The sequence below is a fragment of the Diabrotica virgifera genome, chromosome 8, assembly GCF_917563875.1.
Source record: "Diabrotica virgifera virgifera chromosome 8, PGI_DIABVI_V3a".
Lineage (NCBI taxonomy): Eukaryota > Metazoa > Arthropoda > Insecta > Coleoptera > Chrysomelidae > Diabrotica > Diabrotica virgifera.
In genome coordinates this window covers 12,901,443-13,347,151 of record NC_065450.1, presented here as the reverse complement: position 1 = coordinate 13,347,151, position 445,709 = coordinate 12,901,443, and the positions used below count along the sequence as shown (strand labels likewise).

Sequence of the window (445,709 nt, the reverse complement as noted above, 5' to 3'; positions counted from 1 at the left end):
GGGATGGCAGGAGACAGATTTAAATCAAAACTAAACCGTCTATTTTTGTATTGCTTCTATTTTAAACGCTCCTCTTTTTGTTGTTAGTTTGCTTAGTATGTTTGTTTATTTTATTTACTTAATTATTTGACCAAATCTATATAAACTATGTTCGTGTAAAATAAAATAAATGATTTATTTATTTAAGTCGATAGTGAAACTCCTCCAGTTGCTGAAGAAAAACGTAGTTTGTTTTTTCCAAAAGCGATAATGCTTAAGTGTAACAAGAAAACTAATAACATCGAGAAAATATTACTCATTAGTTTACAATCCGTGCGTAGAAAAACCACTCATCAACAACGTAAATATAACTCAGCTTGGGCCAAAATCCACTTCTTCTACTTCACTAACCTTGCTCTTTAATGCATCAAAGGAACAACAATTTTATTAATAACCAAGAAAGCAGTTGGTTCAGTTGTAAACATTCTTCAACGCAACAAACACTCGTTCAGTCGCACTGCAAGTGGCACCGCTAAAGTACGATATCGGCGAAGACATAGCAGTCATTACGGAAAAGAATGGTACCGTTATTTTGTGTTGTAATTGCAGGATTATGTGGGTTAGTGGTACCGGCCCCTGCACCCGAAGAAACTGAGTTTTATACAACGAAATATGACCATGTAGACGTAGAGATGATACTTAACAACAGGAGATTGGTGAACTACTATACTGCTTGTATGTTGAATAAAGGACCGTGTCCTCCAGAGGGATTGGAACTTAAAAGTAAGTACCTATGTTTAAGTCTCATATGTAATGTTTTTTTTTATTTTTTTTTATTAAACACAAGCTGTGTTTAGACTACTGAAATCTGGTCATCAGTTGACCAACTATCAGTTCTTCTTTAACTTATATTACTAAATGATACATAATCTAAGATATTAACCCTATGGCGTCCTCTTATTTTTTTTTAACAAGCATGCATTTTAAAACTAAAACTAACACACAATACAACACTATGCTCTGCTTTTACACTAAGACTTTACACTAACTCAAATGGTTTTCTTCGTTTGAGTCGTCGTTCTAGCCCAGTATTATCGAGGAGCTGGATGGTCTCGATGTTTACATGACTATGGAGTCGTTGTTCGTGTCGACCTGCCATCTTCTTGATAAATTTGTCTACATCTTCCATCTCAAGATCCTTGTAAAGGTCGACATTTCGGATATACCAAGGAGCATCAACGATGTTCCGTAATACTTTATTCTGGAATCTCTGGATATTCTGAATATTACCTGAATTGGCACAGCCCCAGATTTGGCAACCATACATCCATACTACTAAGTATTTGTTTGTATAGAAGTATTTTGTTATATGTGGACAATGCAGAGATTCTTCCCATCAGCCAATACATTTTTTTGTAACGGATACCTAATTCTTCCCTCTTATTTTTAATGTGGACTTTTCAGCGAAGCCTTGCATCAAGTGTGATACCTAAATATTTTGCAGAAGATGCATATGGTATTTGTGCATCATTTATCCTAATTGGAATGTTTTCGATTTTTTTATTTGTAAAATTGACATTAATAGATTTAGATTCATTTAATTTGATTTTCCATTTTTTAGTCCAGTTGTGTATTTTATTTATTGCCAACTGTAATTTTTCTGCTGCTTCTTCGCTGGTATCACCTACTGCTAAGATACTGGTGTCACCTGCAAATGTGGCTATAGTATCATTTTCCATTTCAGGTATATCGTATGTGTATAACAGGTACAGAACATGACCTAATACGCTTCCTTGAGGGACTCCTGCTCTGATTTCTTTTAGATGAGTGTACACGTCTTCTTGCTTAATTCTGAAATATCTGTCAGATATATATGATTGTAAAATTTCTGAGTATTGTTTAGGCATAAGAATTTTGAGTTTGTAGACTAAACCTTCATGCCATACTTTGTCGAAGGCCTTAGCTACGTCTAAAAAGATTGTAGAACAGACTTTCTTTTCTTCTAATGATTTCTCAATTATGTTAGTAATTCTGTGTACCTGATCCATCGTAGAATGTTTATTTCTGAAGCCAAATTGGTGGTTTGGAATCATTTTTTTCTCTTCTATTATTGGTTTTATTCTTTTTAGGAGAAGTTTCTCAAAAAGCTTCGACATCACTGGTAAAAGTGATAATGGTCTATATGAAGACACTTCATTTGGTGATTTTCCTGGTTTTGGTGTCATTATAACTTCAGCTATTTTCCATAAATTTGGAACATATCGCAATCTAAATGCAGCATTGATGATGTTGGTCAATTTGACTATGGCTTTACGAGGCAGGTTTTTTAGTAATCCTCCAGTAATTAGATCATATCCTGGTGCCTTCTTAGGATTCATATTGTCTTTTATTTCATCAGCTACTTCCTTCGGGGATGTTGGTCTGATTCTCTCCTCTGTCTGATTAGGCTCTATCGATATTTGATCATTATTTTGGTCAACATGCGGTTTTAGTGTATTTTCTAAATATGTGGCAAATCTCTCTGCCTGTTGCTCATTACTTCTAGCCCAGCTACCGTCTTCTAGTTTAATGGGTGGAGAATGGGTTACTGGTCTTTTTAGCCTTTTTGTTGCTTTCCATAGAGAGTACTCCGTGCTACTATCATTCGTCCACTCTCTCAGATAATAACTGATTGGACTAATTTTTTATATTTGAATCTCCCTTTTAAGTTTTTGACTAGCATTGTTTAAATTTGTTTTATATTGGGGTGCTCTGGTTTCTTGCCACTTCCTTCTAAGTTTTCTTTTCTCTTTAATTAACTTTTTAATTTCTTTCGGATAGTTGTTTCCTTTGACGTTTGATCTTACAGTAGGAGTACTTTCCTCTGCTGATTTTTGTATATTTTGTACAAGCAACTCAACTTCCTCATCTAGTTGTTCAGGTTTTTTTAATGGTACTGCTAATTCAATTCTATTTTTAAGGATTGATCTAAAACTTTCCCAGTCTGTTAGTTTATTTGTTAGTATTGGGTTACAATCCTTTCTAATAATCGTGTCACTCACAGTGAGTATTATGGGTGAATGATCTGAATTCATATCCCAACCTTCATTAATATCTACATAGTTGGATGAAATATTTTTAATAACCAAGAAATCAATTAAGTCCGGTACTTTGTTTGTATCTGTTGGCCAATAAGTCGGTCAACCTGTTGATATTACTTCACATTTCTGTTCTTTTATGGCTGCCAGTAACTCTTTTCCTTTAGTTGTTGTTAATCTTGATCCCCATTGGGTGTGCTTTGCATTAAAGTCACCTCCAATGATATAACTTTTTTGCAAACTTTTCAAATATTTTACATACTGTTCTTTTTTAATGGAATGCCTAGGGGGGCTATAAATTGAGCTTACATTAACTTCGCAATTAGTTTTGAGTTTGACACATACCGTGGTTGCTTGTATGTGTTCTGTTTCATATTTTAGCTCCTCATAATGTTCAATGTTATCTTTTATTATTAGTGCGCTGCCTCCTTTTGCTGCATTGTCAGGATGTATAGTGTGGTATACCCTGTATCCTCTAAACTTTATAAAAGATTGTTTTTGTAGGATAGTTTGCAGTTCATTTTTAGGTTGTAGAAGCCCATTGGCATTCCATTCCATGATTCATAGTTGCTTAGCCATTTCTAATTTTCGGTATAGCTCATTTAGCGCTGTGTTCCAATCTAGTAACGCATATATCTATTTGCGTTATTTTATCATCTACCTTGATGAGTTTTTCTAATATTATGTATGTAATGTACTATGAAATTAGTCTCTCATTAAATGCAGAAATGTACTAAAAAGCATCCAATAATTGATTCCATTGAACTAACAGTAAACTTGTTTTTATAATAATGAGTTTCGTATAGCGGAAAACTACATACTATTAGTTTCAGAAATTTACCTTAATTTCATATAAGCCGGATCAAATAAAATAAAATCAAAATTTGATTTGGCACAGATTGGACCAAATTTTAAATCAAGGTTTAGGTGACACCAAAAGATATTTTTAAAAAAGTATATCATTTATACAGGGTGTAACAAAACGGCAGGTCATAAATTAAATTACATATTCTTTTATTGAAACTAACTTACCTTAGTACAAATATTCACATAAAAAGTTATAGACCTTGTGGTTACAAAATGAAAATAGATTTTTCCAATACATCGAAAAAATACCATGACAGGAACATCTTAAAAAATAACAGTGACGTTTGTGTATTAACCCCCTCCCCCCCTAATTTTTTTCGACTTTCCAATTAAATTATTATTGTGCTAACATTAGACATAATGTTATAAAAACTTTTTTGCCTTTTAATACTTTTTCGATAAGCCAGTTTTTATCGAGATATTTTGAATATTTGTAAATGGTTAAGGACGTAGGTGAAAAATTTCACGCCAATGAATTTTAAATGTACTCTTTTTTTTCGAATCCTGAGAAAACTAATAAGTATTTTTGAAAAATTTAAACGCAGAATGAAAGATTACATTATTACCGAGGGCAGAAAGTCCCTTAGAATAACCAAAAAGTTTCTTTTGAGTGAGATATTTGAAACTAAAAACAACACTAAATTTAATATTCTCTGTTTTTTGACCACTGTAACTTATTAAAATAAACATAGAAGTATTCAGGAACTTTCGGCCCCCGCCCCGGTAAAAATGCAATATTTCATTCTGCGTTTAAATTTTTCAAAAGTAATTATTAGTTTTCTCAGGATTCGAAAAATTTAAACGCATTTAAAACACATTGGCGCGAAATTTTGAGCCTATCACCTTAAGTAAGATTATAGAAACCTGGCAATGAAATGAAAACTTATTTATAAATTACATTGCGTTAGGCACTCAGACATTTTTAAACATATGTATGAAAAAAGAAGTCGCATCTCGATAAAAACTACCTTGTCGAAAAAGTGCTAAGGGGCAAGGGGCAAAAAAGTTTTAAAAACATTGTACCTATAAACTAATGGCACCACAATAATAATTTAATTGGAACGTATAGTGCAGCCGATATGTGAAACAATTGTTCACTTGATAATAGAATTATATAATTTAGACCACATATACAACACATATAAAGGTTCAAATTTAGATATGAGGCCATCTCAGATTTTGTCTTGTACAAAAATGGCGGGCATTCAAAATGGCGACTATACATATGTGACTAATAGCACGATAACTTTTGAACGAGACATCATATTTCATCCAAATTTGGTATATAGGCTCTTTTTTATGTATAATATCGAGGTCTTGAACCGAAAGAATCGGTTTACCAGAAGTTGTGTTTATCCTGGTTTTTATGTAAAAATATGTTGTTTTTTTTTCAATTTTTTCACCCTGTATGTATTAATTTTTCAAAAAGTTAATACCTTCATTGAAAACAGCGTTAAAATATTTTCTAGGAAATATTTTGCACTTTTTAGGTATGTTAATTACCATTTAATAAATGCATAACGTATCTTCACATGTACCCATGTGCGACAGATTAGTGCAAATACTATAAGAATTATTGTACATTTAATGGTAGAAGCGTATTATTTGGACCACATATACTACACATATAAAGGTTTAAATTTAAATATAAGGCCATCTCAGTTTTTGTTCCTTTTACAAAAATGGCGGGCATTCAAAATGGCGACTATACATATGTGACTAATAGCATGATAACTTTTGAAGGAGACGTCATATTTCAACCAAATTTGGTAAATGGGTTACTTTTTTGATGAGTAAGATCGAGTTCTTGAACCGGAAGAATCGGTTTACCAGAAGTTGTATTTTTACTGTTTTTTTTATGTAAGAATATGTTATACTTTTTCAATTCTTTCACCCTGTATATATAATTTTTTCAAAAAGATAATACCGCCATTGAAATAAGTGTAAAGATACTTTTTAGGAAATATTTTAAATTTTTTAGTTATGTTAATTACCATTTAATAAATGCATAACGTATGTTCACATGTACCTATGGGCGGCAGATTCATTTTGAATGCTGGCCATTTTTGTAAAAGACAAAATCTGAGATGGCCTCATATCTAAATATAAATCTTTGTATGTGTAGTATGTTTGGTCCAAATTATATGCTTCTACCATTAAATGCACCATAATTCTTATATTATTATTTGCACGAATCTGCAGCACATAGGTACCTACATGTGAAGATACATGATGCATTTATTAAATGGCAATTAATATAAATAAAGAGTTCAAAATATTTCCTAAAAAATATTTTAACGCTCTCTTCAACGCCGGTATTACCTTTTTGAAAAATTATTATATACAGGGTGAAAGAATTGAAAAAGTAAACAACATATTTTTACAAAAAAATCAGAGAAACACAACTTCTGGTAAACCGATTTTTCTGGTTCAAAAGCTCGATCTTATACATAAAAAAAGAACCTAAATACCAAATTTGGTGAAAATCGGACTTTTCGTTCAAAAGTTATCGTGCTATCAGTCAAATATGTATAGTCGCCAATTTGAATGCCCGCCTGTTTTGTAACAGGCAAAATCTGAGATGGTCTCATATCTTTATTTTGTACATTTGTATGTGTAATATATTTGGTCCAAATTATATGCTTCTACCATTAAATGCACAATAATTTTTATAATATTTGCATGAATTTGCCACACATAGGTACATGTGAAGATAAGTTATGCACATGGTAATTAACATAACTAAAAAGTTCAAAATACTCCCTAAAAGATACTTTTATGCTCTTTTCAATGCCGGTATTACCTTTTTGAAAAATTAATACATACCGGGTGAAAGATTAAAAAAAAAACAACATATTTTTACACAAAAATCAGGAAAAACACAACTTGTGGTAAACCGATTATTCCAGTTCAGGAGCTTGATCTCATACATCAAAAAAAGAACCCATATACCAAAGTTGGTTGATGTCGGACTTTTCGTTTAAAAGTTATGTTGTTATTAGTCACATATCTATCGTCGCCATTTTGAATGCTGGCTATTTTTGTAAAAGGTAAAATCTGAGATGGCCTTATAACTAATTTTAATCCTTTATATTTTTAGTATATGTGATTCAAATTATATGCATCTATCATTAAATGCACAATTCTTATAATATTTCCACGAATCTGTCGCACTAATACACAAAAATTTGGGTGGTTTATGGGAACAAAACCTCCATACATTTTTATGGGTTGCATAAATTTCTCTGTTATTTTTGTTAAGATGTTACTGTTATAAGAATGTCACATGTCCATTTTCAATATAGTTTATCTCATAACAGTTTTCGATAGATTGGAAAAAGTTGATTTTAATTTTGTAACTTCAAAGGGCTGTAACTTTTTTATGCGCACCTTAAAGATAAGTTAGGTTCAATCAAACTATTTTTGGTCCCAGAATATGTCTGTGATTTAATTTATGACCTACCCGTTTGTTACACCCTGTATAACGGGCGTTAATTCATGTTTTTAGGAAGGTTTTACTATTTTTTTCTGCAACGTTGAAAAAAAAGCTTTTAGTAAAAAAGTTTATTATAATTTATAACAGTTTTTGGCCTACATGTTCTAATGCCATCTTTACTTGTCCGGTTTCCTAAAAGTGCTTTAGATAGGACAAAGTTTTGAGAAGGTATAGTTGAATAAGTTGCCTACTTCACTATAAGATTTTTTTCTATCGCCATAGCTCTTCATTATTAAAACAGTAATTCACTATTTTTCATGAAAAATATTCTTCGTTGTAAAACTTTAAACAACAAATAAAACAACTGTCAGATTCAATTATTAGTACAAGGTATTTTACAAAACTTTTCAATAAACAACGAGCTATTGTCAGTTTAATGAATTATTGCCAAAATCTCAGCGTTCTATATTTGCTGAATTATTTTGAAACTATTTGGCACTTAGAAGTTTTATTTATTTAAGACATTCGTAAATAGAGTGTTTTTTATGGATGAACTCGTAGCTAAGTAAGCATTCCAATAATAATACAATATAGAGTTGTATTTAAAAAACCAAAGTTGTTAATGATATCAGAAAATGGTAAATCCGACAACATTACAAGCATCAAATTTGAAATCTCCATATTGCAGAATAGGCATGTCCCAGTTTTGCAAAACTCGGCCTATCTATTTAAGAGATAATTAGGCGTTTTGACTTCTGGTCCAGTCTCTCTCTCTTTCTCTTTCGGCCCTCTGATATAACTTCTTCCTTCGTGGATATGTTAGTTGTTGCTACGAGATCTCAGGGGATGTTTTAACATTAATTACACTAATTGGTTGCATTACTCCTCTAGTGCTGCTTTCCTAAGTTAATTTACCTATTATAACTTGGCACACCATACTCATAAATTATGGATACCATGTAGGTATATGATCATTTTTTATTTAGTTTACTTACTTAATTTCTATTGTGTTCTGTAGAATTTTCACCAATAATTGATTTGAAAATAATTTAGTAATAATCTATTTATAATATACATAATTACCGAAGTGTCTTGTTTTTAAAATTCCTAAATCAGGTTTATTTACTGTGAATTAATTATAGTCTCTACCAAAAAAAGAGCTGTGACAATAATAAATTTTTAACTGATATTAAAGTAAAAGTCAATTCATTTGAGCTTGGCTTAATAATTCATTTGACTACTAATACAATTATTTCAATTAACACGAGAATAATTAATATAATATACAGAGTGTGTTTTATGTATGGAAATATTCAATTATCTCAAAAACTGCGTACACGATTTTTATAGATTTTGGTAGGTATGGGTTTTCTAATGCGGCCGATATTATAGTGCTAATTATATTGTTGTCATATTTTCCGTTTTTCTGGAAATCTAATGAACTTTCTTATTTAAAAATGGAACACCCTGTATATTTTTTTGTGTTTTGAAGTCCCTAAGAAATACTGATAATTTTTTATGTTATATTCCATATACCTAAATACTATAATTTCGGAGTTATTACTACATTTATTAAAAAAAAATTAAAACAATTATAAGAATAAATTTTTTTTGACCAGGGTAAACACTATTTTAGGTTTTTTGGATCATAAGGAACAAAAAAGGTCTATTATAATTTTTCTTTAAAATTAATCGTTTCCGAGTTATAAACAATTTAAAATTGAAAAAAATCGAATAATGACGATTTTCAAGGTTCAAGAACACAAATAAACAATTTTATTTTTGAAACTACGAAGTACCCAAATTTAACCTAAAGCCTCATTTTATCAGATACCGATAAGTAATTTAAGATTGTTTCATTTTAAAACATTGTAATTTTAAATGATAATGCAGCCTGATCGCCCGTCCTCTCATATGCACTTCATTAAAAATTAAAAATCAATGTTTTAGAATAAGAAGAGACAAAAAATCTTATGGTAAGCTATCAGAAGAAGAGTTGGGCTTTAATTTAGGTACTTTATAATTTCAAAAATTATATTTTTTACTTTTGTTTTAGAACCCTAAAATCGTCATTATTCGATTTTTTTCATCTTTAAATTGTTGATTACTCGAGAACGATTAACTTTAGAGAAAAATTACAAAAGCCCTTTTTTGTTCCCAATGATCCAAAGAACCTAAAGTAATATCCACCTTGGCCGGAGAAAATTGATTTTTAAAATTTGTTTAAATTAAAAAAAAAAAAAATAAAAATAAATGTTGCAATAACTCCGAAATTATGGCATTTAGGTATAGGACTTCAAAACGCAAAAAATATATAGGGTGTTCCATTTGAAATAAGAAAGTTTGTTAGATTTGCAGAAATACAGAAGATCTGACAACAATGTAATTAGCACTATAATATCGAACGCATTAGAAAATCCCTACCTATCAAAATTTATAAAAATCGTGCAAGCCGTTTTCGAGATAATTGAGTGTTTCCATACATAAAACTCACTCTGTATATCAAATGTAATAGGCGAATATTTATTGAATGATTCTAAACTATAGTGAAATTTTAAGAAACTTACATTTTTGTGTTGGACGTATTGGTTTCCAATTGAATAAATTAAGGGGGTAGGCGCAAAATCTTGGTCCAATTCTATTTAAATGCATTCACTTTTTTGGAATCCTGAGAAAACTAAGAAATATTTTTGAAAAACTTAAATAATGCAGAATGAAAAATTACATTACTACCTAGTGCCGAAAGTCCCTGAAAACTTCTATAATTTTTATTTTAATAAGTAACAGGGGTGAAAAAAAAAAGAGAAAATTAAGTGTGATTTTTAATTTCAAATATTTCATTCAAAATAATATTTTTGTTTATTCTAAGGAACTGCCTAGGAACTAGTCTAAGGGCATAACTCGGTAAAAATGTAGTCTTTCATTCTGCGTTTAAATTTTTCAAAAATATTTATCACTTTTCTCATGATTTGAAAAAAATTAATGCATTTAAATGTTACTTGACCAAGATTTTACGCATACCCACTTAAGAGCAAACAGTAGCGGTCAACAGGTAGCCATAAACGCATTCCAAGATTGCGGCTCTAATTTTGAATATTTTGTCGAGATATTTGGTACACATGGGGCCAGTTTTTCAGTGCTGGGTTAACCCAGATTTTTCGGTCACCGAAATTTTTATGGTTAATCAGTTTTTCAGTACTAGGTTATCGCTTAAACCCGTTTAAGTTGACCAAGATTTTAACCGATACTCGCTATCATAGGTTGTTTAACTCCGAATTTTCCGACAGACGTTTATATTTGCTGAAAGAAGAGGTTAGTTAAATAATGACATTTTGTGTTATCGCGGGAAATATTGTATTATGTATTATTATATCCTTGATTATATCTTCATCATCAGATGAAGAATCGGAACTTGAATGCATTAATCATTTTTGTAATGTTAGATTATTTGTTATTTATAAAATAGGTTATGAAATTCTATCTTGTTTATTTTTCTGTCAAAAATCTATAGAATTGCACATCTTGGTTTAAAGCACTGAAAAACGATATAAGGGTTAAAATATTGGTTAAAATTTAAACTAGGTTAGCTAACCAAAATTTTAACCGCTCACTGAAAAACCGGGCCATATTCGTAATACCGGGTGTCCACATATATTTTCCCCCATTTTAACTGGCTATAACTTCTAAACGGCTTAAGATAGAAATATTCGGTTTTCGATGAAATGTTTTATTTTAGTAAAAGTTTTGTCTGAATGGATTGAATTTTTTCTATTGCTTTCAAATACGAAAGGAAAAATGGCGGATTTTTGAAAAAAACGTTGTTGACTTTTTTTAATGGAACACCCAGTATATTTTTTTTGTAAATTGAAAGAAAGATCATTCACCTATCCAGCCATATAAAGTTTTTCAAAATCGGTTGTCAAATCACTGAGTAATTAATTTTTAAAATGAGCGGTGCAACGTGGATATCACATACCTAAATAACATAACTAAGCAAAAAATGATATTATGTTATGCGATATCCATATTGCATCTGTCATTTTAGAAATTATTTGCTCAGTCATTTGACAACCGATTTTAAAAACTTTAATATGGCTGGATAGGTAAATGACCGTTTTTTCAAGCTACAAAAACTATACTGGGTGTTTCAATAAAAAAAGTCAACAACGTTTTTTTTCCAAAAATCCGCCATTTTTTAATTAAAAGCGACATAAAAAATGGTCATTTACCTAAAAACTTCAAAAAACGGTCATTTCTTTATCCAACAACGATTTTTTAACGGTAATTTTTTTTAAAATAGTTGGTCAAATGACTGAGCAATTAATTTTTAAAATGAGAGAAGCAATTTGCTTAGTTATGTTATTTAGGTATGTGATATCCACGTTGCACCTCTCATTTTAAAAATTAATTACTCAGTGAGTTGACAACCGATTTTGAAAAACTTTATATTGCTGGATAGTTGAATGACCTTTCTTTCAATTTACAAAAAAATATACTGGGTGTTCCATTAAAAAAAAAGTCAACAACGTTTTTTTAAAAAATCCGCCATTTTTCTTTTCGTATTTGAAAGCGATATAAAAATTCAGTCCATTCATACAAAACTTTTACTAAAATAAAACATTTCAGCGAAAACCGCATATTTCTATCTTGAGCCGTTTAGAAGTTATAGGCAGTTAAAATGGGGGAAAATATAAGTGGAAACCCGGTATAATAAAGAATATCGGTACAGAGCCCAATTTCAGAAATATTTTAGTATGTGGAAATTACTCTATAACTAAATAAAATATTGAAAAAAGGAGCCTGTACCGCCTTTAAGAAAGACAAAAAAATAGACTTTCTTCAAATAAACTTTTTTATCCCGTGCCTAGATTTTGTGTCACATTGGAACGACCAAAAATCGATTTTTTTACAACAAGAAATCGAACGTCACTGACTTGACAACATTTCGCGCTTATGTGTATAAAAATTATTGTTTTTGATAGTATAAACCAGTGCTTCCACGGTCCGTGGAAAAATTTTGTGAGTCCGCAGAAAATATGTTGCATTTGAAAACCCCCGCGAATTTCGCGCTCTGATACAGTAACATCCAACAGAAAAAATTCGTTGGCCTGTGTACTGATGGAGCAGCTAATATGACAGGAAAGCACTGTGGTGTTGCTAAAAAAATTCAAGAAGTTTCGTCCTCAGATCTCATCATTACACATTGTGTCATACATCGTCAACATTTAGCAACGAGAAATTTGTCACCAGGACTAAATGATGTTATTTTGCGAATTTATAAAAATCGTGAATTTTAATAAGAACAGCGATTTAAATTCATGATTATTTGCAACACTTTGCCAAGAAGTAGGGGCAGAAAATTAGTTGTAACTACAACTAATAACTCTTACTTCATGCTGAAGTAAGACGGTTGTCTCGGGGCAAAGTATTGACAAAATTATTTGAATTACGAACAGAAGTGAAAATATTTCTAAATGAAAAAAAATCTTTATTATCGAAATATTTTTCCGTTACAGAATGGGTCGCACAACTGGCCTATCTGAGCGACATATTTTCTTACGTTAACAATTTAAAGTAAAGTCTTCATCTTCGGGGTAGTCTTGAGATATATTCAATTTGCACAGCAAAATAGATGCTTTTAAGAAAAAGATTGAGTGTTGGTTAACGCAAGTTAAACAAAATAATTGTCAAGTATTCTCCGCTTACTTAGATTTCCCAAATACCAAAAAAGAATTAAATTATATAAAACGTAATGCAACAATTTGTATCCATTTACAAGCATTGCATGATGGGTTTGAAAAGCATTTTCCCACAGATATCGGTGTACCTACTTGAGAGTATTCTTGAGAGTGTGAACAAAATGAATCAGGGATACAAAATGGGTAACCGAACCATGAGAATACTTTGCTACGCAGATGATGCAATCTTAATAGCCGAAAACGAAGATGACTTACAACGCCTTAACGCCTACTACAAAAATTCAAAATAACCGCCGAAAAGTATAACCTGACACTATCCACAGAGAAAACCCAATCGATGGTAATATCCAAGAACCCAGTTATATGTAAATTAGTAGTGGACGACAATATAATCGAACAGGTAATGGATTGTAGATATTTGGGTATGGAAATATCTAGCCACAGGCATCTGTGGCAAGAAACAAAACAGCAGGTAACGAAAGCAGCGAGAATATCTGATTTCCTGAGGGATATAATCTGGCGGAATAAATATATGAACACCGAAAGCAAAGTCCGCATTTATACGACATGTGTTAGACCCGTACTGACATACGCAGCTGAGACAAGGGCCGAGACAACAAAGACCAAACAAATAATCAGAATAACAGAGATGAAAACCCTAAGATCCATGAGAGGTATCACACTCAGAGATAGAATACGAAACGAAGACACATTGAGATAGCTAGGCGTTCAAGACGTAATGAGATGGACAAGAGTGCGACGACGCATGTGGAGAGACCACGTAGACGGGGGGAACCTGAACGTATGGCGCAATAGGCGAAAATACAGACGCCCAACGCCAAGCGACCCAAAAAACGATGGTACAAGAGCTGGAGCTCTGGATCGCAGCAGAGACTGTAACAGAAGAAACAGGACATAGTCCTATTACAAGAAGAAGAAGAACAAGAAGAAGAAATCCTCTCATAGAATATGAAAATATTCAATTAAACAATGAAGGGAAACAACATATTTTAAAATTGGGTTCTGATTTGACGTTAAAGGTAAATTTTTCGACAATTACATCCAATGAATTTTGGACTAAAATGACAGAAGAATATCCCAGTCTTCACAATTAGGCTATGAAGATGTTGCTCCCTTTTGCCACAACATATTTATGTGAAGCGGGATTTTCGACAATGACAACAACTAAAAACAAAGCGAGGAATCGGTTGTCGATAAACACGTGACTTCGATTAGCACTAACCAATTTACAACCCGAAATGGACACTGTTATACAGAAGAAACAGACAATCACATTAAACTGTTAAACATTTTGTGAAAATAGTTTTTGTAATTTTAGTATTCAATAATAATTTACTAAACATGTAGGTAATACATATTTGAAAAAAATATTGGTCCACTAAAAACTATCCTAAGTATTACCGGTCCGCTAAAAATTATCCCAAATATTACCGGTCCCTGATAAGAAAAAGGTTGAGAAACACTGGTATAAACGTTACTGTCAGTGTCGAATTACCGACGCACTGTTGCCTCACTTTTGAAAGTTCGCAGAACTTTCGCAATCTTGGACCGAGTTTGTTTCTACCTCTTGATCGCTACTGTGTGCTCTTAAGTCGTTGAATAAAAGGCTGTACAAAATTCGTCTAAACTCTAAACATTGATCAAACGTCTACAATTCTACACTGAAACACTATTGTTTTCAATACTTTTACAAAATGTGGAATGGTAATGATATTCAATTCTATCTCTAGGTTAATAATATATTAAGCAAATATCAGAAAACAATGGGTACAAGGAACAAACAATAAACAATATTTTTAACCAAAAACTGCCTAAGGAAACCCTGAAAATAGTTTTCCGACCATCAGAGAAAAACCCAGTACCTTCTGCTCTATTACATATACAGACAAGGTATCAATGAAAATAGCCACACATATAAAAAAGGAAGAGATAGCATGAGCTTTCAGAACAAACAACAAATTAAGAGGAAACAGTAGCGAGCAACAGGTAGCAAAAACGCGTTCCAAGATTGCGGCTGTAATTTTGAATATTTTTTCGAGATATTTGGCACACGTATTCGTAATATAATAAAGAATGGCGGTACAGAGCCCAATTTGAAAAATATATTAATATGTGGAAATTACTCTGTAATTAAATACAATATTAAAAAAACGAGCCTGTACCGCCATTAAGCAGAACAAAAAAATACACTTTCTTCAAAAAAACTTTTTTATCCGATGCCTAGATTTTGTGTCATTGTGGAACTACTAAAATTTTTTATTTCATTAGTAGTTCCAAAATGACACAAAATCTAGGCATCGAATAAAAAAGTTTAGTTGAATAAAGTGTATTTTTTTTGTTCTTCTTAACCTTCGACTGGTAACGTACGGTCCCTGACACCGACGTAATGGATTTTTCGCGGTAAAACTCAAACGCGCATATTTTTTTGTCCGCGCGGCTAGGTAGCTTTCAAATCCTAATCACACTTCACACTATAGGGCTTTTCATCGATTGTCATTTGTTTCGAGCTTCTGTCATGTGTCACATAATATTAATATATCTACGCCATACGTCTTTGGTTTCTATCATAGTTATTACCAATAACGTATGACGTAGATATATTAATATTATGTGACACATGACAGAAGCTCGAAACAAATGACTGTGAATGAAAAGCCCTATTCAGTCTTGAAAAATATGTGGCCAAGTGTGGATAGTTCATATGTTATTTGACCTGACGGTGTGAGAGACCGAGGTTACCATTTGTGTTATACTTAACGGTAAGTTTTTGTCGTTTTTGGCCCATAGTCAGTTTAAATAATAGATATTAATTTTAGGAGTTGTATGTGAATATTGATTACGAAAGAAGTCAGGTTGCAACAACTTTTTGGCGAAATTGTTGCTAATTCCGAACCAGAACCGTACAGTGCGGTGCAGTGGAGTGTATAAGAAAATGAGGAAAAAACGGACAATAATTTCAGTTTGTGTTGGACATATGTTGAATAATTTTATTTTTTTTGTGACATTTAAACCCTTGTCGATATGATTGTCGATATTTTGTATTCAAAAACTTGACATGTTTTTGTAAATTGTTTATCAATTATGTTAGTATCTAAAAGAAGCCAATTTTTTTAATTTGCGTTTTTTCCCGAATATAAATAAATATTGATTATTTCTTACTGTATTTTTATTTAAATATACATTTAGTCACATCAAAATATTAACAAAAAATCACAACCTAAGATATTCATTATTAAAAAAGTCGGTGTGACAGACTGACGTTACCAACTATGTTACAAGAATTCACGTTACCGGTGGAAGGTTAATGGCGGTACAGGCTCGTTTTTTAATACTGTATTTAATTACAGAGAAATTTCCACATATTAATATATTTTTCAAATTCGGCTCTGTACTGCCATTCTTTATTATATTACGAATAAGTGTGCCAAATATCTCGAAAAAATATTCAAAATTACAGCCGCAATCTTGGAACGCGTTTTCGCTACCTGTTGATCGCTACTAATTCCTCTTAAGCAAATACATTACGAACAATAAGAGTCCAAAATAAGAAGCAAACACAGAGTAGTGTATAAAAACTGACCTATGATGACTGTCCAAAAACTTACATCGGTAAAACTGGCAGAACCTTTAATAAACGTATAGCAAAATACAAAATACAAAAGGGCTTTCAATACTAAAAATAGATTATACGTACGCACTTTGTCTTCTAGATCATAACCATTCTTTTAGTGAACATTTTCAAATTTTTCGTATTCTAAATAAAGGCCTTAAATTATCTTTATTAGGATCTATGGAAATTAATAAATTAAAATTACAGATATAATTCTGAATGACCAACTTAAGACACACAGCTCTACATTCCTCAACCTATTCATTTTACCTAAAGATTTTAAAGTGCAGGCACACAGTAAAAGACATACATCAGTTGAGTAAGGTACTCTACCGAAACAGCTACAATAGTCCAGAGAAATGAGATTTCCTTAGGACACTGAAATATACGGTTTACTGTAAGGAGACCGAAATCATTAGACTGAAAGTAGTAGACCGAACTCATTAGACCGAAAAGCACTTTACCGAAACCTCATTAGACCGAACAGCAGAAGACCGAAAAGCAGTTCTTTTTACTTACCGCAGTAAAAGAGATAAGACTAATGTAATTACAACTAAATGTTATTTGGATGGTTATTCTAAACAGTTAAAATGGTGTTAACGTCACTCTACCCTTAATTCAATTTTACCTTTACTAGTTTGTTTAACGGATGAAAATTATTTCATATCAAACTGTACAGAGTAATAATTTACACAGTCTATACAGGGTGTTTGGTAAAGAATGGACCATAGCTTAACCTTAGATTCCTGAGCTTAAAATAGGTCGATTTACGCTAACTTACCTTAGTACAAAAGTTGATAATAACCGAAATACAGGGTGTCAAAGTTAAACTTTTATTTTATTTATTTTTGAATATCTCCTGACAGGCATGGGACAACAACACGAAATTTGGTAAGTGGTGCTGGTATTGTACAATCTACTAAATTATGTTAAACAAACGTTTCGGGCTACTACCAGAGGCGTTCGACGGGGGAACGTGAATGGTTTACCGTTCCCAAATTCTACTCCTCTGGCGTAATTGCTATTTGGTGCAATTTTCTGATTTTCCTATACTTTCTATGTAAAAATATACTATTCATTTGTAAAGATAAAGCCATTAGCTTTCGAGATATTTGAAGCTAAAAACGAAGGAGCATAATACATTAATCAAAATAAGTGTGCCTTTTATAATAATAATAATATTTATTTAGGAATAACAATAAAGATTTACAAAAAAAAAATAAATAAAAAGCATAATGAGTACCACCTAAATAAACATCAATAACTCACTGAAGTTGAGCTACCTTGTATATATATTATTAATATACATACAAAAGTAGCACCCCTTGTGCGTGAGACTTAAAAATATAATATATTAACTTACAATATAAACAAAAACAAAAAATATTTAACAATTGTATAAATGTATACAGTTATATGGGAATTTATAAAAATACTAAAAACTCTAACATTAAATAAGAAAAAAATAAAAATATACTAATTTTACTATATGTAATTTGTGATATAAATGTGGCCATCAATTCAAGGAATGTTGCAGTTGATAATAAAATTCTCTATAGATGTAAACTTTATTTTCGATATTTATTTCATACTTAAGTTTATTTATTAGAATTGTCCATTAATAAGTTCTTCGCAAAATTTTGTTGATTTGCTCCCAATCCATTGTTTAATTTCATATTTATACCTATGTTTTTTATAATTTTTAAATTGTTTTAAATTATCCGGTAGTAAATTGTACAATTTGGGCCCTATGTAACCAACATATCTTTGGAGGATGGATTTATTACATTTTGGTAGAATTGCATTATGTTTTATATATCTAGTTTGATGGGCATGACTGTTAAAATTTAATATTATCTTTTTTTCATGTATATATATAAGGGCTTTATAGCAGAATAATTTACGTACAGTTAAAAATTTACTTTCGTTATATAACAGCTCACTAGAATATCTTAAAATTTTTCCGTATATAATTCTAATTATCCATTTCTGAATAATATTTATAGAATGTAAGTAATTATTGCGTATTCCACCCCATCCTAAAAGACCATATGTGAGTTGAGATTGTATAAGTGCATAATAAATAATTCGTAAATGAGTTATTCCTAAAAATTGTTTTAAAAATTTAAATCTTGATAAGAGTCCTCTTAATTTATTTACTATATTATTTGCTTGGGTGTTCCATCGTAAATGCTTATCAATTATTATACCTAGATATTTAATTTCGTATGTATGTGGAATTTCATTTTTTGCATCAATTTTTAACGGGCCAAGATTTGGAAGGTTATTAACATATGATGTAAATGGCATATATTTTGTTTTTTCTACATTTAAGGTAAGTTTATTAAACTGAAACCACTTTTGAATTGTAGCAAAATCTGTTTCAGCTTTTTGTTTTAAGTTATTCCATGTATTTGCATCATAGAAAATAGCTGTGTCATCTGCAAAACTTATTATCTTACCTGTGATATTCAGTCTAAATAGATCATTAATATAAATATTGAAGAGAATTGGCCCCAAGACTGTTCCCTGTGGTACTCCGTAAGATATAATTCTTCCTTTACCGATTTCTCCATCTATAGAAACATGTTGTTGTCTATTTAGCAGATAACTTTCTAGGATGTTATATGCAAGTCCTCTTATACCATATTTTTGAAGTTTATTCAGCAGTATTTTATGTGAAACCGTATCAAATGTCTTTGCTAAATCGACAAATATACAAAGAGATGGTTTTGCATTATCAAGAGCTTTGTAGATGTTAGCTGTTAGAGTACAGATTGCATCTTCCGTTGATTTTTCCTCTTGAAACCCATATTGACATTCAGATAGTATATTAAATTTTTTAAAAAAATTTGTAAGTCTTATTTTAATTATTTTTTCAAATATTTTGCCTATATTTGAGATCAGTGTTATAGGCCTATAATTTTGACAATATATTTCTTCGCCAGATTTGAATAGTGGTTTAATAGTTCCAATTTTTAATATATCTGGAAAAATGCCTAAATTAAGACATGAATTTATTATGTATGTTAAGGGATTTGAAATCTGTTTTGTTATTTCTTTTAAAGTTTCAGATCTAATATTGTCGTGCCCTGGTGACTTTTTATTTTTTAAAGATTTTATAATTTCTTCAATTTCATTTTCAGTTGTTTGAGACAGGTACATACTATTTTTTATTTCCAGTATGTTTTCTCGAAATTCAGTTGGTTCAGGTATCATTTCTGCATATCGTTTTCCTAAATCGGTATAGTAGTCAACAAATTCATTTGATATGTCTGTTTTGTTAGTTAGTATTTCATTATTTTGTGTTTTTATCAGTTTTATGTTTGTTTTTGAAACTGTTTTTCCACATAGTTTATTTATGCATCTCCATAAATTTTTAGACATATTTTTGTTAGTATTTATTAACCCTTCTGCATAAGTTTTTTTTGCTTGTTGAATACGTTTTGATAAATTATTTTTACTTACTTTGTACCTGTTTTGTAAATTTTTATCATCGGGATGAGTTTTTAATGATTTGTATAAATTATTTTTTTCATTTATTAATATAAGTAACGATGGTGTTATCCATGGTTTTTTGTATCTTTTTTTGTGTTTAATTTTTATTTTCTTAGTATTAATATTTATATAATTTTGTAGTTTTTTAATGAAACATTCCATGCTCTTATTAACATCTGTTTCAGAGTAAACTAAAAACCAATTTTCTTTTTCTAAATCTAATTTTAGTTTTTCGTAATTGATAAAATATTTAAACATTTTTGATTGCATGCCATTTATATTTGTGTTGTTAAAATTATTAATACTGAGTGCTATAGGTGAATGATCAGTTATATCATGGTATCTAAAAATATAAGATGTAATATTGTTCTCAAAATTTAAAGAACATTTGACAAATAAATGATCCAGACAAGTTTTACTTGCGGGACGTGTATATTCGTTTATATATGATATAAATCCATACTCACTCATGATACTTTTTTACTCTTCCACGAATTCTTCATTACAGTCTAAAAGATTAATGTTTATATCACCTACAAAAATATGAATATCGGATTTATTGATATTATTTAAGTAATTCATTAAATTATTATTAAATGTTATTGGACAAGTACTTGGTGACCTGTACAGAACTGTTAAAATTATCTTCTTGTTGTTAATTAAAATTTCTAACTCAACTAGTTTTGTTACTGTTATATCTACTATTTTGTATTTATGGTTAATATACTTTTTTATATAAATCATTACTCCATCGTTTTTATTAAATGTACCTGAATTGTATATTAATGTATAACCTTCAATTTGAAATAAATCGAAATCATTTTGTTTAAAAGTTTCCGTTAAAATTATAAGATCAAAATTTGTTTTACATTCAGATAGAAAAATTACAAAAGCATCAAAATTTTTTTGACAACTTCTTATATTCATATGCATAATATTAAGAGGTTGTAATAAATTATTAATTAAAGTATTAAAGTTTGTCATTGATTCTAGTATGCATGATTTTTTATCAACTACTTCATATTCTTGAATAAATGCATCCATATTTTTTTTTAGTAAATTGAATTTGATTTCAATAGTTAAATAAAAAATAAAAAAATTTAAAAGCTATTAAAATGTTAAAAAAATGTTGGTGTAAAGAACATAAATATTTGATAAATAAATGTTAACAGATTTTGTGAAAACAAAAACAAGGTAAATGATTTTCACCTTAAAATATTTTATAGTATTTATTTATTTATTTTGTATTTATTTTTTATTTTGTAATCTTGTTCTTTGTTTAAACTTGTTAACATTAGTTTGCCTATTATTAATTTGTAGTCTATCAGGAACTGTGTTGTTTTTCAGAGTGTTTTGTGAAGAAGAAGATATAGAAGATCTAGAAGAAGTTATAGATTTACTAGAGATAAAAATGTGTTCTTTCCTTTCACTTTCATCAGTTTCACCTTCTTCTTTGTTGCTATGTTGATTGTTTCGGTCTTTTAATGGTTCTTGGTGCTTGGTGGAATTTGATGTCAATGGTTCACTGATGGTTTGTTGCGCAGTTGTGTTAAGTGGTTTTAAGTTATCAGTGGTATAGCTTGTACCATCAACGTAAAGTTTATTTCCTTTAATGTATGCTGCAGTTCCTTTTTCTCGATAATAGTTTAAATGTTCTATTAGCGTTTTTTGTTCCTCTCTCTGGTTGTAAGTTAGATCATTTACAACATAAATTTTTGTGCCTTTTAATTGAAAACAATTATTGAGAATTTCTTTCTTTTTAAGGTTTGATATTAGATTTAATTTAAGTGGTTTATTCCGGACGTTTTTTAAGCAATAGAAATTATTTATATCATTAACACTCAATGTAATTTTTAAAAGTTGACTTAATTTATTGCAAAATTCGCTTACTTCTAAGTTTTCGGAGTTTTCAATACCAAAAATTAATAAATTATTTTTAATTTGGCCTCTTTCTAAATACTCAACTTTCTCTTTTAATTGTGAATTTTCCTTTTCTAAATTTTTTATCTTTTCGTTCAAGTTTTCTATGTTTAGTAGTATCCTTAATTCACTTGCCTCTACTGCGTTTTTCAGTTCACTTTTAATTTTCAATATTTCCTCGATTAGTTTATCAAATTCATTTACCATTTTTACATAATTTCTTTCCAAAATCGTTTAAATTTAGTATTTTTTAAGAGAACTTTTTAATTTCTGCTTTTCAGTTTGACAGTTTTTTGACAATTTTTATGTATTTTTTTTATTTATTTCATTTCTAACTTCAAATATCTTGAAAACTAATGACTTTATCGTTACGAATGGAGAGTATATTATTTGCATAGAAAGTATTGGAGAATCTAAAAATTATGCTAAAATAGCAGTTTCATCAATGGCGTAGAATTTGAGAAGGGTCAACCATTCACTTTCCCCTGTCGTACGCCTCTGGTAGTAGCCAGAATCGATTATTTAACATAATTAAGTAGGGTGTACAGTACCTATACTTTCTGCCAAGTATCACACGGATATGTCAAATTATTTTATAGGATTCTTTTTTTTTAATAATTTATTCTTTATTTAAAACTTTAAGAATTATGTGTGCCCTTTACTATAAATCTATTTGACATATTCTTATGGTACTTGGCAGAAAGTGTAGGTACTGTACACCATACTAAATTACGTTAAATAATCATTTGTGGTTAATACCAGAGGCGTACGACAGGGGAAAATTGATGGTTGACCCTTCCCAAATTCTACGCCACTGATAAACTGCTATTTTAGCATAATTTTTAGATTCTCTAATATTTTCTATGCAAATAATATACTCTTCATTCGTAACGATAAAGTCATTAGTTTTCGAGATATTTGAAGTTAAAAATGAAAAGGCACAATTATTTTGATTAATGTATTATGCTCGTTCATTTTTAACTTCAAATATCTCGAAAACTAATGGCTTTATCGTTACGAATGAAGAGCATATTTTTTACATAAAAAGTATTGAAAAATAAAAAAATTGCACTAAAATAGCAATTCCGCCAGTGGCGTAGAATTTTGGAAGGGTCAACCATTCACGTTCCCCCGTCGTACGCCTCTGGTAGTAGCCAGAAACGTTTGTTAAACATAATTTAGTAGATTGTACAATACCAGCACCACTTACCAAATTTCGTGTTGTTGTCCCATGCCTGTCAGGAAATATTCAAAAATAAATAAAATAAAAGTTTAACTTTGACACCCTGTATTTAGGTTATTATCAACTTTTGTACTAAGGTAAGTTAGCTTAAATCGGCCTATTTTAAGCTCAGAAATCTAAGGCTAAGCTATGGCCCATTATTTACCAAACACCCTGTATATAAAATAATACAAAAAATACAATAAACAAAAAGACAGATATACAAAATCTTAGCATAATTTACTGCAATCTTTTTTAATTTATGTACCATTTCGGTCTAATGCTGTTCGGTCTAGTGAGGATTCGGTAAAGTGCTTTTCGGTCTAATGAGTTCGGTCTACTGCTTTCGGTCTAATGAGTTCGGTCTAATTGTCGTGTACCGAAATATACAGGTAGCTGACAAATTTTTTAGTTATTTATAATAAAAAACGCGATTTGCTTGACATACTTTCAAACTAATTTCATCCAGAATGGGGTGTTAGACAAGGATGTATACTACCTCTACAATTATTCAATATATATGGGGAGCATACTATGAGAAGAGCACTTGATGAAGGGCATCTTAGTAAATGGTCATAAAATAAACAACCTACGTTTCGCAGATGACACACGCCTTCTAGCAAATAGTCAAGCAAAACCGATTTATCATATACGACTGCCCGGAAGCGAATGTCAAATATTTGGTCTGCAATTAAACATATCACAGATAAAGACCATAATAGTGGATCGACTACATAACAATCATCCACTCATCCACTACATAACAATCCAATTTTACGAATTTCTTGGACAGACTGCAGGAAAAATATTTCAATTTAACTAAAATTGAGCCGACGACTCTCTAGTAAAGTCCATCTCCAACAATTAAAATACTTTGGACATGTTATGAGAGCAAACACAGAAAACATGGAAAGGCTCATTATACAAGGAAAGGTGGAAGGCCGAAGATCACGAGGAAGATCCCCAACAAGATGAGTCGATCAAATTACAGGAATATGCATAAGACTTATGCATGAGCTACAAGAAATGAACAGAGACAGAGATCTTTGGAGACGGACAATACACATCACGTCGACTGCTACACTCCCTTCGAGAGTTTAGAAATACTTCTAAATATTGTTTCTTAGGAAATCATACGTAATGCAGTAGAATAGATCAGGCTCTTTAAAAGACTCTCTGAGATCTCAATTTGACAAGTATTTATGACAAGTTCTTTCTATTGATGTTTGCATTTATCCTTAGGTATTTTTATTAAATAGCCTTGGATATAATAGGAACCATGTGTTTAAGTATTTTGATTTCATAACTTAAGAAATATGTCTAATCCCACGACGTGATTAGGTACTTTGTTTTTTTTTTTAACTTTGGATCCATTTGAACCATATCCATGTTAATCCAAATTGACTAGAATAGATACCGTATGACGTTACTAAACGGTTTTTCATCCTTCACTAAACAAATATATTCGAGGGTGTTGTTTTCTCTTCTCCTTTAGACTACTTAATTTTGGAAAAGATAAAGGCAGTTTTTGTTTATATTAGATTCAGAGTTGGACCACCATCTCCATACAGCTATTTCAGCATCCTAATGCCTCCTCAGTGAAGCTATGCAGTCACAACTCTGAAAGGAATATAAACAATCTGCCTATTTAAGGAAAACCATCGCGATACAACGATTCCACCTTTTGAGACGCAATCTAGCGACATCTCTCGCATTACGAGGAAAACAACGAAAAGCCCTAGATACAAAGTTTTATACTTTTTAAACAATTAGAATAATTGAAATAAAAATATAATAAACAATATTTTAAATCTAAGACTTTTCGTTAATAAACTGCTTTCTGGCTGCATCCCGTATCTCCGGATTTTACAATATATAATCACAGAGACGACGAAATTAGGAGAAAGCAAATAGAGGACACCTAGGCCCCGCATTTACCTTCTCTTCGTCTAGGAAAAGGACCGAGCGACAGTTTCTAAATACTCAAAACTGAGTAAAAATGGAAAAGATAAACTCAGTTTTTGTTTATATTCGATTCAGAGTTGGACCACCATCTCCATATAGCTATTTCAGCATCCTCATGCCTCCTCAGTGAAGCTATGCAGTCACAACTCTGAAAGGAATATAAACAATCTGCCTATTTAAGGGAAACCATCGCGATACAACGATTCCACCTTTTGAGACGCAATCTAGCGACATCTCTCGTATTACGAGGAAAACAACGAAAACTCTAGATACAAAGTTTACTACTTTTTACTTAATTTTGATTACTCCATTCGTCAGAGACGAAAATGATACTGGACCTGTAAAAACTATACCAACAAGCTCCATTTGGCTGAGTATGTCAATTCTTAAACCTCAAAAAAGATACAAAAAAGTTTGCCACTTTTGCCCCCGGTCTTCCTTCCAAAGCATGGAAACATGGATGGAAACCATCGATTTCCAAAAAAATGTTTCAAACAAGAAATGTAACTGACATAATTTTGAACAAAAATGTTTATTAGCACTTGAAGAAACAACGCTTGAAGCGACTGTCGAATTTTGAATGTTATGCATGCGAAATCAATTTGATTAAAATGTTCTTTCTACGAGCGTGCAACAATGTCTACTTTCGCGTAAGCGTTTTAGTTTAGAAAGATTTACTTTTCCGCACGCGTTTTACTTTTCCGCACTACTTTTCCGCACTGCATTCAGATATTTTAAAATGGCCTTAAAATAATTATAATACGTGCAATAAACTAATATTTAGATATTATTTACTATTTTATTTCAAATGTATCCTATTGTGTTCCTGTTTTAATGAAATTAATGCGACAATTCGATGAAATAAAATTATTTTGACATAATACTCGAAACTCAAATCGGTAGACAATAACAGTCGTTTTGAATCATCGTCATGGAAACCAAGATCGTCGTCATGCTAACCAATTATGCTGAAAGTTTGGTTTTGACAACCTTGTCAAAGAATTAATGTGTGTATCTAATTTCATATTAATTAAATTAATTGATTAAGATTCGGTCATTTTTTAAAGACTCGTAGGAAAAATATTGTTCCTAACTCTCGCAGAAAGTCTCTTTTCTGCACTCGACTGCTTGTCGCGTGCGGAAAAGTATGACTTTCTGCACTTGTTAGGAAAATAACTATATCAACCTAACGGTAAAAATTCAATATCTTTTGATCAGAGTGTCCCATCGACCAAAATCAAAATGAATTTTAAAGGTTAAGAGTGGAAATTTAGTGCGTTGTTTTTGCATTTTGCCACAATGAAGTCCGTTTCTATAAAGCTGCTAAATAAATAAACGTTGCGCGATTTTTGCCATTACCTATTTATTATTTTTTGAGAACAATGAAATTGACCGAGTTCGGCCCTGATAAATAAGTAGAAACAGTTGTTTGTCTCGGATCTTGATATTTTGGGTTTAATTACGAATGTCGAAAGTGTTAATTACAATCAAAGTGAACCAAGAACATTTAAGACTGTAAATTTTAATATTATATATTAGTCAAACCTAAAGTCGCATCTTGAACTGGTTTTATTGGTTTTTCATGTGGTTTTATTTACCGCAAATAATCAAAATTTTCAATAATAAACAACAACCAGTATTGTTTTTTGCTGGCACAAAGAGGTATTACTTTTATGTGACTGCGTAAAAATAATTATTGTATATGTCTGCCGATGTTACTATACAGAACGTCTCCCCAATGAGTAAATCTTACAGCTCAGCTGCCCCTCAGCAGAATTTTTTCCATCAAAAGAACAGGGAATAATATTTAGCGCTATAAATAATGCCCCCATTGAAGATTACTTGATTCCGTTAGGCACCTTAATAAATCCAAAAAATATTTTATTTTCTTCTCGTTTATCCAATAACGCAATATGTATGTACCTAAGTAGCAAACTCACCGTATTTAACTTTATGGATAACTATAATTCTATAAAAGTACAAAGAGAAACCGTACGAGCTAGACGACTTATAACCCAGCAGAAAGATTAGTATTATCCAGTGTCTGCCCGACAATCCCTCACGATGTTCTCATTCGAGAATTGAAAGAAATGGGCCTAAATCTCGTCTCCCCATAACCTTTTTTAAGAATCGGTGTTTCTTTACCTGAATACAACCACATATTAAGCTCCAGAAGACAAGTATTTGTCAGCCCTCATAGCATCATGATTCCAGATTCTATTGTAATAAATTACGAAAACGTCACCTACAGAATTTTCATATCTCAAGATAATCTTACATGCTATACGTGTAAGCAAACAGGCCATATATCAAGCAAATGCCCAACAACAACAATACAATACCTCCCACTCAAGCACAAAATTAAACTTTACAGAACCCTACTTCAACGCTAATCTCTCACTCCGCCACCGATAATGGTTCTAAATCACATCAAGCTGAAGACGGTGATATAAACAACATAAATATTCAAAAACCGTCTTCAATTTCTTCTACTCCTCAAACTCTACTGCCAACTTCTAAAGCGAGCAAAATAATTCCCACCGAAGAGAACATTCCCACTAAAAATCCATGTGAAAAAACCTCCGAAGTAATGGATCAACAAGCTTCACTCGGAATTATAGGAGAATCATCCAGTAAATCTGTGAAAAGAAGTATTGACGAAACGTTATCTCTTCCTATCGAAAATCTGAATACTAATAACCCAACGTTTGCTCTCCCACAAACACCACATCAAACCAACATCCAAAAGCCCAAAAAGCCTAAACGCACAGCACCTACTCCTGACTCACTTAAATTTTTCATGAATAAAAATTCCACATCACTTCTATTAAACTATGATCAGCTAATGATGTTAATTGAAAATACCCAAGGTATCAATTTACCTATAGAAATTATTAAGGATTACACAACCGATTTCCCCGGTTTAATAAACCTATTAACCATATCTTACCCATAAGTATCAGACAAAACTACGAAACATCGCTTCACCCGACTTAAAAACAAATTTAATCACTATCTAGGTAAAGATATCCCTGACAGTGAATTAGCTTCTTCCGATGCCTAATTTTCAACTCAATATTGCAGTGAAATATTGATGGATTGTTCCATCGTTTACAGATGCTTAAAATCATTCAATCAGAATACTATGTATTACACCGTTCTTAGGCGTCAACGCCCTTCGGTAGGGATCTATGGGGAAGTATCACCGAGCCGCAAGCCCTTATCCCTTGCCGTACTGCTCCCTCATAGGTCGATCAGATGCCCGCATATTCCAGTCTAAGCGCCAGATTCATATTTAGAATTTTATACTGGCGCGTTAGCCTTTTTGTTTTTCCGATGGCATGGGCTGGGCTCGAACTCACATACCTCAAGGCGAAGTGAAGTGTGGGTCAGCCGCTAGTCGCACTGAGCTATCCGATCGACTCAATCAGAATACTGTCCAGAAATAATTTTCCTTCAAGAAACTAACCTTAGTCCAAACACCTTAGTCCTTAGTCCAAAAGTAATAGTAATTATTCTTCTGGTGAGGTTGCCACTTTGGTAAAAAAATCATACGTAGCAAGCCTATTTCCTGTAAAAACCAATCTCGAAGCAGTAGTAATAAAACTTTCAGCACCCTCGACACTCTACATTTGTAACATTTACCTATCATCAAGCGCAACATTCACTTTTGACGATTTAAATAACCTTCTTGAACAAATTCCAACTCCTCTAATTATACTTGGTGACTTTAATGCTCACAGTAGCATTTGGAGTCATGTCAGTCATGTCAATAGTCACAGTCAGTCCGTACTGATACCAGAGGTAAATTACTGGAAAAGTTAATGTCTGACTTACAACTTAACTTACTCAATGATGGGACTCCTACACGTTTTATTAATATTCAGACTGGAGATTCATCTGCAATTGACTTAAATCTTTGTGACCCAGCGTGGTCACCCCAGCTCTTATGGGAAGTCTTGTCATATATATACAGTAGCGACCATCATCCCATTCTAATAAGAAATCTCTCTAGGCAACAATCGCCTTATGAGTTTTTACCCAAATGGAAAACGGAGTCGGCAAACTGGACAGAATTTAAAAACTACATCGATAAAGCTATGGAGAACTTTATTGTAAAAAGTAACGTCAATGATACTCTAGACGACTTCAATAATATCATTATACAAAGCGCAGAACAGTTTAGAGGTAAAACTAAAGCACCAAAAAAGCATTTACCCGTACCATGCTGGATTCGTGATTATAATGAAGCAATTCTGGCAAGTAAAAAAGCTTTCAATAGGTACAAAAAACATAAAAATATAGAGAACAAAATAGAGTACAAAAGACTTACGTCCAAAACTCAACTATTAATTAAACAGGCCAAAAAGCCAGTTGGATGAAATATGTTTCCAATATAAACAGTTCTACGCCAATAAGTGAAGTTTGGAAAAAAATGCGCAAAATCTCCGGTTTCCACCAATCACCCACAATATCCAGCCTGAAAGTAAATAACCAAATCATTACATCACCAACAGAAATTTCCAACATATCGGCACTGAATTATAAAAAAAAATCTTTTTATGAAAGCTTCGATCCCATCTTTCTTGAAAACAAAATACAACTCGAAAATTGTAATACATTTCCATACGAAATTAACCACACCCCTCTAAATATCCCGCTAACATTTCATTAACTGAATGATTCACTTATAGATTTGAAGGATTCTAGCCCTGGTCGAGATGAAATACCATCTGTTTTTCTGAAACAGCTTCCAAATTCAGCCATAATGGTAATTACAGATATTCAACCACATATGGCAGCAACACCAGTACCCCACAATTTGAACTAAGGCTATTGTGCTTCCATTTCTTAAACCTTAACGTCCCCGTCTAGATCCCGAATCCTACAGGCCTATAAGTCTGACATGCTCCATGGGAAAATTACTAGAAAAAATTGTCAATGCACAGCTCACCTGGACACTTGAAAAGGTAAATCTAATGATACATGAACAAAATGGTTTTAGACAAAACCGATCTGGCATAGATAATATTCCAGACTTAGAAAGTGATATTCGGGAAACTCTAGCAATTCGACAACATTGTCTAGCAATATTTTTTGATTTAAATAAAGCATTCAACACGTGCTGGAGGTATAATATTTTGAAAAAACTGCACTCATGAAATATCCGAGGTAATTGTCTAGAATTTATTAAAAACATTTTACGATACAGAACATTTCGTGTAAGGGTTCAAAATTCACATTTAGAAGAATATATTGAAGAAAATGGGACTCCTCAAGTCCTCCTGAAAGCTCGCGTTTATGCAGATGATTTAGTAGTTTACATCAAAGGCAAAAACCCCTCTATAATGTCGAAATCATTACAAAATTTTCTACAACAACTAGAAGAATGGTTCCATTGGCACGGGATTTAAATTTTCTGTATCCAAACAGTGGGAATGATATTCACCAATAAACACGCTTTCAGCACAACAGTATTGAAATTTTATAATTCAACTATCATGTTTAAAACAGACGTAAAATTTATGGCAATGTGGTTGGATCAAAAACTGTCTTGGAGAAAACATGAATCAACTAGTCGCATCTTGCAATAAAAGATTAAATTTATTAAGAACATTATCTAACGGGGACTGGGGCTCTGATTATGATACCCTAATTAGCCTATATAAAGCTTTAATTAGATATAAATTAGACTATGTCCCATTGCGTACATATCTGCGTCCGAGACAACACTAAAACCCCTAGATAGTCTACACAATGCAGCATTAAGACTTGCGTTGGGAGCATTTAGAAAAACGCCGGTAGAGATTTTGCATAGTGAAACCGGAGAACCTTCTCTATTCCACCGTCGCATTTATTTAACATTAACTCATGCAACTTCTATAGCTTCAAATTCAATCAGACCTCTTTTTGATAATACATTCAATAATAAATATACTTCTCAAAATATACTTATTTCACACAAACCTTTTTATGAGAGGATCCGATTTTATCTAAGATATTTAGAAGTAAACTTTCCAGATGTATTCCTAATAAATTTGGACCATCCCCATTCTTGGAAAACTGATATTCCCCAAATGAATTATAATCTTACTGCATTTAGTAATGATTCAACAAATCCAGCAGTTTTTAAAAATAACCTTAATTCAATCATAGCCAAACATGGAGATAATTGCTACAAGATATACACAGATGCATCAAAATGTAATACAGGAGTAGGTGCTGCATATGTAACCCCTAACAATCAACATCATTTTAAACTTCCCAAATATTTCAGTATATTTTCTGCTGAAGTTTATGCAATACTCAAAGCCCTTGAACATGTCAACAAAAATAAAATAACAAAATGCTTGATCTTAAGCGATTCACTCGGTGCTTTACAAACTTTAAATCATGTGTATCCTAAAAGCCCCCTAGAGAAAACGGTAAAATCTGAACTGGAAGAGGCTCAAGAAAATTCGAGACGCATTACCTTCATATGGATCCCATCTTATAGTGGTATTGATGGAAACGAAGCAGCAGATCAGTGCGCCAGTAAAGTGTCGGAAAGTGTCGAAACAGGGGTAACGGAGTGTCGAAATATCGCGGGTGACATAAAATCGTACTTTAGAAGTCTAATCACGTGTAAGTGGAACCAAGAATGGAAATATTCACAGCCATCTTTAAGAACAATCAAAGATAATGTTTACCCGCTGCTACCGAGAATACGATCCCGAAAACTTCAAACTGTTATCACACGTCTGCGTGTAGGTCACACAAGATACACGCAGTATCACCTGTTTTCAAGAGATGATCCCCTAAATGCGAAATATGTGACGAAATAAATAATGTAAAACATTTTTTAATTGACTGTCCACTTTTTACAAATGAACGAATCAGAAACTTTTAAGCACATATTGTTACTATGACAATATCGCAAACTATTTAAAATGTATAGGGCTATATTATAGAATCTAAGTTACTGGAATTTTATACCTACACTGTATTCCTAATTTTAGATACATACTGTAATTATAGATAATAATATCGCTAATTATTTAAAACTCATAGGATTATGTTATAGACCGTAAGTTATTGGAACTGTACTCCTACACTGTATTCCCCCTAATCACCTCTTCAGGATGCGGTAAATTTTTCAATAAAAAAAAAAAAATAAATTGACCACTACCGGTGACTTCTCGCTATGGAATTTGGATTGTTAGAGCCTAATCTTCAAATCCTATAACATGAAATTTCGATTTTAAATTTTGGTAACACATACTTATAGGGCATTTGATATGGGCCTTAAAAACGCTGAATTTAAACTTTTACACTAAATGATCTCACGTCACTGGAAATGCTTCCACGAAGATGACACTGAGTAAAATTTGTAGCTGTAGTTTTGTAATTTCGATAACGTATTTGTTCATTGAAACAAAGCAGTTTTAGATGTAAAAGTTTAAGTTCAGCTTTTATAGGCATATTTCAAATACTTCATAATCGTTGCCAAAACTTAGAATCGAAATATTATGTTATACTTTTAGACGAGACAACGAAGCATTAAACCTAGTAATTTTGTGCAGTAAGATGAATCGTCATGCAACTTTTTGCATTCGATTCGAGAGAGTATCAAGCAATTTTGTGAACTAAATTGATCTCCGGCAAAAAATTTTGTGCATGAGAAAATGCATTTTCAAAGTGAATCTCGAAGAGATGGAAAATGAAAAAGTTAGAACTCGGAACTAAAAAAAAATTTTTTTTGCTTTGGCCCTTATGAACATATGCTCCATCCTCTATCAATAGGGTTTTTCATAAATATATATGATTATTGCAACATCCCTGCGGAAACTACCTTGAAAATAAACTGCAGAAACTACTCCTATCCCTTGGAGAGCATGTTTTGACGATTTTCTCATTACCTATGCATTTTTTTCGTATAAGCAACCGTTACGGCACAATGGCGCCGTAAGCCTCAGAAATGCTTTGGTGAGCTCCAGTTTTTGTTTTTTTCGTGACCTATTCATTTTATGGATAACTTACTTATGGAAAATAAAAGAACACACTGTCTGCTACACATTATAACCTCTACATATTTTCTTTTCTTTGCACCCTAAAGCCACAATGGTGGCCCAAAATCAATTTTTGATTATTTTCTTTATTAATTCTCCTTTTTTTTTGGGTGGTTCCGGGGAAAATATGCTTGGGTGCATATAAAAACTATGTATATACAGTGCTAGTCAAAAGTCCGTACCTCCCCTCGTATCTTTGAACGGTTATACTTATAATAGTGAAATTTGGAGGGAGGAAATAAACGGATTTAGGCGTCTTAACTAGTTATGACAGGTGACGTAATAATGACAGATGACGTTGCAGTGCCACCATGACAGATAATTTTAAATGGGACCTTATGGCAAGTGATACCTCGTTTGAAAGGTATTGAAAATACCTATTCAGTCATACTAATTTTGTTTGAGTTTAAGCTAAGTTTGATGAATAAATGAAATAATAGAAAATTGTAGTTTCGCATTTAATTAATAAAAATTCAAACCTCCGCCTATGATTACTTGTCAAAAGGGTTGACGTTGACGTAAAAACTATTAGAGAACTGAAAAACGTGAACTTTTTTGACAAAAAAAAACAGGCGGACATTTGAATTTTTATTAATTAAATGCGAAACTACAATTTTATATTTATTTCATTTATTCACCAAAACCAAAATCAATTTATATCCAAAAAAATTAGTATGGCTTAATAGGTATTTTCAATACCTTTCAAACGAGGTATCACTTGCCATAAGGTCTCATTTAAAATTATCTGTCATGGTGGCGCTGCAACGTAATCTGTCACTATTACGTCACCTGTCATGACTAGTTAAGACGCCTACATCCGTTTATTTCCTCCCTCCAAATTTCACTATTATAAGTATAACCGTTCAAAAGATACGAGGGGGGGTACGGACTTTTGACTGGCACTGTATATAAAACTATGTATACTATGTATTTAATGTGTGATATTAAACAGTACCATATAATTATTACTAATATTTTAGATATTATTATTTCAAATACGTTTTCTGGCGAAACTGTCGTTTTCACTATTTGTTTCATCAACTTCATTGTTCTTAAAATCATTAAATTAAATTTTGTTGCACATCTTACTAAATAATTACTATTCCGAAGTTCGGAGCATTGTTATTTGACCTTTTACACTCTAGAGCTCTTTATGAGTTCAGAACATTTTTAATTGGGTTGAAATGTATAAAAAATATGTTTGTTTATGTAGAAACTTCATATTTTTTGTATTGGAACACGAAATTTACCTTTTACTAATTAATTATATTGTGAATTAATTTGATGAATTTTACAGGATGTGGGAAGGTCTTTTATCTTCGATTTTTTTGTTAAAAAATATGAAGAATTGCTTTATTTTTTTTTATAATTCCAGTAATAATCATACAGTATGATGCAAATGTTTGGAATAAATTCGTTATTTCGTAAGCCGGCAACTTTCAGGAAAAATCCTGAAACAGGTCAACTTATTTTTGAATTATGATTTATTGTCATATACAGGGTGCTTGGTAAATAATAGGCCATAACTTAACCTTATATCCCTGAACTGAAAATAGGTCGATTTAAACTAAGTTATCTTAATGATAGTTGATAATAACCGAAATACAGAGTGTCAAAGTTAAACTTTTTATTTTATTTTATTCTTGAACATTTCCTGACAGGTGTGGGATAACAACACAAAATTTGGTAGGCGCGGAATTTTTTGGGACGAGAAATCTAAATTTGCTACCAAAAATGATGTATTACCCAGAGGGCGCCACATACATCTTTCAGCGCTCATTTAACACGTTCAATTTTTTTACCCCCACTCTACATAGGTACTTTTTGAATCAAAACTTTTATTTTCTTAATATTTTTACTTAAAAAGGTATACTACATTCATCTCGCCAAACTAAACCGTTTTCGAGGCAAACGCAGTTTAATCTGCGATGCAACATAACTTTTTGCATAATTAGTCCAGAGAAATAAGGTTTTTTTTGGGACACTTGAGCAGCCAGGTTGCAAATGGATTTTTTGGGTACTATATACCTAATACATTATAAATACAAAAATACCCGTCACAGTTCGGACGAGAAACTTAGTTATTAACAAATAAGGATCAAAAATGTCAGTTTTTTCGTTTAAATCTTATTTATAATATTCTTCTTTTTGTAGATGAGCCAAGATTTAAAATGCCACTTTTTGAATTTTGGTCCGATCCTTTTTTGTTTCGGAAAGTGCAAAATAAAATTAAAATTTCAAAAATAAAAAAGGTGCTATAACTTTTGCCAAAATGGTCTAAAGACTTTCATATTGCACGAAATTTTGAGCCAAAAGTTCCGTATAATGCACAAAAAATTTAAAGATGATTAGTCAATTAGTTTAAATTTTATTCAATTTGTTTATCGCAAAGAGCATTTTTTTCGCAATGTTATTGTTCAGAAAATAATAATGACATAGCAATTCTGTGGAAGCCGCATGCAAGAATAATAGTTATATTTTTAAAGTATTGAAAAAAAAAATCATTATAAAGTTGTTTTTATCACTTCGAAATTTTTTTAGTAATATACAGTCATTATTGGCTTCTAAGCAATTTTAATAACTTTGTTAATATTTACTATAGAGTAAATCTACTTTAGGATTTCAAAAGCTGGTATTTTTATATGAATTTTTAGAAAAAAAACTTTTTGCCTAGGTTAATAAGGTTCAAAGTTAGCCACTTTTATTATTTAATTCGCAGTTACTTCTAGAAACATCACATTCTCCTATAACAGTGTTAGTTACCATACTACTCTGGATTTAATCTATTTTTTATACCGACAAGTTATAAGGGGGTTGCCCCCCTGACATTTTTTTTATTTTTTTGAACAAAATTATCTACCTTAATTTTATGTGATGTATAATTAAAAAATACATACCACCCTTAATTTTCACTCTTCTATGACAAACCCTTATTTGTTAATAGCCATCTATATATTTACAACTATAAAATTCTCCTGTCACAGTGTTAGTTTCTATACTCCTCCGAGACCGCTTGACCGATTTTTATGAAATTATATATGTGTATTCGGTAGGTCTTAGAATCGGTCGTAATCTATTTTTCATATCACTGGGTGATAAGGGGCGTTCCCCCTAACATTTTGTAATGTTAGGTGTGGTTATGTGTACATAACGTACTCTATAAGACTACGAGTACATACAAATTAAAAAACTTATGATCAAAATCCATCAACAAGTTCCAGCGATATTAATCGCAGCATATGTTTGCAGAATCAGTTTCACAATTCCCCTCCACCGACCACGAATTAATTCCGTTCGGACGCCATTTTTAAAGCTTTATGTACCACTCTGTTGAGGTTCAAAATTTACTCAAACTTTTACACATAACCTATATATCTTCAACTTCAAAATGGCTCTAGTTAGGTTGCTTAATTATTATAAACAAAGTAACCGTCAATTAAATAAAAAAAGTGGCTAACTTTGACCGTAATTAACCTAGGCGAAAAGTTTTTCTTTGAAAATTCGTATAAAAATACCAGTTTTTCAAATTCAATTGTAGTTTTAGCCTACAGTCAATATTAACAAAGTTATTCAAATTGTTTATAAGCCAAAAATGACTCTATTTTAGTAAAATGTTTTCTGAGTGATAAAAATGACTTTTTAATGATTTTTTTAAATGCGTTGAAAATATGACTATTCTTCTTTCATGCTGTTTTCACAGAATTGCTGTATCATTATTATTTTCTGAACAATAACATTGCGAAAAAGAAGCTCTTTGGGATAAACAAATTGAATAAAATTTAAACTAATTGACGGGTCGCGTCGTTTTAAAAACTTTTTGTGCATTGTACAGACTGTTTAACTCAACTTTTCATGCAATATGAAAATCCTAAATTCATTTTCGCTACAGTTATAGCAAATATTTTATTTTCGGAATTTTAGTTATTTTGCAATATCCGAAGCAACAAATAATCGGACCAAAATTCAAAAAACGCTATTTTAAACCTTGGCTCATCTACTAAAAGAAAAATATTATAAATAAGACATTTAATTACCCTATTTTTACCTGTAGCGATTTAAACGAAAAAACTCTCATTTTTGACACTTATTTGTTAATAATTAAATTTCTTGTCCAAACTGTGACGGGCATTTTTGTATTTATAATGTGTTAGGTATACATATAGTACCCAAAAAAACCCATTTGTAACCTGGTTTTTTTTTCCCTGGTGTAAAAATCATTGTAGTTACACCCGAAAAATAAACTTAAAACTATAATAATTTCCAAAAATGTATCGCAAATTCCTTTAAACAGGATTTGCGATGCAATGACATAAGTATGAGACCTTGCACAATTATTATGGTTTTAAGTTTATTTTTCGGGTGTAACTAAAATGATATTATGCAAAAAATTATGTTGCACCGCAGAATTAAAATACGTTTATCTCGAAAAAAGTTGAGTTTAGCCAGATGAATGTTGTACAACTTTTTTAAGTAAAACTATCAAGAGAATAAAAGTTTTGATTGAAGAAGTATGTAGAGTGGGGGATAAAAAAAACTGAACGTATTAAATGAGCGCTGAAAGACGTATGTGGCGCCCTCTGGATAATACATCATTTTTGGTGGCGATGAATAGACTTTTGAAAACACTTGTGGACAAAGATCTATGATAGACTATATTTTGTCGAACAGAGAGCTACACTTGTCTCAAATCTTGAAAAATCGAAAGCTTACAGAATGACTCCACAAGATACCTACTTCAAAAAGGATAACAGAAAGAAGCAGAAACATAATAACACATTAAATCACGGAAAGCGACGGAGTCGAAGAAAATTTTGGACAAGAACTAAGTCCAATATCTTAGCCTCAGCGAAGAAGTTTTTGATTAAAAAAAAACATTAATAAAAATAAATAGCTCTCATGGCGAAGAGATCCATCGTTTTGTACTCGTACGTTAAGGAAAAATGTAAAGAAAAGAAAAAAGCCTATCTAAAATATATATCAACCAAGACACAAGTGGCATACAATAATTATAAGACAATAAGAAACGAAACACATTCACTCTTAAGAAGAATAAAAATGATCACCGGGAACGTTTTTCGAAAGACATGGAACATGATTTTTATGACTTGCAAAAGGAAATATGACGCTTTATAAGAGGTCAAAGAACGGAGGTAAAGGAACTAATAGAAACAAAACGCATGGAAAAGGATACATGGATTGATTATCTAAAAAACTTCTATGTAGAGAAAGAACAAATGAAGCTTGAACCAGAAACACCCGAAGTCACCACAAATGAAGAAGTTAATATAAGTACACAGGAAGTTCGAAAAAGAACCGAAAAGCTACAGGTAAAGACGCAGTACCAGATACCAAACGAATTACTGAACTATTGTGGAGCAGCAATGGCAGAACGATTAACGGCATTATTTAACAAAATTATTATTAAAAGTGCAGAACGAGCGAACTCATTCTACTATTTAAAAAAAGATATAAAGCACGCAGGGGCGGCTCGTGATAGTAGAAGGTGGTGAGGCACACTAAACCTGAGGAATTTTATTATTATGGTTAGCTTCTCTTTAATGGCCGGAAGGTTGATTTTGTGACGTCATAACGCTAGGACTAATCTAGGACCAATAATCCCGGACAAAAAATCCTCACAAATTATCCCTGGACTAGAAATCCCCAGACAAATAATCCCCGGACAAAAAATCCCCACAAAAATCCCCGGACAAATAATCCCCGGACAAAAAATCCCCACAAAAAATCCCGGACAAATAATCTACAAAAATTTTTTATTCAAAATATCTCCACAAAGAATTCCGGAAAAAAAATCCTCAAGAAATATTTGCTGTCGATTAGTTCTATAAAACTTTTCCAGTGAATGCGATCGACTCAAATGCTTTCTAGTCTAAGAGCTAGTGAACCCTCCGACTAACGGTCGTCCTGTAAGGCTAGAAATTTGTCTAGTGATAATTCATAGCACACCAAGGCTAAAAACCATGACCTGGCAGGTATCAGCGGTGCACGTGTATCTACCAGGTGAATCGAAAAGTGCAAATTTAGGGGGTAAAATAAACTTTCTCCTGTAAGGTTTAAATTTAAGTATGTGTCTGAGTAAGTCATTTAGAAGAAATGTGTACAATGACAGGCGATTCTGAAGAGCATAAGACCTTGCCAGGCGAGGGGAAAGAATAGGGGTTTTTCTTAAAATTATTCTGTTTGCATCGAACAAATTTTTTTAAGTTTTTTAAATTATTCCAAACAAAAAAGGTCTTTAGTGATTTTTCTCTTAAGTTAATAGTTTTTGTTATATAAGCGATCGAATATTTTGAAAATTGCGAAATTGTCTATTTTTAACCCTAAATCGGACATTTATCTAAAAATTTCTATGTTGCCAAGGTAGATATTCTTTAAACATTGATTGATGAAATCCCGAAGAGTTTTTTGCAATAAAATATCGAAAACCCCTTTGTTTTTTTAATTGCTAATCAAGCGGGTGCGACACTGTAGTATGAGGACGTTTGAGTTGGCCTAAATTCATTATCTCGAGAACGGGCAAATTTCAAGAGAAATCCTCAGACAGGTCGATTTTTATTTTTGAATTAGGACTTTTTGGCATATATATAATACTAGTGACGTCATCCATCTGGGTGTGATGACGTAATCGATGATTTTTTTAAATAAGAGTAGGGGTTTTGTGATAGCTCATTTGAAAGGTTATTTAAAATTCTATTCAGTAATATAAACATTTACATAATTATTTGTACAGGGTGTACAAAAACAAATTTTCTTCTATTTGTCAAATTTAATAAAAGTTAATTTAATAAAAAAATTTTTTTGTACACCCTGTATAAATAATTATATTAATGTTGATATTAGTGAATAGAGAATTAAATAACCTTTAAAATGAGCTATCACACAACCATAACTCTCATTTAAAAAAATCATCGATTACGTCATCACGCTCAGATGGATGACGTCACTAGTATTATATATATACCAAAAAGTCCTAATTTAAAAATGAAAATCGACCTGTCCGAGGATTTCTCTTGAAATTTGCTCATTCTTGAGATAATGAATTTATGCCAACTCAAATGTCCTCACTTATACTACAGTGTCGCGCCCGCTTGATTAGCAATTAAAAAACAAAGGGGTTTCCGATATCGTATTGCAAAAAACTCTTTGGGATTTCCTCAAGCAATGGTTAAAGAATATCTACTTACCTTGGCAACTTTGAAATTTTTAGATAAATGTCCGATTTAGGTTTAAAAATGGCCGATTTCGCAATTTTCAAAAATTTTCAATCGCTTATATAACAAAAACTATTAACTTAAGAGAAAAATCACTAAAGTCCTTTTCTGTGTGGAATGATTAAAAAAACTTAAAAAAATTTGTTCGATGCAAAAAAAATAATTTTAGGAAAAACCCCTAATCTTTCCCCTCGCCTGGCAAGGTCTTATGCTCTTCAGAATCGCCTGTCATTGTACACATTTCTTCTAAATGACTTACTCAAACACATACTTAAATTTAAACCTTACAGGAGAAAGTTTATTTTACCCCCTAAATTTGCACTTTTCGATTCAACTGGTAGATACACGTGCACCGCTGATGCGTGCCAGGTAATGGTTTTTAGCCATGATGTGCTATGAATTATCACTAGAAAAATTTCTAGCCCGTTAGTCGGAGGGTTCACTAGCTCTTAGACTATTCAGCCTCAGTGCATAGAGTTATTTTGAATTCCAATTCCATATCGAAAATTTCAAATTTTACATAACAAAAGAGTGTGCGTTTTTTTAAAAATCGTGGAAGATATGGGGAATGAGCTAAGGCTATGGGAATCATGTTGCAATATTATTCGCTTAAACCTTTTGCTCACTCTGATTTGAATAACTATGTTCAAAATAATTTTACAAAAAAACACAAGCACAACCTACAACATTCTTGAAACACTTAAAAATACTTTTGTATGTAAATGTAACAAATAAAAAAAAATTTATTAGTTATACATTTTACAAAAAAAACACAGACACAAAAAACAACATTTTTGAAACACTTAAAAACTACTTTTTTATGTAAACGTCCGATGTGGAATTGGAAACGTTAATAAAATCATTTTTTAAGTTAAATTGTGGCTTATTTCCCATTTAGAATAATAAATTACATAAATGCCACAAATAAATAGCTTTAGAACAATATATTAGGCGATAATGAACAATGATTTAAAATGAACAATATTTTAAATACATATCCACAGACTTCTAAAATATACCATTCGTATATATCGCGTATGCATAGAAAGCTATGATCTGCAATCGAATTGGTGCTTGTAGTCGGTTCAGTTCGGCTATTCCTATTCCATTCCGCGGAGCCTGAGGCCGTTCGGCTATTCCTATTCCGTTCCGCGGAGCCTGAGGCCAGACTCAAGGATGGATGAATTTGCTTCCTAGAATCGGTGCCACATTTTTCAAATTTTGCCGGTTTTACTGTTGGCGTTGTCCCATACTGTTGCAGATGGTGTGAGGCTAGCTTCAACTGTAATGATTTTTGAGAAAGTTGGAATGAGATGCATGATGCATAGATGCATATAATACTGGCACGTGGAAGACGGATAAAATGATAAAGAGTCAGGGCCGTACCGATTTTAATTTTTTTCCTAAAAATAAAGGTACTTAGGAAATTTCAAAAAGCTAAATTATATTTAAAAATCTGATTATAAAACAACGAAATAACGTAAATAGTTGATTGATATACTGATGAGGCACTGCCTCACCTGCCTCATAGGACAAGCCGCCACTGAAAAGCAGCCGTAAAACTACTCTCCTTCTGAGATGCATCTTTCAGTGCGTCACAGTTTTTCGATTTCTTTCTAAGACATTAAGTTGGAAGTGGCAGAAAAAAGGTACGTCCGTGATCACAGTCATTTATAACATTTATTCTAGTTGTTGATAAATGGCGCTAAAATCGAACAAAAAATGATTTACGAATTATATATACGACTAAAATCTGTACAATTTACAAAACTATACAAATCAAAGAAAATACCATTTTATAAATGCAAAATATAATCACAATTGATTTGTTTTTAAACCAAATTGCAAATAAAACGGTTTTACTGCAATACCCTTTTCATATTTGGCTGATTACGATTCTGACAACTGTCATATTTAACTTAAATGTCATGTTAGAATAAATGTAATAAATTACATTACTTTTTTTCGGTCACTTGTGACTTACTGAAAACTGCCTCTGAGAAGGACCATATCAACTTGTCAAATACTACCCTAAAACTTACAACTAAAATTTTACAAGAACTAATGAATCAGATGATAAATTTAGTAGATGAACAGGGTTTTCGTAGTGGAAGATGGAAGTCAGAATAGATGGACAACTTACGGAAACTATAGACATATTATGAAGCGAAATAAGCCAGGGAGACTAACCTATTGAGCCCTATACTCTTCAATTTAATCATGGATGAAATTTTCAAAAGCGTCAACATAGCAAAAGGATACGGAATGGGAACAAAGAAGTAAAAATACTGAATGAAGGGGATAAGAACTACGGGGTGCCGAAAAACTCTCCTGACAAACGAAAACTAAAAATTCCTCAAATAATTTTAAGGCAATTTAACCCAATTCACTTAGTCCGAAAATGCTTCCTAAGGGAGCTAGAGCTCTTTAGATTTATTTATATATTATCTCCAGAATGCTTTTATTTATAAAAATGAAAACTGGTACGCATATTTATCTTCTAGTGACGGTCATATGCATCCGTTTTGGGTAGGGCAACGGTTATTTTATCGCATAACTTTTTTGTCTTTAACTTTTAAGCATTTTTAACACTGGATTAATAAATTATGAAAAATTCTAGTACTGAAAGTTACTTTAGCTTTAAGTCGGTAGAATACACCGATTTCTAGAAAAATCAATTTGAAAATTTGTCGTTTTTTGAATTAAAAAAAAATAAAAAAAAAACTGACGAAACTGTCGTTTTCATATATCTGTTTCATCAGAAGCTAGGACAAATAATCCCGGACAAATAATCCCGGACAAAAAATCCCCACAAAAAATCCCGGACAAAAAATTCCCAAGAAATATTTGCTGCCGAATTGTTCTCTAAAACTTTTACCGAAATTTTACCAAATTTCGAATTCCAACTCCATGCTGAAAACTTCAAATTTTACATGAGAAAGGAGTGTGTTTTTTCAAAAACCGTGGAAGATATGGGGAATGAGCTAAGGCTCCGTTTTCATGACAGGCGCTTAACGCGCATTTTTATAACACAAGATTACAACTACATACATTTTACTTGAGACCGTTCACATGCCAACGCGCGTTTTAATGACCTAAAACGCGCGTTAGCATGTGAACGGTCTTAAGTAAAATGTATGTAGTTGTAATCGCGCGTTATAAAAACGCGCGTTACGAGCCTGTCATGAGAACGGGGCGTTAGCTCATTCCCCATATCCACCACGATTTTTGAAAAATTCACACTCTTTTGTCATGTAAATTTTTGAAGTTTTCAGCATGGAATTAAAATTCGAAATTTGGTAAAATTTCGGAAAAAATTTGGAGAACTATTCATTCGGCAGGAAATATTTCTTGGGGATTTTCCGTCCGGTATTTTTTGTGGGGATATTTTGTCCAAAAAAATTTGTGGGGATTATTTGTCCAGGATTTTTTGTGGGAATTTTTTTTCCGGGATTATTTGTCCGGGAATTATTTGTCCGGACTCCGTTTCATCAACCTCATTGTTCTTAAAATTATTAAATAAAATTTGTTGCACATTTTGCTAAATAATTACTAGTTAAAAACTATTCCGATGTTTGAAGCATTGTTATTTGACCTTTTACACTCTAGAGCTCTTTATGAGTTCAGAAAATTTTTAATTGGGTTGAACTATACAAAAAATATGTTTGTTTATGTAGAAACTTCATATTTTTTGTATTGGAACACGAAATTTGCCTTTTACTAATTATGTTGTGAATTAATTTAATGAAATTTATCAGATATAGGAAGGTCTCTTCATCTTCGATTCTTTTGGTAAAGAATATCAAGAATTTCTTGATGTCTTGATATTTTTTTATAATTACAATAATAATATACGTTAAAACTCTTCTATAAAATAGAAGTTAAACTACCTTGAAGCTGGTAACCGATTTTAACCAGTTTTTTACCAAGTTATCAAGTAAAAGCCAGTATTGTCCAAAAAATGAATATCTTGTGTGGGATTGTTAACGAAAGAATTATTGGTTCTTTCTTCATTGAGAATTTGTTAAATGCTATTCGTTAGTGGCAGATGTTGTAGGTCAGGTGGCTAAACTTTAAAGGGGTCTGGGCCGGTCATGTGGTCCGTCTGAAAGACCAGACGGGAGATGGACCAAGAGGCTGCTCAAGTGAAGACCAAGAGACAATAGAAGAAGTAGAGAAAGACGGCGGGTGTAATTTCCTCACCAAAATAATATTTTGCCTGCGGTTGGAAAGGTATATCATAATCCCACAGGTATTTTCCTCACCAAAATCGAAGTGGTTATTTTAGGTAGATTTTACTAAAAGGCATGCAAGGGAATTATTTATCTACCTACTATAAAATTACAGTACAATTACAGTAGGTACCTATAATAATTAATTAATTAATTATAGTATTTTATTTTTTACTTTATTTTATTTTATTTTATTTTATTTTATTTTACTTTAATTTTTATTAACAGAAATATGCAAAATACAAAGAGGTGTCAGACAGGGTTGCATACTGTCCCCACTGTTATTCAATTTATATTCAGATATAATATTTAAGGAAGCGCTGCATAATTTGGAATGGGGTGTGAAAGTTAATGGAATTCTGATAAATACAATCAGATATGCAGACGATACAGTTATTTTAAGTGATGATATAAATGGATTACAACACCTTTTTAAATGCCATTGACACAGTGGGAAGAGAGTTTGGCCTAAATATAAACAGTTCAAAAACAAAATACATGGTATTTAGCCGTTTGGCCCAACAAGATTCACGGTTATATGTTGATGGTCATATAATTCAAAGAGTACCCAGTTTTGGTTGCCATATTATTGAACAACTAGATCCAGATAAAGAGATAGAATGTAGAATCGAGATAGCCCGCACGACATTTTTAAAAATGAGGTCCTTCTTCTGTAATGATACCTTGCAACTTCAACTTCGAAAGCGCATGATTAAATGCTACATTTGGTCAGTCCTCTTGTATGGTGTCAAAGCATGGACAATAAAAATATCCACCATTAACCGTTTGGAGGCCTTTGAAATGTGGCTGCACAGACGTATACTGAAAATATCATGGACGGCTATGCTGACAAATGTGGCAGTCCTTAAGAGAACAAATGCTACCCGCGAGCTGCTTGACAATATCAAATATAGAAAGATGGCCTATTTTGGACACGTAGTAAGGGGAGACCGGTATAATATTCCTCAACTTATTATGACGGGTAAAATCGAAGGACGCAGAAGAATTGGTAGAAAGCAGGCCTCTTGGTTGAAGAATATCCGGGAGTGGACAGGAATAAAGAAAGCAGAACACCTATTTAGAATAGCTCGAGACAGAGACAGTTTCGCCATGTTAATCGCCAACGTCAAGGGGACTTGATAGGGCACGTTAAGAAGAAGATTTTATTTTAAGTCACAATTGGAATTTTGACAAAATGACATGTTTAATAGAAAGTATGTACTTCTCATTTTTTCTTAAAATACATTAGTCATTAACTACTTTGCAGAATATCTCTCTTAGTTTGCATGTAGTCAACAATTAGTATTGCCCATTTTAAAGGTCTTTTCAAGAACTACAAAAGTTAATAGTATCATTATACACCTAAAATCGACAGTTTCTCTGTTATTTAAAGTGGAATACACCGATTTGAGCATGCAGCAAAAAATCAAACACTTCTTACCTACCATATCCCTCTTTGTATTTTAACTAGAAGATTTATGAAGGAACGAGTCTCTTTATTTTTTTATAACCTACAGAAATATTTTATTCGCAAAAATCCGTCTGAAAAGGTGTCATTTTTCAATGAAAATGGCCAATTTTCAACCACGAATAACTCAAAAAGTATTGAGTTTTCAAAAAATAATCATAGATCAGTTTTTGCTTAAAATTAGGTTCTCTAGCCTTTTCCGTGGCTATTTTAACCAAAACATTTTTCACGCCCGAGAAGGGGTGGGAACCACCCCCAAGATAAAAGCGCACATCGGCATAGGGTAGACTTTGTTTCTTGAGCTATTTCCTACTTACTGTGAAAATATCAAGTAAATCGATGAAGTAGGATGGAATTCTACCCAATACAATAATAGTAGGGTTATCGTTAGTTTTTTTATTTACTTAATACCTCGACAACTAATGGCCATTGGCATGGTACAGTGGATTTTTCCAATCAGGTACCTAGTGTATCGTGTAGTGTGTGTGTAGAGTAAATGTCTTGTTACTTAACAAAGTCATTGTTTTTGCAAAAAGACGTTAATTGTATCCAAACGTCTGCGGTTTCTCCGGTGAGCACCGATCCCACGAGGATATAAACTATTTTCATTTATTAATTTTTACTAAATGAAAAATTCTCCACCCAGGTGAAATTAGAACTCACGACCTTTAGGTCCAAAGGTAGGCGTTCGTACCACTGAGCCACAGAGGGGGTCATTAGTTTTATTAGTTCTTATTTTAAGCTTACCTTTATATTATTACTTTAGTTAATTATTGTTTCGTTTATTGTTAATACTACTACTTATTAAACTAATATGTCATATACGTCAAATAAACGTCAATACTTAAATATAATTTTTTCAAAGTTCTCTGAAAAATTGTTGGTTTTTAGCATTGATTGGGGATTTGAAAGCTAAATATTTTGCAAGGAAGAATGTAACAACTGAAGATATTGCTAATAGTTGTATTCCTGTCCGTATTGGTGTAATTAAGATAAAACCAGTGAAAATCCGGAGAAGTCAGGTGAGATCCTTTGAGATCCTTTTTTTCCTTTCCAATTTGCGAAAGGGTCTGTGGGTACTCTCACATATTGTGTTGTGGTCTTGGTAACCAGGACTTCACACATTATGAACAACACACAACCAACTACATCTACACAAAACATCCCTAATTCCATCCCAAAATCTTATGTCGCTGCCACACTCTCCAGGCCTCCTCCCCCTTCGTTTCCTAAAAGGGAACAAGCTGTTGTCATGCATTCCATTCCAAATACCGTTTTGTTTGAATATATTAAAGCCATTGGTGAAATAGTTCAGCCAAAAAATATTACTTTTGCGTCTCGCATTCCTAACAATCGAATTTGCATTTTCCTCACGTCGACCGACATCGTTGATAAACTATTGAAAAATACACCACATATCACAATTAATTCCACCATCGTCCCGATCCGCAGGCTGATTTCTCCAGCCAAAAGAATCCTTATTTCTAATGTATGTCCTTCCATCCCGCATTCACTGATAGAACAGTCTCTAAAAGATATTGGCTTACAGCTAGCAGCACCTGTTACTTTTGTTAAATGCGGAACATCGGATGATCAATATGCTCATATCATGAGTTTTCGTAGGGTTACATTTGTTTTCCCTGACAAGGAGGACTTCGAAGTGCAAACTTCTCTGCTAATCAATCATGAAAATACTTCCTCAAGAATATTTTTATCCACTGACAGGCTAGAGTGTTTTCATTGTAAAGTTACGGGACACACCGCGGATTCTTGCCCTAAAGTCCCCAGTGGACCAGACCACACACTTATTTCGGCTAATGCTTCTCCCTTATCTTCACTTCCAGCTGACTCTTTAACTACATCAAAAGAACTTCCTTCTTCAGAAATTGAATCCATCGCCGTTAACGACACACCTTCCTCGGCTGCCATTACGGACCTATTAATCCCTCCTCCAACTAATACAAAACCCATATTGACTGTAGGACAAAAAAGAGGACACTCTAATGATAGTTCTCTTGATACTCCTACCATTCTCTCTCCCTCCATTGCTCTTTCTCAATCAACTTCTTTAACCCCTCCGTTATTCACGATGCCAGCCAGACCAGCCAATAAAAAGTCCAAATCTAATCATCGATCAGATTATTCAATGGGGCCTGATTGTATTTCTTGTATAGAAACAGTTTACAAAGATAATCCGGCTAATTTTACACTTAATTCAACTCAACTTATTGCTTTTCTTGAGAATTCTTTTGGATGTCCGACGCCACTACAAGAAGCTCAAAAATTTTCCTCTGACATAGATGGCATTCAAAACGACTTATCTCAGCTCTACACAGCTACAAAGGAACGATCACTAAAAAACCGTATCACCAGAATCTTGAAAAAATTAAGACAACATTCTTCCTTCGCTGAATCACAAGACTGTATAAGTGCCTCTTCCGATAATCCTTCTGATGTTGAATCTAATTACAGCACTCATAATGAATAGTTATCCTTTCAAGCTAATTCAATGGAATTGTGATGGGTTCTTCCCTAGGCTGGAGAGAATCCAACACCTAACATCACAATTTAAACCTAACATTATATGTCTGCAAGAAACCAATGCTAAGAATTCCAAACTTCCTCATTTAAAACACTTCGAGGGGTACCACTATATAAGGACTAATTGCATAAGAGCCAGTGGAGGCACTTCTATCTTTATTTCTTCTGATATTTTTTCATCACATCTTCCACTCTCTTCTAAATTAGAAGCCATAGCTGTAACTTGCGGGTGTCCGAATAAACTTACAATCTGTAATTTATACGTTCCTCCCAACTACCCTCTCAAAGAGGAAGAGCTGGTAAACTTAATCTTTGAACTTCCTAGCCCCTACATACTTGTTGGGGACTTCAATGCTCATAATGTGCTGTGGGGTTCCAACCACACATTTGCGAGAGGTAAAATTGTTGAAAATGTTATTAATTGCTCGGGTACATGTCTGTTAAACACGGGCTCTCACACTCACTTTAATATTTCTACTGGTACCTTCTCCAACATTGATCTAAGCTTTAGTGACCCAAAATTAGCTCCTACATTAACATGGAATACATCTGATGATCTCCACGACAGCAATCATTTCCCAATCTTTATAACCAACTCAGATACATCAAATTCTCAAATATTGACTAAAAGTTTTTGGCGCTTAAATAATTGTAATTGGTCTGATTATATTAGTGAAACTGATTATTGCCTACCTAAACTCACTCTAACTGATAACATTGATATGGACGTCACCCAATTCGCAAACACAATTCGCCTTGCTGCTGAAGCACATATTGGAAAATCAGTCATTTCAGCTGAACGGAAAAGTGTCCCATGGTGGAATTCCTCTTGCGAAAACGCTGTGGAGCAGCAAAAATCTGCTCTAAAAATTTACAGCAGAAACAAATGTCAGGAGAACCTTATTGCACTTAAAAAAACAAGAGCGAGATCTAGATACATTATTAAATTAAGTAAGAAAACTTCATGGAGACAATATATCTCCTCCATAAATGAAAATAGTAGCCCAAGCCAAGTTTGGAAAAAATTGGACAAATACAGGGCAAAAAAACTAATCTTAAGATCTCCAATCTCCTTTTTAATCAAAAGGTTATCATTGATAATCAGGAGATAGCCAAAGTTCTGGCAGAAAACTTTAAAAAAAAGTTTCACAACAAATCTGGGCCTAACCCTGTATCCTCTACTCTTCCTTCACCCTTTCCTTATTCTTCTCCAGTTTCACAAGATATCAATTATCTGAATTCTCCTATAACCTATTCCGAATTAAAATCTGCACTCAAATCCTGTAAAAACACAGCTGCTGGCCCTGATGACCTTCCATACATATTCTTAAAGAAATTGTCATCTTCATGTCTATACAAACTTCTCGAGATATATAATAAAATATGGATTTTCCACAAATTCCCGAATGAATGGCGAACGTCAATAATATTACCAATAAAAAAAAAAGATCTACCTGCCTCTGTCCCTGATTCTTATAGACCTATATCCCTTACCTGTACCATGTGTAAAATACTTGAAAAAATTATCAATAAACGTCTTATGTGGTATCTAGACAAACACAAAATTATTCCTAAAGAACAATCTGGCTTTAGACGACACAGATCCACTCGTGACAATCTTGTCCTTCTACAAAGTGACATCGCCAGCTCAATAAATGAAAAGTATGAAGTAACGGCTGTCGTTTTTGACATAAAAGGAGCATTTGACACGATTAATCGACAAGCTATAATCGCCAAGTTAAAGCAGCATAATATCACCGGAAATATATTTTATTTTATACAAAATTTTTTGTCTCAAAGGACGTTCAAAGTTTCTGTAAATGGTGTATTCTCTTCTGTTTATACTCAAACCAATGGCACCCCTCAAGGTTCAGTGTTAAGCCCTACCTTATTTAACCTCGGCATAAGTGATCTTTGTTTTAATTTACCATCTCCTACCAAATATGTAGCTTATGCAGATGATTTAATATTATATTGTCACGGTCGTTCAGCTTCCACTAGTTCTAAAATTTTGCAAGCGGCCATAAACATAGTAATCTCTCGGACCCACTCTTTGGGACTAACTTTATCCCTCACAAAATCCAAAGTTATTAAATTTAGTAGACGGCCTCCAATGCCCCCTACACCTCTATTTATAAATGATTCACTTCTTCCCGTAGTTGATCATTGTAAAATACTGGGATTGACGTTTGACGCTCGCCTCTCTTGGAAGCAACATATTCTCAATTTAAAAAGTGCATGCCACAAAAGATTAAACATTCTTAAAACACTGTCTCACTATCACTGGGGTGCGGATGAAAAGTCGCTCCTTAAAGTATATAAAGCACTAATTCGCTCTAAATTAGATTATGGTAGTATTGCTTATATGTCTGCTTCAAAGAGAGATCTGGATTCCTTAAACTCTATCCATAACACAGCCCTTCGACTATGTCTAGGTGCATTTCGTTCCAGTCCATCTGAAAGTGTCTACTGTGAAGCGGGTGAGCCTCCTCTCTGGATTAGACGGCAATATCTTCTTCTTTCCTATGCTGCATCTGTCTCTTCTAACCCCCTTAATCCTGTATACCGTTTATTCACAACAATCTATACCACCCCTACACCAATAATAAAACCTATATTTTCTATATTGTCCACAATAACAAGCGACATCAATTTTAGACTGACAAATCCCATCCCCTTTCCTCGAATTCCTCCTTGGATTATGCAGACCCCTCAAATTAACACAAATTTAACAAAATTCAATAAATATGAAACACCTAAAGAACTCATGATAAAAGCTTTTTTCGAAATTATACACAATAACCACTTTGATCAAGTAATATACACCGATGCTTCCAAAAGTGATTTAGGGGTTGGCTGTTCAGTCACCTCTCAAAACAATCTCATTTGTGCTTCTTTTATTCCTCTTCTGTGCAGCGTACATACTGGAGAATTATATAGTATCTTACAGGCTGTTAAGAATATTAACCTCCCGAACATAAATGTTGCCATTTGTACAGACTCTCTAGCTTCAATTTTATGCATTCAGGAATTATTTACCGATCATCCTCTTGTCCAAAATATCCATCATTGTTACCACCACCTTTCTACCTTAAACACTAAGATTACATTTATATGGATTCCGTCTCACATTGGTATACCTGGCAATGAACTTGCAGATCAGCATGCTAAAACGGCTTCAACAGATACCACGTCAACAACCCACATCCAAATTTGTAAAGATTTGAAAACAGAAGCGTACAGATTCACATGGAGATTATGGCAAACCCACTGGAGCTCCTTAAATACATCTTTACGTGCAATCCAGCCCTCAGTATATAAGCCACTTTACACTGGCCCCACAGGACTCTCTAGACAAGACCTTAGAAATATAAGAAGAATCCGTATAGGCCACACCAAACTTACTCACGGCTTCCTGATGTCATCAGATATCCGGCCTATCTGTTTAACATGCCAGTGCCAACTTACCGTGAACCACATTATTACCGAATGTCATCAGTTCAGTGTAGTAAGACAACAGCTCAAACTCAAACCGCAGCTATGTGACATTCTAAGTGATACCAACCAGTTAGATAGAGTTCTCCAGTTTTTAAAAAAAATATCATTGTATCATAAACTTTAATTTTTTTTTTTTTTATGACATAATTTGTTAATGCTCTTTAATTATACCTCTTGTAATCTTGTTTGTAATCGTCCCGTGCGAGTGGCCATAGTTGCCGAGCACGTTAATGTAAATAAAAAAAAAAAAAAAAAAAAAAAAACTAATATGTAATATATCCTGCTATATGTAGTTTAAAATTAAAAAAAAAACATTTATTATACGCAAATAACTATTTTAGTGATATTATTTTTAACAAAATATTACTTATTCACTCATGCAATGATACTATCGTTTAAACTGGATTTACCTTTAAATGCATATAAAGACATTCATGCACAGAGAAATGGGGGTCACATAGTAATGTTACTCACTTTCCTTTCAGTAACAGTAAATAATATTATGGTATACCTACTACAACTAATATATGAATTATAAAAATAAATACATTTTATAGAATTCCACACCTAGCAGTATGTGCACAATTTTTTTTTACTTACAATTACCAGAGAACGGCAGTTCTCGCCTGTGGCGCACACCCACACCCCCTACACGCGACACTATAATATATACACGAAATTTTCGATTTTCTAAATCTGACTGAATTGAAAATTGGGCCAACTCCCATCTTAAAGTTCAGGAAAAGACTTACCCAATCTTATGTCAACCATCCATTTTGGTCCAATGGTGTAGATTTTACGGCTCTTCCTATTTAGGGTCTGTTTTTCGTTCTCGTCCCCAAAAATTCCAAAAACTTCGAACATTTAAGTCCAACCTTTACGGCATCTAATAGTACTGATCATTACCTTTCCAACGCATATCTTATTTTGAAAATCGATTATACCATTCAAAAGTTACCGAGCTCAGAAATATGACTCAATTTCTATTTAAAAAAGGGAAAATGTGTGGATATGTGTGTATGTATGTATGTGACTGAAAAAGTTAACCCGATCTGAATTTTTTTCTGTGTTTGAAGAGAGGGTCAGGGCCGATTCAGAACCGGTGTAGTTTGTGACTTTTGACCAACCATAAGCCAGCTATAGAATTTGGCAGGTACAAAACGGCATATTTTTTGGGGGTATATATATCTTCGGTTCAAAAAGAGACAGGAGAACCGCAAATACACCAAATCAATAGCGTTGAGTTAAGCTTTCAAACGGTGTGTAAGACGTCACGATCAGACATACACACAGCTCAGTATTGCCAAAAAACTGAAAAACTAAACTTTGAAAATTTTGGTTTTTCGACAATTACTCAAAATTTCAACCGTCGAATTGCGCCAATAACTGAGCGTTTGTAGAAGGACTCTAGACGAATCTAATGGTGTAGAGTAGACCTCATATCCGGGAAAATTCGAATTTTTAAGTTATAGGCTTCATAACTATGATAAAATTTATTATGTATGGAAAAAACGGTTTTTCAAGCTCAATAATTCCTCTAATAGCTTCAGTTATCATACTTGACCTTAGATGAATCAGATATTACTTGTACATACGTTTCAAACTCATGTTTAGTGATCGGTTAAACTATTTAGAAGGTATTATCGCAGGTAACTATTTAGAAGGTAAATCGCTGTCTGAATTAGGTGTCAGATTTTCTAGGTAATATTGGAAATTAGCGTTACTATGTTGTTTAAATAGTTCTTTTATTTCTCTACACATTCTGTTTAATTCTGTTTTGTCTTGAGGTGAACGAGTTTGCTGCCATTTTTTACGAAGTTTTCGTTTTTCTAATATTTTTGTTCTTATTATTAGGTCTGGATCCCGCGTATGAAAAAAAAGTTGATTAATAGCAAGCTGAAAATTTGTTAATAGCTTAAGGGTGTCTAGTCGGATAAACTTTGATATATGGGAACACTGGAACAAGGGCAGTTTTAATTGTGGAACAGGTTAAAAATTTGGAACGGTCAGACCACGAAAACGGCACATTTATTTTGTCCGACAGAATAGACTTAAACTCTCCGAACAGAGATTAAACTCTCATGAAAAATCAGACTGCTATTTATCACCTGTCATAAATCCTGTCATTTGACATATTCTACATGTTCCACTCATTAAAACGCCCATTTGGTGGTAAGTAGCAGTCTGATTTTTGCATGCGAGTTTAATCTCTGTTCGGAGAGTTTAAGTCTGTTCTGTCGGACAAAATACATGTGCCGTTTTCGTGGTCTGACCGTTCCAAATTTTTAACCTGTTCCACAATTAAAACTGCCCCTGTTCCAGTGTTTCCATATATCAAAGTTTATCCGACTAGACACCCTTAAGCTATTAACAAATTTTCAGCTTGCTATTAATCAACTTTTTTTTCATACGCGGGATCCAGACCTATATTGTTGGGCAATCCTTATGGAACTGTTTTCGTTCAAAATTTTGTTTTGTAGATTCGCATGCAGCTTCGTGTATCTGTTTTTTTAGTGTTTCTATTGCTTTTTCTATACCTTGTGGTTGTTTTAGTGGGATTTTTAGGTCTATTTTTTCTTGTAGGATTTCTTTGAAAATATTCTAGTCTGTTGTTTTATTCTTTAGTCTTGGAGGCGGACATGTTTCTGATGGATTTGTCATTATTGCTGCAATAATTGGTGAATGATCTGACGATAGGTCTTCATTAGATTCTATGTGCAGGTATTATTTTGGTATTCCTTTATATATAAACAAGTCAAGCAGATCAGGCAGTCTATTTCGATCGGTTGGCCAGTAAGTTGGTTTGTAGGTCGAGAGATATTGTAGTTGCATTTCTTTCACCACATCGTATAGGACTCTACCTCTTCCCGGGGGGGGGGGAATCTTGAGCCCCAGCTCTTGAGTTTTGAATTGTAGTCCCCACCCGTTAAAAACCTGGGACCTAATGACTTAAAAATGTTTTAAATCCGTTCTTGTTACGCTGATAATTTGGCGGAAAATAAGCTGCTAAAATGCTTAGTGGGCCAAAATTGTCTTCTATGCAAATTGAGGCTGCTTGCAGGAAGTCTTTTTCGATTTTCGGTAGTTCATGCTGTTTTAGATTATTCCTAATTATGATTGCTGCTCCGTCTCGGGAATTTCTTTCTGCGTCAGGGTGTGCTGCATTGTAGACCTTATATGAGGTGATTTTAAATTGTGAACTGGCGAACAAGTGCGTCTCAGATACTAATAGAAGGTCTACTTTATTAGTGGCTAAGAATATTTCGATTTCTTGCCTACGTTTTCAAAGTCCATTTGCGTTCCATTCAGCAATTCTTATTAGTAGTAATGCCATCAATTCTTTTTAGCAAAGAGTTCTCTTAACTGTGGTATTTCTAGTGCCAATAGGTTTATTGTTTGTTGTTGGGTTTCTATTGTTTTTTGTAAACTCGGGATGATGGTGATAAAGTGAACTTGACTGTCTTGTTGATTTTTATTTGTTGTTGGTAGTGGTATAGATATAGGTTGCTGGTTTTGGACTGCTTGTGAATATGTGAGGTTAGTTATTTGGTGCGTGTTTTCGTTGTGGTTGGTGTTGCTGATTGGGACGGGCATTTGAGAGGTAGTTTGTTTGTAATAATTTCACATTTCTATTTGGGTCTCTTACCTCTAGATAAGCCCGGCATTTTTTATAATTGGATGGATGGGCACCTCCACCTAAGATACATTTTGCTGGTTTTCCATAACTCCTGTTTTTCGCAATTCCGGTAATCATGACTTCCAGCACATTTGACACATCTGTAAGGTAACGTACATTGGTTTCTTGATTGACCGTAGTTTTGGCAACGTTTACACTGTATTATATGGGTTTTTTATGTGGTGCTTCGAAGCGTACTACAGCATGTAATAATTTTGTTAGTCCAAAGATGTCTTTATTGTTTTGATTACGTTTCAGATCGATAAAGAATAGATTTTTGGGTTGTTTATTTTCCCCGTTATGAACATTCATGACTTTTGTTTCTGTATGTCCTTTGTTTGCAAGGGCTTTTTTAATTTCGTGAATTAGAGTACTGTGGTGGATATTTCTTAAAACGACCCTAAAGAATTTCTCGTCAGGGAGTACAGAAGTATGGAACACTATCTTTTTTTGTTCAAACGCTTTTCTGAGAACTTTGTAATCCTCACTTGTTGTTACTTCAATTTTCAGTTTGTCCTCTTGTAAGAGTTTGTATGTAAATTTTGAAGTATACTCATTGATGAATTTAAATAGCTCTTGCGCTTTATTTGTTACTCCTTGTAACACACACATAGGTATCATGTCCGTGGCATACACATAGGTATCATGTCAGAGAAGAAAAATGATATTGTGCCAATGTGTGCTTTTACCATGGGGTGACTTTCACCCCTTCTCGGGGGGTGAAAAAATATGCGTTCAAAATAAGTCCGGAGTTAGATAAACTGAATAACTCTAAGCAACTTTTGTTCTATAGTATAGCATATTTTCAATAAGTTAATATAGAGTCTAGAGAGTTCATACATACATCATTCTTTTCACTTTTTTAGAAACCATACTTTTGCTAACAATATTTTTTTCGATAAAATACTTACTTTTTCAGTTACTTGCAAAAAACCGCCTAAAAACTCAGTGACAATACTCTAATAAGACAAAAGTTGCTTAGAATTAGTCAGTTTATCCATTTGAAGACTTATTTTGAACGTATATTTTTTCACCCCCGAGAACGAATGAAAGTCACCCACATGGCAAAACACATATCGGCACAATATCACTTTTTTTCTTTGACATGTTACCTGTGTGTATGTCAAATTTCATGTCAATCCAAGCAGCTCTTTAACATTTGGAGCACAAACCGCAATTCAATGTACTAATGATTTACTAAAAACTAAAAGATACAGAATTATCATTATTTATATACATATATAAATAAAAGGAAAATACTACGTAAAAATTATATAACTACTGTAAAACTCGTTTAGATTTCTCGATAATATTTTTGGCTCCTCCTTAATAATTAAAAGATATTTTAAAACACATATATCAGAGAAAAACATTTTTCAGTCAACATTAATGTTTGTTTAAGTAGGTATGCCTTCCATCTTCCATAAATTACAAACATGTTACTTTTAGTGGAATGAGGTTAGGATTGTTTAAATATCAAGTCTCACTTTCACTCGATTGAATTTAAACAACTTCGAATTGATAATTTGCATACTTTGTATTATTCGAAGATAAAAATTTGCTTGGATTGTGGCCAATTTCTTTTTTTTTTGTTTACGTTCAAGTGCAAGATTACATAACATACATAATTATGTATGTGTGAAGGTATATGCAACTATTAATAGGTGAGACCACTAGATAATTTCATCATTAAAAGTATATGTATAGAAGAAACAGAAACTGCGGTGGCCCAAATGTCAAATGTTCGCCAACGATAATCTGTTGCTCGCTTCTTAAATCCATACTGTGTATTTTATTTCCGTATATCATGGTTTATTATTCGATTTAGAAGTCGTCTTGGTCTTTTTGTGATTCTTCGGTACCACGGCTTAATTGAGGGGGCCAGACGTAAAAGGGTTTTAGTTCAGTTTTGATAGTTTTGATATAATCAGCTTCAAAGTTGTTTGAGTTTTATAAATTCTAGGAGGCATTAAACTAAAATTTATCTAGTGTACAATGTACTATAAAATGATAAAAATATAAGGGTATAATATTACTCTTACTATATCCTTCCTTTTTTTTTCAATTATTAGAAAAATGTACTTGAATCGTTACATGGTGTTGATAAATGTTACTGGTAAAACGGTTAATGCAAATGTTAACTACATATTACTAATAATTTTTGTCCCAGCTGTTATCCACAGTGTAACTACAACTGGCACGTTGCATGATACTTAATTAGTCTTCAAAATTAGTCACAAATCTAATATTTATTTACTTGAAATTAATCCTGTATTAACATGTGTTTACACATTACAGAATACAAAAATAGTTTTGTGGTAAAATGGTTCAAGCGCATTTAAACCCGTTTACTATTATTTGTTTTTACATAATACTAAAAATAGTTTTGTGGTAAAACGGTTCAAGCGCACGGTTAAACCTGTTTCTGTTTACTACCAAAGCAAATTGCAATTGTTTTCAGTGAACTAAATGTAATGGCGGTATGGTGTAATACCATTTTAGTATGCGAATCTGTACTTAGAGTAAAATTTTAAAAAAGTGCCCTTAAACCCTTTTACTTATAACTAAAGACTGGATTATATGCAAAATGCATATGCATATATATGCTGCATATTTCTCATGTTTTTCATAAATGCATATGCCTTGCATATTTGGAGATTTAAGAGCATATAAATGCATATTTTGATGGGAATTTACTCTACCCCATTTAAAAATAAGGTATATATTAGTAACATCAACATCCATTAAAATAAAATGTGAAAGTAAATATTTTGCTGTTAAGCTCCTTTGTTGTTGTACCCATAAACATAATGGGCGTTATTTATAGCTGCAGGTATCATTATCCGGATATTTAAGATTTATAGACTTCTCAGAATTTACAAATTACCTAAGTAAATACCGATTATATTTTGAATAACATTACAAATATTACCTGTACTTTCTGCTGGTGTCGGCCAACTATGAATTATTCTGGGAAAACCAACCAAAACGAAATTTTAAGGCAGCGTTGCCAATTTAGCTTATTTTATGCTAGATTTGGCATAGTTTTGTGTTGTTTAGCTTATTTATTTCTTGTTTAGCATATAGCATATTTTCTAGCATATTAAATAATATAAAAATTATTTAGTAAAAATCGAAAATCTTCTAATTCAGAACAAATTTTTATGTTGGCCTTACAATTACTAAAACAACTTAGGAACTCTCTCACAGGAACTTGAAACTGATATCAGTGAGTCAAATCTGATTCCTAACAAAAAATGTTTAACCATTCACACATACACACCTACATCAGCAAATCCCTTCGCCTTCAATAATGTTTATATTAGTACTTATGTCTGTGGACCATGAGATTACTATTAACTACAGGATCATGTTTCAGCATTTTTTAAAACAAATAATTTATCTGTACTGGGTTATGCTTGCTATAGGGATTTTTTATTAGTTGATAATGGAATACCTACTGTTGAACTGATCATTCCATCATTCTTGTGAGGTTTGGCAAATACTATATTGGTCGAGTTGGCAACACTGTTTTAAGGGTAGGATAGATTATTTTATTTTATGAATGGTTAGTCTTAAATCAATCGCCGATTATTCAACTTTTGTGATTGCAAGTTATTGACTATACTGTGTAAAAAAATCATTTTATTATTATTGTGAAAATGCCTAAAGTAGCAAGGGAAAAATCAAGTCTTCTCAGAAGTTGGATTGGAAGTAACAATCATCTAAAAGTTATCGACAGTGAAAGTATGTTTTGCACCATTTGTGATAAAAAGGTAAGTTCTCCACTTCAATAGATTTTTAAACTTATCAAACTTCTTTGCACATCTATGTGTCTGTCTATTCTAAAATGACAAACCGTCCCATTTCTTCAAAAACTGTTTTTTAAAGTTCGCAACGGTTTGGCTTATACAGAGCGAGGTGTTGAGAGTGGCCCACCCTGTATACTACGGTACACTGACTGTACTTTATTGTTTGACGATTTCAATTTCACTTTGAGAAATAAAAAAAAATTGGGGGAGGTTTAAAAAGTTTGATCATTTTAATGTAGGTATCTATTTACGAAAACATCTAAAACATCATTATCATTATATTCCAGATTCCATGTCAAAAGAAATTCCAAGTAGTTCAACACATAAAAACTTCACTTCACCAAACTAAGCTATCAAAAAATGATAATAAACCTCGCCAGCAGATTCTACAGAACAGTTTGCAGATTCAGAATACGTCAGTTGGGCAAGAAACCTTTGCAAAGGATTTATGCCATTTTTTTTTTAACTGCAATATCCCTCTGCACAAGTTAGAACATAAATCGTGTCAAAACTTTTTAAAAACTTATTGCAAGATTAAAGATAAACCAGCTCAAATACCAAGTTCTTCAACTCTTCGGAAAAAATATGTCAGTGCATGTTACAAAGATGTGATGACGAGTATTAAAAATCAGTTAAAAGCCGATTATCTTTGGATTTCCGTCGACGAAACAACGGATACAAAGGGTCGACAAATTGCGAATCTAATTGTTGGAGTTCTTAACGACTCTGGCGATTTTAAAAACTCATACTTAATTAGTGTAAAATGTTTGGAAAAAACAAACTATGCTACAATAGCTAGATTTGTTAACGAATCCCTAACAAATTTTTTTTTACCTGATCAAGTACCATTTGAAAAAATATTATTAATGCTTAGTGATGCCGCCTCATATATGATGAAAGCTGCATCCAATCTTAAAATCTTTTTCCCTAATTTAATTCACTGTACATGTTTGGCGCACGGCCTAAACAGAGTTGCAGAGAAAGTTAGAATTGAATTTCCCAATGTAAACACCTTAATAAATAATGTAAAAAAAGTATTTCTGAAAGCACCACTACGTGTACAGGTATATAGGGAGATGCTTCCCGATATTCCTTTACCACCAGAACCAGTATTAACCAGATGGGGAACTTGGCTTAAAAGTGCTATATTTTTATCTGAACACTACGACGACATCAAAAGCGTTATTTCAAGTTTTGATCCGACTTGTACCGCTATTGATAACTGTCAAAATATTTTTAAAGAAAAGTCTATTAAAAATCAATTGTTGTATATAAAATCGAATTTCGATATCATTGAAAGTTCAATTACAAAATTAGAGGCTCAAAATTTATGTCTTCACAATAGTATGTCTATTGTTGATTCGGTTAAACAGAAAATAACAAATCTGAATGGGGAAATTGGAGTAAAAATTAAAGATAAACTTGATGACGTTTTAAACAAAAATGAGGGTTTCACTTTATTGCGTTCAATAAATAATATAATCAATTTTGGAAACTTCGATGAAAATATTAATATGGATCCGTCTCTAATAGCAAAGTTTAAATATGCCCCAATTACATCTTGTGACGTTGAGAGATCTTTTTCTGCCTATAAACAAATATTAACAGATAGAAGACATAATATTAGTTTAGAAAATATGAATCAATATATGATTATTTATTGTAACAATAAAAATATGTAAATTTGTTTTATTGTACTCTTTTTATAATATTAGTTTAGAAAATATGAATCAATATTGTAACAATAAAAATATGTACATTTATTTTATTGTACTCTTATTTATCTTGTGGTCAAAATAAAATATTTTGCCGTTTTATTTGTCACAAAACCTGAAGTTAAAAAAATATATTAAGAAATAATAATACAATTTGGTTTAAATTCAAACCTATTTATTTATTTTTATTATTTTTTATTTATTTATGTATTTAACGTAAACCATAAAATTATTCATATAAAAATAAGTGCATATATAAATGCATATTTGCATGTTAATTGTGCATATTCAGCTTGTTTTAAAATGCATATTGCATGCATATTTTAGACATTTTTTAGTGCATATTTTCCAGTCTCTACTTATAACCCTCTCAATTCTATTAAACCATATATTGTCAGTTGTCATTTTAGGGATTTACTTCTGTGGATTGTATTCGTTACCTGGGTTTTCATTCCCATTTATGTTATTCTATTCTGATTTATTTTAGTAATTTTTAGCATGCGTCGTATTTTGAGTACCTTCTTCTTTCTTCTTTAAGTACCGCGTCTGCCAAGAACATTGGCGGCCAGTCGCATGATCGGTTGTCCGCAGCGGTGTTGAGCTGCTGAAATCACACCACTGGAAGAAAAGCTGGGGCCAAGATTTTCTTTGTCGCCCAGAACGACGATTCGCTTCTATTTTCCCCTGAATAATTACATGTAGTAGTTCATATTTCGAATTTATTATCACATAGACCAAATGCAGTACTCCGAATAGATGGAGAATATACAGATCAGGTCAAAATCTTAAGGGGAGTGAGAGATGGATGCATAATTTCACCGCTGATATTCAATCTGCACTCAGAGCACAGAAGGCTCTAAAAGATATTGATGAAGGTATCTCAATAAATGGAGTCAAGCTCAGTAACCTGCGGTATGCAGATGATACAATAGTGTTCTCCAATACCATAGAAGGGCTGGGCTGCAAAACTTAATGAATAAAATAACTGAAACAAATAGAACATATGATCATAGGTCATAGGATCTATTATGTCCAGTTATGTCCAGAATCAATGTAAATAGACCAGTATGTCCATAGTTATGTCCAGAATCAATGTAAATAGACACCACCATCATTTGTTAGAGCAAATTCCTACTTGGTATCTAGCTACATTCTGGTCCATAAAATCAATGTCAAATTTCCTTTCACTAGTTTTTTAGCTTTTGCTGATGATCTGGAAGGCTGAAACTCGTCAATATCATCATATATTTAGAAATCTCTTTCACTATTTCGTCAAACAAGCTCAACAGATGCTCTTAGAATTATTATCTCGGACAACCTGTTAAAATCATTATTCTTCATCACCAAACTCCTCGTCTGTACACATACAATTCTGGGGTTTCAGTACCTATATATAGCATCAACGTCTAAACTTTCAACGGCAATAATCATCTCCAGCGCTTCTTGAAGAGAAGACCCGTTTCTGGAACAAACAATACGTTACAATTCTAATAGTTCCGATTTTTTGCTCCCATATGTTCCTAGCGTTACATATATGTAACACCAAAAATTAAAGGCATTTTTACAAAACCAGGATAAAATTTCTAAAAAATTTTATTATCAATAAGAAAAGACATTAATTTATTCTCAATTGAAAACACTTTAAACAAAATATAATATCAAAAGAATAGTAAAATATACTTACTCAACCTTGAGATCCATTTTTACCATAAATAATAAACACCGTCACATAAATCACTCATCTAAATAAACAGGTTAGATCAAATCCTCGAACCAACTGCTTAAAACTAGTAAACAAGTGTCCCTTTAAAGTCTTGCATCATCATCTAGTTAAAATTAGAATCACTTCCCGAATTTAAGGCTTAAGATTTTAGCGGTTTCTGCGTTACATATATGTAACGCTAGGAGCTTAAAGGTTAAGGATGAGAATGACAATATATTATAAATGTCCGCTCTGGTACTTATTTGGTAGGGTAGTACTTGATATTTAACTTTATTTCTGATGTTGAAAGTTATTGATACGTCCATTTAATTTTCGTTTTTGTGTTGGCAAACATGATATGTATCCTGTTTTTGTGTGTGTTTTGAAGAAAATCATTAAAAAAGAGGTATTCATTAAATAATTATCTAATACCAGTTAATAAGTTTCGTTACACCGGTAACGTGGTAAGTTGGTAATCACATTGGCAACTCGTTTTGAAAATTTCAAGAATTTAGAAGGCCTTTCAAAGTTTCAAAATGCTCTACTGAAAAATTACGTTAGATACACTTATCAACTATTCCCAAAACACTATAGAATTCATCAGCTTGTTAATATGACCATAGCCAACGCTGAAAAACAAACACGCCACAAAAAGAAAAAGAAGACCAAGTACTCCAATTTATTTGTTATTATGGTATTCAAAACTTCCCTTCCAGTGTTTAGACGTTGCTTGATGCGTTACTCTGTCCATCCACGATATCCCTAATATTCCGCTGTAAGCCCACGTACTGAATATGTACGTATTATTATATTCTTTTAAATGCAGTGATTTACTGTTGCCTCTTGCATGTCCATGCTGTTGAACTTATACATAGTTCCATTGGCCTTTAGGAAGGATTTCTCTTTCTGAGAACAAGAAGGTGTCCTTACTATTGCTAACTATGAAGTGCTGCACTGAATTGACATCTCAGTTTGAATTTTTGATACAAATCACTATGTTAACAATTAATCAACATTTCTACAGGGTGTCCCGAAAAGATTGGCCATAAATTGTACCACAGATTCTGGGGTCAAAAATAGGTTGATTGAACCTAACTTACCTTATTAGAAATGTGTACATAAAAAAGTGATAGCCCTTTGAAGCTACAAAATGAAAATAAGTTTTTTCCAATATATCGAAAACAATTAGAGATTTTTTTATTAAAAATAGACATGTGGCTTTCCTGGGACAGGAACTTTTAAAAAAGATTTTAGTGAAATTTTTGCACCCCATAAAATTTTTATGGGGGTTTGTTCCCTTAAAGCCCCGTAACTTTTGTGTACGTACCAATTAAATTATTATTGTGGTACCATTAGTTAAATACAATGTTTTTAAAACTTTTTTGTCTCTTAGTAATTTTTCGATAAGCCAGTATTTATCGGAATATTTTGAATATTTGTCTATTCTACCACATATTTGTATATGGTAACTACGATTATAAAGACCTGGTGGATTTATTTATAATTTGTATTTTAGGTATATTTTAAAACATATTAAAAAAGATGTCACATCTCGAAAAAAGGTAGCTTATCTAAAAAATACTAAGAGTCAATAAAGTTTAAAAAAGACTGTGTTTAACTAATGGTACCACAATAATAGTTTAATTGGAACGTACACAAACATTTGGGTTGAAGAACAAAACCCCAATAAAATTTTTATCTAAACATATTTAAAAAGAAGCCGCATCTCGATAAAAACTGTCTTATCGAGAACATACAAAGAGGAAAAAAAGTTTTAAAATATTGTGTTTAACTAATGGCACCACAATAACAATTTAATTGGAACGTACACAAAAGTTTAGGGGGGGTTTACGGGAACAAAACCCCGTAATATTTTTATTGGGTTTACAAATTTCACTGTTGTTTTTTTAATATGTTCCTACCATAAGAATATTACATGGCAATTTTCAATAAAAAATATCTAAGAATTTTACATATATAAAAAAATCCATTTTCATTTCCTAACTTCAAAAGGCTGTAACTTTTTTTGTGTGCACTATTGTATATAGGTACATAAGTGAGTGAGGTGCAATCAACCTATTTTTGACCCCAGAATTTGTGGTATAATTTATGACCAATCTTTTTGGGACCCCCTGTATGTTTTAATATCGCTAAAGGATTATTATAATAATACAATTAGCAAATATATTAGTAATCTTGTTAATCATCTTGTGTTTAAATAATATCATAACATCATCCAATAAAAATAACAAGTTTCTACATAAAAAATAAATAAACGTATGTTGAATAACTGCATAATAATGAAATTAAATTAATACGGTACAAGCTATTGTTTTGTAGGAAGTTCATTCTTATTCTTTTGGTGTGTACATTAACATTTTGTCAAGGAAATTTTTAAATACTATGGACTATTTTTTTCCTGTTAGATTATAATGTAATGTATTACTTGTAGTAATGAGTAATGCTATGAATTTATTATATCGCAGCGGAAACCATATAGTTTGATAATACACAAAAATAAATATGTATCAATTTAAAGAAATGCTCTTAGAATACGGCTCTGGTTTATCCAATTTTTAAAAGAATCCGGTAATGTTTTCATATTTTGCCCCAACCATTCCCGTTTAATAAATAAATTGTGTGCACATAGTCCCTACCTTTCTCGAATTTGCGGCCATTTTATTCGGTTCCGCCCAAAATCCCGACAGCCAAAATCCCGACAGCCAAAATCCCGACGGCCAAAACACCGACACGCCAGAATGCCAACACGCCAGAATCCCGACAGGCCAAAATCCCAACATTCCTCGCATAAGTAAAAATTCCGACTTTTGTTTAATACTTTTAATACAAAATACTTTTGTTTAGTAACAAAAAATAAAAAAACATGACCATAAACAAAAAACAAGAAATACATGTAATTATATGTTAAAAAGAAACTTATCAAACCTGTCGGGATTTTGGCCGTCGGGATTGTGGCTGTCGGGATTTTGGCTGTCGGGATTTTGGGGCAGACCCCATTTTATTATATAAAATTCTCTCAACTCAAGCACTGTCAATGACAAGCAAAAGTATTGTTTTAACTGAATGTATTTTACATTCATTTATAAAAATATACAATTATTAGTGCAAAAATAAAAGAAAATAAATTCGATTATTTTTAAATTAGAGTTGTTAATATTTATTGATAAAATAATAACAATAACACTCAAACTTTTTCTTAATAGAAAATGAAAACCTGTTAACCTACCTTGCAATCAAGACAAAACTCCATACTTATAATCACTGTTGTCAGTATTTTCATTTGGATTGGAAATAATCACTGATTTAATTGTTTTGATGCAATTTGCACGCATACATTATTTTATTAACATTCACATTTCCGCCCCCCTTGTGCAGCTGCCCTCTCCCCCACTTGCAGAAAGTAAAAAACAAATAGTTGCTAATTCACGGGCTATTTATCAGCTTTCATATCCCGCAAATTAAAAATTTTGAGCTCGTTACACTGGGCAGGAATTTAATATTTTAGTGGGGAGGGGGCTGACTCAACCCCCCCACTACTTAAAAATGGAGATATTGAATCGATCTTTACGACAGAAAAACGAGCTATTTATGAGCTTTCGAAGTTATATGGTTTAGATTTTTGAGCTTATCTCCTTAAGGCTATGGGTACATAATTCGCAAATATTTTACGTGTATCCCTACTTTTTCTGTATTTACACGGCAAATTACGTGTAGTAAAATTCACACTAGTATGGATAAGTAAACATTACTAGAATGTCATTCGACTTGAAAATGTCATCATTAATTTAAAGAGATGGGTTTTGAATGTTCTTGGATAACTGTTATTTTTATAATTGCAAATTATTAATTCAGTTAATAAATGTGATAATTTTTTCACTAACAATGTATTCAGTGATTGTAATAATTTATTTGCACAACGAAGACTAATAGTCAATTGATAAAATAGGAAAAGTGTTAAAGTGATTTTTTAATAATATATTGTTATGGAACGCTTACAATTTTGAACATCTATAACAACAAAATACTTGGATCACAGAATATATTATCCTGATGTATTCTCTGCTTGGATCTTCCACAAATAATACACAATAAATAACTTTTTATTAAGTTCACGTCTTAAATCAATTATTTATCAAATACACTATAATATCAATAATATTTAATCAATAACTCAACATATTCCCGATGCAATGTCAATATTTAAAATTGTCACTGATTGTCAGTGTCTGACTGAAAATATATGCTGACAATGTTATATTCGGCTGAGTGCGTTGTAAGACAAAGATAGATTTGGAAAATATTACCACGGCATTGTGTTCATTTTTTTCGAATCCTGAAAAAACCAATAAATATTTTTGAAAAATTTAAACGCAGAATGAAAGACTAAATTATTACCGAGTGCCGAAAGTCCCTTAGAATAAATAAAAAGTTTATTTTGAATGATATATTTGAAATTAAAAATCACACTAAATTTTCTCTTAGTTTTTCACCCCTGCAACTTATTATAATAAACATTTTAGAAGTTCTCAGGGACTTTCGGCCCTCGCTAATAACGTAATCTTTCATTCTGCGTATAAATTTTTCAAAAATACTTATTAGTTTCCTCAGGATTCGAAAAAAATGAATCCCCATTTGAATAGCATTGCAGCCAAAAATACGTACCGATCCTCTTAACACCCAAACAACCCTTTAATTGATTCAATACAAGAGAAAAATGTTGAGAAAAATCAAAATATATCCAATCGCGGATGTAATTTGTACAGCATATAAGCTCTAAGAATAAAATCATAAAATACGCGCACTTCGATTATTATTGATATACGGCCCCTTCGCAAGAACACCTCCCATCTTTCCAACTTAAAAGAGTAAAATGAATAAAATTGATTATTTTGCGACTACATATCATTTAATAATTTAAGGGCTCGTAAAATACCCGCATTTCGATTATTGAATTGCATTTTCTTTTATTGTCACTGAAGATAAAAATCAATTATTACCCTCGCTTTCGGTGAACCTCCATTGATGTTCACGAAAATTGGTGAGTGGTTAGAGGAGACCTCAAGAAACAAAGTAATGTGGTGCCACCTTGCGCTTTTACCCTAGGCGTGGATACCACCCCATCAAGAGGGTGAAAATTACCTTATTAAAAATAACCCCAGAAATCGATAAACGACAAACAAACAATGATAAGGGACAAACTTTAAACAAATTTGTTATGTAAAGTTATTAAAATAAATCAACCCCTTTTGGTATTAAAGATCAAAGATTTTAATTTTTCGGGAAAAAATGCTTGTTTTAAAGCGGTTTTTTATAAATAACTCAAAAACTTTAAGTTGTTACAAAAATGTTATCATCACCAGATGCTTCGAAAAACCTTTTAATATTAATTCAAAGTGAGTGATAGGTAAATGAATGTATATTTTTTTCGGCGAGTACTCAAATCTACGTATTCAAGCTTAAATAACAGGATACGATGCATTTTATAAAATATTCATACCTATACTTGTCATAGTACTCAGGAATTTCTCTCAAATGAGCCACGGAAGAAGTTGTATTAGCATCAAAATTAAGCAAGTTACAATGAAAATAAGAGGACCGTTTCGAACTTTTTAGGAAATCCTGTACAAAGTCATGTTAAATATTTGGGTATTACTCTGGATAGACAGCTTCTCTGGAAAGAACATATAGATCATATAGTTAAAAAAACAGAAAAAGGAATAAACCTTCTTCGATTCGTATCACACTTACGTTGGGGAGCAGATCCAAATATTTCTTTGTTGTTATTTAAAAATAATATAAGAGCTATATTCGACTACAGATCAATATTATACAGTGACGCATCACAGTGTCATTTAAATAAAATAGACAAAATCATTAATAAATCCCTTAGATTGTGTATAGGAGCCCTAAGAAGTACAGCGATAAATAATCTACAAGTTGAATGCTGTGAAATACCGATGGATATAAGACGAAAAAATCAGCCTTTTAATTAGATTGTATGAAAAAAGGCAAGTTTAATTTCCAAAATACATCAACTGTTTTTAGCAGACTTGACAGAAAAATATTGGATAAAAAAGAAAACTCTAAATATAGTAGATTTATATTCAAAAATGATAATATATGATAAACAACTTTATAAATATGACATACACCCAAATTATAATATCGACTTTAATACTATGGAACAAGTTCAGGTATGCTTTTTAAGGGACTATAGCAATTTGCCTCTATCTTTAAGAATATTAGTGTTTATCTCCGACAGTTCACAAATGTTCAAAGATTATTGTATGCTATATACAGATGCATCAAAAAATATTGAAGGTGTGGGGTGTGCCTATTGGGATAGCAGAAATTAAATTAGTAAAATGTTTAAACTAAATGCTATTATGAGTATATACACAGCTGAATTAATAGCGATAATGGAAGCAATAAAATATTTATCTAATATAAATCATTCAAAGTTTATAATTTTTAGTGACAGTAAAAGTTCTCTTAGTAAAATTAGTCCTATAAATTCTAAATCAAAAGTGAACTACATTGAATTATATATCATAAATAAAATTAAAAAACTTCAGCAACAAGGAAATTCTGTTAAGTTGGCATGGGTTAAAAGCCACTGTGGAATAACTGGAAATGAAATGGTAGATGAATTGGCTAAAAACGCGGTGACACAAGGAGTATTAACCCATTATCTTTGTACGCTAAAAGATATTGAATCAAATTTATTCAAAGAGATTAAGAAAGAATGGAAAGAAAGGTATATTGATGAAAACGTAAATAAATTAAACCACTACAAATCAATCAGAAACTATATAACGGATAAACCTTGGTTTTCTAAAATGGAGTCGACAAAAGATATGACAAGAACCATATGCAGAATGAGATTTGACCACTGTCTTACTCCATCATATTTATTTAAAATTAATATAGCTGATAGTCCACAATGTATTTGTGGACAGTTGGGCAATCTACAACACAACATTTTGACCTGTTCTCATATCTCTAATAAAGTTAATATGTTTTTAAATTCACTGTATTCTTTGACTGATGTCCACCATCCCATTAATTTAAATTATTTATTAACATTAGAAAATAATGAGTTGGTATACCGACTATTGTATAAACATATTTTAGATATTAAGCTTAAACTGTAATTGTAAAATATAGAGTAAGTATTTCTTGTAAATTGTTATATGTTAAAAGAAAAAGAAAAGAAAAGAAAATTTATAAAAAAAATAAAAAAAATAAAAAAAAAAACAAAAAAAAAAGAAAGAAAAAATATAAAAAAGATATATAAAAAAAAATAGAAAAAAAATATAATAATTAAAAAAATATAAAAAAAATATGTAGATAAAAATGAATGACGAACTTGGACAGTCCATAGTAAAATAGCTTTCGAATTAAGTAGAGGGCTAAAGAAGAATGTTGCAGTTTTTGCTGTGGAACTCTGAGAACATCATTTAGAAAAAAATACTTACTTTACTTAATCAGTAGACCCATTAGTACCTTTCGGTGTAGGGTCATTTATAATACAATTCATTAAATTACAATTCAATAAATTACAATATTTTACAATCTTCTGAATTGTCCTAGCTCTTAACGAACTTTCTCCATTCCTTCCTATTGGATGCCATCTGTGTTGCTTCCTGCCAAGTCTTACCCTTACTCTGCAGTATCTGCGAAATGTCACTGTTCCATTCTTTGATGGGCCTTCCTCTTCTATTCTTACCTATTGGTTTGGCTTCCCATACTCTTTTCACTTGTCTATCATTGTCCATCCGGGTTAGATGTCCGAACCATGCCAATTTTTTCTTCTTGATTGTGTCGAGTATCGGCTTGATTTTGAGTCTTTCTCTTATTTCTTCATTTCTGATTCTATCTGTTCTTTTTACTCCTATCGTTCTTCTGAGGTATTTCATCTCTGCTGCCTGTATTCTGCTCTGGTGTCTTTTGTTTAATATCCAATTTTCTGCTCCATATGTCACCGTAGGTCTATATATTGTTTTGTATATTGTCATCTTGGTCTTTGTTGATATTTCTTTATTATTAAGGAATCCTCTATTTAGTGCTTGGAATAGTTTTCCTGTGTTTTCCATTCTTTTGTTAAGATCGTCCTCTATGTCTCCTTTGTTGTTGATTACTGTTCCTAAGTATTTGTATGAATTTGTCTGTATTAATTGATGTTGGTCTATCATTATTTCTATTTGATCTTCCGTCCCTTGTTTCCTTGATATTTTCATTATCTGAGTCTTCTCTTTGTTTACGTTTAAGTTGTATTTGCTTGCTTCTAGGTTCCATTTCTCTAAGTTGTATTTCAGTTTTTCTGCTGTTTCCGCAATTAATACTATGTCGTCTGCAAATATACACATCTCAGCGTTTATCATTTGCATTCTGTTCCAACCGATGCAGTATTTCTTGAAAGTTTTCTTACATTCTTTCACTATCTCATCTATTACATTTATGAATAGCACTGGGCTGAGACTTCCCCCTTGTCTAACTCCTTGAGTTGTTTCAAATGGTTCTGACTGTATATTTAACATTCTTACTGTATTTGTTGTTTTCATGTATATACTCTTTGTTGCTTCTATCAGTTCTTCGCTTACTTCCTTCTTCTTTAGGCTTTCCCATATATCTTTTCTTTTGACTGAGTCGAAGGCTTTTTCCATGTCTATAAAGCTCAGGTATATTTCTCTATTTTTCTTTAATGCTTTTTCTATTACTTGTTGCATGGTAAATATATGGTCTTGTGTGTTGTGTCCTTTCCTGAATCCACTTTGTACGTCCTCTAATTTATGTTCTATTTCTTTTCTGATTTTCCTTTCTATTATGGTTTCGTATACTTTTGCTGCTACACATAGTAGTGATATACCTCTATAGTTCTTACAGTCTCTTGTGTTTCCTTTTTTGTATATAGGTATAATTACTGCATTTGTCCATTCTCTGGGTATTACTTTTCTCTTCCATATTAGGTTATATATGTATAACAATTTTTCTTTTGCTTTTATTCCTATATATTTCATCATTTCTGGTGCTACTTCATCGCTTCCTGGTGCTTTTCCAATCTTTATCTTTCTTATTGCTTCTTCTAGTTCTTCTTTTTCTATAGTTTCTGGATTTTCCGTGTTTCTTATGGATACTCTCTTTATGTGGCTTTCCTTCTCCATTGTGTTCACTTGATTTCCATTCAGTAACAGCTGGAAATGTTCCCTCCATCTTTCCATTATTGTTTTATCGTCATTTATTATTATTCCTTCCTTGTTCATTATTTGTTTCAGTTTCGTTTCTTTGTTGCTTCTTAGGTTTTTCAGTGTTCTATAAAATAATTTTACGTTTTCTGTGCTGTTTTCTTCCATTTTTTCTCCGAATTTTTCCCAACTTTTCTTTTTCTCTTTCCTAACTATCTCTTTAACTTTTGTTCTTTTTCTATTATAATTTTCATATTTTTGTTGTGTTTTATCTTGTATGTATTCTTTCCATAATTTCTTCTTTTCTTTTATTTCTCTTTTCACTTCATCGTTCCACCAAGACGTTCGTTTCCCTCTGTTGTTATTTCTTGTGGTTCCACATGTTGATTTAGCTGTTTTTATCATCGCATTTTTAAATTTTCCCCATTCTTCTTCTATTGTTTCTGTTATTATATGTTCATTGTCTATTTCTTTCTCTAGCCCTTCTGTGTATCTTATTTTCGTTGTTTCTTCCCTTAGTTTATAAATTTTTATTATTTCTTTGTGTTCTCTGTTTATGTTCTCATTTCTTTTTATTTCTTTTCTTTTGCTTTTGAATGTGGTTTCTAGTAGATAGTGGTCACTACCAATTTCATAACTCCTTTTCACCCTTACGTCTCTTATCCAGTTCTTCTCTGTTTTTTGCACTATAGTATAGTCTATAATTGATTGTTCGTCTCTTGATTTGACTTCTCTTGTGATCTTGTGTATCCTTTTATGTTGGAAGTGTGTGTTCATAATCACCAGGTTATTGTCTAGACAGAATTCAAGTAGTAATTTTCCATTTTTGTTTATTTTTTCCTCCCCATACGGTCCGATGACATTGTTCCATTTTTCTGCTTCTTTCCCCACTCTACTGTTCATGTCTCCTGTGATCACCATTTTCTCTGTACAATCATTTATCACTTCTTGTAATTTGTCCCAGAACTCATTCTTTTCGTTTTTTGTTGCGTCTTCATCTGGTCCATAGCATATGATTAGGTTTGTATTGGTTTCCTCTGTATCCATATATATGTCTACTCTTAGTATACGTTCGTTGTAATATATCCAATTTTTTACTTTGTTGATACTCTCCTTCTTAATCAGGCACGCTACTCCTGCCTGAGCTCTCTTCGTTTCTTCCACTCCACTGTATATTAGTAACATTCCGTTTTCTAATATTATTGATCCTCTTCCTTTTTTCTTTGTCTCTGTTATAGCTACTATTTCAATGTTCTTATCTCTAATTTCTTCCCCCAGTTCTATTTCTTTCCCATTTATACCTCTTACATTCCATGATGCTATTTTCAAAATTGTTCTGTTCTTTTCTATGTTTAAGTTGTACTTCAGTTTGTTTTTCCTTACGTTTGTGTTATTATCTTTAAATCTGGTCATGTCCCTGTTCTTTGCCTGTTTTGTTTCTCGGTCCATCATTGTGTTTTCTACAGCTAGTTTTTTGAACAAGTTGGTTCTGTATTGTATGTTACTTTTTCTATCCGGCTTGTTTTTTGGTTCCATTTCCACTTAATGCCTTCAATAATTATGAATCCATATCCAATTTTTGTCCTTTTCCCATTAGTCTTTTCCTCTGCTGCTATCTTCCTAAGGTTTCTTTGTATTTCTATCTCTTTTAATGTTAGGTCACATTCTATATATACTCTATGTTGTTTATAGCTCATTAGTTTACCCTTGGCTTTCGGTATTTTCATTTTATCTTCGAATTTTTTACATTCTATAACACACATTGTTTCATTTATCTTTTGTACCCTATTTATTTCTGATTTTACTCCCATTTTTGCTTCTATGAAGTTCTCTATTTGCTCTGTTCCTATTGTGTCTAGTGGTAAGCCTCTCATTATTAGGTTATTTTTCTTCTTTTCTTTCTGACATGCTTCCAAGGATATTTCTATTTTATCTATTTTTTGTTTCATCGTAGCCATTTCTTTCTTTAGATTTTCATTTTCTCTTATTATTTCTTTCATTTGCAATTTGTATTCATTATTTTCCTTCCTAATTTCTTTTAGTTCCTCAATCATATTACCCATTGTATTTTTTATATCTTCCAGGTCCTTGTTTTTCTTTTTGTTATCGCTTGCTAATTGTCTCATTAGTTCCATCATTTCGTTCTGGCTGCTGGTTTCATTCGTTGATGGTTTCGACCTGTCTGGTGTTCGGTTCACTTTTCTACTCCTGCTAAATATATCTGGCTCCTCTTTGCTTTTTCTTTTACCGTCCTCATTAATGCTATCATTACCATCCGCCATCTTTCTTCCTATTCAAATTATTAAAGTAGGTATGTATTTATAAATACAAATATTAAATCAAATTAAACCTACTTGATTAAATCAAATTAATTAAATTTTTTACTTTAATTACAAAATATTTATATATTATTCAATTTTTTACTTTAATTATGAAACTATTTAAATACCATTTAATATCTTATTTATTTATTTATATCAACAATTAATGTTCACTTGAATAAATTAGATTTATCAACAATGTCTTCTTCTTATCTTCAATATCTTCTTATTCTTCGATATCTTCTTATTCTTCAATATCTTCTTATTCTTCAATATCTTCTTGTTTTCGTTCAGAAAGCCGACTCTGTATTTTTCGATTGGTAGATACCGAAGTACCTTAATTATAATTAAATCAATTTATTAGTAATTACCACTGCTGAAAGCAGCTTCGGCTAGTCCACCCATAGGACCTTGACTTCTTATCAGTGCCAAAAAACTTGACTATGACTGTAATTATTTTACTGTTAGTAGTTAAAATATAATTTTATTAAAACTAGGTTAGATTAATAATGTATGGATCTTACTTTCAATATTCTTTTTAAATTTACACTGTAAGTTTCTTAACTCACTTATTTACACTTTGCAAATAATTTGGTGATTTTCTGCTCGCAAAGTTTCAGTATTTGAAGTTTTTTTGCGGAGCGGATTTAAATATACCTCACTGTCTCTTTACCAGAACCGGTCTTTCTTTACCAGAAAAAAATAAATAAAAAAAATATATCAAAAATTATTAAAAAAAAATACAAAAATAATTATTTATTAGTAGAATTGTTTATTATATTAGTATTTAGTAGAATTGTTTATTATATTAGTATTAGTTTTAGGATAAGATACGAAAAAATGACTAATAAAATAAAAAATAGTAAAATTGGCGAATGGATTTAGTGTCCGCAGTCATATAAATCCAAACAAACAACAACTTTTTAGGAAATGGTGAAAAATAAAATATACGCCATTTACACAAAAATTAAAATATTTAGTAATCCCTGTAAGACTTTCTTTACTTTGGAATAAGTATCTAATGATCAAACATTTTGACCAGTTTAGAATGCATATTTTAGCATGACAAAATATATGATTAAAAAATAAGAATTTTTCAAATTTGCGTAAACTTCATTTTCCTTTGATAAAAACTCTCGATATTAAAAATACTCTTTATCGCCAACCGTCACTAAAGTCATTCGTTATTGTACTCATTTGCCCTCATTTGCGGCAGTAAAGTAACACTTTATTGTACTGAAAGGAGAATTTTACTTTACCTGCCGCGATTAATCGAGATTGAATGTAAGTGGTCGAAGGCAGTAATCGATTATTTATTTGAGTTAACTTAGAATTTATTTATTTTAATTAGTAAAAATATTGTACAAAATTTACGACATTCTTAATTAAATTTATGTCAAAAAGTGAAATTCCGTAGTATTTTGTAATTATATACATATAAAATAAATCAAAATTTTACCGATTTAGTAATTATTCAATATTGATAACTATCGATTAAAAATCGAAAGGGGCCATCATGCAAAAGTCATCTGTCATTACTGTCATGCAATTTTTATTACGTCTAAAATTTAAAAACGTTCTGAAATTGTAAATTGTGTTAGGTGTTAAAACCAATATCAAATTGTTAGTGATAAAATTTTGTATGCACCACGTCAGTAAAGACTCTTTATCGAACTCGTCTGTTATTCTCCTCGCTCGCTAACACTCGCTCTGCTCATAATATCAGACTCGTTCGATAAAGACTAACTTTACTGACTTGGTACATAAATAACTATTACATGTAAAAAATGATAGAGAAGAAAATTATAGTTTTTTTGTTAGCAAAGATTTTACTTTTTAGAGTAGCAAAGAGAGTTAGCAAAGAGTTTTTTTTGTTTTTGTAGGAACGTTTAAAGCCTAAATTTTACTGCGAGAACCATGTAAACGGCGATTTTAAAACTTTTATCTTAAAAAATAAGCTATTAAAAGAATAAATTTAATACTATCTTATAGCTCTTGAGATTACCTTTCAAAAATGGTTTTTGGGATGAACCTGATGTCATAAAAATTAACGGAGTTATTCTAAAAAAAAAAACAATAATATATTTTTGGAAAAGTTTTTGGAGCTTTTTATGTTATCTACTTCTTCTGGAGCTCATTAGATACGTATTTCTATGTATTTTGACAAGTGTTTGGTAAGTGTATGTTACGGAATGCATCGCTTTCCCGTTATTATTAAGCTTGAATACGTAGATGTGAGAACTAGTCGAAAAAAATATTCAATTAGCTCACCTTAAATTAATATCAAAAGGTTTTTCAAGTAAGGAGTTTATCCTATTTTTTATTAGCTTCAATTTTGGTAATGCATTTTTTTTGCAAAATTAGCTGAGTTATTTATGAAAAACTCCTTTAATAGGCATTTTTTTCACGAAAACTAAAATCTTTCATCTTTAATAACTCTAAAAAGTATTGATTTATTTTAATAACTTTATATAACAAATTTTGTTTAGAATCGGTCCCTCTATCGATTTGTGGGGCTATTTTTAATAGAATCATTTTCGCCGCCCCCAAGAAGGGATGGTTCCCACCCCCAGGGTAAAAGCGCAAGTTTACAGCATTTCACTTTTGTTTTTTGAGGTATTCTCAAACAACTAACCAATGTTCGTTAAAATCAGTGGAGGTTTACCGAAATCGAAGGTAATAGTTGATTTTTACCTTCAGTGAAGCATTTCAACGATCGATCGAAATGCGCGTATTTTGCGAGCTTATAAATTCTTAAATGTAGTCGCAAAATAATTAATTTTATTTATTTTAAGTATAATTCTCCCTTAAGCCCGGAATATGGGTCGGTTTTCATGCGAAGGGGTTGTAGATCAATAATCGAAATGAGCGAGTTTTGAGAGTTTATTCGTAGAATTTATACGCTATAAGAATTATATCCGCGCTATATTTTAATTTTCCTCAGTATTGTTCTCTTAATAGACAAGGCGAAAACGGCGGGTTCGAAGGGAAAAATATTCCCATGAGATTTTTTTGCATAATCACATTCGTGAGACATCCCAGAATAAGGTTCCAGAAGTCGCCCAAGTGAAAAGTGGGCCAATTTTTTTTAACAATTTTTTTTAATCAAATTGCAAGGATCAATATTTTTGGCCCGAGCAATTTTTTCTTTAATTTTTTGGACTATTCTGGACAAAAAAGGTTTCTTATAATTTTTCTCTAAAATTGATCGTTTTCGACTTATAGGCAATTTAAAATTAAAAAAAAAAAAACGAAAAATGGCGATTTTCAAGGCTTAATAACTCGGTTAAAAGTTATTATTATGAAAGTCAGTATATGACTAAATCAAAGTTTGAAGCCCCCCTAAAAGATCCTGAAGAAATTTTTTTCATTATTTTATTACTAAGCTGTTATTTTTAAGTAATAATAATAAGCGCCATGCACGTGTGCGGGGCTGTAAATGCTGAGTGCGAGAGAGAAGCTATTCCAGCAGTCCAATTGTGCATCTTACTCGCACTCACATTTACAGCAGCGTCAATACGATGCAACCACTCATTGTTATTAATTAAAAATAACAGCTTAGTAGTAAATTAATGACACAGATTTCTTCAGGATCATGTAACGGCGACTTTAAACTTTGAATTAGTCACTTTCAAAATAATAATTTTTGAACGAGTTATTAAGCCTTAAAAATGACCATTTTCGCGTTCTTCAAATTTTAACTTGCTTATAATTCGAAAAACATCAACTTTAGAGAAAAATTATAAGAAACCTTTTTTGTCCAGAATGGTCCAAAAAATCTAAAAAAAAATTAGTCCGGGCCAAAATATTGATTTTTTTGCAATTTGATTAAAAAAAAATTGTTAAAACAAATTGGCCCACTTTTCTCGTGGGCGACTTCTTGAACCTTATTCTGAGATGTCTCACGAATGTGATTATGCAAAAATATCTCATGGGAATATTTTTCCCAACGAACCCGCTGTTTCCGCCTTGTCTATAAATTAATTAATTGAAACAATTAAAAGGTTGTTTGAGGTTGGAAGGGGATGAGCTCAAAAATCGAAACTATGTCACTTCGAAAGCTCATAGCTCGTAATTCTGCCGCAAAGATCGATTCAATATCCCTATTTTTAAGTGGGGGGGGGGTCAAAATAGCTTAAAAATGAGCGCTATTTGCTTTTTCATTTCTGCAAGAGGGGAGGGGGGCACTTTTTGCAGTTACAGTGTAATACACATGCTCATGTACGGATTGAACTGGTCGCAAACGGATTTCATTGTCAATAGTCAAATAAGCGTGCAAATGAAATAACTATTTTATGTAATATGTATCTAATGGCGCGTCATTAATAAAAATTTGCGTCGAACAAGCTGTTGGTCGCAAATATTTGCATACTCGAAGTAAATTGTGCTAGTGTGGACGTGTTCGTCCTATAAATCGGACGCAAGAATTTTCGACGCACACAACGCACACGCTCCATTGGGTATCGTTTTCGAGCGATGATCAAATGATTTGAGCACCGCGTCCACACTGTTAAACATTTGCGACGCAAATTCTTGTAACGCAAATTCTTGCAACGCAAATTCTTGCAACGCAAATTCTTTCGACGAACCATTAGTTCAATACGCACGAAAAATTTACCGGAAAAATATGCGGACGAGCCATAAAACGTGTCTCGAAATTTTCGCACTGAATACACAAACAAACTCTTTCCAACAACAAGTGAGGTACCTACATCCAAATCTATAGGGTAGAGTTTAAAAGTTATATTGAATTTGGATAGTCCTGATAGGTCCTGAATTGATAATATGGTCGTAATAAATATTTTAGAGATAAATACAGGGTGTTTCATTAATAATTGGATAATTGGAAATATTTTAACTGTAGGTTCCTGGAATCAAAATATTACGGTTTAACCTAGTCCGAAAATGCTTCCTAAGGGGGCTAGAGCTCTTTGAAGATATCGCCTTGTAATTAGCTTTTTTTTAATACCTCCAGAATGCTTCTTTTTAGAAAAACGAAAACTGGTACTCCTATTTATCTTCAATAGATAAATAATTGATTCCATCAATTATTCGGTTATTTTATGGCTTAACTTTTTTGTCTTTAACTCTTAATCATTTTTGACACTGGATTATTAAATTGGGAGTCATTCTAGTACTAAAAGGTACTCGTTATTTAAGTCAGTAGGATACACAGTTTTCTAAAAAAAATCAATTTGAATGTTTTTCATCGTTTGAACTTGAAAATTTTTTTCAAAAAAAAGGTGTATTTTACCGACTTTAAGAAACAGTAACTTTTATTTCTAGAATACCTCATAATTTAATAATCTAGTGTCAAAAATTCTTAAAAATTAAAGAGAAAAAAATAATGAGACAAAATTACCGTTGACCTACCCAAAACGGACGCATATGGCTGGTACTATAAATTCGCAATTGATAAAATCGATTCAGCTCTGGAAGGTAAATAAACGTATCCGTTTTGGTTATTCTAAATAGTTTTTTTTGAAAATTTTTTCAAATTCTAAAATCGAAAAACTTTCGAATCGATTTTTATAGAAAACCGTGTATCCTACCGACTTACAGCAAGGGTAACTAGAATACTTCACAATTTAATAACCCAGTGTTAAAAATGCTGAAAGAACAAAAAAAAATTATACAATAAGATAACCGTTGCCCTACCCAAAACGGGCGCCTCGAAGCGTTACTAGAAATTAGAAATTTATGGAATCGATTTACCTCTGGAAGATAAATAAGCCTACCAGTTTTCATTTTTCTAGATAGAAACGTTCTGGAGGTATTTAGAAAAACTAATTACAAGACGCCATCTTGAACGAACTCCAGTTCCCTTACGAAGCATTTTCGGACTAGGTGATTTGGGTTAAAACTTAATATTTTGAGCCCAGGAAACTACAGTTGCAAACCTTGGTTAATGGAACTGTTTTTAATATTGATCAAACGAGATAAAACTTCTAGGCAAAAAACTATTTCCACGAAAATATACAGTGCACATGATTTATATCAAAAGGATTTACTGTAAATAACTTCTTATTAATATTGTAAAAAAAGATAAAATTATGTTTTTTAATTTAATTTAGAAATTTATTGCATCATATTTTCATTCGTACTAGATCACTTTACATTCGTACTTAAGACGTCCAATATAGTGGACTGTTGGCTGTCTAGCGATATGCAAAGCGGTCGGAAGTTCGTGAAATATACTGTATGATCAAGCGTGATATATACTATGTGATATAAAACCGTAACAGGTTTTCGTCAAGGTCTTCGTTCGAGGGTTTTTGGGTACAATTTATTCACCTATCGCTCTTGTAGCAATACTCATATAATAGCCCAGGCCGCATCTGTTTTGAGATGGACGTTGAGAGGTGACTCATATTTTTTTGCAGAAATTGTTTGGAATTTACTCACATATAATAATTATTGAGTTGTCCTCTTACTCAAAAAGGTCCGGAACATTGTTTTTAAATAATTAAAATGTCAAAAATGAAGGAAAAATTCGATTTTTTTCTTCGTTTTTTTTTATTATAACTTTCAAAGTATTTACTTTCGAGAAAAGTTGTATTGACATAAAAGTTGCGTAATTAAATTTCCTACAATATAGGATTGGCTAAAATTTTTAAAAATTGTCACCCTTGTTGCAAAATACACAATAATTTCGAAAAAACTATAAAAAAACAAGTATTCTCATTTTAAGCTTTTAAACCATTTATGCTAAACTTAGGACCTTCATAGTTTACCCCAAAAAAAAAACTAATGATATAATAAAACAATACTGTAAATTTTATTAAGATCGATTTAATAGATTTTGCAAAATAAATTTTGCAATCCAGCTTTTGCAAAAAAATTAATTTTTTCAAAATGTTGGAGGACTGAAAATAAAGCAGATAGCAAGTCGAAATTTTTTTTTGCATATAGAAGAATACAGTACCTTTCATTTGAAATTAGCATAATTAAAATTGATTAACTACCACGCCGTCAGAAATTTTTTTAAATAAACATTAATTTTTGGTGCTATGCGCAGGACAGCAATGTTCGATTCACACAAGTTAATTTCCATCAAAATTTCTTTCAATTTTTATCTAGTACATTATTTTCTTACTCTATATTTTGTTGTATTTTAATATTTTAATTCCACAAAAATCAAACTAATTTGATTATTGTGTGTGAAATATTGTTTAAACAATTAGATATATTTAAAAATAATAAACTTTTATTCTCTAAGTTAAAATATATGAACAAAAAAGATTTTGTTAAAAAAAAGTGTTATTTCAAAGGACAGAGTATGTGTTTTTATTTTGCAATAAACAAATTTATTTATTTATATCGAAATGTACTAAAAATTAAAATTTATCAATAATTATCAAAGGTAATTGGAATGCCCAATCAGAGCAAACTGTCCGCTATCCTGCGCGTAGCACCAAAAAATAATGTTTATTTAAAAAAATTCCTGACGCCGTGATAGTTAACCGATTTAATTTTTTAAGTTACAAATGAAAGGAACAGTATTGTTTTATATGTAGAATAAAATTAAACTTGCTGTCTGTTTTATTTTTAGTCCTGCAACATTTTAAAAAGATGAATATTTTTTGCGAAAGCTGGATTGCAAAATTTATTTTGCAAAATCTATTGAACCGATCTTAATGAAATTAACAGCGTTGTTTTGTTATGTCATACAGTTTTTCTGGGTAAAACAAGAAGTTCCTAAATTTAGTATAAATGGTAGAAAAGCGTAAAATGCAAATACTTGTTTTTTATGTTTTTTTTTTCGCAATTATTGCTATTTTTCAACAAGGGTGAAAATTTTTAAAATTTTTAGTCAATCCTATATTATAGGAAATTTAATTACGCAACTTTTATACCAATGTAGCTTTTCTCGGAAGTGAATACTTTGAAAGTTATAATCAAAAAACTAAGAAAAAAATCGAATTTTTCCTTCATTTTTTGACATTTTGATTATTTAAACAATGTTCCGGACCTTTTTGAGTGGGAGGATAAGTCAGTTATTATTATATGAGTTATTTCCAAGCAATTTCTGCAAAAAAATATGAGTCACCTCTCAACGTCCAAATGTACTAATATTTTTACAGATGCGCCCTGGCCTATAATGACCTGCTCAACTGAACCTGACTGCTTCCTTGAAGATTATGTCTTCCACTTTGTAAGTTGGCAAAAATTGAATACCCGAGATGTAATAGTAAAGTCCGCTCTACTTATAATAATTCTACGACAACCGACATTTCTTTTACTCTAGATAACTTCCATTAGATTGCGCGGAATATATTGTCACCTAATAAAATGAACTATGATGAACAATTTATCACAATTCAACTAAAATAGTTTAACTATGTGATGTAACATTTAAGACACAATAAGTTGTTATATTGTTATGCAAAATAATTTCTGGGTGGTACATAGAATTACGTCAGGGTAATCAAGCAGGCAGTTGCAAGAATACAATTTGGTATGAACTACTGCTTCCTGAACTTGTTAAATTACTAACCATTTCTGTTATTTTCAGTTAACAGTATTATATATTTACTCAATTGTAAAAAATGTAAAACATTTATATACAATGAGAACAAAAGAAAGTATTTAAAACAATCCGATATTTGAATTTTCTCAAATTTTTTATAATTTATTTTGATGTGGCATCATTTAATTTTTAGTCATTTGTTCTGTTTTTTTTTAATATTATTCGATAATCATGTTGTCTCACAAATGTCCCAGGTTCGCGATAACAAATTTCTTAACTATCTCCCTCTGTACTACCTTCCCTCTTTATGCTGGGGCCACAGTAACGTCTAATGCCGTTAATTAACGCATTATTTGCATTAGAGAGATGGAAAATAATGCGTTAATTAACGGAATTAGAGGTTACTGTGGCCCCAGAATTAGAGAGTATTGGGCGCAACAGTGAAAGATGGCTGGGTCAGCGCATCCTCTTCTGTTTTATTAATTCGAAATTTTCTCTACCGGTCTTTCCCATTCCTTTCCATTTTTCGCTCGCTGTCCTCTCTCGATCTCCGGTAATTTTTTTCATGATCTTTTGTTAGAGTCTTTCTCCAGTCACTGTCCGGTTTGTAGCATCTTCTTCTTCCGTCTGGTTGGCATTCGAGTGAATGTCTGGTTACAGTAAGTTGGTATTTCCTTAATATACGTCTAATCCATTTCCATCTTCTTCCTTTCGTGACTATTATTTTCTCTTATTTTGCTGTTCCCCATAGTTGAATTTTTAGGATTTCTCTCAACGACTTTTGTATTATGGCTGGTAATTTTTGGTAGTTGTTTCTTCCTGTCTTCAAGATTCTGCGCTAAATCGTTTTTCGTTAAATGTTTTAATTTTGGATTATTTGGTACATTGGGTGTGCTCCAAATTTTCTTTGAAGAATTAAATGCATGTTGTGCCTTTACTATCCTTTTATATACATCTGATCTACACATCGCCTTGATTGATCCCAGATATATAACATTATCTACTTTCTCTATTTGTCTTCCATTAATTTTAATTTTAGTTTCTTGGATGTTGTCTTTCTAACACTTTATTTTTTTCTCTATTTATCTTAAGGCTCATTATATTGGAGTATTTTGCAAGCTTTTCGATCTTCATCTGCATAAGATTTTTGTGTTTGGTTAGGAAACAAATTTCGTCTACCAACTCAAAGCCCTCCTAATAAACAGATGCCTCTTACTCGTGTTTCTAATTCCGTCTATCTTGCGCCGCTCACACCCACTTTGTATTTATATATACAGGGTGTCATGAGGAACTGTACGTACTCCTACCTCGTATAGAGGCCCCTATGGGGAATAACAAATGACCGTTAAAAAGTGTCTGCTCCCATTGTTTAATAATATACAGGGCGAGTTTGGCATTTTGACAGAAATTTATATTCGTCATAATTTTTGAACGGTCAGATCGATGTGTCTCTTATTTTGGTCAATCGTTACACTATTACCACCCAATCAACTGATTTATTCAAACTAGAAAAAATCAGGCCCGGCTTTAGTTCGTTTGGGTCTTAGACAAAATTTCACCCTGTATACGCTTTTTGAAAACTCTAATATGAATTTTACGAATTAGACAAATAGGCAATTAAAATGGCTTATTTATTTTTTCCCCACACGATTACTTAATTTTTTATTAAAAAAACAAATTTGTCAAAATCGCAATTTTACCACAAAAATAAAAAAATTAAACAACGTTTTTCTTAAAATTAAAAGTTTCACCATTTTTTTTTCTATAACACGTCTAGATCTAAAACTCCCCATAACACTTCTCTTTGGACTCTATAGTTTAACATAGACGTGATCAAATAGATAAATTTCAAATTTTTTCACTTAATTTTTGCGATTTAACTTTGCAATTCACGAAGCTGAACCTTTTATTTTTTAAAATTCATAACTTTTACGAGAAGAAGACTGAAAGTCTACAACAATTGTCATAGTCTTCACAATGGTAAGAAATATGTGCTGTACAAATTTCAGAAAATTTTTTTTTTAAATAGAACGTTGTAGCGAGTTAAACCGTGATTTCATCTTTTTTTTTTCATTTTTTGGTTAAAATTCCGATTTTGACAAATTTGATTTTTTAATAAAAAATTAAGTAATCGTGTGTGGAAAAAAATAAATGTGCCATTTTAATTGCCTATTTGTCTAATTTGTCATATTAGAGTTTTCAAAAAGCGTATACAGAGTGAAATTTTTTCTAAGACCAAAACGAAATAATTTTTTAAATCCGGGCCTGATTTTTTTCTAGTTTGAATAAATCAGTTGATTAGTAACATAAATTAAATATTTGTTCAAAAAAAATTAATTTTTGTAATAAAAGTAAATTTTTTTAAATCTATGGTTCACTTTACCAAACTTTTAAATCATAGTCAAATTTGATTTTTTTATAAAAAAATTAAGTAATCGTGTGGGGAAAAAAATAAATATGCCATTTTAATTGCCTATTTGTCTAATTTGTAAAATTCATATTTTTCAATGTTTCATGAGTTTCATGAGTTTTCAAAAAGCGTATACATTCTTTGTACCCATCTGAGCCTTTGTGCTTTAATGAATTTTACTATATCTACTCCTTCAGTTATATTTATTATTTCATGGTTCATCAGCTTTCTATATTCCCCTGTTTCTGTCTTTACTGGGCCATGTACTCTTCTAATTTTTCTCTCAATTATTCTTAACTTGTCTTCGTCTTTTTTCGTCCTACTTCTGCTCCATAGGCTATTACAGGTCTAATTACTGCTGTATATATTTTTGATTTTGTTTCTTTGCTCAGATTTTTGTCCTTGAGTAGTCGGCGATATTTCCAATATACTCTATTACCTGCCTTAATTCTTTCGTTTATCTCAACACTCCTTCCGTTTTTGCCGTCCACCATCATCCCCAGGTATTTGAAGCAATCTACTCTCTGGAATGTATTTTCACCTATCTTTATTTCTGTTATTCTGTTTACATTATCTCTTGTGCTGATAAGGTATTTTGTTTAATTCTGATTGATTATTAATCCTCTCGTGTTTGCTTCTCTTACCAGGGTTAAAAGTGCCTCTTCTAGTATTTTTTTATCTCGTGCTACCAGTCCCAGGTCATCCGCATACCCTATGATATGTGTTGAGCTTTGAATAATTGTCTTTTTCAGCCCTGTGGCCCTAATTACTCGTTTTAGAGCGATATTAAATAGTGTCGTTGACAGACTGTTTCTTTGTCTTACTCAAGTTCTATTTTGATTTCGTTTGTATCTCCCTCATTTGTTTTAACTTTTGCTGTTGAGTCTTTTATTGTCATTCTAGTTAGTCTTATTAATTTTGCCGGTATCTCCATTTTTTTCATTTCCTTTAATAATTGTTGACTGTATATGCTGTCGAAGGCCAGTTGCAAGTCGATGAGTAGTATGTGTAATTCTGTCATGTTCATAGCTTTTTTCAATTGTTTGTGTTAGTACGTGTATTGCATCTATTGTTGATCTTCCTTTTATAAAGCCCTGTTCGTATGGCCCTATAATTTTTTCTGTGTACTGATTTAGTCGGTTTCTTATAATTGTGGTCAAGATCTTAGACGTTGTAGTTAGTAGCATAATTGCTCTGTAGTTGCAGCACTTAGTTGGATCTCCTTTCTTAAAGATTGATGCGATATGTCCGTTTTTCCATTCTATGGGCATGCTTTCGGCATGCTCCGTTGACGATCAGTTCGTTGTTGATTTCATCTGGCCCTGGCGTTTTGTTTACTTAACCATTTTGTATTTAGCCTTCTTTTATTTGGTCTTCTTAAATCGCCAGTCCATCCTGTAGTTGCTCGACCAATGCTTCTATTGTCTTTCTTGCATCTCCATTTAATAACCTCTTTGTCCATCTCGTGTATTTCTTCTACCATTTCTCCCAAATGTTAAAGTCTGGCTCTGTATCCCTTGTAGAATAATCTGATCAGGTTAATGTATTGCATCGGTAGTCCATACAATTTCAGTATTTTCTCTCTGTTTATATTATCAAAGCCCTTTTTAAAGTCAATAAACATTACATTCTTTGCCATTTGATCGCTTGTCCCAAGATAATTTTTAGAGTACAAATGAGCTCGATATTGGAGAGTTTAGCGCGAAAGCCTGCTTAGTTGCTTTTTAGTTTTTTGTCTAGCTCTGACTTCAGTCTGTTCCGGCTTATTTATAAGTGTTCTCGCTCGACAATTCTCGCATCTACTTAGATCACCGTTTTTTGGTATCTTAATAATTACACTCTCGTTCCATTCCTTTGGTAACTCTTCGTCCCCATATCTTGTTCAGAGTTTGTGTAACATTTCTTTTTATTCGTTTCGGTTGGCGTTCGTTAAATCTAGGGGTAGGTTGTCACTTCCAGCAGCTCTGACATTTTTTAGTTGTTTAATTGTGTTTCGTATTTCTTCTTTCGTAATTTCACCTGTGTTAACGTTTAACTTCTGTATTTCGATTTCTTGGTTTATATCGGATGTCTCATGTTTGGAGTATATTCTTCCGAAGAGTGCTTTCCTTCTTTATATTATTATTGCATAATCTGCTTAACTTATATTTTTGTGTCTTTATTTGATGGATTTACTCTACTTACTTGGTCTACTTTTTAGTGTTTTTCCTGTCAACTTTCGTATGATGGTGTATTCGCAGGTATGTTCTCAGGTCGTTTTCTTTCGCAGCTTTTTCTGATGTTTTCAGCATAACATTTACGTAATTCCTTTTATCTTTTCTGGCTTGCTTTTTAACGGCTTTATTTTTTCTTTGAACTTTCTTTCTAGCACTGTTCATTCTTCGGTTGCTACCTTTTGTATAAAATTTTATTTGATTTTCTCTTTTTCGTCTGTTAATTGTAATGTGCCTCAAGTTATCCATTTTCTATTTTCTGTTTTTTTCGTCCCGCCAGCTCCTTTGCAGTCTTTTCTCTAATGTTTGACATTGGTCAGACTTAGCGACTGTCAATTTTGGTATGTTGTTACAGTTCCTTAATTCCTGTTCTTTATAAATTATCCTGCTATAATTCGTTGACATTTAAGGAAAAGAGACTTTTCAAGTGTTTCCTATTGCTTCCCCAAAAAACATGCTTTAATATAACTAAAAATAAAAATAAAAATAAACAACTTTTCGTAAAATAAAAATTAATCGTATTGGAAAAAATTGCTTGTGGCATTTTTGGTAATTTATATTTAAACGGTAAAAAAATTATTATTTATTGTAACAAAGCATGTGTATTTACTGATGAATATCTTCCGAACAATATTTTTAGTATAAAAGGTTCTCACAATGATACATGTTACTTTTAAGATAAAATACTCTTAACCTTCTACAAAGAAATCAAGGTAATTCAGGTCTGTTTATTTTTATTTATCTGCCGATACACAGATATGGAATTCTCTTATAAACTCCGTTATTGACCTCACACGCTTAGTGTCTCAGTGTCTCAGAGTAGTATTTTATCTCACTATCTGCAATAATTGTAAACAAAATAAATTTATTAAATACATAAAAAAAGGTACATAATTGAAGGTACCTTCATCCCATTATTGAGTGAAGGTACTTTACGAACAGTTATCTTTCCATGTATTAACAGTCAGATACGATATTATTATAGACCTTCCAGTTCCAGGACTTTGTTAAAATTAAGATTAAAATTCCTCTAGCTTTTGGTCGATGAATTCGATATATCTATCATAATATGAACTGTTTAGGAATATTTTTAATTTTTTAATATCTTCTTGTAAGTAAGATGAGGAAGTAGGATGTGGAATCATTAAGAAAAAGGAAGTCAGAGATGAGATCTCGAGAAATTCCAGATATGCATACATACTTGGGCCAAGTAGCACAGAGTACAATGGAAAGATGCATCATGAAAGAAACAGACATGAAAAAGGAAATAGTAAAAGAAGCAGCCCTCATCGTACTAATCCAAGTCATGAAGCTTAAAATAGGACAAAACTTCGCAATTTTTACAGAATGGATCGATTTGCTTGAAAAGTTAAGAATAAGTAGTGGATAGTCCAATGATCAAAATCTATATCATGCCAAAAGGCGCTTTTACCATGGGGGTGGTTGCCACCCCATCTCGGAGTGGAACTTTTTATTATATTTTGACCGCAAGGGTTGGTAAAAACAGTCATTTGAAACAAAAACTGTTCTATACATTTTTTTGATAAATTTAATAATTTTCGATTTATTCGCTATCGAAAGTGTTAGTTTTATATCGAAAAAATCAATGTTTTAATCAGTTTTCTGCTAATAATTCAAAAAGTTTTCGTTTTATCAAAACAACTTTACTTAACAATAATGTACCTTTTGGAAAAATAAACAAAACATTTTTTTTTTATTTTCTTTAAGACCAATAGTAATCGAGCTATAATTTATTTATGTTGGCTCTTCTTCGTCAAATCCTAAATATTGTAGTTTCAAAGTCAAAGGACGTGAAAACTGTGAATTTTTCGAGGATAACTTGTTGAAACTAATTTAAAGTATTTTAGTCCCTATTTTTTTCAGAAAAAAATGATCGTAAACAATCCCCTAATCACCACAATAATTAAAATTTGTCATTGACTTGATTTGTTTTTCTTGATTTATGTATTGTTAATAGGTTCTAGCAGTTTGATCGGCTTAAAATGATTAGTTTAAAGAAAATGGAGTTACAAGCGAATAACGCGTTTTTAGCTTGGTAAAAAATGCATTTTCTTCAGAATAGAAAGATTAGCATCAGAGATACGAAAAAATATTTAAATTAGAAATTGTAGCTTATTTAATTCCCAAGAACTTGGTTTTTAAAAACTTTTTTTACGGCAAAAATTGAGTGAGCTATTGACAATTAAAACCTGTAATATCATGCAAAAACCACCTTTACCAACCAACCCTTTCAATGCCACCTCTTTTTGTGACTGAGAATTTTAAAAGGATTTATTATTAACAGCCTTATAGAACTTGCAAAAACCTACAAAATTCTTTTTTAACGAACATTCTAAGATAAAAAATAAAAAGTTACGGTTAAAAAATCAATATTTTTTTTGAGAAAAAAAGGAGAAATCCAATTGGAAGCATAATAATCCAATTGGAAGCAATATAAGTTAGCGGTGTTTTTAGTCATTGGCCTTATTTATTCTTCTTTATTTATGTATTATTACTAGATTCTAGAAGCTTGACTGGCTTAGAATGATTAGTTTTTAAAAAACTAAAGTTTAAAGCGAATAACGAATGTTTGCAATTTGGTAAAAAGCGCATTTTCTTCAGAATAGAAAGATTAGTATCAGAGATACGAAAAAATGTTTACATATGAAATTGTAGGTATTTTAATTCCCAAGAACTTGGTTTGATAAAATTTGTTCTACGGCAAAAATTGAGTGAATCGTAAATGAGTATAATCAAAAACATTGAATATTTAGATAAAAAACTAACACTTTCGATAGCGAATAAATCAAAACCTATTAATTTTATAAAAAAAGTATAGAACATTTTTTGCTTAGAATGAATGTTTTTATTAACTTTTGCAGTCAAAATATAATAAAAAATTTCATCGTCGGCATCATATAGATTTGGATCCACGGACTATCCACTACTTATTTTCAAATTTTCAAGCAAATTGATCCATTCTGTAAAAATTGCGAGGTAAAAAGCTTTGGTTCCTGGACACTTAATGAAAAAAAAATGTGTAGCAAACCCATTAGAAAAATGTAGCAAGCTGTAGCTGCCAATAGTGCAAGAAGAAGTCAACAACAATAAGTTACCAGCAATAGCGGAGTAAACAGTAAACGCTATGTTACAAATACTAAAGTTACACAGTCACGACTATACAGATGACATAAACAAATTAACACGAAATAAAACACAAAAACAGTCAGAATTTGGTATTACTAGGATTATTTTTTTATTCATAGAGATGCTGACCAATAGAAAGCTTCAAGAATAAAAATTACAGCGGGAAATTTTTCGATAATTATTACATCAGATAATTATTACGTCAAATATTACGTCAGATACCCTTCGTTGCTGCGCAAAAATTAACATTCAGTAACATTACCTAATGACAATTTTAATGTTTGACCACTTGTCAAAGAGAACACCATGAACAGGTTTAGCAAATATTTAAGCGAAGATATCAATAAAATATTAGTTAAAATGATTAAAAAACAGTTTTATTCATGAAATTATCTTATAGAATTACACTCGAGCTCATAAAAATTACCGATTTGTTTTGCCCTCGTAACACTTTAACATAATTTCACTCCCTTTCGGGTCGTGAAATTAAAGCTGTTAAAGTTTCACTCGGGATAAAAATCGATAATTGTAGAGCTCTCGTGTAATGACTACTGATAATAACATCACCCCCAAAAATTTCTTTCAATCATACACTTACATCCCTAATAAAACTTTGGTAATACATCTTCCCATAGTTTTTCAAATAACATGTTTTGAGAACGATTTCCGAAGTAGAATTGGATACGTCCAACGTTATTATTTAGAAATGTAATTTTTAGTTCACCAATAAGTTAAACATATTAAACATACTACTTGAAAACTTTTTATTTGCTTACATGATATTAAGAGTGTAGGCGCACATATTTTACGGTTATTCCTAGTTTTTCTGTCTTTACACGGCAAATTACGTGTAGTAAAATTCTCACTGGTATGGATATGTAAACATTACTTGACAATGTCATTATTAACTTTATAGCGACACGCATCATTTATTATTTTTTAGTTGCTAATTTTAAATATTAACTTTTCTCAAAACGAAAGAATACGTCTCATGTTAAATTTACATGTGTTTTCGTTCCTAAAATACAAAACCGGATTGTATAAAATTAGTGGTTTTTTCAGGGAAACACAAATTCCCTAATAGATTACGATGCCAGATTGGCCACGCTCTTTATGTCAACAAAAACTACAGAAAGGTTCTCAGCTCTTAAAACGCCAGATCAAGTAATTTATCGCCTTTTCTGGCCACATGGTAGAACCGCATACATGATGACATAATAGCGTTTATCTATCGTCTTATATTCTGGAACGGGTGTGTTATAATGAAACGCTTCATTTATTATTTTTTTAATTGCTAATTTTAAATATGTATTAACTTTTCTCAAAACGAAAGAATACGCCTCATGCTAAATTCACATGTGTTTTCGTTCCTAAAATACAAAAACCGATTGTATAAAATTAATGGTTTTTTCAGGGAAACACAAATTCCGTAGTAGATTACGGAAACAGATTGGCTATTGATCTTTATCTCAACTTCTTAAAAACTACAGAAAGGTTCTCAGCTTTTAAAATGCCAGATTTAGTAATTTATCGCCTTTTCTGGCCACATGGTAAAACCGCATACATGATGACATAATAGCGTTTGTGGTCTCGGCCAGTATCGTCACAGCGGGCACGCAATGCAGTCACACCCTCGCACGCATTTTTATCACAAATAAATAAATATATTACTGTTCATTGCTTTACACTTATTTTAATTTAATTTAATTGATTCCGTAAACCACCAACGGAACAACTTTAAAGAGTTGACTTTTGAATGTTCTTGGATAACTGTTACTTGTATAATATTGCCTAAATTATTAATTCAGTTCATTAATATGATAATTTTTTCACTAACTGTGTATTCAGTGACTGTTATAATTTATATACTGTACAACAAAAACTAATACTCAATCTAGAAAAGAGGAAAAGTGTTAAAGTGACTTTTTAATAATATAGGTGTTACTATGGAACGCTTACAATTTTGAACATCTTTAACAACAAAATACTTGGATCAAAGAATATATCCTAGTATATTCTCTGCTTGGATCTTCCATTGATAATAAACAATAAATAAAGACTTTAATATATAGATAAAAACTGATAAAGATATATAGATAAATAAGGGCTGTAATAAACAATAAATAAAGACTAATAAACTTTTTATTAAGTTCACGTCTTAAATCATTTACATATTTATCAAATACGCTATCAATATTATTTAATCAACTTAAAATTTTCCCGATGCCATGTCAAATATTCAAAATTGTCACTTACGCCAGTCAATGGGAGCAAAAACAGGATATTACCTCCGAATTCTATCCTACTGCATGGATTTTAATGAAATTTTGGGAATAGCCTCTACTTATCTCTTAATTCAAAGTCTACCCTATGCCGATGTGAGCTTTTATTTGGAGGTTGTTCCCACCAATACAGTAATGAAAAATAAAATAAAAATTTTTATCTAAAAGAACTACATTTTGTATATCAACCGTTTTTCGTATCTCGTATCATTGTCGAATTACATGGAGAAAAAGGAAGATTTTTAAGAAAATTTTAAAAATGCACTATACCATTAGAACATAGAAATAACACTATAATAAAAGGTATTGTAGAAGGAAAACGATGCATTTAAATTCTGGTGGATGAGGGGTTAAATATACTTCTCATTTTTTCTTAAAATACACTAGTCATCAATTTTTTTGCACCATATCTCGCAAGTTTCACCATATCATTCAAGTTTGAATGTAATCGACATTTAATATTACCCATTTTAAGGGTTTTTTCAAGTACTACATAAACTATTGGTACCATTATATACTTAAAATCGACCGTTTCTCTGTTATTTCAAGTTGAATACACCGATTTCAGCTTGCCCAAAAAAATCAAAATCTTTTTGTTTTTATAAGCTACAAAAATGCTTTCCTATAGTTTTTTAGTTAGATGCATAGTTTTTAAGGTATTCACAACAAACCCTCCGAAAAGGTGTCATTTTTCAATGAAGCTGGTCAATTTTCAACCACAAATAACTCAAAAAGTGTTGAGTATTAAAAAAAAATTATAGAACCGTTTTTGCTTACAATTAGTTACTCTAGCCCAGAGGTTCTCAATCTGTGGTACATGTACCACTGGTGGTACATAAAATTATTGGCGGTGGTACACAAAACACAGAAAAAATTAAAATAGTAGTCCTTAGTAAGTGTTGATAACAAAATTTAAAAATATAGGTGGTACCAAAAATAATAAAAATAACTGTAGGTGGTACATCACTCAAAAAGGTTGAGAACCGCTGCTCTAGCCAATTCCGTAGTTATTTTTACCAAAAATTTTCCGCCCTCTTGAAGGGGTGGGAAACGCCACCTAGATCAAAGCGCACATTACAATAGGGTAGACTTTGTTTTTTGAGCTATTCCCTACTTACAGTGAAAATATCAAATAAATCGATGTAGTAGGATGGAATTGGAGTAAAATACCTCTATTGACTGCCCTAACTGGTCAGCCATCATGGTCTTGTCACCATATTCTCTTCGACTCAGTGTGTTGTATGACGAAGATAGCAAATGTTCGATTTGGAAAATGTAACCACGGACATAGTGTCATATTTTTTTTGAATCCTGAAAAAACTAATAAATATTTTTAAAAAATTTAGACGCAGAAGGAAAGACTAAATTATTATCGGAGGCCGAAAGTCCCTTAGAATAAATGAAAAGTTTCAAAAAATCACACTACATTTTCTCTTTTGTTTTCACCCTTGTAACTTATTAAAATAAATATTATAGAAGTTTTTAGGAACTTTCGGCCCACGACAATAATACAATCTTTCATTCTGCATTTAAATTTTTCAAAAATATTTATTAGTTTTCTCGGGATTCGAAAAAAATGAATTCCATTTAAATAGCATTGAAGCCGAAACTTTGTACCGATCCCCTTAAATAGGTTTTAAATATAGACCATCAGATTTCCGACGAAATTCAACCACGATTTTATCCCTTATGACCTTAAGAGTACCGAAGGATGAAATCAAGGAAAATAAAATATGTGAAAACTGTGGAGTTTCATTAGGTAATCTGTGTAAAAATGTAATTTTCTTTTGTAAAGAAAATCGCATATTATTATACCGCGACGATTATCTATCTTATGCCATTTTGTAAATGGAGCGAGAAGTATTGAATCTATTTTTAGAAATTTTGGCGTAATAGTCTAAGAGCTAGTGAACCCTCCGACTAACGGTCGTCCTGTAAGAATAGAAATTTTTCTAGTGATAATTCATAGCACACCTAGGCTAAAAATCATGACCTGGCAGGCATCAGCGGTGCACGTGTATCTACCAGGTGAATCGAAAAGTGCAAATTTAGGGGGTAAAATAAACTTTCTCCTGTAAGGTTTAAATTTAAGTATGTGTTTAAGTAAGCCATTTAGACGAAATGTGTACAATGACAGGCGATTCTGAAGAGCATCAGACCTTGCCAGGCGAGGGGAAAGATTAGGGGTTTTTCCTAAAATTATTCTTTTTGCATCGAACAAATTTCTTTTTTAGATTTTTTGAACCATTCCAAACAGAAAAGGCCTTAAGTGATTTTTCTCTTAAGTTAATAGTTTTTGTTATATAAGCGATTGAAAATTTTGAAAATTGCGAAATCGGCCATTTTTAACCGTAAATCGGACATTTCTCTAAAAATTTAAAAGTTACCAAGGTAGGTAGATATCCTTTAAACATTAATTGATGAAATCCCAAAAAGTTTTTTGCAATACAATATCGGAAACGCCTTTGTTTTTTAATTGCTAATCAAGCGGGCGCGACACTAGTATAAGTGAGGACGTTTGAGTTGGCATAAATTCATTATCTCGAGAATGGGCAAATATCAAGAGAAATCCTCAGGCAGGTCGAGTTTTATTTTTAAATTAGGACTTTTTGGCATATATATATATATATATATATATATATATATATATATATATATATATATATATATATTTTATAATTTGGGTTTCTTGGGCTTAGGTTCACAAAGAAAAAGAGATGGCTATGATGTTATGTCATATCATTTAATCAACGTTTCGACAGGAATATCCTTGCCTTTTTCAAGATCATTACGTGACTAAAAAACATTTCGTCAAAGATACAATACCAAAATTTAAGAAAACATTTTGACTTACCCTGCATGTAAAGTTGGCAGTGAACAATAACAATAATAGACGTCACAAAATAAAACAATGTTAAAAACATAGGGACAGACCCACTAGTAGATACATTTAAAATTTAGGTACTGTGTCGAATTATTGTGATGTTATATCGATGTTTCAAATCGATATTTGAAACATCGATATAACATCACAATAATTCGACACAGTACCTAAATTTTAAATGTATCTACTAGTGGGTCTGTCCCTATGTTTTTAACATTGTTTTATTTTGTGACGTCTATTATTGTTATTGTTCACTGCCAACTTTACATGCAGGGTAAGTCAAAATGTTTTCTTAAATTTTGGTATTGTATCTTTGACGAAATGTTTTTTAGTCACGTAATGATCTTGAAAAAGGCAAGGATATTCCTGTCGAAACGTCGATTAAATGATATGACATAACATCATAGCCATCTCTTTTTCTTTGTGAACCTAAGCCCAAGAAACCCAAATTAAAAAATATATTAAGGTTCAAGAATCATATTCAAACTATATATATATATATATATATATATATATATATATATATATATATATATAATACTAGTGACGTCATCCATCTAAGAGTGATGACGTAATCGATGATTTTTTTAAATGAGAGTAGGGGTTGTGTGATAGCTCGTTTGAAAGGTTATTTAATTCTCTATTCACTAATATAAACAATAACATAATTATTTATACAGGGTGTACAAAAAAATTTTTTTATTAAATTAACTTTTATTAAATTTGACAAATAGAAGAAAAATTTTTTTTGTACACCCTGTATAAATAATTACGTTAATGTTTATATTACTGAATAGAGAATTAAATAAACTTTCAAATGAGCTGTCACACAACCCCTACTCTTATTTAAAAAAAACATCGATTACGTCATCACGCCCGGATGGATGACGTCACTAGTACTATATATATATGCCAAAAAGTTCTAATTCAAAAATAAAAATCGACCTGTCTGAGGATTTCTCTTGAAATTTGCCCATTCTCGAGATAATGAATTTATGCAAACTCAAACGTCCTCACTTATACTACAGTGTCGCGCCCGCTTGATAAGCAATTAAAAAAACAAAGGGCTTTGCGATATTTTATTACAAAAAACTCTTCGGGATTTCATCAATCAATGTTTAAATAATATTTACGTACCTTGGCAACATTGAAATTTTTAGATAAATGTCCGATTTAGGGTGAAAAATGGCCGATTTCGCAATTTTCAAAATTTTCAATCGCTTATATAACAAAAACTATTAACTTAAGAGAAAAATCTCCAAAGAGCTTTTCTGTTTGGAATGTTTCAAAAAACCTAAAAAAAATTTGTTCAGTGCAAAAAGAATAATTTTAGGAAAAACCCCTAATCTTTCCTCTCGCCTGGCAAGGTCTTATGCTCTTCACAATCGCCTCTCATTGTACACATTTCTTCTAAATGACTTATTCAAACACATACTTAAATTTAAACCTTACAGGAGAAAGTTTATTTTACCCCCTAAATTTGCACTTTTCGATTCACCTGGTAGATACACGTGCACCGCTGATGCCTGCCAGGTTATGGTTTTTAGTCTTGATGTGCTATGAATTATCACTAGAAAAATTTCTAGACTTACAGGACGACCGTTAGTCGGAGGGTTCACTAGCTCTTAGACTATAAGGGCTACTCGTAGTCACTCTTCTAAGAGTGTTAATTACGACCAAAACATGTTGTTAATAGGTCAGCGTCCGTGATTTTCTCCTTCATGTCACTTGAAAGGTTGTGAATTTTCACGATAAGTAACCTGCAAAAAAAGGCATAATAAGTTGCGAGAAATAATGAAAATTCGACTTTCACAAAAACGCAACCTAGTGCAACTATACATTTCTTTTGTTTTGCTTTTGCGTATTTAGTAAGTAATTTTAGAATTTTTCCATATATATTTTATAAAAACCTGAAGCTTTCTCCTTAATTTTGATACCTTCTCCTTCTCCTGCTAATATAATGGTTTTAACTTAAACAACAATTAGAATAACTTTTAGACTGTTACTCAGATAAAATATTTTCATATGCCATTTGAAAATATGATAATTTAAACACAAATTTGAAAGAAATAGAAAGTGACTCAGGAACGATTAGATACAAAGAAATAGCATTTTTAATTCGCAGCTAATTTGTTTATAAAAATTATGAAAATTAATGAGTTACATTTTAAAGATAAAGACTTGGATCAATTAGGCCTGGATCCCGCCTACCAAAAAAGTTTATTAATAGCTAATAAAATTTGTTAATAGCTTAACGGAGTCTAGTCAGACAAACCTTGATGTACGGAAACACTGTAACAGAAGAAGTTTTAATCGTGGAACAGGTTACAGGTTTCTAAAGTCAGACTACGAAAACTTCCCATGTATTTTGTCGGAGAGAACTTCCAATTGATTTGTTACCCTTTCATTAAACTCTCATACAAAAATCAGAGTGCTATTTACCACCAATATAATTCCTGTCATTTAACATTTTCTACAGTTGAGTCCGCGAATCTTTAAACGTGCGTCATCATTTAAAGCATACGAAATAAGTCGATGATAAGTCGGAAATTGAAATTTACTAAACGAAACAGCAAGTCACTTACTGTCACTTGCTGCTGTTGCGTTTAGTAAATTTCAATTTCCGATTTATCATCGACTTATTTCGTATGCTTTAAATGATGACGCACGGGTAAAGATTCGCGGACTCAACTGTACGTGTTGGACTTATTAAAATAACCAACATTTGTCGGATAAAATTGTTTTTCATATATTATAATATAAAGTTTGCTATTGAATAAACTTAAAAACAACCTGCTAGTGTTCACAATCAGAAACTTGTCACGAGGACACGTTCACAATTAAAATCACGTTCCAAAATTAAAATTTTCCCTGTTTCAGTGTTCCCATACATCAAAGTTTGTCCGACTAGACATCGTTAAGCTATTAACAAATTTTCAGCTTGCTATTAATAAACTTTTTTTGGTGCGCGGGATCCAGGCCTAAATCAGAATACAATAAACAATTTGAAATAATTGGGCAAAATTTATATTCTTAAATGATTAAAAAAATACTTTGTTTAATAATAATATTAATAAATCATTGCATATTTGTAATATACGCACTGACACTTTTTGATTGCCTGCGGGCAGCAGGACTTGACCACTATGATATTATAAGATGGCTAAAATACATACATTAAAATCAAGTAGCCCCTATCCAAATTTTAGATAGTCGTACTGAAAAACTACCCATCAAACGTGGAGTACGACAGTGTTGTGTTTTGACACCCAGTTGTTAATTTGAAAATTGTCAGTGGCGCACTATTTTATTTCTTTAAAAATTTCAGACAATTGCCCTTATGCGCTCCAATGATGAATATAAAATTCTTAATTAGACTGTCAAACTAACGTCATAACGTGTATGTATCGATCTGTAAATTGGTGCCGAAATTTGTAATTATTACTGTAAATACTAGTTATCAAAATTAGTTTTCGCTCAAATAGTGACTAATATAACAATTGTGTTACGTGTTAATCATCAAGAACAAGCTGTAACTTTGGTCAGTAAGAGATGTTTTACTTAATAATCTTCCAACTTAAAGAGATTCAGTGTCAAACTCTCAATAGTTTTTCACTGTTGCTATCCTGTCCCAACGGACGACAACGGTTAGGCAACCAGTATTGCAGTGATGTATCCAAGGTTATCACTTATTTCCAGACATACAAAGCGTTAATATAAACAAATTCAAGTTAATTTTGACTACATGAATAACAATTTAAATCAATGTTCCCCCACTGTTAGCAACACCATGTCTGTATCCAATTCTTCCAGTAATCTTACTAGTGCATATGCAACTGCTACTATGACTAAACAACGTCCGAAGTATCCCAAGAAGACCGAAGCAATTTTCCTATAGTATCCAATGATTGTATATCCAATTTTTTTTTTTCATAATCTTTACCTAATGTTATTTAAGATTTAGAAATTAACTGTTATAATATTTAGTTAAGTCCTTATTGTAATTAATTATTGTATAACCAATATTGTTTGTGTCAATGGCCATTGCTGCCGAGACACATAAATTTAAATAATAAAAAATAATTCTTAATTGTATGTCAAAAATTCGCTAAAAATATCTCTTAAAACCCGCCAAATTTTATTAGAATGTTGCCAGTAGTTTAGGCAAAATCGTAAAAAATGTATAAAATTTTGTTTTCTTCAATGCCCTGTATCTTCAAAATGGATGACATTACAAAAATTACCCCGAACCCAAACTATTTTTCAGTTTTTTACCTATCCTAGTGACGGTGTTACCTTTTTTTGAAACACCCTGTATAAAATTGTATCAAAAACGAAACAATGCGGTTTTTTATTTTTAAAAGTACGTTTCACCAATTTCAAAAATCTGAAAAAATTCAGGGTGAAATATTACGCAAAAATACACGTTATAAATTCTTTTCGAGAGAAGGAATGTCTTAGATATTTTTTTATACTCATTTAGAATTTTAAAATCGTTCTGAAATTTAAATTTACCTCCAAAATAAAAAAAAGAATTCGGACAGAACTTTTTGAATCCTACAACTTTTTAAGTTAAAGCTTTTCGCTAGCTCTCGATACAGCTGAGATAAAAATAAAAACATAAAAAGCCTAATTAGGCTCTAGGGGGATCATGTGACCACCTAGGGAGCTAACAATTTCAGAAAGTGAGTTTCTCTATATGTGCTAAACGGTGACCTATATGGAATTCGAATCGAGTTGGGGGCATTTTTCATCATCTTACCAGGCTAGGCCCTTTACAGAGTTCTTCTTTTTAGGTACTGTTTATTTTAAAGAAGAAAATCAAGATTTTTTTGTCAAGAAAACCCTAACGAAAACTAATAAGTTGTTAATCATGTGCAATTTAAAATACGTTTGACGTAGATTCAAATCGGTTTTAACCAAGAACTCATTAACTTAATGATTATCTAAAATAAATTATCAGTAGGAATAACCCAATAAAAATGTTTTCGTGCCAAAGAACTTATTTTTTATAGTTATTTTAATATGATCTAATACTCCTTATAAACAACTGTCTTTCAAAATATTGTTTAAGTATTTTTCTTTGTTGCGTAACATGTTCGCTTTATTCAAATAGTAAATAATATTTTTTTTGCCATTCCCATACATTACGGCAATGTTTTGACAATGTACAATAACATATTATATATTTTAAATTTTTTATTAATTTTTCTTGTCACAGGGAAACCCATTGGGTCCTATGCTCTTCACTTTAGTCATAAATGAAATCATCAAAAATGTCAACAAAGGAAGATGATATAGAATAGGAAATAAAGAAGTAGAAATATTGTGTTGCGCAGACGACGCAATATTGATAGCGCAAGATAAAGATAGTCTGCAGAGATTAGTCTACAGATTTAACATAAGAGCAAAAGAATTCAATGTGACAATTTCATCTCAGAAAACTAAAACAGTAGTAATCAGTAAAGAACCAATCAGATGTAAAATATAAATTGATTGTATCAGTATTGAACAAGTAATGGAAGTAAAATACCTTGGCATTACGTTGTCAAGCTACGGAGACCTTGAAAAAGAAGTGAGAAATCAAGAACAAAAAGCAAATAGACTGACATGATGCCTTAATAATACTATATGGCGAAACCGACATATTAACACCGAGATAAAATCAAGAATTCATAAAGCCAGTGTAAGAGCAATAAAGACATATGCATCAGAAACAAAACACGATACCTACAAAGCCCAGTTGGGATAGCATTTGACCTTGCATTACGAGCTGCCCCAAATTTTATTCTTCTAATCTTTAGGGAGGGTCAATATTAGTATAAATTTAAAATCTCGACTGAATTCCACCGTTGTGTTAGCCGCCATCTTGATTTAAAACGAGAACGGTTTTTGCTTAACCTTCGGAGTACGGAGATTATTTGAATTACTTAGATTACGAAGATGGGTCAAGCGTGACCCATTCTCATTTTATTTATAAGGATGTTTTAAATAGTCAGTATTAATAAACAGTATCTTTAATTCAACAAAAAACAAACAAAATCCTAAATTATTGTATTTAAATTTTTTAAGATGGTTACCCATGGGCATATACTAGTTCGCTCCGGCGGCCAGATTTTAATACCTTACAGAAAACGGGCATAGGTAAATTTGCTCCGGCCATATATTTGAATACAGTGGAACCTCGATAAGTCGGATTAATCGAGACTGCGGCCGATCCGAGTTATCGAAAATCCGAGTTAACCGGAAAATACGGTAAAAATTAATAAAACAAGGTATACTTACATAAAAACTCCATTATAATTGCAAAAACATGAAATACATAAAATATGCACAATACATCTAAATTACAAATATGCACAATACATCTAAATTACAAATTGTACGTACAGTTGTATACAGTATTGTTTATTTCTTGGTAAAAAACTTGGTCAAAGTGAAAAAATGTTTGTTTTGTCTGATGAAAATCGGTTCGGGTTAGCCGGACTTCCGGGTTATCGGAGGCCGACTTATCGGGGTTCCACTGTACGCATACCCGTAAACAGAGACAGCTGCGATTTACGTGTACCTACAAACATATTGAAAATATTCTTCGAAATCCGAAGACCGGGTCAGGACTGACCCGGCATCATAGATGTTACGTAGAGGAAAAACTGTAATTTGCATGTTCACGAATTATATACGAAAAAATAGATTGAAACAAATAAGGAGGACTTACGATCAATCGGATTTGTAAAAAAATTATTTCATAAAATATTAAGAAATAACTGAATTTCGGGTCACGCTTGACCCAGTCTTCGTACTCCGAAGGTTAATATCTCCGCCATTTTCGATTTTTCGACAAAAAGTGTGGAAGCTGAAATTGTTGAAAATGCAATTTTCTATAATTTCATTTATTATAATTTTTTTCGTGCGGTCGTTATTTTCCGAGTTATGAGGGGAAAATAGTGACAGTTGGAGCATAATTATTGAATTATTGAATTATCTCGTTTGTTATTAGTTTTACGACAAATATGTACCTACACGAAAATGAAGAGAATTAAATTTTGTACAATTTTGGTATCATTAATTTTTTTGATAAAATCAATATTTAAGGTAGTACGTTTGCGGTAAAAGTTCGTGCGTAAGACCTGATTGATTTTATAGCAATGGTTTTTGTTCAATATCTCTGCCATTTTCAACTTTTCGACAAAAAGTGTAAGAACTGAAATTGTTGCAATTACGATTTACTACCATTCTCCGAGAGAACCAGTGGCGGGTCTACAAGGGGGGTAGGACAATTCCCCCCAACAGGGTCCATATTTTAAAAAAATTGTTGAAATATTAAAATATATCAGCTAACATGAAACTTAAAATATCGACAGACAAATTCAACCAATAAAACCCGCTAGTTAATAAAATTATGAGAATTTAATGCATATAATAAATTATTTTTTATGTCTTTTATATACTTAGTTTGGTTGATGTTTCACTGAACGTTTCAAAAATTGTATAAAATATAATTCTCTATATTTTTGTTTATGTATAATTATGCTGTAAAGTTAATAATAAATGAGACAATTCAATAATTATGCTTCCCATTCGCTTCCAATATTTTCCCCCTTAGCTCGGAGAATATTGATCGCTTAAAGAAAATGTGCAATAGAAATTGTAGGAAATTGCATTTCCAACAATTTTCTTTCTTACTATTTTTGACGAAAAGTTAAAAATGGCGGAGATATTAAGCAACAACAGTTCTCATTTAAAATCAATATGGCGGCTAATGCAACAGCGGAATTCAGTGGAGATTTTAAATTTACACTACCATTGATCTCTCCTAAAGGATAGCATTATAAAATTTGGGGCAGCTCGGAAACAAGATTCAATTCAATAATTATGCTACCACCACCACTTTTTACTATTTTCCCATATAACTCGGAAAATATTAACCGCATAAAAACAATTGCTGAAAAAAGTAGGAAATTATATTTTGAACAATTTTAGTTGAAAATGGCGTAGATATTGAACAAAAACAATTGCTATAAAATCAATCAGGTCTTACGCTCGCGCTATTACCACATGCGTACTACCTTAAATATTCATTGTAGCAAAAAAATTAAACAGATCAAAATTGTGTAGAATTTAATTCTCTCTATTTTTGTATGGGAGCATTTTTGTCGTAAAACTAATAATAAACGAAATAATTCAATAACTATTCTCAAACTGTCAATATTTCCGCCATAACTCGGAAAATATCGACCGCACGAAAAAATTGTAATAATAGAAATTATAGAAAATCACATTTTTATCAATTATGCTTGGTATACTATTTGTCGAAAAGTTGAAAATAGCGCAGATATTGAGCAAAAACGGTTCTAGTTTAAAATCAAGATGGCGGCTAACTCAACAGCGCAATTCAGTCGAGATTTTAAATTTACACTACTATTGACCCTCCCTAAAGATTAGAAAAATAAAATTTGAGCCAGCTCCTAATGCAAGGTTAGGCCTGTTATTCGTCTAACCCGACTGGACTAACATCCGAGATGAGAGTACTGAGAAGAATTACAGGAAATACGCTGAGAGATCGAAAGGGGAGTGAAGTCATTAGAAGACAATGTAACGTACAGTATATATACGAATGAGTACTAAATAGAAAAAAATGCAATAACCACATAAGCACAATGGGGTAGACACGTGTGGTCAAAATAGCAAGAGATACATCACCAATCGGTAGAAGAAGTATCGACCGACCACGCAAAAGACGAAGTAATAACCTTCCGTATCGGTATCAAGATTTTTTGTTAATCCGCCAATGAACAAGCAGAATTGCTTAGAAAGTGGAAGAAGTAGAAGAACTTCCTTCACTGCTATATTAGGTATCTACCCGTAACGTTGGCAATTACAGTGGCGAGTTGTTCACGGTCTTAAGCTAATCGGTCACTGCGTATTCCTGCCCAATCACGAGTGTCTTTGACCCATGACATCTGCTTCCTTCCAATTCATCTGTGACCTCGATTTTACATTTCACAATAACGAAGGGTTCTTTACAGGTCTCCTCTAAGAATATGTCCTTAGTATGAAATTTTTCTTATTGTATCGGTTTTTAATAATTCTTTTCAGGCAACGACATTTGCTGTATTTAATACAGCTTTGTTGGTTTGCATTGCTATCTAGGGTATTCGGAACATTCTTTTATACAACCACATCCCGCCTTTAAAACTCGTATAGATAGAATCTCACATTTTATCCTTTTTCGTGATAACTTGATGAAGAATTTTGCAATTTTGAAAAAATTTCGTAAGTGCCTCGAGGAAGGGTGTAGTAATGCGTAGGTATTTTTTCTTCTTCTTCTTTTTGTGGAATTTATGGCTTTGGGAGAGCCAATTAGGTTTAATAATTGTTAGAAATAATATTTCTAACATAGCAAGTAAATAAAAATACTATAAAATAAAAATTTCTTGTAAATTCGTATTTAAATTTGTATTGTGAGTTACTGACTTACTGAACTTACTTACTGACCAGTATAGACGAGCCGTTTCTCGTAGGCGATCTTCATCCTCCTCGGGTGGGTCTGTTATCAGGGCTGGGCACACTGAGAGGTGAGCAGCATCCATCTGGGGCTGATTACATAGTGGACAGTTGTCATTTTCGCGGACGCTGATGCGATACAGATGGGAAGCCAGGTAGCCATGTCCCGTAGTTGTTCTGGACACGGCTACACTAACTTCGGCAAGTTGCGAGGAATTGGTGACTATATTAGGTGGGCCCAAGATTTTCCAGCACCGGCTTGTATTTGCTGCTTTTTTATCTTCGCTTTGATCCCTTTTCTAATGGTGGATTTTGCTGATGTGTACGATTGGAAGCTAGGGGCTGTGGAAGAATAGTGCCTTCTTTTGCAAGTTCATCCGCCGCTTCATTCCCTTCAACACCGATATGACTAGGGATCCATTGTAGAGTAATCAGCCTCCCTTTTTCCAGCAAGTTCGATAGTTGAACGCGGCAACATATTGTTTTGACACAGTCGGTATATCGATTTGTCGACAGGGCGAGGATTGCGGCTTGGCAGTCGATGAAGAAGGCAACTTTTTGAGGGTGTTGGAAATTCTCAAGATTTTTTGCAGCTTCGTGTATAGCAGCAATTTTGCCGTCGTAGTTGGTGAGAGGGGCACCCACAGCTATGGAGCCTTTGAAGAACGTTGAGACATATCCTGCTCCTGTTCTTCCCAAGTCCGGCATCGAGGAGCCATCGCAGTAGATGTGGAGCCACTCATGCGCTGGGTACTTGGTGTGTATAGTCTCTAGGGCGGCTTTCCTTAGGACAATGTCTGACGGTAAGTGCTTCGGGTCGTTATGGTTTTCGAGAAGCAATTCTGTGTTTGGTAGACAGCGGGCCAGTGTAGTTTAGGCTGGGAAGGGGGCGGCTTCCGACAGGTCAATGTGGTATTTTCCATGATTTGGTTTGCTACTGTAAGCGGAGTGGTTTGCGTTTTAAGACGTGAGGCTGCTTGTCTATATTCGTCCCATTGTTGTGGAAGTATTCGTCTCTGCCTTTCCCAGAAGTTTAACGAATTTGGCTCTCTGCGGCGTTGTATTGGTTCAATACCGGTCTGGGCTTCCATTGATGTAATCGGTGTTGATTTAGAGCATCGGTGATGATTCGAAGGGCAGTGTTCTGGGCGACTTCAAGCTTGGAGGTGGTGTTTGTACTCGCAGTTATTGTAGCTTTACTCCCGTATTCTAATATCGGCCGGACATAGGTTTTGTATGTTGCTACCAGGACATCTTGCGTGGCGCCCCACTTTGTTGCTGTGAGACGTTTGAGCAGTCGACATCTCTTTGTGGCTTTCTCTGCAATGTCGTCGATTTGAGGTTTCCACGTCATTTTCTTATCTATGTACACCCCCAGGTATTTTGTTACATCCTGTCTTTCCAAATCAACGCCTTTGTATGTCAGCTTGACAGCAGTCTGTTTTGTTGAAAGAGTAAATACTTGATATACGGTTTTGGTTGTACTGACAGTTAGGCAGTTTTTATCCGCCCATTTTTTTAGATTTTTCAGAGCATGTTTCATTACTCTCTCGAGCGCTCTCACACTGCTACTTGATGCCCATATTAGGAGGTCATCGGCATACAGGAGGGCTTCCACACCAGGTGTCTTTCTGATCATTGCGAAGCACATCGTTTATCATTAAGTTAACCAATTGACAGCTGATGACAGCTCCTTGTGGCATCCCTTGTCTTTGCAGTCTGAATTTGGAACAGTGGTTTTGAAATTTGACTCTCTGATACCTTTCCCCGAGAAAGGATTTTATCCAATTCAACAGTTTGCCGTCAATTCCAGACTTCGCTATCTGGTGTAACAGCAAACCTCTCCATACTGTGTCGTATGCAGCTTTGCGGTCTACTAGCACTGCCACTGTTGACATCTTACGGTGGAAAGCATCCTTGACTTTTTGGGCGAAATCGACTATATGGTCCATGGTGTTCCTTAAGCCAGCTTGTGCGTCGTCAATCAGTTCAAGATGGGTTATGGCTCGGTTTAGTCTGTCCAGAACCATTTTAACGGCTACTTTGCATAAGGAGCTTGTGAGGGATATTGGCCGGTAGCTATCGGTCAGGCTCGGGTCTTTTCCGTTCTTTAAAGTGGGTATGACCTCGCTCTTCCTCCATTGACTTGGGACTCTTGAATTTCATGTTAGGTTAATCAAATTCAGAATGGTGCCTTTGGCTGCGGCTCCCATATATTTAAGCATTTCCGGGTACAACTCGTCAATCCCTGCTGCCTTTTTCTTTTTTGTGTCAGAGAGAGCCGTTTCCAGTTCCAACATCGAGAAGTCTCCTGAACAGATGTCGTTTATACTTTTGCTCATCCGCTGGGGAGGGGGATAACGCAACAGTCTTGCTCTCTCCCTCTTATTTATCTTAATATTACTCACTTTTTTGTAGTGCTTACAGAAATCGTTTGCTATATCGACATGTGTAGTGAGTTCTCTAGCCATGCCTCTCATTGGCATCTGCTGTTGCTTGTTTCCATCATTGTTTAGCGTAGTAATGAACCTGTGCGCTTTGACGCCGTATTTTCGGAAATCGAGCTTAGCGAGGAAGGATTTGAAAGCTTCTCTTTTCCCTGTTATATAATGGCTTGAGTTAGGATCGCTTGCCTCTTTCGAAGCTCTATACAATCGTTCATTTGCCTGGATTCTTCAACTTTGCCCCTGGCTTTATTTATGGTAGCTTTCAATTTGGATAGAGTTGGGGACCAGAAAGTCTTATACCCATTAATTTGACCTCGCGGTATGCACTCTTTTGCACATTTAAGTATGACCTCACTTACTTTCTTTACTACTTCTTCTCATTCTTTGTAGTGTTAGTTGAGTCAGGACTTCATTTGTGCATTCCCTATACTTTTTTCAATCCGCCTTTTTAAAATTCCAACCCCGAGCGCGATTTTGGGCTTTTTTGTCCTTTGCCAGTTTGCATGTCACTAGCAGAGCGCGGTGACCACAGCCTGCTGCGTCGTCCAGGAGGGTTACACTGGTCTTTCCTGTAATGTGTGGGTGCGTTACGATAAGATCGGGCCTTGTTTGACTTCCTGTAAACGATAATAACGTAGGTGGGGTGTTCAATACATCGAGATAGTTGATATCCAGAAAGTCCTCGAGGTGTTTCCCAACGTTGGTGTTTCTAGAGTAGCCCCATCTCGTGGATGGACTATTGAAATCTCCAATTATGATGGTACTTGGCTGGATTTGTTGCTCTACCAATTCCAATGCAGGTATATTATCTGGTGGATTGTATAGTAAGAAAATGGTGACAGGTTTCGAGTTTTTCCAGACTTCGACCTGGAACATTTCCAGTTTATCTCTATCCTGCATTTTGTGGATTAGGTTAGTCTTGCATACTAGAGGGGTTTTGGTTCCGATAATAATTCCTAACGCTACTTGTCGACTCCTCTTCAGCACATGGGTTGAATAGACAACTGCAGAGTAGAGGTGAGGTGTGTCTGTAGCGGCTCCTGCCTCTACAATGACATATATATCAACGTTCTTTTCGAGAACGCTTCGTTTGAGTTCTAAAAACTTGCTTTTGCTTAGACCTCCAGCGTTCCAGAAGATTTTGGGGTCTGTATCGCTGTCCTGAGAAGGGCCGTTTCGAGTAGGGATTCGTACACTCATGGATCAGCGCGCGTAACGACGAATCGCTGCTGCTCATTTAGCGTTACCCAGGGGACACGTGTGATCGTACCTTGCGACAGACCACGGACGCGAGAAACTCTGTCCCCCATGAAATCTAACACGCGACTATTCACGTTACAGAAGTGAGCGCGAATACTCCCGGGTTAAGCGATTTATCGTATCAGCCGTCAGTGTCTAGGTCTCCTTACCATATAACAGCACTAGCTAAACGTACCATTTGGATTCTTTACTCAGATCTAGTTGATCTGTAATGTATCATCCCAGATATTTAAAATGAGTAACCCTCTCAATGTTTTGTTGATATATCTGTAGGGAAGTATTTTTGTGAGGCTGTCGATCAAATTTCATACATTTCTCTTAGAAGTATAAATTTTTAGACCCATTTCTCTGCCTTTATATTTCGCTGTGTTTACGCAATAAAATACCTATTGAAGATCTTGGAGACTATTGAGCCTATGGAGCCTATAAGATTATTGTTCAGTTGACCATTGGTTTTCACTTCAAAGTCTTTTTGTTGCAAACCGTGTTTGAAAATTATATCCGAGTAGATATTACATACAAGAGGGAATATATTGCATCCCTGTCTGACGCCTCTTTGAATATAACGTTCGTGGATGAATCTCTCATCGACTCGTATGACTGTTTTGTGCTTCCAATACAAATTTTCTATACGTAAGTACAGTAAAACCTGTGTTAACGGCCACCTGTCAAAACCAGCCTCCTGAACTAGCCGGCCAGTTTCAAAGTTCCCCAAACCAAAATTTGTGGACTACAAAACCTAGTATTAGCGGCCACCTTTTTACATCGGCCAATATTTCTGTCATTTTTAGTGACCTTTATTGACAGGTTTTACTGTCTTTAACCTAAGTAGAGACCTAAGTATTTAAATAAGTAGGTATCTACGATCAATGCCTTTGGTTTCTAATATGTTCAGCAGAGTTCCATGCTTTACCCTATCAACAGTCTTTTTATAATCGATGAAAGATACATAAATATCTTTACGTTAGTCTCGGCATTTTTGGAGAAGTACATTTAGGCAAAATAGTGATTCAGATGATGCAGGCGCATTCCTAAATCCAAACTGGGTTTCATATATGTCTCTTTCGCAATTACTTCTTATTGTTCCATGAATAATGCGAAAAAAAATTTCACTGTATTGTTCATCAGAGAGATTAACCTGTATAGTCCAGAAAGCCACTGCGCATCCGCTATGAAAAATATTCTGATTCGGATTTTTTGCACAATCTTACTCAAAAAGGACTCCTTTTAACAAATTTGCATGTTGCCAGGACCAAAAGGTGGTCAAAAATTTTTTAAACGTTTTTTTTGTTTTTTTCCTAAAATTATTTTTTTTGCATGGAAAAAAGTTTTTTTAGGTTTTTTGGATCATTCCAAACAGAAAAGGTCTTTAGTGACTTTTCTCTAAAAATGATAGTTTTTGACATATAATCGATTAAAAATTGAAAAATTGCGAAAGCGGCCATTTTTAACCCTCAAAAACTATGTGAAAAACTGAAAACGTGAATATTACCAAGGTAGGTAGATATTCTTTAACATCGATTTATGAAATCTCGAAGAGTTTTTTGCAATACAATATTCAAAACTCCTTTGTTTTTTAATTGCTAATCAAGCGGGCGCGACACTATTTTCCACCGACAGTATGGTGCAAATAAAAGGAATAAATTCGTTGTTTCGTAAAACGGCGAATTTAAGGAAAAATCCCGGAACAGGTCGATTTTTATTTTTAAGTTATGATATTGTGGCATATATGGTATACTAGTGACGTCATCCGTCTGGGCGTGATGACGTAATCGATGATTTTTTTAAATAAGAATAGGGGTCGTGTGGTAGCTCATTTGAAAGGTTCTTTAATTCTCTATTCACCAATGTAAACATTTACATAATTATTTATACAGGGATGCACTTCTACTTCTTTTTTTGTCAAATAATTTAATTTAATAAAAAATTTTTGGACACCCTGTATAAATACATATCTAAATGTTTATATTGCTGAATAGAGAATTGAAGAACCTTTCAAATGAGCTGGCACACGACCCCTATTCTCATTTAAAAAAATCATCGATTACGTCATCACGTCCAGATGGATGACGTCACTAGTATACCATATATGCCACAATATCATAACTTAAAAATGAAAATCGACCTGTTTCGGGATTTTTCCTTAAAGTCGCCAGTTTTACTAAATAACGAATTTATTCCTTTCATTTGCACCATACTGTCGGTTGATTATCGCGCACGCTTGATTATCAGTTAAAAAACAAAGGAGTTTTGAATATTGTATTGCAAAAAACTCTTCGGGATTTCATCAATCGATGTTTAAAGAATATCTACCTACGTTGGCAACATTCAAATTTTCAGTTTTTCACATAGTTTTTGAGGGTTAAAAATGGCCGATTTCGCAATTTTTCAGTTTTTAATCGCTTATAATATGTCAAAAACTATCATTTTTAGAGAAAAGTCACTAAAGACCTTTTCTGTTTGGAATGATCCAAAAAAACCTAAAAAAACTTTTCCATGCAAAAAGATTTAGGAAAAAAACAAAAAAAAAAACGTTTAAAAAATTTTTGACCTCCTTTTGGTCCTGGCAACATGCAAATTTGTTAAAAGGAGTCCTTTTTGAGTAAGATTGTGCAAAAAATCTGAATCAGAATATTTTTCCTAGCGCATGCGCAGTGGCTTTCTGGACTAGTATTCGTCGCATCTTTTTGCCCTCTGCTTCTCCGAAATTGCTTTAAAAGCAGACATAAACTGTTCATCAGGTAGGTATTAATTCACCAGTAGTACACATGTAATTAAAAAGTATAACTAGAACACTGATGTGGTCTTTTTGTATTATTTTTTAGAGTTCAACTGAAATATTGTTTGCCCCGTTGCTTTCTTGGCTTTAGCTGATTTTATTACATAACAACTTCAGATTTAAAATTTCAGGTCCCTCTTACATGACTGTATAATATATTTGGTCTGTTATCTTGGAACAATTATTATTCTATGTTTTAAATACTTCTTGTTCATCCTTTCATCCTTTCTCAAGGTTCATATCTTTTTTATTTTCCTGCAATATCTACTTACTAACTGCATTATTAGTGTTTTTCTTAATATACAGGCTAGTTTCACAAACTTTTATATGCATATTGAACATGTCATGTTTCTTTTCTAATTCTCCCATTTTTGAACATCGATCGATTTTGTTCAGTTGTTCGTATTTTTTGTTTTGTGTCACTTGGTTTTATTTTGTATCCGTCTGCATTGTTCTTGTTTAGTGATCTTTGTTCCATAAGGTCTAGTATTTCTTCTGTGATCCATTGCTGTTCCTTTAATAATATCAGTTACACTATGTTCACCTAGAATTAGATTGCTCATATGTACACGAAATGATTTAAATTTTTTCTCAACATTTTCGCTTGCTCTTATTTCCTCCATGTAATTTTGTACATCATTTTCGATTGCTAACACGAACAAAAGAAGAAATATTGATATTCGTAGACGTAAAATTAGCGGTACTAGATTAACTTATAGACTAAGAGCCGGGATAGGTGAAATTTGCTAATCATTTTAGGCACGATAAAAGTCTATAACTTAAATAGTAGAACCTAAAAGAAAACGTTTGAACACTGTGCCGTCACTTTTCAGTGGCACATGCGTCGACAGTGGCGCATCAAACTTTGCACTTTTGGACCGGATAAATAAATTATTTATAAATTGATGGCATTAAGATATTAAAAATATAAGGTATAAAAACTATATGCCGTACAAAAATATTGGTTCTGCAGCGTAAAAAAAAATTAATTTTTCGCATATTTTCATTGATAAAAAAATTATAGAAAACTGTACGGCGTGTATGATTTTAAGTAAATATGTTTATTTCACAACTATATTTTACTATGCCGTACAAATTCACTGGCCCAAATGCAGTTTTAACCCTTGCTCAACCCTCACTTTTTACGTAGAATAAGGTAATTTATTTCAGGCACCCTAAAACCAAAACATTTAGAAGGTTATATATAAAAATAATCCCCAAATTATTATGCCGTATATTTTGAATGGCACATGAGGTCACAGTAGGAAAATGAATTTTCCGTTTAAGGTTTAGTAAAAAAATTATTGTCTTTTTTTAATTTATTAAAAATAGACTATTAAAAAGCTAATCCCGTATAAATATTGTGGCACGATGAAGCAAAAAGCCTCCAAAATCGTTTGCATATTAACTGCAATAATTTTTTTTATGCATTGTTTTTAAATTTTTGTACGCGCGGCTACCTCACAATCTATTTTGTTTACTTTGCCTTACAAATGATTTTTTAACTTTCAATAAAGCCTTGTATATTTTTAAAATAATTCAACACAAGAAAGTGTTTAATACATAATAACCCGAAATTGAAAAATTAATGTTAATTTTCATTTAAATTATACTTCTTTAGGCGCGATTGGTTATTCATCAAGAGAAAAGCAAATTCTTACGTTCGTACACATTTCGTATACACAAAGTACCTCTTTTTTTTATATAATAATATTGTAAAAATATAATAATATTATATATTATATTTATTATATCTATATAATATTATTATTATTAATTAAAAAAAAATAATCAAGGTTGAAAACCATTTTGCTAATGATTTTAGGCACCGTAAGAATCTATAACTTAAATAGTAAAACCTAAAAAAAATCGATGGGCGGGAATTCCGTGAAGATTTTTAAAATTCACTGCATCTAGGTACAGCTGCACTGGAGCTAGGTGGTGGCTAGGTTAAGTAAGTCCGGAGCAGTCCATTTTACTAACAAGGGGAGGTAGTCATACAGGAAATCGTAGGAGTCTTTGATATTATAATAATTACTTCCTGTATGACGACCTACTCTCGTTTTTTAAATGGACTGTTCCAGGTCTTACTGCCTATCCGGACATTTTATGTAAATTATAATATTTTATATTATAGTGTATTTTATGTAAGAAATAGTTTAAATCTGTTTAAATAGTGATAACCAGCGAATTCGTGTGTGGAGAGAGCCAACAAGAGCTGCACAACTAGCCACACACGAATTCGTCGGTTATCGCTATTTAAACAGATTCTGGTCTCATCTGAAAAAAGCACAAAATTCCAAAACTGTTCAGGGAGATGTATGTGTTCTTGAGCCCACTGGAGGCGGTTCAAAACATGTCTAGGTTGTAGCTGAGGAACTCTTATTTGTCGACCACTCCTCAAACCTGAGTCTAAAATTCTTCTTCTTATTGTAGCCAACGATACTCTGACTCCTACAGCATGCCTGAATTCTCTTTGGAGAACTGGTACAGATATAGAAGAATTTCTACGGATGGAAATTCTGATATATCTATTCTGTCGATCAGTGGTAACTAGAGGTCTACCAGACGGAGCTCTATTCCGTATCGAGTTTGTTTCCAGGAACTTATTCCATATCCGTGAGACATCACTCTGAGAAACATCCACTCTTTCCGCCATGAACCGCTGTGAATGGCCTTCTTCAACTAAATCGATAATTCTTATACGGTCCAACTCAGAAATTATAGTACGATTCATAATCACGTTTTCAAAAATTTCACCAGAATAAATTTTTCAAATGTTTACACCTTGGCAAAAGCAGGTCAATTAAGTGGGTATTCAAATAAAATAAAAAACCAAAAATGGTATATTTTTATAAAAAAGACCCATTAAATATGTGATGCATAACTTTTGAAACTATGTGTATAATTACAGTTATGGTTTCAAGTTTATTTTTCGGATATAACTACTGTAGCGTCGCAGATTTAAAATTCGTTTATTTCGAAAACGGTTTTAGTAGTATGGTATAGTTAGACCCAAACCCAGACATCCAAAGTGAAAGTTATCCTCCAACACCAAATTGTTCTATATGGTCCACATAATGTTCAGAAAAAAGTCACACCATTTTGAGCGTCAAGTTTGGGGGGGAGAGGGGGGAGAAATCTGCAAATTCGTAGTTTTTTACGTTTTTCGTCAATATTTCTAAAACTAAGCGGTTTAGCATAAACAACCCTCTACACAAAATTGTTCTACATTAAATTTGAAATAAAAAAGGCCCTATGCATAACCCTTCTAAAATGAACGGTTCCAAAGTTACGGAGGTAGTATAGTATAATTGGTCCAAAAAAAGGCCTAACCCAGACATCCAAAGTAAAAGTTTTCCCTCAACTCCAAATTGTTCTATATTGTCCACATATTGTTCAGTAAAAAGTCACACCATTTTGAGCGTCTGGTTTGGGGGGGAGATGGGGGAGAATTCGGTAAATTAGTAGTTTTTTTACGTTTTTCGTCAATATGTCTAAAAATGTGCTTTAGCGTAAGAAATGTTCTATAGAAAAATATTCTATATAAAATTTAAAACAAAAAAGGTTGTATACATAATTGTTATAAAATCAACGGTTCCAGAGTTACGGAGGGTGAAAAGTGGAGGTTTTCGATACTTTTTATATTTACCGATTTCTCCCCCGTTCCCCCCCCCCCCAAACCCGATGCTCAAAATGGTGTGACTTTTTTCTGAACATTATGTGGACCATATAGAACAATTTGGTGTTGGAGAATAACTTTCACTTTGGATGTCTGGGTTTTTGGTATAGTTATATCATAAATATTGCCCAAAAAATATAAAAAGTATCGAAAACCTCGACTTTTCACCCTCCGTAACTCTGGAACCGTTGATTTTATAACAATTATGTATAGAACATTTTTTGTTTTAAATTTCACATAGAATATTCTTGTATATAACATTGTTTAAGCTAAAGCATAGTTTTAGAAATATTGACGAAAAACGTAAAAAAACTACTAATTTACCGACTTCTCCCCCATCTCCCCCCCAAACCGGAAGCTCAAAATGGTGTGACTTTTTACTGAACAATATGTGGACCATATAGAACATTTTGGTGTTGGAGGAAAACTTTTACGTTGGATGTTTGGGTTAGGCCTTTTTTTGGACCAGTTATAATATATTGATGTTTTGCAGAATTGCGTGGATGTTAATTAAACACCGAAGTACTTCTAGTCAGTTTTATTTTAAAAGAAAACTCAATAATTCTACAAATAACTTAAACATCAAAATCAACATTTATTTTTCTTTTTGACACATGTTTTACTTCTCGTTGACATCTGACACTTGTATAACATTGTTTCCAACTACATCATACAATAACAAAAATCCCCTAGATTTGCCGTTGCTTATTTTTACTGGGTATTCAACACCCCCCCTCAACGGTAAATCTCCTAGATCTAAATTAATTTTTTTATTCTAAACCTAGCAACTCTCTAAATTTTTTAAACAGAGTTAAACCTAATGGTTTTGTACATATGTCAGCCTGTTGGTCACTTGTATTAAGATATTTTAATACAACAATATTTTCCTTAATTTTATCTCGTACAAAATGAAATCTAATATCAACATGTTTTAGTCTTTTATGAAATTCCGGATTTCTACTAACCCTTATAGCGCTTTGATTGTCTGCATGAATTAGAACCGCTACATAATCAGGTTTTATTTTTAAATCATACATTAAGTATCTTAGCCAACATGCTTCACTCACACATACACTTAGTGCAACATATTCAGCTTCAGTAGAGGACAAACTGACTGTAGACTGTTTCCGTGATGCCCATGACACCGTGCAATTAAAAACTTTGAATACATATCCTGATGTAGATTTTCTATCAGTACGGTCACCTGCCCAATCTGAATCTGAGTACCCTACTATCAAATTTTCCTGTTTATATTTATGTTTATAGTATATCAAACTCATAGTAACTGTGCTTTGAATATATCTCAATACTCTTTTTATTGCTACCCACAAATCGTTACTTGCACATGTTTGATACCTGCTTAATATACCTATAGCTATACACAAATCTGGTCTTGAGCATAACATTGCATACATCAAACATCCTATAGCAACTCTACATTTCTTTTCTATCTCTATGCTCTCAGATTTTTCTCGTTTGAGAAAATCGTGGTGAAAATTATTATCCATTGGTGTTGTTGATGGTTTGCAGCTTGACATGTCAAATTTCTTCAAAACATTTTTTAAGTAAACAGTTTGATTAATTTTTATTTTGCCTTCAGACAAATTTTGAGTTATGCACATACCCAAAAAATGTTTTATTTGACCTAAGTCGTTCATTTTGAAGTTTTTGTTTAAAATGTATTTTATTTTCTCAACTTCTTGATCATTTGTACCTGCCAACAGCAAATCATCAACATACAGCAAAATGTATATCCTACCTTTTTCATTTACTTTAATATAAAGACAATATTCATATTCAGATCTTGAAAAACTCAAATTTTGCATCAAATTATGAAATTTGTCATTCCAATTTTTAGGTGAACTTTTCAAACCATATAAGGATTTTCTTAATTTGCAAATAGTGCCCTCTTTTTCTTTAAATCCCTTTGGGAGTGAAATAAAAACATTTTCTTTAATATCCCCATTTAGAAATGCACTACAAACATCTACTTGATGAATTTTCATATCAAAAGTATTACACATGGCTAAGAAAATCCTTATTGATGGTAATTTTGCTACTGGACTATAAATATCATTAAAACACATACCAATTTGTTGAAAACTTCTAGCTACCAAACGAGCTTTATATTTCACTACTTTACCATTTTCATTTTTCTTTTTCTTGAACACCCACTTGCACTCAGTGACTTTTTGACCATCACTACTTTGCACAAACTCCCATGTTTCATTTTCTAGCAACGCATTTATTTCTGATTGCATAGCTTTCTTCCAATTTTTACACTCACTACTGGCCACTGCATCATCATACGTCTGGGGTTCTTCATCATCACTAAAAGTCAACAAACTCATTTCGTCATCATCCAGAACATAATCATCATATCTTGAGGGTCTTTTTATATGTCTTCTCAGGTCATATCCATGCTCCTGCTCTATTTCATTCACATCTTCAATACTGCTATCAGTTTCGAGGTCACTCTCACTGCTTTCTTCTCTATTATTTTGAGGTTCTTCTGCTTCACTGTCATCTTCTTCTGACTTTATCTCCTCACATATCATCTGTATGTTTTTATTCATGTCTGTCTCCCCATTTTTTATTTCTATGGTTTTCTCGGGCAAAAATATGACATCTCGATGAATTTCAACTTTATTTTTGTCTGGGACAAATATTTTGTAACCTTTTACATCCTCACTGTAGCCAATAAAGAAACCAAACATATTTTTTGCATCCCATTTTAATCTCTTCTCTTTTGGGACATGCACTGATACTCTAGAACCAAAACTCTTGAGTGTAGAAATATTATTGACTTTCTTTTTGTACCATAATTCATAAGGTGTCACATTTTTTATGCTACTAGGGCCTGTTCGGTTTAAAACATACACTGCTGTATGTATGGCCTCTGTCCACAAGTTTTTATTCAACTTTTGCCCTTGTATCATAGTTCGGGCTGATTCAACTAGGGTTCTATTTTCCCTCTCAGCCCTACCGTTCTGCTGAGGCGTATACACTACTGATCTCTGATGTTTTATGCCTTGATAGTCAAGCATCTCCTTTATTTCTTGGTTCATAAACTCTAAACCGTTATCTGATCGTAAAGTTTTCATCTTGTAGCCTGTCTCTCTCTCGGCTAATGATATAAAATTTTTAAGGTGTTTCTTAACTTCTGATTTATTTTTCATGAAATACGCGTACCTATAATTTGTATAGTCATCCTTTAACAACAGGAAATACCTATTTCCCCCTAAAGACTCTTCTTCCATAGGGCCACATACGTCTGTATGCACTAATTGTAATGGCTCACTTGCTCTTGATTCACTTAACTTGAATGGTATTCTGTGTTGTTTACCTGTTAAACACTGTTCACACACGAATTTTTCGTCTATAAAATCAATGTTATTTTGCCTTAAAAAGTTTCTCACATATGTAGTATTTTGATGTGCTAGTCTGCAGTGCCAAACTCTCAAACTTTCTGTTGTTTTTGCAGAATTACACTCTGATAAAAATACATCTACTAAACAGCTGTTTTCTTGAACTTGACCGTCAGACAAGTTTTCGTTAGGGGTGCGTTCCGAAATTAAAATATTTGCAAAGGTTTCAGTGTTTTGTTCTTGTGAGAATAACATTTTGTATAATTTGTTATCCCGTGTTGCCAATGCTCTTATTTCTCCTTTGTCATTATAAAATTCACATTTTTCATTGTTTGAAAACATCTTATAACCTTTATCTAAGGCACATCCAGCTGAGAATAAATTAAATTTTAAATCTGGCACAAATAATACATCTGACAGGGTTGACTTTATAAATTTCTTACCATTAAATGCCCATAGAGTTATTTTTCCAATACCTTTAACTGGTAATTTTTCTCCATTTCCGACTTTTACTTGTTTTTTATAGCTTATCTCTATCAATTCTTCAAACAGATCTTGATTCCAGCACATATGTTCGCTAGCTCCTGTGTCCAAGCACCATTCATTTTTATTTTTCTTACTCCCAGTATATACCATGAATGCATTACTGTCAATTTTATTTTCTTCTCTGCTTGTCTGTTGTTTTTCATTTTTATTTTTATTAAACCAACACTCTTGTAAGTTGTGTCCTCGTCTTTTACATTGACTGCATACTTTTATGTCTTTCTGGCTATTATTATCTCTCTCTTTCTTCTTGAAAAAGCAATTTTTCGCAATATGGCCACCTCTGCCACAAAAATGGCACTTTAACCTGGTTTTCTTTTGCCCTTTAAATTCTCTGCTTGTATCACTTTTCATCGCCAATGCTGTGCTGCCCTGTGCTGACTTACTTCTTTCTTCTTCGATAAGTAGTCTTGATGTAAGTTCATCTAGAGTTTGTTTATCAGATGGTACGGATTCCCATGCGGACCGAAAATGCTTATATTCCTCTGGCAATGCCATAAGTATTTTTGTCATGATCATTTTATCGGACAGCTCTTCACCAGCTTGCTTTAGCTTATTTTTTATCTCTTCAAGCTGTGATATGAATGAGGCAACATTTTTACCTGATGAAAACTCCAAGAGAAAAAACTTTTGTTGCATTAAATGAATGCTCACCTCTGACTCTTTGTCGTAGACAGACTTCAACTTTGTCCACATATCTTTCGAGGTCTCACAGGATAAAATGTGTGTCATAGGGCCTTGCTCTATTCTGGTTACTATAAATTCTTGTGCTTTTGAATCACCAGCATCCCATTTCTTTTGGTCATCTCCAGTAGTGCTCGGTCTCACAGACTTTCCTATTACTATGTCATAATAACCACGGCTTTTTAGCACTACCCTTGTTTGAAATTTCCAGGCTACCCAGTTGTCACCACCACTAAGTTTCAACGCAGCCGATGAATTTTCCATTTTTCGGATTTATGTTTTTCTTTTTTTTTATGTATATATACTCGAGCTTCTTTTTCACCTTTTTTTCAGCTTTTCTTTTTTATTTTCGTTGGCCGCGGCAAACTACCGACACAGGCTCTTCAACACTGACTTTTTTTACTGGCGAAATACTCACGAAAACAAGTGATCTGGGCCCATAACCTGATGTTTTGCAGAATTGCGTGGATGTTAATTAAACACCGAAGTACTTCTAGTCAGTTTTATTTTAAAAGAAAACTCAATAATTCTACAAATAACTTAAACATCAAAATCAACATTTATTTTTCTTTTTGACACATGTTTTACTTCTCGTTGACATCTGACACTTATATAACATTGTTTCCAACTACATCATACAATAACAAAAATCCCCTAGATTTGCCGTTGCTTATTTTTACTGGGTATTCAACATATATTACCTCCGTAACTTTGGAACCGTTCATTTTGAAAAGATTATGCATAGAGCATTTTTTATTTCAAATTTAATGTAGAACAATTTTGTACAGAAGGTTGTTCATGCTAAACCGCATAGTTTTAGAAATATTGGCGAAAAACTTAAAAAACTAGGAATTTACCGATTTCTCCCCCCTCCCCCCCCCCCAAACCCGACGCTAAAAATGGTGTGACTTTTTTCTGGACATTGTGTGGACCATATAGAACAATTTGGTGTTGAAGGATAACTTTCACTTTGGATGGCTGGGTTATGCCATCTTTTGGATCAACTATACTATACTAAGCGAGATGAATGTAGTACATATATCTTTCTTAAGTAAAAATATTAAGAGAATAAAAGTTTTGACTCAAAATATGTAGAGTGCGGGATACACAAATTGGAGGTATTAAATGAGCGCTGAAAGACGTATGTGGCGCCCTCTGAGTAACACATCATTTTTAGTGGCGAATTTAGATTTCTCGTTTCAAAAAACCCCCGCTTACGAAATTTCGTGTTGTTGTCTCATGCCTGCCAGGAAATATTTAAGAATAAATAAAAAAAAACTTTAACTTTGACACCCTGTATTTCAGTTGTTACGAACTTTCCTACTAACGTAAGAGCTTCTTAAATCGACTTATAAAAAAAACTGAATTGCCGTGTTTAAGGAGTAGGTATACCTTCTTTATGTGGATTATTTGAAATTGTACCATTGATAATTTTTGTTCTGGGGAACCTCAAGCTACGAATCTGAGAATTCTGTGCATTGGTGTGAACCTGCTTCAGTTAATAGTAAAAATAGCAAATTTAACTATTCAGTAACTGGGATCAATTATAGTATTAATCATATTTTGAGAAAAACAGTGAACGTTTGTCAAATTTTTGTGTGCATAGGAATGCCTGAAACTTTGATAAAACAGGGTTATCGAGAAAATTCAAAATTTGAACCCCACTGTATATAAATGTTCCATTAAAAATGAACGGCATTATATTTTTTCATCATCATTTGATGTTGTTAATGTTATAAAGTGTGTGCCGTACAGGTATGTATGATTTCATAATGTGATGAAAATTACTTTGGAAATCCTACTTATTTTGGGAAACCCTATAGTTATAAATATACGGCATGAACATTTTTGTCATTATTAGTCATAGAATATTCTAAAACTATGTGGAAATATGATATTAAAAATTATTATAGTAGCTGGAAAATGGATTTTCCAAATAGTAAAATTGAAAAAAAAATTATTTTTATTCACCATAAATTTTTTTTATGTCAATATATTTGTACGGCATTTTCACCTACAGTTTATAAAGTATAATAACTTGCTTCTAAAATTTATGCCGTTCAGGAAATAATAATTTTTCACTACAAAAAATGGCGTTTAGTATAGAACACTCAAAATTATAGAATAATTATTTTTTTGCCAAATAATTTGTACGGCACTGAAGTTTTTCATCATTTTAGAGCATAAGTGATACTCTGAAATCAGTGCCGTACTTTTCTAAATAATTTTTGTCAATAGGGGTTGAAATGAGAAAATTTACATAAGGGTTGAAACTGTTTGAGCCAGTAGATTCGTACGGCATATTAAAATATAACTTTGAAATATATATATTTACTTAATATTATGCATGCCGTACATTTTTCTATAATTTTTTTATCAATGAAAATATGCGAAAAATGAAATTTTTTATTATGTTGCAGAACCATTATTTTTGTACGGCATGTAGTTTTTATGTCTTATATTTTTAATATCTTTTATATCTTTTATATTTTTAATATCTAACTACCCTTTATGATATTGAACAAACTGAAGTGAGATTCCAACAAGAGAAATTCCAAAATGTCTTAGAAGATGTCTTACGAGAAGTAATCTCTACAATATAACATTAACAGTCTATTATTACAATAAAACGTAATATATATTCATGACTCATCTATTGTAATATTTATTGTAATAAAATTTTCCCAGTGCCAATAACGTCTGTAGTCCAGACAATAAATAAAGTGTTTCACGACTTTTTGTCATTCTCAACATCTACTTTTTTTTATATGTTTATTAGGCAATCTGTTATAACATATAACAATAGGCACCTTTTATCTGAGAAATAATGACATGAAGAGATTGTGACCAGCGCCATACATCTCTATAGAGATAGTATTAAATTACTGTATTACATATATTAACTTAGCTGCTGTAACAATATTAATGTCTGTGCGGTAAATCCAATGGTGTCTGTCTATTTAACCGTTTTGTTTCCTGACTTTTGTCTGACAAATTAATTGCAAGCACATTCGCGTGGCTTTCCAGACGTACGATGTATTTTGCACTTAACTCCACTATCACTTCACTGACGGTTTTCGTTTCCAGATCATTGTAAATATCCCTGTTAGTAACAAACCACGGAGCATCGATTATTGAACGTAACATCTTGGACTGCAATCTCTCAATTATGGATACATTCGACTTGGATGCTGTTCCCCAGAGCTGCAGACCATATGCCCAGACTGATTTGAATATTGTGTTGTAGACTAGCAGTTTATTTCTTGTCGTGAGCTTAGACTTACGCCCTAGAAGCCAATAATGCTTACTAAATTTTATGTCCAGTTATTTCCGTTTGTTCCATATATGGGTTCTCCAGGTTAATCCACTGTCCAAGTGCATGCCCAGATATTTTACAGAGGTACCTGAGGGAATGACCTTATTATTTATTGTTACTGTAGGTGATTCACCGTGACATTTTGTAAAAACAATATGGTTTGATTTTTGTTCATTCAATTTAATTCTTCAATTTTGTGCCCATGTATTTATTTGATTTAATACTCTCTGGAGTTTTGCAGCAGCTTCGACGGGATTTTTGTGTACTGCTAGGATTGCAGTATCGTCTGCAAAGGTGGTGGTCGTTGTATCACGATTTGTGGGTAAGTCGGCTGTGTAAATCAGATACAGTTGTGGTCCCAGAACGCTTCCTTGCGGTACCCCTGGTCTGATGGGATATAGTGTTGTATAGGCTGACTCAAACTTCACTCAAAAGTATCTCTCTGATAAATACGACTTAAGGAGTGTATATAGTTCCTACAGTAACTTTTTTCTTCAAATGTTTTATTTATAACGTTGACCACTCTGTGAACTTGTTCGACGGTACCATGCTCTTTCCTAAAGCCAAATTGGTGGTCGGGTATCATATTTCTGTCTGTTAATATTTGTAGAAGTCTTTTTTCTATTATTTTTTCCATGATCTTAGACATTACTGGTAAAAAACTAATTGGTCGATATGAAGTGGGCTCATTTGGAGGTTTTCCTGATTTTTGTGTAAGGATAATTTTCGCAATTTTCCATTGGATTGGGAAGTGTTTTAGCCTTAGTACCCCATTACACAATTGAGTTAGCATTTTAATTGCTTTGGTAGGTAGATTTTTAATTACCTCACCTGTGATTAAGTCATAGCCAGGTGCTTTCTTTTTTATTAGATTATTGTTGATTATGTTTTGAACTTCTTTGGGTGAAGCGTGTAGTGTGTTTTCTCTTGTCGGGGTTTGGTTCTGTAGGAAATTGTAGATTTCTTGATCGTTATTTGTTACAGCAGCTGGTATAGGTTTGAAAACTTCTTCTAGGTATTCGCCGAAAGTTTCCGCCTTTTCATTGTTTTTTCTGGCCCATGTTCCGTTGGATTTTCTAATTGGTGGGATATGACGATGTTGCTGTTTTAATTTTTTTGTAGCCTTCCATAGCGCATAATCGCTGGCATCTGACGGCGTTAAATTTTCTAGGTATTCTTGAGCGCTGTTATTTTTTAGTTGTTTTAGTAGTTCCTTCAATTGTCGTGCTGCTCTATTGAGCCTTAACTTGTCATCTGGATGTCTAGTTTGCTTCCAAGTTCTACACAGATAGCTTTTTTCAATTATTTTTTCTCTGACATTTATTGGACAATTAATTTTTTGTTTTGCTTTTGTTGGTGGAGGTGTTGATTTCCATGCAGCTTCCTGAATCGTTGTTGTGTAATTTTGCATTTCTTTTTCTAATTCTTCTGGTGACTTTAGTGATACGTTTAGTTCAATTTTTGCTTCAACCCTTTCTCTGAAAGCTTGCCAGTTGGTTTTGTAATTGTGCAACTTGGGCAGAGGCTCTTTTTCTTTGATTCCTGAATGTACAGTTGTTACTACAGGAGTATGATCAGACTCTATATATATAAAAATTTGATTCGATACTTAGATATCCCCTTGAGAATCCTTTTGTAACAAAGAAATCTAAACATCTACTGAGCTGCTTAATGTTTTCACTGAATCAAACCTTGTAATAGTGGATCAGAATATTAATATTTATTTTATTTTAGGGATACTGCCAGATGCTCTAAAAACAAACTGCAAAAGATGTACGGATAAGCAGAAAGCTACCACACTGCGCACCGTCAAACGATTAATGAAGGAATATCCAAAAATTTGGGCCCAACTCAAGGCGGAATGGGATCCCGAGGACAAATACGTAAAGCTCTTCATCACCACTTACAGCAACTGGGCCAGCATTCCCGAGCCTGAAACTCCCATGATAATCTTCGACAGATTCGGAGATGAATATACTTCAGAACCATCGAAAGCCAATGAGACGATCCAAGAATCATCATCACAACCAACGTCTTCTACGACTGAACGTGTCTGGTTGCCACCCATCCCCCCATTGAATCCAAATCCTGGATATAGCCCACTGGGTAACAGTATAGGACAGGGGCTTAGAGCTACGGTAAGTTTGGGAACTAACATTGTTGGGCAGGTTATAAAAGGTATTGAGAGTATAGGGACTAGGGTCGTTAGAACGGGTGCTGAAATTGCGGGTGCTATAAGAAAAAATATCGTACGACCTTTACGAAATCTCTAGTGATGAGACATTTAATTGCTTTACAACTAATAATTAGTAGAACCGCTTTATAGAAAAGGAATAGAACCTTTGCTGATAGTATAGGTTAGGGGCTTAGAGCTACGATAAATTTAGGAACTAACACTGTTAAATCAAAATGACTGACAATATAAAGAGGGTTATTAGAGCGAGCGCTGAGTCCACTTTGCCTTTGCTTTGCCGAGTGTATTAGCGTACGCCCTTTGCAAAATATAGTGATTAGATATTTACGTGCTTTACAATTAATTAATAAAAACGGGATATAACCTGTCGCTAATAGCAGAGGACAGGTGTTTAGAGATCCGGTTTAAGTGTAGGAACTAACACTGTTGGGAAAATGTAGGGAACAATAAATGTTGTTAGAACGGGTGCTGAGATTATGGAGACTATGGAGAAAAATAGTTGTTTAATTGCTTAATAGTTACATTCTCTCTAATCCTTACGCAAAAGACACAAAAGTTAATTAAAATAATTATTGGATATACTTATTCAAATACCATATTATTTTTTCTTTATGATCATTTTTATATTAAATATAATTTCTTTGACCATGTTTCTTCTTAAAGGTGACAAACAATCTTTAAACTTAACGTAGTTGTGTATATTTTATTAGTAAAACTCTCCACAGTAGTATACCAATAATCCAAACTAATATAAGGAATAAAAACTGAACAACAAACTGATTATAAGGGCACTCACCCAAATAAAAACAGTTTATATAAGTGCATTAAGAATCTTAGTAGGCTTATAAAATATGCATACAATTAACGAAAACACAGATTTATGCGGTACGTGGTTATTCCTCTCATCCTTACCGATGCGGTGTTTGTCTTCACATAATCGGTTAGGTTCCGCAGCTTCACATTGTTGTTCAAACGAACTTCTAAAGTACAGAGGACCACGCGCGACCAAACAACTATTAAAAGTAAAATCAAAAAGAATGGATTAAAATAGAATACCACAAGAATAAGCAAGAAGCTTCCTAATACTATTCCTTAAAAAGGGAGATAAATCGAACCCAAAGAACTATAGAGGATTTAAGACGACACTAAAATTAACAACCAAGGTAACAACAAATAAAATGAATGAAATCCTACGTATCCTTCGTACACTGAATATCATGTGTGAACTACGTTATTGTACAGGGGTGGCCAAGCTCCTTGAAAGTCCGAGCCATTTTTAAAATTTGAAATTTTTCGCGAGCCGCCATTGAACAATTACCTAAAAGTGTAAAAAAGGTATTAAATTTTTCTCTCACTGTTTGGTTTTCACGATTTTTAAAGTGAAATAAAATGGTTCACATCGTTGTTTCAAATATGCAAATAATTCTACAAGCAGCCTTTACTAATTCAGGATAAGGATAGTTCGATTCTTCATCATCCTTCCATTTTTTTCTGGGACGTCCTACTGATCTTCTATCGTCTCCCAAAACACTGTCTTTAACACTCTGTCTTTCTCTGATCTACCAGATGACCTGCCCATCTTATCTTAGCGTTTATATATGTCTGACGATGTTTTTAGTAGGTACCATACACAGTCACCAAATTCAGCTCTGCGGCGCATTCTCCACTCTTCTGTCAATTAATCTCTTTGAGGGCCAAATATCATTCTGAGAACTTAGCTTTCAAATACCATCAGCTTATTTATTTCCCGCTGATGTAGAGTTCATGTAGGGCGAATAATTGGCTGTACAGTCGTAATTTAGATTATCTTTTTAAAAGCTTAGGTCTCAATAATGACGATAGGAAATATAATGCTCTATTTCACGCAGCTATTCTTGCTGAGACCTCTTTTTATATGTGCTTGCCATCTGTGATTACCGCCCCTAGATATTTAAACTCTTTTACTACTTCGAAGTTGTGGTCATTAATAGGTATGTTCTGCCTAAATCTTGGTCTTCGATTTTTGGTTACTAGCATGTATTTCGTCTTCTCTTCATTTATTCGAAGGCTCAGACTACCTGTTTCTCCCTCGAGTTCTAAAAACACCTCTTTCACGTCTCTTGCAGAATGAGCGACTGCACCTCTATCTTCAGCAAAGGCCAACAATTGTTTTGATCCTGGATTCGCAAATCCTCCTGTCAGCTCAGATTATATTTTACTTATTACATATTCTAAAGCCAAATTGAATAGCAACAATCATAAGGGTTCTCCTTGTCCAAGTCCTGATCTTACACTTAGTCTTTTATATTTTTTGTCAGTAATTTAAGACATTTTGCAACAAAAAAAAATTAAAGTAAATCAGGTACATTAATTGCGAGCCACAAATAATCCTTTAAGGAGCTACATGTGGCTCGCGAGCCACAATTTGGCCAGCTCTGACTATAGTACGTCTCAATTACTATTCAATGCATAAAAGTGAATCCATTTTTAAAAAAGCATTACTATCGGAAAGTGAAGGAAAAATAACTAACAGAAGAACTATTAACAACATGTTCAGAAGATGTTCAGACGATACCTTGGTTATGGCAAGCCTTGCTGAACAGCTCCAACTAATGCTGAACAAGAAAAGTAGTTTCTGTAAAAATATGGACTAAAAATAAATATAAAAAAGACTAGCATGATCAAGGATCATACATAAGGGCCAGTATAGAAATAGCAAGAAATTTGTTTGTAAGAATGAAAACCGTTCCCCGCAATAAAAACCGTAGAGTAGAGCTGAGAGTAAGACCTCTGATTTGCTACAACTATATGGACTTGAAAGCTGGACACTGATTCCACAAGTAGGGGAGAGTTGGACAAAACGGGATACCATTCTTGTTTATTTTTATTACGAAAAAAATGTTAAAGAAATTATCATATTATTATTTTTTATATGTATAACATTTATTGAAGCACACAAAAAACATATTTTTAGCTATTTTTAATGACTGGAAAATAGTAAAAAAAAATATTTATTTAAGTGCTTCACATCCCGTTTTAGTATACCACGGTTGGATAAAACGGAATAGGTTCACAATATTTAATTTTTTGCATAAAATTTTCTAAAAAGTATATTTAAAAAATATAAGACTGCAGAACAAAATTTACCATTGAAAAAACAATATCTTCAACAGTCAGAAACTTAAAAATAGGCCTTTTTTTGTTTTATTGCAAAATGGGAAATAAGACCTTTTATTTAGGACTAGGTACGTATGTCAGGACAAAATTTACATAAAAATATGTTGTTCTTTTCTGCAGTATGAGAACACGCTTTATCGCTATTTAAAAAATTAATAGGCCAACAAATAAAAATAGATGGATAAATCGCGACATAAAAAACTGTAACCCATTTTATCCAACTTATAAGTGTCCCGTTTTGTCCAACTCAGACATTTTTCCAAACAAAAATGGCTCCTGCCTAAACGTGAAAGTAAAATTAGATAGACTACACATGAGAATATTCGTTAATGAGTGCTTAATTAAAGGTAATATTCACCGGAATTATATGTTTAGATATGTAGGCAATATAATGTAGAAAACAACGCACTTAAAAGTACAAAGTACCAAAAAACTAGTGTCAAACAATTCTAAAGACAACAACTTTTCATCAAATAATGGCATCGAAGTAAAGCGAACTAAGAATGTTAAAATGACGACTGAGAACAAGTTTTCGTCGTTGTCCAATTGATAGCAGCACTAGTTGGGTCTCTAGGCTAGGTATCCCGTTTTATCCGACTATCCCGTTTTATCCAAATCTCCCTTATACTGGAATCAAACAGCTGTCGTCAAGATGTATAACGTAACAACGCAAGTTCAAAAAATTCTGAGAGGTGTAAGACAGGGATGCATTCTCTGTCCACTATTGTTCAATTTATATTCAGAAAGTATCTTCCAGGAAGCTCTTGAGAAATGCGAATGTGGCATCAAAATAAATGAAAACTGGGTCAATAATATACGATACGCGGATGGCTCGGTCTTAATAGCGGACAATATAGAACACCTCCAAACCTTCTTTATAAAATTAGAGAACATAGCCAAAATATGGGACCTAACATCAACATAAAGAAGGTAAAGCCGAAGTAAGAAGTTATATTCAGCCGTCAATTATGTCAACATCAAAATGCAAGACTAGCATATAACAATCAAAATGGAGAGCGCGTAAGAAAATTTAAGCATCTGGGAACCTGGCTTTGTGAAGAATGGATGTGGGATATGGAAATTAAATGTCGGATAAAAAGGGCCAGAAGCGCATTCATAAAATTCAGAAACGTCTTTACGAGCTATGACTTTTACCTGAACCTAAGACTAAGATTCACGAAATGTTATATATGGCCGGTGCTCCTTTACGGCACGGAAGGATGGAGTTCAAAAATAAACATAATGAATAAGCTAGAGGTATTTGAGATGTGGATTTATCGACTAAGCCTTAAAGTTCCCTGGACCGCATGAATAACAAATGAAGGAATCCTGAGAAGAGTTGTTAGAGAATAACAACTGATATGCGCAATTAGATAGGAAAAAATTGCATGCATGGGGCACGTATAATTAGAAACGAAAGATACCTATTTCTGCAAACCATAATTGAAGGAAAGATCAAAGGAAGAAGAGGAGTGGACAGGAAGAAAATGTCATGGCTCCGTAATGTCAAACAATGGACAGGGCAAGGAAAGAGACCTAATACGCACTGAAATGGATAGAGAAAATGGTAAAACGTTATCCCGAACATCCATTAATGGAATGCATAAGAAGAATAGAAGTTGAAGAAAATGAACATGGAACTATCGTCAGAAAAGGACAAAGAATACGAAATAATAAACAATAAAAATGGGGAAGTTACTATTTCTGGGACACGTAATAAGAGCACAGCGATATGATATACGATGAAAATTGACAGTACAGGAAAATATAAGAGGAGGAAAGATCATAGGAAGAAGGAGAGTATCATAGTTAAAAAATTTAAGAAACTGGTTTAAATGAAGTTCGATAGAATTCGTCAGAATGGATTGAATGAACTAGTGCAGAATTATTTAGAGCTACAGGCAACAGGGTACGTATAGCCATGGTGATTGCAACCTTCCATAAAAGATGAAACTTTAAGAAAAGGAAGAACTTTTCAGAGCAGCGGTACATAGAGTAAAGATAACGACACTTAATGGAAGAAGAAGATGATGATCACCAATATACGTAAGAAGACATCAACTTAAGGTGATACAGTAGCGATCAACAGGTAGCCAAAACGCGTTCCAAGCTTGTGGCTATAATTTTGAATATTTTTTCGAGATATTTGGCACACGTATTCGTAATATAATAAAGAATGGCGGTACAGAGCCCAATTTGAAAAATATATTAATATGTGGAAATTACTCTGTAATTAAATACAATATTAAAAAAACGAGCCTGTACCGCCATTAAGAAGAACAAAAAAATACACTTTCTTCAAATAAACTTTTTTATCCGATGCCTAGATTTTGTGTCATTTTGGAACTACTAATGAAATAAAAAATTTTAGTAGTTCCAAAATGACACAAAATCTAGGCAACGGATAAAAAAGTTTGAAGAAAGTGTATTTTTTTGTTCTTCTTAATGGCGGTACAGGCTCGCTATTTTTAATATTGTATTTAATTACAGAGTAATTTCCACATATTAATATATTTTTATAAAAGGGACACTCGATAAATGGAAAGTATTTAAACCACCTAAGATATGCAATGACGTGGTACTAATAGCCGACAGCTGGAAAGAACTGAAGGTGATGATCGATGAGAGAATCCTTAAAAAAGGACTAAAAATGAACTTGAGCAAAACTAAGCTAATGTCGAACAAAGATGATCAACCAACGATAACCATCCAAGGAACAAAAGTGGAACATGTAAAAGAATATATATATCTAGGTCAGAATATCAATGTAAACAAAGAAAACCAAACTACCGAAATAAGCAGACGAGTAAGAATGGGATGGGCTGCATTCGGAAAACTTTCATATATACTAAAAGACAAAAATATACCACAATACCTTCGAACCAAAGTGTTCGATTCTTGTATCCTTCCCGTTCTCACATACGGAGCTTAAAATTGGAAATTCACAAAAATGAACATGGACAAGATTAGAAAAACTCAAAGAGCCATGGAACGACAGATGCTTGGTATCTCACTCATAGATCGGCAAACAAACGAAGCAACCCGAAACAAAACAAAAGTAAGGAATGCCGTGGAACAAGCGGCTAAATTAAAATGGAAATGGGCTGGAGACAACGAACGTCTCGAAAATGGTAGATGGGGCAAGGAAGTTGGAAACTGGCGACCGTACGAAGCGAAGAGACCAAGAGGAAGACCTCAAATGCGCTGGAGCGATGACATCAGAAGAGTCGCAGGACCAATGTGGAAATATCTCACACACAACAGAGACGAATGGCGAGAAATGGGAGAGGCCTTTATTCGACATTTCGAATAGAAAAAAGGCTATAAAAAATACATATTTTTCAACTTGGGCTCTGTACCGCCATTCTTTATTATATTACGAATACGTGTGCCAAATATCTCGAAAAAATATTCAAAATTACAGCCGCAATCTTGCAACGCGTTTTCGCTACCTGTTGATCGCTACTGTTTCCTCTTAAAAAGTCATATGATTTAGTAGTTTAGCATTCACGATTTATATTTCCTGAATTTTTTACCGCTTTTGCAATCCTGTTAAATTATTCGTTTTCGAGTTTTACATAAATAATCAATCTAGCCAGTATTAGAATAATATGGAAACTGATATGCGGTGAAAATATAAAACACAAAATGTGTTCATTTGGTTTTAAACTAAAGCTATGGAGAATAGAGAACTATGTTTCTGAGTGGTCTTCTGATTAAAAAAGTATTTGCTTATAGTAGTAACCAAAAAGACTGTTTCCAAATTTATCATTTTTTTTTAAATTTAACGTTGTGCATGTCTTATTTACTAATCTTTATTAAAAATAACCATAAAAATTAACATGGAAGTGGTATTCGGTAATAATGCGCAGTAAAAAAATATTTGTTGTATTTGTTATGTATTTCATGTACTATGTTTAGTATCTTAGATCTAACCTTCTTTTAAGCTACAATGAAACCTGAGTAATCTGGATTGCTTTATCAATGAAAAGTAACATTGATGTTACAAAATTAAATCACAACCATGCGAATCTGCTGTACACAGGTTTGATTGTTTTATGTTGTATTTCATTTGTGACTCTTTTTACAAAACATTATAAACTAGAGATATTTTTAAACAAATTTTTATAAAAGGCAGATAATTGAAATTTTTTTTTAGTTTGATTTTATTACACAACTTACTAGCGTTCTACGATATAGACTCACACTAGCATGAAAATGACAGCATAGAGCTGAAACGGGAAGCTGCTACGTTTGGGTTATATAAGGTGAGGCAGATAAACGACCTACTAGAAATATCTCGAGAACTAAAGACAACAGAATCATGAAAATTGGAATGAAGGGATATTGAAAGAGTAATCTATTTAAGGAAAATATTTTCATCTATTTCCTACATCCAGTTATACCGGAAGTTGCTTATAACTTCGTTTTTTTAATAGGACACCCTATATATTTTTACATTTCTGGATTCATCTCGATGTCTTCTTTCTTAAAATATGGGGTTTTGTAATATTATCTAGGGTAGTTTAAAAGAAAATTACGTTTTTTTTATTATATTCGTAGCAATTTTCACACCCTGTAGAATTGTATTTATTTGACACCAAAAAAATGTGCTTATGTTCAAATGATTTTTAATATAGTCTACTATTGTTAAAAATTATTAGTATAGCTAAATGTGGAATTTTAGTATACAGGGTTGGTCGAAACTCAGATTGAGTATTTTCTGAGTTTTCTTAAATGGGACACCCTGTATTTTAATATTGTAATGGGGTGATAGTAATTAATAGAAATAGAGTAATTTTATGGTACTTTTTAATGTCGTAAGCATTCCCTATACCTAACTGCTTTAATTTGTGCTTAATTGTTAATCGCACCAACAATCTTAATCACGTAGGAATTTTGGTAGTTCAAATATTATTGGTAATTTTAAGGATCAGTCCAGATTTATATGTATTCATTTCCGAAAAATTATTTATTATTGAATATTTTCACGGCCAAACTAATATATAATAATAGTCGACTATATTACAAATCATTTGAACATAAATAGAGTTTTTGATGTCAAACTGTTATAATTCTACAGGGTGTGAATATTGCTACGAAATTAAGAAAAAAACGTAACTATCATTTAAACTACCTTGTATAACATTACAAAACTTTATATTTTAACAACGAAGACATCAAGAAGAATCCAAAATTGTAAAATATATAGGGTGTCTCGTTTAAAAAAACGAAGGTGTAAGCAACTTCCGGTATAACCGGAAGTAGGAAATAGATGAAAATATTTTCATTAAATAGATCACTCTTGAAAAATCCTTCATTTGAATTTTCATGATTCTGTTGCGTTTAGTTCTCGAGATATTTCTAATAGGCCGTTTATCTTCCTCGCCCTGTATGTAAATGAAAGTAAAACAAAATATATGGAGAGCACAAAGTCGAATGAACATGAGAATTTGAAGGTAGACAACCATACCTTCGAATGAGCCTCTAATTTTTTCTACCTAGACCCAATAATAAATGAAAACAACACCAGTCAAGAAATACAAGCTCGGATTCTTATCGGTAATAAGTGTTTTTGTGCATATAAAGACTTAATGAAAAGTCAGTTACTGAATCGTGAGTCTAAGCTTAGTATCTACAAAAGAGTAATTAGATCAGTGGTCTTATGTCGATTTGAAACGTGGACCCTCTCAACCACTGATCAGAATCAACTGAGAATATTTCAGCGCAAAATACTAAGGAATATTTTTAACAATAAAACACTGAAAACGTTTGTTTTCTATACTTCCACAAAATTTATTACAACTAAGTGACTACAGCTGTTTCGGCAGAGTGCCTTTCTCAAGTGATATAATTTACAATGTGTTTGCTTTTTTAAGTCGTTAACTGAAGAGGCTGACGAGTGGGGAGCTGTTTGTCTCGAGTTGGTCATTCAGAATTATATCTGTATTTTTCATTGTATTAATTTCCATATATTCTAAAAAGATAGCTTTTTTATTTATTTATTTATTTAATCAGTTAAGCCCATTCGTACCTTTCGGTGTTGGGCTGTTTACAACTAGTTCAATATCTACATTTCAATACATTTTATTAATTATACAATACTTTTATTTTAACAATGCAATTTTAATAAATATAAATTACTTATTTGACCCATCTTTCTGTCCATATGTTTTAATCTTGTGGTGCTTCTTTGATACTTCTTTTCCATGCTGTTCTATTTTGAGCCAATTGTTTTGCCATACTCCATTGCAGTCCTCTCTTCTCTGCTTCTTGTCTAACTTGTTCTTCCCATCTTATTCTTGGGCGACCTACTTTATTTTTCCCTTGTACTCTGACTTCATATACTTTTTTCGTTATTCTTTTGTCGTTTAGTCTGTGGATGTGGCCCAACCATCCTAACTGCCGTTCCCCTATAATTGTCTCTATGGGTTTTATCTTTAGAGCTTGAGTTATTGTGTCGTTTCTTATTTTGTCTCTTCGTGTGACCCCTTCTATTTTTTTCAAGAATCTGATCTCTGTAGCTTTGATTTTTCTTTTGTTGTTCTTTATTAGCGTCCACGACTCACTCCCATAGACGATTGATGGTTGAACCACTTTTTGGTACACTTTTTTTTTGACTTCTTTGGGTACCTCTTTCTTTCCAAAGAACGTATTTCTTAATGTATTATAAATTGTCCCTGCTTTTCCTATTTTATTGTTTATTTCTTTGTCTATTTTACCATCTTCTTCAATAATTGTACCTAAGTACTTGTAGCTGTTTACTTGTTCCAACACTTGTCCTTCTACCTTAATTTTTATCACTTTTTTTGTATTTGCCATAACCATTGTTTTACTTTTATCTTTGTTTATTTCCATGTTCATTTTTTTTAGTTCTTTTATATAAGTGTTTATTATTTGTTGCAGTTTCCCTTCCGTGTCAGCTAACAATACCATATCATCTGCAAATAGTAATTCTTGTATTTGTACATTGTTCATTTTCCATTGTCCCAATATCATGTCTTTAGATTTCTCCTTGCATTGCTTTATTGCGTCATCTAGTACCATTGAGAAAAGTAATGGACTTAGTACGCAGCCTTGTTTTAGTCCTATCTTTGTCTGGAATTCATCAGATTCTTGATTGTGAGCCCTTATTTTTATTTTACTATTTTTATATAAGGCTTTAATTATTTCTATCATATCCTTTTCTATTCCATTTTTCTTTAAACATTTCCATATATCTTCCCTTCTTATTCTATCAAAAGCTTTTTTCAGGTCAATAAAGCATATGTGTATATCTCTTTGCCTTTCATCAATAGTTTTTCTCCTATTTGTCTCAATATGAATATCAGATCTTGGGTACTCCTTCCTTTTCTGAAGCCATACTAGGATTCTTCTAGTTTTATTTCTAGTTTTTCCCTTAGCCTTTTTTCAATTATTCTATTGAATATTTTGGCAGGAACGCTTGTCAATGTAATACCCCTAAAATTTTCGCAATTTCTTGCGTCTCCTTTCTTAAACAGTGGTACTATTATATCTGTTTTCCAATCAGATGGTATTTCCTTTGCTGTGATTATTTCATTTAGTAGTTCTCGGAATTTTTCTTTTGAATTTTCACTCATGTACTTTAACATTTCAGCTGTGATTTCATCTTGGCCTGGAGATTTTCCCAATTTTAATTTGTCAATGGCTTCTGCAATTTCCTCTTTTGTTATTTGTTGCATTTCCTCTGCATTTTCGATCATGTCTTCCTCTCTTTCATGTTGATATGGTTTCCGTTCTGTTAGTTCTTCAAAGTACTGCTTCCATCTTTGCATTATTTCTCTTTCTGTAGTTAATATATTTCCTTCTTTATCTCTTATGTTTCTTAATCTATGTGTTTTCTTTTATCTTAGCTGTTTCAATGTACCATAGAACAATTTCTGGTTATTAAAATAGTTTTCATTCATTTTGTGTCCAAAATCTTCCCAAGACTTCTTTTTTGCCGTTTTAATTTCTTGTTTAATGTCGTTTCTGGCCATTTTATATTTTTCGAAATCGTCCTCCGATTTGGTTTTTAGATACTTTTTCCATACTTTTTTCTTTTCTTTCACTTTTAGTTGTTCCTCATACTTCTTTTGCTGTTTTCAATATGATTTCCTTAAATTTCTTCCATTTATTTTTTATTCCTGTGTTAATTGCCTTTATAGTCTCGAACTGTTTGGTTAACTTCTTCTGGTATTCCTCTTTACTATCTATTTCTCTTAATTTGCAGCTTTTTATTTTTTCTTTAGTTATCTTCTTTCTTTTTTCTGTTGTGTTATGTGTGTGCACCCTTAGTTCCATTATAAGCAAGTAATGGTCACTGCTTATTTCAGCCTCTCTTTTTACCTTTACGTCTTTTATCATCTTTAGGTCTTTTCTTTTTATTAGGAAATAGTCTATTATGGATTTTTCTTTTCTCGATGAGAATTCTCTAGTATATTTGTGTATGTCTTTGTGCATAAATTTTGAATTCGTTATAACCATGTCATTTGCTATACAGAGGTCTATGATTCTGTTTCCGTTATCATTTTTCATTTCTTCTCCATGTTGCCCTAAGTATCGTTCAATCCCTTTATTGTCTCTTCCCACTCTACCATTTAGGTCTCCCATTAATATAATGTTTTCTCCTTCGTTATCCATCTCTGCTTGTAATATTTCAAAGAATTCATCTTTTTCCTCTTTTTTGGCATTATAATTTGGCCCATATGCTACGATTATGCTAGTTATATTTGTATTTTCTAGTTTTACTTCCACTACCAATAATCTTTCGTTTATATATCTTTCACCTATTATGTTATTTGTCTTTTCTGTTTTTACTATTAGGCCTACACCTCCCGCGCCCCATTCTTTTAAGTCAACTCCTGACCAATATAAGCGGTAATCCTCATTTAGATCTACTATTCCTCTACCTTTCTTTTTTATTTCAGTTACTCCCAAGTAGTCTATATTTTGTAGTTTCATCTCTTCAATTATTTCCTCTCCCTTACCGTTAATACCTCGCACGTTCCATGTAGCCATTTTTATGATTTCAATTTCATTTTTCTTATGTTCCGTATTTTTATATATCGCACCATTTTTGTTCCTCGCTATATTTGTAGCTTCATATATATTTTTATTCGTGTCCATTTTATTTGCCAGGTTCGTTGTGTTTGTTTTCATGTGGCTTTCAATTTCTGCTATTCGTTTTTTGGATTTATTACTTCTAGTTTTTTCATAGTCTTATTCCATTTCCATGTCTCGCCATTTATAGTTATTTTATTGTACCCAATTTTCACCTTATTTCCTTTTAATTCTTCTTTTTTTGCTATTTTTCTCATTTGATTTTTCTTCTCACGCTCCCTTGTTGTCATGTCATGATTTATGTAGACCTTTTCCTGCTGCAGTTCTTTTAATTTGTATTTGTTTTTCATAATTTGTTCTTTTTCGTCTTAATTATTTATTTCAATTAAGCATACTTTTCTTCCTATTTTATGAGCTGTTTTTACATTAATATTTATCTGTAGAGTGTTTCTTATCATGTTCTCCACGAATAGTTTAAGTTCTGTTTTATTTTCTGTCTCCATTTCAATTCCTGACATCACTATATTATTTTTCCTTTTCTCTCTCTCTCTAGCCATTCAATTGTATCATTTGTTTCTTCTAGCTTCTCTTTTATATCTTTATTTTCTTCTTTTAGTTTTTGATTTTCTTGTCTCAATATCTTATTTTCTTCTCTTTTCATTTTTATATCTTCACTGGTTTTGTCACTCTACTTTTTGAGCTCCGACACCATCTCTATTAATAGATCTAGTTTTTGTTCTTTACTATTTGTTTTAGATCGTGTTTGTGAGAGTTTTCATTTTTTTTATCTTTGAGTCGCATCATCCGGATCTCTTTTCCTTTTGCTGTCGCCCGAACAGTTGTCGCTGTCCTCCATGTTCTTGTTTGTTTCGCTTTTTTATTATCGCCTTCCGTCATGTTCTTGTTTATTTCACGGTATCTTAGTTGGTATCTCAACGATAGGAACTTCGCCCAGATCGACTCTTCAAAAGCTAGGTTCCTCTTTGAGTCCTCAAACTAAGTAGTTTATTTTAGTTCTCTTCGTTAAGTATTTTAATTTTTAGAGTTTTCCCTTTTTCCGCGACTTTTACTAGAGTCTGGCAACGTCGCCGTGACGTGGAGCGTGACCCATCTACCAGCTTGGTGTTGAAACTCGTTCACTTTCCTATGTCCGTCTTTTGTGTTTGTTTGTTTATACAATTTGATGAATCATAAAATTTGATGAATTGTGTATGGTTGTGTCAGTATGGGTAGGTTTATGATATACGGAGAACTCATGTTTGTTGTGTAGTCTGGTAATCGTTACATCTAGAAAGTTTATGGAATTATTCTGTTCTGATTCTATTGTAAACTCAATATTACTATGAAGTGAATTAGTGTATGATAGAAATTGGTCAAGTTGTCCGTTAGTTCCTGTAAAGCATAATAGTATATCATTCACGTATCTCCACCAATATAAGAACTGTTTAAATACGGGATGTTTAGAAATTCTTGTTTTAAGTTGGTTCATAAATATATCTGATAGCAATGGGCTTAGAGGATTACCCATAATAAGTCCTGCACTGTTGTTTGTGTATGTTTGATTATTGAATTCACAATAGTCTTGATTTATGCAAATTTCAAGGAGGTGTAAAATTTCAGATGTAATGATCGGATTTGTACTATTATGGAACACTATGATGATATTAGGAACACTAGGAAAAAGATTTTTTACGTCAAATGAAATTAGTCTGGAGTTGTTGGGTAATTGAAAGTGTTGTATTTTATTAACTAGTTCTAGTGTATTTTTTACGGTGAATTTAGGTGAAAATTTAGTGTATTCTGTAGTTCACTGTAGTGTATCTGTCAGTTTTTTTGAAAGTTTATATGACGGAGCTGTATAAAAAGAAACTACAGGTTTTATTGGGTGGTCAGGTTTGTGTAGTTTAATAAAAGAGTATACTTTAGGAGGTTGTGGGTTCATAATATTAAGGTATTTCTATTCTGTTGGATTTAGTATTGAAACTTGCATAAATCAAGACTATTTGGAATTCAATAATCAAATATACACAAACAACAGTTCAGGAGTTATTATGGGTAATCCTCTAAGCCCATTGATCATATCATATCAGATATATTTATGAACCAACTTGAAACAACAATTTCTAAACATCCCGTATTTAAACAGTTCTTATATTGGTGGAGATACGTGGATGATATACTAGTGTGCTTTACAGGAACTAACAGACAACTTGACCAATTTCTATCATATATTAATTCACTTCATAGTAATATTGAGTTTACAACAGAGTCAGAACAGAATAAGTCCACAAACTTTCTAGACGTAAGAGTTACCAGACTATACAACAAACATGAGTTTTCCGTATATCATAAACCTACTCATAATGACACAACCATACACAATTCATCATCCCATCCTACACAACACAAACTAGCAGCCTACCATAGCATGATACATGGACTGACAGAAATTCCCATGTCAAAAAATAATTTCGAGAGAGAACTAAACATCATTAAACAAAATAGCAGTAAACAATGGCTATAACGAACAAACAGTTAAACAAAATTTTAAACCAAAAACTCCATAAGATAGCCCTGACATTAGTGTATCCACCACCACAGAAAGGACCCAGTACCTTCTGCTCTCTCACATATACTGGCAAGATAACAACAAAAATAGCCAGATACATAAAAAAGAAAGGAATAACACCAGCTTTCAGAACTAACAACAACTTAACCAAATATATTAAGAACAATAAAAACCGAAAGAGAAAGCAACTACAGAGTGGTGTGTACAAACTAACTTGTGGTGACTCTCCGAAAACTTACATCGCTCAAACTGGCAGAACCTTTGACAAACGGATAGCAGAACACAAAAGGGCTTTCAACAATAGAAAAACAGACACTTCTACATACGCACTTCACCTTCTAGAGCATAATCATTCTTTCAATGCAGAGTTTTAAATTCTGCATATTCAAAATAAAGGCCTTAAGCTATCTTTTTTAGAATCTATGGAAATTAATAAATTGAAAAATACAGATATAATTCTGAATGACCAACTCGAGACAAACAGCTTCCCACTCCTCTACCTCTTCAGTTAAAGACTTAAAAAGGCAAACACATTTGTAAACTATATCACTTGAGAAAGGCAATCTGCCAAAACAGCTGTAGTCACTTAGTTGTAATAAATTTTGTGGAAGTATAGAAAACAAACGTTTTCAGTGTTTTATTGTTAGATAAAATGAACTTCCATCGAGTAACGGTCGAATCTATCAATTTATTTAAAGGAATATATTTATTTGAACTGACAAATTGGAGCGATGGTTAGTAAAGAATTAAAATGAACCACGAGCTGGAAAGTCACAAAAACTAAACTGTCCTCTGGTCACTTAGAAGGAATACCAGCTAGTCGAGCTGTGAAAGGAATCCAGAGATGGAAACCCCAAGGAAATAGAACAAGAGGAAGGCCCCGTAAAAGTTGGATAGACGACGTAGAGGAGGATCCATAAGGAAAACCATGAACATCAGGCAGTGGCGAAGGAAAGTATTCGACATGGCAGAATGGAAGAACATTGTTAAGCAGGCCAAGACTCACAGGGGGTTGTAGCGCTATTAAAAGAAGAAGATTATTACACAACTTACTAGACTTCTACGATATAGATTCACGCTAGCATGCAAATGATACTAAAAATATATTTAAATGTTTTTAAGTATCTATTTGAATATACCTAAAACATCTTGCCGTTAGCACGTGCTTTTTGGATCGAAATAATTACACGAAAATAAAATTTAGATCCTATAGTGGATGTTTGGATGTCCAGACCTATATGTATGTCCGTCCGTCTTTCCAGTCATAGATTGAGAGAATGGCTTTAAAAGGAGACCACATCTTATGGAAAATGTAATGTCACTCAAATGAAATAAAATTTACATGAATCGATTGGTCTCGAAATTTCAATCATTTCATATCATTGTGCAAACGGTGAATTTTAAATAATAACGGCGTAAATTGATATAAATGAATCTAAAATCAAATGAGTTAAACAGAGAAAAAATATTTTTGAAATCGCCACTCCATAAATCTTTAAGGTAGAGTCTTATAGATAATAAAGTAGGTATAGTTTGATAATATAAAGTAGATACAGATAGACATAGTTAGATATAATTTGATAGTAGTAGATATAAAATAGGCAGGAGTAGCTCACGCTGGTTTAAGCTGTTTTCAATAGCCACTACACTAATATTTAGTATATATGAATGGCAGTTTAATGGACTTCAAAAATGCGATTTCGATAAACTTTAATTACAGTTTACACCGTTATTAATTAAAATTCAGAGTTGGCGCAATGATATAAAAATATTTATATTTCTAGACCAATCTACAAATGTTTTCTTATTTATGTAAATTTTATTTCACTTGAGTACCTAACAATATATTTTCCAAAAATATGTGTGCGGTGTTCTTTAATTTATATATTTATATCGGGTGTCTCACGAAGAGCAGAGACTATTAGAAGTATCTGCCAATCTAAACGGATTTTAGGTCTTAGAATTCAGCTGCGTACGTATTTGATAGTGAACTTAGTAATGAAAATATTTTCGCTGTTATCGAAATTGGTCCCTAACTTCATTAGCATTGTATTTTTCAATTTTTCATTGAATTCTAGGTGTATTTTTTTGTGGATACATTCTGTCTAAGTGTTTACTGCCACTGGTTGGTTCTTTACACATTTTTGCTTTTCTGGTAAACTATAGATGCAATTCCGTTACAATGATGGAGATCGTAATTGTCTATTCTATCCAGATCCAGGCCATCTAACTTCACTGACCCTCAAAGTTTTGACTACCATGCTTAACATTTCTCTTATGATGGTATTAGATTTTTCTCTCATAATTGTGCATTTCGGGTTCCCAGTTTTAATTTGATATTCCTTTTTTGTTCCAATTTCGGGTATTTCTTAGCATGTAACATGAGGGTTCTCAGCTTTTTTTGACTGTTTAAAGACTGACACAGACTAGGAGTCTCTAATTTTTCATAGTCTCTTTCCATCTATATCTGTTTTGTGTGGCCAGTTACCGAGAACATGCTTCAGATCATCGGCCCATTTGGTTGGCGGGCGTCCTATGCTTCGTATTTTTTCTTCGCATGGCCTCCACTTGACAATACGTTTCGTCCATCGGTTGTCTGACAATCTGGCGACGTGCCCTACCCAATTCAACTTTAGCGACGCGATTTTTTTGACAGCGTCTGTTCTTCTTGTTCTACGGCGTATTTCTTCGTTTGGAATTCGGTCTTTCAGGGAGACACCCAACATCTGGCGCTGCATAGCCCTCTCAGTTACACTAATCTTGTTCACTACCTTTTTTGTTAGTGTTAATATTTCGGCTCCATAAGTGAGTCCAGGCAACATAAAATGATCAAAGTTGTCTCTTTGGATACAGCAATGTTGAATACAACAATATCTGACTGTAGCCTGTAAGTATCTGATTCCACTCCTATTAAGAAGTTACTCTTCTCAAAACTTGAAATTAATAAATGCATAGCTGTTGTCGTATTCCTTGTTCTCAGTTGATCCGCGTTTGATTATTTGGTGAACCTTGTGAACCGTATTCGTAACCGTTCTGTATATAATATAAGGACTTTACCTATTAGTCGTCTGTCAGATAGCTTAGTGGGCTGAGGCGCTCGATTAGCAACTCTAGTGGGTTTACGATTGCGGTTTGATTCCCAGCCCGGACATCGAAAATTTAAAAGGCCAACGTCGTAGTAAAAAATTCTATATATAATCTACGGCTTGGTTTCGAATAAGCAAGGTGTCTGATCGAAGTATGGAGGAGCGGTACGGCAAGGGATAAGGGCTTGTGGTTTGGTGATACTCTCCCATATATCCCTACCGGAAGGACGTTGACGCCTAATAACGGTGTATATATACCTACTAGCCAATGGGACTTTTGTCGTGTTGCGGATTAGGACTTCCACATTCCGTCTGTCTTTTGCGGAGTTCTGAAGGACCCCTACTCAGTTCAGAACACTTTCTCCACAAAAGTTGATATAGGCACAGCGAAGAAGATTCGGAGTGAAAAACGGGGATATCAAGGATAAGAATAGAAATAAGCTGAAACTTATCAACAACAACAGGTTGTGAAGCCAAGGATGATAATTATTTTACGTAATTACTTTGCTCTATTGTTCTCTTGAGTTCCTCAGCAATTATGGGTTTTGTAATATGTTTGATAAGATCCGAACATTAAAATCCTAACTCTAATTAAATACTTAGATCTGAATTCCTTAAATTAAAACATCTTTTATCAAAAGATGTGTGTCTCTAGTGAAATAACTCTCTCACTGGATACTAGGTATCGATTCGACAAAAAATACATACATATTCTATTCTCTTATAGGGGACAGAGATATGGCTAATGAACCTAGCTGCTATGAGAAGATTGGATGCCACCAAGAAGTGGGTGTTTAGAAGACTTCAAAAAATGCCATGGCCAGACCGTGTCACTAATGATGTAGTATTACGTATAATGGACCATAACAGGGAGTTTCTTAACATTATCAAGAAGCACCGTAGTTATCTAGAATATGTGTTCAGGGGAAAACATTATGAGCCCTTGAGGTTTAATAATGAGGGAAAATATAAAGAAAGTAGAGGTCCATGTCCACCTGGATGTTCTTTGTTGAAAAACTTCAGAGAACGGATGGGTCTCAATACTCTATTCTTAACAATCTGTCAGAATTGTTTCTGATCATCACAACTGAAGAGGGCACTCTAAGAAAAAAATGTATTTTAGTATACTATGTATATTTATATCATACATTTACATATAACCAGTGTGTCAATTTTGGCGCTTACGTTACATAATTTGCAAAAGTTCCTAAATCTTATATCGTTGAATTCCATCTGCGGAATTCTGCAAAGTCCTTCGATGGTCTGTTTTATTTTATTTTTATTATGTATTTTTATTTATATATCTAGTTTGATTTTTAAAAGTTTTAAAAAATAATTATAAAAATACAGTCCTTTCAAATTTTCTTTATTTAGTTTGGTACTAGAAGGCACATAGTCATTTATTAATCATAAGTTTTTGAAACCATAATTAAATGGATCATTATTTTGTAAAAAGAATCACAAAAATCTTTTTTATGTAAATATATCTGTTAGTTTTAACACTATTATATTTTTAGAAAATAAATGTACTTAATTAACAAAAATAAAAATAATGTATATCTAAAAACAATGTATTTAAATTTATCGTCTAAAAGTTTGTAGTGGGAATAGGACATACCTGTAGATCTTTGTTATACATGTCTGATTACTTCCTATAACTACATATAAGTGTCTTAGCGCAAATTTAGTGCGCAGTGGACATGGATGGCCTGGATTCGTCGCAGTCTCTTAAAGTTAGGTTTATTCAAAAATACTTTTTTTATTCAATACAAGAGCCGCATCCTCCTGAAGGATATTGGCGACATAATGATTACAGTATTATATAAATGTGTTAACAGTGCTTACATGATAATATAGCATTATAAAAAAATAAAAACCTTATCTTGTAAAAGGTATATTTAAAATCCCTAAAAAGGGCTGTATCACAACAAAACGTTTTCGGAAACAATATTCCATCATCAGTGTTATCACCTAAAATAAGCATAACTCTATAAGTAAAACAAACGTGAGGTTCAATTTTGACAAAACCTCACGTTTAACCTCACGTTTGTTTTACTTATAGAGTTATACTTATTTTAGGTGATAACACTGATGATGGAATATTGATTCCGAAAACGTTTTGTTGTGATTTTTTAGGGATTTTAAATATACCTTTTACAAGATAAGGTTTTTATTTTTTGTGGTTTATGGTATACAGCCAATACAGGAATTTTTCCTTGTGATATAGCATTATAAGTTTTATACAACATATTTTTTATACAAGATATAATTTTTATACAAGATATAATGAGTACTAGATCCCTATAAGTCTACTTTATTGAAAATTGTGGTGTCCGTATCTAATCAAATAAATAATAACCACTAAATTAACTTTATTAGTTTGCCCAAACACGTGTACAGAAAAAGAATACTTATTCTAGGTTATGCATGTATGAAGTTAATCACTGTCACTATAAATGGTGGGAACTAACGTACTTGACATAACTGTTAAAAGGTGCATACATTACAAAATTAGTGTTTGCAAGCTATTCGGGATGCCATAAACATGATGGTAATCTGTTTGGAGAATAGGTGTGTGTATGTGTATACATATCTGTATACCTACTATGGCTATACTACGTCTGAAACCTGTTAGGCCTACTTGTTTGGATCTTCTTCTTGTTGCTGTTGGTTGCCACGGAGAAATGCTACTTTTAATCTGTTTCAGTTTCGAAATCAAATTTTGCACTTCTGGTTCTAGGCACTTAACACTTTATTTTTGAAAAAGGCTTTTAAATCACTTGCCCCACTCCGATATTTGACCTCCGATTTATCGTTACATACCAATAATATTGCGAGCACCTACATCTGCTAATTTATTGCCTTGGATACCAATATAAAAAGGTATCCACAAGAATACTATTCTGCGGTTTCCTTGGGCTTTCGAAATTTTTAATTTTTACCATTTCTTACCATTACTTTAATTTTGGATATTGAAACAATGAGAGATTAAGAAATTGAAAGTTTTTAAGCGTTAGTGTTATCGAAGAATGTTGCAAATAGCATGGGTAGAGATTGTATGAATTTTGTAAAGAAAACGATATGATCATTGCAAACACCTGGTATAAACTACCCAAGCGACGACTATATACTTGGAAAGCCCCATTTGATTATGGCAGTAACCCTGAGTCTTCAAGAAATCAAATAGACTATATACTTGTAAATGAGCGTTTCCGAAATGCCGTCAAAAAAGTCACTACATTTCCTGGGGCAGATATTGGAATTGATCATCAACCATTTGTAGCAGATAATAAACTAAGGTTAAAACGAATTCAGCGACAAAAACCAATGTACTTATCTTTGACGATATAAACATAAAACATAACATTAAAAAAGAATTTAACGATAGAATAAAAAACATCGGAGAACAACTAGAAAATCCAGAAGAACTATGGAGTGAATATAAAAACCAAGTTAACGAAATCTTCACAAACAATGATTATAGAAAAAACTTAATCAAGAAAAATAAATGGATGACAGACGACATCTTGAAATTCATGGAACAACGTCGACTGATAAAATCTAATGAAACAGAATATAGACACCTGCAGAGAAGAATAAAAAAGGAGATCAAATTAGCGAAAGAAAAATGGATGAGAGAAAGGTGCGACGAAGTGGAGGATGTGATATCTAAACACGACTTATTTAATGTGCACAAAAAATTAAAAGAAATAAGTAACACATTTTAAAAAACGAGTTCCCTCTGTACTCGTTGACAATAATAACAAAATTATTGTAAATGAGCACGAAATAAGAAAAGAATGGCAGCTGTATATATCAGAGTTCTTTGAAGATGACAGGAATAATATTGCCGAATTCTACCAAAACTGTACTGACGGCCCAGAAATTATGAAATGCGAGGTAAAACACGCAATAAATAATGCTAAAATTAGAAAAGTTTGTGGTCCAGATGATACACCAACTGAGTTGCTGAAACTAATAGAGGATGATAACATAAAAGTAGTATGTAGTAAGACTTTTTAATTCAATATATAACACCGGAGTGATTCCCACAGATTGGCTCAAATCCATCTTCGTCGCAATACCTAAAAAACACAATGCGAAAAAATGCTCAGAATATCGATTAATTAGCCTAATGAGCCACACTCTTAAAATTTTCCTAAGAATAATTCACAACAGAATTAGACGCAAATGTGGCACTTTTCAGGGAGGCACTTTTTGCGCTTAACATCCTACTACAAAAATGACGTGACCAAAGAAAAGATGTATTCGCATGTTTCGTGGACTTCGAAAAGGCATTGGATAAACTACAACATGTAAAATTAATGCAAATACTGAAAAATATAGGAATAGATGACAAGGATATTCGTGTCATTAAAAATTTGTACTGGAATCAAACTGCTATCGTAAAAATTGGAGATAACTACACCGATGAAATCTCCATACGACGACGAGTCAGACAAGGGTGCATTTTGTCGCCAACATTGTTAAATATTTACTCGGAGCAGATATTTTAAAAGGCACTTGAGAGATAGCCATATGGAATACAAATCAACGGGGAACTACTTAACTTGATTAGATGTGCAGACGATACAGTAATTCTGTCAGATAATATTAAAAGTCTCCAAATTCTGCTTGATCGTATTCACGAGGTAGGAGAGGAAATGGGCATTAAAATAAACTCAAACAAAACCAAATTTTTAGTGTTTAGTCGTGACTCACATCCCGTTGCAAAGCTTCAATTAAACGGAGTTTAAGTTGAGAAATTTCACAAAATGACATATTTGGGAACCGTGATAACTAGACTTAGGCAAATATGCAGATAAAAAAGTATGAAATATGCGCATAAATATGCAGTATTTTATGCAAAAATATGCAGTATTTTATGCAAAATATGCATATTTATCTAGAAAATATGCATGTAATAAAAAATATTTACAATATTTTCTTTATTTACAAAAATACTTATAATATTATAAATACATAATATATACACTTATTTTAACATATAAATATTATTTTGAATTGTGGTAACAATAGATTATCAAATGATCTTCAAAATTTTCTAATAAAAACTTATGGCTTCTATCTGAATACATATATTTGTAAATAGAAAACTTCTTTCGACATCAACTGATATGTAACTGGGGCATTTTTCAAATTTACTATAATAGATGGTTCTAAATTAAGTGGTTCGGAAAATGTCCCAGCTAGTACTTGAACCACTTCAGAAAAACCTGGTAACAACTATTTTTTTCCCATGGTTACTTTAAATTTTTGAAAAATTCCCTTTCCAATAGTACCGTTAACGCTTTGACACAGTGACTCAAATCCTTTTATTAAAACTGTACTCTCTAACTGATTTTGGAAAGGTTTCATCGCTAAGTACACCAATCAATAAGTGCACAATGTATCTTCCTGACGAGTCAGTGGTCTCGTCCATACATATGTAAAAGTAATTATTACCTATTTCGGCTTTTATGTTGTGGATAACTGAGAAGTATAACAAATTGACATTATTTCTCTTTAGAGTTCTTTCATTGGGAATGTTTTGTTTCCTTATTTTTTTTAAGAACTAAAGTTTTCGTTAGATAAAATTTTGAAAGCGGTATATTAGAAGATACTAATGTACGACACAAGTCTTCGTTAAAAGTTTCTTGTTCGGTTTGTTTTTGGAACTTAACTGAAAGCACTTGGACACTGAAGGTTGATATTTTTCACCGGATGTGGTGTTTACTTTTTTAGCTAAATGTTTCACGGTTCTGACATGCTGATCTATTTGAATTTTTTTTTTTCAGATGAAATCTAAAAAGGAATATAAATATTCTATAGTTTAACCCATTTTTAAAATCTAAGATTGTAGAAATAAACTAAAATGAACCGTTTCGCATAACAATTAAATTTAAATTAAATCAAATAAAAATCGGTGTAGTAATCTTGAAAATGTCAAGAAATGACTGTGCAAGAAAGAAGAACCCGCAAATATGTACAAGAGGCTATTGGTCTTTTCTGTTTATATTTAAAGAAAAAATACTGTGAGCATAAATTAAAAGCACTTAATTAATTAAGTCAAGTCCAATATATGATATGTTTTTGTTTTTAGCAAAATTAAAGCAAAGTATGCTATTGTTAGAAAAAAAATGTTAGCGACCTTTCAGTAGACTATTGAATGATTTGAATTTTAAATAGGTATCCTATTTTTTATCGCAAGGAGTTTAAAGAATGCTCGAAAAAAGAGAAAATACATTGATTTATTGCGAACTAGCCTTGTGTCGGTACTTTTCTTCAACATAATCTACAATTTTAAAATCTTTGTTTGTACCACCGTGTAAATTTAAAAAAAAAATAAAAAATAATACGTATGTGCTCACGGTTTTGCCACAACATGAGCAATAAACTTTATCCATATCCATAGATAGCTGGCTCTTTGTAAGGTTTTATCCAAGTTGAAACATTGCTTATTTTCGGCATTTTAAACGCACAATAATTATTCACAATTAGAAATACACGTTGTTTACGCCTCAAATTTTACAACAAAAGTGAAACCAAATGAAACTGACCGTCAAAATAAAAATTTTTACCTAGAGACATAAACTGGCAAACACAAACCCTTAATTCCAGGACAAAACTATAAGCCGCTGTCTTTTATTAGTTACTATACTATATTAGTTACTACATATCAAGTGATTATAAAACAAAATTAAATATTGGCATTTTCATGCTATCTGTAAGTTTGAATATAAAAATAAATAGTTAATACACCAAATCTTCAAATTATATGCACTTTATGCTTACTTTTATAAAAATATGCAAAATTTGACATTTTTGCATTTTTTATGCATTATATACGATTAGGCAATAGGCTAGGCAATAATAAATAGGCAATTATGCAATTTGCATATTTGCCTAAGTCTAGTGATAACGGACCAACTAGATCCAGACATAGAAATGAAGTCATTTCTTTGCAATAATCATCTCAGTTTAGAACTAAGACAAAGAAAGGTTAAGTGCTATGTTTGGTCCGTACTTTTGTATAGTGCAGAAGTGTGGACGCTAAAAGTATAGATCATGAACAAAATTGAAGCATTGGAAATGTGGATTCATAGACGGATGCTGAAGATACCTTGGACAGCAAGGAAAACTAATGAAGAAGTACTAAGGAGGGTCAACAAAGATAGAGAACTGCTAAAGACTGTTAAACATCGAAAAATGTCTTGCCTGGGACATATAGTGAGGGGAAGCCGATATAAAATATTACAACTGATCCTTAAAGGCAAAATAGAGAGCCGTAGGGGTGTAGAAAAAAAAAAACAAGTTTCTTGGTTAAAAATCATTCGAGAATGGACTCAGATACCAAATGCTGGACAATTATTCCATATTACAGAAGATCGAGAAGCCTTCGCAATGGTGATCGCCAACGTCGGATAATTCTGATACGGCACGTGAAGAAGAAGAAGAACACATACTTAGCAATATTGAATTCCTTGATAGGGTTATTAAGAGAGAAGAAATTATTCAGACAATTAAGAGACAGATGCTTGACTATTTCAGTCACGTAGTAAGAGATCTTCGTTATAGTCTACTGCGTTTGATGTTAGAGAGCAAAATAAAAGGCAAAATAGTTCTAGGAAGAAGACGAACCTCCTGGTCACGAAATCTAAGAAACTGATTTAGTCTGAACTCTAACCAACTATTTAGAGCTGCTGTAAATAAAATAAGAATTTCCATATTGATATTCAACCTTCAATAGAAGATGGAACTTTAAGAAGAATAAGATTATTTTAATTGCATTGAGGAAATCAAAAGAATGATAGTATAGACCTTTTGGTATTATGTAATATTAGTCCTGTCGCCAAGGGGGGTACAACGGCCTCCTTAATTCAGATGGACTTACTCAAGTTTTTTTTATGTATTTTGACCCATAGAACACGAATTTTTTTGGGTAACAGTTGATCCCGATGTCGATATAGCCCGATCAAAGAACAAACTGACCCCAAAAAAATAAAGGAAGGATGAAAATTTGGAAATAGGTAGTTGAAATTGTCTATTATTATATAAGAAAAAGTTTACAATTCTACATCTCCTCCATTTTACAAAAATGGAGCGGAATACCCCCCTCTCGAAGATGAAAAAATACATTCAAAATAAAACCGGCATTGGATAAAATGACTGATTCTAAATAACTTTTCTTCTATAGAGTTTTTTTACTTTTCCAGTCCATACTTTTCGAGTTATTTGCAAGTGAATATGTTCATGCTTAACAAAATAAAACATGTTTTTGGACGGTTTTTCGGAGATAACTCAAAAAGTAAGTATTTTAGCGAAAAAAATAGTCTTAGCAAAAATATAGCCCATAAAAAATTGAAAAAAATGGTGTACACATGAGGTCTTTAGACTCAGTAGAAGCAGAGTTGCAGCTAATGAAAAGTAGGTTTTTCTTCGTCAAATTCCAAATCGAATATTTCAGTGTGAAATAACCCAAAAACGGAGGAATTTTTGGGGAAAAATTCATTTTAACTTTTTTAAGGTGTTTAAAAAAAGGTATATTTTTATTTTTTAAAAAAACTTGTAATATCAAAAGTAAGTGAATTACGCTCAAAATATTGTTGGTCCCTTTTATTTTTTGGTAAAAATATCGCGAAAATTACCCCCTAATTAGCATCACATATAAATTTTAACATTACCACTTCACAAGTTACTTTGTCTATGTATTATTCATATGATCTGTAAGTTTCATCAGTTCCTAGTGCTTCGTTTTGAAAAACCTGTAGTTAAAATGGCTTGAACGAGTAACTAATCACGAGTTTAGGCAAATTTTGAACAGCCGTAGCATAACCAATTTTTGTCTAACAAGAAAACAAAAAATCAAAAATATTCAGAAAAGAAGACGTACATTTTATTACTCTTTGAGATTTTTGGTATTCCTAATTGTTTTTAAGTTAATTCCATAAACAATTACGATTTTTTTCAAAATTAAAAAAAAAATGGTTTATTTTAAACCCAATTTTTTTCAAAACTGAGCAACATTGAACCAATGACTTATAGATAATATAAACAATACATAAGTAAAGTAACTTGTAAAGCGGTAAAGATTAATTTTATTTTGAGAAGCTAATTAAGGGGTAATTTTCTATATTTTTTTACCAAAAAAATAAAATGGAATTTTAATGTCAGAAATTTTTTTAAAAAACAAAAATAAACATTTTTTAAACACTTCAAAAAAGTTGCAATGAATTTTCTCCGAAAAGTACTCCGTTTTTGGTTATTTCACATTGAAATATTCGATTTGGAATTTGACGAAGAAGAACCTACATTTCATTAGCTGCAACTCTGCTTCTATTCGGCTGGCATACCTCACGCATACACCATTTTTTAAATTTTTTATAGGCTATATTTTTACAATATTTTTTTCGCTAAAATACTTACTTTTTGAGTTATCTCCGAAAACCCGTCCATAAACATTTTTTTTTGGTTAAAAATGAAACATTCACTTGCAAATAACTCGAAAAGTATTGATTTAGTAAAAAAACTCTATAGAACAAAAGTTACCCCCGAGAAAAAATTTTTCACCCCGTATTTTCTAATTTTTGTAAAATGGAGGGGATGTAGAATTGTAAACTTTTTCTTATATAATAATAGACAATTTCAACTACCTATTCCCAAATTTTTATCATTCCTTTATTTTTTTGGAGGTTTTCGTAAAATTTTGCGTTCCCTGATCGGGCTAATAAGATTGTTATAAACAAAGAACTTGAGGAATTACATAACAGAGATTTTTCGCAAAACATTTTTTTGTATTTTTTGGGTGATTCGCTGCAAAAAATAGTCTTACAAGTTTTTGCGTAGGATGCATAATTTTCGAGATAAACGCGGTTGAACTTTCAAAAAATCAAAAAAGTGAAATTTTTGAATACGAATATTTTTTGATTAAAAAATAAAATAGCAATTCTGCTTACTGCATTTTAAAGTTAAAATCAAATTCTATCGGTTTTGATTATTTGCATTGCTAAAAATTAAGGTTTTATTTGTTAAACAAAGCCATAAACACATAGTGTTTCCCGTGCCCAATGCATGCGTTTTAATGTATGTAATCTACGTAGAAATCGTCTGTATGCGCGCCTACTCGTTCGATTTCAAATGAGAAATGTATTGAAAACATCATTCAATCACTATGTCTTTATAGGTTTGTTTAACAATAAAAAAATTAATTTTTAGCAATGAAAGTAATCAAAACCGATAGAATTTTACTTGAACTTTCAAATGCAGTAAGCAGAATTGCTATTTTATTTTTCAATCAAAAGTTATTCGGGTTCAAAAATTGCAATTATTCGATTTTTTGAAAGTTCAACCGTGTTTATGTCAAAAACTATGCATCCTACGAAGAAACTTGTAAAAACATTTAGAATGACCCAAAAAATACAAAAAAAAATGTTTTGTTTTGCAAAAAATCGCTGTTATGAGATTGCTCAAGTTCTTTGTTTATAACAATCTTATCGACATCCGAATCGACTGTTACCCAAAAAATTAGTGTTCTACGGGTCAAAATACATGAAAAAACTTAAGTAAGTCCATCTGAATTAAGGAGGCCGTTGTACCCCCACTGGCGACAGGACTATTAGTGCAGTCACTGAAGGTTTTCACCTCTGATTTCGTTTAACCTCCATCGATTTTCATGAAAATTGGTAAGTAATTAGAGGATACCTCAAGGAACAAAGGTGACATGATGCCAAATTGCGCTTTTACCCTGGGGGTGGATGCCACCCCTTCTCGGGGGTGAAAATTATTTTATCAAAAATAATACCATAAGTCGATAGAGGGACAAATTATAGGCAAAATTTGTTATATAAAGTTATTAAAATAAATCAACACTTTTTGAGTTATTAAAGACCAAAGATTTTATTTTTTCGTAAAAAAATGCATGTTTTAAATCGGTTTTTCACGTATAAATCAAAAACTATAAGCTTTTACAAAAAAGTTATTATTACTGAAATTGAAGATAACAAAAAATATAATACACTCCCTACATAAAGAACTAAACTAATAATAGTTCAAAGTGAGTTATTGGCAATTGAATATGTATTTTTTTCGACGAGTACTCAAATCTAAGTATTCGAGCTTAAATAACGGGAAAACGATGCAATGTATAAAATATTCTTGCTAAACATTTGCCAAAGTACTTCGGAATACCTATCAAATGAGCTTCAGAACAAGGTAATAGCGTCAAAATTAAGCAAGTGATAATGAAAATAAAAGAACCGTTTCGAATTTTTTAGGAAAAATTGAAAAATAAAACATACGCCATTTCCACAAAAATTAAAATTTATAGTAATCCTTACAAGAACTTCTTTATAATAGCATAAGTAATATTTTCGATAATTTTAACCGGTTTAGAATGCATATTTTTGAAAAAAAGATATAATTTAAAAAAATCATAATTTTTAACATTATTGTAATTCTCAGATTCTTTTGATAATAACTCCAAAAATACTCAATATACGTAAGAAATTATATTTAACTAAATTTTAGTTTTTTCTGTGCCAAATATTCCACCTGTTTTTCTATTTCCATAGGGTAAAAGGTAACCGAGATAGAAATGTTTAAATCTTAAATTTTGCTGTGGGGAGCATGCAACCGGGGTCATTTAACCTTTTATTTTTAAAAAAGTAAGGGGTTTAAAAGATTAGGTTCAACACGCTTAAATAGCACTTGGAATTAACTTTTAAACAGTTTTTAGCTGAACTTGATATCGTAAACACGATCGGAGTTATTAAAAAAAAAAAATAACATTTTTTGGAAAAATTTTTAAAAGATAAATTTTGAAAAAAATTTGGAGCATAAATTTTAACGCTATCAACATGTTCGGGGGCTCATTTGATAGATATTTTTAAGTACTTTGACAAATGTTATATAAGTTTATGTTATAAAATGCATCAATTTCCCGTTATTTCAGCTGGAATACTAGAGTTTTTTACTCGCCGAAAAAAATATACATTCAATTACCTATAACTCACTTTTAGTTAAAACTAAAAGGTTTTTGTAGTAAGGAATTTATTTCATTTTTTATTAGATTCAATTTTGAAAATAATAACTTTTTTGTAAAAACTTACAGTTTTTGAGTTATTGATGAAAAGTTGATTGAAAACATGTATTTTTCTCAAGAAAAATTAAAATGTTCGATCTTTAATAACTCAAAAGGTTTTGATTTATTTTAATAACTTTATATAACAAATTTTGCTTGAAATTTGTGCCTCTATCGAATTATGGGGTTATTTTTAACAAAATAATTTTCACCCCCAAGAAGGGGTGGCATCCACCCCCAGGGTAAAAGCGCAAATTGGCACCATGTCACCTTTGTTCCTTGAGATATCTTCTAACCACTCACCAATTTTCATGCAAATCGATGGAGGTTCACCGAAATCGGAGGTAATAGCTCATATCCACCTTCATTGACTCCACTATATATATTTTAGGGATTTGAAAAATTATGTAAGCATATTAATTAGGGTTAAGTATTTTCTATGGGAAATAAGCCACAATTTTACTAAAAAATGAATTTATTAACGTTTCGAAGCCCAAATCGGGGTCAAAATACAAAATACAGTAGTATTTTGTATTTTGACAACGAAACCCGATTTGGGCTTCGAAACGTTAATAAATTCATTTTTTAGTAAAATTTTGGCTTATTTCTCATAAAAATACTTAATTATAAAAATGCCACAAGGAAATAGCTTCAGAACAACGTTAAATATTAATTATATCAAGTGTTTGCCCAGTAATAAAAAGTTGGAGATAAGTGGTATGGGGCGATTGAAAAATTCATCAATTTTCCATTGAAATAATGATGAGAATTTTATTACTGAGAGTTGAGAAGTGTCACTCTCATAGTCCGAAATTTTTTTAAGAAAATGGGTATGGGTTTTGTTCTTAAAAGGTCTTAGTTTTTGCTTTATACTTTTGTTGTTTAAAATAGGCACATATTTGTGTAAACATATTAATTAGATCGTTGTAATCGTTTGTGTAGTCTTGAATAATATTCAAGTAATCGACAGAGCCGATAATATTAGTTAGAAGGATATTATTCAATTGGTTGTAATCACGAACAAAAAATAAAAAATGATTTTCAATAAACGATTTTGCGGTTTCTAGGAGCCATGATACAACTACTAGTTTTCATTGAAAAATTTTAGCTTTCTTAATTTTTGAAATTATATCATCAACGGTGAATTTCTGAAAGTTAAATTCTTAAGCAATTTTTGTTTTTGTAGTTGTTGTGTTGGAATCTTGGTATGCTAACATTGGTTTTGCTAATAGTAGATATACTTCTGAGAGGGTCTGTGTTTGTTGCTGTACTGCATTGTCTAGGCTGGGTAAACATTTTTCATTATTTGAGTATTGATCTTCAAGAACCGTGCATATGGAACACTGAGATCCTTTCTCGCAGGACTTCTTGCAGTTATAGCCCACCAAACCATCTTGAGGTATAAAAATACTATATGAGTATTTCCAAACTCTAGTAGAAATGCTCCAGAAGTGTTAGACTATAGGGACCTCAATGTATCCACTGTTGCTCATAAAATCTACTACCATTTATTTGCTGAATATGCACATGCAAATGCTATTGTTGGACAGTCGAGGGTAGAAAATAATATTTTTGAATTGAATAATCTTTTCCAATAGGATAATGTAATACTTTTGTTTGGTATTATATAGTGCGTTAAAAAATGATTCCTTGGACGGAAACGGAACTATTGCTATTGCAGAGGAATAATATGTTTGTGAGGCAATTTGTTGCGTTTGGATATCAGATTGCTTGGTGATATTATTTTACATTGCTTATTAATTTCATTAAACACTGTTTGTCGACAAAGAAAAAGTCCGATCCTGACTTCCTGCAAAAACAGGTATATGGGTCGTTGGCATGTTTAATTAACGTTAAACCACTGACACGGAAACATTGTTTATGACTGAAATACAAAACTCGTCCCAAAGTATATTAATTTTAAAACGAAAAATTTATGAAGAAATTAAATCAATCTTGAAGATTTATCGCCTATATTTAGGTACAGATCCACAATTTATTATTTTGTTTTTTCAATTGAAGAGAAGAGTTTTAGGCAGTCCAGTCCCTACTAGGAGCAATATTATTTTTCCATGCTTTTGTCGAGATTATAATTCGCAAACAACCTTATATTTATGATTTATCTTCATATTTCCACTGACTACTGTCAAAAAGATACTTATGAATAGGGAGCGGATTTATATGCGAGCAATTTTGATGAAATATGCGCATATATGTGCAGTAAAAAATTACGAAATTTACGCAAGATATGCACAACATTTAAAAAAGATGCTCATTTTGAGAAACCAAATATTTATCTACAATAAAATGAATGTATCGATTATCCTCTATCTTAATTTTTTTATGGTATCGTTGTAAATTTCTGGTACGATATTTTTTTTATATGAACTTTCATCGGGCACTCTTTTCTTGCAATATATTTACAAAAAACCTTTAATCATATACTTTCCCAGTTTTTTTATATCCGACTTAAATTTATATTGTTCATTGAATGAAGTCATCAACGATTGTCTACTGTCAATGGGTAACTGATCAAAACTACTTTCGATTTGCTCATCTTCTTGCATTTTGAATTATGTTGTTCTGTCCCGACGTGTTGTGTAACCGAAAATTTTCGCTAAGGTGGTATCTATGGCAATAACACATACTTTTTCAAACTGTTTAAACTTAAAATGTTAACTAATCAGCCAAATATTATTTATTAATGAAAAAAGCGGAAGTAAGCAATCTTAAACTCACCATTCTATTACATGATTTGCAGAATAATTTCCATTGGTGTAAAGAAGCTGGGGATAGATTCTGATCTGGTAATAAACCAGGCTAGAATCTTTCGGCATATTGCACTATTCACATACAAAAGTACTTTTAAACAAAAACTAAACATTCGCATTGACCGACTGAAGGTGACTAATTGTACTGATTTACGGGATCTTATTTAAATCATATTTAAATTTCCGTTAGAGAATCTAGGGACTCGAAGATTAGAGGGATATACAAGGAAAAATAAGAATTAAGGCAAAAGAAGAAAGAAGCAAGGGGAAAAATCAAAGTAAGGTTTCAAAAAATAATAATAGATAACGAAGAATGGATATGGGACAATGATGCGGATAAACTAATACCTAAGATAAGCAACAAATACCCAAGAACAACCCATCCAAAAAACTGATAGGCGAATTGGACGGAGAGACATTGATGACGACCAGGAAAGGACATGGAACATCCAGTAATATGAAAAAGCAAACAGCGAGGATAACTAATAACAAGGAAGAAAAGAAAAATGAAAACAAATATCAAACAAGAATAGGTACATGGAATATAACCTCAATAACAGGAAAGGAACGTGAATTAACAGAGGAAATGGAAAGATTTGAGCTGCAGTTGATAGGAGTAAGCGAGACGAAAAAAGTAGGAAATGGAATTGTCGATATCGGAGCGAAGCACATACTATACTACTTCGGAGTTCAGATAGGACAAAGGGCAAAAGAAGGCGTGGGGATAGTGGTAACAAAAGAAATGAATAGAAGAATAACCAAATTCAAACCAGTATCATCAAGAACCATATACATAAAAATAGAGTTAGAAGAAGAAGAATGTCACATAATACAGGTATATGCACCAGTAGAACGAAGAGAGCATGAAAAAACAGAACTATTATATGATGAGATACAGAAACTTATTGATGAGGTACAAGAGGAAAGCAAAAACATCATTTTACTAGGAGACTGGAATGCACGAATAGGAAATGATGAAAATATGGCATTAGGCTGCTTGGGAAGGTATGGAGAAGAGAAGATAAATAGGAATGGTAGAATAATGATAAGTTTCTGCCAAATAAATGACTTGTTAAGAGGTAATTCTTTCTGCTATCAACCGAGAAACGAAAACTATACATACGTAGCAGAAGAAAGAAATTCGAGAAGCATAATTGACTACATAGTATATCCTCGAGACGCAGAACTAACGATACAAAATATAAAAACAGAGAACGAAGCCAAACTCTGTACCCAACACAGACTAGTGAAGGCAGAGGTAAACATGAAACTAATGGAAATAATAGAGAGTCCTCAATATACAAGAATAGCAATACATAAGATGAAAAATATGGAAATGAGGAGGTTATACCAAAGAGAGACAGAAAAAATACTGAAACAGCATGGAAACAATGAGAAAATATGGAAAATGAAAAAATTGAGAGACACGTTATGGAACACTAAAAAACAAGTATGTGGAATAAGAAATTCATCATCATCATTCTCTTTGCCTTATCCCTATGCGGGGTCGGCTTCCCTAATTGCATTTCTCCACACAATTCTGTCTTGGGTCATATCAATGTTAATCCCCTTTACCAACATGTCCTGCCTTATCGCCTCCCCCCAGGTCTTCTTTGGTCTTCCTCTCCTACTCCTTCCAGGAATCTGCACTTCAGCTATTCTTCGTATTGGGTGATTAACGTCTCGACGTTGAACATGACCGAACCATCTTAACCTATGCTCTCTCATTTTGGCATCAATTGGTGCCACACCTAGACTTCCCCTAATATACTCATTTCTAATTTTATCCTTCTTTGTCACTCCACTCATCCATCTAAGCATTCTCATTTCCGCCACATGCATTCGTTGTTCCTCTTTCTTTTTCACTGCCCAACATTCAGTTCCGTACATCATAGCCGGTCTTATGGCTGTTTTATAGAATTTTCCCTTCAGCTTCATTGGAATTTTTCTGTCACACAACACACCACTCGCTTCTTTCCACTTCATCCATCCAGCCCTAATTCTACTGCATGCATCTCCATCTATTTCTCCATTACTCTGTAATACCGATCCTAGGTACTTAAAACTATTGCTTTTCACAATCATTTCACCATCCAAAGATACCATTTTATTTGTAGTAGCTCCATCTTTAAATGAACATTCCAAATACTCTGTTTTTGTCCTACTAAGTTTTAAACCTTTTTCCTCCAGAGCTTGTCTCCACTGTTCCAGTTTTTGTTCTAAGTCTCTTTCACTATTTCCTACTAACACGACATCATCAGCATACATTAAGCACCATGGAATGTTACCCTGTAGTTTCGCTGTTATCTGGTCCAAAACTAATGAGAATAAATACGGACTAAGCACAGAGCCTTGGTGCAATCCTACTTTCACATGAAATTTATCAGTCTCTCCCACACCTGTCCTAACACTAGTCGTTACTCCCTCATACATATCCCTCACAATCTTTACATATTCACCAGGGACTCCTTTCTTATTGAGTGCCCACCACAGAATCTCTCGAGGAACTCTATCATATGCTTTCTCAAGATCAATGAATACCATATGAGCGTTTGTTTCTTTACTCCTGTATTTTTCCATCAACTGCCTTATAATGAAAATTGCATCTGTTGTTGATCTACCCTGCATAAAGCCAAATTGATTCTCGGATATTTCGGTCTCTTCACGTATCCGTCTGTCAATTACTCTTTCCCATATTTTCATGGTGTGGCTAAGCAGTTTTATAGCCCTGTAGTTTGTACATTGTTGTATATCTCCCTTGTTTTTGTAAACAGGTACCAGTATACTGCTTCTCCATTCGTCTGGCATTTGTCCGACTTCCATAATTCTATTAAATAGACCTGCTAGCCACCTTGTTCCTGTCTCTCCCAATGCTCTCCATACTTCCCCAGGAATATCATCTGGTCCTACCGCTTTTCCTTTCTTTATTTTTTGAAGCGCTTGAGCCACTTCCTCGTTGGTTATTTTGGTGACCATTGCTGCTACTGTCTCCGTTGACTCTACAGGCTGTCTGTCAAATTCTTCATTTAATAAGCTGTCAAAGTACTTTCTCCATCTCTTTTTGACTTCCCTTTCGTGAACTAGTATTTTATTATTTTCATCTCGGATACATCTAATCTGATTAAAATCTTTTGCTTTCCTTGCTCTCTGTTTGGCTATTTTATATATCTTCGTTTCGCCTTCCCTGGTATCAAGTTGATCATATAGGTTTGAATACGCTTCTGCTTTGGCTTTTGCTACTGCTACTTTCGCTTCCTTTTTCGCCACCATATAGTTTTGAAGATCTGTGTCGGATCTGGTTTCTTGCCACTTTTTATATAATTTTCTCTTCTCTTTTATTTTTCCTTGTACTTCGTTTGACCACCACCAAGTCTCTTTATCCTCAAACTTTTTTCCTGACGTTTTCCCAAGTATTTCAATAGCAGTCTCTCTAATACTACTGGCCATTTTTCTCCAAATTGTATTAGGGCTTCCTTTCACGTTCCAACATATTTTTTCTACTATTCTTCTCCTGAATAGACCTTCTTTCTCATCTTTCAGCAGCCACCATTTGATTTTTTGTGGTCCTCTCCGATATTTTTGTTTAGTTTCGCTTTTTACTTCGATGTCCAGAACAAGCAGCTTATGTTGTTGGCTTACTGTCTCACTCACTATTACCTTGCAGTCCTTGCATTCACGTATGTCTTCTTTTCTTATCATGAAGTAGTCTATTTGGGATTGATGTTGTCCACTTTTGTAGGTAATAAGTTGAGTTTCTCTCTTTTTAAAGAATGTGTTAACAATCGCCATATCCAATGCTGTTGCTAATTCAAGCATGTCATCTCCAGCTTCATTTCTAGTTCCAAAGCCTAATCCCCCATGTATTGTTTCATATCCTGTCTTGGTTTGGCCCACATGTGCATTGAAATCACCTCCTATTATAACTTTCTCCTCTGCTGGAATATCACTCAGTACGTCTCCTAATTGATCATAGAAAGCTCTTCTTTCATTCTCACCCAGACCTGTTTGGGGAGCATACACACAAACAACATTCAATACCTCTTTATCAATTACAAATTTCACTGACATCATTCTATCACTCGTTCTTACAACTTCTACTACGTTACCTTTCATTTCACTATCAGCAATTATACCAACTCCATTTCTAGTGTTACTACTCCCTACATACCACAATTTGTATCCTTCACCTAGTTCTTTCGCCCTTTGTCCTTTCCACCTAGTTTCTTGAATACAAGCAATTTGAACTCTTCTTCGTTTGAGCGCATCCACTAACTCCAGACTCTTACCTGTAAGACTACCAAGATTCCAAGACCCTATCCTGATTTTTCTAACCTGCAATGGTGTTCCCCCTGAGATAGTCCTCACCCGGAGATCCGAACGGAATATATGTGGAATAAGAAAGAATGGGAAGAATAATAAAAGAACTGGATGGTGGAGTAAGGAAATAAAGCAAGCTGTAAAAAAGAAGAAAGAAATGTGGAAGCGATACATAAACACAAATGAAGAGCAAGACAGGGACGAACTCAGAAGCCAGAGAAATATAGTGAAAGAACTAGTAAAAGATGCGAAGAAGAAGAGCTGGAAGGAATTTGGTGAAGAATTGAACGATGGTTTTGGGAATAACAATAAACAGTTTTGGAATAAAATAAGAAGCATGAAAGGAACAAAAAGGAAACAAATAAGAGGAATTAGAAATGAGCGAAATGAATTAAAAACAAACATACTACAAGACATACTAACCGTATGGAATAAGCACTATAAAGAAAAATTCGAGGCAAGCAACCAACAAAATGAGGAGAGAGGACAGCAGGCAAGAGAAGAGGATAGAGACAATCGAGTAGGCGAAATTCATATCAAAGATATTAATGAAGGATTGGCAAGAATAAAGATTGGAAAAGCGGGAGGTGCCGATGACATAGATCCGGAGATGATGAAGTACGTGGGAGAACGAGGCAAGCTTTGGCTACTGGAAATAATGAGGGAAGCATGGAGAACAGAAAAGATACCGGAATATTGGGAAGAAAATTTATTGATACCAATACACAAGAAAGGAGATGAAGCAGAATATCATCAGTGGCATATAAAGTCTACACCGGGATAATAGAAAGGAAGCTTAGGAAAGAACTGGAAGGAAAACTAGAAGAAGAACAAGCAGATTTTAGGAAGGAACGAGGAACAACAGGTAATATATACATACTGAGAAATATAATTGAAAGGAAAAACGAAATAGGAGAAGACTTATATATTACGTTTATAGATATTAAAGCTGCTTTTGATTCTATAAATTGAGAAGAAATATGGTCAGTAATGGAAGATTTGCAAATCCCGCAAAAGATAGTAAGCGTGGTAAAAAGTACATATCGAAACGTACTTGCTAAATTAAAAATAAACGGAAACAGATCGCCAATAATAAACCTAAGGAAAGGAATAAAACAAGGGGACAGTCTCACCCCAGTTTTGTTTATATTAGTAATGGATAGAGTAATGAAGAGCGCTAAAAGTAGGTCAAGGCAAGTACAGTTAATAATAGGGTACAGAAATTTAGTGCCAGTGAGAATGGAGGGATTACTATATGCAGATGGCTTAGTAATAATAGCAGACAATAAAGAGAAAATGCAAAAATTAAACGATATCTGGGTGGAGGAAATAGAAAATTTGGAAATGGAGGTAAATATAAAGAAAAAAAGAAAACGAAGACCATGATAGTAACCCAAAAGAAAAGGGAATAAATAAACAAAACGATATTTAGGTGTAAAAACGAAATAATAGAAACAGTCTCGACGTTTGAATACCTAGGAATAATAATATCAGAGGATGGAAAGATAGATCAAGAAATCTCATACAGAGCGAAAAAAGCAAATAAGATCTACTATGCACTAAATAAAACAATATTTGGAAAGGAAGAAATAGATAAAAAAATAAAACTGAAGGTATACAACGCAATCTCTGTGCCAACTTTAATGTATGCAAGTGAGACATGGGTAAACAATGCAAAAATAGACAGTACAATAAACGCAGCGGAGATTAAGCAGCTAAGAAAAATAGCAGGAAAAACGAAATTGGACAGAATAAGAAATTAAGATATTAGAAAAAGACTGAAACAGGAATCGATAATAACCAAGATACAAAAAAGAAAATTAAAATGGTTTGGACACATTAACAGAATGGAACAGGGAAGACTACCAAAGCAGGTGATGGAATCGAAAAGATATGATAAAAGAAGGAAAGGGAGGCCAAGGAAGGGATGGATCGATCAGATTATAGAAATTGGACAGGAAAAAGGAAAAACACATCAACAAATGAAAGAGTTAGCAAAGGACCGCAAGAAATGGAAGAGATGGAGAGAAGATGAATAAAACCTCCGACGCCACTGAGAGGCATAAGGAGTTTCGAGAAAGAAGAAGAAGAAGTTAGAGAATCGTAAAACGACGTTTAGAGATGTAAATATTCTCTTAACAATAGTGTATTTAACATCCCACAATCATTTTATGACAGCGTACTAGACGCACATTGTGGGAAAGTGCAGTGTCACATTATGCGTTTTGACCGGATGCGGTGGAAACGCATCCGTTTCCAACACAACCGCACCGATTTGTCACACTATGCGTTTAGTCTGGTGCAGTTTGTAAGCGCGTGACGATGTCTCAAAACGCATCCGTTTCCAACGCAACTGGACCGACCTCTCACACTATGCGTTTTGACTGGATGCGGTGGAAACGCATCCGGTCAAAACGCATAATGTGGCATCGTACTAAAGATCAAGAGTTTTCTAAGAAAAATCGAAAAGGTAGTGAATGAGCCGACTTCAGGTAGTGCTCGAAAATATATGATAGCATGTGCGGGGAAATATTTTGTGTCGAATTAAAAGATTTTAAAATTTTTTTGTTTGGACAAAAATGTTTTCAAAAAAGGCACATAATATGCAAGTTTCTTTAAAAATATGCAAAATTTGGTAAAGTTCTCAAATATGCGGAATATACAAGCAATATGCATTTAGCATAAAATCCGCTCCCTACTTATGATACTTGTGAATCCATCTAATGCATCAAGTGCATTGAATGTAGGAATATATTTAGCAAGAATAATCTGCAAAAATTAGGATTTGTGATGTAAGTTGCTAAACGCATCAGTGCGGCTAGAGATGGGTTTATTTTTATTTTTGAATATTTCTGAAGCGAATCTGGTAGTAAAATGTGGTTCTGGAGCTGTGCTGGCGCTTTTAGTGAATTATGTAACTGAGTTCTGTTCTGAGCTTAGATATTTGATATGTATATTTAATGTGCATTAAGTCTTGGTACACCGAATATCTTTTGATATTAACTGGATAATCGCCATTGCACAGAGCACAAGTGGCATGTGTTATTAAATTACGTAATAATGTGTTATTTAATAAGGTCAAAGTTTGACCCTCTGCCCATATTTGACAAAATTGTATGCGTTTTTGTAGTAGGCTTTAGACTGGACGGACCGTTGGCATAACCTGCTGCATAATGTTGTTTCTTTATTTTTTCGACTAGTATCAATTATCGAATGACGGAAGTAGTCCTGTCGCCAGGAGGGGGTACAACGGCCTCCTGTATTCAGATGGACTCACCCAAGTTTTTTTTATATATTTTGACTCGTAGAACACAAACTTTTTTGGGTAACAGTTGATCCGGATGTCGATAAGATTGTTATAAACCAAGAAGTTGAGGAATCACATAACAGCGATTTCTCGCAAAACAAAACATTTTTTTTTGTATTTTTGGGCCATTCTAACCAAAAAATGTTCCTACAAATTTTTTCGTAGGATGCATAGTTTTCGAGATAAACGCGGTTGAACTTTCAAAAAATCGAAAAATTGCAATTTTTGAACCCGAATAACTTTTGATTAAAAAATAAAATAGCAATTCTGCTTACCGCATTTGAAAGTTCAAGTCAAATTATATCGGTTTTAATTATTTGTATTGCTAAAAATTTATTATTTTATCGTTAAAAAAAGCTATAAACACCTAGTGCTTGAGTAATGTTTTTAATGATTTCTCATTTTTAAAATCGGATGAGTAGGTAGAAGAGATCAAAGTGCAAGCGAGGCTATTTCTACGTAGCATGCATTAAAACGCATGTATTAGGCACGGGAAACACTATGTGTTTATAGCTTTTTTTAACAATCAAAAAATAAATTTTTAGCAATGCAAATATTCAAAACAGATATAATTTTGACTCAAACTTTTAAAGGCGGTAAGCAGAATTGCTATTTTATTTCTTATTCAAAGGTTATTCGGGTTCAAAAATTGTAATTTTTCGATTTTTTGAAAGTTCAACCGCGTTTATCTCGAAAACTATGCATCCTACGAAAAAACTTGTAGGAACATTTTTTGGTTAGAATGACCCAAAAAATACAAAAACATGTTTTGTTTTGCGAGAAATCGCCGTTATGTAATTCCTCAACTTCTTTGTTTATAACAATCTTATCGACATCCGGATCAACTGTTACCCAAATAATTCGTGTTCTACGGGCCAAAATACATAAAAAAACTTGGGTAAGTCCATCTGAATTAAGAAGGCCGTTGTACCCCCCTGGCGACAGGACTAAAGCTCCTTATTACTACTCGGTGCTTACTTTCACCTGGTAGGTATGAAATAGTACATCTATTAACTAGTTTTGATGGGAAATAAGCCACAATTTTACGTAAAAAATGATTTTATTAACGTTATTAATATTATCGTTAGCAAAATGATCGCTGCTTAGTAAAAAATATCTTCTAAAAATTTATTTAATCTGACTCATTTATATCGCCAATTCAGACATACATTATACATTTTAAAGTAGAAGATTTTAAAATGATATTACCAATATTTATGAGTTGCGTTCCTGGGACGACTTTATTAAAAGATAGTTTATTCGATTACATGAACTCAACCCAACTCAAGAATATCCGTCACAAAAAAAATCATAACATGTGATATGTCTTTAAAAAGACACCCACACGCAATATCATTTTAAAATCTTCTACTTTAAAATGTATAATATATGTCTTGAATTGCCGATACAAATGAGTCAGATTAAATAAATTTTTAGAAGAATTTTTTTACTAAGCAACAACAATTTTGTTTAATTCATTAATATTTTTTTTATTTTGACAACTACACACGATTTGGACGTCGAAATGTTAATAAAATCATTTTTTTAGTAAAATTGTGGTTTATTTCCCATCAAAACTAGTTAGTTGCAAAAATGCCGCAAGAAAATAGCTTCAGAACAACAGTACATCTATATTATTTCTCATGAGCATCTTTCAGTGCGTTACAGTTTTTCGATTTCTTTCTAACGCATTAAATGTATGTGACAGAAAAAAGGCACGTCGGTGATTACAGACATTTATAACATTTATTACATTTATTCTAGTTGTCGAAAGATGTATAATCGAAAAAAAAATATTTACGGAATGTATAATATATCTACGAATATAATCTGAACAATTTATTAGACTATACAAATCAAAGAAAATACCATTCAATAAATGCAATAAACACAATTGATTTGTTTTATGCCGAATTGCAAATAAAATGTGACAACTGTAAGATTTATCTAAAATTGTCATGTTAAAATAAATGTTATAAATGTGTATTATCACGGACTTACCTTTTTTTCTATCATTTGTGACGCACTGAAAAATGCTCATGAAAAGGACCATATTTCGCGGAGATGTAGGAGTCAGTAGTTTGCGGCATGATTTTACGGTGTTTTCTGACAACTTTCCTGTCTATAACCGATAAATTTTCTGTCATCAGTTTTATGTACATCATAGTTTTAATGATTTTAATAATTTTATGTCATCATAGTTTTAATGACTTTTCGGCAAGGTCACACTTGCAACTACAGGTTTTCATATCCGCTGTTTCGAGTAATCTTTTTGTCCTCTCTGTGTCAGGTCGGGTTTCTGTAGCGTATGTCATTATTGGTCTGATCACTGTTGTGTAAATTCTGCCTTTCATTTCTTTTCTGATATATTTATTTATCCATATTGTATCATTCAAGCAACATGCTGCTCTGTTTGCTCTATTCACCTGATCTTCCTCTTTTGTTTCTTGTTCTCTGTAGCTGGATAGTGTGATGCCTAGATATTTAAAATCCATTAGTCATCTTGTCTTTTGTCTTTTTTTTTGGGAAAATTAACATGTTAAATTTTCTGGCGGTGATATTAAATTGGTGCAGCGTACGTTGTAAATCATCTTCACTTTAAAAATTAGTATTGCATTATCGGGTCTAGGACGTTTCATCGCCGCCGTTTCGATGCCGCCATTTCGATGCCGATGCCGGCCGATTCATCGCCAGTCAATTAATCGCTATCTGATATATTTCCGAATTTTCGACAGTTACAATTATTAGTTATTTTTAGTACTAATTAGGAATTCTAGGAAATGCGAGGATATGACGGCGATGAAATGGACTGGCGATGAACCGGCGGCATCGAAACGGCCGGCGATGAACCGGCGGCATCGAAACGTCCCATTCCGTGCATTATCTGCATAGCAGATTATTTTAAGTTGTTTTTCTCCCATTTGGTATCATTTTCTAGTTTTTGCTTTTTTTTGTTACTTCGTCCATGATCAAGTAACCGCAATGAAGGACTAAATCAATCTCATTGTCTTCATTGTTTTATCCCATTGCCAGCTTAAATTAGGTCAGTTAATTCAACTTCTACTTTTACTTTATTAGTTCAGTTAATTCAACTTCTACTTTTACTTTGATTGTGTTTTTCTGATATATGTTTTTTTGTTTTAATTATTTCTAGATATATTTCTCTTAAGTATAACAAATGGACAAGTGGACAATGTTCTTTAATTTGACCTTGTCAGATGCTTTCTTAAGGTCCACGAAACATAAATATGACGGTTTGCTGTATTCTAACGATTTCTCTTGAAGCTGCCTAAATTATATTATAAATATAGCGTCGGTGCACGATCTTCATGACCTAAAACCTTGTTGTTCTTCTACTAATCTTCAGCCGAAGAATTTGTTTTCCACCGTAAGAAATCTTTAGTTCTCTGGCTCTTGACCGGGGGACTATCGGACACTTATTTATCGCACAATAGTCTATGAGTACTCATTTACTTACGCTTATTTATGCTTATAAACTTTAGTTTGTTGCTAGTTTGATTCTTTAGTTTTATTCTGACAATTAGTTACAACTGTCTTCATAATTATCCAATATTTTTGATTTTTTCCGCCATCATCCCAACCTACGTACCATTGGATTTCAATTTGAAAAAGAGAATACCATCTGTTGCTGGTAAAAGATGCTATTTACAAAATAGTTTCGTAAAAAACTAAACGATAATGACGAAGGTTTTGCATTTTCTGAAAATTATTTAATGTTAAATCACGAATACCATCAAGATAGGCCTGGATCCCGCGTACCAAAAAAAGTTTATTAATAACAAGATGAAAATTTGTTAATAGCTTAGCAGTGTCTAGTGGGACAAATTTTGATACGTGGGAACACTTGAACAGGGGAAGTTTTAATTGTGGAACGTGATTTTAATAGTGGAACATGTCATCCTGACAAGTTTATGATTGTGAAAACGAGCAGGTTGTTATTAAGTTTATTCAATAGCAAACTTTATATAATATAAGAAAAATACATGGGACATTTTCGTAGTTTTCGTAGTCTGACGATCGAAACCTTCAACCTGTTTCACCATTAAAACTTCCGCTGTTCCAATACATCAAAGTTTGTCCGACTAGACACCGTTAAGCTATTAACAAATTTTCAGCTTGCTATTAATAAACTTTTTTGGTACGCGGTATCCAGGCCTAAAGAGACTATTATTTACACTCTTTAGCTTTTATTGAATGGCTGATTTTATTGTTCTTGAGAATATACAGGGTGTAACAAAAATACAGGTCATAAATTTATTCACATGTTCTGGGACCAAAAATAGTTCGATTGAACCTAACTAACCTTAGTACAGAAATGTGCACTTAAAAAAGTTACAGCCCTTTGAAGTTACAAAATGAAAATTGATTTTCCCCAATATATCGAAAACTATTAGAGCTTTTTTATTAAAAATGGACGTGTGGCATTATTATGTCAGTAGTATCTTAAGAAAAAATTATATTGGAGTTTGGAAACCCCTCAAAAATTTTATGGGGGTTTTGTTCCTTTAAACCCTCAAACTTTTGTATACGTTCCAATTTAATTATTACTATAGTACCATTAGTTAAACACAATGTTTTAAAAACATTTTTGCCTCTTAGTACTTTTTCGAAAAATCAGCTTTTATCGAGATATTTTGAATATTTTTCAAGTCCACCACATATTTGTATATGGTTAAGTAGGTACGATTATGGACACTTGGTAATAATATGAAGATTTATTTATGATTTACATTTTTAGGTATATTTTGAACCATATTAAAAAAGAAGCCACATCTCGATAAAAGGTGCCTTATCTAAAAAATACAAAGAGGCAAAAAAGTTTTAAAAAGACTGTGTTTAACTAATCGTACCGCAGTAATAGTTAAATTGGAACGTACACAAACATTTGGGGGGTTTAAAGGCAGAAAACCCCCATAAATTTTGTATGTAAACGTATTAAAAAAGAAGCCGCATCTCGATAAAAACTGCCTTATCGAAAAAATACTAAGAGGCAAAAATGTTTTGAAAATATTGAATTTAACTATTGGTACCACAATAATAAATTAATTGGCACGTACACAAAAGTCGGAGGGGGGGGTTTAAGGGAACAAAACCCCATAAAATTTTTAGGGGGTGCACAAATTTCACTATAATTTTTCTCTAAGATGTTCCTGCTAAGAATGCCACATGCCTATTTTCAATAAAAAATCTCTAATAGTTTTCGATATATAACTTCGAAGGGCTGTAACTTTTTTTATGTGCATATTTGTACTGAGGTAAGTTAGGTTCATTCGAACTATTTTTGGTCCCAGAATATGTACTTTAATTTATGACCTGTATTTTGTTACACCCTGTATATTTTCTGTAGTACTTTTTTAATATTTCCCCATTCTGAGAGTCTGCTTAATCTTAATCAAACAAAAATTTCAGACTGAGCAACTTTTTAAATTACACAGTCTCATATCAAAATTAAATATAATAAATTATTAACAAAATCTAATATTTTTTATTAAAATAACTGACAAGTTCTTTCTGATATTTCTGTTCAAAATATGATGTTTATTTTTGTCTACTGAAGAAGCGCAAAAAAATTGGAAAATACCAACGATAAACTGTAATTAAATGATACTAAGGAATTTTTTGTGTTATTCCAGGTACACGTTTTTTTTGTTAATTATTTTTATAGTCTTTTAACTAGTGAGGTGTTTAATATGTCGTTAAATTATATTTAATCATCGATGTCACAATAATATGTCACTATATGTATGTATATAATTATACAAAGTGAAACAGCCAAATGGATTATGGTCAATACCTACCTACTTTTTAATTCCAATTGCAACAGTCTAAATATTATTAAATTGTATTTCTCAGATTATTCTAGACATATACTTTTATCTCTTTAGAGAACATTAAGTTCTTTCAGATTTAGTTCAAAAATAACATAAAAAAATACCTGAGTAGGTACAGACTAAACATAAGATATCCATTTACGGCATCCACAATTACTACATATTAGTACAGAGAAATAAGGTTTTTGTCGGGACACTTGAGCAGCCAGGTTGCAAATGGATTTTTTGGGTACTATATACCTAATACATTATAAATACAAAAATGCTCGTCACAGTTCGGACGAGAAACTTACTTATTAACAAATAAGGGTCAAAAATGGCAGTTTTTCCGTTTAAATCGCTACAGAAAAAATAGGGTAATTATATATCTTATTTATAATATTCTTCTTTTTCTAGATGAGCCAAAGTTTAAAATGGTACTTTTTAAATTTTGGTCCGACCCTTTTTTGTTTCGGAAAGTGCAAAATAAAACTGAAATTTAATAAATAAAAAATGTGCTATAACTTTTGCGAAAATGTCCTTAAGACTTTCATATTGTACGAAACGTTGAATCAAACATTTCATATAATGCACAAAAAATTTTAAGACGATTTGTCAATTACTTTAAATTTTTTTCAATTTGTTTATCGCAAAGAGCTTTTTTCGCAATGTTATTGTTCACAAAATAATAATGACATAGCAATTCTGTGGAGACCACATGCAAGAATAATAGTTTTAAATATTTTTAAAGAATTATTAAAAAGTCATTTTTATCACTCCGAAAAAAGTTTAGTAAAATAGTCATTTTTGACTTCTAAACAATTTGAATAACTTTGTTATTATTGACTATAGAATAAATCTACTTTAGGATTTCAAAAGCTGGTATTTTATACGAATTTTCAGAAAAACTTTTTGCCTAGGTAAATTAGATTCAAAGTTAGCCACTTTTATTATTTAATTCGCAGTTACTTCTATATACATCAAATTCTCCTGTAACAGTGTTAGTTACCATACTACTCCAAAACAGCTTGGCCGATTTTTATAAAATTTCACACGTTTATCCTGTAGGATGTTGAAGAGGTTTTAATCTATTTTTTATACCCATAAGTTATAAGGGGGGTTGCCCTTAGTTTCCATACTCCTCCGAGACATCTTGACCGATTTTTATGAAATTACATATGTATATTCGGTAGGTCTTAGAATCGGTCGTAATCTATTTTTCATATCCCTGAGTGATAAGGGGAGTTCCCCCTAACATTTTGTAATGTTAGGTGGGATTGTGTGTACATAACGTACTTTATAAGACTACGAGTACATACAAATTAAAATAATTATGATCAAAATCCATCAACAAGTTCCAGCGATATTAATCGCAGCATATGTTTGCAGAATCAGTTTCATTTTTTGAGTGCACGTATTTTAGTAATTCCCCTTCACCGACCACGAATTAATTCCGTTCGGACGGCAATTTTAAAGCTTTATTAACCACTCTGTTGAGGTTCAAACTTTACTCAAACTTTTACACATAACCTATATATCTTCAACTTTAAAATGGCTCTAGTAAGGTTGCTTAATTGTTATAAACAAAGTAGCCGTCAATTAAATAAAAACAGTGGCTAACTTTGACCGTAATTAACCTAAGCGAAAAGTTTTTCTTTGAGAATTCGTATAAAAATACCAGTTTTTCAAATTCCATTGCAGTTTTAGCCTACAGTCAATATTAACAAAGTTATTCAAATTGTTTTTTTAAGCCAAAAATGACTCTATTTTAGTAAAATGTTTTCTGAGTGATCAAAATCACTTTTTAATGATTTTTTTAAACGCTTTGAAAATATGACTATTCTTCTTTCATGTTGTTTTCACAGAATTGCTGTATCATTATTATTTTCTGAACAATAACATTGCGAAAAAAAGCTCTTTGGGAAAAACAAATTGAATAAAATTTAAACTACCTAATTGGCGCATCGCATCGTCTTAAAAAATTTTGTGCATTGTACTGCAATGCACAAAAGACTGTTTGAGACTGTTTGACTCAACTTTGCATGCAATATGAAAGTCCTAAATTCATTTTCGCAAAAGTTATAGCAACTTTTTTATTTTAGAAATTTTAGTTTTATTTTCCAGTATCCGAAGCAACAAATATCGGACCAAAATCTAAAAAACGCTAGTTTAAACCTTGGCTCATCTCCTAAAATAAAAATATTATAAATAAAACATTTAATTACCCTATTTTTACCTGTTGCGATTTAAACGAAAAAACTCTCATTTTTGCCCGTTATTTGTTAATAACTAAATTTCTCGTCTAAACTGTGACGAAAATTTTTGTACGATTATTTACAATGACGATTTACGATTGACGATTATTTATAATGTATTATGTAGGTAGGTATATAGTGCCCAAAAAACCCATTTGCAACCTGGCTGCTCCAGTGTCCCGAACCTGGTATATTTTTGCCTTATTTCCCAGATGTAAAACTTAAGAAATCCATTTACTGCATCCACAAACATTAATTTGTTAGTCGTGATTAGGGATGCGAAAAACCTATCGGTTTAAACCTAAAACCGGTTTTTTTACTTCAAAATAACCGGTTTTACCGGTTGTTTTTTTTGTCCCGGTTATAACCGGTTTTTTCTTTTTAAAGTAAAAACCGGTTATTAAGTTTTTACGGTGATTAGAATTAGGTTAGGTATTATTTCGGATCCCAATCATAATTTTTATTCTCAAGTAACTATTCCAAACAAAACCATAATTCAAATTTTATTTTTTTTTATAAAATACAGAAGCAAACTGAAAGTGCAATCTCACATCAGCGAGAAACAATTATTAAGTTTTATTATAATATTTCCTTGAAAAGGTATTTGTAGTCATAATATTTACATAAGAAGTGATTTGGTTGAATTAGACGCAAACATCATCTATTTTTCACACTTAACTCTAGACATTGAAAGTGGGTGAATGACTTTTTATGATTACAAAAAATAATGCTTTGACTATGAATATCGAATAATTACTGATTACGAATACAAATCTCCAAGAATTTCGCTACGTTTTCAAAACGATAAACTCATACAGGAAGTATTAAATGAGTTTAAATGTACCTATTCTACAAATATACAAACGTGTTAAAAGTAATACATGCTCTTTCGATAGTACTAATTTTGATCATATTGATATCGAGTCGAATGGAGTATCGCAATCTAAAGTGTATTGTAAATGTAACTTTGTAACTTATTGGATTAAAAAAAAACGAAAACCGTTTTTTCCAAAAACCGGTTTTTTTTCGGTTATAACCGCCAGGTTAAACCGTAGCAGAAAAAACCGGTATAACCGAAAACCGGTGTTTTGTCAAAAACCGCCATCCCTAGTCTTGATTCGATACTAGTAGGCTCGGTCTATTTTAGTTTGTTCTGAGATACCCATATATACAATCTCTGATGATTTCTAATAAGAATGAAACTAGTAAGATTATTTATGGCACCCTATGAACAAATTGAAATTTAATACACCTCATGTTTTCGTTTCACGACGACATTCTTTTGTATTATTTTTACTCCAATCTGAGTATCGAGACCTATTTTTCGTTATAATTTTGCCACGTTGGATAGACGGGTAGTGAGATGCAAATTTTAGATCTCCTCTTTAGTCTTCTTTAATCCAACATTCGTATGGTTTGCCAGTATTTGAACTTTGAACTGTTTTTAGCAGATCTCGTTACGGCATCCTTATCTATTTGTTAGTTGTGATTCAATAATAGTAGGCTCGCTTTATTTTAGTTTGTTCAGAGATATCCATATACAGGGTGTTTGGTAAAGAATGGGACATAGCTTAATCTTAGATTCCTGAGCTTAAAGTAGGTCGATTTAAGCTAATTTACATTAGTACGAAAGTTGATAATAACCGAAATACAGGGTGTCAAAGTTAAACGTTTATTTTATTTATATTTGAATATTTCCTGACAGGCAAGGGACAACAATACAAAATTTGGTATGTAGAGGTTTTTTGGGACGAGAAATCTAAATTCGCTATTAAAAATGATGTATTACCCAGAGGGCGCCACATACGTCTTTCAGCGCTCATTTAACACGTTCAATTTTTTTTATCCCCCACGCTACATACTTTTGAATCAATTTTTTTATTCTCTTAATATTTTTACTTAAAAAAGGTATACTTCATTCATCTCTATAAACCCAATTGTTTTCGAGATAAACACATTTGAAATCTGCGATGTAACATAATTTTTTGCATAATATCATTCTATGATAGTTCTACCCGAAAAATAAACTTAAATCCATAATAATTGTGCAAGTTCTCATATTTATGTCATTGCATCGCAAATTCCATTTGAATAAATTTGCGACACATTTTTGGAAATTATTATGGGCTTAAGTTTATTCTGGATAAGCTTGCTCTGGATTTTCCCCTGTATAATCAACTGAAGTATGTTGTATCTCTCATTATGCATAACATGCCCCAGGTACCGCAGCTTTCGTGTCTTGATGGTTTCCAATATTTCCAGTCTTTTGTTGACTCTTCTCATGACTTCGTTGTTTGTTATATGCTCGGTCCATGATATCTTCAGGATTCTTCTATACACTCACAGTTCAAATGCCTCCAACTTTTTAGTAGTCGATGCGTTAAGTGTCCATGCTTCTATTCCGTAAAGCAGAGTCGAGAAAATATAACACCTTGTCAGCCTAACTCTCAAGTCTAATTTCAGTTCTCTTGCACAAAGTACCTTTCTCATTTTATTGAAGTTTCTTCTTGCTTTCTCTATTCGAACTTTGATTTATTTGGAGTAATCGTTTCTGTGATTAATTATTCTGCCAAGATAGTTGTAGTTTTCTACTTGTTCTAAAGTTTTACCTTTAATTGTCAGGCTTTCATCATTATTTTGGGTTTTTGATATCCTCATAAATTTAGTTTTCTTGATGTTTATTGATAATCCATATTCTTCTCCATACTCAACTATCTTGTTCATTAGCTTTTGAGGTCTTTAAGGTTGTCTGCTATTATGATAGTATCGTCCGCATATCTAATGTTGTTAATTGGCGTTCCATTTACCGTTATTCCTGCTGTTTCTCCCTTAAGAGCTCTTTTCATAATTTCTTCAGAGTATGCATTGAATAGTAGTGGTGATAATACACATCCCTGTCACACTCCTCTTTTAATTTCGAACTCTTCTGATGTGTGTTCGTTAATGCGTATGTGTGCCTGCTGTTTATAAATAGATTTGTTATATTTCGAAGGTCATTGTAATTGTTTTGCTTTGAAGACCTCCATTAGCTGTTTGTGGCGGACTTTATCGAATGCCTTGTTGTAATAGGTTTTAAATGCGTTTATCTTAAAAACGGTTGAGTTTAGTGAGATGAATGTAGTATACTTTTTAAGTAAAAATATTAAGAGAATAAAGGGTTTGATTCAAAAAGTATGTAGAGTGGGTAATAAAAAAATTGAATATCTTAAATGAGCGCTGAAAGGCGTATGTGGCGCCCTCTTGTCAATATATTATTTTTGGTGGCGAGCTTAGATTTCACGTCACAAAAAACCTCCGCCATACCAAATTTCGTGCTGTTATCTCATGCCTGTCAGGAAATATTCAAAAATAAATAAAATAAAAGTTTAATTTTAACACCCTGTATTTCGGTTATTATCAATTTTTGTACTAAAGTAAGTTAGCTTAAATCGACCTATTTTAAGCTCAGGAATCTAAAGCTAATCTATGGGCCATTCTTTACCAAACACCCTGTATACAATCTCTGATGATTTCTAATAAGAAGGAAACTGTTTATTTATTGACAATGTAAAAACAAAAGTACATTAATGTGACTGTAGTTGTTTAAAATACTCTCCGCAAACATCGTGGCAACGAACAATACAAAATTCTTCTAATGTTAGTGGACATTTTATGCGTCACCGATCTAATCGTAAGCGCTATTTGTTTTCTTAATTCAGCTATGTCGAGGGTTATAGTTTTGCATGTAATATTTTTGACGTATCTCCATAAGAAAAGTCTAATGGTATCAGATCAGGAGACCGCGCTGGGCATTCTATAGATCCTCGCCTTCCCATTCACCGAGTTGCAAATATTCAGTTGATGCCCTGCCGAAAATTGATTTGGTAATGGAGTGGTGCTGTATCTTGCTGAAAGTATATTATATTCGCTGGTACTTGTGAGTTTGTGGAATCAGGATATACGAAGAATAGCAAGACTGAGGCGGTCAATGAGAGTATTTTGGAATACTCTCTCTTGTACTTCTCCTTCTTCTTCTTCTTCTTCTTCTTCTTCTTCTTCTTCTTCTTCTTCTTCTTCTTCTTCTTCTTGTAATAGGACTATGTCCTATTTGTTCTGTTACAGTCTTTGCTGCGATCCGGAGATCTAACTCTCGTAACATCGTTTTTTGGGTCTTCCTGTGGGTCGCTTGGTGTTGGGCTTCTGTGTTTTCACCCAATGCGCCATACGTTCAGGGTCCATCCGATCTACGTGGTCTCTCCACATGCGTCGTCGCGCTCTTGTCCATCTCACTACGTCTTGAACTCCTAGCTCTCTCAATGTGTCTTCGTTTCGTATTCTATCTCTGAGTGTGATACCTCTTATGGATCTTAGGGTTTTCATCTCTGTTGTTCTCACTATTTGTTTGGTCTTTGTTGTCTCGGCCCTTGTCTCAGCTGCGTGTATGTCAGTACGGGTCTAACACATGTCTTATAAATGCGGACTTTGCTTTCGGTGCTCACATATTTATTCCGCCAGATTATATCCCTCAGGAAACCAGATATTCTCGCTGCCTTCGTTGCCTGCTGTTTTGATTCTTGCCACAGATGCCTGTCGCTAGATATTTCCACACCTAAGTATCTACAATCCATTACCTGTTCGATTATATGGTCGTCCACTACTAATTTACATCTAATTGGGTTCCTCGATATTACCATCGATTGGGTTTTCTCTTTGGATAGTGTCAGGTTATACTTTTCGGCGGTTATTTTGAATTTTTGTAGTAGGCGTTGTAAGTCATCTTCGTTTTTGGCTATTAAGATTGCATCATCTGCGTAGCAAAGTATTCTCATGGTTCGGTTACCCATTTTGTATCCGTGATTCATTATGTTAACACTACCTATAACTTCATCCATTATTAAATTAAATAGGCATGGACTGAGGCTGTCCCCTTGTTTAATGCCTGCATTGATTTTGATTTCTTCCGTGAGCCCGTGTGTGGTTTTAATTCGTGTTTTGTTGGATCTATTGAGCTCTTTGATTATGTTTCTATACCTCTGACCTATATTTTTCTTTTCAAGGATAGTGAGCACGTCCTTTAATCGTACTCTGTCGAATGCTTGTTTCAGATCTACAAAGCATGTGAACATGGGATTGTCGAATTCTATTGATTTCTCAACTAATTGCCGCATTATGAAAATAGCGTCTATTGTAGATCTGTTTGGGCGAAAACCCTGTCGTTCTTCCGATACACCGGCTTTCTTATATATTTTTTGGGATATAATTTTTGTCAATAGTTTTGATGTAGAATTGAGTAGGGTAATTTCTAGCTAGTTCGTAGGATCTGTCTTTACGCCTTCCTTGTAGATGGGTATTGTTATACTCTCTCTCCATTCCTCTGGTACTGTCATCTTGTTTACAATTTTTTGGAATAATGTTGTTATCTCTTCTATTATTTTTGTACCTCCGTATTTAATTAATTCATTTGGTATATTATCCGGACCTGGTAATTTTCTATTTTTTGATCTTTTGATTGCTTCGTTTACTTCTTCTTGGGTGATGTTGTCATTCTCTGTTTCTTCTTGGTGAATGTTTTGTAGGTCATTTCTTTGTACTTCATTAATATCGTCGTTATCGTCTTTGTATAGATTCTCGAAATGAGTTACCCATTCTTCTGGTTTTATTGCATTAATTTGTAATTCTTCGGTAATCGGCTTCTTCCTGTTCCTCAACATGTTCCATACCTTCCTTTGACCTCCTCGTAAATCATGTTCCATATCATTTGAGAATTTTTCCCAATATATTTGTTTCAGATCTTTGATTCTGTTAGTTGTTCTATTTCTTTCTGATTTATATCTGTGATACTCTTCTGGGGTCCTATTGTTAATATATCTTACGTATGCATCTTTCTTCTCTTTTACTAAATCTTTGACTTCCTGTGTGAACCATGGTTTTTGGTTTCTGCCTCTTGTACTTAAAAACCAAAAAATACCCCAAAAAAATCAATCAAATGACAACAAACTCCAAAAACTTAATAAAATAAACGTGTATGTATCCTCCCTCTTTTTACACACGAAGCTCAGTATTAGCCAATTTGGAGAATATACATATAATGCTGAAATCTTGGGAATTGGGATGACAATCGGTTTTATAAGTCTTTAACTATTCTAATCTATAAATTAACAATATCAAATAATACATTAACAAATTTAAACAATAAAAATTATCAGAGATGTACAAAAATATTAAATTAGATTTTAAAATTGAGGGAACAAGATTAATGTCAATTAAGTGTCAGAATATTTATTATTCTTCTATTTCTTTACAAATATCCTTTAGCCTTTTATATACCAGGTTTTTATTATTACATACATAAGAAAGATAAACAGCTATAGGACGAATAATAGCTAGGATCTTATTTCTTGAACATATACAAATTTATCAATCAGGAATATAAAATGAGAATGATGAAAATAAAAATAAAGAAACAAGACTTGCGATATTAAGACGCCAAAAGATCCCAAATGAAAAGATCCCCAAATCCGAAAAAGATCCCAAATTTGATGGAGCGGTGGTTTCAAAAATACCATTGGATGAATCTGGAAGCGATTTACACGAGACCGGGTCATTACAGACTATCCGCAGAATGGACGAGCCACTTTGCAGCGCTACTGAGTGGAGCTACAACGTGGCTTAGACAGGTAATTTTGTAGCGCCAATGATTTTGTAATGGACGCAACTAGCAGCGAGGACCGGCGACACACTGTCGCTCGTCTGAAATGGCACGTTTAATTTACATAAGAATTTACGGCAAGCTTAATCATCGCAACCTACTTTGTGGCGTCACAGAGTAGTGCTGCAGAGTGGTTCGTCTGTCTCTGGGGTAAGGCCCAAACCAGACGGGCCACTCTGCAGCGCTACTCTGTGGATCCACAAAGCAGCTTCCGATGATTTATCGTGGATTCTTATGTGAAGTGGACGTCGCACCCCAGACGAGCAACTGTGGCCAGCCACGGTCGCCGAGCTTCACTGCTAGTGGCGTCCACTAGTGGCAAACACTATTCAGACGGACCACTTTTGTAGCTGCCGCAGATGTTTACGAGAATTTATAGGGTGAGCACCTAAAATGAATTTCGATTCGGAACGGTTTGTGATTGAAGTGCAAAACAGAAAGGATATAATATGTGATACAAGAACCCGAGGGCATATTTATAGGGCATTAAAAAAATCGTAAGACGTCATCTTTGAATTATTTGTTTCTGATTTTAAAGAAGGCAGCCCTTTCGAAAAGAATAAATCTCATAAACAATGTTTTCTCTAGTTATATTTATAGTGCAGCCGATATGTGAAACAATTGTGCATTTAATGATAGAAGTATATAATTTGGACCACATATACTGCACATACAAAGGTTCAAATTTAGATATGAGGCCATCTCAGATTTCGCCTTTTACAAAAATGGCGGGGATTCAAAATGGCGACTATACATTGTGACTAATAGCACGATAACTTTTGAACGAGACTTCAAATTTCAACCAAATTTGGAATATAGGTTATTTTTTGATGTATAAGAACGAGGTCTTGAACTGGAAGAATCGGTTTACCAGAAGTTGTGTTTTTCCTGGTTTTTATGTAAAAATATGCTGTTTTTTTCAATTCTTTCACCCTGTATGTATTAATTTTTCAAAAAGCTAATAACGCCATTGAAAAGAGCGTTAAAATATTTTTTAGGAAATACTTTTAAATTTTTAGTTATGTTAATTACCATTTAATAAATGCAAAACGTACCTTCACATGTACCTATATGCGGCAGATTCGTGCAAATATTATAAGAATTATTGTGCATTTAATGGTAGAAGCATATAATTTGGACCACATACACTACACATATAAAGGTTCAAATTTAGTTACGAGTCCATCTCAGTTTTTGTTCCTTTTAAAAAAAGGCGGGCATTCAAAATGGCGATTATACATATGTGACTCATAGCACGATAACTTTTGAACGAAACGTCAGATTTCAACCGAATTTGGTATAAAGGTTCTTTTTTTGATGAATAATATTGAGGTCTTGAACCAAAAGAATCGGTTTAACAGAATTTATGTTTTTACTGTTTTTTTTTATGTAATAATATGTTGTCCTTTTTCAATTCTTTCACCCTGTATATATAAATTTTTCAAAAAGGTAATAACGTCCTTGAAAAGAGTGTAAATATATTTTTTAGGAAATATTTTAAACTTTTCAGTTGTGTTAACTACCATTTAATAAATGCATAACGTATGTTCACATGTACCTATGGGAGGCAGATTCATTTCGAATGCCCGCCATTTTTGTAAAAGACTAAATCTGAGATGGCCTCATATCTAAATTTGAATCTTTGTATGTGTAGTATGTGTAGTCCAAATTATATGCTTCTACCATTAAATGCACAATAATTTTTATATTATAATTTGCACGAATCTGCCGCACATAGGTACCTACATGTGAAGATACGTTATGCATGTATTAAATAGTAATTAATATAACTAAAGAGTTTAAAATATTTCCTAAAAAATATTTTTACGCTCTTTTCAACGCCGGTATCACCTTTTCGAGAAAAATTAATATATACAGGGTGAAAGAATTGAAAAAGAAACAACATATTTTTACATAAAAAAAACTGTAAAAACACAAATTGTGGTAAACCGATTCTTCCGGTTCAAGACCTCGATATTATTCATCAAAAAAAGAACCTATATACCAAATTTGGTTGAAATCTGACATCTCGTTCAAAAGTTATCGTGCTATTAGTCACATATGTATATTCGCCATTTTGAATGCCCGCCATTTTTGTAGAAGGAACAAAAGTTGAGATGGCCTCGTATCTAAATTTGAGTCTCTATATGTGTAGTATATGTGGTCTAAATTATATGCTTCTACCATTAAATGCACAATAATTCTTATAATATTTGCACGAATCTGGCGCATATAGGTACATGTGAAGATACGTTTTGCACTTAATAAATGGTAAGTAATTAACACAACTAAAAAGTTAAAAATATTTCCTAAAAAATATTTTTACGCTCTTTTTAATGGCCGTATTAACCATTTGAAAAATTAATACATACAGGGTGAAATAATTGAAAAAAAAAATAACATATTTTTACATAAAAGCCAGGAGAAACACAACTTCTGGTAAACTGATTATTCCAAACCTATACAGGGTGTTTCATTAATAATTGTCCATATAGTAACTGGAGAAACCTTAGCACAAAATACGAAGATTTAACCTAAAACACGTATGTAAAATGTGGTTCCTTACTGAGTTACAGGGTGTTTTATCAAAAAATTTAAAAATTATTTTTGCTCAGCATTTTAAAACTATTCGAGCTATAATTTTCATACTTGGCAGGAAGTATAGGTACTGTACAAACTACTAAATTATGTTAAATAAACGTTTATGACTATTACCAGAGGCGTACGACGGGGGAAAGTGAATGGTTGACCCTTTTCAAATTCTACGCCACTGGCGGAATTGCTATTTTAGTTTAATTTTTGAATTCTCCAATACTTTCTATGAAAATAATATACTCTTCATTCGTAACGATTAAGTCATTAGTTTTCGAGATATTTGCAGTTAAAAATGAAACGACACGGTTATTTTGATCAGTATATTGTGTCGCTTCATTTTTAATTTCAATTATCTCGAAAACTAATCATTTTATCGTTACGAATGAAGAGTATATTATTTACATAAAAAGTGTTGCAAAATCAAAAAATTACACTAAAATAGCAATTTCGTCAGTGGCGTAGAATTTGGGCAGGCTCAACCAGCCACTATCCCTGTCGTACGCCTCTGGTAGTAGCTAGAAACGTTTATTTATCTTAATTTAGTAGGGTTTACAGTACCTCCACTTTCTGACAAGTATGATAAGAATACCCCAAATAGTTTTAAAGTACTGGGTACAAATAATTTTTAAATTTGAATCGTATGAATCATATCAAAAATTAATCAAAATAACTGTGCCGTTTCATATTTAACTTCAAATATCTCGAAAACTAATGACTTTATCGTTACCAATAAAGAGTATGTTATTTACGTAGACAGTATTGTAGAATCTAAAAATGGCACTAAAATAGTAATTCCTCCAGTGGCGTAGAATTTGAAAAGGGTTAACCATTCACCATCCCCTGTCGTACGCCTCTGGTAGTAGCTGGAATCGTTTGTTTATCACAATTAAATAGGGTGTCTAGTAGTCTCACCTTCTGCCAAGTATAAAAAGGATACGTCGGATAGTTTTAAAATGCTGAGCAAAAATAATTTTTAAATTTTTAGATAAAACACCCTGTAACTCAGTAAGGAACCACATTTTATTTAAGTGTTTTAGGTTAAATCTTCGTATTTTGCGCTAAGGTTTCTGCAGTTACTATATGGACAATTATTAATGAAACACCCGTATACCAGATTTGGTTTGCTTCTATCGTTAAATGCACAATTCTTATAATATTTGTACGAATCTGCCGCACTATTGCATTTTATTATTCATTGAATTCATTTGAACTGAACAAAACAAATAGGTACTCACAATTTTGTTTGTTTATTTATGTTAAGTAGTGGGGTCCCATCCTTGGTCAAAAAAGTTTTATTGTTTATTGTTGAAAACAAAACGATAAGATATCAGTCAAAAGGGGGTTGCAAGCTAACACGCTTTTCACTTTCACTCAGTTGTCAGGTTGTATCAAACTATTTTATGCATGTAGGATACCAGATGTACTGGTTGATTTTTTATGTGCTTCTTTCTATGATATAGCTGTTCTGGTTCTTCTTAATTCCATTTATGGAGTTTATTGGTATTTTTTTAAAAGCGTTGAAATTTTATAAAATATTTAAAACTATGGACATTACAAACACTGATTTTGACGAACACACTTTTTAAAAAAATATACTTATGGACAAAAATATTGCATATTTTATCTTCAATCGTTATTATTTGTTTATTTTTTTTCTTTGAAATGTTAAGTATTTATTTATTTATTTATCTATTTTATTTATTTATTTATTTGATGTATTTTAATTTATTAAAGATAAATAAATTGTTAAACATAGTCTTTATAACTGAATATGCAATAATGTAACAAATTAACAAACATTGCATAGTATGGAAAGTGTGCTTTGGCGACATGACAATTCTTGTTTTGTCAGTTAACAATTGTCAGTTAAAATATATCAGACGGAGAGTTTTATTTTTCGATTCTGCAGTTTTCATGCTGATATGGCACATTTAAGTGAGGTAGTATGTGCTAGAATTGTTACTTTAAGAAATGAGGGTTACAGGCAAGAAGATATTGCGTGGATAGTGAATATCCATCAGTCGACTGTTTCTCGTCTAGTAAAGCGATATGGTGAGACTGGGGAATACAAAAGGCGACCTGGTCAAGGACGAAAAAGATGTACAACGTCAAGAGGTGACCAATATTTAAGACTTAAATCTTTGCAAAATCGTACACTTGCAGCTTCTTATCTCAAAAATGAGTTAAAGATAAGTTAATGTAAGTGCCAAAATTGTGACTCGAAGACTTAAAGAGGTTGGTTTGAATCCAAAACGGCCTGCCAGAGTTCCACTTCTTCTACCACGACATAAAACTCAAAGGTTGCACTTTGCAAGAGCCCACGTTAACTGGAACGAACATCAATGGAGAAGAGTTTTTTTCACAGATGAAACGAGGATACAATTATGGAAGCCAGATGGACGTGATCGAGTATACAGAAGGTCTGGGGAACGTTTCGCAGAATGTAATCTTGTACAACATATTAGTTTTGGTGGCGGTTCCATAATGCTATGGGGTGGCATTAGTTGGAAGAGTCGTACGGAGCTTATTGAGGTGAATATTCGAATGAATGCTGACTGGTACATACGGAACATCCTTGAAGAGCATGTTTTTCCTTATGCCGGCTTTATTGGGTATGATATAACTTTGTGCTAATGCATGATAATGCCCGTGCACATACCGCAGGAACAGTCATACAATATCTTGAGGATGTTGGAGTTGAGGCTGCAGACTGGCCACCAATGAGCCCTGATGCAAATCCCATAGAAAATATATGGGACATACTAAAAAGACGTATACGAGCAAGAAATCCAGCTCCAAACTCAATTGCAGAATTAAGAATTGGTGCACAGGAAGAATGGAATCGACTTCCGCAAGAAACCATCCAAGATATTCTGCGGAGCATGCCTAGAAGGATGCAGACAATCATTACAGCAAGAGGAGGAAATACTAGGTACTAAATTGTTACAATATTGCCGCAAAAATTGTTCTATTGTCGCTATTGTTTCTTTTTCTAATTAAATGTTATAATCAAAATCAGACTATTTCATTAATTTCTCTACAAATTAGTTGCGACTATGCAATATGCAAGTTACTTGACAATAAATATACGTAGGATAGTTCAGCTCAACTTATTTAGCAATAAAAAGTACAAAATTTTTTAAAAGGAAAAAGATATACTTCAAAAATAAAATATGCAATATTTTTGTCTGTGAGATATTAAGCCGGGTCCAGACACGTGTAATGTAATGTGTAACGTAACGTGTAATGAAACGCGAATTCTGCGTTTGGACGGCACTACGAGCATTACATGTACCATTCGCGCTGGAGCTGGCCGGAACCCATCGGGAGTCGGTTTTTTCCGTGAACAAAAAGGCGCTCGCAGCACTCGTTTGGACGGCGTTAGTGAAAGTTTTACCGTTTGGACGTGTGGCGAGCAATCACGTGACGAATCTACCTTCTTATACCAACAAAACCCCGGTATCTGGAATCCCAAAAATTTAGTTTTCAGTTAGTATATATGTACATACAAATAAAAGCAGTATAAAAAACTACCTGCTGTCACGACCTCCCTTATTCGTCTGTTCGTAGAACTTGAGTGGAAACCAAGATTCGCTAAACGATTCGTGTGGACGTTCGTGCGACGTCCACACTGTTGATGCTAAATTACACGTAATCTTACATTACACGTTACACGTGTCTGGACCCGGCTTTAGCCAGCAAGTTTTTAATCATTTGAATAAACTTACTGTTTTTTCTCACTCATTGCATTAAACGCCGCACCCTTCCAAACGATCCACTTCGCAGCTTAGTCGCCGGCGCTAGAAAATCGCCCGTTTCAGCCACTCTGTGGATGCACAGAGTAGCGCTGCAAAGTGGCCCGTCTGGTGTGGGCCTTAAGCTATCGGTGAATTATTGATAGAATTCCGTGCCGGTTTATCTTAAATAAATCATGCATTCACCGAGAGTTTCAGTTCAGAAAAAAATGGTTCACATAAAATAGTCCTTTGACTTATACAAGGTTCGCGAAAATAAGCGGGACTGTCCAATATTTCGCTAAATTTACACTGGATTGACAAACTGAGAATCACTCAAATTTTGTTCAAAAATCTAATCGAATATCACCAAACACGACCGCCAGGCATAACCTCCTATGCGTGAGATGGGAGCCAACTTTAAAATCTTAAATGGGAACCCCCTTTTTTATTGCAGGTTTGGATTCCTTGTAAAAAATAAGTAACCTCTATAGTCTAAGAGTTGGGAGCGGATTTTGTGCGTGATAAGTAATATGGAAAAACTATACGGGGATATGTTGAATTAGTTGTGTACAGGACTTTCACCAACGGCCGAAAACCAGAGTGGGGGCCGAGGTTAGTTATAAGAGTTCAAATTCGCGAATTTTATTATTTTTTTTATGACGCTCATGATCGAGATAGTGCACCAAAATTTGGGAATAAGTAGGTCAAGACGTACCTAAGTAAAATCTCTAGGGGCGCAACGCTGCGTGGTCGACAAAGGGGTGGTTGTAGGGGTGAATATAAAAAATGTAAGGGGTTTTTTGCGACGTTCATGATTGAGATAGTGCACCAAAATTTGGAAATAAGTAGACCATGACATAACTAAGTAATATCCCCAGAGGCGGAAACCAGAGTGGCGGACGAGGGTAGCTATAAGGGGTAAAAGCCGCGGTTTTTATTATTTTTTTTTGTGGCGCTCATGATGGAGATAGTACACCAAAATTTGGGAGTAAGTAGGTCATGAGGGTGGTAGGCAGGGTTGAGTATAAAAATATATGGGGGTTTTTTTGCCGTTTGTGATCGAGATAGTGCACCAAAATTTGGGGATAAATACATCATGGAATTACTAAGTAAAATCTCCAGGAGCGGAACACTGCGTCGGGGACAAATGTTGTACCGGGTCACAAAAAAAATAATACACACTGCGACTTTGACCCCATAAAACTACCCTCATCCCCAACTCTGGTTTCCGGCTCTGGGGATTTTACTTAGCTAAAAAAACCCCTTATATTTTTTATATTCGCACTTACCCCCACCCCTTTGTCGGCCAGGCAGCGTTCCACCCCTGGAGATTGTACTTAGTTACCTCATGACCTACTTATTCCCAAATTTTGGTGCACTATCTCGATCATGGGAGTCACAAATAAAATAATAAAAACGGCGAATTTGACCCCTTATAACTACCCTCGAAACCACCTCGGGTTTCCCGCTCTGAGGATTTTACTTAGTTATGTCATGGTCTACTTATTCCCAAATTTTGGTCCACTATCTCAATCACGAACGTCGCAAAAAACCCTTTATATTTTATATATTCACCCCTACCCCCACCCCTTTGTCGGCCACGCAGCGTTCGGCCCCTAGAGATTTTACTTAGTTACATCATGACCTACTTATTCCCAAATTCTGGTGCACTATCTCGATCATGAGCGTCACAAAAAAAAATAATAAAAAACGCGATTTTGACCCCTTATAACTACCCTCGTCCCCCACTCTGGTTTCCGGCCGATGGGGAAAGTCATGTACACAACTAATTTAACATATCCCCGTATAGTTTTTCCATGTTACTTATCACGCACAAAATCCGCTTCTATCTCTCCGACTACTATTAGAGACATTTAGATGGTCTTAATAAAAAAATACGATTTATCCTGATTTAGTTGAAAAGCCAAAAACAGGGGTTTAATATTTTCGAAAAATCTATTGAGTGATACTATCTAAACACGACTCCACACCATAACTCCCTGAGAGTGGGGCAGTGGACAATTTTGAAATCTTAAATATAAACCCCCATTTCTGAAATAAAAAATGTTCTGAAAGTTCCCACTTAAGATTAAAATTGTTGCCCCTCGCACCATCAATAGCATCGAAGCTAGGACAAATAATCCCGGACAAAAAATCCCCACAAATTATCCCCGGACAAAAAATCCCCACAAAAAATCCCAAATAATCCCTACAAGTAATCCCCGGACAAAAAATCCCCACAAAATATCCCGGACAAATAATCCCTACAATTTTCTTTGGACAAAATATCCCCAAGAAATATTTGCTGCCGAATAGTTCTCTAAAAGATTTTCCGTGAATGCAATCGACGCAAACGTTTTTCAACCTCAGTGCATGAGAGTTATAGCAATCACCATAAAACCTGTTTTGGACACGAAAATAATGATTAGCAATAATTTAAATTAAGCATGCATTTTAGTTTTGATTACCAAATTTCGAATTGCAATTGTTAAGTTTTTTGGCTGTGGGAATCATACCGGGTGTCCACTTATATTTTCCCCCATTTTAACTGCCTATAACTTCTAAACGGTTCAAGATAGAAATATGCGGTTTTCGCTAAAATGTTTTATTTTAGTAAAAGTTTTGTCTGAATGGATTGAATTTTTTATATCGCTTTCAAATACGAAATAAAAAATGGCGGATTTTTGAAAAAAAACTTTGTTGACTTTTTTTTAATGGAACACCCAGTATATTTTTTGAAAATTGAAAGCAAGTTCATTCACCTATCCAGCGATATAAAGTTTTTCAAAATCGGTTGTCAAATCACTGAGTAATTAATTTTACTCAGTAATTTTACTAATTTTACTAGTAATTAATAACGATACCTAAATAACATAACTGAGCAAAATGATATTATGTAATGTGATTTCCACATTGCATCTCTCATTTTAAAAATTAATTGCTCAGTCATTTGGCAACCGATTTGAAAAAATTTTATATCGATGGATAGGTAAATGACCGTTTTTTCAAGACACAAAAAATATACTGGGTGTTCTAATAAAAAAAGTCAACAACGTTTTTTTTTTCAAAATTCCGCCATTTTTTATTTAAATGCGATATAAAAATGGTCATGTACCTAAAAACTTGAAAAAACAGTCATTTATCTATCCAGCGATATAAAATTTTTTAAAATCGGTTGTCAAATGACTGAGAAATTAATTTTTAAAATGAGAGATGCAATGTGGAAATCACATAACTTGCTTTTATGTGATATCCACGTTGCACCTCTCATTTTAAAAATTAATTACTCAGTGATTTGACAACCGATTTTGCAAAACTTTATACCGCTAGAGAGGTGAATGACCATCCTTCCAATTTACAAAAGAATATACTGGGTGTTACTTAAAAAAAAAGTCAACAAAGTTTTTTTCAAAAATCCGCCATTTTTTATTTCGTATTTGAAAGCGATATAAAAAATTCCATCCATTCAGACAAAACTTTTACTAAAAAAAATATTTCAGTGAAAACCGCATATTTCTATCTTGAGCCGTTTAGAAGTTATAGGCAGTTAAAATGGGGGAAAATATAAGTGGACACCCGGTATTCTAATAATTATTCGCTTAAATCTTTGCTTACCTTGCTTTGAACAACTCTGTTTAAAACATTGCCTATTCGTGATAATAACTGCTGGTCCTGAAAACGATAGTCTTGATTCTAATGCAAAAAATCTGTACCTTTTTGGTTTGATTTTTGGATAAATTTATATGAATGAACACATATCCTCAATTACGTTTTTTAAAAACCGGATAAAGAATAGTATTGCCCATAAATCCTAAATGCATCAAAAAGTTAAAATAATCGAAAAGCCTTGTACAGGGTGTCTGCGTAACTTGGAACCATATGGGAAACTTTTTTAATATCAATTTTACGAAAAAAAGTCATTCTTTATAAAGCGCTCTGCAGAGTCTAAATCCTAAGATGCAATCATCAGATATCAAATTTTGTCAACAGTATACGAGGTATGTCAAAAAATATGAATTTCGCACAAGAGCAAACTACCTTTATAATTCAAAATATCAAAAAATTTTATTATGAAAAGTTATTTGTAATTAAAAACCATAGTCAAATATGCAATAACAGACTTCTACTTGAACAAAAAAATTCTGAAACTTTCCTAAATTACCGATTCCGAACATCATTTTTATTTATTAGACATGTAATAACTCTTTTATCAATAATTTTAGGAATAAAAGTTATTCTTTATACAATTCCGAGCATAGTCTAAACCTCCAGATGCAACCATCAGTTATCCAAGTTTGTTAATTTTATACGAGGTGTGTCGAATAATATGAATTTAGAAAGAATTCTAGAATTCATATTATTTGACACACCTCGTATAAAATTAACAAACTTGGATAACTGATGGTTGCATCTTGAGGTTTAGACCATGTACAGATTTTTATGAAGAATAACTTTTTTCCTAAAGTTATTAATAAAAGAGTTATTACATGTCTAATAAATAAAAATGATGTTCGAAATCGGTAATTTAGTAAAATTTCAGATTTTTTTTTTTAAGTAGAAGGCTGTTGTTGCATATTTGAATATGGTTTTTAATTACAAATAACTTTTCGTAACAAAATTTTTTAATATTTTGAAATATAAAGGTAGTTTGCTCTTGAGCGAAATTCATATTTTTTGACATACCTCGTATACTGTTGACAAAATTTGATATCTGATGATTGCATCTTAGGTTTTAGACTATGCAGAGCACTTTATAGAGAATGACTTTTTTTCGTAAAATTGATATTAAAAAGGTTTCCCATATGGTTCCAAGTTATGCAGACACCCTGTATAACTTTCCTCGCGATGCGTGGTTCTGCCATTGGCATTGAAATTAGTGGAAATTTCAATTGTTTTGATACACACAAAATCTTATATTGAAATATCTGCTCTCAAGGCTGAAAAACATTTTCATCGATTGAATTCACGGAAAAACTTTTAGAGGACTATTCGGCGGCAAATATTTCTTGGGGATTTTTTTGGCCGGGATTTTTTGTGGAGATATTTTGTTCAAACAAATTTGTGCAGATTATTTGTCCGGGATTTTTTGTGGGGAATTTTTGTCCGGGCATATTTTGTCCAGGGATAATTTGTGGGGATTTTTGTCCGGGATTATTTGTCCGGGGATTATTTGTCAGGACACCATAGCATCAATAGGGAGTGGGGTTGGGGGGTGGTGTTTGATGTAATTCGATAGATTTTTGAAAATATTGAAAACGTCGAACGTCCTGCTTCTTTTGGCACAGCCGGTATAACTATTGACGTGGTGCCATAAATGTTGGATCTATAATACGTTAAGTAATTTCATTCTATTATGCACCTTATAACAAAAAACTTCACTTTTTACTAATATAAATTTAACCATCTTTTTGTTCTAAGCTAACCTGCACTGCCTTTTTATTATACTCTCTTATTTAACTTTCTGCTATACTAACTTTCCTTTTTCAGATTGATCGATTCTATAGAGTTGGTTACCATATAGCCGTCAGAACGATAGTGTTTGTAAATAATTTTGGAACGGGTATGACGGAAAGTGCTTTAAAATACTTTCTACGACCAAAATAATAAAAAATGCTGCACTTTTTATACAGGAGCAGATTAAGTTATAATGTAGAACTGAGTTGGACATAATTGTGATATTGTATGGAAATATATATAGTAATAATATAATTAATTGTAATAATTGTAAAATCAAATAAATTATGTTTAGATAACAGCTTTTCTTAAATGACATATTTCTTACATTCTCCATCAACAAGAGCTATTATAAACGTACGTGCATAGAAATCGGCCCACTTAAAAATTTGGTCATATTTGATGTCTCATATTTCCCAAACCTGTTAGCCAATTTAAGTAATTTTTTGAACATTTTATAGCCTGATTATCTAGCAATACCATTATAATAATATTGTTGCTAAACAGGTAAATTTTTTTCTCAAATTTTGAATCACCCTGTGGAATATTCTAGCATTTATAAAATACTGAAATTAAAACCCAACTATAGCATCAGGTTTTCTTAACATTCTCCTTTTTTATTCATTCGTTTATGTTGGATAATAAAAAAGTTCTTCATCAATACACGGTGTTTTTAAATAAGTGCGACAAACTTTAAGGGGTAATTCTGCATGAAAAAATAATGACAGTTTGCTTTATAAACATATGTCCGCAAATGTTTCGTTTCCGAGATACGGGATGTTCAATTTTTCTTACAAACTGACGATTTATTTATTGCTTTAAAATCAGTTGAGATATGCAAATGAAATTTGGTAGGTTTTAAGAGCTAGTTATTGCGGATTTTTTGACATAAATTTAAGAATTTTATATTCACCATTAGCTTGCATACGGATAATATGATCGGTCATATTACACGTATAAGCGCTAATGGTGAATATTAAATTCTTATTTGTATGTAAAAAAATGTGCAATAACTACTTCTTAAAACCCACCAAATTTCATTTGCATATCTCAACCGGTTTTAAAGCAATAAAATAAATCGTCAGTTTGTAAGAAAAAATTCAACATCCCGTATCTCGGAAACGAAACATTTGCGGACATACGTTTATAAAGCCAACTCTCATTATTTTTTCATGCAGAATTATCCCTTAAAGTTTTGTCGCACTTATTTAGAAACACCGTGTATTGATGAAAAACATGTCTAGTTGTTAAAGTACCTACCTCTTTTATTATCCGACATAAACGAATGATTCAAAAAACAGAATGTTGAGAAAACCTGAGGCTATAGTTGGGTTCTAGTTTGAGTATTTTATAAATCCAAGAATATTCCACAGGGTGATGTGAACTTTGCCCGGGGCACGTTTTCAAGCCATCAATGAAAGAATCTGCAAGCTTAGGATAAAAACGCATTTCTTTAGTATAACCCTTATAAATGTACACTGTCCCACAAATGAACAGGAAGAAGACACTAAGGTAGCCTTTTATCAAGATCTAGAACGAATCTATGATTCAATACCAAGAAACGACATTAAAATGGTGATAGGCGACACAAACGCCAAGATCGGAAAGAAGAAGAGTACAAAGGGGTAATAGGGAAACATAGTTTGCATAGAGACACAAATGAGAATGGCCAGTTTCTAATAGATTTCGCAGCTGGAAAGAATATGATTATCAGTTCGACATGTTTCCCACATCGGGACATACATAAGGGCACTTGGATATCACCTGACGGAAACACAATAAATCAAATAGACCATATACTGACTGAAAAAAGAATGGCGACGAGTATATTAGATGTAAAAAGCAGACGTGGCGCAAGCTGTGACTCAGACCATCTACTAGTGCAGACACGGTTTAGATGCAAAATCAGTCGACAGGTAAAGGAAAAATATCCAAAACAAGAAAAACTAAACTTAGATAACCTAAAAGTCCCTGAGGTACAAGAAAGATTTGAGAGAACAGTGGATGAAAAATTACTAGAAGAAAACAGAGCAGACTCCACAATAGAAAATCAATGGAGCACCATAAACAGTATCATACTAAACACAGCGAAAGAAGTCCTAGGAACAAAGACACAACAGAGAGAAGAAACATGGTTCGATGAAGAATATAAACAAGCTATACAGGAAAGAAATGAAGCACATAAGAATTGCATACTCAGACGTACTAGAGAGAGAAAAACAGAATTTGAAAACAAAAGACGAAGAGCAGATAAACTGTGCAGGCGCAGAAAAAGAGAAAGTACGAAAACCAACGGATACTAAACATAGAGAGGGAATTTAAGGAAAACGAAATACGTAGTGCATACCAACTTATTAAACATTTAAGACAGGGATACACACCGAAGACTAGCCTCTGCAAAAATAAGAAGGGTGAAATCATTAGCGATATGGACGAAATTAAGATAACCTGGATGACATATTTTAAGGCAGTATTAAACAAAGGGGCACAACCACCATTACAACAACAGAGGCAGCAGCAGGCACGGCAGGAGGTACAACAACAAGAGCTGGGGGAAGATGGAGAATAAAATGAATTAACTAGACCCCCAACGCTAGAGGAGATCCAAACGGCAATCCACATACAAAAAAGCCATAAAGTACCGGGAATAGATAAAATACCGACAGAACTACTCAAGCAAGGAGGAAGGAATTTGACACAACAGATGTACCAGTTAATACGAGAGATATGGATAGAAGAAGAAATCCCCCAACAATGGAAGAAAAGTATAATCTGCCCTATTCATAAAAAAGGAGACACACTGTTGTGTCAGAATTATAGAGGCATCTATTTACTTTGTTCGGGATATAAAATATTCACAAACATCCTTAATCGAAGACTCTCACGAAAAAATCATCGGGGAATATCAAGCAGGGTTTAGGCAAAATAGATCTACCATTGACCAACTATTTACAGTTAAACAAATACTAGCCAAAGCATGGGAATATGACATGGACGTTAACAATCTCTTTGTAGATTTTAAACAAGCCTATGATTCAATAAATATGGGCCATTCCACGAACATACGCCTCTTTTGGATTATTCGACAACGAATATTTTACTGTGCAACATAAGAAGTACGAAAGTAAATGGCGCTAATAATTATTCCAATAAACAACAATGTAATTTGCAATTTACTTTCGTTCTTCTTATTTTGGACAGTAAAATATTCGTTGTCGAAGTAATCAAAAACAGGCGTATGTTCGTGGAATGGCCCATAGAACAATTCTACCTAATATATTGGAAGAGTTTGGCATACCATCAAAATTAATACGACTAGTGCAAATGACAATGACAGAAACAGAAGCACAGGTATGTATTCAAGGACAGATCACTGATGCGTTTACGATAACGCAAGGACTGAAACAAGGCGACGGACTGGCTCCAACGCTTTTTAATCTTGTTCTTGAATATGTAATTAGGCGGTTGACGGTGAGCGGAAATAACATACTTACAAATAAATCTACCCAATTAGCAGCATACGCAGATGATATAAACATAGTGAGCAGAACAATGAATGCAGCGGAAGAAACCTACGTTTAGTTGAAACAGAGTGCAGAAGCAGTAGGGCTAGCAATAAATACAAATAAAACAAAACTACTCATACAAACCAGATCAAATAGACCGGCACAACAACACTTTATTGACGATATAGAACATGTAAATAGATTCATGTACCTAGGAATGGATCTGGTTGCAAGCAATGAAGAAGGACCGGAAATAAATAGAAGGCTTGTCCTGGAAAATAAAGCCTATTTCGCGATGGGCCACATATTCAAATCAAACACCGGAAAACAAAACTCCGGGTATATAAAACAATAATCAGGCCCATAGTAAGTTATGGCTGCGAAACATGGGTGGTGACACAGAAATCTGCCAATGCATTAGATGTGTTTGAAAGAAAAGTATTACGTAGGATACTGGGCCCAATAAGTGAAAATAACAACTGGCGAATTAGGTATAATAGAGAAATATACGAGCAATATAGCGAACCAACTCTAGCACAATAGACTAAACTGCAGAGATTACGGTGGGCAGGGCACGTGGTCCGCATACATGAGAATAGAATCCCCAGAAAATTGCTGAATGCAAGAATGCAGGGAAGAAGACCTGTTGGAAGACCTAAAAAGAGATGGGAAGACGAAGTCGATGAGGATGCCAGGAACTTTTTGGGAACGCGTTCATGGAAAAGAACAGCGGTAAATCGAAATTATTGGAGAAGCTTGTTGAAGGAGGCCAAGGCTCGATTTGGGCTGTAGTGCCATTGGATGGGGATGGGATGTGAACTTTGAGGAAAAACACAATTTAACTTTTACACCCGGTATATAATGAAAATTTAACTGTTTAGCAACAATATTATTACAGCAGTATTGTTAAAGAATCAGGCTATAACCTGTTCAAAAAATACCTTAAATCGGCCAACAGGTTTAGAAAATATGAGACATCAAAAATGACCAAATTTTTAAGTGGGCCGATTTCTATGCACGTAAGTTTATATACATCGTCTGATGTAAGCCTTGACTAGGTGTGTCTGTTACTTACTGTTCGTTGTTTTTTGTATCCATTCGTGACCAGCCATTCGTTTGCTGCCATAAGTTCACCTGTTTTGAGGTCTGCCTCTACTTCTCACACATTTCTCTTTGTCTCCGTTCAACAATTCGCTTCGTCCAACGGTTGTCTTCCATTCTTCCTATGTGTCCTGACCAGTTTCAGATTAACGTGGCAATCCTTTTGAATTACATCTGTTATTGTTACAATAATCATTATTATACACGATTTAATTACCATTATCTTTGCTCTTTTCCATGTCTTGGAACAATCTTTTATTTCGATATTAGGTTACTTCTTTCTTCTAAACGTGCCCTATCAAGTCTTTTTGATGGTAACGATTAACATGGCAAAACTCTCTGTGTCTCGAGCTATTCTAAATAGATGCTCTGATTTCCTTATCCCTGTCCACTCTCTGATATTATTCAACCAATTGACCTGTTTTCAATTCCTCTGCGTCCTTCGATTTTACCCATCATAATTAGTTGAAGAATATTATATCCGTCTCCCCTTACTACGTGTCCAAAATAGGCCATCTTTCTATATTTAATGTTGTTATTGTGTGATTAAGTTACTAAATTGTATTAATAAAATTAAGAATCCGTTTTTTCTGTCAACGCAACATTTTCAAGTCGAGTATTATTTTTTTCAAGTGAAAATTGTGGATGTGGGAGTTGGATTTCCCTTGGCTATAATGAGACTCCTAGTGAGCAGCCCTGGTTTATATTCTTATTAGCTAACCACGTTACACTTAATGTTTGAGATATATTATCTTTATTAAGAGTTTTAGAAGTATATCCAAGTCGTTTTTTTGGTGACTTTTGGAGTCTTCTTCTTCAAGTGTCATCTTCGGATGGAGGTCGAAAATTATCATAGCTATTAGAATTGTACAGACGTTTGCTCTGAAAAGTTCATTTGATCCATTAATATCGGTATCCTGCTCTCAGGTTGCGCAGTCATGACATTCTGCTTCCCCCTGTGCTTCTCTTTTCTTGGATCTTTTCCATCATAACCAGTTGGAGCAAGTCATATCTCTTTCTAAATGTAATATGTCCGAAATATCAAATTTTCTTGTTTAAGTTTTATTCAAGATTTTAATTTCTTTATTCATCATTCTCTGAACCTCTTTGTTTGTGACGTGATATCTACACGATATTTTCAGAATTCTTTTATACGCCGATCACTCGAATGATTCCAGTGTTTTTTATTGATGATAAATTCAAGGTCCAAACTTCCATTCCATAAAACCAAATCGAGAAAATGTAGCACCTCACCAATCTAACTCTTAGCTCCAACTTTAAGTATGCTGTACAGAACATTCTTCTCATTTTGTTGAAATTTGCTTCAGACTTTTCTATTCTGATTTTGATTTATTGGAAGTAATCATTTTTGGCGTTAACCATGGCTTCGTGTATTAGAAGATTTTCGTTATATATTTGAGTTTTCGATATTCTCATAAATTTTGTCTTTTTAACATTCCTTGTTAGACCGTATTCTTTTCCATATTCCCTTATTCCTGGTGACAGTCTCTCAAGATCTTTAATTTTTTCGACTAGGATTATAGTCCTGTCGCCAGGGGGCAAGTGTCGCTATAAGCAAGTGTACCCCCAGGGGGGGTACAACGGCCTCCTTAATTCAGATGGACCTACACAAGTTTTTTTATGTATTTGAACCCGTAGAACACGAAATTTTTGGGTTACAGTTGATCCGGATGTCGATAAGATTGTTATAAACAAAGAACTTGAGGAATTAGATAACAGCGATTTCTCGCAAAACAAAATATTTTTTTGTATTTTTTGGGTCATTCCAAGCAAAAAATGTTCTTACAAGTTTTTTCGTAGCATGCATAGTTTTAGAGATAAACGCGGTTGAACTTAAAAAAAATCGAAAAAGTGCAATTTTTGAACCCGAATAACTTTTGATTAAAAAATAAACTAGCAATTCTGCTTACTGCATGTGAAAGTTCAAGTCAAGTTCTATTGGTTTTCATTATTTGAATTGCTAAAAATTAGGTTTTTATTTGTTAAACAAAGCCACACATAGTGTTTCCCGTGCCCAATGCATGCGTTTTAATGTACGTAATCTACGTAGAAATTGTCTGTATACGCGCCTACTCGTTCGATTTCAAATGGGAAATGCATTGAAAATATCATTCAATCACTATGTGTTTTTCACTATGATTTTTTGAAAGTTCAACCGTGTTTATGTCGAAAACTATGCATCCTACGAAAAAACTTGTTAAAACATTTTTTGCTTAGAATGACCCAAAAAATACAAAACAATGTTTTGATTTGCGAAAAATCGCTGTTACGTGATTCCTCAAGTTCTTTGTTTATAACAAGCTTATCGACATCCCGATCGACTGTTGACCAAAAAATTAAGGGTTCTAAGGGTCATAATACATAAAAAAAAAACTTGGGTAAGTCCATCTGAATTAAGGAGGCCGTTGTACCCCCACTGGCGACAGGATTATTAGGATGACAATGTAATCCGCATATCTAATCTTGTTAGTTGGAACTATTTATCTAAGCTGTTTCACCCTCGAGGGATTTTTACATCATCTCTTCCTAGTAGGCTTGAAAGAGAATTGGGGGCACTACGCACACCTGTCTCTGCTTGCTGCTTATCTAATAAATTCGATCTTGAGGTGTCCAGGCCATTGCAGTTTTTGTGGATTAATAATTTCAATATGTCTTTTGGTTATATTTATTATTTCATAGTTCATCAGCCTTATATATTCTCCTTGTTCTTTCAAGTGCCTTGTTTCAGTGCCTTTTGTACTTATTAACACGTTGACGGACAGTGCGTCAAATGTATAAGCAAGTGTTGTGACACTATAGGCTATTGATTATGTACTATAGAAAGGAACTACAACGTTAACGGGGTTTTATTATTTCATATGGTCAATGAACCTCTATATATGAAAAAACCGCGGAGTGCTACCATTTAAAGGGTTGCGTTTTTGAGAAATGGGTGAATTAGTCCCTGGGCACAGGTTACATTAGGGTGAGTTCTATGCACTTTTGGTACAAACATATCTACATAAAAATTGTTCCTGGTTAAATTTAATATCTAAATATCACTTTTTAAAGTCAAATATACTTTTTTTACAAAAATATATTCAAAAGAAAAAGCACAAAGAAACCCAAAAGAAAGAAATTTTGTTTTTTGTCCCATAACTTTTGTCCACGGGGATATAGGTATAGACATATACATATAGACATAGACATTTTTTCACAGAAAAAGAACTTTCATATTTTCTTTTTTAAATGACGTTTAGTAGAGGTCATTAGGATTTACAGTTTTCAAAATATGATTTTTCAAAGTTCGCCAGTCATAGCAATTTTGGGCAATTTTCCTTTTTATTTCGCAAATATTGTTCTGTAACTTTTTTCTACGTAACTTTAGGTATATGCAATGGTACATGTAAGAGGAATAGAAATCAATTACCTTTAAAATGGTCTACTGTATAATGTTGTACGACTTCTTTTAAAGAGGTTATCTTTTCAAGACTTTATACTTTTAACGACTTTTTATATTTTTTACGATTATTTTTTAAATTTCCCATTATAACTTTTTTTTCTGTATGGTATATATTATATAATAAAAAAGAAATCTTATTGTGTTTACTTTAAAATGGTGTATTATAAAAAGTTCTAGAGTTATTTTTGAATAAAATATGCTTTTTCAAATGGTAATAAGTACTTGCAACGATTTTTGATTTAAGGATTATTTTTTAAATTCCTCATTGTAACTTTTTTATGTGATTGTGTGTTATGATCTTATTTTTTATAGGTAATACTTTGGATTCACTTGACTCGGCAGGGCAAACTTCAAAATATGGAATAATTCCAATATTTACTGTCAAAGCTCCTGCGCCACAAGCTTTGCTTGAAAAAATAGCATGTAAATGTACCAAGGGATGTACAAAAAACTGCGGTTGTAGGAAGATAGGAATAAGTTGTTCAATATTCTGCAAAGGGTGCATGTGCATGGGTACTAATTGTTGGAACTCTAAGATAACTGAGGTGTCAGAGGAAGATATTGAAGCTAATGCTAACGAAGAGATGGACTTTGATTTTGAAATTTTTTTAAATGTCAACGTTTCAATAATTTTACCTAAAGTGACGTTTTTTAAGACTAATGTTGATGTAATTTTCGTAAAAGAAATAATTTTAAATAATACAGGTAAAAAATATCAAAGAATCACTTGGTTTCCATTATGTATTTAAATATAGGTGATACACCATTTTAAAGAACAGAAAGTAAGCCCTCTTTGTTGCGCAATATATAGATAGTATATTCATGTACAAGAAAAAAAAGTTATAATGAGAAATTTCAAAAATAATCGTAAAAAATGTAAAAAATAATATTTTTTTATATTAGGTATTATATAATATATAATATATTATATAATAATTTTATTTTATTTTTATATTATATTATAAAAAAATCGTTTAAAATATTATACCTTGAAAAACCATAATTTAAAAAAAATAGACGTACAACATTACACAGTAGACCATTTTAAAGGTAATTGATTTCTATTCCTATTACGTGTACCATTGCATATACCTAAAGTTACGTAGAAAAAAGTTACAGAACAATATTTGTGAAATAACAAGGAAAATTGCCCAAAATTGCTGTAAGTGGCGAACTTTGAAAAATCATATTTCGAAAACTATAAATTTCAATGACCTCTACCACAGACCATTTTAATGAGAAAATATGTAAGTTTTTTTTCTGTGAAGCAATGTCTATACCTATATCCCCGTGGACAAAAGTTATGGGACAAAAACAAAATTTCTTTCTTTTGGGTTTCTTTCTGCTTTTTCTTTTGAATATATTTTTATAAAAAAAGGTATCTTTGACTTCAAAAAGTTATATTTAGATAGGAAATTTAACCAGGAACAATTTTTATGTAGACGTATTTGTACCAAAAGTGCATATAACTCACCCTAATGTAACCTGTGCCCAGGGACTAATTCGCCGATTTCTCAAAAACGCACCCCTTTAAATGGTAGCACTCCTCGGTTTTTTCATATATAGATGTCCATTGACCATATCAAATAATAAAACCCCGTTAACGTTGTAGTTCCTTTTATACAGGGTGTAACGAAAAGATTGGTCATAAATGATACCACAGATTCTGGGGTCAAAAATAGGTTGACTGAACCTCACTTACCTATATACAATAGTGCACACAAAAAAAGTTATAGCCCTTTGAAGTTACAAACTGAAAATCGATTTTTTTCATATATCGAAGACTCCTAGAGATTTTTTATTGAAAATGGACATGTGGCATTCTTATAGTAGCAACAATTTAAAAAAAAATTAAAGTGAAATTTGTGCAACCCATAAAAATTTTATGGGGGTTTTGTTCCTTTAAACCCCCCCAAACTTTTGTGTACGTCCCAATTAAATTATTATCGTTGCACTATTAGATAAATACAGTATTTTTAAAACTTTTCTGGCTCTTAGTACTTTTTCGATAAGCCAGTGGTTATCGAGATATTTTGAATATTGTTCGAATCCACCACATATTTGTATATGGTTAAGTACGAATATAGAGAGCTGTTAATAATCTGAAAATTTATGTATAATTTACATTATTAGGTATATTTTGAAGAAGAAGCCACATCTCGATAAAAGCTGACTTATCAAGAAAATATTAAGAGGCAAAAAAGTTTTAAAAACACTGTGTTTACCTAATCGTACCACAATAATAATTTAATTGGAACGTTCACAAACATTTGGCGGGTTTAAAGGAAAAAAGCCCCCATAAAATTTTTATGTAAATATATTAAAAAAGAAGTCGTATCCCGATAAAAACTGGCTTATCTAAAAAATACTAAGAGGCAAAAAAATTTTAGAAACGTTTTGTTTAACTAATGGTACCACAATAATGAATTAATTGGAACGTACACAAAAGTTTGGGGGGTTTAAGGGAACAAAACCCCCATAAAATTTTTAATGGGGTGGATAAATTTCACTATAATTTTGTTTTAAGATGTTCATGGCATAAGATTGCCCCTTGTTCATTTTCAATAAAAAATCTCTAATAGTTTTCGATATATTGAAAAAAATCGATTTTCATTTTGTAACTTCAAAGGGCTGTAACTTTTTTTATGAACACATTTGTACTAAGGTAAGTTAGGTTCAATCGAACTATTTTTTACCCCAGAATGTGTGGTATAATTTATGACCAATCTTTTCGGGACACCCTGTATATCTTATTTTGAATATAATCAATAGCCTACTATAATATATATATTTTGCAAAGTAGATTAGGAAAAAATGCAACGTCAATAGACGTTGCGTCACATTATATCAATGGAAATTAGAAGTCTATAGACGTTCTGTCCGTCAACGTGTTAAGCATTTTGTTTTATTCTGATTGATTATTAGTGGTCTGTTCTTTGCTTCTCTTATCAACGTTAGGATTGTTTCTTCTAGGTATTGTTTGTCACGCGATACCAATACTAGATCGTTCGCGTATACTATGATTTTTGTCGAAGTTTTAAGATTTGACATTTTCTCTCTCCCTCTCTTTCTCTCTATCTCTATATAATTACTTCTAGTATGATGTATGATATTAAAAAGCATCGTTGACATCCTTGTCCTATTCCACGTTCTATATTGATGTCGTTTGTATCTCCTTAGGTTATTTTAACTTTTGCTGACGAGGCCTTCATTGTCATTTTAGCCAGTCTTATTAACTTTGCTGGTGTTTCCATGTTTCTCTATGTCATGCTGGTAGTTCTATGTCATGTTCGTAACTTTTTTGATGATATGCGATAGTACGTACGTTGCATCTACTATTGATCTACCTTTTCTAAATCCCTGTTGATAAGCTCCTATATTTTTTTTCATTGTAATAATTTAGTAAGTTCCTTATGATTGTGGTCAGTATCTTATACGTTGTGTTTATTAATATAATAGTTGTCGCACTAAGTTGGATAAATGTGTGATGTATCCGTTATTAAAAATTTCCTCGGCCTAAAAATTGTTTGTGATATTTCCGTTTCTTCATTTTACAGGTATGTGTTCGTCTTTCTAAACTTTGACTATTAGTTCGTATGTCTATTTTAGCGGTTCCTCTCTACCGTTTGTGATCAGTTCGTTGTTAATTTCATCTGACCCCGAATTTTTGTTTAGATTTAGTTGCGGTACGACATTAATTAGGAATTATAGATAGGGTAGTTGAGTCTTCCTCTGCATCTCAATTATCTGTTTTCCTCATCTTCTGCATAATATGTCTCTTGGCTGGTTTTGTCTAGATCCGTAAAACGTTTTTTTCCATCTTTCTTGTTTATATTTATGGTAGTTGGTTTTGATACTGTATTGCATATTTTCGAACAGTCTCCTGTTGCCCTTTTTATTTGTTTCTAACTGTTGTATTTATTCAGATATCGACGTCTCTTTTTTTAATCTATAGCGTTTTATGGCTTCTTACTTTTCTTTTTGGTATCGTTCTAGTTGTTACTGCCTTCCATTAAATAGCCACTTATTTCTCGCGAGGTTTTTAATTTTACTTTTTTGTAATATTCTTCACCAAACCATGCTTTGTATTTTGTGTTTTCTTGGAGTCCTCATATTTTATCTTGAGTTTCTACGATGCTGTTCTTATGTTTTCCATTCCTTTTCTATATCTTTGCTGTTGTGTTTTCTGTCCCAATTCTTCTGTATACTGTTGTTTTGTGTCTTGTGTTTTTAATTTATCGATGTTCCATTTTTTTCCTTGCCTTGTTATATATCCGCATTGCTTATTTTTGTCTTTAGTTTTGCTGTTAGTAGTATTTGATCAGTATCCGCATTAACTCGTATACAAAATCTCGAAACTTGTACTATTTTTGTTGATTTTTTCGAAATTAATTCACGTTATCTCGTGTTGTCTTTTGTGTATACGCTTTGTACTGACTCTATATGTGTTTATTGCAGATTTTTCCACAATTCCACAGTTTGTGACTTCATATGTATGGTTTTTTGGCCGCTACATTTCGGTTACAATCTTCGCTTCCCGCAGTTGTATTGGTCTCCCATGTTTATTAGGATGTCATGTCTGAGGATATTTTCAGAGGTTTCTTTTTGGATATCATAAAATGCTTCTTTGTCTTATTGCGTTGCTTCCTCTTTAAGTGCGTAGCAGTTAACTATCGATATATATTTGCTTGTTTGTTCTTTACTCTGATTTAGGATTTTCTTTCATTAATTGCTTTAAATTGTTTTATGTGTTTGTACTTTATTGCTTTTTATTACAAAATAATATTTATTTAACTGAATTTAATATTTTCAGCTTTTATCATATGAGCTCTCAGTAAATCACAAAAACTGCCATGCATCTTTAAATTGAATTTTTAAATTTTGATGCATTTGTGTATATATATTTTTACAATAAATGCAGAATTATAAAAATATATGTCTATTACTTAGCTATATTCAACATATTTATAACAATAAGTTTATTTATTACCTTATCATACGTTTTACTACAGATTAGTTTCTTATTAAATTATTAATATTATCTTCTTCTAAACAAACGAACAAAACATCTGACATTTACGATCACTATACTCAGCTTCACGATCATTGCTCATGTGGATCGTTTACCATTTTGACCGACCCAATTTTCGGTCAAAAAATTAATTTCTGCAAAGTTTTTTTGCTCTTTTATTTTCCTTTAACCCATTAACCGCCAAGCAAAGAAATACTGCAATAATATGTAATATATTTGATTAACTAGAGTAAAATAAACTTAAACATTCGTAAAAAAATTATTTTACACTTTGATAATGGTAGGTGTCACAACAACAAAATGGTTCGTTTTCGAACCTTTGGCGGAAATGAGATATAAAAATTGAAATACACAATTTTATTTTTTGTGAAAAGTCTCAAAACATCTAGAGTGTAAATGGACCTGGAAGTTTTGATAAACAAAAATAGTATGTTTAGAACATTGCCTACACCTTCTTCAGCTTCTTTCTCAAAAACGAAGTCGAACGGCCCTCTATCTTTTTTAGAAATTATTTTAGATATTTCCAGTTTACATTTTCCAATCCTGTATCTTGCACTGTGCCAGTTGCATAAATTCGACAAATCGACATATTGTCTACAACACTACACAGCCTCCCTTATGTAGCCCCCCCTAGATTATAACAAAACTGAATACCAGAATACCCGTCTTTCTAAAGGTACGTATCCACTACGTTCGTAATATTGGACCACCGAGCCACTGCCGCACGGTCGTTGGCGCACTGTTGCACGGTCCGGGAGCGCCAACCATCCAATATGTTCACGAACCTCTTGCACTCCGCGCTCCCTGCAACTGCTCCAATCGATACGGTATGCGCCCTTCTACATATAAACCGACACCAATTGAAACACCGAGGCGGAGCGCGCACTGTTGCACGGTCCGGGAGCGCCAACCATCCACTATGTTCACAAACTCCTTGCGCTCCGCGCTCCCTGCAACTGTTCCCATCTACATGCATGCGCTCCTCTACATATAAACCGCCACCTATTGGACCGTTGGGGAGGAGCGCACACTGTTGCATGGTCCGAGAGCGCCAACTATCCACTATGTTCACGAACTTCTTGCACTCCGCGCTCCCTGCAACTGCTCCAATCGATACGGTATGCGCTCCCTTACATATAAATTGTCCACAGATTGGACCGCCGAGGCAGAGTGCGCACAATTGCACAGTCCGGGAGCGCCAAACGTGTCCACTATGTGGAGCAGTTGCAGGAGCTCGGAGCGCAAGCACAGTGGATACGTGTTTTTACACATAATAAAGAAATATCCCAACAAATTACTGCCTGTGCATCACCTTGAACTTATTCATGATCAGGCAGGATTATATGTCGACTTCCGCCAATGGTTCGTTATCGAACCATTATTTTCAAACACGAGATTTGATGACTCAGAAATTATTTTTTTTGTATGTTTATAACAATGGGTGTACAAATAGGTTAAAAAAATAATGTTTTAATTTATTTAACCATAAAAGTGTTATGCCAATAAAATTACTACAGTAAAAATAAAGTTGTGTCGAAGGATTGAAAATATCGGACATTTAGAAAATATTTTTGTGATGAAAGCACGAGTTTGGAAATTAAACAAAATTAAATTTAGTTACACTTATATCTTGTGGTTGCTTAAAAAATACAAAGATTTAAAAAAAAATTAACCAATTGTCAAAAAAAATTCTACAAAAAAATGGTGCGTTTTCGCACCTTTGGCGCTAAATGGGTTAAGATTAAGTTAACTAATTTAGTTATCCTTTTCACTTAATAATTACTTCAAGTAAAGTTTTTCTTTACTTTTAACAGTATTTATTAAGTCTTTATTGTTTAGTGCTTCCAAGTACATTTAAGTCCATGATATTTTAACTATTCCTGTTAGTATCTACGTTTTTATTATTTCGTTTCTATTTATTATTAATACATTAATATTAATACATACAATACATAGTGTCAGTGCTTCCACTGCATAACAGTACAGACCAAATATAGCACTTGGTAATTTCTTTTATGTCCCTAAATGGAGATGGCTACAGCAAAAAAATTACAAAAAATTGTTATATTATATTATTTCTTTATTTAATATTTATTATCATTTACTCTATTACTAATAACATTAAAAAAATATCAAACATAAGCAACAAAGAAACCCCAAGTGTTTTAGACATGCAATTATTTCCAGAAATAGAAAGTTTTAGTACGACACAGTTTGCAGCGTTTCTTATAAATCTCAACTTAAGTGTATAAATTTTTGCTACATTAGCTAAGAAGTGTCCTTGGTCACTTACACTTCTTCGGGAAGAAGGGACAAATAGATTCGAAATGTTATGGGATAATGAGGAAACACTGGCTAAACAACTTTAATATCCACTTATATAAAAAGATTATGAGGTACACATTAATATAACACATCGATGCTGTTACAAATATTTATCTATAAAACTACAATAATTTATTTTGTACATATTTTCACCAACATTATTTTTACAGATAATATATTTAATTTTTTATTGGTGAAACTGGACCTTCTGCTTAGTAAGTACCGGTTGTTCTATTACTCAATACGTAACTTTGTTTTGATGTCAATATCCATACATAAAGTTTGTATAAATTCTGTAATATTCTGTACAAAGAATTGTATATATAACAAAATCTTACCTAAAAATTAAAATTATTATAATATAAAAAATAAAGTACATACTGAAATATTAAATTTCCTTTAGTTAAAAATTCCAAAGGATGAGGTAGCTGGATCACTGATTTGGCCCTTACTGCTGTTTTCTCCATTTTGGCATTAGGTGGTAAGTTTCATTTTTGGTCCTTTATACTTCCATATATTTTGATATGCAGATTACAAACTTAACTTTCTTAAAAGTAGCCTTTAAATTCGATATTTGGAAACATCGTATTGTTCAGTGTTTTAAAAAATATACATATTTTTTTTACTAGGTAGTAAAATAATTTACTATCTGTTTTATAAAGTTAAGATGACCAAGGATCCATGATGTCTATTGAGCTTAAATAAAGATAATAATAAATATAAGAACCACATACAATAGGTCTGGATCCCGCGTATGAAAAAAAAGTTGATTAATAGCAAGCTGAAAATTTGTTAATAGCTTAAGGGTGTCTAGTTGGACAAACTTTGATATATGGGAACACTGGAACAGGGGCAGCTTTAATTGTGGAACAGGTTAAAAATTTGGAACGGTCAGACCACGAAAACGGCACATGTATTTTGTCCGACAGAACAGACTTAAGCTCTCCGAACAGAGATTAAACTCTCATGCAAAAATCAGACTGCTATTTATCACCAAATGGGCGTTTTAATGAGTGGAACATCTAGAATATGTCAAATGACAGGAATTATGACAGGTGATAAATAGCAGTCTGATTTTTGCACGAGGGTTTGATCTCTGTTCGGAGAGTTTAAGTCTATTCTGTCGGACAAAATAAATGTGCCGTTTTCGTGGTCTGACCGTTCCAAATTTTTAACCTGTTCCACAATTAAAACTGCCCCTGTTCCAGTGTTCCTATATATCAAAGTTTATCCGACTAGACACCCTTAAGCTATTAAAAAATTTTCAGCTTGCTATTAATCAACCTTTTTTTTCATACGCGGGATCCAGACCTACAAGACAAATATATAAATATACAATTGGAAAAGACTAAGACTTGTACGCACTTCTGAGTAGGTTAAAACGGCAAACAGGTGTATGTTCTCAAAAAACTTTTGATAGTGTGTAAAAAATGTTTTATTATCAGCTAAGTACTTTCAACACATACTGTGCCATCATCAGAGCTTCCTGAAAGGACATTTAAGATAAGATTTTTTTATATAAAAAATGAGTGAAAAACTTACGTCCTCTTATAAAAAAATATATACTACTGGTGAAATCCCTGAGGAATGATTTATAGTATAAGAGCTGGGAGCGGATTTTGTGCGTGATAAGTAATATGGAAAAACTATACGGGTATATGTTGAATTAGTTGTGTACATGACTTTCACCAACGGCCAGAAACCAGAGTGGGGGCCGAGGGTAGTTATAAGGGTTATTTATAAGGGTTATAAGGGTAAAAGTCGTGGTTTTTATTATTTTTTTTTTCGTGGCGCTCATGATGTAGTTAGTGCACCAAAATTTGGGAGTAAGTAGGTTATGAGGTAACTAAGTAAAATCTCCAGGGGCGGAACGCTGCTTGCGGTATAAAGGGGTGGTAGGCAGGGGTGAGTATAAAAATATATGGGGGTTTTTTTGCCGTTCGCGATCGTGATAGTACACCAAAATTTGGGAATAAGTAGATCATAACGTTACTAAGTACAATGTTCAGGGGCGAAACGCTGCGTGGGGGACAAATCTTGTGCTGGGTCACAAAAAAAAATACACACTGCGACTTTGACCCCTTAAAACTACCCTCATCCCCAACTCTGGTTTTCGGCTCTCGGGATTTTACTTAACTAAGTCATGGTCTACTTATTCCCAAATTTCGGTCCACTATCTCAACCACGAACGTCGCAAAAAACCCAATCTCGATCATGAGCGTCACAAAAAAAATAATAAAAACGGCGACTTTGACCCCTTATAACTACCCTCGTCCCCCACCTCGGGATTCCGGCTCTGAGGATTTTACTTAGTTATGTCATGGTCTACTTATTCCCAAATTTTGGTTCTTCTTCTTCATGTGCCATCTCCTCTAAGAAGGTTGGCAACCATCACGGCAATTCGCACTTTCGATACTGCTGCTCTAAAGAGATCAGCAGAAGTGCAATTAAACCAAGCTCTCAAATTGTTTAACCAGGAGATGCGTCTTCTTCCGCGACTCCTTCTACCCTGTATTCTTCCTTGTATTATTAACTGTAACAAGTTATAACGCTCGCCCCTCATAACATGTCCCAGATATTGCAGTTTTCTGACTTTAATTGTATTTAAAACCTCTTTATCTTTTCCCATTCTTCACAACACCTTGATATTCGTGACTCTATCCACCCAACTTATTCTTAATATTCTTCTGTAGGCCCATAACTCGAAGGCTTTTAATCTGTCCGAAACATCCTTCTTTAATGTCCAAGCCTCCAACCCATAGAATAATACGGAGAACACGTAGCATCTCAGAAGTCTTATCTTTAAAGAAATTGTAATGTCCCTGCTACAGAGTACTTTTTTCAGTTTGTTGAAAGCATTTCTTGCCTGTCTTATTCTTGCTTTAATCTCTTCTGTGTACTCATTAGTTTCATTAATTATTGTACCCAAATATTTATATTTTTCAACCTTTTTAATTTGTTCTCCATGTATTGTTATGCTTTCTTGGCGCTGTTGAGCTTTTGTGATTACCATAAATTGTGCCTTTTTGTGTTTAGGGACACTCCGTTTTCTTGGCTGACCTCTACCACTCTGTCAACCATTTGTTGTAAATCCTCAAGACATTCGGCTAATAAAATAGTGTCGTCGGCAAACCGTATATTATTGATTGGTCAGCCATTTACTTTTATTCCCGTGGTTAGGTCTTCTAGTGCTTCAAATTTTGGTGCACTCTCCCAATCACGAACGTCGCAAAAAACCACTTATATTTTTGTATTCACCCCTACCCCACCCCTTTGTCGGCCACGCAGGGTGCCACCCCTGGAGATTTTACTTAGTTACGTCATGACCTACTTATTCCCAAATTTTGGTGTACTATCTCGATCATTAGCGTCACAAAAAAATAATAAAAACGGCAACTTTGACCCTTATAACTACCCTCGTCCCCCACTCTGGTTTCCGGCTCTGGGGATTTTACTTAGTAATGTCACGGTCTAGTTATTCCCAAATTTTGGTCCACTATCTCAATCAAGAACGTCGCAAAAACCCTTTATATTTTTTATATTCACCCCTACCCCCACCCCTTTGTCGGCCACGCAGCGTTCCTCCCCTAAAGATTTTACTTAGTTACGTCATGACCTACTTATTGCCAAATTTTGGTGCACTATCTCGATCATGAGCGTCACACAAAAAAATAATAAAAATCGCGACTTTGACCCCTTATAACTACCCTCGGCCCCCACTCTGGTTTCCGGCCGTTGGTGAAAGTCATTTACACAACTAATTCAACACATTATCCCGTTATAGTTTTTCCATGTTACTTATCACTCACAAAATCCGCTTATATCTCTCCGACTATTAAGTCTGTTTTTAAAGCAATTCCGAAATATCAGCGGAAAAAAAGGATTCGACGAATACAGGATAATTGGTATTATAAACCACATGTTGAAATTATTTCTTCGCATTTTTTATGAAAGCATAATAAGTAATCATTACTTATTCTTCGCAATTATATCTAAAGAGACCTAGATGAAAACTGGTTTAGATTTATACATGAGGCAATTTTTGTCTTAAATGTATTTCTCCAAAAATGCCACGACCGGGAACATAAAGATATTTATGCAGCTTTCATTGATAACCAACGAGCTTTTGATAGGGTACAGCACCGGACACTGTTTAACATATTAAGAACTAAAGGTAGTGATGGTAGGGACCTACGAATCATAGAAAACTTTTATAGGAAACAAAAAGCAGTCATACGAGTCGATGGCTGATTTACCGGCAAATGTTACATTCAAATAGGCGTCAGACAGAAATGAATTTTGTCCCCGCTGTTTAATATCTACTGGAATAAAATTTTCAAGCAGGCTTTGCAAGACAACGATTTTGGAGGGGAAATCAATGGTCTGATCAATGATTTTAGGTACGCTGGTATTTTTTTTATAATGGACAGTCTCCAGGAACTTCAAGAGTTATTGGATTGCGTAAATACAATAAGAAGAGAAATGGGTCTAATAATGAATACTGTTAAGAAAAATTTTATGATATTTAGTCGTCAACATCACACCAGTGTATCCATACAGACAGATCAAAAGAGTTGTAGTACATACATGAAACTGAATCTGTTAGCCTGGTCAGATTATTTTAAAAGGGATACAAAGCCAGTTTGGAACATGAGGAAGAAATGATAAAATATGTAGCTGTACGAAGCGGAGTTAAACAAGGATGCGCACTGTCAGCGACACTATTGTTAATCATTACAGATAATTCAGAAAGTATACAAGAAGGGCAGTAAACAAGATCCAAATAAATACAGAGATATTACCGTAACTAGCACACTAAGCCGACTGTACGGAAGAATTCTAAAAGATCTAATATGTGAGGGGTACTATCCATACGAATCAGAGGAACAAAGCGACTTTAGGGCAGGTAGATCCACAATAGACAACATTTTCTGTATAACTCAAGTAATAGAAAAAGGGCTGTCAAGAGTTGCATTTACTCATGGTAGATCTAACGAGGGAATATGACACGGTCCCCATTAATAGATTATGGGAATTACTAGAAAAGACCAGCATAAATGTATTTATTGTACAGGCACTCAAAGAACTATATAAAAACTCGAGTTACAACTGGCCACTACTTACGACTTGCCACTAAAGGGCTAAGGCAAGGATGCTGTATATCGCCAGTATTATTCAATATATATATTGATGAAGCCCTTAGACAATGGAAGAAGAAGTGCAATGGAATGGGACTACAAATTGAAGATACGATACTCTACACCAGTGGCGGCTCGTGGCCTTGGAGACAGGGTCGGCAAGGTTTTTTTGTCTCCTCATATAGGTATACCATCAAACTAAAAGGCTTAAATCATCATAGGAGATTTTGTTGTTTTTTGTTTTTTTTTATTTGATGTACTTGATTTGTATTCTCTCTTGTTTCATGGTGTTTCGACAATACGTGTTGATTCTTTTGAGACAAGATAAGTCCCGTTTATTTGAGGCAGAAATTGGTGGTAATAAGAAAATTGATGAACAGTTTGATGTAATGAATTGCAGTACTTACTACATAGAATTATACATACATATTTTTTAACTAATCCCACTTTCTGAAAATATTTAGATCGGCATAATTTTTAAGTACCTAACTTGTAATAATAAATATCTTGGAAATTCTTTGGCGAAGGTAACTTTTAAATTTTGAATCGTCAAAGAGGTCAAAAATTTGCAAATCTTCAAAATTCGAAAAACGAGTATCTATTTGTATACAATAGTAGGTATCCAAATTTCAAGATATACCTACTCGTTTTTCGAGATATGTATTATGTCGTTGTCTTTTTTGGGATGGTTCGGAAATATCAAGCGAATCTAAAACGTCACTGCGTATATATTGAAAACTACTATCATTACGAAAATCTCTGAGATTTTGCACCAGCTTTCGTATTCTATTTTTGGAATTAATAATATCAGTTGACTGATTTTGAACAACAATGAATATCTTGGGCAAACTCTGTCTTAAAAATATTTAAAAGAATATTAAAAGAGTAACTATTTAATAAAGTTCTCAAGGATTGCTTCACGGATCGAGGTATCGCCACTTTCAAAATCGTCGCCTTCGATAATAAAATCAAAAATTTCCAAAAGCTGTTCACGAAAATCTGCTACAGATACTAAAACTACCAGAGATATGAGATAATCTGCTTAGGTAAAACTAACCGAGATTTAAAATTTCATCGCGTCTGACAAATCGTTCGCTTTTTTTTCGAAACAAACTTGTTCTAAAGCAGTAATCCGTTTAGGTGAGCTAAACTGGCAAGAAAAGACGATGGTATCATGCAAAACTAAATTCATTATATGCGCCTAATAGTGAGTAAATAAAGCTTGTGATACAATAGTTTTAACTTTTGCCTGGAGACCATTCAATTCACCACACATCACAGCAACGCCGTCATAAAATTGCCCCAGTTTGCCCTACCAATTTATTTTTAATATCAAAAAATTTTAATCTGTTCTTTAAAACACCAAAAATCTATTCTGCCTTATTGCTTTTACTCACGTCTCTAAAACCTAAAAACCTCTCATAAATATTACCACGTAACGCGTACCGAACAACAATAAGTGATAATTTTGAATGACATCATAATCAGAAGTTTCATCTACTTCCAGCGAAAAGCAAATGGTTTTCTAAATCTCAGATTCAATAACGTTATTCAAAATGTAACTATTTGATTATGTATATTAGTTCATTCTGTATTACGAATACACTTCGAATCAGAAAGTAAATATTTCTAAAACAATTTTATTAATTCTCTATAATTACTTTGATTTTTAACAAATGCTTCGATCCATCATGTCCACTAAATGATAATTCCTGACAACTTAAAAAAATTACAGTATCGATGAAACGACGTGAAACGGCGTGATTATTTTTGACAATTTCTGCCGATGATTACAAATGAAACACCGACCGGCAGACTTAAAATGTGCCGTACCTGCCGCTTATGCCTTCGGAGAGAATGTATGTTCGCTTGCTCATCGACTTGTTATTTCGTTGAGTTTTACGTGTAAATCGTCAAGCTACGGATGAGTTGGGTACGGCTAGCCGAAAAGTCAGATGAATGGCTCGGATCATTCATTTTTTGAGAAGTCTGTTATGCGCAGGGATCACTTAACGCTCGGATTGATCAAATCCCTTTAAAAACCATGAATAAAATTTAGTCTGTATTATCTGACAGATTTTTGTATTTCACAGATACAAATATTAAAAAAATCTATATCTATAAATGTGTGGGTCGGCACTGCCGACCCTGCCGACCCTGACCGGCCGCCACTGCTCTACACGCTGCATTATGCAGATGACCTAATTGTAATTGCACAGGGACAATGGACAAGGAAGATCTTGAAATTATGACTAGGATACTAATAGGGGAATATAGAAAATGGGGTCTGGAGGTAAATACAAAAAAAAACACAATATCTATGCGTAGGAAGGGAAGAAACGGAGCACCTGAACTTGGAACAAGAGAAAATTACAAGCTGCAATGAATACATATTTCTGGGAATAAAACTAACTAGTACATGACGAAACGAAGAAAATATTAGAGAAAGGATAGTAAAGGGAAAACAGGTGATAGGAGCCCTGAATTCGATACTGTGGCAAAAAAATATAAGAAAAGAAAATAGAAAACAAATTTACAACACAATGGGTGCGTTCGGACGACCATAGCGGCTGGCTGCCAGCAGAAATCGGCTGAGTGGTTGCATCCAGCCGTGATAGGGAAAGCTTAGTAAATCTCTCAGCGGCTGGCTTCCAGCGGTGACGTCTGACAGCTACTGCTGGCTCAGCTGTCCAGCCCTGTGGTCGTCGAACGCACCCAATATTAAAACCAGTGTTAACCTATGGAGCTGAAGTCTGGCAATTAACCAACAAGTACAAAGATAAATTATTAGCCACTGGATGGATTTTTGGAGAAGGTCAGCAAGAAGATCTAGACTAGAACACATAAGAAACGACGACATTAGACAACAAATAGAAGTAAAAAGAACAATCATAGATGACATCGAAAGACAACAGCTAGTATGGTACGGACACGTAAGACGAATGGAGGAAAGGATAATCCCCAAAAAAGTGTTAGAATGGACCCCCACAGAAAAACGCAAACGAGGAAGACCAGCAACTACATGGATAAAGGGCATCTCCAAGGGGATGTCGGAAAGAAACTTAAGAGAAGAAGACTGCCACAATAGAAAGGAGTGGCGATTAGGAACGAAAATGCGTAGAACGCTATAAAACCGATATAATAATATATACAGTGAGCACATAAATGTTGCAATAAATTCATTTTCTCAAGAATAAACGATTTTGGAAGAAAATCCCGAAACAGGTCAATTTTTATTTTTAAATTGCGACTTTTTGGCATACATATCATACTAGTGCCGTCACCGATCTGGGCGTGATGACGTCATCTACGATTTTTTTAAATGAGAATAGGGGTCGTGTGATAGCTCATTCGAATGGTAATTCAATTCTCTATTCAGTAATATAAACATTCAGTATATAATTATTTATACAGGGTGTCCAAAAAAAATTTTTGGTATTAAATTTATTGACATAAAAACAAGAATGTATGTAATTTATTTAAATCAAAATACATTTTACTCCTATCAGAAAACAGAAAATTTTGTTTATTTGACAAATAAATATTGTTTTTTGCTTAAATTCAGTATTAAAGCAGCCCCCTACCTTCCTCTTGACAGTTTGAACATTTAATTTAAGCGAAAAGCAATGATTATTTTTCAAATAAACATTTTTTTTCTATTGTCTGAGAGCAGTAAAATGTATTTTGAATTAAATAAATTACTTGCATTCTTCTTTTTATGTCAGTAAATTTAATCCAAATTTTTTTTTTTTGGACACCCTATATAAATAATTATGTTAATGGTTATATTACTGAATAGAGAATTTAATTAAATTTCAAATGAGCTATAACGCGACCCCTATTCCCATTTAAAAAAATCCTCGATGACGTCATCACGCCCAGATGGGTGACGTCACTAGTATGATATATATGCCAAAAAGTCGTAATTTAAAAATAAAAATTGACCTGTTTCTTTATTTTTTTTCCAAAATCGTCCATTCTCGAGAAAATGAATTTATTCCAACCTTTACGTGCTCACTGTATATAATTTAGAAAGTAAGCGATAAAAAATAGGTATAAGTGGTACTTGTACAACCAGAGTCAGGAGTTCGTAAACGACTTTTATCGTAACATAAACAAGCTTGCAAAATACTCCAATGGAATGGGTCTTAAGATAAATATAAAAATTAAGGAAAAACGAAACTCTTAAAAAACAACGGTCAAGAAAATAAAATTAAAATAAATTAAAGACAAAAAATAGAGGAAGTAATTAACTTTACATATTTGGAATCAACACACAAGATATATCAGAATTAACCAAAAGATTTAACAGTTTTAGGTACATCATTGTACAGATTTTCGTGGCAGAAAGAAACAACTACCAAAAAATTACTTTTGTAAATAAATAGAGAATTAAAAATATACTGGCTTGATAAAGTAGCAAAACTGCGGAGAAGAACAAAACGAGAGAAAATGACATTTAGGATTAAGTCAAATAAATGGAAATATATTGGATATACAATCATTAAAGACCAAAATAAGATAATCAGATAGGCACTCGAATATTAACCGATTAAAGAAAGACTAGATAATAGCTAGAGAAGAACTGTAACAAGAGATCCTGAAAGAATTGGCCTAAGATAGGCGGACGTCAAACAAAAGCTACAAATAGAGGCTAACGGAAAAGAGGATATTTCGAAGGAACAAAACAAAAAAGGATGCGTTTTTCCAGCCAATTAATTATATTTCACTTTTGGTTAAGAAGGCCAAGAGCGCGCAAGACTCCAAAAGGATGAAAGCTAGTTGATAAAAATCGTTCAAAATTCATCACCAATAGGACATTGGAGCATTGGCCATTTGAAAACGTGAAATGATGACCTTAAAGTATGAAATTACGATGGAGACATTATATGAATGAGTTAGAACCAAAGTTGTGTAATTCATATTTTTGGAATGGTGCAAGGCTTGCTTTATACTCTTGATATAATATAGACCTCTTCAAAGAAAAAGTGGTGTAAGTTTTTACTGTATTACTTACTGTCTTACTATAAATACAGTATAGCCGAAATAAACAGTACTGAAACTGAAACATAGGTTTTTCTTTCTGCACGCTGTCATACCCAAATTAACTTGTATAGACCTGCCAAGTAATTCTTAGCAATTACTTATAATCAATAATTGTTAAGAATTACTTGACAGGTCTATACAGGTTAATTTGGGGATGACAGCGTGCAGAAAGAAAAACCTATGTTTCAGTTTCAGTACTGTTTATTTCGGGCTATACTGTACTTACACCACATTTCCTGCTTTTTTCTGATGAAAAGACGTCTATTTATAAAGGTTATAAAGCAAGACTTACATTATTTCACAAATATTTATGACTTACACCACCTTGGCTTTAACACCCTCATATAATACCTAAGATAAAAAGGTCAATTTGCCTAAAATCAGGAATTTTAACTATTTAGAATGGGAAATAAGCCACAATATTATTAAAAAATGATTTTTATTAACGTTTCGACGCCCAAATCGGGTGCCGTTGTCAAAATACAAAATACTATTAATATAAACAAAAATGTTGTTGCTTAGTAAAAAAATTCTTCTAATAATTTATTTAATTTGACTCATTTATATCGGCAATTCAGATACATATGATACATTTTAAAGTAGAAAACCAACACATACCAACAGATATCTCAATTACAAATCAAATCACAACATCAACGTTAAAAAGGGAATCATAAAATCCTTATATGATAGAGCCAAAATTACTTGTTCTAACGAAAATTCCTTTTTAGAAGAAAAACAATTCTTAACATCTGTTTTATTAAAAAATGATTATCCTTTATCGTTTATAAATAAGGAATTGTCAAGATTGGATCGAATGGAACAGAACAACATAGAACGGGATCCTACAACATTCACAAGAAATAATACGAGGAAAATATCAATACCATACATAAAAGGACTATCCGAGAAACTTAAAACAATAGGAAATAAATTCAACATTTCAACAACATTCAAAACAACCAACACATTGAGATCTATTCTATCTAAAACTAAACCTAACAATGAACAAGAAAGGACAAAGAATTGTATTTATAAAATACCTTGTGAATGCGAACAGTTTTATATAGGTGAAACATCAAGACCATTAAACGTTAGAATAAGTGAACATCAATCTTATATTAAAAATAGAGAATTTGATAGATCTCAAATATGTCAACACGCATGGGATAATGAACATAGAGTTCAGTGGAGAGATTCAAGTATAGTCCTGAAAGAAACAGACAGTAAAAAGAGAAAAATCAAAGAAGCGGCTCTAATTATGCTAAACGAAACCAATTGTGTCGCAAATTCCTCGGTGGAATGCAGTAGGATGTGGATACCCATACTGAAAGAGGAAGTCAATAGAAAGAAAATACCACAATTAGTAAGTCAATAGTCGAGTTAGTACATATTTTATATTTTAGTATTACTTATATACCCATGTATTATTGATATTATTTATAATTTAAACAAAATTATAGTAAAGTCAGAATTTGGTATTAATTTTGAGAGTAAATTAAATGTAAGACCAAATACTTACGATGTCGGGATAGTATCACGAGGTTTTTCCTGGTTTTCCCTCGTGATTTACTATGAGATCTCTAACGCGAGAATTTTAATGTCACCGTTGCATGTGGTTGTCTTTTTAAAGACCGATCACATGCTATGATTTTTTGTGACGGATATTCTTGAGTTGGGGTTGATTTCATGTAATCGAATGAACTATCTTTCAGTAAAGTCGTCCCAGGAACGCAACTCATAAATATTGGCAATATCATTTTAAAGTCTTCTACTTTAAAATGTATCATATGTATCTGAATTGCCGATATAAATGAGTCAAATTAAATAAATTATTAGAAGAATTTTTTTACTAAGCAACAACATTTTTGTTTATATTAATAGTATTTTGTATTTTGACAACGGCACCCGATTTGGGCGTCGAAACGTTAATAAAAATAATTTTTTAATAATATTGTGGCTTATTTCCCATTCTAAATAGTTAAAATTGTAAAAATGCCACAAGAAAATAGCTTCAGAACAACATTAAAATCAGGAAGGACGAGTATTAAGAAAATATCTTATTACGTTTATTGTTATCGAAATAAATTATTTAAAATATTCGATATAACAAAATTTTAAACTTACAGCTTGTTTTCACTGGCAGAAACATTAACCACTCGTATTTGTAACAATTCTCTTGTGCAGACTAGAGATATAGCTCACCAATTTATATACCGAAAAAATTAATCATCAATCTTAACGACCTGCTTTATATCTTCTTTGCCTTATACTTAAAACAATTCCAGAAACTATTGCAATATTTGAATTTTCCATAATGCTGTCATTCATGACATATAAGACGTAGTTGTGAGTTTTTATCATAATCTGATATAAATGACTGTTCTAAATTAACACAACAATATCAACTTTTATTTCGAATAGACATTAATAATTTTCCCACTAAACACGGTCATTAAGATAAAGAATTTACGTTTGTAAAACACGAAAAAAAAAGTGTAAATTTTGAGAATCCACTCAGAAAATTATTTTCTTAATGAAACAATTAACGAATATAAAATATAACGGTTCCGAAATTTTCTCAATTAAACGATGACGGTTTTTCACATGACGTAGAATTCTATAATTAGAGGATCCGTCACTTTATACACGTTATATACCCTATTCCACGAACATACGCCTGTTTTGGATTACTTCGACAACGAATATTTCACTGTGCAAAATAAGAAGAACGAAAGTAAATTGCAAATTACATTGTTGTTTATTGGAATAATTATTAGCGCCATTTACTTTCGTACTTCTTATGTTGCACAATAAAATATTCGTTGTCGAAGTAAACCAAAACAGGCGTATGTTCGTGGAATGGCCCATAGATACATATATACGCTCTGAGCTTCGCTGGTCTCGCTCTCACCGGTAATTTTTAAATTTATTATTTAGTTGTTATCGCTTAATATTTACAACGCTAAAAAGTAATTAAATTATAACAGATTTTTTTAAGATTTCGCTAATCATTTTGACGTTCTATTGATGAAGTATTAATTTCTTACTTCGGATACTTTCACAATTATCGTGTAGATGGCGCTAGATTAATTTATAATTACATATTACGGAACATTAAAAAAAACCTAAATTCAGTATTTAAAACGTAAGTATATTTAAGGAAAAAATATATACCACAGCTTTGACCAACTAATATTTTTTATAATTAAATGTTTTAATTTTAATTTTAAATTAATCACTTTGACATTTATGTCAAATTTCTGGTAAACGTTTACAGATTTGCCACTACTGGCAAATTTATAAATATCCCCTCTACGTACGAGCTCACAGCGTATACGCCAACCAATGGGAGGAAAAATAGGATATTACCTCCGAATTCTATCCTACTGCATGGATTTTATAGACCAGTAAGGATCTGTTTTTAGGTGGCATTCAGATTTTTGCGGATAAAGTTAGGTGATAACTTCGTTAATAATAATTAAATTATGCTCCTTCTCAAATATCCCCGGAACATTAATAAAAAAAATAAAATATTTAAAAATTTCGTTTTTTTTTCTAATTTTTTTGCGTTTAACTTAAAAACTGTTCATTTTAGAACAAAGTCGTAAAGGAATAAAACGAAGATAATTAAATTTTCTATCAGATGCGATTGGTTGAAAATGTCTTAATTTATCAGCCTTGATTCAAAATAGCAATAAATATAAAATAAGGGGCAAAACAAGCCTGTCCTTATTCAACGATTTTCCATCACTTAGGTTACACTTGGAATCTTCCTAATTCGCTTAGAAAATTTTTGTAATGTGCTAAAACCGTACACCAAATTGCATTAAAATTGACTTACTAGATTTTGCATAATAATTTTGCAATCTAAACTTTTTTTAAAAAATTTAAATTTTTTAAAATCTTCCACAAGAAAAACTAGACCATACAAATATTTGTCAATTTTTTTACATATTAAGAAGTACTCCACCTATTTAATGTACTTCACAGAATTGAAATCGGATTATTAACGCAGCCTCAGCAATGTTTTAAATTTATAAACAATTTTTTGGCTTGCGGCCAAAAGGGGGTGCTACGGGCTCCTTTATTTAGATGGACTTACCAAAGTTTTTTAAGTATTTTGACCCGTAGAACACGAATTGTTTGGGTAACAGTTGATGCGGATGTCGATAAGATTGTTATAAACAAAGAACTTGAGGAATTACATAACATCGTTATGATCCGTAGATCCGTTATAGTAATGGATAGCGATAAAAGTTAAAAACAAAAATTGTAGCCAACTTTGAGCTTCACATTACAAAATTAGTTAGAATTTTACAGGGTGCTCGATAACATAGTGGCAGATCAAACCTATGTTTTTTTTTAAATGGAACACCCTATATTGTATTTTATATTCGAAATCTTCTTAACTTCTCCATTACAAAAATATAAAGGTTTGGTATGTTATACAGGGTATTTACAAAGTTATAACAAATTTTATATGAAAATCGTAACAAGTTCAACTCCCTGTATAAATAAAAAATAAGCACAACGGCAATGGTTTATTGATGCCATATTTTTTTACTTATTTTTAAAATTTTCATAAATGATTGATATTCCTGATTTTCTTTAAATGGAATACAGTGTGAGTCAAAAAGCAAGTATATGATTTTCTCAGTAATTTTAAATGAAACACCCTGTATTTTATATCACTATCGAAAAGTACTATTACTTTACTTTAATTTATATATAACATTCCCTATGTCTAAATTTATTAGTTTTTGAGATATTTTCATTTTCAGAGCAAATTATTAATTACGGGTCTAAATCTTTCCAAATTTTAGGTAAGCCATGACTGAATTGTCTAAAACTGACAATTTACGATTACTGATTATCAATAATATATGTAATCAAAGTTGGCTACAATTTTTGATATTAACTTTTATTGCTATCTATTACTATAACGGATCTACGGAGCTTTTCCCCACTAATCAATCACCCTGAACGAATAAATCGATTTTTTTTATTTCAAACTATTTTAAAAATGTGGCTAATGCAATGATATTTTAAAGTAAGTTAATAAATCGATATCTACAAATTGATGGTGACTCAGTGGCATTAGACTGCAGACCGAGAGTTCCCTAGTTCGAACACGGCTGTTGCGTATCTTTCTTTAATTTTTTTAATAAATAATTAAAAGTTGATATACTTAAAATTCGTATTTTATAAGTTAATTATTATATATAAATTTTATGTATACCATTTTAAACAACCGTGGTATTATAAAAAGTACTATTTTATACTAGTAGGGGAGTGCATTTAGATTTTCACTTCGGAAAAAATCAAATAAGATAAAACTTTTTGTAATTTCATTAAGAAATGTTTAATAAACAACATATCAAAAAGTTCTACTCGAGAAGTGGGTGCTTCATTTTTTATTAAACAAATGAACAGCGAAGTTAGATGTTTTTTTAAATAACTCCGAAAATATAATTTTTAGAAAAAAACTGACTTGACCATTGAAAAATTCAGAAAATTTTACAAAAAAAACCTTATATAAATATTTTTCTAAAATTAAATCTCTAGCTTCTGTAATTTTTTATTTATAACGCTAAAGTCACCCTTCTCACACACATTGGCGCAATGTAAACTAGCGTTGGAAGAAGTGCACGGTTGAGTTTTTGTAATTCTTTAACTAATGGATCAAAAGAAATTTTACAAATTGGACATGAAAGACGATAAGATAAGCTATCTTATGGTTGTAATAAAAAGAAATAAAATGTATGGACATAAGTACGGTGTGGGCGGAAAGTGAGACTTACATGAATTTTGTTTAAAAATAATTTAAAAATGTGTAACTAATACAATTTTACTTACAAAGCTCTCAAATTTGCACAACTTACCTCTCAATCATCTTACTAAACGATGTTTCATTCAAAAAAAATCTCAAAAATTTAATTCAAATAATACGCTGTCTCAAAAAATGTAATTTTTGAAAACTTCGTAGTTCTACAGAATTCCCACCACTTTAAGACGGTATTACTCAAGTTTGAATAAATCTAATACAATTTTTTTAATATTTTTTTAAAGCCTAGGATGTAATCTTTAAAAAACACTGAATTATTTTAGATTAAAAATGAAATAAACAATTTCTTTTTGAGAAAACTAAGAAAGATAACAAAAATGTAATACAAAAACCGAAAATTACTAGCTGAAAAAATGTATATACAGAGTGATCAAAACTTTTTTCTGTAAAACTTGCCTAAAATTAATTTAATAATAAGCTTCAAAAATAATAAATGTTCAACAAAAAAAATTTTTTTTTAGCTCTTATACAGTATGTCTGCGTAACTTGGAACCTATTGATAACTTTTTTAATATCAGTTTTACGAAAAAAAGTTATTCTTTATAAAATACTCTGCATCGTATATAACATAAGATGCAACCATCAAATATTAAATTTTGTTAATTTTGTACGAGGTATGTCAAAAAATATGAATTTCACTCAAGAGTAAAGTACCTTTATATTTCACAATATCGAAAATTTTTATAAAGAAAAGTTGTTTGGAATTAAAAACTATGTTCCAATATGTAATTATATCCTTCTAATCGAAAATTTGTTTTTTTTAATATTGTTTCAAATTAATTATACCAAACATCATTAAATTTTCACTTATTATTTATGATAACTGATTTATTATTAATTTTATGAAGAAAGTTATTCGTCATAAATAGCTGTGCATGGTCTAACACTTAATATGCAAATATAAAATATTATATTTTATCAATATTATACGAGGTATTATGTAAAAAAATTGCATAAAAGTTTAATTGCATATTGACACATCGTTTTTAATTCTGAACAACTTTCCATAATAACAATTTTCAGTATTATGAAAAATATAGGTATTTTACTCCTAACTGAAATTTTTATTTATTGACATATCTTGTACAAAATTGATAAAAATTGATATTTTATGATTGCATTTAAAGTTTTAGAATATGTAGAGCTTTTTACTAAGAATAACTTTTTATTTATGATTCCATTGCAACAATTTTTTGAATATTGAAGAGATAGATTTTGAATAATTGGTCCTTTCTTTCTAATACATTTTAATTTTTAATATTTTTGTGAAAATTATTTGTTTATCTTTTTTTTTAAGAATGAAATTCCATATTTGTTTGTTTTGGATTCTACTTGTTTTTCATTTAAATATCCGCCATTTTGGATCCGCCATTTTGAAATTTAAATTTTTAATCTTTAATTCAGATTCAACAACCTGTTAAAAATAAAGACAATAAATGTTTTAGAAAAATGTTCTTTTTTATGTTCTTTTTAGAAAATCCGCATTTTGCATCCGCCATTTTATAGTTTATAATGTTAACATTTAAGTTAGGTTTAACAAAGCTCTTAAAAATAAATATATGTAGAAATAAATACATTTTGTAAAGAAATTATGATTTTACAACTATTTTTTAAGTTATCCGCCATTTTGGATCTGCCATTTTATAATTTAAAATATCAAAATTTTATTCACGTTCAGCAACCTCTCAAAAATATCCACATATATGTAAACAAACACGTTTTATAAAAAAAATTCGGATTTTACAACTGCTTTTTAAGGAATTTTAGGAAAAAATCCGCCATTTTGAATCCGCCATTTTGAATTTGCAAATTGTAATGTCAGATTCGGGTTCAGCATAATAAAAACTAAAATAAAAACATTTTTTATCAAAATAAAATGTTGAATTCACCCATATTCTTAACATTATTTATACAAAACAATTGTTATTGTTTAAACAATTAATAAACAATTAGCGGCGAAATTTGTGAGTAGATCTTTTTACTTTAACATATTCATAAACTAACAAAAAAAGTTTTAGAAAAATATAACCTTGTTTGATTTTTTCCGAAACATTGTATCTTCTCGTTCTAATTGCACTCCCCTATAGCGTAATTTTTAGAATTATAATTTTAACAGTTAAGACACCTACTAAAAATTCATATTTGATTCTATCGAAACATGTTGTGTCCTATATATAACAAAACCGTATTATTATAAAAAGTACTTTTTTATTATAGTGTAATTTTTGGAATTTTAAGCATTTTATAGCGTCAAATTATTTTATATTCTCTCCTATAAATAATAAAAACGTTTTTGTAAGTGTAAGAAAAAAGTGTAATTATTTTTGTATTTCTTGGGCAATTCTAAGCAAAAAATGTTCTTACAAGTTTTTTCGTAGGATGCATAGTTTTCGAGATAAACGCGGTGGAACTTTCAAAAAATCGAGAAATTGCCATTTTTGAACGCGAATAAGGTTTGATTAAAAAATAAAATAGCAATTCTGCTGACAGCATTTAAAAGTTTACGTCAAATTATATCGGTTTTAATTATTTGCATTGCTAAAAATTAATTTTAACCCCCTCTGTGGCTCAGTGGTAAGAGCGCCTAACCTTTGGATCGAAAGTTCCGAATGGTAGTGAGTTCGAATCCCACCAAGGTCAGGAATTTTTTCATTTATTATAAATTAATAAATGAAAATAGTTTCTGTCCTTGTGGGATCGGTACTCACCGGAGGGCCCGCAGACGTTCGGATACAATTAGCGTCTCTTTGCACAGACAATGACGTCGACTTTGCAAAGTAACAAGACACTTACTCAACACACACACTACACATTACACCTGAGTTAGTGATAAGTTATCCAATTACGTGGCTAAAGGTTCTAGTTCTAAACCAAGGCCAGAATCAGAGAAAAAAAAATTAATTTTTTTATTATTAAACAAAGCTATTTGTTTATAAGCCAAAAAATTGTTTATAAATTTAAAACATTGCTGAGGCGCCTTATATAATCCGATTTTAATTATGTAAAGTATATTAGATAGGTAGAGCACCTCTTTATATGTAAAAAAAAATTAGCCAACTTTTAAATGGTCTACTTTTTGTTCAGAAAGATTTTAAAAAAATTGAACTTTTTTAAAAACATTTAGATTGCAAATTTATTATGCAAAATTTATTAGGTCGATTTTATTGAAATTTGGTACACCATTTAAGTATATTACAAAGAATTTCCTAAGTGAATTACAAAGGTTCTAAGTGCCACCAAAGTGGTTAAAAAATATTGAATAATAACAGACTTATTTTGCCCCTTATTTTGTATGTATTGCTATATTGCAGAAAAGGTAATACCTTAAGACATTTTTTACCAGTCGTTTATCATACAAAATTCAATAAGCTTTATTTTTTTTACAACTTTGTTCCAAAACGAATCGTTTTAAAGTTAAAAGCAAAGAAAGCAGAAAAAAATCGATGTTTTTCGAAATTTTTAAATATTTTAATTTTTTTATTAATGTTCCGGGCATATTTGAGAAGGAGCATAAGTCAATTATTATTAGTGAAGGTGTTACCTAAGTTTATCTGCAAAAATCCGAATGCCACCTCTCACATCCAAAAATAGACGTTTTTTCGCAGATCCTTACTGGTCTATTTAATGCAATTTTGGGAATAGCCTCTACTTATCTCCTAATTCAAAGTCTACCCTATGCCGATGTGTGCTTTTATCTTGGGGGTGGGTCCCACCCCTTCTCGGGGGTAGAAAATTTCTTGGTTAAAATAACCACGGAAGTGGCTAGAGAACTTAATTGTAAGCAAAAACTGTTCTATATATTTTTGAAAACTCAATATTTTTTGAGTTACTCGTTGTTGAAAATTGGCCATTTCCATTGAAACATAACACCTTTTCGAACGGTTTTTTGCAAAAATCTTAAAAATTATGCACCTAACTAAAAAAACTATATAAGACATTTTTGTAGCTTATAAAAACAAAAGAGACTAGTTCCTTCATAAACCTTCCAGTTATATGTAATATAAAAAGATATATAGTAGGTGAAAATAGTTTGTTTTTTGGTGCATGTTCAAATCGTTGTATTCAACTTGAAATAACAGACAAACGATCGATTTTAGGTGTATAATGTTGCCAACACCTTTTGTAGTACTTACAAAGATCTTTTGAGCAATATAAAAGGTATATTCCATTCAAACTAAGCGAGATATGCTGCAAGTAAATTGATGACTAATGTATTTTAAGAAAAAATGGGAAGTATATTTAACCTCTCATCCACCAGATTTTTAATGCATCATTTTACTTCTACAATACCTTTTATTATAGTATTATGGACGGGTTCAAAAAGTTTTAGGGATTTAAAATGAATGGTTTAAAAAAAAAGATCAATTTATAGAGCGCATTTTTAGATTTCCTTAAAAATCTTCTTTTACTACATGTAACTTGAAAATCATAAGAGATACAATAATAAAGGTACCCCGTCAAAATAGCCCCGTCAAAAAAGCTCCGACAAAATAGCCCCGACATAATATCCCGCACACAAAATAGCTCCGACAAAATAGCCTGCAAACAAAATAGCCGCGGAATAATAGCCCGGCGACAAAATAGCCCCGACAAAATAGCCCCGACAAAATAGCCCCGAAAAAAAAGCTCCCTTCAGAATTCATCATGAAATAATTCCTTAAAAATACATTTTTTCGGAAATGTTAATTATCCTCTATTCAGATGTTTATCTTAACCACATTAAATAAAAATTGTCTTTTCAGAGAACTCGAGTCCTGTCTTTCCTGCCTCTTGGAAGTTTGAACATTTAAGTTAAGCGAAAATCAATGTTAATTTATGATTATAAACATTTTTTTCTGTTTTCGGGCAACAGTAAAATGCATTTAAATTAAAATAAATTAAATACATTCTTCCTTTTTGTCAAATAATTTAAATAAAAAAAAAGTTTTTGGACACCTTGTATAAATAATTATGTAATTGTTTATAAGAGGCTGTTTTAGCCGAGGCTATTTTAGCCGGGGCTGTTTTGACCGGGGCTATTTTGTGTGCGATCTATTTTGTCGGGGCTATTTTGTTTGCGGGCTATTTTGTCGAGGCTATTTTGTGTTCAGGCTATTTTGACGGGGCTTTTTTGACGGGGCTGTTTTGACCGGGCTATTTTGACGGGTCACGATAATAAAACATAAATCAAAATTTTTACTCAACAAAATCCTACATTTTTGTGTGGTACCGTTTTTTCGTATCTCTTATCATTTACGAGTTACATGGAGAAAAAGGAGATTATTAAGAAAAATTTAAAATGCGCTATATAATTTGATCTTATTTGTTTTAAAAACTATCCATTTTAAGCCCGTCCAACTTTTTGAACATAGAAATAACACTATAATAAAAAGTATAGTAGAAGAAAAACGATGCATTTAAATTCTGATGGATGAGGGGTTAAATGTGCTTCACATTTTTTTTAAATTCCATTAGTCATCAATTTTTTTGCAGCATATCTCGCTTACTTTGAATGTAATCGACATTTAATGTAGATCATTCTGAAGGTCTTTTCAATCACGACAAAAGGTATTGATAGCATTATACAACTAAAATCGACCGTTTCTCTTTTATTTCAAGTTGAATACACCGACTTCAGCATGCACCAAAAAAGCAAACTCTTCTCACCTACCAAATCTCTTTTTGTAATATAACTTGAAGATATATGAAGGAACAAATGTCTTTGTTTTTTATAAGCTATAAAATGTTTTGTATAGTTTTTTTTTGTTAGATGCATAGATTTTAAGGTATTCGCAAAAAACCTCCCGAAAGGGTGTCATTTTTCAATGAAAGGGGACAATTTTTAACCACGAATAACTCAAAAATTATTGAGTTTAAAAAAAAATTATTGAACAGTTTTTGCTTAGAATTAGGTTCTCTAGCCACTTCCGTGGTTATTTTAACCAAAAAATTTTACACCCCGAGAAGGGGTGGGAACCATCCCTAAGATAAAAGCGTATATCGACATAGTGTAGACTTTTTTTCTTGAGCTGTTCTCTACTTATTGTGAAAATATCAAGTAAATCGATGTAGTAGTATGGAATTCGGAGCCAAATAACCTCATTGACTGCCCTAATATTAAATCACACCGATTTTCAAGATAATTTATGCCTATTTGCACCAACACATCTTAAGCTCCAGCTAAGCCCAGCTCAGCTTATAGATAGAACCACCTTAAGTCTCACTTAAGTTGAGCCATAATTTGCGATTCTTATCTAAGCACGTCTTAACTAAGATGAACTTTAAGATGCCATCCACGTGTCAATCCATTGCGGAAAGCTGAAATTTAATCTAAGACTCAATGGTGCAACGCATATGTTTCGTACATATGCATAAATGAAAATAATTTCTGAGAATTTGCTGCTGAATTACAAGAAATCAAGGATGCAAAAACGTACAAACGAACATGTTTACTATCTTTACATAAATACGGATAGACGGAACAATTATGCCTGATTGCGCCCACAAATCTTAAGCTGCAGCTTAGCCCAGGTCAGCTTATAGATAGGGCCACCTTAAGTCTCACTTAAGTTGCGCCATAATTTGAGATTCTTATCTAAGCACGTCTTAACTGAGATGAAGTTTAAGATGCCATCCACGTGGCAATCCATTGTGGTAAGCTGAAAATTGATCTTAGGCTCAATGGTGCAACGTATATGTTTCGTACATATGCATAAATGAAAATAATTTCTGAGAATTTGCTGCTGAATTACAAGAAATCAAGGATGCAAAAACGTACAAACGAACATGTTTACTATCTTTACATAATTACGAATAGACGGAACAATAATTATGCCTGATTGCGCCAACAAATCTTAAGCTCCAGCTTAGCCCAGATCAGCTTATAGGGCCGCCTTAACTCTCACTTACGTTGTACCAAAATTTTCGATTCTTATCTAAGCACGTCTTAACGAAGACGAAGTTTAAGATGCAATCCATTGTGGCAAGCTGAAAATTGATCTAAGCGAATGTTTCGTAAGCTAAACTTAAGGCGCGTCTTAAGCTTAAAATTTGTTTGTGCAATAAGTCATTAAGCAATTGAGTATAATTTAATAATATATACTTAAATGAAAATAATTTTGGAGAATTTGCCGAGGAATTACAAGAATCGGATGCAAAAACGTATACACACGAACATGTTTACCATCTGTACAAGTAACTACGAATAGACGGAACAATTAGAAAAATATATTTTATTAAGTAAAAGGTTACCACTACTATAAAATAGGTTTTATAATATTATGTAGAGAACCCTTCAAAAGGGTTCCATCTCAAACCTAAAATTGTTGGTGAATTTATGGCTAATAATTATTTCAACCTCTTATATTAACTATTTATTTATTTCTCTCTCTCTCTCTCTCTCTCTCTCTCTCTCTCTCTCTCTCTCTCTCTCTCTCTCTCTCTCTCTCTCTCTCTCTCTCTCTCTCTCTCTCCTATGGCGCTTAGGCTCAAGTCTGGCTCTGGCTCTGACCTCCCCCAGAATCTGCCACCAAGTACTTATTTCACCCGCTGCTCTCCTCCAGCTCTGCGCCTTCAATATCTCTTTGATAGTATTGGCTCTCACTTTCGTCTAAATATCTCTTCCTTGGTCGTTTCACCATAGTTGCAATAAGCGTTCTAATAGGTGTTATTTTGAAATCCACCCTCATAAGGCGGCCTACCCAGAACAATTCTTGTTTTGTATAATTTGCTACAGAGGGTTCTTTGTAACGTTGATATTAAATCAATGATACAACCTTATTCTGCAAATATCATTGTCAGAAATATGTCCCAATATCCTTCTTAAGATGCTCAACTGGGACAATAAGGGGATCACAATCACAATAGATGGAAAAAGGTTAAATCCTTTCCTTTAAATAGGTTTCTTTAACAAGATAATACTTGGATTACAGAATATATCATTATGTATTCTCTGCTTGTATCTTCTATAAATAATAAACAATAAATAACTTTTTATTAAGTTCACGTCTTAAATCAATTATTTATCAAATACAGTATCAATATTATTTAATCAACAACTCAAAATATTCCCAATGTCATGTCAAATATTTAAAAGTGTCACTGTCTTGTCATCATATTCTATTTGACTCAGTGCGTTGTATGACAAACATAACGAATGTTCGATTTGGAAAATATCACCACGGACATGGTGTCCAATTTTTTCGAATCCTGAAAAAACTAATAAATATTTTAAAAAAATTTAAACGCAAGATGAAAGACTAAATTATTATCGAGGGCCGAAAGTCCCTTAGAATAAATAAAAAGTTAGTTTTGAATCAGATATTATGTGAAATTAAAAATCACACTACATTTTCTCTTAGTTTTTCACTCCTGTAACTTACTAAAATAAACATTATAGAAGTTTTCAAGGACTTTCGGCCCTCGGTAAGAACGTAGTCTTTCATTCTGCGTTTAAAGTTTTCAAAAATACTTATTAGTTATATCAGGATTCGAAAAAAAATGAATCCCCTTTTAAATAGCATTGCAGCCGAAAATACGTACCCACCCCATTAACGAAGTTGATAATCTATAGGCCAACATTATTCTTCCTATACATATATATATTTTTTAAGATATTTTAAAACTACTTGTCAAGCATGTGTCAAGTATATACTTTTGAAGAATATTTGATAAAGATATATTCTAAGAATAAACTTTTTTGAATATTCCGAGATACTACTTACACGAATGTGCTCAGTATATTCGGTACGAGAATATTCTTTCAATTATATCCTGAAATTTAGAATGTTTTTTATAGTACATGCTATGCTTCTACTACGCATATACTAAAAAGAATATACTCCGACGAATGTTGGTAAGATATGCTTTGAACATGATGCAAACATCATTATTATGTGGGTTACTAGCACTTTTACTATAAAAATTACCTTAAACATTAACTTACTAATTATTAGTAGGTACCTACCACTAAAATTAACACAAGTCAAATAGTGGTAGGTCAAAACCTACATAAAAGTTCAAGGAAATGGTACCAAAGAGTCAAGATTTGCGGTTGCGCAGCTATAAAGGTCACATTTTATGTAGGTAGGTTCTATAGGTATAGTCTGGGCAGATTGTCGGAGAACAGGCCATTTTTGGGAAAAGTTATTAACCAGCAATTTGATTGCTGGAATCGAATCATATGATCCTATATATTAATAATATAGGTATGCAAAGTCCGCAGATAGTATGCTACTTTTTTATAAACAAAATGGCGCCCGAAAATCGTGTTTTTTTTCAATTTCTGCTCTATAACTCCAAAGATTTTAACTTTACACCAAAAACACCCAAATAAAATTCACCGTAATTAAATTTTGCATACAGTCGTGTTTTCCCCGATTTCCTTGGACGAAAATTTTCCCCGGAAAACGCCGGTTTTTCCAACAAAATCTTTAATTTTCAACTAAAATTTCAGATAAGTAATTGTTTATCAATAATTAAATAACCTGGTAGCATAGAAGCTCTTTCATATAGATTATGATTCCAGAAGCCGATGGAAATTGAATGAACAGTTTAGCAACAATTGAATTGTTAATTAAAAATTTTCGGTCGCTATAATAACCACAATAATTACGACACATAAGAATAACTATGATTTTTGTATAAAAAGATACTGCACCTATCTAATGTACTTTACAAAATTGAAATTGGACTATTTAAGCGGCCTCAGGAATATTTTAAAATTATAAACAATTTTTTAGCTTATAAACAAATAGAATATCTCGGAAAATATTAAATTAAATTAAATCATGAAAACGGTATTGGAAAAAAGCGGCAAGACGCCTTTAATAGAGAAAACGTTTAATTGTGACGAGTGGTTCTTGAGATACAACCGGCCAAAGTTGACGGGCATTTACGGATCATAATTTTCGAACCCTCACCTTTTTATTTTTATCCTCTTGCTTATCACCAATTTTCATATCTTTAAAATAATCATAACATGTCTAGCTAACAAAACAAAAGCAAGTTTGACATTAAATAATGCGTTAGTTAGATGCCTCTACTCAAGTTTATCATACTCGATGGTATCATAATTTACTCTGCTCCAAAACACAAATTAAATTAAAGAAACTAACAAAGCCAACTAAGCCTAGTAAAATATATCTCGACCCCCTTAAAAACACCCAAACGCGCGAACCCATAGCACAGCAGATAAATAGTAAAATGCACAGAATATCAAATATACCAAACGAAAACAGAACTATTAACGAATGTTGGTACGATATTCAAAACTCGATTTTAGAGGACGTAAGGGAATCTTTAAAAACACCTACAATGTTGGCAAAAAATGAATGGATGAACCAAGAAATTCTAGACTTGATGGAAGTTCGACGAAAATACAAAAAAAGAAATATCAAATACCGTGAAATTAACAAACTCATAAAAAGAAAAATTAAACAGGCCAAAGAATCCTGGCTCGAGAATTCATGTAAAGAAATAAAAGACCTCCAAAAAAAGCATGAGAGTTTCAACCTCCACAAGAAACTTAAATATACCTCCGGAATTAGAAAACAGAAAAATGCTCACGTACTTAAAACCGCAGACGGAAAAATTTGTGATCACGAACAACAGTGCAAAGAATGGGAGAGACATGCTTCTCGAGAAAATGCTCCAAATACTACCTGTGAAAACCAATTAGACAGGGGTCCCAGTATACTGAAGTCAGTAGTCATAAAAGCAATACAACAAGCCAAAAACAATAAAGCACCTGGACCAGATCAAATCCCTGTTGAGCTACTTAAACTTTTGGATGAGGAAAACATTACCTACTTGACTACTTTCTTTAACAAAATTTACAACGAAGGAAAAATACCAGATGATTGGTTGGAGTCACTGTTTATAACATTATCAAAGAAAAGCAGGCCCACCAAATGCAGCGATTTTAGACTAATCAGTTTGATGAGTCACACACTTAAGATACTTTTACGTATTATACAAAACCGAGTATTCCTTCTGTGCGAAACTAGAATGGGTAATAAGCAATTTGGATTTAGAAATGGTCTAGGAACTAGAGAAGCACTATTTTGTATGCGCGTTCTATTACAAAAAAGTTGTGAATTCCGAAAGAACGTTTATGTTTGTTTCATCGACTTCGAAAAGGCATTCGACCGAGTACAACATGACACACTTTTCGATTGCCTGCAGGCAGCAGGACTTGACCACTACGATATAAGACTGCTGAAATACTTATATTACAATCAAGTAGCCTCTATCCAAATTGGAGACAGTTGTACTGAAAAACTGCCGATAAAACGTGGAGTACGACAAGGTTGTGTTTTATCACCCACCCTTTTTAATCTGTACTCTGAAGAAATCTTTAGGGAGGCTTTGGATGACAGACAAGAGGGAGTAAGGCTAGGTGGAGAAGTAATCAACAATATTAGATACGCTGACGATACAACCATTCTTGCTGAAAATTTACAAGATCTTCAGACACTACTAAATCTAGTCAGTGAAGCAAGCTATCGGAGAGACCTTAAAATCAACATTTCAAAAACAAAGTGGATGGCAGTTGGAAAGATTAATATATATCAAGGTCAGCTTTCTCTTGATGGAGAGGAGTTAGAACGGGTAAATCATTTCAAGTACCTTAGCAGCTGGTTAAATGTAAATTGTGACTCTGATGAAGAGATAATAACTAGGATCGAAATATCACGGAAGGCTTTTATGACCTGGAAACCAGTTTTATGTAATAGAAACCTGTCGATGAATATTCGAAAGAAGGTGCTGAAATGTTATGTGTGGTCTATCCTATTGTATGGTTGTGAGACATGGACGTTAAAAACCACAATGCTAAACAAAATATAAGCATTCGAATTGTGGTGCTATCGACGAATCCTAAAGATATCGTGGGTTTTGCACACTTCCAATGAAGATGTTCTTCAAATGATGAATTCGGAACGTCTGCTCATAAGCAGCATAAAGAGGAGAAAAACAGAATACTTCGGCCATATAATTAGAGGACCTAAATACCATCTGCTTCGCCTTATAATACAAGGAAAAGTGGAGGGAAAGAGATGGATTGGTCGAAAGAATCTTTCATGGCTGCGTAATATTAGACAATGGTGTGGCTGCACAGTGGAAGAATTATTTCGCGCAGCAGCCGATAGAGAGAGATTTCAGGAAATTGTAAACATGATGGCGGCCAACGTCTGAATACAGACACGGCACCTAAAGAAGAAGAAGACTCGAGTTACTTGGGAACAAAAAAAGAATGAAGAAAATTGCTCCATGGGAAGCCGAGAAAATGCATTTTCTTAACGTATACCGATTTCGGACTTTGAGATTACATTTTCTCCAACCTAATTATTTTTGATTGGAATTTTGCTATTTTTGTCAATTTTCACTCGTAATATCGATAGTTTTTATTATAATAATATATGTTATGATTATTTTAAAGATACGAATATTGGTGTGAAGAAAGAGAATAAAAATAAAAAGGTGATGGTTTGAAAATTATGATCCTATTTTTTATATCTGCCGTAAATGCCGGTGAACTTTAACCGGTTGTGTCTCAGGAACCACTAATCAAAATTAAACGTTTTTCATTTTATAAGAAGCGCCCTGCTGTTTTTTTCGAATATCGTTTTCATGATTTAATTTAATTTAATATTTCCCAAGATATTCTATTTTTTTATAAGCCAAAAAATTGTTTATAATTTTAAAATATTCCTGAGGCCGCTTAAATAGTCTATTTTCAATTCTGTAAAGTATATTAGATAGGTATAGTGTATTTTTGTACAAAAATCATAATAATTCTTATGTATCATAATTATTGTGGTTATAATAGTGACCGTAAATTTTTAATCAACAATTCAATTGTTGCTAAGCTGTTATTCAATTTCCATCGGCTTCTGGAATTATAATCTATACAAAAAAGCCTTTTATACTACCGAGTTATTTAATTATTGATAAACAATTACTTATCTAAAATTTTAGTTGAAAATTAAAGATTTTGTTGGAAAACCCCGCATTTTCCGGGGAAAATTTTCGTCGAAGTAAATCGGGAAAATCACGTCTCTATGCAGAATTTAATTACGGTGAATTTTTATTTAAGTGTTTTTGGTGTAAAGTTAAAATCTTTGGAGTTATAGAGCAAAAATAGAAAAGAGCACGATTTTCGGGCGCCATTTTGTTTATAAAAAAAGTAGCACACTGTCTGCGGACTTTGCATACAAGCATTATTCATATATACAATCACAAGATTCGATTCCAGGAATAAAATTGCTGGTAAATAACTTTTCCTTGTATTTTGCTAATTAGCCCAGAGTAGTACTCGTAAATCATCAGAGAGTTACTATACTCACTATATATGGGACCGTGCAAGTTCGGCAAAGCGACCCCTATTTCTACGCTCTATACTAAAATTCGCACTTTTAATTATGTTGGCCAATTATATTAGTCCTGGTTACTGGATAATTGTCAAGGCCATAGTCCAAAAAAATAATAAGAAGAAAAAATAAGATTCAGGTTATGTCATGAAAACGTCAACAATTGTATGTAGTAAATAAAATTAGTTATTAAAATGCAGTACTGCAAGCAAAATAAAATTAATTAAATTTACCTTTATATAATAATTGCATATCATATCAATATTGTGGAGCAATATATAATTTTTCTGCTTCATTGACAGAAGGTATGAAATATACGTCAATTTGACAATTTCAATTGACAATATGAATTATTTAAGATAGTTGCAATATTTCTCCGCGACTCGCGCAGGGTCGTTTCTCGTTTCCCCTTCCAAGTACTTGCACACCGCGAGTCTAAAATATTTCTACAAGACAGGCTTGCGTATATTCCATAGGAAAATAAAAAAGTAAATGAGAAATCATACTATTTTGTACAGCATATTATAGCCAGTCCGCCACTGGTACCTGGTACCTACAACAGAGATTTATGTCATCACATAATATTTTTCCAGTTTAAATTTTTGAATAGAATGTAATGTTGGTGGCCTAGATTTAGTCATACTTTACTGGTGTCGTTTATTTTAATCTTAGAGGATGGAAAATTTTTTCTCCCTTTCACTTGGTTGTGATTGGCTGATACACTCATTATGAAACAAGGTTATCCTTAAATGCAATTGTAATAAATATTAAATAGGCGATTGTCAATAAGCAGAATCTGGTGTGACTTATTTAATTTTATTGTCCTATATTGTGTAGCTTGTCATCGTTACACTAGGTACATACGCACTGAATAAGAAATGAACAGGGCTTATAGTCCAGGAACCATAGCTTTTTACCTCGCAATTTTTACAGAATGAATCGATTTGCTTGAAAATTTAAGAATAAGTAGTGGATAGTCCAAGGATCAAAATCTATATAATGCCGAAAGGCGCTATTACCATGGGGGTGGTTGCCACCCCATTTCGGGGGTGGAAATTTTTTATTATATTTGGCCGCAAAACTTGATAAAAACGTTGATTCTAAGCAAAAAATGTTCTATACATTTTTTTGATAAAATTAATAGTTTTCGATTTATTCGCTATCGAAGGTGTTGGTTTTATATCGAAAAAATCAATGTTTTACCAATTGTACTCATTTACGATTCACTCAATTTTTGCCGTAGAAAAAATTTTTTCGAACCAATTTCTTGGGAATTAAATAACCTACAATTTCATATTTAAACATTTTTTCGTATCTCTGACGCTAATTTTTCAATTCTGAAGAAAATGGCATTTTTTAACAAACTACAAAAATTCGTTATTCGCTTTTAACTCAAGTTTTTTAAAAACTAATCATTTTAAGCCACTTAAACTTCTAAAATCTATTAATAATACATAAATAAAGAAAAATTAATAAGGCCAATGACTAAAAACACCCCTAACTTACATTATTATGCTTCCAATTGGATTTCTCCTTTTTTTTTTTCAAAAAAATATATTGATTTTTTAATCGCAACTTTTTATTTTTTATCTTAGAAAGTTTGGTAAAACAGAATTTTGTAGGTTTTTACAAGATATTTAAGAATATTATTATTAAATCTTTTAAAAATCCTCAGTCGCAAAAAGAGGTGACTTTGAAAGGGTTGGTAAAGATGGTTTTTGCATGTTATTACAAGTTTTAATTGTCAATAATTCACTGAATTTTTGTCGCAGAAAAAATTTTTGCAAACCATGCTCTTGAGAATTAAATAAGCTATAATTTCATTATGAAATATTTTTTCGTATCTCTGATGCTAATCTTTCTATTCTGAAGAAAAACCATTTTTTTCCAAACTACAAGAATGCGTTATTCGCTACTAACTCCATTTTTTTTAAAACCGATCATTCTAGGCCGCTCAAACTTCTAGAACCTATTTATAACACATAAATAAAGAAGACCAAATAAGGTAAATGACTAATTTTAATTAGGGTGGTGATTAGGGCGGTTGCTCCCGATCACTTTTTCGCTGAAAAAAATAGGGACTTACATTCTTTTCATTATAAGTCACTTAATTTTTGAGCTAGAGACTTTTTTTCTATTTCTGGAGATAGATGTTTTTAACTAATTTAAATTAGTTTCAACAAGTTATCCTCGAAAAATGTATAGTTTTCCCGCCTTTTGACTTTGAAACTACAATATTTAGCATTTGACAAAGAAGCGCTAACATATAATAAAGTATAGCTCGATTACTATTGGTCTAAAAGAAACTTTAAAAAACGGTTTTGTTTATTTTTTCAAAAGCTACATTTCTGTTAAGTAAAGTTGTTTTGATAAAACGAAAACTTTTGGAGTTATTAGCAGAAAACTTATTAAAAACATTGATTTTTTCGATATAAAACTAACACTTTCGATAGCAATAAATCGCAAACTATTAATTTTATCAAAAAAATGTATAGAACATTTTTTGATAAGAATGAATGTTTTTATCAACTTTTACGGTCAAAATCTAATAAAAAATTTCCACCCCCGAGATGGGGTGGCAACCACCCCCATGGTAAAAATGCCTTTCGAACTCATATAGATTTTAATGCTTGGACTATCCACTACTTATTCTCAAATTTTCAAGCAAATCTAGTCATTCTGTAAAAATTGCGAGGCTTTGTCGTATTTTAAGCTTCATTACTTGGATTATTAGGGCTTTTCAACTTTGTTTCGGGCGTTCAGCCATAATGTCGTATTTTAATATTATAAGACACTAGACACGGATTATACAACATGTATGACAGAAGCCCGAAACAAATGCGTTGAAAAGCCCTATTACCAATGAGTATTGAATATTATGTTAAGATTTAAATAAATATGAATGACCTTATTAATAATATTTATTAATTAAACAAACGACTAATAAATTTCATTATAAAGTATGCTTGCTTCAGGGCTCAGTGCTTAGTTCTTATTTCACCTTAAGTGTTAGATCAGATAAACAGGAAATTGGAAAGTGAGATACATAGGTGATTATTGATTATTGTATGCAAATGATGTATTATGATGTATGAATGATGTATGTGTCATTAAAAGTATTGGTTCGTTTTTACCGCCGAAATAATAATTAGTCAATGTGAAGAATTATTGGGTTGTATAGGTACCTATGTGTATTTACCTGGAAGAAGTAGGAGAGAAAGACCAAATATATTATAATATTATTTTATTATGTAATATTGATCTACAGTTTGTTGATTGTAATGAGAATTTCACTTTATAGGTGAGGTTTTGATTTTCGAATATAATTTCCAACTTTTGAAAAGGGAATCCGTTCTCAAAAAGTTTTAATTTAAGAAATTATTAGATTTAACATGTAGGTAAATATTTTTTAATTAATTCGCGCTGGTTGACAAAAAGCAATTTGACAGTTGACTTAATTCTCCCAAATTTGAGGTATCCACCTTTGGACGCGTCTGGAGTCCTTCTACAAACGAGATATTGGCTCAATTCGTAGGTGGAAATGTTAAGTAATTGTCGAAAAACCAAAATTTTCAAAGTTCAATTTTTATTTTGATGGCTATAGTGGTTTTGGTATAGGGAATGTGGTAGGCGCGGATACAGGGGAGGTCAACGGGTCCATGGACCCCCCTATTGTCGATAAGTATTTTTTATTATTTATTATTTTTATCTGTTAACTCTAAACTTTAAGCCATCAGTACAACACTAAATTACACGACAGCCGCTTCCAAAGAATTGAAAGAAGCCATAAAATCTAATAAAACACCCTTCTCTAAAAAATAATCTGCAGGCACATTTGTTTGGGTACCGGTGGAATCATAAATAACGGAAATATTTTTTTCTTTTCAAAGAATAACAAAAATGATATTTTAAAATGCAAATACATTACACTGGGTATACACCCTATCTCATGAAAGTCACGTTTCAAATTTGCGATACAATAAAGATAAACAAATTTGTATTTTACTAGATAATCCATGCGTACCTACCCATTGATGGTAGAAAGGTTAATCTTTATGGTAAAGAACGACCAGTGAGATTAATAGTCGTGCGTTGTCTATCAATCCTTTTGATACCCTAGGTATCTGGGATTATATATAGTGTATTTTATCCTTAAAGTAAGTGTGAGTCGTATGGCTAAATCTGGAAAATATAATATTTGATTTATTTAAGGTAAGTCTGCCCCCCCCCCCCTATTATGAATTTCTAAATCCGCGCCTGGAATGTGGTGTATTTGCGGTTTTCCGATCTCTCTTATACCTGAGATGTATTCACCCAAAATATTCTCTGTTGTACTACCCATTCCTATAGCTGGTTTATGGGTGGTCAAATGTCACAAACGACACCGGTTCTGAATCGGCAATGACCCCCTTTTGACACATAAAAAAAATTCAGAACGGTATAACTTTTCCACAAAGACACATACACTCAGCCACAAACAGTTTCCCATTTTTGAATAGAAATTGAGTCAAATTTCTGAGCTCGGTAACTTTTAAATGGTATAACCGATTTTCAAAACTATACCTTCCGTTGCAAAGGTATTAACCAATACTATTGGATCTGCAGAGGTCCGAATTAAATTTTCGAAATGTTTAAGAATTTTGGGAACGAGCCCGAAAAACAGACCCCAAATGGGAATCACCGTAAAACCCACACCGTTAGACCAAAATAGGTGGTTGATGGTTGGCATCCCATTTTTAAATTCAGTCAGATTGACAGAATCGAAAGGGAGGTTGTGCGCCCCGCCCCTAACGAGAACTGCCTTCTCTGAGAAAACAAAAATACAGTGAATACAAATTCTTTTAATTTATAAAAAAGTATTAAATTTTTCGACGTAATATTGACGTTATCAAATGTAAATGTCCTTCGGTTGTCAGCTAATATCTTTTTAGTCTAATTATGATCAATAATAACTAGCAGGTATTTATAAGAAAAGCTCATTTAGTTGATATTTGTTAAAATAATGTTAAAATTATTACAATTTGGAAAAAGTGTGCAAAGCCAGTGTCTAGAAACAAGTCAGTCAAGATACACGAGTTAATATTCTTAAATACAAGACATGGGAGTACTTAAGCCAACGTATTGTAATATAATATTCTCGGCAATAATGAGATGAGAGAGCAAAATATTTTGGAAAGCTGGATTATATTTCTAAAATCTTCGACTTATCCGTATATTGAGCATCGACAAACAACATTGCCTTAAAAATAGTTTTTCTACAACCGTGTTAAAAATGCAATTTTTAGCACTCCATAGGAGCGTTAAAAATGCTACTTTAAGGCACTAGTGCTTTAAAATTTTTAAGGCACTGCAGTTAAAAGTGAATTGTCAAATTGTGAAACGTCAAAATATTTATATTTCATTTATTAACAATAAATAGTACAACTTGCGCAATTTGAAAAAGGCGGTTTAAAAGGTTCTTTAAAATTTAATTTAAACTGTATTATTGCATTTTTAACACGTTTGTAGAAAAAACAAGTTTAGGTAACGGTATAATATTTTCGCTAAGAATTTTTAGACATTCCCCTCGAGTGTAGACAACCAGTTCTACCTTTTACGGGTCATAGGTTTTATGGTTTCAGCAATTAACAAAAATATTGTATTTTATAAATTTATAACGTGTGTAGAAAAAATATTGTATGATATACGTGTTAAAAAGTACACTTTTAAGGCACTCATGTGAATTGCAGAATTCGCTTCGCTCATTCTGAAAACTTTCACATGCATGCCTTAAAATTGTACTTTTGACACTTTTATATCATAAACAACTATTTTGTGGTATTTTTTATTTATTTTTACACATATTTTTAACTGTTATTTTGTAACTGCTTGTTTGATTTGAATTTTAATTTTATTAATTGTTGTGTTTTGCTTTGATTTTAGGTTAAAATGGTAAAATCCTTCAAACTTACTGTGCTCCACTTAGCAACTGAAAAAATTCAACTTTTTAACAAGCTGTTGCTTGGTAGAAAATAATATAAATGCTGTTATTAAATTATAAGTTTCGTGGACAGATGGAACAAACATTTTTACTTCATCTTTCGTATGTGTACAGTAGTAGTAGTTACTTTAATTTAGAAGATATTCAGCCTCCTGTGTCAAATATATTACCCATATCTCGGTGCACGAACTGCAAAACTTGTTGTTGACATTTTCGTAGCATTCAAAAATTATTCAAAAAATATTAAAAACATCTTTTCTCACACCAAGATATGGATATTATTTATTTATGCAATTTTTTTTATTCTTCACACTTTTAAACGGAAAAATACATTTAACTCATCTCTTTCATGAATAACTGCAGTTAATTTAAAGCATCTGTATTCGTGAAGTAAAATATTGTGGCTGACTTTGCGTCTGCTGGAGTGAGTTTAACACATTTTTTAAAAACCTTTTCCTCAGGTCTAGATTATATAGAGTAGATTACTCAACAAGGCTGATACATGCACTATTTTTAAACTTCAACAATCATTATCTGCCTCTCTGTGTTAAAAAATTACCACATTTTTCTACTGTAGAAGTAAAATATTATTGTCGTAAGGGTTGACTTTCTGTTTGCTGGAATGAGTTAATCACATTTAAAAAAAATTTCTCAGGTCTAGATTATATTGAGTAGAGTAGGTACTCAACAATGCTGACAAGCACTATTTTTTAAAGCTCAACAATAATATCTGCCATTCTGTGTTAAAAAATATCCAAATTTTTCTACAGTCGTTGACATTATCAGGTTGATAATCTTGTTTATTAGATGATACTGCATCTGTTCTGAAAGTATTTTCAGAAAATCAGTAGGGTTTGCATGTATGTACCAATTCCAAAACATTCAAATATCATTGCTTTAGCATGGTCGAGAAGTACTGGATAAACATGATTTTTAAGCAGCTGCATTTTCGTGTTCACGTGTTTTTGATGAATTTTACTTGTTTTCCATCTTTTTTATTTGTTGATTTCGCATCGGACCCTCCGGTTCCAGGCTTTTTTTCCGGTCATGGACGATGTCCTTTGGCACTTTCACTGCCTTCTCCATATCGAAGTATTTTCTAGCTGATGCTCTTCTGGCAAATGCATCTTCTGGTTCTTTCATTGCTGTGTATTCCTGGGAAACCTGAAAGCCACACCAGTGTGATACTGATATGTTCCGCTGGTTTGTTGAGTTCTTTTCGGAATTTTCATATTAGCCTTAGAACCATGTCGTGGTATCTGGTCCAGTCTGCTGCCGTGTGTCTAGTGGTATCACTTTTGCGTTAGGAACTAAAGTATAGCTTGAAAAGTTGTATCAAAAACACTTTACCATCCTGAATATATTCACGTGACTTATTTTCTTCTTCGTGAGGTTTCATCTTCTATCGAAGTTTAGATATTAACATGGAAATTAGTACTTTACATACAGCAGTTCTAAATAGTTGGCTAGACTAAACTAAAATTAAACCATTCCCTTAGATTTTGTAAGCACGAAATTCGTCTTCTTTCTATATCTCTTTTATCTTTTATTTTGCCATTCTGTAATCAAACGCAGCGGATTATAACGAAGACCTCTTACTATATGACCGAAATATTCAATCTTTCGCCCTTAATTGTCTGTATAATTACTTCCCTCTAATTAAGCCTACTTCGTAACTTCTTTTAGCCGTGAGGGAAAACTTAGCTGAGGATTCCTTGTAAAAACTTCATGGAAATTTTCATTTCTGCATCCTTGACAGACTGCACCTAGACAAATCTTTGCGACCATCGCGTTTCTCATCTGATTTTAGGGCTAAATTAATTTTCGTCTGACTTTCGTGCTTTGATTTGCAGGATTGTATTTCTACGAGGGTACTTTCTTGTTAGTATTTTTCACTGTCTCCTGACTATGGTTATCTGACTTATAGTTAAAGTACTTAAATTTTCCCATAGTCACTTGCCCTTACGATGTATAAATGTTAGTATATATTTTCCGACGACAAAATGAAACAATCAGCAAACTATTTAGAGCGAATCAGTAAACTCGTTCTAGCATTTTTAAATGTAAGGGGAGCAAAGTATGCTAAATTTGCAGTCATTCGAGCGTTATCGGGACCTATTGGGTTGTGATTATTAGGTCCTAAAACCAAAAAAGTTAAGTAAAATTTTCCATTTTAGTGGGGACTTTCTACTTTTTATTTAACTTTTCCATTTCCGGCAATGGTTTTTCCCATTATAGCGCCATCTATCCATAATTCGAAAAAATGTGTCGAATAAAAGTTGCTTAATTTTAAGCAAGGAATCGAAATCTGCAATAAAAATTTGAGGGTCCAATTTAAGATTCTAAAGTAACCCCCCACTCCACCTCCGTGGGGTGTCGTGTTTGCGACCATTCGATAGATTTTTGGAAAACATTTTGAAAGTGTATTTTGCAGTTTTTCGATCTGATGTTCATTTTACGAAAAATCGCAGGGTTTGTATTTAAAATTTTAAATTTACCCCCCATCCCTTTCCGTGGGGGATCATGTTAGTACCATTCGATAGGTTTTTGAAAAATATTGAAGATGTATTTTTAGTTTTTCGATCTGACGTTCATTTCGCGAAATATTCGTTTTTTGTGAAATTTTTGACTCACCCATTTCCTTACTCATCAGATTACTCAATCAGATTAGATCAGATACTCAAATCGTCAGATTTTTAAAATATACCATGTTTTGCATGTACTTAACTTACCTTATCTTAATCTAACAATATAGAGTATTTTTAAGGATAGATTTTTTTTTCGGGCCCCCCTTAACGAACTTCCCTGTGTTAAGAGCCAATATATGGTAGAGGTACATCTGCAGGGTACAAGGCTTTTTCCCCGTATGATAATCTGACGCGCTCGAGTAACTGCAAAAATCCCTGCTTGGGCTCCCCTACTAAAACTCATATTATCAAATTGCGCTGTTGGGAATTTTGTACAAACAATATAGACTAAATAGGTGAAATTTCTTAATCATTTTAGGCACGATGAGACCCTATAACTTAAATAGTAGAACCTAAAAAAAAACGTTTCAACACTGTGCCGTCACTTTTCAGTGGCACATGCGTCGACAGTGGCGCATCAAACTTTCCACTTATGGACGGGATAAATAAATTAAAAGTTAACAGAACTTACTAACAGAATTAAATTTTTTTATTTTTTTAAGTTCTATGTGATTAACACATAGGATTCATCGTGATTTTAACCCACCACCCCCTTCCCCCTGCCCCCACCATCAAAAACTTCATTTTTCGTTTTTATTTTTTTTTTGGTGGGATACAATCAATTTTAAAATTTCAAAAAATTCACACGCATAGTTGAGGCTTTTATAAAACACACCTATTTTTTATAGACCCATAGGTAGAGTGTACATAACCTCAAAAAATTAAAAGAAATTTTTTTTTCAAAAAAGCGTATAACTTTTTTTGAGGAATAGCTGCCGGTCTATTTTTTTCTTAATCTTGTGTGTTTTATCGAACACTATATTTTAAATTTTTTTCAGATTTTTCCGTAAGTCTCCCCACCTACAAAAATCCGAAAAACTGTTTTTTGGGGGGTTTTGGGGGATTTTCCCTATTTTATAGACTTCATAATATATCAAATCAATTTTGTTTTTATAGGCTATATGTAACTTGAAGTAACTGAGTTCTTTAGAGTATTTAAAAATCAGAAAAACACGTTCAAACCCACCAAAACCCCCTTTAAAAACAGTTTTTTGGATTTTTGAAGGTGACCAACGTTACAGAAAAATCTGAAAAAAATCAAAAATATAGTGTTTGATAAAATACACAAGACTAAGAAAAAATTAGATCTGCAGCTATCCCCAAAAAAAAGTTGTATACTTTTTTTCAAAAAAAAAAATTTAAAATTTTTTTGAGGTTATGTACACTCAACCTACAGGTCTATAAAAAATAGATGTGTTTTATAAAACCCTTAACTATGCGTGTAAATTTTTTGAAATTTTAAAATTGATTGCATCCCACCAAAAAAAAAATAAAATCGAAAAATAAAGTTTTTGATAGTGGGGGCAGGGAGAAGGGGGTGCTGGGTTAAAATTACGATGAATCTTATGTCTTAATCACATAAAACTTAAAAAAAATGAAAAAAATTAAATTCTGGTAATTAGGGAGGGTATTTTTTAATTTATATATCCCGTCCATAAGTGGAAAGTTTGATGCGCCACTGTAGACGCATGTGCCACTGAAAAGTGACGGCACAGTGTTCAAACGTTTTCTTTTAGGTTCTACTATTTAAGTTATAGGGTCCCGTCGTGCCTAAAATGATTAAGAATTTTCACCTATAGCGGCTCTTAGTCTAATAATTTTTGTTCGGTTTAAAATGCTTAGTAATATGCGAGACCTGTTTGCCCTACAATTTTTTATTCAACGTACGTTTCAGTAATTCAAGCAAGTAATTATTCTATTTTATCTTATGTTAGATCATTACTTATTATGAGTTGTAGAGATAGTTCTTGTTTACTAGTACGGTACGATAAAGATGCATCCTTGTTTATATATTATATTAATATTTTTTATTATTATGACACTGTTGAAATGAATTTACTACAGTGTGGTTGTACTCCTGTATTTCTTAGTGTATGGCTGTGTTTTTCTTTGAAACAAATTTATATATCGCACCCTCAGTAATATAAGGGCTTAACTCAAAATTTGTGTTAACTGTGATTTTAAATGATAAGGGCACAAAATGAAATTCTGTACCGGTTAGCATTGACAGAGGGAGAAAAAAGAACATGAATGGTTCGGTAAATATATTTGTGCCTCTCTCACTCTCACCGGCCACCTCTGGTTTTTACTGCTACAAGGCAGCAATCAGTAACATGTCTTTCTGTGACGAAAATGCTGGTTAGTTTGTGTTTTATCATTTAGTATTATATAGAATAAATTTTAGTTGAGCCGTTATATTATGCAAAAACTAAATAATAAATAGGTCTAATTTATAATAGATCGCTATTTTGCATAAACAATAACAGCGCATTAATAATATAAGGGATCAAACTTAAACAGTTCCTTATTTCTGTTGTTTTTTGTACTATATGGGACTAACTTGAAAGTATTATTTTCAAGTACATGTAATTAATGGAATTTATTTATATGTTTTTTCCTCATTGCTATTTATAGTCCAATTATCAAATAACAAATCTGCCAAATTTCACATTTATAACTTAAATAACAAGCATGGTATTTGAAAAAATACCTGTAATTTTGGAAACCAGAATCTTTAAACGCGATTTCCCAAAAATCTACTTCTTTGGATTGTGCCTCTATATTACTGTGGGTGCGAATATTTTCAACCAGAATTCAAAAAAGGCTGATTTATGTTAGAACGGGCCGTGAACAAAGCGGCTGTCTTGTGGGGCACGTTGAAGAATCGCGTGATATGAAAGACATTGTGTAGTTTATAGTACAATGGGACGTGGCGACAACGGGATTTAAGTTATCGCCGCTATTGCAAAATTTAAATGAAAATGGGCAGGATATCTAGCAAGTGAAACTGAAGAGAAGCATGCAAGGAATAATACAATAGCGAACAATAGAACATAAACGAGGCATAGCAAGACCGCAAAAAATGGATCGAATACATTAAAGAAAGGCAGGAAATAACTGACACGAGATAGCACAAGACAGGCGAATATGCAAGATAAAAGGGGAAGTCTATGTCGAGGACTGGACTAGAAGAGGCTGCTAAAGAACAAGAAGTTACATTCTACAATGAATGACGAACATTTAAATGTGTGAGGAAGTAACCTGCTATTTATGATATCCATGCAGGGTGGACCGTCGATCATCTTTTCGTTCTTGCATCTTCAGTCAAAGCTATAGCCATCGCTAGCAATTCCATGTTCCTAAAATTAATTTTTTAACTTACTTACTTACTTAATCAGTAGACCCAGTTGTACTTTTCGGTGTTGGGTCGTTTATAATACAATTCATTAATTACAATATTTTACAATCTTCTGAGGTGTCCTAGCTCTTAACGAACTTTCTACATTCCTTCCTATTGGATGCCATCTGTGTTGCTTCCTGCCAAGTCTTACTCTTACTCTGCAGTATCTGCGAGATGTCACTGTTCCATTCTTTAATCGGTCTTCCTCTTGTGTTCTTCCCTATTGGTTTGGCGTACCACACTCTTTTTACTTGTCTATTATTGTCCATCCGGGTTAGATGTCCGAAGCATGCCAATTTTTTCTCCTTGATTGAGTGGCGTATCGGTTTGATTTTGAGTCTTTCTCTTATTTTTTCATTTCTGATTCTATCAGTTCTTTTTACTCCAAACGTTCTTCTGAGGTATTTCATCTCTCCTGCCTGAATTCTGCTCTGCTGTATTTTGTTTAATATCCAAATTTCTATTCCGTTATGTCACTGTAGGTCTATATATTGTTTTGTATATTGTCATCTTGGTAATTGTTGATATTTCTTTGTTATTAAGGAATCCTCGATTTAGTGCTTGGAACAGTTTTCCTGTGTTTTCCATTCTGTTGTTAAGATCGTCCTCGATGTCTCCTTTGTTGTTTATTACTGTTCCTAAGTATTCGTATGAATTTGCCTGTATTATTTTTGTTGGTCTATCATTACTTCTATTTGATATTCCGTCCCTTGTTTATTAATTTTTTAAACCTACTCAAAATACTGGCAAATAAAACTAATTAAAAAAACCCGGACAGAAACCGGAAGCGATCTGCCGTAGTTCAAACCAAAACCCCGTACGGATACCTTGTTATCCACGTCCCATTCTAACATAAATTAGCCTTACATTGGACCTAGACCTTAGGCATGTCAGGTTAAGTCTGGTCTAACATGCGTTTTAATTTTTAAGATGCTTTTGATATACAGTGCGTCTATAAAGTAACGCATAAATTCATTATTTCGTAAACCGGCGACTTTAAAGAAAAATCCCGAAACAGCTCGATTTTCATTTTTAATTTCGGATTTTTTGGCATATACACCATACTAGTGACGTCATCCATCTGGGCGTGATGACGTAATAGTTGATTTTTTAAAATGAGAATAGGGGTCATGTGATAGCTCATTTGAAAGGGTATTCAATTCTCTATTCCCTAATATAAACATTACCATAATTATTTATACAAGGTGTTCAAAAAAACATTTTTTTAGTTAAAATAATTGAGACAAAAAGAAGAATATATGTAATTTATCTAATTCAAAATACGTTTTAATGTTGTCAGAAAACAGGAAAAAATGTTTATTTGACAAATAAATATTGTTTTTCGCTTAAATTCAATGTTAAAGCTGCCACCAACCTGCCTCTTGCTAGTTTGAACATTTCGTTCAAGCGAAAATCAATGTTTATTTGTCAAATATTTTTTTTTCTGTTTACTGACAGTAGGAAAACGCATTTTGAATTAAATAAATTACATACATTCTTCTTTTTGTCTCAATTATTTTAATTAAAAAAATATTTTTTTTAACCCCCTGTATAAATAATTATGTTAATGTTAACATTAGCGAACAGAGAATTGAATACTCTTTCAAATGAGCTATCACATGATCCCTATTCTCATTTAAAAAAATCATAGATTACGTCATCACGCCCAGATGGATGACGTCACTACTATGATATATATGCCAAGAAATCGGAAATTAAAAATAAAAATCGACCTATTTTGGGATTTTTCTGTAAAGTCGCCGGTTTACGAAATAATGAATTTAGGCTTTACTTTATGGACGCACTGTACATGTAAAGGTCGCGACATATTATCAAACACGTAGCGTTCAGTTTTCGAAAAATATGATTTAATGTTTATAAATATGACCAATTCACACTGTCTGGAACATATCGTATCAGACAAATTACTTTTCCGTTTAATAAAATCATATTTTTCAAAAACTATACGCTACGTGCTGGAAACGCTATATGCATGATAATATGCAGCGACCTTAAATCATATGTGTATACGGATACGAGTGTATGTACAGTGTATACAGAGAAATAATAGTTATATTTTATATAACATAAATATAACGCAGAGCCATATGATTACCTTTTAGTTATAATTACATTATATTTTATTTTACTTAAATTATTTTAATTATATTGTTATTTTAGTAGCTTTTGTTTAAATTTATAATCTACACAAAAGACTTATATGATTAAGAAAAATGAAGAAATAAAATAAAAATAAACCGAGTGTTGCATTTTTTTATTTTGCCAACTCATGTCAGTGGTGTAACAAAAAGTCAGGTCATAAAAATTAAATCACATACCCTGATTCCAAAAATAGTTTGGTTGAACCTAACTCACCTTAATACAAATGTGCACAAAAAATTTACAGCCCTTTGAATTTACAAAATGAAAATTGTTTTTATCCAATATATCGAAAACTATTCGATTTTTTTATTGAATATGTACATGTGGAATTTTTATGGCACGAAAATCATTAAAAAACAGTGAAATTTATGCACCCTATAAAAATTGTACGATTTTTGTTTCCGTAAACCCCCCAAACTTTTTTGAACGTTCCAATTAAATTATTATTGTGGTCCCATTAGTACTACAGAATGTTTTTAAATATTTTTTGCCTTTTAGTATTTTTTCGAAATACAACTAGATAAAACCAAAGTGGAAGAAGCTATTAAAAATATGAAATCCCGGAAAGCACCCGGAGCTGGAGGAATTAATCCTGAATTAATCAAATATGGACCACCCAAACTATGGGATATGCTTAAAAATCTTTTCGAAATATGCCTGAATGGAGAAAAAGTACCAGATGAATGGCTAACATCACATATTACTCCCATACATAAGAAGGGACCTAAAAATAACCCCAAAAACTATAGGGGAATTGCAGTCATCAGCACCATTGGAAGATTATACTCGAGGCTATTAAGAAATGAAATAGAACAAGAAATTCAAGGAAAGCAAGCTGAAGAACAAGCTGGTTTTCGTGCGGGACGTTCAACGGTAGACAATCTCTTCACTTTAAAAATAGCACTAGAAAAAAGAATACAAAGAAATCAGGAAACCCACAACGCTCTTATCGACCTAGAAAAAGCCTATGATAGTGTCCCCATTATAGAACTATGGAATTCAATGAAAGACATCGGTATCGATGGAAAACTCATACAAGCAACTAGAATGTTGTATGAGACCACTAACACCAGAATCAAGAACGGCAAAAATTTCACTGAGGCATTTAATACTTCAAAAGGCCTCCGACAAGGATGTTGTCTATCTCCCACTCTCTTTAAAATATACCTTGACCAATCCTTACAGAGGTGGACAAAAGCAGTAAAACCGATGGGACTGGAAGTGGGAGATGACTCCCTATTTACATTATACTTTGCGGACGACCAAGTTGTAATAGCCCAAGATCAAGATGACTTAAGCTATATGATACGGAAGCTAAATGAGCATTACCAACAGGCAGGATTAGTAATAAATATGGATAAGTCAGAATACTTCATAGTGGGAAACGAAGACATTGAAAGCCTACCATTGGAACAAGGACATATTGTTGGTGTGAAACGATGCAAATATTTGGGAGCTATATTTAACAAACGAGGAAATAGTGAAGATGAAATACAACACAGGATCAATAAAGGTAGAAACATCACTAGATCCCTCAATTCAATTTTATGGGACAAAGATATCAGGACGGAAACAAAGAAAAGAATATATGAAAGTATAATGAAGAGCGCTACAATCTACGGTGCAGAAGTTTGGGACATAAGTGCAAGAAATAAAAAGAAGCTACTTAGTACAGAAATGGACTTCTTGAGGAGAAGTTGTCAGGTTTCCAGATTAGAACATGTAAGAAATGAAACAATTAGAGAACGTATGAAGGTGGAAAAAACTATAATGGACGATATTGAAAAGAGACAGCTGACATCGTTCGGGCACGTTAAAAGAATGAATGAGACTCGCTGGCCGAGAAAAATATTAGAGTGGGTCCCACCGGAGAGAAGAAGAAGGGGACGACCACGGAGAAGCTGGAGGGACAATATTCAGGACGCAATGGATTCGAGGCAATTAGATGAAGATACGTGTTACGATAGAAAAAATTGGAAGCTGGGTATGGAGAGGCGGCGACAGCCGTAGAAATCCATTATATATATAGTATTTTTTCGATAAGCCAGTTTTTATCGCGATGTTGCTTCTTTTTAAAATATGTTTACATAAAAAATTTATGGGAGTTTTGTTCCTCTAAAGCCCTAAAATGTTTGTGTATGTTCCAATTAAATTATATTATTGTGGTAGATACAGTACTTTCACTCTCACTTTTCCCATGTACGAAATTATTCACGATCTACTTTTTATAGTAGGTCTCTTTTTAACTCACAGAAACTAGTATCGCAAAATTAACCCGCTTTTCCATAGAAATCACAATAAGTTAAACAAGGATAAACAATATCGATGTCTTTTATAGTTTATGAATTTTGACGTTTATAATTTCCAATGACAGTGACAGTTTATCATTATTGATTTATTGGCATTTACATATTGTATATTTGGTTTTATAAATCAATAGAGTTCTATTTTTTTTATCAATAAAATTTATTTGGTTTTATATTTATAAAAATTAAGTATATTATTTCGGTTAAATAAAAGAAGAGTTGCAATAGTATCTTTTAGGTCCCCAGACAAAGACGAGTATTAGTAATATCGTAGTGTTGATAACTCAGTTTGTGAAAAATTTGCATTGTTTGGATCACTGTTTCCCAAAAGGTTTGATATATTAAAAAGATTAAGTGGCTTTTTATGTAATTCACTCGATAGTTTTGTATTTCTCAACCTTAAGTAATATTAAATTTTCTTAAGAATAGTAACTTTGTCGTTGTGACTTTTTTTGCAATTTATTTATTACCGTTCTATATTTTTATCTTTATATTGCTAATGTATGTATGGCGTTCAAGATGTTTAATGTTAAACCCAGCAATCTCCTCAATAGTAAAAAAAGATTAAACACTTCAATAAATTAACTTTACGTTCACGGGATAATAGCCATTTCCTAATGATTACCACTGACATTCTGACAGTACGTATCGACATACTACACGTTTCAGTTTATTTTTGATTCAACTTGCTTGAAAATTAATCGTGACGCATGGGAAAAGTTATAGGGGAATAACAATACCATTAATTAAACACAATGTTTTTACAATATATTTGCCCATTTTATCGACCGTTTTTAATTTTTTTTTGCTCATCGATAAGCGAGTTTTAGTCGAGATGCGGCTTATTTTTAATATGTTTTAAAATTTACCTAAAAAATGAGAATTATAAATAAATTTTTATATTACTACCAAGTATCTATAATCTTACTTGAACGTAGGGGCAAAATTTCTGACCGATTGTTTTTAAATACATTCAGTTTTTTCAAATCCTAAGAAAAATAATAAGTTTTTTTTGAAAAATTTAAAAGCAAAATTAAAGATTACATTATTACCAAGGGCCAAAGTTCCTGAAAACCTCTATTATTCCAGTGGTGAGACCGCTCCCGTCTGGAAAAATTTCTGATTCGGCTTCTTTGTCGATTCCTATTCAAAAATGTCCCCTTTAAACCAATCTGAAGGGTGCCGGGAGAAATTGTTTAAATAATTTTTTTAAACAAATACAAAAGATCACGTTTTTTTGCGCTGGAACATATATTTTTAAATTTTGCGGGTCATTATTAGTGTGACCAACTAGCCCGAAAAATCCGGGACATGGCCCGAATTACGAAGTCGTGTCCCGGATCCCGGACAAGGCTTCCGGGTCATCCGAATTTTCAACGGTTTGGTAAAATTCTATTTTCAAATTTTGAACACGTTATTCTTTTAAGAATTTACATCAAACTGAATTGGTTGGACGAAAAAAAGTCGACAATTTCTAATAGTCGACCTAAACTATCTGTCTAGTAGTCTAGTGTAAAGTGAAACTATGTAATACCACATCAAAAACTCATTTTATTTCGTGGTATTATAGTTGTACGAAAACTCAAACTCTGGATTTTTTCCGTTTCTGTAGTTTAATTATCGTCATCTGAAAAGACAATTTAAAAACATGACAATGTAATTATGATAATTATATTTTTATATTAACCTAAGGTTCTATTTACATTGAAGTCCAACATCAGTTAATTTTCTAATTTTTCCTTCTTTGAGAACGATTTCCGGATTGGAATCCGAAACGTCAAAAACTAACAAAAGTGGGATTTTCATTACAACCCATCCCATAAAAAAATTTTTTTTTCAACATAAAAATGATAAATAATCAATAAAACGATTAAAGTTCTATATTTAAAAAAAATGGCCCGATTTTCATGGGAATGTCCCGGATTTTAGGTATTTTTTTTAGCCTTGTCCCGAATTCGACGGAATTGGAGTTGGTCACACTAGTCATTCTAAACAAGAAAAGTATCTTGTAATTTTTCTTAGAAGTTGATAGTTTTCGAGTTATAGGTAGGGTTACCATAATTCATTAAGGCCACATCCGGACAGGGGTAGTCCAAGGAAGAAAACATATCCTTGCCCTCATAGGCGTAACCAAGGGGTAGTTTTGGGGGTTAAAACCCCCATTGGGATCTACTTTGAGCTCTATATGCTTAACACCATTATGTGTTGTTGACAAATCAAGCCATTTTGAAGTTGTAAGCCCCCCCCTTAGGATCATCCTGGTTACGCCGTTGCTTACCCTTCCCTTTTGACACCTCCAAAGTTAGTATTAGTATTATCAGTACAAAGGCAAACTACTTTTGAATCAATAGAGTACTTTTTATTACATTTTAAAACATGTTCTACTAAAAGATCGGATGTTTCACCCGGAAATTCATAAAAAAATAAAAGTTTCACGTTGACACCTTCATTTTGCTTAAAATAACGAACACATACCGGAGTCAATTTGATCTCGTTTCTGTTTGAACTATCAATTGTAACCGTAATAAAATTTGCATCTTTGAGATCTGCGAGTAATTTGTTAAATATGTTTTTTTAATTATTTTTTTAGTAAAGAAAAAATCCGGACATTTCTCATATCCGGACGCCAATCCAGACATGTCTTTCAAATCCGGACTGTCCGGACGAAATCCGGACGTATGGTAACCCTAGTTATAGGCGATTTAAAATCTGAAACTCAAATTTAAATTAGTATTCTTGAGGTTGCCAGATACATCGAAGATTAAACATTCAGTTTCAAGATTCTGAAGAGTGATCGCGTCCAACCTTAATTTATTCCGTTGTTTTTTAATTGTTAAATATGCGTGTTTATCCGATTTTTTTGCCGGTGCGGCCCACTGTATTTCAAAAATCTCCTATTTTCCTCCGAAAAATATTTTTTCTAGATTCTTTGAGATATTCTAAATAAAATAAGTTTCTGGACATTTTTCTGAAAAGTTAACAGTTTTAAAGTTATAAGCGATTTTAAATCCAAAAATGCGTTTTTTTGGCATTTTATGGATTTTAAATCGCTTATTACTTTAAAACTATTAACTTTTGAGAAAAATGTCAAGAAACTTATTTTATTAAGAACATATCAAAGAATCTAGAAAAAATATTTTTCGGAGGAAAATAGGAGATTTTTGAGATACAGCGCGCCGCACCGGCAAAAAAATCGGATAAACACGCATATTTTACAATTAAAAAACAACGGAATAAATTAAGGTTGGTCGCGACCACTCTTCAGAATCTTGAAGCTGAATGTTTAATCTTCGATTTAAGTATCTGGCAATCTTAAAAATACTAATTTAAAATTTGAGTTTTAAGCCTCGAAAATGCGTATTTTCGCATTTTTCAGATTTTAAATCGCCTATAACTCGAAAACTATCAAATTTAAAGAAAAATTACAAGATACCTTTCTTGTTTAGAATGGTCGAAAAAATCTAAAAGTATATGTTCCAGCGCAAAAAATGTAATCTTTTGTATTTGTTTAAAACAGTTTTTTAAACAATTTCTGCCCAAAAATTACGCCCGGCACCCTTCAGATATGTTTAAAGGGGACATTTTTGAATAGAAATCCACAAAGAAACCGCATTTTTCAGACGGGAGCGGTCTCACCACATAGACTATATTATATATTTATCTTAATAAGTAACAGGGGTGAAAAAAAAAAGAGAAAATTGATTGCGATTTTTAATTTTAATATCTCATTTAAATGAAACATTTTGTTTATTCTAAGAAACTTTCAGCTCTCAGTAATAATGTAATCTTTCATTCTGCGTTTACATTTTCCACAATTATTTATTAGTTTTTTCAGGATGCGAAAAAAATAAATGCATTTAAAAATCACTGGCCTGAAATTTTGCGCCTACGCTCTTAACCCTGTACAAATATGTGGCGCATATTGCAAATGTTCCAAATATCTTGATAAAAACTGGCTTATCGGAAAAGTACGAATAGGCAAAAAAGTTTTAAAAACATTGTGTTTAACTAATGGTACCACAATAATAATTTAATTAGAACGTAGACAAAAGTTTGGAGAAAGATACCAAAACTTATGTTGATATCACAATATAGGATTTAATTTATGACCTGCCTTTTTGTTACACACTGTGTGTCAGCCGTCGATACGGTAAAAATTACAAACTAATATGTAGTTCTTGCCATTAACATGGTAAAAATTAAAATATTTATCTTATGGTGTGTTAAATGCCTTCTTCTTCTTAGCCTTCTATCGTCCACGTTTGCACATAGGCCTCTCCCAACTCCTTTCATTGGTCTCTATCCTGAGCAACATATTCCCAATTTGTTCTGGCTTCTCTTTTAATATCATCAACTCACCTCACCTGTGGTCTTCATCTCGGTCGTTTACTTTGTTAAGGTCTCCAATGTTTTATTATTACATTCCAACGTTGGTCTTTTTGTCTAGACGTGTGAGCTGCGAAGCTCCATTTAAGTTTGGCAACTTTTGTTGTTATGTCCTCGACTTTTGTTTTTGATCTTACCCAGTCATTCCTCTTTTTATCTGACAGTCGTGTACCTAACATTGCTCGTTCCATTGCTCTTTCTGTAGTGGCTAGTTTATTCATATTTGCCTTGGTTAGGGTTCAGGTTTGACATCCACCCAGATAGCACAAGTACGTTTTATGGACATCCAATGGACGTACATCCGTGTACATTGGAACGTCCAATGGACGTCCTGCTAAGGTACAATGGACATCCGATGGACGTCCAACGAACGTCCAGAGTTCACAAAATTGGACGTCCATAGAACGTCCGCTACAAACGTACAGTGTACATTGTTGAAGCTTTCAGTGTACATCTTATGTACATTCAATGTACATCTGATGTACATGTCTTATGGACATTTTTGTATGGAACTTTTCAGAAAGCAATCTAATGTCCATAATTTTTTGAATACATACATAGAAAAAAGCCTTTAGGTACCTATAGGAAATAGTTTCTATAATACTAAACGTATACTTTAAAAAATTACACAAAATACCTTTTTTATTTCTCTTTATTATAACTTTATTATAGGAACTTCATTAATGCAGGACTGCACTTGCACGATAAACAGCAAACACAAAGATATCACAGGATGTATTATATTGTATTTAATAACTTAATAAAGACAAAATTCGCCGTAATGGCGCCCTATGAAGCATGCACATTAAAAGAGGTTTATTTCTGTTCTGTTCTGAATATTCTGTTTCCTTCCAAACATTATTTCTTAGAATTTAGAGTCAGTACGGTGGTATATTGCAAGCGGGTTTGCCATTCTGTGAATTATCATAAATAAATCCTCCTTCAGTATTCCACAACAATTAACAGCGATAATCCCCTAAAAGTACCTGCCTAATACTACCTTTTACGACCGATAGCGTGAAGATCGACAACGTTGTCAATAAGATTCTCATTTAGTTTGGCGGGAAATTTAATAGTTACAAAATGCACATTTAAGATTTAAATTGGTAGTGTCTAATTATTGTAAATTCTATAATTACCGATGCGAGATGTAGCTCCGTTATCCTGAAAAAGTTTACCATCGTTTTATCATCATCTAATATTATATAGGTTTAATTAAAATAATTTTAGTGGTTCAGTGTTTTAATTCGATCATGAAAAAATTTGTGACTACATTTATTAGAAGCTTCTTGTATTTTACTAATAATATTGCTTTGATTAAAACAAGAAGCTATATACAGGGTCTAACAAAAGAGCTATATACAGGGTGTAACAAAAGTACAGGTCATAAATTAAATCACATATTTTGGGACCAAAAATAGTTCGATTGAACGTAACTTACCTTAGTACAAATATGCACACAAAAAAAGTTACAGCCCTTTGAAGTTACACGATAAAAATCGATTTTTTCCGATATATCGAAAACTATTAGAGATTTTTTATTGAAAATAGACACGTATCATTATTATGACAGGAACATTTTAAAAATAAATTATAGTTAAATTTGTGCACCCCAAAAGAATTTTATGGGGGTTTTGTTCCTTCAAACCCCCCAAACTTTTTTGTACGTTCCATTTAAATGATTATTGTGATACCCTTAGTTAAACACAATGTTTTTAAAACTTTTTTGCCTCTCAATATTTTTTCGATAAACCAGTTTTAATCGAGATGCGGCTTCTTTTTTAATATGTTTACATAAAAATTTTATGGGGGTTCTGTGCTTTTAAACCCCCCAAATGTTTGTGTACGTTCCAATTAAACTATTATTGCGGTACCATTAGTTAAACAGGATGTTTCTAAAACTTTTTTGCCTCTTAGTATTTTTCCGATGAGGCACCTTTTATCGAGATGTGGCTTCTTTTCTAATATGGTTCAAAATATACCTCAAACTGTAATTTGTAAAAAAAATTCATATTATTACCACGTCTCTACAATCGTACGTACAGTACAGCATACAAATATGTGGTGGGTTTGACAAGTATTCAAAATATCTCGATAAAAACTAGCTTTTCCAAAAAGTAATAAGAGGCAAAAAAGTTTTAAAAACATTGTGTCTAACTAATGGTACCACAATAATAATTTAATTGGAACGTATAAAACAGTTTAGGGGGGTTTAAGGGAACATAACCCCATAAGATTTTTGTGGGGTGCACAAATTTTACTATAATTTATTTTTAAAATGTTCCTGCCATAAGAATGCCACGTGTCCATTTTCATTAAAAAATCTCTAATAGTTTTCGATATATCGGGAAAAATCGATTTTTATCTTGTAACTTCAAAGGGCTGTAACTTTTTTTGTATGCTTATTTGGACTAAGGTAAGTTAGGTTCAATCGAACTGTTTTTGGTCCCAGAATATGTGATTTAATTTATGACCTGTATTTTTGTTACACCCTGTATAATTACTGATAATAATAGTCGCGTTTTGTGTAAAATCTCCATGGACCACAAATGGATGTCCAATGTACGTTGAAATCAAACGTCCAATAGACGTCGCGTAATGGACGTACATAGTACGTCCAGTTTTGGTCTATGGACGTTTGGACTTTAAATGTACGTTATATGGACGTCCATCGGACGTTGTGTGCTATATGGGCATATGTCATGTTAGGAAGGATTCACTGGTTGAACACTTTGCTCCTAAAGTATTGGAGTATTTTGCGGTTCTTAAGTATCCAACTAAGTTTTCCAAATCCTGCCCATGCTAGTCTTGCTCTCCTAGTAATTTCCGCACTTTCGTTCTCTTTGTCAAGTTTCAGGATTTGACCTAGGTAGATACGTATATTTCTGGACTTTTTCTATCTCACTGCCATTTATAGTTATACGTCTGGGGTCATCTGTGTTTGTCATTATTTTTGTTTTTCTCATGTTCGTTTTTAGGCCGACGTATTGGGAACTGCCTGCGAGTTCCTCCATCATAATTTGCAGTTCCTCGAATGGGCTCGCTATAATCACAATGTCGTCAGCGAATCTGAGGTGATTTAGATTCTTGACATTAACGTTAATTTCTAGATTGACCAATTTGTCGTTTTGGAGACGTCTTCTAGGGCTAGGTTGAAAAGCTTTGGTGATATTACTTCTTCTTTTCTCACGCCTCTCTTAATGGGGATAGGATTTGTCTTTTCATCTAGTTGTACTATCATAGTTGCATTTTCATATACTATGTATTAGTTTTCTATATCTCGAATATATTCTACAATTATTAATAGCATGTTCCATGCCTTTTTATAGTCTACGAAGGCAAGAAATACGGGTAGTTGGTATTCATTTGCCTTCTCTATCGATGTTCTCATTGTCACTAGATGATCTGATAATAATATACTATATCCTTTGCGGAAGCCAGCGTGTTTCACCGATTGGGAATTGTCCATTTTGTAGGTCAACCGGTTGTTAATAATTTGTACATTTGACTGAGCAACGATATAGGTCTATAATTCTGTAGGTCGCATTTTTTCCTTTTTTGTGTAAGACTATTACTAGACTTTCATTCCAGTCTTTAGAGATGTTGCTATTATGGGGATGTTTATTAAATAGCTCTGTTAGTATAGGGCTAGTTACTGTTTTGCTTGTTTTCAAGAGCTTGGTAATTATACCGTCGTGTCCTGGAGCTTTATTATTTTTTAGTTCTTTTAAAGCTCTTTCTATTTCGGATCCCTTTATATTTGGTAGTACTTCTGATCCTACGTTTTTTATTTTTCTTTTGACGTTTTCCTTTGTTGATTTATTAGGCTGACTTTGCGAGTTGAACAAGGTTCTGTATAAGTCTTAGACTATTTTTGTTATTTTATATTTGTCCTTCTCTTCCTTATTATTGGCCCCTTTAATTTTTATGATTTTCTGAACACTCAGTGCGGGTCTTAGACATTTTAAGCCTCTGTTGTTTTCAATGACTCGCTCTACTAAGTTCTCATTCCATTTTTGTATGTCACGTTTTAGTTCTTTTCTAATTGTTTTATTAAGTTCTATGTATTCTTGAGTATTGCGTTTGTTTTGCGTTGTCTTCTTTCCGTCATTAGTTGTTGTTTGGTTTCGTTACCTATTTTGTCTTCTTTAGTCCTTGTTTCCTTTGCGACCTGTAGTCCGGATTCGAGAAAGTTCTTTGTGCTGTTAGGAGTTTATGAAATAGGTGCCAGAGTTAGGCAACACACGAGTCAGGGCGAATATGACAAGTCATGTGATGTTAGGCTAGGGAGCATAAAAGGTGTAAGTTGGAAAGTAATAAACTGATGTTTATCCGAAGTAATAACCAGGGTATTATTTATAACGCCTCTCTGATAACACGACATGGTGGCAGCTGGTGCTTTGTTTTGTTAACATTAAACAAGCAGAGAGTGACGAACAATACAGCAGTTCAGACATAACCTATAAATCAGAGGTGAACGAAAATGAATACACCTACTCCAAATAAAGAAGTGTTTGCGAACATTTCGCCTCCAAGCGAATTTGATTTTACACAGCCCCAGATATGGCTCCAATGGAAAAAAGAGTTCAGAGATATTTAGAGTAAGCGGATTTGGAAACAAATGTGACAAGGATAAACTAGACCTATATGTTCCAAGATGTAATGCAGATTTTCGACAATCATTTTATTCCCCGACGAAATACAATCTTTGAGAGGTTTCAATTTAATTCGAGGGTACAAAGGCCAGCAGAACCTGTGGGAAACTTTATTTCAAGTTTACATACTCTTGCAGAGCACTGCAGCTACTCAACTCTTAAAGATGAGTTAATTCGGGACAGGATTGTTATCGGAATAGCTGATAAAAAGGTGAGCGAAAGAATGCAACTAAATGATGGTTTGACACTAGAGAAGGCAATACAAATAGCACGCTAAGCTGAACTTCAAGATAGTCAAAATAGAATTATGAGGCAGGAGCAGTCAGTTAGTGCAGTTAAACAGGACTACAGGGAACGTAGTGATAAAAGACATCAAGGTAAGAGGTTTTCTAAACAAGAAACAACTCGCGAGAAAGTTAAGGAAGAGTACAGATGTGGATACTGTGGCATACCTACATGTAAAAATAGGGAGAAATGTCCAGCCAAGTTCTCTGAATGCAGATCTTGTTCACGTAGAGGTCACTGGAGAGTGATGTGCAGGAAGAAGGCTGTCAGAGCTGTTGAGGGCTCAAGGTCCACCAGTAGCAGTAGTACAGAGGACGAAGGAATTGATTCAGTAAACCAAGTGGTACACACAGATTCCTTTATTGGCCAAGTGTACCTAGACAAGAAGGATCGTTGGTATGTAGACATCTTATTGGATGACAAATTCAAGGTACCTTTCTTTGTAAATACAGGAGCAGATGTTAACTGTTTTCCCTATGAAAAATTAGCTCCAGAATATGTGGGTAAAATTGTGGCATGTGATGCAATTGGTGCAGCGGACGATCATAAATTGGAGACAGTGGGTAAGCTACATATAAAATTTTCAAATGACGGTTTTACAAATTATGAAACAATATATTGTATTAGGAAGTTAAGACAACCTATATTGAGCAGAGAGTCAATCATTAGGTTTAATGTTCTAAATTTTTCTAAATGTAAGCTTAAACAGGTAAATCAAATCAGTTGCAATGTTGTTCATTGTAATCAATCTAAGAGTACTAGTATGTTTTCAAAATTTAATTTAGAGTCAGTTGCTAAAACATTTCCTGGTATTTTTAGTGATATAGGTGAATTTAAAATGGAAATGTCCATTAGAGTTAAGCCAGATGCTAAATCTTATGTACAGAGCGTTCCCAGAACCGTTCCTTTACCTTTATTACCAAAATTAAGAATTGAAATTGATAGATTGCTTAAATTAGGGATAATTGAACCCATTGAAGAGCCTACTTCTTGGGTCAGCCCAATTGTTTTTGTGGACAAGGGAGATTGTGTACGGCTTTGTAGTGACTATACTAAACTTAATGAAAACGTATTACGGTCACATTTTTCCCTGGGGAAAATATCTCATACATTAGCACAGTTAAAAGGGTCTAAATTCTCCTCAAAATTGGATACTACTAGTGGGTTTTACCAAATAAAATTGAATAAAGAAAGTCAGTTGTTAACAACTTTTATAACACCGTTTGGCAGATTTTTCTTTAAAAGGCTTCCATTCGGCATATCTTGTGCTCGAGAGTATTTTACGATGAGATTTTCAAAAATTTTATCTGGCATTGAAGGCTGTGTTGCTTATATAGATGACATTCTTATTGATGCAAGGACAATAGAGGAACATGACAATATTTTGAACACAGTCCTAACAAGACTTCATGAGGAAGGTATTACACTAAATAAAAACAAATGCTCTATGATAGCAACAAAAACAGTTAAATACTTGGGTCATATGGTCTCTGAGCAAGGGATATTAATTGATCCAGATAGGGTAAAAGCTATACGTGATTTTCCTCAACCCAAAAATAAGACCGAGCTGTCAAGATGGCTAGGTATGATTAATTTTGCTGCAAAATACATTCATAATAAATCTGAGATTCTTGAACCATTAACACACTTACTAAAAAAAGATATTAACTTTTTGTGGGGTCCAGCACAAGATAAAGCTTTCAGCACTTTAAAACAAACGTTAGGGAATCCTCCAAATCTAGCTTTTTTTGATGCTAATAAAACCATAATTGTTAGTGCAGACTCAAGTTGTTTTGGTGTGGGTGCATATCTGTTTCAGGAAAATGTAGATCATACACGTGAAATAGTGGCTTTTACATCTAGGCTTCTGAGCTCAGCTGAAACACGATATGCTCAGATTGAGAAAGAAGCTCTTGGGCTTATCTGGGCAGCAGAATATTTTTACGATTTTATTTCAGGAGTTCCTAACCTAGTTTTTGAAACAGATCATAAACCTTTATTACAAATTCTGCAAACTTAAAATTTAGATGAGTTAACACCACGTTTGCAAAGATTTCGAATGCGCTTAATGCGATACAAGTATACGGTAATATATAAGCCGGGAAAAAATTTAATTGTAGCAGATACTTTAAGTCGGGGCCCTCTACAAACAGATACTTTAGCTAATACAGAACTAACTGCAGAAGTAAATGCCTATGTGCAGTCAATTATTCATAATTTACCAATTAAAGATGATTTTTTAAACTTAATAAAAACAGAACAAGAAAATGAATATATTTGTAAAAAACTAAAAGAATATTAGATAAAAAAGATCAAGGCAGGTTTTGTTTATATTTGATTCAGAGTTGGACCACCATCTCCATATAGCTATTTCAGCATCCTTATGCCTCATCGGTGAAGCTCAGAAGTCTCAACTCTGACGGAAATACAAACAATTCTGCCAATTTAAGGCAAACCATCGCAATGCAATGAACCCACCTCTGAGACGCAATTCAGCGACATCTCTCGTATTACGAGGAAAAACAACGAAAAGCCCCAGATGCAAAGTTTACTATCTTTTAAACAATTAGAATAATTTAAATAAAAATATAATAAACAATATTTTAAATCCAAGACTTTTCGTTAATAAACTGCTTTCTGGCTGCATCCCATATCTCCGGATTTTACAATATATAATCACAAGAGACGACGAAAGTAGGAGAAAGCAAATAGAGGACGCTTAGGCCACGCATTTACCTTCCCTTCGTCAAGGAAAAGGACCGAAAGACAGTTTCTAAATACTCAAACTGAGTAAAAATGAAAAAGATAAAAAAGATCAAGGCAGGTAAAAGAATATTCTTTGTCTTCTTGGCCTGAAAAATGTAAATTGCCCTTTGAATTGTTGCCATACTATCAATATAGATATGAAATTTCCTATTCGGAACAATTACTTTTAAAAGGGTCCCGTATAATAGTTCCTAAGAGTCTTCAACTAAAGGTGTTGCAATTTATTCATACAGGCCATATGGGAATTGTAAAATGTCGAGATCGTGCCAAACAGAGCGTTTGGTGGCTGGGTTTGTCATCCCAGATTAATAACCTTGTCACACATTGTCCCCAATGTGTTGAACACAGAGTAAATCGTAGAGAAATATTTCATAAAGATAACACTGTACAAAGGCATTGGCAAAAACTGGGGGTTGATTTGTTTAAATGTTATGATAAGTGGTACTTGATTGCCACTGACTACTTTTCACATTGGTTCGAAATATTTACTTTAACCAATATGACAGAAGGTGCCATTATTCCTAAACTTAAAGATATTTTCTCGCGTTATGGTATCCCAGAGGAAGTTAGATCCGACTGTGGTACTCAATTTTCATCAACATTTATAAAATTTTCAAAAGAATACAATTTTGTTCATAAGACGAGCAGTCCTCACTGGCCACAGAGCAACGGTGGGGTGGAACGCACTGTACAAATTGCAAAAAGGTTAATTCAGAAAAATAAAAAAGAGGACCAAGTTTGGCATTGTTAGCATACAGATGTACGCCCCTGGAATGTGGTTTTTCACCTTCTGAACTATTAATGAATAGAAAATTAAGTTCAAACTTGCCCCAACTTCCAAGCTTATTAAACTTTTCAAAAGAACCAAGCATTGAAAATAAAAATAAAGAAATAAAGCATAAACAAGAAAAAAACCACAATAAGCGACACAATGCCAAGGATTTAGATCCTCTTAAGGTTGGTGATTCTGTGTGGGTGGTTGATATCAGGAAATATGGTCAAGTTGTTGCGATCTGTCAGGAGCCCAGGTCCTATATAATTGAAACTGAAACTGGAAAATTTAGAAGAAATAGATTGCATTTGATTTATGCACCCTACTGTTTTCCTGGATTCGCCACCCAACCAGAATCCTTAAATGATTATGTTTCACCAATTTCTAGTAATAAAAATCTAATGCCTTGTTCTAATCAAAGCAATGGGGACATGCAGGGTAAAATAATGGAGGAATGTAGTAGGGGGAACCCAGTGTAAGTAGAAGGGGACCCAGTATAATTCCGGACGACATTGTACAAAGTGAAAATCATGTTTTACCTCCTAAAAGTGATAGTGACACTAAGCATAATGTATCAGACTTTGAATGCGTAAAGCCTAGTAGGCCAAAAAGACTTGCAAAGAAACCTGTTCATTTAACAGATTATGTTTGTAGTAGTTTAAGTTAGGTTAGGTATAAGATCATTAAGGATGCAGGGATGTCTTGTAAAAAAAAGGGGAGATGTGCTGTTAGGAGTTTATGAAATAGGTGCCAGAGTTAGGCAACACATAAGTCAGGGCGAATATGACAGGTCATGTGATGTTAGGCTAGGGAGCATAAAAGATGTACGTTGGAAAGTAATAAACTGATGTTTATCCGAAGTAATAACCAGGGTATTATTTATAACGCCTCTCTGATAACACGACATTCTTATTTATGTTTTTGTTAATTTCGTCAATCTGATCTTGATTATCTGAAGGATCATATTCGAACTTTTACGCTAAGACCTCTCGAAATTGCTCTTTATTTGTTCTTAGTTTAAAGGCATCTATCCCCGTTGTTTTTTAAATATTCTTTATCTCTCTTCTTTCTTGTTAATATTTATTTTGCTCTAAGTATACGATGGTTACTACCCGTTGTTACGTTGTTTATTGTTGTTACGTCTTCAAATATTCCTTTGTTGTTTAAGAGAAAATAGTCTATTCCATTTTTGTTGCTTCCGTTAAGTGCAACCCATGCCCACTTTCTGTTAGGTTTCTTTTTGTAGAAGGTATTCATTTCTTCTTCTTCAAATGCAAATCCACTAATGGATGTTGGCGATCACATTTTCCATTAACTCTCTGTTTCTTGCAATGTGCATCAGAGATTGTATGTCGTTAATCCCTGTCCATTGCCTTATGTTTCGGAGCCAGGACATTTTCTTGCATTCTATTCCTCTCCTGCCTTCAATTTTACCCTGGATTATAAGTTGAAGGAACTGGTATTTTTCGTTTCGCATGATGTGACCCAAATACGCCGTTTTTCTTTTCTTGATGTTTTCGAAAAGCTGACGTTCTTGGTTGATTCTTTTAAGGACATCCACATTTGTGACTTTCGCTGTCCATGGTATCTTTAGGATACGGCGATAAAGCCACATTTCGAAGGCTTCTAATCTGTTTATATCCCTCGTTTTGAGTGTCCAGCCCTCTATGCCATATAGCAGCACCGACCACACGTAGCATTTAGTAAACCTTAGTCTCAGTGTAAGGTCGAACTCTGAGCAGGTCAGTACCTTCCTGAATTTTACGAAAGCTTGTCGAGCTTGCTCAATGCGACATTTTACTTCCCTGTCCGATGCCCAGTCTTCAAAAAGCCACGTTCCTAGGTATTTGAATTTGCTCACTCTCTCAATGGACTTAGTATTCAGTGTTATGGTGGAGTTTTCAAATGCATCTAAGTTTCTGGAGATGATCATGAATTTGGTCTTTTTGGTATTAATCTCTAGTCCCATTCGCTTACTGTATTCTCCGATTATAGTGACAAGTTGTTGAAGATCTGCTATGTTGTCGCAAATTAAGACAGCATCATCAGCATATCGTATGTTGTTGATCAATACTCCATTCACTTTGATTCTCATCTCTGCATCTTCCAACCTTGCCTAAACCCAAACTGAGAATCACTGATGTCCCATTCACATTTTTTGTATAATCTTTGATGTAGCATTTTTAAGAATATTTTTAAAGTGTGACTCATTAGGCTAATGAGTCTGTGATCCTCACATCTTTTTGCATTGACTTTTTTGGGTAGGGGAATAAATGTAGAGAGCAACCACTGCTGAAGATAGCAACCAGTTTCATAAATAAAATTAAATATTTTATGTAGTGCTGAAATTCCCGTTTCATCTAATAGTTTAAGTATTTCTGAAGGGATTTCATCAGGTCCAGGTGCCTTATTGTTTTTTGAATATAATATTGCCTTTTCTATTTCCTCTTTAGTGATTGAAGGGCCAGTCAGCTGGTCGTCTGTATAAACTTCACTCATGGGTCTTTCGTCATGAAAGAGCTCCTGGATATAGTTTTCCCATATATGAATTTTCTCTTTTTCGCCTAGCGCTACCTGGTTATCCTGATTAACTATAATAGTTGGTCTTCGTTTTCTGTATATTCCAGCAGTCTCCTTAAGCTTTTTATGTAAATTCCGATCGTCGTGTTGTCGTTGTAAATGTTCTAGATCGATACATTGTTGCTTAAGCCATTAAGGTATTCATAATATACATCTTTTCTTGTTCCAGGAATTCCATAAGTTTTCTCCCCTTGTGTTTCTTGTGCCAAATCCAAAATTTCCCTTCTTGCCTTTAGAGTATTGAATCTTACTTCCAATTTTGGCGTTAAAATCTGCCATTAGTATTATTTTGGATCCTCTGTCTGTTGGTATCTACAGCTTTTTTAAGATCTTCGTAAAAAGTATTTATTTCCTCATCAGTTGCGTTTTCAGTTGGAGCAGAAACTTGCACGATCTTTATTTTGGTTTTTAGATTTAGTTACCTTATGCATCTTTGTTGAGACCGACATTTTTGATTTTTGGAGGTTTTGGCCATAACCCACCACGCTGGTCAGACGGGTTGGTGGGTGAGGGGATATTAAGAAAGGAATTTGGGGTTTGGATAGAATAATCCTGGGGTTAGGGCCTGGTTTCCTCTAAGTGGAAGTGGAGGAAAAACCAGGAGCTCGCGTGGACAGGGATGTTAAATTCTTGAAGTAAGTCTTGCTCTCTCTCTATTGGGATCATAAAGGGGTACCTACCCGCTACCGCCGATAAGTTCCTAACCTACTTTAAATTAACAATATTAATTCTAGAAAGTCTCTTTCAGGCGCACTCATCAAATTTTAGCGTATTCTAGTATATACACTAGAGTGTAAAAAAATCCACTCAAAAGTTAGATATGAGATTGCATCTGCTACACATTTCAATGTAAGAAGTATGAAAATAAAAATATGTAATGTGCAAACCATAACTTTATTATTAAACTTACAAAAACTGCTATTGCATTTTTTGCAGGACGCATCCTAAAAGAGTACCTATGCAATACAAATAGAGTTTCATAAATATCCATCATTGGAACCAACGCAAGAAAGACTTTATGAACAGATACTGAATGACTTATGAAATACTTTATAAATTACACAATGCCTATCTTTATTTTTTAGTATTTGACAGTACTATCTCTACTCCTAATTACACTTTCCAGTCTATTTCGCATGGATCGGAAGACTTTTCCAATACATTCTTGAGGCATTGCTTACCATTTATCATTAGGTAAGCTTAGCTCTCAATTTCATTATGCTAGCTGATGAATGATTTCTATCCCGGACCTTTCGTTTAAGTCAGCGGCGGATCTAGACATTTGCCTTGGGAGGGGAAATTTGTCTTAGGGGAGGGGGGACTTCAATTGGAACACCAACAGAAAGACATAAAAATGATAAACCCAACCTACATAAAAGACATTAATAATAACTTTATGAATTATTTTCCCGTAATTTTCGTAACTAGTGTGTTTATTGGATTGAATTTATCTGTCTTATTTAGGTTTTATGTTGGCTAATATATTTTTATGTTTTAACATTTTTTTTCTCTAATTTTGGACCTTATTAGGGAGGGAAATTTTCTTATTTTTCCTCCCCGTAGATCCGCCACTGGTTTAAGCTAATCTCATACATGCTCTATTAGATTTAAGTTCGGGCCCAACGCAAGCCAATTTATTATAGATACAGTAAAACCTGCCATATCCAGATCAATGTGGTGACAAACCGGGATATGAAAAAATCCGGATATCAAGACCACTCCTTTTATAGTCTCTGAAACGTTTCCTTCTTCATACATTCCAGTAATCAACGCCCTCAATAACTTTCGTCGATAGAGACGTTTTATGGATTCTATAATACCTTGATCCATAGGCTGACAGAGGAATGTCACATTTGGGGGCAAAAAAGACACTTTATTTCGCCATCCTTTAGTTCTTTTGGGTCGGTATGGGAGGGTGAGTTAGCAGGACTCCTTTTCTTGGTAGATTTCGGAACCGTCCAGATATTAGGTGGACCGGATATGACAGTTCCGGATGTGGGTTGGAATTGTATATCGGTTGTTTCAGTCAGATAGGTGATGGCGACTCGTGCGGTCTGGCATCGTGCATTAAAATAAAGGCATCATCAATAAATCCTCCACATGTTTCTCCAAAATGCCTCTAATGTAACGATCCGCTGTTAAACCTTATCAATGTCCTCCACCAGGCACGAAATCCAACTTGGTTTTCCCATCCATGGATATGCCTGCCCAAAATATACAATAATCGCCTCCATATGGCACAGTTCCTCCTATACAACATTGAGCAAATCGCTCTCCTGACCTTCTGTAGACACGACTCCACTTGTAATTGCCATATAGGCAGATCCTACTTTCGTCGGAGAATATACCTGACTCCATTGACAGCCCTCCCAATCCAGATTTTCGCAAGCAAATTCTCCTCCTTTTCGGTGGACATAATTACCAGTATCTTAGTACCGAAAATTCATACGGGACACAGCTGATTGGCTTAAATTTAGTTGATCAGCCACGAACGACTCTTTGACTCGGGTTTTCTTTTAGTAATGCTACTGCTTGAACTGCTTTGACCGATGTGGTAGGTATCCATTTGTAACACTTTCGAACTTGGTGTAAGTGACTGATGTCACTTACACCAGGGTTGCAATGAAAATTGATACGTACGATGTCATTAATCGAAAAAAGGCTGTGTAAAAGGCTTTTTAGAGTGAAACAAGAGACGTCCTTTTGCAAAATAATTTTTAGTCGATTATTTTTCACTGTTTTGCTCTCTTTTGTCGAGTGTATTTTTGACATCTGCATACAATTAGGTATTTAGAAAAATGACATATATTATGGAGAAAAACGATTTTCGATCTTTCATTAAACCTTATCCTTAATAGGCAAAATAAACCTCAATAATCGGAGAGATAGAAGCGGATTTTGTGCGTGATAAGTAATACGGAAAAACTATACGGGGATATGTTGAATTACTTGTGTATTTGAGAGTGGGGGACGAGGGTAGTTATAAGGGGTCAAAGTCGCGGTTTTTATTATTTTTTTGTAACGCTCATGATCGAGATAGTGCACCAAAATGTGGGACTAAATGGGTCATGATTTAACTAAGTAAAATCTCTAGGGGTGGAACGCTGCGTGGTCGACAAAGGGGTGGGGGTAGGGGTGAATATAAAAAATATAAAGGTTTTTTGCGACGTTCGTGATAGTGCACCAAAATTTGGGGATAAGTAGACTATGTCATAACTAAGTAAAATCCCCAGATCCGGAAACCAGAGTGGGTGAATAGGGTAGTAATAAGGCGTCAAAGTCGCGGATTTTATTATTTTTTTGTAACGCTCATGATCGAGATAGTGCACCAAAATTTGGGAGTAAGTAGGTCATGACGTAACTAAGTAAAATCTTCATGGGTGGCACGCTGCGTGGCCGACAAAAGTGTGGGTCAGGGGTGAATATAAAAAATATAAGGGGTTTTTTGCGACATTCGTGATTGATTGAGAGTGCACCAAAATTTGGGAATAAGTAGACCATGGCATAACTAAATAAAATCCCCAGGACCTCGATTTTTGACCCTTCGCTTCACTATTGAACGTATTCGCTTCGTATCTGTTTAGTGTACAGATAGTGAATGATCAATAACGAAGCGAAGGGTCAAAAATCGAGGTCCAGAAGCGGAAACCAGAGTGAGGGACGAGGTTTGTATTAAAGGGTCAAATTCGCAATTTTTATTACTTTTTTTGTGACGCTCATGATCGAGATAGTGCACCAAAATTTGGGAGTAAGTAGGTCATGACGTAACTAAATAAAATCTCCAAGGGTGGAACGCTGCGTGGTCGACAAAGGGGTGGGGGTAGGGGTGAATATAAAAAATATAAAGGTTTTTTGCGACGTTCGTGATAGTGCACCAAAATTTGGGGATAAGTAGACTATGACATAACTAAGTAAAATCCCCAGATCCGGAAACCAGAGTGGGTGAATAGGGTAGTAATAAGGCGTCAAAGTCGCGGATTTTATTATTTTTTTGTAACGATCATGATCGAGATAGTGCACCAAAATTTGGGAGTAAGTAGGTCATGACGTAACTAAGTAAAATCTTCATGGGTGGCACGCTGCGTGGCCAACAAAAGTGTGGGTCAGGGGTGAATATAAAAAATATAAGGGGTTTTTTGCGACATTCGTGATTGATTGAGAGTGCACCAAAATTTGGGAATAAGTAGACCATGGCATAACTAAATAAAATCCCCAGGACCTCGATTTTTGACCCTTTGCTTCACTATTGAACGTATTCGCTTCGTATCTGTTTAGTGTACAGATAGTGAATGATCAATAACGAAGCGAAGGGTCAAAAATCGAGGTCCAGAAGCAGAAACCAGAGTGAGGGACGAGGTTTGTATTAAAGGGTCAAATTCGCAATTTTTATTACTTTTTTTGTGACGCTCATGATCGAGATAGTGCACCAAAATTTGGGAGTAAGTAGGTCATGACGTAACTAAATAAAATCTCCAAGGGTGGAACGCTGCGTGTCTGACAAAGTGGTGGGGATAGGGGTGAATATAAAAAATATAAGGGGTTTTTTGCGACGTTCGTTATTGAGATATTGCACGGGAGTAAGTAGATCATGACGTAGCTAAACAAAATCTCCAGGGGCAGAAACCAGAGTTGGGGATGAGGATAGTTTTAAGGGGTCAAAGTCGCAGTGTGTATTATTTTTTTGTGACGCAGCACAACATTTGTCCCTCACGCAGCGTTCGGCCCCTAGAGATTATACTTAGTAATGTCATGATCTACTTATTCCCAAATTTTGGTGCACTATCTCGATCATGAGCGTCACAAAAAAAAATAATAAAAACCGCGACTTTGACCCCTTAAAATTAACCTCGTCCCCCACTCTGATTTCCGGCCCTTGAGGAAAGTCATGTACACAACTAGTTCTACATATCCCCTTATAGCTTTTCCATATTACTTATCACGCACAAAATCCGCTCCCAGTTCTTAGACTATAATAGATAAATATTATGGGAATAATACTGCTTCAGACTCCTCCTCCTCATTTCCTAATCCCTTGTAAATACGTGGTGATACTCTAAATATTGTTATTATTCCTATCTTCATTGACTATGATCCTGTCCTAGATAGATGGCTTCATGTTGCGATCTTCCTTTTGGTTTTCGGCCTTCTATTCCAAATGGTTCCATGATTCTCCTTCTAGCTATGTGGCCAGAGCAATTTGGATACTCGCGTAGAATTCTTACTCGTAACAAAATGTTACGTATACAGTGTACTATACTATGGAGTGGAATCATGGACGTTAAAAGTAGAGACACTGAGACGACTTAACGCCTTTGAAATGTGGACTTATAGAATAATTATGAGGGTTTCCTGGGTAGATAGAGTTACGAACAACGAAGTACTAAGAAAAGTAGGTAAAGAGAAGGAAGTTGAACTTACAATTAAAAAAAAAACTACAGTATCTCGAACATGTGATGCAGGGCGAGAAGTATGGCATCCTGCGACTAATAATGCAAGGAAAGGTAGATGGCAGAAGAAGTATCGGAAGAAGACAAATTTCATGGCTGAAGAACCTGCGAGAATGGTTTGGATGCAGCTCAAAACAACTATTTAGAGCTACTGCCCCAAAAATTAAAAAAGCTATGATGATTGCCAACCTCCGTAGCAGAGATGGCACCTAAAGAAGAAGAGTAGAATTCTTATCTAGATCCACATTTCGCTTGATTTCTGAGGAACAAGCGAAATTGCTGGTTATCAGAGAGCCCGAGTATACATACTAATTTGATGTACATAAACTTAACGAAACACTTTTGAAATTTTCAAGTTTGAAATATTCTATAATTAGCCGTTAATTAACCGCTAATTAATCGTGAAAAAAAAAATTTACCGCTCATTAACTTTTTTTTTTATGCGATGTTTCGCTAAGTTGACGTCAACTTGGCGAAACACTTATTTAAAAAATTAGTATTTCGTTCCCGCTTATATCTCAATCGACGCTATTATTTAACCGTTAATTAATCGTGAAGAAAAAAATTCAATAATTTATTAAGTTTTTTTTTTATGCGATGTTTCGCTAGGTTGACGTCAACTTAGCGGAACAAAAATTTAAAAAATAGGTATTTCGTTGCCAGTTACGGCTTGTTCGATTCTATGAATTAACCGTAAATTAATCGTGAAGAAAGAAATTTCACCACTTATGTAGTTTTTATTCTTTATATGTTTCGACAAGTTGGTGTCAACTCGGTGGAACGAAAATTTAAAAAAATGGTTTTTCGTTTTCGCTTATAGCTTAATCGACGCTACGAATAAACCGTAAATTAATCGTGAAGAAATAAATTCAATAACTTATTAAGTTTTTTTTTATGCGAAGTTCCGCTAAGTTGACGTCAACTTGGCGGAACAAACATTTAAAAAATGTTTATTTCGTTGCCAGTTACGGCTTGTTCGATGCTATGAATTAACTGTGAATTAATCGTGAAGAAAGAAATTTTACCGCTTATGTAGTTTTTATTTTTTCAATATCTCGCGAAGTTATTATCAACTTAGCGATACCAAAATGTGTAAAATATGAATTTCGTTGCCAGTTCAAGCTTGATCGGTTCTATGAATTAACCGTAATTTAATCGTGAAAAAAAAAATTTAATAATTTATTAAGTTTTTTTTTTATATGATGTTTCGCTAAGTTGACGTCAACTTGGCAGAACAAACATTTGAAAAATGTTTATTTCGTTGCCAGTTACGGCTTGTTCGATGCTATGAATTAACCGTGAATTAATCGTGAAGAAAGAAATTTTACCGCTCATGCAGTTTTCAATGTTTCGCAAAGTTATTATTAATTTAGCGATACCAAAGTGTGTAAAATATGAATTTCGTTGCCACTTACAGCTTGATGGGTTCTATGAATTAACCGTGAATAAATCGTGAAAAAAAAAATTCAATAATTTATTAAGTTTTTTTTTATATGATGTTTCGCTAAGTTGACGTCAACTTAACGGAACAAAAATTTAAAAAATATCCATTTCGTTGCCAGTTACGGCTCGTTCGATGCTATGAATTAACCGTAAATTAATCGTGAAGAAAGAAATTTCACCACTTATGTAGTTTTTATTCTTTATATGTTTCGACAAGTTGGTGTCAACTCGGTGGAACGAAAATTTAAAAAAATGGTTTTTCGTTTTCGCTTATAGCTTAATCGACGCTACGAATAAACCGTAAATTAATCGTGAAGAAATAAATTCAATAACTTATTAAGTTTTTTTTTTATGCGAAGTTCCGCTAAGTTGACGTCAACTTGGCGGAACAAACATTTAAAAAATGTTTATTTCGTTGCCAGTTACGGCTTGTTCGATGCTATGAATTAACTGTGAATTAATCGTGAAGAAAGAAATTTTACCGCTTATGTAGTTTTTATTTTTTCAATATCTCGCGAAGTTATTATCAACTTAGCGATACCAAAATGTGTAAAATATGAATTTCGTTGCCAGTTCAAGCTTGATCGGTTCTATGAATTAACCGTAATTTAATCGTGAAAAAAAAATTTAATAATTTATTAAGTTTTTTTTTTATATGATGTTTCGCTAAGTTGACGTCAACTTGGCAGAACAAACATTTGAAAAATGTTTATTTCGTTGCCAGTTACGGCTTGTTCGATGCTATGAATTAACCGTGAATTAATCGTGAAGAAAGAAATTTTACCGCTCATGCAGTTTTCAATGTTTCGCAAAGTTATTATTAATTTAGCGATACCAAAGTGTGTAAAATATGAATTTCGTTGCCACTTACAGCTTGATGGGTTCTATGAATTAACCGTGAATAAATCGTGAAAAAAAAAATTCAATAATTTATTAAGTTTTTTTTTATATGATGTTTCGCTAAGTTGACGTCAACTTAACGGAACAAAAATTTAAAAAATATCCATTTCGTTGCCAGTTACGGCTCGTTCGATGCTATGAATTAACCGTGAATTAATCGTGAAGGAAGAAATTTTACCGCTTATGTAGTTTTCATTTTTGCAATGTTTCGCAAAGTTATTATCAACTTAGTGATACCAAAATGTGTAAAATATGAATTTCGTTGCCAGTTCAAGCTTGATCGGTTCTATGAATTAACCGTAATTTAATCGTGAAAAAAAAATTTAATAATTTATTAGGTTTTTTTTTTATACGATGTTTCGCTAAGTTGACGTCAACTTGGCAGAACAAACATTTAAAAAATGTTTATTTCGTTGCCAGTTACGGCTTGTTCGATGCTATGAATTAACCGTGAATTAATCGTGAAGAAAGAAATTTTACCGCTCATGCAGTTTTCATTTTTTCAATGTTTCGCAAAGTTATTATTAATTTAGCGATACCAAAGTGTGTAAAATATGAATTTCGTTGCCACTTACAACTTGATGGGTTCAATGAATTAACCGTGAATAAATCGTGAAAAAAAAAATTCAATAATTTATTAGGTTTTTTTTTCGTATGATGTTTCGCTTTGTTGACGTCAACTTAACGGAACAAAAATTTAAAAAATATCTATTTCGTTGCCAGTTACGGCTTGTTCGATGCTATGAATTAACCGTGAATTAATCGTGAAGGAAGAAATTTTACCGCTTATGTAGTTTTCATTTTTTCAATGTTTCGCAAAGTTATTATCAACTTAGTGATACCAAAATGTGTAAAATATGAATTTCGTTGCCAGTTCAAGCTTGATCGGTTCTATGAATTAACCGTAATTTAATCGTGATAAAAAAAATTTAATAATTTATTAAGTTTTTTTTTTATACGATGTTTCGCTAAGTTGACGTCAACTTAACGGAACAAAAATTTAAAAAATATCCATTTCGTTGCCAGTTACGGCTCGTGCGATGCTATGAATTAACCGTGAATTAATCGTGAAGAAAGGAATTTTACCGCTTTTGTAGTTTTTATTTTTTCAAGGTTTCGCAAAGTTATGATCAACTTAGCGATACAAAAATGTGTAAAATATGAATTTCTTGCCTATTCGGTTTGTTCTAATGTGAGGTTCTGCTAAGTTGAGATCAATTCAAAGAAAAAAAATTTTCAAAATTATTATTTCGTTTCCAATAATCGCTTGGTTGACGCTAAGGAAGACCTTTCTTCAATTGTAAAAAGAAAAAGTTGATCCTCATTTAATTTTATTTTTTACAGTACTAGTAGCATTATGAGCGTCATAACGCTACCGTTTCACGGTACGAAGACGCTCATAACGTACTCGTACTGTGAAATATCGTACATTACTCGGACGTAAAGTCATTTTCCTACTCGTGTGATTATGTTCCTCGGCTTCGCCTCGGATCACAACCCTCACACTCGTGCATGATGACTTTACTGTCATACAAAATTAGAAATTTTTGGCATTCTAAAAAATTTGTGAAATTTTTGCAATTCCAATAACTATTCATATGTTTTTTCAAAATTTTCAAAAAATATAAAAATCTGTGAAATTTACGAAAATTTTGCGATTCTCAAAATTCCTAGAACTTCAAAAATTTTTATTATACTTTCTCTAACTTCGAAAATGTTTCACATTGATGAAAATTCCGCAATGTTAAAAATGTTAAGAATTTGTGAAATTCTTGTAATATTGAAAATTATAAAAATGTAGTTAATTTTTAGAATTTTTCCGTAACTTCACAATTTCTTAAGTTCCTGGAGTTTCTAAAAATTTGGTATCCAAATCCTCCAAACCTTGAAACTTCTCGAAATTGTTAAAAATCTGAAAATTACGACAATGTCCAAAATTATTGAGTTTTTCGAAAACGTTAACACTCACAATTATCTGTACCTATTATTTTCCTATTATCTTCAAAATATACTTTTCATCGTAGCGGGTAAAAAAGTGAACTTTTCTGCCCGCTAAAATGAAAAATATGGTTCGCAACATAGGAAAAAATAAATTTCTCCCTCGGGTGCATGTTTTCCTCGCCTTTGGCTCGGAAAATAACTCACACCCTCGAGAGAATTTTTTTTTCCCTTGCTGCGAAATATACTATTTTCATGCGTCAAGTGGGCAAAAAAGTAGTCTTTTAGGACCACTGTTGAAAAGGTATCATTGATACCTTATATAGACCTTTTAGGTATAATGTTTCTTAAAACAACTCCAAACGTTAACAACCTGTTTACAAAAGTTTAACTTCTCACTTGCTTCTCAGACGTACTTTAATTTTTTTCGTTACAGTGGTATGCTTTCAAGATGTTTTCAAAATGCATATCAGAAATAAATTTTTGCTATACTTTTTCATTTTTTTGTCTAAAAGTTTACTACTTTTCGTACGTTAGTACTAAAACAAAGTCTTGAAATCAATCATATCGCCTGTTTAAACAGGAGATTTCGCTCAAAGAGGGCCCGTGGTGGTCTGTTTGTTTTTTTTTTTAATTTTCATTATGAAGTTGATCTAATTTATACATGTTATTAGAGTACATGAGTTTTTGAGGCACTGATTACAATCTTATCAGCGTATTCCGTTTTTAATAAGTCGTTTCAAATATTTTTGATAATAGTGATTCACATTTTTACTTACTGTTATTCCTTACTAGGGTTGACTTTTTGCCGCTTCGTAGCCCAATTGTTTCCTCGAGCAGTAACACTAACACTTTTTAAATTGAACTTTAGAAATAATAGCTACAAGCCAATATTTTCTTAAAAGTGGATACCGTACCAACGCGGTGTTCTCTGAGTTCTACGCCGAACTATCTGAGAACTTTTCCAAAAAATCGAGTCAATTTATAGGTTTCGAAATCTTTGAACCTTTTAAGATAAGGGGAGCGTTCAAGTATAACGTCCTTTTTCAGTCGTTTTTTTCCAATTAATTACAATTTTTCGGAGCGACAACGCAGTTGTGCCGTTCAGGTAAAAAAGCACACAACAATTTTTGGGTTTTCGACCCAAAATGACCCTCATAAACGAGACGGAAAATATTGCGATGCTAACAAATGAACGGCTGAATTAAAAACTCGGAAAGTTGTATTTCCTTTCAGAAGACCCAAGTAATTTTACTTGAGTATAAGAATCGTCTAAAACACTCGAGTGAAAGACTCGGATACGTGACCTTTATTTCAAAAATCGTTTACCTTTTCTTTGCCCTGAAAAGCCAGACACAAAATATATAACAAGGAAAATCAGGCCCAAGATATTAGAAGGTTTTACCTGATACTTATCTTGGGTTGATAGTTGGGTTGGGTTGATAATCACACGAACAAGAAGCACCACTACTCAATGCTACCGGTAGCACTACCCCAACTTTGTTAGCTGGGTAAGCGGTAAAATTTTTTTCTTCACGATTAATTTACGGTTAATTCATAGAATCGATCAAGCTGTAACTGGCAACGAAATACCTATTTTATGAATTTTTGTTCCGTTAAGTTGACGTCAACTTAGCGAAACATCGTATAAAAAAAAACTTAATAAATTATTGAATTTTTTTTTTACGATTTATTTAAGGTTAATTCATAGAACCGATCAAGCTTGAACTGGCAACGAAATTCATATTTTACACATTTTGGTATCGCTAAGTTGATAATAACTTCGCGAGATATTGAAAAAATAAAAACTACATAAGCGGTAAAATTTCTTTCTTCACGATTAATTCACGGTTAATTCATAGCATCGAACAAGCCGTAACTGGCAACGAAATAAACATTTTTTAAATGTTTGTTCCGCCAAGTTGACGTCAACTTAGCGGAACTTCGCATAAAAAAAAACTTAATAAGTTATTGAATTTATTTCTTCACGATTAATTTACGGTTTATTCGTAGCGTCGATTAAGCTATAAGCGAAAACGAAAAACCATTTTTTTAAATTTTCGTTCCACCAAGTTGACACCAACTTGTCGAAACATATAAAGAATAAAAACTACATAAGTGGTGAAATTTCTTTCTTCACGATTAATTTACGGTTAATTCATAGAATCGAACAAGCCGTAACTGGCAACGAAATACCTATTTTTTAAATTTTTGTTCCGCTAAGTTGACGTCAACCTAGCGAAACATCGCATAAAAAAAAACTTAATAAATTATTGAATTTTTTTCTTCACGATTAATTAACGGTTAAATAATAGCGTCGATTGAGATATAAGCGGGAACGAAATACTAATTTTTTAAATAAGTGTTTCGCTAAGTTGACGTCAACTTAGCGAAACATCGCATAAAAAAAAAAGTTAATGAGCGGTAAATTTTTTTTTTTCACGATTAATTAGCGGTTAATTAACGGCTAATTATAGAATATTTCAAACTTGAAAATTTCAAAAGTGTTTCGTTAAGTTTATGTACGTACTAATTTGTCTACTACTTCAAAATTATTCGCCACTCTATGTATGTGTGATAGATTATTAATTATTGTCCTGTTTACGATCAATATTTTTGTTTTTCTGATGTTGATCTGAAATTTGAATTCTCTGTTTATCCGCTTAGCCGTTCGGTGGTGGTAACCATTTCGATTTCATTAGGTGCTATAGAAAGTATTAGTTCTATTTCGATTTCATTAGTATATAGTATAAAAAATGTGTCATCTGCGTATCGCAGGTTACTGATTATTTTTTCTACCTCCTATAGCGATTCGTCGATCTCTGTTTTCTAGTACATTTCTCATTATATATTCAGAAATATATAATATGTTCTATTACAATATATAAATTCTATAAATATATATCAACAAAATAACCACGTTTTTAGACGGTTTTTCGCAAATAACTCAAAAAGTAAGTATTTTGTTGAAAAAAAAAAACGTTCTTAGCAAAAATATAGCCTGTAAAAAAATTAAAAAAATGGTGTACGCTTGAGGTCTCTGAACCTCGGAGAACCAGAGTTATAGCCAATCAAAAATAGGTTCATATTCGCCAAATTTCAAATAGGATATTTCAACGTGAAATATCCAAAAAATGAAGCAATTTTTGGAGAAAACCTATTATAACTTTTTTAAAGTGTTAAAAAAGCTTTATTCCTGCTTTTATAAAAAGTTTCTAGCATCAAATTTAAGCAAGTTACGCTTAAAATAAAGTTGCTCCCTTTTGTTTTGGCAAAAAAAATCGGGAAGATCACCCCTAATTGGCAACCTAAATGAAATTAATCGTTACCGCTCCACAAATTATTTTACTTATGTTGTGTTTATATGATGTGTAAGTTTAATTGACTCAAAGTGCTTATTTTTGAAAAAATTTGGTTTTAAAATAAAATTTTTAAATTTTTAATTTTGAAAAATATGCTTTATTTTCCAAATAATTTAAAAATTGTTAGAAATACCAAAAATCTCAAAAAACAAAAAGGTCAGTATTGCTTTTCTAAATATCTTGTATCTTTTGTTTTTCTGTAAAACAAAAATTGATTAAGATTTGGTGTTTCTAAATTTGTATACACTCGTGATCAGTGACTCGTTCAAGCCCTTTTAACTACAACTTTTGCAAAAGTAAGGACTTTGAACGATGAAATTTACAGATCATATAAACAATACATACACGAGTAAAGAAACTTGTGAAGTGGTAACGATTAAGTTCATCTGAGATACTAATTTAGAGGTGATTTTCCCGATTTTACCAAAAAAAAGGGACTAACTTTATTTTGAGAGTAACTTGTTTACTTTTGATGCTAGAAATTTTTTTATAAAACAAAAATGAAACCTTTTTTAAACACTTTAAATAATTTGTAATGAGTTTTCCCCAAAAAGTGCTTCATTTTTGAAGTTATACTTCTTTACGGGCGTAATGACGGTGAAATTTTATATGGGAAAACCTAGCGACCGGGCGCATGCGCATTATAACTTTGTTCTGATTGGATGTTCAAATGACATGACAAAAATTATCCAATATGGCAGCTGTGGCACAGCTGTGGGACTGTGCATGGTTTGGTTATAATGTATGCTTGTTGCGTTTTAAAATTTGTAGGAAGAGAAACAACAAACAAAAAGTTAGTTAATGGTTATACTGCCTTTTTAAATAGTTTTCATATTATATTTTTGGACTTATTTACATAGAAGAAATGATTGTTGCATGCCAATGTGAAAGCTCATCAAACTGTGCCTAGTATGAATGCCGCAGATCTCGCTTATTCAAAGCTAAATAATCTTTCACTGGTAAGTGTTTTATAAATAGTTGATCAAATTTTGTTATGATATTTGAACATAGCCACTTCGCACGACGCAATTGATTGCGAAATTTATTAGTCGTTATACGGGCTCCGATACCTACCTTGAACCTACCAAAATACATAAGTAGTATGTAATACTTTTATTTTACACCTTAATATTCACCTAATATATTGTCTTCTTACCCTATGTTTTGTTGTATTTTTTCAATTCTAAATCATTTCAATTCAAAATCAAAATAATTTGATTTACATAAGTTAAAAATGTCAAAAGGTTAATCTGTTTAGTTAGACGATCTTCGCACATAATGACAAGCTGTGTCTGTAGCGCAGTTTTAATGCGGGTGAATCCCAATACAACGCAAATACCAGCCGCGTGGTAAGTTGGTTCGAATCCCAATAGAAACTTTTATTTTTTTAATTTTTTTTTTATACATTTTATGATTGTAAGTATATTTATTATATAATTTTATTTTCAGAAAATACGTATTTAGTTAAAAAATTTTCCGACAATTAATGTTCAGAAATCATTTGTGGCATTTTTAATGTGTTTGTGTGTGTTTTATTTTTTTATTATTTTAATTTTTGGCACTGTTTTAATAAAAATGTTTGAGAAGTATTAAGTATAAATTAATTTAATATTTAAATAAAATATAAATAAAAAGTATATTAATTCCGTTTATAATCATATAATCATATAATAGAAGTATAACTTCTTACGTGCGTACAAAGTACACACACATTCTTTTTTTGTTAATTTCACGTTAAATATTCCATTTGGAATTGAACGAATATGAACCTATTTCTCATTAGCTATAACTCTGCTTTTTTCAGGTACGGGGACCTTAAATTTACATAATTTTTTTTCAATTTTTTTCTGGCTATATTTTTCTAAGAACGAAAGGTTTTTTTCGACAAAATACTTACTTCTTGAGTTATTTGTGAAAACTCGTCTAAAAGCTCGGTTATTTTGTTGAAAAATGAATATTTTTATGAATATATTTTTTCACCCTCCAGAAAGGGTGAAACCCACCCCCAGGGCAAAAGCACACATAGGTAGAATATCACTTTTTTTCTTTGACTTGTTAGCTATGTGTGTGTATGTCAAATTTCATGTCAATCCAAACGGTTCTTTAAAATTTAGAGGTTTTGCAATATTTTACCGTTAAAGAACGTACTATGATACTATACTCCCATATTATTTGCCTGGTACGAATCCACATTGTTCTTCGACTATTTCTGGCAGTAGAGATTACTTTCGCCATTTATTTATTATATGGAGCAGAGTTTTGCTTTCATGAGCAATAAGAGCAATGGTTCTGTAACTGCTGTATACGGTTAGTGATCTACTTTTATAGATTGTGACGATAATATAATTTTATCGTCTAGAGTACGCCAATGAATTAAGTAAAACCCGTTTTTGTACTGTTTCGAACGATATAAAAATCGGATCGAAAAGCCTAGTTGATTATTATTCTTGGAGCGTTGATCGAAGAATAATAGACAACAGCGAGGTACAAGAGGTTAGTTTACGTAGGTAGTATTTCCCGATTATTTTCCGCTGTCGTTTTGGCGAGCTGAGCGAATCCGACAGTTTTCTTCTTACCTATCCTTTTACCTATCCTTATATGAGCGGTGATCGTATATCGTTTATATGTCTTTTCAATCCTGCGAAGTGAGCGGGATCTCCTTTCTTCCCTTTCCTTATACATTCATGTCGTATTAATAAAAGCAATTCCTATTTCGCGCGATAGTCAAAATCATTCATTCATGTACAAAAATATCGTCACATCGGCCCGAATAGCAAGCTCGATGCGTAGGAATTATAAATATATTTTATTAACGAACTTAATGAGTAATTAAGGCTAATTATCTTATCTTCTGTTTATTTTGATTCCAAATAAAAATGTTTTAAAAAGCGAACTCTTTTTCTTCGACTGATAGTTACCTGGAGCAACAACAACGCAACGACCTCATTACAAGATAATATCACATATCCAGTATCACCATTTCCGCATGAGCACGTAGTGTACGTCTAACAGTGTAGACAGTGCTTTGACAGTGTCCTTCAGGTGACACTTACTGACACTTTCCCACTATAAGTGGTCATTACATATTATGTAATGACCACTTACCAATCACATCAGATGAAGTGGAAAAAGCAATCTTACAACTAAAATATGGCAAAGCTCCTGGACCTTACAGTGCATAAAATGCTGAATCCATAAAACTATTTAACACCAGCGGTACTCAGCGCTTAACAAAAATAATTAATTACCTACATACACATATTTAAACCGAGTAATACTAAGAACATGACTGAAGTCGACGTTTATTGCTTTACCAAACAAAACAAAATTCGTATCCTGCAGTGATGTCCAGAGCATCAGCTTAATACATTCGCTGCCGATCACGTGCCAGCGCGTGATATATGGTTACTTCAGTCAGGTGCCGTTGAACAGAATAGATCCTAGCCGAGTTCCATCTCCTTCAATAGCCAGCGAATGTGTTAATGAGCCATCATCGTCATCATCATCAACCCGTACTCGTCCACTGCTGGACATAGGTCTCCCTCAGCTCTTTCCATCTTTCTCTGTTTTGTGCGGCTTGCATCCAGTTGCCGACAATACGCTTCAGATCGTCAGCCCATCTGGTTGGCGGTCGTCCTTTGCTTCGTAGTGCTTCTTCTCGTGGCCTCGACTCGACAATTCGTTTTGTCCATCGGTTGTCTGACAATCTGGCGACGTGTCCTGCCTAATTCCACTTGAGCGACGCGATTCTTTCGAGGGTGTCCTTGTTTTTGTTCTACGACGTATTTCTTCGTTTGGGATTCGGTCCCTCAGGGAGACACTCAACATCTGGCGCTCCATAGCCCTCTGAGTTATGCGAATCTTGTTAACTACCTTTTTTTTGAGTGTTAATGTTTCCGCTCCATAAGTGAGTAGAGGTAATACACACTGGTCAAAGATTTTCCTTTTCAGGCATATGGGTAAGTCCGATTTAAATGAGCCATATTTGAAATAATTTTTAAAAATTATACACGAAAGAATATACACTTTGCGATGAAAAATTCAGCCGTACACAGTTTGGTTTTTGGAACCCAATGGCTAGCAGAGATGATATCTTTAGTATACAAGTGCTATCACAACGATGTATAGACGTACATTGCGATATTTATGCATGTTTCATCAAGTACCAAAAATCGTTTGATACAGTAAAGCACGACAAGCTGATGGAGATTTTTAAGAATATTGGAATAAACAACTGTGATTTAACACTTATTAGCAATCTGTACAAATTAGCAACCAAATATCGTATATTTGGACAGAGGCAGGAGAATCCGACAATATCAAAATCAAACCTGGGGTCCACCAGGAATGTATACTATGACCACTGCTGTTTAACATATACTCTGAGAAAACCTCTCAAGAAGCATCAGATGATATTGTTGAAGCCGGAATTCGAATTAATCGAGAATATATTAATAGTATAGGGTAAGCAGATAATACGGAGAAGGAGCAGCAATTTTGTCGAATCAGTGTGAACAGTCAACAAATAGAAAGAGTAAAAACATACACCTATGTACATTGGTACGAACGTCAATCACTATTGGGACCATTCCTTAAAAATCAAATATAGGATAGAGAAAGCAAGAAACTGAATTGACAAAGCAAGCTTTGAACTTCATTTCAAAAAATGGCTAAGCTATTCAAATATCTTCTTCTTCCTATACTTGTTGTAGATCTGTCGATCTGTTAATTCCGACGTATTTCTTGAGACGTAGACTGCCAGCTATCTCTCCATCTTTTTGGTGGTCTCCCCGGTGGACGCTTGCGTGCTGGTTTTCGTTCTAGAGCAATTCTTGGTAGTCTGTGGTCCTCCATTCTTTTTACATAACTGAACCATTCTCTTCGTCTTTGCCTGCCCCATCTGACTACATCTTGCACGCCACATTATTCCCTGATGATGTTGTTTCGTATTCTGTCTCTTCTTGTCTTCCCTGCTATTGCTCTTAGTGTCTTTGTTTCGGCTGTTCGTAGCATGCTTTTGGTTTTATTGTTGTCTTCTCTTGATTCAATGCCATAGGTCATAACAGGTCTGTTATGACCTGTTATTCAAATGTCATACCCATAAAAATCAGGTTTCACGACCTGATTGACCACTACAAAAAAAAACGAGTCACAAAAAATAAATAAGATATGAAATTGAATTTTAAATTATGACGCAAATGAAACGAATAAATTCATTTTTTCCTGAATGGACGATTTTGAAAATAAATCCCGAAACAGATCAATTTTTATTTTTAAATTATGATTTTTGCCATATACAATCATGCTAGTGACATCATACATCTGGGTGTGAGGACGTAATCGATGATTTTTTTAAATGAGATTATGGGTCGTGTGCTAGCTCATTTGAAACGTAATTTAATTACCTATGCATTAATATAAACTTGTACGTACACAGCCAGTTCACTGATATCTGTATACAATGGGACTGCTTCGTGGAAATTTTAGCTGCAGACACTATAGTAGAGAATCTGAAACAGTCGACCATATTCTGCGTGACTGCTAGTGCATTAGATAGCTGGCAGCAAACACTTTTTGGATACTTAATACCCATCCATCCATCCCCATACCCACCCATGTAGTACCGGAGCCGGATGTAAGGCAGTGGGGGCCCCTGGGCAGAATTGGTGTGGGGCCCTACCTTCTACCATTAAAAAAAATGTTGTTATAAATATGGTCTACAGCCAACTACAGGATTTCCCCTTTTAGAAAAAAATATTTTGATCTACTTTTATTAAATATTTTATTAAATAACAAAAAATACAAGAGTTGTATATTGTTAAGTAAAATAATAAAAATAAACATAGCAAAATTTATGGTTAAAGTCCGGGTACTTTTCGAGATTTTTTAATTGAACATTCCGTGATTATGTCGGACATGTCTAGCTGCTTTAAGACATCGTATTCAATGCTTACTAAAGAGAGATGATTCAAACGATCTTGGTCCATCATAGACTGAAGTCGATTTTTAATTAACTTAAATTTTGAGAATGATTTCTCTCCACTACAGTTAGCATCAGAATGAACTAAATATAAAAGAAATGTCACCACGACGCGCAACTCTTGGAAACGCATCATTTACAGTCTTTTATTTTAGCAGTAGTCGGTACATTTGAAGCTCTTTACTTATATTTCATGTGGCGATTTCCTATTTAAATGAATTGAAAAATTCTACAAATTGTACCAGTTCGACACATAGGTTTTCATCTAAGTTATTGCTATAAAAACGTTGGTAAGCTTCAGTGAGTGAGCAACAATTTCACTGGAAGTTAAATTTTCCAAATAATGAAAAAACCCAAAATTGGAATAAATGGATTCATATGCTGAAAGCATCTGACTTAAAGAAGAAATTAAGTGATCAATGTAATAATAGCGATAAATCCTTTTTGGTAAATCTATGCTTTCCGTTTTTTCCCTTACGTGGGGTTTTAGGGGGAAGCCCATTGGTAGTAGTGGAAAACATTTTTGCATTTTTTTTGGGTTCCCAAAATTGACATTCTCAGCCAAATTCAACATGTTTATATAATTTTTAGAGGTTCAGTTATATTTTGGTCTTTGACGACTGAACTATTACATTTCACAACAAAAGTTCAATACCACTTTAATTTTTGACTCGTTAGTCAATTATCTATTTCCATTTTTAATAAATTAATAAATATCTGCATATTTAACAATATTCAATAATAATATTCAAATTTGTGCTATTTTTCTTTAGTAGCTTTGAAACTTTTCCCAAGACACTGCAAATATTATTTTTTTCCAAAGATGTCAATGTCTTTTTCAATTATTAACATTATGTAATTTCTCATAAGTCGTTGCACGACTGTGAATTCCCAGCGCCAACACCTTAAAATATATGCAAATTTTTTTACTTAACTGCATACGAGGTGGGTACTGAAATTATTGGGAATATTCTGATAGATCAAATTATAACGGAAATAAACTTACGTGCATAGAACTCGGCCCACTTAAAAATTTGGTCATGTTTGAAGCCTCATATTTCCTAAACTTGTTGGCCGATTTGAGTGATTTTTTAATATGTTATAGCCTTATTCTTTATCAATATTGCTGTAATGATATTGTTGCTAAACAGGTAAATTTCTATTGTATACCTCCATGTACGAATCAAACTGTGTTTTTTTCTCAAAATTCGCATCACACTGTGGAATATTCTAGAATTTATAAAATACTGAAATTAAAACCCAACTATAACCCCAGGTTTTCTTAACATTCTGTTTTTTAATTCATTCGTTTATGTTGGATAATAAAAAAGTAATGTACTTTAACAAATAGACATGTTCTTCATCAATACACGGTGTTTCGAAATAAGTGGGACAAACTTTAAGGGGTAATTATGCATGAAAAATAATGACAGTTAACTTTATAAACGTATGTTTGCAAATGTTTCGTTTACGAGATAAGGGATGTTGAATTTTTTCTTACAAACTGACGATTTACTTATTGCTCTAAAACCACTCGAGATATGCAAATGAAATTTGGTAGGTTTAAGACATAGCTATTGCCGATTTTTTGACATAAAATTAAGAATTTTATATTCACCATTAGCGCCGTACTCCACTTGCGATTTGTAGTTGCGCGATTGTTTTGTCGCGAAGTTTGAACACGTTGTTTCAAATACAAGTCAATCCATTTGCGACTAAATAATCATGGATTAACTTGTATTTGAAACAATGTGTTCAATCTTTGCGACAAAACAATCGCGCGACTAAAAAATCGCAAGTGGAGTCCGGCGCTTAGCGTGCATACGGGTAATAGGATCGGTCATATTACCTGTATGCGCGCTAATGGTTCATTTGCATATCTCAATCGGTTTTAAAACAATAAATAAATCGTCAGTTTGTAAGAAAAATTCAATATCCCGTATCTCGGAAACGGAACATTTGCAAACATATGTTTATAAAGCAAACTTTTTGCAATTTTCTTCAAGCCGAATTACCCCTTAAAGTTTGTCGCACTTGTTTAGAAACGCCGTGTATTGACGAAGAACATGTTTAGTTGTTAAGGTACCTAACTTTTATAATATCAAATATTATCAAATATAAACGAATAAATCAACAAACAGAATATTAAGAAAACCTGAAGCTGTGAAGTTTTAATTTCAGTATTTTATAAATACTAGAATATTCCACAGGGTGACGCGAATTTTGAGAAAAAAACACAGTTTGATTCGTCACCCGGTATACAATAAAAATTTAACTGTTTAGCAACAATATTATTACAGCGATATTTTCAAAAAATCAGGCTATAACATATTAAAAAAAGCACTTAAATTGGCCAACAGGTTTAGGAAATACGAGACCTCAAAAATGACCAAATTTTTATGTCGGCAGATTTCTATGCACGTAAGTTTAATATACAAAAATAAATTACTTGAGTCACGACAATATTATTTAAGGTTTTCCAATATATCCTGCAGTTGAAAAGGGTACGGGAAACTACTAATTAGACTTTTTATTGTTGAGAAAAGCCTTTATTTCTTAAATAAGACTATATTTCTAACCTAATTCCAAAAATCTTAGTATATACTCTGGGCTAATTAGCAAAATTCATGGAAAAGTTATTTACCAGCAATTTTATTGCTAGAATCGAATTATAAGATCCTATATATTAATAATATAGGTATGCAAAGTCCGCAGATAGTGTGCTACTTTTTTTATAAACAAAATGGAGCCGACAAATCGAATTTTTTTTCAATTATTGCTCTATAACTCCGAAGATTTTAACTTTGCAACAAAAACACCCAAATTAAAAATTCACCGCAATTAAATTCTGCATAGAGGTGTGTTTTCCTCGATTTGCTTCGACGAAAATTATCCTCGGAAAATGCGGGTTTTCCTAACAAAAACTATAATTTTCAAATAAAGTTTTAGGTAAGTAATTATTAATCAATAATTAAATAACTCAGTGACATTAAAGATTTCTTGGTATAGATTGTAATTCCAGAAGCTGGTGAAAATTAAACGAATATTTTAGCTACAATTCAATTGTTAATTAACAATTTACGATCGCAATAATAACCAACATAATCGTGATACATTGATCAAACTTATAAAGATTATAAAGATGAGATGCTTGTTTAATATTGTATCGACAAAATATAAATTTTTCTTTTTTTTGCATAATCTTCAAATTTTGAAAAAAAAAAATAGTTATAATAGTCTAATTAATAAAGTACAAAGAAAGGTTATTTACCAGCAATTTTATTGCTTTAATCGAATTATAAGATCCTATATATTATTAATATAGGTATGCAAAGTCCACAGATAGTGTGCTACTTTTTTTATAAACAAAATGGCGCCGACAAATCGTATTTTTTTCAATTATTGCTTTATAACTCCGAAGATTTTAACTTTACACCAAAAATGCTCAAATAAAAATTCACCCCAATTTAATTCTACATAGAGGCATGTTTTTCCCGATTTGCTCCGACGAAAATTTTCCTCGGAAAATGTGGGTTTTCCCAACAAAATCTCGAATTTCCAAATAAATTTTTTGGGCCAGTAATTATTTATCAATAATTATATAGCTTGGTGAAATAAAAGCTTTCTTGGTTTAGATTATAAATTCAGAAGGCGGTTAAAATGAAACGAATATTTTAGCAACAATTCAATTGTTAATTAACAATTTACAGTCGCAATAACAACCAAAATAATCAAGAGACATTGATCAAACTTAGAAAGATTAAAAAGGTGTGATGCCTACTTAATATTTTGTCGACAAAATATAAATTTTTAATTTTTTTGCATAATTTTTAAATGTTTAAAAAAAATTGCTATAAACAAATGAACATTTCTTAGAAATTGTTTATTATATTGTAATTTTAAAAATATTTAAAATGCGTATTTCATGGGTCTTGAAAATGAATGCTTTAAAAAAATTTTTCAACAATTTGCAAAAAAGTTAGGAAACAGCAAAATAAATATACGATATCTCCATTGTTTATAATTTGTTTTAATTGTTTCAAATCTTAAAAGTGAGTCTATGGTACAATCTAATTACTCATAAAGGATGTCAAAAATTAGTGCAATGGTTATATTTTAATCAAAGATTAAAAACACTTTTTTTTTTGTAATTTTTAGCGCGAAAGTAGGCTTGATACAGAGCCGGAGATCAAATGTTCACTCGAAGCGACTGACACGCTTAAACTCGCGCGAGTTGTGTATGTGGGCGGGTAGCTACGGTACTGTATTATTCTACTTTCGCGCGTGTAAATTACAAAAAAATATATTTATAATCTTTAATTAAAATATAACCATTAAGCTGATAATCGATATTGTTTTTTAAATAATTAGCTTGTACTTTAAACTCACTTCTACGCTTTGAAAGAATCAAAAAAAGTTATTAACACCGTAGTAATCGTATGTTTACTTTGCTGTTTCATAACTTTTTTGCAAATGGTTGCAAAAATGTTTTAAATCATTCATTTTCAAGATATTTGAAATGCGCATTTTAGCTATTTTTTAAAATTATAATGTAATAAAAACTTTCTGAGAAACGTTAATTTGTTTATAACTTTTTTTTTAAACATTTACAGGTTATGCAAAAAAATAAAAAATTTATATTTTGTCGACAAAATGTTAAATAGGCATCTCATCTTTATAAGATTTCAAAGTTTGATCAGTGTATCATAATTATTTTGGTTATTATTGCGACCGTAAATTATTAATTAACGATTGAATTGTTGCTGAAATATTCGTTTAATTTTCACCAGCTTCTGGAACTATAATCTAAACCAAGAAGGCTTTTAAGTCACCAAATTATTTAATTATTGGTAAATAATTACTTACCTAAAACTTTATTTGAAAATTAAAGATTTTGTTGGGAATACCCGCATTTTCCGAGGAAAATTTTCGTCGGAGCAGATCGGAAAAAACGCGTCTCTATGCAGAATTTAATTACAGTGAATTTTTATTTGAGTGTTTTTGTTGTAAAGTTAAAATCTTCGGAGTTCTAGAGCAATAATGGAAAAAAAAACACGATTTTCGGGCGCCATTTTGTTTATAAAAAAATAGCACACTACCTGAGGACTTTGCATACCTATATTATTAATATATAGGATCTTATAATTCGATTCCAGCAATAAAATTGCTGGTAAATAACTTTTCCCAAAAATGGCCTATTCTCCGATAATCAGCCCAGACTAATAATACGACGTTATTTACCGCAAGGATCGGTACTGATATTGTACGGTATGCGGCAAAATAAACAGTACGTGGCTGTCGTGTTAATGAGAGTAAGAACAGAACAAGTGTGTCGCGGTGGAGGTGTAGGTGGAGGTCGCGGTCGATATCCATGTAAAACAAACACATTGAAATTAATGGAAGAGAACAGAGCAGGCAAGTCGCGGTGGAGGTTTATTGCGATGCCATCTAGGAGGTTTATATCGATGTTTTTGAAAATAAAATTAGTTTGTTTAACATGGATGTCAACTGCGCGGCCTACAAGGATGCTTCCCTGTGATTGCTCCGTTCGAAGCCAAGTTGTCATTACCTGCGCTGTCTGAGTTAATACTTTTTATATAATCCCTTTTTTGTATTCAGTTTATTTTTGAATTTCCAAAGTAATTAAATTCAGTAAATTTTTGAAATATGAAGGAGGATCTGATTATTTACAGCTGACATTTCATCACTATCATCACTTGACTGACAACATCGCAAAAGCACAGTCTTTTTGTCATTCAAATTTCATTAGACTACTTCACTTGATAGTGGTTCTAGCTTGACTGACAGCGCTGGTGACCTCCTTGCTATGTGCTGTCGACATCGACCGCGGCTTAACTAGTAGCATCCACCTCGACCCACTTATTCTGTTCTTACCCTTAGGTGCTTCAGAATGGTTCTTAGTTTTACAGAAAAAAATTTTTCCACCTACCTCTACACAAAGTATACATTTTCTAACCTGATTGTAGGGAGCAAAGTCGTACTTTTTCTCCATAGGGAGACAAAGTACTTTTACTCGCTAGGGAGTCAAAGTAAATGTGACGTCATGGTATGTCATTCATGAAATAAATTATTGACGCCCTATGCAATCTTCTATTTTCTATTACGTAAGAGTCTACACATTTTAACGTTTATTTATATAGTCCGTCTAGAAAGTATCCGGAATTTTATATTTTTCCTAATTTTAATAAGTTTCCTAATTGTAACATTTTACGACAAAAGTAATGCAGTAATGCATCAAGTAGATTGTGCCAATCGTAGGTTATGGACAAAATCGCATGACAACACCTTCTGTCAAATATTGTTTATTTGTTTGTAAACAGACTTAAGATTTGTGAAATAATGTCGCAAATAGAAAAAAGAAAAGTGGTTGAATTTTTGTATAGAAAGGGTGTCCGAAACGTTAAAAAATCAGTGCAATTGACTGAACTCGGAAAAGTGCAGTGTATGAGACAATAAAGAGGATAAAAATGGCATAGATATGAGACGTAGACCAATTTCGGGTAGACCGCGTAAGATTCGCGGAAACAATTCAAATGCTGTAGTGGCTTTAGGACGACAAAATCCGCGCCTAATGTTTCGAAAATTAGCGAACAGATTTGAAAATCAACGAAGAATAAAAGTGTGCCCAGAAACTGTCCACATGTCACTGAAAAAGCAAGGCTGCATATCAAGCAATAAAAAAAATCCCTACAATGACACCTCTGCAAAGGCAACGAAGAATAGATTTTTGTCAACGTTTTCGAGAAGATAATTTTAATAATGTCTTTATATCTGATGAAAGTTGTTTCCAGCTTGGTGCAAATCATCTAAAAGTCCTATCAAGAGAAAATTTTACCGTTCAAATTTCCAAATTTCCCACTAAAATAATGGTTTGGGGAGCAATATCTCAGCGTGGTGCTACAACTCTCTGTATAGTTAATGGTACTGATGATAGTGCGAAATATTGTGACATCCTAAATGGTTTTCTTCTTGAAACGGCTCATGTTTTATATCCAGAGTAGTGGCGTTTTCAGCAAGATAATGCAAGATGTCATACTTCTGCTTATACTCAAGCTTGGATGCAAGAACACGAATTGGCATCAATTCCGTGGCCAGCAGCATCTCCAGATCTGAGCCCCATTGAAAACATATGGGGACTGATGAAGATTGAAGTGGAACGAGCAGCGCCACGAGATAAAGAATGTTTGATTTGGTCAGTTTTACAGGCCTGGAACACCATTACCGGAAATTATGGCCTTGACCTAGTTTCGGGTGTACCTGGACGTTTAGTTAAGTGTTTAGATTTAAATGGAGGTTATATAAGTAAATGAGATGAATTAGTTGTTGAAATTTTATATTTCCAGTGATAGAAATAAATACCATAAAATTATAATTCTGCTTTCGTTTTTCCGGATATTTTCTAGACGGAATATAGATTTATATATAGATTTATAGTGTTTTGCAGAATGGTAAAATACAGTAAATTGTTATTTTACCGTGTTTTGCCGTGTCACGTTGTTACGTGTCCTACCCAGGTCCCTTTCATTTGCGCAATTCTTCAAATTACATCTTCCTCCTTCGTTCTACTTAGCACGTCCTCGTTTCGTATATGTTCTCTCAGAGATACTCAACATAGCTCGTTCGACTGCCCTTTGTGTTGTTCTTAATCTATTGTCTGACAACTCTGTAAGTGTTACGGTCTCCATTCCATAAGTCATAACTGGTAGAATACAACTGTTGAATACCCTTTTCTTTAGATTTATTGGTAACTTTTTGTTCTTCAGCACATCACTGAATCTTCCTACTGCTGCCCAAGTCATTCGGATTCTTCTAGTTATCTCTGCCGGTTGATTCTGTTTGTCTAGTTTGATGGTGTGACCTAAAATATACTCTTCGACACTTTCGATTTCACATCCATCTAAGTCGATTGTAATATTTTGATTTGTCATCACTTTTGTCTTATTTAAATTAATTTTTAAACCGATTTTCTCACAATTATTGTTTAAGCTCCTTCAGCATGCAGATTAGTTCCTCTGTATTGTTGCTTATCAGTACTATGTTATCGGCAAATCAAATGTCGCGGCCAATTTCACGTTGTTCCCAATTTAACTTCTTGAACACATCTTCTAATGCAAGAGTAAATAATTTTGGACATGTGGTGTTTCCCTGTCTAACAACTCTTTCCTTTCTTATGTTGCTTGTTGTTAGGTCCTCTGCTACATTTATTTGCATAGCTGCATTGTTGTATATTATGTATTTTAGAAGTATTCTATACCTGGAATCAATCTTTGCGTTATTAATTCCGTCTAATACAACCCAGAGTTCTATGGAATCGAATGCCTTATTGTAATCCACAAATGCCAAATGAAGAGGTTTATTGTATTTGCTACACTTTTCGATAAGGAGTATCCTTATTCTCTGTAGGTGTTCTATGCCTCTATTAGAGCTTCACGATACGATACAATATCGATACTTTTTAAGTATTGAGTATTGTATTGGTTATGCCAATGAAGTATCGTATCGAGTATCGATATCGGCAATACTTTCTTATATAAATATCGTATTGATATTGATTTCGATACGATATCGATACAATACTCGATAAAATATCGACATAAAAATTAATATTAAGTATAATAATTCTTGATTATTATATTTATACAGTGCTAGTCAAAAGTCCGTACCCCCCTCGTATCTTTTGAACGGTTATACCTATAATAGTGAAATTTGGAGGGAGGAAATAAACGGACTTAAGCTTCTTATCTAGTCATGACAGGTGACATAATAGTGACAGATGACGTTACAGAGCCACTGTGACCGATAATTTTAAATGGGACCTTATGGCAAGTGATACCTCGTTTGAAAGGTAGTTAAAATACTTATTCAGTCATACTATTTTTTTGGTTAAAGTTGATTTTGATTTTGGTGAATAAATTAAATAAATATAATATTGTAGTTTCGCATTTAATTAATAAAAATGCAAATGTCCGCCTATGTTTTTTTTTGTCAAAAAAGTTGACGCTTTTCAATTCTCTAGTAGGTTTTACGTCAACCTGAACCTTTTTGACAAGTAATCATAGGCGGAATTTTGAATTTTAGTTAATTAAATGCGAAACTACAAGTTTATATTGATTTCATTTATTCATTAAAATTAGCTTAAACTCAAGCAAAATTAGTATGAATGAATAGGCATTTTCAATACCTTTCAAACAAGGTATCACTTGCCATAAGATCCCATTTAAAATTACCGGTCACAGTGGCTCTGTAACGTCATCTGTCACTATTATGTCACCTGTCATGACTAGATAAGAAGCTTAAGTCCGTTTATTTCCTCCCTCCAAATTTCACTATTATAGGTATAACCATTCAAAAGATACGAGGGGGGTACGAACTTTTGACATTTTTGAAAAGTTTATTGCATTGTGTACATCTGAGCTGTGTAGGCTCTTTATGCCCACTTTTGTATGCTTGGCAAATTGACATTATTCTAAAAATATTACGAATATTTCTTATAACTTACAGATTCATATAAAAATTTAATATGGCTGAATGCTTCTTTGAAAGTCGACGAATACTTACAAATTATGTCATCATCATCATTCTCCTTGCCTTATCCCTATGCGGGGTCGGCTTCCCTAATTGTATTTCTCCACACAATTCTATCTTGGGTCATATCAATGTTAATCCCCTTTACCAACATGTCCTGCCTTATCGTCTCCCCCAGGTCTCCTTTGGTCTTCCTCTCCTACTCCTTCCAGGAATCTGCACTTCAGCTATTCTTCGTATTGGGTGATTAACGTCTCGACGTTGAACATGACCAAACCATCTTAACCTATGCTCTCTCATTTTGGCATCAATTGGTGCCACACCTAGCCTTCCTCTAATATACTCATTTCTAATTTTATCCTTCTTTGTCACACCACTCATCCATCTAAGCATTCTCATTTCCGCCACATACATTCGTTGTTCCTCTTTCTTTTTCACTTTCCAACATTCAGTTCCGTGCATCATAGCCGGTCTTATGGCTGTTTTATAGAATTTTCCCTTCAAATTCATTGGAATTTTTCTGTCACACAACACACCACTCGCTTCTTTCCACTTCATCCATTCAGCCCTAATTCTACTGTATGCATCTCCATATATTTCTCCATTACTCTGTAATACCGATCCTAGGTACTTAAAACTATTGCTTTTCACAATCATTTCACCATCCAAAGATACCATTTTATTTGAAGTAACTCCTTCTTTAAATGAACATTCCAAATACTCTGTTTTTGTCATACTAAGTTTTAAACCTTTTTCCTCCAGAGCTTGTCTCCACTGTTCCAGTTTTTGTTCTAAGTCTCTTTCACTATTTTCTATTAACACTACATCATCAGGATACATTAGGTACCATGGAATTAATACTACCCTGTAGTTTCGATGTTATCTGGTCCAAAACTAATGAGAATAAATAAGGACTAAGCACCGAGCCTTGGTGCAATCCTACTTTCACCTGAAATTTATCAGTATCTCCCACACCTGTCCTAACACTAGTCGTTACTCCCTCATACATATCTCTCACAATCTTTACATATTCGCCAGGGACTCCTTTCTTATTGAGAGCCCACCACAGAATCTCTCAAGGACTTACAAATTATGTATTGTTTAAAAACTACTTTTGAAAAGAGAGGGAAATCCCTGGAAATTCGGCATAAATCGCAATTCAGTATTTGTTGAAAATTATTTTTGCGTCATCACCACTCACTTCCGTAATATTGCCACAAATGCCACATGATACATTGGCTGCGTTCACCAGAAATAATCGGTTTAAGTTTCAACTAAACAGCTGTGTTGCAGCGCTTTAAAACTACGTTTAGTCTGGTGAATGGTATTTTTCCGTTTGACAATTTCATAGTTGGTTTTTTTTGTGTTCCCACTTCTCACCTCTTCTATGAACCTAACCTAAAACGAGATTCGTTGTTTTTATTTATTTATTATATATTTACGGATCGAAGTCCATTAGTACATGATACAATTAAATTAAAATGTCACACAAATTAGAAAAATAAGATCTAGTAGGTACAAAATTGATAAATACATAACAAACAATAATAAAGAATAAAATTACTTGTTCTCATTTAACAATTGAGAGCTAGAACATTTTGAAATTGACAAATACAACTTATCCTAGAACAAAGACAATAACAGTAGTTGACAAATCAGTCTTGAAATTAGGACATTAAGTTAAGTATAAATGTAATTGTGTGGAAAACGCAGTAAAGTCGTTCACAAAGAAATCAATTTGCGGAGATAATGTGTTTGCTAATTTAATAGTTTTAGAGAGATAGGAACTTGAACCATAATTTGTGCGGTTAATGAACTCGTGGAAGGTGGTCACAGAACGGGTGGATCTTGAAGATACATGTAGACCAATTTTATTTGAAAGTGGGATACAGAATTTATGACCATGAATTAAGTTATATAAGAAGCAAAGATCTTTATGTTGACGACGACTCTGTAATGAGTCAAGTCGAATAATTTGCAGTAAAGACTCATAACTTTGACCAGTCAGATGCATCTTATAAGCATAATAACGTAAGAATTTACGCTGAACTTGTTCGATTTTATTAATATGACAGTTATATTGAGGTGACCAAACACATGATGCATAATCTAAATGTGGTCTAACCAAAGAACAATAAAGAAATTTTAAAGAACGACCAGTCGTAAAGTCATAGCATCTTTAATGACTTAGAAACCATGCTATTAATGTGTAGGTTGAAATTCAAGTTAGTATCAAGAATAACACCCAGATCTATAACTGAGTCAACTAATTGTAACCTAGTGTCCCGTATAAAGTAAGAATTATTCTCAAAGTGTCTTAGTCGAGTAAAAGTTATAGCATGGCATTTGTTTGCATTTAAGTCCATACCATTAAGTGAGCACCATTCCACAAGACCATTAAAATCTGATTGCAAATTGTAGTGATCCAAATCAGAGGTAATTATGTGAAATAATTTAAGGTCATCAGCAAATAGAAGAAATTGAGCAAAATTGAAGCTTTTATTTATGTCATTTATAAATAAATTAAAAAGGATAGGTCCTAAGTGGGAGCCTTGATGTACACCCGATGTAACTATAATTTCATTAGAGAAATAATTCTTAACACGAACTATCTGCCTTCTATCTAATAGATAATTTCGAATCCATCTAAGCAGAGGATCAGAGAAACCCAACTGTTCGACCTTATGTAACAATAACGTATGGTTGACTCTATCGAATGCCTTGGAAAAATCTGTATAAATCGCATCTACCTGTTGTTTACTTTCCAATGCTTCATTTAAGAAGGAGGTATAATTTAACAAGTTCATTTCAGTTGATCTCCCCATAACAAAACCATACTGTTGTTCAATGATTACATTTTGTATAGTAGGCTTAATTTTGTCACATATTAAACTCTCGAACAGTTTAGGTATAGTATTAAGGATACTAATAGGTCTGTAGCTCTGTACCCTGCTTCTATCTTCATTCTTGAATATCGGTGATATAAAACTAACTTTCCAAACGGGAGGGAATTCACTCGTTTGTAATGATTTTTGAAAAATAAAGAATAAGGGACGAGCAAGATTAAAACTACAGTATTTCAGTAACTTGGGTGGGATTCCATCAGGCCCTGGACCCTTATGTATGTTTAGCTGGGATAATTTGGTATATACCTCTGAAATAGATAAGTCAAAACCAGTAATGTTGAAATTAGTGTTAGCCCTTGCACTATTTGGAATAGGACATTCGTCCTCACTATATACTGTAGCAAAGTATTGAGCAAACATCTTGGCTATGGTAGGACCATCGGAACTGGTTTGGCCATTATGGTTTAAAGTGTTCGGAATGCTATTATTGTTCCTTTTAGAATTTACGAACCTCCAGAAGCTTTTAATGTTACTAGGAAGTGTATGTTCAACGTTTGCTACAAACTGATTGTATGCTTGACCTGATAAGGACTTGCATATCGACCTCAATCTAGAAAATTCATTATAGTCTTGAGGTAACCTGGTCACTTTAAATTTCTTATGAGCTTTCTTTTTAGCAATGATGCAGTTTCTTAACTCTCGGGTATACCATTTAGGAAAATTGCCGGTATAAAAATTTTTCATTGGTACATAAACATCGATAGCGCCATATAAGACATCATAAAGTATATTGACCATATCATCTAAACTTTTGTCTCTGAAAATTTCATCCCAGTACCTATATTGTGTCTAAGTAATCAGAAATACCTTGAAAATTTGCTGATTTAAAGTCGTAGAAAAAGAAAAGCCTTCAGCTTTCATTTCATCAGTTAAAACATCTCCGCGGTTTAAATTAAAGCATAAAGGAGGGTGGAAACTATCGGGGTCAACTAATCCCTCATCAGCTTCTGCGACAATGCAATTTTCATCATGAACCAAAACTAGATCAAGTAATGAGTTTACATTATTATAGATGTTATTGCGTTGGAAAAGATTTTGATAGGAACATATATGATTCATAATATTTACAGCATCTTCTTCGATTAAAGGAATGTCTGGAGCAGGAATTGCCGTAGAACAAAAATTATCATGAGACCAAGTACAGTGTAGGTTGAAGTCCCCTGAAATACAGAAATGAGAGGTGGGAAATGTATTTGAAAGATTATCGATACTGTTATTGAAAGAGATATATTTTTCTAAAGAAGACTTAGGAGGAAAATAAAGCGCTCCCACAATAAGCGGACAATTAGTACTGCCAACAGCCACATATATTTGTTCTATACCTGGAAAAGATTCCAGCAGTCTACTAGGGATAGATGAGCGTACTGCAATTAGAACTCCCCCCCCTCTGCTCGCAGTACTAGTGAGGTGAGAACGGTCCTTTCTATATATTACATAATCAGTAAGATCAAGTTTTGAGTCAAATATTTGGTCATTTAACCAAGTTTCAGTAAATATAATTATATCATAACAAACTCCCTGCGAATTGTTTCTAATAACACGAAGTTTAGTGCGCAATCCACGACAATTTTGATAAAAGATAGAAAAAGGAGACTTATGAAGATGGTTAAAACTTAGTATTTTGTAACAATTTGAGGTACACCACGAATATACTTAATTATTAAATTTTGTTCGCCCTTGGAAGTCCGGTCTTGTAGTTGCGTCTTCATATTTTTCTCATAAGCTTGCTGTTTTGGAGTTAGATCAGGAGTTATGAATACATGCGAACCTTTTAATGCTGAACGGCCCTTTAATATAGTTTGGACATCATAATTACTGGGTAAGACAACTTTAAGGCTTCTGTTACCAGACTTATTCTTCTTTCCTACTCTAACAGCCTTTTGAATAGGTATGGGCTCATTGGAAATTTTCATAAAAACTGACTTTACTGCTTCCATATCGTTGTTAGATTCAGGCATATTAAAGATCATCAAATTATTTGAGCGTTGTTGACGTTCATAAATTTCTGCAAGAGTATTTTCATCCGACGAACTATTCCCTTTTAAATTGCTTTTTAATATTTCAAGTTCATTTTTTAGTTCCTTGGTTTCCTTATCTTTTTCTTTCCTCAACTGCTTAATATCATTTTTGATGGTATTCACTTCTATGTTTAGTTTGTCAATCTGTTGCAATAAAACAGGTATTTTCTTAAATGCCGATCGACATTTAAGACAAAAATATACTAGAGTCTTTTTCTGGATAACTACAGCTCTCAATTGTGATGCACATAGACCAGTACAATTATCGGTGGCATGCATTGTTAAATGACAGCTATCGCAAGTAGCGGTTTTGTCTTCATCCTCCAAAGAATTTTTACAAGTTGAACATTTACTGACCATAATTGTTACTGTTTAATTATATTCAACTACTGGCCTATGGAACTTGAATAAATCGAGTTTTTGTCTGCTAATGAGGTTTTACAGTTTTTGTTATATGTTTATAAATTCTGCAGGAAGTAATTACATCAAATTGATGCACAGAAGACACAATTTGGAAAATTCAACAATGGATCTTGTACAGAATTTCATACAGTTTCCTTTGATATAAAAATCAATATATATTTTGAAGTATTTACCAACAGAAGACAGGATCTTGAGGAGCACTTTTTACACATCAACTCACTTCGACTGTGACCATTTATAGTCTTTGTTTTTGTTGATTTATTATACTTATCGTTTAACGATAACTTGGACGTATCTTAAACAAATTTAATTCAAAAATGGATAATATACTACCTTTATTGATGTTTGATAATGGAACAAGAAATAATTTTTAGTGCTCCTGACTGTGCTGGACTTGGCAGAGCGGAACCATTGGATGACCCACCATAAATAAATAATAATTATCACGTAAATATGAATTAAGTTGAAAATATTGTTCCTTAATACACAGATTTACAATTTCGTGAGCATATACAATTATGTATCTCCTAAGTTTCAATTACTTTATTATTAAAACCATTGTAAAATAAATATTTTCAAATAATCGCGCCATTAAAATATATTTCTTAAACACGTTCAATATTGGAGCGATACAAATACTACGTTCAATAAAATGGCGACCGCTTCGTCAACACGATGAAGTTTAGCCTAAATTGACATGACGTTCACCCGAAAAATCTTAAACAGTTTCAAAGCGCTGACGTAGCGCACTGGTCTGGTGAACGCACCCATTGTAATCATAACAGTCATTTAATCACTCTCAAGTTCATGCACTCAAGTTTAAAATAATATAACGGGTTGCAGATCACTTACACTTTTATGTAAATAATTATGATCTAAATACCTATTCCACAAAATACAATCAAACAACTGTAGCGTCTATTTTTTTTCTCGATATCGATATTTTCAATAATATCGAGGCAAGCTTATCGACAATACAAGAGTATTGTATTGATTTCAGATAATGAGTATCGTATCGACATTAACATTGCCAAGGTAGGTATTGTATTGGTATCGTATTGGTTTTCGATACGATATCAATACAAGATCGATATTTTTATCGAATATCGTGAAGCTCTAGCCTCTATGGTACCATAACCTTTGCGGAATCCAGCTTGTTCAACAGGTTGGTAACTATCGAATTTATTTGGTAGGTAGTCTGCTGGTAATTATTTTGGTAAGCAGTTTGTATGGATGTGGTAAAAGGCTTATTGGTCTGTAATTTTCGAGTTTTTGTTTGTCTCCTTTCTTGTGTAGTAAAAACACATGCGCATTTAGCTAATAGGTTGGAATAACACCCCCAAAGAGGAACTTGTTCCTTAGCATGTTCAAACGAGATGTTAGGATGTTGCAAAGTAGTTTGACCGCCAGCTTTCATCATCTCTTTTGTTATTTCGTCGTTTCCAGAAGATTTTCCATTTTTTATATGTTTTAAGGCCTTTATAATATCCTCGTTAGTAATTTCTGGTAGTGTTTCAGATCCTACATTTAGTATCATTCGTTCCATATAATGTTTTCGGGTTTTGCTACGCTGGACGAGTATACGTTTGTATAATACAACAATGTTTATTATGTGATTTATGTCGTCTATAATGATTCCATTTCTATTATTTATTTGGTGTATTTGTTGTCGGCCTTTGCTGTTTACAGTTTTTAACACTTTCATACTCTTTTTTATGATTTTTTTGTGACGGGTATTCTTGAGTTGGAATTGATTTCAAGTAATCGAATGAACTATCTTTTAGTAAAGTCGTCCCAGGAACGCAACTCATGAATATTGGCGATATCATTTTAAAGTCTTCTACTTTAAAATATATAATATACGTCTGAATTGCCAATAAAAATGAGTCAGATTAAATAAACTATTAGAAGAATTTTTTTACTTAGCAACAACATTTTGTTTAATTATTAGTATTTTGTATTTTGACAACGACACCCGATTTGGGCGTCGAAACGTTAATAAAATTAAAACAAAATAAATTATAAATCGAGGTAGCACAGAAAATGACAATAAATATCGTCTCCATACCAGCAGATTGACAACAGGTGGAATACTTTCTTTGGTTACACCTCCTGAGATTTTAAAAATTTACAAATCAAACAGGATGCCGAGGAAATTAAGATGAGAGAATTTTAAATAATTCACAACTCATCTGCTCAGCGTGGTAAGTTTCAACAAGAAAGATTCCTTAATACTCCTACAAAAGAGCAAATGAATTAAAAATGTATAAACATTTTCAATTTTAGCTTTTTGTAATAGAACGCGCATACAAAATAGTGCTTCTCTAGTTCCTAGACCATCTCTAAATCCAAATTGCTTATTACCCGTTCTACTTTCACACAGAAGGAATACTCGGTTTTGTATAATTCGTAAAAATATCTTAAGTGCGTGACTCATCAAACTAATTAGTCTAAAATCACTACATTTGAGGGGCCTGCTTTTCTTTGGTAATGTTATAAACAATGACTCCAACCAATCATCTGGTATTTTTCCTTCGTTGTAAATTTTGTTAAAGAAAGTGGTTAAGTAGGTAATGTTTTCCTCATCCAAAAGTTTAATTAGCTCAGCAGTGATGTGATCTGGTCCAGGTGCTTTATTGTTTTTGGCTTGCTGTATTGCTTCTATAACTTCAGAATTCAGTATACTGGGACCTCTGTCTAACTGGTTCCCACAGGTAGTATGTGGAGCATTTTCTCGAGAAACATCGTCAAAAAGGTCAGTGATGTATCTTTCCCATTATTTGCACTGTTGTTCGTGATCACAAATTTTTCCGTCTACGTTTTTAAGTACGTAAGCATTTTTCTGTTTTTTATATCCGGAGAATAGAATAGAATAGAAATATGCTTTATTGTCATGAAAAATTTTTACAATTTTATAGACAAAGCTTACAAGAATCATAAATAAGAACAATAACAAATAACAAATACAATTTACTAAAATGATATAAATCGTCTATATAAATAAAAATAATGAAGAGAAACAAAAAAAAACAGTAACAATCTATTGCATAATTTAAAAAAAAATTGCAAATTGCATATTCTACCTTAAGAAATTTAATAAGTTAAGTTAAGCTGCTGCATATGACACTTAAATATAGATTAAGATTATACTTATAAATAAGAATACTGTACTTTCTTAGTTATTGGTTAAGAAACTCTGCTGTTGAATAATATGGTCTTTCAGATAAATAGTCTTTAGTCATTTTACGGAACTTGGGGAAAGATGTTGCAGATTTAAGTTGTAGAGGGAGATGGTTGTAAAGTTTTTTTGCAGAATATAATATAGATTTCTTTACTAACTCACTGGACGGGATCGGTAAATAGATGTCAAAGGTAGAATTTCTGGTGGAATAGTCATGTCTAGGTCTTGCTGGAAAGACATGTAGATGTTTACGAATTAAGCAAAAGTTTCTAAAATATATAAAGAAGGTAGTGTTAGAATCCTGTGATCTTTGAAGTAGCTTCTGCCATGTGTTGTTCTTCTGAGGCCAAACAGATATCTTATTGCTCTTTTTTGTAATTTAAAAATAACATCAGTTTGGGCAGCCGTACCAGAACCCCAAAAAGGGAGACCATATGGAAGATGTGACTCGAACAAAGAAAAATATATTATTTTGGAAGAGGCTAAATTCATTTCCTTCGAAACAGATCTTATTGCAGAGCAAGCTGAGGATAGTTTCTTGCTTAACACATCAATATGAAGGGACCATTTCAGATTGCTATCTAAAAAAATACCAAGAAACTTTACAGAATCAACGATACTGATCTGGCTGTTATGAAGAGGTAAGGGTTGAAGAGCTCCTTTATAGGACAATGCTACTGTTTTATCTACGTTAAAAGAGAGTAAATTTGAATCGGACCAAGATTTTATTGTAAGTAGATCAGAAGTTATAGTAGCATGAAGAGTTGCGATATTTGAGTTGCTCCAAGTGATACTGGTATCATCAGCAAAAAGAAAAACTTTTCCATCGATTTTTAAGCTAGTGATATCATTAATAAAGATAAGGAAAAGTAGAGGACCCAATACTGAACCTTGTGGTACCCCACATACAACATTTTTGAGACTAGAGTCTGTATCATTTGCTCTAACCAGTTGTTTCCTATTATCCAAGTAAGATTGAAACCAGTTCGAAGAAATACCTCGAATTCCGTAGAAATCTAGTTTTTTTATCAAAATGTCGTGATTCACACAATCAAAAGCTTTGGCATAATCACAAAAAACAGTGGCCGTTTGCAGATTATTGTTTAATGCTTGATAAACCTCATATAGTACAGAAAACATGGCATCTGTGGTACATTTATTATTTAAAAAGCCGAACTGATTTTGTGATAAAATATTGTTATCAACGAGAAAGGACATAAATCGGGCTTTTATGAGTCTCTCAATAATTTTGGAGAGTACCGGTAGTAATGCAATAGGTCTATAATTGCAGGCATTTGATTTTTCACCACCCTTATGAAGAGTAATAATGATGGCCGTCTTTAGGCACTCTGGAAATTTACCTTCCTCAAAAGAATCATTAATTAGAGAGATAAGGACTCCCAACACACTGTCTGGGAGATTTGAGAAAATTTTTATGGATAATCCATCGGTACTACAGGAAGATTTGCTTTTAATATTATTGATTGTCTGAATCAGTTCAGATTTATCAACCGGTCTTATAAAGAATGAATTCGAGACCTTTCCTGAATTAGGGAGATAGGAAATGGGATCTTGTTGTGACACAATAGTTGATGTTATATTTTTACTCACATTAACAAAGTATTCATTTAGATTTTCTGGGTCTGGAAGGGAAAATGTTTGAGCTGTGTGAGTTTTATTACGAATATCGTTTATTATGGACCAAGTTTCTTTTGCAACACTTTTAGAGCTTCTCAGACGATTTTCATAGTACAATTTTTTAGCCGATTTTATAAATTTAGATGGATTGCCCTGTACTTGGTGATATTCAGTAACAGAGACGTTGGTAGTAAATTTCTTGATGTAGAGTAGTGAACGCATATTTTTGGCTGATATGCGGACAACTTTGGTAGTCCAGGGTTTGTGATGTTTTGGCTTAATTGTGATTAAAGGAAATGCTTTATTAAAGATACAGACAAGCTTATTCAAAAAGTCACTGAAATTATTATCGACGTTCATAGAAGGAAAGGGCCACTCAGAGGTTAAGCATAAATTTTGGAATTTACGAAAATTCCGAGCGGAAAAAATCCTGCCTAAACGTCAAGTTTTCGAAGAGTGCTTGCTAAAGATGTTAAACTTCGTATAAACCGCTTCATGATCAGATAGTCCCGCATTAACCCTTAAACGCCCAACCTTTTTTAGGTTCCAGGTACGCCCAAGGGTGGGTAAAAAATGTCCACCTCGAAAATAGCTAACATATTTATTGAGAGTTGTTGGAAATGGATTAAACTTAAGAATGTTATGCTTAATAAACACAGGATCTTCTAAAATATTAATATAAACAATTTACAAACCTTACAACAAAATTACAATGCACATCAAAATTAACATACCAGTAAAAGCCATTAATTCAGATTTGTCGATTTTCTCCACAGTCTTCCTTTCATCCTCCTCATTGGCGGATAATTATGTCGATAATGTAATTATACGTCGATAATTAAATGGATTATATTCCTACCAACGAGAAATTATAGAGAAAAATTAAGTAACAAGTTTTACCAAGGGCGTACTTTTTATGCCCATCCATATTTAACTCAAGATATTACTTTTATTTTCAAAAATATCGGTAAAACCAAATTAACATTCGATAAAGGGCTGTATTTTTAACAATAAATAATTTTTGAAAAATTTTTAAACACGTAATAAATATGTTACAAGGGAATACGCATTAGGTGGACATTTTTTACCCACCCTTGGGCGTTTAAGGGTTAACAGTTGTAGCGCAGACATCACGGGGTGAGAAGTCTGAGACAATATAATCAATTATGGTAGATGAAGTTTTTGTAATCCTTGTAGGAGAATCAATGTGCATTGTTAGACCATACGATTCAAATATGTTGACTAGGTATATATACCTCTTTTTTGTTGGTAAGGTAGGTAAATTTTTTGAAATATTGCTCATTTGATTTGAGATTTCACTGACATTTGAAGAAAGCCTTTCTAATCCTACCTTAATTTCAGTAGACGTTGAGTCTTGGATTTGAACCTTTATAGTCTCATCTGAACCGCCGAGAAAAACTGACGATAAATTGAAAATATCATGTTCCATCTGCCTTACAGATTTTAAAACTTTTTCAGGATTCAGCAGGTTATTCAGTCTATGGATCTCGTCAATTTTTTTAATAATATAATCCAGTTTGTCGTCATTTTTTGTTAACAAATCGTAAGTCTCCATAAAAACTGGCAAATTATCAGTAAGCTTTTTAGTAACTTGTGTTAAGGCCTCAAAGTTTTCTAGAGGTATTTGATTTCTTGATAGATTATTTAATTTTTCATCTAAATATCTTAAGCTAGGCGAATCACATAGTGTACAAAAAAATTTTAGATGGGAAAATTTTTGATCCAATAAGGCTTTTGTGAACGACTTGTTTAGGCCTGTACACTTCATACAGAAAGTTCTCCGACAATCTCCATTACATCTTAAATTATTCAATTTATCCGAATCAGAAAAATGTGAAAGACAATTCTCACAGCTGTATGTCATGGTCAAAAATTCTATTGCAGTAATAAACAAGGTCGATGAAAGTAAACAAAAAGTAGAACGACTTACTACTAGTAACTCACAACACTCCACAAATCAAAACAAACACGTAAACACAACAATTAGCAGTTGGCCGTGTTGCAAATCAAAACATACACAACCTCACGCTACCAGAGTTACTGACTAACTGAGGTGTATTTAAGTTTCTTGTGGTGGTTGAAACTGTCATGTTTTTTGTAGGTCTTCTATATCTTAACAGGAATCCTCGAGCCAGGATTCTTTGGCTTGTTTAATTTTTCTTCTTATTAGTTTGTTGATTTCACGGTATTTGATATTATTTCTATTTTTGTATTTCCGTCAAAATCCATCAGGTCTAGAATTTCTTGGTTCATCCAGTCATTTTTGCCAACATTGTAGGTGTTTTTAAAGATTCTCTTACTATCCAGGTCCACCTTCTATTAACTGGTTTACTAAAACATGTATTCATACACAATAGGTTTTGCTCCTGTGTGTATAATAAGTAACCGTTTTCCTCTTTCCTTCGTAGTTCCCAGAAAATTCGCTTAGAAAAAAAAATAAAAATACTAATATGCTGAAAAATAACACTAGTAACTTTTTCACGCTATTAGGTATAACATTTCCACCTTTTATTTCTTCGATGCACCCTAATCTACATCCCACCAGACTGAAAACCATGGGAACCTTCTCTGGTTACACCTCCGAGGTTTCTACAATTTGCAAGCCATACGGATGCTTAGACTAAGAAAGATGAGGGAATTTTACAGTTTATTCTATTCTATACAATTCACGTCCCATCTGTTCAGCTCGGTAAAGTTCCAACGAGAATGGTTCCCTTCGTACTCCAATCAGAGTAAACATGTAAATCAAAAATGAATAACCATTTTCAATTCAATGTCACCTCTACCAGTTTCGAAAATTAGTCTCTCATCAGGAGGCACATATGCTGCTCTCTCTGATCCAACCAAAACAAACCCCGGCGTGCAGTCACGGATTGCAACGAACGAAATGGCATAGATGCCCTAGCGGCAACTGCTAGCAAAAGACTAAGTTTTCAATCTAATGGCATCTATGCCATTTCGTTAGTTGCAGTCCGTGACTGCACGCCGGGGTTTGTTTTGGTTGGATCAGAGAGAGCAGCATATGTGCCTCCTGATGAGAGACTAATAAGTTTCAAAACTTTGATTGGACTAGAATATGATGAGGCTGTATTTCCGTTTTGCAACGAAATTGAAAATGGGTATTCATTTTTGAAGCAGATAATAATTTTTCTTTTTCACCTCGTATGCACTCGGATATGCTGGGGCAATGTAGGTCATGCAACCGTTAGCGTCTTGAACCATTCTTAGGAAATCACGTGACACTCTTACTTTCTTTCGGTCCTTTAACACTTATAAGATACACATCTCAACTTCTTCCGAAAGAGTTAGCTTTACAGACATGAAAAGTGTAAGTGTTTTGGTGTTCGCCGCCGTTTTGGCCGTCGTTTATGGCCAGAATAAATATACTAATAAATACGACAATGTGGATGTTGATATGATTTTAAAAAATGAGAGGGTTTTGACAAATTATATAAAATGTATGATGGAGGAGGGACCTTGTACTGCGGAAGGAAGGGAGTTAAAAAGTAAGTAAACCTTTAATTTGATTAAGTAACTTTCATCATTTTCACCGTATATATCATAATATATAGCTTCCAATATAGTAAGGGGTATGTTATATTGTTTCAATTGCAAATAATGTTGATGGTGAGAGTGATAGTTACACTAACCATCTGTTCTTTTACCTAGGGTTATTTATTACCTATTACCTGGGGAATTTACTTGGGGTTTTCTTTACCGCCTTTTTGTATTTTCTTCTGTTTCCTGTTATCCTTGCTTCATTATATTGTTATTTTTTTCTGGGATATTCTATTTCCGTTACCATATTTTTTTGGCCATTCTTTTATTCTGCAACTCAAAGCTTTTTCCGATGTATGACTAGTTTAGTGCTATTTGCATTCATAATTGAATATTCGAAAGAAGGTGCTGAAATGTTATGTATGGTCTATCCTATTGTACGGTTGTGAGACATGGACGTTAAAAACCACAATGCTAAACAAAATAGAATCATTCGAATTGTGGTGCTATCGACGAATCCTAAAGATATCGTGGGTTTCGCACACTTCCAATGAAGATGTTCTTCAAATAATGAATTCGGAACGTCTGCTCATAAGCATCATAAAGAGGAGAAAAACAGAATACTTCGGCCATATAATTAGAGGACCTAAATACCATCTGCTTCGCCTTATAATACAAGGAAAAGTGGAGGGAAAGAGATGGATTGGTCGAAAGAAACTTTCATGGCTGCGTAATATTAGACAATGGTGTGGCTGCACAGTAGAAGAATTATTTCGCGCAGCAGCCGATAGAGATAGATTTCAGGAAATTGTAAACACGATGACGGCCAACGTCTGAATACAGACACGGCACCTAAAGAAGAAGAAGCATTCATAATTACCACTTCAGTTTATTTTTCGTTGTTTCTTCTTTTTTTCGACTGGCTTTATAACAAGGGGTGAATCTTCGCCTTCCACTATAGTACTCCATCTTCTACGATCTTTTCCATTTTTTATTGTTGCGCTTCCGGCAAGAAGTGACGAACGGGCCCCCGCAAAAAGTGAAGAGCGAAAAAAATTTCTAAACTTTTATCGAAATAAAATTATCAATGGTAAAAATAAAATATATATATATATATATATATATATATATATATATATACATCCCGCTATCATTATGTCATCTTTTCATGTTGCAGTCATTTGGCATCACCAAGAAATACTATCATTTTCGAATTTTAATTCGTGTATGTTTGTTGAGCGCATTTTTTAACGCCCTGTATCGTTCTCAGTTTTCTAAAATTTTAATTTTAAAAATTTAAATTATATACAAAAATTTTTACACTTCATAACCATTTTGACTTCCACCACATAAAAATGTGTATTTCCCATCATTTTGCCGCTTTTCGACGTTGCCACGAGTTAAAAATACCGATCTTTTGAGGACAGGTAGAAAAGGTCTATTGTAAACTTAGAGGATGGAATATTTTGGTAAAATATTCCATCCTCTCAGATTATAAACTACATAAAAGGTAGGTTCTTTACCTGTTCAGCTGGATTACCAAGCAAGGGTCTAAATATTTTACGAGTTGAATTGTGTTTATTTGATTTCATCTGTTAAATTAAAATTTCTCATACCGACTTAAAATATTTGTTTGAAAAATTCATTTTATATTTTCGTTTAATTTACTTAGGGTTTTTGGTCAGAATTTTGAAGAAACGCTTGGTTTGACATAAAATTTGGGACACGTACCTATAGCTAATATGTTAAAGAAAAAAAGTGATATTGTGCCGATATGTGCTTTTGATCTGGAGGTGAGTTTCGTCGGTTATAGGGTATGAAAACAAATACGTTCAAATAAGTCCGGAATTGGATAAACTGACTAATTCTAAGCAACTTCTATTTTATAGCGTTTTTCACTAAGTCAATACTTTTAGAGATATTTGCGAGTGAATATGTTCATTTTTCAACAAAAAAAAAACGTTTTTATACGGTTTTTCGCAAATAACTCAAAAAGTAGGTACTTTATTGAAAAAAAATTAGCAAATAGTAAATATAGCTTATAAAAAAGTGAAAAAATGGTATATGTGTCAGGTCTGTAGACCCAGTAGAAGCAGAGTTATTGCTAAGCTTTGTTTTAAAACCAAGAGGAGTAGGTAAACTAAATGGCAGATTCACACCCAAGAAAGTCACTAGAAATATCATCAGATAAATCTTCTTTTTTGGTTGATCATATCGGCCTTTGACGGTAATCTTGACTAAAAATCTAAAAATAAAAGGAAGAACGCAGAAAATACAAAAATTGCTGATAAAATAAATAAACTGACCTATGAAATGCCAATAGTGTCAAAATTTGATATGAGTAAAATTGCCTGAGGTTGTACCAATTACAAACAAGGTGTACGGCGCGGGAAATTTGAATGACTCCTCTTGTTTAAAAACAGACTATAGTGAAAAATAAGCTCTTATATCTCAAATTCCAAATCGAATATTTTAACGTGAAATAAAAAAAATGAAACACTTTTCTGGGAAAACTTATTACAACTTTCTTAAAGTGTTTAAGAAAACGTTTATTTTTATTTTTTTTTTAAGTTTCCAGCAGCAAGAGTAAGCAGGTTACGCTCAAATACAGTTGTTCCTTTTTTTTTTGGTTAAAAATATTCTAAAAACTCCCTCTAATTAACAGCCCAAATGGAATTAATCGTTACCACTTCACAAGTAACTTTATGTATTGTTTGTGTTTGTAAGTTTCATCAGTTCAAAGTGCTTATTTGTGGAAAAATTTGGTTTTAAAGTAAATTTTTTTAAATCTTTAATTTTGAAAAAAAGACTTTTGTCAAAATAACTTAAAAATTATTAGTGATACCAAATATCTTAAAGAGTAAAAAATGTAGGTGTTGCTTTTTTAAATATTTGGAATTTTTTGATTTTCTGGAAGACAAAAATTGGTTAAGATATGGCTGTTCAAAATTTGCATATACATACTCGTGACTAGTGATTCGTTCGAGGCCTTTCAACAAAACCCCTTTCAAAAATAAGCATTTTGAACCAACGCAACTTACAGATCATATACAGGGTTTCCCCGAAAATAGTGCGTTCCTTAAAGGTATAGATAGAAAGCACAATGTAGAGCAAAAAAGTCTTATAACATTTTATTCTAAATTCAGCCGTTTGACCAAAAAACGAAAATACATTTTGATATGCAAATTGATACTCAATTAGTAAATAAACAAGGGGTCCCATTAGATTAAATTTCACAGTCACAGGTTCTTCTACGCCATGTTGCCAGGTCATATAAATTTATGAAAATAAAAATTTACTCTTATGGAGAACAACGTAATTTTTGTTGAAACGGTTAACTTTAGGAAAAAATGTTACAACACCTTTTTGTTCTAAATTGTGTATTATATCCACACCTTAAAGGAACGCACTATTTTCGGAGACACCCTGTATAAACAATACATTTATCTAAAGTAACGTGTGAAGCGGTAACAATTAATTTTCATGACTTTCTTTTGCCAAAAAAAAGGGAACGATTTTATTTTCAGCGTAACTTGCTTACTTTTCACGCTAGAAACTGTTTTAAAAACACCAAAAAAAATTTTTTTTAAACACTTTAAAAGAGTTATGATGAGTGTTTCCCGAAAAGTGCTTTATTTTTTTGGTTATTTTACGTTGAAATATTCGATTTGGTATTTGACGAATAAGAACCTATTTTTCATTAGCTGCAACCCTGCTTCTACTGGGTCTACAGACCTTATACTGACACCTCTTTTTCATAAGCTATATTATTGCTAGGAATATTTTCTTCGATAAAATATGTACATACTTACTTTTTGAGTTATTTGCGAAAATCCGTCCAAAACGTGTTTTTCTATGAAAAATAAACATATTCACTCGCACATACCTCGAAAAGTATTGACCTAAAACTTTTATAGAACAAAATTTGCTTAGAATTAGAATTAGTCAGTTTATCCACTTCCGGACTTATTTTGCACGTATGTTTTTTCACCTCCAAGAAGGGGTGAAAGTCACATCCAGGACAAGAGAACATATCGGCATAATCTCACTTTTTTCTTTGGCATTTTAGCTACGTGTGTGCCAAATTTTATGTCAATCCAAGCGGTTCTTTAAAATCTGGAGGTTTTGCGATATTTTATCGTGAGTGAATGGAATAATAATTATTACAACGGCAATTATTGCCGTTGTCACTTTTAGATAAGAAGTCATTATCACAATGATATAGTCAGGTTAACTGAATTGTATAATTATTGTTTTTATCATTAAATGTGAAAACCTAGAATTATCCATGTCTGTCCGTCAATAAACACAACTCGTCTATTAGTAGGACAGAAAGAATGACAAATAAGGTGTCAAATGAAAGCCTATAACCAAAATATGATATTACATGTGAGAAGTTTGACCTCGGACTGCCTGTTCCAGAGTTGCAACCGAAAGTACTGTTTTAAATTCGTCGAAATAGTACAAACTATTGGTCAACACGACTAAGAAAGACCAGAACAAATACATACTTCCGGTTTCATGCCTGTCTGTTCGTCCATATCTGTAGGTGAACAAAATTCATCCGTCATATCAGCTGACAAAAAGTTACACGAAGGGTTCAAATATCGACTGCCGGTTCAACTTCCGGTCACTTTTTGTGAAAAATTAGAACTTACGATGTCCAATTGCTTGTTACAATTTTTTTTATAAGTGTTCTACTCTATCTATTCTGACTTTTCATTAACTTACTTAGATCACATATAATTTAATACAGTTTTGATGTCAGGGTCTTCAAAATTTATGTGGTGAGTTCCGGTATGTGATGAATGAAAAACGACTCCATAAGCAGAAGAAAAAAGTGTTCTCAAGACCTAAGACAATACATCGACTCACAAGAGCGTTGTGACAGTAGCAAAAATTCGAGTTGGGGTTCTAATTACTTTCTCATGCGGCTTACTCTCCTGACTTGGCCCCCTCCGATTATTAAGTGTTCCCAAATCTGAAGAAATGATGGGCGAGTCACAAAGTTTCACAAAAAAGCGAATATTTCGCGAAATGAACGTCAGATCGAAAAACTAAAAAATGCGTGTTCAATATTTTTCAAAAGTCTATCGAATGATACCAAAAACGAACCCCCACGGAAAGGGGTGAGGAGTAAATTAAAAATTTTAAATACGAACCCTGCGATATTTCGCGAAATGAACATCAGAGTGCCAGTGTGTGCTTTTTTTCTGGGGATGAGTACCACCCCCTTCTCGAGTGTGAAAAAATATAGGTCCAAATAAGTCCGTAAGTGGATAAACTAATTAAATTCCTTGTAACTTTTGTTTTTAGATGGTTTTTCGCAAATAAATCAAAAAGTAAGTATTTGATCGAAAAACTATTCCTAGCAAATATAAAGCTTATAAAACAGTAAAAAAAATGATGTATGTATGAAGTCTGGACACACAATAAAAACAGAGTTGGAGCTAATCAAAAGTTGGTTCTTATTCGTCAAATTCCAAATCGACTAGTTCAACGTAAAATGTCCAAAAAATAACGCACTTTTCGGGGAAAACCCGCCACAAATTTTTTAAAGAGTTTAAAAAAAGTTTTATTTTTGTTATATAAAAAGTATCTATTCTATCACCATCAGCATCAAAAGTAGACCGGGCAGTATCGTCGCCCCCGCTAGCGAAATTATTCCGATTCGACTTTTTTGCACAAACTTACTCAAAAAGAGGTCCTTATAACATATCCAAAGGGTGCCGGGCGGTGCATTGGTCGAAAAATTGTTTAAAAAATTTTTTTGAAACAAATTCACAAAAACAATTTTTTCATTTCGAACAATTTTTTTTAGATAACTTGTGTCATTCTGGGCAAAAAAGGTGTCTTGCCATTTTTGTTTAAAATTGATTGTTGTCGAGTTATATGCGATTAAAAATTTGAAAAATGCGAAAATGGCCATTTTTAAGTCTTAATAACTCGATTAAAAGTTATTATTATGAAATTAAAAAGTGAGCAGATCAAGTTTCAAACCCTTGCTTCAAGGTCCTTAAGAGATTTTTGTCATTATTTTATTACAAAGCTGTTATTTTTAATTATTAATAATTAGCGCTATAGTCCCGGATTTATCGTCGCCCCTGTTAGTGAAATTATTCCGATTCGATTTTTTTGCACAAACTTACTCAAAAAGAGGTCCTTATAACATATTCACAAGGTGCCGTGGTCGAAAAATGGTTTAAACAATTTTTTTTTAGATAATTTTGGACATTCTGAACAAAAAAGGTCTCTTGTCAATTTTCTCTAAAATTGATTGTTGTCGAGTTATACGCGATTTAAAACCTGAAAAATGCGAAAATGGCCATATAACTCGACAAAAATCAATTTTAGAGAAAAATCTCAAGATACCTTTTTTGCTCAGAATAACCCAACTTATCTAAAAAATCGTTCGTAATGAAAAAATTATTTTTGTGAATTTGTTTAAAAAATTGTTTAAGGTGATACAGTAGCGATCAACAGGTAGCCAAAACGCGTTCCAAGATTGCGGCTGTAATTTTGAATATTTTTTCAAGATATTTGGCACACGTATCCGTAATATAATAAAGAATGGCGGTACAGAGCTTAATTTGAAAAATATATTAGGTAATATTTGAAAATTATTCTGTAATTAAATACAATATTAAAAAAACGAGCCTGTACCGCCATTAAGAAGAACAAAAAAATACACTTTCTTCAAATAAACTTTTTTATCCGATGCCTAGATTTTGTGTCATTTTGGAACTACTAAAATGTTTTATTTCATTAGTCCAAAACAAAATTTAAATTTTTTAATTCGACAAAATATTTCCACGCACAGGCTGTGGTCTGTATTAATTCGAGAACCAAGAGAGACAGCTCATTAACCGCCTTTCATTTTTTCTTAGAAAATAAACGATCTCTACACAAAGTACTTATAGGATAATACGCCGCCGTTATGAAATGATTGTAGGATGTTAAAATGACGAAGGATGTTTTACCCGGAAATCCGAATTTTATATACTTTTGTTATATTTAATACCCTAATAGCACACGACGTCCTTTGGACGTCCAAAATAGGTCAATTTTTGGTCCTAACGTCCATGGACCATAAACGGACGTCCTTTGGACGTCCGACGCTGGACGTACTTCGGGTGTACTAAATATGTACGTCCTTTGGACGTCCGGCGTTGGACGTCCGGCGTTGGACGTCCTTCAGGTGGACTAAATATGTACGTCCTTTGGACGTCCGGCGTTGGACGTCCTTCGGGTGGACTAAATATGTACGTCCTTCGGACGTCCGGTGTTGGACGTCCTTCGGGTGGAATAAATATGAACGTCCTTTGGACGTCCGTACTCGGACGAAATACGGACCTTTTCCAATCATCCATATTGGACATATTCTACCAATAAGGGGATTAAACAGCAAAATTATTTAATAAAATATTAACTTAATTATGTTAATAAAATAGTTTAAATGGAAAAGATTATAAATCATATTTAATTCAAAACTGTATATGTAGTTTAATATCTAATACATGTTTTTGTTTTTATGTAAAGTGTGAAAATCTGATCGGTAAATTATTCGTTATGTCCACTCTACATCAACAATAAATTGAACAAGAAATTGACTAAGTTATTCAAGGCCAAATTTGACGAGTACAAAATGTATGATTTGTAAAAGAAAATGAAGGAATTTGATGAAATAGAACAATTGGATATGTTTTATTTTGTCAAATTTCTTTATTTTCTGTTTATTCACGGCAAAATTGGAAGTAGAATTGTGTTTTGTATAAGCCAAATTTGACCTTGAATAACTTGTCGTCAATTTCTTGTTCAATTATTGTTGATGTAAAGTGGACTTTATAATGTTTTATTATTCCCGTTACCAAGATGATAGAAGTTTGGTGGTTAAATCTAATAAGCAAAAATATAATTTTTATCAATGTATCCTTACTACAGATGAATATTGAGAGCATCTTTTTGAAGTTGAGCGTACGTGTGCCCAAAATAGGTCCAGTTTTAGTCCTAATGCGGATGGACTATAAATGAACGTCTTTCGGACGTCCGACGTTGGACGTACTTACGTGTTGAATAAATATGAACGTCCTTTGGACGTCCGTGCTCGGACGTCCGTTGGACATTGACATCGATCCGTGAGCGTCATCTGCAAAGAAGAAAATCACAAGCCAGGACAACCAATCCCAATAGTGAGTGTTTCAAACTTTTGTGTTGTGTTGTCAAAAGTTTATTTAATTATTTATGTTTTTCCTTACATACTTACATATTTTTTCAAGCTTTTTGGTATATTTTTCATATTTTTTACTATATTTCGATAAAAAAATTCTTCGCAGTTTTATCCTAATCAACATCATCATCATTCTATCCAAAAAGGCAAATCGCCAAAATCGCAATTTTATCATAATATGATATGTATATTTGCATTTTACCACATTTTTTCGATGTTTTGAAACATTTTTGTATATCTTTTGTGTATCTATCTATATTTTGTATATCACCCCTCCTCGGGGTGAAACTCACCCCCCAAATTCACATACTAATTTGTAAGTACACATACTTTGTAAGTATGGAATAAAGGTTGCTTAATATTAATCAGTTTATCGAAGTCCGGACTTATTTTGAACGTTTTTCACCCCAGAGAAAGAGTGAAACTCACCCCAGGGCAATAGCACACATTGGCACAATATCACTTTTTTTCTTTGGCATGTTAGCTATGCGTATGCCAAATTTCATGTCAATCCTTTAAAATTTACAGCAAAAACCATCAAAGAATGTAGTAATACTTGTTTTCATGAAGTCGGTGATAGAGTTTGACAAATCTTTATGGTTGTTAAATATCTTTTAATTTGTGTATTCGATTTTTAAAGGTAGGTACTATATACGTCCATTTGGCACAATAAAAAATAACCTTCGACCGGTACATATTGCTTGTATCGATGCTCGGTGCATTGTTCAGTCATAAATTTTACCTGTCCCTATAGCGTCGGCCGTCGGTCGGGTCCTATTGTAAATTATTATAATAATAGTCCGTCTCGGTATTTTATTATTTCTGTCATAAGTATCTCTGTGGAAATGCAAATGCTGCTTGTAACATCCCAAAAACCAGCTCTACTATTAATTGTACTCGTATAAATAAGTGTATAATATGTACCTACCTACTTATTTATTGTATTCATTTATAGACCTGGATCCCGCGTAATAAAAAAAGTTGATTAACAGCAAGCTGAAAATTTGTTAATAGCTTCACGGTGTCTAGTCGGACAAACTTTGATGTACGGGAATACTGGAACCGGGGAAGTTTTAATTGTGGAACAGGTTAAAAACTTGGAACATCAGACTACCGAAAACGTTCCATGTATTTTGTCGGACAGAACTTCCCATTGATTTGTTACCATTTCATTAAACTCTTATGCAAAAATCAGACTGCGTACCAGTCTACTTTTATTCTCTTAATATTTTTACTTAAAAAAAGTGTACTACAATCATCTCGCTAAACTTAATATAACTGTTTTCGAGATAAACCCATTTTAAATCTGCGATATAACATAATTTTTTGCATAATATTGTAGTTAAATCCGAAAAATCAACTTAAAACCATAATAATAATTGTGCCAATTCTCATTTATGTCATTTATATTTTTGGAGATTTTTATGGTTTATAAGTTATTTTTCGAGTTTAGCGAGACGAATGTAGTATATATTTTTTAAGTAATAATATTAAGAGAATAAAAGTTTTGATTCGAAAAGTATATGTAATGTAGAGTTCCCTCAGCGATGTGATATAATATTATTACAGTATAGCTCCCCGTGCATGACAAGCTTATGGAGGTAGCCCATATAGCCTAGGGCCTAGGCTATAATATTATTAAAAAAATCACTTAGATGGGACAATGGCTTTAGGAAATTCGAGACATCAAAAATGGCCCATTTTTAAGGTGGTGCGTTAATTTCTTGGAGAAATGTAATTATAATTTAATGTAAATAATCTAATATCCAATAATTGTAAATTAATATAAGATGTAATATAAGTTCCTTAAAACATATATTTTTTATTTCCCACAATACATTCTCCACAGGTATAAATATCGTCTCTAGACGTCCACCGAACGTCCTCCCAGGACGTTAGATGGATGATCGGCAGCAATACATTGGACCAAACTGGGACGTCCTATGAAGGCCCAATTGACGTCCACCGAACGTCCCTTCGGACGTTAGGTGGACCTCCATTGGGCGTTTGGCAACGTGGAATTTGGACCAAAATTGGACGTCCTGTTAAGGTCCAATTCACGTCCCCTAAGACGTCCGATTAAGATCCAATTTACTCCGATTAAGGTCCAATTTACGTCCGATTAAGGTCCAATTTACGTCCGATTAAAGTCCAATTTACGTCCGATTAAGGTTCAATTTACGTCCGATTAAGGTCCAATTTACGTCCGATTAAGGTTCAATTTACGTCCGATTAAGGTCCAATTTACGTCCGATTAGGGTCCAATTTACGTCCCCTAGGACGTCCGATTAAGATCCAATATATGTCCCCTCGGACATTAGATGGACGTCCAATGGACGTTCGGTAGCGCGACATTTGGACCAAAATAGGACGTATAAAGGACGTTTCTCGGACGAAAACGGACGTCCCTAAAGTCCGTGAAGGACGTCCATTGGACGTCCTTGTGCTATTAGGGTAGGTACCTACCTATAATTCTGGTGATTTTTTAAATCCTCTATTGTTAAGAGAATTTACACCTTTAGCCAAAGTTTTACGATTTTCTAACGGAAATTAACAAGTTATTTTAAATACGCACCAATTATCGATGTTGAAAGGAGTTTTTCAACTTATAAAAATATTTTGTCTGATCAAAGAATATGTTTCCTCGTAAAGAATTTGGAAAAACACATTGTAGTGAATTATAATCGAAGATATATTTATAGTGATATTGTTGTTTTATTTTAAATAGGTAACTATTGGTAGCAGTTTTTGTAAAAACTGTGAATAAATTGCATATATAAAAAATGATTTAATTTGAAAAATAATAAATAAGATTACTAAATAAGACAGAAAATTTGTGGTTTCCCGAAATGCGCATTTTTTGAATTTTTGTGCATATCTTGCGCATATTTCGTAATTTTTTACCGCATATATATGCGAATATTTCATCACAATTGATCGCATATAAATCCGCTCCCTAGTCATTGTATTCTGTTGGCTGATTCCAATGATTTGAGCCGCCGTACGACACGTTGGGACCAATGGGAGTGAAGATACGTAACTAATACCTATCAAGAGGTTTACTCAAACTTCTTTTCTGTACTTATACCTACCACTCGGTATAAGTACAAAAAAGAAGTTTGTGTAAACCTTTGCACAACTGTGTAAATACTAAAGAAAAATCTAAAATATTAAAAAAAAATAGTGGAATCCGTTAATCTGTTCTCGAAAAAATTAGCTATGAAAATGAGCATAATTTTCTATATCCCTAACTTTTGACGAGCAGTTTAGCTTAAATGGGGAAAAGCGGTAAGCTTAGACCAAACACCAGTAGGAGGCATTCAATTAATTGAGGAAAAAAATTAAATGGATAACAATATTCATTTCAGTTATAGAAAAGGCATTGCCCCGCTAGAATGGTTGAAATCACAAGTAACAATTAATAGTCCTACAAAAAAGACAGGCGCTTGAAAGTGATAAGACCATTGAACAATAAGCCTGCGAACTGCCTTTTAAACACATTCTTAAAAATAATCCATAACACAATTAAAAAAAGGTTTGTTAAGAAATTCTTTTATAGACTTCAGAAATTCAACAACTTCTCCTGATTATGTTTAAAAAACGTACGGAATGCACTAAATGAAAAAAAGAAGAAAAAGATTTATCATACCGTTAGACTCTAATATATTCTTACGTTGAATATTTGATGCTTCCCTGTAGAGTATAAAACGGACAGTTGTGTTTTTCCCGTGAGCTGCCTTGTTTAGTCTTCTTTGTCGTTCTATTCGTTAAATCCTATCCTCTCAAGTCACAGCGTCAGAAAGCAGTGGGTATATGCAGTGAACGGGAGGCCTATGTCGAGCAGTGAACGTTGGGGCCCTTTCGCGTTTATCATATGTAGAGAAGTCGCTTGTCAAAAACTGGACGTATGTAATCGTATTCTATTTGTTAAATACTCTCACCTAATATGTCATACCATGTGTGTTAATCCATTTTATTTCTACAATTTTAAAGTGTTATTACATGCCGTCATTTTCATTTGTCTACACCATCTTATTCTGCCAGTTAAATCCCATCATTTCAGACGCTGTACGTCACGATTGAACCAATAGAACCGTAGATACAAGACTAAGGCCCTTTTGACATGATGCTGTAATTGATTTTCATACGTCATTGTATTATATTAGTCAAATCCAGTTATTTTAGGTGCTGTACGCCACGATTGGACCAATAGGAGCGAAGATACGTAAATAAGGCCCTTTTGACATATTGCTGTATTTGATTTTTCTGTGTCATTGTATTCTGTTCATTAAACCCTACCATTTGAGCTGCTGTACGTCACAATTGGACCAATAGGACTAGATATACATAACTAGGGCCCTTTTGACTTGTTGCTGTATTTGATTTTTCTGTGTCATTGTATTTTATTTGTCAAGTCCTATTATTTGAGATGCCGTACGTCACGATTGGTCTTATAGGACCGAAGATACGCGACTAAGGCCCTTTTGACATGAGGTTGTATTTGATTTTTCTCTCATTGTATTCTGTTTGTCAAATCCTATCATTTGAGGTGCTATACATCACGATTGGACCAACAGTACCGAAGATACATAACTAAGGCCCTTTTGACATATTGCTTGTTTGATTTTTCTGTGTCATTGTCTTCTATGATGTCTAAGGCATATCTCTGATATGCCCTATTTTTAAATTGGACTTCGTAAGTGCTAGGTTTTCACCCACAAGCTTTTATTTGACACCTCATTTGTCATTCTACCCGGTATAATGGCGGAGGAGTTATATTGGCGGTCGTACGGACCGACAGAAAGAGTACCCAGCTCAAATATCTCACCTTTAGTACCATCCTTGGATTATAAGCTTTCATTTGACACCTCATTTATTATTATAGCTGGTATAATGACAGAGGAGTTACATTCGCGGTCGGACGGACCCACCGACAGACCGCCTAGGTCAAATATCTCACCTTTAGTACCATCCTTGTATTACCAGCTTACATTTGACACCTTATTTGTCGTTCTACCTGGTATAATGACGGAGAAGTTATATTCGCGGTCGTACGGACCGACAGAAAGATTGTCTAGGCCAAATATCTCACTTTTAGTACCATCCTTGGATTATAAGCTTTCATTTGACACCTTATTTATCATTCTACTTGGTATAAAGACGCAGAAGTTATAGTCGCGGTCGTACGGACCGGCGGAAAGACAGCTTAGGTCAAATCGCTCACCTGTAGTACCATCATTGGATTATCAGCTTTCATTTGACACCTCATTTGTCATTCTACTTGGTATAAAGACGCAGAAGTTATAGTCGCGGTCGTACGGACCGGCGGAAAGACAGCCTAGGTCAAATCGCTCACCTGTAGTACTATCATTGGATTATCAGCTTTCATTTGACACCTCATTTGTCATTCTACCTGGTATAACGACGGAGGGGTTATATGCGCGGTCGTACGGACCGACGGAAAGACAGCCTGGGTCAAATATCTCACCTTTAGTACCATCCTTGGAATATAAGCTTTCATTTGACACCTCATTTGTCATTCTACCTGGTATAATGACGGAGAAGTTATATTCGCGGTCGTACGGACCGACAGAAAGATTGCCTAGGCCAAATATCTCACCTTTAGTACCATCCTTGGATTATAAGCTTTCATTTGACACCTCATTTATCATTCTACCTGGTATAATGATTGAGGAGTTATACTCGCGGTCGGACGGACCGACGGACAGACCATGTAGGTCAAATATCTCACCTTTATTACCATCCTTGGAATATAAGCTTTCATTTGACACCTCATTTGTCATTCTACCTGGTATAATGATGGAGGTGTTATATTGGCGGTCGGAGGGACCGACGGAAAGACAGCCTAGGTCAAATATCTCACCTTTAGTACCATCCTAGGATTATCAGCTTTCATTTGACACCTCATTTGTCATTCTACCTGGTATAATGACGGATAAGTTATATTCGCGGTCGGAGGGACCGAGTCACAGACCGCCTAAGTTAAATATCTCATCTTTAGTACCATCCTTGTATTATAAGCTTTCTTTTGACACCTCATTTGTCATTCTACCTGGTATAATGACGAAGGAGTTATATTCGCGGTCGGAGGGACCGACGGAAAGACAGCCTAGGTCAAATATCTCACCTTTAGTACCATCCTAGGATTATCAGCTTTCATTTGACACCTCATTTGTCATTCTACCTGGTATAATGACGGATAAGTTATATTCGCGGTCGGAGGGACCGAGTCACAGACCGCCTAAGTCAAATATCTCACCTTTAGTACCATCCTTGTATTATAAGCTTTCTTTTGACACCTCATTTGTCATTCTACCTGGTATAATGACGGAGGAGTTATATTTGCGGTCGGAGGGACCGACGGAAAGACAGCCTAGGTCAAATATCTCACCGTTAGTACCATCCTTGGATTATATGCTTTCATTTGACACCTCATTTGTCATTCTACCTGGTATAATGATGGAGGAGTTATATTCGCGGTCGTAAAGACCGACGGACAGACCGCCAAGGTCAAATATCTCACCTTTAGTACCATCCTTGGATTATCAGCTTTCATTTGATACCTCATTTGTCATTCTAGCTGGTATATTGACGGAGGAGTTGTGGTTACAGACAGACGGACAGACGGACGTGGATAATACAAAGTTTTCACATTTTTTCAAAATTGGGTGAAAACAATAAAACATGATGCCAGACTGATTTCTTTATGAAAATAATATATACATTCTGAAATTGTCTATTTTTCGTTGTGAATAATATTGTATTCAACAGTGATGCCAAATTTCTGATGCCAAAATGATTGATAATGAAAGTGGGATATACGTTTTCATGTATATAACGGCAGCGACAAAACGGTAAAACACTGAACTAAATGTATATAATATTTTCACTGTACGATCATTTTGGACTCAAACATTTTATGGAATAAACTTATATAACTTAGTAAGAGGTAAACAAGGAAAGCTGATATATTAAAGTAACATCAAGGAATCAAATCTCTAACTACCGAGCTGATTAGACTTCTGGTAGCAAGTACAGGAATAAAGTTATTAAGGTAGTGTAAAGTGGCATCGATATACAGATGCCACTTTGCAAGACGATGCCAAATCGATGGTAAATGCATAATGTATCGATGCCAAATTGATAGTAGGATGTATATATATATATATATATATATATATACATCCCGCTATCATTATGTCATCTTTTCATGTTGCAGTCATTTGGCATCACCAAGAAATACTATCATTTTCGAATTTTAATTCGTGTATGTTTGTTGAGCGCATTTTTTAACGCCCTGTATCGTTCTCAGTTTTCTAAAATTTTAATTTTAAAAATTTAAATTATATACAAAAATTTTTACACTTCATAACCATTTTGACTTCCACCACATAAAAATGTGTATTTCCCATCATTTTGCCGCTTTTCGACGTTGCCACGAGTTAAAAATAAAGATCTTTTGAGGACAGGTAGAAAAGGTCTATTGTAAACTTAGAGGATGGAATATTTTGGTAAAATATTCCATCCTCTCAGATTATAAACTACATAAAAGGTAGGTTCTTTACCTGTTCAGCTGGATTACCAAGCAAGGGTCTAAATATTTTACGAGTTGAATTGTGTTTATTTGATTTCATCTGTTAAATTAAAATTTCTCATACCGACTTAAAATATTTGTTTGAAAAATTCATTTTATATTTTCGTTTAATTTACTTAGGGTTTTTGGTCAGAATTTTGAAGAAACGCTTGGTTTGACATAAAATTTGGGACACGTACCTATAGCTAATATGTTAAAGAAAAAAAGTGATATTGTGCCGATATGTGCTTTTGATCTGGAGGTGAGTTTCGTCGGTTATAGGGTATGAAAACAAATACGTTCAAATAAGTCCGGAATTGGATAAACTGACTAATTCTAAGCAACTTCTATTTTATAGCGTTTTTCACTAAGTCAATACTTTTAGAGATATTTGCGAGTGAATATGTTCATTTTTCAACAAAAAAAAAACGTTTTTATACGGTTTTTCGCAAATAACTCAAAAAGTAGGTACTTTATTGAAAAAAAATTAGCAAATAGTAAATATAGCTTATAAAAAAGTGAAAAAATGGTATATGTGTCAGGTCTGTAGACCCAGTAGAAGAAGAGTTATTGCTAAGCTTTGTTTTAAAACCAAGAGGAGTAGGTAAACTAAATGGCAGATTCACACCCAAGAAAGTCACTAGAAATATCATCAGATAAATCTTCTTTTTTGGTTGATCATATCGGCCTTTGACGGTAATCTTGACTAAAAATCTAAAAATAAAAGGAAGAACGCAGAAAATACAAAAATTGCTGATAAAATAAATAAACTGACCTATGAAATGCCAATAGTGTCAAAATTTGATATGAGTAAAATTGCCTGAGGTTGTACCAATTACAAACAAGGTGTACGGCGCGGGAAATTTGAATGACTCCTCTTGTTTAAAAACAGACTATAGTGAAAAATAAGCTCTTATATCTCAAATTCCAAATCGAATATTTTAACGTGAAATAAAAAAAATGAAACACTTTTCTGGGAAAACTTATTACAACTTTCTTAAAGTGTTTAAGAAAACGTTTATTTTTATTTTTTTTTAAGTTTCCAGCAGCAAGAGTAAGCAGGTTACGCTCAAAATACAGTTGTTCCTTTTTTTTTTGGTTAAAAATATTCTAAAAACTCCCTCTAATTAACAGCCCAAATGGAATTAATCGTTACCACTTCACAAGTAACTTTATGTATTGTTTGTGTTTGTAAGTTTCATCAGTTCAAAGTGCTTATTTGTGGAAAAATTTGGTTTTAAAGTAAATTTTTTTAAATCTTTAATTTTGAAAAAAAGACTTTTGTCAAAATAACTTAAAAATTATTAGTGATACCAAATATCTTAAAGAGTAAAAAATGTAGGTGTTGCTTTTTTAAATATTTGGAATTTTTTGATTTTCTGGAAGACAAAAATTGGTTAAGATATGGCTGTTCAAAATTTGCATATACATACTCGTGACTAGTGATTCGTTCGAGGCCTTTCAACAAAACCCCTTTCAAAAATAAGCATTTTGAACCAATGCAACTTACAGATCATATACAGGGTTTCCCCGAAAATAGTGCGTTCCTTAAAGGTATAGATAGAAAGCACAATGTAGAGCAAAAAAGTCTTATAACATTTTATTCTAAATTCAGCCGTTTGACCAAAAAACGAAAATACATTTTGATATGCAAATTGATACTCAATTAGTAAATAAACAAGTGGTCCCATTAGATTAAATTTCACAGTCACAGGTTCTTCTACGCCATGTTGCCAGGTCATATAAATTTATGAAAATAAAAATTTACTCTTATGGAGAACAACGTAATTTTTGTTGAAACGGTTAACTTTAGGAAAAAATGTTACAACACCTTTTTGTTCTAAATTGTGTATTATATCCACACCTTAAAGGAACGCACTATTTTCGGAGACACCCTGTATAAACAATACATTTATCTAAAGTAACGTGTGAAGCGGTAACAATTAATTTTCATGACTTTCTTTTGCCAAAAAAAAGGGAACGATTTTATTTTCAGCGTAACTTGCTTACTTTTCACGCTAGAAACTGTTTTAAAAACACCAAAAAAAATTTTTTTTAAACACTTTAAAAGAGTTATGATGAGTGTTTCCCGAAAAGTGCTTTATTTTTTTGGTTATTTTACGTTGAAATATTCGATTTGGTATTTGACGAATAAAAACCTATTTTTCATTAGCTGCAACCCTGCTTCTACTGGGTCTACAGACCTTATACTGACACCTCTTTTTCATAAGCTATATTATTGCTAGGAATATTTTCTTCGATAAAATATGTACATACTTACTTTTTGAGTTATTTGCGAAAATCCGTCCAAAACGTGTTTTTCTATGAAAAATAAACATATTCACTCGCACATACCTCGAAAAGTATTGACCTAAAACTTTTATAGAACAAAATTTGCTTAGAATTAGAATTAGTCAGTTTATCCACTTCCGGACTTATTTTGCACGTATGTTTTTTCACCTCCAAGAAGGGGTGAAAGTCACATCCAGGACAAGAGAACATATCGGCATAATCTCACTTTTTTCTTTGGCATTTTAGCTACGTGTGTGCCAAATTTTATGTCAATCCAAGCGGTTCTTTAAAATCTGGAGGTTTTGCGATATTTTATCGTGAGTGAATGGAATAATAATTATTACAACGGCAATTATTGCCGTTGTCACTTTTAGATAAGAAGTCGTTATCACAATGATATAGTCAGGTTAACTGAATTGTATAATTATTGTTTTTATCATTAAATGTGAAAACCTAGAATTATCCATGTCTGTCCGTCAATAAACACAACTCGTCTATTAGTAGGACAGAAAGAATGACAAATAAGGTGTCAAATGAAAGCCTATAACCAAAATATGATATTACATGTGAGAAGTTTGACCTCGGACTGCCTGTTCCAGAGTTGCAACCGAAAGTACTGTTTTAAATTCGTCGAAATAGTACAAACTATTGGTCAACACGACTAAGAAAGACCAGAACAAATACATACTTCCGGTTTCATGCCTGTCTGTTCGTCCATATCTGTAGGTGAACAAAATTCATCCGTCATATCAGCTGACAAAAAGTTACACGAAGGGTTCAAATATCGACTGCCGGTTCAACTTCCGGTCACTTTTTGTGAAAAATTAGAACTTGCGATGTCCAATTGCTTGTTACAATTTTTTTTATAAGTGTTCTACTCTATCTATTCTGACTTTTCATTAACTTACTTAGATCACATATAATTTAATACAGTTTTGATGTCAGGGTCTTCAAAATTTATGTGGTGAGTTCCGGTATGTGATGAATGAAAAACGACTCCATAAGCAGAAGAAAAAAGTGTTCTCAAGACCTAAGACAATACATCGACTCACAAGAGCGTTGTGACAGTAGCAAAAATTCGAGTTGGGGTTCTAATTACTTTCTCATGCGGCTTACTCTCCTGACTTGGCCCCCTCCGATTATTAAGTGTTCCCAAATCTAAAGAAATGATGGGCGAGTCACAAAGTTTCACAAAAAAGTGAATATTTCGCGAAATGAACGTCAGATCGAAAAACTAAAAAATGCGTGTTCAATATTTTTCAAAAGTCTATCGAATGATACCAAAAACGAACCCCCACGGAAAGGGGTGAGGAGTAAATTAAAAATTTTAAATACGAACCCTGCGATATTTCGCGAAATGAACATCAGAGTGCCAGTGTGTGCTTTTTTTCTGGGGATGAGTACCACCCCCTTCTCGAGTGTGAAAAAATATAGGTCCAAATAAGTCCGTAAGTGGATAAACTAATTAAATTCCTTGTAACTTTTGTTTTTAGATGGTTTTTCGCAAATAAATCAAAAAGTAAGTATTTGATCGAAAAACTATTCCTAGCAAATATAAAGCTTATAAAACAGTAAAAAAAATGATGTATGTATGAAGTCTGGACACACAATAAAAACAGAGTTGGAGCTAATCAAAAGTTGGTTCTTATTCGTCAAATTCCAAATCGACTAGTTCAACGTAAAATTTCCAAAAAATAACGCACTTTTCGGGGAAAACCCGCCACAAATTTTTTAAAGAGTTTAAAAAAAGTTTTATTTTTGTTATATAAAAAGTATCTATTCTATCACCATCAGCATCAAAAGTAGACCGGGCAGTATCGTCGCCCCCGCTAGCGAAATTATTCCGATTCGATTTTTTTGCACAAACTTACTCAAAAAGAGGTCCTTATAACATATCCAAAAGGTGCCGGGCGGTGCATTGGTCGAAAAATTGTTTAAAAAATTTTTTTGAAACAAATTCACAAAAACAATTTTTTCATTTCGAACAATTTGTTTTAGATAACTTGTGTCATTCTGGGCAAAAAAGGTGTCTTGCCATTTTTGTTTAAAATTGATTGTTGTCGAGTTATATGCGATTAAAAATTTGAAAAATGCGAAATGGCCATTTTTAAGTCTTAATAACTCGATTAAAAGTTATTATTATGAAATTAAAAAGTGAGCAGATCAAGTTTCAAACCCTTGCTTCAAGGTCCTTAAGAGATTTTTGTCATTATTTTATTACAAAGCTGTTATTTTTAATTATTAATAATTAGCGCTATAGTCCCGGATCTATCGTCGCCCCTGTTAGTGAAATTATTCCGATTCGATTTTTTTGCACAAACTTACTCAAAAAGAGGTCCTTATAACATATTCACAAGGTGCCGTGGTCGAAAAATTGTTTAAACATTTTTTTAAACAAATCCACAAAAATAATTTTTTCACTTTGAACAATTTTTTTTTAGATAATTTTGGACATTCTGAACAAAAAAGGTCTCTTGTCAATTTTCTCTAAAATTGATTGTTGTCGAGTTATACGCGATTTAAAACCTGAAAAATGCGAAAATGGCCATATAATTCGACAAAAATCAATTTTAGAGAAAAATCTCAAGATACCTTTTTTGCTCAGAATAACCCAACTTATCTAAAAAATCGTTCGTAATGAAAAAATTATTTTTGTGAATTTGTTTAAAAAATTGTTTAAGGTGATACAGTAGCGATCAACAGGTAGCCAAAACGCGTTCCAAGATTGCGGCTGTAATTTTGAATATTTTTTCAAGATATTTGGCACACGTATCCGTAATATAATAAAGAATGGCAGTACAGAGCCCAATTTGAAAAATATATTAGGTAATATTTGAAAATTATTCTGTAATTAAATACAATATTAAAAAACGAGCCTGTACCGCCATTAAGAAGAACAAAAAAATACACTTTCTTCAAATAAACTTTTTTATCCGATGCCTAGATTTTGTGTCATTTTGGAACTACTAAAATGTTTTATTTCATTAGTCCAAAACAAAATTTAAATTTTTTAATTCGACAAAATATTTCCACGCACAGGCTGTGGTCTGTATTAATTCGAGAACCAAGAGAGACAGCTCATTAACCGCCTTTCATTTTTTCTTAGAAAATAAACGATCTCTACACAAAGTACTTATAGGATAATACGCCGCCGTTATGAAATGATTGTAGGATGTTAAAATGACGAAGGATGTTTTACCCGGAAATCCGAATTTTATATACTTTTGTTATATTTAATACCCTAATAGCACACGACGTCCTTTGGACGTCCAAAATAGGTCAATTTTTGGTCCTAACGTCCATGGACCATAAACGGACGTCCTTTGGACGTCCGACGCTGGACGTACTTCGGGTGTACTAAATATGTACGTCCTTTGGACGTCCGGCGTTGGACGTCCTTCAGGTGGACTAAATATGTACAGCCGGTTCCTAAAAAAACTGATACGACTCTTAGTAAGATTTCATCATGTTGAGCAGTGTATTTGATTGATCTGACATTATATTTATTATGACAGACAAATAATAAAATAAACAAAAACAAACAACTGATTCATGAAAAAACTAATAAGTATTTTAGAAAAATTTAAACGCAGGATGAAAGATTACATTATTACCGAGGGCGGAAAGCCCCTTAGAATAAACAAGCAGTTTCTATTGAATGAAATATTTGAAATTAAATATCACACTTTTTTTTTATTCTCAGCCCTGTAACTTATCAAAATAAATATTATAGAAGTTTTCAGGGACTTTCAGCCCTCGGTAATAATGTAGTCTTTCATTCTGAGTTTAAATTTTTCAAAAATATTTATTAGCTTTCTCAGGATTCGAAAAAAAAAATGAATACAATTAAAATACATTGAGAATTTTGACATGCGTCACAATTTTGCATTAACTCAATGTAAAATTCTAAACTGTTGAATTCCAGCTTCCCTAATTATTTGACATCAAAAGACATTAGAAACTATTTGTAGATGATTCAAATCTGTATTGAAAACAACTGTTAAAATTGGTCTACGTAATTAAACATATTCCAAAATTTTGTAAAAAAGTAATACATTTCAGTTTTCAGCCCAAACTTAGGCCACACACAATGCAATAATGTTCACATTTTTGAACTGTCAATATTTTTATTTTATCATCTATTGTTTAAAAACAATACAGTTGATAAGATACCCTCAGTTGCGGAGAAAGTATTAATAATAAAGATTAATAATAAAGTCTAATAACCGTGGAACAGAATAAGCTATCTGACAAATTTTAAGATTTGGCAGTGACATTGACAGTATGTAAATATTAAGTATTTATCCTTCAAAATACACTGCTCAATTTTCTACAAAATACGCGTCAAGAGTCGTATCAGTTTTTTTTGGAACCAGGTGTACGTCCTTTGGACGTCCGGCGTTGGACGTCCTTCGGGTGGACTAAATATGTACGTCCTTCGGACGTCCGGTGTTGGACGTCCTTCGGGTGGAATAAATATGAACGTCCTTTGGACGTCCGTACTCGGACGAAATACGGACCTTTTCCAATCGTCCATATTGGACATATTCTACCAATAAGGGGATTAAACAGCAAAATTATTTAATAAAATATTAACTTAATTATGTTAATAAAATAGTTTAAATGGAAAAGATTATAAATCATATTTAATTCAAAACTGTATATGTAGTTTAATATCTAATACATGTTTTTGTTTTTATGTAAAGTGTGAAAATCTGTAAATCTAATCTTTTATGTAAAGTGTAAAGTGTGTGAGCGTCATCTGCAAAGAAGAAAATCACAAGCCAGGACAACCAATCCAAATAGTGAGTGTTTCAAACTTTTGTGTTGTGTTGTCAAAAGTTTATTTAATTATTTATGTTTTTCCTTACATACTTATTGGACATATTGGACATATTCTACCAATCAGGGGATTAAACAGAAAAATTATTTAATAAAATATTAACTTAATTATGTTAATAAAATAGTTTAAATGGAAAAGATTATAAATCATATTTAATTCAAAACTGTATATGTAGTTTAATATCTAATACATGTTTTTGTTTTTATGTAAAGTGTGAAAATCTGATCGGTAAATTATTCGTTATGTCCACTCTACATCAACAATAAATTGAACAAGAAATTGACTAAGTTATTCAAGGCCAAATTTGACGAGTACAAAATGTATGATTTGTAAAAGAAAATGAAGGAATTTGATGAAATAGAACAATTGGATATGTTTTATTTTGTCAAATTTCTTTATTTTCTGTTTATTCACTGCAAAATTGGAAGTAGAATTGTGTTTTGTATAAGCCAAATTTGACCTTGAATAACTTGTCGTCAATTTCTTGTTCAATTATTGTTGATGTAAAGTGGACTTTATAATGTTTTATTATTCCCGTTACCAAGATGATAGAAGTTTGGTGGTTAATTCTAATAAGCAAAAATATAATTTTTATCAATGTATCCTTACTACAGATGAATATTGAGAGCATCTTTTTGAAGTTGAGCGTACGTGTGCCCAAAATAGGTCCAGTTTTAGTCCTAATGCGGATGGACTATAAATGAACGTCCTTCGGACGTCCGACGTTGGACGTACTTACGTGTTGAATAAATATGAACGTCCTTTGGACGTCCATTGGACGTCCGTGCTCGGACGTCCGTTGGACATTGACATCGATCCGTGAGCGTCATCTGCAAAGAAGAAAATCACAAGCCAGGACAACCAATCCAAATAGTGAGTGTTTCAAACTTTTGTGTTGTGTTGTCAAAAGTTTATTTAATTATTTATGTTTTTCCTTACATACTTACATATTTTTTCAAGCTTTTTGGTATATTTTTCATATTTTTTACTATATTTCGATAAAAAAATTCTTCGCAGTTTTATCCTAATCAACATCATCATCATTCTATCCAAAAAGGCAAATCGCCAAAATCGCAATTTTATCATAATATGATATGTATATTTGCATTTTACCACATTTTTTCGATGTTTTGAAACATTTTTGTATATCTTTTGTGTATCTATCTATATTTTGTATATCACCCCTCCTCGGGGTGAAACTCACCCCCCAAATTCACATACTAATTTGTAAGTACACATACTTTGTAAGTATGGAATAAAGGTTGCTTAATATTAATCAGTTTATCGAAGTCCGGACTTATTTTGAAAGTTTTTCACCCCAGAGAAAGAGTGAAACTCACCCCAGGGCAATAGCACACATTGGCACAATATCACTTTTTTTCTTTGGCATGTTAGCTATGCGTATGCCAAATTTCATGTCAATCCTTTAAAATTTACAGCAAAAACCATCAAAGAATGTAGTAATACTTGTTTTCATGAAGTCGGTGATAGAGTTTGACAAATCTTTATGGTTGTTAAATATCTTTTAATTTGTGTATTCGATTTTTAAAGGTAAGTACTATATACGTCCATTTGGCACAATAAAAAATAACCTTCGACCGGTACATATTGCTTGTATCGATGCTCGGTGCATTGTTCAGTCATAAATTTTACCTGTCCCTATAGCGTCAGCCGTCGGGTCCTATTGTAAATTATTATAATAATAGTCCGTCTCGGTATTTTATTATTTCTGTCATAAGTATCTCTGTGGAAATGCAAATGCTGCTTGTAACATCCAAAAACCAGCTCTACTATTAATTGTACTCGTATAAATAAGTGTATAATATGTACCTACCTACTTATTTATTGTATTCATTTATAGACCTGGATCCCGCGTAATAAAAAAAGTTGATTAACAGCAAGCTGAAAATTTGTTAATAGCTTCACGGTGTCTAGTCGGACAGACTTTGATGTACGGGAATACTGGAACCGGGGAAGTTTTAATTGTGGAACAGGTTAAAAACTTGGAACATCAGACTACCGAAAACGTTCCATGTATTTTGTCGGACAGAACTTCCAATTGATTTGTTACCATTTCATTAAACTCTTATGCAAAAATCAGACTGCGTACCAGTCTACTTTTATTCTCTTAATATTTTTACTTAAAAAAAGTGTACTACAATCATCTCGCTAAACTTAATATAACTGTTTTCGAGATAAACCCATTTTAAATCTGCGATATAACATAATTTTTTGCATAATATTGTAGTTAAATCCGAAAAATCAACTTAAAACCATAATAATAATTGTGCCAATTCTCATTTATGTCATTTATATTTTTGGAGATTTTTATGGTTTATAAGTTATTTTTCGAGTTTAGCGAGACGAATGTAGTATATATTTTTTAAGTAATAATATTAAGAGAATAAAAGTTTTGATTCGAAAAGTATATGTAATGTAGAGTTCCCTCAGCGATGTGATATAATATTATTACAGTATAGCTCCCCGTGCATGACAAGCTTATGGAGGTAGCCCATATAGCCTAGGCTATAATATTATTAAAAAAATCACTTAGATGGGACAATGGCTTTAGGAAATTCGAGACATCAAAAATGGCCCATTTTTAAGGTGGTGCGTTAATTTCTTGGAGAAATGTAATTATAATTTAATGTAAATAATCTAATATCCAATAATTGTAAATTAATATAAGATGTAATATAAGTTCCTTAAAAATATATTTTTTATTTCCCACAATACATTCTCCACAGGTATAAATATCGTCTCTAGACGTCCACCGAACGTCCTCCCAGGACGTTAGATGGATGATCGGCAGCAATACATTGGACCAAACTGGGACGTCCTATGAAGGCCCAATTGACGTCCACCGAACGTCCCTTCGGACGTTAGGTGGACCTCCATTGGGCGTTTGGCAACGTGGAATTTGGACCAAAATTGGACGTCCTGTTAAGGTCCAATTCACGTCCCCTAAGACGTCCGATTAAGATCCAATTTACTCCGATTAAGGTCCAATTTACGTCCAATTAAGGTCCCATTTACGTCCGATTAAGGTCCAATTTACGTCCGATTAAAGTCCAATTTACGTCCGATTAAGGTTCAATTTACGTCCGATTAAGGTCCAATTTACGTCCGATTAAGGTTCAATTTACGTCCGATTAAGGTCCAATTTACGTCCGATTAGGGTCCAATTTACTTCCCCTAGGACGTCCGATTAAGGTCCAATTTACGTCCGATTAAGATCCAATATATGTCCCCTCGGACATTAGATGGACGTCCAATGGACGTTCGGTAGCGCGACATTTGGACCAAAATGGGACGTATAAAGGACGTTCCTCGGACGAAAACGGACGTCCAATGGACGTCCCTAAAGTCCGTGAAGGACGTCCATTGGACGTCCTTGTGCTATTAGGGTAGGTACCTACCTATAATTCTGGTGATTTTTTAAATCCTCTATTGTTAAGAGAATTTACACCTTTAGCCAAAGTTTTACGATTTTCTAACGGAAATTAACAAGTTATTTTAAATACGCACCAATTATCGATGTTGAAAGGAGTTTTTCAAGTTATAAAAATATTTTGTCTGATCAAAGAATATGTTTCCTCGTAAAGAATTTGGAAAAACACATTGTAGTGAATTATAATCGAAGATATATTTATAGTGATATTGTTGTTTTATTTTAAATAGGTAACTATTGGTAGCAGTTTTTGTAAAAACTGTGAATAAATTGCATATATTAAAAATGATTTTATTTGAAAAATAATAAATAAGATTACTAAATAAGACAGAAAATTTGTGGTTTCCCGAAATGCGCATTTTTTGAATTTTTGTGCATATCTTGCGCATATTTCGTAATTTTTTACCGCATATATATGCGAATATTTCATCAAAATTGATCGCATATAAATCCGCTCCCTAGTCATTGTATTCTGTTGGTTGATTCCAATGATTTGAGCCGCCGTACGACACGTTGGGACCAATGGGAGTGAAGATACGTAACTAATACCTATCAAGAGGTTTACTCAAACTTCTTTTCTGTACTTATACCTACCACTCGGTATAAGTACAAAAAAGAAGTTTGTGTAAACCTTTGCACAACTGTGTAAATACTAAAGAAAAATCTAAAATATTAAAAAAAAATAGTGGAATCCGTTAATCTGTTCTCGAAAAAATTAGCTATGAAAATGAGCATAATTTTCTATATCCCTAACTTTTGACGAGCAGTTTAGCTTAAATGGGGAAAAGCGGTAAGCTTAGACCAAACACCAGTAGGAGGCATTCAATTAATTGAGGAAAAAAATTAAATGGATAACAATATTCATTTCAGTTATAGAAAAGGCATTGCCCCGCTAGAATGGTTGAAATCACAAGTAACAATTAATAGGCCTACAAAAAAGACAGGCGCTTGAAAGTGATAAGCCCATTGAACAATAAGCCTGCGAACTGCCTTTTAAACACATTCTTAAAAATAATCCATAACACAATTAAAAAAAGGTTTGTTAAGAAATTCTTTTATAGACTTCAGAAATTCAACAACTTCTCCTGATTGTGTTTAAAAAACGTACGGAATGCACTAAATGAAAAAAAGAAGAAAAATATTTATCATACCGTTATACTCTAATATATTCTTACGTTGAATATTTGATGCTTCCCTGTAGAGTATAAAACGGACAGTTGTGTTTTTCCCGTGAGCTGCCTTGTTTAGTCTTCTTTGTCGTTCTATTCGTTAAATCCTATCCTCTCAAGTCACAGCGTCAGAAAGCAGTGGGTATATGCAGTGAACGGGAGGCCTATGTCGAGCAGTGAACGTTGGGGCCCTTTCGCGTTTATCATATGTAGAGAAGTCGCTTGTCAAAAACTGGACGTATGTAATCGTATTCTATTTGTTAAATACTCTCACCTAATATGTCATACCATGTGTGTTAATCCATTTTATTTCTACAATTTTAAAGTGTTATTACATGCCGTCATTTTCATTTGTCTACACCATCTTCTTCTGCCAGTTAAATCCCATCATTTCAGACGCTGTACGTCACGACTGAACCAATAGAACCGTAGATACAAGACTAAGGCCCTTTTGACATGATGCTGTAATTGATTTTCATACGTCATTGTATTATATTAGTCAAATCCAGTTATTTTAGGTGCTGTACGCCACGATTGGACCAATAGGAGCGAAGATACGTAAATAAGGCCCTTTTGACATATTGCTGTATTTGATTTTTCTGTGTCATTGTATTCTGTTCATTAAACCCTACCATTTGAGCTGCTGTACGTCACAATTGGACCAATAGGACTAGATATACATAACTAGGGCCCTTTTGACTTGTTGCTGTATTTGATTTTTCTGTGTCATTGTATTTTATTTGTCAAGTCCTATTATTTGAGATGCCGTACGTCACGATTGGTCTTATAGGACCGAAGATACGCGACTAAGGCCCTTTTGACATGAGGTTGTATTTGATTTTTCTCTCATTGTATTCTGTTTGTCAAATCCTATCATTTGAGGTGCTATACATCACGATTGGACCAACAGGACCGAAGATACATAACTAAGGCCCTTTTGACATATTGCTTGTTTGATTTTTCTGTGTCATTGTCTTCTATGATGTCTAAGGCATATCTCTGATATGCCCTATTTTTAAATTGGACTTCGTAAGTCCTAGGTTTTCACCCACAAGCTTTTATTTGACACCTCATTTGTCATTCTACCCGGTATAATGGCGGAGGAGTTATATTGGCAGTCGTACGGACCGACAGAAAGAGTACCCAGCTCAAATATCTCACCTTTAGTACCATCCTTGGATTATAAGCTTTCATTTGACACCTCATTTATTATTATAGCTGGTATAATGATAGAGGAGTTACATTCGCGGTCGGACGGACCCACCGACAGACCGCCTAGGTCAAATATCTCACCTTTAGTACCATCCTTGTATTACCAGCTTACATTTGACACCTTATTTGTCGTTCTACCTGGTATAATGACGGAGAAGTTATATTCGTGGTCGTACGGACCGACAGAAAGATTGTCTAGGCCAAATATCTCACTTTTAGTACCATCCTTGGATTATAAGCTTTCATTTGACACCTTATTTATCATTCTACTTGGTATAAAGACGCAGAAGTTATAGTCGCGGTCGTACGGACCGGCGGAAAGACAGCTTAGGTCAAATCGCTCACCTGTAGTACCATCATTGGATTATCAGCTTTCATTTGACACCTCATTTGTCATTCTACTTGGTATAAAGACGCAGAAGTTATAGTCGCGGTCGTACGGACCGGCGGAAAGACAGCCTAGGTCAAATCGCTCACCTGTAGTACTATCATTGGATTATCAGCTTTCATTTGACACCTCATTTGTCATTCTACCTGGTATAACGACGGAGGGGTTATATGCGCGGTCGTACGGACCGACGGAAAGACAGCCTGGGTCAAATATCTCACCTTTAGTACCATCCTTGGAATATAAGCTTTCATTTGACACCTCATTTGTCATTCTATCTGGTATAATGACGGAGAAGTTATATTCGCGGTCGTACGGACCGACAGAAAGATTGCCTAGGCCAAATATCTCACCTTTAGTACCATCCTTGGATTATAAGCTTTCATTTGACACCTCATTTATCATTCTACCTGGTATAATGATTGAGGAGTTATACTCGCGGTCGGACGGACCGACGGACAGACCATGTAGGTCAAATATCTCACCTTTAGTACCATCCTTGGAATATCAGCCTTCATTTGACACCTCATTTCTCATTCTACATGGTATAATGACGGAGGAGTTATATTCCCGGTCGTACGGACCGTCGGAAAGACAGCCTAGGTCAAATATCTCACCTTTATTACCATCCTTGGAATATAAGCTTTCATTTGACACCTCATTTGTCATTCTACCTGGTATAATGATGGAGGAGTTATATTGGCGGTCGGAGGGACCGGCGCACAGATCGCCTAAGTTAAATATCTCACCTTTAGTACCATCCTTGTATTATAAGCTTTCTTTTGACACCTCATTTGTCATTCTACCTGGTATAATGACGGAGGAGTTATATTCGCGGTCGGAGGGACCGACGGAAAGACAGCCTAGGTCAAATATCTCACCTTTAGTACCATCCTAGGATTATCAGCTTTCATTTGACACCTCATTTGTCATTCTACCTGGTATAATGACGGATAAGTTATATTCGCGGTCGGAGGGACCGAGTCACAGACCGCCTAAGTCAAATATCTCACCTTTAGTACCATCCTTGTATTATAAGCTTTCTTTTGACACCTCATTTGTCATTCTACCTGGTATAATGACGGAGGAGTTATATTTGCGGTCGGAGGGACCGACGGAAAGACAGCCTAGGTCAAATATCTCACCGTTAGTACCATCCTTGGATTATATGCTTTCATTTGACACCTCATTTGTCATTCTACCTGGTATAATGATGGAGGAGTTATATTCGCGGTCGTAAAGACCGACGGACAGACCGCCAAGGTCAAATATCTCACCTTTAGTACCATCCTTGGATTATCAGCTTTCATTTGATACCTCATTTGTCATTCTAGCTGGTATATTGACGGAGGAGTTGTGGTTACAGACAGACGGACAGACGGACGTGGATAATACAAAGTTTTCACATTTTTTCAAAATTGGGTGAAAACAATAAAACATGATGCCAGACTGATTTCTTTATGAAAATAATATATACATTCTCAAATTGTCTATTTTTCGTTGTGAATAATATTGTATTCAACAGTGATGCCAAATTTCTGATGCCAAAATGATTGATAATGAAAGTGGGATATACGTTTTCATGTATATAACGGCAGCGACAAAACGGTAAAACACTGAACTAAATGTATATAATATTTTCACTGTACGATCATTTTGGACTCAAACATTTTATGGAATAAACTTATATAACTTAGTAAGAGGTAAACAAGGAAAGCTGATATATTAAAGTAACATCAAGGAATCAAATCTCTAACTACCGAGCTGATTAGACTTCTGGTAGCAAGTACAGGAATAAAGTTATTAAGGTAGTGTAAAGTGGCATCGATATACAGATGCCACTTTGCAAGACGATGCCAAATCGATGGTAAATGCATAATGTATCGATGCCAAATTGATAGTAGGATGTATATATATATATATATATATATATATATATATATATATATATATATATATATTGTCATAGATAAAGAAAAGCAGAGAGGAAAAAGAAGAAAATCTAATTATCTAATTGTATGATAATTTGTATTACGTTAAAATAATTTTTTTTATATTTAATTTTTTCATTCACCCTGTAAATATAGATACCGATTTCAATTACCCAGTATTGGACAATTTTGGACAAATGCGTTTATCATGTTAACAGTGCAGTTACATTCAATAGACAGTGTTTCTAAGAACAATTAGCGGCAAAAGCGTTTGGAGGCGTTGATATGACGTAGTAAGGATATTTGTTTGGACGAATGGAACTGCAGGGACGAGATAGATTGAAGGATGTCAAAAAAATGGTTTTTTCTTTTTTGACAAGACAAGAACGAGAAGGGTGTGTTTTAGAGAGCTGAAATAGAAGGTACTGTTGAAGAATGAGTAACAAGTGTCGGTCTTCGTAAATTAAAAAGCCTTATAGGTGCCCGTATATAAAAAGCACAAAGTAAAAATGTTATTTTTGGAAGTCAAAAGAAAATTCAATGTCAAGTGAAAGCAGCTGTACTAAGGTATCCAAAATACATTGTTCTCTCCGTCAATAGTCTCTGTTTGCCACACTTTTGGTTTTCTTTGGTTGCATCGACCTCTATGTAAAGACTCAAGTGAAATAGAACATAAACTTTTTCGTGATTTTTAAATTGACACAAACTTTCACAGAAACCTTTTCGTGATTTTTAAATTGACTTTTGTTTACTAGTTATAATTTAATTTGTATTCATACTGGGTAATTTTGATTTCAAAATAATTTGCGGTATTTTTCAGAATTGTTTTCATTATTTTGCACAAGCATTTCTAGATTCATAGATTGTGTGTTTTCACAGTTTATTCTATTATTAAAAATTTGTGTTTGAATTCTTTGGTATAATTAATTTTTCTTTAATATACGGTTATATTTTATTTTTTTCATTTTTATTTTTCCATGAGTTTTTTCTGAGTATTGGTTTTGCATTTCTGCGATTGGATGATGTAAAACCCTGAGATAAATTTATTAAATTGAGCTAGTCCAATCAAAGTAGATATCAATAAGTAGAATCAAAACAATATAAAAAAAAATTTCTAAACTTTTATCGAAATAAAATTATCAATGGTAAAAATAAAATATATATATATATATATATATATATATATATATATATATATATATATATATATATATATATATATATATATATATATATATATATATATATATATATATATATATATATTTACTCCCAGCGTATGAAGTGAGCCACACATCAAAAGAAACTGCGGTTGAAGTGAGGTCCTGTACAAAGTGAGGTCCAGTATACGGACCTCACTTAGTCAATCAATGTAAGACTTTTTCGTAGACATATACTGATAGCAAACACTGTTTTTTTACAAAAAAAAGTGGGACCTCACTTTGTATGGTCCACATCAATTTTTAGTTCAGAGATTTTCCGCATAGAGGCGCTGACTTTGGCGTATATTTTCTAACCATGTATATTCTATGCCCTGTTGAATAACTTACGATACACATAGTGAGGACCATACAACTGGCAACATCTGTTCAACCAATCTTTAAAACAGTGGATCGTCAATCGTCGCATAAATTCAAACAGTACAAAAATGTTTAATACTTTAATCCTTTTTGAGAGCCTAGGCGCAAAATTTCGGTCGAGTTCTTTTTAGACGCATTTATTTTTCTCGAATCCTGATTTAAACGCAAAATAGAAAACTACATTATTCCCGAGGGCAGAAAGTCCCTTATAATGAACAAAAAGTTTCTTTTGAATGATATATTTAAAATTAAAAATCAGACTATTTTTTTTCACCCCTGTGACTTATTAAAATAAATATTTATAGAAGTTCTCAAGGACTTTCGACCATGGATAATACAGTAATATTTCTTTCTGCGTTTAAATTTTTTAAAAATACTTAAGGTTTTCTCAGTATTCGAAAAAAATGAACGCATTTAAAAATAATTCGAGCGAAATTTTTGCGCATATGCTCTCAGAAAGGCTTAAAATACTATAAATTTTTGTAATCAGTATTTCAATAGTTATTTATGATATAAGTGTTAAAAGCACACGTTTAAGGCACGCATGTGAAAGTTTGCAGAATGAGCGACAGCGAGTTCTGCAATTCACATGAGTGCCTTAAAAATGCACTTTTTAACAGACATATCATGCAATATTTTTTCTACAAACGTAATTACAGGACAATCTCTACAAAAACTTTTACTTGAACTTGACTGACATTCCATTTTTATATTTTTTTGACATTACATCAAAATTGCCTATACGATCAATACGAATTGCAGTGCCATAAAAATTTTAAAGCACTAGTGCCTTAAAGCAGCGCCGGATAAAGGGGCGGGCGAGCCGGGCGACCGCCCGGGGCGCCAGAATTTGGGGGCGCCAAATTTTGAGAGACGCTGATATATAAATATAATATTTACCCCCCTCCGTGGCTCAGTGGTAAGAGCGCCTGCCTGTGGATCTAAAAAATCCGAAAGGTTGTGGGTTCGAATCTCACCAGGGTCGGAAATTTTTCATTTACTATAAATTAATAAATGAATATAGTTTCTGTCCTCGTGGGATCGGTTCTCACCGGAGGGACCGCAGACGTTCGGATACAATTAGCGTCTCTTTGCAAAGACAATGACGTCGACATTGCAAAGTAACAAGGCGCTTACTCAACACACACTACTTACACATGACACTAGGTACCTAACTGTTCAAAATTACCGTACCTACCATGCCAATGGCCATTAGTTGTCGAGGCATTAGCTAAACAAAAAAAAATATAATATTTTTTACATTCATTATTTTTTTGGACTTTATAGATTATCTTTGGGCTAAGATTACTCCTAAGACAATTAATATTAAATAATTGTAACAATAAGAAAACTATTTCTAGCTCACAAAAATTCTCTAATAAAAATAATGCAACCTAAAAATTGTTATGGCTTTTAAAGGTCATTTGTCAGGTAATACCTATCACTTTTATGGTATTACAATGTTATACATACATACTTAAAATACACGAAGATCAGATTTACGAAGTATCAACAAATTTATGAATAGTCAGTGATATATTATACTGCTGCTTGTCATTATAGCCTCAATGGTTAAATAGTTTTGTCTTCCTGTTCTGTAAACTTTGCTTTATCAACATTGTCGTGTGTCCGTGGGTGTGTAATTTGAAATAAAAAAAAAACAAACCAGGTATATCTATATGAATTAGAATTGACAAGTTCTTTTTCATAATATGAATATATAGAAATTTATTTCGAATACTTTGTACGCGTTAAGATGTTTAACTTTTTGCATAAAAACGGCACGAACGACGTATGAAAAAAAGGAATAATAGATTTTTGTATATATCATAAATTGAACGAGTAATTCCAAAATGATTTGTTATTTGAAATATCTCAGTGGCGTACTATGTTTTTCTTTAAAAAAATTCACACCATTTCAACAGTAGATATAAAATTATTAATTTTATGTCAAAAAATGCGCAATAATTACCTCTTAAAACACATCCAATTTCATTTGCATATCTGAACCGGTTTTAGAACAATAAGGAAATGGTCAGTTTGTAAGAAAAATGTCAACACCCCATATCTCGGAAACGAAGTATTTGCTGACATATGCTTATAGAGCAAACTGTCATTATTTTTTCATATAGAATTATCCTTTAAAGTTTGTCGCATTTATTTAGAAACATCCTGTTTTTTCTTGACCACTCTGGATTTCCATAGTTTTTCCTGTATTATTTCACTTGACCGTTATTTTCAGTTCTTTCTGTTTTTCCAGTCCTGCAGGTTTCTTTTCTAATATTGCTTCGTCCATTTTATCTCTAAAAGATTTTCGGGGTCTGTCTCTCTTCCTTCTTATATACTCGATAGGTTATAATGTTAATATAATGTTATATGTTACATACATTTATATTGCAATTCAGTTTGCTCAATTTTCCTCCAGAAAAAAATTCCCCAACCAATTCAACCTATAAAAATTTTCCCATGTGCTTTCAAATTACCCTAAAAATGGGCGAAAGTACCCCAATCTGGCATCTCTGATTCGTCGCTCGTTGTAGACGGCGTCGGTGTATATTGCGTTGTCAATTGGGATATTCCCAAAACTCCCAAAAGTGATGATCCTACCGATCTACCGACATGTCCCTAGGATCTATCGAGTTTAAAAAAATATCCAAATGACATATTTTACTTAAGAGGAAACAGTAGCGATCAACAGGTAGCGAAAACGCGTTCCAAGATTGCGGCTGTAATTTTGAATATTTTTTCGAGATATGTGGCACACGTATTCGTAATATAATAAAGAATGGCGGTACAGAGCCCAATTTAAAAAATATATTAATATGTGGAAATTACTCTGTAATTAAATACAATAGATATTAAAAAAACGAGCCTGTACCGCCACTAAGAAGAACAAAAAAATACACTTTCTTCAAATAAACTTTTTTATCCGATGCCTAGATTTTGTGTCATTTTGGAACTACTAAAATTTTTTATTTCATTAGTAGTTCCAAAATGACACAAAATCTAGGCATCTGATAAAAAAGTTTATTTGAAGAAAGTGTATTTTTTTGTTCTTCTTAATGGCGGTACAGACTCGTTTTTTTAATATTGTATTTATTTACAGAGTAATTTCCACATATTAATATATTTTTCAAATTGGGCTCTGTACCGCCATTCTTTATTATATTATAAATACGTGTGCCAAATATCTCGAAAAAATATTCAAAATTACAGCCTCAATCTTGGAACGCGTTTTGGCTACCTGTTGATCGCTACTGTATCACCTTAAAAATAAATTCGATAAACCAATTCATCATTTATTGCCATCAAAAAATTTCAGTAGGTAGTATTTTTTAACACGTTTGTATAATACCTTTCATTTCCTAAGAATTATGTATTATTTAAAAATTACATAATGGAGATTCCTAATCGTATTTCGGTATTCACATTTCATACAAGAGTCTCAAAGTACTCATGTAGAAACAATTTTTAGATGATTGAATATCGATTTCAAGCAGATCACATACCTTTTTATGTAAATATCCATGTGTTTCATAAAAGCTGATGTGACACTTTCGTCCAGTTCTTTATTAGTAAATAAAAGTTGAATTATGGTTGTTTGGGTTAATAATTACTTGGCATATTATTTATAATACATATAGTAGGGGAGCAAAGTATGCTAAATATGCAGTCACTCGAGCGCTTTGGGGACCTATTGGGTTGTGATTATTAGGTTCTAAAACCAAAAAAGTTAAGTAAAATTTTCCATTTTAGTGGGGACTTTCCATATTTTAATTTAATTTTCCATTTCCAACACCCGTTTTCTCCGATTATAGCGCCACCTATCCGTAATTAGAAAAAACGTTTCGAATAAAAGTTGCTTATTTTTACGCAAAGAATCCAAATCTGAAATAAAAAAAGGAGTTCCTATTTAAGATTTTAAAGTAACCCCCCCCCCCACCTCCGTGGGGGTCGTGTTTGGTACCATTCGATAGATTTCAGAAAAAATATTCAGAAATTGTAGTGTATTACCTATAAGCAGTTACCGTTAAGCCGGGTCCAGACTATGTAACAAAACATGTTAAATAACAAAGTTTTGTAACTTGTTACAAAATTTTAAAAAACAAGTTTTAAAACACAGTGTTGTATAACATTTTTCTGGTTATATAGCATGTTTTATGTTATCCAACAGATGTCGGTAAACATCAAAGAAAGTTATAAAACCGCACCGCGACTGATCTACACCTAAAAACATGTTATTGAAACATTCTCTGGCATAGTACCTACGCGAGCAGCAACCGTTGGAGTCATATCGCCTTGTTGATTCTGGAGTGATTGTGCTAGATTTTTCTTTGCTCTGTTCACGTAGGGTCATTTACGCGATGAAATTGTCGAAAGAACTGACTACTCATTTAATTGAGCTATTTCGTAAGTAACGAGTATTATGGGATTGCTATGGGATGAGCTACATTTATTGATTTAAAAAACAAATAAAAAACACGATGAATAGACTGAAATAGAAGTGAAAATAGATACAGAAACTGTAGTTAAAACTAATGCACGTACGCCTATAACTCAAGCCAACAAAAGAAAAGCAGTACGCGGAACCTTAACAGCAAATCGGTGCAAATCAACTCTAAATTTGACATAAATACTATTCTCTACAGAGCAGAGTGTTCAGACATAAAACCTGTAACATTCACTTCATTCGCTACACAGATGCAGACTGCTTCATCAGCTACTCAAACAGGCACTCAATCATACAATATATCTGAGCCTTTCTATTCCGTCCACTACACCTACATCCGCTACTTCTCCAGCTACACCAATTCAAACAGACAGTGACACTCAATCATGAACAGGTGAAGACGATAATACTGAGGAATTAAATTTTACACAAATGTTATACTTCCTCTCTGAAACAATGAGTAAAAAGTTTAAAAAATATACTTTGCTAATAATATAACTGTTAATCTTTCTCTTATTGGAATTGCATCTCGAAAAGTCTTTCCTGCCTATTTTATGGCCGATGTCATTTATAAGAAATTCAAAATCAGAACTTTCTATTCTTAAGAAGTTTTTAAAACTGCCATCACATTTAATGTCTCCTGTCGATGGGTCTATGTTATCTCTTTCCAGATCAGCTAAAAGAGCTGTACCACTACCTATATTTTGCTCGAGCTGCTAATGAAGGACACATCCAAAATATTAATTTAACACGCCGGTGTCGCCTCCACAATATTACACAAGCTGCTGTTGCTATGAAGAGATCCTCCATACTTATATGACGCAATTCTATATACTACCTAACCTACCAGCTATCCATCTAAAATGCTGCAAAATTTATGCGCATGTTGTAGTTTTGTTTTTTGTTATATAGTCTGGATACTCATGCTATATTATACCAAGTTACATAACAAAGTTGTACAACAAATTTGTTGTACAACTTTGTTATTAGCATGTTTTGTTACATAGTCTAGACCCGGCTTTAGAAGTTCCCCGTTTCAGGAAAAAATATTGTCTTAAGAGCGATAGCCTAGTGACCTAGTGGGTAGACCTCGGATCTCGGATTCGTAAAGCAGAGGTTTCGATTTCAAATCCGGGGTGTGGATCTCCGATTTTTTTATTTATTTTTATTGCATTCATGTCTGTAGACAATGTTGCAATCTATTATGAGCACAATAAAAAAATATAGTAATAAAATAATAAATAAATATTTCAAAAAAAAACAAGAAAAAAATACAATCACTGGAAGCGAAACTAAACAATACGGAAGAAATATAACCACTGGATTCGGAACTGGATATGGAACTGGATAATATTAGAAAACTGATATTATAATATGTAAGCAGTACGAGCCTAGTAGGCCCATGGCTTGATGTACTATTCTTTTCCACTCCCTTTTGTCAGTCGCTTTTGTTTCCCAGTTCCTTAAGTTAATTCTTCTCATATCTTCTCTAACTCCATTACTCCATCGTGACTTCGGTCTTCCTCTTCGTCTTTTCCCTGCCAATGCACTAGATAGTACCATTCTGGGAATTCTAGATGGAATCATCCTCTGCACATGGTCCAACCATCTAAGTCTTTGCGCCTTAATTACTGCTAGTATGTTAGGATCTTGATAGAGCTCAGTTTCCCACCGGGTGGAACAACAACTCTTGATGTTTTTTTGTTGTGACCCATGTTTCAGAAGCATACGTTACTATCGGCCTTATTACGGTCTTGTAAGTTCTTAGTTTTGCTCTTCGTGATATATGTTTACTTCTTAACAACCCATTAAAAGCAAATATAGCGCGGTTGCCCGACATAATTCTCTTTTGTATTTCTTCTTCACAGTTAGGATCTCTTGTGAAGACAGTTCCTAAGTACTCAAATCTCTAAACTTCTTCGAATTTATACTGTGTTCCCTTCGCTGTTGTCATTGTTATGTATTGCCCCCGAACGAATTGCTTATTTGTTCATTCCATATACTTTGTTTTTGCTTCATTTATATACAATCCTTTGGTTGCTGCCCTCTCCTCGAGTTTCATGACTGTTTCTATAAGTTCTATTTTGCTCCTAGCCAAGATTACCAAATCGTCTGCGAATGCCAAGCACTGATGTTTTTTGTGGTAGATCAGACCTGTTCTATTAATGTTTGCTTCCTGTAAAACCTTTTCTAGTAATATGCTAAACATTATAGACGATAATGGATCACCCTGCCGCAGTCATTGTTTGACCTCAAAGCTTTCTATTATAGTATTGTTTATCTTGACTTTATCATACTGATATATCATACTGATATTGTTTAAAAACACTAATAATATTGATATAAAATGTTAATCAATTTTATTTATTGTTATAAGAATCAAAGGTAAATATGATTAGGCGAATGAAGCCTTAGGTTTCGCAGTCAATATCCCAACCACACACACATGTTGCAATCTATTTCAATACGGTTTATAGTACAAACTATACACTTAGTATTAAAATAGTCTGATATATTTTTTTAGTTGAGGACACTTGTTCACATTGCATTGTTTCAGGATAAGGTGAAATATCTTCAATAAATGGAAAAAAGCATGTATGTCATATATAAAGACTGGATTATATGCAAAATGCATATGCATATATATGCTGCATATTTCTCATGTTTTTCATAAATGCATATGCCTTGCATATTTGGAGATTTAAGAGCATATAAATGCATATTTTGATGGGAATTTACTCTACCCCATTTAAAAATAAGGTATATATTAGTAACATCAACATCCATTAAAATAAAATGTGAAAGTAAATATTTTGCTGTTAAGCTCCTTTGTTGTTGTACCCATAAACATAATGGGCGTTATTTATAGCTGCAGGTATCATTATCCGGATATTTAAGATTTATAGACTTCTCAGAATTTACAAATTACCTAAGTAAATACCGATTATATTTTGAATAACATTACAAATATTACCTGTACTTTCTGCTGGTGTCGGCCAACTATGAATTATTCTGGGAAAACCAACCAAAACGAAATTTTAAGCATTTTAAGGGTAGGATAGATTATTTTATTTTATGAATGGTTAGTCTTAAATCAATCGCCGATTATTCAACTTTTGTGATTGCAAGTTATTGACTATACTGTGTAAAAAAATCATTTTATTATTATTGTGAAAATGCCTAAAGTAGCAAGGGAAAAATCAAGTCTTCTCAGAAGTTGGATTGGAAGTAACAATCATCTAAAAGTTATCGACAGTGAAAGTATGTTTTGCACCATTTGTGATAAAAAGGTAAGTTCTCCACTTCAATAGATTTTTAAACTTATCAAACTTCTTTGCACATCTATATGTCTGTCTATTCTAAAATGACAAACCGTCCCATTTCTTCAAAAACTGTTTTTTAAAGTTCGCAACGGTTTGGCTTATACAGAGCGAGGTGTTGAGAGTGGCCCACCCTGTATACTACGGTACACTGACTGTACTTTATTGTTTGACGATTTCAATTTCACTTTGAGAAATAAAAAAAAATTGGGGGAGGTTTAAAAAGTTTGATCATTTTAATGTAGGTATCTATTTACGAAAACATCTAAAACATCATTATCATTATATTCCAGATTCCATGTCAAAAGAAATTCCAAGTAGTTCAACACATAAAAACTTCACTTCACCAAACTAAGCTATCAAAAAATGATAATAAACCTCGCCAGCAGATTCTACAGAACAGTTTGCAGATTCAGAATACGTCAGTTGGGCAAGAAACCTTTGCAAAGGATTTATGCCATTTTTTTTTGAACTGCAATATCCCTCTGCACAAGTTAGAACATAAATCGTGTCAAAACTTTTTAAAAACTTATTGCAAGATTAAAGATAAACCAGCTCAAATACCAAGTTCTTCAACTCTTCGGAAAAAATATGTCAGTGCATGTTACAAAGATGTGATGACGAGTATTAAAAATCAGTTAAAAGCCGAATATCTTTGGATTTCCGTCGACGAAACAACGGATACAAAGGGTCGACAAATTGCGAATCTAATTGTTGGAGTTCTTAACGACTCTGGCGATTTTAAAAACTCATACTTAATTAGTGTAAAATGTTTGGAAAAAACAAACTATGCTACAATAGCTAGATTTGTTAACGAATCCCTAACAAATTTTTTTTTACCTGATCAAGTACCATTTGAAAAAATATTATTAATGCTTAGTGATGCCGCCTCATATATGATGAAAGCTGCATCCAATCTTAAAATCTTTTTCCCTAATTTAATTCACTGTACATGTTTGGCGCACGGCCTAAACAGAGTTGCAGAGAAAGTTAGAATTGAATTTCCCAATGTAAACACCTTAATAAATAATGTAAAAAAAGTATTTCTGAAAGCACCACTACGTGTACAGGTATATAGGGAGATGCTTCCCGATATTCCTTTACCACCAGAACCAGTATTAACCAGATGGGGAACTTGGCTTAAAAGTGCTATATTTTTATCTGAACACTACGACGACATCAAAAGCGTTATTTCAAGTTTTGATCCGACTTGTACCGCTATTGATAACTGTCAAAATATTTTTAAAGAAAAGTCTATTAAAAATCAATTGTTGTATATAAAATCGAATTTCGATATCATTGAAAGTTCAATTACAAAATTAGAGGCTCAAAATTTATGTCTTCACAATAGTATGTCTATTGTTGATTCGGTTAAACAGAAAATAACAAATCTGAATGGGGAAATTGGAGTAAAAATTAAAGATAAACTTGATGACGTTTTAAACAAAAATGAGGGTTTCACTTTATTGCGTTCAATAAATAATATAATCAATTTTGGAGACTTCGATGAAAATATTAATATGGATCCGTCTCTAATAGCAAAGTTTAAATATGCCCCAATTACATCTTGTGACGTTGAGAGATCTTTTTCTGCCTATAAACAAATATTAACAGATAGAAGACATAATATTAGTTTAGAAAATATGAATCAATATATGATTATTTATTGTAACAATAAAAATATGTAAATTTGTTTTATTGTACTCTTTTTATAATATTAGTTTAGAAAATATGAATCAATATTGTAACAATAAAAATATGTACATTTATTTTATTGTACTCTTATTTATCTTGTGGTCAAAATAAAATATTTTGCCGTTTTATTTGTCACAAAACCTGAAGTTAAAAAAATATATTAAGAAATAATAATACAATTTGGTTTAAATTCAAACCTATTTATTTATTTTTATTATTTTTTATTTATTTATGTATTTAACGTAAACCATAAAATTATTCATATAAAAATAAGTGCATATATAAATGCATATTTGCATGTTAATTGTGCATATTCAGCTTGTTTTAAAATGCATATTGCATGCATATTTTAGACATTTTTTAGTGCATATTTTCCAGTCTCTAGTCATATATTATAATACTTTCTATACTCTTAATATGTAGTCTCGTATAAATTTGTAGTGACATGATTTTAAGTATAAGAACAAGAAGCTTGCAACAATTTTCAGAGAAAATAGAAAACTAAAACTATTTTAAAATGATTATTCGAAATAAAACATATGATCATATTCACTGTATTTGCCATCTAGTGGAATAACTGTAAAATTAAGTCAGTAAAAAAGGTACATTAAGTTTAATTAAATTAAGTAAATCATCTTGTATACTAAAATTAAGGTTGGAAAATTGTCGTTTCAAAATGAAAATCGACAGGGGCAACAGTACCTATACTAAAATACACTCTGTATAGATAATTATGTCAATGTTAATAATACTGGATAGAGAATTGAATATCCTTTCAAATGAGCTAGCACACGCCCCTATTCCCTATTTATAAATAAGGGGTGGGGGAAATGGAAGGGAGGGGGTTGACAAATGACAGATATGTATGTACCGTAAAAACTGTGTTCCCCTTAGATCAAAAGTCGGGCTTTTATATTTATATGTTAAGTTCAATATAAATTTCACATAACTGAACTATCACTGTATCCTCCATTTTGATTATTATTGTTCTCAACTAGCCCTATTTTCAAAATTCTTGCTTTCCTATCCATCTTTAACGTAAATTATTAAAAAATATAAAACTATTTCTTTATTAACGCTAGTCTCCGATAAGGCTACCGTGATTTAATGCTGAGGTACTAAAATGTTATAAAATTAACAAACAGTACGAGCAAGAACAAAGAGTCCACATCCTTCTTATAACTACAAGTGACTGAAACAACGAAACAATAATAATTCTTACTGTGTTATACAGAAAAAGGCAGTAGAAACGATTAATCTCATATTTATCGACAACACTGTATGGTCCTCACTTGATGAGCTGTAAGGAAATATACACGTAAAGTTGTCCTCACTTTGTGCGCATAACGAAAAAGTATATACAGTCTCACTTTAATAGCTGCGTGTAATGGCCTCACTTGGGTGGCAATATACTTGAACAATACGGGGCACATATACGTAATCTTTTTTGTGTATACTCGTCATTTTTTAATTGCTATTTACTTGTCAAGGTCACTATGAAGAGGTGAAACGATTATGTCTACGTTTTCTACCGGTCCTCACTAAGTGCGCGTAATGTCAGGACCTCACTTTGATATCTGTGCATAAATATATATATATATATATATATATATATATATATATATATATATATATAAAATAAGAAACATTTCAAATATAAATTTTATTAAATTTTGATTATATTATTTTTTATAATAGTGAAAATAATTATAATACAGGTGCTTTTCGAGTTTTCTAATTGGAAAAGATGTCTATAACTTTCGAAAAATCCCTTGATTTTACCAAATTATTCTCAATGCACAAAGTTCATATCCGAGTTAACCAATCTAGTTTCATTGTAGATATCACAGCATTCTTTATACGGAAAAGGAAACTAAAGAACCTTTTCGATTCTGCGACTGTCACCGGCAATGTGCAAAATATTCTTAACGCAACAACGACGTTAGGAAATAATGAATCTAATTTGAGATGTTTAATTTTATTAAGTAAATCTGTTAGATAAATTGCAGGGAAAGATTCAAGGAAGGCGCAGCATAGGTAGAAGAAAAATGTCCTGGTAGAGAAATCTCAGAGAATGGTTTGGATACAGCTCAACTGAACTCTTTCCTGCTGTAGTTAGTGTTAAAAGTTAGAATAGCAATGATGATTGCCAACGTTCGTCGCGGAGATGGCACGTAAAGAAGAAGATTGGAGAAAGTTGAGATTTACCAATATTATCCTTGTATATCGCTCTGAAATGAAAAATTTCATCTATCAATTCTTCACTGATATCTTCTTTATAAATCTCGCGCAATATAATTTTTTTTTTAATATTCTCGTCGTCATCATCTCGGAATGTCCACAAAATGTTAAATAGCGGATGAATTTCATTGGCCGCATTAAATATCCTGGCTAAATTGGTTATTATTTGACAATATTAAATAGTTCACAACGAAATATTGCTTAGGGCAGAAAATTATCAGTCGCTTCACTACTAGGCCCAGGCAATCATCAAAAAATCTCACAGGCTTCTTGAATCGTTTTTCTTTATTTGATGTAAATTCTGGATTTATTCCATAATTGCTGATAACCAATTTAGATTCTTTAACAATGGAAGACCTGATCCCTTTAGATTCTGACCCGTTATATTCTTCAATCAATATCTGATTTTCTGAAAATCTTCTAGAAGCCCCGATATATTTTTAATCTCCATATCCATAGTTATCTGACTGCACTGCAGTATTTGACTTCTGTGATTTATTGCTGTTAAAATTTTACACCAAATCAACTAAAAGTCATGTTAAATATAGCCGAGGATTAATTAAACGTATTATGGACATAACGTGAAGAGCAAAAAAACGGGAAAAATTACGTCTTTGGTCTGTTCAACGCCGGGTCCCTTACATCGCCGGGCGTCGGTAAAATGAACCGGCTTTACCGCCCTCTCGGCGGCCCTAGTTTTACCCTAGTCTAGATAAATTAGCTTCAACAATAGCCTTTCATCTTTTTCTTTGACGGCCTATTTATCTTCTACCGTCCGGTCTTTTAAAAAACACTGTGTGTAACAATGCATGGTAACAATGTTTCTTCCTCTGATCTTACCATATGACCTGCCCAACTTATCAGGTTGGCTTTTATAATGTATGGCGATGTTTTCAGTATCAGCACAGATTAACCCAACATGTTGGGTTAATCTGTGGTATCAGATAGTTACTACTTTAGCCTTGAGGCGCCTTCACCACTCTCCTGTCAATTGATCTCTTTTCACCAGTTCACTATCATAATTCTTTATTTAATTATCTTTGGCCATAACATTCTACAGTGTGTCCACTTAAGTCGGGAACTTTTTTATTATTAGTTTTATGAAAAAAACGTTACTTTTTATAAAAGTTGTGCATGCTCTAAAACTTAAAATGCAACCATCAGTTATCAATTTTTTTAAGCCGTAAACGGGGTATGTCAAAAAATATGAATTTTACTCAAGAGTAAAGTAGCTTTATTTTTCATAATATTGAAAATTGTTATAATGAAAAGTTGTTTGGAATTAAGAACTATATTCCAATATGCAATTCATTTCATCCTTGTAGTTAAAAAAAATCATTTTTTTTTATTATGGATAATGTAATATATTTTAGCCCTAATTTGAGGGTGAATATTACAAACTATAAATTACTAAAATAAAACACATCTTTCTACAAAGAAGGCTCATTTAATACTCATTTGGCGAATGTACTTTTTACAATAATAAGAAATGTGTTACTCTGATAACAGTTGTTAGGTTTTACAGAGTGGTCTACTAAAACTATATTTACAATATCCAACATCTCCCCCCTAAAAAAAATTATTTTTTACTAGTAAAACAAATATAAGTGTTTACAAAATAATAAAAAAGAAATCACTCATACGTTAAACGATCTATGGGTTTGACCACTCTTTTAGGCCGTTCAGTACTTTCAAAACTTAAATTCTCTTTATTTACAATATTTACATCAGTATCTACAATAGGAGAAACTTCTTGAACCACTCAGTCGTGAAGATTCCACTATATGAAATTTTTTAATGTGGTTCAAATGACGTTTCCAGTTAACATTATTTAGTTCAGGAATTTTAACAATATATGTTACTTTTCCGATTTTCCTTAAAACTACGGCTTTTATCCACTCAACCGTATCTTTTTTACGATAGTCGCGCACAGTCACTTGTTCACCAGGCTGAAACACTAAAAATCTCTTACCGCTAGAATACATTTTTTGTTTATTTTGTATTGTAGTTACATGATTTTTTAAATTTGTTCGATCACCTGGTAATAAAATGTCAAATCTTGTCCTTAAGTTCCTATTTAACATTAATTTTGGAGGACTTACCTTAGTTGTGCAATGAGGAGTGGAGCGATAATCGAAGAGAAAATTATTTAATGCTAAATTAAGGTGTACATTTTTTTATCACCTAAAAAATTTTTTAAAGCATTTTTTTACTGTTTTCACAGCATTTTCTGCAGCGCCATTAGATGAAGGATGATATGGGGGGTAGTATGAGGGGATATGAACAATATTATTATTTTTTAAAAAATTTTGAAACTCATCCGAACAAAAAGAACTACCATTATCGGTTACCATTTGACACGGCAACCCAAAACGTGCAAAACATGACCGTAGAACGTCTATAGTCATGGCAGAAGTTATTGAACTCATGGGAAATACTTCTATCCACTTACTATGAGCATCTAATATTATTAAAAAGTTTTTATTCAAAAATGGACCCATAAAATCCAAGTGAAGTCTTTCCCAAGGTCGTTCCGGCCAAGGCCACGATTGAATTTCGTTTTTTTTTTATTTGGATGAAAAATATATGACAATGGTTTATTATCCGTGACTAACGTGAATTTTCTTCCATATAAATAGTGATGAAATTTACATAACCCAAATACAACCGCTAATGCTTCTTTTTCTAATGTACAAAATTTTTTCTCCCTGTCTAATAATGTACGTGAGGCGTATGCAATTACTTTTTCCACCTACCTCTACCGAAAGTATACTTTTCCGGACCTGATTGTAGGGAGCAAAGTTGTACTTTTCCTCCCTAGGGAGGAAAATATTTTTCCTCCCTAGGGAGGAAAAGTAAAAGTGACGTCATGGTATGTCATTCATGAAATATAACTTATTGACGCCCTGTATAATATCTTACATTTTTACGTAAGTATCTATACATTTTAACGTTTATTTATAAAACACTCTGTATTTTGCAGAATGGTAAAAAACAGTAAATTGTTATTTTGATTTAACAATGTTTACATTAATAATTTGACTTATATTTGACAGCTGACAGTTATATTCTACCTACTTGTTAGTTTTAGTTTTAATAAATTTTGTTGGTTAGTTACATAAATAAATTAAGTAAAAATGAAAAAATGACTTGTTATTAGAGGAAGGTGGAAAAATCATATGTATAACATGGGAGTAAAGTGCCTTTTCCTCCCTTGAATGATTACTGCCCTCCGCTACGCGTCGGGCAGTAAACTTCATTCTCGGGAGGAAAAGTAGCACTTTCCTCCCTTGTTATACAAATAGCTATTTCCGTACCATCCTGCATTACATGAGAGATTAACGCTCCAACCCCCTGCTCACTAGCATCAGTTATTAATTTTAGGGGTATTTCGGGAATATAATGTACTAAAACCGGTGCTGACACTAAAATTTGTTTAACTTTTAGAAATGCATTTTGGCAGTCAACTGACCAATTCCATGATACCTTTTGTTTTAATAAATTATAAAGAGGATTTAGCACGGTAGGTAGGTTTTTAACAATTTTGCCGTAATAATTTATTAACCCTAAAAAGACTGTAAACTGTTCACATTAGTAGGCGTAGGCGTCGGCGCCTTGACAATTGCCTCGATTTTAGATTCAGAGGTATGTAAACCATCTTTGTCAATATCGTAGCCTAAATATGTAATTTTTTCTTTAAAACATTCGCACTTATCTGCAGATAATTTGAAACCTGCATTTTCTAACCTAAAAAGAACTGTCTCCAGCCTTGATAAATGTTCTTCCCTATTTTTACCAGTGACGAGAATATCGTCTAGAAAACATACCACACCATCAAGACCCTGTAAAAGTAATTCTAAAATTTTTTGAAATTTAGAACGTAAACTTGCAATCCCGAATGGTGCTCTAGTATAACGAAATAAACCTTTATGTGTAGAAATCGTTAGAAGCTCTTTCGATTTTTCATCTAAACATATCTGCTGGTAAGCATTAGATAAATCCAATTTTGTAAAATGTAAACCCCCGTTTAATTTTGTAAACAAGTCTTCAATTTTAGGTAAAGGATATGAATTAATTTCTATTAAAGGATTTACGGTGACTTTAAAATCACCACAAATTCGAACAGATCCATTTTTTTTAATACAGGAACAATAGGCGTACCCCAATTTGAAAAATCTACAGCTTCAATTACACCTAGTTGTTGTAACCTGTTTAGCTCATTTTCTACCTTTTCCCTCATCACGAATGGTAAAGGATGAGCTCTAAAAAATTTATGACTTACAGAATCAGATTTTAATTTTATTGAAATTACACCTTTGGTAAATTTACCCAAACCAGGCGAAAATAAATTTTGAAATTTATTTAATATATCATTCAAATCTGACGGAAATGCTAAATCGTTTACGTTAAAAATGGTAAGATCGAACAGATTATAGAAATGTCTACCTAGCAATGGATGTCCTCCTTTACTAATAATATAAAAATTTAACATAGCATTTTTCTCTTTATATTTAACCTCACAATTAACGAAACCTAAAGGTTTTAATTTGTCCCCATTATAAAGATTAAAAATTTTGGAGGTTGCCTGCAAAATTTTATTGCTAAAATTTAAATTATAAAAGCTTTCTGAAATAACACTATAGCTAGCGCCAGTATCCAACGTAAATGTAAACAACTCATTATCAATTAATAAATCTATTAACACAGGATTCATATTGTATTGTAAACTATATAAACAATATTCTTCAGAATCTAGAAAATTGTTTTTATTATCTGTTTTATTAGATTTATTATTTTTATTTGAACACATTGGTGCTAGATGCCCTTTTATATTGCAAATGTGACAAAAACATTCTCGATAGGTACACCTATCTGAATTGTGGTTTTTACGTCCGCTTATCAAACATTTAGTTTTGGTGGAAGTTCCAGATGTTGAAGATTGGCTCCTCCCTCCTGCGTCGAAGTTGCTTTCCTGAGATGTAGATGCGCGAACATGCGCTGACTGTTTAAATTTGGAAGAGCTTCCGCCAGCGAAATGGATTTCTGGTTCCTTTTTTACAACTTGTAAATTTGAAAAACTTACAGATTTTGCTGAAGCTATTTGCACCACCTCGGAAAACTTTACCGTGGATTTCTCCTCGTAGAGACGATCTTTTACTGTGCCACTATCATAGCTCATAGCCTATGATAAATTGATTCACTAACGCCTGTTCGATTTCACGGGCGCCTCCAAACTCACACGACACTACCAAACTACGTAGACGTGCTGCCCATTGTTTGGCACTTTCGTTGGCCATTTTGCGTGCTATAAAAAAATTTTCCCTGTTACTAAACACTGATTTAATCGGTTTAAAATGTTCATCCATCAAATCAACCAACTCTTTGAACGTTTTTATCTCTGGCTCGTCTGGAATACACATATTGAACAACAATTTATACGCTTCTTCATTTAATAAACTTAAGAGAATAGCGCGTTTCCGATTTTCATCACTAATATCATTTGCAGCAAAGTAATTACTTAATCGTTTCTTATACACTGTTCAATCTGAGTTACCGGGCACGAACTCTTGAATGGTACCGGTAAACGGAACATACGATGGCGTTTTTGGCACGTCCGGCATTTTAATATAAGAAATGCGTTAACTACGACAAAAAGTCACTAGTCTCGTTCGTAATACTAGAACAAATGTCCATCAAACTCGTCGCCACTTTGTAATATATTTTAGCCCTAATTTGAGGGTGAATATTACAAACTATAAATTACTAAAATAAAACACATCTTTCTACAAAGAAGGCTCATTTAATACTCATTTGGCGAATGTACTTTTTACAATAATAAGAAATGTGTTACTCTGATAACAGTTGTTACGTTTTACAGAGTGGTCTACTAAAACTATATTTACAATATCCAACAGATAACCAACATTATTTTCAGTTATTTCAATTATGATAACTCTTTTATTATTAATTTTCCTAAAAAAAGTTATTCTTTGTAAAAAGTTCTGAATGGTCAAAAACCTTAAATACAACCATCTTATATCAAATTTGATCAATTGTATACGAGGTATGTCAAAAAAGATGAATTTCGATCAAGAATAAAGTACCTTCATAGTTTAGAATATTTCAATAAGAAGGCTGTAATTACATATTGGAACATGGGTTTTAGTTCTAAAAATCTTTTTTTCATTTTATTGAAAATACAGTTAGAGTTGATATAAATAATGTGTATAAGTTAAGTTTACAATATTTGTATTACAATGTGTGTTTGATCAATTGGAGTAGTTGGTAGTTTTTAAGTTAAGAAAATATTTTGAGTTGGTATCTATGTTTTCTTCTAGGGCATCATGTTTTAGGTAGTTGGGTATATTATATTATTTCCGTCGTTTACTGTAGCACACTACATAAACTAGTCTGTTTTTGCGTTGCTTTCTTCTGTCTTTTATTTCTCTGTCTTCATTTTTGACGTATCGGGGGTATCGGTGTATATGTTGTAGGTATTTGTTGATATATTAATAAGTTTCGGTAGATGTGTCGCTATCTAAGTCTGTTTCTAGGTTGCTCTGTTTTAATATTTTATTTTTTATTCGAGCGCATTTGACTTTAATTTTTCGGTCCTTCAGGTAAGGGTATATTTTATTTAACAGATCTGCGATCTCTGCTGTTTCTCCTGCATACGTTTTGGTGATACTCAATGGATCTGGTGAGCCATCACAATTTTCAATAAAATCTATTGGCTTTTCGTAAGTTAGAGGGTAGTTAGAATTTGGGTTATCATATAATCTTTTATTGTAACTTAGCATTTCTTCTATTTTTTTTTGTTTTGATATTTTGATCTGATTTGACTTCCTTCTCTTTATTTTTTGGTGCAATGAAAGCATGTTCCTCTGTAGGTGTAGTAGCCGATGGAGAAGTTTGGGATATTGTGAGTTTTGTTTGTGTTCTGCCTGTGTTTATATGCATTGCCTCATTTTCTAGATCAATTTTTAGGTCCTTTGTTGCTTGTGACTCTTCTTTGGTTGGGTGTATGTGTGGTTCTTGTTGTGTAGTTAGTGGTTGGATTTTGGTTGTATAGTACTTTCTTCTTTTGATTGTTGTTGGTAATTGTTTTTTTGAATTTTTAGAATTGGTAAATGGTTTGGAAAAAGGTTATTTGATGTAGAATTATCTGCTGTAATCGAAGTAAACATTGGGCAGTTTTTTGTTAAGTGGTTGGTTTGCTTACATGTTTGGCAAGCTTTGTTATCTAATGATAGGTAAATCCTCTATGATGTTTCCTAAGGTGTGATAAGGAATGAATTTGGTAGTGTCTGGTTATTTAGTGGAGATATGTAGGTTTGGCGTCTGAAACTCAAAATGTGCTGGAATTGCGGTGTAGATGTACATATTCTTAGGAATGTTAAAGGTGACTGAATATTTAATCCATATGATTCTAATGCAGATATTAGGACCGACTGTGGGATTGAGGGACAGACACTGGACAATACTAATCGCTGACTTGGGTTAACAAGTCTGCGAGCCTGTAAGATTTGTTGGTTTATTTTAATGTTTTTCGTTTTTGTTTATAAAATCCTCAACTAGTTTTTCGTTTGGTAAATATATACATACTGTGTTATTTGATAACCTTGAACAGAAAATAATGTCGGTTGGTTGTAGCAAAAGACTCGGAGCAGACAGGTAATCTTCTAGTTTGGTATTTTCAATTGCATCAAATATAATTCCTTGTTTTCTTGATGGAAATATGTTGATGTGCGGTGTTTGGTTGGTTACGGAAGAATATGTAGGTGATCCATTTAACTGATTTGTAGAGGAGCTATTTGGAATATTGTTAGTAGTAAAAATTTCAGATTGGGTAAAACTATTAATTTTTAGTCATCAGTTTTGTTTAATCAGAATACGGTCCTGGCCAACAACTTCCGTAGTCCACAGTAAACAATTTTAATACTTGTTTTAGCTTTTGTGGGTTATCTGCTTAGATCTGCTTAGGTATATTTCGATATGAATATATTCGATAATATTTATAAAAACTGTTAACATTAAAGTGACTTACTGTCTCTGTTGTGTTTATTGTTTGATATTACACTATTTAATCACTACTTAATGAAATATTTGTTAGTATTACACTGGTTTTTTGAATTAATTTTCAGAGTTCCTCTAAACAACTTTACATAATCACAGTTTTCAATATTGTGAAAAATAACGGTATTTTATTTAAGTACTCTTGTGCGAATTCATATTTTTTAATATACCTCGTATAAAATTGACAAAATTTGATATAAGATAATTGGATTTTAGGTTTTAGAATATGCAGAACATTTTATAAATAATAACTGTTTTTCGTAAAATTAATAATAAGAGAGTTATTATAATTGATATAACTCAAAATAATGTTGGTTATCCATAATCTAAAAAAAAATTCAAACATTTTTTTTCAATTAGAAGGATGAAATTGCATTTTAGAATATAGTTCTTAATTCCAAACAAATTTCATTATAACAATTTTCAATATTGTGAAAAATAAAGCTACTTTACTCTTGAGTAAAATTCATATTTTTTGACATACCATGTATACTGCTTATAGAAATTGATAACTGATGGTTGTATTTTAAGTTTTAGACGATGCCCAACTTTTTATAACGAATAGCTTTTTTTCATAAAACTAAGAATAAAAAAGTTTCCCATATGAAGCCGACTTAATTGGACACATTGTATATGTAAATATAGATTAAAAATAAAGTGTGTCACATAGACGAAAATGACGATGTTCTGTTTATATTCAAAGCGTTAATGTTATAATTTAGTTTACCAGTTGAAGCAGTTTGCCACTCCTACAACCCGGCTTCTCTCGAAAACAACCCCTTGTAAGGGATAAAATGTAGAACATCTATATACCAAGAAAACCCTCAAAAAGATGCCCTAGAAAAAAAAGTTTCAAACAAAAAATGTAGCTGAAATAATTTTGAGGAAAAAAGTTTTATTAGCTATTTTTTGTAGAATAAATTATTGTTCTCTTAGGTTACGTTCACTACGGAGACCATCGCATGGTATCCTAGCTTAGAGCATAGTATCCTACTGTTCATGTTGGTGAATTCTGGCATTCAAAATAATACATTTATTTTACAAAGCGATCGAAACTATATTATCCATCGCTATGTAAAATAAATGCATTATTTTGAATGCCAGAATTCACGAATATGAAGAGTAGGATACTATGCTCTAGGCTAGGATACCATGCGATGGTCTCCATAGTGAACTTAACCTCAGAATTAATTGAAGCGACCGGCGATTTTGAATGTCAGTTAAGCGCGCGATTTTCAATAAAATTTGTATCAACTCTACGATAAGAGTTCGATATATTTTGATCAGATTGTCCTATCGATAACCATAAATTGCCTTCTAAAGGAGAAAATAGCTTTCGTAACGCTATAGACTAGAGGCCCATGTCAAAAATTGATGGGTCATATGAACCACCAGGTGACGTATATCGGACGATATAAGAGCATAAAATAATAAGATTCAGCACTATGCCGTCACTTGTAAGCAGTCCAACTGAGTGCTGGTGAGAATTCAAAAGTGCAGGTAGAGTGGGTACATTTTGGTCATATATTTTTGTACGGCATTTTTACCATCGATAGATCCATGAAAAATAATAAGAAAGCCCGCAGTGCCGTAAAAAAATGGTGAGCCACAAAGTTGGTAAATTTTTTTGATTTACTGACAGTTTCCAGGGTAAATTTGGTCATTTCATTCTGTACGGCATCAGTTTGATACTGTTTCAATACAACTTCTAATCCATTATTCCGCAACGCCGTACAAAAATCATGCAACAAGGGGAAAATCGAGGGTTGCAATCCTCTCTTTTTCCGTGGCCGGGGGGGGGGGGGGGGTGATTTGAAACAACATAAAATTAATTTATTTTAAGAGTATTTTATGCATAGATAACATTATTTTACATGCCTTACATTTTCGTTGGTCCAAAGGTTTGTAGGGATAAAAATGCTCAAGGAAAAATCCACAGAATGAAATGTAAGAAAAATCCATATAACGAAATGTAAGGTGAAATTTATAACGATATTTTTTTATACGGCATTTTTTTACGACGTTTAGCATTTGTAGGCATATATCTACACCTGCCAATAATACTGTACTGTGTGCTAAGTAGTCGTTTTCTAGTAGTAATTTTTCTAAAAATAGTTGTTTTATTTATTCACATCATTACAATGAACCAAATCAATTTTATACATGTATCAATAATGTTATATATATTAAACCAAATAGTATACAAAATTGTTGATATTGGGATTTACAGTTTCAATTCTTGGATATTATATACCTACACACCTTTTAACTTCAGTTACATGTCATCATAATGATTTTATCATATTATCAATAATTGTTCTCTTCAAAAATATGTTTTAAAAAAATACCGTACAGTATCAAATGACCATAAAATAGTACACCTTTAAAATGGTAGCGTCATTTTCATCAGCCTAAAAGATATGGTCTGCATTAAAATGTACGGCATCATTTTTTCTTAATTTATTTATCTTAGTACTATTTAAAACAAAGGATAAATGTAGAAAATTGCTATATTTTATTAACCTATGAATATTTAAACTTTTGCAATAATTTAAAAAATTTCTGTTATTGTATTTCTCTATAATTTTTTTTAGAACAGTTTCTTTTAAATTGCAACACTATATAACAATTTTATTTTACAATATCATGTTTAAAAAAAATTGCCGTACAGAGTCAAATTATTTTTTTAGGTTTATAAATCAAGTATACCTACCATGAAATTTACATAATTATTAATATACATTCACATGAACAATAAGTACTTTTTTGACGGCATTATTTTTAATAGAACTTTTGAGTGCTAGATAATGTTTTGGAACCGAAGCCGTACTTTTTCAAATCACCCCCCGGACCACGGAAAGAGAGGGGATTGCAACCCTCGATTTTTTCCCCTTGTCGCATAATTTTTGTACAGCGTTGCGGAGTAATGGATTAGAAGTTGTATTGAAACAGTATGAAACTGATGCCGTACAGAATGAAATGACAAAATTTACCCTGGAAATTGTCAGAAAATCAAACAAATTTACCAACTTTGTGGCTCACCATTTTTTGACGGCACTGGGCGCTTTCTTAATATTTTTCATGGATCTATCGATGGTAAAAATGCCGTAAAAAATATATGACCAAAATGTACCCACTCTACCTGCACTTTTGAATTCTCACCAGCACTCAGTTGGACTGCTTACAAGTGACGGCATAGTGCTGAGTCTTATTATTTTATGCTCTTTTATCGTCCTATATACGTCACCTGGTGGTTCATATGACCCATCAATTTTTGACATGGGCCTGTAGTCTATTAGTTTTTGCTAAATGTTAAATAAATAAGATGTACGCAATTTTTGCATTTTTGGCTGTTTTAAGAGGTCAATAATATTTATAACTTCCATTGACTGAAAACTGTGGACTCTAAAGGCAAGCGTCCACAGGTCCGCATCGTACTCATCGGAGGGATCGCATCAAACGGATTAATTTTTCATACTGCGTCCACTGTATCGGCAGCAATCGTTTACCTGCGGAAAGTGTTTGTGAGAATGGACGAAAGCGATAAAGAATAAGTCATTATTGCTTGTTTGTTAGCAGAAGAGGAAGAAGAAAAAATCTAGAAAAAGGAAGCATAATTTTTGGATATACAACATATTCAACAAGAAATCGAAACATGGAGAATGTCACACACTATCACATTTTTATCCACTTTGTAAACATATTTTTGTCAGCATTGTAATATTACAGTTTATACACTGATTCTCTCGGTAGACCGCGAGCTATAGAAGAAACACGACGGTAGACCGCATAGTAGCACACATTTTTCTAATTATACATTTAAGTATAAAGGAATACACAAAGCTGTTACAATTTGATTTAAATGGAAAATAGTAACTAATATATCAGTAAAAGTTTGTTTAACGATTAATCAAAGTTGCCTTTCTGAAATCGGTAAAATACTTTCTGCGCTTTTCAACTATTTGTAACACTAACACACTTTGCTTGCTTTTTCCTTTTTTGTGAGGGACGATGAAATGTCTTGCATCAATTTTACACCTCTCTCAGTAACATAATTAACAACTCTAATATGTTTTAAAAAGTTCATTGCTTTAAGGTAGTCTTTGTTTTCCTTTCATGTTTGTACTGAAGTTTTCAGCCTACTATTTTCCATTTCCGTAAACGTGTAACAGCTTTGTGTCCTCCTTTATATTCAAATATTTAATTAGTTAGAAAAATGTGTTGTTTTTTTAACGAGAATAACCTTCATTCTTAATAAAATCATTTTTTTAGTTAAATTGTAGAATAGTTTATTACTAGTAGATTGTAGTAGATAGTAGATTGTATGAGCTAATTAGATGAGCCAATCCAAGATCCCACAAATATCTTAGTAGAACAACGATTATAAAAACAAATTAAGACTTTCAATTAAAAACATAAGAAATAATAACTGACAAAATAGAAATTTCAAATGAATTAAACACGCATTATAGTACATTAGTAAAAAAGTATGGACAAAAAATACCCATTTGTAATGATACATCGTAATGATACATATCAGACATCGTATCATGTACCTACCTCAGCATCAAAGTGTAAATAAAATAATATACCATACAACACAGCAAAATATCTTAGTGCGACTCAATTCTTTTTGTGTGAAAAGGACACGTGCGTCAAAACTACTGCACGAGAAAACCCTCGCACGTTCAAAATTCTTATAATGTGAAACATCTCTAGGAGTTCAGAGAAGCGCGACATGCGGTAGCGATCACTATTTATTACGTTCAAAAATACTTTTCCCAATCCGAAGACAACAGCGAGAAATACATATCGACAGAAACGAGAAAGAAAAGCTAAACGAACGAAGATACAACATCAGAAGTCTAGGTGAAGAAAGTCCTCCTCCTCTATCTGTTCTCCTTCGTAAGGATCTAGTGGCGTCATGTAAGTCGTTTGACTATTTCTATCCAATCCCCTCTCTCCTGTGCGTGTTGTTTTGCTTCGGAGAACGAGTAACCAGTCATGTCCCTTATTTGGTCCGACCATCGTAATGGAGACCTTCTTCTGGATCTTCTGCCCTCTACGTTGCCTTCAACTATCATTCGTTCCGTGCCTTCCCTTCTTCTAGTTATATGTCCAAAATATCTTAGTATATTTTGGTTGATAGTTATGCTGAGTCTAGTTTTTATGTTAAGTTCGGCTAATATTGAATTACTTGTGCGATGTGCGGTCCATGGTATGCGCAACATTCTCCGGTAGACCCACATTTCAAATGCCATTATACGTTTTGAATCTGCTTTTTTGATGGTCCACGTCTCTGAAGCGTAGGTGGCGATAGGAAATATTAACGCTCGAACCAGGCGTAATTTTGTGTTTTTTGTAATGTCAGTATTCTTCCATATTTTTGTGAGTTTGGCTGTTGCCGATCTGGCCATTATGATGCGCCTACGGATCTCGTCTTCGTATCCTCCACTGTTAGTAATAACGGAGCCTAAGTAATTAAATTGTCTGACCACTTCGTAACCTGCCAAGTCTCTTATCTCGGGTTGGTTGTTTCTGATTCTATCGATGATCATTACTTTGGTTTTCTGTATATTTATTTTCAAACCATATTCTGTACTCACCGTTCCTAGCCTATTCATAATTTCTTCCAGTTCTTCTGATGAAGACGCCAATATTACAGTGTCATCGGCATAACGTAGGTTTTTATTTTTCTTCCTCCTATCGTTGCTCCACCTTGCCATTCATCAAAAACTTGACGCATAATGTGTTCACTATATATATTGAATAGAATGGGGGATATTATACATCCCTGCCGCACTCCAGATTTTAATTTGAAGTTTTTCGAAACCGCATTATTAACTCTTACATTAGCGGTGTTATTTACATAAAGTGCTTGTATTATAAGCCACATTTTATCCCATTTTACGTTATCGAAGGCCTTGGAGTAGTCAACAAATCACAAATATATTTCTATGTTAAACTCTCGAGATTTTTCGATATTTTGACGAATATTAAGAATATGTTCTCTTGTTCCCCTACCTGGGACGAATCCGCATTTTTCTGGTGGAATTTGCGGTAAGAGAATGGATTTTAATCTTTCATTGATTATTGTTAGAAGTACTTTGCTCGCGTGAGATATCAACGCTACTGTACAGTAATTACTGCAATCTGTCGGAGAACCTTTTTTGTATATGGGAATAAACGTGAGTTTACCCCAGTCATTTGGCCACTTTCCGGTATTCCAGATCTCATTGCAAATTCTAAGCATTACTTCCGTCCCTAATTCTCCCATTTCTTTGAGTATTTCAGCTGTTATTCCATCCTCTCCTTGTGCTTTTCTACATTTTAGCTTTTTTATTGCCGACTCAATTTCAGATTTCAATATTTGAGGTTCTTTTTCATAACTTCTTTTCTCTGTATTATGGTCTGGTCGTTATTAGAGAATAGTATTTCACAATATTGTTTCTAAACCTCTGCGATAGCGTCTGGGTTTGTTATGGTATTTCCACTATTATCTTTGATGATCTGTGTCTCTGGTTTGAATTCTCTCGCTAGATATTCGACTTTGGAGAAAAGTTCTCTAGATTCTTGGCGGTCAGCATGTTCCTCTAGTTGTTCACATATGCTTTTTATATAATTATTTTTGTCCCTTCTGCACAAGTGTTTTATAATTTCTTTTTGTATTGAATTTGACGTGCCGCTTCTAAGTCTTGGTCTTTCTTCTACAAGGTTGAGAGTTTCTTCAGTCATCCAATGTTTTTTCCTATCTACTTTTTCTTTGGGATTTGTGTTGTTGATGGCTTCGATGACCAACTTATTTGTGTATTCCCACGTTTTCTCAGGGTCTCCGGTAGTAACTGGTATGACAGCTTTTGCTAGTGCCTCTCTAAACTTTTCCGGGTGTTTTGGAACCAATTTTTGTCTTTCTTTTGCAATTGTTTTACTGTGTAACTTAATGCGAAATTCTTCTTGTAGCATTTTATGGTCCGAACCACAGTCTACAGCTGGTTTTGTCTTCACATTGGTTACAGAGCTCTTCCATCGTTTAGTGATAAGAATATAATCTACTTGGTTCTTGTATCGTCCTCCAGGCGAAGACCATGTTGATAATCTTCGCGGATGATGTTTAAACATTGTGTTTACTGTACTGAGATCCATATAGATGGCAAATTGAAGTAGCCGTTCACCTCTGTCATTTCGCTCACCTAAGCCATGCTCACCTATCGTTCCTTTAAAATGTTCGTCTACTTTCGTTCTTCCTATTTTTGCGTTCCAATCTCCTATTATCATCATTGGTTCTTTCTTAGGTATATTAGAGATAGTTTCAAGTATCAGATGGTATGTTTCTTCTATTATATCTTCTGTCGCTTCGGATGTTAACATATATACCTGTATAATGTGCATTTTGACTGGTTTAGCGTTTAGGGTTATTTTTATTATACGATCATTTACTGGAAGGTATTCATGTACATATCTTGCCCAACGTTTTTGAATTAATATTGCTACGCCTTTTTGTCCTGATTTGATAGCTCTTGACATAAAAACTTTATAGTGAGTGGCTTCCCAATGTCCTTGGTCTTCCCAGTGTGTCTCAGATATCCCGCAGATATCTATCTTCCCCTTGATCAGTTCATTTTCTAGTATATACAATTTACCTGGCTCTAGCAGCCCCCTAACATTCCATGTTGCGATGCGGTGTTTTTTACGTATTGAAAAGTTTGATCTTTCAGTATCCCATTTCGCAGATATTACCTGGTCGTCCACAATCGTCTGCCCGGTCGCCCATTTCACACCATTTGACCCGAAATCGATACGGCGCCGGTTGCTAGCCGGATTGCAAAGCACAGAATTTCCTTGCCTAGTCGTCATTACATAACGCTCTCTGGGAAGATAATCAGGTGGTTTCCCGTTGCCTGCCTGATCGCAGTATCACAGCCGGTTGAACTAAGATGTAGTTTCCGCCTGTGAGTATTTTACACCAGACCTGTATGAATCAAACAGCCCCAGTGCAATAATGACATAGCTGCTGCCCTATGTCATGCCCTCAGTTGATCCGCGGGTACTTATTCGATTTAACGTTATTCGTACCTGACCTGCATATCAACAGGAACGTTCCCTATCAGCCATTGGGACGCGCCGTGTCGGGGTTGAGGACATCCCCCTCCCAGTCCGTCTTCTGTGAAGTACTGAAGAACCCCTACTCAATTCAGAGCTCCTCCCCCACGCAAGCTAGGACCGGTACGGCCCAGGAAAGTACCCAAGACTTATTCAACAATAGATTGGATGAGAAGCTACAAATTAGCGCCCCTAAAAATATCGATAAAGTATACGAACATGTACAAAAACTGCTGCTTACACGAAGCAGCATTTGAAGCAATGAGATACTACATAAAAACCAAGGTAAACAAACCATACTGGTGGGATAACGAAGTATAGGAAGAAATAAAATATAAAAGAGAACTATACCAACAATACTTAAACTCCAAATCTTTAGAAGACAAAACAAATTATAAAGAAGAGCAAGCAGAAGGACGTAGAAAAATCTCTAATGAAAAGATCGAGTCTTGGGAAAGAAACTGTCAACGAATAAATACATATCTAGGAGGAACCAGAAGCACAGAAAGCTGGAAATTCATAAAAAACTGAAGAAATAATAATAAAGAGCTGAGAGAAAGAGACAAAGAAGACGACCTATGGAACAACCGGATGAAGTGGCGATTGGAAGTTGGAAAACGGTGAAGAACGTTATAAACCGACATGTATTAGTAGTAGTATTTTGTTAACAGCCACATTCTGCATAAACAATCAAATTATTTTTAATATAGGTCGCTATGTTACAGTTACAAAGCCTCTACCAAAAATATATCCATTCCCACCTCTATACGTCGTTTTGTAAAGTTCGTTTTTGAAAGACCACTAATAGGGCTTTTCATTCACAGTCATTTGTTTCGAGCTTCTCTCATGTGTCACATAATATGAATATATCTACGTCATACGTTATTGGTATATACCAGAGTGCGTCCCAGGGAGAGTGTAGCCAAGCCCGGAAACCAGAGCAAAATATGGCCGCCCTCAGTGATCACTGGTTGCCCTAGTCGCACACAAAAATAGAAATTTTACGTAACTGTCAGTTTGTAAAAAGAAGATTGAGGTTATATAGAAACATTGCAAAAAATAGAAAATGCAAAATTATATTTTGATTAAATTAATGTTATGTTCTTTTATTAGAACTGCTTGTTTTGAGAAAGTCTGAAGTGCCTATAGATAGTGCAATATTGATTCGGAGAAAAAAGACGTTAATTCATAACAGAAACTAAATGAATCTGAACCAAATCATTGTAAACAAAATTCTGGTCTCATTATGGATGGGCTGCAGTGGAGCTTGCAATAATTGGTTTCACACTGATTGTGTAAAAATATCAATTGCTTCTTAAAAAGCTAAAACGGTATTGTGATAATTCTATAGAAAAGGTGAGAGTATGAGTTTAAGTCATTTAGGTTCGGATGTGTGGAAGATACTGGGAATAAGATAAGAAGCTGGTCAAAATAGTAAAGCAGAATACATAGCGTGGAAGGAGTTAGTATGGTTATTGTTAATGAAAAGTATAAGCATTTATCAGTTATTCTGCAGGTGGATTCTCCCAGGCATAAACTGTTGCTAGAAAAGGGGGAAGATCAGATGAGGATGCTGGGGCTAAACTGGTCTGTTACTTACAAGATTAGTTTTTGTGATAATTTGCAAAATGTGTTTAGGTGCCTCTTTTAATACTAGTGACATAACCAGTGTTTAAACATGGATTAAAAAATAGTGTGTGTACTTTTATGTATGTAAGTTATACTTAGAGTAGACGCCCTCTTAACCGACCGACCCTACACCTTTTTGGATGATACTATTTTTAGATTAGAAGTCATACAAGTTTCATAATTTGTCTTGTGAATGATATTGTTAATTACATATGTATATACACATCGACATTCGTTTCACTTTATATTTTGACTTAATTTGTTTGAAAATGAATCGTGACCCATGGGAAAAGTTATAGCGGACGGACTATATGTACATACTACTTTTTTGTTTATAGATCATAAAATATATATATTTTTAATAGAGTTACATATGTAATGTCTTTCTGAGGGTGGTTTTAAAGATTTTCGGTTTAACCAACTTTTTGATTATCCGACCTATGGGCAGCTCCCGTCATGGTCGGTTAAGAGAGTGTCTACTGTATATATGATTTCAACTATTTCAAGGAAATAAATAGATTCAAAACAAACAGTTTATTTGTAATTTATTTAAATATTAAATTAAATTTTAATACTTACTACTTTCCAAAAAATTTCATTAAAAGAATAGCACAAATTAAAAAATTATAAAACATATATTTACTAAAAACACCAATATATTTTGTTCACACTTTATTTCCACCGATACGTAACTTAAAAGATTTAGCAACTAACTTTATATTGTCTGTGTGCACAATAGTGCATACTGTTAGTTTTATAAAAAACTCACAACATTTTTCCCAATCGCACCTAATAACTTCAAAAATAGAATCAAGCTAGAAACATAAAGCATAATCGAACTTATAGGTGTTTAATTCAAAATGACAAAAAACATATAAACGTTTTTTGGACAGAAAAGTAATAGACCACTTGTGCGTTTAGATTTGTCAATTTTAATCAAAAGCTAAGTAATGACTGCTAGGTCTGTATGAATTTTTAAGTCTGTATTACTCATTATTCATCACAAATAGCTGGTAATGTATCCAGTGGAAATGTATCAGAAATTTCAACACCTCTTCTTGGTTAATGTGGAAGAGACAGATAAAATTAATGGAACATTGCTGGAATAAAGCTTATGTTAAGCAATAGTCCATATTCTCCACTTACTGCGGTCACTTTATTAAGTAAGCAGTATCTGTAGGTTTTCATGTGATTCGGCTAAAAGAACTGTATCATCAGCGTATCTCAGGTTATTTATGATCATGCCATTAATTCTAATGCCTATGTTTATTTCATCCATTGTCTTACTTAATGTGTCTTCCGAGTACCTATATATTAAATAATATTGGTGAAAGTATACACCCTTGTCGAACACCTTTTTTTTCATTTCTATTTCTTCTGATGTTATGTCTTCTATTCTCACTACCGCTTTTTGGCCATAGTATAAGTATATAGCGAGCCTATAAGGGTCCATTTTCCTTTAGAAGTATGGAAACCTAAAAACTGTTAATTGTAATAAAATGAATTATTCTATACCTATACAATATTGTGACAATCAATTGATATCGGCCCTGGACAGATAACGAAGTACAGGCATATTTGTGCTCTTCACAATTTGTTAGTTCCTGAGTGGTGAATCAATATCTATGAAAGATTTTTTAATTTTTGCATACTGGTAAACAAAAGTATGTTACATCTCCTACTGTAAGTAAAACTGTAAACAATTTAAAATGATTGATTTAACATGTAGTGTTACCACTTTAAATTCTTAACCTGTCCAAATTAACCGGAAACAAAAAGCTGACAAGTTTCTTTGCTAGTGACATGTGAGCGACTTTACTAATTTGATTTTTAGGCAATAATATTTATTTTGAATTGACTTTATTTATTTTTAAATAAGAACACTTATTATAAAATAAGAGCTTTTCTGAGTAGAGAGCCGTAGAAGAGTTTGCTATGGAACTCTAAGGACCTCATTGCCTTCCTTATGTATGAACAGAAAACAAAAAAAGTTGTGACTGGCTAAATGACACCCAAGTCTATGCCATAAAAAAAAATAAGAACACTTATATTAATTTAAATACACAGACTTACTTCATATTATTTATTTACCACACTAACTTACAAGAACAATAAACAATAGTATTTAACTTATTAGGAAATACTACACATTATCAAATCTAATTTATACTGTACTTTACAAAATTTATCTAATCAAAAATACCTCCAAATCGTACGCTCTAATACAGTATCTTGTCGTCGCTTTATTAGACTTCTCACTCATTCACAATCGTTGCCTTAAATACTATTTACAGTTTTTCTAGAACAAAAAGAATGATAGCGTCATTTACCTGTTAAAAGAGTCTCCCTTTGATTCTAGAATGAAAATAATATTTACATAAAATAAAGTAACGTTTACATGTATCCAGAAACTGGTGCCAGTCTCACTGGAATGCCAGTGGCATGAAAAATAGACCACCTTTCTATTCAAGACAGCTCTGGACTGGCGCAAAAAAGTGTTTACACTTGAACAAAACCCTATACAAGATGACTCTGCCACATCCTTGGTAGAGGAAGAAATTAGAATAATCACAAGAAACTTCCTTGATGGACAACGGATCATCCAAGTAACGAATCAAGACTGCTAAATACCCCTCCTGGATTTGAAAGGTGACTGAAGAAACCATGGCCAACAGACTTAATAAATTAACTAGTTGTGTGAACTAATATAAAATATATTATACAGGAGAGTTGCCACATGGCAGCTTCTCCCTCATGTGTTCAACATTCACACCATTTACTTATAGCTTCATGATCAGATGGTAAATTAAATTGTGTATTAAATAAAAAAAAATATCAAAATATTTTTTATACATAAAGGTGGAGCAGAATCTATTTCCTGAATTTCAGTTATACAATTTTGATCGCTTATGGAAGATGTTTGTTGTCCTTTATATACTTTCTTATTTTGTACACCAATCCTTTTTCTCGGCGATTCCAAATTCAATTCTTGTTCTGCATTACTTCCAATCATTGTAGGAAGTATTTGTATTGTACGATGACCTGATACTAAAGATATAGGAAAAGTCCAACAATGAGGAATGCACATAACTTTCCCCTTGTTGCCATATTCTAAATTTGAAAAAATATGTAGAGAATAGTCAGATTTTTTTGATATGCCATTCCTATTACAGCAAGCATTTCATTGGCAAGAATTAGTGACGAGTATAATATATGATGTCATGGTAACTGACGTCTGTCATAATATTGGAAGTTACATTTATAATGTCAAATTATTGTTTTCAATTTATATTTTATTTATTTAGTTTATATTTCAACAACAGTTTATTTTTTAAATAACTTTACTTTCCCTTCCGTATCCTTGATTGGTCGTTTAGGTTCGTAATGGTTTTCTTGTATGGTAGGTTTAGTTAGGCATTAATTTTAAGAAATGTTGCTGGCTAAATGGGCACAGCTTCCAAAGGCCACAAAAGAAGAAGAAAAAATAAACAAACAAAAATCTTACATAACCTTCTATCTAAGCCTTCTATACTATAGGAAAACATGACTGACACTGGGTGCGTTCAGATGACCACAGCGGCTGGACAGCTGAGCCAGCAGTAGCTGTCAGACGTCACCGCTGGAAGTCAGCCGCTGAGAGATTTACTAAGCTTTCCCTATCACAGCTGGATACAACCACTCAGCCGATTTCTGCTGACAGTCAGCCGCTATGGTCGTCCAAATGCACCCACTTATACGCTCTGAGCTTCGCTGGTGTCGCTCCTAGCGGATTACTAATTCAACTTTTACCAGTAATTTTTAAATATATTATTTAATTTTATCGCTTAATATTTACAACGCAAAAAAGTAATTAAATTGTAATCGATTTTTTAAAAATTTTGCTAACTGTTTTAACGTTCTCTTAATGAAATGTAGATGGCGCTTAGATGATTTATATCTAATTATAATTAGATATTACAAAATATTAAAAAAACTTAATTCAGTATTTAAACCGTAAGTATACTTAAGATAAAAATATATACCACAGCTTTGACCAACTAATATTTTTTCTAATTAATGTTTTTAATTTCAATTTTAAATTATTCACTTTGACATTTATGTCAAATTTCCAGTAAAGGTTTACAGACTTGTCACTACTGGCTCACGCGATTTTTTAATTATCCCCTCTACCTACGAGCTCAGCGTATATTACAGATACAGTTGGAAAAATGAAAGAATACCCATGAACGATCACATCAATCGCTTAATTTATGTTTGTTGTCTTTTTCTATAAATAATAAACGTTTGTTATAGAAAAAGATAGGAAACACAAAATAAGTGATCGATGTGATCGTTCATGGGTATTCTTTATTTTTCCCACTGTAGTTATCTTTGTTTCACACTCAAGACAAAGAGAAACAGTGTCACCTGTAGTTGCTGTGGTAAATACATACCGTCGAAAAAATGAAAGAATACCCATGAACGATCACATCAATCACATATTATTCAGATTATTAATAATCTATCTCTCTCATTTATTATTTATGAAAAAAAAACAGCAAATACAAAATATGTGATTGATGTGATCGTTCACGGGTATTTTTTCATTTTTCTGACTGTATATGTTTTTATTTGGCAACAGCGCTTGTTTCCAAACTTAACGGTAGTGAAAAACTAATAAATGAGGAAAAATTTGTTGAATTTGCTTGCCGTCAAGTTTGTACGAGTACCAGTGGGTTATATTTCATTAAATATAATATGAAGTGCATGCCTAATTGTTTAACTTTTAGTTTATCATACTTTAACAATGAATTGGGTGGCTCTCTGATCCAATATAAGTACTGTTATTATTTCCACTAAAAATGGTTACAGGAACAATTTTTGAAATTTTTTGATTTGATTGATATGACACATTTTTAAAATTCTGATCAGTCTGACGTAGAGGACATTTTGTTTGAATAATAGGTTTGTTCTAGCAAACAGTCGAACTAGTCAGCAAACAGTTGGTCAGTGAGAGAACATAATACAGTTACAAGTGCTATCCCCTCTACTCGTGCTGGTCCACTATTCGCTAATGGTTTCAGACCGTTTGAAACTCGTGCTAGAACAAACCGATTGTCTGTAAGAAACAAATCACAATAACAGAATAAAACAGATTTTCCCACCTACCTCTATCCAAAGTATACATTTCCTGGCCTCATTGTAGGGAGCATAGTCATATTTTTTTCTCCCTAGGGAAACAAAGTACAGTGGAACCCCGATAAGTCAACTCCCGATAACTCGGAAGTCCGGCTAACCCGGACCGATTTTCATCAGACAAAACAAAAATTTTTTCATTTCAACTGAGTTTTTTACCAAGAAATAAACAATACTCTATACAACTTTATGTAATTTAGATGTACTTTGCATATGGATTTCATGTTTTGGCATTTATAATGGAGTTTATCTCTAAGTATACCGTATTTTAATAATTTTTACCATATTCTCCGGCTAACCCGGATTTTCGATAACCCGGATCGGCCGATGTCCCGATTAATCCGACTTATCGAGGTTCCACTGTACTTTTAATCCCTAGGGAGTAAAAGTAAAAGTGATGTTGACGTCATACTATGTCATAGCATAGATGAAATAACTTATTGACACCCTATACTATTACTCTATTTTCTATTAGGTAAGTATCCATACATTTTAAATTTTATTTATAGATGTTGCAAAATTGTAAAAACAGTAAATTGTTATTTTGATTTAAAAATTTTTCATTAATAATTTGATAGTTATACTGTACCTACTTGTTAATTTTAGTTCTCTAATAAATTTTGTTAGTTCTATTGTTATTGAATACACAAATTCCTGTATTCAATTATGATTCATGTATTCAATCAACAGTTATATAAATATTTTAAAAATGAAAAAATGACTTATTTGAGGGAGGTGGAAAAATGTATAACATGGGAGAAGTGCCTTTTCCTCCCTTGAATGATTACTGTAGTAAACTAGTAAACTTTATTCTTGGGAGGAAAAGGTGCACTTAGCTCTCTTGTTATACAAATATCTATAAGTGTTAAATTGGTGAGTAAACAAAAAATCAATATAAATAATTAAATACTTTCGCTTTCTTCTCTAAATATTGTTGGTACAGCATTGCATTTTAATTTTCTGCTGCCATCTTGTCTAACTTTTTTCCACATGTCACAAATAGTGTTCCTAAACATTCAAAAATTGAATACAATATTTTTTAATGATATAAATATTATAAAGAGAATGCATCAAATGCAAATACTCAATTAATTTTACTTGAAGAACTTACTTCACAAACAACAGCATATTTGTTTGGATCTTGTTTTAACCCTATATTTTTAATCCACACTTTCCGTCGTTCAGATTCTTTTGGGAAAGAATTCATTTTCACATTATTTTTCCCCAATAGACTTCGCAACCTTTTACCTTAGAGGAAGGCATTTTTCAACCGGAATAATAGTAATAGTAATTTAATATTTCTCGATCTATCTAGTTAAGTGAGGTTAAACCAGAGTAAACGAAAAATAAACAACTGATCATCTGTTTACCCCTTCCAAATTAATCCGGAAATCTGAGCAAAAGATGGCGGAGCCAATCAGCTTTTAGCGTATACGATGGCAACACTCTTCCAAGACGCACACTGGTATATACCAATGATACAAACCAAAGACGTATGGCGTAGATATATTAATATTATGTGACACATGACAGAAGCTCGAAACAAATGACAGTCGATGAAAAGCCCTATATCTGATAATCTGATTGTCTTCATTTTACTGTCGTAGCAAGCAGTGGTTTGTGTGAGGATCCATTGTACAAAGTAATAATTCTTTGAATTTCTTTTTCTATCCCGGTAAAAAATTGTCACTTTAGTTTTCTAAATCCTAAACAATATTCTATTGTTTCGTGGTTTTCCGTTTGGAGTTTGATTTCCGTTTGGTTTTGGATTTCGGATTTCGGATTTTGGAGTTCTGGAGTTTTGGAGTTTGGTCTTATGGTTTTTGGTTTTTCTTTGTTGGCGTTTCTGCATATTTTCCATACCTGGAAATTTTCCGTTTCTGCAAAGTAAATAGGTTTTCTTTCTGGTTGGAATGGTCTATGGTTAGACGTTTCCGAAAATCGAATGGTTTCCTTCTATAGTACGTAAATTTATGTGTCACGTACGATTGAATTTCGTCTCTACCACGGTGTGATGATCGCTGATGTAAATATGAGGCAAATAAAGTCGTCAGGGAGACCTTATCCAGGATTTTCTACCGCTACTGGTCAAAAAGCGGTAAAATATATATCTCAAATATTCTGGTATTTTATTTTTTTGGGTTTATTTAAATTTCAATGAACAGTACAAACATAAAAAACTGATTGGATATTCTATTTTTAAACCATAAAATCTCACTAGGACTTTTATTTTAAATTATTTACTAACTATATGTATCACATTGTAACATTGTATATTTTCTTTTGTAAATTGTACTATATTTGTGAAAATTTTAATAAATAATTTAGTAGAATTCGTTTTTGCTTATCACATATCTCTCTCCAGTTTAACTTCAAAGGGTAGTTGGTTTAGGATGAAACAACAAAAATTTTATATCAGGAAAGTTTAGTTATCTATATATTTGTTAATTTGCTGAAGAGTAAGACTGGCGCCCTCCATTTTGGTTTGTTCAGGATCTCTGTCTGTTTTTATTTATCTAATTTCTGTTTTATTTTTCCAGCTCTCCTTCTTTCACGCCCAAATTATTTCAGAAAGAAATCTGTTTTAATTTTATTCCTTTTTCTGGCCCTCGAATCCCACCTTCTTTTTAATCTCTTGTTTCTTAGCGTCGGTGCTCTATTCTATTCTTCTTCCGTCCTTCTTCTCTATTTTATACTTTCTTCACTTTCTTTCAAATTGCATACTAACTTCGACTATCTTTCCTTTCAAAATCCGAGTTTAGCGCAGCAATAATTCTCCTAAAATTTTGTATATTTGTTGTGCTTTTTTTAAATTCATTGTTGTTTTTGTTTTAGAAACGCTCCCTGACGCTCTTGCTTCCGGTTGCACCAAATGCAACATAAAACAAAAAGACACGGCTGAGAAGGTAATGAAACATCTTATGTCAAGGAGGCCTAAAGACTGGGACAGACTTACCAAGAAGTATGATCCACAAGGAAACTTTAAAAAACGTTACGAGGAACACTTGCAAAAAGAAAAGAAAGCGGCTTAGAAAATTATCTTTAAAGAAGATGAAAAGTCAAACATTTTGTTGTGTTTAATAATTTTATTGTAATTTTTTTTTCACTTAGAAAGTTCGTAAAACAGTTTAGATGTTATTTAGTTTAAAATATAATTTGATTTGTATTGACGAACTAAATAATTATCTCGTGAAAGTGAATAAAAAACTTTGCACCAATTTTGCGGTTACTTACAAGAAGTGTTTAACATTATTTAGAAAGTGTTTCAAATTAAGCAAGACTGATGTTTAATAAAAGAAAGTTGATAATCACAATCTGAACAATACTTGTACTTAATATTTTGTCGACATTTACATGTATTATGGATACATTAATAAAATTATTTTTAGTTAAGTACTAGTTAAATTGTTTTTTAATCTTTTTTTTTTAATTTAGCACTTTAGATAAGGTAATTAAAAAAATAATTCCTTTTACGATTTTTTCGTAATCAAAAATGAACAAAAACTTCTCATATATTTTTAGGTCAAAAATAGTACGGTATAACTAGACCCAAATCCAGACATCCAAATTGAAAGTTATTCTCCAACACCAAATTGTTCTATATGGTCCACATAATGTTAACAAAAAAGTCACACCATTTTGAGCGTCGGGTTTGGGGGAAAAAGGGGGGAGAAATTGGTAAATTCGTAGTTTTTTAAGTTATTCGTCAATATTTCTAAAACAATGCGGTTTAGCATGAATAACCTTCTATGCAAAAATGTTCTACATTAAATTTGAAATAAAAAAGGTCATAACCATAATCCGTCTAAAATGAACTGTTCCAAAGTTACGCAGGTAGTATAATATAATTGGTCGAAAAAAAGGCCTAACCCAGACATCCAAAGTAAAAGTTTTCCTCCAACACCAAATTGTTCTATATGGTCCACATATTGTTCATTAAAAAGTTTCACCATTTTGAGCGTCCGGTTTGGGGGGGGGGTAGATGGGGGAGAAGTCGGTAAATTAGAAGTTTTTTTTACATTTTTCGTCCATATTTCTAAAACTATGCTTTAGCATAAACAATGTTCTATACAAGAAAGTTCTACATAAAATTTAAAACAAAAAAAGAATGTGTGTGTACTTTGTACGCACGTAAGAAGTTATACTTCTATTATATGATTTAAACGAAATTAATATACTTTTTATTTATATTTTATTTAAATATTAAACTAATTTATACTTACTACTTCTCAACCATTTTTTTAAAGCAGTGCCAAAAATTAAAATAATAAAAGAATAAAACACACACACACATTAAAAATGCCACAAATGCCGGAGACAGTGTGTCATTATGTGCGAAGATCGACTAACTAAACGGATTAAACTTTTGACATTTTTGAATTATGTAAATCAAATTATTTTGATTTTGAATTGAAATGATTTAGAATTGAAAAAATACAACAAAACATAGAGTAAGAAAACAATATATTAGGTGAATATTGATAGAAATTTTGATGGTAATCAAATTATGTAAATAAAAGTATTACATACTATGTATTTTGGTAGGTTCAAATAGGTACATAGGTACCTATGATACATTTACAATTATTACGTACCTGTTGCTTTAAAAACTATTTAAAAATCACTACAATTATAAACTTTTTTCTTTCTGTCCTCACAACAATAAAACTAATATATTATACATTTGCTTACCTTCATACTGAACAATTATTTATTATTGACAGATCATTTCAACACCCAATCAGAGCCCGTATAACGACTAATAAATTTCGCAATCACTTGCATCGTGCAAAGTGGCTATGTTCAAATATCATAACAAAATTTGATCAACTATTTTTAAAACACTTACCAGTGTAAGATTCTTTAGCTTTGAATAAGCGAGATCGTAGATCGTCCCGGTTGATTGTTGTTATCCACAGTTCTCTACGCCTTCGAGCTAATAGGTTTTTTATCAGTAATTTTGCGGCACTCATACTAGTCACAGTTCGATGGGCTTTCACATTGGCATGCAACAATCATCTCTTCTATGTTAATAAGTCCAAAAATATAATATGAAAACTATTTAAAAAGCCAGTACAACCATTAAACTTTAACTACCCGCGCATCAAGTTATAACATAACTACACGGGTGGCGTACTTTGTACGCCACAAGAAAATACACTTAAAAACAGCGGATTTGTTTAATTTTTTTTTAAATACACCTAGTTGTTTGTTATAAACCTTATTCGGCATCAGTGAATACTTGGAGTTCCTTTTCAGTAAGCCAATTGGGATTTATAACTGGAATCATGGAATAACTGGATTTCATGATAAATAAAATTACTAATAAAAAAAAATTTTTAAATGTGATTTTTTACAGGAGAAAAAGTATTGTTTACAAAGAAAAATATATTTTTTGCCATAATGACTAGAAAACAATTAAAATATGTACTTATATTACGAATTATAGTAAAATAATCCTGGGGTATATTGTCCACCACAGGAAACAACAAATAATAAAATGTAAATTACGATCTTTCCAGAATGCCGATTATAACGAAACTAAAACCAAATTGTAAAGCACATTCCAGTGATAGGTTAGAAAATTAAGCAAGGTCAAAAATTAAATTTTTAAATATATTTCCAGTAGAATTCTTATATCTGGCGTACAAAGTACGCCAGCGCGTGTAGTTAAAGGTTAACTAACTTTTTGTTTGTTGTTTCTCTTCCTACAAATTTTAAAACGCAACAACCATACATAGCCAAACCACAGTCCCACAGCTGTGCCACAGCTGCCATATTGGATAATTTTTGTCATGTCATTTAAACATCCTATCAGAACAAAGTTGTAATGCGACTGCGCCGGGACCAAAGGTTTTAATCCTATTAAAATTCACCCTCATATCGCGCGTAAAGAAGTATAACTTCAAAAATTTCTATACATAATTGTTATAAAATCAACAATTCCAGTGTTACGGAGGGTGAAAAGTGGAGGTTTTCGATACTTTTTTATATTTTTTGCGTAATTTGTAATATTATTACTTGTGAAAGATATTTTCTTTAACAGGATTGTGTTTTGTAAATAAAATTTGCTATTTCAGTGGCCGATGGTATGTTAGTGATAAGCCCTTGAAGAAAGTGAACCTCACCACCTAAAATCAAAATCAATGGCCCAAAAAATATAAAAAGCATCGAAAACCTCCACTTTTTACCCTTCGTAACTCTGGACCTGTAAATTTAATAACAATTATGTATACGACCTTTTTTGTTTTAAATTTCATGTAGAACATTTTTGTATACAACATTGTTTACGCGAAAGCATAGTTTTAGAAATATTGACGAAAAACGTAAAAATACTACTAATTTACCAACTTCTCCCCCATATACCCCCCAAACCAGACGCCCAAAATGGTGTAACTTTTCACTGAACAATGAGGAACAATGTGGACCATATAGAACAATTTGGTGTTGGAGGAAAACTTTTACTTTGGATGTCTGGGTTAGGCCTTTTTTTGAACCAATTATACTATACTACCTCCGTAACTTCGGAACCGTTTATTTTAGAAGGATTATGCAAGGCCTTTTTTATTTCAAATTTACTGTAGAACATTTTTGTGTAGAAGGCTGTTCATGCTAATTCGCATTGTTTTATAAATATTGACGAAAAAACTAAAAAACTAAGAATTTACAGATTTCTTTCCCCTCTCCCCCCAAAGCCGATGCACAAACTGGTGTGACTTTTTTCTGAACATTATGTGGACCATATAGAACAATTTGGTGTTGGAGGATAACTTTCACTTTGGATATCTGGGTTATGCCATCTTTTGGATCAATTGTATCATACTAAAAAGGGTTTCGGTGAGTTGTTCGTTATCAATTTAATTTAGTCTGTTAATTATTCTTTTTATTCTTAATATACAGGGTGTCCCAGACTAATTTAGTCAGGCTATATCTCTTAAACGAATACAGATTTTCAAATGGGATAAAAACTGATCTATTCCATTTGTAATAAACTGTAATATGGCGTAGAAAGAGTCATCCCCTAAATATTCATCCCTTAGTTACAACCCCTAACTTTAATTTTTTTAATAGCACCCTGTACATTTTTTTATAGATTTGGATGTAGTCTTCGATCGAGGTACCTTAAGCTAGCATGGCCACATGAGCAAAACCCAATTTAACCTACGCCATAATTTTTCACCAATTTTTCACTAATTTATTACCACCCTAATAATTTTTCACCCCTTAACCCCACTTCAGGAGAGATGTCACGCTAGCTTAATATTCAAGCTAGCAAAATTCTCGATAAAACGGCATTGCATGAGCGGAATCCAATTTAACATATGCAATAATTTTTCACCCATGTTAAACTAATTTATTACCACCAAAATAATTTTTCACCCCTTAACCCCGCTTCAGGAGAGATGTCACGCTAGCTTAACATTCAAGCTAGCAAAATTCTCGATAAAACGGCATTGCATAAGCGGAATTAAATTTAACCTATGCAATAATTTTTCACCCATGTTAAACTAATTTATTACCACCCTAATAATTTTTCACCTCTTAACCCCACTCCAGGGGAGATGTTCCCCTAGATTAATATTCAAGCCAGCAGAATTCCAAAAAAATGGCACCTCGTGAGCGGAATTGTTTATAATAGGTATTATTACTGATGAAAGAGATTGTCTTTAACAGCATTGTGTTTTGTAAATAAAATTTGCTATTTTAGTGGCCGATGGTATGTTAGTGATAAGCCCTTGAAAAACGTCAGCCTCACCACCCAAAATCATCATCACCTCCACTTTTCACCCTCCGTAACTCCGGAACCGTTGATTTTATAAAAATTATGTATAGGACCTTTTTTTATGAAATTTGGTTAAATTTTATGTAGAACATTTTTGTTTAGAACACTGTTTATCCTAAATCATAGATTTAGAAATATTGATGAAAAACGTAAAAAACTACTAATTTACCGACTTCTCCCCCATCTCTCCCCGCCCCCCAAACCAGACGCTCAAAATGAACAATATATGGACCATATAGAACAATTTGGTATAATTTTTTAAAATAAGGACACAAACAGTTTTTTTCCATAAGTGGTTTCCACACATTATAATTTCAAAATTTCACCCTGTATTATTCATAATATACCATACATGATGTAGTTCGGTGATATCGGGTTGATAAGCAACTTTTAAAAATATAAAAATATATAGGGTGTTTCATTAAAAATAAAGCTTATGGACTATGCTAGACTTGCGTGAATCAACCTGTACAATCAAATTTAGGTTTAAAAAGCGTATATTTATATTTAAAAATGGACGGGTCTTGGCGCTTTTTAAAATTGTTTAAAACAAGGACAGAAATAATTTTGTTCCATAAGTGCCTTCCACCCTATACAGGGTGAGTCATGAGTAGGGAGCGGATTTTATGCTAAACGCATATTGCATGCATATTTCGCATATTTGAGAACTTTACTAAATTTTGCATATTTTTAAAGAAACATGCATATTTTTAAAGAAACATGCAAATTTTGAGCCTATTTAAAAACATTTAAGTCAAAAAAATTTAAAATTTTTTAATTCAACACAAAATATTTGCCCGCACAGGCTGTCGTATGTATATATGAAGGGCTTAATGTGAAACAATGACAAGCCACACATGATTTCAAAACAAGTTAGTGTTATTCTTGGTTAAAGTAATAGTATAACAAGCCACTAAACAAATTATCTCAGCCCTTCGTTAATAGATGGCCCGATAAATCTATGGTCACACTATTGCATAGGTCTAGTTTGTCTCTAGTATCTACTCGACATGACAAGCCACATCAAAATGGCGAACATGGGCGGAAGCGATTCGGATAATTATTGAGTTCTGATGATTCTAGCAAGAAAAATAGTAAATTTGACTTGACATTCGATGACAGTGACCGTAACCCTGACTATGTACAATCTAGAAGTGACTCAAGTAATGAAAATACAGCGATATGTAATTTTTTCCTAAATGTGGCCTGTCACATTATTACCATTCAAGATTAATTTAGTGGCTTATGACGTGGCTTGTTATATTATTGCATTTGGTTGTAGGATAATGAACAAGGTCCGTCAATAAAAAGGACAAAACCAAACACACCCGTCAAAAATTCCAACAAGTTGATGGAGACAAAGAAATAAACACTGTTTAACACGTATAGGGTTGAAACCACCACGAACTCAGTCAATAATAGAAAATTATGAATCTACATATATCAAAAATTTGGGTATTTATTATTAATGGAATAATGTAACATGCCACATTTATTTTAAATAAATGCTGTTTTTTCTCGAGTTGCAAGTAATTTTATTAATATTGTTGTCAACTATGATCTCATAGGGATGATGCATCGAAATATCTAAACTAAAACAATAAAAGTTGTTACTGGATTTTTTAATATTATTTTTAACATTCAAAGTCAAATTTTTGAGGCTTGTCATTGTTTCACATTAAGCCCTTCATATATATTATATATTAATTCGAGAACTACCTGAAGAGAGACGGCTCATTCACTGCCTTTCATTTTTTCTTAGAAAATACCCGATCTTTACACAAAGTACTTATTAGTGCTTATCGTACGCCGTTATAAAATGATTTTAGGTTGTAGTGATGAAGGATGGTTTACCCGGAAATCCGAATTTTATTTACTTTTATTATATTTAGGGCCGGTACTTTATGTCCCGGTTAAACCTCGGTTAGCTAACCGGGGTTTAATCGGGACAGAAAAGTACCTCATAGGGCCTCATGCGTTGTAATAAAAGCAATTATAACTATTATTATAATTATTTATGAATATAATAATAAGTATAATTGCGTTTATGTCTATGTTATGCATATATTTCTGTCCCGATTAAACCCCGGTTAACTAACCGGCTGTTAACGGAGACATAAAGTACCGGGCCTTAGTAGGTACCTATAATTATTCTGGTAATTCTTTTAAATCCTCTATTGTTAAGAGAATTTACACCATAGTTTTACGAATTTCTAACGGAAATTAACAAGTTATTTTAAATACGCCCCAATTACTTCTATTGATGTTGAAAGTAGTTTTTCAAGTTATAAAAATATTTTATCTGATCAAAGAATATGTTTCCTCGTAAAGAATTTGGAAAAACAAATTGTAATGAATTATAATCGAAGATAATTTATAGTGATTGTTGTTTTATTTTAAATAGGTAACTATTGGTAGCAGTTTTTGTAAAAACTGTGAATAAATTGCATATATAAAAAAATTATTTTATTTGAAAGATAATAAATAAGATTGCCACCCCCCCCCCTATAAAAGAACCCCCTAGAATAGAATAGAACAGAAAACTTGTGGTTTCTTGAAATGCGTATTTTTTGAATTTTTGTGCATATCTTGCACATATTTCGTAATTTTTTACCGCATATATATGCGCACATTTCATCAAAATTGATCGAATATAAATCCGCTCCCTAGTCATGAGGAACTGTACATGCTCCTACCTCGTATAGAGGCTCCTATGAGGAATAACAAATGACCTAATAAAAAGTGTCTGCTTTCATTGTTTAATAATATACAGGGCGAGTTTCGCATTTTGACAGAAATTTGTATTCGTCATAATTTTTGAACCGTCAGATCGATGTGTCTCTTATTTTGGTCAATCGTTACACTATTACCATCTAATCAACTGATTTATTCAAACTGGAAAAAAATCAGGCCCGGATTTAAAAAATTAGTTCGTTTTGGTATTAGAAAAAATTTCACCATGTATACGCTTTTTAAAAACTCTAATATGAATTTTACAAATTAGACAAATAGGCAATTAAAATGGCATATTTATTTTTTCCCCACACGATTACTTAATTTTTTATTAAAAAAATCAAATTTGTGAAAATCGGAATTTTAACCCAAAAATGAAAAAAATATATCACGGTTAATTCGCTACAACTTTGTTCCATTTTAATATTTTTTTTTCTAAAATTTTTACAGCACATATCTCTTACCATTATGAAGATTATGAAAATTGTTATAGACTTTTAGTCTTCTTCTCGTAAAAGTTATGAATTTTTAAAAATAAAAGGTGCAGATTCATGAATTGCAAAGTTAAATCGCAAAAATTAAGTGAAAAAATTTAAAATTTATCTATTTGATCACGTCTTTGTTAAACTATACAGTCCAAAGAGAAGTGTTATGGGGATTTTTAAATCTAGACGTGTTATAGAAAGAAAAATGGTAAAACTTTTAATTTTAAGAAAAACGTTGTTTAATTTTTTTTATTTTTATGGTAAAATTGCGATGTTGACGAATTTTATTTTTTAATAAAAAATTAAGTAATCGTGTGGGGAAAAAAAAATATGCCATTTTAATTGCCTAATTGTCTAATTTGTAAATTTTTTTCTAAGACCCAAACGAACTAATTTTTTAAAGCCGGACCCGATTTTTTTCTAGTTTGAATAATCAGTTGATTGGGTGGTAACATAAATTAAATATTTGTTTAAAAAAAATTAATTTTTGTAATAAAATTTTAATTTTTTCAAATCTATGGTTCACTTTACCAAACTTTTAATTCATAGTCAAATTTGATTTTTTTTATAAAAATTTATGTAATCGTGTGGGGAAAAAATAAATATGCCATTTTAATTGCCTATTTGTCTAATTTGTAAAACTCATATTAGAGTTTTCAAAAAGCGTATACAGGGTGAAATTTTTTCTAAGACCCAAACGAACTAATTTTTTAAAGCCGGACCTGATTTTTTTCTAGTTTGAATAAATCAGTTGATTAGGTGGTAATAGTGTAACGATTGACCAAAATAAGCGACACATCGATCTGACCGTTCAAAAATTATGACGAATACAAATTTCTGTCAAAATGCAAAACTCGCCCTGTATATTATTAAACAATGAGAGCAGACACTTTTTAATGGTCATTTGTTATACCCCATAGGGGCCTCTATACGAGGTAGGAGTATGTACAGTTCCTCATGACTCATCCTGTATAATAATATTAGATTAATATTATATTAAGATTTTAAAACAAGAGTCGCCATAATTTTGCTAAGAATATCCTAAGTGGTTTTTAGAATATCATAAGAATGAAACGTTTATTGGTGTTTATCTCGATATGTATACAATGTGACATTTATTGTTTTTCCCCTGTACTCTATAACTTAGCCTACTCAAGCCAAAAAATGAACTACTTAGCAGTACAAATTAATAATTAAGCATTTATACATTAGAATGCAAAAATATTTTGCATTCAGCTAACGCGAATGTGTAGCTTGTGGAATGTTTCCCATTCAGTGTGGTTTTGGTTGTAAAATTATGAGGTTGGTTAACATTAAGTAAAAACTTACCAGAGCCCTTTCTTATTTTACTTATAAATATAGTAGGTATAGTGAAATGTACTACATATTTTATTTGTAAATAAGCCACAATTCAAGTTAAAAATGACATTTATTGATGTTTCGGCTTCCACTTCGGAAGTCGTCATTGAAATACAAAATATTAATAAATTAAAAATAGTTTGTTTGTGTTGCTTAGTAAAAAAATTCTTTTAAAAATTTAATTTAATCTGGCTTAAACTATAGTATATATTTCTCAATAAAATAGTAAATCTTTTTCAAAAAGATTCCACAAAGAAACAGCTTCAGAATAATATAAAGTACAGTAAAATTGTAAAAAATGATTTTTTTGTCCTTAAATCTTAACTTTCCTGTACTAACGTGGTTAGAAATTATTCAGAGAAGTAAATAAATTTTAATACAGACAATCCACTTACTACAACAATAGTAATAGATACAATAGGTAAACATCTGGGTGGTGGTTTTATGACTTTGAAATGCGGAAACAATAGTATCATAAAATGCATTATTATCGGTACCCTATTATAAAAATTAAGTAATAAATGTTCCAAAGGGCTGTGTTAGCTATATTCAAAATTACATACTTGTTAATTTAAAAATTATTTTACTTTTATACTTATATATCACAGTTCACTGTCAATTGATATAACGTAGATATATTATACCTATTCGTGTTTTATTCATTATTAATGATAAAATCTAAAAATCAGTTTTTTAGACTGATCTTTTAAAAAATATTGAGAGATGACAATTGAGTCATATAACAAGAATAAAAAACCGCTAAACGCCGTAAAAATGAGTAGTCCTGTCGCCAGGGGGGGTACAACGGCCTCCTTAATTCAGATGGACTTACCCAAGTTTTTTTCATGTATTTTTACCCGTAGAATACGAATTTTTTGGGTAACAGTTGATCCGGATGTCGATAAGATTGTTATAGACAAAGAACTTGAGGAATTACATAACAGCGATTTCTCGCAAAACAAAATATTTTTTTGTATTTTTTGGGTCATTCTAAGCAAAAAATGTTCTGGCAAGTTTTTTCGTAGGATGCATAGTTTTCGAGATAAGCGCGGTTGAACTTCCAAAAAATCGAAAAATTGCAATTTTTGAACCAGAATAACTTTTGATTAAAAAATAAAATAGCAATTCTGCTTATAGCATTTGAAAGTTCAAGTCAAATTCTATCGGTTTTGATTATCTGCATTGCTAAAAATTAATTTTTTTATTCTTAAACAAAGCTATAAACAGTAATAAACACCTAGTGCGTGAGTGATGTTTTCAATGATTTCTCATTTAAAATCGAACAAGTAGGTAGAGTAGGTACTAGTGCAAGCGAGGCAATATCTACGTAGGATGTATTAAAACGCATGTATTAGGTACGGGAAACTCTATGTGTTTATATATTTGTTTGACAATAAAAAAATAAATTTTTAGCAATGAAAATAATCAAAACCGGTATAATTTAACTTGAACTTTCAAATACGGTAAGCAGAATTGCTATTTTATATTTAAATCAAAAGTTATTCGGGTTCAAAAATTGCAATTTTTCGATTTTTTGAAATTTTAACAGCGGTTATCTCGAAAACTATGAATCCTACGAAAAAACTTCTAGAAACATTTTTGGCTTAGAATGACCCAAAAAATAGGAAAAAATGTTTTGTTTTGCGAGAAATCGCTGTTATGTAATTCCTCAAGTTCTTTGTTTATAACAAACTTATCGACATCCGGATCAACTGTTACCCAAAAAATTCGTGTTTTACGGGTCAAAATACATAAAAAAAACTTTGGTAAGTCCATCTGAATAAAGGAGGCCGTTGTACCCCCCCTGGCGACAGGACTAGAGTGGCGCATACAATATTCCAGCTACAAAAGATCTGATATGAATATTACGTGGCGCGACAATGTATTTTCATTTTAATGCAAACCAAAATTCTAGTTTTATTTTAAAAGATTTTTCCATAATATTTGCTCAATGTGAAGTAAAACGCGTCACAAAAGACTAACTTTGATACAGTTTGAATTTTGAAACTCTATTGTGGCGCGTTTACTTCAAATTTAGCAAATATTATGGAAAAATCTTTTAAAATAAAACTAGAATTTTGTTTTGCATCGAAATGAAAATACATTGTCGCGCCACGTAATATTCATACCAGATCTTTTGTAGCTGGAATATTGTATGCGCCACTCATTTTTACGGCGTTTATCGTTTATTCTTGTATTGGGAGTTTTTTAAATTTATTTATAAATTAAATGTATGAAGTTGAATGCAATGTTTCTCGATTACACGTCAAGCTTTATAAAATCTTTATAAATGGTCTACTTTGTCGCATTACCTCCCAAAATGACCTAGTGTCCATCGAATGTACACTCAATTCTTTTCTATTCGAAATAGATTGAAAAAAATATTGGGATGGCTGGCAAAATAAACTCTGATTGCCCGTTGCCAGATCAAATTTAGCGTCGTAATCACTACAACTACATAAACCATTTCGAGAATAATCGTTAACTGGATTATACTTCTGTAGCTCAATAACTTCTAAACGGTTTAACCGATTTTGATCACTAAACATGAGTTTGAAACGTATTGACAAGTAGTATCTGATGCATCTAAGGTCAAGTATGCTAACTGATTACAGGAATTATTGAGCTTGAAACCCGTTTTTTCCCATAGATAATAGATTTGGTCATACTTATAAAGCCTGTAACTTAAAAAAAAAATAACTTAAAATTCCAAAATTTTCAAAGTTTAGTTTTTCAGTTTTTCGGCTATAATACTGAGCCGCGTGTATGTCTGATCCTGACGGCTTACACACCATTTGAAAGCTTAAATCAGCACTATTGATTTGGTGTATTTGCGGTTCTCCTGTATATTCTTGAACCGAAGATATATACCCCCAAAAAACGTACCGTTTTGTACCTACCAAGTCCTATAACTGGCTTATGGGTGGTCAAAAATCACAAACTACACCGGTTCTGAATCGGCCCTAACCCCCTCTTCAAACACAGAAAAAAAATTCAGATCGGTTTAACTTATCCACACACATACATACATACATACTGTTATATTTCTATTTGATATGAAAATTAAATTTTAATAATTATAAACAGAATTCAATTTAATATAAAGTATTTTCAATTTTCTCAACCACGGGCATATAAATTTAAAACAACCTGTATACAACAAATTGTTATTTGTAATTTTAAGAAGTGATTAGAATAAGCGTACGAAACTCGGAACAATGTGCTTAGAATAAACAAAGTGAATGACGCGTACCATTATCGTTTCTTCGCGGAAGGTCGATCATTAGCCTATGCTAAATAAAACTCAGTGAAATAGATGATAGTTCATTATCGTTTTTCGCGGAAGGTTTCGATCATTAGCCTATGCTAAATAAGACTCATTTGAAAGAGAGAATAGGTCATTAAAATTTGTAAATAATTAGAAAGTATTTTAGAATGGGAATTAAATATTTTCTTTTGAAATCCATTAAGCATATTTAGAAAGATTAAAAATTGGTTTTGAGGAATATTACGAATGAGAGTTGGTGGTGGAAGATTGATTTGTGAATTTGGAAGGGATATTTAGAAAGTAGGGGAATGAATGACAAAGTGAGATCAGAATGTTTTGAGCTGTCGAGAAGTGAAGTCGAGTAGTAGACGGTAGTATACGGAGAGTGAGAAAGCCGGTATAGTTCCGTGAGTGTGGAGTATCTATCGTGGAACGAGAAGTAGGCCAGGTCGAGAGTAAAAGAACCTCCTTGAGCCCAGAGTGTCCCGGTAGCTGATAGCAGTTTCGAAAAGGGTAGAACACAGCATCACGACAAAAGCAGGAACGAGAGCTATTCGAGCTAGTTTTTCAAAGGAGAACATCACTGGAAGCCAGGACGAGGTTTGATCGCAGCTAAGGATAGCAGGAAAGGGTCTTGTGTGAGGACATTTTCAGTTCACCAGGAAAAGGTCAGTCTCATTTGTTTGGACATGAATGTATGGGTTTTTCGTATTAAATTCCACATAAAAAAATTGAATAACATAATCAATAATATCAGAAAAGCTTCATCAAACTTAAATAGAGTTGTTCCTAATAACTCCTAATAGTTAAATGTTAATAAAAACTTTCAATTGAAAACCAAAAGGAAATAAGATTCCCATTTGTAAATGTTATGTTTAAGAATAATAAGAAATAGCAAATATTAAGCATTGATTGCCTTTTAAATAAAATAAAAAATATTTTGATTATAATTGTGACCCATATGTGTATTTTTTTTACTCTTTTCTTTTCTATCCCGATTAGGAACCATTAAGAAATATTTAGAAGCCACGGAAGTAAGTAATTAATTTATAATTCGCCCTGAGATTGAAAACATATTGATATGTGATCTGGTTGATTAATTGGATTAGTATTAATACATTGATTAAATTAAGTAACATATAAGAATATTATCTCATATCAATAATCAAGATCACAACAACTGTCGTCCAACGTGGAAAGCATTGAAAAATATTTCTAGTGGCAAATTTGAAGGATAGAAAGAGTAAAGCCGGTATTTGAAAATTTATATGCCTGTGGTAAAAAGTGAGATACTTACATTGGATAACATAAAATTTTAGATCTCTTTAGGTACAAATTTTGCATAACTGATTTAATATTTTAATTTTACGATATTTACATTTGATATATTTATTGACAATTTATAATATTTGGGTGAGAAAAAGTCGTTTTGGGTAACATACTATTAAAATTTCACATTTGGCGGGGATAGTACTTCTTGAAAACAAATGTCTGTGACAAGAAGCCAAAGCAAAGACAACAAAAAACAAAAAGAACATTCAGATCAAGAGGAAAATTCAGACCAAGAAGATATCTTAAACACAACAATCATGGAAACAGAAAAAAAAGAATTGTCAGAATTAGAAAAGATATTACAACTTATGCAACTCCAGTCACAAAAAATGGATGAAGCAAAACGAACAATGGATAAAAATCAGGAAGAAACATCAAAGAAAATGGATGAAACACAACAAAAATTGGATCAAAAAATGGATGAAACATCAAAGAAAATGGATAAAGTGGATAAAAAAATGGATGAAACACAACAAAAAATGGATGAAACACAACAAAAAATGGATGAAACACAACAAAAATTGGATCAAAAAATGGATGAGACACAAAAAAAAATGAAACAAGCAATAGAAGAGAACAACAAGAAAATGGAGGAACGCATAGAAAAGTATGAAGTGAAAATTAAAGATCACATGCAACAACAAGAGACAGAGATTAAAGAAATCAAAAGCAAAATAAATGAGATAACGAATTGCCAGAAAAAAGAAATGGAAAGTTTGGAAAACAAGTTGCAAAACGCTATTCAAGCAGACATAGAAGAAGTGGAAAGAAAGATTGCAGAAATCAATACTCAACAAAATGTCGGAGAAAGAAGAGAAATGGTTATACATAGCACAGATGACGTGAAGATAAGGTTTGGCGGGGATGTAAGAAGATTACACCCAGTGCCGTTCATAAATAGCCTGAAAAAGAAAATACAACACATCGGAAATTTCGATACAGCAAAAGAAACTATCAGAAACCATCTCAAATATGAAGCAAGCCTATGGTTCGACAGTAAAGAAGAAGAATTCGGCAATTGGCAACAATTTGAACAAAAATTTTTGAATTATTTCTGGGGAAAGGTCCAACAATTGGAAATTAACAAGGAATTGCAAAATGGGAAATACAATGATAGGATGGGTGTATCAGAAAGGACATATGCTTTGCAAATTTACAATAATGCAAAACATTTACAATATAATTACTCATCGGAACAATTAGTCGAACTGATTGCAAGACATTTCGAGGAAACGCTGGAAGACCATATCACATTGCAAAATTACAAAGACATAGATAGTTTATGCCAATTCCTACAAATAAGAGAATCACGTCTAAGAGAAAGAAAATCAAGAAGGTCGCGAGAAGATTACAGGCCCCGAGAAACACAAGATTACAGAGATAGAAATCAAAATAGGAGGGACTATACAAGACGAGATTTTAATCCCAGAAGGGAAAACGAAAATAGAGACAACGGAAGAGGAAATTATGAACAAAGAAATAGGCAATGGAATGAGGACAGAAATCGAGAATACCAGAATAGAAACACCACACGCTCAAATCAAGAAAACAGAAATAATGGTAGACAAAATGAACAGGGATATCGAGAAAACCGAAACAGATCCGACAGACCAAGAGAAAATAGAAGAGAAGTAAATAATACCCAGACAGATGAATATGACGGAGAGAGACATTATGACGAAAATATAAACAACGATGAGCAACCGGCGTCTTTTCACGACGGCGCTCACTAAAAACCAAAAATCAAACAGGAATCTTTTGTCACCCCAAGGAGTTTATTAAATTGGCAGGAAACAACGAAAAGAAAAATGGAGTTAATTTAAAATTTGTGGATGGATTTATCAACGAGAAACCAATTAAAATTATGATAGACACTGGATCTGAAATAACATTGGTCAACAGAAAACTAATAGAAGAAGTTAACTTAACAAATTTAATTTATAAAATACCTAGGGTAAATTTAGTGGGCGCAAACAAACGGACATTGGCAACTATAAATGAAGGCATACGAGTAATGGTACGACTGGGCAAGAATATGTATGCACTACAATGTGTAATAATGCCAAACATGTCACATGACATGATAGTAGGAGTGGACGAATTGGCAGAAAAACATGTAGTGATAGATTTTAAAAATAATACGATGAAACTAACAGAAGAAAAAGAAAAAGAACAGGACAAGGAACATGAGAAACAAAATACGGACTAATCAGGTAAAGAACAAACAGTGGAAATGAATTTGGCAGCGAAGCAAGGACAAAGAAGAAAAAGGAGAAAAGGTCAGAAAAAGATAAAAGAAAATGAAACCTGTGGCTCCTCAAAAGAAGAGTTGAGCCCAGAAGAAGAAAATTTGAGAGTATCAGAAACAAAGGAAACCTGGGATTCCTCAAAAGAAGAGACGGGCTCAGGAGAAGAAGAAATAAAGCTAAAAAATGAAAGTGAAAAGAATATGATTGAAACAGTGGTATTTGAAGAGGAGGTATATGCAAACGAGGATGCAGAATGCACGGTAAACATGTGTGAAGAATCTGAGAAAAAAGACAGAAAATTGATATGTGGAGAAGGGAAAGAAAAAGAATTGCGGTTGATGTTAAGAAACTACGAAAATTTGATCAATGAGGAAAACAGAGTGGCTAAAAAGTACGAACATTCATTTGAGGTGAAAAACTTGGGAAATTTTCGATCAAAGACTTACCCGATTCCATACAAGTATCGACAAGAGGTGAAAGAAGAAATAAATAAAATGTTGGAAGATCAAATCATCGAAAGATGTGATTCACCGTATGTTAACCCGATTGTGATAGTAAAGAAAAGCAGTGGAGAATTGAGATTATGTTTAGATGCCACGAATATCAAGCAGCACACTGTATCACAATATGAATCACCTCTAAACATCGAGGCCATTTTTGGAAGAATCACCGGGTCACACATATTTTCGAAAATTGACTTAAAACACAGTTTTTGGTTGATACCGTTAGCTGAAAAGTGTAGAAACTACACCGCTTTTTCTATTGATGGTATTGTCTACCGGTTTAAGGTAGTGCCGTTTGGATTGCAGAGTGCTTGTGCTGCACTCGTCCGAGCTCTACATACCATTTTGAATCGCCACGAAGATTTCATAGTTCATTATATCGATGATTTATTAATTTTTTCACAAGATACTCAGAGTCATCTGAAACACATAGAAATAATTCTGGAAGAATTGGACACAGCGGGATTGAAATTAAACATTGAAAAATGTCAATTTTTTCAAAAAGAAGTCATTTATTTGGGTTTTCAATTGGACACCAAAACAGTAAGATTATCCGAAGACAGAGTCAAGCTCATAGATGAATACCCAAGACCAACGAATTTGAAAACATTGAGAGGTTTTCTTGGCACGATTAATTATTTTAAAAAACTGATTCCCGATTTGAGCCAAAAGGAAATCCCTCTGATAAAGTTGCTTAAAAAAGGAATAAAATGGAATTGGAAAGAAGAACAGGAGGAAGCTTTCGAAACATTAAAACGAGAATTCGCAAAAGGAACGAAAATATACCACCCCATTTACAATTTACCTTTTATACTCCGAACTGATGCGTCCATACAAAAATTTGCAGGAGTTCTGTCTCAAATACAAAACGACCAAGAAGTGCCGATATGTTTTATATCGCGAGTGACTAAAACACATGAGAGAAAATATAGTGTTACAGAATTGGAGTTTGCCAGTGTACTATATTGCGTAAACAAATTGAGGTTTTACTTATTGGGAGCAAAATTCACAATCGAAACAGACCATGCAGCTTTAGTACATATCATGAAGAATAGATTAGTAAATAATAGAATACATAGAGGTATTCTATTATTACAGGAGTATGATTTTGAGTTCCGATATATAAAAGGAAAAGACAACATAATAGCCGACGCTCTAACACGGGATGAGGACACGGGAAAAAAGGAAACAATTACTCTACAGGTGGGACTAAATAGATTAATACAAGAAGAAGGGATATATTCGTTAAATGAGATAAGGACAAACCAAGAAGACCTAGAGGAAAGAGAGAAAAGAAGAGCGGAAGTAGAAAATGACATATATTTTAAGAGCATAGACGGAAAGGAACTATATTTAGTGACACAGACATTGGCCGAAAAGATAATAAAGAAATTACATGAGGACAATGGGCATATCGGTAGCAGAAAAGTTTGGCTCGTTTTTAGGGAAAATTACATCAGCCGACAGGATTACCGCATTGCAAAGGAAATTACCCAGAAGTGCGATGTATGTCAAAAATATAAGAGTCGGAATTTCAAAAACGAAAATGTTGCCAAAAATATTGAAGCCCGAAACAAACTAGACATTGTAGCAATAGATATGTTAAGCGATCTAATTATGACCACTAAAAGGAACAAACATATTCTGGTAATGGTGGATGTGTTTTCAAAATACGTAAAATTATATAGTTGCCGCACCACAAAGGGGGAGGAAATATTAAGAAAAATCGACAATTTTATAGCCATAGTAGGAACACCAAAAAAGATCCTACTGGACAATGCAACGTATTTCCGAAATGATCGTTTCAAGGGACAACTTCGAGAACGAGGAATAGAGACAAATTTTGTCAGCATCAGGCATCCACAGAGTAATCCTTCGGAACGATTCATACAGGAAGTGACGAAATTTCTTCGCATTGCAACAGATGGTCAACATCGCCACTGGGACAGGAAAATGGCGGAAATAGAAAGGTATCTAAATACAATTCCGCGCACAGTAACAAAAGATACCCCAGAATACATCATGAAGGGTGTATTGCCGATAAGGCCATGGGAAGACCAAGAGCCAAAAGAATATCAACAGGTGATTGAAACCGTACAGAGAAGATTACGGCGAAGCAACGAAAAATATATCCAAAGACAGGAACAAAATAGAAAAAGAAGACCAGTGACTTTCCAAAAGGGTGAAAAAGTACTCGTGAGGGCATTACGAGTATCAAATCTTCCTGGGGGCATTTGCGCAAAGTTGATGCCTGTTTTCGAAGGCCCGTACATCGTGAATAATGAAAATGGGATAAATAGTTATGAGTTGAGGCACAGGAACTCGGAAAAGATCCGAGGAATTTATAATATTCACGATGTATACAAATATCACGAATAAAAGACAGAATTACATGAAGTAGATAGTAAGTTAGGATATAAGACGTAGATTAAAGTAAGGAAATATACAGGGAGTTGGTTTTGCCTCGAGAAAATTTATTTAACAATGCAGATAAATTTTATCGAATACAAGGCGGGGATTTGTTATATTTCTATTTGATATGAAAATTAAATTTTGATAATTATAAACAGAATTCAATTTGATATAAAATATTTTCAATTTTCTCAACCACGGGCATATAAATTTAAAACAACCTGTATACAACAAATTGTTATATGTAATTTTAAGAAGTGATTAGAATAAGCGTACGAAACTCGGAACAATGTGCTTAGAATAAACAAAGTGAATGACGCGTACCATTATCGTTTCTTCGCGGAAGGTCGATCATTAGCCTATGCTAAATAAAACTCAGTGAAATAGATGATAGTTCATTATCGTTTTTCGCGGAAGGTTTCGATTATTAGCCTATGCTAAATAAGACTCATTTGAAAGAGAGAATAGGTCATTAAAATTTGTAAATGGTTAGAAAGTATTTTAGAATGGGAATTAAATATTTTCTTTTGAAATCCATTAAGCATATTTAGAAAGATTAAAAATTGGTTTTGAGGAATATTACGAATGAGAGTTGGTGGTGGAAGATTGATTTGTGAATTTGGAAGGGATATTTAGAAAGTAGGGGAATGAATGACAAAGTGAGATCAGAATGTTTTGAGCTGTCGAGAAGTGAAGTCGAGTAGTAGACGGTAGTGTACGGAGAGTGAGAAAGCCGGTATAGTTCCGTGAGTGTGGAGTATCTATCGTGGAACGAGAAGTAGGCCAGGTCGAGAGTAAAAGAACCTCCTTGAGCCCAGAGTGTCCCGGTAGCTGATAGCAGTTTCGAAAAGGGTAGAACACAGCATCACGACAAAAGCAGGAACGAGAGCTATTCGAGCTAGTTTTTCAAAGGAGAACATCACTGGAAGCCAGGACGAGGTTTGATCGCAGCCAAGGATAGCAGGAAAGGGTCTTGTGTGAGGACATTTTCAGTTCACCAGGAAAAGGTCAGTCTCATTTGTTTGGACATGAATGTATGGGTTTTTCGTATTAAATTCCACATAAAAAAATTGAATAACATAATCAATAATATCAGAAAAGCTTCATCAAACTTAAATAGAGTTGTTCCTAATAACTCCTAATAGTTAAATGTTAATAAAAACTTTCAATTGAAAACCAAAAGGAAATAAGATTCCCATTTGTAAATGTTATGTTTAAGAATAATAAGAAATAGCAAATATTAAGCATTGATTGCCTTTTAAATAAAATAAAAAATATTTTGATTATAATTGTGACCCATATGTGTATTTTTTTTACTCTTTTCTTTTCTATCCCGATTAGGAACCATTAAGAAATATTTAGAAGCCACGGAAGTAAGTAATTAATTTATAATTCGCCCTGAGATTGAAAACATATTGATATGTGATCTGGTTGATTAATTGGATTAGTATTAATACATTGATTAAATTAAGTAACATATAAGAATATTATCTCATATCAATAATCAAGATCACAACAATACATACATAGATACCTACAGTTAAGTCCACGAGTCTTTACCCGTGCGTCATCATTTAAAGCCTATGAAATAAGTTGATGATAAATCGGAAATTGAAATTTACTAAACGCAAGAGCAAGTGACAGTAAGTAGCTGCTGCTCCTATTACGGGTTAAAATTTGAGTTATCAAATATGTGTTTTATCTCGCCAGGTATTAATGACACATGGATAAAGACTCGTGGTCTCAACTGTACATATCCACAAACATTTTCCCTTTTTTAATTAGAAATTGAGTCATATGTCTGAGCTCGGTAACTTTTAAATGGTATAACCGATTTTCAAAATTAGACATGCGTTGGAAAGGCAATGATCAGTACTATTAGAAGCCGCAAAGTTAGCTTGAATATTAAGCTAGCGTGACATCTCTCCTGAAGTAGGGTTAAGGGGTGAAAAATTATTAGGGTGGTAATAAATTAGTTTAACATGGGTGAAAAATTATTGCATAGGTTAAATTGGATTCCGCTCATGCAATGCCGTTTTATCGCAAATTTTGCTAGCTTGAATCTTAAGCTAGCCTGACATCTCTCCTGAAGTAGGGTTAGGGGGTGAAAAATTATTAGAGTGGTAATAAATTAGTTTAACATGGGTGAAAAATTATTGCATAGGTTAAATTGGATTCCGCTCATGCAATGCCGTTTTATCGAGAATTTTGCTAGCTTGAATATTAAGCTAGCGTGACATCTCTCCTGAAGCGGGGTTAAGGGGTGAAAAATTATTAGGATGGTAATAAATTAGCTTAACATGGGTAAAAAATTATTGCATAGGTTAAATTGGATTTCGCTCATACAATGCCGTTTTATCTAGAATTTTGCTGGCTTGAATATTAAGCTAGCGTGACATCTCTCCTGAAGCGGTGTTAAGGGGTGAAAAATTATTAGGGTGGTAATAAATTAGTTTAACATGGGTGAAAAATTATTGCATAGGTTAAATTGGATTCCGCTTATGCAATGCCGTTTTATCGCGAATTTTGATAGCTTGAATCTTAAGCTAGCCTGACATCTCTCCTGAAGTGGGGTTAGGGTATGGTGGCTCCTGCCTTCTGTGCCACCCTGGATACTTAGGGGTGGTTACCCCGAAAATGAGGGTTGATGTAGTAAAAATAGTTCGTTGTTAAGTCATTTATTTACACGTTAACTATATCACAGAAAGTAACTGGTGGTATGTTATTTACTTGAATTCGATGTTACCCCGTCGAATCTCAACTGCTCCTTGATTTATCTGTTCTCGTAAAAAATATAATTAAAGTCGGTTATTGTTTATTTACTGTTTTGGTAAGCCGAGGTGACCGTGATTTAAAGTGCTGACTGTTAATAAACACCCACTGAATATTATTGCAACTCGACCTTGTATCAAATACTAGCATGCAAAACTAGGTTACTCGTATTTATTAAACAAACATTACCACGGGCATTTAATTATTAAAAGGTTTATTTGTAATATGATGTTTATTGAGATGCTGTGTATCCCAATTCATCTTCCCCTTCCCCCGAAAATTTTCTGACTACGGAAAAGGAAGAAAATTTTTCTAATAGTACCACTAATTACTTGCTGCGTTTTACGAAGTACAATATATACATTTTTCCTATAAATACTAATTATATACAAAAAATAAAAGTGAAAATGTTCGTTATCTAGACTGTTCCCGTTTCACTTGTCACTCACGGTGTTCTCGGATTGTAAGCATATAGTCTATTCTTATGTATTTTCTTGATTTTATTGTTTTCCGATCTGATCTTACAATTAACATTATTTACCTCTGTTATTGTGAAAGGGCCTACATAAAGACTATCAAACTTACCATTCTCTTCCCTTTTTACCAGGACTAGGTCTCCTATTTTAAATTGTTGTGGTGTTGCTTTGAGCTTATTCTTTTCTTGTCGCTCTTTTTTGTGCTTTAGTAAGAAGGTTCTAGCTCTCTCGTGTGCGCTTTGTAGTTTGTAACGTAACTCATTGTAGTAAGCATCTATATTGTAACATGGTTGAACCTCCTGTGTAAGGTCTTCTGGTAGGTTAACCTTCCTGCCATATAATAGTTCAAACGGTGTGTAACCATGGTACGCGTTAGGGGTTGTATTGTAGCAGTATGTGAACATCCTGCAACACACATCCCAATTTTCTCTGTCTTCATCTATGAATGCTCTTACGTACTCGTTTATTGTTCTGTGTAGTTTTTCGCAACTTCCAATGGACTGTGGATGGTATGCCGTTGAGAAGTTGGGCTCTATTTTTAATAGCTTTGTTAATTCCTGCATTACTTCATTTTTATATTCTGTGCCTTGGTCTGTTCTTATTTGCTTCATGAGTCCGTATGTTGGTATGAAATGATCAAAAATTCCTCGGGCTATTGTATCTGCTTCTTTATTGCACACGGGTATGCTGACCGCGTATTTAGTAAGTTCACATAACATTGTTATACAGTATCTATTACCTTCGTTACTTTTAGTGAATGGACCTATCGTATCTATATATACTATGTCCCATGGTTTGGAAGAAGTGTCCGATATCACGAATTCTTCGACATGTGTTTTTTTTTCGGTTTATTAATTTGACATTTATGACATTGTTTAACGTATTTTCTTACGTCTTTTTCCAAATTTTTCCATCTAAATCTTGCTTTTAGCTTCTTTATGAGTCTGTTATTTCCTACGTGTCCTCCAAACATCGGATGATTGTGATATTCTTCTATTAGCCTGTGTTTTTCTTTGTCTTCTTCTATTGTTTCTGGTACTTCACATATGTATATTTCAACATTCTTTAATATTTTGTTTCCTTGTTTAATAAATTCCTCAATTGTGCACACTTTAAAAATAATATCGTTTACGTATATTTTTGCTTTACGTACTGCATTCTCCACCGCCAGCTTATCAAGCTGTGCCAACATTTGGTTTAAATCGAAATGATTGAATCCTGTGGCTATGCTCTTGCTGCACTTTATTTTGTTTTTGACCCTAATGCTCAGCCTTGGTGAGATTAGTTCTGCTCCAAAAGACAAAATTGGTAGTCTATGCGCCTCTAAATTATTTAGTACGTTTCTTACTGTTTGTTTGTGGGCTTCTGGCTGTAGTGCGAGTTCACTTTCTGCCTTCGTTTGCCTTGCTTCCTTCTTTTTTTCTCTTGCTTGAGCTCGTGTTATAGCTAATATATGGGTATTGTCTATGTATAGGTTCTTTAGTTGATGTAATGTTATTCTTGAAAGACTATCTGCATAGTTATTTTTCCCTGTTATGTATTCTATTTCGAAATCGTATTCCTCTAAATCTAATCTGATTCTTGTAAGTTTCGAAGTTAGTTCTTTCATTGCGAATAAATGTGTTAGTGGTTTATGATCCGTTTTTACTAAAAATGTTGGTGCTCCATATAAATAACATTTGAAATGATTAATTCCCCAATGAATCGCTAGTAATTCCTTAACGATTATAGGTTTATTACATTCTCCTTTATTAAAACTTCTTGATGCGTATGCTATTGGTAGGTCTATTCCGTTATAATCTTGACTTAAAATTGCTGAACAACTCTCGTTGGATGCGTCTGTTGTTAGGATGAATTGTTTATTGAAATCTGGATATTTTAGGATCGGTGGCTTCATCAGAGATGATTTAAGCTTATTGAATGCTTTTTCACATTCTTCTGACCAAAAAAATTCTACTCCTTTTCTTGATAATCTGTTGCGTGGTCTGCATATTTCAGCAAAATTTTGAATAAAACGTCTATAATAGTTACAAAATGCTACGAATCTTTTTGTTTCTTCCGCTGTCTTAGGTGTCGGGTATTGTTCAATCGTTGCATATTTTGCTTTGTCTGGTGATACTCCTTCCTGAGAAAGATCATGTCCTAAATATGTTACTTCTCTTCTAAAAAATTGACATTTTCCTGGGTTAAGTTTCAAATTGAATTTTCGACATGTCTCAAATGTCTTTTTCAGGTTGTCTAGGTGATGTTTTTCAGATATTCCTATCACTACTATATCGTCCATGTAAAGAAATGCTTTGTCTGGTGTTAATCCCGAAAATGCTATTGACATCATCCTTGAAAAGCTATTTGGGCTTACATTTAATCCAAAAGGTAATCTGGTAAATTGAAATGCTCCATTTTCTGTGCTAAACGATGTGTATTTTCTCGATGATTTTTCTAATGGTATCTGGTGAAAACCTGACATTAAGTCTATAACTGAAAACCATTTTGCTCTTCCTAGTTGATCTAGTATCGAGTCTATCCTTGGTAAAGGAAATTTGTCTGTGACTATTTTCTTGTTCAGTTGTCTAAAATCTATGCATAATCTCCATGCTTTATTTCCATCTATCGCCTTTTTCGGTACCAGTACTACTGGGCTGTTGTATTCTGATGTAGACGGTTCTATTATTCCTTGGTCTCTCAGTTTTTGCACTTGCCGGTTTAATTCCTCTGTTTGTGCATGAGGTGTCCTATAGTTTTTAATGTATACCGGAGTTTGGTCTTTAACTCTCAGTTTCTGCTCGTAGAAGTTGTTACATGTTAGCATGTCGTGCCTTAGGGCGAATATATCTGAATAATCTTCACATAAAGATACTAACTTATCGCGTATGTATTCTGGAATGCCTAACTTCAATGATTCCCGTAATTCCTTTTTCCTATCCTTGCTGTCGTTGATCAGTCTATATATGTTGAATAATTTAATGTCTAATGTTTTGATTTCGTTTGTCTCTACTTTTACTGTTTCGTAGGTTGTGTTCAAAATTTTGATGTACGGATTATTACTTGAAATAATTGCTCTCGCTATGAATATTCCTGGTTGTATTTCTTGTTGTTCCACTATCCTGTCGTTCTTCAGCGTTTGAAAAATTTTTACGATTCTGTAAATTTCACATCTGGGCGGTATTATTATCGTGTCATTATCTATATTATCCAAAATGTTTGTACTAATGTAACAATCGTTGTCCTCTTTAATGTGCATTTTAAGGTTAGCATAGTCTAGTAATTAAGTTTAAAAGTTTAAAAGTTAAGCTGCTGCATATGACACCCAAATATAAATGAAAAATAATAATAAAAATACTACTTGTGCAAAGGGTACTGCAATTTCTTAGTTATTGATTAAGAAAATCTTCTATTGCATAATACGTTATTTCGGATAGGTAGGCTTTTGTCAGTTTACGGAATTTGGAGAAAGATGCTGCAGATTTAAGTTGTAGAGGGAGATGGTTGTAAAGTTTTTTTTTGCGGAATATAATAAAGATTTCTTTACTAACTCAGATGACGGGGTCGGTAAATAGACGTCAAAGGTAGAATTTCTCGTGAAGTAGTCATGATTAGGTCTTGGTGGAAAGACATGTAGATGTTTACGAATTAAGCAAACAGTTTCTAAAATATATATACATGGAAGGGTTAAAATTTTGTGATCTTTGAAGTAACTTCTACAATGTGTTGTTCTTCTGAGGTTAAACAGATTATGGTGGCTCCTGCCTTCTGTGCCACCCTGGATACTTAGGGGTGGTTACCCCGAAGATGAGGGTTGATGTAGTAAAAATAGTTCGTTGTTAAGTCATTTATTTACACGTTAACTATATCACAGAAAGTAACTGGTGGTATGTTATTTACTTGAATTCGATGTTACCCCGTCGAATCTCAACTGCTCCTTGATTTATCTGTTCTCGTAAAAAATATAATTAAAGTCGGTTATTGTTTATTTACTGTTTTGGTAAGCCGAGGTGACCGTGATTTAAAGTGCTGACTGTTAATAAACACCCACTGAATATTATTGCAACTCGACCTTGTATCAAATACTAGCATGCAAAACTAGGTTACTCGTATTTATTAAACAAACATTACCACGGGCATTTAATTATTAAAAGGTTTATTTGTAATATGATGTTTATTGAGATGCTGTGTATCCCAATTCAAGGGGGTGAAAAATTATTAGAGTGGTAATAAATTAGCCTACCATGGGTGAAAATTATTGCATAGGTTAAATTGGATTCCGCTCATGCAATGCCGTTTTATCGAGAATTTTGCTAGCTTGAATATTAAGCTAGCGTGACATCCCTCCTGAAGCGGGGTTAAGGGATGAAAAATTATTAGGGTGGTAATAAATTAGTTTAACATGGGTGAAAAATTATTGCATAGGTTAAATTTGATTCCGCTCATGCAATGCCGTTTTATCGAGAATTTTGCTAGCTTGAATATTAAGCTAGCGTGACATCTCTCCTGAAGCGGGGTTAAGGGGTTAAAAATTATTAGGGTGGTAATAAATTAGTTTAACATGGGTGAAAAATTAGTGCATCGGTTAAATTTGATTCCGCTCATGCAATGCCGTTTTATCGAGAATTTTGCTAGCTTGAAGGTTAAGCCAGCGTGACATGTCTCCTGAAGCGGGGTTAAGGGGTGAAAAATTATTAGGATGGTAAAACATTAGTTTAGCATGGCTGAAAAATTACTGCATAAGTTAAATTTGATTCCGCTCATGCAATGCCGTTTTTTCGAGAATTTTGTTAGCTTGAATATTAAGCTAGCGTGACATCCCTCCTGAAGCGGGGTTAAGGGGTGAAAAATTATTAGGGTGGTAATAAATTAGTTTAACATGGGTGAAAAATTATTGCATAGGTTAAATTTGATTCCGCTCATGCAATGCCGTTTTTTCGAGAATTTTGCTAGCTTGAATATTAAGCTAGCGTGACATCTCTCCTGAAGCGGGGTTAAGGGGTGAAAAATTATTAGGGTGGTAATAAATTAGTTTAACATGGGTGAAAAATTATTGCATAAGTTAAATTTGATTCCGCTCATGCAATGCCGTTTTATCGAGAATTTTGCTAGCTTGAATGTTAAGCTAGCGTGACATGTCTCCTGAAGCGGGGTTAAGGGGTGAAAAATTATTAGGGTGGTAATAAATTAGTTTAGCATGGGTGAAAAATTATTGCATAGGTTAAATTTGATTCCGCTCATGCAATGCCGTTTTTTCGAGAATTTTGCTAGCTTGAATATTAAGCTAGCGTGCCATCTCTCCTGAAGCGGGGTTAAGGGGTGCAAAATTATTAGGGTGGTAATAAATTAGTTTAACATGGGTGAAAAATTATTGCATAGGTTAAATTTGATTCCGCTTATGCAATGCCGTTTTATCGAGAATTTTGCTAGCTTGAATGTTAAGCTAGCGTGACATCTCTCCAGAAGCGGGGTTAAGCGGTGAAAAATTATTAGGGTGGTAATAAATTAGTTTAACATGGGTGAAAAATTATTGCATAGGTTAAATTGGATTCCGCTCATGCAATGCCGTTTTATCGAGAATTTTGCTAGCTTGAATGTTAAGCTAGCGTGATATCTCTCCTGAAGTGGGGTTAAGGGGTGAAAAATTATTAGGGTGGTAATAAATTAGTGAAAAATTTGTGAAAAATTATGGCATAGGTTAAATTGGATTTTGCTCATGTGGCCATGCTAGCTTAAGGTACCTCTTCGATCGTCTATTCAATACATTTTTCAAAAATATAATAGGTTAGTAAATAATCAAGAAAATATCAGTTTATTTCTGTTAATTATGTGTCCCAGACTAATTTATTCAGGCTATATTTCTTAAATGAATAAAGATTTTCGAATGGGACAAAAACTGATCTATTCCATTTGTAATACACTTTAATATGGTGTAGAAAAAAAATCATCCCCTACATATTCATCCCTTAGTTACAGGGTGCTATTAAAAAAAATTAAAATTAGGGCTTGTAACTAACGGATGAATATTTAGGGGATGATTTTTTTCTACGCAATATTAAAGTGTATTACAAATGGAATAGATTAGTTTTTGTCCCATTCGAAAATCTTTATTCGTTTAAGAAATATAGCTTGGATAAATTAGTCTGGGACACATAATTATCAAAAATAAATTGATATTTTTCTTGATTACTTACTAAACGATTTTATTTTTAAAAAATGTGTTGAATAGACGATCGAAGACCACATCCAAAACTATAAAAAATGTACAGGGTGCTATTAAAAAAATTAAAGTTAGGGGTTGTAACTAAGAGTTGAATATTTAGGGGATGATTTTTTCTACGCCATATTACAGTGTATTACAAATGGAATATATTAGTTTTTGTCACATTCGAAAATTTCTATTCGTTTAAGAGATATAGCCTGGCTAAATTAGTCTGGGACACCCTGTATACAATAAATTATTTATCAAATTCTTGGTAAGACTATCCTAATTTTATTCTATAAATGTAGACATACCACTCCAGTTTTTTAGCAGCATCATTAATCAGCCAATAGCGTCCACTGATGGATATAGGCCTCCCTCAGTTCTTTCCAGTTTTCTCTACACTGGGTCGCTTGTAGCCAGTGTCCCGCTACTCTTTTTATATCGTCGGTCAATCTAGTCGGTTGTCGGTTGTCGTCCTCGGCTGCTTTTATAGTTTCTGGGCCTCCATTCCAGGATCCGTTGTGTCCACCGCCCATTTTGTGTTCTAGCTAAGTGCCCTGCCCAGTTCCACTTAAGCGTCGTAGCTCTTTCGATGACGTCTTGAACTCCTGATATTTTCCTGATCTGTTGGTTTGTCATGTGGTTTTGAAGGCTCACGTTTAGCATTGCACGTTCCATGGCTCGTTGTGTAACTCTGAGTTTATGTGCGGATTTTTGCGTCATAGTCGAGGAAATGAAGCTGAAAAAATGGCAAAACCTCGCAATTTGCATCCAGCATCGATTTGTACAAAAATTTGGGATTAGGCTCATTACACCCTCTAGTTCATTTTCTATATTGATCCGTTGTACTCTTTTGGTTTTGTAAGGGTGAGAACTACCCCTAGTTGTAAAAAATTATAAAATAACATTTTAAACTTTAATATTGTCAACATTTGGTTCTTATTAGTTACATAATGAATGTTTTATGCTTTAAGATATACTATCATAATATTTCAACCCTTAAAACCACCCTTGTTGGAGCTATTTATAAAAAATTTACTTATCCTAAAAGAATAATTTCGGCTTGCATCGATTTACATAAAAATTTGGGATTAGGCTCATCTCACCCTGTACTTCATATTCTATATCATTCTTAAGGAGTTGATTATTTTTAGGGGTGTAAACAACCCCTTATTGTCAAAAATTATATAAAAACATTGTATACTTTAATATGGGTAAAATTTGGTTTTGATTGGTTAAATAATGATTGTTTTATACTTTAGGATATAATATCATAATATTTCAACCCTTAAAAACCACCCTTAATAACATTACAGTTTTTATAAGTAGATATTTTAATAGGTCTATACAGAAAAAAAAGTAGAATTAAAGAATTACAAAAACATTTATTTACACAAAAATACGAATTTACAAATATGTACAAATACAAATACAAATAGTTTTTTAGTCATCTTCCGGTATACGAACCGGTTCTGTGGTATTATACATACATTGAAAATTATCCATAAGCGACTATCCGAATTTTTCGAAAAAAAAAATCGTTTTATAAACATAGCTCCTTCATTTTTGGCGGTGAAAAATTTTTACAAAAATGACTTTGTAGGGTTTTTGGAGAGTCATAAAACTGTGAAAACTAAATTCCATGAGATCCCTCAGTTTTTAATTAGGGTGGGTTTAAAGGGCTCGAATAAAGGGGTGTTTGCTCGTAAATAAAGGCTTTAAACAGCTATATCTCGCTAAATGTTCACTGTAATGAGAAACTATGCACAATAAAACTTTAGTTGTTAAAGAAGCTACAATTTGGTAATCTATCATTTTTTTCATATCTCCAGTATCTTCGGAGATATTTTGAAGTAAAAAGTGAAAAATGAGAAATTCCAAAAAATTAATTTTTCTTTTAACTCCAATTTTTCTAAAATTAGGCCTTTTAAATAGGTCAAGCTTCTTGGTTGTATTTATAATACAAATATAAAAGGAATTATAGAAAGGTGAAGACCAATTTTCAATCAGAAGGGTAGTTAGGCAGTTGTTTTCACTGATTTTATCATAGAGAAAACCAGGTACTGACCTTTTTTTGATCATAAGTCGCTTACTTTTTAGACTAGAAACTTTTTAATATTTTTTTGAAAGGCCTAACTATATACTTGAAAAAAGATTATTTAATTTTTCTTTGAGAAATGCAAAGTTTTTCCGTTATTTTACTTTGAATATTTCAAATTATGCATTTGACGAAAAAAGCTAACTTTTAACATGCCGTATTTCGGTTTCTGTTGGTCTTAGCGATATTACAGAAAAATAATTTGGTTTGTGTTACTAAAAGATACAATTTTGATACCTACAGTTATTTTGATTAAATGCATATTTTTCGAGGTATTCTCAAAAACCCTCTAAAATAGTCGACTTTTTCATCGAAAAACTGTTACTTTCAAGCGCGAATAACTCGAAAAATATTAGTTTTACGAAGAAAATGTAAAAAATTTTTTTTTCTTATAATCACTTTTTACATCGATTTACATAATTAAAATGTAATAAAAAATTCCCGCCACCGAGATGGGGTGGCAACCACCCCCAAAGTTTTAGCGTACAGCGGCATGATGTAGAAAATTATCCTTGGACTATTCCCTACCTTCTGTGAAAATTTCAAGTAAATCCATGCTGGACGAAAAAATTGCGAGCCAAATTGCTGCATTTCCTCCACTATCAGTGTTAGGGTCTCTTAGACGAAGCAACGAAGCATTAAACCTAGGAATTTTGTGCAGTAAGATGAATCGTCATGCAACTTTTTGCATTCGATTAGAGAGAGTGTCAGGCAACTTTGTGAACTAAATTCATCTAGGGAAAAAAATTTTGTGCATAAGAATGCATTTTAAAAGTGCATCTCGAAGAGGTGAAAATGAAAAATTTAGAACTCGGGCAATATTGATGGAAATGAGATGAATTTTTATAATCGGGGGTTTTGGGGATCGCTGAGTACGAGTTTCATATCGGCGATGATCCCCAAGGTACCTGGTGCCCCGGTGGAACTCGTCGCCTAGAGTTTTATGTTATAATAATTAAAAATCAGTCAATATCCATTACTCGGAGGGTTTTTGGGGTCGCCGGCCACGAATTTAGTGTTGGCGATGGTCTCCAAGATACCTGGTGCCCAGGGTGGAACTCGTCGCCTGGAGTTTTATGATATAATTATTCCAAATCATTTAAAACCATTACGCGGTGGGTTTTGGGGGTCGCTGAGCACGAATTTTATGACGGCGATGGTCTCCTGTGTACCTGGTGCCCAGGGTGGAACTCGTCGCCTGGAGTTTTATGTTATAATCATTCAAAATCAGTCAATAACCATTACTCTGAGGATTTTGGGGGTCGCTGAACAATAATTTCATGTGTTCGATTGTCTCCAAGGTACCTGGTGCCCAAAGTGGAACTCGTCGTCTAGAGTTTTATGTTATAATTATTACAAATCATTTAAAACCATTACTCGGGAATTTTGGGGGTCGCTGAACATGAATTTCATGACGGTGATGGTCTCCAAGGTACCTGGTAGTTTTTATGGTATAATCATAAAAAATCAGTCAATAATCATTACTATAAACGTTTAAGGGGTCGTTGGGCATCAATTTCATGTTGGCGATGGTCTTCAAGGTAGGTATAAAATAATCTAAAAAATACGTGTTAAATTAAATGTTAGTGCACGTATTCATAATCAATTTATTTATACAATATAATGAAAATCTTAATAAAAAAGTAAAATAAAATAAAAAAAATATATTTACTTATATGAAGTTACACAAATTTCTCTCTTCCGCAATTTCGAAAACCAAAATTATAAAACAGCGCAGCTATAGACTGTAGATAATGAATATTCCTTTAATACCAATCTTAAATAGCATGATATTATAATATTATTATTTACTCTGTAATTAACAAAACTAATAAGTATAAAATATATGACTTTTTCAAAACACCAACATTAAAAACTTACTTTGCTTTAAATACGGTATGACTTTTTAGATGTTTTTTTTTTATAATTAATTAAAAATTTTTAACAGAACAGAACTACATAAAAGTGTAGCTTGGAGGTATTCACATATATACTATGCTTTACTTTTAAACCAGGAGCAGTAAAATAAAAAGACAGATTCACACCCAAGAAGGTCAATAGAAAAATCACCATATACATCTTTTTTGGTTGATCATATCGGCCTTCGACGGTAATCCATCAACATTATATTATACTAATACGTCGCTAAAGAGTTCTAAAAACCACTGTTTTTTTATATAAAAGCAGACTAGAAATCTAAAAATTAAAATAATACCGCAGAAAACACAAAAAATCGCTGATATAAATTAATTACCCTTGAAATGCCAATTATGTCAAAATTTCATAAATGTCATTAGTGTCAAAATTTAACGCCAACTGCTTTAAAAGCGACAAAATTCTAAAATAATTTTTAAATAGGTAATTTTTTAGGATATAATATAAAAGTGTTTTAAGAAAAATTATTAATGAAAAATATATTTAGCGAACCCCCAAAACACCGAAGTAATGGATATTGACTGATTCTGAATGAATATATGTAACATAAAACTGCAGGCGACGAGTTCCGCCCTAGGCACCAGGTACTTTGGAGACCATCGCCGACATGAAATTCGTACTCAGAGACCCCAAAAACCCCCGAGTAATGGTTATTGACTGGTTTTGAATGGTTACAACATAAAACTCCAGGCGAGGGCACCAGGTAACTTAGAGACCATCGCCGACATGAAATTCGTACTAAGCGACCCCCAAAAGACCCAAATTTATGGTTTTTCACTGATTTTGAATAATTATGACATAAAACTAAAGCCAACATAAAAACCCCCCGAGTAGTGGTTATTGACTGATTTTAAATGGTTATAACATAAAACGCTAAAAAACGAATTCCAACCCTTGGCACCAGGTACCTTGGGCACCATCGCCGACATAAAATTCGTACTCAGTTACCCTCAAAACCAAGAGGGTAATAGTTTTTGACTAATTTTGAATAATTACAACTAAAGACTCCTGGCGACGAGTTCCACTTTAGGCACTAGGTACCTTGGAGACCACCGCCAACATTAAATTCGTGGTCAGCGACTCCAAAAACCGCCGTGTAATGGGCATTGACTGATTTTTAATTAGTATAACATAAAACTCCAGGCGACGAGTTCCACACTGGGCACCAGGTACCTTGGAGACCATGGTCCACATGAAATTCGTACTCAGCGACTCCCAAAACCCCCAGAGTAGTAGTTTTTGGCTGATTTTGGATAATTATAACTAAAAACTCTAGGCGACGAGTTCCACCCTGGGCACCAGGTATCTTGGATGCCATCGCCAACATTAAATTCGTGGCCGGCGACCCCAAAAACCCCCCGACTAATGGATATTGACTGATTTTTAATGATTATAACATAAAACTCTAGGCGACGAGTTCCACCCTGGGCACCAGGTACCTTGGAGACCATCGCCGATATGAAATTCGTGCTCAGCGATCCCCAAAACACCCGAGTATAAAAATTTAACTCATTTCCGTCAATATTTCCCAAGTTCTAAATTTTTCATTTTCACCTCTTCGAGATGCACTTTTAAAATGCATTTTCTTATGCACAAAAATTTTTGCCCTAGATGAATTTAGTTCACAAAGTTGCCTGACACTCTCTCTAATCGAACGCAAAAAGTTTCATGACGATTCATCTTACTGCACAAAATTCCTAGGTTTTGGGCTTTTTAGTGCTTCGTTGCTTCGTCTATCTGCTCCATAAGTTTGTACAGGCAAAACACATTGGTTATAAACCTTTCTCTTGAGACACATGGGAATTGAACTTCTTAGGCCATTATTAGACTAGGTAACTGGTGGCGCAACTAGTGGGGTAACTGGTGGCGCAACTAGTGGCTCCACCAAATTAAAGCACACAAAATATTATGGGCAACTGGTGGCCGATATGGGCAACTGGTGGCACAACCAGTTACCGTAATCTAATAGGTCTCATTTACTTAAATGCCCCGTGACGTAATGAGTCACTGGTGGAGCAACTTGGTGGCGTCACCAGTTGCCTAATATAATACTGGCCTTAGAATATGGCTTAGTTTGCCGAATGCTGCCCATGTATGGCCTATTCGCTTCTGTGTTTCGTGTGTTTGATTGTCTCTGCTTAAATTAAATATCTGGTGTCCCAGATATTTTAAGTGTCTGTTATATGGTATTATTTTCGATAGTTATATTTTTACACTCATTAGGAGATTTATCATAAGTTTAGTTTTCTTTACCATACATAAAATTTATCCCTGTCGTGGTTGTCCTTAACAGTTCTTCTATATCTATAGAAAAAGATCTTATCTTGAAGTAGCCAAGCTAACCCAAGTAGCAATTTGTCGACGCGACAACGTTGTCTACCGCGTGGCAACGTTTTCTTACAACGTTGTTATTGCCTAAAAGACGACCCTATTCTGCACTGATTTGGTGGACGATTTTTGAGTTGTCTTGACGTTGCCTATACAACCTCCTGTTTAAGCAACATCGTTTCGTAACCGTTGCATAAGACAACTGAAGCGACTATAAAAAGCACATGCGCGTGCAATGGTAGCTCAAGGAGTCAGACTAGTTATGTTTTTTTACCTATATTTTTAACACCTGTATGGTGAATGCGAAAACCAAAAAGTAAACTCTTTTGACATCGTATTGGGTATTTAAATTTATATAAATACATAAAGGACTTATTACCTGATGTGAAATTTATAAACGCATCTCAGATTAACGTCAAATATGGATATTTCACCTTTAAAAAACACACGCGCTGCTATTTTATGACATTTTTGACAAAAAATATGCAAATTTAAAAAATCAAATTTTAATATAAAAGTCAAAGTTTATGTTAAAGATGTTCTGTATAAATTTAATGTATTGATGGTGCTTTTAAAGTTATCAGAAAATGCCTGTATTTTTTATATTCTGTGTTTTCATTTTCTTTACATCCCAAAAATCTCAAGTAAAACCAAAATGGCGCATTAAACAATATTACCAATATTACTAAAAAAATACCTTATTACCAACCTTAGACGGATAAGACAACTTAGAAGTCCAATCGCCAACTAAACCAGACCGCGCCGACTATCAAGTCAAAACCATTTTAGAACGCACCCTCTTATTGGGTGACAGAGGTCATGTGACCAGTGTCAAAAGTGTATCATTCTAATTAACAGCGTTGCCACATTTAGTAGATTTCTACTTTTTTGGTAGATTTTTGATATTTTTTAAAAAATTCTAGTAGGCAATATTTTTAGTAGATTTTTGGTATATTTCAACAGAATTTGATCCATTTTATTCGAATCATGAGAAAACTGTAATAAGTATTTTTGAAAAATTTAAACGCAGAATGAAAGACTGCATTATTTAGAAAAACCAAAACGTTTCTTTTGAGCGAGTTATTTGGAATTAAAAGTAACTAAATTTTTTCTTTTTTTCACCCCTGTAACGTATTAAAATAAACATTATAGAAGTTTTCAGGGACTTTCGGTCCTCGGTAATAACGTAATCTTTCTTTGTGCGTTTAAAATTTTCAAAAATACTTATTAGTTTTCTAAGGATTCGCAAAAAACGGAAACATTTAAAATACATTGAACATTTTAACAGACGACATTTTGCGCCTCTCCCCTTAAGTTAGCTGTTGTTTTTATTATAAAAAATCCCAAATATATCCCAAAAATACTTAAGTATATTTTAGTTTTTAATTTAGTAGATTTTAGCTAAAAAATGATAATTACCAGTTGGTGGTTTGGAATAATTAGGTTTCCAATTTTGTGGAATTCCTCTTGGGACATTTAGGACGGATGTGCATATCACTCTATTACTGTATATTTACATGGCCTAAAAAGAATCTACTGATTTTGTGGAAACAAAACTACTGAAAGAGTTAAAACTGACCTGGCAACCCTGTCTACCAAAGCAGATACAAAGATGGTTATCAAATCTCAAATCTACTGACAAAACAATGGAATGGAAACCAGCTATTTAAAAAACAAATAAACAGGTTGTTAAATAAATCGAAAATTTCCATCAAAATAAAATATATAATAATTAGTTTAGCATTATAACATTTTTAAGTCGTTGCGATTGTTGAAAAAACTGAAGTGTGATATGTAGTTGTCACAATGGTAAAAAATTAGTTGCCGGTATAACTACAGGTTGTAACATCGTAATGTCAGTCGGGGTAGGAGATGTTGGCCGAAACAACTGAAAATGCTCTCGAGCAACGTTGTGGACAGTGCATTTGTTTGTACTGACAACCAATGCGTCGAAAAATTGCTACTTGGGAACTTGTTCTACGAGACTTTCGCAAAGCATTCTGTTTCCTATACATAAAATAAGAAGAAGGCACAAAAAAGTGTAAAGCGCTTTGAGGAAACTGGACGAGTAAAAGATGGCATTCGAATAGATAAACCAAAAACTGTTATAAATTACAATAAAACGTAATATTTAATACAAAGATTTTGTTGAAGATCCACGTACATCTTCATGCAGAGCTGCACAAATGTAGGTCATTCTTGAATCTTGTGTGTACAGTGACGGATCCAGAATTTTTTTGGGGGGAGGGTGATTTAATTACTTTTGCTCTGATGAAAGGTCGCTAGCCTTACCACCCCTATGACAAGTGGGTTTTTTTATGACAGCTCTCATTTTTTCTATTTTTACGATTTATTAAATTGATATTTATTTTCATCTGGGGGCGTGGAGGGGTGGGAGGTCAGGACTTTAGTGACACCCGCTGGATCCGCCACTGTGTGTGTATTACATAAGAATCCATTTGAACCCTAAATAATCCAGTAGATTCAAGAATTAAACGAAAATAGACACCACCGTTAGATTACAGTAGTTTTAAGAGTTAATTCTAATAGTACGTTATTTGACGGTAAAATGTTGCAAAACCTTAAATTTTAAAGACATGAAATTGGCATACACACAGGTAACATGTCAAAGAAGAAAAGTGATATTGTGCCGATGTGTGGTGATATTGTGCCGATGTGTGCTTTTGCCATGGGGGTGAGTTTCAGCCCTTCTCTGGGGTGAAAAAATATAGGTACAAAATAAGTCCGAAAATGGATAAAGTGACTAATTCTAAGCAACTTTTGTTCTATAGCATTTTTTCACTAAATTAATACTTTTCGAGTTATTTGCGAGTAAATATGACCATTTTTTAATAAAAGAAATTAGACGGTTTTTTGCAATTGAAAAAAAGTTCTTGGCAAAGATATATAGCCCATAAAAAAGGAAAAAAATGTGTACGCATAAGATCCTTAGATCTAATAAAAGAAGAGTTGTAACTAATGAAAATTAGGTTCATACTCGCTAAATTCCAAATCGAATATTTCAACGTGAAATAACCAAAAATGAAGCATTTTTTGTGAAAAACTCATAACAAGTTTTTTAAAGTGTTTTTAAACAGCTTTATTTTTGTTTTTTAAAAAAGGTTCTAGCAATAAATAGTCTAGAAAGCCACTGCGCATCCGCTAGGAAAAATATTCTAATTCAGATTTTTTGCACAATCTTACTCAAAAAGGACCCCTTTTAACAAATTTGTATGTTGCCAGGACCCAAAGTTGGTCAAAAATTTTTTAAACGGTTTTTTTTGTTTTTTTCTTAAAATTATTTTTTTTGCATGGAACAATTTTTTTTAGGTTTTTTGGATCATTACAAACAGAAAATGTCTTTAGTGACTTTTCTCTAAAGTTGATAGCTTTTGACATATAAGCGATTAAAAATTGAAAAATTGCGAAATCGGCCATTTTTAACCCCTAAAAACTATGTGAAAAATTAAAAATTTGAATGTTGCCAAGGCAAGTAGATATTCTTTAAACATCGATTGATGAAATGCCGAAGAGCTTTTGCAATACAATATCAAAAACTCCTTTGTTTTTTAATTGCCAATCAAGCGTGCGCGACACTATTTTCCACCGTTGCATGTGTATACAGTATGGTGCAAATGAAAGGAATAAATTCGTTATTTCGTAAACCGGTAACTTTAAGCTTTACTTGTGTATGTATTGTTTTTACGATCTGTAAGTCTCATCGTTCCTAAGTGCTTATTTGGCAGGGGCTCTTGTGGAAAGGGCTTGAACTAGTCAATAATTAAGAGTGTATGCAAATTTTGAACAGCCATACCTCAACCGATTTTTGCCTTACAGAGAAACAACAAATCCAAAATATTCAGAAAAGCAAAACTTAAAATTTTTTACTCCTTGTGATTTTTGGTATCACTAATAAATTTTAAGTTATTTTGAAAAAAAAAACATTTTGTTCAAAATTAAGAATTAAAAAAAATTATTTTAAAACCAAATTATTTAAAAAATAAGCCCTTTGAACCGATGAAACGTACAGATCATATAAATAATATAAATAAGTAAAGTAACTTGTGAAGCGGTAACGATTAATTTGATTTAATATGCTAATTAGGGGGTGATTAGTCTTTTTTACTAAATAAAAAGGGACCAATTTTGAGCGTAACTTGCTTACTTTTGATGCTCAAGTTTTTTTTTTAACAAAAATTAAGTCTATTTTTTACACTTTAGAAAAATTTTAATGGATTTTCCTCAAAAAGTGCATAATTTTTTTGTTATTTCACGTTGAAATATTCGCTTTTGAAATTTGATGGATATGAACCAATTTTCATTAGCTATAATTTTGCTTCTACTGGGTCTAGAGACTTCATATATACACCATTTTTTCATTTTTTAAGATGCTATGTTTTTACCGAGTATGATTTTTGGATGAAATACTTACTTTTTGAGTTATTTGCAAAAAACCGCCTAACAACGAGTTTTTGGGATGAAAAATGAACATATTAATTAATCGCAAATAACTCTAAAAGTAAGTTTCTCTCCCCATCGTAGTTCTTTTTTTAAATTCCAGAATAATTGTGTAGTTAGTTTAGTTAGAATAGGTTACACATTTGCTACTGGCTTAATGAGCCCGGAGGCCAAAATAACCTCGAAAAGTATTAACTTAGCGAAAAAAATGCTATAGAACAAAAGTTGCTTAGAATTAGCCAATTTATTCATTTCTGATTAATTATTTATATGGGAAATAAGCCACAATAAAATGAAAAAAATAATTTTATTAACGTTTCGACGCCCAAATCGGGTGACGTTGTCAAAATACAAAATACTACTAACATAAACAAAAACGTTGTTGCTTAGCAAAAAAATTCTTCCAATAATCCACTTAATTTGACTCACTTACATCGGCAATTCATAAATATTGGCAACATCATTTCAAAGTCCTCCACTTTAAAATGTACCATAATATGTATCCGAATTGCCGACATAAGCGAGTCAAATTAAACAAATTATTAGAAGAACCCCTCCACCAAGCAACAACACTCCTATTTATGTCAGTAGCATTTTGACAACGGCACCCGATCTGGGCGTCGAAACGTCAATAAAAATCATTTTTTAATAATACTGTGGCTCATCTCCCATTATAAACAGTTAAAATTGTAAAAATGCCACAAGAAAATAGCTTACAGAACACCGTTAAGCTAATAACAAATTTTCAGCTTGCTATTAATAAACTGTTTTTGGTACGCAGGATCCACGCCTATTAACTATTTAACTCGAGCAGATTCCATATTTTACCAGCGAATATAAATCTCATTCAAAATTCGGCATATCTAGATACCCCTCATTAACTTAATGAAATCTTACCAGAATAATAAACGTTGTTCTGAAGCTATTTCCCCGCGGCACCTATATGATTAACCATTTATATGGGAAACAAGCCACAATTAAAATGAAAAAAATAATTTTATCAACGTTTCGACGCCCAAATCGGGTGCCGCTGTCAAAACACAAAATATTACTAAAATAAACAAAAGCGTTGTTGCTAAGCAAAAAAATTCTTCCAATAATTCACCTAATCCCACTCACTTATATCGGCAATTCAGACATATACTACATATTTTAAAGCAGAAGACTCCAAAATCAATACTTATTTACCACATTGGAACGACCCAATTACCAGTGACAGGAAAATCCAGGTCAGGATTAAGAAAAAAATATAAAGTAATTGTGACCTTGAAACAACAACCTGTATATTGAAATTTTGAAAATTTGTTTGTGTATTTTAAAAGAGCATAAAAACTGCGTTAAATGGTGCATGTCAAATTTTTGCGCAGATAATTTAATTACGGCAATTTTGAAATCATATTGATTAATTCGGTCAAGGTCACAAGAAGCTACCAGAAAAATGAAGCACAATCCCAAGGTAATTAGAAAATCGATTCGAAATCTTTTAAAACGAGCAAGGAACTGCATCGAGCAAAATGGCAGACATTTTGAGCAACTGTTATAGTTCAAATATTTTTAATTTATGTTAAATTGTTGAATTGTAACGAATTTTTATTTTATTTGATATAGCAGTTTTTTAATTTTTTACTAAATCATTAAAATATCCCAATTCTCGCCATTCTAATTTTCAATGATGTGCATATAGCTACAAATCCAGAGAATATAATGAAGCCAGCGTAGTAAATAAGTATTAAGTATTTTTAAAATAAGTATTGATTCATTAACATTAAATTATTATTAAAAGTTAACAATACCTGGTTTTTAATCTCAGAGTTCTTTAAAATTTGAATATAATTTCAAATTGATGTAATTAAATCAACGGCGAAAAAATTAAAATAAGCCTTAATATACAGGGTGTTGGTTCAAGGTCACAATTACTTTGTATTTTTTTCTTAATCCGAACCTGGATTTTTCTTGTCATTAGTAATTTTGTCGTTCCAATGTGGTAAATAAGTATTGATTATTTTTAAAATGAGTATTTATTCATTAACTTTAATAATTTGTAATTAAAAGGTAATAATATCTGCTTTTTAATATCAAAGTTCTTAAAAATTCAATATAATTTCAAAATTAAAGTCATAAAATTATCTGGCCGAAAAATTGAAGCGAACCATTAAACTTACTTTTTTGTGCTCTTTTCAAATATGCAAACAGATTTTCAAAATTTCAATATACAGGGTGTTATTTTAAGGTCACAATTACTTTATAATTTTTTGTTAATCCGGACCTGGATTTTTCTTTTGGTTAGTATGTCGGTCGTTTGGGTTTTGAATGAAACATATGTGTACCAAATATCAAAAAAATATACAGGGTGGTTCTAAAGTTATGGCTTAGGAAAGAAATGGGCAAAATCGATAAAACACCCTGTAACTCGGTTATAAAAGTCGGTAGGGCAAAAAATGTACTATATCTAGAACCGGCTCGGTGACCTCTATTCACCATTAAAGTATTTCCGTTTCCCAATGAAACACCCTGTATAAGTAATACTAAAATATAAAATATGTACTAGCTTGATATTATTGACTTACTAATCTTGGTATTTTCTTTCTATTGACTTCCTCTTTCAGTATGGGTAACCACATCCTACTGCATTCTACCGAGGAATTTGCGACACAATTGGTTTCATTTAGCATAATTAGAGCCGCTTCTTTGATTTTTCTCTTTTTACTATCTGATTCTTTCAGGACTATACTTGAATCTCTCCACTGAACTCTATGTTCATTATCCCATGCGTGTTGACATATTTGAGATCTCTCAAATTCTCTATTTTTAGTATAAGATTGATGTTCACTTATTCTAACGTCTAATGGTCTTGATGTCTCACAAGGTATTTTATAAATGCAATTCTTTGTTCTTTCTTGATCATTGTTAGGTTTAGTTTTAGATAGAATAGATCTCAATGTGTTTGTTGTTTTGAATGTTGTTGAAATGTTGAATTTATTTCCTATTGTTTTAAGTTTCTCGGATAGTCCTTTTATATATATGGTATTGATATTTTCCTCGTATTATTTCTGGTGAATGTTGTAGGATCCCGTTCTAAGTTGTTCTGTTCCATTCGATCCAATATTGACAATTCCTTATTTATAAACGATAAAGGATAATCATTTTTTAATAAAACAGATGTTAACAATTGTTTTTCTGCTAAAAAGGAATTTTCGTTAGAACAAGTAATTTTGGCTCTATCATATAAGAATTTAATGATTCCCTTTTTAACGTTGATGTTGTGATTTGACTTGTAATTGAGATATCTGTTGGTGTGTGTTGGTTTTCTATACACTTGAGTCTCATACCCAATATCCTTCTTTGAGATCAAAACGTCGAGGAAATGTAGGCTGTTATTGTATTCCTTTTCCATTGTAAATTTTATTGTCTCTTCTTGATTGTCTATAATATTCAGGAATGTATCCAACAATTCTGATCTATGAGGCCACATTGAAAACACATTATCTACATATCTCCACCATACTGTGGGTTTCAAATTTTGTTTAGAAATAATATTAGTTTCGAAATCCTCCATAAATATATTAGCCAATAATGGAGATAAAGAAGAGCCCATTGCTAGACAAAAATTTTGTTTATAGAATTCATTGTTTAGTTGAAAATAGGTATTATTGGTACATAATGTCAATAACTCCATTATAGCTGATACATTTAAGTCTTGTCCTAGTTGCCAATGTATTATCATTCTCTAATTTCGTTTTGATTATGTTTAACTGTTTATGTCAAAACTTACTAAAATATTATTTGGATTAAATTCAATAGTTGATAATTTGTTTAAAAAATGTTTTGTATTTTTTATAAAAGTGTCATCATTATTAGCAAATGGTTTTAAAATGTTTAATAAGAATTTTGATAGTTCACTACAAGGAGAATTGATGGTATTACAAAAGGGTCTAAGTGGTATGTTCGCTTTATGAATTTTCGGCACTCCATAAAAATGTGGTGTCTTACTGTAGTGAGGTGTCATTAATTTTCTTTGATAGTATGTTAGATCATTTTTAAATTTGAATAAAGTTCTACATATTTTGTTTTCCAGTGTCTTCGTTGGATCCTTCGTTAATTTGCTATAAAGTCCATTTGTAATTAGATCGGTAATTTGGTCCTCATATTGTATTTTATTCATTATTACAGTTGCATTGCCTTTATCCGCTGGTAGGATTGTTATGGAGTCATCATTTCTTAAAGTTTTTAAAACTTTCATTTCCTCTTTGCTGATGTTCTGTTCAATTTGATTAGACTTTTCCAATTCAAATTTCCATTTCAAATGTCAAAATGCTACTGACATAAATAGGAGTGTTGTTGCTTGGTGGAGGGGTTCTTCTAAAAATTTGTTTAATTTGACTCGCTTATGTCGGCAATTCGGATACATATGGTACATTTTAAAGTGGAGGACTTTGAAATGATGTTGCCAATATTTATGAATTGCCGATGTAAGTGAGTCAAATTAACTGGATTATTGGAAGAATTTTTTTGCTAAGCAACAACGTTTTGGTTTATGTTAGTAGTATTTTGTATTTTGACAACGGCACCCGATTTGGGCGTCGAAACGTTAATAAAATTATTTTTTTCATTTTAATTGTGGCTTATTTCCCATATAAATAATTAATCATAAAAATGCCACAAGGAAATAACTTCAGAACAATATTCATTTCTAGACATATTTTAAAGGGATATTTTTCACCCCCTAGAAGGAGCGATACTCACCCCCAGGGAAAAAGCACACATCTCTTTTCTTCTTTGACATGTTGCCTATGAGTATGTCAAATTTCATATTAATCCAAGCAGTTTTTAAAATTTGGAGCAAAAACCGTGAGACAATGTACTATAAATACAATAATTGTAATTGACGGGAACTTCGTTAACAAAGTAGGCATGTTTTTCCCACGGAACTACTTAAATATTCGTCCCTGCCATTTCCAGCTATCGAATGTGAAAAGTGGTACTTTTCAGGAGATCAAAATAACTCTATTTTAGAGACTCCTAAATCAGCGCATTGATAAATGGGAAAATTTTTATATTTTTTGTATGTAATGTTTAATCCTTGTTAGATTGATAACAAATTTGAACTACTTATCATTTTTTTCTTTCCAAAAAATCACATCCGTTACTTTGCTTTTTGTATTAATCAAAGATTTATTTTGGTTCGATCATTCAAAGTAACGAATGTACAATAGCGAATAACTGCCCAAGTAGCAATTTGTCGACGCGACAACGTTGTCTACCGCGTGGCAACGTTTTCTTACAACGTTGTTATTGCCTAGAAGACGACCCTATTCTGCACTGATTTGGTGGACGATTTTTGAGTTGTCTTGACGTTGCCTAGGCAACCTCCTGTAAGCAACATCGTTTCGTAAGCGTTGCATAAGACAACTGAAGCGACTATAAAAAGCACCTGCGCGTGCAATGGTTGCTCAAGGAGTCAGACTAGTTATGTTTTTTTACCTATATTTTTAACACCTGTGTGGTGAAGGCGAAAACCAAAAAGTAAACTGTTTTGACATCGTATTGGGTATTTAAATTTATATAAATACATAAAGGACTTATTACCTGATGTGAAATTTATAAACGCATCTCAGATTACCGTCAAATATGGATATTTCACCTTTAAAAAACACACGCGCTCCTTTTTTTATGACATTTTTGACAAAAAATATGCAAATTTAAAAAATTAAATTTTAATATAAAAGTCAAAATTTATGTTAAAGATGTTCAGTATAAATTTAAGGTATTGATGGTGCTTTTGAAGGTATCAGAAAATGCCTGCATTTTTTATATTCTGTGTTTTCATTTTCTTTACATCCCAAAAATCTCAAGTATAACCAAATTGGCGCATTAAACGACATTACCAATATTACTAAAAAAAATACCTTATAACCAACCTTAGACGGATAAGACAACTTAGAAATCCAATCGCCAACCAAACCCGACCGCGCCGACTATCAAAACCATTTTAGAACGCACCCTCTTATTGGGTGACAGAGGTCATGTGACCAGTGTCAAAAGACCAATTCTCATTAACAGCGTTGCCACATTTAGTATATTTCTACTTTTTTGGTAGATTTTTGATATTTTTTAAAAAATTCTATAGTTTATTTTTTAACCAGGAGGAGTAAACTTAAAAGGCAGATTCACGCCTAAGAAAGTCACTAGAATAATTACCAAATACATCTTCTTTTTTGGTTGATCATGTCGGCCCTCAGCGGTAATCCATAAATATTATATTATATTAATACGTTACTAAAGAGTCCTAAAAACGACTGCTTTTTATATAAAAGCAGACTAACAATCTAAAAATTAAAGGAGTAACACAGTTAACACAAAAAATCGCCAGTATAATTTAACTAACCTATGAAATTCCACTAGTGTCAAAATTTGATAGATGTCATTAGTGTCAAAATTTTATAAGAGTGGAGTAAACTTGCCTACAGTTGGACCAATTACAAACAAGCATTACAGCGCGGTAAATTTGAATCACTCCTCTTGGTTAAAAACAAACCATTAGTAGGTAATATTTTTTAGTAGATTTTTGGTATATTTCAACAGAATTTGATCCATTTTTTTTTCGAATCATGAGGAAACTATAATAAGTATTTTTGAAAAATTTAAACGCAGAATGAAAGACTGCATTATTTAGAAAAACCAAAACGTTTCTTTTGAACGAGATATTTGGAATTAAAAGTCACACTAAATTTTTTCTTTTTTTTTTACCCCTGTAACTTATTAAAATAAACATTATAGAAGTTTTCAGGGACTTTCGGTCCTCGGTAATAACGTAATCTTTCTTTGTGCGTTTAAATTTTTCAAAACTACTTATTAGTTTTCTAAGGATTCGCAAAAAATTAAAACATTTAAAATACATTGAACATTTTAACCGACGACATTTTGCGCCTTTCCCCTTAAGTTAGCTGTTGTTTTTATTATAAAAAATCCCAAATATATCCCAAAAATCCTTAAGTATATTTTAGTTTTTGATTTAGTAGATTTTAGCTAAAAAATGGTGTAATTACCAGTTGGTGGTTTGGAATAATTAGGTTTCAAATTTTGTGGAATTCCTCTTGGGACATTTAGGACGGATGTGCATATCACTGTATTACTGTATATTTACATGGCCTAAAAAGAATCTACTGATTTTGTGAAAACAAAACTACTGAAAGAGTAAAATCTGACCTGGCAACCCTGTCAACGGAAGCTGATACAAAGATTAAGGTTATCAAATCTCAAATCTACTGATAAAACAATGGAATTGAAACCAGCTATTAAAAAAACAAAACTACTCAACTACAGAGTCGGCCAGGGCGTAAATTAGTTTAGCATTATAACATTTTTAAGTCGTTGCGATTGTTGAAAAAACTGAACTGTGATATGTAGTTGTCACAATGGTAATAAATTAGTTGCCCCTATAACTAAAGGTTGTAACATCGTAATGTCAGTCGGGGTAGGGGACGTTGGCCGAAACAACTGAAAATGCTCTCGGGCAACGTTGTATACAGTGCATTTGTTTGTACTGACAACCAATGCGTCGAAAAATTGCTACTTGGCAATTAATAATGAAAATCCTTTAAAATGAAATCATAAACTGCCTTACAAGAATTTCTTGGAAGCGATACTGAAACAAAATTCGCACCAATTGTAAACACGTGCATTTTATTCTTCTCAACAGTTTAGCATTTTCGACAGTTTACAGATTATAATTGAATAACTATTGAATAAATAGACCGAAAAAGTGTGACGTTTAATCCCCACTGCTATGTTTCCATTCCAGTTTAATTATGACCCTTATTGCCATATGGCATAAGACCATCACAAATTGTTTTTTCAAAATTCGGATTTATTTTGAAGTATTTAATTGATGTAGTATTTTTTTTCTGGTTCTATATTTATGTTTAATTAATTCTGTATTTTCCTTTTATGCAAATAATATTGGAAATTAATTTTAAAATGTTAATAAAAAGCGTATCAGACGTATGTCGTTGATTGTTGTTTGGTTTATCCATAGGACTCATAGAAAAATGTATAATTTCTGTGGACCTAACACGTCTCTTGTTCTGTGGGATTTTAATATCATTTGTGACATTTGTCATATCTCCATTTCAGTATTGTGCTTGTGTACTTGTAGAGGGAATTTTGAATTTTACTGACGAGTAAAATTTTACTGAAGATTTTGGCTATAACGCATATTTTTATTTTTAGTTATAACGTTTTTGTTCTACGTATAAGGTTGTTATTGCATTATTATACAGATTTTGTCTTTCGATTCCAAGTCCTTTTCATATTTCATTCTTCAGAGCTGTTTTCAGGACTAATTTATCTGGAGTTTTTTAACTCTTTAATTTACATGAAATCTTTATTTGTCTTTGTGAAAAATAGTTATTTTGGTAAAACATAAAAATGTATCCCAAAGTAGAAAACGAGATTAGTAATCAAATCGAAATAACTTTTTTTGCTTGCTTAAATAATCTAACAGAAAGCAAGATCCTACTACATAAACTAGAAAACTGGATGCACTTCGTACACAAAATCGTAATTATAAATCTATGAAAATTCAAAATTTTTTCAACACATAAATAAACTCAAAAAACCGAGAATCAATATCAAAGATAGCTAACTACACTAACCATAGACAAATGAAAATAAGGATTCCATGTATGTAAATTAGCGATAAATTACTAAAATGTAATTACGATAAAATTAGAAATACCAGATAACTAGCCGCGAAAACAACAAACAACTGTTTGAATAATGAAAAGGAATTAGGAAGGCGAAATCTGTATAACAAAACAACCACAATAACAACAACAAACTTTAACTTAACCAGTTGATTGAAATATTAATATTGAAATTGTAATACCCCCCCCCCCAATACATCAATCAACGCTTAATTACAGTATCCTTAATCATAGAGACAGAGAAATAAAAAAATAAAAATAACTACATATTATTATTTATTTAATTTTTATTTCTCTACAACCTAACCTTATGCCTTATATTTTATATTATACCCAGAGACAGAGACAGATAAAAAGGTATGTATTCTTTTTCTTATGATCACCTTTCAGTGCGTCACAGTTTTTCGATTTCTTTCTAACGCATTAAATTGTATGTGACAGAAAAAACGCACGTCGGTGATTACATTTCGTCGGTGACATTTAAAACATTTATTCTAGTTATTCTAGTTGTCGATAGATGGCGCCATAATAAAAAAAATATTTTTTTTAATTAGATAATAATATTACAAATATAATCTGTATAATTTATAAGACTATACAAATCAAAGAAAATACCATTTTATAAATGCAAGAAACAAATTTGATTTGTTTTTATTCCAAATTGAAAATAAAATGTGACAACTGTCAGATTTAACTTAAATGTCATGTTAGTATAAATGTCATAAATGTGTATTATCACGGAGTTACCCTTTTTCAATGGACAGACACAGAAACGCAGAACTGAATCAAACGTTGTTTTGCGACAAACTAAAGATCCGACACACGTTCCACTATTCAACTTATTTTACTCTTATTTCAATGTAAGCAGCTTTTTATTGTATTCCATCGGTGAAACATGAGATAAGTTTATTTACTTTCATAATACTATATTTCAATAGTTATCTCGGAGTTAGTCAACCTAGAAACTCGTAAAGAAAACTATAGAATTTAATTTTGACCCTTATGTTCAATACAATAAGGACAGCCATAATTTGTGCTTGGAAACATAGTCAAATTTCCCGCCTAAAAATTACGTCACAACTTTTTCGGTCCATTACAACACAAACTAACGAATGTGACACATTCGACATTTAGCGTTGTACAAATATATATATATATATATATATATATATATATATATATATATATATATGCTTTCTGTTGTTTTCCGGGTTTGACTCCGCGTTGAATAATTTTGGTTTTGATAAAAACCATTATTTTGACGACGTTTCGGCAAGATCTCACTTGCCATTGTCAAGTCAGGTAGTTCCGCTTCTCGCTGCTGCTTGAAGTAAACTGAATTTTTTACTCACGATACCGTCGCTTATGTAGTTGATCCTGATGCTGCTTGCCCTGCGCGAACTCTGGCTCTTGTTATTGGTCCGGTGTAGGTTGCAGTCGTCGGCGGGATGTTACGCGTGGATGTTGCGGCCTGATTTATTTTGGTCTTTTTCTTCAATACCGTTTTCCAAGTTGTAGGAAGCCGTTGCGCATCATCTCTTTGGTTTAAGCCGTTGGGATTTCTTTCAATTTCTATCGATTCTCTGATTTCCCGTTTTCTTTTTATTTCGATGTTAGCTAACATCGTTGTTTGGTTCAGGTTTATTGTGTGTCCTGTATTTGCGACATGTTGAGCCAGGGATGACGTGGTTTCTCCCCTTTCGATAGCATTTCGGTGTTCTTCTCGTCTTACCTGGATTCTTCGGTTGGTCTGTCCAATGTACGACTTTCCACAATCCCCACACGGAATCTCGTATACACCTTGGCTTTCTAACGATATTTTGGTCTTTGGTGTTGGTAAAATAGTTGAGATCTTTCTGTCCGTATTAAATATCGTTTCTATGTTGTGTTTTCTCAGCACTCTCCCTATTTTCTCTGTCGTACCCTTCACATATGGCAGAATGGTTTTGCCGATCGGCTTATTGTCTTCTGTAGGGTCCTTATCTCTTCTTCGAGCATTTTGAGCTTTTTCGATGTTGTATGTTGAGAAGCCGTTTTTTCTTAACGCTGTTTTCACGTTATGGATTTCTTCATTTTGATGTTCTTGGTCTGTCAGTCTTTCGGATCTTGTAATCAAGGTTTTGATGACTGAATGCAATTGTGCAGGATGGTGGTGTGAAGCAGCATTTAGATATCTATCGGTATGTGTCGGTTTCCGATACACTGTATGGCCTATGTGTCCGTCTTGTTTCTTTATTATTAACACATCTAAGAATGGAATTTGATCGTTTTCTTCCAGTTCCATGGTAAACTGAATTTTATGGTGGATATTGTTGATGTGTTCTAAAAAAGCCTTTAGTTTTTCTTCTCCGTGGGTCCAGATAATAAAAGTGTCATCCACGTATCTAAGCCAAAGTTTGGGTTTGTATTCAGCTGTTTCTATTGCCCGCTGTTCTATTTCCTTCATAAACAAGTTCGCTATTACTGGTGACAGTGGAGAACCCATCGGTGCTCCCTCAATTTGTTTATATCTTTGTTCCTTATAGATGAAATAAGTGTTATTTAAACAGTGTTTGGTTAGGTTTAGTGTATCCGGTGATATTGGATACTTTTTGCTTATGATGTCCAGTGATTCATCTATAGGAACATTCGTGAAAAGTGAGACAACATCGAAGCTGACTAGCAAATGTCCCGGCTCAAGAGTCACACCTTTTATACGCTCAATGAAGTGGCTCGCGTTCTTGACGTAAGACTCCGCTTCTTCCGCGTATGGTTGCAGCTGTTGGGCCAGAAATTTCGCCAGCGGTTGTAAGGGAGATCCGATGGAACTCACAATTGGTCGCAGTGGTAATCCTGCCTTGTGTACCTTGGGTAGGCCGTAAAATTTTGGGCATCTAGATGACTTCTCTCTAGGTATGAGATGGACCTGTTGTTCTTTATTGATATTTGAGGCTTTGATCTTGGCTTTTGTTATTTTCTCTAGATAGGTGGTCGGGTCTGACGAGATGCTTTGATATGTTGTATCATTTAAGATGTCGTTTATTTTTGTTTCGTAGTCTTGAATATTCATCACTACCGTAGCGTTGCCTTTGTCAGCTGGAAGCACGATGATTTCTTTGTTGTTCTTCAAATTATGTAAGGCTTCTTTCTCTTCCCGTGTTAAATTTCTTTTTGGTGGTTTAGCTGTTCTTAATATTTTTGATACGTCTTGGCGTATGATCTCGGCTGTTTCTGCTGGGAGATTAGTAATTGTAGTCTCTACCTCAGTAATGATGTTTTCTACGGGAATGTATGTAGGTGCAACAGCAAAATTGAAACCTTTTGCAAGAACACTATTCGTGGCTTCATCCAGTGTCAGATTTGAAAAGTTATATACTAAATTGTTTGTTTCTATTTGTGGATTTTCTTTCTTTTTTGGCCGCTGTTGTAGTAACAAATTTTCAAACTTTTTAATTTGTTTGGTCTTAGTGAGATCAGCATCTGTTTCTGCTCGAAAGTTTGTCAGTTGTTCAAAGAAATTCCATAATGTTGGATGGATTGTGTTACTTAGTTTAAGATGCAGCTGTAATGATTCTGCATTCATTTTGTCGATGTCTCGTCTGGTATCATGGATTGCCTCTCTAATAAGCGCTAGGCTTGCTCTTCTTAAGATGTTTTTAGTTTTATAGTTGTTTTTGTGAAAAGTGAGCTTCATACAAGTCGGTATAATGCTTTCGTCACGGCAGCGTTCTAAAAACGTAAGGTTGCATAACAACGTCCTTAGTTTCGATCGTAGTTTTTCGTATCTTCTGATGTCTGGTAGAATTTCCTCCCCGTAGAGGTTAATTATGTTACACTTGAAGTTTCCGCGGGAGCTATATGTGCTTTCTGTTGTTTTCCGGGTTTGACTCCGCGTTGAATAATTTTGGTTTTGATAAAAACCATTATTTTGACGACGTTTCGGCAAGATCTCACTTGCCATTGTCAAGTCAGGTAGTTCCGCTTCTCGCTGCTGCTTGAAGTAAACTGAATTTTTTACTCACGATACCGTCGCTTATGTAGTTGATCCTGATGCTGCTTGCCCTGCGCGAACTCTGGCTCTTGTTATTGGTCCGGTGTAGGTTGCAGTCGTCGGCGGGATGTTACGCGTGGATGTTGCGGCCTGATTTATTTTGGTCTTTTTCTTCAATACCGTTTTCCAAGTTGTAGGAAGCCGTTGCGCATCATCTCTTTGGTTTAAGCCGTTGGGATTTCTTTCAATTTCTATCGATTCTCTGATTTCCCGTTTTCTTTTTATTTCGATGTTAGCTAACATCGTTGTTTGGTTCAGGTTTATTGTGTGTCCTGTATTTGCGACATGTTGAGCCAGGGATGACGTGGTTTCTCCCCTTTCGATAGCATTTCGGTGTTCTTCTCGTCTTACCTGGATTCTTCGGTTGGTCTGTCCAATGTACGACTTTCCACAATCCCCACACGGAATCTCGTATACACCTTGGCTTTCTAACGATATTTTGGTCTTTGGTGTTGGTAAAATAGTTGAGATCTTTCTGTCCGTATTAAATATCGTTTCTATGTTGTGTTTTCTCAGCACTCTCCCTATTTTCTCTGTCGTACCCTTCACATATGGCAGAATGGTTTTGCCGATCGGCTTATTGTCTTCTGTAGGGTCCTTATCTCTTCTTCGAGCATTTTGAGCTTTTTCGATGTTGTATGTTGAGAAGCCGTTTTTTCTTAACGCTGTTTTCACGTTATGGATTTCTTCATTTTGATGTTCTTGGTCTGTCAGTCTTTCGGATCTTGTAATCAAGGTTTTGATGACTGAATGCAATTGTGCAGGATGGTGGTGTGAAGCAGCATTTAGATATCTATCGGTATGTGTCGGTTTCCGATACACTGTATGGCCTATGTGTCCGTCTTGTTTCTTTATTATTAACACATCTAAGAATGGAATTTGATCGTTTTCTTCCAGTTCCATGGTAAACTGAATTTTATGGTGGATATTGTTGATGTGTTCTAAAAAAGCCTTTAGTTTTTCTTCTCCGTGGGTCCAGATAATAAAAGTGTCATCCACGTATCTAAGCCAAAGTTTGGGTTTGTATTCAGCTGTTTCTATTGCCCGCTGTTCTATTTCCTTCATAAACAAGTTCGCTATTACTGGTGACAGTGGAGAACCCATCGGTGCTCCCTCAATTTGTTTATATCTTTGTTCCTTATAGATGAAATAAGTGTTATTTAAACAGTGTTTGGTTAGGTTTAGTGTATCCGGTGATATTGGATACTTTTTGCTTATGATGTCCAGTGATTCATCTATAGGAACATTCGTGAAAAGTGAGACAACATCGAAGCTGACTAGCAAATGTCCCGGCTCAAGAGTCACACCTTTTATACGCTCAATGAAGTGGCTCGCGTTCTTGACGTAAGACTCCGCTTCTTCCGCGTATGGTTGCAGCTGTTGGGCCAGAAATTTCGCCAGCGGTTGTAAGGGAGATCCGATGGAACTCACAATTGGTCGCAGTGGTAATCCTGCCTTGTGTACCTTGGGTAGGCCGTAAAATTTTGGGCATCTAGATGACTTCTCTCTAGGTATGAGATGGACCTGTTGTTCTTTATTGATATTTGAGGCTTTGATCTTGGCTTTTGTTATTTTCTCTAGATAGGTGGTCGGGTCTGACGAGATGCTTTGATATGTTGTATCATTTAAGATGTCGTTTATTTTTGTTTCGTAGTCTTGAATATTCATCACTACCGTAGCGTTGCCTTTGTCAGCTGGAAGCACGATGATTTCTTTGTTGTTCTTCAAATTATGTAAGGCTTCTTTCTCTTCCCGTGTTAAATTTCTTTTTGGTGGTTTAGCTGTTCTTAATATTTTTGATACGTCTTGGCGTATGATCTCGGCTGTTTCTGCTGGGAGATTAGTAATTGTAGTCTCTACCTCAGTAATGATGTTTTCTACGGGAATGTATGTAGGTGCAACAGCAAAATTGAAACCTTTTGCAAGAACACTATTCGTGGCTTCATCCAGTGTCAGATTTGAAAAGTTATATACTAAATTGTTTGTTTCTATTTGTGGATTTTCTTTCTTTTTTGGCCGCTGTTGTAGTAACAAATTTTCAAACTTTTTAATTTGTTTGGTCTTAGTGAGATCAGCATCTGTTTCTGCTCGAAAGTTTGTCAGTTGTTCAAAGAAATTCCATAATGTTGGATGGATTGTGTTACTTAGTTTAAGATGCAGCTGTAATGATTCTGCATTCATTTTGTCGATGTCTCGTCTGGTATCATGGATTGCCTCTCTAATAAGCGCTAGGCTTGCTCTTCTTAAGATGTTTTTAGTTTTATAGTTGTTTTTGTGAAAAGTGAGCTTCATACAAGTCGGTATAATGCTTTCGTCACGGCAGCGTTCTAAAAACGTAAGGTTGCATAACAACGTCCTTCGTTTCGATCGTAGTTTTTCGTATCTTCTGATGTCTGGTAGAATTTCCTCCCCGTAGAGGTTAATTATGTTACACTTGAAGTTTCCGCGGGAGCTATATGTGCTTTCTGTTGTTTTCCGGGTTTGACTCCGCGTTGAATAATTTTGGTTTTGATAAAAACCATTATTTTGACGACGTTTCGGCAAGATCTCACTTGCCATTGTCAAGTCAGGTAGTTCCGCTTCTCGCTGCTGCTTGAAGTAAACTGAATTTTTTACTCACGATACCGTCGCTTATGTAGTTGATCCTGATGCTGCTTGCCCTGCGCGAACTCTGGCTCTTGTTATTGGTCCGGTGTAGGTTGCAGTCGTCGGCGGGATGTTACGCGTGGATGTTGCGGCCTGATTTATTTTGGTCTTTTTCTTCAATACCGTTTTCCAAGTTGTAGGAAGCCGTTGCGCATCATCTCTTTGGTTTAAGCCGTTGGGATTTCTTTCAATTTCTATCGATTCTCTGATTTCCCGTTTTCTTTTTATTTCGATGTTAGCTAACATCGTTGTTTGGTTCAGGTTTATTGTGTGTCCTGTATTTGCGACATGTTGAGCCAGGGATGACGTGGTTTCTCCCCTTTCGATAGCATTTCGGTGTTCTTCTCGTCTTACCTGGATTCTTCGGTTGGTCTGTCCAATGTACGACTTTCCACAATCCCCACACGGAATCTCGTATACACCTTGGCTTTCTAACGATATTTTGGTCTTTGGTGTTGGTAAAATAGTTGAGATCTTTCTGTCCGTATTAAATATCGTTTCTATGTTGTGTTTTCTCAGCACTCTCCCTATTTTCTCTGTCGTACCCTTCACATATGGCAGAATGGTTTTGCCGATCGGCTTATTGTCTTCTGTAGGGTCCTTATCTCTTCTTCGAGCATTTTGAGCTTTTTCGATGTTGTATGTTGAGAAGCCGTTTTTTCTTAACGCTGTTTTCACGTTATGGATTTCTTCATTTTGATGTTCTTGGTCTGTCAGTCTTTCGGATCTTGTAATCAAGGTTTTGATGACTGAATGCAATTGTGCAGGATGGTGGTGTGAAGCAGCATTTAGATATCTATCGGTATGTGTCGGTTTCCGATACACTGTATGGCCTATGTGTCCGTCTTGTTTCTTTATTATTAACACATCTAAGAATGGAATTTGATCGTTTTCTTCCAGTTCCATGGTAAACTGAATTTTATGGTGGATATTGTTGATGTGTTCTAAAAAAGCCTTTAGTTTTTCTTCTCCGTGGGTCCAGATAATAAAAGTGTCATCCACGTATCTAAGCCAAAGTTTGGGTTTGTATTCAGCTGTTTCTATTGCCCGCTGTTCTATTTCCTTCATAAACAAGTTCGCTATTACTGGTGACAGTGGAGAACCCATCGGTGCTCCCTCAATTTGTTTATATCTTTGTTCCTTATAGATGAAATAAGTGTTATTTAAACAGTGTTTGGTTAGGTTTAGTGTATCCGGTGATATTGGATACTTTTTGCTTATGATGTCCAGTGATTCATCTATAGGAACATTCGTGAAAAGTGAGACAACATCGAAGCTGACTAGCAAATGTCCCGGCTCAAGAGTCACACCTTTTATACGCTCAATGAAGTGGCTCGCGTTCTTGACGTAAGACTCCGCTTCTTCCGCGTATGGTTGCAGCTGTTGGGCCAGAAATTTCGCCAGCGGTTGTAAGGGAGATCCGATGGAACTCACAATTGGTCGCAGTGGTAATCCTGCCTTGTGTACCTTGGGTAGGCCGTAAAATTTTGGGCATCTAGATGACTTCTCTCTAGGTATGAGATGGACCTGTTGTTCTTTATTGATATTTGAGGCTTTGATCTTGGCTTTTGTTATTTTCTCTAGATAGGTGGTCGGGTCTGACGAGATGCTTTGATATGTTGTATCATTTAAGATGTCGTTTATTTTTGTTTCGTAGTCTTGAATATTCATCACTACCGTAGCGTTGCCTTTGTCAGCTGGAAGCACGATGATTTCTTTGTTGTTCTTCAAATTATGTAAGGCTTCTTTCTCTTCCCGTGTTAAATTTCTTTTTGGTGGTTTAGCTGTTCTTAATATTTTTGATACGTCTTGGCGTATGATCTCGGCTGTTTCTGCTGGGAGATTAGTAATTGTAGTCTCTACCTCAGTAATGATGTTTTCTACGGGAATGTATGTAGGTGCAACAGCAAAATTGAAACCTTTTGCAAGAACACTATTCGTGGCTTCATCCAGTGTCAGATTTGAAAAGTTATATACTAAATTGTTTGTTTCTATTTGTGGATTTTCTTTCTTTTTTGGCCGCTGTTGTAGTAACAAATTTTCAAACTTTTTAATTTGTTTGGTCTTAGTGAGATCAGCATCTGTTTCTGCTCGAAAGTTTGTCAGTTGTTCAAAGAAATTCCATAATGTTGGATGGATTGTGTTACTTAGTTTAAGATGCAGCTGTAATGATTCTGCATTCATTTTGTCGATGTCTCGTCTGGTATCATGGATTGCCTCTCTAACAACGATGTTAGCTAACATCGAAATAAAAAGAAAACGGGAAATCAGAGAATCGATAGAAATTGAAAGAAATCCCAACGGCTTAAACCAAAGAGATGATGCGCAACGGCTTCCTACAACTTGGAAAACGGTATTGAAGAAAAAGACCAAAATAAATCAGGCCGCAACATCCACGCGTAACATCCCGCCGACGACTGCAACCTACACCGGACCAATAACAAGAGCCAGAGTTCGCGCAGGGCAAGCAGCATCAGGATCAACTACATAAGCGACGGTATCGTGAGTAAAAAATTCAGTTTACTTCAAGCAGCAGCGAGAAGCGGAACTACCTGACTTGACAATGGCAAGTGAGATCTTGCCGAAACGTCGTCAAAATAATGGTTTTTATCAAAACCAAAATTATTCAACGCGGAGTCAAACCCGGAAAACAACAGAAAGCACATATAGCTCCCGCGGAAACTTCAAGTGTAACATAATTAACCTCTACGGGGAGGAAATTCTACCAGACATCAGAAGATACGAAAAACTACGATCGAAACGAAGGACGTTGTTATGCAACCTTACGTTTTTAGAACGCTGCCGTGACGAAAGCATTATACCGACTTGTATGAAGCTCACTTTTCACAAAAACAACTATAAAACTAAAAACATCTTAAGAAGAGCAAGCCTAGCGCTTATTAGAGAGGCAATCCATGATACCAGACGAGACATCGACAAAATGAATGCAGAATCATTACAGCTGCATCTTAAACTAAGTAACACAATCCATCCAACATTATGGAATTTCTTTGAACAACTGACAAACTTTCGAGCAGAAACAGATGCTGATCTCACTAAGACCAAACAAATTAAAAAGTTTGAAAATTTGTTACTACAACAGCGGCCAAAAAAGAAAGAAAATCCACAAATAGAAACAAACAATTTAGTATATAACTTTTCAAATCTGACACTGGATGAAGCCACGAATAGTGTTCTTGCAAAAGGTTTCAATTTTGCTGTTGCACCTACATACATTCCCGTAGAAAACATCATTACTGAGGTAGAGACTACAATTACTAATCTCCCAGCAGAAACAGCCGAGATCATACGCCAAGACGTATCAAAAATATTAAGAACAGCTAAACCACCAAAAAGAAATTTAACACGGGAAGAGAAAGAAGCCTTACATAATTTGAAGAACAACAAAGAAATCATCGTGCTTCCAGCTGACAAAGGCAACGCTACGGTAGTGATGAATATTCAAGACTACGAAACAAAAATAAACGACATCTTAAATGATACAACATATCAAAGCATCTCGTCAGACCCGACCACCTATCTAGAGAAAATAACAAAAGCCAAGATCAAAGCCTCAAATATCAATAAAGAACAACAGGTCCATCTCATACCTAGAGAGAAGTCATCTAGATGCCCAAAATTTTACGGCCTACCCAAGGTACACAAGGCAGGATTACCACTGCGACCAATTGTGAGTTCCATCGGATCTCCCTTACAACCGCTGGCGAAATTTCTGGCCCAACAGCTGCAACCATACGCGGAAGAAGCGGAGTCTTACGTCAAGAACGCGAGCCACTTCATTGAGCGTATAAAAGGTGTGACTCTTGAGCCGGGACATTTGCTAGTCAGCTTCGATGTTGTCTCACTTTTCACGAATGTTCCTATAGATGAATCACTGGACATCATAAGCAAAAAGTATCCAATATCACCGGATACACTAAACCTAACCAAACACTGTTTAAATAACACTTATTTCATCTATAAGGAACAAAGATATAAACAAATTGAGGGAGCACCGATGGGTTCTCCACTGTCACCAGTAATAGCGAACTTGTTTATGAAGGAAATAGAACAGCGGGCAATAGAAACAGCTGAATACAAACCCAAACTTTGGCTTAGATACGTGGATGACACTTTTATTATCTGGACCCACGGAGAAGAAAAACTAAAGGCTTTTTTAGAACACATCAACAATATCCACCATAAAATTCAGTTTACCATGGAACTGGAAGAAAACGATCAAATTCCATTCTTAGATGTGTTAATAATAAAGAAACAAGACGGACACATAGGCCATACAGTGTATCGGAAACCGACACATACCGATAGATATCTAAATGCTGCTTCACACCACCATCCTGCACAATTGCATTCAGTCATCAAAACCTTGATTACAAGATCCGAAAGACTGACAGACCAAGAACATCAAAATGAAGAAATCCATAACGTGAAAACAGCGTTAAGAAAAAACGGCTTCTCAACATACAACATCGAAAAAGCTCAAAATGCTCGAAGAAGAGATAAGGACCCTACAGAAGACAATAAGCCGATCGGCAAAACCATTCTGCCATATGTGAAGGGTACGACAGAGAAAATAGGGAGAGTGCTGAGAAAACACAACATAGAAACGATATTTAATACGGACAGAAAGATCTCAACTATTTTACCAACACCAAAGACCAAAATATCGTTAGAAAGCCAAGGTGTATACGAGATTCCGTGTGGGGATTGTGGAAAGTCGTACATTGGACAGACCAACCGAAGAATCCAGGTAAGACGAGAAGAACACCGAAATGCTATCGAAAGGGGAGAAACCACGTCATCCCTGGCTCAACATGTCGCAAATACAGGACACACAATAAACCTGAACCAAACAACGATGTTAGCTAACATCGAAATAAAAAGAAAACGGGAAATCAGAGAATCGATAGAAATTGAAAGAAATCCCAACGGCTTAAACCAAAGAGATGATGCGCAACGGCTTCCTACAACTTGGAAAACGGTATTGAAGAAAAAGACCAAAATAAATCAGGCCGCAACATCCACGCGTAACATCCCGCCGACGACTGCAACCTACACCGGACCAATAACAAGAGCCAGAGTTCGCGCAGGGCAAGCAGCATCAGGATCAACTACATAAGCGACGGTATCGTGAGTAAAAAATTCAGTTTACTTCAAGCAGCAGCGAGAAGCGGAACTACCTGACTTGACAATGGCAAGTGAGATCTTGCCGAAACGTCGTCAAAATAATGGTTTTTATCAAAACCAAAATTATTCAACGCGGAGTCAAACCCGGAAAACAACAGAAAGCACATATAGCTCCCGCGGAAACTTCAAGTGTAACATAATTAACCTCTACGGGGAGGAAATTCTACCAGACATCAGAAGATACGAAAAACTACGATCGAAACGAAGGACGTTGTTATGCAACCTTACGTTTTTAGAACGCTGCCGTGACGAAAGCATTATACCGACTTGTATGAAGCTCACTTTTCACAAAAACAACTATAAAACTAAAAACATCTTAAGAAGAGCAAGCCTAGCGCTTATTAGAGAGGCAATCCATGATACCAGACGAGACATCGACAAAATGAATGCAGAATCATTACAGCTGCATCTTAAACTAAGTAACACAATCCATCCAACATTATGGAATTTCTTTGAACAACTGACAAACTTTCGAGCAGAAACAGATGCTGATCTCACTAAGACCAAACAAATTAAAAAGTTTGAAAATTTGTTACTACAACAGCGGCCAAAAAAGAAAGAAAATCCACAAATAGAAACAAACAATTTAGTATATAACTTTTCAAATCTGACACTGGATGAAGCCACGAATAGTGTTCTTGCAAAAGGTTTCAATTTTGCTGTTGCACCTACATACATTCCCGTAGAAAACATCATTACTGAGGTAGAGACTACAATTACTAATCTCCCAGCAGAAACAGCCGAGATCATACGCCAAGACGTATCAAAAATATTAAGAACAGCTAAACCACCAAAAAGAAATTTAACACGGGAAGAGAAAGAAGCCTTACATAATTTGAAGAACAACAAAGAAATCATCGTGCTTCCAGCTGACAAAGGCAACGCTACGGTAGTGATGAATATTCAAGACTACGAAACAAAAATAAACGACATCTTAAATGATACAACATATCAAAGCATCTCGTCAGACCCGACCACCTATCTAGAGAAAATAACAAAAGCCAAGATCAAAGCCTCAAATATCAATAAAGAACAACAGGTCCATCTCATACCTAGAGAGAAGTCATCTAGATGCCCAAAATTTTACGGCCTACCCAAGGTACACAAGGCAGGATTACCACTGCGACCAATTGTGAGTTCCATCGGATCTCCCTTACAACCGCTGGCGAAATTTCTGGCCCAACAGCTGCAACCATACGCGGAAGAAGCGGAGTCTTACGTCAAGAACGCGAGCCACTTCATTGAGCGTATAAAAGGTGTGACTCTTGAGCCGGGACATTTGCTAGTCAGCTTCGATGTTGTCTCACTTTTCACGAATGTTCCTATAGATGAATCACTGGACATCATAAGCAAAAAGTATCCAATATCACCGGATACACTAAACCTAACCAAACACTGTTTAAATAACACTTATTTCATCTATAAGGAACAAAGATATAAACAAATTGAGGGAGCACCGATGGGTTCTCCACTGTCACCAGTAATAGCGAACTTGTTTATGAAGGAAATAGAACAGCGGGCAATAGAAACAGCTGAATACAAACCCAAACTTTGGCTTAGATACGTGGATGACACTTTTATTATCTGGACCCACGGAGAAGAAAAACTAAAGGCTTTTTTAGAACACATCAACAATATCCACCATAAAATTCAGTTTACCATGGAACTGGAAGAAAACGATCAAATTCCATTCTTAGATGTGTTAATAATAAAGAAACAAGACGGACACATAGGCCATACAGTGTATCGGAAACCGACACATACCGATAGATATCTAAATGCTGCTTCACACCACCATCCTGCACAATTGCATTCAGTCATCAAAACCTTGATTACAAGATCCGAAAGACTGACAGACCAAGAACATCAAAATGAAGAAATCCATAACGTGAAAACAGCGTTAAGAAAAAACGGCTTCTCAACATACAACATCGAAAAAGCTCAAAATGCTCGAAGAAGAGATAAGGACCCTACAGAAGACAATAAGCCGATCGGCAAAACCATTCTGCCATATGTGAAGGGTACGACAGAGAAAATAGGGAGAGTGCTGAGAAAACACAACATAGAAACGATATTTAATACGGACAGAAAGATCTCAACTATTTTACCAACACCAAAGACCAAAATATCGTTAGAAAGCCAAGGTGTATACGAGATTCCGTGTGGGGATTGTGGAAAGTCGTACATTGGACAGACCAACCGAAGAATCCAGGTAAGACGAGAAGAACACCGAAATGCTATCGAAAGGGGAGAAACCACGTCATCCCTGGCTCAACATGTCGCAAATACAGGACACACAATAAACCTGAACCAAACAACGATGTTAGCTAACATCGAAATAAAAAGAAAACGGGAAATCAGAGAATCGATAGAAATTGAAAGAAATCCCAACGGCTTAAACCAAAGAGATGATGCGCAACGGCTTCCTACAACTTGGAAAACGGTATTGAAGAAAAAGACCAAAATAAATCAGGCCGCAACATCCACGCGTAACATCCCGCCGACGACTGCAACCTACACCGGACCAATAACAAGAGCCAGAGTTCGCGCAGGGCAAGCAGCATCAGGATCAACTACATAAGCGACGGTATCGTGAGTAAAAAATTCAGTTTACTTCAAGCAGCAGCGAGAAGCGGAACTACCTGACTTGACAATGGCAAGTGAGATCTTGCCGAAACGTCGTCAAAATAATGGTTTTTATCAAAACCAAAATTATTCAACGCGGAGTCAAACCCGGAAAACAACAGAAAGCACATATAGCTCCCGCGGAAACTTCAAGTGTAACATATATATATATATATATATATATATATATATATATATATATATAGTTCAGCTCAACAGGCCTTAGGGGCCCAAGGCTTCAATTGTTTTCTTCCATTTCTTTCTGTCTTGTGCTAGGTTTTTCCAATCTTGTACCCTCAGCGACTTCAGATCTTCTTTTGCAGACTCCAACCATCTTCTTCGGGGGCGTCCTCTTTTTCTTTTTGTACCAGCCTCCGTGTTTATTAGTTGATTGGGAACTCTTCCTTCTTCCATTCTTGCTATATGCCCAAGCCATCTTAATCTTTGAATTTTGGCGAGTGTTGTTATTTTTGGTTGTCCATATATTTGCATTATTTCTTCATTCGTTCTTCTTCGCCAGATATTCCCCTCTTTTAAACCTCCATATATCCTTCTGAGGATCTTTCGTTCCCATCTATCTAATTTTACTTCCATATCTTTATTTAATGTCCAGGTCTCGCTAGCATAGAGTACCGTAGGTCGGATAACTGTTGTATATATTCGTTTTTTTGCTTTTCTGGATATTATCTTCGACCTCAGTATCTTATTTAGACTTCCAGCACTCTTACTACCTTTCGCCATTCTTTTTGCTATTTCTTGGTTCTCTTCGTTCCTATTTGTTAGTGTTACTCCCAAGTAATCGAATTGGCCGACAATTTCGAAGTTATATTCTTTACTTGGGCTTTGTATCTTAAAGGACTGTCCCAGATGATTTTCATTTCCCTTCATCACCATATATTTCGTTTTCTCTTCGTTTATTTCTAAACCATATTCCTTGGCTGTTCTTTCTAGTCTATTGAAGATTTCTCTTAATTCTGC

At 33.1% G+C, this 445,709-nt stretch overlaps 2 protein-coding genes across 5 annotated transcripts; both read left to right on the top strand.

Moving 5' to 3' along the window:
• Positions 1 to 410: 410 nt before the first annotated feature.
• Positions 411 to 251,815, top strand: LOC126889563 (uncharacterized). 4 transcript variants are annotated; one of them, XM_050657943.1, is made up of 4 exons: positions 413 to 762; positions 125,469 to 125,872; positions 208,667 to 208,744; positions 243,567 to 243,665. In XM_050657943.1, exons 1-3 carry the CDS (start codon positions 558 to 560, stop codon positions 208,739 to 208,741), a joined length of 684 nt encoding a protein of 227 aa, XP_050513900.1. In that variant the 5' UTR covers positions 413 to 557; the 3' UTR covers positions 208,742 to 208,744; positions 243,567 to 243,665. The 4 variants fall into 4 exon arrangements, with proteins under 4 accessions (XP_050513898.1, XP_050513899.1, XP_050513900.1 ...); XM_050657941.1 differs by lacking the exons at positions 208,667 to 208,744; positions 243,567 to 243,665 and adding an exon at positions 192,870 to 193,122 and having other exon boundaries at positions 411 to 762; XM_050657942.1 differs by lacking the exon at positions 208,667 to 208,744 and having other exon boundaries at positions 412 to 762; positions 243,567 to 251,815.
• A 59,701-nt stretch (positions 251,816 to 311,516) lies between these two features.
• On the top strand, positions 311,517 to 382,544 carry LOC126889566 (ejaculatory bulb-specific protein 3-like). Its single transcript, XM_050657948.1, has 2 exons — positions 311,517 to 311,774; positions 381,975 to 382,544. Exons 1-2 carry the CDS (start codon positions 311,588 to 311,590, stop codon positions 382,169 to 382,171), a joined length of 384 nt encoding a protein of 127 aa, XP_050513905.1. The 5' UTR covers positions 311,517 to 311,587; the 3' UTR covers positions 382,172 to 382,544.
• The last annotated feature ends 63,165 nt before the right edge of the window (positions 382,545 to 445,709 follow it).

Excerpts from the sequence above, each read along its gene's own strand:
- LOC126889566 (XM_050657948.1), top strand. The coding sequence starts at position 311,588 with ATGAAAAGTGTAAGTGTTTTGGTGTTCGCCGCCGTTTTGGCCGTCGTT. Across the intron at positions 311,775-381,974 it reads GGAAGGAAGGGAGTTAAAAA|AAACGCTCCCTGACGCTCTT; the intron begins GTAAGTAAACCT and ends TTTTTGTTTTAG.
- LOC126889563 (XM_050657940.1), top strand. The coding sequence starts at position 558 with ATGGTACCGTTATTTTGTGTTGTAATTGCAGGATTATGTGGGTTAGTG. Across the intron at positions 763-125,468 it reads AGAGGGATTGGAACTTAAAA|GGATACTGCCAGATGCTCTA; the intron begins GTAAGTACCTAT and ends ATTTTATTTTAG. Across the intron at positions 125,873-144,529 it reads GACAGGGGCTTAGAGCTACG|GGGACAGAGATATGGCTAAT; the intron begins GTAAGTTTGGGA and ends ATTCTCTTATAG.